The sequence below is a fragment of the Lissotriton vulgaris genome, chromosome 6 (genome assembly GCF_964263255.1).
Source record: "Lissotriton vulgaris chromosome 6, aLisVul1.2, whole genome shotgun sequence".
Classification (NCBI taxonomy): domain Eukaryota; kingdom Metazoa; phylum Chordata; class Amphibia; order Caudata; family Salamandridae; genus Lissotriton; species Lissotriton vulgaris.
The window spans coordinates 1,716,438,044-1,717,014,759 of record NC_141694.1 but is presented as its reverse complement, the minus strand read 5'-3'; the positions used below and the strand labels follow the sequence as shown (position 1 = coordinate 1,717,014,759).

Sequence of the window (576,716 nt, the reverse complement as noted above, 5' to 3'; positions counted from 1 at the left end):
ATTGTTTCAATAAAGGAAGAAACACGCCGCACACTACTCCGTAGGTTAGATTCTTTGGTTTATTTTCTGTAGGATCCCCACCTACGCGTTTCGGACAACAATCTGTCCCTGGTCACGGTACAAACATTAGTCCATCATTGCTTTCCACATTTTATACCTGAGTCACCACTTAGCATTTAAGGTGCATTGTGGGCACAGTAGTTTTTATGGATTAATTTACTTCCATGTCATGCAAAGTAAAAACCGGATCCCAGCACTCTCACGACACAAATCATGCTCACTTCGTTAATAAATGATGCATTGCCATGACGCAATTTGAGGTCCTAGGACTGTTATGATGTGGCATAATTGCTCACATCTGAAAAGCCCCAATTCCATATGCATTTCAGAATTAGATAGTGGACTGAGTGTCCTTTTTGTCACTATTGGCTGAGTGCCTGTGTGAGTATTCATTGAGTCGCTGCATGCTGAAGATCAACAGTGATCACGATGCATGAATAATTAAAATCAAAATCTTTTACTTCTTGTCACAAACACTGAATTTAAGTTGCTAGGCTTGATATACACAGAAACTTATTTTTACTGTGATCCTTCTATCTCATGAGAATTATGGACTACAGTGCTTTGTCAGAAAGGCTTGTGAAACAATGCAAAACAACTTATAAATGTACATAAAGTTCCTCATCGGCGTTGAGACCCCAAGGGCTGCGTGTTTTGAATCTGATTATTAACTTAGACTCAAGCCTTCTCAAGTTGATTATTCTGTCACCACCTCTTTCATTCTCGCCAACCAATGCTATTCCTGAATACTTCATATCTTTCCACGTTTTTCCAGGATGTGAGTTCAGATGTTTCGCTGTCGCATAGGTTTGGTCATTGTTCTGGATCGCTCTTGTGTGTTCTAGAATTCTCTTTTTTAAAGGGCAAATTGTCGAACCAATATACCTCTTTCCACAGAAACATTGAATTAGATATACTACAAATTGTGAGTCACACGTGATTTTGTTCCGGATATCGAAAGTCCTGCCCCTGGGGTCTGTGAGTGATTTCAAGTTTCGCCCAATCTTGCAAGCTTTGCATGTCATGCATTTGCTGAAGCCCAATTGTCTCTTTTCCAACCAACTTTGAGTTCTTATTTGTTTGAAGTGGCTGTTGACTAGGGTGTCTCGAATTGATGGTGCTTTGCGATATGTTACTAGTGGATTATCGCCAATTAGGCTACCTATATCATTGTCTTTCTTTAACACGTTCCAGTATTTTTGCAGGGTTCGCTTGATGTTATAGCTTTCCTTCGAGTATGTTAGTATTAGTCGCGGTTGATCATTTTCTTCATTGTTTTCCATTGGACTTTGTTTAGTAATCAGTGTTTCTGCTCTGGTCTTGGCTCTTGCTTTTTGTTCTCCTTTGACTATGTCAGCATGTTTGTATCCACGCTCGGAGAATCGATTTTTTGTCTCTTTAAATTTATTCTCCATTTCGGTTTCTTCTGAGCAATTCCTTTTCATTCTGATAAATTCCCCATAAGGGATGCTCTTTTTTAGTGAGGTGGGATGAAAGCTACTTCCATGTAAAACGCTATTTGTTGAGGTTGCTTTTCTAAATACAGTTGTTTCAAGTCTGTTATTTCTTACATAGACTTTAGTATCAAGAAAATCTATTTCTTTTTTCTGTATGTTTGACGTGAACTGTAGTCCCACTTCATTCTCATTAAGGATTGCAATGTATTCCACCAGTTTCTGTTTGGATCCCTTCCAAAGGAGGAACAGGTCATCTATGAATCTTAGCCATATACCCACGTCCGTGGTATATGGCTCATTCTCTTCTCTCCAAGCTATGTGTTTCTCCCACCATCCCATGGTGAGATTAGCATAGCTTGGAGAGAAGGAAACACCCATGGCACATCCGCAGGTTTGTCTATATACTTTTTTGTCAAAGGTGAAAACGTTATTGTCTAGGCAGAAGGTCATCATATCAATTACCATGTTGGTATGCCGCAGTTCTGATATTGGTCTCTGACCCAGAAAGTACTTAGTTGCTGTCAGTCCAATGTCCCGCTGGATGGAAGTGTATAGCGAGACAACATCAATTGTTGCTAGCCAGTAATCAGGTTGCCAGTTCACTCCCATGATGATTCTCAGGAAGTCCCCAGTGTCTTTAATATAGGAATTTAGAGTGGGAACAAGGGGTGCCAGAAAGTAGTCCACATATGAAGATACATTTTCACACAAAGAGCCACAGCTTGATATTATCGGGCGGGCAGGTGGTTTTACTAAAGTCTTATGTATTTTCGGGAGAAAATATATCGTCGGCATTATTGGATGTGAAATTGTTAGAAACTTTTTTTCTTCCATGCTTAGAAGGCCATTTTCTTGCCACGTTTGTATGCTTGAATGCAGTTTGTGCATCATAATTGACGTTGGATTCTCCCGCAAGATTTCATAGTTATTGACATTGTTTAGTTGGCGAAGAGCTTCTTCCACGTAGTCTCTCTTGTTCTGTATCACGATATTGCCTCCCTTGTCCGCTGGTTTTATTTCTATCAAAGCATTGGATTGGAGATTTTTTAAAGCTATTCGTTCCTTTTTAGTAACGTTTTCCTTTTTGGTATTGATCATGTTGTTCATAGTTTCTAGTTCCGCCACAACTAGATCGTGAAAGACATCTATGCGATTGCCTGGGTGAAGTACAGGACAGAATTTCGATTTGCTTCGCAAAGTAGTTTTGGGACGTGTTCCAATTTCATGACCCATTTGGGAGAGTAGTTGAGTGTTGGTCAATTCAGTTGGGTCCATTTGGTGCGCTAGTTCATAAGCTGTTCGTAGGCTGTTTGCATCCGCTACTGCCATTATTTCGGTCTCATTATTGTGAGATTGCTCGCTAGCCACAATTATAGGGTCTGCACGCTTATTTTTTGAAAAGAATTTTTTGAGTTTCAATTTGCGCACATATTTGTATAAGTCGATCCGTGTTTCGACCTGGTCCTGATGTTTGTCTGGACAGAATGATAGTCCTTTACTCAATAAAGTTTCCTCCGGTTTTGTTAAGGTGTAATCTGATAAGTTGATTATCAGTTTAGGGTCTGTTTTTGATGTTTTCTCTACTTTTTGACTGCCCTGTTTCGGAGAGGATATCTTTGATTTTTTTCCTCTCCGGGTTTTCCTCCTTGGGTGGGGTTTGCCATTCGTCCCCTTCCACCTCCTCTCACTGATACGTTGCCGCGACCCCTTCCCCTTGGTTTTGGGGTTTGTTGATCTCTGTGGAGCATTTCTAGCTCCTCTCCAAAAGTAAGTCTTTTTGGCGGCACTCTGTTTTGTTCTCCTTCGCTCACTTCCGACTCTGTTTCACTCACAGTGGTATCATATTGTGCGTTTCCTGATGCCGCATTAGGCTGTTTTAATGCGTCAAAGCGTTTTGCAAAGGTGAATATCGTGCCATTCGCGAAGTCAGCCTCATCACGTTTAAATTTCCGCTGTTTGCGTTCCTGGATTTCGTTGTCATGCCTATCCAGGTTTTTATCCATATTTTTACGTAAATTGTTGACAATTTCTTCATCTTCCCCTGTTGCTTGTATTTGGTCCTCCAACTCTCTTATTTTAATATGTAGATTGTCAATGTCAATTCTGGCATGTTTTAGTATAATTAAGATCATTTTTTTAGAACACTCCATATTGTTAAGCCCCCACTCCTCTAGCATTTCTCGGCTGGTGTCCGGATGGTTAGGTAGGGTAAATATGCGTAGTCCTCTAGGAACTAAACCAAGTTCTGTATACTTGTCCAAAGTCAGAATTTCCCAGCTTTTAGAGATTTCTTTTCTCTGTAATTTTTCAAGTTGCTGGAATAATTGTTTCGTTGTTAGTTTTGCATTGGCGCCAGTTGTATTTTTACTCGCCGTTGCGTTGGACCCTGCAGTGCTTTTGGAGAAGATGTTTTCCGCTTTTTCTGCACGTTTTGCTGTTCTTTGTTCCATAGTGAATTCGACAATTTGCCCTTTAAAAAAGAGAATTCTAGAACACACAAGAGCGATCCAGAACAATGACCAAACCTATGCGACAGCGAAACATCTGAACTCACATCCTGGAAAAACGTGGAAAGATATGAAGTATTCAGGAATAGCATTGGTTGGCGAGAATGAAAGAGGTGGTGACAGAATAATCAACTTGAGAAGGCTTGAGTCTAAGTTAATAATCAGATTCAAAACACGCAGCCCTTGGGGTCTCAACGCCGATGAGGAACTTTATGTACATTTATAAGTTGTTTTGCATTGTTTCACAAGCCTTTCTGACAAAGCACTGTAGTCCATAATTCTCATGAGATAGAAGGATCACAGTAAAAATAAGTTTCTGTGTATATCAAGCCTAGCAACTTAAATTCAGTGTTTGTGACAAGAAGTAAAAGATTTTGATTTTAATTATTCATGCATCGTGATCACTGTTGATCTTCAGCATGCAGCGACTCAATGAATACTCACACAGGCACTCAGCCAATAGTGACAAAAAGGACACTCAGTCCACTATCTAATTCTGAAATGCATATGGAATTGGCGCTTTTCAGATGTGAGCAATTATGCCACATCATAACAGTCCTAGGACCTCAAATTGCGTCATGGCAATGCATCATTTAATAACGAAGTGAGCATGATTTGTGTCGTGAGAGTGCTGGGATCCGGTTTTTACTTTGCATGACATGGAAGTAAATTAATCCATAAAAACTACTGTGCCCACAATGCACCTTAAATGCTAAGTGGTGACTCAGGTATAAAATGTGGAAAGCAATGATGGACTAATGTTTGTACCGTGACCAGGGACAGATTGTTGTCCGAAACGCGTAGGTGGGGATCCTACAGAAAATAAACCAAAGAATCTAACCTACGGAGTAGTGTGCGGCGTGTTTCTTCCTTTATTGAAACAATTTTGCTGAGAGGTATCCTGCGAGGGCGTCCTGAACCTCGCCGCCGGCACCAGCTACAGAGCTCCTCTCACTATTGGGACATTTGCTTATACATATATATATATATATATATTCCACAAAATGAAGGCACACCGTTGGAGTACCCACAAAGCTTGTGTTTATTTTCATTCTCGCCGGGCAGCACAATTCTACAAGTAGTGAACGCCGCTGATTCTTCGCCATTAGTTCCCAACATGTTTCAGGCGCACTGGCGTCTTTGATCACAGGTTTTGGCACTGGGGAGGAGCAGCTCGCTTTGGGCTTATTTCAGGATAGTTGTCCCGCCCATCAATGGCGCATTGCCTGCTGGTGTCTGTAGTCCGCTCTAAATCTTTGTGTAGACGCTGCTGCTCGTTCTCCTCCAAAATTAAAATAACCATCATAGGTTGCTTTGTCCCACCTAATTTGTATTTGTGCCATTACTTCCCCGGCGAGGTACCACGCTGCTCCCTTCGTGTTGATGTAGTATCTTCGCTGGACCCGCTCTCTCACAGGGGGGTTCCTCCGCGACCTGGCCATGACCGCAAAATATTCCACAAAAAGAAAGCACACCATTGGAATACCCACGAAGCATGTGTTTATTTTCATTCTCGCCGGGCAGCACAGTTCTACAAGTAGTGAACGCCGCTGATTATTCGCCATTAGTTCCCAACATGTTTCAGGCGCACTGGCGTCTTTGATCACAGGTTTTGGCACTGGGGAGGAGCAGCTCGCTTTGGGCTTATTTCAGGATAGTTGTCCCGCCCATCAATGGCGCATTGCCTGCTGGTGTCTGTAGTCCGCTCTAAATCTTTGTGGTGACGCTGCCGCTCGTTCTCCTCCAAAATTAAAATAACCATCATAGGTTGCTTTGTCCCACCTAATTTGTATCTGTGCCATTACTTCCCCGGCGAGTTACCACGTTATGATGCACATACATGCCCTATTGGCATGTGTGTGCGTCACATGGCACCTTAAAAAATGACAATTTGTGCTTTTTTAATAGAATTCGCAAATTCCAAATCAACAACAAGTTGGTGGTAATTTGCGATTTCTTAAGCAAAATTCGCAAATTGAAATTGCTACATACATAGCATTTAAGGAATCGCAAAAATTGCGATTCCTTAAATGCTATGGCAAAATAAGGAATCGCAATTTTTTGCGATTCCTTAAATTGCGATTTTTTAATACATTCGAAAACATGCAAAAAGGCCTTTTGCGATTCGCAAAGGCCGAAATTCTGCGAATTTCGGCCTTTGCGAGTCGCAAAAGGCTTGATACATATGCCCCTTAGGGACTAGTCTGCACATACAGAAGTATGGACAAGAGAAATAGGACATTGTTGATGATAGGTGCAGTTCGACTTTCCACATACCTCAGTCAGACGTAACTGTGCGGAACTCGGCAGCCCTCACCTAGTTGGAACTTCAAGTCCTCCTGGTGGTGATGAGGAGTAGTTGGTTCTGTCTGTAATTATAAAATGTTGCACGTTAAAGAGCAAGCATTCATCAGTTATCCAGAAAGAGTTGCATGTTATGGCTAAGCATATAAGTTAACACCCTCACCAAAACAGTGACTTCTTTTCAGTCCCAATAATTAAAAATTATTTAAAATTTTCTCTTCCATTACAAGACGAAGTAGGGGGTGGTGTTTGGCATCTAAAAACATGACGTGTTTTTTCTTGGCGTCACAACATCGGATGCAGCACTTGCCACCACCAGTGCTGGGGGCCAGAAGCGCAGAGGGTCCACTCAAGCGGCAGATGCGGCGGCGCCACCAGGAGGAGCTGAGGGGGATGGCTCAGCAGCGGCGTACAGTGGTAAGTTATTATTATACTCCTTACTTATTGACATTTTAGAGTAGGCTCGCAAAGGAGTGTATGATGTACTGTACAGTAGACAGTACACTACTACAAATACACTGTACTGTTAAGAACAGTTACTGATTTAAACTACATTTTTTTAGCCAGTCACGGAGAAGACTGTCACACTTGACTTAGCAATAGCATTAGCGGCGGTAGTTCTCGAGTAAGCAATGGCCCCCTCTATTTGACTTCAAATCAGCTGGGAAACTTTTATCGTGAAGCCAAGTCATATCAGATGAACTTGAGGGATGTGATGAACTAAAAGGGAAAGAACTTAGGGTCAATGGAAGGACGAGCGAGTCGTAACATTTATGACTGAAGAATGATACGTGTTTTTGAATGCAGGCAGAGGTGGCTGATAGGAAGGAATAAGATGCATAGCTGATTGAAGCAAGAATGGTTGGAGGAGAAATAAAAAATGACTGCCTGTGTGGGTCAATCAGAAAATTCATGAGTGGTGTGCATTGCAATATATCATTTTGGTGGAACTCAAATGCAAGTCAAGACGGTGGTTTACCAAATAAAATGAAAAGGGTGTTATTTAGTTGTTGAGAAAAAGTAAAGTTGTTACAGTTGAGACATTAAGAAGAATGATAGACGTTTACTTTGGAAGCCTGAATGGTATCTTCTTCCTCATACATAGCAGAGGTGTATGTAGAGCAGACGCTCAGTGCATGAAGAGTGTTACTTTGTTCGAACAGCATGTCCGTGCCAGAGTAGCAAAGCAGAGTAAATCCAAATACTACAAGTTGTGATTGTTCAGAAACTCTCCCTTGCCCAAAGTAACAGTACAGTAGTTTACTTTGCAAGCACAGCATGTATTGTGTATGTATTGTATAGTTGACAATTATATCAAGTCAAGTAAGTCCCTTCCTCCGGCAATTAAGGTTACCACACTCACTCCCTATGTTCATAATTTTCTTTCTGCTGTGCTAATCATGGGTGGACTATCGCTGTTGTTCACTCAATCTATCACAACAAAGCACCTAAAGTCATCCATCATATAAGCAAAGAGATCATGTGATCTGAATAATCTTCATTTTCCTTTTGTAGTACTGAAGGCACTGTGGGGGCAGTGCGAAATATAAATTACATTGAGCAGTAGCCCTTGATGTAACAGAGTATGGCCAGTGCCACCCCTATACAAAAGTAAGAGCTTCCCTATCCCCACCTGCATGTACTGCTTAAAGTAATGCATGCAAGTCTGGGTCATCGTGGCTTGTGTCTCTTTTTCTTGGGTGCAAGCTGACTGAGCTGGCATTATGCCAGCTACCACAAGTTCACATACAAGGAATTTCTTTCGCAAAACTAGAGAAAAAAAGAAGAATATACTGGTGTACTCTCTGACTCTCTGACTATGTATTGAGTCCATAGTGCTGCCTGGTAGTAGAATTCCTGAAACTCCCACTGTTACAGGCCTACAAAGAAGGCGGAAAGATACATGCCAAAATGGTATACTGTGCTTGCAAATTGCTAGTGTTACTGTGAGACAACTTTCTGTTGAATTATTTTGTCTTATTGTTAAAGAGTGTTGGTTACATTATTTTTCTTTCTTTCTTTATATAGATGCTCCCAAAAAGCTCACCTGAGGGAGATGGCTCCTCCAGCACTGCCCCCGTGTCCACCAGCTAGCAGCCTCCATCACAGCGCTGTTTTTTAAAGACTGTTAGGGGGGTGGGAATCGGGAGTTGGGGATTATTTGGGACTACTGGACTATTTGAAATGGACAATTGTTTGGGGTAGGGAGGGGTGGGAGAAGTTTATTTTTGTTAGGGGAAATATATCATTATTCATTTTACATACTTCAACATAGTGTACGCGTTGATCTTATTTTGTGGGGTGGTGGGCGGGGGTTACGGCACATTTGGTTTCCTCAAACTTACCAGCATGAATTATCTAAAACGTCCCAAAATGTTCAAAAGTGCCACTAACAGAGTTAGTGAATTCAATTGGCCTATTAGTACTTTACTAGCACTACTGTCAGTCTCTCCTCTGAGTCCTAGCCCATTATTCTACCTCCCCAAAATGCTTATCTCACCTGTGATTCGTGTTTGAGAATAGAGCTAGGCACAGCACTGGCTGCATGGCAAATGGTGAATACGCCATCCCGGACCAAAATTCCATTGTTGTGGTGTTAGTAGGAGTGGTACCACACTAGCAGTAGCAGCATATGAAATACAAAGTAAATAAATGGGACATTCACAGGCCTGAGAGTAGTATTAGAAGAAACAGTAGGCTAAGCAATGCTGAAGAGAAGTATGGGGAAAAAAGAATTGCATGGATGATTATGGCTACAACAAGAACAGTGACACAGCAGCATAACAACAAGTCTTCTTGACATGTAGGAGGATGATGTTGACGATGAATCCAATCGATGGTGGGCATGAAATTCAGAATTTATTTTAAAATACTCATTGTTGTTTTTTTCACCTGAATTACAATATCCTAGGATTCATCTAGCTGCCTTAAAATTGATTTAAGGATGCTGCTTGCACCTTATCCTCCCCAGCAAGTGTGTGGAATTATTGCTGTAATTTACTCACACCTCAACGAAAACCACACAGCCCGGGGGAAGAGGGTTAGGGTTTGAAACTTGGATGGGAATGGGGTTTGTGGGGAAAGTTTTGTGAAGAGAGGAAAAAAAAACACAGCATGGACAATCAACAAATGAAGATAAGCAAATCTTTGGATATGAAGCTATCCATAAATCTTTTAAGGGACATAAAGGAAGTGCATGCACTACTGCATGCATGAAGTTGTTTGCTACATGGATAGGTTACTGAAAAGTAAATAGTACCTTCTACAATGTACTAACTATGAAGAAACAATGTGACAGTACAGGGCTGCAGTAATTACGCAATTTCACTTGCCTATCATCCCTCAGAAGAAGAAACACATTAAATTAGTTTAAAAAATAGCAAAGACAAAAGTATACAATGGCTGGAGAGATGAATTGAAGCAGAGAGCAAACAAATGCACAGAGTCACACTCATAGAAGTTCAGAGCAATAACATTAGTTAAAAGATAAGTAGAAATTAAGATGGATACTGTAACTGTATGTTGTTGTAGTTCTCCTGTTGAATTTGGGAAGTTGCATGCATCTAGCCATTCCTCTTTTTCGCGGTACTCCATTCCATCTGACGCTCCGTCGATCAATGTTGGGGACCAGAAGACACCTTGTCCACTCCCTGCCTGGCGGATGCTGAATTGCAGGTCGCTAATTGTAAGCCTGAGTTCATCCTTTTTGCCATTGCACAGGGTAAAAGGCGGCCTGTAATTGTTGATGGAAAAACAGGAAGTGATATTAAAACCACGGAGAAAAAAATATAAGGTACGCTGTGTAGTGCAAAAATAACACTTTCAGTTTCAGAGTCGACAGTATTACAAATTTACAATACATACAAGCATCATTTCGAAAGTGCGTACTCTGAGTCGCCTTTTCAAGGATAAATAAGTGTGGGCAGAATTTGCGGATCTTTCCCCTCAAGCTAGGTGTAAAGTGTAAACTGCGATTTTATAACAAAATTAGACCTTCCCAGCAGTGCTCCCAGACCCCTCAACCCACCCCCAAACATCTAGAACCCCCCCAAGCAGCCCCCCAAAAACATGCGATACTTATAGGCCTAACTTTCAACCGTGCCAAAACGCTCTCTGCAACTAGGGCTGGGCACAAACCCCCTTTTCCACCATGGATTTTCTCCAAACGACTTGCATCCGATATTAGACCTTCCCAGCAGTGCCACCAGACCACTCAACGCACTCCCAAACATCTAGAACCCCCCCAAGCAGCCCCCCAAAAACATGCAATACTACTACTAGGCCTAACTTTCAACCCTGCCAAAACGCTTTCTGCAACTAGGGCTAGGCCCAAACCCCCTTTTCCACCATGGATTTTCTCCAAACGACTTGCATCCGATATTAGACCTTCCCAGCAATGCCCCCAGACCCCTCAACCCACCTGCAATAAAGTAGAACACCTCCAAACAGGCCAAAAGCAAAAATGGAAATTGTGACACTTGGAAAATTTGAGGCCTACTTGACAAATCACTCCAAACGCGCTCTGCCGGTAGGCCCTAACTCCCCTTTTCCACCATGGATTTTCTTCAGACCACTTGAAATCAAAATTATACTATCCCAGCAGTGCTCCCAGACCCCCCAAAATCCTAGAACCCCCCAAACAGCCACCCAAAAACACGTAAGTGAGCAAAAAAGGAAAAACATTTTCAGCATGGATTTTCATCAAACCACTTGCATCCGATATTAGACCTTCCCAGCAGTGACCCCTGACCCCTCAACCACCCTCAAAAAAGTAGAACATCCCCAAACAGGCCAAAAGCAAAAATGGAAAATGTGACACAGAAAATTTGAGGCCTACTTGACAAATCACTCCAAACGCGCTCTGCAGGTAGGCCCTAACTCCCCTTTTCCACCATGGATTTTCCTCAAACCACTTGCCATCAAAATTATACTATCCCAGCAGTGCTCCCAGACCCCCAGACCCCCCCAAAAACCTATAACCCTCCCCCCAAACAGTCCCCCAAAAACACGCAAGTGAGCAAAAAAGGAAAAACTTTTTCACCATGGATTTTCTCCAAACCACTTGCAACAATATTAGACCTTCCCAGCATTGGCCACATACCCCACAACCCACCCGCAAAAAAGTAGAACACCCCTAAACAGAGCAAAAGCAAAAATGGAAAATGTGACACTTAGAAAATTTGAGGCCTACTTGACAAATCACTCCAAACACGCTCTGCAGGTAGGCCCTAACTCCCTTTTTCCACCATGGATTTTCTTCAAACCACTTGCAATCAAAATTATACTATCCCAGCAGTGCTCCCAGACCCCCCAAAAACCTAGAACCCCCCAAACAGCCCCCCAAAAACACGCAAGTGAGCAAAAAAGGAAACAGGTTTTCACCATGGATTTTCTCCAACCCACTTGAATCCGATATTAGACATTCCCAGCATTGCCCCCAGACCCCTCAACCCACCTGCAAAAAAGGTAGAACACCCCCAAACAGGCCAAAAGCAAAAATGGAAAATGTGACACAGAAAATCTGAGGCCTACTTGACAAATCACTCCAAACGAGCTCTGCATGTAGGCCCTAACTCCCCTTTTCCACCATGGATTTTCTTGAAACCACTTGCAATCAAAATTAGACCTTCCCAGTAGTGCTCCGAGACCCCCCGACCCACCCCCTACAAATCTAGAACCCCCCAAACAGCCCCCCAAAACCAAGCAATACTGCGAGGCCTCAGTTTCAATCGTGACAAAACGCTGTCTGCAACTAGGCCCAAACCCCCCTTTTCCACCATGGATTCACTTGAAACCACTTGCAATCAAAATTAGACCTTCCCAGCAGTGCTCCAAGACCCCCTGACCCACCCCCACAAATCTAGAACCCCCCCCAAACAGCCCCCCAAAAACACGCAATACTGCTAGGCCTCAGTTTAAATCGTGCCAAAACGCTGTCTGCAACTAGGCCCAAACCCCCCTTTTCCACGATGGATTTTCTTGAAACCACTTGCAATCAAAATTAGACCTTCCCAGCAGTGCTCCAAGACCCCCCGACCTACCCTTACTAATCTAGAACAACCCCAAACAGCCCCCACAAACATGCATTACTGCTATATCCAAAACATGGCAAATTGCGCTGTTCACAAAAAATTGCTGTTTTCAGCACTTCCACTATTTCGATCCTCTTGAAACTTACCTGGACACTTTTTCCAGTGATTCCCAAGAATCTCAGCAAGGCAGAACAAAATCGAACCACTGCGCTCTTTGAAGAAGAAGAAGAAGAAGGTCTACGACTAGTTTTCACTTTTCACCCAAACACACGTGCCCGCAAAACACCAAAAAAGGCCAAAGTTCTGCCAATTCTGGACCTAAGAACGCCAAACCCCCCTAAAACCTTGCCAACATCATTATGAACGAGCCTACATCGGGCCCTGAGCCCTAGACTCAGCGGGAACCCTACCAACTTAAACCCAAAAACCCTAGTACGTCGCACTGAACCCTAAACCCGAGATATGCTTTGTCCGTATGTGTCAAAGAGCCTAGGTATGCTACATCAGGATGCTTCACTCAGTGGTGCCTGCCTTGACTGTCTGCATGGCCCTGCCGCAAGCATGGGCCAAAAATCCGTTCCGCTCAAGGATTTGCAAATTTTCTGTAATTTCGTGAGATTCGCGAAAAACCGAAAAACAGCAAATTTCGCAAATAGAACGGATGTTTGGCCCAAGCTTGAGGCAGGGCCATGCAGACGGTCAAGGCAGGCACCACTGAGTGAAGCAACCTGATGTAGCATACCTAGGCTCTTTGTCAGACAGACAAAGCATATCTAATTGTATGCAGCAAGCCACATAGCCCCAATTTTACATGAACTGCTGTCTGGAGTGGAGTGGACTCTGCCTGGCATAACAACAACAGTACACTGCCTCGCCCTCGACGACTACAACCACGAACAGACAGACATGTAGTTCTGCTGTAGTAGTTGTTGTAGACTGGTTTACCTGTTTGCACTCATGAATTGGTCATAATTCTTCCGTAAACCGACGCTGATGATCCATCCATCCCAGTGAGTGACTGCAAAGAAAAAAGATATAATATTTAATCAATCATCATGGTATATTGGTAAGTGAGTCCACTCCAAGGACATTTTGCATATTGGAAAATGCAACATAGTGGCCCCTGAAGTTGAAGTACAATTTGAATTAAACAAGGTAAAAAAACAGAGTAGTAGACATGAGTTACAACTACTGTGTAAAAGATTAAGTAATAACTAAGACAAGACATATGATTCATTTCATGCACAAAAAAAAACAGCAATTGGTCTCATCAGAGCCAGACAGACATTGCTGTCCACTACATGCCATCTTCTCATTATTCATTACCTGTTCTACTTTTTGTCCGCATCTTCTTCGGAAAATGTGGGCCCACAGGGCAGCCTTTCTGTCAATTTCAGAAGTAACTCTGTCAGCAATCAGCAAGCATGTAGTCAGTCAGTAATTTCAGTCCCACTTGAGGGGACTCGTCTACGAAGACAAAGTTTCTTTATTCTTCGTAATCCATCCATCCGCCTTGAGGGAAATGCATAGGGGGAGTCTGGAGGAGGAGGATAAAGGAGCATGATTGAGTTGTGAACTTGCGAACCTCAGGAAGGCAGACTACAGCACCTTCAAATTAATAAGGAAAATAAGATGAAGACAGTGCTGCTGATGGACTTGTTGTGATTAGGTGATTAGAGTTTTGTTGTGGTAAAAGTTGCAAAACAAAGAAAGGCACACAGGAATAAAAGTGAATAAGGACGAAAAAAAAAGGAAGTAATTTTCAGGCCTCGCTGTCAGGGAAGTAGAGCTCGTCCTCAAACTCTATGAATTGAGACGGGAGTAGGTCAGCTAACAGAGAAGAACTTCCGTCACCTAAGTCGGTGTCCTCTTCTTCCTGTGTGCATTCACATATTTTGTAATCTGGTGGTATGAAGTGCTGATTCATCTTGATCAGTGTTAACCTCTCCACATTTTTGGGTGAGAGGCGGGTCCTTTTTGAAGTTACAATGGCACCAGCAGCACTGAAAACACGTTCAGAAGACACACTTGTGAGTGGGCAAGACAAATAATTTACCGCCAGGTTGGTGATCAGTGGCCATAGAGCCCTTTTCATATACCAATACAGCAATGGGTTCTGATTAACCAAGACCTCTGTTGGGTCATCCAGATAGGCCTGCACCATCGACTCAAGGTTCTCCACGGTTGCCCCACGTTGCATACCATCTGTGGCCTTTGCAGCACTGGCACGAGCAAACCCTTGATGAATTAGCCAATCCGCTTCTGACAATATTATGGCTGGGCTTGGTGCAGGTGAGGATGATGATACGGTTGCTGGTGTCGTTAACGGCTGTGAGGGAAAGTGACTCCCTTCGGCCACAGATTCAGAAGTGGAACTTGACGCCGGATGGCCTGCTGATTCAGTTGTACTTCTGCCAGCTCCTTGAATTTTCTGACGCTCTTTTTCGAACTGAGTGGCTGACACAGCTAGCCAATGTTTGTACTTTGAAACATCTGCTTCATCAAAAGGAATGAATGCTTTGCTGGCCACTGCCTTTTTGTACTGTGGATCCAGAATAGTGGCACAAAACTAATGTTGTTCTGTTTGTATGTTTTTAAGCCTTTCATTGGCAACTAAGCGGCTTAATAACCTCTCCGCCAACTGATATGCGTCTTGCTTTTCAGTATCATCTCGGAACGTTGAAGACACCAGCTTCAGTTGGTGCTCTAGCATGCGCAACAATGGGATAGCTTTGCCCAAAGAACAGTCCTCCCTGCTGAATTCATGCGTGAAGACCTCAAAAGGACGAAGCATGTCTGTCAGGCTTGCAACTAGCTTCCATTCCTCCAACTCTAGCCTCATGTCTTTCATAGTAGAACCCAGTTTATAGACATAATCATTTATTACCCCCCACTGCTCAGACAGACGCTCAAGCATGTAAAAGGTTGAGTTCCAACGTGTTGCCACCTCCTGGATGAGTCCTTTGACTGGCAGTCTACGTTCATGTTGAATGCTCCTCAGCTCCTTCCGGGCCTTAAAAGAATGGCTGAAATGTGTGCAGATTCTTCGGCAGGTGGTGAGTAACTTGCTGACTGTGTTTTCTTTTTTCAAGAAATCTTGCACCACGATGTTAATACTGTGCGCCAAACATGGCACTCTAAAATAGTCACCTTGCTGCATGGCCTTAACTATATGACTGCCATTATCCGTGGAAACATAACCAACTATGCGATTTATTGGATGCAGCTATTCATAGACCTTCCTATTAAACTCCTCCAAAAGGTTAGGTGCAGTATGAGTTCTCTCCACTGCAAACATGGCTACTGTTGCATGTTTCCTACTAGCTTGAAAAAATGGGGCAGGGTCAACACCTGCAGACATCTTTTCTCTAACCCCTGCAAAAGATACCCAGTGTGCAGTGATGCACATGTAATCAAGGGCTTGGCAACTGGTCCACATGTCTGTTGTCAGGTGGATAGTGTGAACAGCCCTCTTCTGCAACGCTGCCCCACTCACCTCCAGCACATCTTGATGTAGTGCTGGATCCGCAACTCTGGCAAAATAGGACCGGCAGAGAACCTTCCATTTAGGGCAAACTGTTGCCACAAATTCTAGAAAACCCACCCCTTCCACGAAAGAAAAAGGGAGAAGGTCCAGCGCTGACATTTTAGCCAGCTTTGTATTATACTGACGTGCCGTTGGGTGGTTGCGTTCAAATGGCGCCTCCGACCAAAACATTCTGCTAATGGTGGGCTGGGCCATTTTACGTGATGATGATGATGACTTCTTCAAACCAGTTAGGCCTAGTGATGTACTTTTTCGCATTGGTGTCTCTCCCAGACTCTTAGTGTGCCTCATACATGTTGCAGGGGTAGAGGGTGTGGGCGATACCACTGCAGAGCTGCTGCCAGGGGTACTGGGTGTACCAGAAAAAATGTCAGTCGCTTCTTCACTTCCCCCCTGCACGATCAGCCCCTCGTCATCATCAGATGCAATATCAATGGACACATTTGGATTTGTTTTTCTTTTGGCTTCCTGGATCTTCCTTAGGTGCGCCTCCCACTCGATAGTGTGGTGTTTTTTGAGATGACCTCTCTGGCCTCCGGTACCATAGTTGGTAACAAGCTTACCACGCCTAACTAATGTTTTACAAATTGAACAAATGACCATGTTTTCCAGCCTTTGGCTAACAGTAAAGAAGTCCCAAACTGGGGACTGGAGATGTCTGCTGGTGGTGGAGGTGCTACTTTGAGTTTCAATGCCAGGTGAAGTGGAGGATGGGCGTGGCTGAATTTGTTTCTGTTGTTCACTTACAGCACCACTACTTGAGGTAATGGAGGTCGAGCTAGATGGAGGTCCCTGCCGGCCCTTCTGACTAAAAAATATGGAAGCTGTAGGTCGTGTTGGTGTTGTAGTTAACTGCGTTGGTGGTGGTACCAGTGCCACGCTGTCCACATCCCGCTCAGCAGCCATTCGGGATAGGGTGAAAATGTCTGTCTGCTGCATGCCCGCTGGGGCTGGAGTGACGACTGTAATGACTGGGTCGTCGTCAGACTGTTCATCTGCAGCAGAAGACACCACTTCTTGTTCGTCGTCATCACCCATAAGTAGAAGCTTTGCAGGATCCTTCCTTTTAGGCTTAGCTACCTTTGTTGGCTCATGGCGTGCCTCACTCTCAGAGTGCATTGGTGGGTTCCAATCAAGAATGAAGGGGGTTTGAAGAAGAACTTGTAGTAGTAGTAGTGGTAGCCCTCCTTGACCTTTTTCTTGCTGGGGATCTGGAAGACAATGGATCGTCATCAGGAGGAGTGGCTTCCTCGTATGATACCTCCGCTTGAATATCAATTTCCTGATGTGCCCCTACTTCTGGAGGAACAAGCGTTGTAGGCAGTTGTGCCACTCCATGAACCTCTAGTTGCACCTCTCCGTGCACCTCTCCATGCGCCTCTACTTGCACCTCTCCTTGCGCCGCTCCGTGCCCATACTAGTTGCACCTGTGGTTGTCATTGCACCTGTGGTTGTTGAACTCACGTCAGCTGAGTTACACCCGGCATTGATTGGATGATACTTTCTTGTGATGAGCCAACATCACTGGTCGATGGTGATTGAGAAACTAAAGTGGCTGCCTCAGCAGCACTCATGGTCTTGGACCTAACTTGGCGTGGTGGCACTGAGCCCAATGAAGCGGAGGTGCTGCTTCCAGGTTGGTCCCCGAAGGACACCGCTGCTGCTGCAGGCGTAGATTTTTTTTAAACAAAAAAGGTGTCTGTGGGCCCACCAGTCTCCTTGGTAGGTGGTGCCACTTGCTTCTTCTGCTCCTTCTTACTGGCAGTGGCACTGGCAACTTTTTTCGCTGAGGCGCTACAGCCACCTTTCTTTGGGCCCATCTTCTTCAGATGTCAGAACAGCAGGCCGCAGTTGCACGAGTTGCAGAGTTGTCTTGTCTGTAGCCACACGTGACGTCACGTAACGTTGTGCCGAACACACCGCTGCAGGACTTCTTCCTGGCACTTGTGGTTCTCTTGTGCACCTAAAAGCAATGGAAGCCAGAGGAACATCAGTTAAACACCCCAAAAAGGCAAAAAACTGTGTGCGGGCCTGAGCACACTGCCTGGCTTCAAAATGGCCCCTTGACCCCCAGCCACATGGCCAGACCCTGCCTGGACCATGCCTCAAAATTGCCCCCACCACATGGCGAGGCCCCAACACCACCCCAAAAAGTAAAAAAACAAACAAAAATCACCACAATCCAATGCCATCCATGCCCTCAATGATGTTTAATTTCAAGATGCCCCACAGAAAGACTTGGTCCATGCACCACTCACTACCCCTGGTCCTAATGGAAGAAAGCAAGGCAAACTGGGTGCAGGCCTGAGCACACTGCCTGGCTTCAAAATGGCCTTTTGACCCCCAGCCACATGGCCAGACCCTGCCTGGACCATGCCTCAAAATGTCCCCCACCACATGGCCAGGCCGCAATACCACCCCAAAAAGTAAAAAAACACACAAAAATCACCACAATCCAATGCCATCATGCCCTCAATGATGTTTACATTCAAGACACCCCACAGAAAGACTTGGTCCATGCACCACTCACTACCCCTGGGCCTAATGAAAGAAAGCAAGGCAAACTGGGTGCAGGCCTGAGCACGCTGCCTGGCTACAAAATGTCACCTTGACCCCCAGCCACATGACCAGGCCCTGCCTGGACAAGGCCTCAAAATGGCCCCCACCCACATGGCTAAGCCCCAACACCACCCCAAAAAGTAAAAAAACACACAAAAATCACCACAATCCAATGCCATCCATGCCCTCAATGACGTTTAAATTCAAGACGCCCCACAGAAAGACTTGGTCCATGCACCACTCACTACCCCTGGGCCTACAGGAAGAAAGCAAGGCAAACTGGGTGCAGTTCTGAACACACTGCCTGTCTTCAAAATGGCCCCTTGACCCCCAGCCACATGGCCAGGCCCTGCCTGGACCAGGCCTCAAAATGGCCCCTACCTACATGTCCAGGCCCCAACACCACCCCGAAAAGTAAAAAAAAACACAAAAATCACCACAATCCAATGCCATCCATGCCCTCAATGATGTTTAAATTCAAGACGCCCCACAGAAAGACTTTGTCCATGCACCACTCACTACCCCTGGGCCTACTGTCTAGTGAGGCTTTACAGGCACTCCAAAACAAAAAATAAAAAACAACATACAACAGTGAGCTAAAATTCTGTGACATAAATGAGAATTGAGGTAAAAGAAAATCACAGAAACCGTTGTATCATGCACCCATGACTAACCCTGGGCCTTCTGGATACTGTGGCTACCCACAATATATATTTTTTTTACGTTGTGAAAAACGTTTTAAAACTGTAGTTGCAGCAACTGCAATGCCCCAAACAAACAATACCAACTTACTTGTAAAATCTCAAGTCCAAAAGTGATCCAAACTCCAAAGTCCAAAAAGTCCTCAAATCCAAATATCCACCAGCAGCCACAAAAAATAATCCTTCCAGCTCCAGATCCAAATCAAAAGTGACCAGGACATGGACAAAGCACTGGGAGGAGCCTTCTGGACAGGAACAGGAAGTTGGAGACTCTGGGGCACTAACTTCCTCCCACCCCCCCGAAAATGGACCAAAAAGTGCAGCCAAATATCAATCTGAGGAGTTATTCTGATCAAAATCATCATTTTCAGAAGGTTTATGCTGCCTGCGGTGGATTTGTTGTGCAGAATTGCAATTTTTGCAATTTCGGGAAAGCGAGCTGTTCAAATCTCCCGCCGGAAGTCAGCTGCGCGCCGCATCTACGTGTTCGGCATTGTTTACTCCTGCGATGCGTGATCGCGGGCCCTTATGATGTACTCGCATTGTTAAACTCTCGCTGTGCAAGATTGTGAGCCACGATGACGTACTCGCGGGATCACGCACCAAGTTCCGAAATGGCTTAGCACACGCAAACCGGGAGAAAAACAACTTGGCGGACTCAGAATCACGGTAAGTCAATGCGGCGCGATCAATATTGTATTTTTCAAGCGCGACCAAGCGAAAAAATCTGCAGCTTGCGAATTTACAGATTTTTGGGCAAATTCGCGCGATTCACGGATCGCAAATTTTTCAAAAATCTGCAAATTTTGCGAACGAAACAGGTTTTTCGCCCACGTCTTAATCAGAACTTGTCCTTCCATTTGCAGCTCTTAGATTAAATTCCAGAGTGAGGGCATTGATTTGCATTGCCCTCTGTGACCATTTCTTTTAATACAGATTTTGTTGCACGCACTGTATCGCATTTGGGGATGCAGTGCACGCAACGAAATTCATTTTATTTATTTATATGTTTACTTACCAGTAAACCTCCATAATCCATAGTTTACACCCCCCCAACCTGCCCCTGCCTCTCCCCACGTCACTGCCCCGAAGGTACTCCCACTACTGACTGCAGCTGCTCACCTGTCACTGACTTAATGCATGCTATAGGAGATCGAGAGCAGAGGTGCTGGTGGAGCACTCTGTCAGAAAATTCGAGGTGTTGGGGGAAATTATCGATTACTCAGTCGGGGTACTAAATTTGCTAGAGAGGGGTGCGATGCTGGCTTTGCACTTAGAGGAGGTCACCTGTCCTGATCTGCGCCTATCTTGTCCCGTGGGCACCTGATTTGTCAGGAGCCTGGTCCTTATTTTCCCCCAGCCCGTGGCCAGGACTGGTCATTGCACCATTCTAAGTAAATATAACCTATGTGTTGTGTCCTTGTGCTATTTCCCTTTCTCACCCTTTCCCCGGTACCGATGTATAAAGGTGTTACTGTGATTTTTTACAAACGTTATGTACAATTGAGCTAGTGGTCCCGCGCGCTCAATCAGTATACTTTTCTGGTAGCAGTAGCATGGTTAGAGTGTAGTTAAAAATAGGTAGTCAGTTGTATATCGATTATTGATTTTATGTACTAACCAAAATCCGCTTGTTTTTTTATTCGTTGTCTGGAATATCCCGGGATAAAGAAAGCGGATGGTAAATAGAAGCCACACTGCTGTGAGGTTACTTTCCTTGAGGAATAGGTGTGTAAAAGTTAGGTAAAACTAGAAGCACTAGTTAAGGGTTTATTTTTCTAGTATAAAAGTGAGAGTGATTGGTAGCAAAAGAGTTCGCTGGTGAAAACTTTAGTCGTATATCACCTAGAAAGGGTAATTTTGAAGGAGTAGCATGTTCTTTTTGCTTAAGTGAAGACTAAACGGAAGGTTGTTTTACTCGCAGTGTATGTAGAGTGGACGGAAAAAGGTTTACTCGTTGTGAAAGAAATTATCTTTCCTTTTAAATTTTAGTTAATCAGGCACAGTAGTGAATTGTTGTCAATTAATGAAATGTATAATTGAATTTTGAAAGAAATTGAATTGTCATATTACCTTGCAAAGGAAGGAGTCAGTCGCTGGTGCTGCATTGACGCCATAAAGAGCCGTGCGGGATTGGTAGAAACAGCGGATGTGTAGCCGTGAGAAAATTATAAAGGAGGGGTGAGTGCAGAGGGTAAGAATCACGTCAGAAAAGCCGCGCAATAATTGGTTAACGCTGCTTGTAAGTCAAATTCTCATTGGTCATTAAAATTAAGAGACGCGCTGGTATTGGAGAAATATTTCTGCAAAGTAAACAAACTGAATTAATTGAATTAACTGAAGTTTTGTACAAAAATTAAATAGAGGTATATGTGGCATTTAGATCCAGCATTTGTAGGAAATCGTCCTGATAGAAAATATTTAGGATTTGCTGGAGAACAACAAATTAGAGGAAGACCTTATATCATGTACGGAGAAAAAAGAAAAATGCTGATTTTCAAGAACATAAACAATTATTTCAAAAAGGACAAAGCTATTAAAACAAAAGATTATTATTCCACCACCTAATACGCCCGCATCATACATGATGGTAGAAAGGGGCTACCACATATGTGTGTGGTTAGACAACTGGATAGAGTACACTAAGGAAGATGGTATTTTGGCATTTCCAGAACATGGTACCTTTAAAGGTAGAATTTTGTATAACTTAAGAACTCGTATGAATAAGTTAGATCCTAGACCTAGATTAATGCAGTATGAAGCATTAGAAGAATGGGAGACAGAGGCGTATGAGCAAGACAGGTCCAGAAGTGACAGAAATAAGAGTACATTTTATCCAAGTTTTCTGAAAGAGAGAAGGGATAAGCAAATGAAAAAATGGAGACAGTCCATGTTCGTGGAAGGATTATATCCTGTTTTTACCACAGAAGAACCATCAGGAAGTAAAAGTACAGAGAAAACGAGAAATGTGATGACTGGTGGTGATTCGGATGATGATTATTAAGTTGATTTATTAATGAAAAATCTGCCACCTTACCAAGAAGAAACTCATAGAGTTACTCCTAGTGCTCCCTTTTTGCAAACACCCTTAGTTCTGCATGTTATACATGAAACCTCATTAGAAAAGGAAGCTTTAAATACACAGCGTAGTGAATTAATTCATAAAATTTCTCAATTAAATACAAGTCCTGAAACCCTGACAATACCTATAACCATAGGTCCCGTAGTTCCTTTATATGAAGATAAGCAAGCTAGTCCTAAAGCTCCCGCTCTAGCTACACCCATAGTACAGCCCAGGAAAGAAACCCTAATAGTTGATGATCAAGCGAGTGAGTGCGAGTCGGTAATTTCCTTAATGATTTTACCAATACGAGAACAAGTAAGTGACTCAATCAGAAAAATTACTCCCCGATGTTCAAAGGAAGTACAGATTGAGAAATCCTCAGGAGTGAGAAGTGCGACTGTAGTAAGCGCTGAAGAATTAGACCAAAGGACCCGAGACATAGAGAAGCCAAGATCACAGCCAAAGGTATTGGGCATATTCAAATTGAGGGTAGAATTAGAAGAAATTGTAGCAGGAAATGTGGGATTGGACAGACTAAATTCCTTCAACGAAGATGAATTGTTGCATATATGCAGAAGTATTACTCGAAATACAAACATATATCATGAAAAGTTAATGAATTTGGCTTTGAAAATGGAAATTGACATTGGTAAATCAAAGGTATTGCAGAAACCGTATAGAGCTGATTTTTCTGACAAAGATTTGGAAAAACATGAATATGTCAGGACGTAAATAGCAGATAAAGGAATAGTTGTCGTTGTTGCAAAAATGGGGAGATTTAGACAAATGGAAAGCTAGATGGACAAAGAAAAAGGAAGAGGCACAGGCAAATAAAACCACTTCTGAGTACTTACTAAAGGAATATGGAAAAGTAGAAAGGTTGTGTCCGATGAGGGAAGTGCCAGGAGGAGGTTATGTACATGTTCCATGATCCTGACAGGATATTTTATCATTGACTAATGATTTCCCAAAGCTCAGAGAAAAACCTGTAGAATGGTACCGGCAAGTTGAAAGATTTGTGAAAGTGTCGAAAGTACTGTTAAAAGATTTAGATGAGTTATTTGACATTGTTGTTCCAGCTGATTTGTGGACCGAGTGTAAAATTACAGTAGATTGGCCTAATGATGAATACCCCAGAAATCCTAAACCAGGAGCCCCATCAGATGATGTTATGAAGAAGTATAATCAGGTGATAACTTACTTAAAGGGGAAAAGTCCTCCAAAAGAAACCAATTGGATTAAAATAGACAGAACCACACAAAATAAAGATGAATCTGTACATGCATATTATGAACGCCTTTTGCAGGTATTTAAACAGTACAGTGGTTTAGAAAACATTGATATTAAGGACATGACAAATTTTATTTATTGGTTTGTGCCTGGACTAAAACCTGAAATCGCCCAAACAATTAAAGAACATAAACTATGTTGGCAAGTGAAGCCTGTCGACGAAATTCTCAAGTATGCAAAATACTGTGAGGACGAAATTGATAATAAACAAAAGAAATTAGAAGAAAAAGTAATGTGGGCTCAAGTTAAAATGGCAGAACAACAGGAACTTCAATAAAGTCCGCAAGCAAATAATCAGAAAAGAGGGGAAGGCCAAGGTGAAGGAAGTGGAGGTAAACCTAGAGTGAAGATGAGTAAAGAAAAGGCAAAGAAAAAGTTTCCTTGTCATGGGTGCGGAAAATTGGGGCATTGGAGAAACAAGTGTAAGTTAATACAGAATAATAATGTCCAAACTCAAAATTTGAATACCCCGACGCAGAACGAGGTGTCAATGAGACAGCTGCAACAGGTAATACAGAATCAATTGCCTCAAGCTCCTATGCCAGATTTTGTGAGTCAACCAAAATACAGTGTGGACACTGGATTTCAGGAGGGAAGTGGTAAGAAAAATACGGTAACACCACAGCTTCTTTTACAGGACACATTTTTTGAAGATGAAACATACTGATGGTGCCTGAGAGGGGGGGAAAGGATTGCTTACTTGGCGCATTCTTACCGGTAGATCAGTCAGGTCCTTACATTGAGGGGAAAGTAGAGGGAAATGATGTTACCCTTTTGTTGAACACTGGTGCTACCGTTCTACTGTGAGAACAGCAGACTTGCCAAACCTACCCCTCTCGGGAGAAGCAATCCGAGTAGTGGGTGTTTCTAATAAACAAATTAGGACCCCTGTCACAGAACCAATGAAAGTCTGTATCGGTAACTTCCGAGAAATGCACAAATTCATAGTGTGCGATTCTAGCCCTGTATACTTGCTAGAAAGGGATCTACTGTGCAAAATGAACTGCACAATCTTTTGTACACCACATAGTGTTGAAATTCAGACTCCAGATGTGCCTGGAAGATTTACCAGGAGAACTGAAAACTTTCAGAAATCCTGATCCATGGGATTTTACTGGAAAAGAGGTAGGTTTGATGGCAGATGTCGATCCCATAAAAGTGACAGTAAAGGAAGGTGCAGTTTACCCAAATATTTTACAGTACAAAATGAGTCCCGAAATAAAGGCAGGAGTTGTAAAAGAAATAGAGCGTTTGGTTGAACAAGGCATTCTGGAACAAATAAAGAGCAGTCCTTGTAATTCACCTATAATTGGCATAAAGAAACCAAACGGAAAGTACGGAGAGGTCCAAGACCTCCGAGAGATTAATAAAATTGTCATCCCATGTTGCCCAGTAGTACCAAATCCGCCTGTAATTCTATATCAAATACCATAGGGAGCAGGATGGTTCACTGTAATTGATTTATGCCATGCTGTCCTTTCGATCCCATTGCATCCATATAGCAAGTTTTTATTTTCGTTCAAATTTGACGAGCATGTTTACATTTGGAATCGTGTTCCACAAGGGTACACGGAAAGTCCATCCATTTTTAATCAGATTTTGAAAAAGTATCTTGAATCACTGGTGTTGCCCGGACAATCTGTCCTGGTGCAGTATATGATGACCTATTGTTGGCATCAAGATCCCCAAAATGACTGTGTGATCGATTTCATTGCATTATTGAACCACTTAGCAAAAGGTGGGCACAAGGTGTCCCCAGAGAAATTACAATACTGTACAACCTCAGTCAAATATCTGGGACACCAGATAGAAAGAGGGGTTAGAATAGTGGCATCTGAAAGGATCAAAATAATTCAAAACATGAAATTACCACAAACTCAAAAAGGAATCAGAAAGTTTCTCAGAGTTGTAGGGTACTGCAGGCAGTGGATTGTGGGATTTGCAGGGCTTGCAAAACCATTGATTCAAATGACAAAGAAACGAGCAAAAGACCCAGTTGAGTGGGATGATGAAAGCAATACTGCTTTCTTAAAACTGCGTAACAGTCTATGTGAAGCTCCAGCAATAGGGATGCCTAACTATTCAAAAGAATTTGCACTATTTTGTGACATAAGAGACAATTGTGCTCTTTCAGTCCTAACCCAGATCCTGAAGTATTTGACGAAGAACAACTGAACACCAGTCAGGATGAATGGATCCTTAGTTGTTGACATACCTGAAATCAGAGTAAGAATGAGAAGCCAAACATAGTTAGATAGTCAGACTGATAGTGAGGACGAGACAGGAATAGAAGAACGAACTCAGATTACAGAAATCCAAGCTAATGGTAATCATGAGGAGGATCAGATTGTAGTGTAGTTCCTATATTCCCAATAGGCTCTGAGCATTGGAATAATATATCCTGTAGTTTAGATGTAGGACTGAGGTCTACTAGATCTATACTGGCTATATTAGACTTAATTGAGAGTGCCAGCTAGCTCAGAGGTCACTAGAAATGTTCTCGAATAAACAAGAAGGGATTTGTTTCTGACAACCGCATAAAACATGACAACTTTGTTTCCCAAGAATAAGAAATCAAATCTCTAGAATCGCGGAAACAATAGATAACTATTTCACTCAGTCAATTGTGCATGCTTAGTTTCACCAGAGGTGCAAGAGAAATAGAGAGACGGGCGTTTTCAATAAAAAAGTTATTTATTGAACAGTCTTCTTTCTCAAGCATTGAAAATGAACTGCTACAATAGCAAAGCTTACTATGAAGTACAGTGCATATAATACGAACAGTATTATAAAGTAGTACTGTAAAAGCACGATATGGTTTCTAAGCCATAAAGTGCATAAAATGTATAAAATACATAAAATACATACAGTGATAAAAGGAGGACTAAAATACTCAACTGGTGCTTCTAGAATACGCCTACCCCGGTGTACCTAACCTAAGTCTGGTAAAAGGGAGGGAGTATAAGAGGAGGAGTTTAAGTCTTGGAGTTCTCTGCCAGAAATCGGATTCTAATAATTCTCTAGGAGGTCTAATCAGCTCCGTACCTTTGTTCTAGAATGAAGGAGGTCTTGTATCTCGTTCTCGGGACTCGATTTCCCAGATACCCGCAAGGCTAGCCTGGAAACACTGGAGCTGGATTTCTCGGCAGGAGAAATGACAGAGTCTCGCAATGCGTCTGCTGGAGGGTCGGCTTCCTTTTGCACTTGCTGCTGCAGGGCGTCGGGCACGTAGATAGTCGATCTGCTCCAAACCACCGTGTGTTTGTTTAGGCAAATCAAGGCATACTTAATCTTTGAAGGTGCCGAGTTTGACGCATGTTTGGAATTAATAACATCACTCAAAGGCTCATTTCTTGGAAAACGCCGGGAGTTCTAGGAGAACTTAATATTCAAGCAGGGGGAAGTCCCGGGCTACTGAAGGCGGGTTTTTCCAAGAAAACTTTTTTAATTCTTGGAGCTTAGTGGAAGTATCCATGCCGCATTTGAGCTGTGTACTTTAGGCCAAATATGGTAATGATTTCTATGCCTATATAAGGGCATGATAAAGTATACCTATATAAGGGCATGAATCGGGAAATTTATACTGGGGTCCGAGATTCATTTACAACACCCACTCCATGGATATTAAGTTCGATAAAGCTAGTCTAGCAAGCACTGAACATATCTAAAGCTAGTGTTTACAATCCAACCCCAGAACAAAGAATGCATTTGAACTGAGTAAGTAGAAAAAATATTTTTTAGCATTTCTACAGTACACAATATACTTAAAGGAAAACATTTCTAAGCATACAGTCTTTTAGTCTAATTTATGCAATTTGAAAAGAATCATGAGATTACATTTATAAAACGTCTCTTAAATACAGAAGAAAAAGTCGAGATCATATCATAACATAACATCTCATAGCAATCTTTCTATTAATAGGGATGAGGCCTAAATAGTTATTTTAGTCAGTCTTCAAAAAATGACTTGTCCTCTAGGAATAGTTCTACTTTAAGCAGATTAGTCTGTGCCAAAAGTTCAATGTTTTGGAAAGAGAGAAAAGCTGCAACTTTGTTGTGAAAATAGAGTTCCAAATGTTAGAACTCATTGTTTTGAAAAAACGAAGGCCAAATTTCAGAGTTCATAGAACACTGTGTGCATGACTCAAAACTTATTCTCGGTGTCAGGAGAAAACATCAAGTCATCTAGGCTGGCAAAGAAATCGTCTACCACAGTAGGTGAAAGTGGAACCATTTGATCCAGCAGATCAAATGTGCATAGATGGGAAGCATTGCCGTCAGCGCTTGTTGCCGCATTAGCAATGGTCATATCAGATGGTACCCGTGTGCCTGGTATTTCTCGTACCTCACCCTCAGTTAGACTTACTGGTGAGATCTCAATGAATGCCGTCATCGGGATCTGTAGCCGTTGGGGGCTACACAATGCATGAGCCGTTACAGGACCTAGCAAGGCGTCGACATCCGATGGCAGGACTGATGGAAGTGTAAGACAAATGTCTAACACGCATTCCTCTCCGCAAAGCAGGCATCGTAGAACAGGTAAGATGCAATCTTGCCAGATCGGTCTGAACGATAGAAGCCATGTCGTATTCCGATCTCTTAGACGAGCCAAGCCGAGAATCTGTGTTATCCTCTCACAATACCTCTGAGCACGGACCGTCTGTTCCATGAGGTTCTGGGTATCACCGGTTGCTGGACTTTCCATATCGGAGCAGAAGAAATAAAAATAGTATTCCTGCTACAAGTCCCAAGATGAGAGGCAGGCTGCCGAACACAGAGTGCACGAAATTTGGGAAAATGCCGAGGACTGCTTCAAATGGTGATAACAGTCCGGAAAAAATCATTTTAAATACATGTGCGATGCCACTGGTATCAGACATGTTTAAGATTTGACTTAACATTTCTGCGAAATGTACAGGGCAGTTTGTGGATAATAATGCATGTATCTCTGCAGATGTCCTTGCAACTTGCAGATCATACGTTTCTTTTGATGATGTCAGTGGCACAGATTTTTGCAAAAGAATAGCCTTTAGTCTGCTTAAAGTATCAATTTGTATAGAAGAGATATTCAATGAAGGCCATATTGCCGTCTGACTGTCTGACTTGCGAGTTGGATACAATACTTGCATACAACAAGTGATCATGGACGACACACTAACCAGATAAACTTTTCCTGGCACCATTCCACAGCAGCTGTGATCATTTAACATAACTTAACTGTCATTGTATAGCTGCCTGAAACCGGGTTCTATCAGTGTGGAGGGAGTAACGTGCAGGTGGCATGAAAGTTTATTCGCAGAACCTTTGCAGGCTTCGTGTAAATTAATACCCTGGCACAGAAGTGTACCACTTAGTGAATTTTTACAATTTTTCCCACTAAGGAATTCTTCTTTCCCCTTATTCCAACAACTGTGTGTAAATGATAAAGTCCATGTTGACTTAATGTATTCTTTACCCAACCTTTCATACAGGCCTTCTGGTATATGCTGTAGACAATACTGAAACTGGAAAACCGTCACTGGAATCATGATGGTGCCATTAATTATCCATTCTATTACAGGTTTCTCAGAAACTGTCAATGGTAATCTTTACAGGTTTTCAATGCTCAGCACAGTATAGTCTGCTCCTCTTTGTGTCAAAGAGATTTGTTTGTCTGTAAGGTTAAACCCAGTAAACAATGACGTTGTGTTGATAAGCCTCCATGGCACGTAGCCTGAACGCAGATTTTGCAACGTCCAGCCAACGTCCAATATAGAACGTAATTGAGACTGGCCATGTTGTAACATTAGCAAGTCTTGTTCCATTATGTCAATTGGAGAGGATACAATGCTGTCCAATTAATATATTCTGGAGGACAGAGTAGTTAACCCATTGTCCACTACAGAGAGAGCTTTCTCCAAGTTAATATGATCAATTTCTCGTATTCTTTCTGCAGTTTCTAATTGTGTTATTGTCCAAGCCTCGTTGTACGCAGCATATATACCGGTGTATATGAAACGTTTTTGCTGTGATTTGCGAGGTCGCAATAAGAAATCTCGCAAATCATTGCTTTCTTTAAGTAAAGTCAAGTGTTGTTTAATTTCGGGAAGTGTAGAAGTTTTCAGCCATTCAGGGCTATATGTTGTTACTATCCCTGTATGTTGTCTCTGGGAGTACCTTGGATCTGGCCTGTTAAGAATTAAACCCTGTGTTTTGTTCAGGAATCTATCTTGACAGTTATTGGTGTATGTGGGCCAGATTAACCATTTTTTCCAATTAGGACTAGTTCTGTTCAATTTGAAAACATATTGTATGTCTATCTCCCCTTCTGTAGTTTTGTTATTTTCAGGTACAGGCTTTGGTATAGACGGTTTATTTAAATCTTTTATTTTTGGTATGCCAAGACAAGAGGTTTGTTGCACAGTGTCATTTAAAAACATTATTTGTTCAGGTATAATGCAGGCTCCGAATAAAGCTTCCAGACCTTGCACCTGCCATTCTTTTGTGCCCCAGACAGTTTTTGTCTTGATGTTGTCTTTCCAGAAGTCGTAACCCAATGTGGACAACTTAGCATAAAAGTTTGCAGAATAAATTTGTTTGGTATTAGTCAACATTGTTTTCAATCCTGTCTTATTTACATTTTTGAAATAAAACGTTTCTGGATCTGTTACATTAAACCCTGAGAAGTAAGGAAACATTTCATTAAATGTTTTAGAGCTGCCTTTTTGAGGTGTTGGACAATGTTTCCATTGATTATACATAAAAACATTTCTCGGGCTTGCAGATTTGTGCAAGAGTGATGACCAAAATGGTTAAAACAATACATTTGTTCATAGTCTGATGACCCTTCTAAATAGTCATGTTCAGTATATTGCACAGACATTTCTAAATCTGACATCATATTATAAATTGTCTCAAAGTCCCAATCATCAGAGAATCTGCTGGGTGTTACAAAGTCATTCACAGAAACTTTGAACTGACGTGGAATCCTCAGCATCTCTACCGGGCCATCAATAACATAATCAGTTCTATCCCATACTATACCTCCTGGTATAGGGATGGCTGCGATGTTTACTGATGACAGTTCTCTTTTTCAACATGTGATGATTTGTGCGGTTTTAGGACCAAGTTGATTTTCTGACTTGCTGTGTCCATTGTACTGTATTTTCCATCTATCATTTTCCCCAGGCTTAAAACCAATATTATAGAATGCAGAAAGTACAAAGTTCCCCGAAGAAATAGAGAAGAAGTGTGTATGTTATATATAAGGAGAGCAGAGACAGGGAGCAAGGAGCTCCCTTGTTGGAACTAAGAGGCCTCATACACCCAGCGAGCTAGATGTCAAGCTTCATCATTGGCTCCTGCTCCTCGTCAGACTGGCGCTGCAATGTCTGACGGGCGCCTTATAGGCGCTCTTTGTCAGAGTTCTTTTGTTCCAGCCAATAGTTGTGTGCGTGTGAGGGGTAAGGTGAAGGTGTAGTCGTGAAGGGATTGTGATTTAAAAAAGGTAAGTCAATTCACAAGGACATTTATTCGCATGGCTGACTCCCTTGATTAAAAGGTGGGAGGGGAGATAGAGACTGTAAGGGGACTACATCCTTCTGGGAGACCTCAACTTTCACCTTGAAAAGATCAACGACTGCAACTCCGCCACCCTCTTAGACAACCTCGCCAACCTCGGACTTAAACAACTGGTCACTTCTCCCACCCACATCGCAGGTCACACACTCGACCCCATCTTCACCTCCAGCAACCATATCTCCTTCAGCCACACTACGGATCTCCTCTGGACTGACCACAGCTGCGTTCACTTCACCTACAACAAGCCGAAACCCATCATCCACCTCCAACCAACCCTACAAAGAAACTGGAACAAAATCACCACGGATCAGATCTCCGCATCGCTCCTTAGAACCTCCCCAGCCCTCTCTTCTAACGCCAACGAAGCCGCCTCCAACCTCACCCTTTGGTTATCCAACACCGCCGACTCCTTAGCACCACTGAAAAAACGTCAACACAAACTTGGCAACAAGAAGGCCTCATGGTTCAACGATGATCTCAAGAAGTCCAAGAAACTATGCCGCTCCCTTGAAAAGGCCTGGAAAAAAGACCCATCCACCAGCAACAAGGACGCCTTCAAAAGCGCCACCCGCACTCACCACCAACTGATCCGAAAAGCCAAGAAAACAGCATTCAAGGATCGACTTGACAACAACGCCCACAACAGCAAGGAACTTTTCAACATCGTCAAGGAATTCTCCAACCCATCAGCCAACTCCAACGACATCACCCCCTCTCAAACCCTCTGCGACTCCCTAGCCTCTTTTTTCCACAACAAGATTGCTGACATCCACAACAGCTTTGACAACCAACCCAGAAGCCAACCCACCCTACCATCTGCTGACCATCTTCCCCCCGTAAACACCCTTAACGCCTGGAACCCAATCTCCACTGAGGACACCATCCGCCTGATGAATTCCATCCACTCTGGATCCCCCACAGACCCATGCCCTCACCACATCTTCAACAAAGCTGACTCCGTCATAGCACCGCACCTCCGAGACGTCATCAACTGCTCCTTCAACTCCGCCACCTTCCCAGAAGACTGGAAACACGCTGAACTCACCGCCCTTCTGAAAAAACCAACAGCAGACCCCACCGAACTCAAAAACTACCGCCCCATCTTGCTTCTTCCATTCCCGGCCAAAGTCATCGAGAAAGCCGTCAACAACCAGCTCGCCGCCTTCCTCGAAGCCAACAAATCCCTCGACCCCTCACAATCTGGCTTCCGAGCCAAACACAGCACTGAGACCGCCCTCATCGCAGCAACAGACGACATTCGAACTCTACTGGACAATGGTGACACAGTCGCCCTCATCCTCCTCGACCTCTCTGCAGCATTCGACACAGTCTGCCACAGCACCCTTCTACAACGCCTCAATAACATCGGAATCCAAGGAAAAGCACTTGATTGGATCACCTCGTTCCTCACCGGAAGAACCCAGAGAGTCCGCCTCCCACCATTCAAGTCCGAGGCCTCTGAAGTCATCTGCGGCGTTCCTCAAGGATCCTCACTCAGTCCCACCCTCTTCAACGTATACATGAGCCCCCTCGCGGCCATCGCCCGCCAACACAACCTCAACATCATCTCTTACGCGGATGACACTCAACTGATCCTTTCTCTCACCAAGGACCCCAGCACCGCCAAAACCAACTTACACGAAGGAATGAAAGAAGTCGCCGAATGGATGAAACAAAGCCGTCTGAAACTGAACTCAGACAAAACAGAAGTCCTCATCTTAGGTACATCCCCCTCTGCATGGGACGACTCCTGGTGGCCGGAAGCCCTCGGAAAAGCACCCATCCCGACAGACCACGCACGGAACCTTGGCGTCATCCTGGATTCTTCACTCTCAATGAACAGATAAGTCAGCGCCGTATCCTCTTCCTGCTTTAACATTCTTCGCATGCTCAGAAAAACATTTCGCTGGATCCCCTCCGAAACAAGGAAAACAGTCACCCACGCTCTAGTCACGAGCCGACTGGACTACGGAAACACCCTCTACGCAGGCACCACCGCTAAACTCCAGAAGAAACTACAACGAATCCAAAACGCCTCAGCCAGATTGATATTAGACATCCCACGCAACGAACACATCTCTGGTCACCTTAAAGACCTCCACTGGCTACCCGTCAATAAGAGGATCACTTTCCGACTGCTTACCCACGCACACAAATCACTCTACGACATCGGACCAGATTGCCTCAACTCTCGACTGTCCTTCTACACCCCCTCCCGCCAACTTCGCTCTTCCAGCCAAGCCTTCGCCACTGTACCTCGCATCAACAAGACCACCATGGGAGGCAGATCCTTTTCATACCTGGCTGCTAAAACATGGAACTCACTCCCTGCTTACCTTCGCCTCACCCAGAACCACCTAGCGTTCAGAAAGCAGCTTAAAACGTGGATATTTGACAAATAATCCTCCTCCCCTTCCTAAGCGCCTTGAAACCCTCTGGGTATGTAGTGCGCTATACAAATTTTATGACTTGACTTGACTTGACTGGTCAGGTCGACATGTTTCTTGCCCAATTGGCAATTCCTCAGGACCTCAAGTAATCAGTACTACACAGTGATATTAGAACGAAAAAGAAAAAGAGGCCTCTTAGTTCCAACAAGGGAGCTCCTTGCTCCCTGTTTCTGCTCTCCTTATATATAACATACACACTTCTTCTCTATTTCTTCGGGGAACTTTGTACTTTCTGCTTTCTATGGTTGATTGGACATGTACACTGGACCCCGCTAAATATTGTCCAGAACTGGTTCCCCCTATTTGTATTGAATCACTAGGTTACCTACAGTGACAGATCACTGTGAGGACCACTGGGTCCCTGGAACCACATTGGGTTTTTCTAGGGTACCCTCGTTTTGTTGAAAAGCTTAGTGGAAATACGACACTAGCTAGGAGTGAACTTCCCAATATGGAAGACGTTCCAGGCTTAAGCTTCGATGAAGATGCTATAGCCGAGGCATTAAGATCAGCTCCTCTACTCCTTGGGGTTGGAGGGGCCTCCGCTAATGATGATTGGGCAACATTAACCGGAATGAAGAAAGAATAGCTCAGGATTACAGTCCATGGGGCTATAATGACAGAATATCCAAGGGCTAATATAGCTCCTCAGGGGCTCCTTGTGAACATTGTGCCAAGACTCTTTCTTGAAGATAGCCAATTTAAAGATGATTGGTGCCAAGTGTCATGGAAGTGCACTAAAAATCTCCTGTTTTTGATCGTTAAGACGGCAAAGAGACTGGCAGATGCACTATAAGCATGGGCGAATTTTGCGAATCTCGCGTTCGCGAATTTTGCGGATTTGCGAATTCGCAATCCGCAAAATCCGCGAATTCTCGCGAATTTGCGGATTTTTTTTTGTGTTCGCAAGTGTTTCTGCCAGTTCGCGAGGATTTGGTACTAGTTCGCAATTGCGAACTTACTTGTCGGCTCGCAACGGTCGCGACTATGTTGTTTCTACGTCTGGTTCATCATCACAGCCTCCCAGCACCCTCTGTTTCACCACTGGCACCCTCTCTTTGACCCATGCCACCCTCTGTTACATCAATGCCACCCTCTGGTTCATCATCACTGTAGAAGATAGGGGGGAAAGCAAGCCCACCTGCCCTGCTTGAACTGACATGAATTAATTTGGGGTTAGTTTATTAACAACACCTGCCCTGCCCCAACTGACAATAATGAATTAGGGGCTAATTAATGTGTCACTGAAAGAATTTGAAGTTCCAGCCTGGCACCTGCTTGTCTGCTCCTTTAGCTGTAAATCAGGACCTTTGTGGCATACAGTTAAGGTCAGAGCAGGGTCACACAATAGTTGCAAGCAGGCAACCGAATTCTGGAGGGCCCCCTCAGGAAGCACTACAGGGAATCGTTACAAATCATGAGGTTGACCTTTTGCACCTGCTCATTGCTTTTGCTTTTGCAAAAATCGTTTTTCTGTTTTTTTGCGCTATTCGCGGGGCGCGGCGTCGTGCGAAACCGATCGCGTAAGCCGCAACACGCGAATTTACCCCAAGGTCGAGTACGGGCGCGGCCATTTTGTTTGCGTGACGTATTTCCGTTTCCGCCCGCTATGTATAATCTCGCGCAGTAAGCGCATTGCGAGTAGAGGTTCGCACGAGATCGCGAGGAAAATCTCGCGCGAACTTACTTTCGCGCTCGTGAACGGGCGCCGGCCATCTTGTTTTTCATTCATTTCCTGTGTCTGGGCATGGTGTTTAATCCTCTTGCTATCTTTGCCATCCTTTGCTTGTTTTCAGTTTTTTTTTTACGATTTTGCTTCTTATCTATCCCTCTCTTTTCCTAGCTGTATATTTTTGTCTTTTCTGCTATTTTTCTTTACTTTTAAACTACTTTTTTAAACTCTTTTCTTTTCTTCTTCCCTATCCTATTCCTTCCTAATTTTCTACTTCCTACCTTACCTGCCCAGACCATGGTGAAGCCAGGCGCCGTGAAGTTGCCCAGGCACTTTAGGGCGGCCGCGGCGGCGGGGAGGAGGAGTCCTGGACCCCGTGCCAGGACACCATGCGGTCGATTGAGGGGGGAGCAGGTGATGCGATGGGAGATCTTCAGCCCGGAGGAAGTGGGCGCGCTGGTCTACTTCGTCCAGCGCCGCCTGCCCAGGACCATCGCGGGAGGCGGCAGGATCGCAGCCGGCAGCTACAACATGCGGGAGCGCCGGAAGCGGTGGGAGAAGGTGTGCTGGGCCATATCCCACCTCTACGGGGTCCAGCGCACCTACAGCCAGGTCACCCATCGCTGGACGGACCTCCTGGACCGGGAGCGCGACCTGCTGGACCAGCTCGGCTTGGAGATCCCCGGGCTTGGTGAGTAGTAGTAGCCATTTCATCACTCACTACTATGATGTTTTCTCCTGCTCTGTGTTGTTGTATTGCAAATATTTGTTTTTTACATGGAGCAAGCCAATAATGCCGCTGATGACGATTACATTGTAGTTAAATTATATTTCAAAATCTTCTGTGCATTTCAGGTGCACTGCTCTCCTTCTCAGTGGCGTTGCTACTATGCTTATTTGTTTTCTATTTTGTGGTCTCATTGGCCTGAGTAACTATTATGTATGAGTGTACTTTACAGAACTGCGTAATACTAGACACTAGGGGGCAGATTACATTTACAAGCCCCGTTGCGCCACGTTTACGTTGCCTTGCGTGACGCAACAGCGGCGTAAACGTGCCGCATCCCTGCGAGTCATTTACAGCATGACGCATCTAGGGAGATGCGTCACGTTATAAAGCCATGGGCTTGCACCACAATGGGTGCGTTCCTAGTACGCAGGGTGGGCGGTCCGGCGGCTGTGCGCCTCGCAAAATTGCCTGCGTGAAATCTACAAGATTTAACGCAGGCACTTCTGCGACGCTGCTACGTCAATTCAATTCCTTATGCCTGCTTGAAGCAGGCGAAAGGACTGACACAGCATGTTAAGTATTGGGTGGCCCTGAGCATTACTGGAGTTGCATTGCGTTGGCGACGTGACTCCAGCGATGCGCCGCTCTTACGTGGCGAGATGCGTCACGCAAGTGCCTACCCTTGCGCCAGGGCACGCCGCATTGTAAATGAGGCGCATCTGCCGTGTCGCAAGGGTAGTTTTGCGTGACGCATTTGATCTGGCGCATCTCTGGAGATGCGCCAGAACGCATAAGTAAGTATGCCCCTAAGGGGCAGAATTGCAATTACCGTCGCATCCCTGCAAAGTAGCAGGGATGCGCCATTAATTGTGCGGCCCGCTACCACCACCAAACATGGTGCGCCGTATTTGCAATGCGGCGCACCATGGGCCCAAAACGTCACCGAAGCTTTACTGCTGGAGTTGCGTCGCAACGATGGCGCAGCTCCAGCAATGCTCTGGGGTACCCTATCTCCCCAATGCTGGGTCAAGCCGTACGTCTGCTTCAAGCAGGTGCAGGGTTTGTGTGACGCATCATTGTCCTAAAGGTGACTGATTGAAATTTTGCAGATTTCCCTCAGCCACTTTTAGGATGTGTTCCAGTGCAGGAATGCCCTCCCTTGCGCCGGAACGCCCCCTGATGGCGCCGCACCATGGCGCCCTTTTTTGTTTAGCTGCTGCGTCACAAAAGTCACGCAAGAACGGAGCAAAAGAGCCGCAAGGGGCTTAAATCTGCCCCTTCCTTTGTACCCCTGACAATAAGAAAAATAGTGGCGGTGGATTGATAGTTTTACTATTTAAATGACTGGTTATGTAGCAGGCAACTGTTAGTGTTGTCACTGATCTGACTGAAATCACAATGGAGTTTGTCTGTCACTTTGCGTCTTGCCTGCGGACTGCTGCCTGCCAGTCCTAGGTGAACCTTTCAGTACTTTGTTTAGTGAGTTACGTGACTTTTGAAGTCACAGGTCCGCAAATAAATGAAAACGAACCCTAATCAATATAATTTTGCGGAAATATTTTGTTATTGTTCTTTTGAAATGTTTGATTTGGTTGACATTGACAAGCAACAATCATCCATGTTTTCTTTCTTTCATGTTGTACGTCAGCTCCCCCCAGGGGCGAGGGGAGGACACAGGAGCAGCAGGCGGCGGATGCTGTTCAACAGGGCCAGGATCGGGCAGGCAAGGGCTCCTTTGCTGGCCCCAGTAAGTTTTCATTTTAGACTAGTACCTATTTTTCCTAGCGTTCCTCATTTGATTTTTTCAAAATCGTCTTTGATCTTCTTGTAGACTGTATCTAAATTCTTATCCTGCCTCTACTATGACTCCCTGTGGTATTACTAGATTATTCTTATTAGTCTGTCTGTGTAGCTAGCTAAGATTGCACGGTTGGCGAAACTCCCATTCTAGTCAGCAATAGCTCTATCAACTTAGTGCAGTCCTCTTGGATTGTCCATAATGTCTTTTGAAGTGTTCTATCTGCTTTGAAAATTCCCAACTATAAAATGTGAATGACCACCAAGAAATAATAAGATACTACCTTTTGGTTTGGATAGGAGAACAATCCATACCACTACAGTGGCGCGGACAATTCTTCTGCAGAAACAGAACTATGGACAATAAATAGTGCATTGCTTATGAATTATAATAGGCGCTGTTAGAGTTTCCACATACCTCTGTGATAACAGACTTTGAACCCCCAATGTCCTTACTGACTGACTACTACATAGTGTTTACAACAAGGGGTGGTGAGGAACAGAGTCTCTGAATTAAGCAGAAAGCTCTCACCCAGTCAAGAGATCAGGGCTAGATCCAACACCGTTTTTTAGCTCACTGCACCATCCCAGTTTCAGAACCTGGCTGTATGCAAATTAGTCTGTTCCTGTCCCAGTGCATGATGGGAACAGGGCAAACCAAACTACAAAAGCCAATTCTTACACTGGGAAGGAAACAAGCTCCCGGGGACCGGTTTCTGGCATTACAGCCGTCTTCGGCCCGGTTTGCTTGAATCCTGATGGTGCAATGAGCAAGGGTCTCACATCTGAGAATACCCTTCCACGCTTAGGGTGGACAAAAATATTTACAACAAGGGGTGGTGAGGAACAGAGTCTCTGAATTAAGCAGAAAGCTCTCACCCAGTCAAGAGATCAGGGCTAGATCCAACACCGTTTTTTAGCTCACTGCACCATCCCAGTTTCAGAACCTGGCTGTATGCAAATTAGTCTGTTCCTGTCCCAGTGCATGATGGGAACAGGGCAAACCAAACTACAAAAGCCAATTCTTACACTGGGAAGGAAACAAGCTCCGGGGACCGGTTTCTGGCATTACAGCCGTCTTCGGCCCGGTTTGCTTGAATCCTGATGGTGCAATGAGCAAGGGTCTCACATCTGAGAATACCCTTCCACGCTTAGGGTGGACAAAAATATTTACAACAAGGGGTGGTGAGGAACAGAGTCTCTGAATTAAGCAGAAAGCTCTCACCCAGTCAAGAGATCAGGGCTAGATCCAACACCGTTTTTTAGCTCACTGCACCATCCCAGTTTCAGAACCTGGCTGTATGCAAATTAGTCTGTTCCTGTCCCAGTGCATGATGGGAACAGGGCAAACCAAACTACAAAAGCCAATTCTTACACTGGGAAGGAAACAAGCTCCCGGGGACCGGTTTCTGGCATTACAGCCGTCTTCGGCCCGGTTTGCTTGAATCCTGATGGTGCAATGAGCAAGGGTCTCACATCTGAGAATACCCTTCCACGCTTAGGGTGGACAAAAATATTTACAACAAGGGGTGGTGAGGAACAGAGTCTCTGAATTAAGCAGAAAGCTCTCACCCAGTCAAGAGATCAGGGCTAGATCCAACACCGTTTTTTAGCTCACTGCACCATCCCAGTTTCAGAACCTGGCTGTATGCAAATTAGTCTGTTCCTGTCCCAGTGCATGATGGGAACAGGGCAAACCAAACTACAAAAGCCAATTCTTACACTGGGAAGGAAACAAGCTCCCGGGGACCGGTTTCTGGCATTACAGCCGTCTTCGGCCCGGTTTGCTTGAATCCTGATGGTGCAATGAGCAAGGGTCTCACATCTGAGAATACCCTTCCACGCTTAGGGTGGACAAAAATATTTACAACAAGGGGTGGTGAGGAACAGAGTCTCTGAATTAAGCAGAAAGCTCTCACCCAGTCAAGAGATCAGGGCTAGATCCAACACCGTTTTTTAGCTCACTGCACCATCCCAGTTTCAGAACCTGGCTGTATGCAAATTAGTCTGTTCCTGTCCCAGTGCATGATGGGAACAGGGCAAACCAAACTACAAAAGCCAATTCTTACACTGGGAAGGAAACAAGCTCCCGGGGACCGGTTTCTGGCATTACAGCCGTCTTCGGCCCGGTTTGCTTGAATCCTGATGGTGCAATGAGCAAGGGTCTCACATCTGAGAATACCCTTCCACGCTTAGGGTGGACAAAAATATTTACAACAAGGGGTGGTGAGGAACAGAGTCTCTGAATTAAGCAGAAAGCTCTCACCCAGTCAAGAGATCAGGGCTAGATCCAACACCGTTTTTTAGCTCACTGCACCATCCCAGTTTCAGAACCTGGCTGTATGCAAATTAGTCTGTTCCTGTCCCAGTGCATGATGGGAACAGGGCAAACCAAACTACAAAAGCCAATTCTTACACTGGGAAGGAAACAAGCTCCCGGGGACCGGTTTCTGGCATTACAGCCGTCTTCGGCCCGGTTTGCTTGAATCCTGATGGTGCAATGAGCAAGGGTCTCACATCTGAGAATACCCTTCCACGCTTAGGGTGGACAAAAATATTTACAACAAGGGGTGGTGAGGAACAGAGTCTCTGAATTAAGCAGAAAGCTCTCACCCAGTCAAGAGATCAGGGCTAGATCCAACACCGTTTTTTAGCTCACTGCACCATCCCAGTTTCAGAACCTGGCTGTATGCAAATTAGTCTGTTCCTGTCCCAGTGCATGATGGGAACAGGGCAAACCAAACTACAAAAGCCAATTCTTACACTGGGAAGGAAACAAGCTCCCGGGGACCGGTTTCTGGCATTACAGCCGTCTTCGGCCCGGTTTGCTTGAATCCTGATGGTGCAATGAGCAAGGGTCTCACATCTGAGAATACCCTTCCACGCTTAGGGTGGACAAAAATATTTACAACAAGGGGTGGTGAGGAACAGAGTCTCTGAATTAAGCAGAAAGCTCTCACCCAGTCAAGAGATCAGGGCTAGATCCAACACCGTTTTTTAGCTCACTGCACCATCCCAGTTTCAGAACCTGGCTGTATGCAAATTAGTCTGTTCCTGTCCCAGTGCATGATGGGAACAGGGCAAACCAAACTACAAAAGCCAATTCTTACACTGGGAAGGAAACAAGCTCCCAGGGACCGGTTTCTGGCATTACAGCCGTCTTCGGCCCGGTTTGCTTGAATCCTGATGGTGCAATGAGCAAGGGTCTCACATCTGAGAATACCCTTCCACGCTTAGGGTGGACAAAAATATTTACAACAAGGGGTGGTGAGGAACAGAGTCTCTGAATTAAGCAGAAAGCTCTCACCCAGTCAAGAGATCAGGGCTAGATCCAACACCGTTTTTTAGCTCACTGCACCATCCCAGTTTCAGAACCTGGCTGTATGCAAATTAGTCTGTTCCTGTCCCAGTGCATGATGGGAACAGGGCAAACCAAACTACAAAAGCCAATTCTTACACTGGGAAGGAAACAAGCTCCCGGGGACCGGTTTCTGGCATTACAGCCGTCTTCGGCCCGGTTTGCTTGACAGACTGATGGTGCAATGAGCAAGGGTCTCACATCTGAGAATACCCTTCCACGCTTAGGGTGGACAAAAATATTTACAACAAGGGGTGGTGAGGAACAGAGTCTCTGAATTAAGCAGAAAGCTCTCACCCAGTCAAGAGATCAGGGCTAGTTCCAACACCGTTTTTTAGCTCACTGCACCATCCCAGTTTCAGAACCTGGCTGTATGCAAATTAGTCTGTTCCTGTCCCAGTGCATGATGGGAACAGGGCAAACCAAACTACAAAAGCCAATTCTTACACTGGGAAGGAAACAAGCTCCCGGGGACCGGTTTCTGGCATTACAGCCGTCTTCGGCCCGGTTTGCTTGAATCCTGATGGTGCAATGAGCAAGGGTCTCACATCTGAGAATACCCTTCCACGCTTAGGGTGGACAAAAATATTTACAACAAGGGGTGGTGAGGAACAGAGTCTCTGAATTAAGCAGAAAGCTCTCACCCAGTCAAGAGATCAGGGCTAGATCCAACACCGTTTTTTAGCTCACTGCACCATCCCAGTTTCAGAACCTGGCTGTATGCAAATTAGTCTGTTCCTGTCCCAGTGCATGATGGGAACAGGGCAAACCAAACTACAAAAGCCAATTCTTACACTGGGAAGGAAACAAGCTCCCGGGGACCGGTTTCTGGCATTACAGCCGTCTTCGGCCCGGTTTGCTTGAATCCTGATGGTGCAATGAGCAAGGGTCTCACATCTGAGAATACCCTTCCACGCTTAGGGTGGACAAAAATATTTACAACAAGGGGTGGTGAGGAACAGAGTCTCTGAATTAAGCAGAAAGCTCTCACCCAGTCAAGAGATCAGGGCTAGATCCAACACCGTTTTTTAGCTCACTGCACCATCCCAGTTTCAGAACCTGGCTGTATGCAAATTAGTCTGTTCCTGTCCCAGTGCATGATGGGAACAGGGCAAACCAAACTACAAAAGCCAATTCTTACACTGGGAAGGAAACAAGCTCCCGGGGACCGGTTTCTGGCATTACAGCCGTCTTCGGCCCGGTTTGCTTGACAGACTGATTTGCATATAGCCAGGTTCTGAGCTGGGATGGGGCAGTGAGATAAATAACGGTGATGGATCAAGCCCTGATCTTTGGACTGGGTAAGAGTGGTCTGCTCAATTCAGACACTCTGTTCATCACCACCCCCTTTTGTAAATCGATTTTGGCCACTATAGGTGTGGCAGGGTATACTCAGACATGAGTCCCTTTCTCACTGCTCCATCAGGATTCAAGCAAGCCGGGCCGAAGACGGCTGAAATGCCAGAAACCGGTCCCCGGTAGCTTGTCTCCTTTCTGGTAAAGAATTGGCTTGGTAGTTTAGTCTGCCCTGTTCCCATGATGCACTGGGCCAGGGACAGACTGATTTGCATATAGCCAGGTTCTGAGCTGGGATGGGGCAGTGAGATAAATAACTGTGATGGATCAAGCCCTGATCTTTGGACTGGGTAAGAGTGGTCTGCTCAATTCAGACACTCTGTTCATCACCACCCCCTTTTGTAAATCGATTTTGGCCACTATAGGTGTGGCAGGGTATACTCAGACATGAGTCCCTTTCTCACTGCTTCATCAGGATTCAAGCAAGCCGGGCCGAAGACGGCTGAAATGCCAGAAACCGGTCCCCGGTAGCTTGTCTCCTTTCTGGTAAAGAATTGGCTTGGTAGTTTAGTCTGCCCTGTTCCCATGATGCACTGGGCCAGGGACAGACTGATTTGCATATAGCCAGGTTCTGAGCTGGGATGGGGCAGTGAGATAAATAACGGTGATGGATCAAGCCCTGATCTTTGGACTGGGTAAGAGTGGTCTGCTCAATTCAGACACTCTGTTCATCACCACCCCCTTTTGTAAATCGATTTTGGCCACTATAGGTGTGGCAGGGTATACTCAGACATGAGTCCCTTTCTCACTGCTCCATCAGGATTCAAGCAAGCCGGGCCGAAGACGGCTGAAATGCCAGAAACCGGTCCCCGGTAGCTTGTCTCCTTTCTGGTAAAGAATTGGCTTGGTAGTTTAGTCTGCCCTGTTCCCATGATGCACTGGGCCAGGGACAGACTGATTTGCATATAGCCAGGTTCTGAGCTGGGATGGGGCAGTGAGATAAATAACGGTGATGGATCAAGCCCTGATCTTTGGACTGGGTAAGAGTGGTCTGCTCAATTCAGACACTCTGTTCATCACCACCCCCTTTTGTAAATCGATTTTGGCCACTATAGGTGTGGCAGGGTATACTCAGACATGAGTCCCTTTCTCACTGCTCCATCAGGATTCAAGCAAGCCGGGCCGAAGACGGCTGAAATGCCAGAAACCGGTCCCCGGTAGCTTGTCTCCTTTCTGGTAAAGAATTGGCTTGGTAGTTTAGTCTGCCCTGTTCCCATGATGCACTGGGCCAGGGACAGACTGATTTGCATATAGCCAGGTTCTGAGCTGGGATGGGGCAGTGAGATAAATAACGGTGATGGATCAAGCCCTGATCTTTGGACTGGGTAAGAGTGGTCTGCTCAATTCAGACACTCTGTTCATCACCACCCCCTTTTGTAAATCGATTTTGGCCACTATAGGTGTGGCAGGGTATACTCAGACATGAGTCCCTTTCTCACTGCTCCATCAGGATTCAAGCAAGCCGGGCCGAAGACGGCTGAAATGCCAGAAACCGGTCCCCGGTAGCTTGTCTCCTTTCTGGTAAAAAATTGGCTTGGTAGTTTAGTCTGCCCTGTTCCCATGATGCACTGGGCCAGGGACAGACTGATTTGCATATAGCCAGGTTCTGAGCTGGGATGGGGCAGTGAGATAAATAACGGTGATGGATCAAGCCCTGATCTTTGGACTGGGTAAGAGTGGTCTGCTCAATTCAGACACTCTGTTCATCACCACCCCCTTTTGTAAATCGATTTTGGCCACTATAGGTGTGGCAGGGTATACTCAGACATGAGTCCCTTTCTCACTGCTCCATCAGGATTCAAGCAAGCCGGGCCGAAGACGGCTGAAATGCCAGAAACCGGTCCCCGGTAGCTTGTCTCCTTTCTGGTAAAGAATTGGCTTGGTAGTTTAGGCTGCCCTGTTCCCATGATGCACTGGGCCAGGGACAGACTGATTTGCATATAGCCAGGTTCTGAGCTGGGATGGGGCAGTGAGATAAATAACGGTGATGGATCAAGCCCTGATCTTTGGACTGGGTAAGAGTGGTCTGCTCAATTCAGACACTCTGTTCATCACCACCCCCTTTTGTAAATCGATTTTGGCCACTATAGGTGTGGCAGGGTATACTCAGACATGAGTCCCTTTCTCACTGCTCCATCAGGATTCAAGCAAGCCGGGCCGAAGACGGCTGAAATGCCAGAAACCGGTCCCCGGTAGCTTGTCTCCTTTCTGGTAAAGAATTGGCTTGGTAGTTTAGTCTGCCCTGTTCCCATGATGCACTGGGCCAGGGACAGACTGATTTGCATATAGCCAGGTTCTGAGCTGGGATGGGGCAGTGAGATAAATAACGGTGATGGATCAAGCCCTGATCTTTGGACTGGGTAAGAGTGGTCTGCTCAATTCAGACACTCTGTTCATCACCACCCCCTTTTGTAAATCGATTTTGGCCACTATAGGTGTGGCAGGGTATACTCAGACATGAGTCCCTTTCTCACTGCTCCATCAGGATTCAAGCAAGCCGGGCCGAAGACGGCTGAAATGCCAGAAACCGGTAGCTTGTCTCCTTTCTGGTAAAGAATTGGCTTGGTAGTTTAGTCTGCCCTGTTCCCATGATGCACTGGGCCAGGGACAGACTGATTTGCATATAGCCAGGTTCTGAGCTGGGATGGGGCAGTGAGATAAATAACGGTGATGGATCAAGCCCTGATCTTTGGACTGGGTAAGAGTGGTCTGCTCAATTCAGACACTCTGTTCATCACCACCCCCTTTTGTAAATCGATTTTGGCCACTATAGGTGTGGCAGGGTATACTCAGACATGAGTCCCTTTCTCACTGCTCCATCAGGATTCAAGCAAGCCGGGCCGAAGACGGCTGAAATGCCAGAAACCGGTCCCCGGTAGCTTGTCTCCTTTCTGGTAAAGAATTGGCTTGGTAGTTTAGTCTGCCCTGTTCCCATGATGCACTGGGCCAGGGACAGACTAATTTGCATATAGCCAGGTTCTGAGCTGGGATGGGGCAGTGAGATAAATAACGGTGATGGATCAAGCCCTGATCTTTGGACTGGGTAAGAGTGGTCTGCTCAATTCAGACACTCTGTTCATCACCACCCCCTTTTGTAAATCGATACTACATAGTGTGGCACAGTCATTTACCTCCCGAATTCATCGATCATTGATCACCAATGATGATTATTATCCAACGTAGCTGAAGAGTACGGAGTCAGAGTCAAGAAGTGTCAGAGGCACGGACTCATGCTTGCAAAAATTGCAAAACCTTTCGCTCAGTCACTCTAGTCACTCTGGACCAAAAAACACAGAGTCTCTCTAAGTTTAAAAGCTTTATTAAAAGTAAACACATTTATTAAAATGAAGTCATAATAAAAAAACGAAACGTTTAACTGAGAATGTAAAAGTGGTTAGTGCTGACGATTAATTGAAGACATTTCTTGTGGTCGAGCCGAGCTCTCACCTTGTTTCAACTTGATCTTGTTGTTAGAAGTCCATCTTCTGTCTGTGTGGAAAAAAAATGGTGCGTGTTAAAAAGCCAGCCTTCATCAGTTGTGCCAAAAAGTGCTGCATTATATTGTTTTCACATGTCTTCATTCCTTGACCAAATACTAGTGAGTGGTTTATTCTAACATTCTTAAATGTACTTTGTAGGTGGAACATCTGGTGGCGGGGCCAAAGCGGAGGTGGTGGTGGTGCTTGACACGGAGGCGGAGGGCAATTCCTCAGGGGAGGATGCGGCGGTTCCAGTGCCGGCTGTGAGAGTTCAGACGGTGGTGGTGGCGGGCAGAGGTAAGCTCTTATATATTCCTTACTTATTGAGATTGAAGACGTGGCTGGGAAGGAAAGAATATGAGATGCATGGCTGGGTGAATGATGAAGCAATGATTGGTGGAAGGACAACAGCCTGGGTGGGTGGCACAGAAACTGTATGTGTCCATATACCTGGATCATGCTACTATCTGACTCTTAGATAGCATATGTGTATCTAGAGCAGGGGTACTCATAGTACGGCCCGCGGGCCGGTGGCGGCCCGGCAAGCCTTCCTTGGCGGTGTGCAGACCTTGCAGACAATCACTGCTCCCCCGGCCCCCACAGAGCAGAGTGGAGATGCAGGGCCACAAAGAGGTGAAATAGAACAAAGCCTCTGCTCTGTGGGGCCGGGCAAGCAGTGATTGTCAGGGTGGAGATGCAGGGGCGCTACAACAAACAAAGCCTCAATAATATGTTAATGGTCTTTTAAAGACCTGTTAAGTACTTTGGTGTGGCTGTCTGTGTGTGCGCGTTGAGGAAGCTGTCTCAGCCCGGGCTGAAGGCTGACACAGACAGACACACACACAGTGAGATGACAGAGGGGGAGGGAGAGGGAGGGCAGGAGGGAGAGAGAGATGGAGAGGGAGGGCAGGAGGGAGAGCATGAGTGAGAGAGATGTATGTAAATGCTGGGTCTGGTGGCTCAGTGGAAGAAGGCATCTGCTGCAGGGACCTGTGTGCAACCTCATGGTCACAAGTTTTCGTTTTGCTTTAGCCCCGCCCCCTCTGACTCCGCCCCCACCAGTGCAGCCCTCGGCCACAAACTACACTGTAAATTTAGCCCCTGAGAGAAAGTTTGTGAGTACCCATGATCTAGAGAGAGTAGACGGTCAGTGGATGAACTAAGTGTAACTTTGAAGAGCATGTAACACTGCACCCGCACGTCCGTTCCAGTGTAGGAAAGGCAAGGAAAAGAAGTTTTAATTTTGTCCAAATACTACCATCAATAGTAGCAGTAGTTTGTATTGCAAGCACAGCATAGATCCGGTTATTAGGGTGGCCACTCCCTACCTCTCTTAATAAGTTTAGTAGTACTCAGTCATTCATGTGTGGATGTATCACTGGTCACTCAATAAAAAGCAAAGCACCTAAAGTCATCCCATATATAAGCAAAAACATCCCATGTGAAGTGATAGATAATCCGATTATTTATCTTCTTCAATTTTCCATTTCTAGTACTCATTTCCACTGTAGGGTGAAAGTTAAATTAATTAAGCAGTAGCCCTTGAGTTGTAACAGAGTATTCTCAGTGCCACCCGTAATAGAAAAGTAAGAGCTTCACCACCTGCATGTACTGGACGGGTACAGTAACGCAACGCAAGTCTAGGTCACTCCTCATGGCGTGCGTCTCTTTTTCTCGGGTGCAAGTTTACTGCGCTGGCATTATGCCGGCTTGCAGAAGATAACGTACCAATTTTCCTAAACAAGAGACAAGAAGAAGAATAAAACTGGTGTACTTTCATAGTCGACTCCAATGGAAGTCCATAGTGCTCGTAGAATTTGTTCCTTAAACTCCCACTAATGTTAGAGCAAGGATGAAGAAGTGTGAGGTTAGATAGATACTGGCCTCAATAGTTATGTAATGCGCTTGCAAGTTGCTAGTTGTAGTGCAACACAAATTTCTGCTGAATGATTGAGTTAATCTTAAAGAGCATTGGTTACAGACTATGTCTTTCTTTCTTCTTATAGGTTCTCCTTCCAAACGAACAAGGAGGAAGGAGCTGGCTAGAGCGGCCCGGCAACGGAGGATCGATGCCACTGTGGCCGAATATCGGCGGCTGGTGGCCCTGGAGGACGAAGAAAGTGTGCAGTCGACCACAACAACTACGTCGTCTGCATCGGCCTCCATGCCCCCACGGGCTGCCAGTGCCAACCAGCACAGTGGTCCACCCAGACTGAGCCGGGCTGCCAAAGCCAAACGCCACCGCCGAGTAGCAAGGACAACAGCTTCCTCTCACAGCCGTTGCACCTACAAGGCATTGAAGGCACACCTGCGCCGCAGTACCCTGATGGTGTCCCGCCTCCAGCAGGAGCTCCACCACTTTTCAAACGAGTTGGAGGGGCTCCGCGTAGAGCACGCCTTGCTCCGCCAGGAGCATGATGCCCTGGCCCAAAAAGTAGACAGCATCCACCCATAGTGTCCCTTGCCCCTTTTTTAGAGACTTTTGGGGGGTGGGAATTGGGAGTTGGGTTTTTGGGGACTTTTGAAGGACAATCGTTGGGGTTAGGGAGGGTCTTGCGGGAGATTATTTTGTTAGGGATATAAATATACTTTTTCAAACTTTATCTGAGCATACCCGTTTCTTACTGCTTGCCTGGTGGGTGGGGGTTTAACAGTGACTTTTTGTTTTCCTGAAAGTTTAGTTCCATTTTCTTTTTTTAAGTGTAAATGCCCAAATGTGTTCAACACTAAGTGCCTCTCACAGAGTAAGTGAAGTGAATCCAAGAGTCCTAGGACTTTAGTAGTACTACCGTCAGTCTCTCGTCTCTCCTACTAATACTCCATTATACCCCCAAACCACCAAACGCTTATCTTACCTGTAATTTGTGTTTGAAAGTAGGGCTAGACCCAGGGCTGGCTCCACGGGAAACAGCGAATAAGGTTGGCAATCTTGGTCGGATAAAATTTCCTCATAGCGGTGGTACTAGTGGTGTGACACAGTGGCAGTTGCATGCCTATGAAAAAAAAGAAAATTACATCTGGTTTGTCCTCCTGAGCAATTCAACGGTACAACTGAGAATATAGCAGGTGACAGAAGTACACTAGAACAGTGCCACATTGTAGCCTAACAAATGGTAAAGTATAACTACTAATTCGGTTGAAGTTCTTTGACATTAGCCATTGGTCTTTGTCAAGCAGAGTAAGAATATATCCTCGGATTTCTTCACCAGCCTGTTGCTATCACCTTATCCTCCCCAGCAAGTGTGTGGATTTATTGCTGTAATTTAGTCACACATCAATCAAAACCACACAGCCCGGGGGAAGAGGGTTAGGGTTTGAAAAATGGATGGGTACGGGGGGTTTTGGGAAAGGTTTTGGGAGACAAGAAAAAATAGCACAGCATGGACAAACAATTGTGAACATAAACAAATCTTTGGGTACAAACCTATCCATCAATCTTTGAAAGTGCATGCACTACTGCATGCATGTCAGTGAAAAGTAAGTAGTACTTTCGACAACTGTGGAAGAAAGAATGCGACAGTACAGGGCCTGTGTGGAATTATTGATAACGATATTCAATATAAGGTCTCTGTAGCCAGATACCCGAGAGCCTTGCTGGTCACTATAAATCCATTCACAACAACACTCAATGGGGTTGGTCTGGAAGGTATAGTAGATAGAAAAGGAGAAATTGCTTTTTTTCTAGGTGTCCCCTCACTCACCAGGGTTGCCCCTTGGTGACATGCTTCATCATTGGGGCCATCCCAGTCCTCTACGGGCTGGGGCGTGCTGCGACTTGCGAACTACGTAGGAGCACTTACAAATGACTATGTGTGGTGCAGATGTGATAGTGGAGTGGACTAAGTGATGTGTTAAGGGATCAATTTAGAAGCAGAGAGAGATCCAAGAAATACAGTCACAGTCAGAGAAAAAGGCAAGGGATACTGTATCTATGTTGTTGTAGTTGTCCTGTTGGAAGTGGTAAGTAAGTTGCCTACAGAAAAAAAATCCTCTTATTAGCGTACCTCCTCCATTGCAGCCGACGCTTCGTCCATCGATGTTGGTCACCAGAAGACACCCTGTCCACTGCCTGCCTGATGCTGAATTGTGGCTCGCTAATGTGAAGACTGACTCCATCCTTTTTTCCCCATTGCAGAGACTGAAACCCGGCCTGTAATTATTCAACGAAAAACAGGAAGTGATATAATATTACAACACCACTGATAAATAAATATAAGGTATGTAGGCTGTGGAGTGCAAAAAGTCACAATTTGATTTTCCTAGTAGACAGTACAATATTTTTGAAAGTGCGTACTCTGTCTGAGTCACCTTTTGAAGGATAAATAAGTAGGGGCAAATTAATGTAGCGGATCTTTCCCCTCAAGCTAGGTGTACTGTAAACTGTGTTTTAGAACAAAATTAGATCTTCCTAGCAGTGCTCCCACCCAGACCCTTACTAAAGCCAGTCGCAAAAATGTAGAAGACCCCCAATCAAATCTCAAAAAACGAGGCCTAGCAGAAAACTGGTGACAAAACTTACTTTGAAAGTAAAAGTAGGCCGAAGTACCCCCTTCCTAATTACCCCTTACCCACCGTGGATTGCATTCAAACCACTTGCAAGCAACCAAGCAAAAGTATCCATAGCCAGCATCGCTCCAAGACTCGAAATCCCCCCCACTCAAACACATGCAATAGAAATACTGCTAACCCTAACGAACCCTAAGTTAAGAATAGTGGCAAAGGCTTTCTTTAACTATGCCAACTCCCCCCTTTCCCACCAGGGATTTTCTTCAAATGACTTGCAACCAAAATTACACATTCTCACGAGTGCTCTAAGACTCCAGAACTCAGTTGCAAAAATCTAGAACACCCCGAAACACATGCAATCCTGCTGCTACGGCTAACCCTAACGAACCCTAAGTTACAAAAAGTGCCAAAAGGCTTTTCCGCGAGGATTTGTCCCAACCACTTCTACCCGGTATTAGACCTTCCCAGGAATGCCCCAAGACCTGCCAACCCACCCGCCAAGAAGCATAACACCCCCAAACAGGCCAAAAGCAAAATCTCATACTTGCAATATTTCTCGGCCTTCGGTCCAAATGCGCTGCGTAGCTAGGCCATAAGTCGGGGTTGCCACGACGGATTTCCTGAAAAGCAAATGCAATCAAGATTAGAGTGTCCCAGCAGTGCTCCCAGACCACGAAACTCACCCACAAACACCAGGAAGCCCCCCAAACAGGCCCCCGAAAACGCTACATTGAGCAAAATGTCAGAAATAGCCGGGAAAAAAATCGGCCTGGATTTTGTCCCAACCACTTCTACCCGGTATTAGACCTTCCCAGGAATGCCCCAAGACCCGCCAGCCCACCCGCCAAGAAGCATAACACCCCCAAACAGGCCAAAAGCAAAATCTCATACTTGCAATATTTCTCGGCCTTCGGTCCAAACGCGCTGCCTAGCTAGGCCATAAGTCGGGGTTGACACGACGGATTTCCTGAAAAGCAAATGCAATCAAGATTAGAGTGTCCCAGCAGTGCTCCCAGACCACGAAACTCACCCACAAACAGATGGAACCCCCCCTAAGAGCACCTCAAAGGCAAGCAAGTCATCAAAAACACAAAAAAATTTCCGCCTGGGATTTGGTCCAAACCACTTTTATCCGGTTTTAGAGCTTCCCAGCAATGGCCCCAGAGCCGTCAACCCAGGAGAAAACGAGTAGAAGACCCCCAAACAGCCAAAGAGCAAAAGTACAAAAATGGGGACTTTGTCAATTTTTCACAAATGTCCCAAATCACTCCGCGCGCGCTCTGCAGCTAGGCCCTAACTCCCCTCTGCCACCATGGATTTGCTTCAAACCTCTTGCAAAGTAAAGTATATATAGCCAGCAGTGCGCCCAGACCCCGAAACCCACCCACAAACACCAGGAAGCCCCACAAACAGGCCCCTGAAAACGCTACATTGAGCAAAATGTCAGAAATAGCCAAAAAAAAAATCGGCCTGGATTTTGTCCCAACCACTTCTACCCGGTATTAGACCTTCCCAGGAATGCCCCAAGACCCGCCAACCCACCCGCCAAGAAGCATAACCCCCCAAACAGGCCAAAAGCAAAATCTCATACTTGCAATATTTCTCGGCCTTCGGTCCAAACGCGCTGCGTAGCTAGGCCATAAGTCGGGGTTGCCACGACGGATTTCCTGAAAAGCAAATGCAATCAAGATTAGAGTGTCCCAGCAGTGCTCCCAGACCACGAAACTCACCCACAAACAGACGGAACCCCCCCTAAGAACACCTCAAAGGCAAGCAAGTCATCAAAAACACAAAAAAAATTCCGCCTGGGATTTGGTCCAAACCACTTTTATGCGGTATTAGAGCTTCCCAACAATGGTCCCAGAGCCGTCAACTCACCTGCAAAGAGGTACAACAACACCCCCACAAGTGCTGAGTCTTTCTTCATTGGGCGTAAACCAGCCCTCTGGTTTGATGGAAATAGGAGTCTGGAGGAGGAGGATAGAGGAGCATGTTCTTCAGAACCTGTGAACCGGAGGAATGCAGACTGCGGCACCTTCAAATCAATAAGCAAACAAGTGAAGCCAGTTCTGCTGATGGGCTTGATTTTGTGATTATCTGATTAAAGTTTGAAATATATTAACTGTGCACAACAAAGAAAGACAGACACACAGGAATAAAAGTGAATAAGGACGAAAAAGAAAGTTATTGATTCGTTGTCTCATTTTCAGGGCTCGGTATCACGGTCCAGGAATAAGAATAAGGCTTCGTCATCATACTCTGCGAATTCAGGCAGGGTGAGCTCAGTGTCACCTGACAGAGTAGAAATTCCCTCATCTATGTTGCTGGCCACCTCCTCTTCATCCGGCACGCTTTCTCGTACTCTGAAATCTGGTGGTATGAGGTGCTGATTCATCTTGATCATTGTTAACCTCTCCACATTTTTGGGCGAGAGGCGGCTCCGTTTGGGAGTTACAATTCCACCAGCAGCACTGAAAACCCGTTCAGAAGACACGCTTGCGAGTGGGCAAGACAAGTAGTTTAAAGCCAGGTTGGTGAGCTGTGGCCACAATTCTTTTTTCCCATGCCAATACGCCAATGGGTCAGAATTAACATAGACCTCTGTTGAGTCATTCAGATAGTCCTTCACCATCGACTCAAGGTCCTCATCCAAGGTTCCTCCACTTTGCTTAGCTCTTGCTGTGCCTCTGACCTTTTGAGAACCAAACCCACGCAGAGCTAGCCAATCCTCTTCAGCCTCCAATGTTTCTGTTGTGTCTCGTGCAGATGATCCGGTTGCCGGTGTCTTTAACGGCTGAGAGGTCACTTGTGCCACAGCCACAGGTGCAGAAGTGGATTGTTTTGACTGGGGATGGCCTGCTGATGTACTGCCATTTCCTTCAATTTCCAGCCGTTCTCTTTCAAACCTCTTGGCTGACAAGGCTAGCCAACGTTTGTACTTTGGAACATGTTCATCATCAAAAGGAAAGAATGCTTGGCCTGCCAGCGCCTTTTTGTAGCGTGGATCCAGAATAGTAGCACAAATGTAATGCTCTTCTGAGTGGATCTTTTTAAGACGTTCATCACCTTGTAGGAGCTCTAATAATTTCTCAGCCAGAAGCAAAGAGTCTTGGTTTTTTTCATCTTTTTCAAACACAGAACACACCTCCTTCAGTTGGTCCTCCAGCATGTACAACAATGGGATAGCTTTTCCCAAATTAGAGTCCTCCTTGCTGACTGCACGCGTGAAGAACTCAAAAGGACGAAGCATGCGTGTCAGGCTTTGAACTATGTTCCATTGTGCCGCACCCATCCTCAGCTCCTCTGTACCCTCTGTAAGGAAATATTGATTGAGTTCCTTATACTGCTCATACAGACGCTCAAGTATGTAGAAGGTTGAGTTCCAACGTGTTACCACCTCCTGGATGAGTGCTTTCACTGGCATTTGACGTTGATATAGCAGGCTCCTCAGCTGCTTCCGGGCCTTAAAAGAATGGCTGAAATGCTTGCACATTTTTCGGCAGGTGTCCAATACACTGTACGCTGCACTGCCTTTATTACCCAAGAATTTTTGGACAACCAGGTTTATACAGTGCGCCAAACACGGCACTCTGAAATAGTCACCGTCCCTCATGGCCTTAACTATATTGGAGCCATTGTCCGTGGAAACATAACCAACCTGCCGTTTTAGTGGGGACAGCCAGTTAAGGACCTTTGTCTTAAAGACATCCAAAATGTTATCTGCTGTGTGACGTTTCTCCAAACCAAACATGGCTAGTGTTGCATGTTTCCGAGCAGCTTTAAAAACAATGTCCGCGTCAACACCTGCGTTTAGCTTTGCTTTAGCCCCTGAAAAAGAGACCCAGTGTGCAGTGATGCACATGTAATCAGCGCCTGCGCCACTGGTCCACATGTCTGTTGTCAGATGTATAGTGTGAACAGCACTCTTCTGCAAAGCTGCCCCAATCACCTTCAGAACATCTTCATGTAGTGCTGGAACCGCAACTCGGGCAAAATAGAACCGGCTAGGAACCTTCCATTTAGGGCAGAGCGCTGCCACTAATTCTAGAAAACCAACCCCTTCTACAAAAGAAAAAGGGAGAAGGTCCAGAGCATTTTAGCCAGCTTAGTGTTATACAGACGCGTCAGTGGGTGGTTGCGTTCATATTGCGCTTCTGTAAACAACATCTTTTTAATGTTGCCCTGGACCAAAGATTTACGGGATGATGATGATATCTTCGACCCAGTTACGCTCGCTGATGAACTTTTTCGCAATGGTGTATCACTCTCTCCCACACTCTTAGTGTGGCTCACATGGGGTGTGCTGCTGACAGGGGTACTGGGTGTAAGTGAAGGGTTTGACACGTCTTCTTCCTCCTCGTCATCATCAGATGAAACAGCATTACGTGCAATTCGGGCTTCCTTGATCGCCTGTAGGTGCGCAAACCATTTGACAGCGTGCTTTCTTTCAAGATGACCTCTCTGGCCTCCGGTACCATAGTTGGAACCCAACTTACCACGAATAACTCGAAGCTTACACATTCTACAAATGGCTACGGTTTCATTTTTTGGGCAAACACTAAAGAAGTCCCAAACTACAGACTTGAAATGTCTTTGGGGGCCGGAGGAGGCGGCAATACTGGTGGTGGTGGTCCTGCTGCTAATGCCAGATGAAGTGGAGGATGTGGATTGCCGAACTTCAGTACGTTTTGCACTTTCACCACCACGAATTGAGGTCGAGGTGGATGGAGGTCCCTTCTGGCGGCTAAGAAATATGGAAGCGGTAGGTGTTGGTGTACTAGTTAACTCCAATGATTGTGGTGTTTCTTCCATTGCCTCCTCGTCGACATCATCATCACGCTCAGCAGCTTCTCGGGATAGGGTCAAAATGTCTCTTTGCTGCATGCCCGGTGGGGCTGCAGTGACCTTTGTGATGACTGGCTCGTCGTCATCGTGAGAGGCTTCATCACCAGTAGTATCTGTCACTTCTTGTTGAGCCTCATCACAATCCATAGCTATGAGTTTTTCGACGACCTTCCTTTTACGCTTAGATACCTTTGTCAGATCATGGTGTGCCTCACTGTCAGACCGCAGTTGTGGTTCCCAAGACGGATCACTTGCATCAGAAGGAGGTGGGCTTGAAGAAGATGTAGACACCCCCCTTAATCTTTTCCTTGCTAGGGATGTGGAAGACAATGAATGATCATCAGGAGGAGTGGCTTCCAATACCTCGGCTTCATTGTCGATTTCCTGATGTGCCCCTACTTCGGGAGGAACAACTATTGTGGGCACTTGTGAACCTCCATGCACCTTTGCTTGCGCATCTCCTTGCGCTGCCTCTCCTTCCACATGTACTTGGGCGTGTACTTGCAAATGGTGTTGTTGTTGCGGCTGTGGTTGTTCAACACTTGTCAGATGAGTTACAACAACCTGTGTTGATTCAGGGACATTGCTGCTACTTTCTTGCGATGAGCCAACATCACTGGTCGATGGTGATTGGAGAAGTACACTGACTGCCTCTGAAGCACTCAAGGGCTTTGACTTACGTTGGCGTGGTGGTGGAGGCACTGAACCCAATGGAGCAGGGGTGCTGCTCCCAGCTTGGTCCCCAGCAGATCCTGCTGCTGCAGGCGTACTTTTTTTTTTGCTCCCAAAAAACGTGGCGGGTGGCACACCAGCCTCCTTGGTAACTTGCTTCTTCTGCTCCTTACTAGCAACTTTCTTGCTAGAGGAGCTACGGAGAAGTTTTTTTGGGGCCATCTTCTTCAGAGCAGGTCAGACAGCAGGCCGCAGTTGCACGAATTGTAGAGTTGTCTGAGGCCAGACGTGACGTCGCGTGACGTTATGCAGCACACACACACCGCTGCAGGACTTCTTCCTGGCACTGGTGGTTCTCTTGAGTCTTGTGCACCTAAAAACAATGGAAGACAGAGGAACATCAGTTCAGTTATACACCACAAAAAAAATTGAAAAACACTGCAAAATCAGCACAATCCCATTCCATCCATGCCCTCCATGATGTTTAAGTTCAAGACAGCCCACAGAAAGACTAGGCCCATGCTAGACTCAAATACCCCTGGTGAAAAGGCCACAAGTACAGCCCCAAAAAACGAAAATCACTGAAAAATCAGCACAATCCCAATCCATCCATGCCCTCCATGATGTTTAAATTCAAGACAACCTACAGAAAGACTAGGCCCATGCTAGACTCAAATACCCCTGGTGAAAAGGCCACAAGTACAGCCCCAAAAAACGTAAATCACTGAAAAATCAGCACAATCCCAATCCATCCATGCCCTCCATGATGTTTAAATTCAAGACAACCCACAGAAAGACTAGGCCCATGCAAGACTCACTACCCCTGGGCATAAATAAAGGTTGAAAAGTAGGCAAAATGGTTGCAGCCTTGCAGGCCTAACAACAAAGCCTGCATTCAAAATGGCCACTTGCCTGCCAGCACATGGCCAGTGCCTGTAGCTGCACTCAAAATGGCAACCAGCCACATGACCTGTCCCTCCCCATGAACACCCCCAAAAATCGAAAAACACTGCAAAATCAGCACAATCCCATTCCATCCATGCCCTCCATGATGTTTAAGTTCAAGACAGCCCACAGAAAGACTAGGCCCATGCTAGACTCAAATACCCCTGGTGAAAAGGCCACAAGTACAGCCCCCAAAAACGAAAATCACTGAAAAATCAGCACAATCCCAATCCATCCATGCCCTCCATGATGTTTAAATTCAAGACAACCTACAGAAAGACTAGGCCCATGCTAGACTCAAATACCCCTTGTGAAAAGGCCACAAGTACAGCCCCAAAAAACGAAAATCTCTGAAAAATCAGCACAATCCCAATCCATCCATGCCCTCCATGATGTTTAAATTCAAGACAACCCACAGAAAGACTAGGCCCATGCAAGACTCACTACCCCTGGGCATAAATAAAGGTTGAAAAGTAGGCAAAATGGTTGCAGCCTTGCAGGCCTAACAACAAAGCCTGCATTCAAAATGGCCACTTGCCTGCCAGCACATGGACAGTGCCTGTAGCTGCACTCAAAATGGCCACCAGCCACATGGCCTGTCCCTCCCCATGAACACCCCCAAAAATCGAAAAACACTGAAAAATCAGCACAATCCCATGCCATCCATGCCCTCCATGATGTTTAAGTTCAAGACAGCCCACAGAAAGACTAGGCCCATGCTAGACTCAAATACCCCTGGTGAAAAGGCCACAAGTACAGCCCCCAAAAACGAAAATCACTGAAAAATCAGCACAATCCCAATCCATCCATGGCCTCCTTGATGTTTAAGTTCAAGACAACCCACAGAAAGACTCAGTCCACCCACCACTGAGTACCCCTGGGCAAAAGGCCCCAAAACAGCCCAAAAATCGAAAATTCCAAAATTTTTGTTGCAGCAACTGTAATGCCCCAAACAAACTTACTTGTAAAATTTCTAATCCAACAGTGATCCAAAGAAAGTCAAAAAGGCCTCAAATCCAAAGATCCAGCAGCATCCACAACAAGCATTTACAATGCAATGGTTTCGCCTTTGGAAAAGTTAGAGCTATTGGCATTGTAAATGACAAATTTTGTATTTATGTGTTGGTTTTGAAAACAGATAAATTAGTGGCATTGTCATTTACATTGCCATTAGCTTAATCTGTCGCAAATGTGAGACCTATTGTACCCTTCTGACGAGCTCAGCAGACAGCAATTACTACCACACACACACACACATACACGTGTTACCATCCTTGTGGGGACTATGTGTGAATACCAGCCTTGTGGGGACTAACCTTTCCCAATGTTTTTAAAACACACAGCTAACAGAAAAATTTTAAGAAAAAATTCATGATACAGGATCCTGCTTCAAATTTGCAAATATATTGTTATTTAATCGTGCGCACAGCACCATCCTTGTGGGGACTTGAACACGTGCTACCATCCTTCTGGGGACCTAGTCCGTAACACTATTTGTGATTGAATACAGTCTAAAGTACATGGCTAAATGTTTATTTTAGCAACAATATACACCAAAAACATTATAATATATTCATATATGAATTGCTGCATATATAATAGGGGTATACATTAAAGGCAGATTATGGTAATGTGCCAGAAAATGTCATATCATGCTTAATTAAAGACACTTAAAGCTGCATTTAACCTATTTATTAGTGCTTAAAATCTTAGGAGATTAGGGAACTAACACATAAAGATATTAACATATGGAACAAAGGAATATGGTCCAGTGGAATCCAGAGCTTGAGTAGCTGCTCACATTTTTACCAAAATAGAAGTCCCCACAGAGATACTGAAATAGTGAAATAGTGTGTCATTCAAAGCTTGGACCCCATTATAAAGGGTGTGAAGCTAATGATGTTCAAGTCCACACAGAGGTTGTGTGTAATTATAGAAATGCTCAAGTCCCCACAGAGATAGTGTGTTATCATAGAGATGTTCAAGTCCCCACAGAGATGGTGTGTTATTATAGTGATGTTCAAGTCCCCACAAAGATAGTGTTTTATTACATTGTTATCCAAGTCCCCACAAAGATAGTGTGTTATTATAGCCATGTTTAAGTCCCCACAGAGATAGTGCATGAAGGTAATTGTGTTTAAGTCCTCATTAAAATAGGGCCCGATTCACAAAGGTAAACGTAGACAAAAAGTCTAACTTTACTACTTTTCAAAATACACAAAAGCCCATAAAGAGAATGTGAAGCTGATGATGTTCAAGTCGAAGCAAACAAAAGGAGATGATGGACGGAGTGGTGAAACCTTTCAGTCACTCAGCCCCAGTTACAGATCTGGGTTGAATCCATCATCGTTCTTTAGCTAACTTCGCCACCCCAGATCAGCCCCAGCTATATGCAAATCAGTCTTGGCCCTATGCCTCATGGGAACAGTCCAGGCGAACTGCCAAGCCAGGTCTTCCCTGGACCGAAAACATGCATCCTGGGACCGGTTCTGGGATAACACCCCCTCATCAGCCAGGCTAGCTTGAATCCAGTGGCAAAATGAGTAAGGGACCCACGTCTGGGTCTCAACGTACGGGGCGAACAAAACAAACATAAGGAGATGAAGGACTGAGTGCTGAAACTTTTCAGTCACAGATCTGGGTTGAATCCATCATCGGTCTTTAGCTCACTTTGCCACGCCAGTTGAGACCCAGCTATATGCAAATCCGTCTTGACCCTGTGCCTCATGGCACCCCCTAGTGCTTTAAGTCGAAACAGAGCTTGTGTTTAGTTACTTGAATGCTCAAGTCCCCACAGAGATAGTATGTTTTTATAGTGATGTTCAAATCCCCACAAAGACAGGGCCCGATTCACAGAACTAACTTAAGACTAAATCCTAAACTTACTACTTTTGGTATTCACAGAAGTTAGGATTTTGTCTTAAGTTTGTCTTAAGACAGACTTAAGACCGACTTAAGTTAGGATTTTGTCTTAAGTCTGTCTTAAGTCTGTCTTAAGACAAACTTAAGACAAAATCCTAACTTCTGTGAATACCAAAAGTAGTAAGTTTAGGATTTTGTCTTAAGTTAGTTCTGTGAATCGGGCCCACAGTGTTTTATTATAGTTTTTTTTTAAGCTCATACAAATACAGAGTGTTATTTTAGTGATGGTTAAGGCCCCACAGAGATAGTGCACAAAGATGATTGTGTTGTTTCCTCATTAAAATTGGGCCCTATTCACAATGGTAAACTTAGACAAACAATCTAACTTTTGTACTTTTAAGTTACAACATTGTAAGCTTAGACAAAAAGTCTAACTTTACTACTTTTCAGTATTCACAAAGCCCCATACAGAGAATGCAAAGCTGGTGATGCTCAAGCCAAAACAGAGCCTGCGTGTAATTAAATGAATGTTCAAGTAACCCACAGAGATGGTGTGTGACTATAGTATTACCACTGTCACCAAATAGAATGTGTGTGATTATAGAAACGCCCAGAGATAGTGTGTGATTATAGACATGCCCAGGTCCCCAAAGAGATAGTGTGTGATTATAGACATACCCAGGTCCCCACAGAGATAGCATGTGATTATAGACCTGCCCAGGTCCCCACAGAGATAGTGTGTGATTATAGACATGCCCAGGTCCCCACAGAGATAGTGTGTGATTATAGACATGCCCAGGTCCCCACAGAGATAGTGTGTGATTATAGACCGGCCCAGGTCCCCTGAGAGATAGTGTGTGATTATAGACATGCCCAGGTCCCCTGAGAGATAGTGTGTGATTATAGACATGCCCAGGTCCCCACAGAGATAGTGTGTGATTATATAGATGTCTTGGTCCCCACAGAGATGGTGTGTGACTATAGTATTACCACGGTTGCCAAAGAGAACGTGTGTGATTACAGACATGCCCAGGCCCCACAGTGATAGCGTGTAATTATAGACATGCCCAGGTCCCCACAGAGATAGCGTGTGAATATAGACATGCCCAGGACCCCACAGAGATAGTGTGTGATTATAGACCTGCCCAGGTCCCCACAGAGATAGTGTGTGATTATAGACATGCCCAGGTCCCCACAGAGATAGTGTGTGATTATAGACATGCCCAGGTCCCCACAGAGATAGTGTGTGATTATAAACCGGCCCAGGTCCCCTGAGAGATAGTGTGTGATTATAGACATGCCCAGGTCCCCACAGAGATAGTGTGTGATTATAGAGATGTCTTGGTCCCCACAAAGATGGTGTGTGACTATAGTATTACCACGGTTGCCAAAGAGAATGTGTGTGATTACAGACATGCTCAGGTCCCCACAGTGATAGCGTGTAATTATAGACATGCCCAGGTCCCCACAGAGATAGCGGGTGAATATAGACATGCCCAGGACCCCACAGGGATAGCGTGTGATTAATGGGATGCACAGGGATAGCACACAGAGAGAGTGCATGATTGTAGTCATGTACAAGGCCTCACAAATATATTTTGTAATTACAGTGACGTTTAAGTCCCCACAGTGATAATGTGTGATTACAAATCTATCAAGCCAAGTGTGTTAGAATGGCTATCTACGGGGCTGGGATATGGGGATACTGTGACGTAACTGAAATTCAGGAAGTGGAGAAAGCATTTTTAAGATATTTATTGACGGTCCCACGATGTACCTCCACCTACATTTGCTATGGTGAGTTGAGGCTACCTTACATTACAGACACAATAAAAGTCCAACCTGTATTGCTATGGTACCGGATCTGGACCTCACCAAAAACTATATTAACCAGAATGTACTAAGTGATAGCCTTAAATCAGATTACGCTCTAGAGATTAAGTCTTTTAAATATATAAAAGCTTTTATGATTGGCCTGTGCCTCCCTGACTTCTATTACAATCCTACATCGATAGGCTCCATTTCCAGAAAACTTTTTAAAAAGCAATGCATGACTCATATGGAGGCGAACAGAATTGCCATTGAGGCATCAAGGCCCACAGTTCAAAGTAATAAAACGATGCGGTCCACCATTGGTGTCCAATCATATTTAACATACACATTAAGTGGATATGATAGATTTGTCCTCACACGTCTTAGATTGGATGTATTCCATCGCTTGGTAAGCTTTCCAACTATGAACGATGGACTAAAATTCTATCAAACTGCCCTTGCAATGGAGTTTTATCCCAAACAACAATACACGTAAGCTTGTTTTGTACATTTTATTCGAAACAAAGGAGAAGATGGATTAAACTCATATTGAAAATATGGGGTATGAGGCAATGTCGTCCAGTCTACCTTGCACTGCAATTCTTAGATATTGACTGCTTTAGGAGGCAAATAGCATATTTTTCTTAAAGTATACTTAGTCACAGGAAGCACCTATGAATTATGCTCTATGTTAAAGTAGGTTCCAAAGCCTCACTTTTTTTATAATAATCTTTCAGATATTTTAAAGTTTGTCCTACATTTTTTGATTAATATTTATTATGCTTCTTGTATAATAATGATATGTAACTGCAAAACTATGCTAATATTTTAACCTATTTCTTTTACGATCATTGTATAATAATTGTGAATTGATATTGTAAAATTGTGCTTTTATGTTTTTTTCTATGTGTCAAAATCAAAACCAAATAAAATGAACTCAATCAATATTGTATACGTTAGTATACTTGTAATAAACATTGCTTTTAATATATGACCGAAATCAGTTATTGTGTTATGGGCTAGACTCAGTTCCCGATAACATCAGAGGGGGGCACAGACTCAAGAAACTGCGTAGATTAGAGTCGAGGTATATTATCGACCTCCACACAAAAACACCTTGGGGTATGAACAGTGGCGAAGATCTGATGGTACACATTGGTACATGAATAAACTGTATACTGGAATTGCAAGATGTGGTAAATAGATCGTTACCTGCAGATCTGTATATATATGTATATATGTATATATGTACATAGGAATTAACAGGGGCGGATCTTTTTCTAATGTAATATTCTTTCTTTTGGATTGATGATTGATCCGTGACATCTTTATAAATAAGATATGAAGTCATGAGAAACCTTGGTGGGCCTTTTGACCGCAATAGTATGAGATATATGAATTCGATTTAATTTAATTTAATTGAATACATGTAAGGAAGGATAATGGCCGATACACGGCTCAATTTTGTTTATTTGCAAATCAAGTAATTCGATATTAAGTATGAAAAATGTACACGTGATGAGGTTACAATTTGTGTACATTCACTTTTCGAAAATACTTGTGCAAAGAGTGGTAATAATGCATGTTTAAAATATAATGTGCATGAAAGCTGATTACATCTTTGTAAATACTCACCACTCTAAGATGGCGCTGGTTATTGTCAGCAAGCCAGCAGTCCTTCCTCTACTGCAAGGAGTGTTTAAAAACATGGCGATGTCTGAGGGCAATTGACATCGAGAAAGGCTGAATGCCGAAACGCGAGGGCGTCTGTCTTGTCTGAAAATAAAAGCAACCTTGGAAAAATACCCAGTGAGTGCGGATAATTCTTGGTTCGAAAACGGGAGAATTGGAGCAGAATATATATATATATATATATATATATATATATATATATATATTACCTACTGGCGGTCGCCAGTAGGTACATATAGTTAGGATTTTTTTGAATAGGGATTTCTGAAAATTCTATGTTGAATAACTTTGGCGTTGATGGACGGAATTGACTGAAATTGCCAGAAAAATGGCACATTTTGTGTCTGAGCGTCCCCTGAAAGTTTGGGGGGGGGGTTTCGTTAAGCGGGGGGCGAGAAAAAAGGGGGGTCCCAAAACGTGTTTTTAACATTGAATTTTCCATAGGGCGGTTGGACTCACTTTTAGCTCGAACGGCTGAATGGATTTCCACAAAACTTGGCAAAATTGTAGGGACTGGTAGCCCGATGTGCCTTTGCTATGTCTCAAGAAATATGCTCCAGTGTATTGGGCTACATAGGGCTATATATATGTTAGAGCCCAAATGTAGCCCAATGTAGCCCAAAGATGGCCACCAGAGACAAAAAAAACAAATGTAGCCCAAATATCAGCCAGATGTAGCCCAACTATAGCCCAGTGACAGAATGTCCCAGAGTGTTCTAAAGAACAACTAGAGCGTTAACAGTCTTACTTGTGACAAAAGTATGGCACACCTGAAGTCATCTTGATTGGAATAAAGTGTTAACACTTAAAACATTTAATTTGCAAAGGAACAAAATGAGGGGGTTCATTTTGCCATAGAAATTATGATTAGTGCTGAAGAAAGAAAAATTAGGGCACATTTTGAGTGACTTCTCAAATCCTCATATTTCATTTAAACAATTCTGATATGCAGTCTCCCAAGATGGCCACCAGAGACAAAAGAGCCCAAATGTAGCCCAAATATCATCCAGATGTAGCCCAACTATAGCCCAGTGACAGAATGTCCCAGAGTGTTCTAAAGAACAACTAGAACGCTAACAGTCTTTCTTATGACAAAAGTATGGCACACCTGAAGTCATCTTGATTGGAATAAAGTGGTAACACTTAATACATTTTATTTGTTTAATTTGAAAAGGAACAAAATGAGGGGTTTCATTTTGCCATAGAAATGTTATTTTTATATATTTATATATATATCTATCTATCTATCTATCTTATCTATCTATCTTATCTATCTATCTTATCTATCTATCTTATCTATCTATCTATCTATCTATCTATCTATCTATCTATCTATATATATATATATATACATATCCTACTGCTGGCGGTCGCCAGTAGGTATATATAGTTAGGATTTTTTTGAATAGGGATTTCTGAAAATTCTATGTTGAATAACTTTGGCGTTGTTGGACGGAATTGGCTGAAATTTTCGGGAACATGGCACATTTTGTTTTTGAGCGTACCCTGAAAGTTTGGGGGGGGGTTCGTCAAGTGGGGGCCGAGAAAAAAGGGGGGTCCCAAAACGTGTTTTTAACATTGAGTTTTCCATAGGGCGGTTGGACTCACTTTTAGCTCGAACGGCTGAATGGATTTCTATGAAACTTGGCAAAATTGTAGAGACTGTTTGCCCGATGTGCCTTTGCTAGGTCTCAAGATATGTGCTCCAGTGGATTTTGAGAAATTAACGTTCAAAAAAATATATATATATCTGTGACAGCGTCCCGGTTCGCGTACCAGACGCATAACGGAACTTCGCGAGGAGAAGCGGATTGGCTCTCCGGTGACTGTCAACATTCTAAACAGTCCGGAGCGGCCGCCATCTTGTCTCTCGGTAGGATCGAAAGACAAGAGGTGGAAATAAACGAAGGGGGAAATGAATGAAAGGGGGCAAGGTAGACCCCTCCTGACCCCCTAGGATTGATGTGGGGGCTATTAAAGGGCCCCGCGGGGCAAAAAAATAAAATAATTTTTTTTTCGATTTTTCGCGGTGTAAGCGCTACCCGGTACGCGAACCGGGTAGCTCACCTGTAGCGTAACGGGAGTCCGCCATCTTGTGTTTTGGACGAATTTAGTCACAAGATGGAGGATAAACAATGTTGGGAATGGGTATAAGGGGCACGGGAGACATATCCTGACCCCCCTAGGTTTTCTGAGGGTGGCTGAGGAGGCCCATATATGTAAAAAAAAAGAATTTGCACGGTTAGCGCCCGGTCCGCGCACCGGGTAGCGTTCCGGAAAGCGTAACAAGGGGAAAAGCAAGAGAAATAGTAAAACAATATTTTAGAGTGCTTTGAGGTAGGGTAGCTCTGAATAGAGCTGTTGTGTTGTGTGGGTGATGTAAGTACCAACATGTAGGTACCAATGAAGAGTCTAAAATTCAATGTACACCGTCTCCTCTGTAGATATTTTGTATGTTCTAATATGGGTTATTTATATGTAAATGTGTGGAAAAGCACTTCATGCTTTAAAGCAATTGTATTTTTGAACTGATTGTTCTTTCCTCTTAGTCCTCCTCTTTTTTTTTTTTTCCCACACTCTTCTTCAGCATGATAGTTGATAAATTCGTTCCCTCAAAAAATGTATATACATAACAAAAATTATATTAAATACATATCAAATATATTTTTCCTTTAAAAGAAGAATACATTTTACAGCTTTAGATATTTGCTATTAAAAAACCATTGAAATTCACTGAAAAAACCATAGGTTATAGACCATATATAGTTAGGAATTAGCATTCACAAAACCTTGAAAATTCACTGAAAAAACCATAGGTTATAGACCATATATAGTTAGGAATTAGCATTTACAAAACCTTATTTTACTCACACAAAACCATTGAAATTTGCATATATAGTTAGTTGCACTAACTATATATCGCGCACCCGCAATCCACTTCTGATCATGTCACATATTACATCATTCATGACATGGTCAGTGACAACACTGATGACATCACTGATGACATCTCAAATGACATCACTGATGACATCACTGATGACAACATCCAGTGACTGTATGTTTCTGTAAAGTTAAAATATGTCTTACATATTGAAGAATGAGTGGATGTATAAGTGTCTGGATGAAGGATTTAGTAGGTGCATGACTGACTGTATGAGTGAGTGATTAAATGTGTCTCACTGAGATAATGGGTTAGTGACTAAACTGTCTTAATTTGTGCATTATTATGTCTGTTGTTCTGTAAACTGCTGCATGTGTTGATCAGTAGCTATATGAGTAACTATATGGGTTATTGATTGGTTGCCCAAGTATTTGTATGGGAGACTGAGTGTGTGTGTGGGTGGCTGGGAGGTGTACGGCTCTGTGCATAGATGTGTGAGCAGTTGATTCACTAGATGTATGCGTTCAAAAGTGCATGTGGAAACAGCTGTATGGGCGGTTGACTGTGTGCATGAGTGTATTGGTGAGTGAATGGATATCTCAGTGCTACATGTCAAAGTAAGTACATATGTAAAACACAGTACATGTGAGAGTTGACATATATAAATAACTGTGCATAAGAGCCAGTGAATGTGTGAGTGGCTGCATGGATCATTGTGAACTTGTATCAGGGATTGTAAAAGAGAGTAAATATGTGTTAGTATATGTTTGAATAAGTAAGGTGTGTATAATTGTATAGTTGAGGAAATGGAGGTGTGATTGATTCTTTGCATGACTGACTAGGTGTGTGAGTAACTCCATGGATGAGTGACAGTCTGTGAGTGTCTGTTTACACTGAGTGTATCTAAGGTTATATTAGAGTCTGAAGAGGTTCATCTTATAATCACATGAATGATGTCATCAGTGATGTGATCAGTAATGTCAAATGAGATGTCATCAGTGATGTCATTTGAGATGTCATCAGTGATGTCATCATTGATGTCATTTGAGATGTCATCAGTGTTGTCATCAGTGATGTCATTTGAGATGTCATCAGTGATGTCTTCAGTGATGTCATTTGAGATGTCATCAGTGATGTCACTGACCATGTCATGAATGATGTAATATGTGACATGATCAGCAGTGGATTGCGGGTGCGCGATATGTAGTTAGTGCAACTATTTATGCGAATTTCAATGGTTTTGTGTGAGTAAAATAAGGTTTTGTAAATGCTAATTCCTAACTATATATGGTCTATAACCTATGGTTTTTTCAGTGAATATATATATATATATATATACATATATATACTTATAATAATGGTTAAAGTGTTTTTTTAATATAGTTTGCAATTTTAAATGTGTAATTGAATTTTTAAAACACTAATCAGATGGGTCTGGTGGCTCAGTGTACTAATGTGTCCACTGCAGGGCCCTGTGAGCAATCTCATGGTCATAGGTTCAAATCCCAGCGGGTTCACTCAGTCTTTCAACCATCTGAGGTCGATATAATGAGTACTGTTGGGTAACACTAAACATCTGTTGATGCCTAAGAGTTAATGTGTGATCTACAAATACCGATGTTAAGAGCTTATAATTTAGTAGCGGAATATTAATTTTTTGGGGTAATATGGTGGGAGATTAATTGCATTTTAACCGCATCGCTGCTGCGGCGATTTTTGCGCTGTGCGGCAATTTTAAAATTACCGCGATACATGACGAGCTCAGCTCGTCAGCACACGCCACCTGTGGGTGATGACAAGCTGAGCTCATCATCAGCATCGAAGGGGTTAACTAATTGTTTTTTAATGTTATGTAATGTAAGAGAAAATCAATATATAAATGGTTAGTATGTAATGTTTTAATTGTTTTACAGTTCTTTCATTTATTTGGGCTTCATTTCAGATTTTGTATTTATATGTTGTATAGTATAATTAGTTATGGCTAATTTAGCAGCATGTTCAGTTTGTAGGGGAATTTATGTAGACATTGTTTAAATGAAAATAGTTTTCTTTATTAATTTTTTGTTATTTAAATATTTAATTTATAAATCATACTTTGTACATTACAACTATTTTATAATTTAAATATTCATTTAGATTATGCAAGAAATTAGTAATATATATCAGCAAGTGTATATTATATTTATTATTTTTATATGTTTCATTTATTTTAATTTTATTATTGTTTTATTCATATTTTAATTTATCTTCTTGGGGATTGTTTCTTTTCAGTAGTAGCGAGATAAGTGAATTAATTCTATGTATGTTTATATAAATATTTCATTTAATTATAGGTTTATTTTGTATATTCTTAATAAATTGTGCATTTTATTTAAATGTATACAATATATATTTTCTAGTTTAACTATGGTTAATAATTTTATGTTTTAGGTGTTTAAATATTTTTTGGGGGGAAAAAATGGCTGTATTGGAATGGTATATGTAACCTTTCTGAAGTCCCACACTTTCCCTACTGTTGCTTAAATTGGAGTGAGAATAGTATATCAAGTCAATCTAATTCCTATGCTTTCCTTATTATTGCCATTGTGGGGATGGGTAATATAACCCTTGCAAAGTCCCACACTTTCCCTACTGTTGCTTAGGATGGAGTGAGAATAGTAAATATAACCCCTTTGAAGTCCGATACTTTTCCTTCTGTTTTGTATATATTGGAGTGGGAACAGCAAATCTTATCCCTCTGAAGTCCAACACTTTCCCAGCTGTTGCTTAAATTACAGTGAGAATTGTAAATTGAACCTCTCCGAAATTCAGCACTTTCCTTGCTTTTGCTTAGGGTGGAATGAGAATCGTAAATTTGACCCCCTCAGAGGTTCAACACTTTCCCTACTGTTGTTTAGACTGGAGTGGAAATGGCCATTTGAACGCCTCTAAAGTACAATACTTTCCCTACTGTTACTTAGATTGGAGTGGGAGTAGCAAACACTGACCTTTTAGTGGACTTGCTCCCTTCACAGCGAAGCTCCGACTGGTAGCTGCTGCTGCCCCGGTTGCTGCTGCTGACCCTTGGTCGAGGCCTACTTCCCCTGCAAACCCCTGCCTGCGCCTCATATCTGGTGGTCGAGTGGTAGAGCATCACTGTTCTGCTGCTGGGCTGTCCCTCTGCCTCTCTTTCTGATTTCTGCCTTTATTCAGCTTTTTACTTTGTTACCTTTTTCTTTCCTTTGTTTGCCGCCATCACTCCTGTTGCTTTGTTACCATGGCCCGCCCCCTCCAGTGACCCTTCCCACTCCTGCATTTCCTGCCTCCCAACTGTCCACCCCCAGAACAACTTAGTGGCAGCCGCTGCGCAGCTGCACGGCTGGCATGCCAAAGGCAGGCCTTTCTGCACCTGTCCATGCCTGGACCATGCCCAGCGCCAGGGACCCTGGTTCTCGTATCTTCCACCGCTAAGACGCCAGCACCCTCCTCGCCCACAACTCAGAACGCCATACCGCCTGCCATCTCGCGTCACCGAAGAAGACCCAAGGACCCTTCTCCTGCCAGAACTGCAGCCACATCCTCACCCATGCCAGCATGCCAGATCCTCCGCCTCCCAACCGTCAAACAGCACACTAGACCGACTCAACTGCATCCTCTTCAACATGCGATTACTCCACAAACACGCTACAGAAATCTGGGACCTCCTCGACGCTGCCTCTCCCCATATCCCCTTCTTCATGGACATCTTGATCAACCCCTGATTCGGACCACAAATCACCATCACCATCCCAGACGGCTACAAAATCACCCACAAGGACTGCACCGACCACCAGAAGGAGTCATCGCCATCAACAACAAGAACACCCTCCGACTGACCATGCACTCAAACGACCCAATCAGAACCATCTTGAACCTGGAGCTGGGCCCAACCTGAGTGAGTCGTGACCCTCAGAGTGGTTCGCCAGTCCTGGATCCCTAGAAATGGTGCGGAAGGTGAGCAGATGCCTCAAATCTACAACTTGGGACTTAAAAAATTCCCTCCCAAAAGTGCTCTGAGGACAGAGAATACCAACGTGCATTTCTCACTGATCCGCCCAAGGTGCATTTCTGGTCAGCCTGACTTTGAGATAATTTCCTTATATTCTTCTGCATTGCTGAAAAACCTGTTCAGTGGTCCCTCTCTGGAAAGGGATCCAACCTCCTGGAGCCTTCATCTGACCCAGCTCTATCCTAGTCTGCTGTAGATTTTTGACTTCCAAAAAAGAGACAAAGGCCCAGATTTGCCAAAGAATTGCTTGCCCTTCCATCATGCAGGGTGACTCAAGGGCAATGAAAGGGCAATGCAATCCATGAGTCAGATTTATCAAGCAATGCAAGGCCACCTTGCGTGGCTTGGTAAATCTGGAGTAATGCAAAGCTTTGCAAGTCACTGCCTTGCATTAGTCAGTGCCAGAAAGGTGTTTCATGGGTGGAGTTTAGGCGTTCCCATGCATCCACCCATATATTCTGGCACATTCCCAGATTTACCGCGACAAGTAAACCTGGGGATGGATTAACATTGTATGCCTTCCTGATAGAGGCGTAACAAGGAAAAATATATTAATTCCTCCTTGTTTGTTCAGAATACAGCACACTTAGAAAGAGGAAGATGCATCTGAGGATGCCTTGGTGCGGGAAGGTGTCCCTTCCTCAATACAAAGAATCTTTCCTGCAACACAGGCACCCTTTTACTACGGCACAAAGATGCCTGCGTGGGCGCTAGGTAGCACATAAAATAATCCCGGTTTTATGGAATTTATTTTTTTGACAGTTCCGTCTGTATTTATCCAGATTTATTTTTTGCTAATTTTATCTGTATTTATCCAGATTTATTTTGGGATATGTGGAAATATGAAGCTGAAATTAGCATATTTCCACATATATTTAACTGGTAAATATGCACTCATGCTTGAATGTCTACTAGGTTTCAGTGCTGTAAACACCCGCAGAAGATAAATGAATGCAATTTTAAGAAAATATGCACTTTTCAGTATCAACATTGTGCATATCTACTGCTCCTAAAGCCTCTTTACAAAAATTCCTTTCTTTTTTAGCTCCCTGACCTATCAATGTAGACAGCTATGCGCCTGGCAGTCATGGCAGACAGTATTTAGAATTACTCAAAAAGTAACACAATGTCTGTTTTTATTCACATTTAAAAATAAATTAAGTCTGTATTTATCTGTTAAAATCGGTAAAGACAGAAAACAGGTAGCCTTACACATAATGCACCAGCACAGTGCGAAAGCAGCAATGCGCAAAGTATTTATAAATATGGCCCATTCCTGCCCTCTCCATTTAATGCAGTGCAGCATGTTGTCTTGCTGCTTTGCGCCACGTCAAATCTTGGTAAATTTAACCCTAAGTCTGAAAGTAGGAATCTTCACCGTGACTTCGTCCAATGGCTCAACGAAAACGACGCCTCCTCTTTGGACACCCTTGGCTGCCTTGCCCAGCTGAGCATTAACTTCAAAAATTCTTCTAAATCCAAAAGTAAATGAAGACGCAGCCCAATAACGTCTTGTATCCAAATTGTGGTCCACGACTAGATGCCCATGGTGCTTTGAACATTTAGGCACTCTTTTTCACTTTAAAATTTACAAATTCATAACTCACATTCTACTGATAAAACATAAATATAAACTTAAGATGATATTCATCCCATTTCAGAAATGTCTCCATTACCATTACCTGGTGGACCACTTTTAATGTGTTTTTAACATGACTCTTGAACAGTCAACCTGTCAATGATCTTTCTCTTCATGTATCAAACCATTTGGGGATACTTTGACAGACTGTATACAATGGAGTTGAGGCTTGTAAAGTGAGGTGACAGAGTACAGTGGCACAGAGGGGAGTGGAATACTGTAGAGTTTAGTGGGGTAGAGAGGAATACCAAAGAGTGCAGTGACGTACAGTGGAGTGGTGTTGACTGGGGTAGCGTAGAGTGGAATACTGTAGAGTGGAGCGGTGTAGGGTGGAATACAGTGAAGTGGCATACAGTGAAGTGGTGTATATTACAGGCTCAGGGAGGCAGATGCCGGGGGGGGGGGGGCTTTCGTGTGGAGCCTGCGGGTTGGCTTTGTGCATGGTAATAAAATAATACTTTGCATTTTTTTCAAACATGAAAATTCCTTGAAAAAAGAAAGGTTAAAGCAACATTATAGTTAGGTGTGGGAAAAAGATGTTTTTTTTTTAAATGTAGGAATTCACTGGACTAACGTTATAGTTAGGTGAATACATCAGTCACTACATTAACATTTTGAACTCAGAAAAACATATAAATTCACCAGTTATATTTAGCGGGGCTAACTATAACTTGTGCCCCCACCAAGCACTGCTATGGCCTCACATATTGCATCATTCATGATATGCTCTACATCATCATTTATGTTTCCACATAGATTACATACTTTTAGCCCTATTTTGTGGCACCCTGTGTCCAAAATATATATTTATATCCTCATTAATAGCTGAGCATGCTCACTGGCCAGAGCCATCAGTCACTTCCTACAATCTGGTCTATTTATGAATGAACTAATAACTGCACATATATAACTAGAAAACGAAGCACTGATCCAATGGTCTTTTCTATCATCCAATACGCTATATACTATTCATATGCAAACTGATCGAAAGTATTTTCTACATTTAATTATCAGCCTTAATAAAAGAAAATAGCTTTGTTTGGCATCCAACCATCAATACATGGTGTCTGGTCTGATTGCGTCACCACTACCTCAAGACTTCCATAGATTCAAATGGAGTATCAGCATTCCTTCTATTGGAGCTTTCATCTGCCATTGACATGTTCTATAACCATGCATTTCTTAAGAGATTTGAATCCAGAGGAATTCCTTCCTTGCTGCACCTTTTGCCACCATAGATGGAGGTCAACAATCCAATATTGCCTCTTTCAGTCAATCAATCAATCAATCAGGGGTTTGTAGAGTGCGCTACTCACCCATGAGGGTCTCAAGGCACTGGTGGGGGCTGAGGGGAACATCCCCGGATCAGTCAAAGAGCCAGGCCTTGAGGTACTTTCTGAACATGTGCAGGATCGGGGAGTATCTGATGTTCACAGGGAGCTTGTTACAGGTCTTGGCTGCGATATAGGAGAAGGCTCTCCCACCTGTTCTTTGTCTGTGGATACTTGGGACCTCTGCCAGGGCGAGGTCGGCGGAGTGGAGGTTCCTCTTGGGTTAGTGAAGGGATATTCTCTCATTGATGTATTTGGGTCCGATGTTGTGGAGGGATTTGTAGTTGTGGGTAAGGAGTTTGAAGGTCACACTCTTCTTGACGGGGAACCAGTGGAGGTTTCGTAGATGGTACGTCAAGTGTTTGTGATGCGGTGTCCAGAAGATGAGTCTGGCTGCTGCGTTCTGGATGGTTTGGAGTTTGCGTATAAGGGCTCTGTTGGGGGGATCCACTTGAAGGTCTTGCGGAGGATACTCAGGCAGTTGAAACTGGTGGAGGCAACAGCGTTGATCTGGCGTTTCATGGAGAGGGAGGAGTTAAGGATGATGCCAAGGTTTTATGCATGGTCTATAGGGTTGGGTGGATTCCCGAGGGCAGGTGGCCACCAGGTGTTGTGCAGGGTCCAAGGATGAGTACTTTGGTCTTTTCTGACTTGAGTTTCAAGCAGCTGTCCTTCATCTAGGTTGCCACGTTCTTCATTCCTTCCTGGAAACAGAGTCTGGTGTCTTTGGGATTCTTCGTGAGTGAGAGGATGAGCTGGGTTTTATTGGCGTAGGATAGAATGCTGAGCCCATACTGTCCTATGATGGTGGCAAAGGGGGCTCATTTAGATGTTGAAGAGTGTGGGGCTGAACGATGATTCTTGGGGTACTCCGCAGTTGATATCGGTGAGTTCACAGAGGAACGGAGTCTGATCCGCTGGGTTCGGCCAAAGAGAAAGGATTGGATCCAGTCGAGGGCGGCTCCTTGTATCCCTGCTTCGTGAAGTCTGGCTGCGAGCGAGCGGTCTGAAATGATTTCAAAGGCTGTGGAGAGGTCCAGAGGGATGAGGGCCGCAGTGTGTCCCTGGTCGAGTAGCATGCAGATGTCATCAGTCGTAGCGAGGAGGGCGGTCTCGGTACTGTGGTTGTGGCGGAATCCAGACTGGCAGGCTGCTCTTGCCTGCATGGGAATAATGCTGCTCTGCATTTGCTGCACTTAAAAACTATACTTTTTTCAAGTGCTAGCGGTGAACACTGTCCCAAACACGCTTTGTCAGATCTTCAGCCTTCAGCCTTTCCGGCAAGCCACACCTGCTGCTGTTTACTCCTGGCTTCCTTCTCCCTTCACCAAGGTGTGTGCATTAGGATGCAGGAGAGCCCATCCCCCCTGTCTGTAAGAGTCACGGCCTGGAGCTGTCATCACCAAGGTTGGCTACTTGAGCCTTGTTATGCAGATATCTGCCTTTGCACTTGTTTCGCTGGCATTAGAAATGTCCCGGCGCGCTTTTATTTTGCTTTGCACAGGATAAGAACACTAGCTAGTGCCTCAGAGATTCTTTTTAAAAGAATCAAAACAACCACGTAGTTTTAAACTAAATGTTAGCACAGATGAAATAGCAGAATATATTTAGAGGCAAAGGTCAGTAAGCTGCACAATAAGGGCCGGTTATTTTTATACCTTTCACAGTCTGTCAAGTTACTGTTGCTCGATATGTGGTTTATTTTTTCTATTGGTCTTTTACTTTAACTAGGCTTTTGTTTTAAACTTTTTTTAGACTGCTAGTTACATTTCTATGTTAAAACTTCAAATAAGTATAATCTGTTATTTTAACTTGTTAGAGGTCATTGTATCACCACTAGCATAGATTTTTATTTTTTTGTCTCTGCTGTAAACAGGGCATTTATTAATGTTTTGTGCTGGGTTTTCTTATGAAGGGTGTAGCATAGGGGGTAAAAGCTGTGGAGTGCAGCAAAGACACATATGCGATGTTCTCTTTTGACCCTGTTCATATGCACCTTGGTAATTAGCTGCCAGCAGAGAATCTGTAAGTGGAATTAAGGTCATCTTTGGAATCATGTCTTGGTAATTCTGCTGCTGCTTCCACAATCAGCTTGTTTTCTATAACTGTTAATTTGTCAGAGGAGGTACATCTCCTAAACTGCTGAATGGGAATTCCACCGGCAAAACTCTTATGAACCCCATTCAGAATGTTCATTCATTTGACTATGAACCTGAGTTTGCTCCCAGCTTTTAATTTTACCCTTTGGGCTACATTTCCACCAGTCCTGAGGTATATAATTGCACATGTTTTGCCAGTTGAATTCTGGCAACATTTGTGCTGGAAGAATGCAATATTCTGAATCTTGCAGATAGCAATGGGGGCAAATGTGCAACATTGTTGTGTTTCCTCCCATTCTTAGAAAAAGAAGTTGTTTTAGGGAGATAATACCTATCTGGATAATAGCTGATTCCTGGAGTATTTGTATTTACCTAGGCAATATTCCCACCGGTAGAGTGTGGCTTTTCAGATGAGTCCCTTGTGTACTTCTCCCTCAATGTCCCTTCCTTCTCCGTGTTGCTTGGCTCGATGCTCTCTCCATCCCTTGATTACAGTGTTGTTGCATAACCGTCCATCACCACCCCCTTTTGTACCGCGTTGCATAACATAACATGTGTATTTGTAAAGTGCACGTTTACCCCTAACGGGGTATCTTAGCGCTGAATAACAGATGCTTATTGTTACCCAACCCAATGGTACTCATTTTATCGACTTCAGTTGGACGAAAGGCTGAGTGGACCCATCGGGATTTGAACCTGTTTCCATGAGGTCGAATTCAGGCCCCTGAAGTGGATGCATTAGTCCACTGATCCCCAGACCCGGCCTCCTTGGGTTGATGTCCATGTTGTTGCTTGCCTCTGCCACTCTTCCACCCTCCGTTGTTTGTGTGCTTCCTTATGACCGCTCACTCCCTCCCTTTACTGTCCATGTTGCCCCAGCCCCTCTCTACATTCTGCATTGTGTGTGCGGGTGTCCATATTTAGTCTGTGTGTGTAAAAAGTACTGGTGAAATCCGGCAGACACCTCATGATACTAGACTGAAAGTACCCAACTATTTCTCACAAAATACAATTATTAGGGGGAGTGTAATAACCCAAACACCCTCGTCTGAAGCTATGCGCCTGTTCTTATGTTATGATGCCTGCAGAAGAGTAGGTAATGTGTCATGGGCCCTATTGCAAGGAAGGAAATGGGCATTACACAATTTTATACCTTTGCAATGAAGGAAAACTCTTTCATGTAGAAAATATCTTTTCAAAGTATCTTTGCAGCCCTGCAGCAGAGGTGGGACTAGGTCCCCTAGCTTCCTCAGGGAAAGAGGAAGGGCAACAAGCAGGTGGCACGCTCAAAAAAGTCAGAGATCTCCATTAGTGTGCGTTGATTATCGGCAGTTTTCCCGTGTCTGCACTCCACACAGAGATGCTTTGCAACCCTGCAACTGGAGTAGAACTACGTACCTCAGGGAAAGAGGAGGGCCCACCAAGAGCTGACGGGCTAAAAAAAGCCAGATCTATCCTTTAGTGTGGTACACCCCCAGGATTGGGCCCGGGTAAAGACCAGACACAGACGGGCCCGTCTGAGACAGGAAGAAGCAGGACAGCACTATTAACATCTACTGCCTTTGCCTCCATCCAGTGTTCAAGGTTTGACAACCTCATTCTCCTGACTGTCAAGACCAGCAGGAAACTACAGGGTAAAGCATCTTTCTTATCATTGGTAAAAGGAAATCTAAAAGGAGCTCCCAAGGAACCATCAAGAAGGCCAAATTGTAAGTACCCTATTCAGCAAGGAACGGTGTGTTGAATATTGCTAACTTAATTGAAGTGGTGGAGACTTTACTTAGCAGCAGAAACTCCTCCAAACCCAATACTTTAGGCCAAAAAGTCCTGGACATTTTTAAAAGAAAAATCCTCTGACCCGCCTGCACTAGGGAAAGCTCCTTCTATGCTTCCAGCCTCTGTGGATAATAAAGTTGTGGGCCATGCAGATACGGAAGGTAGCATTGTTGGGGTATGCAACCCTATTGTTTCATTGTCAGGCAATACATCAACTAATGAGTGTAGGTTGAATACTCTGAGCCTAGTTGTGGCACCAGAAATTTCATGCACAATCTTTTTTTATTCTTCAGCACATTTAAGTGTTTGTAATGAAAATATTGATACATGCTGCTCTGCCGTAGCCGGAGCTTAGAGAGCATTTGTAAACAACAATATAGTTACTATTTTCACATACCAGAATATATTAAGTAAGCTCCAAGAAAACATAAAAAAATTAATTGATGAAGCTTCCCTATTAAGAGGGAAATTGGGTACACGCACTGTTAAAATTAAGACGATAAACTCATATGGAAAAAGTAAAGGGGCACATAGGTTTCAAGGAAATAGGAGACCACAGACTGTCACGAGTTCAGAAAACACTGGGATGTACCCCTCACACCAGCTTGACCTAGTGACGGGTACTAATAAACTCCTGGAGTACACATCATCTTTTACATCCAGTGATTATAAGCAGTCTAGTTTTAGGGGCACATTATCAAGGGAGACCTCCTATGCCCCTATGGAGTCTAGCAGCAGGATCCCTAGTAAATCATAGTATAGGATATTCCCGGGAGGATATTAGGACAAAGTAATTTTTCCCTCGCTCTCTAGGGGTACCAGGCGGGAGAATGGGAATGTACCCCCAGGAGGAAAAACAGCCCTTGAAGGAGCCTGCAAGGCATATCAAAGGGAACCCTCCACTAAGTCTTGAGAATCATCTAGAAGGCGACAGAAATACAACTTTTATGGTAAATACACCTACATGTTCACCCTTGTCCAATGGAAATTATGGTAGGGTGTTGAAATATCGATTACAATAATATAGTTGACATAAATATAGTTGTAAAAATATCGTTTACAAAAATATCGACACCCTATACTTAAACAGGTAAGTACATAAATATCTACTCAAAAATATTGTTGTAATAAATATAGATGTAAAAAATATCGACTTTTTAAATTAATTGAAATTACGTTAAATAATAAATAAATATAAGTACTATTAACAAAATACATTACATTACTTTTATTTTTTAACTATTTAAAACAAATTAACTACACGTTTTCATTATAAACTTAATAAATGTGTACATATACATATATTTAACACATTACTTTATATAACAACAATAATACATACAAATAATTAAAATATACAATATATTATTAGTTAAAACATTTGATAGCCTAGGTGTAAAAATTACTATTCGCACTCCAGAGGGTGCAACAGTAGGGAAAGCGTTGGATAGCGTAGGGGTAAAAATTACTATTCCCACTCCAAAGGGTGCAACAGTAGGAAAAGTGTTGGATAGCGTAGGGGTAAAAATTACTATTCCCACTCCAGAGGGTGCAACAGTAGGGAAAGCGTTGGATAGCGTAGGGGTAAAAATTACTATTCCCACTCCAGAGGGTGCAACAGTAGGGACAGCGTTGGATAGCGTAGGGGTAAAAATTACTATTCCCACTCCAGAGGGTGCAACAGTAGGGAAAGCGTTGGATAGCGTAGGTGTAAAAATTACTATTCCCACTCCAGAGGGTGCAACAGTAGGGAAAGCATTGGATAGCGTAGGAGTAAAAATTACTATTCCCACTCCAGAGGGTGATACAGTAGGGAAAGCGTTGGATAGCGTAGGGGTAAACATTACTATTCCCACTCCAGAGGGTGCAACAGTAGGGAAAGCGTTGGATAGCATAGGGGTAAAAATTACTATTCCCACTCCAGAGGGTGCAACAGTAGGGAAAACGTTGGATAGCGTAGGGGTAAAAATTACTATTCCCACTCCAGAAGGTGCAACAGTAGGGAAAGCATTGGATAGCGTAGGGGTAAAAATTACTATTCCTACTCCAGAGGGTGCAAAAGTAGGGAAAGCGTTGGATACCGTAGGGGTAAAAATTACTATTCCCACTCCAGAGGGTGCAACAGTAGGGAAAGCGTTGGATAGCGTAAGGGTAAAAATTACTATTCCCACTCCAGAGGGTGCAACAGAGGGGAAAGTGTTGGATAGCGTAGGGGTAAAAATTACTATTCCCACTCCAGAAGGTGCAACAGTAGGGAAAGCGTTGGATAGTGTAGGTGTAAAAATTACTAAATGTATTTACTCATTTATAAAATAACAAATCTATATTTTTATTTAATTAATTATTATTTAAATAATTATTCAATTAAAATGTGATTAATTCACTACATTTTCACTAAAAAATTCCAGGTACACACACCTAAAATTAATTAAACAATTAACATAATTAATTTACATAATTATTAATCAATTAACTAATTGAAATTAATTAACTATTATTCATTACACTATTTATATTCATTTAAAACATTAATTAATCTATTATTTTATTATATTTAAATTACTTCCCACCCTACTCCCCTATAAATCCACAACCCGCTACGGAACTATTAACACTAAATTCAACATAAAATACATTATTAACTAATAAAATACTACAAAAAATACTACTTTGACAACCAATACTCATTAAAAACACTACATTACTTATAATTATTTAAAAAACGATATTTTTGTAAACTATGTTTTTGTAAACGATATTTATTACAACTATATTAATGTTATCAATATTACTTACCTGTCTGTCGATATTCTGGTCAAACTATATTTTTGTCATCGATATTTCTTCCTGTAGATATTTCTGCGGCGATATTTAGGTTAGTAGATATTTTTACGACGATATTCCCGCTCTGTACCGAAAATTATGAGAGTGACTAGCTAGAGGGAAGGCTGGAGCTGGTAGTACATGATGGAAAAGGAGTTGTCACCCAAAGTAATAAGCTCAGCTTGGCAGGGGGAGATGATTGTTCTTGTGTATCTGTAGTTCGAGAATCACACATTAACTCCAATGAGACCAGTGTTGAGTTGAGGCGATCCCTAAGACAAACACAATTTGTAGTCCCGTGGAACCTTGTAAAATTAAAGATATTGTCATGATCTGGCATTAAGTCCAAACCCAATTGTGTAGGCACTTTTTATTAATCCTCTTGAGTTTATATTTAGCTATACAATAATTATGTATTCTGTCTGCAATTGCATCTTTTTCAGAACACATATTACTGCATATAAACGATTTCCTCATTTGTCCTTTCAGGCACTTGGGTCATGATTTTAATGGTGAAGCAGGTGCAGTGACACACGGGCAAAGGTCTAGGAAACACACTGTGCACTGATTATTGCTACATCTTACTAATAAATATTCATTCACAAGTGCAATTACCTTGCAGGCACTAGTGTAATGATTTGAATGATGCAACAGGTGCACTGGCACAAGGGCCAAGAAGCCTAGGAAATCCACTGAATACCGATTATTGCCATATTTTACTACTACCCCCAATTCAGAACCAGCTCTGGCTGATGTCTCCCTGCTAACTGTCTGCCATTGCATTGCTCCCATTGGCGCAGTGTGCACGCCACCTTCTCTACTCTCGCTGCTCTTCCTGACCCATCCTCTATACCCTCTCGGGCCTCCTCTTCTCCTCACCTAGGATACTGGCCCCCCTTAAAAGTGTATGGATCATCATTTTTCACACTACGGGCAGCTTTTTTTTTAAAAACACTTAAAAGTTCTATAAAGTATTACAGCCCTTTATATGAGCACCAGGTATACTGCACGAAGACACTTCTTTATGGCATTGGGGAGATTACATATTTGACCAGAATTAAAGGATGTTAAACTGACACCGAGACATGAACCCAGTTCCCCTGTTCGTCAGCTCTTTCTGTTATTTCACATCTTTATTATAGTCATTTGCAATATGCAAAAAAAACATTGACAATAGCAATATATTTTGCATAGACAAAACCTATAGGCTTTGCCGATGCTTGTTCTTCATTAGTACTTATAATACGATCTTGAAATAATACCTTCAGGATGTGTGCTGTACGAAAACATCTCCAAAATTTAGTTTTACTAAAATGTTGTCCTTGTATAATAGCATCCCATGCTATCCAAGTGGTGCACATAACTGACTTTTCTCTCAGTTTACTATTGGAATAGTCAGGGTGGGTGGAAGCAAGAAGGTTTCAAAATTCATGCATCAAAACTGTTCCTAAAAATACTAGCACTGATTTAGTCTGGTGCAGTACTTCTACTATGATAAAACAGTTCTGCATGTGAATAGCATACATTTTAAAGATTTTTAGGACACTTTTTCTAACTTTCTTTACAAGTATGTTCCAGAATGGCTTAAAAAATGAAGGTGGCTCAAAAAGTTAACAGTGCAAGACTCCCTAGTTACTTGCTTTCTTTCACATCAATTAACTTGTAAATAAATGCTTGCCCGAATTGAACAGGAGGCCATACTAAAAGGTCAGGAGTGCGCTTGCGGTCCCCAGACTATACATCTGAGGGGAAGGTATAGTACAAATTATACTGCAGCGCTGGTTACACTGCAGCACAGTTTCAAGTAAAAAAAGAAGCTATAACACAGTCAACACTAGGTTTGTCAAAAAGCTTTTTTTCCTACACTTTGAGCCTTTTGCACATGGCTCAAAACGATTGGCAAAGCCAAATGACCCCCTCTAGGCCAGACCAATGCTTGTTTATAAACAGCTGATGCTTTTTGCAAGTAGGGGGTTGATTAATTTTCAGAAGCGCATTCAACCTCAATAAGACTCAAAGAGAAGATGTAGGAGTAGAGCGGGTGGTAGGCGTTGGCCTTTCCCCTCACGGCTTCTCAGCATTATGGCAGTGTTTGGGGAATGTGGCAGGTAATCCCCTCGTGATGCCAGGAGAAAGTTCAGTGCGTAAGTTATTTTAAAACTTACCAAATGACCATAAACTCACTATGCTAAAATTTTACTAGATTGTAGTATTGTAAACTGTCTCTAAAAATGCAGAACCACTTCGTAATATAAAGTATTCCATTCAGGACAACACTACTGTGTGTGAGAGTTTGGGGGGAGTTCCTCTGGTGGTTTTAAATTAAAAACAGTTAAACTATGACAGAAACATTGCTATCTATAATGTTTTATGTCATGCACTGTTCAGTTGCATTTGAAATATCTTCCCATTTTGGAGAAGCTGATTTCTTGCTCTGTGTCCCTTACAGAGGTGCATGTGTTTCCCTTAGGGGTTCCTTGGCTCATCTTTGACAGGTGCTCCAGGTACACTTGTCAGCACTTATGAAAAATCCAGCCCTATGTGTGCTTTTAGGGCTTCCTTTTCATGGTTATATTCCGGTCATCCATAAACTCTGCTCATAACCCAGGGTGATTGCCCATCTTTTAAGCTGGTAAGTCAGTTTATCTGGAATAGTAATGGATGTTTCAAGAAGCTGATAAACAATTCATTTTTGAAAAATATACATGGTTTTGTATAGCAGGGACCAGGCCTCAAAGACGTGGGAGCGCTGTACTAAAAAAAATTGCATTAACTATGAAGGAATGCAGTAAAAACAAGCATTTACAATGCAACGGTTTCGCCTTTGTAAAAGTTAGAGCTATTGGCATTGTAAATGACAATTTTTTAAATGTATGTGTTGGTTTTGAAAACAGATAAATAAATGGCATTGCCATTTACAATGCCAATAGCTTAATCTCTCGCAAACAGTAAAAATGATTAATAATAACTAACCTTCTTATCAAAGGACCAAAACCTCTGCCTTAAGTTGCAGTCATTAAAGAGCTTGCTGACAATTAGGAGCTCCCTGAGTGATGGTGTGTGTGTTTGTAGGTGTGTGTGTGTGTGAGTATGCACATGTGCACGGGTGTGTGTGCATGATCATTGTGTGAATGAACGTTCACGAGTGTGTATGAATGTGCACATGTGAGTGAGTGTGCATATGCATGGATCCACAAGGCATGAAAATGTATGTGCCACTCTAGTTCGTTGGTCTGCAAGGATTTTTTCATCATGCCCTCTGAGGCAATCATGGACCAGAAACAATGTTTACTGCATGTGTGAGTGAAAGCAAGTGAATGTCAGAATGCATATGTTTGTATCTGTGGCAATGTGTTGAAAGTGGTGTGTGCATGTGTGAGGGTAAGTGTGTGAAAGAGAGTGTGCAAAAGGCCTTGAAGGGCTGGTGTCAATATGCAACAAATGTCAGCAACTCATTCTCCTGCTCATCTATGCAATCATAAACCAAAATGTACGTGTGTGTTCGTACATATGCATTCGTGTAAGTGTGTGTCTGTGCGCATTTGTGGAAGAGTGCACAAGTGTATTAGAGTTTGAATTGTGAATAATGCGTATACCACTCTAGCTAGGTGGTCTGGCATATTCGGCCTCCCATTAACATACTCACTGAAGCAAACAAACTAAACCAAATCTTGTGTGTGAGCTGTAGGGTCTGTTTCCCTTGCGAAAATAGAGGTGTGAAGCAAATTACCACATGGGAGTCAACCCCGAGCTCCCAAAGTGTCATTGCCTGCAGGACACATTCAAAAATTGCTACATTCGCCCCTTCACCCACCCCAAGGTGCAGAAAGTGTGGGTTTCTAAAGGCCAATAACGATCATTTTTTTTCCAGTGGGTACAGATGTGTTAACACGTTCTTTGAGTAAGGAGCAGTGAGGCCTTTTGTTCTAGTTGATGCTTAATGCAGGGAGGGAAATCTACAAGTGGGCAGATCCATTGCCCCGGGAACTTGCAGCGGATTAAAAATGTTACCTGGGTTGCTTGCTCCAGGTGGTTAGGGGAATTAATGAGCCCGAGACCCGCCGAGGCAATAATCGAACCCTGGTCCCTGGCCAGAGCTCTGCATCGAGGTCTGCCTGCTCTAACCATTGAGCCACACTTCACTTACATTTTGTCTACACATAAGTAATACTGCACCAATAGCCCATATAAATAAATATTTTTTAGTCTCGTTTTTCAATGAAGCAAAATTAAAAACAAATGCTTTTCTATAACAAAAGCGCACGTTCGCGGAGAAGGGTATCTTGGCGCTGAATAACCGATGTTTATAATTGCCACTTAATGGTACTCCTTTTATAGACTTCAGAAGCATGAAAGGCCGCCCCGGCCAAATTTCAACCTGTGATTATGACGTCAAACAGGCTCCTCAGTGGACGCACTAGTCCTATTGGCCACCAGACCCGGCATACTATCTATAATGGAGGCTTAAACAAATCTCCACTGATAAAACAGATTAAGAACCTACCAAAAATTGCATGGATAAATGAAACTACAAATAGCTTGAATACCTAATTTGTCTACAATAGCTAAACTCATCCAGATTCTCCCCCATCAGTGGGCATAATCTGAAGCGCCAAGAAACAAAGGGTTTCAAGTGTGCAATGTAAGGTAGGCAAATGGAAATCTCAGGCATTTTATTAATACCAGTAGGTATACTAGAAGTACTACTTTCGACACTAACAAACCACTTCTCGTACCACACCCATAAGGTAATACCACAACCATACATCCAGGACTACCTGTACTTCATCGCTCCCCGACCTATGCAGTCCAGGGAAAATTTAGTATTAGTCAAGATGAGCAAAAGTGGACTGGACTTGGTGACACGAGCCTGCCTTTCGGTCCCACGCCCTCTTGGGTCTCTTCGCTTTTCAAACAAGAATTTCTACATGCTCGAAAAAACAAAAACTGCTGAATGAAGCTCATCTACTGCATCTCCCACTTCACCCGATGAAAATACACAAGAAGCAGAAAAATAATGCGGAAAAATCGGGAGAAAAATAGTCAAATTGGCTAGCTGCAGAAAAGTGGAACAGAGTAAACGGCAGAACACATATTAAACTGGATGAAAAATAAACCTAAGTGTAAATTTGGCAAGAAAAAAGTAGTAAAATAACGTGCAAGTTGAGTGATTAAGTGACAAAACGCACAACAAAAGAGTAAGCGTTACAAGAGTTACAGAAAACAGACTAAATGAAAAGGAAAAAAAGCAGGAATAAGGGAAAGAAAACGGTAGAAACTGCAAATAAAGGGGCCAGAGCTTCAAAAGAAAGAAATATAAGAAAAATGCCCAACGCAGAAAGAACAAGCACCGAAAAGTTCCAGCAGCATAACACACACCTTAGTTGTCTGCTCTCTATTGCATTCTGCAAATCACAACTTTCTCAATCCCCCTGTCAGCATTAAAACGACTTCCTGCCCCAGCCCCACTGAAGGATAGAGGTCTGGCAGTTACACAAGCCAGGCGCCCGGGCACGTCACAGAAACTGCAGGTCTAAGCCGCAGAACGCCCTGTTGGCATGATTTTACGGATTGAAAGCAATTAAAAAACAAAGTTGGTGCAAGAAACCAGTAAATTTGTTTTAAGCAAAGATGTCGGCCCCCACTTACTGAGACTCCTCGCCACCACCACCACCCACGCACCACTCCTGCCCCGGACAGACTTACCTGAGGCCTGGCCTGCAGCTTCAGAGCAGGTAGGCGCGAGCGGGCAGCGTAAGAGGGCAAGGCTAGCCAAGCAGGGGCTTGTAATAATTAAATGAAGCCCGGCGGCCTCACGGTCCTTCCAAGTTCGCACCAATCTCCGGCTGGCCTGGGTCCTAGGATGCCTCCGATTCATCTCACTGGTCACCCGCACTTTCAATTACAATACGCATGAAAACGGCATTGGTCACCAGCCTCACCCCCTATGCTGCACCCTGAAGAACGCGCAGGCGGGGAGCGAACTGGGCGCCGCGCACCCAACTTTAAATAAAAAGATTCCGAGGGCCTGACTGCCGAGGCTTCGAGGCCCGTGCCTGCGCAGTGCGCACCGATAATTAATTAAGAGTCTGGGCCTGCACACCTTAATTAATTAATGAAGAAGATGCCCTGGCATGCCTTGCGCGCACCATTTAAGGCCGTGCGCGGCATTTAGGCTTGCTGGCTCCCGCTGAGAGTGAGGGGGCCACTGAAGCGCTGGACCCAGGAGCGCGGACCCCTGCAACGCGGGGGCTGCAGGGGCCTGTGTTACGCCCCTGATCAGTGGAACTAAAGCGCTCATCGTTCTGCAAGAGCGGCCTCGGCAGTATATAAACTAAAATATCGCCAAGCTGTGCAGTGTGCCCTTCTATATGTTTATGTGCGTGCGTTCACCAGATGCAAGGACGTTCACGCTGTTTACTTCTCCGGGGGTCGAGGGTTTGCACTAGCATTGCGTCCTGTTTTATTCCCGCCTTTGATGTTTTGGTTACATTCAATATATGGCGCCCATCCATTTTTAATCACAGCAACCTGCGGACGGAGTCGTGGAGAACGTTCGAACTCAAAGGCTCCGTAGAGACGACCCCAGTGTGCGCCACACACTCTTGCAGCCGCTCAGCTGCTTCAGAAGGCGAAGCTTTTCTGGTAAACACTGAGACGTGCTCACCTGGAGTAGTGAGGCTGGGTACGTGATGTGGCATCCCCGGCTCGAGTCTCTGCGTCGGCTAACTTCGTGTGATTCTGGGCAAACTACTTAATCTCCCCGTGCCTAAAACCCTTGCTCAATGTATCTAGTGCTCACGCTCCAATACCTTCGGGACCAGTTCGCTCTAAATAAAACTACAAAACAATCTAAAAACAAGCCGAGCATTGAGGACACATACACTTGTACCAGAATGTGTAACATAAACAGGGGCACGGCGGCAGCCACCTTACCGTTCTACTCCTTGACGCTGCAGCTTGCTGCGGAGGTCGGATTCCGCCCGGGATCCAAGTAGCCAATAAAACAAGGTCATTTTGGGATTCGGGGGGTGTTTGCGTGCTCTCCCCTTCCCATTGGCTGGAAGGTAAAATTCCAGCCAATGGGAAGAGGAGAGGGCGTGACTTAAAAAAAGACACGGAAACGCCCCCGAATCGCGTCAAGGCGGGCCCTGAATTCAGTGACGCTCCTCTCCTCCAATGGCTGGCCAGCATTTACGAGGCCAGCCAATGGAGAAGAGGGGCGTGGTCAGGCCCCCCTACTACTAACAAAAGATTTCGGCTCCGCCCACCCACTGCTTATGCAGTGGGACGGTAGCCGAAACCTAAAAACGAATTACCGACAGGCATGTATATATAAGATGCAGAAGCGGGAAATATTCTTAAAAATACAACGTCAATGATTTTAAAAATAGAGACGTCATTGGCAGATTGATCATTTTAAGAAATGAAGCTCTCCTCACTTATAAATAAAAATACCCAAAGGCTGTGACAGAAATGATTACGAAATGCTCATCAAGACGTACAATGTAGGAGCCATAAACATATATTTAAAGGGTTTAAACTTTGCTCCGAAAGGTGAACACTTTCTGTTCTTTTTACAGCGTGCACTGCTCCCATTAAATCACTAAGACGCCCTGGAACTTGTCATCGTTTTCTTGACAATAATATGCAGGTTCCTTACAATAAGGCTTCATGGCGCTTTTGAAAATGTTACGTTTTTTGCAGGTTTCCTTCTCATTCTGGCTGCTGTGGAAGTTTCAAGCCAGTCACAGGTTTTGCTGTTAGCCGGTTCTCTGTCATCATGACACAAGTGTGTGTATTCTGCTGTAGCACTGCCCATCCCCCCAGTCTGCGCCGGTCAAGGTTTCAAGGTGTTTCAGGGCTGCTAGTTAAGGAGTGCATTGTTATGCAAGCCGGTGACCAAGGGAACGCCCTGACGCCCGCTCTTTCCTTCTCTTTGATAAAGAAGGAGGCTGAGCCTTTCCGATTCTTTAACAAGAATCAAAAGAGCCAGTGCACTCTAAACAAAATTGTAGTTCACTTCTAAGAACACAAATAGCGTACATTTAGAGGCATCAATGTCAATTTTAATATAGGTCGTTTGCTAAGCAATAAACGGAGTAAGAATGGTTTACCATTTTTAATTTTACATTATGTTCAAATATACTTCGAACACAGTTTGGTAATATTTAAAGTCGTTTTTTTAAACTTAAGTATGACTTTGTAAGAGTTGTGCCTGCAGCGGCTATGGCTTTTTTCCTGCGCTTGAAAGTCGACAAAATTCTGTTAAAAAGTTTTGGGTGATTATTCTACATAGCTTATTTGTTTTATTTCAAAGGATCGCTTCCTCCACCTGCAATCATATCTTTACTGTGGAGAGTTGCAGAAATGAGTGCTTGATGTGATGGTCTGACAAGGCAGTGTGTGGCTCGCTTTATTGACCGGTGTGCGGCTTTTCCTTAATTCTCTGGGATGAAAACAAGCATTGCCTACTGCAAGCTCAAACTTGCCCTCTTCCATACCTTGCAGAGCTCTTATACAACATGTCTTTACAAGGTCAAAACTGTCCCAATTTGACAACCTGAGACACTAGTTTTTAGCTTTCTGATTCGCTAATTGGATGCTGCTTATTTTCGTGCCCAGGCCTATTTTGTGTACCAGTCTGACCCTAAATATGCATCATGTAAAAATAAGATACAATATCTTCAAATTTTAAAAGCAGAAACGTGGAATGATTCCACCCTCAGTACATAAGATTATATCACTGCACTGAGAGGCATTTTTTTTCAAAAGAGATGTTGTTTTAACTTTAGTTTATAAAAGTTCATGCCCTCAGTACCCAGACGAAAATGCCATTAGTGTACTGAAACGGAAGTCAGTAGTCATCTGCACGCTATATATGGCCTACATTCTTATTATAATTGCAAGAACATTGTAATCTTTATATTAAACAAGATGTTTTTGTGCAGCAATGATCCTGAGCACCCATATTTTAAAATTCTCTCGTATGCAATAATGAAGTAAAAGAAGGCACAGTGAAATAACATATTTGCCCAGTATGACACAATTTGGTAAAGCTGGGTAGCTGGGATTGGTTGTAGAATTTCTGGTATCACGTTGTGCAATTCAGCCATAGATGGGCATCTCTCTGCTTTTAGAGCAAAGGTTTATGCTTTGTATTTAATTCTTGGCACATAATATTAATGCATGGGTTGTGGATTGAGGCCACACAAAAGCTTGGCTCGATTTGTGCTTGAGAGTCCCAGAGGACCTCCATCTAAGCTAGGATAGGCATCACTCACCTCTAGTTTATGGCTCGTTGTAGCACTCAGGCTAACAAGGAATTTGAAAGGTTCAAGCTGAGAAAAAATGTCAATCTCAAGAAAGATCAATTGATGTATGTATGAGATGCATCATGAGTGAAGTTTCTTGGTAAAAGCCCTAGTTTGTCAAAAATATATCAAGCTCAAGCACTTTTCAACGGCATTTAGGTTGGTTGGTCAGTATATAGTTGTGAAGTGAAGAGGGGTGCAGATCGTACAGCCTGCCAAATGTTGACTAAAGTAGCAGCAGACAAGAGTGGGATGAAGTCCTGTAGTAGGTACCGGTTGTTCTTTAGTGGCATGATTCGGTGTGTTCTGGCAAGTCAGCAATCGCCACCCCATGATATCATGGTTGGAAGCCTTTGGAGGATAGATGTATGGACACAAGAGTGTCGTTCAACCAGACATCTGCATGTCAGAACCTCAGGCCAGGCACATATTCAATGCCTATGACAAAACATTTTATACCTTCAGTGATGCAACACCCTTTCTGCCGGGATGCACGCTCACAGTTACATATAGTGCAGTAGATCAATTGTTACAGTGTGTTTTCTGTGTGGCTACATTTGTGTGAATTGTCCTTAGGTGCTGCAAATCCACTAATGCTGATGTGGTAAGTTTGCACACTTACATTGCCACAATGACTGCATCATTTCTTGGTGGAATATGAGGACTTCTTCTAGGGCTACAGGTTTCTGAATGAGTTCTCAATGAAACTTTCAGATTACATTCCAGTCAGTGCTTAATTTGAGTGCTGGTGCCCAAAGCTCTGCTCAGAAGCCCGCCACCAGCTCTAGTATATGTCAGGTGCCAAAGCTCAAAGCTGCATAGTCTTGAATCCCATTCAGACCTCTTTAATCCGCTGCCACACACTCCCTGCTCCTTTAGCTCACTGTTGTAATTTCTGGTTTCTCCCTTTGTGATGGTTTTTCCATCTTTCTCTCGCTGCTTTTTTCCAGTTTGTGTGTTCTTCCTTCTTTTGCTCTCACAAAATGTCTAATGAGTTAAAATAAGGGGCGGTCCACAAAAATAAGTGCTGTGGCACACATCGGCAACCACTGGCTGAAATTAAGCTCCACTCCAACCTAAACCTCAGCCATATGAGTGAAGTAGACTCTTGGGCTCAAATTTATTTTGCATGTGCGTGGGGCTTTGCATTGCAAATGGCCGTCTTTTCTAAAGGAAAATATATTGAGTTGCTCCTACTAGGGGGCATGTAACTGAGGCAAATAACATAATGCAGAGTCCTAAATATTTATCCTGGAAAGTTTACTGAGACGTGTTACCCACAGTCTAGTGAGATTCCCTATACATTTAGAAAGAGCAGGTTACCTAGAACTTTTCTTACTAGCTAACAGGGACCCATAATGTGTGCAGTCCATCATCACAGGCAACAGGCCCCATGGTGTGTTCAAACCACTGACAAGCACAAATGTGAGACCCCTGGTATGTACAGCTTAACTGCTAAGTCACGTAGAAAAAGATACACCCACAGCAATATGTAAGTTGTAAGAGTGCTTCTTTATGTTCTGGTGGTATGTGAAAAGGCAATTTTAACTATAGAAGTGGCAGTATTATGGTTCATATATTATGGGCTTATTTTACAGAGACATTTAAATATTCCTATCATGAGTGTGTTTCTTACATAAGGGCTGTCAAACGTCCAGCTGTTTTTACTGAAACTATAACATCAAATGAGGTGGCAACATAATGGGAGGGAAAGAATTAAAAGACATATCATGTTATGAAGCACTCGGGGCATATTTACAAGAAAAGTGGCGAAGCGTATCGTTAAGCCAAGAAGGCTAACAACACGCTCCGTCACTTTAGAAACACAGGGCTGCAGCATATTTACAAGAATATGGTGCAGACCTGTGTTTCCCCTTGCACGGGCACTAAATGTAGCTGCCTATCACCAACGCAGGCAACCTTGCCCATAGTGCAAGAGTGTATCCGTTGCATCGGAAAATTGGTTATGTGCATGAAGGTGTCTCTTCCTGCACATAAATAATCTTCAAGTGGCATTTTGAAACTTCTTTGTGTGCTGCTTAATGCAGATAACGTAGAAGTTGCAAAACACCATTTAAAAAAACAAAAAGATTTATGTGGAGGAAGGGACCCTTTCCTGCACATAAACAATCATTGGTGTGTTGCTGTTTCCATGTGTGCTGTAAAACGCAGTACACATGAAAACAGCAAAAATTTAGAGAAATTAAACATTTTTCCTTGTTGCGCCAAGGTAAGACCAGGTTTTCCCCGGTCTTAATTTTGGCACTGACCCATAATTTATGGCACCCTTGTTAATATGGGTCAGTGTCAAAATCAATGGGTGTTACGATGGAACGCCCACAGCAATGCCAATTGCCCTCCCCTTTCACGCTAAGTATAGCGTGATAGGGTGCCTTATTTACAAGCAGTGTTAAGCCAAGTTAAGTAAATAAGGCAAAGCACCTATCTTCATGATAACGTGACACACTTAACCAAGCACCATACATTAACCTAATGTATGAGTGCATGCAATCAAATTGGTTCCCACAATAGAAACTCATACATTCCCCAATGCTAACATTTACATGCAAAAGCAGGAATTCAAGTGTTCTGTTTAACTCAAATGTCATAAGGAAAGTAAGCATGGGCTGAAAATTTGTTCCGCTTGCGGAATTTGCGAATTTTTGGAAATTTCGCGGTCCGCGAATCACGCGAAATTGCCCAAAAATACGCAATTCGCGAGTTGGTGAATTTTTTTGCTTGGTTGCGCTTAAAAAATACAATCTTGCGCGTGTGGCGTTGACTTACTGTGATTCTGAGTTCGACAAGTTGTTTTTCCACCCGGTTTGCGTGCGCTGCACCATTTTCGATCTTGCTGCGCGATCGCGCAAAACTTTTCGACCGCGAGTACGTCATGGCGTGATGGCGCAAAAAATTTCGACCGCGAGTACTTCATGAAGTTCCGCCATCTTGCACTGCGAGACTTTGAGAACGCTAATACTTCATAAGGGCACGCGATCACGTATCGCAAGAGTAAACAATAGGGAATACGTAGATGCAACGCACAGCTGACATCCGGCAGGAGATTTGAACAGCTCGCTTTCCCAAAATCGCAAAAATTCGAAGCCGCAGTGAAAAAAAATCTTGCGAACTCACAAAAATAAAAAAATTCTCAATCTCACGAAAGTTCGCAAATTTTGCGAACCGCGAGTACGCTTTCCCGCGAATTCGCAAAATTCGCCCATAATTAAACGAAAGATGTTTAGATGCACTGACTACTGCAAAGATATGCTACAACTTATGTTAAAGAGCAATGGTGAAGTGATTTTGAACTGTAATTAATTAATCTGTCATGCACTGATATCAAACTGCATATTGTTCTGCTCTTTAAATACCTCAAAATAAATATTATGGAGATATATGAATACATCTTCTAAGAAGTTCTCACAAATTTTAAAAGAACATGCCTTTCCTGGTAAAAATAAATGTCCTGATGCTGTGCAAATAACATTGCTTCAGTTCACTGTCTGTGAGAACATAGCGCTTGGCACATTGCAAAGCTAGTGACTCACTCATCTAGCCACCATCTGAAAGAATTTATTAAATAGTGCATATTGATATGCGAACAAAGCCAAAGCAGCATAAAGACTTCAGAAGTACTGGTACAAGCATTAAAACGTAACAATAGGTACTGATGCCTTTAGGTTATTTACAAAAAATGATCAGATAATGTATTATTTTATTGTAGTGCAGTGCACCATCTTTTTTTATTTGCAGATAATGATCAAAAGGCAATAGTGAAGTATTCTGGGATTCAAAGCTGACCCAAATTGTTTTTATCAACGTTTATAAAACCACTGATCATTTTCAGACACAGAGTCTAAATTTGATAACGTCATGTAAAAAAGTTTTATTTGAATAAATAGACAAAACGTTAATTGCATGACAAATATTTGGATAAATTCAAGATTAGGTTGCTTTCCCTTCTAAATGTCTGTCGTTTCTGCTGCTAGCAAGTGTTTCTGGTGAGCAATGTGTGTTTAAATGCAAAGTGTGTTTAACGCTGCAGTACCACCTCCTGTCTACAGGGGCAGAGTGAGCAAAAAATTAAACACACTTGGTGAAACACAGGTCCCCACAAGGCAAATTTTTCAAAAGTTGTAAAAATTGACACAGATGTTCCTGAAGTGATTTTATATCATTTAGAAGACATTACCTTGTGGGGACCTGGGTTCAGGTCCCCACAGTGCAATCAAGTCCCCACAGCGTGAGTGTGTTATCACACCCAAGTCCCCACAAGGATAGTAACACAAACCCACACACCCAGAGCCAGCCACACACACACACACACACACACACACACACACACACCCAGAGCCAGCCACACACACACACACACACACACACACACACAGAGCCACACATACCCAGGGCCACACACACCCAGAGCCACACACACACACACACACACACACACCCAGAGCCACACACACACACACACACACACACACACCCAGAGCCACACACACACACCCAGAGCCACACACACACACCCAGAGCCACACACACACACACCCAGAGCCACACACACACCCAGAGCCACACACACCCAGAGCCACACACACACCGAGCCACACCCAGAGCCACACACACACACCGAGCCACACCCAGAGCCACACACACACACACAGAGCCACACATACCCAGGGCCACACACACACACACACACACACACCCAGAGCCACACACACACACCCAGAGCCACACACACACACCCAGAGCCACACACACACACCCAGAGCCACACACACACACCCAGAGCCACACACACACACCCAGAGCCACACACACACACACCCAGAGCCACACACACACACCCAGAGCCACACACACACACCGAGCCACACACACACACTCAGAGCCACACACACAGAGCCACACACACAGAGCCACACACACAGAGCCACACACACAGAGCCACACACACAGAGCCACACACACAGAGCCACACACACAGAGCCACACACACAGAGCCACACACATCAGGGCTTGTCCTACCTTATACTTACAATGCACCCTGCCCTTGGGCCTACCATATGGGTGACTGATATGAAGAAAAGGGAAGGTTTAGGGACTGGCAAGTGGGTGCACTTGCCCAGTCAGCATGACAGTACCAGCCTGCACGAAGGCTCTGCAATGGCAGACCTCAGTCTCATTTTACAAGGCTGCTTCCGTGGGTGGCACAACCAGTGCTGCAAGCCCACCAGCAGCATTTGGATTTACACACCCTGGGCACTCAGCGCACTAGACTGGGGTCTTACAAGTAAACCAAATAGCCAAACATGGAACCACCGATTAGTACATCAACTTACAATAGGGAGCACTTTCACTGTGGCACTGAATAGCAGTGGCACAGTGCTCAAAGCATCTAATACCAGCAAAAATACATGGGGCAACAACAAAAATGGAAGGAAGACCCAGGCCAATGGTGCCAGGTCTAACAGGGCCTACATGAAGATTCATGTTTTCAGTTTCTTCCTGAATTCAAGGACTGAGCTAGCAGCCCTAATATGAAGGTGGGAGTTTGTTCCAGGCTTTAGGAGCCAGGTACCAGAAGGGCGGACCGCCGATTCTAGCTCGTCGGATGCGAGACAGCAACAAGTAGAAGGTTGTCTGAGCAGATGTGTCTAGAGGCGGTGTGGAAGCTGCTGTGGCTATTCAGGTAAGAGGAGTCTAGATTATGCAGTGCTTTATATGTGTGTGTAATTTGAACAGTGCACTAGTGTGCATGGAAAGCCAGCTGAGGTCATTGAGGCGAGTGGAGTGTGGTTGAGTGAGCCTGGGTGCTGCATTCTGAATGATCTGGAGCAGTTTGGTCAGCTGGGTGGAGAATCTGACATACAGCGTGTTTCTTTAGACTAGATTGCTGTTGAGCGCCTGGATGGTAATCTGGTTGGGTGCCTGGGTGTAGAATGAAAGCATCTGAAGATTTGGATACGGGTTGTGAGGGAAGTCTTGTGGAAGTAGGAAGAGGTAATCAGGTGACTGGACATTGGTTTGTTGACTACAATGATTCCCAGGTTCCTGGCCTAGCAGCACGGGATGGGTCCAAGTTCAGATAAGCAGGCTGGGGACAGAGTGGAGAGTCCTTTCCGAAGAGTACTACCACTGTCTTATTGAGGGTGTTCACAGACAGGCTTGCAGGAAAATGAGTTTAGTAAAAAGCATGTAAACATGGGGAATAAATATAATTGCTACGTCAAAACAAAAAAGTGGATGCCCAGACTGAACATGTAACTCCACAGGTACATATCCTGGCACCACAACAACTCATGGCGTCACTAACGTGTGCATACATGTACATGTACAAAAGCATGAATGCAAACACTTCCTCCACTCATACTACTACAAACCATGGTGTTCTAGTAATGATTTTTTTATGCTCATAGCACCGAAGCTTGGTGCTCACCAAGCCACAAATATGCAGTAAAAGCTATTACCATTCACACAAGATCTACAATGTCGTCGTACGATGACATTTAGCAGTCTGCTGTGTAAAGAAGAAAAAAGTGACACAGAGCAGGGAGAAATCAACGACAAAACAGCAAATAAGGTATACCAAACAGCTTGCTATGCCAAAAGCGCAAATGCTAAAACATAAGAGTGGGTTCAAGCGGTTTACAAAGATGAAGTCTGTATGAAGAACTACAGTATGTACATCAGAACTCACTCAGAGAAGGTAAACCCTCGCAAACAGAACAGCATACTCCAGCAGTATACAGAACAGAAACACATGGTGGTTATACAGCAGCCCAAAACAAGAACTGCATAGAAATACACCCATTCAAGTAACCCCAATAAAGGCCCGGAGTCACCTGGTCATGTGTAAAGATAAATGTGTGCATGCCCTGAACATGGGCGCCAACTTCTGTGGAGCCCAATCAATATTTCAGCTGATTAGCTCCACTTTGCAGCAGTTGAAAGCACATTAAAGGCTTGGGAACTGCTAAGGAACGAAACTTCATACATGATTGCTGTATTCTGCTCGGAGTCGGTCAGTTGCTGCTTCTCTGCAGCGTAAGTACATGAGAGGTGGAAGTTGCAGGATGCGCTATATAACATTAGTCAGAACCCAAGAGGGTCTCAGTGCATTAGGAAGTAATGTTTTATCAAGACTTACACTAGAATTTTAATCTATGCCTGTTTCCCACTTCGATAATTGATTGCTTTCAAGAATAAAGGCCTAAAGTCACAAACTGAAACTTGTTTTTAATACTTTTAACAAAGTTATCACATGGCCTATTGTGAGATTCCCTGCCTTCAGGCAGTGCTGGCTTTTCATGTAGCAGCATTTCGTATTGCGGAACTTGTGTTTTTAACATTGTAAATGTGGACTGAAAAGTACAGCAATCAATCCCTTAAGTAGTCACCTGTGCCATACAATCACTGTGTTGCTCTGTTTTTAAATGTTACAAAATGGTCCACTCCATTACCAATTTGGTTACTGCTTGAGCAACATGTAATACTAAATTAAAACCTTGTCCATCAGTTTCACTGGAGTACATTATTTCATTCCCATCAGGCATTTGACTTAAGTATACTGAAAATGTTTCAACGAGCTTCGGTAACAGGCAAAGCATGAACAGCAAGGGCAGGAGCACAGCAATATTTATTGACACTATACAAAGAATAGGAAAAGTGGTTAAGGCCAGACATTTTTTCCGGATCACACCGTGCTGATATTTGTATGCCTGCCATAGGTACAAATTAAGGTCTGAGACTGCAAACAAGTGCCTATTCTGTGGGCAGTTTGTAAAAGATGTGCTGTTTGCGTGAGTCTCCATGATCCTGCTGCCAGGAAGACCCACAATAAAATACATGAGCTGCCCAAAACACCTGAATTCTGCCTGCTTCTCAAGGTTTACTTGCAGTCAATTTATGCATTTTTTATACCGTAATTTTGCTTTGCATGCCAGTGATTTGAAAAATGGTCAGCTTTCACCCATATGGCAAATTAGTGGATTATTTCTCCCACCACAAATTCCGTAAATCGCTCCATAAAATCCATCATAGATTTCTTTAAAGCTCAAACCTGCACAACTCACTCGTGCAGACTTTCCAGGAGGTGGAAAACAAGAGAATATCATGTGAAATTGTAAGTGTGTGAGCAGAAGTGGTTGCGAGTGGAGACAGCATTAAGTCTTCAGATGGGGCCCAGAAGAGAGGCAGTGTATGAACGGGGGCAGTTTGTGAACAGAAATGGCAGAGAGGGCAACGAGTGTTCAGCGATGGCATGCAGCAGAGAAGGCACATAGCGCGAGCTCGACCCGCAGGTATCGGAGAGCATAAGTTACATAACACAAGGTCATCCCCCCCCCCTCCCCCTCCCCCTCTAATTCGATCCTGGCTCCCGCGGCGATAGCTCGGGCCACAACGCCACGTCCTGTACCATACTTCCCGTTTCCTACTGTTAAGTGCCAGAGATGCTCTCTCATTCAAAGTTGCAAGGGCATCAGCGCGTGCCGCACAAGAGGCATAAGGACAACACAGACACGGCAAGTGTGCTGTTTGTCCGGCCAAACGTCCGCATACAGCAGCACAGAAAGTACACAACACAATTAACAATTCAGAGGAAAGAAATGTCAAATATCATGATAAAATCGATAAACGTGCGTGGGAGTTACACCGCTGGCATTATTCTAAACCAAATAACAAAAAAAGTGTCACTAAGAAACCAGCAACACTTTAGCGCGGGGAGCGATGTGTGAAATAAACATTTGTGCGCACAACACAAATCATACGTTACTAACTTCATTAAAGCAGCAAACACGCACCGCTGAGCGTAGGGCAAGTTGTGCGTTGTGTGTAGTGAATGATGAGAGGCTGAGTCGCTGCAGCATGTAAGCAGGTGTGTATGAATGATGAGAGGCTGAGTCGCTGCAGCTTGTAAGCAGGCGTGTAGTGAATGATGAGAGGCTGAGTCGCTGCAGCTTGTAAGCAGGCGTGTAGTGAATGATGAGAGGCGGAGTCAGTGAGACAGAATTATTCATGTAAATTCCTATCCCAATAGACAGGCGCCGTCCTGAATTCCGCTCGAAGGCGTGCAGCTATGGACTAGTGCCTTGAAGTGTCAAGCACACCGCTTGCTTTCAGGTCCAAATAGGATTCTACAACAGCCTAGGGCTACAGTCTTCCCTACTACACTCCCTAGCCAGTATTTAGATCAGGGACCAGGGAGGGTTTTAGCAGAGAGGTGGGTGGACGGGACACACACGCACACATACACTCATTCACACCTATACATTTACACACGTGCACACACACACATCATTCACAACACTCCTTCCCAAAAATTCAAATATACACGCATGCACCAAACATAAAAAGAATCGATTCGCACTTACCTGCATCTCTCTGCCTCGGAAGTCCCAGGAGGGGGAGTCACAGCACGAAGGCCCAGTGTGTTGCCGTCAATCAACCCAGAAACTCATACAATTGGATAGTAAGACGCTAGTGAAGCTACTGCAGGCACGTCTTTCATGGATATAACAAGCACCACGAGCACAGGGAGGGAGGGTGGCGGGAACGGGCACAGGACAGGGGGGGGGCGGGAATGGACCCGAGCCGAGCTCCAGAAACAAATCCCTTTCACACGGGGAGGGGGGCGGAACGGACACACGGAGAGGGGGAGGAGGGGGCGGGAAGGCAAGATGAGCAACTGCACACGCACTTCCGAGCGGGAGGGGGGGCGGGAAGCGGGAGGGGTGCGGGAATGGACCCGAGCCGAGCTCCAGAAACAAATCCCTTTCACACGGGGAGGGGGCGGAACAGACACACGGGGAGGGGGAGGAGGGGGCGGGAAGGCAAGATTTAACACGCACTCACCAGGGCTTCCTCCGGCGGCCGTGGTCGAAAAACGGGAAACGTGCACAGGACAGCGAGGAGGGGGGAGGGGGGACAGCGAGGAGGGGGGAGGGGGGACGGCGGGAGGAGGGACACAGAGTAAGGCAGGACAGCAGCAAGCACGGCCCGGCCGGACCAGATTCGGGGGCGTTCCCGGCTTTTGGCTGACGTCGCATGACGTAGCCAAAAGCCAAAAATTCTCGGGAACGCCCCCGAATCTGGTCCAGCCATGACGGACGCCTCTCTGTTCCAATGGCTAGCCTCCATTTATGGAGCTAGCCAATGAAGCAGAGGGACGTATTCAAGGCACCCATACTAGAAACTAGAGATTTCTCTGGAGGCGGAGCTTACGCTCCGTTCCCCAGCAAAACCTAAAAAGTAATCCTTCCAGCTCCAGATCCAAATGAAAAGTGACCAGGAGATGGACAAAGCACTGGGAGGAGCCTGCTGAACAGGAACAGGAAGTTGAAGACTGTGGGGCACTTCCTTCCTCCCACCCCCCTCCCCCCCTCCCCAAAATGGACTCCTCGCTAAAAAAGTGCAGGCAAATGTCAACCTAAGGAGTTATTCAGATAAAAATCATCATTTCAAGAAGGTTTATGCTGCTTGCTGGTGGATTTCTTGTGCAGAATTGCAAATTTTATATTTTCGCTTGTGCGAGATTCTTGCTGCTCGCCGCATCTCAAATCTCGCAATTGCGAAGTACCGCGAGACGTGATCTCGCCGTACTCGCGTTGACAAACTATCGCTGGCAAGCCGCGATGACGTAATCGCGCTCGCCAATTCCCACGGGATCACACAGCAAGATCCAAAATGGCGCAGCACTCGCAAACTATCGAGAAAAACAACTCGGCAAACGATGATAAACGCCGCGCGCCGCAAAAATTGTATCACCAACGCCGCGCGCCGCAAAAAAATCTGCTGCGTGCGAATTTGCGGATTTTGCGGGAAATTCGCAAATCTCGCGGATTGCGAATTTCCCAAAAATCCGCAAAATCCGCGAGCGTAACGGATTTTCCGCCCATGCTTAATGCACTACTTGTCAAAATCACGGCCTTGGAGACAGCCATCAGAGGTACTCTCACCAAAACCCCTTTCATCACCAAATTGGCTGAAATTAACCAAGAGATTACCGAGAACCAAGAGTTTTTACTTAAACAAAAAATGACCAAACTCCAGAAGGATGTGGCTAAATTTGACAAGGAGAAGGTGTATCCGTATCTTAAGGAAGGATACACAAATAAGAAAAATAACTACTCCTCTGATGAAAGTTCAGACAACGGAGGGGCTCTTCCGGTAGCGATTCTAGCGGTGAATACCCCACCAACAACAACCGCAATCAGCGCCGTCCAAATTTGGAACCAAGGTTTCAATCAGGGACAGATGTTTCAGGGACCACCTCAAATGATGCCACCCTGGCAATACCCTTTCTATCTCCAGGGACCACCTCAGTTGTTTCCTATGAACCCTCCTTTTCACGACAGAGGTTGGGGCAGAGGAAGAGGGCGAAAGCGAGGAGGTCAGAAAGTAGTACAGTGGCAGGACCAGCCGACAACATCGACGTCAGTAGAGACCAGGAGCACAACCAGAGGGAAGAGAGGAATTGTCAACCTTTCTACCAGATCTCTCACTCCAACTGAAACCAAGGTCCTCGAGAAAGGTCTAGGTTTTCTTCCAACTCCTACCCCAGATAGCTTCAACGAAATGTGTGAGGTCAAGCAACTCTTTAGAAAAATACGCTTACGCTCTTTCTTCAATGAAAGACCGGACAGCGACAAAACTGACACAGGGTTACGTAAACCATCCAGGTTCACGCCAACTGATGGCATGGTTCCACCTGAAGTTCTGGTCTTTGAGAGGGCAGTCCTAAACTTTAGAGACTAAACCGAACAAGAGAAGCTTTAACAACCTTACCCATGCTGAAAGACTGGCTGTCAAGACACTTTGTAATGACAATACCATTGTCATAAAACAGGCGGATAAAGGGGGAGCCACAGTGATCCAGAATGTTATTGACTACGACACTGAATGCAAACGACAACTTGCCAACATTACCCACTACAGACCATTAACAATTGATCCCACCCCTAGGCTGACCACCATGATCACTAGCCTGATTATGGAAGGAGAATCCAATGAGTGGATCACTAAAAATGAGGCAGAATTCTTACTCACTACTGATCCTGTCATCCCCTACTTCTACACCCTACCTGAGGTAATTGAAATTTTTATGGTCAGGTATGTCCCCTAACTTGTACCCCAACGTCTCCATGTACGAGTCTAAAGTGCATGTAACTTCCCTCCACAACCGAATCTGAAAACGCAAATACATTTGCGTCCAACGTTAACATGTCCTCTATCAGATCCACCATGAATGGATCGATAATTCAGTTCCTAAGTATGCCTTGCCAACGTCTTTACATGGTGCACTTTCACGTTTTTCCTGGTTCTGCCGAGCTAGGCCCTGATTTCTGCCTTCGAACCACTTCTGTCTCTGCCTCTGAAAGCTACAGCATGGAGATGCATCCCTGACCTCTGCCTTACTTGCTGCCAAGCGAAGCGGTGCCTGGCTCGGCCTGGCCTGCCTGCCAAAACAGTGTTTTGCCTTCAAGTTATCAGCGTAGCCAGTTCACCCTCCTCGAAAACACATTCCAGTCTAGTGAAATAGGTAAACATATCCCCGGCTGCAGAGCAAAGGGCCAAGCCTTCCTGTCTCCTCCATGTAATTCATTGCTCCCATTACCATGGTAGGCCCATAGCTCCGCGCATTGCACTTAGACACATATGCATTCAGTATAGAATAGCCTCTGCCCGAGAGACCGTTTACTTCAGATTAAGCATTCCCCAAATACAAGATATCAGACATGTTATAGGAACAGGTCGATCTGACATGCCAGACTTCTGTCTCTTCTACTAGTGCTAAAAGTCAGACCCTCAGCTTTCTCCAGATACACGTCAATCACACGTCATGCCAATTGCGCGCGTATCCAGGCCATAGGTTTCAGCTGACTCTGTAGAATCCTCTACGCACCCACCCACTTATGACACTTTTCTGTGACGTTTCCAGCACACGCCTCCGTGCACACCCTTGTACACGCCTTTTTGCTACGCACATGTGTTCTTATCATATACATTTCACTTGTCACGCCTACTGTATCCATTGCCATTGTGTGTTTTACTATATATGTCATGTACTGTTAATAAATCGTTGACATCTTTCTGCCATCATTGCATATACCCCCGAACCCTTGTATTGATGGAATTGATTTCCATGGCTCGAGCCATCCTGATTAAAGCCCGTATGACTCAGACACCACGGACTCTGCCTCTCATTTGATTGAGCTATTTCTTTTACTTGTCAGTAATTATACGGAAAAAATTGACCGGTAAATTATATTTACCACATAATTTGGTGCCCGAATAGGGACCCCTCCCCCACCCCACGCGCCGGCGATGCGTCGCAGGCCTTGCCCCCTACCACAGCCGTGACGGACTTCTATGCGCATCTGCAGGTTTTCCTGTATCTCCCTCAGGCCTACGGTGGAGACGGAGACTGCGGGACAGCATCCAGACGAGGCGGTGAGGAGTGCGGAGGATCCCGACCAGAGCCCAGCCGAGAGAGCAGTGTCCGAGGTGTCGAGAGGCCCACCTGTCCGAAGCGTCGAGGCGCATGCGTAGTGCGCAGCAGCAGTGACGGCGTAGCGGTCCAGTCCAGTCGAGTTTCCGAGGCCTTCCGTTCCGTGCTTCCCGGTGAGTACCGTTGCTGGGGACGCATCAAGACGGGTGCATTAATTTGTGTCCGGTCAAGACGGGTTTGGGTACACAGATCCGGTCTGCACTGTTTTAGCAGTGTATCTGTACTGTTTAGCAGTACATCTAGTAATTCAGTTATTCAGTGGTTCAGTGTTTTTGTTATAGACCTTATTAGTCAGTATTTGTTCAAAATGTTTCAACGTGTTTAATGTCGTGCTATGAGTGATTGTTTGCATTTCTTTACTGTGTTTATCGTGTTTGGGTCTAGATCGAGGTAGCAATGCCTTTGTTTTCAAAATTACGACAGATAGGAACTAGGAAAGGGATACTTGAAGAAGCAGTTCCCATCCGACCTAGGGACACTCCAGGACATTTTATGTACCATAAGCATGGCTTAGATGCCATACTGTACTTAGATTTATGGGTGGATTATACGAAAGACTTGGAAGAGAAACAGAGATGGCCCGTTACAGGGACATGGGATGCAGAGTGCATCATGAGAGTAGAAGAAGCATTATGGAAAAAGAAAGCCAGACAATCACAGAAAGATGCCATAGAATTATGGCCTAAAGAATCACATAGACGGACAGAGAAAGCACTCAGAAAAGCAGAGAAAAGTAGAGAGGATTCAGAAAAAGCTAGAGAAAAAGAACTACTAGAAGAAGGACAGCGAGTCAGAATGGAACAACACGACAGACAGAGTAATACCCTTATAACAGGACTGTATCCAGTTCTGGCCGAGGGCCTGCCCAAGGCGACCCCGGAAATACCAAATGATCTGCCACCTCCATTGGTTCCGACTAAATTACGTCATAAAAAGACCGCAGCAGATATTTTCCTTTCCTCCTATTTAGACGATGTAGCTCCAGCTTACACTAATGTACCCGTACCACCCGTTAACAATGCCCAGCAGCCTGCTCCGGTTGCTCGAGTAACGACCCCTCCACGTCAGCAAATTCCCGCACCTGTTGTCACTTCCCCTACTGTTCCCCCTACTATTAGTCCGCTTAATCCCTTTGCGACCGATGCAACCCAGGGTTCCACCCCATTACATATACCTGCCACACAGTCAGCCTATGCTCACGCTTCCGTTTCAGGAGGTGCCGTAGGTGGCCTCCCCCACACCCCGCCACAATTACATCGAGTGACAATGAGAGAATTAGCAATGCAGCGTACACCACAAGCGAGCACATCTGAAAAACTTAAACAGTTACTTACAGATTGTAGATATGATCCAGTACCCGGCAAGACAGGAGCCATGATGTTAGCCTCATTACGTTTACGCCGTGTTACAGATTATCTGATGTTATTACCAGAAATGCCAGAACATCTAGACAACATATATCATTTTATTAGAACAGGGGAGAGGCCAGGTTGTGTTCGTGAAGCCATGGCACATCAGAAAGTTGAGACACAAGGTTTAATATTGCGATTTTTGATTAGTTGTTTGATAAGGGAACAAGACCAGCCAGGCTTTTCGCGAGAAGAGATGGAGGGATTGTCAAAATGGAGTCAGAATATTGCAGAATGTAAACATGATAAACAGAATTGTATAGATGTCATGTCCAGAAAGATCCGTAAAGAAATAGTAGCAATACATGCCCGACGGGAGGCTGATAGGCCTCCCGAGTCAGACGATAAAGATACCTCAGAGGAGGAAGAACCAGAGAATCCAGCAGAGGCCCAAGACTTGATGGCGTACGTAGGTAGAGAAAAACTCCCTAAGCAGTATCCACTTGATAGACCCTTTGACAGATACATTCGTCCAGTAAACAAGAAACGTTACCTTTCCCCGATACCAGAGCAATGTTCTCTTGAACATATTTTCCAAGTTACTGATAAAATTCTGAAAGAAAGAGTAGGTTATCATGAACTCAATACCTTGCGTGATCAGGAACTAGCCCGGTCAGCAGTCCAATGGGCCGGGGATGATAGTATATATAAAGATGATTCAGTAGTGCAAACATTTTTAAGTCTTACTCCAGAAGAACAGCGACTAGCTGGTATATACATGACTCAACATCTTATTGTACAGTATGAAAACCAACAATCTGACCCAGGTCCGTTATATAATCTATTGCAGGACTTACTCCTGAGAAGATGGAGAGGTCTAGGTACCGATTTAATTGACATCATTTTAGAACAACGACATAAATACAGAACTTTCCTGACTCCACGTCTTGTTTCCGTTCCACCCCCAGTAAGACAACCATATCACCTAGATAGACAGAACCCTTTACGAGAAGTACACCCAATCCGGAAACCAGATGATACTCTTGAACGCGTATTTGTATAAACGCCCATAACTAAAATGGAATTATTGTAAATGAAGAAAATAGTGCCAAGTCATGATAAAGATCCAGCAGGGTTTCACCGTGAAATAAAAGACATGTTACTCATGGGAGATTACACATATCCCGATATTATGAAAATATTAAAAGTATTATTGCCTGCCGGTATTTACGAGAAACTCAAAGAAAAGGAATGGGAGGTGGGAGACAAAAAGATTAATTGGACTGAATTAGAAAACGAAGAAACCGGTCGAACCCCAGGTTTAGGTCTTGGGGAGAAAACTAAAGCATTACCAGGTTTATTAGTACAGGTTTTGCCAAGATTATTGACAACTAAAAAGGAGGACTGGGACGCAATCTCAGCCTGCAAACAGAAACACGACGAAGACACTAGTGATTTTTATTCCCGATTCGAGAAATGTTTTATTATTAATAGTGGCCTGAAAACAAGTAGTGAGTCATACCCACATCTTTTTGTGACCAAATTAGTCGAGAATTCATTGCCCCAGGTTAAGAACCGTGTATTGAAAGTCGAGAGCACATGGCAAGCAAATACGCCTTCCCAAATGTTCCAAATGTTGCAGTACCACCAGAACAGAATTAGGGAGGAACATGATCACGAACAAAGACGTATGAAAGATACGAAAATGAAAGTATTAGTTGCTCAGTCAGTTCCAGGTGATGGTCAGAAAAGGGGTACCACACAGTCCAACAATTCAGCAGCTCCTGTTAAAGGGACATGCAACTATTGTAAACAGCCCGGTCACTATGTAAATGATTGTGCGGTTTTGAAACACAATATAGCTACAGGTAAAACTAAAGAGAGACCGCGTCCACCTAGACAGGACCAGGTCCAACAACATATTCCGCAGAATATACAGCCAATGCAGATTCCACAACAGACCGTAGCGGTACCACAGCCTCAGCCCATTGCCGCCACACAACACGTTACACAGCAGATGTACCAGTATGCACAGTCCGATTACCCCTCATTATCAGCAGTACACATGAAACAGCCTAGAGAGGGAGGTTGGCTTGCCTCTTATTGAGGTTCACGTTATGCATTTGGAGTCGTACACGACTTCGGTGTCCTCTGGCAAGAAAGAGGTTTTTTGACTTCTCACGGAGCCAAGATCCAGCATGGCCCCCTCATTCAAGCACTGTTGGAAGCAATACATTTGCCTACAGCCATAGCTATCATGAAGTGCAAAGCACATACAAAAGTCACAGACACTATTTCCCAGGGTAACGACTTTGCAGATCGAACAGCGAAACATACAGCACTGACTCATACTCAGACGACTGATATGACAAAGACTGACGTAACCTCACTGACACATTGTATGACAGTCAGAGATCCTACACAAGATGTCATCGACATACAGACACATGCTACTCCAGATGAAATAAAGAAATGGACTGAACAAGGAGGGGTCCAGACAGAACAGGGATGGATGACGAGGGGAAAGACCACATGGTTTCTCCCCGACTCTATGGTTCAGGTTATCATCAACACAGCACATAGTCCAGCACATCTAGGAGAGAAAGCCATGTTAGACAGTTTACAGAACCTTTGGTTCAACAAACATTTACGAGCAGCAGCAAAACAGAAAGTGCGTACCTGCATGATCTGTTGTCAGTTCAATCCAGGAAAAGGGATTCCCGTGGAACGAGGTGGATTTCATCCTCCCAACCATCCTTTTGAAGTCCTCCAGATGGATTATATCCAGATGGAAAGATACCGAGAATTCAAGTATGTCCTCGTAGTTGTATGTGCCCTATCCAGATGGACAGAAGCATATCCCGTCCCAGATTACACTGCCCCGACCACTGCCAAGCAGTTGGTTCATGAGTTCTTCCCACGGTACGGTTTGCCCCGTGTCGTGTATTCAGATAACGGTCAGCCATTCTCGTCCGAACTCATGAAGCAGGTTTCACTTCTGTTAGGATATCAATGGAAGTTTCACTGTGTCCGACATCCCGAGGCAGCAGGTCTCGTGGAGAGACACAATCAGACTCTGAAAACTCGTCTTGCCAAAGTGTGTAAAGAGAAAGGTGTAGATTGGATAGTAGCTTTACCAGTTGCCCTCTTTTATATGCGAATGGTAGCTCATTCTAGGACAGGGCTATCCCCGTATGAGGTGGTCTTCGGTAGACCTCCTAATATGTGGGGGACGCCTATGCCACGCAAAATAACCGATGTAGACAGTACTATGCTGACAGATTACCTTGCCTCCTTGATGTCTGCACTACTATCATGTCGTTCACAGGTTGCGGCCGCCTTCCCAGACAACACCGAGGTGAAACCGCATGAACTGGTCCCAGGAGATGTTGTCGTAGTCCGCAACTTCGATCGGTCAAGCCCTCTGGAGCCCCGCTGGAAAGAGCCGAAGATCGTTTTGTTAACCACCAGGACTGCGGTGAAGTTAGAGGGAAGGAAAGGCTGGATCCACTCCAGCCACGTTAAAAAAATGTATGGACTTCCGCCAAAGACCGATTCCCAGGACTCTTGCATTCCAGAGACTGATACTAAACTCCCCCTGTTAGAGAATACTCCTCAGCAAGAGTACAGAATGAAATTGAGGTCTAGTAAGTCAGACAGTTTAATTGTTTAAGTCCCCTCCTGGGTGAAGCGGTTAGACAGTTTTTGACATGTATAAGTTAGACCCCAATAGAGAGAGAGATAGACAGGAGACCAAGAAACAGAAATATTGTAAAAATCTCCGAAGCCGATGCATCTGCACATTACTTATTATGTTTTTTCTGAGTCTTACGATTATTGTTATGAGTTGGATGTTATATATGTACTTTCCTATTGCACATTCTTTTTCTAATGACACTGCAGAGCACACGTTTAGTGATCTGCCTCCACACGAATTGTCTTATCGACTTGCGCTGCGCAACAATACATTCATTCGTATGTTACACCATTCACACCAGATCAACAATGCTACTAATTGTTGGATATGTGGCCGACTCCCTCCCTATCAGAACTACAAGGGAGCTCTGCCCCTCTTTCCTTACCCGTTTACACATAATGGTTCCTGTGGTGCATGGTTTAGTTTAATATCCTCTTTAGACACTGAATCCAGAGTTTCCCAAAGCAATTGGATATGGGGAAATCTAAACACTGTCATGAACAAAGCATGTTTCCCAAACGAAGAAGGTCTGCCATAAATGACAGGGACCGATCTAGAAAATGAAGTGTATGGATTAGGCAATTTTACGCTTAACCTCATGATTCTAAATGTTCAGTCCGAGACTAGTCCAGACTTGCCATCTATATCAGTTTTACCAGCAAAAGGTGTATTATGTGTCAGAAAGAATGGTTCAGTACATCTAGGTCACAGTGACTGCACTACTGTGGTCGAATTCAGTGATAAAGGCAAGTCTACATTCAAAGCTTCCCGACATTCCTATTTCATATGTGGTCAGACAGCTTATGTCCGTTTACCTCTAGACTGGGATGGTACCTGTTTCATTGCATTCTTATTGCCACCAGTTTTTCTAGCCCATTTTGACTATCACAGGAATTCCCGCCTCGATCTCGTTAGGCACAAAAGAGATCTCCCAATAGTTGATCAGACTGAAACTACATGGGAACAATATACAGATTTCAATAAAGGATTCTTTCCTTATTTAGGCACTGTCTCCAATAGTAAACTGATACGCAAATTAACCAGAATACTCGAAGCAGTAGTGAATGAGACTACTTCTGCTTTGGGCAACTTAACAGAGGAGCAGTCTGCTATGAGACTTGTTGTTCTTCAGAACCGCCTTGTCCTTGACGTCATCCTGGCCGATAGGGGCGGAGCTTGTAGAGTCATCGGATCCAGTTGTTGCGTGTTTATTCCTAATAACGCGCCATCAGTCTATAAGGCCATTACCAGACTTCACGAAATTGCTCATCAGATACACCAGAATCCAGGCTCCTGGACTTGGTCCGGTTGGCTCTGGAGTGTAGTATCAGCCTGGGGATGGAAGCTACTGTCATTCCTAGGAAGTATATTGGCCATAGTATTCAGTTGTTGTCTATGTCTACAATGTGGGCCAGCGATTTGCGGCTTGTGCGCCACAGCTTGTGTTCCCCATCCAAGTTCACGTTCCCATTCCCGAATAAAGAAAGAAGAACAGATGATGTTATATGAACAGATAGATGGTCTCATGAAAATTGATATATCTTAATGGGTCCGTAGGGGACAAGGAGGGAATGAGGTAATTGAAATTTTTATGGTCAGGTATGTCCCCTAACGTGTACCCCAACGTCTCCATGTACGAGTCTAAAGTGCATGTAACTTCCCTCCACAACCGAATCTGAAAACGCAAATACATTTGCGTCCAACGTTAACATGTCCTCTATCAGATCTACCATGAATGGATCGATAATTCAGTTCCTAAGTATGCCTTGCCAACGTCTTTACATGGTGCACTTTCACGTTTTTCCTGGCTCTGCCGAGCTAGGCCCTGATTTCTGCCTTCGAACCACTTCTGTCTCTGCCTCTGAAAGCTACAGCATGGAGATGCATCCCTGACCTCTGCCTTACTTCCTGCCAAGCGAAGCGGTGCCTGGCTCGGCCTGGCCTGCCTGCCAAAACAGTGTTTTGCCTTCAAGTTATCAGCATAGCCAGTTCACCCTCCTCGAAAACACATTCCAGTCTAGTGAAATAGGTAAACATATCCCCGGCTGCAGAGCAAAGGGCCAAGCCTTCCTGTCTCCTCCATGTAATTCATTGCTCCCGTTACCATGGTAGGCCCATAGCTCCGCGCATTGCACTTAGACACATATGCATTCAGTATAGAATAGCCTCTGCCCGAGAGACCGTTTACTTCAGATTAAGCATTCCCCAAATACAAGATATCAGACATGTTATAGGAACAGGTCGATCTGACATGCCAGACTTCTGTCTCTTCTACTAGTGCTAAAAGTCAGACCCTCAGCTTTCTCCAGATACACGTCAATCACACGTCATGCCAATTGCGCGCGCATCCAGGCCATAGGTTTCAGCTGACTCTGTAGAATCCTCTACGCACCCACCCACTTATGACACTTTTCTGTGACGTTTCCAGCACACGCCTCCGTGCACACCCTTGTACACGCCTTTTTGCTACGCACATGTGTTCTTATCATATACATTTCACTTGTCACGCCTACTGTATCCATTGCCATTGTGTGTTTTACTATATATGTCATGTACTGTTAATAAATCGTTGACATCTTTCTGCCATCATTGCATATACCCCCGAACCCTTGTATTGATGGAATTGATTTCCATGGCTCGAGCCATCCTGATTAAAGCCCGTATGACTCAGACACCACGGACTCTGCCTCTCATTTGATTGAGCTATTTCTTTTACTTGTCAGTAATTATACGGAAAAAATTGACCGGTAAATTATATTTACCACATACCTAAAATTCATAAGGGGACAACTCCTGTCCCAGGTAGGCCCATTGTATCAGGCATCGGCTCACTTTTGGAACCCCTTTCCAAATTCTGTGATGTATTTCTCCAACCAGTGGTAAAGAAAATTCCATCTTTTCTTCAGGATACCAGGGATGTGCTCCGCCTGATTGATTCCATCAAGGGGAGAGAGAGCGTCGACCTCCTCCTTATGTTGGACGTGGAGGCGCTCTATACCAACATTCCCCAACAGGCCACCCTGGAAGCAGTAGAGAACACTCTCCGCAGGGAAGAGTGGACCTCACCAACACCCATCTCCTTTATTATGGCCTGCGCCAACATAGCTTTAACTGAGAACTTCTTTCAGTATGGGTCCCAACTATACCATCAGATCCAGGGGACTTCGATGGGTTCTACCTTTGCCCCTAGCCTAGCCTGCATCTACATGGCCACATTTGAGAACCAATACATTCGACCAGCACAGAACCCCTTTTTTGAGAATATAGCACTGTGGCGCAGGTATATTGATGATATACTAGTCCTCTGGCGAGGGGACCGGGAGAGCTGCGGCGCTTTCTGTGCATGGATCAATCATCAAAACCCTTTTCTGAGATTCACAGGCACTATCTCAGATACCACAATACCATTCTTGGACTTAACAATCAATCTGGACCAGGAAGGACTGAGTACCTCCCTGTTTCGCAAAGAGACAGATAGAAACAGCCTTCTCCTTTACAACAGTCATCACCGCAGGGCCCTGAGGGATAACTTACCCTTTGGTCAGTTCCTAAGGATACGCAGAAACTGTACCACTAGTTACAACTACAAGAAAGAATCTGTCCTGCTCCAACACAAATTACAGGATAGAGGGTATCCAACCAGATTGATTCACGAGTCACGCAAAAGGGCACTTAACAACCCCAGAGAGGCACTACTGGAGGCACACCCGAAAGAACCTGACAACTTGATTACTTGTGTGACTTGTTTCACAAAAAATTCTGCCTTCATGAAACAAACTGTGAATAAACACTGGGGGTTTCTGAATACAGGGGACTTAGATATCCCACTCCCCCGCTTTGCCTTCAAGCGCACATCCAATCTCAAAGATGCCCTCATTCACACACGTCCAAAAAAACAAACCACCGCCAGCCAAAGTACCTTGTGGAGCCTGCCACCTGTGGTGGGCCACTACCAATGCGGTGGCTGTGTTGTATGCCCACAGACAGTACAGTGTAAAGAAATTAAGCTGTCTGATACATTCACATGGCATCTAAATAAACATACGAATTGCAACAGCCTCAGATGTATTTATATGCTGATTTGCCCATGTGGAAAACTATATCGGCATGACAATGAGGCAGGTAAAGCTAAGGATAATGGAGCATAAAAGCAACATCTGATGCTCCAAAACACACACAGGTCTCTATGAACACTACATTCAACACGGCCACCAGGCAGATAGCATCAAGTGGCTAATACTTGAATCTCACCCATCAATCACACAACAAGCTCTGTTCAGGATTGAACAACGATGGGTTCATCGCCTCCAATTGGACACTCTGGGCCTGAATGACTCTGTCCCTTGGTCGTCCTTGGCCAGATAAATCCACCCCATCTGGGTAAATAGCACCCTTTCACAATTTGCCTTGACTAATGATTGTGTATTTACACTGGCCCCCATTCCCTGTGGGGGGATATTTATTTCCCTATCCTACTACCTGTGAGTATTATATGGTCATCGGCTTCATTATGTCTGGCGGTAACAAACAAGATTCCCTGAGATATATATAACAATGTTTTTTCTTTTTATATATATATCTGACATTTACACAGAGTACTAAGGTGACACGATCACACCGATTCTGTTATATGATGCATGGCCCCAGCATTTTTATGGAAGCTTTGGGGCATATCCAACACTCGAGAGACACCTCTGTAAGATGGCCGCCACGCTCCCACGATCTGACACTAACAGTTTGGCTCGGGAACAGCAATCCCCTCATACGCATGCGCAGACATACCTTCCTTGAGGCCATGCCTACTTGCCTGGTCCCTGACGCTGAGACGCGGACAGCTCTTAAACCCGGTGCACCGGGATACCGGTACCAGCTGTTCCGCGCTTCCGCAGGAGCACCATGCGTGTGGGTAGGTTGACAAGCTTTGGCTGCACGCACTAGAGGTAAGGAATGCGCCCGTGTCCTACCCTGCCGGGTCTCATTGATACTACAGGCTCTGGCCGCGTTGTTGTTGGCGGTACTTTGACCGCGATGTTTTACGGCTCCTCCGAGTCTGTTACCTGGCCTCGCTGGACCTCACTACGATTGGTGGGCTGTGCATGTGACCTCCATGAGTTGTGTTATTCGGGAGTCAATGTGCTTTCTAACGAACCCTGCCGTCTGCCTCACTCCTTGTCTCCACCATACGGGGGCATAGATAACATGGTACATGCCTGACTTTCAGTTATACATGCCATGTTTGCTGCACGTAGTACCCGCTTACCGGCATCATGGGGTCGCACTGCACGCCGGCCGGACGAGAGATACTGGGGGCCGGTATCGGCTCGCGATGATCCGGATATCGGGCTCTGGTGCTACCACGAACATGCCTAGACACCTGATATCATGGCATCTTCACATCCATTACCTTTCGAGTGGCCTAATCCCCGTACTTTTATAAATCTGGTACCTGGTGTGTGTATACATTTCTGTTTTTCCAGGTTACCATACCTCACTGTGCTGCCCCACGGGAACAGACTGTGGGGCCCATTAGGGACACCTTTAGGGTAAGAATGAGCCTACGTCTTCATCCATTTCCTGTTTTTTAATCATTGTTATGTACTGATGTGTATACGGGCTTACACTGCTGAAATGCCCGGTTTTTAACGTTTCTTTGTGTGTGTGAAATTTCTTTCGAGAGCAACGGTGACCACCTACTCATTGATGAGATAATGCCAGTATAAAATGTTTGGCTTATTTTCATACATCTCTTCTAGGTCACCCCACTACTGCAGAACCTCTTGGCCTGCCCCCTTACAGACCCAGAGAGGTTGTATTTACTCTTTTTCTTTTTAGTTCTATTATCTCTGTGTAGTACTGATTACTTGAGGTCCTGAGGAATTGCCAATTGGGCAAGAAACATGTCGACCTGACCAGAGGGTTCGAGATAGTTTTGCTGTGCCCCTTACAGTCTCTATCTCCCCTCCCACCTTTTAATCAAGGGAGTCAGCCACGCAAATAAATGTCCTTGTGAATTGACTTACCTTTTTTAAATCACAATCCCTGCACAACTACACCTTCACCTTACCCCTCACACGCACACAACCATTGGCTGGAACAAAAGAACTCTGACAAAGAGCGCCTATAAGGCGCCCGTCAGACATTGCAGCGCCAGTCTGACGAGGAGCAGGAGGCCAATGATGAAGCTTGACATCTAGCTCGCTGGGTGTGTGAGGCCTCTTAGTTCCAACAAGGGAGCTCCTTGCTCCCTGTCTCTGCTCTCCTTATATATAACATACACACTTCTTCTCTATTTCTTCAGGGAACTTTGTACTTTCTGCATTCTATGGTTGATTGGGCATGTACATTGGACCCCGCTAAATATTGTCCAGAACTGGTTCCCCCTAGTTGTATTAAAACCAATATTAGCCAGAGCAGGAGGAAAAATGCACCTGAACCAATCCAAAATTCAGTCCATGGTGAAACCAGATATATTTTTTCAAGTTCATGAAAAAGTGCTGTTGTTTTGTCTTTAAGAGATTTCTTTGTTGTATCTTCAGGTTCACTTGGATCCTCAGAAAAGTTGATGAAATATCCAAATGCAGTTCTGTCAATTATTTTAATGGCATCGGGGTTTGTTGAAATTGCTGGAACTGATTTCTCCTTTGTCATGTTAGTGTATTCAGGTGCTACATCATTGTAGACTGGTGTTTCCGGTCGAACAGATATTTGGGTCTCAAGAGGCACGAGTTCCATTGCTTTGTTGCATAGTCCTTCTTTTCTTACTGCAGGTTTATCAAAGGTGATAAGTCTTCTAGTTTGAAACTCTTGGATTGTAGCAAGATTTGGCTGTCTGCTACATCTTGGGAGTCCACTTGGCCTACTACTTATTATTGGCCACATGTTGTGGTTTTATCAGGTTGATGGACACGACTCTGTTCTCCTTTTTACCAGCAAGTGGCGGTAGTACTACTGATCTTGTTCCTTGGATTGCTAAAACAGGTACTGCTTTTCTGTAAGAAGGCCCAAATTCCTTCTTTACCGCTATCTTTTCCCTGACTAGATCCCCAATCTTTGGAATCCAGACAGTTCTTGCTGGGACAGGTGGTTTATCTTCAGTGGCTGTTGGCTTTTGTGTTGTGTTACTCAGACTTCTTCTTGTTTCATTTAAGTCCTGTAAGACAGCCAAACGATCTTTGACATCAAAGGGTTTCTGTTTTACCACTGAAGTCTGACAATCGAGATCCTCGATTATTATTCTAATACCAAATAGTAGCTCATAAGGAGTGATTCCCCCCAGAGAATTTCTTGGCAGATTGTTAAGACTACGTTGGACACTTATTAGATTTTTGACCCACCCATCACCCGAACCTAATACCTTTGCTATTATGGATTGCTTTATGTCACGGTTTTTTCTTTCCACTACCGCATTACCCTCAGGATGGAAGCGACTAGAATACCACAATGCAATGCCCAAACTAGCCATGGCCTCTTTGTAAGCTCGAGAGCTAAACACAGGACCCTGATCAGAATGTAGCGTGCCTATTGCGTATGTGCCGATAAAGACTAGCAAATCCTTTATAACAGTTCTGGGGTGAGCCGAGCACTGGGGCCATAACCAAATACATCTCGTCCTAGTAGTTGTGGGACCTCATTTGTCTGTAGGGACGCCTGCGGGTAGATAGCCTAATGCTGTCTAACAGAGGTGTCTGTATCTGGCTTGTTACTCTGTAGTCAGGTGTCTGGGGCGGTTCATTACTGTGATCTCTGTTGCAGTCTGGGCAATTAATTGCAAAATTGTATACATCGACTCCCAGTCTCGGCCACCAGTACATTTTTTCTAACTCTATTAAAGATTTCAAGATCCCTTGATGTCTCAGACCCTCTCCCATGTGTGCTTCTTGAATCAAGAAAACTCTCCGCTTCATGTTTGGAATTACTCTGTCCCCCACTCCAGGGATTTGAGCAAAAGGAACAGAGTTTGCATCAATTATGTATGTATTTCCGAATGGATAGTTTAGAGGTAACGCTGCTTGATTGCCATCCATTGAGGCTTTTACTGCTAATAACGTTTCACCATCTATCGATCTTTTTGAGCGTTTAATTGTAGCTACGGAAGCCGTTTGCACAGCTGCCTTTGCGGCTTCATCAGCCAATGAATTCCCTGCAACGTGAACGCCATCACGCTGATGACTCAGTGTATGTATCACGTGAGTCTTTTGTAGTTCTTTCTGCAAAAGAACTACTTGTTCCCAAAGCAACTTGTGCTTGATTGTGCCACCTTTAGCGTCTTTGAATCCGTTTTGAACCTAGTTCTGCAGATACTCATTGTAAGATTGGACGCAGTAGTACGAATCGCACACTATAAGTGTGGGGAATTTGCGATCGGTATTTTCAAGTGCCATCTTGAAAGCCTGAAGTTCAGCTCACTGAGCTGCACAGTCTCCGAGTGATTGAGTTTTTGTGGACATAGGCCTAAATTTGCCTTCGTGCCAGTGACCTTTAACAATCGTGCACGCAGCACTACAGGCTTGCTTACCCCCAATTGCGGGCTGTGCTGATCCATCTGTATATATTATACAGCCATAATGTTCAAGAGGAAGAATTTCGGTCGGCAGAGGACATTCGTGTTCATATTGGAGAAATTCTTGTGTCTTTAGACTAGGGTCAAAAAAGTATTGAACGTCTGTTGCAGCAAGAGAGTTAACCCATTGTATCCATCTCGGATGTAGAGCTTTTGAATTAGGAATCCTTGCTCTTGTCACTGCCTCTAAGGCGGGTACAGGTGTAATGATCATTATGCGTTTACCCTGCGCGAGAGCTCTCTCTTTTGCTACAGCAGTTTGAACCACTGTCAGAATTTTCTCTGTAGAAGTGAACTTCATTTCTGCTTTTGTGTACAAGTGTGATTTATAAGCTATTGGTACCGTTTCTCCTTCATTAAAGGTTCGGTACGTAAATCCGCGTCTACCTGGGATGATTTGGATTACAAGGTTACGCATGTTTTCGCTTGTGTCTAGTTTAGTTTTTGCTAACATGTTTGTTTGGACCGAACGCAAAATTTCTGGGTGTTTGAGTCCAATTCGTCGGTTTAAAATCAGGTTTGATTAATTCGTGGAGAGGTTTAACCCTTTCTGCGTAATTCAGAACGTAAGTTCTTCCAAAATTCAGGTAACCTAGAATTGATTGTACATTTTTCAGCGTTTTTGGGGGGGTGGAGAAGCGCACATTTCTCTAGAAAGTTTGCTGCTAGGCTTTTGCCTTCACTTGACAATTCATATGCCAAGAATATGACATTGAGGTGTGCAATTCTTGATTTTTTTTAAATTGACTTTATACCCCTCAGAAGCGAACCCAAGTATTATGGTGTTCGCTCTTTTCAAGTGCTCGTCCAAGTCGTCATCCGTAAGACAGATGTCATCAACGTAAGATAATGCCTCATCATCATACGCTGAAAATAACCCTGGGCTATTCTTGAATCCTTGAGGGAGACGACAAAATTGTCGCTGTGTCCTCAATATTGAGAAAGTGGTCAAATGCCTGCTTTCTGGTGCAATATTTTGACAGAAAAATCCATTTGAAATATCTAATGTTGTTTTATATTTTTTGCTCACGATGTTATTCATCAGTGCTGCACTGTGTGAGTTTTGTATGAAAATGTTTTGCAACAAGAGTTTAAGTGTCTGTAATCCAATACTAGACGATATGAATTGTCTGGATTGGATACAGGAAACAAAGGATTTTTCATAGATGAGGTGCATGTTTTAATCACCCCTTGATATTCAAGCTGATTTAAAATCTCCCTGACCTGTTTTTTAGCTTCTTGCTTAACTGGGTACTGCCTTTGTGCAGTGGGCTGTTTTTTTAACTGGAGTTTATTGTGAGGAGAATCCTCATCCCATCCTGCGTGATTTTTATATAATGCTGGAGCTTGGGCTACTGCCCATTTTCTGGCATATGTATATTTTTTATGAATTGGAATATGATTAGAGAAGGCTGGCATAATTATCTCTTCAGAGAAAGGTTATAGGTCCCTGTCATAAGTGTAGCAGGCTAGGATCGCTGAGACAAACTTTGGGGGGTCTCTGTTGGATAGTGGAGTTATTCCACACACCACTAATAAACTTAATAACCAAATCAGAGCAGGCAACTAAAGTAAAGTGACTGGTAAGTACACAAAAAGTATAAAATTCAATGGTGCAATTTATTTTCTTCCTCCCAACTGGGTTACAATCTAAAACATAATAAAAAACATTTAAAAAACCACCTACAGTGGTAGTGCAATAGATATAGTTACAGTCAAAGATAAAACAGTCGATGCGGCGTTTCGGTGCTAATCAATCTTGACACCTTCATCAGGACATTAAAGACATTTGACTCCGTATCTGTATTTTGAGTAAAAAGAGCTTTTCAATTGCTTTCCAGCTCGCTGTGGGCTTCTCTGATAATAATCACAGTCTTTTGAGCTTACAGATCAAATATAGGGCCTTCTATGTGCACGGAGGAGCCACTGTTGTTCAAGGGAGTAGCTTCTTGGATACTTTTTGACCAACTATTGTATCAGTTGGGTATCTAGGTACAATCAATTGATGATAACTGATCATCCGGATATTTTCATGATTGGGAAAAAGAAGATATCTTTTAACGAAAATTCGGCCTCCCTGCTCCTCCGTACTGTCACCTTCGTAATGGCTGGAAGTGTATCTCTTCGCCATGTGGGCACTCCCTGACAAATTAAGGTGGCCAGTCTTGTTCAGCTAGAAGAATGTCATAGCCCTTAGAGAGCTTCTCCCAAAAGAGTGCTCTTATTTTTCTAGTTATGTCCCCCTCCATCCGGAGTGTTACTTCATATAACTTATGGGTTATACTAACCCTGGTGTCAGCAGTTTCAACCTGAATGCATTCATTCAAGTCCACTGTCTCCAAATGAACCTTCAGGATCTTGCGAACTATGGTTACTTCTGCTGCGCTGTCTAGCATTGTCTGAGCCCATTCCCCGTTCTTGAGTTGTGTTCTCAAGATCCTCGGCATGTCTGACTTTTATGCTTGCTACCTTCTTTTTTGGAAAACTGAGCTTTTTTACTTTGGTGAACGGGTTCCTTGTCTTTGGTCTTGAAGCGTTCTTCCTTGTGTTCTGATCATCCTCTTCTTTCCGATTTCTGCGAGGAAGTCTGAAAAGATTGAGAGGGACATGTATCATTATCTTGATATCTATCAGTTTTTTTTTAATTATCCCTATTCCTAAGATTATATCTTTTTTCAGAGGGCTCCCTTCGGGGAGACTTGTCTCTCTGTTGGGGAGATCTTCCTCTGGGTTGAGAATATTTTTCTCTAGGAAGAGTTTGTTCATTACACTCCCACTTCTTTTTTGGAGTAATGAGATTATTCTTAATAAATGTTTTTTCAGTATTTTCAGTTAGCAGGGGCTTCAATGGTTTTCCACCCAAACTATCTCTACCTAATTCTTCATATGATTTTTCAATAATTCTGTCAAGCTTATAAGGTTGGTCTGCTATATCTGTTTCTTTTAACTTCTGGCGGATTGCCACGGATGCTGCTTCACCTCTAATGTTAGCTAATAATATAGCTGAGACCTGTTTGAAATCTTTCAGTAATTTCATACCTAGATTTAAGGCTAGTTCTGGGCCATATTCATTCTGAATTTGTCTCAGAACGTCTGGTATTACCGCCATGGACGATACACCTTGTGTTTTTGTGTAGGTTGGAGCAAAGACTGTACCCAAGATTCACAGTCCTCCACATGTGGTGCAATCCCCATTGGTAAACAGATTGTCAGAATTCTGTGTTTTTCATGAGGTCTACTACCGGGGAACACTGCCTCTATTTGAGTACTTTTTTGTGCTAGCCAAAATGGAATTTGTTCCCTTTTGGCGGGTAACTTGCCAATGACTGACTGTATAGTCTGTGGTGTAATTTTGTTTGTGTTCCCCTGGTACGGGGTGTGTTGCGGAAGTTTTATCGCTGGTTGGACTGTTAAAGATATTGAACCAATTGTCTATGTATTTTTATTAATTGTTTCAGCTGAGCTAAAAGTTCCCTGTCTGACATTTCTTCAATGTCAGGATGTGGTGTATAGCTGGCTAGAACCGGCCATGTAGCTCCTGGTCTACCTAGTGGACCGAGCCTGGTAATGTGATTTTGATGTTTTAGGGCGCCTTTAAACCAGAGCTGATGCTCTTGGTAAGTTAGTGGAATTTCAACGTCCTCGAAAGGAACGTATTCCTCTGGAGGTTCCTCTGCTTTTGTAGTAGTGGAACTCCTGTGTTACTGGATTTGCTTGTGGAAAAGTAATCCATGAATAGAATACCTCTGTCTGCCGATATTCATGTGCCTCTATCACAAATACAACTTTACCACCTCTCGATGATACCCTATTTTCTATCATTTTTATAGTTATGGTTTTCCTTATATTTGCCGGGATGAATATAGCATCCGGGTCTTTTTGTTGGAGAGCGGTGTCATCTAAGATTGTTTGAGCTGCTATTCTAGCTCTCTCTCTTTCGTCGTCACTCTCCGACATTTTTATTTACTAAAAGTTCTGCAGAACAATTTTCAAGGAAACAAAGATTAGGTGCACAATATTTTGGAACACTGTATCCTTCAACATTGACTAAACCAAAAACTAATACATAGGATTCTCGTCCTACTAAGTTTTGGGGGATATTATGCCCTTTCACCCACTCCTGGCATCTATTGGCGTTTTTACGGGAAAGAGGGGTCTGTGTGAAAAGCACGACTGAGTTACTCTAGTATCTAGCGTTAAATTATCGCTTTACCAAACTTTGGGCGCCATGTAGTGTAGTTCCTATATTCCCACTAGGCTCTGCGCATTGGAATAATATATCCTGTAGTTTAGACGTAGGACTGAGGTCTACTAGGTCTCTACCGGCTATATTAGACTTAATTGTGAGTGCCAGCTAGCTCAGAGGTCACTAGAGAAACTTTCTCGAATAAACAAGAAGGGATTAGTTTCTGTCAACCGCATAAAAAATGACAACTTTGTTTCCCAAGAATAAGAAATCAAATCTCTAGAGTTGCGGAAACAATAGATAACTATTTCACTCAGTCAATCGTGCATGCTTAGTTTCACCAGAGGTGCAAGAGAAATAGAGAGACGGGCATTTTCAATAAAAAAGGTATTTATTGAACAGTCTTCTTTCTCAAGCATTGAAAATGAACTGCGACAATAGCAAAGCTTACTATGAAGTACAATGCATATAATACGAACAGTATTATAAAGTAGTACTGTAAAAGCATGATATAGTTTCTAAGCCATAAAGTGCATAACATGTATAAAATACATAAAATACATACAGTGATAAAAGGATGACTAAAATACTCAACCGGTGCTTCTAGAATACGCCTACCCCGGTGTACCTAACCTAAGTCTGGAAAAGGGGAGGGAGTATAAGAGGAGGAGTTTAAGTCTTGGAGTTCTCTGCCAGGAATCGGATTCCAATAATTCTCTAGGAGATCTAATCAGCTATGTACCTTTGTTCTAGAATGAAAGAGGTCTTGTATCTCGTTCTCGGGACTCGATTTCCCAGATACCCAAAGGGTAGCCTGGAAACACTGGAGCTGGATTTCTCGGCAGGAGAAATGACAGAGTCTCGCAATGCGTCTGTTGGAGGGTCGGCTTCCTTCGGCACTTGCTGCTGCAGGGCGTCAGGCAAGTAGATAGTCGATCTGCTCCAAACCACCGTGTGTTTGTTTAGGCAAACCAAGGCATATTTATACTTTGAAGGTGCCGAGTTTGACGCATGTTTGGACTTAATAACGTCACTCAAAGGCTCATTTCTTGGAAAACGCCGGTAGTTCTAGGAGAACTTAATATTCAAGCAGGGGGAAGTCCTGGGCTGCTGAAGGCGGGTTTTTCCAAGAAACGTTTTTAATTCTTGGAGCTTAGTGGATGTATGTATGCCGTATTTGGGCTGTATGGTTTAGGCCAAATATGGTAATGATTTCTATGCCTATATAAGGGAATGATAAAGCACACCTATATAAGGGCATGAATCGGGAAATTTATACCAGAGTCCGAGATTCATTTACAACAAGATAAGGAAAGAGCAATACACTCAGACCAACAAAAACCCCATCAGAACACCTCTGTCTGAGGAGGGACAGATAGGTACTAGTCAAAACACACAGGTGGAAGACAATCAAGAATCTGCAAGACCTGTTCAGGACCAGACAGGATTAGTAAAACGGGTTCAGGATGAAGAAAAAACTCCTGGGCCAACAAAGTCATATCCTGAATCAGGTCAGATTAGTCTAGAAGAATCCATCCAGGCAGAACAGTCAACAGTAATAAGACCTGGACAAGATCAGTTAGAGAGGATACCTGAGGTTGACGAAAATCAAGTTGTGCCACAACTTAAAGAAAACAAAAAAGAAAGTTTGAAGAGTTAGAAAGCACAGTGCCCGCTAAAAGACTTAAAAAAGGCGATAAATGGCCTGGTTTTGTTAAAAGACTGAAATATCGCCTGGTCACAATAGATGAAGAACCTGTACAGGTGGGCGAAGTAACAAGTCCAAGTGAACCAACCACAAGCAATCAAAGAAGGAGAAGTCCACGCCTAAAAAAGTTGAACAATTCATTCAAAGGCCCTGAATGGACTTACGTCCTCCTTAAAGATTTAGAGAATGTGGAAATCAGTGATGAAAGTGACGAAAATTGATTGCTGATCAATACATTGAAGAAGTGAGGCCAACTTGAGATAAAATCACAGGAGTATTCTGTGTACAATTTTTAAAGAGGGGTTAAGCCTCCTTAGTCAAAATGGCTGATAAAAGAGTTACTGGAAACTCGAAAAGAAGTTGTATAATGACATGCTCTAGAATATGCACATGTAGTGTATTGATAGTACTCATAGTTTGGCTCAAACTGACAATAGCAATACCTTACTTGATGGCTGCTAAACAGAATGACACTAGTATACACTGAAAGATAGCGCATCACAAACAAGCTAGAATGGACCTAGAAGCACCAGATGAGATAGAAATACATCACTTTAGAAGTAGAAATGAAACAGAGATGAATGTATCCGCTAATCTGTTAGTACACTATGTAGAGACAATGCAAATCAGCGATTGTTATGTATGTATGAAACTACCAGCATCTGTAGCTGAAGGTGTTACCTACCATCATTTACCCCTGACCTATGGTATTTCCTGTAGCATATTAACTAGTCTGTTTTATAAAACTGGAAGGTTACAGTATTACTATTTTTCAACATAGAAGTAATTTTCTCTGAAATCCCTATCCGTAGAAGAATGAATCCTGTCCTTAGTAGTAAAGACTCACAATTCAAGGGTGAATATTTTCTAACAATGAAAGCAATAGATATAGCTGAAACACACAAAGACAATTTAACTTGTAGATTACACGACGAGGAAAAGATATTATTACATTTAGTAGAGAAAAGGAGACAGGATTTTCATAGAAAAGCCACTGAACCGAAACCCAAATGGGCTAAAAGGGAGGAATTTATGGCAACTGGCAGGAGTCATGCTGCTATGTCTCTGAATTTTGTAAAGATGTGGAGAATCTGTCTCCATAGAAAGAAATCTGAGTATAACATTGTGTTTATTGGTTCCAGTGAATGTGAACACAATTTCCTCATAATTGGGGGTTGGGGACTAAAAGGGGGAACTGATCCAGTATTTCCTGGAGTCTAATATATTTGTGGGAACACAGCTTACTTTAAGCTTCCCTATCATTGGTATGGGAGTTGCTATTTCGGAATAGCATTCCCGAAAGTATACCATGTAAAAAGAATCTCTGGAAGCAGACACGAAAATGAACTAACACGTTATAAAAGAGCTAGTTTTGCAGAAATTGTAGGTGATATATTTAGTGCATTGATACCTTTAGTGGGAGTAATTCTGAATACACAAAGAATTTGTAAACTGTCTCCAGTGGTGAATCGCTTATCGACTGACACTGCTGGAGGATTCTTATTGATCAATACCGAATTGTTTGCGATCAAATCAATGGCTTTACAAAACCGAATTGCTCTTGATATATTATTGGCAAAAGAGGGCGGAGTCTGTAGAATGTTAAAGGCGCAACATTGTTGCACCTACATAACTGATGAAAGTGATAAAATTGGAAGGTATGTGAGGAACATTACTCATTTCGAAGAAGTGTTGTAAATCAACAGCGATTAGGTTAAGCATTAGCAGAAGACATGCTGTATTTGACCATTATCGTAGCAAATGAACCAACTCCATTTTGTATTCGTAGCTGCCATTTTGTATGCCATACATCGCCATGTGCTCATCATGTGCTTTGTCCTACCTCCTTGTTAACTGCCCCTGAAGTCTGCCCGACAACAGGCTATATTTAGCATCCAACGCTTTCAACATGCCCAGACATGCCCAGTACGGTCTGAAGCTGTTACCAATTAGTTCCAGATAGGAATGTGTTTACTAGTTTATGGAAACTGTTAAGTCCGCCCACTCATCGATTGTGCCTTCCAATATGCCCTTATATGTATATAAAACTGTTCTTGTACTTTGTACCGCCTTCTTTTGAGCACCCTCATTGTGTATAAAAGGGGCCTCGTGATTTAGTTTGGGTGTGCTACTCTATACAATACTGAAGGGTGTTGTGTGGACTGTAGTACCACCTTTAAAAGTTTAATAAACTATGCTTTTGTATTTTCCAGTTTCTGTGCCAACTTCTTCCTATGGTCTGAGGACTCTGTGCAGAGAAGGGCGAACCCCTTGCACTGGTAGGCCTAGCTGAGGCTTGCTTACATCAATTGGCGCCCGACAGGTGGGGCTCATCGGCGACTCGGATGCCCGAAGGAGTGGTCATGACAAAGGATTGGAATCTCGCTGCGGACGCGATCGCATGCCAAAGGAGACCCGAGTCTTGGCATCCAAGGCGTTGTTCCTTTCTTTGCGATCTTACCATCCAGGTGGTGCCGGTCCTCGACTGAGATCTCTTCTGTTGGCTTGCCGTGCAGTGGCCGTTTGGTCGAATTTAGAACTTGGCAGTTGGAATCTGGACGCCCTGTGATTGGTAAGAACCGTTGTACGGTACTTGCTGTGGGTTTTGGAAGCCTGGGATTGGCAAGGCAGTTTTAGGATATGCTTGCTGTGGCAATTTTGGTTTAGTATAACTAGTCATGATGTGTATGTGTAAGTGAAATATATGCGTTGCAACACATGTAGGCAGGTAATGAGGAGATTTTTCCCTAAAATTGCGATTTTGATTTGAAAGGCACAACGTATTACAGATACTTTAAGTGCTACTTTGATTATAATACTGCATATTTCGCACTATTTTTGGGATGCCTGCTTTTAGCGCACTTCGTAGGATGTGCTGCTTTTGTGGAAATAACCGGTTAAGACTTGAGGAATCGCAACCGGCTCCCCCAGAGGGGACGCCTACTAGAGAGATGTATATAAAATATGGTCTTTCTTCTATAATGTACAGTGCATTATGGAGGAAATACACGCGAAAGGATCCTGACTTTTGGCCAATGTATGGGTCATTTGATATGCGAAAGACTGAGTATGTGGAACAGTGTATGTTTGAGCGGAAAGATATGTTTGAATGTGTGCGAATGTGGGTGAAAGAAGTACGTGAGCGTGAGAAACGTGAGCAAGCGCTGATTGAAAAAGAGCAACGGAAGAATGTGTATGAAAAAGTGCAAGAATTAAGGAAGAAAGAAGTGAAGGAATTGGAGACAGGAGAAGGAGCGCAGATTACAGATATCTGGCCAATATGCTGTTCGGCAACCTCTTTATCCTGTCCTTAATAAATCACAAGATGATTTTTATTTTCTAGATCGTCCTCTGCCTCCGTATGCCGTTCTGCCCGCTCCATCAGATGAAGACGACGATTCCAGGTCAGATCGAACAAAACCAGATACTCGCTCTATGCTGTCGGCTGAACGTGCGGCAGAACTTAAAAAAAAATTCTCGTCAAGCACTTTGTGATTCTGTTACTGTTTCTAATATCTTAGATAGTTTACAGGAGTGGCAGGACAGAGAACGATTATATTTTACTGAGCACTTTGCTGAAGAAGTTGCCGACATGTTTCGGAAAGTTTCTGGTGTTTTAGAACCTGATAATGTAGCAACCGACTGTAAGCAACTACGTAATGGGCTTCTTACTCTCCCCCAGATGGCTGATACGATAAGACGGTTGTTCAAACTACGAACTGAGGCGCTTCGTATGCGAGAGGAGAAACGGAAAACAGATGCAGATGCACGGACGGATTCGCTCGGCAGAGGAAACAATCATCTATCTTTGGAACAGATAAGACCGCAATAGTGCATGCAAAGCCTATGCGAGAGGCCGCACCTTTATATGTTCCTCCTAAGGGAGCGGGTACAAGTGATGATAAGTCCTCTGTAGATGCTAAAGGTTATTTTATTTATCATTGGGTGTATACTCCCTGGAATAGGGCAGATGTCATGGCACTTAAAGCTGCATTGCCTGACCCGCGGAAAAATCCAGCCGCTTTCTACGAAGAAGTTGAGGGAGACATAAATTCTTGTACCATGACATTAGCTGGTATCGATTTATTTTTCGGGCTAATATTACCGCCTGATATGTGGAGATCCGTGCGTAAAGTCGATGAACGTGCAGCGTATGGGGCATCATGGAAGGAGATAGAGACGGAAGATGAGGATAGGGAACCAGCGAAAAAGCCATGTCAGTTGATTTTAGATCTTCCTGTTGCAATATTAACTAAGTTAAAAACTATTATTCCCCCTAAAAAGATTGATTGGACTATTTTAGCATTGTGTAAGCAAAAGACAGATAAATCGGTTTCAGATTTCTTTACGCGTTTCGAGGAAGCATTTCATGATTTTAGTGGCCAGTCGCTAACGGATGATTCGGGCCGACATTTGTTTGTAGATAAGTATGTTACGAATCTATTACCAAGAGTGGCTAGCCGTTTAAAAGCTAGTGAAAGCTCTTGGACTACCTCGTCTCCGGCATCCCTCCTGACGATGGCTCAATATTATGAGCGTCAGGAATTAGAAGCGAAGGGTAGTGAGGATAAAAAGTCTAAGGAATTGAAAACAAAGGTTATGTTATCTTAGGTTTATGGTTCACCTCCTAGAGGTAATGATAGAGGCGGACGACGATTTTATGGTTCCTTCTACACTCGTTCGAATTTGGCTGTTGATCAATGCCCGTATTGTAGGAAATTTGGCCATTGGGCAGATGAGTGTCCATTGTTGCGCTCACAACGTTATGTTGTGGTCGAGGGCCAATGAGAAATCGCGCAGGATATTCAGGACCCGGAGGCAACACGAGCGATCACGCTAGGTTTGATTCTAATGTGCGGGTACAAAATGGGTTCAATACTTTTGACAGGCGCAACCAATACCAGATGTCTGATTATGTGCAGCCTGATTTACATGATTCTGCTTATGCATAGGATTGCGTAGGATGGGGTAAGGAATCAGTTGAAGTTCCAGTAGATCAGAGGGGTCCTTATGTTACAGCACATGTTTTGGGTTCTACTGATCAGTTTCTGGTTGATACAGGAGCTACTCGTTGCGCTATGTCTAAACAATTGGTTCCGACGGCTCCCCTGTCTGGCTTAACAATCACATCAATAGGGTTCGATGGAACACCTTCCCTTAGCCCATTATCACAGCCACTTGCATTTCATGTTGATAAATTTGCTGCTCCATGCCCGTTTTTGCTCTCCCCAAATACACCAGTTAATATTGTGGGTCTTGATATGCTCAAGTATTTCAGAGCCACAATAAGATGTTCCCCTGAAGGAGTACGTGTGATTTTAATGATAATTACCCAGTAATGGAAAGAGTTTGTCTTCTTAAAGAAGATACTGCATTAGCCTCCCTACCTAAAACTTTGTGGGCTACTTCAGATACTGATGTGGGACAGATGGTTATTCCCCCGGTGCATATTAGTGTAAAGGAGGGAGCTGTGTTACCACATTTGCCTCAATACAGAATTTCACAGGAGGGTGAGGAAGCACTCACACAAATTGTAAAAGATCTTATTGCAGTTGGAGTTGTTGAAGAAGTTCCATTTAATGTATGTAACAGTCCGATTCTCCCAATTTTGAAGAAAGATACTGATACTAGGATTTATCGATTTATAATTGACCTACGGGAGGTGAATAAGATAGTGGTGCCACAATACCCAGTGGTTTCTGACACCACGACACTTCTTACTTTCGTTCCACCTACTGCAACCACATTCTCTGTTATAGACTTGAAGAACGCTTTCTTTTCGATCCCTATTCATCCTGATAGCTGATATCTGTTTGGTTTCCCTTTGAATAATCGATTTATAGATTTTGTAGAGTTCCTCAAGGCTATACTGAGAGTCCTAGTATTTACAGCCAAGCATTAAAAAGACAACTTGATTCTTTTGTTCTGCCCGAAGGTGTGGCACTCATACAATATGTCGATGATATCTTGTTGGCAGCCGATACCCCTGAACAATGTGAACAATGAATTTTGTCCTTGCTTTCTTTCCTTGCTTCACATCATCACAAAGTATCGAAAAAGAAATTGCAGTATTGTAGACCAAAGGTAACCTACTTAGGTCACCTTTTGTCTAAGGAGGGGCGTGCACTCACATCAGATCGCATCCAGGCAATTCTAGACACACCAGTACCTTCTACACCGAAAGAAGTTCGAGCATTTTTAGGTCTTACTTCCTTTTGTAGGATACGGATAGTGGGATTTTCATACATTGTTAAGCCTTTGTTAGCACTTTTGACAAAAGACACTCCAATACCCCTTCCATGGACAGATGAATGCGAGAATGCTTTTCGACAGTTACGACAAGCCCTTTGTTCAGCACCAGTGTTAGGTACTCCAGATTACACGAAGCCCTTTACATTGTATGTACACGAGAGAGATAGATGTGCATTGTCAGTTTTAGTACAGACACATGGTGATAAGCAACGCCCTTGTGCATATTTTTCAGTAGTACTTGATCCTGTGGCTCGAGCGTTGCCTGGATGTTTTCGCTCAGTTGCAGCAACAGCTGTGTCAATAAGCCAGAGTGAAGGGATAGTCTTATCACATAAACTGTTTGTGCTGGTACCCCATGCTGTTGATGCCCTTTTGAATCAAACAAAGACGCAGCATTTAAATAGTGCTTGTCTGACAGGATATGAGCTGACGCTGTTAGCTCCTCATATTACACTGAAGAGATGTGCAACACTAAACCCAGCCACGTTGTTGCCATTTCCGGCGACTCAGCCTGAGGTGCAAGAAACACATGATTGTATTTTCCTGACTGAGGAACAGACAAAGGGTCATATTGATTTGCAAGATATGCTCCTTCCAGATGTAGATGGAGAATTGTGGGTTGACGGGTCTTGTCTGAAGTTACCGGATGGTACAACTTCAGCCGCATATGCAATTACTACACTTCACACAATAGTGGAGACAGCTCGCATACAACAGAAGTCAGCTCAAGCAGCAGAACTAATTGCTTTGACACGAGCATGTGAGCTTAGTACAGGTTTGCGTGTGAATATTTATACAGATAGCCGCTATGCTTTTGGAGTGGCGCATGATTTTGGCCTGCTCTGGAAGGAAAGAGTTTTTCTCACATCACACGGGATGCAGATAATGCACGGAGAATTACTGCATAATATTTTGACTGCATTAACATATCCAAAGAAAATAGCTATAGTGAAATGTAGTGCGCACAAGAAAGTGACTGATAAGGTGGGACAAGGAAATGCTTTTATAGATCAAGTGGCACGTGAGACTGCGATGCAGCCTAACACTAGTTCTATGTATGTAGTGAAGTCACAAGCTGAGCGGTGGCACAATGTTAGAAAAGAAGTATTAGAGATACAAAAGGACCGCTTCTGACAAAGAACAGGAGCAATGGTCCAAGGATGGAGAGTTGGATGATGAAGGTTGTTGGCGATACAAACAGATGGATAGATGGAACATGCCTATAGCTTTTGTACAACCTATGGTTCAGATGGTACATGGGCTAGCACATGTTGGAGCTTCAGCAATAGTGAAATTGCTTACGCAAGTTTGAGGGCATCCAGAAATTGCTAGCACAGCCAAGAGAGTAGTACAGTCCTGCATGACTTGCCTGCAATTCAATCCTGGAAAAGGAACACAAACTCCAGCAGGAGGGTTTGCTACACCAACTGCACCTTTTGAAGTTTTGCAGATGGATTATATTCAGCTTGAATGCTGCAATAATCTGAAGTATGTTCTAGTGGTGGTATGTGCCTTCAGTAAATGGATTGAGGCGTACCCTACAAAGGACAATACTGCAATTACTACGGCAAAGGTACTTTTGAAGGAATATTTCCCTTGTTATGGTGTTTGTAGATTTTTGTGGAGTGATAACGGACCTCATTTTACAGGGGATGTTATCAAGTATGTCCTGAAAGGATTAGGGATCAAACAGAAGTTTCATGCAGTGTTCCACACACAATCAGCAGGATTGGTTGAAAGATACAATGCTACTCGGAAGCTGAAATTAGCCAAGATACAGGCTTCTACTTCTCTGATTTGGCCAGATGCGTTGCCACTGGCATTGTTGTCTATTAGATCTGTGCCTCATTCTCGGACAGGTCTCACCCCTTATGAGATCCTGTTTGGTAGGCCCATGAATATTTGGGGAATTCCTAAACCAAGTTCTGTGTATGAGGTACCTTATGTCTTAATGAATGACTATTTGGCACAGTCAACTGATAACTTGGTTTCTATCCATCAACAGGTTCGAGAAACACTTCCTGACAGATCTACAGGTGAAGGCCATGAACTCCGACCTGGTGACCATGTCATGATCAAGGTCTTCGAGAGTTCGAGCAGTTTGGAGCCGAGGTGGCGTGGACCAGAGCAAGTGTTACTTGCCACGAGGACAGCAGTTCGAGTCACGAACCGGAAAAAATGGATCCACAGCACCCATTGTCGGCGAGTACTTCCTACCTTGGTGGAGCCTGCTGTGTTGACCGAATATTGAGAGGTTCTGACTGCGGAGAAAGGCCGCACTGTGACACCTGACGGATCTGAGGAGTTCTTACCGGACCAGACAATCCCTGGAGCAATGAGATATAATTTGAGACCGAGAAAAGAGTATGCAGTGCTTGTGAAAGTTGTCTGAGCATTCCCTGGGTTAGTGATATGGAGAGCCGATGTGGCAAGGGGGGAGATCAGCCCTGCATTAGAGTAGTGACACTCGTCTTGGCCCGTGGTGAAGAAATCAACGGCTGCCCAGGGGTAAGAGCTCTGACAACTACTTTAGTTTCAGGAAGAGTTGTTTTGTGCTTTGTTAAAATGGAAAAGAAGAAAAATGTTTGTGCTGTAGGGTTTATTGTTGTCCTGGTGATTGTGGCAACAATAACATGGTCTGTTGAGGAGACAACTCCTGCTCGTGAATTGTTTGTTGTTACTACACCGACACCTGAGGAGAATTATTTCTTTACGCTCCCATATCAAGAATTGAAACACGGACAATCATATCTTAATAACACTTTTATTCAGATGCTACATCATACCCACATTGCTACAAATGCCATGAACTGTTGGATTTGTGGGATGATGCTTGCACATCAAAAGAAAGGAGGTACACTGTTTATACCTCTCCCTTTTTTGCATAATGGCTCCTGTTGAGCCTAGTATACCCTGCTTTTTGCAACTAGGAAGCCTACAGTGGGCAGACTGCTTTTCCAGTTGAATAAAGAGTGTCATCAAGACAAAGATGGGTATCCCCAAGCGAATGGAACTAAATGGGAATGGTAGGAATATCGACTGGACAATATTTCAACGCCGTATATCTTCACCAACACAAGAGACTGAGTTAAAAGTGAACATTTTGGCATTTCTGTTACTCAAGCACAAGCAGAATTATGTGTACAGAGCATTGGACATATTCCTGTTGGGATCAGCGACAGTATTACTGTTTTGAATATAGATGGCTTGAACAATACTACCTTTTTAGCTTCACATAACACCTATTTTGTGTGTGGAAATCATGGATATTATCGATTACCAGCTGGGTGGACAGGTGTTTATTACTTGTCATTTTTGTTGCCCCCTGTGTTTCTGGCACCTCCATTGTATCATCGAGATCTTACATTATTCAACAATATTACTGTAAATCGGTATAAGAGGACCTTGAATACTGATGATGTAGATCAAACAGATACTAGCCTGCAACAATATGTAGATTTTAATTTAGGATTTTTCTTCTTTGTGGGTGCTGCGTTAAATAGTAGAAAAGTGCGATGATTAACTAGAGTTGTAGAAGCTGTTACAGATCAAGCAGCTGTAGCCCTAGGAAACCTCACTGAAGAATTGCAAATTGCTAGAATTGTTGCTTTACAGAACCGAATGGTTCTAGACGTTATGTTAGCAGATAGAGGTGGTGCATGCCGCATTATAGGTAGTAGTTGCTGTGTGTTCATCCCAGATCATACACCAACAGTGTATAAAGTGATCAATAAACTCCATAAGATCGCTGCAGACCTCCATACAGACAATGTTACGTGGACTCTTGCAGGATGGTTCTGGACTCTAATTTCTGCCTGGGGATGGAAAGTACTGACTTCTCTATGTATAATAATTGCATTAGTCTTCACCTGTTGTGTGTGTATCCAGTATAGTCCGATGATATGTTCTATGTGTATTACTGCTTGCATACTGACCAAAAGAAATGTTGCAGAAGTCAAAATGCAAAATAATTTGAACCAGGAGATAGCTGAGATGATGGTAATTGATATAAGGGATGAGTATCTAGCTTATCCTGAGAAGTCGAATGTCTTCAGCTAATGCTGAAAGGGTTGTCTGTTGTAAATCAACAGCGATTCAAGTCAAGTCAAGTCAAGTCAAAACATTTATATAGCGCGCTACATACCCAGAGGGTCTCAAGGCGCTTGAAGAGGGTGGGGACTTACTTGTCAAATATCCACGTTTTAAGTTGCTTTCTGAATGCTAGGTGGTTCTGAGTAAGGCGAAGGTGAGTGGGAAGTGAGTTCCATGTTTTAGCTGCCAGGTAGGAGAAGGATCTACCTCCCATGGTGGTTTTGTTGATGCGAGGTACAGTGGCCAGGGCCTGGTTGGAGGATCGTAGCTGGCGGGGGGGGGTGTAGAAGGACAGTCGTGTGTTGAGGCATTCGGGTCCGATTTCGTAGAGTGCTTTGTGTGCGTGGGTTAGGAGCCGGAAAGTAATCCTCTTATTGACGGGGAGCCAGTGGAGGCTTTTCAGGTGGCCGGAGATGTGTTCTTTACGCGGGATGTCTAATATGAGCCTGGCTGAAGCGTTCTGGATGCGTTGGAGTTTTTTCTGGAGTTTTGCGGTGGTACCGGCGTAGAGGGTGTTTCCGTAGTCCAGTCGGCTCGTGACCAGAGCGTGGGTGACTGTTTTTCTGGTTTCGGTGGGGATCCAGCGAAATGTTTTTTTGAGCATGCGAAGAATGTTGAAGCAGGATGAAGAAACGGCGTTGACTTGTCTGTTCATCGAGAGTGAGGAATCCAGGATGACGCCCAGGTTCCGTGCGTGGTCCGTCGGGATGGGTGCTTTTCCAAGGGCCTCTGGCCAGCAAGAGTCATCCCAGGCGGAGGGGGAGGTGCCTAGGATGAGGACTTCTGTTTTGTCTGAGTTCAGTTTCAAACGGCTGTGCTTCATTCATTCGGCTACTTCTTTCATTCCTTCATGCAGGTTGGTTTTGGCAGTGTTAGGGTCTCTGGTGAGTGATAGGATCAGTTGAGTGTCGTCGGCGTAGGAGATGATGTTGAGGTTGTGTTGGCGTGCGATGATCGCGAGGGGGCTCATGTATACGTTGAAGAGGGTGGGGCTGAGTGAAGATCCTTGTGGTACGCCGCAGATGACTTCAGTGGCCTCGGACTTGAATGGTGGAAGGCGGACTCTCTGGGTTCTTCCGGTGAGGAACGAGGTGATCCATTCCAGTGCTTTTCCTTGGATTCCGACATTTCAGAGGCGTTGTAAAAGGGTGCTATGACAGACCGTGTCGAAGGCTGCAGAGAGGTCGAGGAGGATGAGGGCGACTGTGTCTCCATTGTCCAGTAGAGTTCGAATGTCGTCTGTAGCTGCGATGAGGGCGGTTTCAGTGCTGTGCTTGGCTCGGAAGCCGGATTGTGAGGAGTCGAGGGATTTGTTGGTTTCGAGGAATGCGGCGAGCTGGTTGTTGACCGCTTTCTCGATGACTTTGGCCGGGAATGGAAGGAGTGAGATAGGGCGGTAGTTTTTGAGTTCGGTGGGGTCCGCTGTGGGTTTTTTCAGAAGGGCGCTGAGTTCGGCGTGTTTCCAGCTTTCCGGGAAGGTTGCGGAGTTGAGGGAGCAGTTGATAACGTCTCGAAGGTGTGGTGCTATGATGGAGTCTGCTTTGTTGAAGATGTGGTGTGGGCATGGGTCAGTGGGGGATCCTGAGTGGATAGAGTTCATCAGACGGAGGGTGTCTTCAGTGGAGATTGGCTTCCAGTCATTGAGGATATTCAGGGGGGGTGGGGGTCCTGCAGGGGGTTGGTCTTTGGGTCGGTTGTCGAAGCTGTTGTGGATGTCTGCAATTTTGTTGTGGAAGAATGAGGCTAGGGAGTCGCAGAGGGCTTGAGAGGGGGTGATGTATTTGGCCATTATCGTAGCAAATGAACCGAATCCATTTTGTATTCATAGTGGCCATTTTGTATGCCATACATCGCCATGTGCTCATCATGTGCTTTGTCCTACCTCCTTGTTAACTGCGCCTGAAGTCTGCCTGGCAACAGACTATATTTAGCATCCCCCGCTTTGAACATGCCCAGACATGCCCAGTACGGTCTGAAGCTGTTACTAATTAGTTCCAGATAGGAATGTGTTTACTAGTTTCTGGAAACTGTTAACTCTGCCCACTCATCGATTGTGCCTTCCAAAAAGCCCTTATATGTACATAAAACTGCTCTTGTATTTTGTACCGCCTTCTTTTGAGCCCCCTCATTGTGTATAAAAGGGGCCATGTGCTTTAGTTCGGTGTGCTACTCTATACAATACTGAAGGGTGTTCGTGGACTGTAGTACCACCTTTAAAGGTTTAATAAACTATGCTTTTCTATTTTCCAGTTTCTGTGCCAACTTCTTCCTATGGTCTGAGGACTCTGTGCAGAGAAGGGCGAAACCCTTGCACTGGTAGGCCTAGCTGAGGCTTGCTTACATCAGAAGAACTGAAACCACTGGAGGTTGATAGTACTTGGAAAAGACCAACAGATGGTCTCTCCTCTGTCTGTAATTGGATTTCTAATGTAGGTAGAAGTTTTGTAGGAAAAGTACTGTGCCAATAATGAGGATATCACTAATAATATTGGCGATAATGATTTAGTGCAAATGCAGCAGAAATAGAAAAAGGTACACGGTGAATAAGACAAAGAAAATTAGATGAAATTCAAATGTAAGAACTAAAGGGGGACATATACAAGAGAATGAAAATTTACCAGAACAAAAGTGAAAAGAAAACTCCCCAAGTAATTGAAGAAATTGAACTGGGAGAGTGTTGAAGTTGGCATCTGGTTCCCTAATTTGTGATGATATAAAATATCATCAAAGAGGGGATTGATCGAGCAAGGTTTCATACGTAGAGAAACTTCCTTTGACTCAGTCCTCTCAAAATAACATGTAATAAATTAACCAACATGTTTTGTCCATTAATATTTGCATTTTACAACATTTCTAGTATCTAGGGGAAGCTTGTTAATGTGCTTTTACTAACATTAACCCGGGTGTCTTAATATGACTGCCCAAAAACGCGGGAACTTTACTGCGCATGCGTCCACCACATCTACGTGGTGTGACGTATCTCTGCTTTTGGTGGGAAATCTTTTGCTTCTGCGCTTTAAACCTCACATGCTAATGCTTAAGCTGCTGCTTATACTAAGCTTGTTCGTTCTGCTTAACTATTAATGCAAAAGTTAAAATAAAGTAGTGGGGTTAGAGTTGAGATAAGTGGTATACAGTGCATTCATTTATTTTTGTATTCTAATGTGTTTCTCTATGACTTTGCTGCTAGCTCATACTTGGGCCTGAATACTGACACAATCTCCATCTTGGACAAAGCTGTGCATGCGCACTCTAGCTCCGAAGTTGCTGAACCATTGCCATTGAATCACAGCCAAGAATCATCTTACCCACGATGTCCATAGGACAATGCCCTTCTGACCTCAGGAGGAACTGAAGCTATATAAATCGTATCAAATTTGTTGAACAGTATTGCTGGGTGAAATAAAAGTACATGGGAAAATAAATTATAGGCGGTAACCGGAATCAACTGAAACCAATAATGAAATTACCTCATCTTAGTATGGTATGATGACCTCGCCTCGTCTTTCCAACCAATCACTGAAGGGGAACACATAGATTTGCAACATTTATGGGTGGTACATTGTCCTCAAAACGGTATAACTGAGGTAGATTTAGATAGAGAAATTGTCCGACTTGTCCGAGTAGCTGACCTGTCACTGACTAAACGCATGCTATAGGAGATCGAGAGCAGAGGTGCTGGTGGAGCACTCTGTCAGAAAATTCAAGGTGTTGGGGGAAATTATCGATTACCCAGTCGGGGTACTAAATTTGCTAGAGACGGGTGTGATGTTGGCTTTCCACTTAGCAGAGGTCACCTGTCCTGATCTGCACCTGTCTTGTCCCGTGGGCACCTGATTTGTCAGGAGCCCGGTCCTTATTTGCCCCAGCCTCGGGCCAGGACTGGTCATTGCACCATTCTAGGTAAATATAATCTATGTGGTATGTCCTTGTGCTATTTCCCTTTCTCACCCTTCCCAGGTACCGATGTATACAGGTGTTACTGTACTTTCTTACAAACTTTATGTCCTATTAGTTATATTCTTGCTCGTAAAATTTATGGTCACTGTGTTGTGGACCTTCTCTTGACTCAGAAAATCTTGCACAGCTAAAGCTTTTAAAACTTTCCCCGAGTCTGTGGTTATTACAGGAAAAGTAAAAGTGTTCAAATATTGCCTGTTTATTGTAACTTCCTTTTTGATCCCTAGGACTTATAGCAACAGTGACAAGGATTGATAAGTCATGGTTTACAGGTATAAGTCCTAAAAAGGACCTCAAGGCAATGATAGGCAATTAATTAGTAATTTAGTTAGGCAGGACTACTAGTTCAAGGTGTGAATGTTTTATGGGCCCAGGCGAGTATGGTAAAATTGAGCTAGTGGTCCCGCTCGCTCAGCAGTCCTAGTGAATTCAAATAGTACTTTGACATCTTGAACAACAACAGTATAGGCTTGAAGTTCACCTACAACATCCGCTCCAAAACAATACAATACCTGTATGTTCAAATAGAAATAGAGCAAAGTCAGATTCATACCAAAATGTATTGCAAACCTACTGCAACAAACAGCATAGTCCATGGGAAGAGCTTCCATCCACCCAACCTGATCAAAAGCATCCCGTATGGAGAATTCATAAGAATGAGGAGAAATTGCTCTGCAGATGAATTGGCAGGAAAAAGGTTCAAAGACACTGATTAACAATTCATGCATAGAGGATACAAACACAGAGATGTACAGGAAGGCTTAGAATGAGCAAAAACAATACAGAGAGCAGAAACTCTAATTGTTAAAGCTAAAAATACAACGGAGGACAAAACAAGATTAATTCTTACATACAGCAAAGAAAGCTTTAAATTCAGAAAATTTTGCAAAAATTTTGGAGTGTTTTTGAAAAAGATCCTGATATTGAAAAAATAATCAGATCCAACCCCAATATAACCTATCGCAAAGTTGCATCTCTCAAAGATAAACTTGTGAACAGACATTTTTTTCCCAAAAAACCATCAACGTGGCTGACAGAGAATCAAAAAGGATTTGTTCACTCTAACAAATGCAAAGCTTGCAAAATTGGGAGGACAAACATCAAAGACCCCAAAGGGAAAACTTTCACAATAAATGAAAGAATCACCTGTGAGACAACTTATGTTGTCAACCTGATAGAATGTACCTGCGGATTACGCTACATTGGAAGCACTTTCTTCCCTCTACGCAAACAAATTTTGGAACATCTAAGGGCAATTCACAACAAAGACATGAACTATGCGGTAGCGAAATATCTGCATACTCAACATAAATTGAACTGGGAGAACATACGAAGAAGATTGGAATCGCGCTTGATCATCCAGTTCAGAACAAAGACTCCGTCTGGACTGAACGGAGATGAGGAATTACATATACATCTATAACAGCATTAAGATCGGCAGAGGCACTACTACAATTTGGGTACTATACCCGTAAAGCAACCAAATCACAAACAATAAAACTGTGAGCCAAATAAATGGTACTAATTGGCAACCAACACAACACATGTCCCAAATGTTGTCAAATGCGTAAAACAAACCGAATTATGCTTTTTTCATGATGTTTAAACAGATTGAGAAGCAGCAAAACACTACAAAGTGTAAAAACAAAAATATGGACTGAACCATGCAAAATGCGCATTTTGAATAACTTTTAAATCCATGATGATGTGATGACTCATACACTACTAAGTGAATTGGAAATAGAAATGATAAAGTTCCAAAAGAACACTATATGTAATTCCAACATTGAAATGAAATAAAGAAAAAACTGTGATTAAATTGGAAATACAAGTCCCAGAATGCAATCTAACTGGTCATAGAGGGACACTATAAAGGGTGAAAACGACAAGGACTCACTTAACTTGACAAAGACCATCTCTTGGTCGAAATGTTTGGTGGTGGTAATGGTGGGTTGAACTATGCTTTATTAAAAGCTCCTTTAAACCCACACGACTTCTGGAGTGCAGTGCAATCTTTTGATGAAGCAATTAACTGCGAGGTATGGTCTGACCTCGACACGAGCACCATCTAAGCAAAACGCGCACCGATAATGGACCATTTGTTTTTGAAAGGATATATATATATGTATAGCAGTTAATCTCGGCAGCCGTTGAGAACACCATGTCCCCGCCTCTTATGACGGCGGTCCCGTGGTAAAGGGGGCGAACCTCTTAATCAATCCAAACAACGCTGTACACCTCTCCAGGAACTGGAAAAACAGCCACCACAGACTATCAGTTGCATTAAAGCAGTATTTTATTAGCAAATATACCGGCAAACTCACTCAACACATTTCGAGACCTAGTCTCTTGGTCACGAGTGCCGTCAGTGAAAATTCATTGGTTTAAATAAAACCAATGAATTTTCACTGAATATACATATATATTAGTCTCTTTAGGCCCTTGATTTCCTGACTTATATTTATACTGCACAAAATTGTCATCATTATATATATATATATATATATATATATATATATATATATATATATTTCTTTTTTCTCGTGACTTAATGTTCCTGCCATTGACCGTTCCGAGGTGGACAGTCAGACTCCCTGTTGTCCATCTGGAATCTCTGCTTCAAGGTTCTTACCTGTTTTATAATAAACTTATTTGTATATAAGTGTTGGATAGTCAGGTTCCTTGTTATCCACACTAGGACAAATCTCTTCCATGCATAGACTTGGTAGTTTTCTAATATTTATATGCATTGCTTCCACTTTTTCTATTCTATTTTCTATTTTTATCTCATGAATTGTTTTTTATGAGGTTTCTTTTCACGTTTTCTATATACTGATGAAATTACGAGTGTTTTTATAAATATTTTAGACTTACTTTTTATTAATACAATATGGCTATGGCCAATTTTGATAAGGGTAACATGCTAATCCATTTTTAATACTCAAATTCGTTTTTATCATTATAAGTCCTTTTTATCACTTTTTTTAAACATGGATATTTGCACTGTTATTGAAAGCTTTTTTGCACACTGGGCAGTATAGTTCAGTCACATAGTATATATCGTTTGCACTAATTTTTGCACTTTAATGCCTACAAATTTCCAGCATAAATGTTAATAGTTCGGAGAGGAACTAGTGACCTATGACTACGCCCGAAACGCGTCATTGCTGTTTTAACTAGCATTCATATGCTGCAGTAAAAAGAAACTGTCACCTGAATTGTGGTCTGTCTCTGTCTTCGCTTCGCCGGTCTGAGGAGATTGGAGGTAGCGACTGGGAGCTTTACTTTATATATGTATATATATATATATACACATTGTGATTATAGAACAACACTATTTAGTGCTTATAATATAATGAAAAAAGAGGTAGTCATCATACTGTGGTATGTAGTAGGTAGGCGATCACCTACCATGGTCCAAATCCGCTTACAAGTCATACGTGCGATAATCCTATGGTAGAATTACACACGTGAAGTTAAAACTTGTAAATAGTGTTGGTGTACGTTTTTAATTTATTTCAATATAATTTAGAGTGTTCTGATGGCATAAATGTACAGGTGTGAATTAAACACACGTAAGAATGTATATTTGAGACGTCTGTATAATGTGGTTCAACTTAGCGTCACATAGTCGCATAAACATAGGTGAAAGACTGACATGATGGAACAATGTGCAAGTCATGAAACTTTTCTATGTCCACACATAAGGGCTAAACCTGTAACCATAACAACTCTCAGCCAATTGAAACTTGTAACACATGAAGCGCCTATGATACTATGTAACACACATGTATATAGAGTGTAACAAAATCACCATGCAGATGTATAGAACAAGGCGGGAGCAAGCCGCCGAAACGCGTCTAAGCAGCAAATGAGCCATTAAATATCGTTTGGATTATGATTCACGGAGTCAGCGCCTTATTTTGATGAGAAGTTTGGTTTGGTGACAATATATATATATATATAAATATATCCATCAAGCAACAAGTAAGTTCATAATGCGCTATGTGAACAAGGCTGTTCAGCTGAAACGCGTTGTGTAATAAACTGCAATCCAGAATTTTGGGTCTGTTGCCTTTACTGCCTGAGAGCGCATTATGAACTTACTTGTTGCTTGATGGATTGATTATACCGGACTGCTTCGCCAGAATTTGCGGCAACTTTCTCGGGTCCCAGCACTCCGGAAGAAGCGCTTTCTTTGTGGATGGATATATATATATATGTATATATATATATATAATATTGCCACACCCGGTAAGTTAAAGTCATTTTAATCAGGGAAGCACAACAGCATCACAACCAGCATCTCAAAGCACCAATATCGTAGCCAGACATGTTTCGGGTGTTCCGCCGGCCTTGGTCACTGGCAGGAGAAGAGAGCAGTTAAGGCAAATCACGCACAAACTTAAATATCTCGCCCAGATGGGCGTGTACACAGATGTATCCTGGTACTTGTGGTTTGCCAAACTCAATACAAGCCCCAGTGGGCTCTGCTTTGCCTCCCAAAATTTCAATACAAACCCCAGTGGGCATGCTTGGAGCAGTCTGTGTTGCAAGCTGGGTCAATAAAACTCCGCTGATCAGCTTACCGCTCTTACAGCGTCCTTTGTTATTGACGTTGCAGACCCGTTCTCTCCAGCAGTGTGGCTCTCTCGCAGCTCGGCAAGCTGCTACCCACAGGAAAAAAGAGAGCCGGACGATGGGTGACGCAGAAGGCGAGAACTAAGAACTTACACTCACAGATGTTATGGAGGCAATTGCAGGGATCAGAACTTCCTTGGAATATAAGATAGACACCCTCTCAATTGAAGTGAACCTCATTCGGGCTGATCTTACTAAAGCCACTGAGAAGATCAAGCAGGTCAAAATCACGGCGGCGAGTCTCGTTGACGATGTGGCACACCTTCAAGAGAATCTGCGTGACCTATAGGCTGTTCGTAAATTTACGGAGCATAAGCTGTCAGGATTCTAGCCCTTGCTATGCGCCTATATGAGGTATTCTTGCCCTTGCTATGGACCAATGCTTGTTGCATCATTCCTTGTTGCATTTTGTCTGTGATTACTGTCATAATTCTTACCCACGCAGTGTTTGTTGTTTTCACCTTGCCAATTACCAATGCTTATTATTACGGATGTTATTGTAGCGTTTTGCCAATGCTTGTTTCTTTGCGCTTCAGAACAATGCTTGTTATCAAAGCGCCTTGCCAATGCTTGTTTCCTTGCGCCTTAGAAGTTCCCCCATTTCGAGTTTGCTGCCGAGGTCTTTGTTCCCTTTGCAGCCTCCATACTCCAACTTGGGACTATAAAGGCGGCCACGCCCTAATCATCGCGCGGATTATTCCTTTTGGTTCCAGAGGTCGGAGGTTCCCTGCTCCTGCTCCGGTCTTCGTGTCCTGCGCTGAGGATCTTCGCCGAGGTTCCAAGCAGTCCAGTTTCCAGCTAAATGGTAGTAAACTACCACGAAAATCCGCTTGCAGAAAACGCAGGTAGGATTTATCCAGTTGTTCTTTGCCGGCAGGAGGAATCTTCACTGAGTTCTTAAGGACAAGCGCGAGGGGCGTTTCCCTGTTATTTTCTGGACATGGTTTAACGGATTTGGTTTCTGAACTCGTGCCTTTAGTTTTGAGACTACAAAAACTCTTGTACTACCTCGGAGGAGGTCTTGGGACATAGATTCTGTTTTTAAGTACTTTGTTTCACCTTGGGTGTTCGGTATTTGAATAACTGCTAAAGCAATTCTGTGAATAGAACAGAATTCAGACCTTGGAACCTATTCCTTCTTTTGTGCTTAAATGTGAGCTGATTTGATTTGCGCTTATTACCTTGAAGGCAACTCTTATGCAAGCAATGCGTTTTGCAAACTCCTGTGCGTGTTTAAGTTTCTATGCTCCATACATTGAATTGTTCCTGTGCTATTGAAACAGTTTGAGTCTTGATTGAACCAATGTTACTTGTTGATACTTTATGTCTATGCCTATGAATGCAACTACATGCTGAAATATTGGTTACAGTATATAAAAACCACATGTCGAAAGCTACTTTGTTTTCCTTTTTAAATACAGAGTTATTTGCTACATCTAGGTAAACGAAAGTACTAGCACTTCAGCAGATTGAGAGCCTTAGGGTAGAGCTCCTGAGAAACTCTAGTGGGGGCTTAAGAAACCAAGGCCCTGACAGAATAATCCGCCCACGAATTTTGTTTCTCCCGAGCTAAACCAAATGAATGCCACCATGGACGACCTTTGTGCAATGATTGGGAATCTACAAACTGAATTAACTGTTAGTAGGACAGAAACAGCAGCTTTGGCCAACAAGGTTATCCACTTGCAATCACGTCTGGATTCAACATCATCTACAACTCAGCATCAATCAAATGTATCAGGTCCTTCGCCCTCTGTTTCTGTAACTGTTCCCACTACAGTTCCGTTGGCTCAGCCTGAGAGATTTGGCGGGGAACCAAACAAGTTCCAAACCTTTCTTACGCAGGTTCAGTTGCATTTCATGGTTAAACCAGCTTCTTTCCCGAATCCTCAGTCACGAACTGCCTTTCTGATTTCCTTTTTGAGCGGCGACGCAGCCATGTGGGCGGTTCCCCTGGTTCAATCCGACGATCCAATGTTATATAACTGGGCGCAGTTTAAACGAGAGTTTGAGAGAATTTTCGATAGGAGAACAATAACTGGATCAGCAGATAGAGAACTATTAGAATTAAGACAGGGAAACAAGGAACTTGTACATTACCTTACCCAATTCAATCGTCTCATTGCAGAAACTGATTGGCCAGAAGCCAAGAGAGCTGCTCTTTATTATCAAGGACTAAGAGATGAGCTTAAAGACCTTATTGCACCAATCGATCCTCAACCTCGAACCTGTGCAGATCTTATAGCACTCAGTCTACGTCTGGACCATCGAGTTGCTGATCGCAAAGGAGATAAGAAACGAACTGATGTTAGGATCTTCTCCAGAACAAAGGATAGATCACTCCCCAGTGCCCAGGAATCCTCAGAGCCTATGGAGATAGGGAGTTTGAGGAAACCTTTAACTCCAGAAGAAAAAGAAACCCGGCGCAAGAATGGCCAATGTCTTTATTGTGGAAAAAAGGGTCATTTTGTTAGGGAATGTTCTCTCAAACCCAAAAACTCTTGGTCTCGAGATAGAAAAGAAACGAAGTCGGAAAACTAGAAAACTCGAAATTGGACCAGGAGACTTTTTCGAGTTGGCAGTCCCCTCCTGAACAAACCATTGCAAATACCTTACAATTCACAGTGCCTCATCTCACTTTGAATGTGTCCTTCAGAATACCTAAACTCAACCAAATCTTGGTGGCAGCAATGATTGACTCCGGTGCCACCGGGAATTTCATAGACTCCAAGTTCATTGCAAAAACTAATATTCCCATTATGGAAAAGGGGAAACCTGAAATAGTTTACGCAGTTGACGGAACCCAATTAACATCTGGAATGATCACTCACTGCACCTTTCCCATAGTAATGGTTAGCAATGTGGGCTCCGAACAACAACAACATCAAGAAACAATATCTTTTGATGTGATTGACGCACCCCAATTCGGAGTTATTCTGGGCATCCCCTGGTTAACCTTGCATAATCCAACTATCAATTGGACTGAACGTACAATTGACTTCACTTCTTCCTGGTGTAAACAAGGGTGTTGTGGGGGTCAGGTGGAAGAGTCAAAAAGGTCAAAAAACTCTCCAAGTTCCTTCCTTCACACTGCATCTGCTCTTTATGTCTCCACAGCCGCTGAGCAAGACATAGCTCTTCCTTCCATCTACGAAGAATACTCAGATGTTTTTTGTGAGCAAAAGGCAGAAACCTTACCACAACATAGGGACTACGATTGCGCCATAGATCTAGTGCCTGGGGCTAAGATACCCTGTAGTAGAATCTATGCCTTGACCGATCTAGAAAATAACCACCTTCGGGAATACCTTGATAAATTTTTGAAAAATGGTTTCATCCGGCCCTCCAAGCCTCCCGCAGCTTCTCCACTCTTTTTTGTGCCAAAAAGTAATGGGGAATTGCGCACTTGTATCGATTACAGAGCACTCAATAATATCACCATCAAGAATAGATACCCTCTACCATTGATCCCAGTGCTCCTTGACCAAGTGCGATCGGCTGCAATCTTTACGAAGCTCGACTTGCGAGGCGCCTATCACTTGGTCCGTATCAGACCAGGTGATGAATGGAAGACCGCCTTCCGAACTCGTTTTGGCTTGTTCGAGTATTGTGTGATGCCCTTTGGCTTATGCAACGCTCCAGCAGCATTCCAATTTTTTATTAATGACGTCCTTCGGGACTTCTTAGATAGGTTTGTCATAGCCTATATTGATGACCTTTTGATTTTTTCTTCTTCAACGGAGGAACACATTAGACATGTGAAAATCATCTTAAACACCTTGAGATCACATGGTCTATTCTGTAAGCTGTCTAAGTGTGAGTTTCATACCACCAAAGTTGAATTTCTTGGCTTTATTCTCTCTCCATCTGGTATTACTATGGCCCCAAGAAAGATCCAAGCAATCCTTGATTGGCCTACCCCAACCTCAGTGAAAGACATCCAACGTTTTCTGGGATTTGCCAATTTCTACCGCCGTTTCATCAAGGACTTCTCAACCTTGGCCACACCCTTGACCCAGCTTTTAAGAAAAAATGTCAAGTTCACTTGGTCCACTACCACTGACAACTCATTTCAAACCCTTAAAAGAACATTTACTCAGGCACCCATTCTGCGACATCCAGACCCAGATTTGCCCTTTCTTGTAGAAGCGGACGCTTCTGACTTTGCAGTTGGAGCAATTCTTTCACAAAGAGATCAGGAAACAAATGAACTACATCCCATCGCCTTTTTATCCAGAAAGTTTCTGCCTGCAGAAACTAATTACACCATTGCAGAGAAAGAACTCCTGGCCATTCGTTATGCCTTCAAGGAATGGCGTCACTATTTACTAGGAGCAAGACACACTGTAACCGTGTACACAGACCACCGGAATCTGCAATTTCTACGATGTGCAAAAGCTCTAACCCCTAGACAACTCCGTTGGACATTATTTTTTGCAGAGTTCGACTTCATCATAACTTTTACACCAGGAACCAAGAACAACAAAGCAGATTCCTTGTCTCGGTACGATCATAAACCAGATGATCTCTTTTCTAATCCCAAACTTGCTAGTATGCTCTCCGAAAAACAAATCATAGGTGCCACAATGTCCGATGTTTTCTTTCAACAAATTAGGCAAGCAATGCCTATACCCAAACTTCTTTCCTGGGTTCAGGATGGTCCCAATAGAACAATCCATCAAAACCTACCCTTCTTCTCCAACCTCTTATTTGTCCCAACGAAGAAACTACAGACTCAAGTTTTACAGTGGTGTCATGTTAGTCAATTGGCTGGTCATCCTGGTATCACAAAAACCAAAGAGTTGCTGCAGCGAAATTTCTGGTGGCCAACCTGGAATAAGGATGTTCATTCCTTCGTGCTGAACTGCGATGTTTGTGCCCAAGCTAAAACTGAACATGGTCGGAAGAAAGGTCTCCTTCTTCCGCTTCCCACCCCATCTCAGGTTTGGGAGGACATTGCTATGGATTTCATAACAGATTTACCGGAAGAGAAAGGCATGAACACTATTCTTGTGGTGGTAGACCGTTTATCTAAGATGGCCCATTTTATCCCTTGTCCTAAGCTTCCTACTTCATCTCAGTTGGTCCAATTACTCCTGGAACATGTGGTTCATCTTCACGGCCTTCCAAGATCTATTACTTCTGATCGAGGTCCGCAATTCATCTCGCAGTTCTGGAAGGCCTGGTGTAAAGCTCTTCACATTACTTGTAACACCTCCACTAGTTTTCATCCGGAGTCAGACGGGCAAACGGAACGAGTCAACCAGGTCCTGAAACAATATCTAAGGTGTTTCCTATTCAAGAAACAGGGTTCATGGTTACCACTCTTATGGGAAGCTGAGTTCGCTTACAATAATCTGCAGAACACCTCCACGGGTCTGTCGCCCTTTTTTGCTGTTTATGGCCGACACCCCCATTTTTCTCCCTTGCTGCTGGCACATCACAAGACCCACATACCTTCCTTAGATTCACACTTTAAAGAGATGGAACGTATCACCAGAGCCTTGCAAGCAAATGTTTTGAAAGCCAAAGCTACATACAAAAAATTCGCGGACAGGAAGCGTCAAAAGGGGCCAGATCTTCATGTGGGAGATGCAGTTTGGCTTTCTACCAAAAACTTTCAATTCAGAAGACGCTACAAGTTCCATCCTAAATTCATTGGACCATATAAGATTCTACGGTGTGTAAATCCAGTGACTTACAAGTTACTCCTTCCTAATGGTATGAGAATTCACCCCGTGTTCCATGTTTCCCTGCTGAAGAGGGCAACTGTCAAGCGGCGACCTCGCCCTCCTGCTCTTCTTGTGAAGGGTCAGGACGAATACGAGGTGCGCTGTATTAAGGACTGTAAACGCGTTAGGGGGAAGCTTTGGTACCTGCTCTCCTGGAAAGGCTATGGACCTGAGGAGGACTCGTGGGTCTCCGAGGCCAATGTTCATGCTCCTCGTTTGGTGCGATCTTTTCATGCCCGGGACCCAGCTTCTCGCTTCTGAAACCCTGGGGAGGGGGGTGTCTCCATTTTTGTTGGGGGGCACTGTCAGGATTCTAGCCCTTGCTATGCGCCTATATGAGGTATTCTTGCCCTTGCTATGGACCAATGCTTGTTGCATCATTCCTTGTTGCATTTTGTCTGTGATTACTGTCATAATTCTTACCCACGCAGTGTTTGTTGTTTTCACCTTGCCAATTACCAATGCTTATTATTACGGATGTTATTGTAGCGTTTTGCCAATGCTTGTTTCTTTGCGCTTCAGAACAATGCTTGTTATCAAAGCGCCTTGCCAATGCTTGTTTCCTTGCGCCTTAGAAGTTCCCCCATTTCGAGTTTGCTGCCGAGGTCTTTGTATCTTTGCAGCCTCCATACTCCAACTTGGGACTATAAAGGCGGCCACGCCCTAATCATCGCGCGGATTATTCCTTTTGGTTCCAGAGGTCGGAGGTTCCCTGCTCCTGCTCCGGTCTTCGTGTCCTGCGCTGAGGATCTTCGCCGAGGTTCCAAGCAGTCCAGTTTCCAGCTAAATGGTAGTAAACTACCACGAAAATCCGCTTGCAGAAAACGCAGGTAGGATTTATCCAGTTGTTCTTTGCCGGCAGGAGGAATCTTCACTGAGTTCTTAAGGACAAGCGCGAGGGGCGTTTCCCTGTTATTTTCTGGACATGGTTTAACGGATTTGGTTTCTGAACTCGTGCCTTTAGTTTTGAGACTACAAAAACTCTTGTACTACCTCGGAGGAGGTCTTGGGACATAGATTCTGTTTTTAAGTACTTTGTTTCACCTTGGGTGTTCGGTATTTGAATAACTGCTAAAGCAATTCTGTGAATAGAACAGAATTCAGACCTTGGAACCTATTCCTTCTTTTGTGCTTAAATGTGAGCTGATTTGATTTGCGCTTATTACCTTGAAGGCAACTCTTATGCAAGCAATGCGTTTTGCAAACTCCTGTGCGTGTTTAAGTTTCTATGCTCCATACATTGAATTGTTCCTGTGCTATTGAAACAGTTTGAGTCTTGATTGAACCAATGTTACTTGTTGATACTTTATGTCTATGCCTATGAATGCAACTACATGCTGAAATATTGGTTACAGTATATAAAAACCACATGTCGAAAGCTACTTTGTTTTCCTTTTTAAATACAGAGTTATTTGCTACATCTAGGTAAACGAAAGTACTAGCACTTCAGCAGATTGAGAGCCTTAGGGTAGAGCTCCTGAGAAACTCTAGTGGGGGCTTAAGAAACCAAGGCCCTGACATAAGCTGGATGATTACGAAGGTCGCCTCAAAGCTTGGGAGTTCCTGAAAAAGTTGAGGGGCAAGCCCCGGACCGCTTCGTGGAGGACCTCATCCTGAAGCACCTCCAGCCAAAAGGAATCAGCAAATTCTTTGTGGTGGAGAAAGCACACAGGGTGCCAGGAGGGCAGCCAAAACGGGAAGCTCCTCCGCGTCCCATGCTCGCTAGGGTGTTAAACTTTAGGGACAGGGATGCTATCCTACAAAATCCCAGAATGTCCTCCCCTCTCCGCTATGACAATGCAGAAATATCATTTCTTCCGGACTTTACACACAGGGCGGCTCAGAGACCAGGGATTCAAGTATGCAATGCTCTTCCCAGCGAAATTAAGAGTTGAAGCAGGGGGTCGGGCTTGGTTCTTGGAACAACCAGATGTGGCCTCAGAGTGGCTTGACAACCAGATAGATTACGATCCTGGACAGCACGACCCGCGGAGAACACTCAGGAGTTCGACATGGAGACTGATATGGTCCTCAGACACCGATTGCCATGCCTGTACGAAGACTGAGACACTGTTGGTGTCATGTATGTCTGTGATATTAGGGGGTTCGTCTTTGGGATCAAAACCTCTTACCGCTAATTGATCATCATACAAGTAGGACGTGATTTGCTTGGGTTATGTACAACTGTATGTATGAGGGGCAGGGCAGGGAGGGTGGGTATCACACCCCTACTTTTTCTTCTTTTAGTTCGCCAGTTGGGTGACAGGCGCTTTGCAAGTTTAAAATGGGCAATTCAGCGTCCAAAGTGCAGGAAGGCAGGGTGGGGGGTAGTTGGGAACTGGGGTTGCTCGGGGTTTGGGGTTGTGGTTTGTTTATTAAGAGGTTTTATTCATTGACAATGCAGGCTGTATTGGATGTTATAGACACAAAATGTGTTAGATATGATAATGTGTGCACAGAGGGACAAAGATGTTAAAATATTGAGTTGGCATATTAATGGGCTTGGAGACAAGATAAAGCGTAGTGTGGTTCTCCAGCACATTAAGCGGCTAGCTCCCAATGTAGTAATGTTACAAGAAACACACTTGGTTGGAAACTCATGCAAAGTGATGCACAGATTCGGGTATACTATGGTAGCTCATGCTGGCTTCACCTCCAGGTCACGTGGAGTTGGGATTGTGATTAAAAAGTAATTACCTCTGACTGTAACCTCTACTTGGGTTGACGACCGGGGTAGATATATTGGAGTCACCAGGACCTGGGAGGGCTACTCCATCACACTCATGTCAATTTATGGTCCGCCGGGACTACAGGCCGCTACATTCAAAGATCTAAGCGCCATATTGCTGGCGGTACAGGATGGTTTTCTAGTGCTCGGGGGAGACTTTAACTCGGTAGTCTCCGGTACCCTAGATCGCCACCCTACCTGGGTGCTTGGACAGTCATCCAACTGGTTGTCAAACTTCCTCGATGCCATGTGTGTGGTTGATGGCTGGAGAACGTGACACCCAGATACAATACAACACACATTCTTCTCTGGCGCCCATGCTAGTCTCTCGTGCATCAACTACATTATAGTCCCCGGACCACAAATTACCCATATTCATGAAATACAGCATTTAGCTAGAGGAATTTCCGATCACTCCCCGATGTGGATACATTTAGTCTTCAGTCGCACACAAGTGGAGAAGATTGCCCCCATCAATCCATGGTATCTCTGTGACCCTAAACTTCGCAAAGAACTTATCAAATTCATTGACGACTTTTTCCAGGAAAATGAGGGCACAGTGGACTCTCCCCAAATATTGTGGGAGGCCTTTAAGACCGTAATCCGAGGTCAAGCCCTGTCTCTTATCTCAGGGGAGAAAAATGCCACACGCAAAGACATTTCAGACGCTGAGGTGGAGATTTATCGACTAGAGCAAGACGTGGCTGCAGACATTACACCCGAGGCGATCCACACAATCCGTCTTAAACAAGATGACTATAGGGCGTTGTTGACCGACAGGGCCAAGATCATGGAGAAGGACAAGCAGGGTAGGCTCTACGATCTGGGCAATAAAGCAGGGAAGCTAATAGAGTGGCTAGATAGGAAGGAGTGGGCAAATAGACTGGTCCCTGAGCTTTGTGACACTGAGGGGTCCCATGTGACAGACCCACACGGCATTGTTAATCAATTTGCTGATTACTTTCACGCTGTTTACACCTCAGTAGCCCCATACAATGAAGACGATTCTATTGCACTCCTAAGAGATATCTCTCTCCCCACACTCTCGGCTGCAAACCGTCAATACCTGGACAGTGCCCTGACAGTGGACGAAATATCACTGGCAATACGCTGGCTATGTTCAGGCAAGACGAAAGGCCCTAATGGTATCCCTATCAAACTCTACAAATTGAAGCCAGACAAGCTGGCTACCTATCTAAAAGCTATATTCGACGAGAGCAGAGAGCGGGAACTGCTACAGATTGACCAGTGAATAGCCTCTATAATTACCATTCACAAAGAAGGCAAACCCAAAACTCAATGTAGTTCATATTGCCCAATTTCACTCCTTAATGCAAAGCCCAAAATTCTAGCCAAATTGTTAAATAATCGATTAGTTAAAATTACAAGTGATTTAATACACCCAGATCAATCCGGCTTTATGCCAAACAGAAATACAGCACTAAATATATGCAGAGTTCACTGTGTTATTGGCAGAGCGCCCACCATTCTGGAACAGGTTGCCATTGTCTCCTTGGATGCCACCATGGCGTTCAATACCATAGAATGGCCCTATCTCTTTGCAACGCTTGTTAAGTTTGGGTTTGGACCAGATTTTATCCAATGGGTACGTCTCTGGATAATGTACCGATGGCACAGGTTGTAGTCAACAACAAAAAAACGGCTAATTTTCAACTCAGTCGAGGTACCCGCCAAGGGTGCCACCTCTCCCCCTTATTATTTGCCTTGGCCCTTGAGCCTCTGGCGGCCTGGATCCGGAGGGATCCTGTGATCCAAGGTTTGTCGTGGTCCCCAGACCAGGAAGACCATATTTCCCTTCATGCAGAGGATATTCCGTTGTATTTGACCTCCCCTAGAAGATCCCTGGTTGCAGTGCTTGATATTTTAGCAATTTTTGGCAGGTATTCTGGATTCAATATAAACTGGCAAAAGTCCCTCCTTTATGTTCTAAGAGGCGATCCGCCCCAGGTACCACGTGCGTGCCCACTATAAATTGCAGAGGAAGGTTTTAAATATCTGGGGTCTATGTTTCTCTTGATCATTCGCTTTGATATACCCGCAATCTTGTCCCTCCATTGCAGAGGCTGAAACGAGACATATTACACTGGAAGTCGCTCCCTCTCTCACTGTTGGGAAAAGCAGATCTTTTTAAAATGATGTTGTTACCCCAGTTTTTATATGTCTTACAAAACTCCCTTGATCGGGTCCCTAACTCCTATTTTAAAGAAATTGAGGGGCTACGGCGAGACCTCTTATGGACAGGAAAACCGTGAATTGTGTTTAAAAAACTATTGGTATGATGGCAGAATCAGCCTGCCAGACAGTAGAAAGTATTATTGGGCATCGCACCTAGCGGCTGTCAACCATGGTACCTACTGCAGACCGGATGACCCAGCATATAATATGGACACCCTCTTATGGGCCCTACAAGGCATTCTGCGGATGTATGGCATGCAGCCAATGGGTCGTTGGGGTGGGGGAAGAAAATTACTCTGGCAACTGCATTGTGGGTGTCATGTTGCCAAATACCGGTAATCACTGCCTGCCACTACCGGTAACCACTACAGTTCCCAGAAACATTGCGGGTCACGTATCACGTGGGCGGCGTCATCTCCGAAGCCGCAATATATTGACGGCGACCGGAGGAGAGAGTGCCGATAATTCCGTGTTGCGGATCCTTGGTTTTGCGGACTGCTTGCCAGCGGCTCTGCTTAAGTTCACCTTGAGGCGGTAAGGGTGCACCTGCACTGCTCCACCGATCGCCTATTTCGAGTCATCTAGGACTCGGTGTTTATCGAGCCGCTCTGAGTTGTTGCAGTTGTGTTTTGCGTTGTGTTTTCGCTCTCTTCAGGTCTGAGTTTCAGGACCATTTCCTCTGTTGGATGAGACCGTGTTCCTGGGGTCTCGTGCAGAGGAAATTTGTGCTTTGGTTCGTATTGTTGCACTTGACATTGGCTTCTCTGTTGGAATACATTGTTCAACAGCAGTCTCAAGCAGAGAGGCTCCTTTTGGCATATTTAAAAAGTACTTTTCCTAACAATGGCAAAAACAGTAAAGAGTTGGGATTCCCTATAGGGAAAATAGCAATCCGACGCTAACATTGCCATCACAGATGGTCGTCTTTTTACATACCTAGTGAAGATAACTAGGGATGTCTTTTGCTTTTGGAGTAAACACCACTTTATCCATGATGCTCTTGAAGTATTACCTCAGTATTTTCTTTGCTTCTATTTTCAGGAGGGAGTAGGGGGCAAGTACCTACGGAAGCTTATGGTTGAATACTTCACTGCAATTATAATGGTACGCTTTAGCAACCTATCGTATGAAATGTGATGTACTTATTCCAGTATAAATGTACATATAGGTGACCTTGTGTTCCTTTGTCTTTTGGTTGCCTAAATAGTGTGTGAAGCAGCCTTACCACTGCCCTCTTCTCTCTTCTATGGCCTAAGTTCATCTTATTTTACTTTTCAGGTGAGGGGAAAACGAAAGCCATTGTAGCACTGTTTATGCTGTGTGTCATATGTTTATAGAACTTTGGAACTTACCCTGTGTTTAACTTTTGTCTCCTTCAGATCTGTCTCCCCGCAGTCCCCTCCCTTTCCTGCCCCTCGCTTGATTTCCTCTAAGTCTGTGTTGTTATATTAAGCCAGATTTGGGGCGATCTAGAGGTGGGCTGCTTATACTACATCAACACCATTGTGAGGATCGTACAGTGGAGCCTGACAGAATTATCGGCCCACGAACTATATTTCCTCCCGGTTGTGTTGACATTAAAGATGGCCACACTAGACGATGTTTTGGCGGCCTTGGTGATGGTGCAGGCAGAGTTAGCGGCCTCCTGCCAAGAAACCTCAGTTCTGCAGACTAGGGTTGACTTGATGCAAAGAAACCCATTTACATGTAGGTACTCCCCCCATGTCAGTAGTGGTAGAAATGCCTGTCCAAGTACCTCTAGCCCCTCCTGAGAGGTTTCATGGGGATAAGAAAAAGGTCCAAGTGTTCATGACACAGGTATTGCTCCACTTTACGTGTAAGCCCAAACTCTATCTAACCAATCAGGCCAGAGTGGCTTTCCTGATCTCTTATCTGGGTGGGGAAGCGGCACAATGGGCTGTTCCTATAGTTAGGGGAGATGATGCCATGCTATATGATTGGGATACCTTTTGTACTGCTTTCGAGAACACCTTTGATCGTCGGGCAGAGACATTTTCAGCAGACAAGGATCTGCTCGAACTTAAACAAGGATCTACTGATTTGGTTACCTATTTAAATCATTTCAAGAGGTTAGTAGCAGAAACGGACTGGCCTGAAGCCAAACAATCGGTAATGTTCTGCCAGGGACTCACAGACGAATTGAAAGACGTCCTGGTGCAAGTTGACCCTCAACCACAAACGTGCTCGGCCCTCATCTACCTTACTCTCTGTCTAGATCATCGGATTAGAGAAAGGAAAGGGGATCATAAAAGAAAGCAATGCCTATGTTTATATTGTGGCAAAAAAGGCCATTTCCTACGGGACTGTCCGGTAATACCCAAATCAGGTCGATTCCGTCCTGGTCAATTGGCTGTCGTAGCGGCGGATTAGGGGGCGGAAAACTACAATGCTTGAGTTCGGTTGAAGGGAATAGCTCAAGCACTAACGTCATCTCTTCTGTGGATACAAAAGATTTCCATGACCCCGAGCATTTCTTCATAGCGATGGAGATATGCATAAACCAAGAAACCAAAAGTGTCAGAGACATGGTGGGTTCCGGGACTACGGGCTGTTTTATGGACAAATGTACGTCTAGGGGTACATTTGATATGCAAGACAACACCAGAACGGGTGTATTCAGTTGATGGCCACGAATTGGAATCTGGTCCCATCAGCCAACACACTCAGGAATACGAACTAGTCTATGATGGATATCACCGAGAGATGCTCTCATTCAATGTCATCCAAGCCCCGCTTTACGTGGTAATTCTAGGACTGCCTTGGCTGCAGAAACACAAACCCGTGATCAACTGGGCTGAACACTCTTTACGGTTACAGTCAAGCTATTGCCAAGACCACTGCAACGTGGGAACGATCCAACCATTGACGGTGTTAGCCACGATGCTGCACATCGCCACTGGTGCAGAAAAGGAGATAGTGCTTCCAGACCACTACCAAAGCGATGTTTTCAGTGAAATCCAAGCAGAGGTACTTCCGCCTCATAGAGAATACGACTGACGCATTGATCTGGTTCCTGGAGCTGTGGTACACTGCGGACGAATATGCGCTCTAACCCAACCCAAAAATCTGCATCTGCGGATATATCTGGACAAACTTTTGGAATTGGGATTCATACGCCCTTCAAGATCTCCAGCTGCGTCGCCCCTTTTCTTCATCCCAAAGGCCAATGGGGAATTGAGGTGTTGTATCGACTTCAGGGCATTGAATGCAATCACGATAAAGAACTAATACCCGCTACCCTTGATTCCTGTGTTGTTGGAACAGGTACGACAAGCATGCATTTACACCAAACTAGACCTCAGAGGGGCTTACCATCTTGTACGCATGCGCAAGGGGGTTGAGTGGAATACGGCCTTCAAGACGCGTTACGGGCTATTTGAATATCTTGTGATGCCCTTTGGGCTATGTAACGCCCCTCCGACATTTCAATTCTTTCTAAACAAAGTTCTGCATGACTTTTTGTATATATTCGTAGTCGTGTATATAGACGACATTCTCATCTACTCCAACTCAGTCAAAGAACATATCTCACATGTGAAGAGAGTTCTGCAGGCATTACAGGAACATCACTTGTTCTGCAAACTCACGAAATGTGAATTCCACGTACATACCGTGGAATTCCTAGGCGTAATGCTCACGCCCACAGGTCAGGTCATGGCCGAAAGAAAGGTGCAAGCTATCTTGGATTGGCCTCGCCCTAAGACCGTTAAAGACATTCAGAGCCTCTTGGGCTTCGCAAACTTCTATCGGAGGTTTATTGGACATTTTTCAAACCTGGTGGCTCCGCTTACTCGGTTAACCAGGAAGAACACTCCCTTTGTTTGGACAATGGAGGAACAACGAGCATTCGAGATGCTGAAAGAAGCATTTACCACGGCACCCATTCTAGTCCACGCCAATCCTATGTTACCGTTCATTGTGGAGGCTGATGCCTCCGAAATAGCGATTGGGGGCAGTGCTCTCCCAACGACATGCCACCACGGGATATCTCCAGCCCATCGCCTTTATGTCCCGGAAACTGAAAACCGCGGAACAACACTACACTATAGCTGAAAAGGAGCTGTTGGCTATTAGGGATTCCTTCATGGAATGGAGACACTGGATTATGGGGGAATCTCATCAAGTTACAGTATTCACGGGCCACCGCAATCTTCATTTCATGCGAGCAGCCCGACACTTAACCCCAAGACAGCTGAGATGGATGTCGTTCTTTGCGGAATACCGCTTTATCATCACCTTTCGTCCCGGAACGGACAACAAGAAGGCCGACGCGCTCACATGCCAGGAACAGGGGGTACAGACTGGTGTAAATTCCGAAAGGGCCATTATCGAGCCCAGCAAGATGCTAGGGGTGATACAAACAGACCACTTCCTTTGTGGGATTCAGAAAGGGATACAAACCTTTGAATGGAAATAATGGCTCAGGAGTCATCCGGAGTAGCGACGGCATCAGGGCATTCCCATGAGAGGCAAACAAGTACTTCTTGCGAACAACACCGTTAGGAAACAGGCTTTTACCTGGTGTCATGAGCTTCCGTGTGCAGGCCATATGGGGAACACAAAGACATTGGAAATGATGCTGAGATAGTTCTGGTGGCCTCCAATACGTCCAGACATACTTAAGTGGATAAGAAACTGTACTACACGTTCACAAATGAAAACAGACCACCGACAACCACATGGACTGTTGCAGACCATGCCCACTCCTGAGTTGCCTTGGAAAAGGTTTTCTGTGGATTTCGTGGTGAAGCTTCCTAAAGACCAAGGAAAGACAGCGATTGTAGTAGTGATAGACTACCTGACTAAAATGGGTAATTTCATTGCATGTAGACAGGCCCCTTCCTCTACTCAGTTGGCCCACTTATTGCTTACCCACATTGTTAGGCTCCATGGCCTTCCTAAAGTCATCGTGTCTGATAGGGGAGCTCAGTTTTTGGGAGGCATGGTGCGCTAAACTACAGGTCACCTCTTCCCTCTCCATGAGTTTCCATCCCCAAACCGATGGTCAGACTAAACGGTTAAATCAAACCCTTAAACAGTATTTGAGGTGATTTGTCAATACCACTACTGATGCTTGGGTTGATTGGTTATGGGCGGCGGAGATAGACTATAACAATGCCATTCACACATCAATCAAACACACACCCTTTTTTGTACTTATGGTGTTCATCCTCGATTCATTCCTTTGCTTTTGCCTTCCACTGTGACCAAGCTTCCTGAACTGCGCACCAGGTTACTGCTTATGCGCAAAACCTTTCTTGAAGCCCAAAGGAATCTTGTTAAAGTTAAGGTCTGTTACAAGGCACAGGCAGATAAACATCGTAGACCTGGGCCGGTATATCAGCAGGGGGATTGGGTGTGGTTATCCACAAGAAACATCAGGTTTAAGAAGCACAGTGTGTTTAACCCCAAGTTCATTGACCCCTACAGGGTGGTTAGACAGGTTAACCCTGTATCTGTTAAACTGCGATTGCCTGCTCATTTCTGCATTCATCCTGTGTTCCATGTGTCCCTGCTCAAATCCTATGTCCGCCCAGTGAGGAAAGCCCCAGTTCCTATATGGGTAAGCATGAAAGGGACTATGAGGTTAAGGGGATCCTCGACTCTAACCTGGTGCGGGGCAAGGTTTGGTACTTGGTATCTTGGAAGGGTTACGGCCCCAAGGAGGACTCCTGGGAGCCTGGCATTACCGTGCACGCTCCTCGTCTTGTGGCTACGTTCCATCGACTGCATCCTGGTAAACCATCTGGCAGTCATTGAATATCGGAGAAGGGATGTTCTGTCATGTTGCCTGCTATCAACATTTGCAAGATAGAGGATTTTTCAAACACAGCACAGGTCGTATGTACAAGCATTCCAGGTCACTAGTGAAACTTCTCAATTTTGCATAATACAATTCCTCTATGCAGCAAAATCTTTTTACCAAGCATTATCAAAAAACATGACACAAACCAACAAGAAAGAAGCTCAAACTGTTTCCTAATCTGAGGTAATGCATATGACATCATTGTAAAAGGTTCAAATATATTTATTTAATGAGGAAGATACTATTAATTCCTTATGAAAAATATAAAAGCCATTCAATTACCCCAAAGTCGTTTTTAAAATTACATTTTAGAAACACAGCACAGGTCCTATGTACAAGCATTCAATTTCACTACTGAAACTTCACTATTTCACAAAAGACAATTTCTCTATGCAACAAAATGTTTAAACCAAGCATTATCCAAAAATATGACTAATCTGAGGGAACATAGATGACATGATTGTGAAATGTGCTAATATATTTTTGGAATCATGCAGATACTATCTAATCAACCTTTTTCTTTGTAATATTCTGGCCTTGAGTTACTTCCTATTACACCTGTTCTCTGTTTTATACCGTCTCTCTTTCTCTTTCTGACTTTTTTTCTCTCTTCCTGTTACACCCTCTGTCTGACCTACTTCTTGTAACATCCTGTCTCTGATTTACTTCCTCTTACACCCTCTCTCAAACTTACTCTCTGTCTCTTCCTTCACAGGCTTTCTCTGTTGTAGTCTCTTTTACAATCTTTTCTCTTCTAACACCCTCTTTCTGTGTTACTTCCTGTTACACCCTCTCTCTGCTTTACACCGTTACATCCTTTTTTTGACTTACTCCTTTTTTTTTACTTACTCCCTCTGTCTATTACATCCTTTTTCTGTCTTTCAACATATTATACACTCTCTTTGTCTTAGTTGTTTTGTATGTTTTACTTCCTCTATCTGTTTCTTTGTCTGAGTCTCTCTGTGTTTTTGTGTTACTCCCTCTAGCTGTTTTTCTTTGTCTTACTCCTAGTTATATAGTTGCTGTGGTATAAACTTAGATATGTTGCAAATTAGTGTTTATATCGTTTGCTTATTGTCATTGCTTTGTTGTTTGCTAATAGTGGTCTATAATGTGTTATTTTTTTCTTTACCACAGATTGAAATCAACATTTGAAAACTAAGCAAAAATGCAGTCAAGGCAAAGGAGAAGAAAAAATACCATACGGAATACAACAAAATCAGCAACGGAATTAAAGGAATCCTCTACAACAAGTACTTCAAAAAACACCAAAAAAGCACCTGGTAAGACAACTAAGTCTTTTTTTCGCAACATATGTAGAACAAAAACAAATGTTAACGGTAATGTGAAGATCGAGAAGGAGAGAGCAAATTTGAAAAGGAAGGAGAGGCCCTCAAAAAATGTCTCTACTGGAGCAGGAGAGAAGAGTATGGATAGCAATAGAAGGCAAAATGTATTTAGGGACATTCGTAGACGAATGTTTCGCAATAGGGTAGTTTTAAATTTGCTAAATGAAAAGAAAGGTAAACAGAGAGCTGCTTTTTACAAGAAAAAGAAAAGTGTAGAGAAGATTGTTGATCAGGCTTTTGAAGTTAAGAAAAAATTATTTATTTTAGTAATCAATAGAATTAGGATACTTAACAAGGCAATTGATGTTTTCAAATCGAACAGTAGATGGAAAAGAATAATTAATCGGACTAATTTTTGTGAAGTATTTTCTGGAGAATGGATGCATAGTTCAAGTTCTGAGCCATTTTTTAATGAGGAGAGTTACTTTCAGGAAAATGATTTAGTGCATGAAGTTGACACCAGTGGTCGAGCATATGAGGTGAAAGATGGTTGTCCGATGGAAAAAGAGAAACTTGTGTCTAGAGATGCAAAAGAGGTGTTAGCTGATGAAGTTTTAGGGAGACGTACTAAGGGTCCAGTGTATACATGGAAGTGCAGTAGTATTTGTAGTGTGCGACAGGATTCAATCGATTTGCTTTGAAATTTCTTACGTACATATAGTAAGAAAAGTGTAAAACGGAAAGTGAAGATCTTGCAGAGTGAGAGAAAAGACAGGTTTGCATGGGCATTCACTGGCTTGTCTTTCTAGAAAAGTATGTCAGAGTGTTTTTCACCATTTTAGGATGTTAGCAGTACATCATAATAAGGTGAGGAAATTAGTAAGAAGGTTGTATTATGCAAAAAGTCCAGCACTTAAGCTTAAACAGTTAAACAGTGCTCTTTTGCATGGATCTGAGGTAGATGTGAAGACTATTTGTGAAGAAATTGAGTTTTGTTATTTTGGGAACAAAGAGGACAGTGTAGAAATGGATATAGTAATGGATGGCAATGTGGAAGACAATGTACAGATTTCAAGTATAGAAAAGTTTGACGAGGAAATTACCAAGTTTAAGGTGAAATCAAGTGAAAGGCCTAATTTAACTTGTGTGTGTTGTCGACAGACTCATTATAAGATCCAGACTAGGTTAGTTGATTTATATGCAAAATGTGAATTGGAAAATAATAGTGAATGGAAGGATTTTGTAACTTATTTGTTGGTGGAGAATTCTTTCGATTTGAGTTTTGATCAACGTATTTGTAATTATTGTTTGAAAAAATTAAATGAAAATAGAATGCCTGCTAGAGCTGTTCATAATAATCTGCAGTTGATAGATATTCCTACTAAATTGATGGATTTAAATACTTATGAATCAATTTTGATTCAATGTGTCCATCCTTTTCAAGCTATTGTTCGCAGGGAGCCTAAGATCGGGAAATTACCTCCTACAGATTTACAAAGAGGATTAAAGGGAAGAGTTGTTTATTTGCCTCTAGATGTCAAGAAAAATATTGATACAATTGGTGTAGAAAGAGTAGAAGAGGATCCTCTGGTTATTCTAGTTAATGGGGTTCCGACAAAGAGTAAGAAAATCTGGCAAGATTTAGTGGATGTTAGGAAAGTCAAAAAGGCAACGTTGTATTTGGTCAAAAACAATGAGTACTACAAAGATGTAAGTGTTGGAGCAGAGGAAACAGCTACAGAAGAAGACAGTGATTGTTCAGTTGGCCAAATTAAAAAAGTTGATGTGTCTAGAAGTGAAGAAATATATGAACATTATACTATTCATCCTTTGCATTCCAAAGAAGTAATGGGGAATGCAATTGACTTGTTTCAAATGAAAGCAGCAAAAGGAAGTCCTATTAGTGTATGGGAAGAAAGTTTGGAAGCTCGTTGTTTTCCACAGTTATTTCCAACAGGTCTAGGTGGACGATATGACGATCAACCAGTTCAAATTACTGCAGCTGAATACCGGACTTTAAGATTATATGCTGAAGATCCAAGGTTTCATCAATGCATTCCGTATTTATTTCATCTACTGCATGAAAGTGATTTGTCTGGGCTTTCTTATGCAGTTAATCATATACTGAAAAGTGGAGCTCATCTGCAAAATGTTTCGGCGAGGGACTTTATGGAGAAAGTCAATCTGCAAGACAGTATTTTGGAATCTCAGCTAATCAATCTGATGGCATGTCAGCGTGGAACAAACGAGTATTGGTTCCGTCGTCATGGGGAATTGAAATGTATGCTAAGAAACTTAGGAACTCCTACATGGTTCCTTACTCTTAGCTGTGCTGAGTATGCATGGGACGACTTACTTCAAATTCTACGAGAGGCAAATGGAAACATACAAAATATAGAATTGAAAACACCTGGAGAACTGTGTTCTTTGGATCCAGTGAATGTTTGCAGATATTTTAATCATAGATTTGAAGCTATGATGTCTTTTATTACCAACAAAAAAATCCTCCCCTTGGATAGGTTTTGGATTTCTTTTCGAGGAAGGAGTATCAAGCGAGAGGTGCTCCTCATATACATATGTTGTTATGGATTAAAGATGCACCCAAATTTGGAACTGATTTGGATGACACAGTGATGAGTTTCATTGAAGAATATTCAACATGTGCTGTTCCGAAAACTACTGAAGAAAACAGTTTAAGGCAACAAGTTTTACGTTTTCAATCTCATCGTTGTGGAAAGTACTGTCGTCGAAAATTTAAAAACAAGGAGAAATTCTACACGAAATGTCGTTTTGCGTTTCCACGACCAGTGATTTCTAAAGGAAGAGTAAATAATTTGATGTCTTCTCTGCGACATACTGTGACAAGGAAATCACCAAAAAATACATACAATTTAAAAAGAAACGAAGAATCCAAGTATATCAACGACTACAACCCAGTGATTTTGTCCATGTGGAATGCTAACATGGATATTTAGTTCGTTGCTGACAACTCTATTGCTGTGGCTCGATATGTGACGTCTTACATCACAAAAAAAGAAAAGACTGAACTGAAGGAAATGGGGGAAGACATTTCACATGAAAAGAGTATAAGTAAAAAATTATACAGTTTCAGTCTGAAGATGTTGTCGCATCGAGAAATGGGAGCATATGAATGTTCTGATCGGTTACCATCAGCAAGTCTCTATGCCAAATCAAGAACAATCATTTGGGTGAGTCTAGGTCTTGCTGCAACACGAAACCGAGTTTTGAAATCTGTACAAGAAATTGAATATTTGGTGGCGAAAGAACCAAACAGTACAGATATTTTGAAGACAAACATGTTGGATACATACTATCCAAATAGAAGTACTCACCTTGAGAACACTTGTTTGTATGAAGTTCTGCAAAACTACAGTTATAAGAGGAACATCACAGAAGATAACAATAATGGAAAATATGCTGTCATTGGGTATGAAGGATGTCTAGTGAAGCAGAGAAAGGCCATTTGATTAATCATCGAAAGTTGAGTTGCGAAGCTCCAGACAAAAGAGAATTTTACTATTTAGCTCTTTTGCAACTCTTTAATCCATGGCGTACAGAAGAGGAACTACTTGGAGATTTTCTCTGTTATGAAGACTCTTTTAATGCAACCAAGGATACCATAGAATGTCCTGTTTTTCCAAATTATCTGCAAATGTTGAACGAAGAAATAGAGCAAGAAACCACAATTGCTGAAGAGATTGCTAGAGACAGTTCTCAAGACAGTCAGAGTTCTACTTCATTGAGTCAGGATCCACTAGGAGGACCAATTATACAAAATCAAGCTGCAACTGCCATGGATGAGGTGGAAAGAGCTATGGAACAAGCTCAAGAGGATGTAGTTAACTTAAAAGATTTGGTGAAGCAACTAAACGTTGAGCAGAAAAAGATATATGACGAAGTCACAGAACAGATTGAACATGGATTCAGACATGAGAAAAAAGTGTGCTCATGTACATCATTTAAGCCTGTCCGACTGTACGTAAGTGGAGAAGCGGGAACAGGAAAAAGTTTTCTGATTAAAGCCATTGCTACTTATTTGCAGAAAAGGACTGAATCACCGCTGTCTTGTGTTGTAACCGCTCCAACTGGACTGGCAGCACATAACATTAAAGGGATTACTCTACATCGTTTACTGATGCTGCCAGTTGAGCATGATAATAAATTGCATTACAACAAACTATCTGGAGATGCGTGTTCTGAAGTTTCCAGAGTCCTGAAGAAAATGAAACTTCTTATCATTGATGAAGTAAACATGGTCTCAAATCTAATGCTTGCTTTTGTGCATTTGAGAATGCAAGAAATTCTTAGAACAGAGTCTGATGTGTTATTTGGAGGAAAACACATTATTGTTTTTGGAGATCTACTGCAGTTGACTCCAGTAAAAGGACAACCAGTGTTTAAAATGCTCATGCATGTAGATACCAGGAAGTCCCTTGGAAGCATTGGAAACGTTAATATATGGTTACATTTTAAATATGCAGAACTGCTTCAAAATATGCGACAGGCAAAGGATGAAGATTATAAAAATATTCTACAAGATGTAAGAATCGGAAAAGTAAGTGAGCTTGGGAAAGAAGCTTTACATGCTCGATTAATTTCAAATTTGTATCCAAATGAAAACATTCTTCCAGAGAATATTTTTTTAAAAAATGACTGAGAAGAAATCTGGGATATGTTTGATGCCAACTCTGCAAGAATGTTCCATCTTGAACAATAAAATGTTAAAGTTAGAAAATGAAGAGATTGTGAAACTGGAAGCAATAGATAAAATAGAGCATATGGGTGCAACAATTGTTTTGTCAGAAAATTTGAAAACAAAATTGAATTCATTAGAGAAAAGTATATCTAAAACAGCTGGTTTTGAAAAGACTCTGAACATGTATTTAAATCGTCGTATCATTTTGAGAAGGAATTTAAATGTTGAAAGAGGTCTGGTAAATGGAGCAATGGGTCATGTTGTTGATTTTGTGAATTATAGAAATAGAGATGGAATTGAATTTTTAAAAATAAAATTTGATGGCATTGAGCAAGTACAACAAATCAGTTGTTGTTCTGCTAGATTTTTGCTTGTAAAAGAATTATATGTTCGCCGAAAACAGTTTCCTGTTTGTTTGGCATATGCGGTGACAATTCATAAATCTCAAGGTTTAAGTGTAGATAGTGCTTTGGTGAACATTGGAAGTTCTGTGTTTAAAGAGGGTATGGCATATGTGGCATTATCACGAGTCAGAACTTTATCAGGATTGTACTTGATTGAGTGTGATGAGACAAAGATTTGTGCAGATCTAGATTGCGTTAAAGAATACAATAGGTTAAGAAGAGAGTATGCTCCACATTTGCCTCAATATCCTCTGTTTGAAAAACATGTGGTAGGCCGAAAAAGAAGAAATGAGAATAATTGCAGTGAGGTAGTAGCAAAAAGACAAAAAGCAGATGAAACTGTAATTGTAGGGGGAGGAGCCAAGATGGCGACCTGAACGGACGTGTGGTCGCTCGGCTCCGCCGGCTCTGGAGACCCGCGCCTACATCCTGCCTTCTATCCTGCGGATCCCTTAGCCTGCAATGTGCGGGAAACGGAGCCGATTCTGACGGTGTCCCTCGGACCTCTCCGCCCGCCCGGAGTCGTATGTTCCTGGACGGATCGCCTCTGCCCTGGGTCTCCGCCCGCTCCTCGGCGCCTGCCGGACCTCGCTTGCCCCGAGGCGATTACTCTGCAGCGGCGGCTGAATACAACGCGGGGGTGCTTTCACCCGACTGCTGCTTGGCTCACACCTGCTTTCGCTGCCCTGCCGAGAGCACACGGAGCTGCACCGGGACGACTGTGAGAGGATTTGCACAGTCTCCTTTGTTTGTGGCCGCCATGATGCTGGTCGGCTTTCCTCGTTGTTGTGCCTGCTACCGGTGAGCTCCTCACTGTCCTGTCCGCCTACCTCGCAACCGGCTGTCCTCTGCTTACACGGCACACAGGAGGGGGTACAGTCTGCTACAGGGACAATAACCGCTTCCTGATCGGGTCCCGCGGCCCCCCGTTTCTCCCCCTCCCAGCACCCCGTGGACTGAGGACAAGATGGCGTGCCCGATCTCCGGCGCTGTGGGGATGACACTGTGCTTTCCTCTTGGGGGGGCGAGTACACCTTCGCGCAGGGGGCCGTATTTGCTTCTTCCTCCGGGAGTGCAGAACTACGTGACTTACAGCCGGAATGGACCTACAGGGATGTGATGACGATCTTGGGTGAGGTACGATCGGAGATGCGGCATAACTACAATGTGCTGATTGAGACACTTGATGCATGTGCCCATGGTGTGAGCCGAGCGCAGGGGGTCCACCCCCGACAGGGTCTGGAATTGACTTTGCTGCAGTCTGCCAGCCCATCACTGTCTCCTGGTGCTACTGTAGCGATTGAGGGAACCATTGCTGAGGCTTCTGAAGATTTGTTGCCACCCGTCAGGACTGCTGATGCAACATTGTCTCCCCTTTGTTCTCTGACTGGCTGCCTGCCTCGTGTAACAGTCTCGCTGCGTTGTTCACTGCTGGCCTGTTCTCCTGCCCTGTACCCTGCTCCTTCCTTGAACAGTTTAACTTCCCCGTTTCGTGACTTTTGTCGCCTGTATGCCTCGGAGGAGCGCTTTAATAGGGGAATACTACCTACGGGGGACAGGCGATGCTCTCTCAGCGACTGTGCACCTCCCCCATCCTCGAAGCGGCCATGTTTCTTCGTCGACTCGGACTGCATCGGACTGCCAAGTTGGTTGGGTGATAGAATGAATCCTAGGTCGGGCCAGGGCTAGGCGATCCCCTCGTTGCATTGATATACTGGCGGGTGGAGGCTCTGAGGGACCCGACTTTTGCATATGACATTGTGTACTGCTTGCTGACTCTCCCCAATGGTTAGATCTCTGGTGAAGCTATTTGCTATCGATACTGGGGTAGAGAATGTTTAAGGTGCCGGCGGTGTCCGAGCGTGTATGATGTGGCCCTCCTCCTCGTCGCTCTTTAATGGGAGTCCAGGGATAGATTTCTTTCCTTGCTCCCTATATCACTGGTGAAATTTTTCTTCCTTTCCTTCTTTCCTCTCACTACTTCTCTTCTCTTCCTAAATTTCGGGTTTTTTGGGGCGACAGACACTCTGCTGGGGGGGGGCAGGCCGTAGCCTCTGCATGTGTGTAGGGTGGGGGGTTATATTTAGTTTTAGTTAAGTTTCTATGGTGCCTATGTATGATCTTCTTTTATGATTTTCTCTTCTTTCTGTTCTGAGTCTGCGATAAGGGTTTAGGGGGAGTGGGTAGCACTGTGGGTGGTGCGTAAATGCGAGCTGACTCTCCTGCTGCTTTGTACTGTACTGCTGATTTGATGGGGGGTTCCTCACTACTGTTGTTATTTCTTGATGCTGCCTGCCCATGTGGTGAAGTTAATGTACGGACTCAGTCCTCCTTGGTTCTATTCTTCACTGATTTATCTTTAGACTAAAAATTTAAAAAAATTTTTAACCTTCACTGCTCCTTCTCCCTAGCGACATGAATCTGCTCAGTGTAACTGCTGTTAATTGTTGCTATATTGCCTGATGGCGCTGGGGGGCCGTATAGCTCGCTTCTGTGCATAAAAGTATTGTGGCCGGCCTGACGGTTGTAGGCCCGTATTTGTACCATTCTTATTGCACAATAAAGGTTTTCAAAAATTTAAAAAAAAAAAAAAAAAAGAAACTGTAATTGTAAGCAGAAAGAAAAAGCATTCTGTTCAAGATGTTGTTGGATTTCAATTTGAAAACAGTTCTGGTGTCAACTGCTATGCTAATGTAGTGGTTAATGTTGTTTTTTTCTTAAAACTTTACAAGAACAGATTGTTGAAAATCGGGATCAAAGATTGTGTGGTTTATTGAATTCTGTGTTTGAGAAATGTAGCAGTGATAGAGCAAAAATAGAAAGAGTAACAGAAATTCGAAATATTTTAGACATGTATTCTGGTCAAGATAAATTTTCACAGAACATTCAGCAGGATTGTCAGGAATTTTTAATGTATATGTTTGGTGTTTTGGAAGATGAAGGTGTAGATGTAGAAAATCTTTTTAACCTTTCTTATCAATGGCAGCATGACTGCCACAATTGTAGTTTATCAAGTACTACTAGAATAGACATAGACAGATTTATATATTTGACTTTACCAGACTGTAAATCAGTGTCATTTAATAATCTAGTTAAAGCAGCTGATCATATTATGGTGTGTACTCAATGTAAGTGTCCAATGCTGTCCACATTATTTATACAAACTTATGGTCAGTATGTCATTTTAGTTTTCCAACGATGTAGACTTGATGGAACTAAATTGACAACTTATATCAAAAATGTTGTGGCTTCTCAGTTATCAATTTCAGGAAGAACCTTTACAACTGTACCTATTATTTATCATGACGGTCCTTCGACAACATCAGGACATTATACATGCTACTTAAAATGTCAAAAAGGTTGGAGTTACTGCAATGATTCACATTTGACTTATAAACAACGTTTGCCTTTTGACTTAAAAAATTCTTACCTAGTGTTTTTAAAACCAAAGTTTTAGTAAAGGTAATTGGCCTTTGAAGACGGGAGCAGTTAATAAAAGTTAGTAAGTTAGTTAGTCTAATGTTTAAAATTATTTATCTCATATAGGTACTGTAAGCGGATCTCATAGTAAGTGATATCAGTTTTATAGGAAATGTTGAACATGAGTGATCAAAAAAGAGAATATGAATCTTTAAACATTGTGAAAATGTCATATGAGCTTTTCTTTGAAAACTTCGGGTAAACGGTAATTTCAGAGTTTAATTAGAGAAAATTCAAAATATACTCATACTAGCAGCCCGCCCCGGCTTTGCCCGGGGCAGAAGGGGGCTGGGGGCAGCATTTTAAGCCTCTGTGCACCCCCCCCCCGACATTGCCCAGTCCGCATCCCTCCCGCCTCCCGCCCCGACATTGGCCATACCGCCTCGCGCCTCCCGCCTTGAGCCTTGTGCCTTGAGCCTCCCGCCCGCCGCCCCCGCCCCGACATTGGGCATAGCGCCTACCGCCTTCCGCCTCACGCCTTGAGCCTCCCGCCCGCCTCCCGCCTCCGCTTTGTAACCCCCCCCCCAGGTCCCGACTTACCTCATCCGCCGCTCCTCCCTACGCTGGAGTGTTTACCTCTCCACTGCTTGACCGCTTGTCAGCTACCTCATCCGCTGCTCCTCCCCGCACTGCCACTGCTCCTCCACTTCTTGCCGCTCCACAGCTCCTCCCGGCGCTCATGTTCTCCCCTCTTCCTGTTGCTGGTGAACTCCGCTCCTCCCCTCACGCAGACACTCCTCCCGGCGCTTATGTCCTCGCTCTTCCAGTGGCGTAACAAAAGTGGAGGGGGCCCCCCTGCAAGGTACACGGGTCCGCTGCTCTGGATTTAATCTAGATCTCTCAGGCCTGAGTTCTGTGCTGAGGGTGCCCCCTGCAGCTCGGGGAGCCCCCACACCGCAGGGCCTGCGGAGGCCAGTGTTACGCCCCTGGCTATAATCAAGAACAGCGTGCACTTGAATAACTATTTGTGGGATCTTGTCTTAGACGTCTGACCAGACAGAGGGTCCAAGGATAGGCAGGCAATCTATGATAGTGACAGGTTTGACTGAGTGTGAGATGGTCAGCCTCACCCGGTAAAGGTCTAAAGCTTCCTTATGTAGGGTGCCAACTGTGGTGCAGTTTGTGTGAAACCAGTGGCGTTGTCTACACCCCCTCGTCAGCCCCCCCTCACAGCTTAAGTGGGGGTGATGTTGACACAATTTGTCATAATTATTTATGAGGTTGTTCTGTCTGCAGCTCAGCAGACAAATGGTTTTAAAAGAACTAAAATAGGGAAAACCATAATGGATAGGATACCAAGCCAGTCAAAGCAAAAGGGGTCCATACAGTGAACAGATTAAATAAAGACTGCACAGGAGGCGAAGCTTCTATTGGTGCAGCAGGTGCAGTAGCGCTGGGACGCTGAAGCCTGAGGTAGTCACTGAACCCTGTTTATTGCTGTATTTTATCATTCAAATTGCACCTTCCTTACACTAGAGCTCACAATAGGCTATTGAGCATGTAAGAGAGAGGGCAGGAAGGAAGAGTGAGACGAAGAAAATATGAAGAGGAGAAGGAAAATGTGACCAGAAGGAAGGACCGAAAGGATGAAAAGATTATGGCAAGGGTGAAAGGATTGGTGGATGAAATGTAAAACAACAGTGCATTGGTGGGTGGAATCAAGAATGACTGTAATGATGAAAGGTTGGATTCATGTGTGGATGGATGGATGAATGGATGTTTTGGACAAAAGGGTGAATTGATAAAAGGAGTCTGAAATGATGCATGGGTGAAAAAGAAGGGATTCTGGATGGGGAAAATAGATGGATGAATGGCTTGAAGTGTGACTGGAAGGTTAGAATAATAGATGAAACTACATACGAAAGGGTGTATAGACAGAATGGTAAAGGAAGGATGGATGGAAGCATGGAGAGATGAATGGGTGGAAGCATTAACAAAAGGATGGATGGAAGCATGAAGAGATAGATGGAGGATGGATGGATGAAAGTGTGAAGAGATGGATAGATAGAAGTATAAAAGTATGAAGAGATAGATGGATGGATGAATGCATGAAAGGCTCCAAGGATGGAAAGATACATTTCAAGTGTCTTGGGCTTTCTCTCTGCTCACCCGATGGCATTTGAAGTATGGATCACAGTGTGGGATGTTTTAATATTCTGCCTACTCCCTTGTGTGAAACACTGCCCTTTCCAAAGCACTACTGCAGCGCTCTTGCTCTCAGTGTAGAGGTTGCACAGTTACCGCCTACGTCTGCCTTCTATAGTGAGTATGTCTGCTTTACTCCGGTATGTGTGGGAAACAGCATTAGATCCGGCAACATCAGAATTATGATGTAGCCTTCTGTGGTAAAGTGGAAGGTAATCTCGACTCTTGCTTTCCTTGAATAATGCTCTGAAGTAGACATTCGGCAGCAGAGGCTTTACATAAACACAATAAAATGAACAATTCAAGCACTACATGGATCTAATGTCCTTTACCCCAATGATGCACTGTGTGATCTTGGGTCAATTATTCCCTCTTTGTCTGACTCAATGTAATGCAAATTGGGAGCAATGCATAAACATTTTTTCAGATGTGGTAGCGCTGGCTCAAATCAACCTCAGCTGTAGAGATGGATTAGAACTGGCATTGAATATGGGGCAGCAAGTGGGGTCGCTCACACCACAACCCGGAGGGCACCGATAATACGCAGCCCAGTCAGAACACCCCAATAGATGAAGACACATTGAGGGCACACCTGCCGCTTGGCCGGGTCTTCCCGATGGCCCATCACCTGGCGGACAACCCATGTCACTCAACCGCAATGTACAACCTCAAATGAGGCCTTCTCAAGCGCTTACTGCCTGCCCGGGGTGGGGGTGCTCTGTTGTGCCCGGGGTGGGGGTGTGCTGTTGTCATGTCTGGGTGACAGCATAAGACATGTTTGACTTATGTGGGGCGAGTACCATGTTCCCTTCCATACTGCTGTGGCCTTGTTTCTGGAAACAACAGCGAACAAATAAAGCATGAATAAAGAGCGCTTTAGAGGGCGCAGTGAATCATATGGATATATTTACAAGTGAAAAATCCTTAAAATACTTTTTTGTGCTAAAAACTGCTAAGGTGAAGACGACTGCCAGAAAAGTTGGCGATGCCCCAACTGAATGGCCGAGTCAGGCACACAGTCTTTTTTTGTGGTATTTTTTATAATCGGTGTTATACAAATCTTTGAAAACAGCTCGAAATATTCTTTGCCTTGCTGTCTGTGCTTTGTGTGTCTAATCTGTTAAGAGCTTTGGACTTTCGGCAGGTGTGCTGACAACATACTGCATATGTGGAAATATAGTGTGGTAAAATTAAATTACCTATACTTAATTTATGCGGTAAAGTTCAATAAGAATAACTCATGAAAAATAAGAGGCAAAATCCGTGATATTTGAGGTTTTCAAAAGGGGTTTTATTCCTTAAAAAGGAATTGGGTATTTGGCTCGAGCCAAGGTGGCATACCATTCCGTCACCACGTAGGTTCGGGAAGGGACTGACAAACAACATTTTATTAACAAACATTCATATATATAGTCAATGCATTACAGTAATGTCATATTGCAGAAGGCGTAACAGCTGAGAGGAGAGATAAGAATGCATATACGTAATAAAAAGGCGTTACAATAGGCGTGCATAAAGGCGTGAACTAGAAACGTCATTAACATGATGTCACAAGTAGGTGGATCCATAAGTGAATCCTGCAGTGTCAGCAGAAATACATGGCAGAGATGCGCGCGCAGCAGCATGACGTGTGATTTACGTGTAACTGGAGGGTGAAGGGGGACTTGACATTTAGCCCTACATGTGGAGACAGAAGTCTGGAATGTCAGATCAACCTAATCCCAAATCGTATCTAATATCTCATGTTTAAGGAACGGCATTATCTGGAAGGAAAAGGTCTCTCGGACAGAGGCTATTCTATACTGACTGTGAGTGCGTGTATAAGCGTCTACGTGTCTGCATGAGATGCGAGGGGGCATGGGCCTACCATGGAAACAGGAGCTATGAATTACTTATACGGAGACAGTGAGGCCGGGCCCTTTGCTCTGCAGCTGGAAGGATGTTTACTTGAACTACGAGACAGGAATGTATTTTCGAGGAGCGGAGCAGATAATTCGAAGGTTGAATACAGTCTTGGCAGGCAACAGGCTGAGCCAAGCGCCGTTAGCCGCGCAGGGAGTAAGGCAGAGGTCACGGGTACAGAGGCAGACCCAGGCTGAAGCATTCAGAGTCAGAAGGCAGGAAAAAGCTCGATGGCAGAATTCAGGGCCTACTTCGCCAGGGCTGAAAAATGTGTAAAGTACACCACATAAAGACGTTGGCAAGGCATACTTAGGAACGGAATATTCAACCCATTCATGGTGGAACTGAAAGAGGACATGTTAACGTTGGACGCAAATGTATTTGCGTCTTCATAGCTGGAAGTGGAGGGAACATACATGTACTTGTAGCGCGTACACGGAGTCGTTGGGGTCAAAGATAGGAGACACAATTGATCATAGAATTTATATTTCCTCATTCCCTCCTTGTCCCCTACGGACCCTTCATGATATATCGATCCTCATGAATCGATCAATCTGTTCACGTAACATCATTTGCTCTTCTTTCTTCTTTTCTCGTTTTGAATGGGAATTTGAATGCGGAATACATGATGTGGCGCACAAGCCGCAAATCGCTGGTCCACATTGTAAACACAGGCAACAACTGAATACTATGAGAAGACCAATGCCTAGGAAGGATAGGATCTTCCATCCCCAAGCGGTCAATGTTGTCCAGAACCAACCGGACCAAGTCCAGGTGCCTGGATTCTGATGTATCAAACTTGCAATCTTATGAAGACGTGTTATAGCTTTATATACCGTTGGCGCGTTTTCTGGAATGAAAACACAGCAACTCGACCTGATGACCTTACAGGCTCCGCCCCTATCTGCTAGGATGACGTCAATGACGAGACGATTTTGAAGAACAACAACCCGCATGGCAGACTGTTCCTCTGTTAAGTTGCCTAGAGCAGAAGTGGTCTCATTCACTACCGCTTCGAGGGTTCTAGTTAGTTTGCGTATCAGTTTACTATTAAAGACAGCACCTAAGTAGGGGAAGAAACCTTTATTGAAGTCTGTGTATTGCTCCCATGCCGTTTCAGTGTAGTCGACAATCGGGAGATCTCTTCGAAGTCTATTGTTTACTAGATTGGTATTTCTGTGGTAATCAGGAGGAGCTAGGAAAACAGGTGGCAATAGGAATGCAATATAACAGGTACCATCCCAATCTGGAGGTAAGCGTATGTATGCTGTATAACCACAAACGAAGTAGGAGTGTCGCGTAGCTCTGAATGTAGACTTGCCTTGATCACTGAATTCGACCACAGTAGTACATTTACTATGACCTAAGTGTACTGAACCATTCTTTCTAATACATAATTCCCCTGTGACTGGTAATACTGACATAGCAGGTAATACTGGTGCAGCTTCGGATTCAACAGTTAGGATCATGAGGTTAATTGTATAATTACCTAATCCATATACTTCGTTTTCTAGATCAGTTCCTGTCCTAGTGGGAAGTCCCTTCTTGTCAGGGTAACAGGCTTTAAGCAGAACTAAGTTCAGGTTTCCCCAAACCCAATTCCCATCAAGGACAGCAATGTCAGAATCTAAGGAATTAATCAATCTAAACCACGCACCACATGAGCCGTTGTGAGTGAACGGGTACGGAAAGAGGGGCAGAACTCCCTTGTATTTCTGGTAAGGAGGGAGTCGGCCACATATCCAACAGTTTGTAGCGTTATTAGTTTGATGGGAGTGATGTAACATACTAATGAATGTGTTGTTGCGCAGCGCAAGTCTGTAAGACAGTTCGTGTGGAGGTAACTCGCTAAAAGAATGTTCGGCAGTGATATTGTAAGCAGATTGTGCATGCTTGAAGATAGGGTAGTAGATATGCAGTAATATACTGGCAGCAATAATCAGAAGGCTTAGAAAAAACATAATCAATAATGTCACTATACAGTGACTATGGAGTGATTTACAATATGCACGTTTCTTGAGTTGTCTCTGTCTATCTCTCTCTCTATCTCGGTCTAGGGGATACATGTCAGAAACTAATTTAACCAATTCACCTAGGGGAGGACTTAAACAATTAAACTGTCTGACTTGCTAGACCGTAACTTTAGTCTATATTCTTCGGAGGCGGTTTTCTCAACCAGGGGGAGTTTTGAATCAGTCTGTGGAGGAGGGCAGGGCTTAGAGTCCAAGTCCGAAGGGAGTCCGTGAAATTTTTTAATGTGGCTCGAATGTAGCCACCCTTTTCTGCCCTCCACCTTAACAGCGGTCCTCGTCGTCAGAAGAACCAATTTCGGCGTTTGCCAGCGGGGCTCCAATGGACTTCTCCGGTCGAAATTACGAACGAAGACAAAGTCGCCAGGGACCACTTCATGGGGCTTCACCTCGGTGTTGTCAGGAAAGGCTGCAGCTACCTGTGAACGACAAGATTGTAGTGCAGACATCAAGGAGGCAAGGTAATCTGTCAGCATAATACAGTCAACATCTGTGATTTTACGAGGTATAGGCATCCCCCACATATTTGGTGGCCTACCAAAAACCACTTCATACGGGGATAGCCCGGTTCGAGAATGCGCCACCATCCTCATATAAAAAAGGGCAACTGGCAAGGCTACTATCCAGTCAACGCCTTTCTCTCTGCATATTTTTGAAAGTCTGATTTTCAGAGTCTGATTATGGCGCTTCACGAGACCTGCTGCCTCGGGATGCCGGACACAGTGGAACTTCCACTGATAGCCTAACAGGAGTGTAATGTGTTTCACGAGCTCGGATGAGAATGGCTGACCGTTATCTGAGTACACAATACGGGGCAAACCATACCGCGGGAAGAATTCACGAACCAGCTGCTTGGCAGTGGTCGGAGCAGTGTAGTCTGGGACTGGATATGCTTCTGTCCATCGGGAAAGTGCACATACGACTACGAGGACATACTTGAATCCTCGACAACGTTCCATCTGGATATAATCCATCTGGAGGACTTCAAAAGGGTGATCGGGAGGCTGAAATCCACCTTGCTCTACGGGGATGCTTTTACCTGGATTTAACTGACAACAAATCATGCAAGTACGCACTTTTTGTTTGGCTGCTGCTCGTAAGTTTTTATTGTACCATATGTGTTGAATACTGTCTAGCATGGCCTTTTCTCCTAGGTGTGCTGGACTATGTACTGTGTTAATGATTACTTGAACCATAGAGTCGGGGAGAAACCATGTAGATTTTCCCTTCGTCATCCATCCTTGATCTGTTTGGATCCCTCCTAGTTCAGTCCACTTCTTTATTTCGTCTGGTGTGGCATGTGTCTGTATGTCAATTACATCATGTGCGGGATCCCTGACTGTCATGCAGTGTGTCGGTGTCGGAACTATTGTCTTTGTCACGTCAGTTACATGAATTCGATTCTGGGCAGTTTGCTTAGCTGTTCGGTCTGCCAGGTCGTTACCCTGGGAGATAGTGTCGGTGACTTTTGTATGTGCCTTACACTTCATAATAGATATCGCAGTAGGTAGATGTATTGCATCTAACAGAGCTTGAATGAGGGGACCGTGTTGGATGTTGGCACCGTGAGAAGTTAAGTAACCTCTCTCTCGCCAGAGGACTCCAAAGTCGTGAACGACTCCGAATGCATAACGTGAATCAGTGTATATGTTAACTTTCTTATTCTTGGCTTGAATACAGGCTTGTGTCAGAGCGATGAGTTCTGCTGCTTGAGCTGACAGGGTGTCGATACAATTGGTTTCTATAACTTCGGTGTCTGTCGTGACTGCGTAGGCTGCCACTAATTCACCTGTACCGGTTCTCATGCATGAACCATCCACATAAAGTGTCAGGTCTGGATCTGGTAATGGAACATCCGTCAAGTCTTGTCTGGGTTTCGTCGTAATAGTAATGACTTCAATACAATCATGTTTCAATGGATCTACACCACTTAGTGGCAAAAGTGTGGCAGGATTTAATGTGCTACAGCGTCTGATTTCTATGTGTGGTTGAAACAATGTCAATTCATAGCCTGTCAGTCTTGCTATGGTCAAGTGTTGGGTCTGTGTACGATTTAAAAGAACTTCCACGGAATGTGGAACTTGTACTGTCAATTGGTGTCCTAATACTATGGAATCGCTTTGTCTGATTGCTAACGCTGTTGCTGCAACTGATTTCAAGCACTCAGGCAGAGCCTGGGCTACTGGATCTAATGTGCTAGAAAAGTAAGCACACGGTTTGTGTGAACCTGCTTGTTCCTGAGTGAGGACTGACAATGCAGTACCTTCACGTTCTGTGACAAAAAGTGTAAAAGGCTTACTATAACATGGTGTTGCTAAAACAGGTGCTTGACATAAGGCTCTCTTTAAGTCTTCAAAAGCTTGTGTATGTTCCTGAGTCCAAGGGAGGACAGTCGATGTCGCTGCCTCCTGTGTTGTCAACTGAATGAGTGGTTTTGCTAGAAATGCATATTGGGGAATCCATTGTCTGCAGTACGAAGTGAGGCCTATAAAAGCCCGCACCTCCTTTTGTGTCTTGGGTGGTGACATGTTTACAATTAACTGGATGCGGTCAGGAGTGAGCTGTCTGACGTGACGAAGACAAAGTCGCCAGGGACCACTTCATGGGGCTTCACCTCGGTGTTGTCAGGAAAGGCTGCAGCTACCTGTGAACGACAAGATTGTAGTGCAGACATCAAGGAGGCAAGGTAATCTGTCAGCATAATACAGTCAACATCTGTGATTTTACGAGGTATAGGCGTCCCCCACATATTTGGTGGCCTACCAAAAACCACTTCATACGGGGATAGCCCGGTTCGAGAATGCGCCACCATCCTCATATAAAAAAGGGCAACTGGCAAGGCTACTATCCAGTCAACGCCTTTCTCTCTGCATATTTTTGAAAGTCGGATTTTCAGAGTCTGATTATGGCGCTCCACGAGACCTGCTGCCTCGGGATGCCGGACACAGTGGAACTTCCACTGATAGCCTAACAGGAGTGTAATGTGTTTCACGAGCTCGGATGAGAATGGCTGACCGTTATCTGAGTACACGATACGGGGCAAACCATACCGCGGGAAGAATTCACGAACCAGCTGCTTGGCAGTGGTTGGAGCAGTGTAGTCTGGGACTGGATATGCTTCTGTCCATCGGGAAAGTGCACATACGACTACGAGGACATACTTGAATCCTCGACAACGTTCCATCTGGATATAATCCATCTGGAGGACTTCAAAAGGGTGATCGGGAGGCTGAAATCCACCTTGCTCTACGGGGATGCTTTTACCTGGATTGAACTGACAACAAATCATGCAAGTACGCACTTTTTGTTTGGCTGCTGCTCGTAAGTTTTTATTGTACCATATGTGTTGAATACTGTCTAGCATGGCCTTTTCTCCTAGGTGTGCTGGACTATGTACTGTGTTAATGATTACTTGAACCATAGAGTCGGGGAGAAACCATGTAGATTTTCCCTTCGTCATCCATCCTTGATCTGTTTGGATCCCTCCTAGTTCAGTCCACTTCTTTATTTCGTCTGGTGTGGCATGTGTCTGTATGTCAATTACATCATGTGCGGGATCCCTGACTGTCATGCAGTGTGTCGGTGTCGGAACTATTGTCTTTGTCACGTCAGTTACATGAATTCGATTCTGGGCAGTTTGCTTAGCTGTTCGGTCTGCCAGGTCGTTACCCTGGGAGATAGTGTCGGTGACTTTTGTATGTGCCTTACACTTCATAATAGATATCGCAGTAGGTAGATGTATTGCATCTAACAGAGCTTGAATGAGGGGACCGTGTTGGATGTTGGCACCGTGAGAAGTTAAGTAGCCTCTCTCTCGCCAGAGGACTCCAAAGTCGTGAACGACTCCGAATGCATAACGTGAATCAGTGTATATGTTAACTTTCTTATTCTTGGCTTGAATACAGGCTTGTGTCAGAGCGATGAGTTCTGCTGCTTGAGCTGACAGAGTGTCGATACAATTGGTTTCTATAACTTCGGTGTCTGTCGTGACTGCGTAGGCTGCCACTAATTCACCTGTACCGGTTCTCATGCATGAACCATCCACATAAAGTGTCAGGTCTGGATCTGGTAATGGAACATCCGTCAAGTCTTGTCTGGGTTTCGTCGTAATAGTAATGACTTCAATACAATCATGTTTCAATGGATCTACACCACTTAGTGGCAAAGTGTGGCAGGATTTAATGTGCTACAGCGTCTGATTTCTATGTGTGGTTGAAACAATGTCAATTCATAGCCTGTCAGTCTTGCTATGGTCAAGTGTTGGGTCTGTGTACGATTTAAAAGAACTTCTACGGAATGTGGAACTTGTACTGTCAATTGGTGTCCTAATACTATGGAATCGCTTTGTCTGATTGCTAACGCTGTTGCTGCAACTGATTTCAAGCACGCAGGCAGAGCCTGGGCTACTGGATCTAATGTGCTAGAAAAGTAAGCACACGGTTTGTGTGAACCTGCTTGTTCCTGAGTGAGGACTGACAATGCAGTACCTTCACGTTCTGTGACAAAAAGTGTAAAAGGCTTACTATAACATGGTGTTGCTAAAACAGGTGCTTGACATAAGGCTCTCTTTAAGTCTTCAAAAGCTTGTGTTTGTTCCTGAGTCCAAGGGAGGACAGTCGATGTCGCTGCCTCCTGTGTTGTCAACTGAATGAGTGGTTTTGCTAGAAATGCATATTGGGGAATCCATTGTCTGCAGTACGAAGTGAGGCCTATAAAAGCCCGCACCTCCTTTTGTGTCTTGGGTGGTGACATGTTTACAATTAACTGGATGCGGTCAGGAGTGAGCTGTCTCCCCACTTTGGACAGCAAGTGACCCAGGTACACAACTTGCTGAACACAGAATTGCAGCTTCGAAGGGGACACCTTGTGCCCCTTGTCAGCCAGAAAATTTAAAACCGTCAGTGATGCTTTTTCACATTCAGGTTCGCTTCGGGCGGTGATCAGCAGATCATCGACATACTGAAGCAGAGCGGTGTTAACAGGCATGTGGATACTGTCAAGTTGTCTTTTCAGTGCTTGGCTATAGATGCTGGGGCTTTCTGTGAATCCTTGAGGTGCGCGTGCAAATTTGAAACTTCGTCCATTTAAACTGAATCCGAACAAGTATTGGCTTTCCGGATCGATTGGGACGCTAAAGAAGGCGTTCTTGAGGTCAATTACAGTAAAGAACGTCGCTTCTGAATCAATGGCTGTCAATAATGAAGAGATATCTGGAACCACAGGATACTGTGGTACAATACATTTATTCAATTCGCGCAGATCAATAACTAATCGATAAACAGGTGGTGCATTTGGATCAGTACGTTTAAGAACTGGAATGATAGGAGAATTACATACATTGGAGTCGGTTTCCACAACCACTCCTTGTGCAATGAGCTCGTCAATGATTTTCAGTAAAGCCACTACAGCATCTGGGGGTAACTTGTACTGTCGAATTCGTGGTAATACCACTCCTGCTTTGAGTGTGACTCGATATGGTGTAATGTGCATACAACCTACATCAGTGGGGCCTTGCGCCCACAAGTGTGCAGGGACATTCTGTAACCGGTGATCCATGTCTCTCAATACATAGTGTCCTTTAAAATCTCGCAAGAATAATCGCACTCCTTCCGGAGAACAGCATATTATAGCTCCTAGAGCCTTCAGAGTCTTTATACCTAGCAAGTTTTCTGGGCATGATTTTGTAAGCAATAAATCTGTGGTCCGTGTCAAAGGGCCAGCTGCAAGAGGAAGGGGTTGTGATACTTCATTAATAATAGGCTTTCCTGAAAATCCAAGGGAAACTTTCTGTGAGCCTGAGAGGGGTGCCCCTGGAACCTCATTGTGGCTTATCGTGGTCCTGCTTGCCCCTGTATCAATAAGAAACTTTCTGTCTTTCCCTAATACTTGACTGTGTACATAAGGACCCTCTTGATCTACAGGAACTTCAATAGGAGGCAAGCCAAACTCCCTCTCTAGGCTGTTTCATGTATATCGCTGATAATCGGGGTAATCATTTTGTGCATACTGGTACATCTGTTGTGTCGTGTTTTGTGTTGCGGTAATGGGCTGTTGCTGTGGTACTGCTACAGTCTGTGATGAAGCTGGCATAGGCGGAATATGTTGTATATTCTGGGGTACTTGTTGCTGGGCCTGATCTTGTCTAGGGGGTCGCGGTCTCTCCTTGGTCTTACCCGTGGAGATATTGTGTTTCAGAACTGCACAATCGTTTATATAATGACCTGGCTGTTTACAATAGTTACAGACTCCTTTAACAGGAGCCGTCGAATTACTGGGCTGGGTCGCACCCTTTTTGTGACCGTCAGCAGGAACTGACTGGGCAACTAACATTTTCATTTTCGTGTCCTTCATACGTCTTTGTTCATGTTCTTGTTCTTCTCTAATTCTATTCTGGTGATACTGTAACATTTGTAACATTTGTGAAGGGGTGTTAGCTTGCCAAGTACTCTCGACTTTCAGTACTCTGTTCTTTACCTGGGGCAGAGAATTCTCGACTAATTTCGTTACAAATAGGTGTGGATATGATTCGCTACTTGGTTTCAGGCCGCTGTTAATACCAAAACATTTTTCAAAACGGGAATAAAAATCACTAGTGTCTTCATCGGGTTTCTGTTTGCAGGCTGAGATTGCACCCCAATCTTCCTTTTTCGTACTTAATAAGCGTGGCAACACTTGTACTAACAGTCCTGGTAATGCTTTAACTTTGTCTCCAAGCCCTAGGCCTGGAACCCGAGTATTTTCCTCGTTTTCTAATGCAGCCCACTCAATCTTTGCATTTCCCACTTCCCATTCTTTTTCTTTAAGTTTCTCGTAAATGCCAGCAGGCAGTAGTACTTTCAGTATTTTCATAAGGTCAGGATAAGTGTAATCACCCATGAGTAACATATCTTTTATTTCACGGTGAAAACCTGCGGGATCTTTGTCATGGCTAGGTACTAGTTTTTTCATTTCCAGTAATTCTATTTTTGTTATGGGTGTGTACACAAACACACGTCTAAGCGTATTATCAGGATTCTGAACTGGGTGCACTTCTCGTAACGGATTCTGTCTGTCTATGTAATACATTTTTCTTTCCATGGAATGTGCTGAATCAGACTGTGGACACAGGAAGGCACTATATCTGTGCCGATGTTCTAAAATCACTTTAATTAGATCGGTACCTAGACCTCTCCATTTATTCGTGAGCAGTTCTGCTAATATATCCGGCAGGGGACCTGGATCAGAGTGTTGGCTTCTATACAATAAGAGCAGGTGTTGTATCATGTACGTACCAGCTAAACGCTGTTCACTTGGTGTCATGTTCAAAAATGTGTGTGCTAACGCATCATCACTATATTTCTCAGAGTTGTCAGCCCATTGTACTGCTGACCTAGCTAATTCTTGTTCATCCATAGAATCGAGTACATGGTACCCCATTCGTTCTCGAAGTCTGTTATCAGTGGCTTGGAATAAGTGTTCAGGAGTTCTCGGATTACACATGGCTTCTTGAAAAATTCTTTTACTTTCTGGACGTACTGGGCGCATTGAATTATTAAAGGGTCTTCCTTTACCTACATACGCTATCGTTTCTCTAACTGGTAATTGTGCTTGTCCTGTCGCCGTTTCTGGTTGCTCCTCCTCCCCTGAAGACTCAAACTTGTCTGATTCTATTTCTGGTTCTGGCTGTCTTGTTTCATGTATTTTTATTACTACGCCTCTGATTCTTTGATACATGTTTTTTATACAATTCTGTTTATCGTGGTTCCCGTCTGCTATATTCTGACCCCATCTATGAAGTGCTTTCATTTCCTCCGGGTCTACACCCGGCCTATCTTGTTCTCTTATTAGGCAGTTTATAAAAAACTGTAATATCTTGGCTTGAGTGTCAACTTTCTGGTGAGCCATGGCCTGGCCAATACTTTCAGGGCCTTCACCTGTTTGAACAAAATGATATATTCTGTCTAGATGATCAATCATTCCGGGTAGTGTCAATAAAAAGTTGGTGACCCGTCTTAGTCGCACTGATGCGAGTATTAATCTTTCATCATTTCTACCGGGTACTGGATCATACCTACAATCCCCGAGACGTTCTTTTATTATATCAAAATCGGCTGCCCGAGGTGTACGTTGTTGTGCTAGGTCCCTATAAGTCCATCTATGTGTTTGTGGCGGTGTCTGGAAACCTGTCTGGAAACTGGTCGCCCCTCCGGACGCGCCTCCTGAGGCGCCGGCTCCGAAGGGATTCATTGGGTGCAAAGTAGAAAGATTAGTTGCAGGAAGAGGTGGAAGAACTGCTGGAAGACCAGGAGGGACATTCGGGACGGGAGGAATGGGAGGAGGAGTAGCTTGTCGCGGAGGTGGGGGCTGATTATCTCGGGGTGGAGCGCCGCCAGGAGGAGGTGTGCGTGGCGGTGCAGTGTTAACATATTCGGGGGCTACATCATCTAGATAGGAAGAAAGGAAAATGTCCTTTGCAGTTTTCTGATGCATTTTAGTCGGGAGCATTGGAGGTGGTAGATCTTTTGGTACTTCCGGGGTGGCCTTAGGTAAACCTTCGGTTAAAAGAGGGTACATACCATTCATAAGTGTGTTTCATTGTCTATCTACTTGTTCTATTTTCACTCGGATACCTTCCTCAACTAATACGTTTTCTTGGGCCTTGTCTGAATCCTCTTTCCTTTTCTCTTCCTTTCTGTGTGCTTTTTCTGTGCGCCTATGCGATTCTTTACGCCATAATTCAATGGCATCTTTCTGTGACTGTCTGGCTTTCTTTTTCCATAATGCTTCTTCTACTCTCATGATGCAATCTGCATCCCATGTCCCAGCAGCGGGCCATCTCTGATTCTCTGCTAGATCCTTGGTGTAGTCCACCCATAACTCGAGATATAAAACGGCATCTAGGCCATGTTTGTGGTACATAAAGTACCCTGGAGTATCCCTAGGTGGAATGGGAACGGCTTCCTCGAGTATCCCTTTTCTAGTGTTTATTTGTCTTAGTTTAGAGAATAACGGCATCTTAAATCAGGCTACTTGATCCTTACTCAGATATGAACACACTCAACACAATAATCACAATAATGAGGATCGAACAATCACTCATACCACGACATTTTAAGACACATTAAAACATTTTAAGACGAACAACAATGATTAGAATAAAGCTAGCTGACTGCATGATACTAGATGTACTGCTAAACAGTACAGATACACTGCTAAACAGTGCAGACAGGATATACTGCTAAACAGTACAGATACACTGCTAAACAGTGCAGACCAGGTCTGTGTACCCAAACCCGTCTTGACCGGCACAAACTAATGCGCACGTCTAGATGCGTCCCCAGCAACGGTACTCACCGGGAAGCACGGAAACAGAAGGCCTCGGAAACTCTGGACTGGACTGGACCGGACTGGATTCGACTCGTGACGCAGATACTTCGGAACTTCGGAACCTGGTGGGCCTCCGTATACCTCGGATCTTGCTCTCTCAGCTAGGCTCTGGTCGGGATCCTCCGCACTCCTCACCGCCTCGTCTGGGTGTTGATCGCAGCCTCAGTCACCTCCGTTGGCCTGAGGGAGATACAGGAAAATCCTGCGGGTACGCGTAGTTGTCCGTCCGGCTGTGGCAGGGGGCTAGGCCTGCAACGCACCTCCGGCGCATGAGATGGGGGAGGGGTCCCTATTCGGGCACCAATTATGTGGTAAAATTAAATTACCTATACTTAATTTATGCGGTAAAGTTCAATAAGAATAACTCATGAAAAATAAGAGGCAAAATCCGTGATATTTGAGGTTTTCAAAAGGGGTTTTATTCCTTAAAAAGGAATTGGGTATTTGGCTCGAGCCAAGGTGGCATACCATTCCGTCACCACGTAGGTTCGGGAAGGGACTGACAGACAACATTTTATTAACAAACATTCATATATATAGTCAATGCATTACAGTAATGTCATATTGCAGAAGGCGTAACAGCTGAGAGGAGAGATAAGAATGCATATACGTAATAAAAAGGCGTTACAATAGGCGTGCATAAAGGCGTGAACTAGAAACGTCATTAACATGATGTCACAAGTAGGTGGATCCATAAGTGAATCCTGCAGTGTCAGCAGAAATACATGGCAGAGATGCGCGCGCAGCAGCATGACGTGTGATTTACGTGTAACTGGAGGGTGAAGGGGGACTTGACATTTAGCCCTACATGTGGAGACAGAAGTCTGGAATGTCAGATCAACCTAATCCCAAATCGTATCTAATATCTCATGTTTAAGGAACGGCATTATCTGGAAGGAAAAGGTCTCTCGGACAGAGGCTATTCTATACTGACTGTGAGTGCGTGTATAAGCGTCTACGTGTCTGCATGAGATGCGAGGGGGCATGGGCCTACCATGGAAACAGGAGCTATGAATTACTTATACGGAGACAGTGAGGCCGGGCCCTTTGCTCTGCAGCTGGAAGGATGTTTACTTGAACTACGAGACAGGAATGTATTTTCGAGGAGCGGAGCAGATAATTCGAAGGTTGAATACAGTCTTGGCAGGCAACAGGCTGAGCCAAGCGCCGTTAGCCGCGCAGGGAGTAAGGCAGAGGTCACGGGTACAGAGGCAGACCCAGGCTGAAGCATTCAGAGTCAGAAGGCAGGAAAAAGCTCGATGGCAGAATTCAGGGCCTACTTCGCCAGGGCTGAAAAACGTGTAAAGTACACCACATAAAGACGTTGGCAAGGCATACTTAGGAACGGAATATTCAACCCATTCATGGTGGAACTGAAAGAGGACATGTTAACGTTGGACGCAAATGTATTTGCGTCTTCATAGCTGGAAGTGGAGGGAACATACATGTACTTGTAGCGCGTACACGGAGTCGTTGGGGTCAAAGATAGGGGACACAATTGATCATAGAATTTATATTTCCTCAATAGTAATGCTATAGATTTGCACATGAGACAAGCTGACATGCTTATCTGTATCATTTATGAACGATCGCGTTCATGACCTAGAGACACTTGCACGACTGTACAGATCTATGGACTCAAAATTATGAATGTACATGTGTGCAAGCGAATTCTTGCTTGACCGTACATGTGTAGAAGGGGAAAATACACAGTTGTGCCACTGTGCGAGGGAAGTTTGTAGGACTACTATAAATGTATTATACTTAAGAATGCACAGCTGGGTATGTATATGGACAAAGCTTCCACGCCTATACATACATGTATGTGCAAGAAGCTTTAACTAAATGTACAAATCTGTTTGAGTTTTCACACATGTTTATGTGCTTCTCGGAGAAGCGTGCTTGGTTGCACATGTATGTGAGAGAAGTCTGAAGATTATAACCGTATCTGTGCAAGAAGCTTTTGTAAGCGTCCTTGTGTGACAAACGCTTATACACTGTACAAGTAGGCGCAAGACACATCTGCACGTGTGTCGCTGTGCAGGAAGCTGGCATTGCTTTAAATGTAAACGGACAAACATTACATTGGGTAATCGAACATCGTGTAATTTTACAGCGCTTAGAGAAGGACACTGTTATATGAAGCACTAAGCAACATTTTCCAAGTAATCATTATATATGAGTGGAGAAATGCAGAACGTCAAATCTATATATGAAAGAAGTGTGCCAACTCTGTGTGTGTAGCGGTCGACCTCGAAGCTGGGGAACAGGTTCGAGTCTTGGCAGCAGTGATGCTCAACATCCTGTCATTCTGGGCAAATGAACTAATCTCCCGATGCCTAACAAAAATGAATGTGTTCGTCTGTAATGCAACTTGTGCTCATGTAAAGCGCTCCGATACGGGTTCGAACTATATAAAACTCCCAAAAAATAAATAAACCGTGCATAGTTACATTTGTTTTAAAAGAAACCACAAAAAAGTGTGCGAGATAATCTTGCACAGCTACGAATTTGTGCATTAAAAGCCTTCACGGCTGTCCCGTGTGTACAGTGGTCTTGCTGCATAACAACGATGCTCCTTTGTGCGCCTAGATGCAGTCTTCGCAGCACAGGACGTAAATCACATGGTGCGTGTCCTCTCGACAGATAATGCAGCCAGGAGGAAGTGCTTAGACTCGGGAGGCCTCACTGCAGGCCCAGAGAGCGACAAGTGCCGAGAGCCCGCGCCTTCACAGAGAGAGTAGACTCACCTGACCTGAGGGCTGAGCCTGGCCTGTAGGCAGCTTCCGAGGTAGGCGCGAGGCGGGCCGGGCAGGCAGCAGAAGGCTAGCCAGGCAGGGGCGGGGGGTGGGGCGAACCCGCGCACAATTTAATTAAGTCAGAGGCCCGGCTGGGGCCCGCGCTAAGCAGTTGTTGTTGCACACCATACATTAATGAAGAGTGGGCACCACTGAGGCTCGGCAGGGGCCCCCGCCCAGGCGTGCAATGCATGCCTTGCGCACCATTTAATTTATTAAGAGGCGGGGGCCCGGCGTGCCGTGCACAGTGTGCACCATTCAATTCAGAAGTGTGGGGGCCCCTTGGGGCACGCCCCCCCCAACACGTGGGCTGCGGGGGCCTGTGTTACGCCCCTGCCCTCTTCCTGTTGCTCGTGAAAGACGCTACTCCCCTCACGCATACGTCGCGGCCAGCGCTACTTGCAAGGGACTACTTTATTTTTATTTCTAAATATTTTAAACACGTTTTATTTTTTATATTTATGTAGCCTATGTCCTTCTGCTTGCCCTGAGGTTTTCTAAGATGTCTTGGGTGTTCAGATTGGTGGTGTAGTTTTCGAGTTTACCTGGCTCAAAGGTGCGAGTTCTCTCTTTATAATAGTAGTATAGATGTCTGACTCTATTTGGCCGTAAGGAAAGTTCAAGGTATGAGTAATAAGTCATAACTTAACACAAGGAGGAAAATGAAAACGTTGAGAATTATTTCAGATGTTTTCATAGAAAGTCGATGAAATGGAAGTTTTAGAGAACAACAGAGTATTTTCCTACCAAAAGGACCTTCACTATCTACTATTTGGCCTCATGGAAAAGTAAGTGAATCAAAGATAAGTGTACATATATGATTTGTAAGTTTATATGTTTTTTTTAAACACAATCTTTTAGATTGTGGTTTTTTTTCCCGGTGTTATATGATGATGAGTTTGAACTCACTGTTTTAAGTGAAATTCAATATATTCTGAGAACAGCAAAAAAAACTATGTGACATGATGTATAAGTTATTCTATAGTTTGCATTGTGTAATTTATATTGTATTCTCATTGTCTCACACTCATTTTCCTTTTTCCACCCTTTTTCAGCTCTCTTTACTCACTTACACTGTCTTTCTTTCACTTTGTTTCATCGCTGTTCCTTTACTCCACTTCTTTCACAACTCCTCAATCCAATTTCAACTGTCTGCATTTCTTCTCTCCCTTGAACCACTTTTCAGCTTTCTCACATTCTCTCAGTACCACTACTTTAGTTCTCTTCCCCTCTCTTTCCTTCTTTTGCTCCTTTACTCTTTTTCCTTTCTTCACTCATTGTACTGCAGTTCACTCAGTCCTTCCCTTTGTTTTTCTGTGTACTCACTTCCTCACTCCTTTTTCCTCTATCGTTCTATATTAACCTCATTCCTTTCATCCCTTCACTCTGTGACTCCCCTTCACTCACTCTCAGTCATCTTCCATTCCTCTTTCTTATTAATGGATTCTCATTTAGACTACTTTCCCTTTCACTCATTTTCCTTTGACTTTCTTCTCTTTCCTGATTTCGTTTTGGTATCTCACATTCTTTTAGTATCTTACTTACCTTCAATATTTTGTTCTCCTTCTATTTCTTTTTCCCTCTTCTTTGTCTTTCTACATTACTTTATTTCTGTTTCTGTATCCTTCACTCTTGCTTTATTTCTTAGTACACTTTTTTTGTTTTTTTTACCTCTTGGCCTGTTTCTTCTATTTTAAAATATATATTTTACTAATTATAACTTTTTTTTTCTTTTGTCTTTCACAGATATAAAGTGTAGTTTTAACATGCAATTAAGTTTTCATTAATTATATGGTAAGTGTGACAAAAAAATGTAGTTTGTCATCACCCTTTGCTTTAACCACACTACTTTTCAATCACCCTACCTAACCCCTGTTTCCTTACTCTGCTTCCCTCACTTATTCTTATCCTCCATGTTTATTTCCCTTTTCTTTATTTCCTACCACATTCAACTTCTTTCAGTCTTCCTGCTCACCCACACTCCCTCACTTTCCTTTCTTTTCTGGTTCACTCAGTCCCTTTCTATTACTGCTTCCTTTACTCTCTCTGTTCTTTCTCTCTGTCACTCCCTATGTCTTACCCTTATTCACTTTTATCCACCCTCTTTCACCTCTCTTTACTTACACTCACTGTTCTTTTCTTTCCCTCCGTCACCGCTGTTCCTTTTCTCTGGTTCCGTCACTACCCGTCATTCCCCATCCTTTACTTTCCTTCTTTTTACTTTCATCACCCATTCACATTCTCCCAGAACCTCTGATTTAGTCTTCTTCCTCTTTCTTCTCTTCTTTTGGTCCCTTATTCATTTTCCTTTTCTTAGTTACTTCCACTTATATCTTTTCTCTGTTTTACTATCTATTACACAGTCCCTCTGTGTTCTTCCCTCTAGCTCTCTTCCTCTTTACACCACTGTCTCTGTCCCCTTTGCTGATGCTCACTCCTTCATTATTTTTTTTTATTTTTTTTTTGGTACTCTACCGGTACGCGCCCCGGTACGCGCACTGGGGCGCGCACCGGGAGCGCTCCAGGGTGAAACATTAAAAAAAATGAATATACTGTTACACACTGACAGTCATCCAAAAGTTACTCACACAAATACTTACACATGCAAATAAACTATTGAACATCCATTTATTTGAATATACAGCTATACACACACTACCACCTTACTTCTAAGGAAACCTACACATACTTTCTCTCTTAAACAATCACTTATAGAAACACATACTTATTAAACAGGAACTCTTCAATCTCTCACTCTCACATATACTCACTTATATACATTAATACTCACATATACTAGATTAAAACATATGTAGTTACTGATAAAGACACTAGTGAGACAGTCATTCACTCACTAACACACACATATACACACACATCCACCCATACAGTCCTGCACATATGCTGTCTTCAAAAGACATAGAAACAGTGAGTCATTGATGCATCTATGTGTTAAGTAACACCCCCACCAAACCATACAGACACTCATACTGATACTAAAAAAAACATCTAATAACCCATATACACACACATGTAGCTACTCACCAACCAATGCAGCCACTTATACACAAAGTGAAACACTGATACAAATATTTAAATATTTAAACAATACTCGCTAACAATAAGCCAGTTAACCAATCAATTTTTTTTTAATAAAGCATCCATTAACACCTTTATTTAAACATTTATTCATCCATCGACTTTTACAAATACATATATAAAACATATTGATTTTTCAGAAAGACACACATTCACTGGATGGTGTCATCAGTGATGTCATGAGTGATGTCACTGACCATGTCATGAGTGATGTAATATGTGACATCATCAGCAGTGCATTACACGCGCAAGTTATAGTGAGTCCAAAAAACTATAACGTGGAATTTCAATGGTTTTATGTCAGTAAAATGTCCAGCTAACTATAACTGGTGTGAAACCTATGGTTTTTTTCAGTGAATTTAATAGGTTTTTTAAATGCTAATTCCTAACTATAACTGGTGTGAAACCTATGGTTTTTTCAGTGAATATATATATATATATATATATATATATATATATATATATATATATATATATATATATATATATATCAACACAGTTTGCGCGTCTCTCTGCCTCCAATGGCGGCAGGCTTGAGCGAGGGCGCGAATCATCCGTAATTACCACAAGTTCCACTGTCTATTGACAAAAGATGCCCAATTCCATTAACGTAACATTTTTTAATTCAGCATATGGCAAGCAAACGCCCAACGCATTTTTTTGGTGCAGCCGCACCTTGGTCACGGGTCACGGACTGTTTGTTGCAGTCAATTACATATAGTGCACTTTAACCAAAAGTAAACGTAGGTCTACATATCCCAAAGGCTTCATTACAGAAAGGAAAACTGGCATCCATATTGAAACGTTGACTCTTAGTATGGTTTCACCTATTCATCAGAGTGTGCATTCATATTGAATATACAAATAGAGTTACCTATGAATCGGTATTGTAAAATAAGTAAATAAAGCTGCGCTGCCAAATCTCCTGGTAATCTGTGACTGATTAATTCATCAATTGTCAATGCTGATGAATTAATCAGTCACAGATTATATATGAAGATATGTATGAAGGCCAAGAAATAAAAAAGAAAAAAGCATATTTTATTATCACATTTAGAATTTGAAACCAATCACATATCTAATTTAATTATTCACAGTAATATACTATTGAATGCATAATCTGGAACAATAGGCCCATGCATCAATACATTTTTTTGAAGTTAAACAAAAATATATAAAGTGTGCACATGATATCACAAGTGAATTAAATGATTATTCAACGGATTTGCAAAACAAAACTTCTATTTATATTAGAACAATAGTGTCTTAGATCGTTGCTGATTCTTCGTAGGATCGAGTCTACACGCGTTTTTCATTACATTATGAAAATAAGTAATTTCCATGAATGATAGTAACACATGTTATACAGAACTCAGTCTGTCTAGTGTCCAAGGGTTTCCCAAATAGATGCAAAAATTATTTTGATGAATCCTTATAATTGACGATGAATGTTAAAGCGAAAGGGGATCATTCACAGTAGTTTGTGCATATATATGGACCAATGATGGCAAACTGATAATTCTGATGATATCTGCAAGGCGTTCGCCGTTACATCTGACAGCATTATAATGAATATGTTCATATGTTGTTAGATAGTGGAACGAGAGGCAACCACGCCAACACGTGACAGATCAGTATTGTGGTGTGAATTTATGCACAGGATTAACACCTCCCTTTCTTTCTGTACCCCTTACCGCCTAAATATTCAAGCTCTTAATATGACATAATCCCTAATATTGATGGTATTCTTTTTATTATTTTATTTTGCCACTGGTTTTAATTTGTTATTCTTTGTAACAAAACCAATAAGGATTACGTGAACAAAGAAAATCTCTATTATATTTGCCCTGAAAACGTGCTGAAATCTCTGTCATTAACATTCCATAGTATTAAACTGTCCTTTTCATTGTCTTTCTGGATACTTTCTAATACTTCTTTTAAAAAGAATATCGCCCAATTCTCTTTACCATTTTTCAAGTTTTTGACATTCTGCTCATTAATATTTATTCTTTTTATTAAATTAGTTTATCTGATTATCTGATTTATTGTTGTTTTGGTTCTATTAAGTCATACAAGCATTTTCTTTGAGTGATAACTGTCACGCTTGTGCCAAGCTACTAAGGCTCGGTTGAGGGATTCTCAAAATAACCTGTTTAACCTTTCAAAAAATATTTATTTTACTTTCTGGGAGCACCGCGACACCTCAGATCAAGACTGATGCCTCTCTACTTTCTGGTTAACAATATAGTTTATCTCAAACAGTTTTAGTCATGTTCAAAGAAATGCTCTTCCCCCCTTTCATTCTAAAGATAAGGAAATGGAAAATATTTCTGGTGCATCAAAATTTTAATTTGTTCCGTTAGGAGACAATCTTGTACACAGGATCACCAACTTTAAGTCTTCCTATTTGTTCAATTCCGTAATACTGCCCAAAGAGAGGAGACTTTTGAAAGTGTTTTTTGTCTGATGTCTCACACAGACGGTAACTGCAATGAGAAAAGGTCATTGTTATTTGGAGAAAGCATTTATAAATCAGCGATATTAACATCAGGAATCTTACTAGCACAGAACTTCAGCACAGAGGACAACATGAACCAACATACAGCATTAAAGTTACAAGATGTTCCATCACCGCAGGGCCAGCGTTCAAGTTTTGGCTTTGCATTTCACCATCTGTTACCTAATGGAATTTGTAGGGGTTTGATTCAACTGAACTAATTGGGCTGCCATATCTGATATCATTTATTTGTAATTGGAGAAAACTCAGTTCTAGAAACATGTTGAGTTTACACAGAATTACCATGCATGCCTTTACAACGTGTCCTTAACAACACAAATGCCTTTAGAACATATGCCTTTACCATGCATGCCTTTATATGAGATAGAGGGCATCACGTTAGCAACCGGTTATACAACGGTTGCTAATGCCAATCCACGGCAAGATCACGCACATTGCAAATTGCATTTGAAATTATAAAAACATCGGGCATTTAATTGTTTGTATCTGAGATACATTTTTGTGTAATGAAATATATTGCTGAATTTGGATATTTCTCCTACCAAAATGGCGCCTGTCCCTATTGGACGACGCATAAGCCCCCTTTTCTATTTTGATTAAATGAATGTGCTTCCCCTTGAAAAATGGCGACCGCAAACTAAACTGTAAACACTGACTAAGGAAAAACCTTTTCCGAAACGCGTCTGTTTAGAATAAAACTACTGCTGTGAAAACGAAGCCCCGAGAGTGCTGTGTTTCCTTCTAACTTGGAAGGGGAAGGACTTTGGAGCTTTATATTGATTGCGGTACGCCAGCACAAAGACAGCACCCTTCCAGGGCGTGCCCCACTTTATGGCACACCACGGAGCGGAATTTCAATAGTGGTGGCACTGCTGCAAACCTGAGAGCAAAATCGAGCGAAAGCACGGACAACGAGGGAAGTATACACCCAGAACACAGCAGGCGAAACCACTACAAATAATTGTAAGCCTTTTAGTGTGCGTGTTGAGTGCGAATCGGATCAAGCAGCAGGGCGAGGGGCTCGTAATCACAAACAAGCAACAAGTAAATTCCGAAATAGTAAGCACCGGGATCGGAGCTTAGAAAACTATATGAAATTGAAATGTTTAGCGTCACAGAATGCGATGAGGCGGCTGCCAGTATGTTTAAGAAAAAGAAAACAGATTACAAATCTACAAAAAATACTTCTGCAAGGAAGTACCAAATAACCTATCCACCCAATTTATAAAACTTGAGAGACTATGTGAAAGAGAAGTTAGGAAGTGGTGGGAAGCTACTTCTCTACAAAACTATATCGAAGCGGAGAGGGTACCCAGAGGGTTAAGGATATATACTGTCCCTGCTTACACGAACCCATACCCATAACTTTTGGAAGCATGGTCAGCTCACACAGCAAAATCATGCAAAGGCATGCTGGAGATCTTAGTGCAATTTGCGTGGAGTGGTTGATAAAAAGCTCTGAAAGAAACTGAACTTTTAGAAGAAGAATTACAGAAAAACCCGGAAAAGGACTAGAGGAACAACTGAGGGAGGCTATGAAAAAACGCCTCGCGAGATATGAAAATAAGATCAAACAAAGAAAGGAAGAGAAGTTCGACTGGGATGAAAGAGACTATGCTTTGGGGCGTATTCTAACATTCGCTAAGAAATATGACCAACAAGGCAAAGAAGTGATAAACAAGAACAAGACTGTCACAAAAGAGACATCGCAAAGGATAGAAATATCGGAATCCGATGTAACAGAAAATGAGAAATCCGAAGATGAACAAGCAGGCCCGTCTGGGAGAGCACCAAGAACCCCTTTTCAACAAGAGTTCAATATCATACGCCAATCTTGGCTAAGAGGAGGCAAGACGAAGCCCCTTGAGGAAGAAGAAAAACAAGAAGGGGGGTAGGAAGAGGTCAGGCAAAGCCCACTCAAACAAACAGAGTCACAAGGAGCAAAAGGGGAGGCAGATGGTAGAGGACACTGACAAACTAACCAAACTCCACAAATTCTTTTTAAATTAAGACCTACTGTGAAGGAAGGCTGAATTCTGAAATCCCAGAGTAGAGATATGGACCTTTTGACTGTCAACGATCTGACTGCCTTAGAAATTCTGGAGGACTTACGCCAAGGTGAATTGAGAAAATGAAAGACAGGAAGGGTTTACATTGAGCCAACGGATAAGGTCCGTGGATGTAAAACAGGACGCACCGTCAAGGGGCTTAAAATCTCCATCACAATTCCTTCCACAAATGCCTCAAGACGCCATTGATATTTTCTCAGATGCAGTCATTAAAGATTTATTGAAATTTAGAGACAATCACAAATCATCCAAAAATCAAGGGAATTTAACTAAACTACAACGAATTGCCATAAAGAATCTGGAAGATGATACTACTGTCATCTACAAACCTTCAGACAAGGGGGGCAACATAGTCCTTATGTTCCGTGAATATTATGTGGAGGAAGCGCTCAGACAACTGAGGAATCCAGCATGCTATGAACTAACCACTGTAGCAACATATCAAGATAGCATACGACAATTTCATGCCTTAATAAAGAAATGGCATGATAAACAAATGTTGGGACATTGACGAACACTTGTTTTTGAGGAATGCTAATCCAACCCTACCCACGTTTTATCACCTACCTAAGGTGCATAAAAACTAAACTCAACCGCCCGTTAAACCAATAGTCTCTTCTTTGGGGAGTCTGACCGAAAATCTTTCAAAATTCTTGGACCAATTTTTGTTTAGTGCTGTTCTATAATTAAAATCTTATATCAAGGACACTACAAACTTCATAGAACACATAGAAACGCTAGAGTGGCAGTCTTCGTTTTGTTTGGTGGTCCTTGATATTACAAGCCTGTATACCTGCATTAATCACACACATGGTCTTAAAGCTGTCAACTACTTTTTAAATAAGAGACCACTAAAGTTTGCCACACAAAATACAATGCTACTTGAACTCATCGAATTTTGTATATATAACAACTTTGTCACTTTTCAGGCTGACTTGTATAGGCGACGTCGGGGACCGCGATGGGCACCTGCTTCGCCCCCAGCTACGCGAACTTGTTCGTAGGCTGGTGGGAGGCGCAGGTGGCCTGGACCCCTGACAACAAAGAATGGACCAACAAAATAGTGGCATGGCACAGGTATCTCGGTGACCTGTTTTTAGTATGGGATGGTCCTGAAAAGGAAGCAGGAGAATACATAAAAATGCTCAACAGAAATGAGGTCAATCTCCGTTTCACGGGGGAGATCAGTTTGGTGGCAGCAAACTATCTGGACCTAAGATTGGAGATTCTGGATGGTAAAATCACTACTTCCCTTTTTAGAGAGCCCACTGCTGCGAATAGCATGCTCCACGCAACAAGTGCACACCCTAAAAAAATAAAAAATAGCATTCCCTACGGTGAATTTTTAGGATTAAAGAAAAATTGTTCAAGGGAATGTGACTTTGAAAAAGCAGTAAGTGGGAGCATTGATCGATTTCTAACTAGAGGATATGATGAGGGGCTCTTAGAAAGCACCTTGAAGAGAGTAAAAACATTGTCTAGGAAAGATCTACTGAAACAAAAATCATCTAAAAAAGAAGAAACTGGAATGGTTAGAATGATTACAACCTATTCAGATGATGCAAATGTACTCTACTCAGGAACATCATGAAGAAAAACTGGCATATACTTAAAACAGATAACATCAATGCAACTGACATCTCAGCAGGGCCATTAATCACATGCCAGACTACCCATGCGGTATACTGCCTGACGTGACCCTGTGGATTAAATTACATAGGGAGCACTATTAATATGGTGAAACTAAGAGTGTTAGAGCACATGCGTGCTATCACAAAAAAGGATTTTAGTTACCCAGTGGCACGCCACTTTTCTGTAAAGCATAACAAGAACAGGGATCTGTTACGATATTTCAGCATTGACCATGTACCCCCACATGTAAGAGGGGGGATAGAGTATTGAAATTAAGAAGGTTTGCGTCCCGTTATATTATAGATCTTAGCACTAAATCCCCAAACGGATTAAACAGTGGAGAAGAATAATAGTACATCTTGGCAAATAATAATGAAAGAATTGAAATCATGTTGAAATAATTTTACGTCTTTGTAGTTGATTTTTGTAATTTACTGGAAGCTTGGATTTTGGGTCTGTATATGGTTTTATTATATGGGATAGCGGGCATCACGTTAGCAACCGGTTATACAACAGTTGCTAATGCCGATCCACAGCAAGATCACGCACATTGCAAATTGCATTTGAAATGATAAAAACATCGGGCATTTAATTGTTTGTAACTGAGATGCATTTTTGTGTAATGAAATATATTGCTAAATTTTGGATATTTCTACTACCAAAATGGCACCGGTCCCTATTGGACGACGCATAAGCCCCCTTTTCTAATTTGATGAAATGAATGTGCTTACCCTTGAAAAATGGCAACCCCAAACTAAACTGTAAACACTGACGAAGGAAAAACCTTTTCCGAAACGCGTCTGTTTAGAATAAAACTACTGCTGTGAGAACGAAGCCAGAGAGTGCAGTATTTCCTTCTAACTTGGATGGGGAACGACTTTGGAGCTTTAAATATATATGTATATATATATATATATATATATGAAAACAGCAAACTCCCAACTGCTATGATCGCAGTCCTTGCGGGCGCAGACCTCGAGCAATCTCCTCAATCCTCAATCAGACAATAGATGAGCCAGAAACCAACGCTGTTAGTTTAAAGCAGTGCATTTAATAAGCAGTGAATAGTGCAAAGCAAGTGCCCTCCATGACGTGTTTCGCCCCGCGGACGGGGCTTGGTCACATGACGCGACAGGAGTAGGCGGTGGGTTAAATGACAATTAAAAGCCCAAACACCTAAAGAAACAGGTTGTAAGGGTAAAATAACGACATTGATTGGCAATACAATTCATGTGATGATAAGTCCATAAACAAAATTCCCAAAAATAATGGAAAGTTGCAACATAATTAGAGCATAGTGCTCATAAGCGATGAGGGGTGATAAAGCATATTTTCTTAAGAAAAATGACAAAAATTCATAATAGAAATGAAACATTTAGATCAATGTGCAAGTGCAGTATGAGAAATAATTTTCTTTAGAAATATGTAAGTAAATCATATCCCTCACCATCAACAATAGGACATCACAGATTGCCAATATATACAAGTCAACTAATTTAGACCAAAAAAAAGATTCTTATAGATGTTATATACATGGAGAAACAAATGGCGGCAAAGACTTCAATTTATGGAAGTTGACAAAAACACTTCAGATTTCATGGGTAAACTAAGCCCAGCTGTTATTTCATCTTATGAATATCTGAAAAAACTGAAAAAGACTAAAAAAGAATCCCCTTCTACAAAGGTAACAAAAAGTACACATTTTTTTGTATATACATCAAGGAAAACCTACTGAAATTATAAATAATGGTGCAATTCATCAAAAGCATTCAATCCGTTAGGGGATCTGGTATCAAGCAGGGCGATGAAATAAGCCTCTCTTTGACGGAGTATTCTCTCACGATCACCCCCCCTACCCGGATTAGCCACTGAACATAACAAGGTATATGTGAGATCTTTCAGTTTCTTGTCATGAACTGATTTAAAATGGCGAGCAACCGGGTAATTCATGTCCGAATTTACTATTGCCCGGATGTGTTGTAAGATGCGTTGATATGCTTGCAACTTGGTACTCCCTATGTATGACAATGAACATGTGCAGGTCAATTTGTATACAACAAAGTCGCTGCGACATGTCAGATGTTCCCTGATTGGTATAGGCCGATTGCTAAATGCAGATGTATACTCAGTGCCGTTGACTGCAAACGTGCAGGCACGGCACGAGGTGCATCTAAAAAAACCAGATTTGTGGAGCCAAGTGGGTTTCAATTCGTTTTCTGGTTGTGCACGGTCAAGGGAATCTTTCATTGAGGGAGCCCTCCTGAAAGTTATTGCAGGAGATTTTGGCAAAAAAGGAGCAAGGATCACATCAGTTAAAACAATTGGCCATTCAGATCTGATAATCTGGCTGAGCTTAGAGCTTTGGGCACAAAAAGTAGTAATAAATCTAGCTGTTGTGGACTTAGTGACATCAATGTCAACTGTTGTCTTAGGGGTCAGCAGTGTTTATCGTGTACGTATTGACACTGAATTGAAAGCCTTATCTAATACTGCTTTTTTATAACCCCTCCGGAGGAATCTATCTCTAGATTCTGTTAGACATTGTTCGGTGACAACTGGATCACTACAAATGCGCTTAATCCTGATAAATTCACCCAGGGGTATACTGTTGATAGTATGACGGGGGTGAGCACTACGGGCATGTAAGATGGAATTGCCCGCAGTGCTCTTCCTGAACAGTTTGGATTGGATTTTGTTATTCTCGATGTAAACCAATACATCCAAAAATTCAGCTGATGTATCAGTAATTGTAGCAGTGAATTTAAGGTTTCTAGCATTCACATTGATTTCTTTAACAAAATCAGCAGCTAAGGTTTGTGATCCTTTCCAGACGATAAAAATATCGTCTATAAACCGCCAGTAGGCCAATAAATGGGGGAGCCAATGAGCGTGGGTGACGCCAAGCACATGCTCCTCCCACCAGCCAACATGCAAGCATGAGTAACTGGGGGAGAAGCATGAACCCATTGCCACCCCACGCTCCTGATGGTAAATCTCCTTGCCAAACTGGAAGTAGTTGTTAAAGAGGCAGATGCGGATCATATCCAATAACATTTGGTTGTGATCCCTCATAGTTGCCTCACGGGAATCCAAAAAATACTGGACTGCTTCCAAACCCTGGTGATGATTAATACTGGTGTAAAGTGCTTCTATGTCCATCACCAGAAAACATAACTCAGGACCCCAGGTGACACAACTTAACTTCCCCAAAAAATCAGTACATCTTGGCAAATAATAATGAAAGAATTGAAATCATGTTGAAATAATTTTACATCTTTGTAGTTGATTTTTGTAATTTACTGGAAGCTTGGATTTTGGGTCTGTATATGGTTTTATTATATGGGATAGCGGGCATCACGTTAGCAACCGGTTATACAACAGTTGCTAATGCCGATCCACAGCAAGATCACGCACATTGCAAATTGCATTTGAAATGATAAAAACATCGGGCATTTAATTGTTTGTAACTGAGATGCATTTTTGTGTAATGAAATATATTGCTAAATTTTGGATATTTCTACTACCAAAATGGCACCTGTCCCTATTGGACGACGCATAAGCCCCCTTTTCTAATTTGATGAAATGAATGTGCTTACCCTTGAAAAATGGCAACCCCAAACTAAACTGTAAACACTGACGAAGGAAAAACTTTTCCGAAACGCGTCTGTTTAGAATAAAACTACTGCTGTGAGAACGAAGCCAGAGAGTGCAGTATTTCCTTCTAACTTGGATGGGGAACGACTTTGGAGCTTTAAATATATATGTATATGTATATATATATATATATATATATATGTATATATATATATTTCCGAGCAATTCAAACAAGAACACCGCACACTTCTCGGATGTTTCAAAGCTGTTTAATCCATCTCAGTAAAACTTCCTCACCTACGCGTTTCGAACAATGAAATGTTCTTGATCACGGTAGTAACAAGTCCGTCTTTACTTTTTGGTATTTATACCCTACTGCCCACTTAACAGTTAGGATGCATTGTGGGAGGAGTAGTTTGTGCTTGGTTCTATTTTAACCTTTGTCAATTTCCTTTTTGCAAATTAACAAGTCACATTTTGTATGACAATTTATAAGCTTAGATTGGGCTTAATGTGTATGTTTGAAGGGCTGAGTGCCCTATGGGACAGAAGAAATAGGTTAAGTTCTTCTATTTTGCGTAATGTAAGAATGCTTACATATACTCACATTTCTATGTATGACTACATGCATATACTGGAGTGATAGCTAAGTGCTATTTGCTTTTGTGAGTGGCTTCTATGTTGGTATAGGAGATTGACATTATTAAAAAACGGGCAGTGCAAAAAACAAGCAAAAATGTTTTCATTTTACAACACATATATATATATGTATTCACACAAAAACAAAGGTTACAGGGACGTTATAGTTAGGTTTACGTTTTACCCACACAAAGCCATAGAAATTCAGCAGCTATATTCATACTTATGTTAAGAAACTAAAACGTGTGGCATTACTTAATGGCATGAGTGATTGTTTCTTGTAACTATTAAATATAACTATACGTATAACTATAACTGCTGACTTTATATAGTTGTGTGTGGGTAAAACTTTAACATAACTATAATGTCTCTGTAACCTTTGTTTTTTTCAGGGAATTTCTGGTTTTTTTAAACATAAAGTAATATATATATTACTGTATGTTAATACAACAGCCCCACGCATGTCCAACAACTCCTAGCATGCATTCAACCCCATGTTGCACTCACCGTTTCGCCATAAGCAGAAGGGGTGTGGTGTGTGAGGGTTTCTTCCTCATTTCGGCTGCGGATCTGCATGTACCCGTGAGTACTCATGGATCCAAGTCCCTAGATATTTAGATAGTTTTTCCTTTAATACCTTTGAAACTACTGAACAGATTTACACAAAATTTCAAAAAGAGTTGTTTCTGGACCAACATCTACCTTTCTGCCAAATTTGCTATAATTCCGTTCAGTGGTTAAGACTGTAGCCATGTCTGAAAATTTAAAATCCACATAGACATTGTATGGGTAAAAATCCTTTTGGGATCCCTTCTTTTTCTCAGCCCCGCTTGACGAATCACCCTGAAACTTTCCATATTCCAGTTGTAGTGAGTAGTACCCATTTAAAAAAAATTGTGAGGATTTGTCAAACAGCACCAAAGTTATTGGCAAAACAAAATAAGCTGTGTCTATGGGAAAGGTTGGTCCTAACTATAACTATGTCTACCCCAACTCCTAAACCCTAGCAACCCAATACTCTAAAAATATCCTTGCCACCCAAATACCCTTACGCACTCTAAACCCTAAAAATACCCTTGCCACCCAAATACCCTTACCCATGCTAAACCCTAAAAATAGCCTTGCCACCCAAATACTCCTACCCACCCTAGAAAATACCCTTACCACCTAGATACCCCTACCCACCCTAAATCCCCAAAATACTGTTGCAACCCTAATACTCCCTACCTCCGCTAAACCATAAATATACCCTAGCCACCCAATACCCTCACTCAACCCTAAACCCTAAAAAAGCCCTTGCCCGAATATACATATATACCTGCAAAATACTTAGAGTTTAGTTGTAATAGAATGCATGGTAAAGGCATATCCTATGGCCAACATCCCCTCCACACATAACTGAAGGTACCACGCAGCTCGGGTTGGCTGGCTTTGGGGGGTGGCTATTGACCTTCTTCTTAGTCCCCTCTGCGCATGGCCAAAAGCTGTGCGCAGTGTGGGGTTGGTTGCCTTTGGGGGTTGGCCGCAGGCCAGGCCCTGTGGCCAACACCCTGCCTCACAGGACCAAAGGCCCTGCGCAGCTTGGGGATGGTTGCCTCTGGTGCGGTTGGCCGCAGCGCCTGGCTACAGACCGGGCCTGCGGCCAACCCCACCCCACACACCACCAAAGGCCCTGTGCAAAGTGTGGTTGACTGCCTGTGGTGGGTTGGCAGCAGGCCCTTCGGCCAAACCCCCACAATGCACAGCCAAAAGCCCTCTGCAGCATTGGGTTGGGTTGGCTGCCTTTAGAGGGGGTTTGCCAATCCCTGTGGCCAACCCCCACAATGCCTGGTCGAAGGTTGTGCACACCATAGAGTTGGCTGCATGAGGGGGATTGGCCACAGGCCTGGCCGCAGTCCAGGAACTGTGATCACCACACTGCAGCGCACGACTGAAGGACCTGCATATAGTGGGGTTGGCCGCCTTTGGGGTAGTTGGCTGGCCAGGTCCTGCAGCGAACTCCCCGCTGCACACATTCTTTGGGTGGAGGGTTGTACTTACATATGATAATAAATTATTACTTTATGTTTAAAAAAATCTAGAAATTTACTCAAAATACCAAAAATTATAGTAACAATATAGGTAGGTGAAATGTTCAATAACAACATAACGTTTAAACTCTAAAAAACACAGAAATTGGCCACTCATACTTCTATCATGCCACTATGAGTCGTGCTCTAAGATCACCATGAGTTGGACTCGTACTTCGTCAGAATGTAAGAAGCAAGTTGAATGGTGGAACCTTTGTTTAACAGAGCACCTGAGCACAATAACCAAATTAATATTTGCCCTCTAAATGTCACTGAGGGAGTAGTGTGCACACTGATAACCACCCACCATCACAATGGCAGTTCTATATAGAACTTATTACAAATTCGTCAGAATGTAGTATTCCTTAAAGAGCTGCGTCTTCATCTATTCCCTAATTAGAATGTTGATGGGTAAAACCGTAGCAAGTAATTTTGCAACACAGGATAATGCTTCAGATGGGAAGCTAGGTCTGGTGAAGGCTTCTTTATGATAGGAGTGATAGTGGAGAAGTGTGGCTCAATGGTTGGAGCGGCGGGTCTTGGGCTCAAAAATTCCACGGACCTGACAACTCTCGCCTCGGTGCCTATTCCAATCATGGAGTCCCACTCTGCAACTCTGGGCAATAGCTTGCTTAATCTCCACAACGGCCCCCACAACGCTAAGGATGCCTGGCCTCCACCTTGGGGGTGCCCAGGAGTGGACGCCTCACAGGGAAAGCCAGGATGGGTTCCACAGCGGTATTCGTACAAGCGCCTTGAGACCCTTGCGGGTGAGTAGTGCGCTATACAAGTATCAATTTACATTTACATAAAGGCACATTTGAGGCCTTGATCTGGTAGCGAGGTATTAAAGTGAGACCCAGACTAACCTCCCTTTGCAATACAATCATTGATAGATATCAAAGGAGGTCAGGATCATCTGGCCAAGAAGCAGTTATAAAGATGCTCTCTCTTAGAACTTTTGTTAGAATAGCTGGGAGGTTGACATACAGCTCATTTGTGGGAACCAGGATGCTTGTTGCTAGCTTAGCGGTTACCATCTCGTCAAAGATATGAAAAAGTACTTTGGCTGAATTATCTGACTCAATATGGAGGCATGGCAGTGCAAGCTGATTTGTAGCCTGTGCATTGAAAGGGATATGGTGAGGTAAAGTTGGTACATTCCAGTGGTATTCTCAAGGTCTCAAACACATCCACATATAAGCCAGTGAGCCCAGCCTTGGAGATTTACAAGACCCAAGCAAGGGCTACTGCTCTCTATGGTGGGGAGTTGTGGGGGCATGTATGTGGGTCTGCTATTGCCAAAACAGAAACTAAATTTTTAAGGCAGTTGCTGACACTCCCTCAGAGTACCCCGCTCCTCCCACTAAGGTTAGATTTAGGACTTGGCCCAATAGAAGATGAGCTAGCACTAAAGCCCCTAAGGTTCTGGAGCAGGCTATGGACAACGACAGATTTGTTACACTACAGGCAAGAGCTTAAGCAGATATTACGTTATAATAGCTCTGCAAAAATTCCCTGGTTGGCATTTATAAAACATGAATTCTCAAGACTAGGCCTATTCGCCCTGTGGGATGATCCGGAAAGTGGATGTCGTGAAGTTTCGCGCAAGTCACTAACTCAGATTTTTATGGGAAAAACACTCCATTCTGTGCCTCTAATTTTGGTACTCTAACTAAATCTTTTTTAGCTTTCAAAAATTCTTACTCATTCGAGAATTTTATGGATGTTGTTTTTCCGATTTTAGCAAGGAAACTTTTTTTACAATCGAGATATGGCACCTTAACTCTAAAAGCATTTACTAGTAAATGGACAGCCTCTACCGATAAATCATGCCCAGGATGCAGCTATGACGCAGAGGATGAACTTCATGTTTTGTTCTTCTGCCCAGCTTACATCAAATCTAGGAAGTTTTGGCTGGTTCCACTCTGCAGAAAGTTAGGTTTTAAACATTGTTTACCTGCTTTTAGAATTTTTAAGACTGACACATCCAGTTGTATTGTATTTGCACTTTCTAAGTATTTGTTAGCCATGTGGTCCAAGCGTCGCCAATTAATTGATATCGAACTCTAAGGATCATTTACTTTGAATCAAATTTCACATGCAAAGATGTAAATACGTTTCCATGGATTTTATTATGTTAATGTAAATGGATTTTGTATATAATGCTCTTATCATGTTTTTCTCAGCACTCTTTCATGGCCAGAATGGCCGAAATAAAGACTTTTTGAATTGAATTGTTACATTCCAGTATCTTTTTGTATTTTCAGTGCTATGCCCTAAATTGTAATTGCTGAAGATTAACTGTGAACCATCTATAGGTCGCCATGGGTTTACACCTGAGGATGAACAAGTGGCAAAAGTATGAGTTCAGAACTAGTGAAAAAAATAGGTCATGGTAATGTCTTCCTAAGTGATTTGGGGCATTATCCTGGCAACATGCACAAGACAAAGCATGTGACATGACTGCAAGGCCATGTAGCACACCTTCTAACCTTGGAAACATTCTAGTGTTGTCAGGTGTGCCATGGTTCGGGTTGCAACTTTTGATGCAAGTGAAATGTAGAGTACTTTTGTTTCTACTTAACACTTTTAACCACTATCTTGAGGTTTACTACCAATCTTAATAGGATTTACCAGTACCCAATTCAGTGGGACTTATTGTAGTCACTCTAGTAGAATGGAAGGCTGTTGGCAGGAACAAGTCAAACCAGTTAATTCCTAACTAAATACAAACCTCAGAGTAATCTAATCAGTTATAGCTGCAGGTCAAGTGTTTCCACTGGTAAACTATGACCTAGATTGCTAAGGCGCCTTGTGCAGAGACTATCTGTGTGTGCCAACACCTCTTGGTATAACATGTCTCTGAGTCAATTCAGTTTGTCCATGTACGTGTTAAAAAAAATCTGTGTGTAATTTGCAACTCACAGGTCTCAATAATTCTACAACATCTTGCCTGGTTAATATGCCTGCTGAAAAGCACTGCGTGTAACCTCCAGATCCCATATTGAAATCCTACCAGCTCTGAAGGGGCAGTCAAACTGCAAAGGCAGGAGCAGATGATAGGAGTATGATCGAGGGACTCAAAGGCAGCACTGACAAGACAATGCCATATTGAGGCTGGGAGGCTCGGGATGTGTGCATGATTTTTATTTTTTAAAGGGAGGGCTCATAATTAATGTTACTGTTATAAACATTGCCTGCAGCAGGCACAAATGCACGGGGTCTCCCATATTTCGCGGATCGCTTGCGGGGCATGTCTTCAAAATAGCATCGATTTGTAAATGTTGGCCACGTTTTTAAGTATCTGATTCACCAGGGCAAGCCACTTTTCATTTGGTGCTTCGGCCTATTTTTTGTCCCAGACTTACCCTTTTGGGGATGCTATGCCGGTGAGCAGTATTGCTATAAAGAGTTCTGGTAGGTTTACAACAAAGAAGTTACCTTAAATCCTCATGTGTCTGGTGCATTTTAAACTGCACTCTTTGGGCATCTTGAAAATGGTGCAAACATCTCAGTACAAAGGATACAGGCTGTTTGCAATAGGAGCCTGGCAGCTGCCAGCTGCCCCTGTAGTTAACAACCAGACTAATTGTCAACCGCAATGATGCCACAACAGGCGCCAGAAATGTCTATTTTGTATTGCACTTTATTTTTGTGGTCTCATACAATAATGGTCATTGTATTATGATACATGAACAAAACTGGTACATACCTTCTGAGTGTTTCCAGTGGTTCCTTGTGGGTAATGATCCCGGTGTCTGGGTCTACAGTGGTGAGAATGCATCTATGGAAATGAAAAACACAACATTCCTCTCGCTCAAATAAATGGAAAACTGTCCCAAAAAGTGCTGTTAGATACTCATGGTAGTAATTATTAACAACAGAGTTCTATTTGTTACCAATATGTGAATGTGTGCATTAAACAAAATAAAAATGCAGAGACCTACTCACAAAGGCATGTTGGAGTACATAAAGTCAGACTCCACTAAAGCACTTTTTCACACATTCTTGCTTGCCTTTGTGAATTAGCCGAAAATATCTAACATGGGAATAAAACGTGAATATTCATATAATATTAGTACAAATAAAATAAGCACGTTTTGGACGGACTCACAAAGGCGTTAGACTGTTGTTGTGTTACTTCCCATACTTCTAAATGCTTTGGTGAATCTGCCTGAGAGTGTTTCCTTACCTGGGGCAAGCCATCACTCTCCTCAGTCCCGTACTGCCAATAATGATGTCATCCCATGAATCCTAGAGGAGACATCAAGAAAAGAAATGATCCCGTGGCAGGCTTTCTCACACATGCCCCATCATTTCTAGCCTCGGTAATAGGGCGCTTACCAGACAGGTGCCTATCTCTTTAAAAAGAAAAATAGATGATCTTGCCTGCCCCAGTGTCGATTGCGGTATCCCAATTCAATTTCTCACACTAGCACAAGACAGGATTTTTTTTCTTTGGGACATACCTCAGATCTGGATAATATGGCACCAGAATATGGTAACCAACATGTATTATGTAATATTTAGAATATAATATTTCTGTTAGATGAAGTTTTCCTAATATTATTCTGACAACCACCAGCTATTACCTCATGCCTATAGGAGGCATTTATCGTAAATATAGTAAGGAATGAATTTTGGTTTGTTCACAACATTTTTTTTTAAATGCCCATTTATAAAATGTTTTTTTTATTGAGCTGTAAAGATGTTATGAGAAGTATATTTTAACAATAGTTTCTACTTACAAGCAAGGACCTGATTAGGAGTGCCCCAGTTGATGATCCAACATTAATGCACCCGATAAAACCAATATTCGCGTAAAAATTCATATTGCCTAATAAAAGGAAGGCTTTCAAAGGCCATGATTGCGAGTGCCCCTGTGGTAGAACCAATAATCATTGCACCATACAAAATCCGGCACGCCAGGGTTCCTTATTTATTGGCTATGATGCACATCTTAGAGAACAAGTCTTCGAAATTGGGCATGTCATGTGGATTTTGGCAATTTGCACCCCAAAATCCTCATGCCCCAGTATTTCTGGTAATTCTTCCTGAGGAAATAGTAGGTTTGACTTGCTGATACGTAGCTGAGGAAAATTGCTGAGTCGCATAATTAAACTTTGCATTACCCATAACTCCGACCTCTGAGCAAATTTGGGATTGAATTACCTGAGTAACCAGGGCTAGCAACTTTGTAATAAAAAGCCCTCAATCACGTTTAGCCAGGTCGTAAGGCGGTATATCTTGGTTCTCCGCCAAGTTTAAAAACGTGTAAGCGTCATTATTGGGCTCACTTTTTTAGTTTGCTTACCTCCACCAGGAGGAACACCACTGGTTATTGCTGTAGTGATTGAAGATAAGGTGAAAGTGCTCAAGTGAAGTGAAATTTTAATTTAAAAAACTTGTATGTCCTTGACAAATTTTTTTTTTATTGAGTCAGGAATCAAGTACTTATAAAAACAATGTGGGAAGAGTGACCCTATACAGCAGAAGGTACAAAGTGCCCGCCAGCCCCCTGATGAAGCACGCAATGTCGAGCTTGGAGAAATAATTTACTCTCCACACAGAATGGAACTAGTGTAGTTCCTAATAGGTACCTGTGCAATACGCAGGATACTTCCACACTTCTTTTTGAGGTCCTGAAGAAAGCCCTAGCGACCGTCCAGGCGTATACATATGGCTGAAACATGCCGACCTATTCATTGGACACTAGTATTGAGTAGGACTAGTAACCCGTCCACACACGCACCACGTTGTTTTTATTAGTACTTGATTCCTGACTCATTAAAAAAAATTTGAGTCAAGGACATACAAGTTTTTAAAATTAAAATTTCACTTCACTTGAGCACTTTCACCTTATCTTCAATCACTACCGCATGAACCAGTGGTGTTTCTCCTGGTGGAGGTAAGCAAACTACAAAAGGGAGCACAATGATGACGCCTACATGTTTTTAACTTGGCGGAGAACCAAGATATACCGCCTTACGACCTAGCTAAACGTTATTAAGGGCTTTTTATTACAAAGTTGCTAGCCCTGTTTACTCAGGTTGAGTGATTCATTCCCTATTGATTTTGGATATTATGACAAGGAAGCTGTATAAGTCACAACTCCTTTCTTCTCCCCCCCCCCCCAATTGATTTACGGCAAAGTTGGGATTGCACAGGGGTTACATTTCCCAGCCTTGTTTTTTTCAATTTCAAAATGGGGCACACCATGAGGGTTGTGGTAAATAATAAAAAGGAGGGACCTCAAGCCCTGGATGTTCAACCAATAGGAATAGGAAGCGTGATCCCACAGCAAGACCCCACAGCACCTTTAGCCCCTGACTGGTGAAGCAGCCACCTATACAAATCCTGATTGATTGACCCAGGGAAAATTGTGGTAGTGCAGATTTGATCAAACTTTCGTATTTGCCAGCAGAGATAAACTCTTCATTACTCCTAATTGCAAGCTCTGCACAATAGGGGTTTGCTGAAGAGTTTGAATTTCCTGGACCAGTTGCAATCAAGGCCGAAATGTAGCCACAACACACACATGCACTGGCAGGGAAAAGGGTGACCCCTGACATAATCATTAGACAGAAGATAAAGTACACTAGAGTTGGGAAAGATGCTACAGCAATATGTTCTTTAAAGGGTGCAACTGTATATTGAAGTGGGCTCAGCTAACTATATGCACAAAGTGAAGAAAACTAAATTGCATGTTTCCCAAGAGCTCACCTGACTCCACTGCTGAAAAGATGGCTGCTAGTTCCATAAACAAACCTGGGCTTTATGACCATGGGATCGCTGCTCCTCCACCTGGGTATTTCACTGACAAACTGCCACTGAACATCTGGCAGCACAACCAAGCAGACTCATTACATCTGCCATTTGTACCTCAACCAAAGTTGAACCACAAAGGACTGTCCTTAATGGAATTCTGTATGCTGAACCTAAACACCGCTTGCCTGTACACCTTGAGGCCACTCTTCTCCGCTAGCCCTGTAATGCACCCTGGTCAGGAAGCACTGCACACAAGTGCATAAAGATTTCTGTATTGTGCCATCGCTATATTGGCAGTACGAACATGGCTTCAGGCCTACCAGTGTAGCCTGACTGTAGCAGTTTCAAAACTTCAATTCAACCTGTTAAAACAAACCCTATTGACAGGTTGAAAACTACTTTTTAAATATTAATAAGGCACCCCATGTAGGCCTTGCAGTCCATAAGACTGGGCATATGGTATTTGAAACTAGGACATTTATAAATGTAATGTTTACATGTCCATGGCAATAAAGATATATAAGGTACTAATAAAGGGTCTGCCTTCGTAACACAGGCCGATTGAGGAGGAGAGATGCTGAATGACTGAGTTCCTTCTGCTAACCCACAACAACATAAGGTACACACGGAAATTGCACATGGATTGGTATAATATAAGGTTAATAAACTAATGCAGCCATATATGTTAGATGGCTGACATTATTGCAGACACTTTAGATAAGTCTTAAGCCTATGAAAACATTTAGTCTTGAGCCTATTTATACATTTTTACCAATAGGTTAGGGACATGTGATGAAATATGATTGGGCTCAATCTGACATTTGCTGTAATGAGCATATATTCTGCTGAGTTGTTTACAATAATTATAAGCATCCTAATACAGATGATTTGTAGCTAACTACTGTATAATAAATAATAATTAATAATCATAAAACTGTACAATATCAATCATTGTGTGTGTACTGATTTAGGATTACAGTGGCGGGCTCCATTTGGCCTTCAAATAGGAGATTCTCTGAAATGTTTGCCTAATTCCCAGCATTCTTGTTGAATAGAGCATAAATCGATATAGGAGTGTGAGGCACCTGCCAGTTCTTTTTTTCCCATAAAATTATTACAGTATAGATGTATTGCTATATAAATTCATGCATCACTCAGAAAAACTGCAGTTCCAAAGGATGCACAACATCTGCTCATTTGTGGACCAAACAACTGACTGCCGGATATATAAAAGTATGCGAGTGCTTCTGACAGCGCACATGTGACCAAACGACATTATGAGCCAGATGTATCAAGGCTTTTGCGACTCGCAAAGGCCGAAATTCGCAGGATTTCGGCCTTTACGACTTGCAAACAGCCTTTTTGCATGATTTCGAATGTATAAAAAAAAATCGCAATTTAAGGAATTGCAAAAAATTGTGATTCCTTATTTTGCCATAGCATTTAAGGAATCACAATTTTTGCGATTCCTTAAATGAAATGTATGAAACTTTTTGAAATAGCGATTTTGTGTCAAGAAATCGCAAATTACCACTAACTTGTAGTTGGTGGTAATTTGCGATTTCTTTTAAAAATGCCCTATTTGGCATTTGTGAGGGTGGCATGTGACACATATACATGCCCATAGGGCATGTATGTGTGCCATATGCACACACATGTAAATTTCAGGGGTGCAGCAGGGGTGTCTTTGAGACACCCCTGCACCCTTGAAATAATTCTCAAATTGCGATTAGCAAATTACGAATTCGCAATTTGAGATTTATTGCACTATCATTCCTATTGGCCTCCTGGCCCATAGGAATGCATTGGAAATTATTCCTTATTTGCGAATTCGCAAAATGCCAATTCCCAAATAAAGAATATTAAGAAATCGCTAAAAAATAGCGATTTTGTACATACATTCCATTTTGCGAATTCTAAATAGCGATTCGCAAAAAATCGCTATTTAGAATTCGCAAATCGGAACCTTGATACATCTGCCCCTAAATGTGTACCGTTTCCTACAACTGCTGTCTCACATGCTGACAATTTTCTGTTAGTACAGGGCAGCAAACACTTTCACATAGTAAAGGAAAAAAAAAAGAGGACTCTTCTTTCTACGTGGACTCCCATGTTCCATTTGTACCAACCAAATGTTCATATGACTTAAGGCAAAGTTGAGACTTCTTACATCATGAATGACATTTACAATCAACCTACGGCTGATGATTGGCTCAACAGCAAATGACTAATGAGGAATCTGATGGATGTCATTTAAAACAACGGATGAGATGGCAAGTCCCTTGCCCCTCCCTATACAGATTGCACAAGCTCTGTGAGACAGCTTAACTTGTCTCTGTCTTTTGTAAAAAAAAAAAAAATGCATATTTAAAGCATTTAAATGAGCAAAGCCAACACGTCTTCTTCAAGGTTTAAACGCATGCACACAGATTTTGTGCATATGTCAGTTTGAAACAGTTTGATTCCCCTGTGAGGAGTAGGTAGAATATTCATAGAAAATCCACAAACGACAATTCTAAAATATAGTATGCAATGCTTGCTTTCTTAGTGTCGCCCTATGGAATGTCACCAGCTTACTGACTTTTTCACACTGAACTACAAAAATATAGGAGAGTACTGACTAGTAGTAAATTGTATATATATATATATATATATATATATATATATATATATATATATTCACTGAAAAAACCATAGGTTATAGACCATATATAGTTAGGGATTAGCATTTACAAAACCTTATTTTACTCGCACAAAACCATTGAAATTCGCATATATAGTTAGTTGCACTAACTATATATCGCGCACCCGCAATCCACTGCTGATCATGTCACATATTACATCATTCATGACATGGTCAGTGACATCACTGATGACATCACTGATGACATCTCAAATGACATCACTGATGACATCACTGATGACAACATCCAGTGACTGTATGTTTCTGTAAAGTTAAAATATGTCTTACATATTGAAGAATGAGTGGATGTATAAGTGTCTGGATGAAGGATTTAGTAGGTGCATGACTTGCTGTATGAGTGAGTGATTAAATGTGTCTCACTGAGTGCATGGGTTAGTGACTAAACTGTCTTAAATTGTGCATCATTATGTCTGTTGTTCTGTAAACTGCTGCATGTGTTGATCAGTAGCTATATGAGTAACTCTATGGGTTATTGATTGGTTGCCCAAGTATTTGTATGGGAGACTGAGTGTGTGTGTGGGTGGCTGGGAGGTGTATGACTCTGTGCATAGATGTGTGAGCAGTTGATTCACTAGATGTATGGGTTCAAAAGTGCACGTGGAAACAGCTGTATGGGCCGTTGATTGTGTGCATGAGTGTATTGGTGAGTGCTACATGTCAAAGTAAGTACATATGTAAAACACAGTACATGTGAGAGTTGACATATATAAAAATCTGTGCATAAGAGCCAGTGAATGTGTGAGTGGCTGTATGGATCATTGGGAACTTGTATCAGGGATTGTATAAGAGAGTAAATATGTGTTAGTATATGTTTGAATAAGTAAGGTGTGTATAACTGTATAGTTGAGGAAATGGAGGTGTGATTGATTCTTTGCATGACTGACTAGGTGTGTGAGTAACTCCATGGATGAGTGACAGTCTGTGATTGTCTGTTTACCCTGAGTGTATCTAAGGTTATATCAGAGTCCGATGAGGTTCATCGTATTATCACATGAATGATGTCATCAATGATGTGATCAGTAATGTCAAATGAGATGTCATCAGTGATGTCATCAGTGATGTCATTTGAGATGTCATCAGTGATGTCATTTGAGATGTCATCAGTGATGTCATCAGTGATGTCACTGACCATGTCATGAATGATGTAATATGTGACATGATCAGCAGTGGATTGTGGGTGCGCGATATATAGTTAGTGTAACTAACTATATATGCGAATTTCAATGGTTTTGTGCGAGTAAAATGAGGTTTTGTAAATGCTAATCCCTAACTATATATGGTCTATAACCTATGGTTTTTTCAGTGAATTTTCAAGGTTTTGTAAATGCTAATCCCTAACTATATATGGTCTATAACCTATGGTTTTTTCAGTGAATTTCAATGGTTTTTTAATAGCAAATATCAAAAGCTGTAAAATGTATTCTTATTCTAATTCAAAAATATATTTTATATTTTTGTAATATATATATTTTTTTATTTTTTTTAAATTATTTTTTTTGTTTCGCTGCCGGTCCGCAAAACCGGGCAGCTTCCCGTTAGCTTCATTTTGTTCCGCGATCCGGTCCGCGAACTGGTAAACGTTCCGTTAGCGCAACTACCGCGTTAGAAATCAACATTGTGACGCGTCGCGTAAGCGCGATGTATCACGTTACCGCGTAATGCGTCTTATGACGCGCCGCGTTAGCGCACCCGGAAGCGATCCGGGGCGCGGCGCGGAGCGCGTAACGTAAGCATAACAGGTCATGTGACTTGTTTATAAAACTTTTCATTGGTTCATTTTACTTTTGGTTTCCTAATGATGGAAGGCTTGGTCATATGACCTAAAAATAACACTTTTCATTGGTTTAGAACATTTTTTTTTCCCAAATGATGAAAGCCCCACCTTTTTTTTTCTCACTCTGACTTGTAAAGCAAAGGACCCAGATGCATTTACAGTTTATCACTAACAATGTTTCAGGCTAATGTATTTTCCCGGGAAATTTACAACTGTCCTGCAAGTAAAATGTTCCTATTTCGAGAAAAAGGGCGTTTCTTCGTCCCATGAGGGAGCCGTTGAGCAAAAGAGGCTCGGCCTGCTGTCTTAGTCACTGATAGGCCTGAATAACGGATTCTTATCGATCACTTTATGTTGCAGGAGTGGAAAACACAACAGCCCTTGACCATTTATCTTTACAGCATTCCTGCGTATTATACCTTTTAACCGTCATGTAATCGGGCTGCTTTATTTCACTTGCCTTTTACTGATTCGAAAACAGTGGCTATTATTCAAAACTTTACCAATCTAGGTACTACTACCATGTTTTGTTTTAAAAACCTTTATTGTGAAAATGTCAGTATACAAATACGGGCCTATAACCACGTGGGCCGGCCCCGGAGCAAACTGGAATCGTATATGATGAGGGGACATTTACACTGTAGAAGAACGTAACGGGCGGGCCATTAGGTTGCAAGAACTAAGGTGTCTAACAGTTGCGGAATCGGTGGACGTAAATTTTATAATTAAAGTACGACAGGGCCAGTTACAATAAAATTATCTAGATATACATTTGCGGGCAAGTACCATGGGTGACGTTAATTCGAACTTTCAATAGTACAGTAATCAATAACACATCAGAACTTAATATCAATAGGGATGTCCAAATGTTCAATCAGTACTCGTCCCCGCCCGCCATGTGCTTCAAAACTGCATACGTATCTCGTGATATCAAGGCTGGGCAACCAGTACACAACAAGGAGTTGCGAGTCCCATTTATACCGGCGCCATTTTGGGCGAGGCCGGGCAGGTCCAGGATATAGTCAAAATGTCTCCACAAACCAGCGGACGGACCAGAACCCCTTTTGGCAGTCAAAAAAGGTTCTGTTAAATGACAACAGAAGAGATAGGCAACAAGAACCATCAGTCAAAAGAGGGGAGGGCAAGTTCTTCCCTACCGGGTCACGTTGGGGCTCCACCGGAACTGATCGAATTGGTAGTCTACAGTGTTTCTGGATGTTTCAGACTGAAGCTGGCGTCAGCATGAGAGCACCACCATCTTGTGGCTCCGTTGTGGCCATTCCGCAAGCAATCATGGCAGCCGCTCCCCACCGGAAGCCTGCGGGAGTCGGGGGCCCCGGTGACTTTTGTAGAATCTTCACGGCTGAGGGGACGCTTTCAGGAATGGGGCCCATGCCCTAGCAGGCAAGCGTCCGAGTTCCAAGGTGTCCCAGGGCCATTTTAGTGGACCAGGCCCAAATCCGAAGAGCCGGCCGCCATTTTGAGAGTCCTGTGGCAGCCGCCTATCGCTGCACCGCAAGAGTGGGCGCAATTCAGCTGGATGGTGGGCGAGACGCTGTAGCCACAGGAGCGAGCGCAACTCAGTTGGATGGCGGGTGAGGCACTGTGCCGCAAGAGCGGGCGCAACTCAGCTGGATGGAGGGTGAGGCACTGTGCCGCAAGAGCGGGCGCAACTCAGCTGGATGGCGAGCGAAACGCCAAGGGGCACCCCACTGCAGCTGAGGAGCCTCCACCTGTGGAGGCTGGGGAGGTCGGTTCGCGCCGCCTCCCCCCCCGGGGCACCCCACGCCGTCTTTCGGCACAGCATTGTAGGATGGCCAGACCAGTGCGGCAACTTGCTGGACACCACCTCGGTGCCGTCCGGATCTCGGCGCGTTGTGCTGCCTTCGGCCTATTCGCACAACGATCCGCTACTGACGCCGCCTCACAGGCCGACGGATTTTGTAGGCTTTTTATAGCCCAAAGCCGACTAAAAGACAGCCCAAAGCAGCCCATTGTTGCTACTCCGGGGAGGGAGGGGCAGGGACAGTGTCAAGCGGACGGTGAATGCTTTGAGATGGATGTTGCAGCAGGCTGCCATGTAAATAGTTGTTTAAAATGTTTTTTTTTAACGTGTTTACTTTGTTGGAGCGTTGTATATATTTATAAGTTATTAAAGTGTTATAATCCTACTACTTCGTTGGAGTGCTATATATTTGTAATGTGGCAACGAGCACAAAGATGTTACTGTATAACGAGAAAAAGACATAGTCCAATTATGCGTGATCTAGTCCAATCTGGTGACGCCGATAGTTGGGCGGGGTGGGTGGTGGGGCAGGCATGCTTAGGCAGCGAGGGCGGCGGAGCCGAACTACCTCGTGGCCATCCCGACCGCGAGCTTGGCTCCTCCCCCTGGTTTCATACTTTTGCGGAGGGCTATTTCCTGGTGTTTCTTGTTTTAGCAGGGTCAGAAAGGATCCTATCAGTGGCCTACTGATTCTGTTCGATTCCTTTCGTTTTGCCATAATTTGCTAGGAAGGTACCGTGGCTAATCCGTATTTTATATATATGTCCTCTTTATTAGGGGTGCCCTCCGGTGGGGCCGGACGAGCTACCTCTAGTAAATGGTCCGGGTAGAACCAATTACCAATCAGTGGGGAGAAGATAGGCATGACAGATTACAAAAGGGGGGACAAGGGTCCGCACTACCTATCTTACAGTGAGAATCACCAATGCCCCCCCCCCGACTGACACCCTCCTTTGCCTCAGCTTGGATCATCATTTGCTAAAGTGTTCGAAGACCCCACCGTGAGTATAAGCACAACCGGGGCCTTACTGCACACCCTGAGAAAAACTACGCAGCAAGACAATCTCTACCTTCTCCCTTTTCCATGTTCCAACGCTTTGAAATGAACAATATATTTACTCGCAGTGACAAAATGGCGGTCAACACGTCCTGATTTCCTTCGAATCAAACGTTAACAGACGTCACGCAGCAAAAAAAAAATTCCGCTCCTGCGCAGCCGCTGGAAGACATGTATCAACATATATGAGCCTCCTCAGCCACCCTCAGAAAACCTAGGGGGTCAGGATACGTCTCCCGTGCCCCCTTATACCCATTTCCCACATTGTTTTTCCTCCATCTTGTGATTTAATTAAAACGAAACACAAAATGGTGAACTCCCGTTACGCTACCGGTGAGCGACCCGGTTTGCATACCGGGAAGCGCTTCTACCGCGAAAAATCGAAATTTTTTTTTTTGCCCCACGGGACCCTTTAATAACCCCAACATCATTTCTAGGGGGTCAAGAGGGGTCTACCTTGCCCCCTTTCATTAAATTCCCCGTTTGTTTTTCTCCTCCTCTTGTCTCTCGATCCTACCGAGAGACAAGATGGTGGCCGGTCCAGACTGTTTAGAATATTGACAGACACCGGAGAGCCAATCAGCTTCGCTTCGCGAAGTTCCGTTACGCGTCAGGTACGCGAACCGGGGCGCTAACCGGAGCGCTGTCACAGATATATCTGTTTTTTAAAACGTTAATTTCTCAAAATCCACTGGAGCACAAATATTGAGACATAGCAAAGGCACGTCGGGCAAACCATATCTACAATTTTGCCAAGTTTCGTATAAATCCATTCAGCCGTTCGAGCTAAAAGTGAGTCCAACCACCCTATGGAAAACTAAATGTTAAAAACGTGTTTTGGGACCCCCCTTTTTTCTCTGCCCCCCCTTGACGAAACCCCCCCAAACTTTCAGGGGCTGCTCAGAGACAAAATGTACCATTTTCCTGAAAATTTCAGCCAATTCCGTCCACAAACGCCAAAGTTATTCCACATAGAATTTTCAAAAATCCCATAGGAAAAAAATCCTAGCTATATATACCTACTGGCGACTGCCAGTAGGTAATTATATATATATATATATATATATATATATATATATATATATATATATATATATATATATATATATATATATATATATATATATATAAATATATATATATATATATATATATATATATATATAAATTCAGCTTTTCTCCTTCCAGAGAAGTTGGTTCCTCGTGCACTCCCGTGTGTTTTTCAAATTACACCACACAGATTTTTGAGTCGATTGTAGGCTTTATTTTCAGCAACCAGCAACACCTTACGCGTTTCGGTCTCTACGGAGACCTTGCTCACAGGTTAACTGAGTCGACATATTTTTGCATTTAAATAAAGTGAAAAAATTGCTCCTGAAATTCCTGCTCACTTCCTGTTTATCGCACAGGCTTTGTGGGACATGCAGTTTTTAGTGATAATTTCTAAATTGCAGTACATCCTACCATATCATGAACCAACAATTATCACGCAATTCTACACATTTGTGCGAATTAATTCAATGATTTTAAACAAAAGTTAAGCCCTCCAGTGGGCGTAAACAATCAACACATATGAGGCCCTCCGCTCGGCTGATGTTTCTTGCTAAGTAGGTAGGAATACTTCCATCTATGTTTATATGTGTCATTTTATCCTGATTATTGTTGCATGTCCTTAAATTGGGAAAAAATAAACGGGGGGGGGGAATGTTTTCTTTGTATAAACATAACAGTGCAGATTAAAATTAATGTTTTACAGGGTTGGTATCCTTGTTACTGATCAGTTTTTAGTTAATTTTCTTCGAGTCAGTTTAAAGGTGGCAGTGTAATTCTTCATCCTGATTGTGCCCATAAGGGCTCAAAGTTCGGAAGTTCATAATGTGTTTTGATTCTTTTTGTCTCATCACTTTTCACGGTCTCCACCTCTTTGATTGGGTCCGACACTTTCTATTCCATAAAAAGTTAGAGCTTTCCAATTTCCTTTGTGTTCCTTTTCCATATGTTTTGCCATTGCGTTGCTGCGGTCTGAGTTAATAGTAGCTCGAACATGCTCCAAAATGCGTAGTTTTAATTCTTTTTTTGTGCTTCCGATGTACTTCAAGGAGCACGGACATTCCAAAGCATATATAACAAATTGTGTTTTACAATTGATTAATTGATCAATTCTCCAAAGTTTTTTATTCGCCATCTCTAGTTCCTTGGTTGTTTTGGCAATACAACAAACTTTGCATCCAGAGCATTTGTAAAATCCTCCAGGTCTGCGCCATGCTTCTGGTTTTTTTTGTTCGTGAAAATGACTATGGATGAGTTTGTCTCTCAAGTTTTTGGCTCTTCGATAAGTCACATTGGGATGATCCACACTATTTCAGCAACTTTTGGGTCCATATGTAATATGTGCCAGTTTTTTCTGAGGATTTTGATGATTGCTTGATTGGCCGTTGAGTGAGTAGTGATGAATCGAATTTTTTCATCCTCATCATTTGATTTTTGTTTTTTGAGCAAATCAGTTCTTTTGATACTGGAGGAGCGATTTAAAGCTGTCTGAATACATGCAGGGTTGTATTTACGTTTTTCAAATCTTTTTCTGGCAAAATTTTTGTGTGTTTGCCAGTCTTCATCATTAGAACAGATCCTCTTTATGCGAAGAAATTCTCCGTATGGGATATTGTGTATTAAACTTGGTTGGTGAAAGCTTTGGGCATGTAAGACCGCGTTTGTTGCGGTGCTCTTACGATGTAATGTTGTTTGTAATACATTGTCTTTCACAAAAATCTCCGTATCCAGAAATACTACCCTTGATTCACTGATTGTGTACGTGAATTTTAGACCGAAATTTGAATTGTTGAGGATTTCAAAATAGGTTTCAAACTCTTCATTTGTTCCTTCCCAGATTAACAGCAAGTTATCTATATATCTTAACCACGCTATGGTTTTCTGTACCGCTTCATCATTTTCAGATCTCCATGCCCATGTTTTTTCCCATTGTCCCATTGTCAGACATGCATATGATGGACTAAAAGAAAAGCCCATCGCTGTGCCTTTAGATTGACGATAAATTTCATGTCCAAATAAAAATATGTTCTGCTCCAGGCACATTGAAATCATCTCCATAAGCATGTTGTTGTGGTCCATAAATTGTATGCTTCTGTCCATTAAGAAAGATTTGCAAGCCTCCAAACCAATTTTGTTCTGAATGTTAGACTACAACGATACGACATCCATCGTGATCAGCTTGTATGAGGGTTGCCATGGAGTGTCTTGCAGTCTTCTCAACATATCCCCCGTGTCTTTTATGTACGAGGTTAAGCCTTTGGCAAAAACACATCTATATAATTCGCAATGGGTTCCAGTTGATGCGAAAAGAATTAAAACTACGCATTTTGGAGCATGTTCGAGCTACTATTAACTCAGACCGCAGCAACGCAATGGCAAAACATATGGAAAAGGAACACAAAGGAAATTGGAAAGCTCTAACTTTTTATGGAATAGAAAGTGTCGGACCCAATCAAAGAGGTGGAGACCGTGAAAAAGTGATGAGACAAAAAGAATCGAAACACATTATGAACTTCCGAACTTTGAGCCCTTATGGGCACAATCAGGATGAAGAATTACACTGCCACCTTTAAACTGACTCGAAGAAAATTAACTAAAAACTGATCAGTAACAAGGATACCAACCCTGTAAAACATTAATTTTAATCTGCACTGTTATGTTTATACAAAGAAAACTTTTCCCCCCCGTTTATTTTTTCCCAATTTAAGGACATGCAACAATAATCAGGATAAAATGACACATATAAACATAGATGGAAGTATTCCTACCTACTTAGCAAGAAACATCAGCCGAGCGGAGGGCCTCATATGTGTTGATTGTTTACGCCCACTGGAGGGCTTAACTTTTGTTTAAAATCATTGAATTAATTTGCACAAATGTGTAGAATTGCGTGATAATTGTGGGTTCATGATATGGTAGGATGTACTGCAATTTAGAAATTATCACTAAAAACTGCATGTCCCACAAAGCCTGTGCGATAAACAGGAAGTGATGTAATTTCAGGAGCATTTTTTTCACTTTATTTAAATGCAAAAATATGTTGACTCAGTTAACCTGTGAGCAAGGTCTCCGTAGAGACCGAAACGCGTAAGGTGTTGCTGGTTGCTGAAAATAAAGCCTACAATCGACTCAAAAATCTGTGTGGTGTAATTTGAAAAACACACGGGAGTGCACGAGGAACCAACTTCTCTGGAAGGAGAAAAGCTGAATTTATATTTTTCGCGGCGGGTCCTGCCGCGCCTCGCGTGCACCGCCCCAGAGCACCCGGCAGCCTCGAACTTGGACCAGATGGAATGAATATATATATATATATATATATATATATATATATATATATATATATATATATATATATATATATAACCTACTGGCAGTCGCCAGTAGGTAGTTATAGTTAGGATCTTTTTCAATGCAAAATCCCAAAATTCTATTTGGAATAACTTTGGCGTCGGTTGACGAATCTGCCTGAAAATTTCCTCAAATTTGCCTCGCGGAGCTCCAGTCCTTCCTTGAAAGTTTGGGGGGGGATTCGTCAAGCGGGGGCCGAGATAAAAGGGGGGTCCCAAAACGTGTTTTCCCATGTTAATTTCCATAGGGCGGTCGAACTCACTTTTAGCCCGAACGGCTGAATGGATTTCCACCAAACTTGGCAAAATTGTAGGGACTGGTAGCCCGATGTGCCTTTGCTATGTCTCAAGATATGTGCTCCAGTGGATTTTGAGTAATTTAGGTTCCAAAAAATATATATAACTATGGCCGCGCCCCGGTACGCGCACCGGGGAGCGCAGCGGGCGCGACACGCGAGGTGCGCACGGAAAGCTGATTGGCTCTCGGGTGTCTGTAAACATTCGAAACAGTCCGGACCGGCCGCCATCTTGTGTCTCGGTAGGATAGAGACACAAGAGGTGGAAAAAAATAAAGGGGGAAAGGACCATAAGGGGGCAGGGTAGACCCCCCCTGACCTCCTAGGTTTGATGTGGGAGCTATAAAAGGGCCCCGCGGTGCAAAATATATATATATTTTTTTGATTTGCATGGGGGGAGCGCCCGGTACGCGCACCGGGGAGCGGACCGGGGAGCGGCCCATGGGGAAAGAAGAATGACAGAGTTATTAAAAAATGTAGCCTTTTTTTATAAATTAGAGGTAGTTCTAAAAAGAACTGTTTTTTTTCTTCTTTTTGTTGTTTTATTTTTTTTGTGTTTTTGGAACATTTTGTACTTTTTTTTAGCTTTTATGAACTATTTTATATTTTTTTTGGTATTTTTATGGGGATAAACGAAAAAAAAAGGAATTGAAAATGGCTCAACTGGAGCAGAAAAAAAAATAAGAAAATATTTGGGTTTTTTGGGGCATTTGTGGTTGTCCCCAGCAAGGACGATGAGCTTTATGCTCAGTTCACCATACGAGATGGTCTTACCACAATGTATACATGTTATACGGAAATCCGCAAACCGTGGCTGAATGCAAGGGATCGTCTCCCTTGCCTCTGGTCCCGTTGGAGTGGGTTGATTTCTTTGGGAGGTGGAGCTTGAAGATTGGGGAAGGTTACTGGCCAGTTCCCTCATCTCTGCAGCAGAATAGTTGTTTGGATGCCTGCGCTGCATGTGGCGAATCATGGTGTTGTTTCCAAAAGAGTATTTTTTATTAGGGTTTCCCCTGGAAATTCCATGCCACAGATTAGGCAAGTCACCTTGGCCGCATTTACTTTTTTCTTGCCCTCTGGGATCGAAAAAAACTCCCATACAATGTGTGGTTTTGGCTGGTATGGGGTATTGTGTTCTTGCAGCCATCTTCTTCTCCCCTCCTCCTCCTCCTCCTCCTCCTCTTGTTGACCACCAATGTAATCTTGTGGTGGTCCTCTTGGTGGTTGTGGTGGTGGTGGTGGTGGTGCAGATGCTCCAGCTGCTGCTGCTATTGAAGCCCGTGTTAGCGTCTCATTGTGTATTGTATTTTTTATTGCTATTCTGTTGCCGTGTCAGCGCTCTCCTTCCTGTTTGCCCGCCTACCTCGCCGCCCTCCGTCTTCCCTCCCCGCTCCCCGCTTCCCGCCACCACCGCAGACCCCGCCCATTTTTTCCTTCTGTTCCCTCCCCGCCTCCCAGCTGCTCCGCCCACCCACGCACTTGGCCTTATATGGCGACCGTGCGACGCAGGTGAGTGTGACCCACTTGTGGGACACCCCCGCGCCGCACGGCCACCAGCTGCTGCGTGTGCCCCTTTGCCTGCCCTCTGCCTCGCTGCCGGCTGCCGGCTGACTCCGCTGTCGGTTGTTTTGGCCTTTTTTTGACCGTAATTTGTGCCTGTTTTTATTTTCTCTTTTTCTGTGCCCGTGTTAGCGTCTCATTGTGTATTGTATTTTTTATTGCTATTCTGTTGCCGTGTCAGCGCTCTCCTTCCTGTTTGCCCGCCTACCTCGCCGCCCTCCGTCTTCCCTCCCCGCTCCCCACTTCCCGCCACCACCGCAGACCCCGCCCCTTTTTTCCTTCTGTTCCCTCCCCGCTCCCGCCTCCCAGCTGCTCCGCCTACCCGCGCACTTCGCCTTATATGGCGACCGTGCGAACGCGCAGCGGTCACGCGCAGCGGGCGCGCCGATTGTGAACCGAAGGCGCGCCAAAGGTAAGCCCGTCTACGCCCGTCCGCGACCGGATCGCGCCCAGCGCCAGGACCCCTGGTCCCCGAAGACCCCGATCGACCCGCCTGATGTACTCCGCCGCCACCCTCATCGCACTCAACACCGGCCGACTCCCAGAATGCCATCAAGCCACACCACGACGCACCCACGGACCCTTCAGCTGCCACGCCTGCAAGTTCACCTGCATCCGGACCTGCCTCGCACCAGCACCCGCCAATTCGAACACCAGCAGCACCCACCTCAAGTGCATCCTGCTCAACACCCGCTTCGTCCACAGACACGCCATCGAACTCTGGAACCTCCTAGACGCCACAGCCCCTGACGTTGCCTTCCTCACGGAGACCTGGATGAACGCCTCTTCAGCTCCCGACATCGCCATCGCTATCCCAGAGGGCTACAAGATCGTCCGGAGGGACCGCAATGCCAACCAGATGGGAGGAGGCATCGCCATCATCCACAGGAACACCATCCGTCTCACGACCAGCACCGACAACACCCTGACCAGCGCCGAACACCTGCATTTCCAGATCCACACCAACCCGAACACCACCCTCAGAGGCACCCTGATCTACCGACCCCCTGGACCACGCACACAATTCAGCGAGGACATCGCCGACTTCGTCAGCCCGCATGCCCTCCCCTCCGCTGACTACATCCTCCTGGGGGACCTCAACTTCCATCTGGAGAACAACAACGACCGCAACACCAGCACCCTGCTCGACAACCTCGCCAATCTTGGACTCAAGCAGCTGGTGTCCACCCCCACCCACCTCGCCGGACACACACTCGACGCAGTCTTCTCTTCCAGCACAGACATCGACTTCAGCCACGCCACAGAGCTTCAATGGACGGACCACAGCTGCATCCACTTCACCTTCAAGAGAACGACGACCCACCACCACCAGCAACAGGCCGCCCGCAGAAGCTGGAACAAAATCACAGCAGACCAGCTCGCCACCTCCCTGAGCCAGCACCCTCCTGCCAGCTCAGCGAACCCCAGCCAGGCCGCCGACAACCTCACGAAGTGGATCAGCATCTGCGCGGACGAGCTCGCCCCGCTGAGGACCCCGCCCAGCAGACCCGGCAGCAAAAAAGCCCCGTGGTTCACCGACGAACTCAAGAGCTCCAAGAAGAACTGCCGAGCCCTCGAGAAAGCCTGGAGAAGGGAACCTACACCGGACAACAGGACCTCCTTCAAGCTCGCCACCCGGAAGCACCACCAGCTGATCTGCGCCGCCAAGAAAACAGCATTCAAGGACCGGTTGGACAACAACGCACACAACTGCAAGGAACTCTTCAACATCGTTAAAGAGCTTTCCAACCCCAGCGCAGGAAACAACGACATCACCCCATCCCAAGACCTCTGCAACTCCCTCGCTTCATACTTCCACAACAAGATCGCGGACATACACAACAGCTTCAACAACCAACCAACGCACACCATGACCAAACAACCACCCCCCACCACCACCCTCCACGCCTGGACCCCGATCAGCACCGATGACACCATCCACACGATGAACTCCATCCACTCCGGATCACCGACCGACCCCTGCCCTCACCACGTCTTCAACAAGGCCGACGCTGTCATCGCACCCCACCTGCGAGACATCATCAACACATCCTTCGACACCGCCACCTTCCCTGAGAGCTGGAAACACGCCGAACTCAGCGCTCTACTCAAGAAACCAACAGCGGACCCCACCGAACTCAAGAACTACCGCCCCATCTCGCTCCTCCCGTTTCCAGCCAAAGTCATCGAGAAGACCGTCAACAAGCAGATGGCCGCCTTCCTCGAGACGAACAGATCCCTCGACCCCTCACAGTCCGGCTTCCGAGCCAATCACAGCACCGAGACCGCCCTCATCGCCGCCACCGATGACATCCGAGCCCTGATGGACAATGGAGAAACAGCGGCCCTCATCCTCCTAGACCTCTCCGCGGCATTCGACACGGTCTGCCACCGCACCCTAGTACAGCGCCTCAGCAACATCGGAATCCAGGACAAGGCGCTGGAATGGATCATCTCCTTCCTCGACGGAAGAACACAGAGAGTCCGCCTACCACCGTACAAATCAGAGGCCTCCGAAGTCATCTGCGGCGTCCCTCAAGGATCATCTCTGAGCCCCACCCTCTTCAACGTCTACATGAGCCCCCTCGCGGCCATCGTACGCAAACACAACCTCAGCATAATCTCCTACGCCGACGACACCCAGCTGATCCTCTCCCTGACCAACGACCCCGCCTCCGCCAGAGCCAACCTGCACGAAGGGATGAAAGAGGTAGCCGAGTGGATGACGACCAGCCGCCTGAAACTGAACTCGGACAAGACGGAGGTCCTCATCCTGGGCTCCTCACCCTCCGCCTGGGACGACTCCTGGTGGCCTCCTGCCCTGGGCACCGCACCCAAACCGACAGACCATGCACGCAACCTGGGCTTCATCCTGGACTCCTCCCTCTCTATGACCAGGCAAGTCAACAACGTCTCCTCGGCGTGCTTCAACATCCTACGCATGCTACGGAAGATCTTCTGGTGGATCCCCACCGAGACCAGGAAGACCGTCACCCAGGCCCTCGTCACCAGCCGACTGGACTACGGCAACGCCCTCTACGCCGGTACCACCGCCAACCTCCAGAAGAGACTCCAGCGGATCCAGAACGCCTCAGCCAGACTCATCCTCGACATCCCACGAACCAGCCACATCACCAGACATCTGAGAGACCTTCACTGGCTCCCCGTCAACAAAAGAATCACCTTCCGCCTCCTCACCCACGCACACAAAGCCCTACACGACCAAGGCCCGAGCTACCTCAACAGCCGGATCAACTTCTACGCTCCCAAACGCCACCTCCGATCAGCCAACCACGCCCTCGCCGCAGTCCCCCGCATCCGAAGAGCGACTACAGGAGGAAGGTCCTTCTCCTACCTGGCCGCCAAGACCTGGAACTCCCTCCCGACCGACCTGCGCCTGACCCAAGACCACCTCTCCTTCAGGAAGAAGCTGAAGACCTGGCTGTTCGAGCAGTAGTGGCACCTCCCCCCCCCCCCCAGCGCCTTGAGACCCTACGGGTATGTAGCGCGCTCTATAAGTGTCACTGATTGATTGATTGAAGCCATTTCAAAGTACAAAAAATACCTCATAGATTGCAAAACAGGTCTTCCTAAGTCAAAGGACAAAGTCAGAATAAGGAAAAAAGGTGGGGTCGTACATCATTTGGGAAAAAAAAGGCCTGAACCACTGAGAAGTGTTATTTTCAGGTCACAAGACCAGGGATTTCATCATTATGAAACCAAAACTGTTCTGCACCAATAAAAAGTGTTATTTTCAGGTCACATGACCGACGCGCTTAGGCGGCGCGCCCCCGGGCGCGTCGTGTAAGCGCGCCACATGTTTACGTTGCGCGATCGTATTCGCTCGAGTGCTTCCGGGTGCGCTTATGCGTGCGTATCACGTGGACGCGGCTACCGATACGTCACGATGATGTTTTCGTTCGCGGCATAATCGCTTACGGGACGCTCTCCGGAGCACGCCCTGGGGCGCTTCAAAAGACAACGCTTTCCGGGCGCTCACCGGGGCGCGCCCCGGGAGCGCTCGAGGGTAAAAAAATATATATATATATATATATACAAACATTAAAAAAATTGTTTTAAATACAAATAAAATATAGGATTCATTGTTTTTCAAACATATTACATTTTATAGCTATAGACATTTGCTATTAACAAAAATTTGAAATTCAAAGAAAAAAATATAGGTTTGGGGCCTTATATATAGTTAGGAATTAGCATTTAAAAAACCTATGAAATTCACTCAAAAAACCATAGGTTTCACACCAGTTATAGTTAGGAATTAGAATTTAAAAAACCTATGAAATTCACAGAAAAAACCATAGGTTTCACATCCGTTATAGTTAGGAATTAGCATTTAAAAAACCTATTAAATTCATTAAAAAAAACATAGGTTTCACACCAGTTATAGTTAGCTGGAAATTTTACTGACATAAAACCATTGAAATTCCACGCTATAGTTAGTTGGACTTACTATAACTTGTGCGTGTAATGCACTGCTGATGACGTCACATATTACATCACTCATGACATGGTCAGCGACATCACTCATGACATCACTAATGACACCATCCTTGTGACAGAGTGACAGACCTTCTTTCACTGTAACCCATGAAACACATATTCAAAAATAGAAACTAACATTTTCAAAAAAAAGGAGATACCCATACCAGTTACAACAACCAATTCAGTAATTCCACCATTAATATACACATCCACTAATTCACCAACAGTTCTATATAGTCACTCATACATATACTCACTCATCATATGTAGTGATACACCTATACATCCTGTTATACACTGACAGTCATCCAAAAGTTGCTCACACACATACTCGCACATGCAAATAAACTATTGAACATCCATTTATTTGCATATACAGCTATACACACACTACCACCTTACTTCTAAGGAAACTTACACATACTTACTCTTTTAAACAATCACTTATAGAAACACATACGTATTTAAACAGGAACTCTTACAATCTCTCACTCTCACATATACTCACTTATATACATCAATACTCACAAATACTAGATTAAAACATATGTAGTTACTGATAAAGACACTAGTGAGACAGTCATTCACTCACTAACACACACATATACACACTCATCCATCCATACAGTCCTGCACATATGCCGTCTTCCAAACACATACAAACAGTGAGTCAGTGATTGATGCATCTATGTGCTAAGTAATACCCCCACTAAACCATACAGACACTCATACTGATACTAAAAAAAACATCTAATAACCCATATACACACACATGTAGCTACTCACCAACCCATGCAGCCACTTATACACAAAGTGAAACACTGATACAAACATTTAAATATTTAAACAATATTCGCTAATATATGTATTCACTAAAATACACTTAATAAGCCAGTTAACCAATCAATTTCTTTTTAAAACATCCATTAAGACACTTATTTAAACATTTATTCTTCGATTGACCTTTACATATACATATATAAAACATTTATTTTTCAGAAAGGCACACATTCACTGGATGGTGTCATCAGTGATGTCATGAGTGATGTCACTGACCATGTCATGAGTGATGTAATATGTGACGTCATCAGCAGTGCATTACACGCGCAAGTTATAGTGAGTCCAACTAACTATAACGTGGAATTTCAATGGTTTTATGTCAGTAAAATTTCCAGCTAACTATAACTGGTGTGAAACCTATGGTTTTTTCAATGAATTTAATAGGTTTTTTAAATGCTAATTCCTGACTATAACAGATGTGAAACCTATGGTTTTTTCAGTGAATATATATATCAGATGTGAGTTGATTTTTTGGGCAGTTTTTGTGTATGCCATGGGTTAAACAGGAGAGATTGTGGGCAAGTTCTAGAAACAGGGAGTTGTGGTTTCCTTGGGCTTTAGCTGACCTTGGTGGATTAGCAGTGTGTCGTTATGCATTAATAGATGGGGTGGTGGTCTGACCAGAATCGGGAAAAGGCCTTTTGGGTAGTCTATGTATGGAATGTTATAGTCCACTTTTGTGTCGTTAGAGTGACTTCGTTAATATATTTTTTGTAGGGATCAGTAGGAAGATTTAGATTTCTATGATAGGTGTTGTGTAGTCAGGTTCTATGTTTGGGGTGATGCATGAGGACTAGTAATGTGTGGCACAATTTTCAAAAAGGTTGCAGAAGAGCTTGTAAGTGGTGCAAGTTGTATGTTGGTGTTGCGTATCAAGGTGACTCTATCTCCAGTGTGTAGTTTCTGGGTGCCAGGTGATTGGTTAGCGAATGGTCTAAGTACATCAAAGACAAGATGAGTCTGTGGGGTGTCTCTGACATGGTGAGGATAACCAGAAAACAACAGAGCAAACACAAAATAACAGACAAATTGAAGGGTTACAATACATTATAAAACATTCATTGATTTCAGCACTCACACATTTCAAGTTAAGTACTTGCTGGGAGAAAATTAACGAAGGGAAAACTGTGGGGACTAAAGTCATCATGTAGCAGCAATTAGATATACATATATGCTGGGTTGTGTACTTTCCCAGGTGTCTACTTTGTGCGTGAGTTGAAGACCAACAGTTCTTCTATGCTCAGAAGAGCTCAGGAGAAAAAAGTTTTATCAAATGTTTGGTCATTCTGTCTCTATGGGGACATGCCTTGATAATTAGGGCTGAAGTGCAGATAACTTGTAGAATGCCAACTATGTTCTACTGTCCCAATAGAAGGTGTACGCACCTCCTGGTATGCGCAGCAGCCAGAGACGACGATACATGGTCTGAAATTCTGCATCTTCACTTTCTTGTCTAGCCTGGTGTTCAGATCCTCCACCGAAGCTTCAGAAAGGAGCATGATGGGTGCAATGTCAGAATAAGCCGTCTAGAGATGGAAGTTCAGACATGTAAAGGAAATCACAACAACATTATTTTATATGGCATGATGAAAACACAAGCATTCATCCAAATTCAGACACAATATTTACCTACAAATGGACCACAGATTCCAAGCTGTAAATCCCAGGAGGAGCGGCCCTGCATCTATCCATCGAGAAGGTTTAAATCGGTCCATCTCCTTAACATACTTACAATCATTCAAAAAGGAAGCCAGCATTTTGGTAACTTTCATGGTGTTCATTCTCCATAGCCTGACTCTGCATCTACACAATTACTGGATTGTAGGTATTCTGCGTTCTTAGAGTGAGTGAATTAGTAAAATCCCATAAATGTCTCTGTGATTTTATTTTAATTATCAGAAATAACTTGCACTTGAAATGTCTCACTTTCTACAGACCACCCATGAAAAGAGGGGATGATGGTGTTCTCCCCCATACTTTCTACACCACTCAAGCCTGGTTAAGTGGAACGTAAAACTGGAACGGAACTTAAGTGTGAAATACATTGTAAATGTGTGAGAGTACCACCAAACCCACAACTGTGTGGGTGTTCACACCATGTTCCCTGAATTCTCCTCCCCACTCTCCTGTCGCTGAACTTAAAGCTCCCCACTGGATTCCAGTAAAAAAAATATTTAATAAAAAACTGTATCATGTTTAAAGCCCTTCCATTAACCCATCAAGCGTGTTTTTACCTTTGGGTCTGATTATCTCTTGGATAGCTTCCATCATTATACACCTGCCAGAACTTTGAGAGTGTCTGATCCTTTGTTTGCCCACACTCCCAAGTTTACATGTACCAGGATGTGAGGCTACTTTTTTCCCCGTTTTGGCTACTAAGGCTTGTAATCATCGCTCTCTATGAATGCGTTTTGCCAGCAACAAGATGTTTTTCAGAAAACATCTTAAACTAGACTTTTTGCTATGGGTTAACTTTAGGATGATTGCTGGTTGCTTTTTTTTAATTTTATTTTTTAAATATTTTTATTTTTTCCCACAGGGCACATTCAGTCATGAAAGAACACAACCAATACATCTGCGAGTCAATGTGTTCAACGACAAAAAAACATAAACAAAAACCAACATGAGCATGAGCTGTGACCTATTGGAGCGTACAAGTCTTAGATAGGTCTGCATATACATTCATGAATTAGATTTGAAATAAGAGACATTTATACATGGGTCATCCTAACAAAAAATTGCAGTATAAAACCATCAAATTAAGTAGATAAAGGAAATAAATAAATAAATCATAGTGCGGTCAATAAGTATGAATTACCTTAGAGACAGGGGCTTGCCTTTCCTTCCAATTGTTAAGGGGGTCCCATATTTTTAGCCCTAGCGCTCTTCCCCTTTTGCCTTTTCTTACGTAAATCCCCTTCTCAAGATTGTAGGCGTTTAGCAACTTGGCCAACCATTGGTGCAGAGTGGGTGGAAGTCGGTCAAGCCATGCTTAAGCAATGCAAAGTCGAAGCACTGCCATAGCAACAAATTAAAAATAATCAAATTGAGGCTGGGTAGAGTCCTCGATTACCCCCAACAGAAACTGGGGTCAGCTTGACCTCTATTCCCAAAGAACTTTTCATAAAGAGTTCAATGGAGTTAAGGAAAGGCTGCAAATGTGGGCATGTAGCAAAAATATGTGTAATGTCTGCTTCTAAACTATCGCAACGTGGACAATTAATCCCCTGCGTCCCCCCCCCCATTGTGCAATCCTAGTTAGTGTATAGTATAATGAGTAAATTGTCTTATAATGTTGTGCTTGGAGGGCGGCCGAACAAAGAATTTTCTGGCCTAGCTCTAGTGACAACCGAAAAACCTCCTGTTCTGTTCCTAACTTGTCTGCCCATTTAGTTTCATATTTCGCATGGTCATCTTCTCTATTTTCGATAAGCTCAGCATAGAATTTTTTAAACGTGCATCTAGTTCCGCCTTGGATAGCTTCCAAAATTATATTTTCCCCACACCCCCTTAGTCCACCTTTTTTTAATGGTTAGGAAACTACTAACCTGTAAATACTTTAAAAAGTTCCTTGAGTTGAGACCATATGTTAATTGAATAGCAGTGAATTGGCGCAATCCCTCAAACCCAATCATATCCCACAGCTTTGTCAGCCCCCGCCGCCCCGATTCTAAGAAAATGGTATCTAAAAAAATCTCCTGCGGTAATGTAGGATTCTGAAATAACCTGGTGTATGCATTAAATCTCCCCTAACCAAATCTTTTCATAAATGCCTTCCAAACCTTGTGTGCTGCAATGACAGTTTTAAACTTCATTCTTTTAAAATAGCAGGGGTCGGTATACTTAAAAAAAGCATTCTCTGCCTCTTCACCAAGCACTAGCGCGTAAATAGAAACAGACCCCAGTCGGACTCCGCTCCGCCTAGCAGCACCGTCATGTATTGCAGGGCTGCTGCCCAATAATACAGTTTAAAATCAGGCAAGGCCCATCCCCCCTCTATCCCTAGGGAGTGACATGTATCTCAACGCTCGTCTTGTTTTGCCATGCGCCCAGATGAATCTATTTATCATCTGTTCTAGTACATTGAACCATTTTGCTCCAATCATAAGCGGGATTGCCCTAAACAAATAGAGGAATTTTGGGAGAAGGATCATTTTAACGACGTTAGTGCGCCCTACTATGGACAGATGTAGATTATGAAACCTATCCAGATCTATCTTGGCTTTATTGATTACTGGCCCTATATTTGTTCATACCAGCTTGTCCAGGTCCGCGGATTGTGATCGGAGACAATCCGGGGGAGTCTTTCAATCTGTACTTTTGATATTAAAGAGCTTGATGTCATAAAATAATCTAACCTAACACATAGATTGTTGGGAGCAGAGTAGTAAGTAAACCCTGGATCATTAGATTTTAGCTTCCCCCATACATCCACTAGGGCATTGTTCTTACCAAGGCTCAAAATTGCCCGACAGACTCTCTTTTTTCGGCCCTGATAACTCCCAATGGAGTCTAAACCTAACCCCCCCTGCCCCGTTAATATTAAAATCTCTGGCTAAAATAACCCGTGGAGCCCATGTAGCCAGTTCTAAGTCTAAAAAGTCAAAGATTTCGGGATCGTCTTCTGTTGAACCATAAATTGATCCCAACGTAACCCAGTCACCTTCGATCAAACATTCTATCAGGACCCACCTACCCCATTGGTCCTCAAGTTTCTTCCTTACCACCACATGACTGAGTGTCAACAGAATAGCCACCCCTCTGGTTTTAGCCCCTTGCCTTGAGTGAGCTAGCAGATGGAATCCCAGTTGCTCAAATAAAAAGCCATTAATTCCCTCAATGTGTGTCTCCTGGAGACACACAAAATCTGCGCGTGTATTTCTAATCAGCACCGCTACTCGTTGCCTCTTAAGACGATCATTTAAACCGCATACATTGAGCGTTATTATTTGTAAATTCATTAAGTACGTCTGTTGGCTGTCCTACCCAGTCAAGCTGTTCCCACACAATCAATTTTTCTTCAATGTCTAATACCCATAACATCCATAGCCCAGCCCTTGCCTCTTGTTGCATGCTCGCCCTTACGCAAAGCTCATCTGAAAAATAGTGCAAAAGTGTGCTGTGCCCTGTGCCCATAGCCCCTCCTGCCCCCCAACCCACCCTCAGGCTCCTTCATCCTTACAGGCAAATAGGTCAATCCTGACCTATGTGTGACAGCTTTAAGCCCGCAGGGAATCTCATAGCCCCCTCCCCTCCGTGCAGAAACTAACCGGAAACTAACAAAGTGTGATTATTCCATAGAAGTGCTTTTAGTATTGATAGATTGCTATATCTGTTAATCTAAAGATTAAACCATATAACTCTATCTCAATTATCTCAATGCAGCATTAACGCTCCTCTGGTCCCCTCTGCCTTTTAACTCTAACAAAAATGCTTGAGCTTTAGTCTCTGAAAAAAACATCTTGGTTTGCCCGTGCACTAACACTTTAAGGCGTGCTGGGAATAGCAGGTAGGCCTCACATCCCAGCTTCTGAAAAGGAGATATCAGCTGTCTTAATTGCCATCTCCTTTCCACTGTGGCATGGCAAAAGTCTGGGCGTGCGAAGAATGTCGTTCCGTTGAAGGAACGCCGGGCTTTGGGCCTCGCTTTATCCATAACTTCTTGCCTGAGTAGAAAATTCCTAAGGTAACCAACATCGCCCTGGGCCTGTCTGGCTGAGATGTAGCGTAGCCTTTCCTCTGGGTTAAGGGAAATCGATGAGCGCGTTGCACTTCATTCTCCCAATTCCAAGCTGAAAGTTCGGGAAAGGCCCCCTTTAGTAATGAAATGACAAAGGCCCGAGCAACCTGCCCTTCTGCCCCCTCTGCAACGCCCAAAATTCTAATGTTATTCCATCTCTGACGATTTTCGAAGTCTTCCAACTTCCATTGAACGTCTTTCGTAACTTTCTCCTGAGCCTCCTTGAATTCCTGCCATCTTGAGACTTCATCCTCGAGCTTCCCTGTCCTTTCTTCCACTTCAGTGACTCTCCCTGCCATTTCAGCATACAATTTGTTCATCTAACTTAATAAGCCTTGAATTTTTTTGTTTGCCTTCTTGGCTCTTCTACTCTCCGATCTAGCCTCCCCTGCATCTGCTTTAGTGTGGCTTTGAGCAAGTCCATAGTTGGAGTCTGGGGAGGGCTAGAAGCCTGCTGTTGGTGCTGGCTGTTCGTTCCGCCGTCCTCGTGATACAAATGGGAGGTAGCGGAATAATCCCGGTCTACCTTATGTTTAAAGCGCGGTCTGTCTTTCTGTTGCTTTGCCCTCTGCATAAGCGAAGCCATCTGAATTGTGCTCTCTGCTGCAGATAGATCTGGGTCTGAATCTGAGTCACCAGTATAACTTTCCCCATTCTCCCCAGATGATGAGCCTGTATCGTCATTCACAGAGAAGAAGCAATCATCATAGGGAGAGCCTGGACCTGGGCCTGGATCAACAGGGAGGGATCTTTGTTTCACAGGAGATAACCCATCTGCGCCAACAACCTCTTCCAAAGTCAACTCACTGCTCACTATCTCAGGATTTTTTATGCCTTCAATGATCCTGCACCTAGCCACTTCTGCCGCTGAGTCACCTCCCAAACTTCCACTATGTTGTATGAGATCCCCCGTAGTGCCAGTAACATTTTTGGCGCTCAGGTTCACATCAAATTGGGTTGTGTATGTGGAAAGGGGGCTCTGTCTGTTACCTTTATTACCACTGTTGGTGCGAGATTGCATTGCCCCTGTGATGCGTCCCGATCCGCACTCCGTTCCACCGGAGTATCCAGCTGTGTCTCAGTGCGGATCACCATCCCACACTCGCCTCCTGCGTTGCTCACCATCATCCGTTGTGCCTGCTCCACCTAATCTCTTGCTGTCTGGGAAGGCTGATCCTCCCGTTGGTCATTGGGGCACGTATCGCTCGGCGTGCTTTGCTCTCCTGCCTTCTCAATTTCAACTTGGAGAGATCCGAGAGACCGATCAGTGCCGGTTGCAGCTACAGCGTTGGAAGCCTCGGAGCTTGCTGGTGCGGCGGAGAACAACTCGACGAAGGTGGGCTGCCGAAGAGTACTCCCCTTTGGAGTATTGATGTTAAGTTATTTTTTTTTCTGCTTATTCTGGATACCTTTCTTGGAAGCTGTTTCGATATCTTTTTGCTTGGCTCCTCTAATGCTTTCGCGTGGGTCATCTGGGGTTCCTATATTCTTAGCGGTCTGCTTTCTTGTTTGAACCGCTATACGCTCAGCAGCTGTAGTAGACACAGGAGCAGGTACACTCAAGTTGGGAGCATCATTCTGCTCTTTCTGTTATGGACCTCTTGGCACCATTGTAGATTTTAGGAAATGTGTCTTCACAACCGCAACTATCAAGAAAAAATGTCGCTGCAGTGCCTGCCAGGTTGCTGGAGCCAGCAGTCTGCTCGATAGGCAGCGTACCCAGCCAGAAGCACAGAGCATTCTACAGCATCCTCACAATCCTCACGATCTGCATACAGAGAGGGCTAGTGTGACTGCACCCTACGGCCGGTCAGCGGCCATCTTGCCTCTCCAAACCATTGATGGATGATTGCTGGTTGCATTGGTCTTTTTACAGCGCAGGGACACTCCACAGAGCTGCCACCGTTTTTTATAAGTCAAGTCATTCATTCATTCATAATGCCTACCTACTACCACAAATGTATACATACCTGGCACAAAAGAAGTTTCACGCTTTGTAAATCACATCAGTCATGCACGCACTTTTTATGACTTTTTACACGCCTAAGTCAGACTTCTGCATTTAAAGCTATTTATTAACTCCTTGTCCACTTCAGGCCATTACTTTATGAAGAGACTCCTTCTCCTCAGAAATACTCACAATTGCCCTCCCCAAAAAGAGACTCTCTCTGTATAAAGGGTTTATTCCCCCCCCCCCCACTCCCTATCAGGCAGTGAATGAACAAAGCACTTGCAGACTGTAAGGTCACATGGCTGCTCTGAAGATATGTAGGCTTGGAATGTTTTAAGGGGTCATTTATGTTTCAAAAGTCAGGTATTAGTAGCTTTCATGCTCCAGTGGTTACCTATCAAACCATTAGAGTTAGGTCAGTTCCTGCGCAGTTTTTGACTTGGAAAGTAATTTTCTTAGAGGCAATTAATTATGCTAGAGGCTGGGAGACTTGGGGCCCTTGATGATTTGGATGGAAGATTCTGATTCATTTTGAGAGTGTGTCTTCTTTTAGGAAGGTCCATTGTTTGTCAATTTTGGTTCAGCCAAGAGAAGTACAAAGATGTCTGTCCCTTTCTTGAGTAGATGGATTAGTTCAGTGATTGGTCAACTTATGGTGAGTAGGTTTTGACTTGCTCAGAAAAGGCTAAAGAAAAACGGACTAGACGCCTGTGAGCTTCATAAGCAGACGACCAAAGGGATACAATTCTGGAGAGCTACAGGGCAGCCACTTTGGTAGAACCTTCTACTGTTGTAAAGTGTGGAGTCACATGTTCTGGAGTCTTTGAAAGAAAGGTGCTATCAATAGAAGTGGAGTCTTAACAGTTGCTATATTTGACTGAATAACAAACTCAGGGCAATATATATTACTTTGGTATAGTCTTTTATTTAACCTGAAATTGATGAAGATTGGATATGCCTCATATAATAATGACTAAAGCAAGCAAGTGAATGTGGTGGTAATGCCACAATTACCTACCAGTAATATAATTACTCGGGTCCTTTCTTCCTCGTTGTATTCAGTGGGAAGGGTTAAGTATTTTGGGTCTTACATTTTCGGCTTGCATACAATAAAATTTCTGGGAGGCTCCTTATAGAAGGGGTTTGTAAATCCTTTGGGAGAATTTGAAATGGAGATAGTACAATTGCAGTTCTGTCTGAGGAGATGGTTTCTTGTCATTAAGGGATCATGGAAGCAAGGAAAAACGTACTTAGAGTAATGAAATCACAGGTAATTAATTGTAAGATTAGAAGTCTGATTATGTCAAAGTAGTTGCGGGTGTATTAACTTAGAGTTCCATTCCTTTAGTTCGACCAGCAGCTCGAAAGCATCATGTTCTCTGTGTGAACAATGCTGTTGTATTGTGTGATGATGTGCAGTAGGACTCTTGTTGTCCTTGGGGGACTCCTTACAAAGTTACGCAATCAGTTGGGGGATAGCTGGGTGTAGTTGAGTGTGGTCAATAAAGTTTATGATGCCGTACATTCAGTTAAGCATGCCGAAAAACAAAGACATGTTACTGAACTGCACATGTGTGTGGTAATTTCCAGGCTGCTGGGCTGGGGAGGACGCGACAACTGGTGACGAGGATGGGATATGTGCCCCAAAGGAACAAGACTTCACTCCTTGAGGGTTTGCAGAGGTCCAGCAAAATGCTTGAGCGTGCCACATGTGCCCCAAGAAGCAGTCTACGGTTGGCATAAGTGGAGTCAAAGCTTTACTCCAGCTCTTACAAGGCCCTCGAAGAAAGTGAAGGCCCTTCAAAGTAGCACAGTCAGAAAGCCCGCTAAAAGCCTACTTGTAAGGTCGAAAGAAGAGATGCTGTGTGTTAGACTTGGCAACATTGGCGTGGGTTTCCCCTGTTATTTTGCTTTGTGTTGGACTTCGTTTTTGCTGGTCTAGATACTTTGGGCACTTTGCCACCTCTGTTCAGTGCCAAAGTGCAAGTGCTCCCTGTACATTTTTGTTATGGATTGGTGATTCCATGATTGGCATAAATGATTTACTAGTACAGTGCACTGTGTGTGCCCCGGGCCTGTAAGTCAAATGCTGCTAGTGGGCATGCAGCACTGATTGTGCCACCCACATAAGCAGCCAGTAAAGGTAACTCAGGCCTGCCATTGCAGTGTCTGTGTGCAGTTTGGTACTGTCATGTCCACCTGGCAAGTGCACCCAGTTGCCAGGTACCAACCTTCCCTTTTCTTACATGTGAGTCACCCCTAAGGTAGGTCCAAGGTACCCCTGTGGGCAGGGTGCATTGTATGTGAAAAGTAGGACATGCCCTCATGTGTGTGGCATGTCCTGATAGTGAAATACTGCCATATTTTGTTTTTCACTATTGAAAGGCTATCTTTCCCATAGGATAGAATGGGAGTTCATTTATAACATCTTATAAATATAACTACCCATTGGGACAAGATAGGAAGATTACATTTAGTATGCTTTAACTCAGAATATAAAAGGTAAATTTTTTATGAGGATGATTTTTACATTCTGTGTTTGAAAATACCACAAGTAGGTGTTTTCTTACTTAGCAATCCTGTGTGCCTCTCCTAGGTTTGTGTATTTACTGTCTGGCTTTGGAGTGACAGAAGCTGGGAATGTGCATTCTGTTCAAGCAGCCACTTCGGAGGTTGAGGTATGTACTGCCTTCCAGGGTGAGTCAGGGCTGGGCTGAATAGACCTGGGCTGCATTCAGAGTAGGGGGAGGAGATGTATTTCACACCTGAATGTGCCTGGTCTGCCTTGGACAATGCTGCCCCTACCTCCTGCCAGGAAGCTGCACCAGGGAGCACAGAACTGGTTTTGGCTGGGCACAGAGCTTCTCTGCCGTTAGAGAACAAAGGATTTTGTGCTATAAAGAGTGGGGCCCAGACCATTGAACTTTATATTACTTCTGGAATTCAAGAGGAACTTTTGCGAAGGAGAAGTGCTGGACAAAATGAGGAGAAGTACTGCCGCTTTGCTTTGTGCTGTCTGGGGTTGGCCTGCAGTGGCTGTTTCTGACAAGGACAGGACAAGGACTTTGATTTTTACTGTGTCCCCTGCTAGGGGAAGATCTCCAAGGGCTTGCCTCCTGTTTTTCAAGTCTCTGGAATACAAAGACGTCACCCCCAGCTTCCCTGAACTCCCTTGCTGAGAGTTCTGACCTGCCAAGAGGTACCTGCTGCTGTTCCAGGCCTCTGGAGGTTGTTCCTGCTGTTGGGAGTTGGAAAAGTAAAGCAACAAGGGGAAGCGCAACGCATCCGTACCTGCTCAAGGCTTGAGAAATCGCTGCACCCCGCATCAAGTACGCCGATCTACAAAGGCAGAGATCACTGCACCGATTCCGATGTAAGCCCTGCTGTGCGGCTGCAAGAAACAACGCATCTGCAGCTGAAGAAATCAACTTAAGAATGGTGCCGCAGCATCGAGAACCGACGCATCCCAGATCCTGACATATCGCACCGGGGCACCAAGTCTACAAGGACACCTGGGCTGCAGTAAGAAACTGACGCATCACCTACCCACGCAGTAAGAAACTGACACATCACCTCCCCTTCAGTAAGGAACCAACGCATTACCTTCTTCTGGCATAAGGAACCAACGCATCTTCTTCGATGCGGCTGTACTTGCTTTTAATTTTAACGCATCCGATGGACTTTATGTTGAAAGTGCTGCATCTATAGTTTGCTATGGTAGAATGTTTCTACCTTTTGAAAGTCATATTTTTATTACTGTATTGTGGATTTTTGTTGTTTTGGTCTTGTTTGGTTTAGATAAAGATTACTTATTTTTCTAAACTGGTGTGGTGTTTGCTTGTTGTGTATTCACTATATGTGTGCACAAATGCTTTACACACTGCCTCTGAGATAAACCGGTCTGCTCGTGCAAGCCACCAAGGGGGGTGAGCAGAGGTTATTTTTGAAGTTTATCCCCTTTACCCTGACTAGGGAGAAGGGTCCCTACTTAGACAACAGTGCAAACCATTGCCAACCAGAGATTCCCATTTCTAACACTGCGCCACAGCGAAACACAGCCATTGTCCATACAAAGCAGAAATGCTAAAGTCAACAACAACCAGGTATGATGCACAAAGTTGACAGCGGTGACGAACATGTGCATGAGACAAAACCATTAAGCGCTGTTAAGAAAGAAGATGGGGCCATACAACATCAGCTTGGTTGTTGTTTCATGAACTAGAGAAACTCAAGACCATGTAAGTGCAACTTTAAATTAATAGGGACATTCGGCCTGTTGCTCAGCAACACCGTCAGATTGCTTTTCATTTACAGGGAGCCGTTGAAAAAGAACTAGAAATATTATTAAAGCATGACATCATCGAACGCTCTACTGGTTCGACAACATCTCATTCATCTATTGTAGTGGTGTCAAATTAGACAGTGGTGGTGCATTGCGCATTTGTGTTGATATGCGCCAGGCCATCAAAGCAATCTAGAGAGAAAGGCATCCAGGTCCTCAAATAGCGGACATGATTACACAGCTGAATGGTGCCACAGTCTTATCTTGCCTTGATTTGAACAAAGGACACAAATGAGCTCCAGCTGGGAGAGAATTGTAGGTACATTACCAATTTTTTTCAACTCATGTTGGTTTGACCAGATACAAAAGACTCTGCTTTGGTGTGTCATCGGCTGCAGATATCTTTCAGAATATCATTTACCAAATAATTCAACCTGTCACACATACTGTTAACCACAGTGATGAAATATTAGTGTTCAGGGCGACACAAAAGAAGTATGCCATCTGCTCGCTGATCTCACTTTAAATGCAGAAAAGCTTGAGTTTCACAAAAACAAACTCAAATTCTTTGAGCATATTTTCTCTGAAGGAGGAATGCCTCCTGACCCTGACAAAGTACAAGCACTGACATCCACTTGTCCTCCACAAAATGTAAGGCATGCTCAGATATTGCTCCAGATACATTCATGACTTTGCCACCATGAGCGCCACATTAAAGAAGAATACCTCCAGTGGTACTCTGAATGTGATAGAAGTTTCAAGAAAATCCAACATGCACTTGAAAATGCAACTGAAATGGCTAATTTTGGTCCAAAGTTCCATAGAGAGATCATACTAGACACAAGCCTGGTGGGCTTGCGCATGATCCTTGCTCAACACATTGGACATCCAAATGCTCAGAGACACATTGTAGCCTATGCTAGCAAAAGCCTGTCTCATACTGAATGTGCCTATTCTTAGCCAGAAAAAGAGAGCCTAGCTGTACTGTGGGCTTGTGAACATTTTCATGTGTTTATGTATAGAAAGCATTTCACCCTTATCAATGACCACCAGGCATGGCTCACCATTTTCAGAAATCCAAAAGTCAAGATGCTTCTTCGCATCAAGAGGTGAGGGTTGTGAATGCAAAAATATGGTTACTCTATTGTGCATAAGCTGGGGAAGGATCAAAACCCCCTCAGATTGCTACTCACGAGTGCCATTAAAGCGTCACAGTGCAGTGTCTAAAGCAGTTGAAGAGTATATGAATCTCATAATAAAGTCTAGCACTCTATCCTTTGAGCAGATCCTTGCTGCTACCAACACAGACAGAGACATGTTTGCACTGAAGGATATCATTGCAACACAATCATGGAGAAAACATACTCGACCTTACACAGATGACGTTAAAAATTCAAATATATGCAGAAGAATTTTCTGTCACTCAAGAAGGCATTATACTAAGGTTTGAGAATTGTCATACCTGAGATCTTGAGGTAACAAGTCACTGAACTGGCAAACAAAGGACATTGTAACAAGGAAGAAGCAGTCAAACCCCTTGATGCAGCATATTGACACTTTAAGGTATCCTTCGTGAGTGCCTTTAAACCGTATCATCTGGCCAGTGGGCAATCTCAAGCATTTTTTGCTGATCCCACTATAACCAACCAGTATTGATAGTCTTGTCCAGGGCTGTGGGGTTAAATCATGTACATGAAACGTTTAAAGTCTATCATATATGTTGAAATTATAATTAAAAGTTTGTGATTTGGAGGTTGAGGACGATGTGTCTGCCTTGAAGAAAAGAGTCATGGCCCTAGAGAAGACGCAAAGGGGCCTAGTCATGAGGGTCGAGGATGCGGAGGGGCGTGCCCGGAGGAGCAATCTTCGCTTTGTGGGCTTCCCGGAAAATTGCGAAGGAAACGACACAGAACGCTTCTTGGCTCGGTGGCTGGAGAGCTGACTCCCGGAAAACGCTCTTTCACGTTGCTTCGTGGTGGAGAGGGCCCACCGAGCGCTTATACAGAAACCTCCAGTTGGCGCACGCCCGCGACCCATTATAGCAAAGTTCTTGAACTATGCAGACCGCGACACCATCCTGCGGCAGGCGCGACTGAAGGGTACGCTGACCCACGAGAATGCTAATATCCTCATTTTTGCCGGACTACACACGGCTGGTACAACAACAGCGCCAGTAGTTCACCGCAGCCAAAGCCCGGCTTCGGGGCCTCAAGCTACAATACGCATTGCTTTATCCAGCAAGGCTGAGGGTCACGTACATGAACCGCACATTATTCTTCGACACCCCTGAGGAGGTTTTTCAGTGGACAGATGAGACGGTGAAGGTCCGGGTCAACACGGCGAAGGGCGGGGAATCGGATTCCTCATCAAGTGGTGTCGCCAGGACAGGCCTGAGAAGTCAGAGATGGCGACGTGGGAGATCGCGCTCGAGCGGAGGCTCGCGCTCTGGATCGGCCTCCCGTAAGGACACCCCCACGCGGGAGCGGCAGGATGAGGTGCCTTGACTGTCATGGGACATGACCCGGCAATTTCTTCCTTTCTGGAGTTGATGATCAGGTGCAACGTTACTTAGGCTGGGAGCCACACCCAGTCCGGTGGGAGGGAGGGAGCGACAGCCTAGTTTCTATGGGCTGCTGCTGGGGGATCCATTGGGAGGGTAGGTTTTTGGTCCCCCATTGGGGATCAGCCCTTATGCCGACCGCGACAGGTGCTTCCACGTTTGGGAGGTGCAGGGTGGGGGGAGGGGGCGCGTTTGGGGTAGGGGGTTGGAGGGGGTGGGTTTGTTTGCGCTGACATTGCTGCTCGCTGCTTGCTTTGAAATGTGCAAGCTGGGTATAGTTACCGGATTTCTGTCTGTTGGTATGATCCAATGTCTCATACTGAAGAGGGAGGGCGGCTAGCCCTAGGTAAGATGCGAATCTTGAGTTGGAATGTGCGAGGGATGCTGGACAAGGTGAAACGGGGGCGGTCCTTAAACATGCCAAGAGAGCCGGGGCGGACGTCATATTCCTACAGGAAACACATCTGCTAGGTACAAATGCTTTGTGCCTCCAGCGCTTTGGCTACACGCACACATACCATTCTGGGTTCACAGGGGTTCTAGGGGGGTGGCAGTCCTTGTCCATCGTAGAATTCCTTTTACCCACAAACGCACATGGTTGGACACACAGGGCAGGTGTATCTTGGTGCAGGGAGAGATTGGGAGAGAGACTGTTGTCCTTGGCAGCGTGTATGCTCCGCCGCCGCTGCAGTGGTCTTTAGTGGAGAAGCTCAGGTCCCTCTGGGAATACATGCCGACAGCCCTATCCATTGTGGGGGGGGACTGGAACGATGTCATGGATAGAGTCTATGACAGATGGCGGAACCTGGCGACAGTCCGAGACTCCGAGGGGGAGGGGGGTCCGGCCACTAAATTGCAGGCGCTTGTCTCGGGTCTTGACTGGGTGGACACCTGGAGGTATAAACACTGGAGTAGAAGGGACTACACGTATTTCTCTATGTCGCTGGACTCCTTCTCTAGACTAGATTATATTTTTGTCCCAAGGGTCCTGGCCTGTAGAGTGCAGTCGGCAGAGATCCTGCCACGGGCACTCTCTGACCACTCGCCGGTGCTCCTTACGCTGGATACAGGGCGGGCCAGACAGCCATTTCGGTGGCGTATGTCGGCCTGGCATCTGATGCAGGACGCATATCGTGCACATATAACTACGGAAATAGATCACTTCTTGATGGCCAATGTGGGTACGGTAGACTCCCCAGCACTCCTCTGGGAGGCCTTGAAACACACGATACGGGGTGTGGACATCTCATGGTGTGCGGCGGCTCGTCGGGAGAAACGTGCAGACCTAGTGCGTCACGAGGCGGAGCTGGAGGCGTTGGAGCGCAGAGGTCGAGAGGATGGTGGCAGACCCGCCAGACGGCAGCTGGCACTGGCTCAGCAGCAATACTCTGCCGCGCTGCTAGACGAAGCAAGACAGGCCTGGCTAGCTACATGCAGTCGGGTCTACCAATGGGGTGACAAGTCCAGTAAATTGTTGCACCGCCTGTGTCAGGGTGTCATTCACGCCCATCCGCTGCCCCGAATAACGGGCCCTGGTGACACGCCCCTGCTGAAGCCGGCAGCGCTTGCTGAGAGTTTTGCAGACTACTTTGAGGAATTATACGCACCCCGGGAGTGCCTGGAGGCCGAGGTTGTCCAGCGCTTCATTGATGACCTTCCGCCGAAGGCTGTCACAGATGAGGTACGTGACCTCTTAGATCAACCCTTGACAGATGATGAATTAGCGACGGCGCTGGGTGAGCTGAATCCGGGTAAGGCACCTGGCCCGAACGGGTTTCCCAGCGAATTCTTCTGACGGTTTGGGACGCAATTGGGTCCCCATTTTTGACCGGTGGTGGAGGAGGCGTGCGAACACAGGACTCTCCCCCCGGACTGGCGGCATGCGGAGGTGCTGGTCTTCCTCAAACCCGGGAGGCCCCCTGAGCGTCATGTGTCGTATCGCCCCATATCACTTCTCAAAACGGAGGCCAAGATACTGGCCAAGGCCCTGGCCAATAGGCTTAAGCCGTTCATTACGGACCTGGTCCATCCTGACCAGGCTGGCTTTAAGCCGCAGCGTGCTACCCGCCATAATATTAGAAGGGCCCAAGTTGCAATATCTGCCTGGGGGCGCATGGGGGAGCGGGCAGCGTTGTTGCTGGCGGACATGGACTCCCTGAGCTGGACGTATTTATTTGCCCTATAGGGTCGCCTCAACCTCGGCCCCCCCTTTCTGGCGTATATACGTCTTCTGTACACCGATCTAACAGCCGCGGTGCGAGTGGATAGAGGGGAGTCTCGCTCGTTTCCGATCCAACGTGGAACGTGGCAGGGATGTCCCTCTCCCCGTACTTATTTGCGCTCGCTATGGAGCCTCTTGCGGCGTGGGTGCGCATTGATGCCCAACTTAAAGGCTTCCAGTGGTCGGCGGGTCATGCAGATAGAATTGCACTATACGTCGATGACGTGTTGTTCTTTCTCACCGACCTGGATCGTTCTGGGCCGCGGCTGATACGCATACTACAGATATTCGGCGAGACGACGTGCCTCTATATGAACCCGAGCAAATCCACGCTGTGGATGTTGGGAGGCCCGCAGGAGGTAGGGGACTGGGCATTAGGTCTTCCGGCTTGTCACTGAAGGGGTGAAATACCTAGGAGTGTTCTTGTCTGAGGATGTGGCTCTCTCCCGTGAACGGAACCTTAACCCGGTATGGAACCGCACACGTGAGGACCTGAAGATAAGGTCTAAGATGCCGCTGTCTATAGCGGGACGGTCTGCCATCTTTAAGATGGTGGCGCTTCCGCGCCTGTTATATCAACTGCAGAACCATCCGCATGCGATTTCGCCTTGCTGGTTTCAGCGCCTTAACTCTGCGCTGAGTGGATTCCTGTGGGGGGTGGGGGGTGGCGCGAGTAGCCTTACGAACATGTTTCCTATCCACGTATACAGGGGGTCTGGCTACGTCGGACGTGCTCTCGTATTACCAGGCGTCCCACCTGCTGGTACTGAATGATTGGTGGTACGCTGACAGAAGGGACCCAGCATATGCGGTAGAGAGGGTCCTAATGGGAAGTGCATCCCTCCACACACTCTTATATTCGGCTACACTTAGGAAGGCCCTTCCCCAGTCACCCAAGTGGTTTTCCAGGTATGGAGGCAATCCCTGCGCCGACTGGGCTGATGGAACACGCTCACCCAGGAAACCCCACCGTGGCATAACGGTAGGCTGCCTCAGCTAACCACCCTGGTAGGCTTCCGGGGATGGGATGCGATTGGCATTTCCACCCTGGCAGATGTTATGTCCGGATGTGTCCTCAAGACCTTTGAAACATTGCAGAAGGAATTTGATATGCTCCGTATGCAGTTCTTCAAATATCTCCAGTTCCGTCACTCACTTATGCCGTATCTGGCGGGTCTGGAACAACTCCCTGAGTTTAGCCCACTCGAAGCCAAGCTATTTATGGGGGAATTGCCCGACAAGAAGGTGTCTTGCATCTACCAAACACTAGTGCGGCATAGCTCCTCCGACCTGACGAGACTTAGGACCCGATGGGAACAGGATGTTGGGGAGTTAGACGAGGACGATTGGGTAGAGGCCCTAGAGAGTCCTAGGGGGGCGGCGATATCCACGCGCCTGCGACTCATCCAGTTCAGATACTTGCACCGTACATACTATACCAGACAGCGACTATGGAGGGCGGGCATGGTGCTATCTCCAGAATGTTTGTGCTGCGGAATGGAGGTGGGCACCTTGCTGCATACAGTGTGGAATGTGGGGCATTACAGAGATTCTGGAGTGGGGTCATCAGATGCCTGGAGGACCTTCTGGCCTGGGAGCTCCAGAGGGACCCTAAACTAGTCCTGCTTCACGTTATGGCTGGGGTAGGGGGCAATCGATATAAGCGACACCTGCTTTTGCTAGGATTAACACTGGCGAAAAGGGACATTGCGAGGGCATGGAAGGCGCCCCCTGCTCCGCCCCTTGCGGCCTGGAAGAAAGGGTTAAACTTTTGGATGGGGCTTGAACTCCCAGTATTTGTGGCGAGGGGCTGCCCCCGGAAGCACTTTAAAATATGGAAAAGATGGGCGGACTATCGGGGCTTGGAGCTGGACCCACCGCCAGAGGACACTACCCTCCCAACTCTTTGACAGACTATACTTTCTGAAGTTATGTACGGTGACTTTGTGTACATAGCATGTACTGTATATGATTCACACGCAGCGAGATGAGCTAGCAGCAGCGCTCGGAGGGTGGGACTAGTGGGGTGGGGGGGATAGTTGATTTCCTCCTTTGATCCTTTGTTGTCTTAATGTAAAATGCTGAAGTTGATATTGAGAAAATATGGTGGCAGTTGCCTCTGGATTTCAGAGCTGTGCATAAATATGTTTCTTCGGCCAATAAAATTTGTTTTAAAAAAAAAAAAGTTTGTGATTCATGGGTCAAGATGAATTATTTTCCTTACCCTTAATTGATTCTAAGAAAGTAGTTGGATAAATATTACAGCTAGATCTTGTTTGTGTACAAAATTATTAGTGACCCATTTTAGCTGTTTAAGGGCCCAACCCCCTGGTACGTCATATTTAGAAAGTTTACATTGTCTTGCCATAGCAATTTGGTGCCTGCAGCTTGTCCCTGGGTCACATGACTGTGTGTGGGTGATGGATGGGGTTTGCGTAATCCTTCTAGACATTCTAACAACGGGGAACTTAGGTGTAATTAAATGGGCCATCACTGGCAGGATGGGAGGCAGGATCTGGGCACAGCCCACTTACAACTGCATAGGTTGTGTCCGGATGCATGATGTTACCAGGCAATCAAAATGATCGCGGTACATTACATCCCTGCTTTTACAACGCAAGTCGTTACCACGACTTGCGCTGTAGGGTGCTGGACTTAGGAATAGTATGATTTACTATTCCAACTCCAGCCTACGTGCAGTAGGGAAGATGTTGGAATAGTAAATCACACTATTCCTTAGTCTAGAGCACCCTTCAGTGCAAGTCGTGGTAACGTCTTGTGTTGTGAAAGCAGCGATGTGAATGTATTGCGGTGTTTTGACTGCGATGTTAAGGTCGTTTCCCCTGTGTCCTGCCTCCAAAATAAGGACTGAATAACTCCAGTAGTTAGTCTGGAGCCAGGGCCAGGATGGCAGGTCATCTGTGCACTTCATAGGCCTGCCACTAGAAGTTTCGCCCCACTTCGAAGGCACAACTGTGTATAAATACTGGACCTCAGACACCACCTCTTCAGTACACTTCTAGACACTTCTGGACCTGCGGATGCTCTGACAGGAAGAAGGACTGATGTGCTGCTACAATGGCTACCACTTAGCTGGGCTGCAGCTCTAAAGGAACATCTTCCCTTCTGTGCTGACCTGCTGCCTATTCCCCTCTTGCTCGAACTGGACCTGCAACTTCATCTTGCACCCAGAATCCTCGAGTGACTCCAAGGGCTAATCTACTGGCCTCCTGAGTTGAGCCTCAGGGACATAAAAGGCTCTCCAAACAGCTCCTGGGCACAGCTGCAACGAATTCCCAACCCCCATGTGGTGACTCTCAGGCCCTGGACCCTTGCATCAGCATTGACAGCCAGTAGGGGGACCACCAAACTCCATCCCGCCAATCCACAACACCCGGCCTGCTCTTTGCGCCATGCCGATAACCGCCTGACACTCTTCTTGCGCTCCACGACACTCTCCAACACAAACAGGACTCTTGAAACCAAACTTGAGAAGGTAAAACCTCAGCTGGACTAATCTGAGACCATATCCTCCCCTTGCTCCATCACACAATTCATACCTCTGGGTTTACTGTTTGGATTTTGTCATTTTGGTCTTGTTTTATTTATTAAATGTTGCTGTATTTTTTCAACCTGGTGTGAAATCTTTTTGTGTGATGTTTCACTGTTTTACTGTTTGAAATGTTTCATAAATACTTTACACATTGTCTCTACATTAAGCCAGACTGCTCTGTGCCAAGCTACTACAGGGTTGAGCACAGGTTTATTTGGGGTTTGCTTATACCTTACCCTGCCAAGGATTGTGATTGCTGGTTTACCACCACTCACACCCCAGTCAACCAGCAACCCAGTTTCACACAGGCCTTTAATAAGATTGTGTCTAAAGCTCCATATTTAATCAAAGATACCTTGATATCTGCTACAATGGCTGTGGAAGGTAGCCTCTCTTCTGACCCCTAAAAACATACAGGTTTCAGTCCAGAAAACCTGCTTCCTCTTTGAACTTCCCTTTTGGGGATGGTGAGGAAGATGAGGCTGCAGGAAAGAAAAACGGCGAGGCCAACTGAAGCTGGACATTTCTAATGCCTGTTGTCTGTGGAAAATCTTCACTTTGTCAGGACTGTGCAGTAGAACCTCTGGTCAAAGAAAGCTATTGTTGATGAAGAGAATTTTTGATATTTTGCCCTGGAACTGAACAGTAGATGTGGGAAGCCCTTGCAACCAGAAACCAGCGGAACTGTTCCATAAGGTTACCACAAATCATTTTTTCTAAACCAAGTTTCCTTGGGAGTACTGCTTTCTTTTACTGTCCAAAACAAATGCAGTGTTGTCTCCAGTTAGTCATTTGTGAGAACAACATACAGTACATTTCTGTGCTTGATTATGCTTCCTAAAACTGACTTTCTTTTTAATAAGCATTCCAATTAATCTTCTTAACAACCTTTGATCTATACATCAGATTCCTTAAATTTTACTGGCATTTTGCTTAAGAAGGGGAATATATATTGGACTTGCATTTGGTAGAAGTGTTAGCAATTTGTGCACCGAATTTAAACTACTGCATTGGTATTTCGGGATCCAGCCATTATTTGCAGGGAAGTCTTTCGTTCTGTGCACAATCTAGCCTGAATTCAGAAGCAAACATAAGCATACTAAGCACAGTCTTCCTTTCACAAGCAAGACGTCACCTTATCATTGCGACGGTAAAGAGCATATTCTTCTTTTGAATTTCTTGGCTTCATGTGATGCTCAAACTGCACCAATCTATACAGTTCACTCCCCTTCAAGAAGTTGTTAATCCAGTGGGCAGTCTCGTCTCCACAGTCTTTACCTTGGATTTTGTGTCCAAACACCCTGAGAGTAAAAAAAAAACATGTTTGAAAGTTCAACATTTTCTACAACTTGACAAAACATATTTAGCAAACAATATCATCAGATAGTCAGTATACTTATAAAATTTACATTTTGCTATTTTTAGGTCGAGCCTAGACAGCGCAGCTGTCAGGTGACCTGTTGTATGCACTTTGTGGGGTCTGACCCATCCAACCGGTTTGGATTGGCTTATATATGTGTCATTCCAAAATCAAAGACTGCAAGTGGCTTAAAGTGTGTGCATACCCCACCTTTTTCTTACAAGTTAACTCCCATCTAGTAATGCCTCAGGAACGAGCAGGTGCTGTGTACACTGCTTGTTTTCCTTTCCTAGCCTGTAAAGCATGTGCTTGCTTTTAACTGCGTATAATGGAGGTGGGGCTTCTTTTAACTGGAGGGGTGGACATGTTTTGTTTAACTGGAGGGGCGGCTCTACTTTCGGGGCATCCGAAGGATGTGGCACAGAGACACAGCATGGCAGCTGATTCCAGATGCAGAAACGCGGCATGGGAGCTGAGTCTAGCATGCATGGCGGCATCGGAACGAAGTACTTAAACCATTGCTGATATGATTGTTTAATTAAGTGATTACACCTGCTGAACAGTTCAATGAGTGTCTCTGTTTAACTCCTTTAGGTGTTTCGCCTCTGGTTTAAAGTTTCAGTTTTTTTTTTTTTTTTTTTATTAAAAGACCTTTATTGAAAGCAAAGCCATTGACATCACCAAGTCTCAATAATTTCACTTCGCACTGTACCACAAAACGCAAGGAACATGTGAGCAATAAGCAAGTAGAACTGTACACAGCCTTGTTGCCGGCATCCCGGAGGCCCGGCGGCGATGTGAAATGCCGTTATTCCAGTATAACCAAGTGCGATGCTCCTTCATGTGCAGCTAATTAGAACAGTGTGTCAACTGGCAATCCCCAACAGTAATCGCGGCTAGAAGGTCTTGTGTCGAAATTAGGTCAATGGAACTACCCCAACTACATCCCAACTCCCTCCCCCCTGAGTGTGTCTGTGGAACTACTAACCCCATCCAGTCATGAGTACCTCAAGGTGTGCCTGCTATGTGTCCCGTGTCATCCCATCGTAAGTGAATTGCCCCCCCCAGAGCTACCCCCAACCGAACCCATGAGTCAAGAACCTCAGTGTGGACCCCTCCCGTCCCGCCCCTCGCCCCATCCCACTCCCTTCGGGGAAAGAGTACATGCCCTCAAATCACTATTCCAACACCCGGTCCTGGAGATCAACCACTTCGGAGGTGTCAGAGTCACCATCCTCCCCCTTTTGCAGGTGTTCCTTGTAAAGGTCCCAGAAATTCTTTGGCCTACTCCTGGGCGGTAACAAGTCGCTGTACAGTTCTGTTTGAGTGTAACAGTATTGTAGGTCCCTCAGCCATCTCGTTTTGGCAGGTAGGGGACCACGCATCCAACAGGCCGCAACCACTCTCCTGGCCAACAGTAGGGCCATATCGACCAGCCGGCGCAGAGAAGGGGCCAACGGCTTAGAGTACCCAAGGAGCGCCAGCGCTGCAGTGCGCGGCAGGGTCTCCCCCAAAATCCGGTCAAGTTCCGCAAACACCTCCCCCCAAAAAGCTTGTACACCGGGGCAGAGCCACGCCAAATGGAAGAAGTCAGCAACCAATGTTCGGCAGCGTTCAAACTCCGCAGAGGGGCGGAGGACATAGCGGTGCAGTCTTTCGGGGGTATAGTACACCCGCTGGAGAAATTTGAAATGCACCAGCCTGTGCCTGCCATTCAGGGAGATCTTGCGCGTGCTGGAGCAGCAGTATCGCCACATGACGTCGTCTATCGGGGTTTGCAAATCGTCCTGCCAGGCCGCTCTAGCTTTAGAGGGCTGCGTGCGCTGATGCGCCACTCCCAACCTGTTGACCTGTGAAATCAGCTTTGCAGGTGATTTGGATTTAATGATATGGGTCAGTTCCGGGATCTCCTCAGGCTCCTCCATGGAAGAGCCCAGGACCTCCCGGAACGCAGAGCGGAGTCTGTGAAATTGGAATTTCTGCAGCAAGGAAGGGCCCGATGCTGTGGGAGTAAGCTGATCCCAGGTTTTCAAAGTGCCTTCGGAGAACAAATCCTCCATCTTCACTATGCCGAGAGCACGCAAGGCCTCGACCACTCCTCTCCAATGGGTCCAGCCAGAGGGCCCATTCTACAGGCATCAATGGGGAGTACAAAAGGGCGCAGCCGCGAGAACGCATCAGAGAGTGCCAGGCATGATTAGTCGCTTTAAGAGAGTCCATCCGGCCGATCGATCGATCTGTTGGAAGGCAGATAGTGGCAGGCAGAGGGAGCGGGTCTGCAAACAACTGTTCCAGAATGAGGTGCGGCGTTCGTGCGTCACCGTGAATCCACGAGTGCAGGTGTGAAGCCTGCGCAACTCAGTAGTAGCGCTCTAGATCCGGAGCCCCCAAGCCCCCCATCTCACAGGGGAGAGTCAGAGTCGCCCATCGGACACTAGGTTGCTTGTCGCCCCAGGCCAATCGGATCATGACTTGCGTAAGTTGTCTAAAAAATGATCTCGACAGAACCACTGGTAAGTTAAGGAAAAGGAACAGGAATCGGGGGAGCACTATCATTTTCATAATAGCGATCCTGCCCAGAAGGGAGAGTGGGAGTCTGACCCAGGCATCGACATCGTCAACCAATTTATTGTATGCAACACCGTAGTTATCCCTAACCAGGACCTCAGGATCATTATGCAGGCGGATACCCAAGTACCGGACTGAGTCGGTGGACCACTGTAGTGGGTACTCCATATCAAAGGGTTGTGTCACCGGGGTGAGAGGGAAAGCAATGGACTTGTCCCAGTTCACCTTCAAGCCCGAGAGCGATCCAAAGCGGACCACCTCCCGAAGAACAGCCGATAGGTTAGCTTCCGGGTCCCGGACGTACAGTAAGGTGTCGTCAGCATACGTCGATATCCCTATTTTATAGGTGGGAAAGCTTATACCCTCCAGACTGTGGTACTCCCGTATAGCACAAGCGAGGGGTCCCGCCACCAGTGCACAGAGAAACGGCGACAGAGGGCAACCCTGCCGAGTGCCCCTGCCAATGTATATCGGCTCCGACACTCTGTCTCCCAACCGCAGTCTGGCAGACGGCCGACGGCACAGCGCCCCAATTCTCTGCAGAAACGGTTCGCCCAGGCCCAGCTTTCGCAGTACTCTAACCATGAAGGGCCACTCAACCGAGTCGAACGCCTTTTCCATGTCAAGGAATAAAGCCAGCGCACTGTTCTCCTGCTTGACATGCTGCATCGTGCCCAGCACCGTGCGTATATTGTAGGTTAAATTCCTGCATGGGACAAATCCGGACTGCTCCGGGGCGACAAGCTCTGGTACCAACAAAGCCAGCCGGTTGGCTAGGACTTTGGCATAGATTTGTGCATCTACGTTCAGCAGACTTAGTGGCCTGTACGAGCCGCAAAGGTCCGGAGGTTTCCCTGGCTTAGGTATAGTGATCAGCAACGCCTCACGCATGGTGAGTGGCATCTCACCGTCTTCGCAGATAGCATCAAAGAGGGCGACCAAGTGCGGGAGCAGAATATCTTTGAAGGCTTTATAAAAGCCAACCGTGAGTCCGTCGGAACACGGCGCACTCCCCGATTTCATGCTCGCAAGAGCCTCTAGGATTTCGTCCTCATGGAAGGGGGCCATCAAAAACTCCCTATCCGAGTTCTTGAGGAATGGCATGGCAATGTGATCCAAATAATCGTCCATTTCGCTCTCCACACCCTGCGTCTTGGACTGATACAGTTCGGAATAATAGCGTCTAAAGGTCCCTAGAATCTGCTCCTCTTCCATGACTGTATCACCCTCCGGGGTCCTTAGCTCCTCAACAACCAGAGGCCTCTGAGAGCCCCGGACCATACGAGCCAACAAGGCACCTGGCCTATCCCCCTCACCATACACTCGGGCAGTGGCATATTTGCCCATATAGAGAATCTCTCTATCCGCCAGAGTCTGATACTCCGACATGAGTTGGGTGAGCGCCGGGCAATCTGCAGTGCTAAGAGTCAATAACTGTCGATTCTCCAGTTCCGCTATCCTGGTCTCAAGAGCAGTGAGTTCCCGCCTGATGGAGCGTAGCACACTGGAGTGCTTAGACATAGCCATTCCTCTGATGAACACTTTGAAAGCCTCCCAGACCGTAAAAAAGTCTTCAACCGAGCCTAGGTTAGCAGCGAAATATTGTTCTATGTCTTCCGCAAGCTCCCCCCGGAAGGCATCGTCTAGCAGATCGAAAGGAGGGAACCTCCAGGTGAAGGCTGGTATCCCCTTCCTGGCGGTGGAGAGGTGTAATAGAATGGGGGAGTGGTCCGAGAGTGTGCGTGGGAGAACCTCGCACGCACTGATACCACCAAGGACCGGGGGAGATGCTAACCAATAATCTATCCTAGTGTGCACGTTATGAAAGGCCGAATAGTGCGTGAAGCCACCTTTCGTGGGGTGCTTGTCTCTCCAGACATCCACTAAGTCTAATTTAGTCAACTCGGCTTTCATATATGTGGCTGAGGCCACCGGGCGCCGAGCAGGGCCCGCGGAGCGGTCCCTGGAGGGGTCAAACACAAAATTAAAGTCCCCTCCCCACAACATCCCAGGCTGAGCGTGTGACCTGCAATGGGCGGACAGAGTCGCATAGAATTCAGGGTGATCATAATTAGGGCCATAAACATTTACTACCAGCAGATCAAGTCCCTTACCCACACATCTAGCTAGGACGTATCTGCCCTCCGTGTCTGCATGTACCGGGATCAATTTCAGTTGTGATGTAGGATTGACCCAGGTTAACACCCCCCGGGCGTGTGTCGTGAAGCCTGCTGCCACTATATTCCCCGCCAACCCCCTAGATTGCAACATCCTACTGTTGAGTGGCAAGTGTGTTTCCTGCAACAAGGCCAGATCGACATGATGTCTATGGAGGTAGCTGAGGACCTTCCTCAACTTACGAAAGTCGTTAAGACCCCGTACATTCCAGGTCAACAATTTAAGCTTATGCGGGGTACATGTGGGAACATTCAGTGCATCATTAGACATTGCATGAGCCTATGAACCATTGTAGCATCAGGGATGGGCAAAACATAACACAGCAGCACACCTGACCCCATATTACCAGCCGGCATTCCCTAACAGGTACAGTTCCACGAGGCAGTCCACACTCAATACACACAAACCCCTCAAACACCCCAAGGCAAACCCCCCCCAAACAGCCCAGTCCCCAATCCCTCTCCCACCCACAGCCGACCACCCCCAACCAGGTCAGACAGGTCCCAAAACTTCCCCCCATCAAACCCAAAATAGCAGAGTGTTCGTCAGTCCGATACTCAACTCCCAGGAGAGTCACACAACCAAAGGCACCGGGGCAAAGCGCGCCAAAATAGTACAACACCTCAAACTGTCCCAATGATATTGTTCAGATCGGCACCCCGTCCCTGCCCCACTTGTGGTCCAGTGCCCATCGGGAAGCAAGTATAAAAGCCCCCCCCAACCATACCAACCCCCCCAACTATGCAACAGTGTCCAGAACCCCCTCCCCCACCAGTGCTCAACGATCTCCCCACCAATAATCCCTAAAGCACATGTCCGAACATAGCGACCGCTGCCCCTTCAAATAGTGCTGGCAGCACTCATGTAAGCCAGACTTACTGCCCCTTGTGGGGTGGTGCAGCGTTACCAAATAGCAGGAACGTGTCCATCCTCGGTAGGAAGAGCCAACTGTTCCGGCAGAGCCCCTCTAGTCCTGTTCTTCCAGGTTTGATGCTGAGCCAGCGTCGTCTTCCTGACTCTGCCTAGCCTCCTTCCGCTCCCGTGTCCATACCTTCAGGGATTTTTGGAGTTCTTTTTGGATCCGTGAAGAAATATGATCGCCCTCCTGTGTTAATGCGAAGCTTGGCAGGGTACAGCATCGCGTAGTCCAGGCCCAGAGTGCGCAGTTGTTTTTTATACGGCGCGAACTGTCGTCTCTCCTCCTGCACTTTGGCCGTAAGCCTGGGTAGAGGGATATGTCAATACCCTCATGTTGAAGCTTACCCTTCTCCCTCGCAAAGCGCAAAGCAATGTCCCTGTCGCGGTAATTCAGGAGCTTCGCGATGATGGGGCGAGGTAGCGCGCCTGGCTGCGGTTGTGGGCCCAACGTACGGTGAGCCCGTTCTACGATGAACATGGGGGAGAAAGCCTCCTCCCCGAGTAGTAATTTCAGCAGTTTTTCAACGTAGAGTTCCATTTTTCCAGTTTGCGTCGTTTCCGCCACACCTGTTATACGGATGTTGGACCTGCGTGAGCGCGCCTCCAAATCCTCTGTTTTATCACGGATAACCTGCAAAAGTCTACCAAACTGCTTCCTATCTTTGTCCCACTCGGTCTGGGCTTCCTCAGCTTCAGTGAGTCGACGTTCCGCCATGTCCAGGCGCTCTGCATGTTTATCCACTCGCTCCGCCATGCTGTCCATGCGGTATGACAGAGCGTCTATTTTGGAGCCCACAGACGCAATGCTTTCCTGGATGCCCTTTTCCATGGCTGCCAGCATGTCCCGGAGCTCTGTGGGCGCTGGGGCAGTCGCAGTGGCCCCCTTCGGGGATGTCTCCGGGGCCGGCGCATCAGGTCCCTTCATTCTGCGCCGTTCAAAGGAGAGCTTCGCCTGAGTGGCGTCGTTTTTCCCCATTCTTCGCTCCTGCTGCAGTGGGACCCAGAACCAAGAGACGCCTCGCTGTCTGCAGGCCGCAAGGGTAGTACGGGAGACACACCAGTCAGCGATCCACAGCCACTAGGCACTGGGTCTGTGCTAGAGGGCCGATGCGGCCAAGATGGCATCTATTATGGCGGACGAACAGTCTCCAATCACTCCGGCAATACCCACATTCACCAGACCCTGGGTCTTATTAGTTCAGCAATGTCAGCACCGGGCATCGTCGTGCATCCGTGGCGTGGGGACACGGGGACAGCAGGGCGCCGCAGGGAGAATCCGATCTCGTGACCGTCCCGAAATGACGTCTGCTCTGCCTCGTGGTTCGGGTGCTCTGTGTCCGCTCTGCTGGTGGCCCCCTGCTTGGGAGGACAGGTCGTTCTGATATGGGGCAATCGCAGACAAAAGGGGGGCGCTCCGGCGTAGGAAAAATCCAAGTGTTAGTCCGGCCGGCGACCAGTCTGCCCACGCCCGACTCTGAGGCCGCACGTCAGGTGACGTCGCCCGGCCTTCTCTTCAGGACAGCACGCGGCTGCAGGCCCAGTTCTTCTCCGCCGAGCCGCTCTCCAAACCACTCGGAGAGGCTCGCCAGCCAACGTCCAAAAGGCACCCAACAGGATCTAGGGGTGTCGGAGGGTGCAGGAGAGCCCGCTATGGTAGATCGGACACGTTTTAGGATGAATTAACAGCATAATTCCGGGGCTAAGGCGAGGAGCCGAGAGCTCACGCGTCCGCCATCGACGCCGGCCAGCCCCGCCCCCCAAGTTTCAGGTTTTTTTTATCGCTCCTATGAGGCACGCAGAGTTGGAACAAGCTTTGTGCCCCCGGCAATTTAAATAAGCCACACGGCAATTTGGACACCTTGTGGGCCATTTATGAAGCCAGAAGCAGACTGCATATCCGCTTTAATGCGTGCTTTTCTGCACGCATTAAAGCGAGATTTATCGAGTTGCAGTGTTGGGGCAGAGAATTGGATGTACGGCTTCTGGGATGCTATACAGGGGGGCACGAGTGATAGGCGGTTCGGCTCTTTAACAGGTGAGCATTCCACTTACAATCCCAGTCTCTGTGGGTTTTGACCAACACTTGGGAAGGTTCCATTTCAGGTAGGTACTGCACCCCCAGCAGCACTGGGGCAGCTGGCTGCAGAGGTCACTGGGCCCAATGTAAATCAAGGGAGGCTGGGGCAACTTGAAGAGGCATGGTTTGCAGGTAAGTACCCACGGTTTCAGGCCACATACTCCAGGTGTTAAGATCAGCACAGAGGGGCCACAAAGCAGCACCAAAGTTACACCACCAGCGGTACAAGGGTGGCCAGGTGCAGGGTGCAAAATCAGCATTGGGTGCCCCATGAATTTCAATCAAGGTTGTCGGTCGCACAAAGAGGCTGCAGGCTCGGACCAGGAGGCTGGCTGAAGGTGACCACAGGCTGGGCAGGTAAGTTGGAGGGCTGGTGGAGGTCAAGGCACCGTCGGTAGAGCTCCCCAAGGATGGAGGGCTGAGGATGCAGGAGTACCTTTTTGTGTCGGATTTTCTGGGTTGGAGACAGACATGGTCAGGGGGACCCTTTGCTTAGTGGCCTCAGACAACTTTGTGGGGTCCAGGAGACGTCAGCCACTGATGGAGATGAGGTCAGAATTGATGGGAAGACTTCACTGGACAGGTGAGCCACTCAAACTCAGGCCATGGGCCTCAGCTGCTGAGTGGGCAGGAGTCGCGGATCTGAAATCCTTGAAGATGGAGTTTTTCAGGACAGGGCTGCTGTCCTCAGGAGATCTGGCCTTTATTGAAGAGTGGCAGTCTTCCTAGGCTTCTTGGAAGTTGCTGATGTCGTCTTCTTCACAGGCTCGAGTAGCAGGAGACAGGCCAAGTCAGTAGGGGTCTTCTTGCTCTGCTGCACAGCGAACTCTTTATCAGTACTCTTAAGTTGCAGGAATCTAAAGATCAAGGTTCAGGGGAGCCCCTAAATAATGAATTTAGGGGTGTTACAGGTACTGACTGATGGTAGCCACAGGGGTACTTGCCCTTAGGGTGACACCCTCTGAATGTGCCCTCCCCTTAATATGATTGGGTTGAATCCTTCCATCCAAGATGGAGGATTTCCTAAGGGGGTGGGGGGTCACCTTGGTCCAGGGCACCTTAGCGGTGGTCCTGGCAGAGAGGGGACACACCTCTCCTGCCTACTAATATTCATGCCGACCTTGCCGCCAAAAGTGCTGCAAGGTCAGTGGGCATTTCCACTAACTGGAGAGGCCCTGGATGGCATATCAAAGGGCAGGAAGCTTTTGAGGCTCACCGCCTGAATGCTGTTCCTGCAGTGGGGGAGGTGTGAAGCACCTCCACAACCTGACCCATGATAGCACAAGGGCATCTACCTAAGGAGGTCTGTAATATGTGTCTGTGCGGCAGGCAAATCAGTCAGCTATACACTAGGGTGTTAGTCGTTTTTCAGTGAACATCTCTAAGATGTCCTCTGAGTGCATTTTGTAATACAACCAACATTGGCATCAGTGTGGGTTTATTGTGCTGAGGAGTTTGATTCCAAATCCCTTAGCACTCAGTAAAGCCATCATGAAGCTGCGGAGTTCATAATGACAAGCTACCATCCCATGTATTCAATATGACTCCACTGCACTTACAATATCTGAGAATGGCACAGACACTGTAGGGGCACATAGTTCATGCAGCTGTGCCCTCACCTGTTGTATAGTGCACCCTGTCTTAGAGCTGTGAGGCCTTCTAGAGGGGTGACTTTTCTATGTCACAGACAGTGGTTGGTGTACATGGCAAATAGGGATGTGTGCCATGTTGACTCATATGTTTTGTCTGCACCAAAACACACAGTCTACAATGGCAGAGTGTAGGTGTTTGGTGAAGGGTCTTTGAGGGTGCCACAATACATGCTGCAGCCCTTAGAGACTCTCTCTGGTCACAAGGCCATTGGTACGTTTGCTACCTTGTTCAAGGGACATGCATGTGAGCCAGAAGTGTGCCAATTGTGGAAAAGAAGGTACATTTTTGGGAAAGAACACAGGCCCTGGGAACCTAAATGGCAGGGATCCAGGACACACTCAGTCAGTTTGCATCTGAAATCTAGCAAAACGTAAGGGGGGTGGAGGATTACGGCAACAGAAACCTACTTTTCTATAGTCCAATTCTTAACAATGTTTTAGAGAAGAAAGCCTTTACTGGTTAGACGAACTGTAGCTTAATGTATTTTATACTGTGCTTTATATTGAATGTTTTATGTCAGATTTGATCTATTATGGAATTCTTGTGTAAAAGCCTAAAGTCTGAATAAACATATGTTTTGACTGACTGACTGAATCTAGATGCCAACCATTGGAGCATTAAAATATATTTAATGTATTCACATCTCCGGTAAATGATCCTCTTATTGGTCATTTACCTTAACTTCGTATAATAGCCAAACTCACAAGGGGTTAATAGGTTGCCTTTTTTTCTTTTACACTCCAAATGATCATGTGGTACCTGCATTTGCTGATCCTGCACAATTTGAGAAAATGACTGGGGCTATGACCCAATGGACAATGAAGACTGTTCTATTATTTTCTTTCATTTAAGGGACATTTCTGCATATCCATGGTCATAAATAGCCATCCATGAGGGGGAGGTTGCCAGACATACAAAAACTTTTATTCAAGTTCCTGACTCTCTGACTGAAATAATCATCACATATTTTTCATTTTAGTATTTCCTTTTGAATTATAAATATTCATTTATTTTGGTGCACCTACTTATCGCCGGCAATCATTGGATTGAGAAGCTGTGGCTTAAGACGAGACCTGAGGCAGACGGGCGGCACTGTTTGCAGCGGCGCTGATGCCTGAATTGTTACTGAAAGTGGGATCCTCAGGACAAAGATAAACCCTGATACGGGCGGAGAAGGTGCAGAAGGTGGATGGTCAGAGATCCTGTAATAGAGCGACGAACTCCCAGGGGCTGCCCTGGCCCCTGTACAGACTGAGTTAGAACTGTGACAGCAAAAGACTCAATCTGCCCAGCAAAACGACCTTGGGAAGACAAGGCAGCAGGTGCGCAGTAAGTAGAACCCCAAACGACAGGGTGTGCTCAGACATCGTTGGTGCTTTTGACAGGAAAGATCACTTGGACACAGTTGGCAAGAGAGGAGGAGCCCTAGGGAAACCTGACAGGCCAACGGCAAGATTGATTTACTCGCTGGGTAGGAGGCTGGTATTACCAGGGCTGTTCCTGGTTTCACTGCCTGCTCACAAAATCTATGGTGCAATTATGGTAACAGGCAGAGGTCTGAAGGCAAATACACAAAACAAGCTAGCTAAATTTGCCTTGGGCAAGTCCGGGGACGACCGTGATGTACAACACACGGAGGTACCAGGGGATCAGCGGTATCCCAAACAATCGTTGGAGCCCACGCTTCATGACGTCATGGAAGCCATAGGCGGAGTGGGCACTTCCCTCGATTCAGTCACAGTGGAAGTGTCCCTCATAAGGGCGGATTTTCACAAAATGTATAAAAGGGTGAAGGAACTCAAAATTGTTGCGACATCACTTCAGACTGATACGTCCCAAACTCCAAATGCAGGTGCTGAGCTGCAGAGCAGACAGGAGCGGATGGTGCAGCAACTGGATGAGTATGAGGGATGGGCCCGACGAAACAACGTACGTATACTGGGTGTTCCAGAGAGGGCTGAGGGGCCAGCAGCCGACCTCTATGTGGAAGATTTAATATTGGCCCACCTACCACCCAAGAGTCTGTCACGATACTTCTCGACAGAAAGAGCACATGGGTGCCAGGGGGTAGGCCGAAACCTGGGCCCCGAGGCCCATTATAGCCTGTGTCTTCAATTATAGAGATAGAGACATTATATTACAGACAGCACAGTCCAACCCCCCACTTAAGATCGACAAAGTCACATTCCTCCCAGACTTCACGGCCAAGGTCAAGGCCCAATGCCAAAGCTTTCAGGCATTGAAAAAAGAGCTCCGGGCCCGAGAAGTAAAATATGCCATGCTCTTTCCAGCAAAACTCAGAGTGGAATCTGACTGCAAGATGGGGTTCTTCGCTTCACCAGAGGAGGCGTGGGACTGGTTGGAGGAATGGCGTAGAGTGGGGGGGCCAGCCTCGAAATCATAACGGAGGACCCAGACCGCAGAGAGAGGACAACTGATCTTTGCCGGTGGATAATCCCGCTGCCATGAAAGGGAAATAGACATCGCACAGATAGAACCTACACCCGAGTTCTGGATCGCATGAAGTTCGACAATACTGCAAGTACCGCAACGGCGGTGAGACTGTTCCTACAAATTACTTTACAATGGGGGTTTCCTGGAGTTTTACCTGTAGGCCTGCTAGTCATGAACACATATAACTGAGAGATGTGCTCCTTAGCCATCTTATTTCTAGGAAAGGCAGAAAGACTGCTATAGACAAGATGCAAAGTGAAATTAGCGGGGATGGGGGCATACTCAGCCCGCACCTTTCAATATTTTTGGGAGGGGGAGAGGCACTCTGCCTAGTTGGGGAGTGGGTAGTGTTAAATCCACGGGCAGGGAGGCAGGGAGGGGAGTTAGTGAGGGGGGAGGGATGGGGGTTTGCCTTTTCAAGGTTTGGTTGATCTACCCAGTAACTTTATGTATATTGTCAAGTTCCGGTTTCATTGCTGGCTTCAGTTATGGGGGCGATGAGAAGGGTCGGGTTTCACCAGTTCAGCTTGTATTAGATACAAATTACGCACTATATTGACCTGCCATACTATGATTCTCCTTATGCTAGATGATGGGGGATGAAATAGACTTGTCACTCTCTGTCCTTACCTGGAATGTGAACGGGGTGGGGGATAAAATCCAACGTGGAATTGTTCAACAGTATCTGAAATGACAGTCTCCGGATGTGGTACTACTACAGGAGACACACCTGGTTGGGAACAAATGTAAAGCCCATACACGATGGGAGTACAAACTCCTAGTGCATGCTGACTACACCAATAGCTCTTGGGGAACGAGTATGCTGTTAAAAAGAACCTGGCTCTTATTGTACACCGTACCTGGGCATACCCTGGGGAAATATTTGCTGTTTTGAAGGCCCAATGAGATGGAAGAGCGCTCAACGTAATCTCACTGTATCTGACGCCAGCACTGGGTAAGGAAGCTCTGACTGACCTCGGCAAAATATTAACTGATCTTCCTGTGGGCACTTTCATTCTAGGAGGGGATTATAATAGGACCGTGGATGACACAATTAACAGGAACCCACAGCAGCCAGGGGCAAGACCAAATGTGCTGATGGTAGAATTTATCACAGCTATGGGCCTAATGGATATAGGGCGTGCACTTCAACTGAATGACCCGCAATTCACCTATTTCTACAACACACACAAGAGTTCATCCCGTATTGATTATTTCCTGACACATACTTCCTCGATAGTTTTTTTTAGACACCCCCATATTTTGCCGAGAGGGGTTTCAGATCATTCCCCAGTTAGGATTGAATTCACACATTGGCAACGGCAGATGTGGACTACAAGCGTCCTCAATCCATGGTGTCTATAGAATGGCCATACCTATTCGAAATTCTGGCGAGGTTGGGATTTGGTCTGAAGTTTCTGGGCTGGATGCAATTGCTTTATAAGGATATACAGGGTCACATAAGAGTTAACAATTACAGATCCTGTGCATTCACACTGAGGAGAGGTATCCGGCAAGGCTGTCCTCTTTCTCCACTGGTATTTTCCCTCATGCTAGAACCACTCGCTGCATGGATACATCAGGATGTAATGGTAAGGGGGCTGAAATGGACGGAAGATCAGGAAGATCGAATATCATTGTACGCTGATGATATACTGTTATATCTTGCCTCCCCCCTCTAAATCCATACATGCTGTCTTGACCATCTTCACAAACTTTGGAAAGTAGTCCGGTTATGTGATCAACTGGAGCAAGTAGTACTGTTTGTGCTTCAGGGACAGGTTCCTCGGCTTCAGGGACAGGTTCCTCGTCTTCCGGCGGGCTGTATTATAGAAGTGGCTAGGGATGGTTTCTGATATTTGGGAATCTTTGTAACATTGGATCCGGCCCATTTTCATACTCATAACTTGGCCCCTTCGCTAGCCCGGTTACGAGCAGTGATAAAACACTGGCGGTCCCTATCTCTATCCCTAGTGGACCGCGCTGCCCTCTTTAAGATGCTGGCTCGCCCGCGGTTTTTATACATTCTCCAGAACTGTTCGAACCATGTCCCAGATACTTATTTCGCAGCGGTGGTGAGTGAAGTCTGTACGTTGTTGTGGGACGGCAAGGCCACTTGTGTGGCATTGAAAAAGTTAACAAAAGGGTGGTATGACGGGGGCATAGCACTCCCCGACCGTAAACTCTATTATTGTGCTTCGCAACTGGTAGTGGTGAACCACCTCCCTAATGATCCGGCATATGTGCTGGACAGATATCAAACTGGCCGTTCCAGCTACTTGGGAGCACTATATTCCAAAGTCAAGAAATGTAGATATTTTGGGCCCACTTCTCACACAGTAGGAATTTGGCACCAGGTGAATTCATGCCTGGGCTGGGCTAACATCCTCACAAAAGAGATGCCACTGTGGCAAGGCCAGAGACTAGGCACTCTGTGCCACCAAGGTTCGACAAGTGGGACATGATCGGGATTTCAGTGGTGGGAGATTTGATCAAACAGGGTTCTATCCTTAGTTTTGAGGAACTCCGGGGGCATTACCAAATGGCATAAGGGGAACTGTTTCGATACCTACAAATTAGGCACGCCCCTCTCCCTTAAACACTAGATGGACACTGGAGAGGAAGGACATTGTTACTCGATGACCAGGTTAAAACAGAAGTGAGAGAAAATATCAATGAATTCTTTACAAATAATATCGGCTCCTCTACCCTTCAGAATGTGTGGGAATCCTACGAGGCGTATTTAAGAGGTGTGCTGAGCTCTCTAATGGCCCATAAAAGGAAGACTATAAAAAACAAAAGGCTGGAAGAATTGGAGGCAATAACTAGAAAAGACTCAGAGTTACAAAGAGCTATTGTTTCAAACAGAGAGAGGATCCTGGTGTTAGAGAAGGAGCTATTTGGTCTACAGCTCCAACTTAAAATCAGTGATGAAAAAATCATTAAAGAAAAATGGGAGACCAGCAAATTAAAGAATTTTGAATACGGAGAAAAATGTGGGGCTCTTCTAGCTTAGAAATCCAGAGAAGAAAGAAATAGGAACTACATTAAAGTCCTAATTCAGAGAGAAACAGGGGTCTAAATTGTGGAAGATGGAGGGATAAGAGAGGAAGCCAGGGGGTTTATGCAAGGCCTATATACGGAGGACAAGAATTCGGAGTTAGAGGAGGTCCAGACTTGGTTGACCCAGAGAAATCTGCCCCAAATTTCTGATATAGATAGGAGGTATTTGCAGAGCGAGATTATGGAGGGGGAAGTAATAAACCAACTGAAGAAAATGAAGCGGGGTAAAGCTGCTAGTTCGGATGGGTTACCAATTGAGGTTTATTTAGATTACTCAGAGCAATTGGTACCGGTCCTTACTACACTTTTTAACTGTCTACTGATTCATGGTTATAGTATTCCCCCTACATGGGCTGAAGCCACAATCACTCTCATTGCAAAGCCCAGTAAAGATCCAAGAAAATTGAATCATATAGGCCAATTTCCCTCCTGAATTCAGATATGAAGCTATACTCTGGGATTTTAGCCACTAGACTCGCTAAAATAATAAAATCTATAATTCACTCAGATCAAAGGGGGTTTATCCCGGGAAGGCAACTGAATGAGTTAACCTTTCAGGCGATTGGAGCCATAGACCACGCTGAGGATAAAGGCCTTCCGTTAGCTTTGGTCGCAATAGATGCGGCCAAAGCTTTTGATCAGGTAAATTGGAAATATTTATGGGCCACTATGGTTGGGTTTGGGTTCCCCCCAGTTTTCATAGAGGGCATCAAATCATTATATCAAAACCCACGAGCAAAAGTCTTGGTTAACGGGGCCTTGTCTGATTGGTTCAATATATCTCGCGGAACACGACAGGGCTGCCCCCTGTCCCCCTTTTGTTTGACATTTACATGAAACCTTTTGTTTGTGGTATTAGGGAGGACAATGTAATTCAGCCCTTAAGAATAGCAAATCTGGAGTTTAAAACTGCTTTATATGCAGATGACCTTCTCCTATATACTTCTAATCATGTGGAGGCTATACCTAGGCTATTTTTTTTTTAGCTGAGGAATTTGGAAGGTTATCCGGGTATCAAATCAATAGGGAGAAGACAGAGATAATGGGGTGGAACAATAGTATTCCTATTCAGGGGGCAAAACAAAAAATGAGATACTTGGGAATCTATTTAACTCAAGAATTAAAGAATATCCCAAAAATCAGTTGGCAGATTGTAGTGAAAGATATCACTAACACTAACAAGATGGGGTAGTCTGCCATTAAACATATACGGACGAGTTAACCTCAGTAAAATGTCCGTACTCCTTAAGTTGACTTTTTTATATAATTCCATCCCTTTATCTTTTCCTCTGAAAGAAATCGCGAACCTTCAGGGCAAGATTGGTTCTTTTATCTGGACTTGTAAATCTCCCAGGATAGCCTGGAAAAAACTAAGGAGGGGTTTAAAGATCGGGGGTCTGGCATTACCAGACCTACTCTTATATTGCCATGCCTTTCATTTTAAAAACTACAGGCTACTGGCTAACGTATTAGACTCATCTTCACAGGGCTGTTTATTTCAGGCTTTATTATATGATCTACCACATGGCCAGAGTTTTGGCGACCAGAAATTTTATAAGAAAGTCTGTCTTAAGATTTTGAAGACTGCACTTAGGAACTGGGGGTATATTAGGAAGGCTCTGGGAATTCCATACTACCATACCTATACCTCAGTCTGGGATTCTCCGGGCACACCAGTGTGTCTTCAGGATCAGTTATCCCTGTCTCTAAAAACAGCAGGAGTGCAGAAATGGGGAGATCTATGGGTTGATTCCGGTCTTATGGATTGGAATTCTCTAGTGTCACTCACAAATGGGTCATTGACGAGATTTGAATTCTACCAACTATCTGCATGGAGGTCAAGGCAGGCATTACAGCGGGTAAAAGATACTGGAATTCTCGACTCAATCTGCAGGGGGGGAGGTTGGAACCGCGAAGTGTCCTACTGGTTCAAGTTACTCACGGAGGCAAAAGGAATGTTGGATTGTGAGTTGGTAAGCCTCTGGGGTAACGTTATAGCTGATTGTCCCGAAGAAATCAGTAAGATCTGGACAGACTCTTTCTCCTTGTCTCAGAGATTAATAAAACCGGCTAATTTAAGGAGAAATCATCTGTTTACGGCCTATCGGGTGTATTGGACCCCGGCCAAACTGTATAAGGTAACACAGGAGAACTATTGCTGCCCCCGCTGCAAACTTCTAGCAGCGAACGACATGCACATATTCCTAGAGTGCCCTGAGATCCAGGAGTATTGGAAGGCGATTGTTGACTTTTTGGGAGAGGTTTTATCAACTACTATTCCCTGCTCTCCCAGGCTAGTGTTTTTTGGTCTACCACATGGGTATAATATTAACAATTTCTCCTCACACTTCATATTTTATGTGGTAGTTATAGCCAGGAGGGAGATCTGTAAAGAATGGAAGTCAGCGGCTCCTCCCAGATTTGCAGACTGTTTAAAAAACATCATGAAAGTTTGTAAGATGGACATGGCTGGTCGAGCAGAAAGCTCAGAGAATGTATGGCCGGAACTAGTGGCCTGGTCAAAGAAGTAACGGTCCGATGATTATGCCAGAGGTTTGTGTCGGTCCTGTCCTCCCCTAGTCTGAGGTACTCTATCAAGAGACAGAGAAGTTGGATAAGGAAACAACCCCACCTCTGGGAGATCTCTGGTTGCTGTATATTGACTCCGGGCGGTACCAAGAATGTCAGTGTAAAAGGCATCAGAGGGACCCATCTAGAGCATATAACATCTGGTGGCATATATGAGGGGAAAAAAAAAGAAAGAAAAAATTTGACACGCCCTTACAGCGCTTTTTCTAGACCTCAAAGACATACCAGAATCGTCGCCATTAGAGGATCGACTTCTAGATTTGCCATTGCACTCGAAAGCCATATCCCTAACCTATAAAAAATTATGTAACAACTTGCTCAATACTTTTAATAAACTTAGAGAGCAGTGGCAAAGTGACCTGGGGCCTATCGATGATGACGACTGGCAAACGGCCTGATGTATCCTAGATAAGTGGCTATCACCCTCCGCTTCCAACTGATTCAACTTAAGATTCTACATCGATCCTATCTGACAGGGGGTGTTCTGGCCCAGATATGCCCCAGGACGGATGTGCTCTGTCTTAGGGGAGTGCAAGCAAATAGCCAACTTTTACCATACGATTTGGGAATGCCCTGCTATACAGCATATATGGGAGGGAGCCACAACTCACATTCAAACTGCACTGGGGAAGGAGTTAGCTCTTACACCGCAACTGGGCCTACTCAATATATGGGCAGCCACAGACCTCATAGAAATTGAACAGCAGATGGTAACATTAGGATTTACATTAGTTAAGCGAGAGATAGCACGAAACTGGGGGGCGGAGCCCACCGTCCATCCATATATGGGCGAAAGAACTTGATAGGTGGCGGAAAAGGAAGTATTTACTACATGCGAATGCCCTAAAAAGTGGGACAAGAAATGGAATAAATGGAATGTATACCGGGGAAGTGTATATATATCCCCAATGGTGAAACTAGAAATGTGGAGAAGTAGAGACAGTGTTGTAACAGATTTGTAATTGTGACTGATCATTGTATAATGTGTTGTGTACTTGCAAACAACAATGTACGGTACTGTGTATATGATTATTGTTAAACTTAATAAACAGATATTCAACGGAAAAAAAACAAAGTCCAATCCTTTTACTCCCAGGACAGAATCAGAAAGCAGAAGCCAACACAGCAAAGCAAACAGCAAAGTGGCAGTCCATCCTGACAGCAATCCAGCTCTGCCTGCCCCTCTCTTGAACAACTCAGACAGCAATCTGCTGCTGAGGATGCATGTTGGTGGGTCCCGTAGGACTTATTGGAAGATGGGCTTCTGTATTTGTAGAGTAGAGACCCCAAGGCTGTAGCATTACCCTATTGTGTCCATTAACTGTATTTGCATTATTTTCGGCGTGCCTACCTGCTAGCTTGACTGTGCCTGCATCTGCTCATTTAATCAGTGTGCCTGTGCTGCCTAGCCCGCATTGCTGCTTCGTTGGTCTAATAACTGAAATTGACATAATCACTCTCTCCCAACCCGGTCTGCACTCGCGTTTTCACCCGCCATTATCTGTGTTGTTGTTGTTTTGCCTATAGCCCGCCCCCTCCACCACGCACCCGCCTCCCTGCTGCTCCTCCCTCGCCCCTCCCCCCCACTATCCGCATATGATAGATGAACTCTAGCGCAGCGGTCTCGCGCAGCGGTCTCCCCGAAGGTGCACCAAAGGTAAGCCCATCTACGCCCGTCCGCGCCTGGACCGCGCCCAGCGCCAGACCCCCTGGTCCTCGTATTGTCCACCCCTCCCGCAGTACTTACGACGCCACCACCCTCCTAGCCCTTAACCCCGGCCGTTCCCCCAACTGCGTCCAAGCCGCCCCTGGACACACCCATGGACCCTTTTCCTGCAACTCCTGCAAGTTTGACGGCACCAAGAACAACTCCTCATCTACGAACACACAACAGATATCCGACCCCAACCACCTACAATGCATCCTGCTCAACACCCGCTCGGTCCACAGGCACGCCATTGACCTCTGGAATCTACTAGACACCACCTCTCCGGACGTCGCCTTCCTAACAGAAACATGGATGAACTCCACATCAGCCCCAGACATCACCATTGCCATCCCGGAAGGCTATAAGATCATTCGCAAGGACCGTACCGGCCACACAGGAGGAGGCATCGCTATCGTCCATAAGAAATCCATCCGCATCTCAACAAGCTCAGATGTTAATCTCGCCAACTCTGAACACCTTCACTTCCAGATCCACACCGACCCCAAGACCACACTCAGAGGCACCCTCCTTTACAGGCCACCAGGACCCCGCGCACAATTTAGTGAAGACATCACGGACTTCATCACTCCACACGCGCTCCCCTCTGAGGATTACATCCTTTTGGGAGACCTCAACTTTCACCTTGAAAAGAACAACGACCGCAACACCACCACCCTTTTGGACAACCTCGCCAACCTCGGACTTAAACAACTTGTCACTACCCCCACCCACATCGCAGGTCACACACTCGACCCTATCTTCACCTCCAGCAAACATGTCTCCTTCAGCCACACCACAGCTCTCCTTTGGACTGACCACAGCTGCGTTCACTTTACCTACAACAAGCCCACATCCAACAACCACCCCCAACCCACTCTGCAAAGAAACTGGAACAAAATCACCATCAACCAGATCTCCTCATCACTTCTTCAAAACCCCCCAGCCCACTCCTCAAACCCAGACCAAGCAGCCACCAACCTCACCCAATGGTTATCCAACAGCGCCGACATCCTAGCACCACTGAAAAAACGACAAATCAAACTAGGCAGCAAGAAGGCCTCCTGGTTCAACGATGATCTTAAGAAGTCCAAGAAACTCTGTCGCTCCCTTGAGAAGGCCTGGAAAAAAGACCCAACCACCAGCACCAAGGACGCCTTCAAAAACGCCACCCGCATACACCACCAACTGATCCGGAATGCCAAGAAAGCCGCTCTCAAGGATCGACTAGATAACAACGCCCACAACAGCAAGGAATTATTCAACATCGTCAAGGAATTTACCAACCCCTCAGCCAACTCCAACGACATCACCCCCTCTCAAGCCCTCTGCGACTCCCTAGCCTCATTCTTCCACAACACAATTGCAGACATCCACAACAGCTTCGACAACCGACCCAAAGACCAACCCACCCAACCCCCTGCAGGACCCCCACCCCCCTGAACATCCTCAACGACTGGAAGCCAATCTCCACTGAAGACACCATCCGTCTGATGAACTCTATCCACTCAGGATCCCCCACAGACCCATGCCCTCACCACATCTTTAACAAAGCAGACTCCATTATAGCACCGCACCTCCGAGACGTCATCAACTGCTCCCTCAACTCCGCCACCTTCCCGGAAAGCTGGAAACATGCCGAACTCAGCGCCCTCCTGAAGAAACCCACAGCTGACCCCACCGAACTCAAAAACTACCGCCCTATCTCAACAACCAGCTCGCCGCATTCCTCGAAACCAACAATTCCCTCGACTACTCACAATCTGGCTTCCGAGCCAAGCACAGCACTGAAACCGCCCTCATCGCAGCAACAGACGACATTCGTACTCTACTGGACAACGGAGACACAGTCGCCCTCATCCTCCTCGACCTCTCCGCAGCCTTCGACACGGTCTGTCATAGCACCCTTTTACAACGCCTCAGAAACGTCGGAATCCAAGGAAAAGCACTGGAATGGATCACCTCGTTCCTCACCGGAAGAACCCAGAGAGTCCGCCTTCCACCATTCAAGTCAGAGGCCACGGAAGTCATCTGCGGCGTACCACAAGGATCTTCACTCAGCCCCACCCTCTTCAACGTATACATGAGCCCCCTCGCGGTCATCGCTCGCCAACACAACCTCAACATCATCTCCTACGCCGACAACACTCAACTGATCCTATCACTCACCAGAGACCCTAACACTGCCAAAACCAACCTGCATGAAGGAATGAAAGCAGTAGCCGAATGGATGAAGCACAGCCGTCTGAAACTGAACTCAGACAAAACAGAAGTCCTCATCCTAGGCACCTCCCCCTCCACCTGGGATGACTCTTGGTGGCCAGAGGCCCTTGGAAAAGCACCCATCCCGACAGACCACGCACGGAACCTGGGCGTCATCCTGGATTCCTCTCTCTCGATGAACAGACAAGTCAACGCAGTTTCTTCATCTTGCTTCAACATTCTTTGCATGCTCAAAAAAACATTTCGCTGGATCCCCACCGAAACTAGAAAAACAGTCACCCACGCTCTAGTCACGAGCCGACTGGACTACGGAAACACCCTCTACGCCCGTACCACCGCAAAACTCCAGAAAAAACTCCAACACATCCAGAACGTTTCAGCCAGGCTCATATTAGACATCCCGCGTAAAGAACACATCTCTGGTCACCTGAAAAACCTCCACTGGCTCCCCGTCAATAAGAGGATTACTTTCCGGCTCCTAACCCACGCACACAAAGCACTCTACGAAATCGGACCCGAATGCCTCAACACACGACTGTCCTTCTACACCCCCTCCCGCCAGCTACGATCCTCCAACCAAGCCCTTGCCACTGTACCTCGCATCAACAAAACCACCATGGGAGGTAGATCCTTCTCCTACCTGGCAGCTAAAACCTGGAACTCACTTCCCACTCACCTTCGCCTTACTCAGAACCACCTAGAATTCAGAAAGCAACTTAAAACGTGGATATTTGACAAGTAATTCCCCACCCCTCTTCAAGCGCCTTGAGACCCTCTGGGTATGTAGCGCGCTATATAAATTTATTGACTTGACTTGACTTGACCAGGAGGTTGGTCATACCTCAGAAGTACAGGGGATTCTTATTGAACCTTGCAAACAACATTCCCCTTGTATGACCTGGAACAAACGTGTTCCTCACTTTCACTGGCCCCACATGTCTGAAGATACAAAGGAGTTTTGCCGCTCCTATGTCACCTGCCAAGCCAGTGATATGTCAGGTGGCACCACAAAGGGCCCCTTAATCCCACTACCTCTGGTTGGGGCTCCCTTTGAGAGGGTAAGGATAGACACTATAGGTCGCTTAAATACCTCCAGCAGCATCTGGAAGTAGTTTTATCCTAGTGGTGGTGGTGGGCCATACCACTAGATATCCAGAGGCTATTCCCCTTAGGACCACTACAGCTCCTGCAGTGGCTACATCCCTCCTGTGAATCATTTCCAGAATTGGTTTCCCAAGGAGGTGTTGCCAGACAGAGTTACTAACTTCATGTCTGGCTACGTAAGAGCTATGTGGAAAGAGTGCGGTGTTAACTACAAGTTCATCACACTCTACCATCCACAGGGCAATGAGCTTGTTGAAATGTTCAACAAGGCCCTCAAATGTATGATGAGACTCCCAGACAAACTCAGAAGGAGATGGGGTGTCTTCCCTGCCTTTTTTTTGCCTACAGAAAGGGTCCTCAGAAGGGAGTGGGTTACAGCCCATTTGAACTTCTGTTTGGACATCCAGTTAGGGGTTCATTATGAAATAGTGAAAGAAGGATGGGAGCAACCTCTCAAACCTCCTAAACAGTAGACTATGTACTGGACCTGCATTCTCGCATGGCTGAGTACAAGAAGGCCAGAAAAATGCTTGAGACAAGCCAAGAACTTTAGAAAGCTTGGAATGACCGAAAGGCTGTACTCTCCCCTCGCCAGCCATAACAGAACGTGTGGGTGTTGGAGCCTGTTGCCTCAGCAACTCTCCAAGACAATTGGAGTGGCCCCATACCATTCTTCAGAAGAAAGGTGAGGTCACCTACTTGTTTGACCTAGGTACTCCAGAAAATCCTCACAGGGTACTTCATGTGAACCGCCTAAAACCTTTTGTTGACAGGGCTGACATGAGCTTGCTCATAACTACTGATGAGGGATAGGAGAAAGAGAGTGACCCTCTCCCTGATTTCCTCTCACACAACCCTGTTGATGGCTCAGTTGAAGGAATAGTCTTGGCAGACAGCCTCACTGATCAACAGCAAGCTGATTGAAGACAAGTTCTCAGTCAGTTTTGTGGTCTCTTCTCTTTGTCACCAAGTCAGACTACCTGGTGGGCCCATGAAGTAGCACAGGTGACAGCCTGTCTGTCAAAAGTAAAATTTACAGACAGTCTGACCATGTCAGAGATGGCATCAGGACAGAGGTCCAAACGATGCTGGAGTTTGGGGGTAATTGAGCTTTTAGATAGCCCTTGGGCTAGTCCTGTAGTCCCTGTGCCAAAACCTCTCACCTAGGATGGTAAGAGAGAAATGAGGTTTTATGTTGACCACCAAGGCCTCAATTCAGTTACTAAGACTGATGCCCATCCAATTCCAAGGGCAGATGAATATATTGATACTTTGGCCTCTGCCAAATCGCAGTACATTTGACATGACTGCTGTTTATTGGCAAATCAGAGTCTCTGAGGATGCCAAGCCAAAGACAGCATTTTCACCCCCCCCCGTGTGCATTATCAATTTATTGTGATGCCTTTTGGTTTGAAAAATAAACCTGCCACATTTCAGAGGCTAGTGAATGAAGTCCTAAGATGTCTGGAAGCCTATAGGGCAGCATATCTAAATGATATAGCTGTCTTTAGCTTGACCTGGGGGGATCACTTGGGCCACCTCAGAAATGTACGTGATGCCCTGCAGAAGGCAGGCCTCACTAGCAAGGCCAGTAAGTGCCAGATAGGCAGAGCAAGGGTGTGCACTTGGGCCACTTTGTAGGTGGAGGCCAAGTTCACCCTTTGGGGAGGAAGATTCAGCCTATCATGGACTGGATTGCTACCAATACCCAGACTCAGTTCAGAGCTTTCTTGGGCCTGACTGAGTACTACAGAAGATGTGTTAAGGGTTATGGATCAATAGTGACACCCCTTAATGATCTCACCTCCAAGAGAATGCCTAAGAAAGTTCAGTGGACTGTTAGCTGTCAGAAGGCATTTGATGACCTAAAGCAAGCCATGTGCTCAGTACAAATACTGCAAAGTCCTGACTACTCCAAACCATTAGTTGTCCAGACAGATGCTTCTGAGATAGGGATAGGTGCAGTACTGTCACAACTTAATGCAGAAGACCAGGATCAACCAGCAGTTTTAGTAGCAAAAGGTTGACCCCCAAGAAGAAGCGTTGGCCAGCTATTGAGAGAGAGATCTTTGCTGTAATTCAGGCTCTGAAGAAGTTGAAATCATACCCGTTTGGCACTCACTTCATTTTTTAGACAGACGATAAGTCTCTCTTATGGCTTAAACAGATGACGGGTGAAAACCCCAAACTTTTGAGGTGGTCCATTTCCCTACTGGGAGTAAACATGCCAATCCAGATAGACTTTCCAGATATTTCCACTTAGAAAATGAAGACACTCAACTGGGCATGGTTAGTCTCATGGGGGTGGAGGACAGGTTGTGTAGGAAAGTAGAATCTTTCTTTTATGGTTACTGCCATGTTTTGTGCGCTGTCAGTATGTTTTGACTGAGGTTTACTAGGATATAGCTAACTAAGACACCAGCATCTGTGCTCTCTCTCCCAACATGACTTTGCTAAGTACTTTGGTACCTCCACAGTCGGCTACTGGTATATCCTTATAAGTCCCTAGTATATGGCACTAAGGTGACCGGGGCATAGGTGCACCAGGGGTCTCCCAAGGGCGGCAGCATGCATTGTGCAACCCATGGAAGTCCACTTAAACTACCAGCCTGTCATTCCAGCCTTAGTGAATTGGGGCTTGCACCTCTCACAACAGCTACAGGTTTTCTTATGTCTGCAGTCACTACACAAAACCTATAAGACACCCCTATGGTAAGCCCTTCGGTCCCAAGAGCAGGGTGCTTGGTTATAAGTGTGAGGGTGCCCCTGCATGAGCAGGACACCCCTACAAACCCAGAGTTGATCCTCCAGGCTTCGTAAGTATGGTCAGCCATTTTAAGACATATAGTGGACATTAGTCATTACAACATGTTTAACTATAAAATGGCTGCGCCGAACCTGGTCACGTTTGGTATCAAACATGTTGGAATCATACCCCAACACCGACTCAGGTGTTGGAGGTATGATCCTGAGTACTGGGAAGCTCCTTAGAGAAGCACCCTGTACCCCCAGTTAAAGTCATTCAGGGTCTGACAGCAAGGTAGTACTGCTGCCAACCACAAGCACTGGTCTGCCCTCCTGCTGCTGAGATGAACTCGAGCAGGGGAAGGTAGAACAATAGGTTCCCTGTCACAGGGAGGTGCGACCCCCTTCCAGACTAGATTTAATGTATTGGGCTGGGGTGGGGGCACTTTTCAGTACCATCAAACTGCATTCAAGGACACATTTGGTGCCCTCCTTGCATACAATGGTTTGAGCTAGTTCAGGAACCCTTGGTTACTACTCTGGCTCGAAACCGGACAAAGGAGTGGGGAGTACCCTCCCCTTTGTCCAGCCCCTCCTCTGGGAGGGATCTCTGAGTTGTTCCAACCCTTTCCTTGGGTATTTAAGGGCTCCCTCCCCAAGGGTGGGTCCTCAGATTCATTGTGGTACAAGACTCATCTCTGAAAACAAGACAATTTTCGACAATCTGGATACATGGACTTCGCTGGTCTTCGCCTGGAACCGAGACTGCATCAAGGAAGACTCCTGCTGCTCCTGGTCTTGCTGCTCCTCAATTATTCTGCCTCATCTGTGTCTGTGCTTCACTCAGGCTCTCCAAGGACCTGTGGGCATCAAGGACATCCAAAGTAAACTCCTTTTGGAGTGAAAGAGTCACTCCCCTGCATCTGCAGGCACTGCATCAAAGCTGACAGGTCTGCTTCTCCTTTTGCCTTACAGCCCTCTCGAAGCACAGCAACAGAGGCAGTGGATCTGTGGTTACCCTGAGGCCTGACCTGTCTTCGCTTCAATTTGGAGAACCCAATCCCTTGTCGGAGCTGTTGGGTCCAAACCCCTGCGCACTGTATCGACTTACCGGTGCAAAGGCTTGTTGGCTCTGCACTCCAGAGATCTTCAGGTTTCAAGAAGCTCCTGCCTCCAGCATCTCCTCCCTTGAGAAACAGGGTCCTCCCTGCAACCATTGCATCGTGGGCCTCCATCTTTGGTGACCATGGTCTTCTTGTGACTCCTGTGTATTCGGCATGTGGATTCTCTTGAGGGTCTTCTTCTGCTTTGGTGGGTTGCTCTGCTTGCTCAGGCCTGCTCTAGCTCTCCTGCACGTGGTGAGTCCCTTGGACCTTGCTGGTCCCAACACTTGCATCTTTTTGTCTTCCACAATAGTTGCGGCTACCAAGGCTTGTTGGTACTCCTGCCGGATACCGACCACCTGGACACTGACATCCGACGTGGGACATGTTGTGTACAGCTCCTGGACTCCCATAGCGTCGCAGGGTCCCCCCAGCTGCAGCAGAAAGATCCTTGTGAACTCTTCTGAACTTCCTGACAAAGGTGGGCTTTGTTCTCCTGTGCCTCCTGGTCACCTCAGAGTGGCATAGACTCTGCCCCCTCTGCTTGCAGGTTCACCTCTTCAAGAATCTACCCTTGGATTCCACAGGACATCTTCATAGACCTCTCCAGAGGCCTTTCTTCCTCAGTTGTCCATTGCCGTCTACGAGTGGTTCCGACGTTACTTCCCCAATGCCCCCTGCTCCCCTGGTACAGGTAATCTGGTTCCTGGGCCATCCACAGGTGGGGTGGCTCTCCAACCTTCTGTATTCCAAAAAGTTTCTTCAGGGTCCTCTGGGAAGGGTCCTTTTTCTCTATAACTGCAACCACAACTTCTCCAATGACTTCTGTTTAACACGCAGCTGTGTTTCCACTCTTCATACAGCCTCCTTGGGGTTACTGGATGCCTACCCTGGGACGTTCTTGGTTCACCAAGCTCTTCTAAGTCCTTTGGTGCAAGTCTCATTCTACTTTGCAGTTCACATTTCACTTATTTAGTATATGGTTTGATCTTCGCCTGGGGACCAGTGTATATTGGTGCTACTCACCAGATTTTTAGGTCTCGCCGAAGCCAGCGCATGCTCTGGCCTGGTGAGACATTTAGTGAGTGGCTTTTAAAAGTGCCACAAGAGGCTTTGGCCTGCCACCAGCTTGCGGTTACGCGCAGCCGCCAGCTTTCAGCGCCTGATCGCGATGGCGATCAGTTTCACTTTCACGCGCACACAACTCCCGCTTCTCCCCCACCACAGATCACCTTGCGCGGCCAATGCTTGTCTAATTTGGGAGTAAAGTGCGTTTGATTTGGCTACAAAAGTCCTTCCTGGTTAAGCCATGTTGCGTCCACGTTTCTTTTATCGCCTTACTGCTGGATAAATCAATTCCTGTCAAAGTTCATGGGATATTATGTTCATTGGTTGCACAGTTTGATTAGTCACGACCTTCTCTCATCACTTGTGCTGAGGAAATCTAAGCCCTTGTGTCTTTTTTCCAATGCAAGTCCCGCCTTTTTTATTTGACCTTTGTCCTTCCTTGGTTTGCAAAGGCTGTGAGCAACTAGAGTCGTTGTTAATGGCTGGCATACTAATGTAATGTTGACTCTTATAGGAGTGTAGGACCTTATCAATATTAATATAATTCCAACGTACACAACAGCAAAGGAGCCTGGGGCTTAGCTAATATTTAGTTTTCAGTGGATGAAAGGACAAGAGCGCTGAAAAACAGCACTTCTGAAGTATCGTTTTCAAACCTTGGAAGCGGCTTCTGGTAAGTTGAAAGAGCTAGACTTTGAAATAATTCAGATGTATTGCATTGCCGTGCTGGGGTGTGGTTTTTGATGTGATTCTAAGTAGCCTCTGACCTACCTGGAAGTTGATTTGCATTTTGAGGAGTAATCCGATTGCGACTGCGTTACTTCGGAATATCAACGACTTGTTGCCTGTTATTTGCAGGACACGAACGAGCTGCTGTGTTACCTAACTGTCAACAATCAGACAAGGTCCTTACAGAAATCGACCATTCAAGTGGTGCTTTTTATTTTGCTTCCATCATCTGAGCACGTTTCTCACGTCGGTATGCTTCATCTTTCTTGTCTGAAAAAGAACCTAATGCAGCCATTTGACGATTTGTCATGGTGACGACCTTATACTATCGGCATTCCTATACTCATTAATTAAATAAAATTTAAAGTGCGTTTAAAATTTCAGCTAAGCAAGCAAAAACCCCAATATTAAAATGTAAAGCAACCACAGCTCTGTGCAAAGTCTTGACTAATGTGTTTCAGCTGCAGCTGTGTTTTAATGAAGTGCACGGAGCACACCAATACTGTCTCAATTGAACACTTTTTGATGTTTTGATGTGGAAGAAAATGTTAATATATATGATACAGGAAGTGAAGCCATTCTCTAAATTACATTATGTTAAAATTGCATTCCAGCTTTGAGGCCTCAGGTCATTTTAGCAGGTCGGTGTACATTAGTATTTCTCATAGGTGTCTAGATGAGTCCTTGCCTTCATTTCCCCTGCCAAGATTGGGATTCCTACTAATGTCATCGACTTCCTGTTTTAAAACTCAGAATAAAAAACGAGCATCGGCAATGCCAATAGGTTGCGCATTTGCACGAGTTAGAGCAATTGGCCTTGTAAATGACAATGGGACATATTCACAAGCCCCTATCGCCACCACAATGTCACTTTCTGTGACTTTGTTGTGGCGATAGGGGCCTCGCCTTATTCACAAGGCAACGTTAAGCTATTTAACGTGGCTTAACGCTGCCTTGTCAATAGGCCCCCTTTCACGCTGTGTTTAATTAACATGAAAGGGGCATGCAGTGGGTGTTGTTGTGGGCACTCCACTGCAACACCTATTGATATTTACGCTGTCCACCTATTCACAAGGGCAGCGTAAATAGGAGCTAACGCCAAACTTAAGACCAGGAAAACCCTAGACCAGGAAAACCCTGGTCTTAAGTTCATATACAAGTAGAAATGCTTTATTTCTCCTTGTTTTTGCATTTTCCATGTGGGCTGCCTTGTGCAGCACACATGGAAAATGCAAGCAGCACACATGGAAAATGCAAAATGCTATGATTTGTTTATGTACGGGAAGGTGTCCCTTCCTGTACATAAACACACCTTTTTTTAAAAAATTACGTTTTGTAACTTACATGTGTGCTGCATGAAGCAGCACACATGTAAGTTACAAACTGGCATTTTAGGTTTGTTTATGTGGAGGAAAGGACACCTTCCTGTATATAAACAAACCTCCCTGCTTGCAGACACCCTTGCACTCTGATGGAAGGGTGTCTGCGTTAGCACAATGTTGTGAAACTTAGCGCCATCGCAGGGGGAAAAGTAAGGCGGCACCATGTCCTTGTGAATATGGTTCAGCCTTGCTTTTCTGAAGTGGTGGAGAGAGGCGTTAAGCAAAGAAGGCTAAAGCCTCTCTCCGGCACTTCCTTGTGAATATCCCCCAAAGTCTTTGTCTATGTGTGGAGTAGAATTATGTGACTTTGATGGGAATTGTTAGTTGTGGAAATGAGTGGTGTGGAGTGGATGTGTGTAGGGGAATTATGTGGCATGGTGTGCAGTCGAATAATGTGGATAGTAATCATGTGGTTTTGAGTGGACTCGAATTATGTGGAATGGGATTGTGTGCCTGTTTTTTAATGAACATCAAACTAGACACAACGTCCCTTGCATTGAAGTTGTAGGGTACAAACACATCTGAAAGTTAAAAAGATTATATATGTGCAATGCATTGTGCATGTGTTTCTAAACTTATGGTATAGTTTTTTATTTTTTTAAACATAAAACTCATTACGCTAGGAAGTTCGAAACGTAACAATTACCAAGATTACAACCGCTGTCTGCCAGCAATAACATTATGGTATGAGGTGTGCTGGTGGGTTTTGAAGTAAATACAAGGAGCATCCCAAAAAACAAGCATTGGCATAGCCAATTGGTCTCGCTTTTGGGACCTTATAAGTGTTTAGCCATTTAACAGTTGATGTTGTTGCACCAGGGATATTGTGCTGCATAACTAAATACTTATAAGGTTCCAAAAGCGAGACCTATTGGCTATGCCAATGCTGGTTTTAGATATTCTTATCTGTATTATTGACATCTCCATATAGGAGATATACCAAGTGACAGTGATTATTTTGCTTTAATAAATAACCTTATTTTTCATTACTCAAGTTCTGTTTATTGTATATCAAAAAAGCAAACCATACACAACACTGTGTCAGCATTGGTGCATAGAAACAATACTATATCAATCAAGAAGAACAGGCTCATACAGATAATTAAACCATTTGATTACTAGTTTGTGTAGGAAAAACGGATTGTTTTTTTAAAAGAAACCTGACCCACCAACCTAGTTGGTGGCATGCTTCATCATCGGGTTCCCACCCAAGCTGGCGAGTGCACCCTGGGTGTGCTGCGATGCCTGAATTTCATTATATGTATGAGCCTGTTATTCTTGATTGATATAGATTTGCTACAGGGAAAAGGAAAAAGCTGTTCTTATTTACTCGCTCTCCTCTTGATATTTAATGCATAGAAACAATAGACAGCCCTGTCAGGATAACAAAGTGACATGAGATATCTGCACAAGTTGTTAGGCAGCAATAATGCAACATCAGATAAGTGTAAAATACCCCAGGCCACAATGAAATAGCATCTGATAAATGCACAATAAATCATGTAACAACACCTCATGACTGAATGCACACTGAATAAAAACAAGAAAGACGATAAAGAAGCAATCATATATAAATGTAAAGCGTCCATAACAAACATGTTAAGTACAGGTCGGGGTTTGTTGCATGGAGGGCATGAGGAGGGGCGATGGCGTCTTGCGTAAGGAGAGGGGCATTGTATTTCCCGCTACATAGTATTGGCCATTACAGTAAAGTGGAATATGAAGGGCGATTTTATTCAAAGAGCTGGAGCATCCAGAGCTTCACAGGGCTAAAGCAAGTGAACTCCATGCCCATGAGATAGTGAATTAGAGGCTTCCATAGGCGTTGGAACTTTTTCCCTATTTTAGCCTAATTGTATGATATCCGTTGCTAAAATATGCCAAACGCAGGTAAACCATTGCGTTATTGAGGGAGGGGCTGTCTGCTTCAACATAAGTTCCATTAGTTGCCACCTCGCTAAGAGCAGGTAGTTGATAAGCTTCCAATCTGCATGTGTCATTGCGGCTAAGGCCAGGGGTCTGATGCCCAAAATGACTGTTTGTAATGAGGTAGGGAGTCGTTAGCCTACAATATCTTTAATATGGCCCAGTATCTCCTCACAATATGTGGTAATTACTGTACACGACAACCTAATATGGTGGAAGTCTCCCACATTCTCATTACAATGCTAGCAGAGTGGGGAAGTACCAAGATAGATAGTGGAGAGAAGGGTCAGTGTGTGATACCATTAAAACATCAATTATTATGCTATTTCTCTGAGAAAGAGACTGGAGTAGGTTTTGGGTATATCTCACCACAATATCTCGAATTGCTTGGGTGTTATATCTTCCTGAGGGGTGTTGTGCCATGTTGACTGATAAGTATGGGTGTGCATTGGTGTAGAGTGCTGAAGCGTTGAATAAGAGGCCTTTCAAGCCATTATTGGCTCAGACAAGCTTTTCAAAGTGAGTGTAGAGACGAATGGTCGCAAGGTATACCCAGGCGTGTAAAGCTCAGTGCCGCAGATGGCAATACTGGAACCGTGAGTCCGTAAGTTAGTAGTCCATTCTGCAATGGACAAAGGACTTCAAGACATATCCCGTGAAGAGGTCACAGAGTGTCCAACATTCCCCAATACTCCAGAGGGGCAATGAAAGGAGTGAGGGCACTTGCAGGAAGTCTGAGTTACGGATGATTGGTGTGTTTGGGGAGGGGAAGGTAGTAAGATCTTTCTTAAGGGCCACTTTGTCCCAAATGTTGACAACAGTACGAGTAAGGGTGGCTATGTATGCACTAGGCAGTTGGACATGCTTGGGCAGCCAGGCCAGGTCCCACAGTGGCCAACACACCACCGCACGGTTCATGTGGAACCAGTGCTTCGCAGTCTCGCGGACCACTCACTCAGAGATATATTGCAAGTGGGCCGCCCAGTAATACTCAAGGAGATTAGGGCATGCTAGGCCTCCCCTATCCCGTGGGAGCATCAACAGCTATCCACGGTCGGTTTACATTCCAACTAAAGGTTTGAATGTCAAGTCAAGTCAAATATTCTTATAGAGCGCACTTATCACCGGAAGGTCTGAAGGTGCTTGCAGCACAACAAACAGCGACAACAGACTGCAACTCCTGACCTGGCCAAATAATTATTTAGGAAGGTGTTTACTTAGGAAAAAGCCAAATTTTAAGATTTTTACGAAAGCATTTATGATCCACTATGGATACAAGGTGTGATGGCAGTTTGTTCCATAGCATAGGAGCAAGATAAGAAAAAGAGTGACAGCCATTACGAGATGTACGTGCATGCGGCTGAACCAAATATGATTTGGTGCCGGACCTTAACGATCTCTTTGGTATATACCATTGGAGCTTTTTTGCAAAATACTTAGGGCCGGTATCGTACATTGTCTTTTGGGTAAGACTTAAAATTTTAAAATGGCTTCTTTGACGCACTGGGAGCCAGTGAAGATTTTTAAGGTTAGGGAAAGCTGGGGATCTGGGGGAAACGTCAAGGACCAATCTGGCCGCAATATTCTGAAGGGTCTGAAGCTTGGAAAGAAGAGCTTCATTTAATGCTGTGAACAGGGCATTGCCATAAATAAGACGGCTGATGACTAGAGCCTGCACCAGCAGCTTCCTTGATTTAAGGGGTAGCCACATGAAGATTTAACGGACATTGCGCATAATCCCATAGCAGATACCTAGGACCTGATTGACATTGGTTTTCATGGATAAAGTACAGTCTATTGTAATTCTTAGGTTACGTACTGCTGACTTAGGAGACGGACATGAGCCTAATTCCAAAGAACACTTCTTGTCTTGTGACCAGAATTCTTCTGCTTTAACAAAAAGAATAATTTCGGTTTTGTTGCCATTCAATTGTAGCTTGCTTTTACTCATCCAGTTATTTATATTGATCATACAACTTTTGAAGCGTGAACGTGTGCCAACGTAATCAGAACCACAGGTGACAAGTAGTTGTGAATCGTCGGCATACGACACAGTCTCAAAACCGTACGATCTGATGATATGAGCTAATGGAGTTAAATACAAATTAAAAAGCATCGGGCTGAGTATAGAGCCCTGTGGGACGCCAACAGTGACAGGACGACTGCATAAGACTAATGACTCAACATGAACAGTGGTAAAACGGTCAGTTAGATAGCTCTGGAACCAGTCCAGAGCCTTCCCTCTGATACCCACCTCCCACAGTCGATGTTTCAAGATACTGTGGGAGATGGTATCGAACGCCACGGACAAATCAAGGAGAAACAAAATTGCTGTTTCCCCTCTGTCCAATGTGAGCCTAATTTTGTCAACAATCTCAAGGACTGCAGTCTCCGTGCCATGAGCAGCACGGAAGCCGGACTTCAAAAGACCGTAGTTCTCTATGCAAGCAGTGAGCGGTTTGTTGTTTAAATGCTCCAATACCTTCCCAAAGTAAGGTAACAGGGAGATGGGACGATAAGAAGCTGGTAGGGAAGGATCGGCTGATGGTTTTTTAAGAATAGCCTTTACTTGTGCGTGTTTCCACCTAATCAGTACATTGGCTTGCTCTAATGACATGTTGAAAATTTCGGTTAAAGAATTAAGCAAATAGAGGCGTAATCCTAGTGCAGGCGTGGGGAGAAAATGGGTCTGCTAGGGGATCTGATTTAATTTTACTTAGGCCTTCAAATACTTATGGGTTCAAATTCCATTAACCGCGGGTCATCATTGATTTCCTCAAAAGAGGATAACGTGGGTGGGTTCCTGCTTTTCTGAGATTGCCCAGATCAATAAGTGGGAAGGAGGCATACATGGATTTGATTTTATTATCAAAGAAGGCAGACACAGAGTCTACCCACTCTTGAGTCGGAACAAACAAAGACTGCTTGACCCGAGGAGATGTAAACTCTTTCAAAAATGTTATAGAGTTCCTTGCTGGAGTGGGAAGCATTGTTTATTCGCTGAGTTAGGCAGATCTTTTTGGCCAATTTAATATTTTTTATATAGTTCAAATGTAGCTGTCTACAGTTCTTACAGTCTTCCTCCATTTTAGTTTTCCTCCATTGGCGTTCCGCTGTTCTACTGTTTTGCTTTTCAATTTTTAAGGTAGTTGTGAACCATGGTGATGCTATGTTCTTCACTTTAAGGTTGATCATGGGGGCGGCTTTATCCAGAGCACATACAATAGAAGCTTCTAGGTTAGCTATAGTCTGTTCCACCGTGTCAGATTGGCATATCTGTCGTTGTTTAAAATGGGCTAAAAAAGCATCAGGAGTTAATTTACGCCAAGACCGTATCAGTACTCTTCTATTCCGCCCTAGGTTTCCCTGAGAGGATTTAAGCAAACTAAACTTTAAAAGATAGTGATCAGTCGGTAATATAGGAAGAGGAGGTTCACTAATTAATTTGGATGAGTTTGTGAATATTAAATCCAGTGTGTGCCCAGCTAGATGGGTAGGGCCTATTACCCTTTGGGTCAGACCTAGTGTGTCCATTGCTCTGACTAAATGGCTAGTGTCAGGATCCAACAATAACTCCGCATGATAGTTAAAATCACCAAGTAAAATAAAATTATCAGTCGCTAAGAAGTGTGAATGTCCCGTTCTAAGTGCAGAATGTCATCCTGCTGAATCAACGTGGGCAGGGTCTGAAAGAGATAAGGGACCCACTGGAGAGCATCCATTTTTACAACATTCACACACCCCATCCAGGAGCTGTGAAGGGGCTTCCATCTCTGAAAGTCTGCCAAGATGGAGCGGTGAAGGTGAGGCCAGTTAGCTTGAGACCAGGAGGAGAGCATGGGGGTAATGTTGAGACCCAGATATATAATAGCATTCTGGGACCACTGAAAGGGTGCAAGGCTCTGCAGGACCGGAAGGTCTTGATAGTCAAGTTGAGTACAGATGACTTGGCCATATTGATCTGAAAGCCAGAGACTGCCTCTCCTGCAGGCAGGTCACGATGCTTGGAAGGGAGGCATCGGGCTGAGAGAGTGTGAGGAGGAGATTGTTCGCAAAGAGACTAATCTTGTGGGGTTTGCCCGAAAGGAAATGCCTTTCACCGTGCCAGTGTTGCGAATTGTGATGGCGAGAGGCTCCACCGACAGGGCAAATAATAAGGGTGATAGTAGGCACCCTTAACGCATGCCTCGAAGAATGGTTATAGGCCTCACGATTTATCCATTTAGCCATACACTGGCCACAGGTGCCATACACAAGGCCATTATCTTAGAGAGCAAACCTCAGCCTCAGCCCAACCTTTACCAACACAGCACAGAGGAAGGACTAGTTTATCCCATCAAACGCTGCAATTTTTCAGCTTAGTGAGCTATTCCTAGGGCGAATAAGTCAACTTGATCCAGGGTATTTTGCCCGGGAGATAGGGTTCAAGTCTATAGGCAAGTATTTTAGCAAACAGATTGTGTCCGTATTGAGCAGGGCTATGGGAGGATAGGAAGAGCACAACGTTGGGTCCTTGCCTGTCTTGGGTATGAGAGAGATTTCAGCCAAAGCCATCGTGGGTGTGAGTCCTGTTTTGTGTGTGAAGAAATTAAATAGCCACACATGGCAATCTTGTAAGTTGGGTAAAATAAGCCAAAGGGCCATCAGGCTCAGGGTTTTACCCAGAGGTAGAGCCCAGACCACCGCATGGAGTTCCTCAAGAGTAACCGGTTCATCAAGGAGATCCCCATGGCATGGATGTAGAGGCTCCTATTCGCAAGCGTTTAAGTATGCTTTGATCCACCCAGAGGGCGGCTGGTCCCGAAAGTATAACATTTGATAATAATCATGAAAGGCCTGGAGTTTGCCTCATTCTGTTATCGCCCATCCACATCAACCATAAGCAAATTAGCAATATGTGTCTTGGCACGCACCTGAAGAAGCCTACAAGACAGGAGTATGCCCAACTTGTAGAGCTGTTTCAGTGACAGGAGTGTATGCCCAGTCTTTCCCCATCTGGTGAGTGTGCAGTTGCCAATGCAGCAAGGCAAGCCACAGTTTAGTAGAGAGAGAGGATTTGTCTTTGTCCAGTTGCTCCAATTGTTTAATTTCCACCGTAAAGTTAGATTCCACAAGTTTGGCCTTCCGTCACCGAACAATGGCAATAGAAGTGATTGTGCCCTAGACTGTGGCTTTAAAACCCTCCCAGAGAGTGTGCAGAGAGGTTTCAGGAGGAGTATTAAGAGAGAAGTAATAGGCGATACACTTGCATATCTCAGCCACATATACTGGGTCATGTAGGAGGTGTGGGGGCAGGCGCCAGGTTGCTGGGCTCCTTGTGGAAAGGCTACTGCCCGCCCATATCAGCTTAGGTGTGTGTGGTCAAAAATAGAGAGGTCTGAAAACTGGATGGTGTCTAGCTGGTGAGAAGGGAGTGAGTGACTAAGGCGTAGTTGTTGCGGGAGTAGGAGGTATGTACTTGTGAGTAAAATGTGTAATCTCGTGTGTCGGGGTGTTTGTAATGGCACGCATCTACTAAGCCCAGTTTCTCAATGTCACGTTTGAGGTGAGATGACATGTCCCCTGCATGTTGAAATGTGGCTTGGCTGCAGTCTAGAAAGGGGTCCCACACCAGATTAAAATCCCCACACACAATGTCACCTTCCACCAGCTCTAATTGTTCTTCCAAAATGTACCTAAGGTAAGTGTCCTGTGAGGTATTCGGTGCATATATGCTGAGCAATGTGAACCTCTGCTGTCCCTGAAGGAGAAGTAGAGCCACATATCGACCCTTCCTCTCACGGACCACCTTGGTAACAGATATATAGATGCCTGCTTTACAGAGGATGCCACCCAGAGCGTTCTAGTATTCGTGTATGCCCAATGATGGCTGCCGTATTTCAGATGTGCCATGCGGTTGCGAGCGGTCTCCAGCAGGTGGGTCTCCTGCAGAAGGACAACATCAGGGCCATGTTGCAGTATTTTTATTTTTTATTTATTTATTTTGAAAGTTTTATATAGCGCGAACAAGATCTTCGCAGATATCAGAGCGCTTTACATAGGTGAATAGCAGAATATACACAGATACATCTATAGTGTTAAAAGTACCGTGAAATGATATCATAAACAATCAAGTAGTCAATTTCAAAGTCACACAAAAAAGCAAAGGGTTCGAACAAGTAGTACAGATGAGCACTGAGTCTTTGAAGTTGATCCCCAGTAGTGGTTCAAGTGCATTTAGCCATGAGGATCGCTTTTACTTCTTTCTTGAAAAGTATGGTAGATGGGATGAGTCTGATTTCAGGGGGGAGTGAGTTCCAAATCCTGGGAGCCATTCCAGAGAAAGAGCGTTTGTAGGTTTTTTCTTTGCGGAATCTTTTAGGCTTTAGCAAAAGATTGTTTGTGCCTCCAGTGTTTCTGGATCCTCCAGAAATCGTCAGCTTCTGAGCGAGGTATCTAGGTGAGCTAAGGTGGACAGCCTTGTGCGTCAAACAAGCGATTTTCAGGTGTATCCTGGCTTCAAAAGGCAGCCAGTTCAGGGATTTGAAGTCAGGGGAGATGTGTGAGTGTTTTTTTGATCCAGTGATAAGTCTCGCTGCGGCGTTTAAAGAGGCTCTTATGGGTGCCGTAGTAGCTAGGGGGAGACCGCAGAGGGCGGTGCTGCCGTATTCTATTCGAGGTATGACAAGTGATTGTACCGCAGTTTGGAAATCTTTGGCTGGAAGGAAGGGTTTAAGTTTCCTAAGGGTGTTGATTTGGAAATTTGCTCCCTTAGTTGCTTTGTTGATGTGTTCCTGCATGCTGAGATTGGTGTCGAGTGTTATGCCCAAGGATTTCGCTGAGTCCACGATGGTGGGTTGAACATTGAGTGCCGTTAGGTGTTTAAGCCACATTTGTGCGGTAGTGATCTTCGCGGGAGGTGAGATCAAAAGGAACTCTGTTTTGAGGGCATTAAGTTTGAGATGATTAGCGGCCAGCCAGGATTGGGTGCTACTGATCGTTGAATTCAAGAGCGTGATGTCATTGGGTGATTGAAGTTTGAGATAAAGTTGGGTGTCATCAGCATACATGTGGAAGTGCACATTGGATTCTTGTAGCAAGGTGGTGAGAGGTTCCATAACTAGGTTGAACAGAGTTGGGGATAGGGAGGATCCTTGTGGGACGCCTAGCGATACAGGTCTTGGCGCGGACATCAAGTTGTTGCTCTTGAATTTCTGCGACCTGTTATGCAGAAAGGACGTGAACCATTTGAGCACAGTTCCAGATAGGCCCATTCTTGTGTTTAATAGGTCGAGTAAATTCTCATGTTTGACGGTGTCAAATGCGGAGGAGAGATCAAGGAGGATTAGGAGGCAGGTATTGTTATGATCTAGGATTTGGAGGGCGTCATCGATTATGTGAGTCATAGCAGTTTCAGTACTGTGATTTGCTCTGAAGCCTGATTGATGAGAGTTGAGAAGATCAAACTGAGTAATGTGTTTAGACAATTGTATTTGTACGCATTTTTCCAGCAGTTTGGCAAGAGTCGGAATGTTGGTGATGGGGCGGTAGTTGTTGAGGTCTGAGGGGTCGGCTGTAGGTTTCTTTAGCAAGGGTGTGACTTGTCCAACTTTGAGGGAGTCGGGAATGGACCCTTGTTGAAGTGAGCTGTTAATGATTTTAGTCCAGAGTGGAAGGAGCGACGGGGTAAGGACTTTGACAGCGTTAGCAGGAAGGGGGTCCGTGAGGTGATTGGAAGGTTTCAGAGTGCTGAGCAGTTTGCCAATTTCTTCTTCCGTGTAGGTGACAAAGGTTGACCAGATGGCATTGTTTTTTGGTTTAGTTGGTGCTATGCAGAGGGGTTTGGGGTAGCGGCTTGCATCCATGAGTAGGTCATTCTTTATGTTGTCAGTTTTTTGGATAAAGAAAGAGGCGAAGTCTTCGCAGGAGGGAGCTTCACCCATAGTGTTGAGAGGTTGGGGGTGTTCTTTGGATTGCGTTCGGATAAGCTCAAACAGCTTTCTCGGACGATTTTTGGCTAGGTCAAGCTGACGGCTGAAGAAGACTGATTTTGAGCGTTTTATTTTCCTGAAGTAGGCATTTCTCTTTTTCTTCAGGGTTTTTAGGTTCAGTGCAGAGGGAGCTGATCTCCAGGTGCGCTCTGCCATTCGCATGGCGCGTCTGTCGTCATTGAGACTCCCGTCGTACCAGGGATTGGAGATTTTGTATGTATGGATGTTTGGAGTATGTATCAACAAATTTGCTTGCGTCTGTTTGGGGAGTTTAAGCCCTGCACATTTAGAGATATCAATTTAGTGTCTCCAAGCATAGACATGAAGCCAGATGGTGTAAGTGGGATGCTCTTCATAAGGAGAAGAGATAGCACTAAAGGGCACTCTGTACCTATATGGGAAAGGGAGATTCATAACCATCCAATTTGTCCCCAGCGGAAGCAGCCCAAAGAAAACCCAAACTAAGCCAACAATACTGGGAATCCATTGGACAGAGCCATGTAAGAGGAGGCAATACTGGATGTACCTGCTCCTCCCAGATATGACTGATGTGGGGCATGACCGTTGCCATCAGCGGTAAACTCTTCAGACAGAATAAGTCAGCCTGAAAAGGGAAACAAAATACAACCAATAGAAACAATGGACCAACAGGGTCCAACAATGTCTTACACATATTGCAGAGGCCCGCAACTAACCGCACTGGACCCGCTAGAGGAGTCACACTCCTGGGGTATAAGTTGCTGGGGATGTCATCATAGGAGGAACAGAGTCAATAACAAAGTGGGGGTAGAGGGCCTCTCCTAGGCCCGCGGCACAGTGCCACCAGTAATATGCAGAAGAGTACACGGGGCAGGCCAATATATGCATGTTGGCAGATGAGTGTGTAGTGGAGAGTCTATGTTCAGAGGGAGCCTGTAGTGGAGCAAGGGGGAGAGGTCCCCCCCAGGCCGTGGAGGTGGTGAATGATGTCCTGTTTCCAACATGGACACTTTGGCATGGCGCTTGTTAAGCATTGCAGTTTTACTGCGGTCCAGTAAGGCTGGAGATCGTTTCAGGGTTGACCCCAAGCAGGGGAGGCATTGTGGTCCTGGGAATCAAAAGCAGGTCCCAACAGATGCTTCGCCTCCGTGAGCAATCTCAGCGAGCGTGTCTGCTCTGCCACATGAACAAGAGGGTGAAAGGGTGGTCCCACTGGCAGCGAATCCCCAAGTCACAGAGTTTGCCAGTGACAGGCTCAAATTCTCACCCTTTCCTCAATGTGATGGGAGCGAGATCTTGGTAGAGTTGAACAGTATGCCCCCAGAATAATAGATCAGCTTTATCCCTGGCCGCTTGCAGTATCGCTTCTTACTCAGCAAAGAAATGCACACTGGTCAGGATGTCTGGCACCACATCCATGTGTACGGAGGCTGAGGCCACCTTGTGGGCCCTGTCAAGAGTTGGTGGGGAAGCATTTTCATCTCCTCAAATCACTTAGAGGAGGTCTGCCGTAAAGGACATAATATTGTTGCCCTTCACGACCCTGGGCACCCCACCGGATGTGAATATTGTTACGGTGGCTTCTATTCTCAAAATCTTCTTGTTTGGTTTGTATGACGATGTTTTGCTCTTCCAGAGACATTATACGCCGCCATAACATCTGACATAACGTCTCTTGGTCTTCTGACTTAGCATCTATTGTACGGTCAAGATCGTCCACTCGCTCACCTATGTCAGAGACATCTTTCTGGAGGTCCTCTAGGCGGGAAACAACCTATACAACGCAGTCATTACATCGCACTACCTTTACATAGCAGTCATTACATCGCAACATCCTGTACATAGCATGTCTTTACAACGCAGCCATTACATTGCATGTCACTACAACGCATGTTATTACAACGCATGTCACTACAACGAAGGCATTACATCGCAAATAATTACAATGTATACCATTACAACGCATAGTACCCTTACACTATCCAACACTTACCCAACTGTTGCACTCACTGGAGTTAGAATAGTAATTGTTACCCCTACACTATCCAACACTTACCCTACTGTTGCACTCACTGGAGTTAGAATAGTAATTTGTACCCCTACACTATCCAACACTTACCCTACTGTTGCACTCACTGGAGTTAGAATAGTAATTTGTACCCCTATACTATCCAACACTTACCTTAAATGTGATGTAATGGTATGCATTGTAATGGTATGCATTGTAAAGGTTTATGCGATGTCATGGAATGCATTGTAAAGGTAGTTTCTGAAAATGCGATGTCATGGCATGCAATGTAAAGATTGTGTGGTAAAGGATGTTCTGATGTAAAAACTGCGTTGTAAAGGCATGCATTGTAAATGTATGCGTTGTAACGTCATACATTCCCTGTAGACAGGATTTGAACTTGTCCTTGAGGGAGCTAATGTCGAAGCGATTCTCCTGCAGGAAGCGGTCCCTGTAACCCTGCATGACTGGGGCAGAGGGGGAAGGCTCTGTCTCGGATTTCAAGGGAATTTGCAGACAAGGCCCCAGTCCAGAGAGACATCACTGGATTATCCGTCATGTTTTTTGAGCGTGGCCTGTCAGTAAGTTGTGCGCCAGATCCAGTTCAAGATAAGCATGGCTATCAGATAGAAAGACCTGAACGACGTCCACCGCCTATCTATAGTCCTGGGCCCTGTTGGGTCGGAATTATCACCGACAGAGCGACTCTTGCAACGACACTCCTTTTCTTCTCAGCCCTTAGGAGTCGCAGGAAGACTGTCCCTTGTGCGACGAAACACGTGTCGGCTGGTTTCCGTTGGAACATTAAAGACACCTTACAAAACGACCACTTTCAAGAACACAAATTATTATGAATTGTATTGTTTGATTTAAAGGATTTGTGTCCTTCATATCATATGTCCACATTGACATTTGTTGGTTCTATAAGGAGAGTGTGCATAGGTGCTTGTCTTATACTTCACACAGTGGCAGCCCAGGCTATCACCGTAATTGGGGGGTTATAGGGCTTATCCCCTCCACCTTTTTGCACCTCACATCTCACTAGAAATTACTTCTATTTAGAATAGCGCAAACAATTAGCTGTGCGCCCTTTCTCTGATCTGACTAAAAACCCTTCATCTAGACCCTTACATCACACACACCCACCTCACAAGCAAGCTGGACTACGGGAACACCCTCTCTGTCAGGATCAACAAAAAAACTTTCCAGAAGACTGCAGACCATGCAGAAATCACTCTCTCCTACGATGCCGCACTCACATCACACCATAACTGAAGAAGCTACACTAGTTCCCCATTCAGGAACAAGCACAATTCACACTTCTCCCCCACATTTCCAAGGCACTGCATAACACTAGTCCAGCATACCTTAACAATAGCATCTGATTTCACAAACTTTCCAGACACATCTGCTCGTCTGGACTCCTACTTGCACAAAACCCATGCATTCGGAACACCAGACTTGGCAGTCGAGCCATCTCTTACATTACTCCTAAATCATGGAAATGCCTTCCCCTACACATAAGATCCTTCTATTGACTTGTTGAACTCTAGAAGAAGCTGAAGACCTGGCTTTTCGAGTAGCTAGATGTAAGCCGACACTGTTGAAAAAAGACTTTAATATGGAGAAGGTCATGGCACAGAAAAACCTCTCTCTATATTATATAGTTAGCATTCTTTTTTATTAGTAAGGGTGTGGGTATTGAATATCAGATATATTTACAGCAGGTGATGCTGCATTAGCACCATGCTCAAAATGCGAGGTACAAAAGTAAAGGGTATATTTTAGGGGCGGGCAATAAATTCAATTCCGCCGATGGAGTTCGCTGAGTTTTGCCCACTCAGCGTTATGTTTGTAATACAAAGTTCCAGCAAAACTCCGTAATCTGCCGCATGGTGGTGTTTTTTTCTCATTTGCAGCTAGCCAACGGTAAGTTGGCGAGTGAGAATTAGTGTCTCCTAGCACGATTCTTGGGCGCCAGGACAGCACCTGGTGAGATTTTCTCAACGGGGGCCGTTGTGACCATTCACAGTGAGAAAGCTGCTGCTCGAGTGGATAATCTACTCGAGCGGCAGTAAGAAGCAGCGCCCTCTGGTGCGCTGCGTGGTGCCATTCACAGTGAGAAAGCTGCTGCTCGAGTGGATAATCTACTCGAGCGGCAGTAAGAAGCAGCGCCCTCTGGTGCGCTGTGTGGTGCCATTCACAGTGAGAAAGCTGCTGCTCGAGTGGATAATCTACTCGAGCAGCAGTAAGAAGCAGCGCCCTCTGGTGCGCTGCGTGGTGCCATTCACAGTGAGAAAGCTGCTGCTCGAGTGGATAATCTACTCCAGCGGCAGTAAGTAGCAGCGCCCTCTGGTGTGCTGCGTGGTGCCATTCACGCTGAATTTACAGCACACAAGCTTCTGGAGCTAAAAATCAGCACGGACGTGTCAGACTCCGCAAGCTTGCCAACTCCGCAGAATCTTACAGATTTTATGTGAAACTCCACCAGTTCCGCCCAGTTGTATTACGTTTGCAAAATGTGAAGAGACAGCATATGTACATTTTCAGGTTCTATAATGTTTAATTTCGAGTTTTCTGTGTTCTAATTTTAAGGTGTACATATATTATTTCCCCTGAAGAAGGACTTTTCCCAAAAATGCACTGGGGAGAGTATCAATACCAGCCATTTTCTAGAAGTTTTAGAAAAAATAAGTTTGGGTTTGGACCTGTAGTGCAAAACGTTATAAATATTTAGGGGCATATTTACAATAACTGGCGCATCCCTGCAAATCAGCAGGGATGCGCCAGTTATTGTGCGGCGCACCATAGTGCAATAACGCAAGCGCACGCAGCTCCAGCAATGCTCTGGGGGCCCTATCTAGTTAATGCTGCATCAATCCTTACGCCTGCTTCAGCTAGGCACAGGGTTTTGACGCAGCATGGGCCTAAAAGTGACTGAGTGAAATCTTGTACATTTCACTCAGCCACTTTTAGACGCCCCCCCCCCCCCTGCACAGGAAAGCCTACATGTGGCGCAGGGCATTACAACGTGACGCATCTCCCAGATGCGTCATGTTGTAAGTACCCCGCACCATGGAGCAGGATTTGCGCCTTCGCTGGGTCACAAAAGTGACGCAACGGCGGCGTAAATGAGGCGCAAGGGGCTTGTAAATCTGCCACTAAATGTGGATTGCACTTTTTTCCCAGTTTGCCCATAAAAATAAAGATTCTTTCTGCATAAAAGAAATTCCTGAAGCTTAACGGAATGCATCAAATTAACACTTAATTTTATTTTCCCTTTGATGCCCAGCTCTACATTCTGGATTTCCCAGTCCTCTCTTTCAGGTTGTGCGCGGTTAACCTTATTAGGGGTAATAGGCTGGAGGAACACTGCAATATATACAACTCTTCTCAGAAGATCTAACATCACACAATGAGTAGAAAGGCGTATGTAATGAAAAGAAGTGGGACCTTCCTACTTATAGTCAGAAATATCCATTCATATCAACACAATGGAGAATATGCAAGATATCCATGCTTTAAACCTTTACTGATAACATCAGGAATTAGAAACAGACATGTCTTTACTGTCGTACTAGTCAGAATTGAATAACATATTACATCTTAAACTGAAATTATTCTAATTTTACTCATACGGTAATAAGGGATATATCTGCTCAGAAGAGGTTGCAGCAATTAAATCAGAGAAAAACGGTAAGGTGCTTTAAGACACGTGTTATTTCACAGAACCACAAAAAAATGACCTGAGATTAGCGGTTGGCTATTTATTTTACTTTTTTTGGACAAACAATAAATGTAGAATTTGAAAACAGTTACTGCAAACATTAAGGCCAAATAAAGTACGCTGCCATATAATCGCTGCCAATTACTCAGTGTCCTCTTGAGGGCGGTGTCGACTAAGTTACTGATATTCCAGCTAACCTTAAGCAGTAAAGGAAACCACTTGTAACACGACAGACACGGACACAGGTGTATGTAATACCCATTTAGAAGCACTCTCACACTCACATTCTCACTCTCATTCAATCATTCCTCCTCTCACTCTCACCTTCTCGCGCGCACTCATTTTCTCTTAAATTCTCACTCTGTCTCAAATTCTCTTGAGTACCTTGGGGAGAGAATGTGGCCTAACGACTAAGGCAGTGGATCTAAAATCTGGGGAGCCGGGTTCGAGTCTCGGCAACAACGCTCAAAATCCTGTGATTCTTGTAAATCACTTAAGGCCAGATGTAGGTGACCCATTACCGGTCGGTAACCCCAAAATTCGGTAAATTTTAGGTTTACCGACCGGCATTGAGCCATTTGCTATGTAGGGGAGATTCGGTAAATACTGAATCGGTATTTACCGATTCTGTATTTACCAATTCAGTATTTACCGAATCGGTAAATGACATGTAGGAAGCACTTTGAAGAGTGCTTCTGTGCTTTAAGGGTTCGTTATTTACCACCAACTATTAGTTGGTGGTAAATAACGAATACCTCTGTAAATGCAAATCTGTGTATTTACACCAGTGCCATGTGGCAGACATACATGTATGTGTGCTACATGTGCAAAACAAGCACTATTCAGGGGTGCAACAGGGTGTCAATGTGAGAACCTGCCACCCTTGACTCTTTCCCTATTTTACCGAATCGGTATTTACCGGTTCGGTAATTCACATTCATTCCTATGGGCCTCCAGGCGAATCTTAATGATTCAGTAATACTTACCAAATTTTTCCCTACATAGCATTTACCGATTCTAAAATACTGAATCAGTAAAGTTAGAATCAGTAAATGTACTTTACCTACATCTAGCCCTAAATCTCCCCATGCCTACCAAAAATGAATGTTTCCTTATGTAAACACAATTGGTGCTCATGTAAAGCACTCTGATACCTTGAGGTCAAATTTGCGTTATATAAAAACTCTGCACTAAAACAAAAAAAAACTATATCCAAAAGTCAGGGCTTTCAGTGGGATAAAAAAACTGAGGGATCTCTCACAGGGGCGTGGCCGATGTAATTAATGCCGTGGCTTAAAACACTTAAGCTAAAAATCTGTATTTAGCATAGTGTGCTGCCTCACTCGTATTTTGCAGTGTCTGTCCATTTATGAGATATATAACACAACAAGTAACATTACACCTACAACAAGCCAGGGGTACTGGCTTTGTCAATGGTTGTTAATGGCATAAGATAAATAAGCAACAACTATGACTTTGTTGTATATAATACTGAAAATGCTTCCATTCTTGTGGATGAGGTTGTGGCCTAAGGCTAGTGCTGCCGACACTTGAGCTGAGAAAGCAGGTTCGAGCCTCAGGGCAGCTCAACATCCTGTGATTCAACACATAAATATGTCCTCGTGTAATGTAACTGGTGCTTGCATTTGCTCCAAGTTTGCCGTATATAAAACTGAAAAATGAGTCTCTCGAAAGGTTTCATCAAAAGCAGTGACGGATACAGAGTTACGTTTTTTTTCCTCCACCCTGAAAGTAAAAATGGAGAGCCCTGTAGGGACCTGTTTCGGCACTTGCTTTTAAGAACTGCCGGAGCTCAGCACAGACAGGACCTGGCCCACTTAAAGCTCTACCAAAAGTAAAAAGCCTGCAGGTCCACTCGTTATTGGCCTGAGACTCCAGGCATCTGTCTTGAGCCTTTGTGGCTCCCCTACCTCCACTTTTATGCAGTTTTATGACACTCAATGTAATGAACCTAGAAGTATGGACAGCCACGCAGGGACTGGAATTTGTGACATGCACATTATGATCGCATATGGGAGCAACAATCTTATAACTCACTGAGGCACTCGGCAGCCTAAGTGAGGCACTCGATGTAGGATAAAATAACAATGACAGACAAAAAGGTGGCCAAGTATTGCTTCCAAAAACAAGTGTTGACTGGGGCAAACCACTGGCACGTATCGAGGTCAAATGGTTCACTCCATTGAAGGGCTCCGGAGTGAATATTGCCTGGTACAGGTAGGTACACGCCGAGGCATGAACCACCTAGTGCTTAATTTGAGCCGGTGGTTGCCATTGGAAGCTACCGGCACTCATATTGAGGGATCAGAGCTTATTTTTCTGCCTCAGACATTCACCAAGGGCCACAGACAGAAAAACACACAAAGAGAAATACAGAGGAAGAGAAAGACAAAGGAATAGTAAGACTGAGGAAGAGAGAAACAGAAAAACCATCCCAAAGGGAGAAATCAGAAACCTGCAGGCTGGGCTAGTTCTAGGGTCTGTGGACCCCCGGCCAAAATAGGAACATGTGAGACCCCTCCAAGATGTGACATCCCAATAAGTGACTTTACATGAAATGACATCAATTGAAAATTAATTTTCTGGCATTGTTGAAGCAGCTTAGCAAGAAGCTAATTACTTAGTATCACTAAAATAGCTAAAGATATAATTAATAATCCTAATAAAATAAGTAAACATATTTTAAATCTGTATTACATGGAAGTATATTACATTAGTTAAACTGGCTTGAAAAACTATGCCTAGGTCTCTTCAAAACTGGCATGAATACTAAGATGTTAACTAATTGTTCCCAGATTAGGGAATGATTAACTTTACAAATCAGATTGTCCCAGAACTATACAGCGGGGGCGTGGCTTGGTGCCCGTTGGGTATGGCGGGATCCTCCTGAGGCTCTCCGGACCAGAGTAGGGGTCCCGCGTCTCCTCTCCTCGTCGAGCGCAGAAAACAAAGGAACATACGTCGGAAGGCTTGGGAAAGAAAATGTGACCCCTGTCACATTTTGGAAACGCCTGGGTATGTTGAAACTTGAAGTTTTCTCGGCCTCACAGACGCGGCAATATCGCGGCCGCCATCTTGAATCTTAAAAACACTGCGATTTTCTCCTCATGACAGTCGCAAATGGTACTTTAATTTTTACGGCCTCCAGCAACAAAATAGCAGCCTACTAGAGACATTATTAGTTTTGGTGTGCCTAACTAGGTCATATAGCCCAGTTCCTCATCATTGTTTCTTTTTTTTTTAAAAAGGAAAACAAAACAAGTCCTGAAATGATGTGGTTCTCGCCGCCATTTTGTGGAACTCTGTGAACGATAAATGCCTGGAATTCATCTTATATAACAGAAAAAGCCTACCCAACAAATGAGATTTTTTTTTTTAACTGCGGCTACTCTATTTAATAAAATTAAAGGCTTCCATTGTTATTAAATCTCTGCTCTACTCGCACACTTGTTTTGTCAGCTTGGAGGTGTCACATCTTTACCTCTTATTTTATTCTTATTGCCATTGACTAATTGTGCATCCTTTAAGACTCTTTAGAATATCTTGTAAGGCTCCTTCTTCAACATTGTTTCTGGATTAATGGGAAGGATAAAAGGACCCTTCCTTACGACACCCAAACAAAAGCACTCATATCAAAAACTCCAAACTTTTCTCTGAACTCACCAAGCTGGAGGATTCTGGTTCCCTCTCAGAAGAGAGCACTAATATGATAGATTCTGCTCGGGCTTTACCCGGAAAATCTAATGTAAAGCCTCTAAAGAAAGACCCGTCTTCGCCACCTAGATCAACCTCGCCAGTCTCTGTGGAGCTACTATTGCAAGAAATAGGAGCACTTAGACCCTTTGTTGTGGAAACAAATTCCAAGTTGCAATCCTTATCGGATAGCTGGTCTCAACTTGATACAAGGCTCAATGTGGTGGAGTAAAATCTTTCTTCAGTCAAGGAGACCACTAAAAGCATTACTGTTCTTCAATCTCAAGTGACATCACTTACCAAACAGGTTGAGGGCCTTGAAAATCGAAATAGAAGGAATAACATGCATATTTAAGGTCTACAGGAGGAAGCAGAAGGTTCTGACCCTATCACCTTCTTTAAATCCACCCTCCCTAAAATTTTACATCTCCCAGAAGACACAAGTGCTGAATATACAAAATGCAAGCAGATTGGGTCGTCCTTCTTCAAGTTCCTCACCCACATTGAAGCCAAGAGGAGTTATTCTATATTTTCTAGAATACACTGACTTGTTATAAGTATTGCCAGCAGTTAAATCTACTCAGCAAATGTCTTGGTCTGGTTCACCACTGTTTTTTGCTCAGGATTACGCTAGAGCCACTGCAGCCAGATGTAAAGCCTTCTTAAACATGAGACCTGACCTTCATTCAATGGGAGCCAAATATGGTCTTTTCCACCCATGTTTATTCAAAGTCACATACAATAACAGAACAACCACGTACGAGGACCCAATACGTCTACAAAGTTTCATTAATTCGCACAAAATGGGCCATTTGGATTCTTCTTGAGCTTCGTTGCTGCCTCAAAATGGTCCTCCTCGATTATTTCCTATGAACATTTATCATCTTATTTATTATAAGATTGTATGCTGTTACTGATGCATGTATATTATCTTTCCTTTGCTAGGATGTTTATGTCAAGATTGTTGATGTTATCTCTGGATCACATTTGGTCTCTCTTCTTGTTCCTTTGGTCATTGTTTAAGTTACTATTTGGTTATTCATTTTTTATTTTTCACTTCCACAGCTCACTTAGCGTTGGGGCTCGCTTGCCTCCTGGTTCCGTTGTGTCTATTCCGGATATTTCGTCTACTCCAAGTGGTTCCAGCCCTCCCCTCCTCAATGTTCCCTGTTTGTAGGTATGTTTTTCTTTTTGTTTTCTCATTTGTCTTCATGTATTTTTATATCCGTTCTTCTTATGATGTCCTTATTTTGTCCATATCCTCGTTCCAATATCTCTACTCGAATATCATTGCTTTTGTCCTTTTGATCTACATTCCTACCGTATCTTTTGTTTTTTGGGTTCTTATGCTCTTCCTGGTCCATTGCTTATATGATGTCATCCATGCCTTTATTGTCATTTACACCTATACTTCTCTTTCTATATTCATTCTTACATGCACACATTTTACTACCTCTTCATTTCTCCGATATGCGTTCTTCATGTTTCTTCTACCATATATTTCTGGGTTTGGCTTTTTTCTTTGGCTTAAATCATCTGTCTCACTTTTCCCTTTCAGCCTGACCTTCTTTCACTACATCTTCTCCTCTTTTCTTCTTTTTTTATCCTCTCTCCTACCTTTACTTTCTTCTTTACCTCTATTACATTGGCCTTTTGCTTCATGCTATTACTTTAGTCTTTTTATGATAAATTATCCCGTTAAAACTCATCTCATGGAACGTTAAGGGATTGAATTCCCTTATCAAAAGACAGTACTATCCCAGCTTGCTAAATTAAGCGCTGATATAATATTTTTGCAAGAAACGCATCTAGCAGAGTCTGAATCCTTGAAATTAAAAAAGGGATGGGTGGGAGAAGATTTACTTTTCCCAAGGAGATGGTAAAAGTAATTAAGTAATGATACTTTGCCGTACAACATTACCAGTTAAATTTATATCGCAACAGTCAGATGCTGACGGTCGGTTGTTAAATGTTAAATTGTTGTTAAGTTTCTCTTTTTAATGTATATGCGCCCACTGGTGGCGATGCATCCTTCTGGTTTGAGATGGCGCAGCAAATTACTCATTGTATTGAACATAATTTTATACTAACTGTGTGAGAAGTTGGCCTGATATGCAGTGCTCACTATTCTAGTGATCACTATGTATCAGTCCAGACAACCCTTATTGATGATTGGTTGTAAGTCAACCGATAGACCAGCTATCCTAGTAGCATGGACAAGAGCAGTCTTCGGGCTAAACTCTAGAGGGCGTGTTAAGCCAGCTGTTATACCATCACATATACCCCTTGAACACCAAGTGAAAGGACACCACGCAAGTGTTATGAAAATAAACAGTGTATTTATTTAGATCTCAACAGCCCTGTACTCTTTATGAGGACAGGGTACTAAGCACACAACAAAACTCTTACGAAAATACTTTAAGTTGCACAATTTACACAAATGCCCGAGGGGCACGGAAAACCATATACTACAAAAGTGGAATGCGAAATTACTAGCAGGTAAGTACTGGACTAATAGGCTTTGGAATCGCTAGGACTACGTTACTGAACCTTTAGATTACTAGTAGGAGGCCTAGGGGACTCGGGTGCAGAGTGTGCACTCTCACGCGGGATGCGGGACAAAGTCTATGGAGGCTAGTAAAGGCAAAGTTAGTGTTCTCGGGCGAACCCGACTAGTTAGGCTGAAAACGAAAGTGGATCTGGACCCTTGGATAGTGAGGCTATGCTGGGGCACCGAAATGCCGAAGTTACCTAGCCCAGGGGCTGCGGCTGCATAGGTCTGGAAAGACGTCGGGAATCCTCGTTGCAGTCTATGGAGCCTGAAAGAAGAAGTTGCTGGCAGGCGACCAGTGAAGATTGTTCGGTGGATCCAAGCCTGGATCGAAGATGGAACGCACCTGTAAGCAGAGGGGACCAAGTCCTGAATCACTAGCCAGTGATCAGATGGGCACCAGGATGGCACCGGATGGAGTCACCTCGACCGGGTGAGTGGGCGACGCTGGGCTCTGCAGTCTCACGGACCAGGAGGCGTTGTCGGCGACCAGGATGGAGGTGCGAGCTGTCCCACTGTGGTAAATAATTTACTGTATCGTTTTTGCCATATAATTATAAGTACAAGAATAGCTCAATCAAAATGAAAGGCAGAGTCCGGGGTGTCTGAGTCTCAAAGGGCTTTAATTCAGAAATGACACGAGTCAATGGAGATCTGTTCCATCAATACAAGGGTTCAGGCATGCAAGGGATGTCAGGAAAGATGTCAACGATTTACTCACAGTACATGGCATATATAGTAAAATGACACAATAGTATTGCATACAGTAGGCGTGACAAGTGAAATGTATATGATAAGAACACATGTGCGTAGCAAAAAGGCGTGAACGTAGGTGTGCACAGAGGCGTGAACTAGAAACGTCACAGAAAAGTGTCATAAGTGGGTGGATGCTTAGTGAATTCTTGCGAAGTCAGCTGAAACCTATGGCCTGAATGCGCGCGCAGCTAATATGACGTATGGTTGACGTAGACTAAGAGTCTGACTTTTAACACTAGTGGAGAAGAGGCATATGTCTGGCATGTCAGATCGACCTGTTCCTAAAACATATCTGGTATCTGGTGTTTGGAGGATGTTTATACTGGAGGAAAAGGTATTTCGGGCAGAGGCTATGCTACACTGAATGTATGCGTGTCTAGGTGCAGATGCGCAGAACCAGGGCCTACCATGGTAACGGGAGCAATGAATTACATGAGGAGGACAGGAAGGCTTTACCCTTTACTCTGCAGCCGGGGAACTGTTTACTTATTTTACTAGACAGGAATGTGGTTTCGAGGAGGCTGAGCTGGCTACGCTGATAACTTGAAGGTAAAATACTGTTTTTGGCAGACAGAGCAGGCCGAGCCGGGCACCGCTCGCTTGGCAGGAAGGAAGGCAGAGGTCAGGGATGCGTCTCATCTCCACGATGCAGTTTTCGGAGACAGAGACGAGAAAGTGGTTCAATGGCAGGGAATTAGGGCCTAACTCGGCAGAGCCAGGAAAACGTGAAAGTGCACCATGTAAAGACGGTGGCACAGCATACGTAGGAACTGAATTATCAATCCATTCATGGTGGATCTGAAAAAGGACATGTTAACGTTGGACGCAAATGTATTTGCGTCTTTAAATTCGGTTGCGGAGGGAAGTTACATGCACATTAACTCGTACATGGAGAAGATGGGGTACTCGTTAGGGGACATAACTTGACCATAAAAATTCCAATTACCTCATTCCCTCCTTGTCCCCTACGGACCCATTAGGATATATCTATTTTCATGAGGCCATCTATTTGTTCATATAACATCATTTGTTCTTCTTTCTTTAATCGGGAATGGGAACGTGCACTTGAACGGGGAATACAGGATGTGGCGCACAAGCCGCAAATCGCTGGCCCACATTGAAGACATAGACAGCAACTGAATACAATGGCCAATATAATCCCTAGGAATGACAATAGCTTCCATCCCCAGGCTGTTACTACACCCCAGAGCCAACCGGACCAAGTCCATGAGCCTGGGTTCTGATGTATCTGATGGGCAATTTCGTGAAGTCTGGTGATGGCCTTATAGACCGAAGGCGCGTTATTAGGAATAAACACGCAACAACTGGATCCGATGACTCTACAAGCTCCGCCCCTATCGGCCAGGATGACATCAAGGACAAGGCGGTTCTGAAGAACAACAAGTCTCATAGCAGACTGCTCCTCTGTTAAGTTGCCCAAAGCTGAAGTAGTCTCATTCACTACTGCTTCGAGAGTTCTGGTTAATTTGCGTATCAATTTACTATTGGACACTGTGCCTAGATAGGGAAAGAATCCTTTATTGAAATCTGTATATTGTTCCCATGCGGTTTCAGTATAATCAACTAATGGAAGGTCTCTTTTGGCTCTAACATGAACGAGATGGGAATTTCTGTGATAATCAGGAGGAGCTAGAAAAACAGGTGGTAGTAGGAATGCAATGTAACAGGTACCATCCCAGTCTAGGGGTAAACGTATATAAGCTGTATGACCACAAACGAAATAGGAATGGCGGGAAGCTTTGAATGTAGACTTGCCTTTATCACTGAATTCGATCACAGTAGTGCATTCACTATGACCTAGGTGTACTGAACCATTCTTTCTGACACATAATTCACCTTTGACTGGCAATACTGACATAGATGGCAAGTCTGGACTAGTTTCTGACTGAACGTTTAGAATCATGAGGTCAAGTGTAAAATTGCCTAATCCATACACTTCGTTTTCTAGGTCGGTCCCTGTCCTTTGGGGAAGACCCTCCTTGTCTGGGAAACATGCCTTATTCAGAACTGTGTTCAGATTCCCCCATACCCATCTACCCTGGAAAACTATGAAATCAGCATCTACGGAATTAATTAAACTAAACCATGCACCACAGGAACCATTGTGTGTGAATGGATACGGAAAGAGGGGCAGAACTCCCTGATATTTCTGATAGGGAGGGAGTCGGCCACATATCCAACAATTGGTGGCATTGCTGGTCTGATGGGAATGGTGTAACATACTGATGAATGAATTGTTGCGCAGCGCAAGTCGGTAAGATAGTTCGTGTGGAGGCAGCTCACTAAACGTGTGTTCTGCAGTGTCATTAGGAAAAGAATGTGGAAACGGAAAATACATGTACAACATCAGGCTGGTGCCAATTAACGTAAGACTCAGAAAAAACAGAATAAACAGGGTGCAGACGCACCTACTCCGGAGATTTTTACAGTAACGATTTCTTTTCATGATCTCCTGTCTATCTCTCTCTCTATTTGGATCTAGCTTGTACATTGTCAGAAACTGCCTAACCGCTTCACCCGAGAGGGACTTAAACAATTAAACTGTCTGACTTACTAGACCTTAGTTTCAGTTTGTACTCCTCTTGGGGAGTTCGCTCTCGAAAAGGGAGTTTAATGTCTGTCTTTGGTACGTGAGAGTCCTGGGAGTCAGGGCTGGGCAAGAGTCCATGGAATTTTTTGACGTGGCTAGAATGCACCCAGCCCTTCCTCCCCTCCAGTTTCACGGCGGTCCGGGTGGTTAGCAGGACAATCTTCGGCTCCTTCCAGAGGGGCTCCAAAGGGCTCGTCCTATCAAAGTTCCGTATAACAACTGTATCCCCCGGGACCAGGGCATGCGGCTTCACCTCGGAGTTGTCTGGGAAGGCTGCAGCCACCTGTGAACGACAAGATTGTAGTGCAGACATCAAGGAGGCAAGGTAATCTGTCAGCATAGTACTATCAACATCGGTTATTTTTCTCGGCAGAGGCGTCCCCCACATATTAGGAGGTCTACCGAAGACCACCTCATACGGAGATAGCCCTGTCCTTGAATGGGCTACCATTCTCATATAAAACAGTGCAACAGGTAATGCTACTATCCAGTCTACGCCCTTTTCTTTACATACTTTAGCAAGTCGAGTTTTCAGAGTCTGATTGTGGCGCTCCACGAGACCTGCTGCCTCTGGATGCCGGACACAGTGGAACTTCCACTGGTACCCCAAAAGGAGTGAGATTTGTTTCATCAATTCAGACGAGAATGGATGACCGTTGTCTGAGTACACGATACGGGGCAAGCCATATCGAGGGAAAAACTCACGAACCAGCTGCCTGGCAGTGGTCGGGGCAGTGTAATCTGGAACGGGATATGCTTCTGTCCATCGGGATAGGGCACATACAACTACGAGGACATACTTAAATCCTCGGCATCGGTCCATCTGGATATAATCCATCTGGAGGACTTCAAAAGGATAGTCAGGAGGATGAAATCCACCTTGCTCTACGGGAATCCCTTTTCCTGGATTGAACTGACAACAGATCATGCAGGTACGCACTTTCTGTTTTGCTGCTGCTCGTAAATGCTTACTGAACCAGAGATTCTGTAAACTGTCTAACATGGCTTTTTCTCCTAAATGTGCTGGGCTATGTGCAGTGTTGATGAAAACTTGAACCATAGAGTCGGGGAGGAACCATGTGGTTTTTCCCCTCGTCATCCAACCTTGATCTGTCTGGACCCCTCCTTGTTCAGCCCATTTCTTGATTTCATCTGGAGTAGCATGTGTCTGTATGTCAATGACATCTAATGTGGGGTCCCTGACTGTCATACTGTGTGTCAGTGATGATACATCAGTCTCCGTCATATCAGTCGTCTGTGTATGAGTCTGTGCTGTATATTTCGCAGTCTGATCTGCAAAGTCGTTACCCTGTGAAATCTTGTCTGTTACTTTAGTATGTGCCTTGCACTTCATGATGGCAATGGCTGTAGGCAAATGTATTGCTTCTAACAGTGCTTGAATGAGGGGACCGTGTTGGATTTTGGCTCCGTGAGAGGTCAGAAAACCTCTCTCTTGCCAGAGGACACCGAAGTCGTGAACGACTCCGAATGCATAACGTGAATCTGTGTATATGTTTACTTTCTTGTTCTTGGCGAGTATACAGGCTTGGGTCAGAGCAACGAGCTCTGCTGCTTGGGCTGACAGGGTGTCAATGCGATGTGTTTCTATGACTTCAGTTTCAGTGGTCACGGCATACGCGGCCACCAACTCTCCTGTACTTGTTCTCATACATGAACCATCCACATAAAGTGTCAGGTCTGGATCGGGTAATGCGACATCTGTCAAGTCTTGTCTGGGTTTCGTAACTGTGTCAACTACATCTATGCAGTCATGTGGAGTAGGATCTGCTGTGTTTGAGGGTAAAAGTGTAGCAGGATTCAGTGTATTACAACGTCTGATTTCTATGTGTGGCTGGAATAACGTCAATTCATAACCTGTCAGTCGTGCTATTGTCAAGTGTTGGGTCTGTGTTCTGTTTAAAAGAACTTCAACAGAGTGTGGAACCTGTACTGTCATTTGGTGTCCCAATACAATGGAATCACTTTGTCTGATTGCTAGAGCTGTTGCTGCAACTGATTTCAAGCACGCAGGCAAGGCCTGGGCTACTGGATCTAATGTGCTCGAAAAATAAGCACACGGTCTATGTTTGTCTGCTTGAAGCTGAGTGAGGACCGACAACGCTGTGCCATCGCGTTCTGTGACAAAAAGTGTAAAAGGTTTGCTGTAACATGGTGTCGCTAAAACAGGTGCTTGACATAAGGCTTTCTTTAATTCGTCAAAAGCTTGTGTATGTTCCTGAGTCCAAGGGAGGGCAGTCGAAGACGCTGCCTCCTGTGTTGTCAACTGTATGAGTGGTTTAGCTAGAAATGCGTATTGGGGAATCCATTGTCTACAATAGGAAGTGAGTCCAATAAAGGCTCGTACTTCTTTCTGTGTCTTGGGTTGTGGCAGATGTGCAATTAACTGTATACGATCTGGTGTTAGCTGTCTCCCCTCTTTGGACAGCAAGTGCCCGAGGTACACAACTTGCTGGGCACAGAATTGCAGCTTCGAAGGAGACACCTTGTGTCCCTTGTCCGCCAAAAACAACAAAACTGTCAGTGAGGCTTGTTCACATTCTGGTTCACTTCGGGCGGTGATCAGTAGATCATCGACGTACTGTAACAGGGCAGTATTGGTAGGCATGTGAATATCGTCAAGTTGTCGTTTCAGTACTTGGCTGTAGATGCTGGGGTTTTCTGTGAATCCTTGAGGTGCGCGTGCAAATTTGAAGCTTCGGCCATTTAAACAGAATCCGAAAAGATACTGGCTTTCTGGGTCAATTGGAACACTAAAGAAGGCGTTCTTGAGATCGATTACAGTAAAGAACGTCGCCTCTGAATCAATAGCTGTCAATAAGGAGGAGATATCCGGGACCACAGGATACTGTGGTACCACGCATTTATTCAATTCGCGCAAGTCAATAATCAGTCGATAGACTGGAGGTGCATTTGGATCAGTACGTTTAAGAATCGGAATAATAGGGGAATTACAAACATTGGAGTCGGTTTCTACAACCACTCCTTGTGCAATGAGCTCGTCAATGATTTTCAGTAAAGCCACTACAGCATCTGGTGGTAATTTGTATTGTTGAATACGTGGTAGTATAACCCCTGGCTTGAGTGTAACACGGTACAGTGTAATGTGCATACAACCTACATCAGTAGGGCCTTTCGCCCATAAATGTGCAGGAACATTCTGTAACCTGGGATCAAAATCTCTCAACACATAATGGCCCTTGAAGTCACGAAGGAATAGCCTGACTCCTTCCGGAGAACAACAAATTACAGCTCCTAGAGCTTTCAGGGTTTGTATACCAAGCAAGTTTTCTGGACATGATTTCGTGAGCAATAAATCAGTAGTTCGGGACAGTGGACCAACTGCAAGGGGTACTGGTTTTGCTACTTCATTAACAATAGGCTTTCCTGAAAATCCAAGGGAAACATTCTGTGAGCCTGAGAGGGGTGCCCCTGGAACCTCTTCGTGACTGATGGTTGTTCTGCTTGCCCCTGTATCAATCAAAAACTTTCTATCTTTCCCTAATACCTGGCTGTGTACATAAGGACCCTCTTGATCTACAGGAACCTCAATAAGGGGCAAGCCAACCTCCCTCTCTAGGCTGTTTCATGTGTATTGCTGATAATCGGGGTAGTCGGATTGGGCATACTGGTACATCTGCTGTGTGACTTGCTGAGTCGCGGCAATGGGTTGGGGCTGTGGTACCGCTAAGGCTTGCTGTGGAGCATGCATAGGTTGTACATTTTGTGGAACATGTTGCTGGACCTGGTGTTGGACCTGGTCCTGTCTGGGCGGACGTGGTCTCTCTTTTGTTTTGCCTGTAGCGATATTGTGTTTCAAAACAGCGCAATAGTTTATATAGTGACCTGGCTGTTTACAGTAGTTGCATGTCCCATTAACGGGAGCCGCTGAATTGTTTGACTGTGTCGCGTCTTTTTTCTGACCATCTGCTGGAACTGACTGAGCAACTAACATTTTCATTTTCGTGTCTTTCATACGTCTCTGTTCGTGATCATGTTCCTCTCTAATTCTGTTCTGGTGATATTGTAACATTTATAACATTTGGGAAGGTGAATTGGCTTGCCATGTGCTCTCGACTTTCAGTACACGGTTCTTAACCTGGGGCAATGAATTTTCGACCAATTTAGATACAAAAAGGTGTGGATATGACTCGCTACTTGATTTCAGGCCACTATTAATAGTAAAACATTTCTCAAATCTGGAATAGAAATCACTAGTGTCTTCATCGGGTTTCTGTTTGCAGGCTGAGATCGCGTCCCAGTCTTCCTTTTTAGTTGCTAACAATCTTGGCAAAACCTGTACTAACAATCCTGGTAATGCTTTAGTTTTGTCCCCAAGACCTAAACCTGGTGTTCGACCAGTTTCTTCTGTTTCTAATTCAGCCCAAACAATCTTTTTGTCTCCCACCTCCCATTCTTTCTCCTTGAGTTTCTCGTAAATACCAGCAGGCAATAACACTTTCAATATTTTCATAATGTCGGGATAGGTGTAATCCCCCATAAGTAACATGTCTTTTATTTCACGGTGAAAACCTGCGGGGTCTTTATCATGACTGGGCACTATTTTCTTCATTTCCAATAATTCCATTTTAGTTATAGGCGTGTAAACGAACACACGTTCTAAGGTATTATCATCTTTCCTGACTGGATGTACTTCACGTAAGGGATTCTGTTTGTCAAAGTTATATGAGTGCCTGACTGGGGGTGGAACGGAAACAAGATGTGGAGTTAGGAACGTTCTATATCTGTGACGTTGTTCTAAAATTGTATCAATTAGATCGGTACCTAGACCTCTCCATCGTCTCAGGAGTAAGTCTTGCAATAAACTATATAACGGACCTGGATCAGATGCTTGGTTTTCGTACTGTATAATAAGGTGTTGTGTCATGTATATACCAGCTATTCGCTGTTCTTCTGGAGTAAGACTTAAAAACGTTTGTACCACTGAGTCGTCTTTATAGATGCTGTCATCTCCGGCCCACTGTACTGCGGACCGGGCTAGTTCCTGATCGCGTAGGGTATTGAGTTCTTGATAACCTATCCTTTCTTTTAGTACTTTGTCAGTCATCTGGAATACATGCTCAAGGGTACATCGCTCTGGTATCGGACACAGGTAACGTTTCTTGTTTGCGAACATTTCTTGTTTACGAATGGGTCTATCAAAGGGCCTATCAATAGGATACGGTCCCGGAAGTTTCTCTCTACCTACATATGCTATCGTTTTTCTCTCTGCCTGTTGTGAGGTTTCTGCTAGATTCTCTGATTCATCTTCTTCCTGCGAGGAGGTTGGGCCGTCTGATTCGAGTGCCTCGTCAGGATCTCGACGGGCATGTATATCTATTATTTCTTTACGGATCTTTCTAACCATAGCATGTACACATTTCTCTTTATCATGTTTACCCTCAGCAATATTCTGGCTCCATCTAGTCAGTCTCTTCATCTCATCTGGTGGAAAACCTGCCTGATCTTGTTCCCTTATTAAACAATTAACCAAAAAGCGCATGATTAAACCTTTGTTCTCAACTTTCTGACGTGACATGGCGTCACCAACAGACTCCGGTCTTTCTCCTGTTCTAATGAAATGATACATATTGTCTAGATGTTCTGGCATTTCTGGCAGTAAAACTAAATAATCAGTAACACGTCTTAAACGTAGGGAAGCTAGCAACATGGGTCCTGTTCTACCAGGCACTGTATCATATCTACAATCAGTGAGCTGTTCTTGAATTGTTTCAGCTGGAGCTCCTTTAGGTGTTCGTGACATTGCGAGATCTCTCATTGTTATACGATGTATCTGTGGCGGGGTATGGAACCCTCCTCTAGCACCTCCAGAGGCGGAGGCTTGAGCATAACCTGACTGTAGGGTCGGTATTTGTGGCGGGAATGGACCCGGGGCAAAAGGATTAAGTGGATTAATACCACCAGGGAAAACAACAGGTGGTGGAGGTGGTGGAGGAACAGGTGGAGGCTGCGGTGCAGGATGTGGTGCGGGCGGAGTTTGCTGTTGCGGACCTGGAGGTAGGTGATCGTGGGGTTGGCCATCAGCGGGTGCAGGGGGTACGGGCACATGGGCAGGTGCAGTAGTATATGTGGGAGCTACATCGTCCAAGTAGGAGGAAAGGAAAATGTCTGCTGCGGTCTAATGACGTAATTTAGTCGGAACCAATGGAGGGGGCAGGTCTTTCGGTTTTTCCGGGGTCGCGGGCAGGCCGCCCTCGGCCCGGACTGGATACAGTCCTGACAGGATGGCATTACTCTGTCTGTCGTGTTGTTCCATTTTAACTCGTTCTCCTTCTTCTATTAGTTCTTTTTCTTTGGCTTTTTCGGAATCCTCTCTACTTTTCTCTGCTTTTCTGAGTGCTTTCTCTGTCCGTCTATGTGATTCTTTACGCCATAATTCAATGGCATCCTTCTGTGACTGTCTGGCTTTCTTCTTCCACAACGCTTCTTCTACTCTCATGATGCACTCGGCATCCCATGTCCCTGTAACAGGCCATCTCTGATTCTCCGCTAAATCCTTCGTGTATTCCACCCATAAATCAAGATATAATATGGCATCTAAGCTGTGCTTGTGGTACATAAAATGCCCAGGAGTGTCCCTGGGTGGGATGGGAACAGCTTCCTCAAGTATCCCTTTTCTAGTTCCTATCTGTCGTAATTTCGAGAATAAAGGCATTGTTGCCACTGAAATGTACACGAAAACAATGAACACAATATAATATGCAAACAGTCACTTATACCACGACATCAAACACATTGAAACATTTCGAACATAAATTGACAACCCACTAATTCTATAACGAGAACAAAACTGAATTGTTGGATGCACGAATTACTTGATATACTGCTAAACAGTACAGATACACTGCTAAAACAGTGCAGACCGGGTCTGTGTACCCAAACCCGTCTTGACCGGATACAAATCAATGCACCCGTCTTGATGCGTCCCCAGTAACGGTACTCACCGGGAAGCACGGAACGGAAGGCCTCGGAAACTCGACTGGACTGGACTGACGTCACTGCTTCTGCTGCGCACTACGCATGCGCCTCGGCACTACAGGTGGGCCTCTCGACACCTCGGACGCTGCTCTCTCGGCTGGGCTCTGGTCGGGATCCTCCGCACTCCTCACCGCCTCGTATGGATGTCGATCGCAGTCTCCGTCACCTCCGTGGGCCTGAGGGAGTTACAGGAAATCCTGCGGAAGCGCTTGGGGTCCGTCACGGCCGAGGCAGGGGGCCAGGCCTGCGACGCATCTCCGGCGCATGGGGTGGGGAAGGGGTCCCTATTCGGGCGCCAATTATGTGGTAAATAATTTACCGTATCGTTTTTGCCATATAATTATAAGTACAAGAATAGCTCAATCAAAATGAAAGGCAGAGTCCGGGGTGTCTGAGTCTCAAAGGGCTTTAATTCAGAAATGACTCGAGTCAATGGAGATCTGTTCCATCAATACAAGGGTTCGGGCATGCAAGGGATGTCAGGAAAGATGTCAACGATTTACTCACAGTACATGGCATATATAGTAAAATGACACAATAGTATTGCATACAGTAGGCGTGACAAGTGAAATGTATATGATAAGAACACATGTGCGTAGCAAAAAGGCGTGAACGTAGGTGTGCACAGAGGCGTGAACTAGAAACGTCACAGAAAAGTGTCATAAGTGGGTGGATGCTTAGTGAATTCTTGCGAAGTCAGCTGAAACCTATGGCCTGAATGCGCGCGCAGCTAATATGACGTATGGTTGACGTAGACTAAGAGTCTGACTTTTAACACTAGTGGAGAAGAGGCATATGTCTGGCATGTCAGATCGACCTGTTCCTAAAACATATCTGGTATCTGGTGTTTGGAGGATGTTTATACTGGAGGAAAAGGTCTTTCGGGCAGAGGCTATGCTACACTGAATGTATGCGTGTCTAGGTGCAGATGCGCAGAACCAGGGCCTACCATGGTAACGGGAGCAATGAATTACATGAGGAGGACAGGAAGGCTTTACCCTTTACTCTGCAGCCGGGGAACTGTTTACTTATTTTACTAGACATGAATGTGGTTTCGAGGAGGCTGAGCTGGCTACGCTGATAACTTGAAGGTAAAATACTGTTTTTGGCAGACAGAGCAGGCCGAGCAGGGCACCGCTCGCTTGGCAGGAAGGAAGGCAGAGGTCAGGGATGCGTCTCATCTCCACGATGCAGTTTTCGGAGACAGAGACGAGAAAGTGGTTCAATGGCAGGGAATTAGGGCCTAACTCGGCAGAGCCAGGAAAACGTGAAAGTGCACCATGTAAAGACGGTGGCACGGCATACTTAGGAACTGAATTATCAATCCATTCATGGTGGATCTGAAAAAGGACATGTTAACGTTGGACGCAAATGTATTTGCGTCTTTAAATTCGGTTGCGGAGGGAAGTTACATGCACATTAACTCGTACATGGAGAGGATGGGGTACTCGTTAGGGGACATAACTTGACCCTAAAAATTCCAATTACCTCACCACGATGGTTGATGCTGTCGACGTCGCTGGACCCAGGATTGGGGCAACAAGTCTTGGCAAATTCAAGCCCACGTGGTGGACCTAAAATGGCGTCTGGAGTGGACCAGGAGGGTTCGGGGTGCTCCTCTTTTGGAAGGGAGCAAGGGCCAGTCTGGAGCAACCAGACCAGCAGTGGTGATGTCGTCGGTCGTCGTCGGGAAGGCCACAAGCCTGAGCAGCCAAAAAGCAGAAGGGCCCAACGCAGATCTCGTGGATGATGGGGGGGCTGGTCTTCGGTGCTGGAGCTGCTCATGGTCGGGGCTTCTCGGACCCCAAAGCACTCACAAGAGGATCCCTCGGCGGTCGTGCTGGATAGAAGTCATGCAGTTCTGATGATGGCCGGTCCCTCGAGGTCTCGTCGCACCTACGGTTCTCAGCTTAGCTGTAGAGGTAGGTAGAGGTCAGAGGTGCCAGGGAAGCTGGGTCTCGTCGTGCTGGTCGGTCGGATTCCGGAGGAAGGACGTGCAGCAAACCGCAGTGTTCTTGGATGGTGCCTGCGGGTGCAGGGTGACTACTCCTTAGTCACAAGGGAGAAATCTTGAGAAGAGTCGAGAGTTCCTTTCGTAGAAAGTAGTTTCTTGATTCAAAGATGATCTCATTTGGGTCCCCGCTCCTGCCTTTATCCTAAAGAAAGGGGTGGGTACGCGACTAGGTCCTGCCCTAGGGGAAGGACCAGGAAGTGGGGTGGTTACACCCCTCTCCCATGCCGGACTTTCCCCAGCTCAGGGGCTGGTGTGCCCCTGGAACTGGTTCTAGTCGGCAGATGCGTAGTGAGCACCGGGGTGCCACTTGCAGTCACCTTCCTGTAAAGCCCTGCCTACCCAGGATAAACAAAACCCTGTCTGGGATGGTGCTAGCACCGCCCCTGACAGGAAACCCTTTGTCCAAGCTCCCCTCACTGGAAGGACTCCCAGCTGCAGGGGGTCAGACTTGTGTCTGTGGTGGCAGCATCCATTTTGTGATGCTGAGGCTTGAGTTAACTTTAACCGGGGTTCACAGTTACATACATGTTGTGTCCCTTTAGAAGGGTGGAATGCTAACCCCATCGCCAGAATTGGCGAGGGGTTAGTATTCCAATTCGTATGACACCTTACTCGACATGTTTTGATAAAGCGATACCAAAGATAGCATTTAACCGCGAGGATTATAATGCACTTAAGAGTATATGGTACGCGTTATCATGGAACAGCTATTAGGACTTGGTTCCGCAAGCTGCAAACTGGCTCAGCTCATGCCAGAGCACCATCTCACACGATTCCAAGCACTCTGCCTTCAGGATTGTCAAGGCCTGCCATAGGAGTGACTGATAGGAATCTGTGTGTCCATTTTAGGGTTAGATATAGGTATACTATATCTAAAGCAAGGGGTGATTACACCACCTTGCCCCAGCGGTCGTGCAGCCAGTTGTGTCAGATTTAGATGGCCAGCCAGGGGTGGCATAATACATGCTGCAGCCCCTGGTAGGCCCTGGGTACACCTATGCCCTGAGTTACAGGGTCTGATGAGGTGGCCCAGTACAAATTGGTAAATGCACCTAGGGTACATGTTGTAATTTAGTGAGAGAACAGCTAGGCTGTGGGTCTGATTAGCAGGCCCACAGCCAGAGAAAGTCGTAAACCAGTGAAACAAAAGCAAAAAATCTGGGTGATCATAGGATTGCAGACCCTACTCTCCTACATGACCCCCCCCCCCAAACTTTGGGACAATAAACTAACCTTGACCAGGTGAGTCTTCTTGCTCTAAGTGGAAATACCTGGAGAGCCCATCTGCATTGCCATGATCAGTGCCAGGTCTATGCTCCACTGTAAAATCCATCCCCTGTAGGGAAATGGACCACCTAAGCAGTTTGGGGTTTTCACCCTTCATCTGATTTAGCCACAAGAGGGGCTTATGGTCGGTCTGAATCTTGAAATTAGTGCCAAACAAGTATGGCCTCAGTTTCTTCAGGGCCCAAACCACAGCAAAGGCCTCCCTTTCAATAGCTGACCAATTTTTCTCTCTGGGGGTCAGCCTTCTGCTTATAAAAGCAATGGGCTGGTCATTACCATCAAAATTCAGTTGAGATAGAACAGCTCCCACACCCAACTCAGAAGCATCTGTTTGGACAATGAATGGTTTGGAGTAGTCTGGACTCTTTAGGATAGGTGCTGTGCACATGGCCTGCTTTAGGTCATCAAATGCTTTTTGACAGCTTGCTGTCCACTGAACTTTCTTTGGCATCTTTTTACTTGTCAGTTCATTAAGTGGAGTCACAATTGATCCATAATTTCTGACAAACTTTCTGTAGTAACCAGTCAGGCCCAAGAAAGCTCGAACCTGAGTCTGGGTGGTTGGAGGAGCCCAATCCCTGATGGATTGTCTCTTGCTCTCCAGTGGCTGAACTTGGCCTCCACCTACAAGGTGGCCTAAGTATACAACCTGTGTCTGCCCTATCTGGCACTTTGTGGCCTTGATAGTGAGACCTGCCTTCTGCAGAGCCTCTAACACTTTCCTCAGGTGGACCAGGTGATCCTCCCAGGTGGAGCTAAAGACAGCTATATCATCAAGATATGCTGCACAGAAGTCATCCAGCCCAGTGAGAACTTGATTCACCAGCCTTTGGAAGGTGGCAGGTGCATTTTTCAGACCAAAGGGCATTACCACAAATTGATAATGTCCACCAGGGGTTGAAAATGCTGTCTTGGGCTTGGCATCCTCAGCTAACCTGATTTGCCAATACCCAGCTGTCAGGTCAAATGTACTTAAGTAGTTGGCAGAAGCCAATCTATCTATAAGCTCATCTGCCCTTGGTATTGGGTGGGCATCAGTCTTAGTGACTGCATTGAGACCTCTGTAGTCTACGCAAAACCTCATCTCTTTCTTACCACCCTGGGTGTGAGGCTTTGGCACTAGAACTACTGGACTAGCCCAAGGGCTATCTGAGGGCTCAATGACTCCCAGCTCCAACATTTTCTGCACTTCTGTTTTGATGCAGTCTCTAACATGATCAGGCTGCCTGTAGATTTTACTCTTGACTGGCAGGCTGTCACCAGTGTCGACCTCATGGGTACACCAATTGGTCCTGAGGTTCCGTGAGAATCGTAATGACGTTTTGGGCTTGTTCGAATATGGACGAGTTTGGTATCTATGAACCGTAAATGACGAGTTTAGTGGGTGTACGCGTTTTCGCTATTCTACGTTACATCGTTCGTCTTATTCGTGGGTTTCTCCATCTGAACCCACGGGTTCCATTTTAGATACGGCATCCATTTTGTTTCTTGCCCTCAAGTAGCCAGCGAACGGACACGGTCCGCTTCGTGACCCTTGGGTTCCCAAGCTCTTGCGGAAGACACGTGTTCCTTTGAGGGTGTCTTTATGACGAGGGGGATGACACTGCAAAGACAGATGGCTCCGCTCGAGGCTCATCTTGCCGTGTCGGTCTATTGTTCCAGCCGTGCATACATAAGGCACGAATCCTTTGATCCCGCAATCGTGCTTCCGATATTGCCCCCCTATACTCTTTTTCAATCTGTTGTCTGTCTTTATCTTCCTTGCACCTGTTTCTGTCTCTTCTCTTAGCCCGTTTTACAGCCAGAATGGAATGTGCCTAATGGTAGGATAACGTGCTTTTACAGTTGGGAACCGGCGATGCTACTGTAATTGTGTTCCGGGCTCTTGAATACATGAAAGCAACCCTTTTGAAGTTTACTGTGGGAACTGAGCTGTTACCTTTTATTCGCCATGTTGTGCTATGACTAAAATATGTATAAAAGGAGCGATCCACTGTTGCAATTTGAAGCAGTCTCCCAGAACCTACACTACGTGTACTTCTTGCGATTTCTGTATCCCTGCAGTAAATAAACCTTGATCTCCGATGCCGAAGGAAGTGTCCCGTGTCTCTGTAATTTGTACGCCGGAACAAGTAACCCACAAAGGTTTCAGGTGTTGCTCCCTGGCACCGCTGGGCCTTAGAATAGCCCAGTCCTTCAGTTGGCGCCCATCGTGGGGCGACATCACCGGTACCGGTCCAACGCCCGACGATCGTGAGGAACTTCGTGTGAAATCTCCGAGGGAAGGTGCACCCCGCTTCATCGATCCTGTTGTCGAAGTAAGTGGTCCGAAGACTTTTCCCGCGAAGATCCCCGACTCCTGACGGCTGCGACGGACTGATGCCCTGACTGTCGACCTGTTTTGGCGCCTGGCGTAGTCCTTTGTACGGCGAGACGATTGACAGGCCTTCCTGGTGACGCCATTGCTCTTTCAGTTAAGTATTTGTGGGTCGTTCCCATAGTCCTTGGTTGTTGTTGTTGAAACTTGGTTGTTTGCATGGTTCCATTGCATTTGTGGTTCTTAGTTGTTGGTTCTTAGTTGTTGGGTTTTATTTGACGATTGCAATTGCCAAAAACCGAGGGTCTTGCATTTTTGCGAGGACATCGTAATTCGATAACCCTTGAAGTTTGTAAACTCGGTTAGTGTGTGCGATGCCTGGCCGTAGTACTTTGTTTGGTTTCCTAAAATGTTGCGGTACGGATTCCCGGTTGGAGAACTCATGTCCGATACCTCCAGTCGGAACTCCAATTTATGAGCTCTAAAGTCGTCACGGAGTGGGTCCTATCGTATATAATGATTATTGGATCCGCTATACTAAAAGTGATGGTGTCCTTAGTTGGCCACCCCATGGTCGTTTCGAAACTGCAATTTTATATAATCTCGAGGCAAAATTGTTTCGGTTATGGCGCAAAGAGGCCAAGCAGAAAGAAATCAAACAGATTAAGAAAAATAAGAGAGAAGGTATCATTACGGTGATGCGAAATGCAGAACAGTATCAGCGAGATAAAGAAGAAAAGGAAGTTTTTGCTGGACTGCAACATATGGCGGTGGATAAGTGTTATCCCGTTTTACCGTCCAGTTCTGACAAGAAGGGAGAAGAAGCGGTAGAGGACCCTTTGCTGTCCTATCTCCTGAAATCACCACCTCCATACGCACAGGATACTACAGCTCCTGTGGTTCCTCCTGTACCTCAACCTGTCGTTCCGGCAGCTGCTGGTCAGCCTGCCGTTATTCCTGTCCTCCCGAATCCTCTTGTTCCTCAAGTTGTCCCTGCTCCCATACCTGCCCTTCTTCCTACTGCTCCACTGCCTATACCTTCTCAGTCTATCGTTCCCGCTACTTCTGCTCTCTTGACTACTCCTACTGCTCCTACGTTCAGTCCTCATGTTGTTGCCCCTGCACTTCTCTCCTCTTCTCCTTCTGTCCGTAGTCGCATACCTAATGCTGTTGCTAATCTTTACTCTCCATTTGGACCGATCCTTGGGTCCGATGTTTCTGATGTCTCTCAGAGACGAAGTCAAATTCCTGGTGGTAGGGAAAGTGAGACGTTAGTGAAAATGACGCATAAATGGATTAGGCACCCTGCTAAATACACCCCGCGCGTAGTTTGAGACGTTCTCTCAGTTTAATGAGCCCACACAAAGATTCGTGTTTAAGGAAATGTGTAAATCCTTACGAGAGGAGTGGGATAATGATGAGGTAGACAATGCACCGCCCGAAATGACTGAACTCCAGAATCAGTTTTCGAACGGTATGATTGTGGGTAGTAATGTTCGACGTGCTTTGGAGCGTCTCTTATCATTTCGATCTACAGTACAACCTCGAGTATTGTTTAATGATGACACTGAGGAGTGGAAGGCACAACCTGGTCAGTATCTCATGCGAGAAGTTCCCCCGGTGTGGATGCCAGGTGATGCTGCTGCTAACCCTGCAATTCCGCCACACTTCCAGAGAGTCTGGATACACCTCCCGTGGAAACGATCAGAGGTTTTGCAAGTGAAACAAACGTTGCCTGACCCCCGCAAAAATCCGGCAGGTTATTATAAGGAGTTATCCCAATTTGTGGATGCTACTATTATGAACCTTGCCGATATCGACATGTTGTTCGGTAATGTAGTACCTCAACCAATTTGGGCAAAAATCCGTCAAGAGAATCACGTAGCTGAGTTAGGCGGTGATTGGGCTGCTCTTGCGGCGGCTGATGGACGACAAGTTGGCGGGGCTAAGCCTGAACAGCTCATTACTGATCTGCCCCAGAGGATTATTACACTTATGAAGACACTTATGCCAGCAATGAGAGTTAACTGGGATAAATTGTCTGCGTGCAAGCAAAAGAAAGACAAGAGTGTCTCTGATTTCTTTACCAGATTTGAGGAGGCATTCATCGATCACAGTGGTCAGGATATGAGCACTGAGGGAGGTCAGCGACTGTTTGTCGATAAATTTGTGTTGAATCTGTTGCCTGAACTCAGCAACAAATTGAAGAATTCCGAAAGTTCGTGGGCTGTTTCTACCACTGCTCAAATATTAGCCACGGCTCAATATTACGAAAACAGAGAAAAGGAAGAAAGTGGTCGTGCAGATAAGAAAACGAAGGATCTTAACCCCTTCCACGCTGATGACGAGCTGGGCTCGTCATGGTGTAGCCTCCTCGCACGCTGATGACGAGCCCAGCTCGTCATGTAACATGGGTTTTTTAAAATCTCACCATAGGTGCTGATTTCAAATAGCACGCATGAGGTTAAGACTAAGGTTTTGTTACAGCAAGCGTATCCTCCGCGCTCGAATCAAAATGATTCACAGCAGCAAAATCGATCGCAATCACAGTCTTCTAGGACTCAGTCGCGTACTGACTCCTCTACACCGAGATCTATGCTTGGTTATAATCAATGCGCATATTGTAGAGGTGAAGGCCATTTGAAGTTTAATTGTCCGGTTTTACGTGACCGAAATAATGGCGTTTCGGCTCGAGGAGGTCGTAGTGGTCCAAAGCAGGCATCTCGTGGTAGAGGTCGTGGTGTCTGTCAAAATCAGAATGAGCGTTCTACTACTTCATCAGATTCGAACAATTGCTTTGATCAGCGCGATTCATCATCAGGTAGATCTGCACAGTATCATGTGGACGACTATTATGTCGAGCATGACATTGATGATGGTAATTACTAGGACAGCCACAGACAAAGAGAGGGAGTAGTATCAGTTCCGGTTGATCGGAGAGGGCCTTAAGTCGCAGTTGCCACATCGGGCGTAGTTGAGCCTTTTCTGTTGGACACTGGAGCAGCGAAAAGTTCCATCATGCATTCGAAACTCCCTGGCGCACCTTTGTCTGGCTTAATGAATGTTTCCGTTGGATTCTCTGGCGCCCCGGTTAGCAATCCGGTTTCTAGCCCTTTGCCCCTTACAATTGGGTCGCGTGAGCTAGAAGCTCCTTTGATTTTAACTACTGGTTGTGGGGAGAATCTTTTGGGCCTCGATTTGTTGAAGCGGTTATATGCAACTCTGTATTGTTCTCCTGCGGGAGTGGAGCTTACATTGGGTCAGAGAGTGATCTCTCCTATGTACTTGTCAACTGATAAGCTTCCACCGGAATTGAGTTCTCTTCCTGAGTCTTTGTGGGCAACAGGTCCCAATGACGTGGGCCTGCTGGACATATCACCCTATGTTTTTCAATTGAAATCGAATGTGCGATTACCACGTATCCCCCAGTATCGTATCTCTCTTGATGGTGAACGAGCGCTATTAGCGATCATTTATGACTTGATCAAGAAGGATGTTATTGAGGAAACTCGGGGAAATGTGTGTAATAGTCCTGTGTTACCTATTTTGAAACGAACTGATCCGTCCAAGCCTCCTGTGTACCGTTTTGTCATTGATTTGAGAGAGGTAAATAAAATTGTGATTCCACAATTTCCTGTGGTGCCCGATATTACGGCTTTACTGACTCTGATTCCAGCCTCTGCCTCTTGGTTCTCAGTAATCGATTTGAAGAATGCTTTCTTTAGCATTCCGATTGCTGAGGAAAGCAGAGATCTCTTCGGCTTCTCATTAGGTGGTCGCAGCTTTAGGTTTAAACGCGCTCCTCAGGGCTACTGTGAGAGTCCATCGATCTACAGCCAAGCCCTTAAGAGTCAACTTGACGCGTTTGTGTTACCAGCTGGTGCGGCTTTGATTCAATACGTTGATGATCTGTTGGTGGCTGCTGACACTAAGCAGATTTGCAAAACTGCTACAGTATCGCTGTTACAGCATCTATGTGACTTACATCACAATGTGTCACCTTCTAAGCTACAATATTGTTGTCAAGAAATAACCTATCTAGGTCACTTGTTGTCAAAGGAGGGAAGAAGGTTGACCCCAGAAAGAATTGCAGAGATCACTCGAATGACTGTGCCAACGACTCAGAGAGATGTGCGTGCCTTTTTAGGTATCACGTCATACTGCAGGCAATGGATTCCAAATTTTTCATTGCTAGCGAAGCCATTGTTAGCCCTCGGGTGCAAGGATGTTCCGACTCCTTTGCCATGGACTGAAGAGTGTCAGAAAAGTTTTTCTGAATTACGTGATGCGTTGTGTTCGGCTCCTGTGTTAGGTACTCCTGACTACAGTAAGCCGTTTACACTATACGTTCACGAGAGAGAGGATTGTGCGTTGAGTGTTTTGACGCAACAATTTGGCGGTAAGCAGCGTACATGTGCATAATTTACCTCGACCTTGGATCCAGTAGCTAGAGCATTGCCAAGTTGTTTAAGAGCGACAGCGGCAGCTGCGATGTCCATCCGGCAATCTGCAGGATTGGTCATGGATAATATGCTTACGGTGATGGTTCCGCATGCAGTTGACACTCTCTTAAATCGAACGAAAACTCAGCACTTGACGTGTGCAAGGTTGTCTGGTTATGAGTTGACGCTTTTGGCAAGTCATATACAAATAAAGCGTTGTAATGTGCTGAACCCGGCGACTTTGCTGCCGATTAATATGGAATCAGATGATGTACCACCACATGATTGTTATCTACGAACTGAGGAAGAAACGAAGGGTCGTGTTGACCTAAAAAACACTCCATTGGTAGACCCCGATGGTACTTTGTATGTTGATGGTTCGTATTTTAAGTTGCCGAATGGCGATGTGACGACTGTGTATGCTGTGGTGACGTTGAGTACGGTTGTGGAAACTGCGAGATTGAGTCAGAATTCAGCGCAAGCGGCAGAGTTGATTGCGTTGACGAGAGCGTGTGTTTTGTCTAAGGGAAAGCGAGTGAATGTGTTTACAGATAGTCAATATGCGTTTGGCGTTGCACATAGCTTTGGTCGATTGTGGAGAGAAAGAAGATTTATGACATCGCATGGTACGAAGATCCAACACGGACAGCTCGTGAACGATCTTTTGGACGCACTTACATTGCCTAAACAGGTGGCAATCATCAAATGCAGCGCGCAACGAAAGGTTACGGATGATGTTGGTCGTGGTAACGCGTTTGCGGAAGAGATTGCTAAGGAAACAGCTAAGAATCTTGCAACCCGATTGTATGTTACGAGTTCAGTAAGGTGGCCGACGGAGACTGGTATGTGTGAGGACACTGTTGAGAGTGTGAAAGCGATTCAGAATGAGGCTACCGAAACTGAAAAGATTAAGTGGAAAGAAAGCACGGGAAAGTTAGACGCGCATGGATGTTGGATTGATTTGTCGGAATGTCAGAGGTGGATGTTACCGGATGCATATGTGCTAGCCGTTGTGACTATGACTCACGGCTTGTCACATATTAGCGTGAAAGGTATATGTAAGTTATTGTCTCCTGTATGGAAGAATGATGGTATTGCTAAGTGTGCTGAGAGGGTGGTTAAGAATTGTATGATATGTGAGATGTATAATCCTGGCAAGGGCACCCCCACTCCACCTGGCCATTTTGCTCCTCCTACATGTCCCTTTGAAGTCATCCAATTGGACTTCATCCATATAGAAAGATGCAATAACCTGAAGTACGTTTTGGTTGTGGTTTGCGCGTTCTCCAGATGGATTGAGGCCTATCCTCTTAAAGATAATACTGCCCTGTCCACCGCGAAAGTCCTACTGAAGGAATACTTTCCTCGATATGGAATGCCACGGATTGTATGGTCGGATAACGGAAGTGAGTTTGTGGGGAGTGTGATGAAGAGTGTGTGTAAGGGCCTTGGAATTCGACAAAAATTCCATAGCGCCAATCATCCCCAGTCAGCAGGTTTAGTTGAAGGGTACAATGGCACTCTGAAACTAAAACTTGCTAAGATTCAAGCGACGACTGGTCTGTCATGGCCTGATGCCTTGCTTCTAGCTCTCTTGTCGACCAGGGCGACTGTGCACTCTCGAGTAGGGCTTAGCCCATATGAGATTGTGTTCGGCCGTCCTGCGAACATTTGGGGAGTCCCGAAGCCTAAGGCATTTGATAGTCTCGAATACCCAATGTTGATTGATTATCTTTATGATCTGACTGCTAAACTGAGGTTAATTCATCAACAGGTCTTTGAAGCTCTACCGGCACAGACAGAGGGTCCTAGACATCGGCTCCAACCGGGTGACTGGGTTGTCACCCGCAACTTTGGGAGAAAACGTAACTTGGAGCCAAGTATTGTGGGTCCCTTCCAAGTTTTGCTGGCTACAAGGACTGCAGTTCGGTTGGAAGGCAGAAAGAATTGGGTGCACGCCACCCACACCAAGCAAGTCCCGATCCCTTTGCCAGCAGATTCTTGGGTTCGAACTGGGACTGCCGCAACGGAAACAGAGACCCCTCTACGTTTTGTGCCATTTAGTGATGCTCAACCTGTAGGAGACAATTCATTGCAGCCAGATATATCTGTTGAATCGTCAGCATTGGAGAATTTGAGGCTTGAACTGTCACCTGATCAATCGAACACTGGTTCGCAACCTGACCAATTATTTGAAGAGCAGACTCGACCTGGAAGAAGTCGATATTTTGTTCGTTCACGTGACAAAGACTAATAAAAAAATCCCTTTTTGTTTTTGAATTCATATTACCCCTCTACTGTTGCTACAAACAGTATGAACAATTGCATCTTCTATTGATTTTTGAATTCTTTTTCACGTGTGTTCCTTTTTTTCTTCCACAGCTAGGAGTTTTGTATTAAAACTTGAATGTTTTGATTAAGAAAAAACTTTTCATCCGGGTTGACCGTAGGGCTGTGCGGGTACTTCCTTCTGTTTAGCAGGTTACTGACACTAGGTCGGTTACTTTTGTTGATTCCTGGGAACTCCTGGGAATTGATAATCGCTACTCAGAACGAAGTGCGTCAAGAACGTTACGGACGGTTTTTAGAGGATGGATTTCTCTAAGCTGTTGGAAGTAAAGAGGATGTCGGCTCAAAGATCGAAATTACATAAGGTTGTACGAACAAAATGCTTTCTGTTTCAGGTATTCCTGCTGTTCCTGACTGTTTCTATGTTATTAGTGGGTGGAGTGTATTTTGGAATACAATCATTATTGCCTTCCGCTTCACCTACTTCTTCTTCTGAACGGAATTCTATTTCCACTGTTTCTCCACATTCCTTTCATCCTCTGCCCCAACATGAACAGGTTAGACGTGCGGAATTCATGAACAACTCCTTTGTCCAGCTCCTACATCAGCATCAGTTGGTGATGAATACTACTAACTGTTGGGTGTGTGGGTTAATGCCACATACCATGGATAGGGGTATTCCGTATTTGGTTCTTCCTTATAGCTCCCAGGGGTCAGCTCGAGCATTCCAAACTATGTTCCGTAGTGCACTATATTCCTGCCCCCATCGAGAGCCACGCTCTGCAGATCCTGGTCCCGGCCTGTACCACAAGACTTTGGCAAGAGCGATTGTTGACTTGGATAGAGATATTTTTGATGCATCGCTTATTCCAGAGGAAGAGGTGCGAGCATACAAGGATCTGAGTGAGGCTGAGTATAGCTTGTCAGTGGGTGATAGACAGCTTAAAAGCTCGTCTCCGATCTGGATCGTACCCCATCTCTGTAATTTTTGCTTGCAAGGTCTTGGTCGAAATCCGCGAGCTCAGCTTGGGAAGAGTGCTTGTACTGAAACATATGTTTTACCAATGCTCTCTTCCCCCGTTTTCCTGACTGCCAAGGGTACATACTTTGTATGTTATGATCGCGCATATACATGGTTGCCCGGTGACTTCTCGGGCACCTGTTATATTGCGAATCTTTTGCCACAGACTTTCACAGTTGCCTCGGACTATCACAAGACTAGAGTTGTAAGAGGCGTTATTAGCAAAGAGGACACTGCCGGTCAAGAAGCAGGAGACTTCTTTAAGGGTTTCCTGCCATTTTGGGGACCTATGATTAATAGTAGGAACCTGAGACAGTTGACTCGTGTGGTAGAATCGACTGCTAATATAACTGCAAGTGCTCTTGGTAATCTGACAGCAGAGCTTCAGGCGGATAGGCTTATGACGTTGCAGAACCGTATGGTTCTAGACGTTGTTCTTGCGGACAGAGGTGGTGTGTGCAAGGTGATCCATTCGAGTTGCTGTATTTTCATCCCTGATAACGCTCCAACCGTATATCAAGCCATCTCGAAGTTGCATAAGATCTCCGAGTCCATACACGTGGACGTCGGTGATTGGACGCTACTAGGATGGTTTTGGGGCCTGATGTCGACTTGGGGTTGGAAGATTCTGATGATCGTAGGGGTTGTTGTGGCGTTTCTGTTCACGTGTTGTCTTTGCGTGCAGTGTGGTCCTGCCTTATGTGGCCTTTGTGCTACAACGTGTATAAGACGGCCATCTGTTACCAAAGAAGCATTGATGGATAGAATAATGTTGCAGCAACATCTGACGATCTGATGAATATCGAGATCGATTCTGATATCGACTAGTGCTTGCCTACCTGAGGGCAAAAGGAGCGTCTGAGGTTCCGTGAGAATCGTAATGACGTTTTGGGCTTGTTCGAATATGGACGGGTTTGGTATCTATGAACCGTAAATGACGAGTTTAGTGGGTGTACGCGTTTTCGCTATTCTACGTTACACCGTTCGTCTTATTCGTGGGTTTCTCCATCTGAACCCACGGGTTCCATTTTAGATACGGCATCCATTTTGTTTCTTGCCCTCAAGTAGCCAGCGAACGGACACTGTCCGCTTCGTGACCCTGGGGTTCCCAAGCTCTTGCGGATGACACGTGTTCCTTTGAGGGTGTCTTTATGACGAGGGGGATGACACTGCAAAGGCAGATGGCTCCGCTTGAGGCTCATCTTGCCGTGTCGGTCTATTGTTCCAGCCGTGCATACATAAGGCACGAATCCTTTGATCCCGCAATCGTGCTTCCGATATTGCCCCCCTATACTCTTTTTCAATCTGTTGTCTGTCTTTATCTTCATTGCACCTGTTTCTGTCTCTTCTCTTAGCTCGTTTTACAGCCAGAATGGAATGTGCCTAATGGTAGGATAACGTGCTTTTACAGTTGGGAACCGGCGATGCTACTGTAATTGTGTTCCGGGCTCTTGAATACATGAAAGCAACCCTTTTGAAGTTTACTGTGGGAACTGAGCTGTTACCTTTTATTCGCCATGTTGTGCTATGACTAAAATATGTATAAAAGGAGCGATCCACTGTTGCAATTCGAAGCAGTCTCCCAGAACCTACACTACGTGTACTTCTTACGAGTTCTGTATCCCTGCAGTAAATAAACCTTGATCTCTGACGCCGAAGGAAGTGTCCCGTATCTCTGTAATTTGTACGCCGGAACAGGTAACCCACGAAGGTTTCAGGTGCTGCTCCCTGGCACCGCTGGGCCTTAGAATAGCCCAGTCCTTCAGTCTGACTGGGTGTCAGAGAGAACATATGTCTGAAGGATTGAAGAACCTGTTTACAATCCTTCTGTTGATGGTCAGAGAGGCTGCCACAAAAGACAACACCATCTACTGATCCATCATCAGGATTCTGAGTGAGCAGGTCTGGGAGAGGGTCACTCTCTTCCTCCTGTCCCTCATCTGTGGCCATGAGCAAACTCATGTCCTTCCTGTCAACATATGCTTTGAGCCTGTTCACATGAAGCACCCTGTGGGGGCTTCTGGGAGTTCCAAGGTCCACCAGGTAGGTGACCTCTCCCTTTTGCTCAAGGATTGTGTGGGGCCCAGACCATTTGTCTTTGAGTGCTGCTGGGGCCACTGGCTCCAACACCCACACCTTCTGTCCAGGCTGGTATACAGTCAGGACAGCCTTTTGGTCATGCCAAGCTTTTTGGAGTTCTTGGCTAGCCTCAAGGTTTTTGGAAGCCTTTTCCATGTACTCAGCCATCCTGGAGCGGAGACCAAGTACATAGTCCACTATGTTGGTTGCAGGCTTTTTGAGAGGTCTCTCCCATCCTTCCTTCACCAAACACAGGGGTCCTCTTACAGGATGTCCATACAAAAGTTCAAAAGGGCTGTAGCCAACCCCCTTCTGTGGGACTTCTCTATAAGCAAATAAAAGGCAGGGTATCAGGACACCCCATCTACGCCTGAGCTTTTCAGGTAGTCCGTGAATCCTCCCTTTTAGGGTCCTGTTGAACCTTTCAACAAGCCCATTGCATTGTGGGTGATAGGGTGTGGTGAACTTGTAGTTGACACCACATTCCTTCCACATAGCAGTTAAGTAGCTTGACATGAAGTTTGCACCTCTGTTAGAGACAACCTCCTTAGGGAAGCCCACTCTGGAGAACACTCCAACTAGGGCTCTTGCCACAACAGGTGCTGTAGTGGTCCTAAGGGGAATAGCTTCAGGATACCTGGTGGCATGGTCCACCACCACCAGTATAAACTTGTGCCCTGATGCTGTCTGGGGTTCCATTGGTCCAACAATGTCAATCCCCACTCTTTCAAAGGGCATCCCCACCACAGGCATTTGTATAAGGGGGGCCTTTGTTGTGCCACCTGACTTACCACTGGCTTGGCAGTTGACACAGGAGCGACAAAACTCCTTGGTATCCTCATTCATGTGAGGCCAGTGAAAGTGTGAGACAATTCTGTCCCAAGTCTTGTTCTGGCCTAAGTGACCTGCACGAGGGATCTCATGGGCCAAGGTGAGAAGGAAACCTCTCAGAGACAAGGGGATGACCAGCCTCCTGGTTGCACCAGGCTTGGGGTCTCTTGCTTCAGAGTATAGGAGTCCATCTTCCCAGTATACCTTGTGGGCACCTGTGGCGTCCCCTGCAGCCTCAGCAACAGCTTGCTGTCTGAGGGGTTCAAGAGAAGGGCAGGCTAACTGTTCCTTCCCCAGGTCTTCTCTGGAGGGTCCCCCTGAACCCAGAAACTCAACCTGATCAGGTTCAAGTTCTTTAGGCTCAGTTTCCCTCAGCTCTTTGAGGTCAGCCTCCTCTGAGACTTGATCCTCAACCTGGGGCGAGGGGGAAGGCAATGCCTTAACCCTCCTGCTCTTCTTCTTGGAAGACGTCTGGTCCATTGTTCCAGGATCCAGCACCTGTTCAGTGGGGCATCTTCTGGCCTGTGACCTAGTCACAGCAAGCACATGTGCTGGCAAACCTAACATCTCCATGTGAGTCCTCTGCTCCACTTCTGACCATTGTGATGACTCCAAATCATTGCCCAACAAACAATCCACTGGGAGGTCTGAACTAACTACAACCTTCTTTTGGCCATTTACCCCTCCCCAGGAGAAAGCAACAATCGCCATACTATGACTGGTAGTGACGTTGCTGGCATTGGTCACCAGGAAATCTGTACCTGGCATGATCTGTCCAGGGTCCACAAAGTTAGGTGTCACCATGGTGACACTGGCACAAGTGTCCCTATAGGCCTGAGCCATTTTGCCATTTATCAAAGGTGTCTGCCTGTATTTGCCCAAAGTATTGGGACTGACATCAGGGGATATATCCACATCCCCTGTACAGACAAGTACAGCCTGAGTGAGTGTGCCAACTAAGTTGTCATACCCCTCAGAACCCAAGGTTAACCCAACTAATCCCTTGGGAGGTGCACTACCACTGCTGACTGTACTAGGGGCTGCAGTTGCCTTAGGGGCTGCAGTGGCAGGAGTTTGCCCTCCTTTCTTGGTGCACTCACTAAACCAGTGAGTTTTACTTTTACAGTATTGGCACCACCTTTTAGACTGGCCTTCTTGAGTCATCTTCTTCTGGGAAGCCTGACCCCCACCCTCTTTGGTTTGTTGGGGACCTGTTGAAGACTTCTGGTCATTTTTTTCACCTTTGTTATCTTTACCCTTCTGGTCTGCTTTCTTCTGACCACCCTGGTTCTGGCCCTGGTTCTGCTTAACCCTTGTTCTGACCCATCTGTCTGCCTTCTTTCCCAATTCTGGGGGAGAGGTCAGATCTGAGTCAATTAAGGTGCTGATGCAACAACTGGTTCTGACAATTGTTTAAAATCTGTTCCCTCATGATCAGATTGTACAATCCTGTATAATCAGTAACCTTACTGCCCAGCAACCAGCCCTCCAAAGCCTTAGTGGCACAATCTACAAAGTCAGACCAATCCTGAGACTGAGTTTTCTGGGTATCCCTGAACAGCAATCTGTACTGCTCAGTGGTTAGGCCAAACCCATCTATCAGTGTACTTTTCAGGACTTGGTAATTGTTAGCATCCTCAGCTCTAGTAGTGAGGAGCTTATCTCTACCTTTACCTTCAAAGGAGAGCCACAAGACAGCTGCCCACTGACTCTGGGGGACGCACTGGACAGTGCAGGCCCTCTCCAAAGCAGTTATCCATTTGTGGATATCATCCCCTTGTTTAAATGGGGGCACTATCTTACTCAGGTGTCTAGTGTCTAAACTTGTGTCTTTTTCTCTTGGGAGAATGCTGCCACCAGTGAGATCTAACCCACTTAACTTTTGTTCTCTAGCAAAGGCAAGCCTCTCTTTGGCCAGGGCAAGTTCTTCCCTTTCAATCCTCAGACTGGCTTCCCTCATCTTAGCTTCATGCTCCCTTCTCTTAGGGGATGACATCCCTCTATGAGAAGAGGTCTGAGAGCCATTGGTTCGAATGGATCTGTTAGAGCCTCTAGATAGAGACCTAAATCATCCATTCCCAATGTTAAGTCTGCCTGAGAGTGGCCCTGGGGGTCCCCCAAATCCATTCTCATGCCTACTTAAGCTGGTCCTAGTAAGTCTACTGACTTCTACCTGACCTTTGTCTGCCTCATCCTCTGATAACTCCTCTTCCTCCTCCTCCTCAGAATCAGCTGCTGCCTGGAGGGGGTGGTCAGGGTTACTAAAGGGTCCCTCAAAGGGGGGCAGATTCCCATCTGGATGAGAAGGATCTGTGTTAGCAGCCCTCCTAGCATTATAAGTCTCTAAGAGACCAATCAGAAAAGGAATGGTAGGGTTAGAACCCTGTTTTAGCTTCCTGAATGTACAGATTTGTCTCATCTCCTGGAAGATAAGAGCAGCATATCTGGAAGGGACCTGTGGAGGGTCCACAACCACAAGAGGGGTCTCTGAAGACTCTACGTGGTTAGACATGCTTCTAGTGTGGTGTAAGTGATGCACCTACCTACACTATTTGTTTGCCTACTGATCCCTTGCTAAGAGTTGTAGTCAAGGTGTGCTAAGCCTTGTTAAACTACAACAGCTGGTTCAGTAGAACTCAGAGTATTCTAAGCTAAGTTATATGTACCTTATACTTATGTGATCTTTCACAAAGATATTCTTAGGATACGTGTGGTAAAACAACAGCAAGCTCAAATCCCAACCGCTGCCCACCAATGTGAGAAGTTGGCCTGATATGCAGTGCTCACTATTCTAGTGATCACTATGTATCAGTCCAGACAACCCTTATTGATGATTGGTTGTAAGTCAACCGATAGACCAGCTATCCTAGTAGCATGGACAAGAGCAGTCTTCGGGCTAAACTCTAGAGGGCGTGTTAAGCCAGCTGTTATACCATCACATATACCCTTGAACACCAAGTGAAAGGACACCACACAAGTGTTATGAAAATAAACAGTGTATTTATTTAGATCACAACAGCCCTGTACTCTTTATGAGGACAGGGTACTAAGCACACAACAAAACTCTTACGAAAATACTTTAAGTTGCACAATTTACACAAATGCCCGAGGGGCACGGAAAACCATATACTACAAAAGTGGAATGCGAAATTACTAGCAGGTAAGTACTGGACTAATAGGCTTTGGAATCGCTAGGACTACGTTACTGAACCTTCAGATTACTAGTAGGAGGCCTAGGGGACTCGGGTGCAGAGTGTGCACTCTCACGCGGGATGCGGGACAAAGTCTATGGAGGCTAGTAAAGGCAAAGTTAGTGTTCTCGGGCGAACCCGACTAGTTAGGCTGAAAACGAAAGTGGATCTGGACCCTTGGATAGTGAGGCTATGCTGGGGCACCGAAATGCCGAAGTTACCTAGCCCAGGGGCTGCGGCTGCATAGGTCTGGAAAGACGTCGGGAATCCTCTTTGCAGTCTATGGAGCCTGAAAGAAGAAGTTGCTGGCAGGCGACCAGTGAAGATTGTTCGGTGGATCCAAGCCTGGATCGAAGATGGAAGACACCTGTAAGCAGAGGGGACCAAGTCCTGAATCACTAGCCAGTGATCAGATGGGCACCAGGATGGCACCGGATGGAGTCACCTCGACCAGGTGAGTGGGCGACGCTGGGCTCTGCAGTCTCACGGACCAGGAGGCGTTGTCGGCAACCAGGATGGAGGTGCGAGCTGTCCCACGATGGTTGATGCTGTCGACGTTGCTGGACCCAGGATTGGGGCAACAAGTCTTGGCAAATTCAAGCCCACGTGGTGGACCTAAAATGGCGTCTGGAGTGGAACAGGAGGGTCCGGGGTGCTCCTCTTTTGGAAGGGAGCAAGGGCCAGTCTGGAGCAACCAGACCAGCAGTGGTGATGTCGTCGGTCGTCGTCGGGAAGGCCACAAGCCAGCGGGCTAGTAGCCAGACAACGCGTGAGCAGAAGGGCCCAACGCAGATCTCGTGGATGCTGGGGGGGCTGGTCTTCGGTGCTGGAGCTGCTCGGGGTCGGGGCTTCTCGGACCCCAAAGCACTCACCAGAGGATCCCTCGGCGGTCGTGCTGGATAGAAGTCGTGCAGTTCTGATGATGGCCGGTCCCTCGAGGTCTCGTCGCACCTACGGTTCTCAGCTTAGCTGTAGAGGTAGGTAGAGGTCAGAGGTGCCAGGGAAGCCGGGTCTCGTTGTGCTGGTCGGTCGGATTCCGGAGGAAGGACGTGCAGCAAACCGCAGTGTTCTTGGATGGTGCCTGCGGGTGCAGGGTGACTACTCCTTAGTCACAAGGAAGAAATCTTGAGAAGAGTCGAGAGTTCCTTTCAAAGAAAGTAGTTTCTTGATTCAAAGATGATCTAATTTGGAAGGGTCCCCGCTCCTGCCTTTATCCTAAAGAAAGGGGTGGGTACGCGACTAGGTCCTGCCCTAGGGGTGGGACCAGGAAGGGGGGTGGTTACACCCCTCTCCCATGCCGGACTTTCCCCAGCTCAGGGGCTGGTGTGCCCCTGGAACTGGTTCTAGCCGGCAGATGCGTAGTGAGCACCGGGGTGCCACTTGCAGTCACCTTCCTGTAAAGCCCTGCCTACCCAGGATACACAAAACCCTGTCTGGGATGGTGCTAGCACCGCCCCTGACAGGAAACCCTTTGTCCAAGCTCCCCTCGCTGGAAGGACTTCCAGCTGCAGGGGGTCAGACTTGTGTCTGTGGTGGCAGCATCCATTTTGTGAGGCTGAGGCTAGAGTTAACTTTAACCGGGGTTCACAGTTACATACATGTCGTGTCCCTCTAGAAGGGTGGAATGCTAACCCCGTCGCCAGAATTGGCGAGGGGTTAGTATTCCAATTCGTATGACACCTTACTCGATATGTTTTGATAAAGCGATACCAAAGATAGCATTTAACCGCGAGGATTATAATGCACTTAAGAGTATATGGTACGCGTTATCATGGAACAGCTATTAGGACTTGGTTCCGCAAGCTGCAAACGGGCTCAGCTCATGCCAGAGCACCATCTCACACGATTCCAAGCACTCTGCCTTCAGGATTGTCAAGGCCTGCCATAAGAGTGACTGATAGGAATCTGTGTGTCCATTTTAGGGTTAGACATAGGTATACTATATCTAAAGCAAGGGGTGATTACACCACCTTGCCCCAGCTGTCGTGCAGCCAGTTCTGTCAGATTTAGATGGCCTGCCAGGGGTGGCATAATACACGCTGCAGCCCCTGGTAGGCCCTGGGTTCACCTATGCCCTGAGTTACAGGGTCTGATGAGGTGGCCCAGTACCAATTGGTAAATGCACCTAGGGTACATGTTGTAATTTAGTGAGAGAACAGCTAGGCTGTGGGTCTGATTAGCAGGCCCACAGCCAGAGAAAGTCGTAAACCAGTGAAACAAAAGCAAAAAATCTGGGTGATCATAGGATTGCAGACCCTACTCTCCTACAAACTGGTGCTTGCAAGCAGGTCTTTGATCCGTTTATTGACATGAATTCCAAAGTTAACTTTATTCCCAACAATTCCCACAAATCTTTTCTTAATGTTATTACTCAACATAAACTTCATGATGCTTAGCATTTGTGAAACCCTACTACTAAAGGGTACACCTTTTACTCCTCAATGCACCATACTCAGTCAAGAATAGATTATATTTTTGTATGCCATAGCATTTTACAATATTTCATGAATGCAGAAATTGGCCCCATTCTACTGTCTGACCACGCTCCTATTTTAATGAATCTTGACATACTGCCTAAAGTCAACACCCCCAGAAGATGGCGAGTTAATAACTCCCTTCAACTAGATCCAGTATTCACCACTTCTTTTATTGATTTCTCCAATGAGTACTTTGAAATAAACCAAAATGACACCATATCAGTTTCAACTTTATTGGATGCTTTTAAGGCTTCAGCTAGAGATATTATTAATTTCACTGCCACGAAACGTAAGAATGCATGCAAATTTACCAATGACCTCTTACAATACATCAAAAAATTAGAACACTTATTTTATACAACCCACTCGAAAGAAAGCCTAACTGCTCTTATTGATGCCAAATTGCAATTCAATAAGAAGTCCACAGAAAATGCTTCTTTATATTTACTAAAGTCTAGCTCATAATTTTGTGGTGGCAAAAACAAAGCAGGAAAAATTCTGAAACACAGTCCACGGACAGTACATTGTCACATTTTTTCTCCACAATTCAAAAATCCCATCAAACCCCTATTGATTTATCTCCCCTGGAATTAGAACTAACGCAGAATGAACTCTCGAAAGCTCTCCAATGCCTTAAAAAGGACAAGGCACCAGGGCCTGATGGTTTTAACGTTGAATTTTATGACCATTTTTCCAAGCTCCTATTACCCAAATTGCATGCCCTGGTAAAGTATTTTTGTTCAACAAATAGCTCTACTGGTTCCTTCTCACAAGCTCATATATGCCTCTTTCCTAAAGAAGGCAAAGATGTTAGATATTGTAAAAATTACAGACCAATTTCTTGGTAAATATTGACTACAAAATTTACTCCATATCGTTGGCTCTCAGATTAGATTCCTTTTTGACGAACTTGTTGGGCAAAGAACAACCTGGTTTTATTTAAAGGAAGACTTATAACTGATAATACAAGACTTTTTTTTAACGTGCTTTCAAAATCCTCACACCTAAAGCAATCCCTGGCTGCAATAGCACTGGATGCAGAAAAAGCGTTTGATAGAGTGGAGTTTCCATATTTATTTTATACCCTTAAGTGGTTTGGCCCTAAATTTATATCTTTAATTTCCGTTCTTTATTCTAATCCACAAGCTGCAGTTTGTGCTAATGGTATGATTTCCCCCTTCTTTGATTTAGGTAGAGGAGTAAGGCAGGGTTGCCCCCTTTCACCCATTCTTTTTAATTTGGCCCTGAAACCATTTCTCTCTAAACTATGCCAAAACCCAAAATTACATGGTTTTCAATCATCAAACTCTCATATCAAACTTGCAGCCTATGCTGATGATATCTTACTTTTTATGTCAAACCCAGATGATTCAATTCCCGCTTTTCTAGAAGTTAGGACATTCTCCCTTGTTTCCGGTTACAAATTAAACAACGATAAGTGTGAGATTTTGCCTTTAACTAAATACACTTTTGCATCAGATTTTAGTGCTTCCACCTTTACATGGAGTGCCAAGTCCATTAAATATCTAGGGCTACACTTCACCTCTTCAATCACGGACACAGTGGCATTATGTATGAATAAATGCTTTACCAAAGTGTCAGAATTTACTGCTAAATGGCATCCTCTCTATTTATCTTGGTGGGGTTGTTTAGACACTGTAAAGATGATGATATCCCCCATAATTTTATATACTATTTCCAACATCTCAGTCCCTATTCCCATTACATTTTTTAAGAAGGTTATCTCCATCCTCTCTTCTTTCTTATGGAATAAGGAAAAAGCCTGAATGTCTTTATCTAAATTGATTAGCCCTAAAGCAGAAGGAGGAGTTAATTTCCCCGATTTCTCGACATATCAGAACGTTTTCCTTCTCTGCCAAGCATCCTTTTAGTTACTTGATTCTACAGAAGGTTGTCCTCTCTGGACTTCAATAGAACGTCAATTCTTACTTCCCTTCTCCTTTCATGAATTTCTTTCCAATTCTCACAAGCCACAGTCCCTCTCCACTCCCATTATTAAACTAACATCCAAACTTCTGGAATTACCTCACCCATCCGCTCACATTAATTGTGATTCCTTCCTTAATTCAACAGTCTGGCACAACAAACACTTGCTTGTTCGAAACAAACCCTATTATTGGAAAACCTGGAGGCAGAGGGTTCTAATATGGACACGCCAAATATTTTAAGGTTCTGACTTCTTATCCTATTCTTCACTAGCTCATTCGTTTAATTTACCCACCTCTTTCCGTCATAAATATAACATACTCAAGAACGCTGTGACAGACAAATACAATCAGTTGCTTAACCCCTCTTATATATCTCGATTACTTCCAATTCCTCTCCAACGCTAGATACCTTGTTAAACACAAAACCTAAAACTTCTACCATTTACAACTATTTACAGAGTAATCACTTAGGTCGACAGAAATCCGGATCAGAGGAGGCATGGGAGATTGATTTCAAAGTTTCATGGTCACTAGTACTTTTGGCAACACATCTGGACTACAATACGCAAGTCCTCTAGAGCAGCCAATACAACGCAAACATTATTTTCTATATATAATAGGCTTTTAATTACACCGGCTGCACTACACAGAAGATTTTCATCTATCCCAGATACCTGCTGGACATGTTCGTCTTCAAATGCAGACATATTTCACATGTTATTTTCTTGTCCATATGTACACATTTTTGGGAAAAGAGTTTGGGGCCAAATTAATTTAATTTTTGACAATAATTTTTCTTTTGCCTTCACACATTTTTTTTAGGAAGCCTCTCATCTCTTTGCGAAAACTTGAAGATTAATGTTAAAATTATTGACTTGTTAATAGCAGTTGCTTTTCAACAGATTACCATCAATTGGAAAGATTTTACGAAGATTTCTTACAGAGCTTGGTAGTATGCGGTTTGTCATAATCACGGATTAGACTCTTCTTTTGTTTATCCTTTGCAATTAGCAACTAAATGGCTGAACTTATGGTCCCCTGTTACAAATTACATTGATGACTCTGCCAAAAAGACAGTTTCAATCATCTCAACAAGAAGTTCTCAAACCACCTTGATTCCCTTGTCTGGTCCTATATTATTTTAGATTTCAATGATAATAAGTTTTTACTTGTATTGTGTAGTTTTTTCTACTTCTATTGATGAGTCCAATCTGTGTAACTATGGAGGTTATGGTCTCATTATGTATTGACATGAGCTGCTATTGTGTATTACATGTGGACATCTCTTTTCTTGTTAAAAAAACGTTTTCTTGGACTTAAAAAAAAGAACTATACAGCGGGACTTCAAGAGACTCCCAGGCCCTACTTTTACTCTAGTGAAGTTGAAGTTAAAGCATTTGGTTTTCAGCAGGCATGTGGGATCAACACTAAAGATACATGCTAGATTGGGTGACTGACCTACAACAAACAACAAAGCACAGATTCCAAAAGATAAATAGAGGAGACAGCATAATGTCTTACACTGGTGGGTTGGCTAATATACTAGCAGGCAGAAGCCCTAAAGGCTGGACCACAGCTGCACACTGAACGCCTAAGCACAGCAATTACTATCAAACTCCATTTTTAAGAGATGATAAGAGATGAACTAACTGAAAAAGTGGCTTAATATGGAAAACAGTTTGTGACCAGGGGAAAAAAACACTGCCAAAGCTATAATGGCAGCCAGTCCTTAAAGAGATACATTAAAAGAACAGAACAAAAAGGGTTTACTACTGTAGACTCTGTGTAGTTTACAGCTAAATAGAAAGAAAATGTAGCATCATGGAATTGGTAGGTTGAAGGAGTTGGTGCTTGACTTGCAAAGTAACGCTAAAGTAATATCAGAGACTTGCAGTACAAAAACAAAACGTAATTCACATGTCCTTAATATCTTGCTAAATTGCAAAGGGACCAGAACCATGGCACTCAACTAATTTTTAGCTTAGTAAGTAAGAACCAAATTGTGCCTTCCCTCAGATAAAATCGGTTGGATCTTGATTAAAGAAATAATTGAATGCATGACCATTTCCATCATCCAGAAGTCACTCCTCGGGTACCTAATCAAACACATTTGCTCTTTCAACCTCCAATTAATGATCTGCCTCCCTGAACATGGACAACTACATATATAGGCTCAGTGTTATGTAGATCTTTCCATGTGCACTACTGTACTCTTTGGAATGCTCAATCGCTTCTCAGCTAACCTCAATCCCTGCAACCCTCACCTTCTGTACATCCAGTGTTTTCCCTGATCCCCCACAGGAGACCAATTCTAACTGTGCCCCTGAAAACCATCCCCAGGCTTCACTGTCACTTCCTGAGGTTTGGGATTATTTGTTGTAGGAGGAGGTGCACATCATACTGAGCTTGCCTAGGCTGGTCCGTTGTCATTCTGCACATGACAATGAGCCGGCAGGCTTTGCGACCACAGTCAGACTGACTCTGTGCACACAAACCTTAAGGCTGCAGCAGCCTTTTGGGTAGTGCACCGACAGCCAAGCCAGCCCAAGCAAGGATCCCAGTCTATCCACAGTATTAAAAATATGATCTCAGCAAGTGGCCCGGCCATAGGCCTGTCAGTCAACTGTGAATTCTCCACCTTTCTTACTTGAATCTAGCTTTTTACTTGGGCCTCACAGTACTTAAGTCTTGGAGGGGGTACTACTGTCCATTATCACTCTGTACACACACAGATTTGGTGAGACGTTTGATGGCTATTAGGGGGATTATTAGTCACAGAACAGATTTTTTAGTGTTTCATTCCATAATCACCTACTCTAAATCCGTCCCGTTTAAAAACCTAGCTAGGCTGACTGAATCAGGTTCTAACCTGGTATGATTAATATGACATACTTTGTTTGAGTTGTAATACCTTTATCATCTTCTGCAGTAACACTGACTGCTCGCCATTGCCACCTTCGGAGAGACAAGTTTGTAAAAGGAATAACTCTTATCCCCCCAAAAAGAAATTGTCAGTTCTGAAATAGCTATAATCCACAAGTGTATACTTCGCAGATGCTGCCAAATAATCACCTATTGTCCATGACCCAAAGGAAAGGTCTCGCCATATACTTCAGATTTTTTCCATTTTACAGAACAATATTGTGGGACATTTGAGAAAAGGTTATTAAAGTGATGTCAGAAGATGAGGAGAAGTTCTGAGCCTGCCGAAGGTTTTTTGACCAATAAAACAACCATAGTCTTTTAGTTTTTATATTGGTAGGAACTTATGATGAGATAATTAAGATATTGCAAAGGGTGTCCAGCGCAAAAGCTATGATCTCTAGATCTCTGGTCAGGACATGTGCATGAAAGGTTCCCACTAAGAGTGATTTAATAGAAAGGTCATGAGGAGAGCAGGCTGAAATTCAGCACACATTTTGAGGATGATTCAAGATCACAACCCTTTGTGAAGAAGGTTTCATGCACCTCAAAACTAAGATTTGTTATACATTGAAAATAAAGAGGTAGGGAATTGTAAACTTCAACAGAAGCTTCAACAGACTTAGCTGCATACACTTACACCAAAAGTTTGTGCCTAAATACATCTCAATGCAGTGATATAATGTGAGGTAGTAAGGTAAAACATTTCGGTCTGTTAACCCCTTCGATGCTCATGACAAGCTTAGCTCGTCATGACCACACCCATTTACATTGACCTCCAGCACAGGAGGGGAATGAGTCAAGCAGCCAAGGTGTTAAAGAAATAATGCTTTTTTGTATTTTGATGACACAGTCTCCCTTTCCTCCATCCTAGGTTAGTAAGGCCCATTGGTGATGCTACATGATTCATTCTGCAGGCTCTCTGCTTTCCATTCAAGCAGGGGCAGGGCTCAATTCACAGCTAAGGGCACTTCAAGTACCCGTCTAATCCCTATTCTCATGCAGCTGCAGCCATTAGATTTCCGAAGCCATTTCAGGCCTTGGCTGTGAAGCCCATGGGAGGGGCCCCCTCTCATCCTTCCCTGGGCCTCCCATCGGTGCACCTCTGCGGCTCCTTGGGCCTTGGTACCCTGAAGTCTCTTGAAGGCGGTGCTTTGAGCAGGAGCGAGGCCATGGAAAGCTGCCCACACTGCCCATGCCTAGCGCCGGCCTGGCCTGCAAGAGTGATATAAAAAGGCAAGAAATGTCTGGTAGTGGATGAAAGAGGTGGGAGCTGGGTTCAAGCCTACGCAGCCTTGCACCAGGCATCCGCGTCTGAGCAGAGATACCGACACTCATCATTTACCAAATTAAGCACTAGTCAAGCACCTGATGCAAAATAAATGGACATAGTACACATCACAAATAAATACATTTTTGTTGAACTGCACCAGAATACAATTGTACAAAGAAGCCATCAAAACGGAATTTAGTAGCCACTTCGGCTCTCTAAGCTGGCCACATAAACAGAAACATTGTGTGATAATCACAAAGTAAATCTTTGAGGAGAAAAACTAAACTATGTGATATACCACATCACTGAAAAGTAAATGCACGGTTTCAAACGAAGACCATAAAAGTTCATAAAATCATCATAACAAATTATTATTTCAGTAATCTATATACAACCAGCAGATTAAGCCGTTCATACACATCAATTCATTATAGAAAATGTGAGAGAAGTTTACACCTTAAAACAATCTTCTAATACAAATTACAATCTATATTACAAGGCACTTTTCACAATTATGAGATGCCACTCCCTCCATGAGAATACATCAATACTTAGAGTTGCGTGGTAGAGTTACGCTAATCTACTTTGTTATTTTGTAGAGAACAGAAAGCGAAGAGTTGATACCACTGGTGCCATAAATTACCACAACAGAATGATTCCTCCAGCATTTGCAGAGGACTTTAAATAAGAAGTAGTAAATTCTGGGGTCCTAAAGACCTGCCAGTCCACTGAGGTTGGAGGCCAGAGGACTGTCCGCCATATTTAGTGATCGCAGTCCGCCTGTGAGGAGCACGCGTGCTGTGAAGGGAAACACCACTGCACAGACTTTCCCTCAGCACTGAAGGTTTGACGAAGGACACCAACTTAACAGAGCCTGCCCAGCAAATGTTATGTTTAGAGAAAACAAGTTCCTAAAGTCAGAGCTTGTTTTTACTAAATAAAAATCAAATAACCCTAACACACAAGGTGTTTTCTTTTGTGGTGGCCACAGGCAGGGAAAATCACTGGTGTTGTAACTAGGGCACGGCAATCTTGAAGCAGTCAGGCCGCCGGGTCTGGGGTTCCCATCGACGTAGCCAGCTGAATCTCAGCCAACTGTAAACTAGCCGTCCCCCCACTTCTAATTTGGGCAGGGGCACCGTTCCTCTAATTTTTTGCTAAACCCTAAATGTGGCTCTCTGTCTCTAACACGTTCATTTTGCGATTATCGGAAATCCCAACTTAGGTGAAAGCAGAAATTTCCACCAGAATTGGGATTCCGAGATGTATGGAAAGACTGCCTCACCGTGATATACCAGGGACACATTTCACCAGGTAAAACCTGGTAGAATATGTCCATTGAAACTGCCCGAAGTGTTGGAGTTACAAAAGGAAACCAGTTAGGTCAATCAGTTATTGCAGTAATTCTCCATTAATCAAGGGAAAACTTAAATAAGTATTGTAATTCCTCTGGCTTATGTTCTTCCTGAAGACTGATTTGCGCTCAATCGGGCTACACACTTCTGACAGTTGCTGCCTTTACACTTTCACATTTCCCCCGTTTATTCAGAGAGTTACTTTTAGGTTACATCCCTTGCTGGCAGCCAGAATATGAAATTGTCTTTTCTTCAGACAGGTGCTCTTGCCTAATAAGGTGGCAACTCCTACCTGCCTAGTCAGTCCCATAATTAGGATTTAAGGACTTGTCTTCTCAGCAGCTGAGAGTCATCTTACATCTAAAATTCAACAGTTGCCTCAAGCCATTTTCTATGTAGCGATTGGAGCCGAATAGCAAAACACCTTGAATAACACTCTAGGAAAGGAGATGATCACTGCGAGAATCATAATCCTACCAAGGCAGACAGTCCTCAACCCTCGCTTCACATAGCCATGCTGCAGCAACATTCTAAGTCCTGCCGAGGCTATTCCTTAATGATGGTGACTTGGCAGCAGGTCAGGCCTAGATCTTGGTGTAGAATGTCGATTCTCCAATTAATATGCAGAGAGAATCTTGATTTCATTAAAGACAATGGACCTTTGAGGCTCAGGTCAGTCGCATTGTCAGTACTTGCTCTTACATTCTGAAGATGCTCAGAAAGTGGCTCCCGTATATTCCACCCAGCAGTCCATCGGCCCATGGTCATTGCACTGGTTACCACCCGGCTTGACTACTGTAATGCCTTGTATTTGAATACTAGTACGGCCTCCCTGAACAGGCTTCAGGTCGTACAAAACGCGGCTGCCAGACTGATCCTTAGTATTCTGAAAAGGCATTCAGCAAAGGAGGGGCTTTGCACTATGCACTGGCTTCCTATTAGGAAGCGAATCTCCTTCAAAGCCTTGTGTACAGTTCACAAGGCCCTGCATAATATGGGTTTGCAGCAGCTGAAAAACATCTTTAAATGGTATACGCCTGCGAGGACTTTGAGATCTTCATCCCAGAGAAAAATGATCATCCCTAGAATACGCAAAGCCTGATGGGGTGGCCACTCCTTTTCAGTGGCGGCGGCCAAACTTTGGAATACTCTACCCTCCTAGAACTCCTAGGTGGAATTCCTTCGAGTGTTCAAAAAACTGTTGATGACGGCTTTTCTCAGTTTAGTCAGCAACCTAACTTTCTCCTCTCTTCTTTTCTTCTGCTCAGCGCCTTGGTACCTTCAAGTTTTAGTGCGCTTTATAAATCCCAATTCTATCCTATCCTATGAAAGAAAGGGTAAAAGACAGATTCAGACATGGTCTTGGTTCTTTTCCAGACATCGAAATGAACACCATCACTAGAATAGAATCTGTTGGATACTTCCAATGCTCTGATGTCGGATACTCTTTTAAAGGATATCAAACAAAGTAGTTTAGCAAGTTTCATAGAAATTTGTTTAAGAGAGAGATAGGAGTTGTTTGGCCAAGAACTCGAAAGTTTAAAAATCAAGTTGACTTACCACATGGACTCATAACTAGTCTTGGGAGGTCTCTGAAGTCTCACATCTTTCATAACTCTTTTGATCAAGACATCACTCCCTATCGCCAAATTATTAACTAAGGTATGACCAGAGGAGATAGCAGTTGATAGTTCGATAAGAAAGTCCGGATTCAAAAAGACTTGCTGAACGATTTCTTATGAATTGAACAGGGGTTTCCACTGGATCCACATCCCTTTCCAGGCACCAACTGCACCACTTGCTCCACAACCCTTTATATCTTTTTCTTGTCCATGGGGCCCAAGATTCGTCCAAAAGCCTTTTAGCTTTTGATGAAAGATTCAGGGATCTATTAGATTTCCTGACATTTTCCAAATAAGATGGTTCATCTTGACCTCTACTACCAAAGGATGTCCTTTTCTGTCTGGGCCTTGTAGGAGGCCCAAGGACACCGGGACCAGGCGTGGGATATCCATGGCAACTTCCATCACCCCGGGAAACCAGACTTGGGACTTCCAGAAGGGGGTCACTAGGATAATACTGCTGCATTCTAGTCTCACTTTCCACAGGACCCTTTGAATCATGGAGAAGGGGGGGGGGGAGGGGGCATAACCTTTGTTCTTGCCCCATGATTGAAGAAAGGCATCTATAGCTGTTGCTTTTGGGTATGGTCTCTGTAGGAAATTAGGAGCTACTTCTTATGCTTCCCCCCCCCCTTTTTGCTTGATGTTACACTGTTTTTGACTAGTCTGACTGGGGCCTTGCTAGTCTATCTGCTTTCACCATAAAATGTACTGACATGTACTTAGGTAAACTCCAGATTGGATACTGGGATACCCTTATAAGTCCCTAGTATATGGTACACATGTACCCAGGGCATAGGTACCCTAGAGGCCTCCCATGGGCTGAAGCACATATTATGCCAACCATGTGAGTCCATGCAAAAGGGAACTACAGACCCGCCTTTGCAGCCTGTGTAAGATGGTGCATGCATCACTTACTTTAGATATAGGTTTACTATATCTCTAGGTCACTACACTTAAAACCTATAAGTCACCCCTATAGCAGGCCTTAACTATATCTGAAGGCTGGGTGCTGGGTTTTAAGTCAGAGGGTGCCCCTGCATGAGGAGAGCACCCCTGCAGCCCTCAGAGATCATTCTCCAAGATTGTCAGCGGTGCAGCCAGACATATAGGTAGAGGTGCATTATATCCTCGCGTAAAATGCTATCTCGAAAATGGTTGCAACAAAACATGTCGTGTTTGGTATCAATCACCTTGGAATTATACCTCCACACTGGAAACTGGTGTGGGAGGTATGATTCCACCCTTCTGAAGCAAGCTTCATGGGTTTCTAGCTTTCCCGGTACCGGCCTTCTCGACCAGGACAGCACAAAATGGTTGCTGCAGACCAGAGACACATTTCTGCCCTTCTGCTACTGAGCCAAGCTTGAGCAGGGGAAGACAGCACAACAGGCATACTGTCACAGGGAGGTGTGACCACCTCCCAAACAGGATTTAGTGTATTGGAGCTGGGTGGGTACACTTCCAAAGTGCCTGAAAGTATGCACGAGGGGCACATTTGGTGTCCCTGTGCATAGTCCAGCTCAAACCAGTTCTGGGAGCTAAAAATTGTAAATTGATACTTGTATAGCGCACTACTCACCCGCAAGGGTCTCAAGGCGCTTGTACGAATACCGCTGTGGAACCCATCCTGGCTTTCACTGTGAGGCGTCCACTCCTGGGCACCCCCAAGGTGGAGGCCAGGCATCCTTAGCGTTGTGGGGGCCGTTGTGGAGATTAAGCAAGCTATTGCCCAGAGTTGCAGAGTGGGACTCCATGTTTGGAATAGGCACAGAGGCGAGAATGATCAGGTCCGTGGAATTTTGAGCCCTAGACCCGCCGAGGCGGGGAATTGAACCCTGGTCCCGGGCCAGACCTCTGCATCAGGGTCTGCCACTCTAACCATTGAGCCACACTTATCACGCTGTAACTATTGAGCCACATTGAGCTGTTGGCTCCTGCTCTGGCGTGAAACTGGACAAAGGACATGGGAGTAACCTCCCCCACTGTCCTGCCCTCCCCTTGGAGGGTCCCCTGAATCTGTCCAACCCTCTCCCATGGGTACAAAAGGGCTTACCTGCCTGCAGGACCGTAGATTCGATGTGGACAAGATTCTCAACAAGAAATCACTGACCTTCGACCTTCTAGACACTCTGGACTTCACTGGACTTCGACTGGGCCCGACTTAGTCTCCCTCTCCGTCCAAAGTATTGTTTGTGCCCGTGCACAATACAGACTCCGTGCAAGACCTGAGGAGCATCAAGGACAACTCAAGTATCTCCCGTGGGGTGAAGGATTCACTCCCCTGCATTTGCAGGCACCGTAATGCAACTGACCGGTCTGCTTATCCTCAGCTCTTGTGGACTCTGATGGCTCCAGCAACACAGGAGGTGGGTTCCTACGTTTCTTGAGATCGAGCTGCCCTCTCACTAAGTTTGAGGCCAGTATCCCTCGTGGGGACCGCTTAACCCAAACCTCTGTGCACCATATAGATTTACAGGTACATATGCTTGTTGGTGCTCCTAAACTTCGTGCATTGGGCTATCGATAGCCTCAACCTCTGCGCACATTTTGTACAAAGGACTTTGGCCTCCTCGCACTCTGTGCCCCACAAGCTGTTGTTTTGTGGAACTGCTAGAGGTCCCCTTGCGACTCCTGTGCTTTCGGCCTGCGGGTCCATTTGAGGGACACCACTGATTTTCTTGGGCTCCCCTGGTTGCTCAAAGCCTGCCCTGACTCTCCTTGCTGTGGTGAGTGCTCTGTTCCTTGCTGGGCCAGACTGTAACCTTTCTTGACCTTCTTCATGGTTTGCCATTACCAAGGCTTGTTGGTGCTCATACCAGACACCGACCCCTCAGCACTTGGCATCCTTCATGGGACAGCTCATATCCGGCTCCTGGTCTTCCTCAACATCTCCTGGTCCCTGCAGCAGTAGAGTCGAGGTGTCCGTCTTAGCACCTGAAGCACTCGACATCTGTGGGCATTCGTCTACCGAGCCCCTGGTCCCTCCTGAGTGACCCAAACTCTGTTCCCTCTGCTTCCAGGTTCCTTCCATCAAGAATCCACCTGCAGATTCCACCAGACACTTTTCCTCTTTCCAGCAGTGGCATTTGTTTGGAGACTCCCACTGAGAACGACGGCGGTCTCCGACGCCACTTCAGCCCTATGCACCCGGCTCCTCTAGGATAGGTAACTCTGGTACTTCGGTATCCACGGGTGGGATGGCTCTTCAACCTATGTTCCAAAGGGTTTCCTCGTAATCCACTGGGAAGGGGCCTTAAAGTTTAAAATTGCAACTGCGACTCTCCCATTGAATTTCACGTAGCACGCTGTCGTGTTCTCACACTGCACCCGTCCTCCGTGGGGTCCCTACTTACTCACCTTGGGCTGTTCCCTGTGGTTACAGTGATTCTACACTCTCTCGACACTGTCTTGACTCGAATCGTGGTTCTTATACCACTATTTTAGTATATGGTTTGGTCTCCTCCAGGAGCTCACTGTTTATTAGTGCTACCTACGATTGTTTCTATGCTACAGTATTGTGTGCTTTGTGTTTATCTGCATGCAGCAGATACTGTGAGGTATTTAAGGTGTTATAATAATAAATATATATTCTTATAACTACTGTGTGGTTCGCCTTTCATTTAACCGATACAATAAATTTGCATTCTAGTAAAACAAGCTGATAACATTGCTTCAAGACTAAGCCTGAAGGCTGCTCTCCACAGCTACCTCTTAAATCACCATAAGGGTTTTTTGGACTGGTGCAAGGTGCCAACTTTAATTAGTAGACATCATACACCAGGCCAGCTTCTCACAGTTTCCAACTGAAGTATGTTGGAATTTGGAAGGTTAGTCTGCTGGCAAATAAATCTACCTGGAATCGACCCCATAATTCTTGTATTCGAGAGAAGACATCCGGATGTAACTACCAATCGCTGGAATCCTTGAGATATCTGGAGTACCAATCTGCCCTTGTGTTCTGAAGCCCTGTAATGAGTTCTGCCCATAACACTATTTTGTGATCCCAGCAGAAATACCACTAGACTCGAGAGCATTAGTGATTTGTTACCCCCAGTCAATTTATATATGATACAGCTGAGAAACCGTCTCAGCGAATCAGTGTATTGGAGTTTTGTAAGATCGCCTTGAAGCTCATAAGGGCATTCAGGCCGGATAACGTTTCCAAACAGTGTATGTGGAGTTACTATTCCTCTAAGGACCATCTTCCGTTTGTTTCTTGATTGTCTAACCGGGCTTCCCAATCTTGGTTGCTCGCGTCTGATTCTAGGATAAAGTCCGGTACATTTCCGAATATGGCCTTGCCATTCCATGCTTCTAGATTCTTTAGCCACCAGTCTAGATCTTCCGGAGCCTCTTGGGTAAGGGTAATAGATTCTTCGTACAAGGCCCTTCCTTAGGCTTAAGGCATTTAGTCTCTGTACCAACTGTAATGGAGGGGTCCTGGGAGATTGCTTGAATAGAGGATGATAGGAGACCCAAGACTCTTCAAGGTACCTCAGAATTACTAACTCTCTTGATAGTGCCAATCTCACTTCTTTTTTTATCTTTAACCACATGGCTGCTGCGGGGATTTTTGCCCTGTGCTGCAAATTGCCATTTTGCTGTTTCCATGACGAGCTCAGCTCGTCATCAGCACACGACACCCGTGGGTGATGACGAGCTGAGCTCGTCATCAGCAGCGAAAGGGTTAATACTTTCTTGTACGGTAGGATTCATTGGGACAGAATTAAATTCAATTGAAACCATAGAAACTCTATTTCCTGAGTGGGGATCATGACAGACTTCTCTGAATTCACAATGAAACCTAGGTTCCCTAAGTTTTCTATTGCCCAGAAAAGGTGTTTTAGCGGTTCTGGCTTGTCTTGTGACATGATGAGAATGTCATCTAGGTATATGTTAAGGCAAACTCCCCTTTCTCTGAGATGACTGACCACTGGACGAAGGATAGGCAGCGGAACTGGTAATTCACACCCCTGCAAGTAAACTGTAGGAATTTCTGGCTGTCCCAGTCCATGGAAACAGTAAAATTTGCATCCTTGAGATCCAGTTTTACCAGCCAGTCGTTGGTTTGTAAAATGTCTCTCAAGAGGTGAATTCCCTCCATTTTGAAATGTCTGAATATTAGGAACGTGTTTAGTTCTTTGAAGTTTATGACAAGTCACCAAGCCTTGTCTTTCTTTTTTACCAAAAACATTGTACTCACAAAACCTTTTATCTTTTCCTGACCTGATGTCACTTGAATGAAAGCGACAAAAAGGAGAGATTCCCTTGAACAGAACTAACTTGACTGAGCTAGACAATTAAAATCGTAACAATATTCACGTATGTAAAAAGAATTCTTGCATACGTGAATCTTGTTATGATTTTAATTCAAGTTAGTTCTGTTCAAGGGAATCTCTCCTTTTTGTCGGTTGATTAACCCCATTTCCCTTGACTGTTGTTAAGGGGTACCTCTCACTTTTACCTCCACTTGAATGAAAGCGCCTTTCTCTAACATCTGGGTCACATCCTGGTCTATTTGACGCATTTTTTCCTCATCTAAGGATAGCTCTCTGGTTCTCGTCAATTGTACAGGGTATTTCCAGAAATCTATCTTGAAACGTGAAATGGTTTGCAGTACCCATGGGTCTTTTTTTATCTTTTCACAATTTTGAATGAATAATCTTAACCTTCCCCCTACTTTCTTGGTAGAAGAAGTGGCATTGATCACCTTGGTAACCTTGGCTAGAGGCTCCTCTGGTTCTTCCCCTCAGGTTCTCTGGTTTCTTCCTCTTTGAGGGTAGAAATTTTCACTTTGACTGTAGCCCCTTCCGTATTTGGTGAACCCTTGTTGCTCCTAAGGGTAGAACTGGGACCTGAATGTTCCTCGGCTGGAAGCCAGTGCCCTCCTGTCAGCCCTTCCAAAAAGGTGCTTGAACCAAACACTCTCCGCATGTTGTTTTGCACTTTACTTAAGGCAGTTAAGGTAGAAACGTATTTCCCCAAGGTCTTGACAAACTCATCTCTGATAAGGAGACCCTTTGTGTCGCTCATATACTCTTTTGTTGACAGGTCGACACATTTTGGATTCATTCTCATTAAGATGGCTTTGCGTCTTTCTGAAATCATATTTGCGTTAGCATTGCCTAAAAAGAATATGGCTCTGTTGGCCAATCCTCTTAAGAGGTCCACTTTAATAGGTATCTTATTACCGCTAGTGTCTTCAGCCATATCAAGAATGTGGGTCAGGGAGGAGCCAAGATGGCGACCGGGACGGTCGCCTAGTCCCTCGGCTCCGAAGATCATCTCCTCCTGCGCACATATCCTGCCTGCGATCCTGTACTGAAACGGCATATTGAGGAAATGAAACCTTCCGGCGACCCACGGAGAAACCCTAAGGCTCGCACCTACTCGCAAGCAGGAGAAACATCCAGCTACAGTTTGCGGCCCGCAGCAGCCCTGTGACCGGGGCCTCGAGTAGATATCCAGGCTGGCCGCAAAGTGAACAACAACGGGTGACCGCGGCTGAGAAGGGCCGGTCGGATCATTTCTGGCGAGAGGCGGCCGATTTCCGAAGCGCACATCCTACTGGACTAGGGGTACGAATCCAAGGCGTGCCTGAAGATTTGCTTGAGGTGAATTGCACGATTGCTGGAGTATTGATTGTTTGCTGCAGAGAAACTGCTGGCGCATTGTCCCGCGATCGGCGGGCGGCTCCCGAATTCCTGCCTTTTTTACATCAAGCAGGGCTGCTTATTCATTGATATTTGCTTATCGCACCATATTGGTTTTGTCGGCCACTAACGCGGTACACAGGTGTCTGATGCCCCTCTGTGTGTAACCTGGCCCGAGTCAGGGTGTCCCTGCCAGTGGACACAACGGGCATGGCGGACAGCAGCCTCGAGGAAACTGAGCCACAAAGGGCTCGTGGACGTATGGAGCAGGGAGGCATGATCGAGGGGGGGCACGGAAGTGACCGGTACTATGGCGGTCTTATGGCAGCTATTGTTGCCCTTCAAAACACCATGGAGCAATCTGTCCGAATCCTGACCAGCAAGGTGGATGGGATCGTGTCTGCACTGGGGCGATCGAGAATAGCTGGGCAACAGGTACACAGTGTAATGCCTCATTCTATGCCCGTCTACAACAAAATGGCGGCCCTATGCGACACCGATGGGTTTGAGACCCCTAGCCCCGTGACGTCCCTTGCTAAAGATATTGCATGCCCAGGACGACGTGCGGTCTGTGGATTGGAATCGCATCTGGAGTGCTCGCCCCAAGTTATGCTCCCCGTTCCCCGGGGGCCGCTCCAGCAGTTGTTGGACATTGAGACTTTCCTCCCTGGCCCAGCTCCGCTGTATGTCAAGCGGAAGATGTGCTTTTGGTCCTGGCCGGGGTCACTGGATCGGCGTGAAAAGGATATGGCCGGGGTCCGGTTGAATCAAATCAACGCTTTTGGGCTGCTGGTCATGCCCGCTTGGGACACTTTGGTGAGCAGTGGCAGACAAGATAAGACGGGACAGGGATGAACGCTGCCTACTACAGACTGATGGTTTCTTTGTTGCTGACCGAGATGGATGTGCGACGTGCGGATTTCCTTGATTGCGCAATATGCCGAATTTGTGCTTTGAAACTTGTTTGCTACTAATGGTTTTTGTTACTGGACTTTCCACCTTGTGCTGTTATTGGAACTGCGGGAGGGAGATGCCGAGGGACTGATGGGGGCTCCTCTCTGCTTCTCGCTACTTTCATTGTAGTTATAGATTAGGGCCTTTTTCTTATCTTCTATACTTCGGGACTCCTTTTTTGGGGGCGACAGGCACACTGCTAGGGGGGGTAGGCCGTAGCCAGCTGCAGGGGTGCAGGGTGGGGGGTTGGAGGGGCTTTTGTTTATTTCTTTTTGTTCTATGGGCCTTCTATTCTTTCTTTCTTTCTTCCTATGAGCTAAATAGTGGACTGACTCTTCGTCTATTGAAGTTTAAACGGTGTGTACTACTGTTTATTCAGATGCTTCCTTCTATGAGGATAGTCATGATGATGGTGTGACAAACGAAACGTGTGCTTATTTCTCCTGATCCTTTGATGCTGGAATCCATGCTCTGATTTAAATTGTCCTGATGCCACTTATCCTTAAGAACAAAATTTAAAATTTGACCTCAGTAAATCTGTAACTAATCCTCTATGCTCTGATGCATTGCCATGTACTTTATTGCTAAGCCTTCGGGCTTTTGTTGGGCTCTGTGTACAACCGTTATCAATAAAGGTCTTCCAAAAAAAAATTTTAAAAAAAAAGAATGTGGGTCAAAGGACCTAGGATGTCCAGGAGTTTGTCGTGACATTGTTTCAGGCATTTCTCAATTGCCGTTCTAGGGTATTTTCCATATTTGACCAGAAAGGTTATTAAATCTGGATCTAAAGTAGGGGTGATGCAAACCTTGTCCATCGTTGAAGGTCATTGGGCACTCATTTCGCAGGAGGTTACAGGTTTCTCTGGCTAGTGGCTTCTTAACCCAGTGTGACAGGTATTTTGAAACATGGTCTAATGGCCACCACTCTGCACTTCGTAGGTGTCTTATAGAAGTAGGATTAAACATTTCACTCCCAAAGGGGTCTTTGATTTCCTGTGATGTAGAGGGTTGTTCTGCAAGTTCATCAAAGCTTTTCAGGGTGTCATGATTGTGTTGGGGATCGAAAACGAATTCATCCACGTCCTCATCATAAGAAGAACTGTCACTTGACATAAGGCTGTCTCCATGATCTTTTGTGCCAAGAAGGTCCCTCTTTCTTGATATGCTGCTAAGGGCACCTCTCTCTTGTGCCCCGTTCAGGTGGCCAGTCTCTCTTGTGCGGCTATGAGCACCAATCTCTGTTGCAGCGCGATGGCTGCCATCTCTGAAGCTTTATCAAGGTGTTTCTTCTTGTGAGAACCCTTTCTCCTTCTTTGATGTTCAGAGGCAGAAGGTAATTCACCACCTGGAAGAGAGAAATAAATTTCCTCTACACGGGAATCCCTCTTCCTCTTGGCCAATGCGGCGTTCACCGCCTCTCTAACAGAGGATCTGAGCTCCTTTTCAAAACATTTCTTAATGTTCTCACCCATTAGGTCATGGGAATTGTTAATCATGTTGTTTCTTTCAGCCATGATATAAATAGTGGTAATTTACTCACAGTTGTTGATTATCTTTTCGACAATATAAAAGAGTGCTGGACGAGTCACTCTTTAGTTTGATTTAATTATTAAAGATATTCTAATATCGGAACACCTTCCTTTATTCTTTATCAATAGCGACCCTTAGGTGGCGCCATCATTGTATTTTTAAATAATAAAATGTCCTTCCCAACGCTGAAACTGCTTAAGATCACTATGAATACAACAGACCTAAAGGCAGTAGTAGTCTGACACAGTGCAACAGTGTTAGGAATAATTTAACACCAAGAGCTTTAAAAAGACTCGGTCTAAGTCAAAGTTTGTCTTAAATGATAGGGAGTATACTTATCTTGCTTGAAGCAGCTAATAAAAGAGGAAGATGACAACATGGCCCAGATGCTTGTACTCTGTATTGAGCATTCTTATCTTTATGATGTGATAACTGTTCTTTAGAGGGGCTGCAGTTGGAAGCGGCAATAAAAGTCTTTGCATAATGGTAGTCTCCAGTCTTGTAATGAAATACTGTATGTACTCTGGTCCCGAAGTGGCCAGTAGGTGAAATGGTTGCACTTCACATGACACAAAAATAGATAGATACGTTTATGAAAAGAGACATAACAAATGTTACTTAGCTTTTGCCATATGTTTTGACTCCGCCTATTTTTTAAATTTTATTAGTTTGGTTTTAGTTATTTAGTTCTTCAAGATCATGCCTCTGATTAGAAGTCAGAGGCAGTGGAATTACTGTGTGACATTCCACTCCACGTGATCAAGACTGCCCAGTATTCCAATGCCTGTTTTTCCAGGTTTGCAACACCACACCCAAGTTTACTGGTAGTTCTATCCTAAAATCACATGAGCAATGGCTGCAACAACATTCAAGCCTCGTTCCAGAGTTCTAACAAACTTTTTTTTTGCACCCCCATGCAAAAACACGTTTTTTACTTTCTATCCAATGCACTCCCTGCCCCTTCCCACCAACCCCACCATGCAAGAAAGCCAATGCTCCAAATTACTACCTGCTCAGAATACAGTCATTCCATGTTCACACAGTTATTCCCATATTCCGATAGGTCTAGCTCATATTACATTGAAATGTTGAGCGCTCTATTGAAGACAAAGGAGTGCTCCAAGCTTGTAATGGCTGGTAGAAGCCCAGAGCATCAAAGGCTCAATGTTTTCTTTCACAGTTGTTGCCTTGAACAAAGGCATTACGGAGCCCGAGGGGATTTCAACCCCCTCGGGCTCTGGGAGGACTTTGTTTTAGTAACAAAAAGAGGTACACAGTTCCCCAAGGCAAAAGGGAGGTTTAAAAGGACCAAGCAAAGGAAGGAAAAGAGAGAAGGGGAAATTCCCCTTTCGGAACTAAAACCCTCACACACCCAGCGAGCTAGGTGTCATGCTTCATCATCTGGGTTCTGCTCCTCGTCAGACTTGCGCTGCATTGTCTGACGGGCACCGCGAAGAGGCTCTTTATCGGAGATCTTTTGTTCCTGCCATTTGTTGCATGCAGGTATTAGGGTACTAAAAGTGGTGTAGACATGAGGGAAAATGTGAGAGAGTTAAAAAAGGTTAGGCAATCCACGGATTAATTTGAATGATGTGGTTACCCACCTTAATAAAAACAGTGAGGGAGAGATGCACACTGGTACTATGGTCCAGTAGCGTATCTACTGCCTGTTAGTTTGGTCGACATGTTTCATGCTATTCTTTGCATTTCGTCAGGATCTACGTAAAAGTAAAGTTCTACACACTGGAAGGGGCTATACTACCTTCCTTTGAAAGTAACCAGGCAGGCCAGCTGGTCCTGCTCCAATGGGGGTCACCTAAAGGGGGACGACAGAGAACAAGGGTATTGTAATATCCTGTATCCACAAAGTATAGGTGTCACGTGCTTGGTCATTTAAACAGCACACATCAATAAGTATGGTTAATGAAACATACTCACAAGGTGCAGTGTAATAAAAACCACAAAGGAGTGGCTGGTTAAAAGGAGGAGGCTAAAATCACTGGTGCAAGGAGTCAGAAATGTACACTCAGAATGAAAGAAGAAAAGGATGCTTACCCTATAGGTCTATAGAAAGTACTTCAACAGTCAATCCCGTGTCATGGCACCATGAGGTAGGTACCTTGAGAAAAAGATGGGAGACTATGAGGCTCAAGTAAACAAACCGCTACTGCTAGTAGTGGTCAAACAAGCTCCGTACACAGTAAAGGTAAAACGACAGCTGATTAGGCGCATATGTCCCCAGAGTATCGCCAGAAAAAGCAACGGTGATACAAAACTGGTTACCACCATAGCTTAGCCATCATGCACGTGGGAAAAACATACGATATGGCACTTACGCATGTAGCAGCAATTTAGAGCCAGAATGCACTTACATACTCGCTATGTGTTTCCACGAATAGTTAGATGGGAGCCAGGCGCTGAAACCAAAGTTAGTACCCCCGGTAGCCGCTTATGGTCGGGGCAGACATGCCCCGGCTGTCAACGTACCCCGTAGGTGGGTGCTGCCAAAACCACAACAAGCGTTTCACGGTATGTAAATCTGGTTGCGGAAGCAACAGGCCGATTGCCGCTGCCATCCGTGAAGCTTACCTGTCTGCCGCTTGGACAAATCCTGCCACACCACATCTGGAACTATGCTACACCACATCTGGAACTATGCACCACATCTGGAACTATGCTCGTGGAACCTAAATGGGCTCAATAACAAAGCAGCAGATATCGATTTCCTACAATATGTGAAATCATTTGATGTCATCCTCCTCCAGGAAACATGGCTGGAAGGCTATACCTGCTACCACTCCCCAGCCAGAAGGAAAAGCAAGTTTGGACGGCTGACAGGAGGCCTAGCAACCTACATCAAAATCTCAACTGTCGGCAATAAGCAGGCACTCACCACCAACTCCCCGGCTATAAACACAGTGGGGATCTCATTAAACTTTGGGGGAAAGAAGAAAGAGGTTTAGCTGATTAACACCTACATAAATCCAAAAAAGAAGAAACAAGAGATGAAACTCATAATGGATCACCTATATCATATCAGGATTACGCAAACCTCATCCAATTTAATCCTTTCCGGAGACTTCAATCAATACATCTTAGGGTCATCATTAAACAGTGACATTCAGGCCCAGTCTTACCACTGGAATATTCCAATCCAATCCTACAGCAGCCAAGGCACAATTTCCAAGCATGCAAAGGAGCTGCTGGAAGACCTGGAACATACGGGCCTGAGGGTTCTAAATGGAAGATTCCCTGAAGATTCTCCATCTGTGGGCTCGTTTAACTCAGGCAACGCAACCTTTACAATAGACTACACGTTAGTCTCTCTCCCACTTTTTCACCACGTACTGGGCTTCAGCCTAGGGGACAAGGGAGATAGTGACCACCGCCCCCAAAAAGTCTCATTTTGTGCCCTTCCAGACCTAATTCTCTCAAATCCAACAGGACCACACGCCAGTCACACCATAAACCTTAAACGAATTAAGACCTCGGTCGCAAACACGGTTGAGGTACTTCAAGCAGCAAAATCTCAACTAAACAGCTTAACTTATCCTTTGGGCAACCCAATAGCTGGATGGGAAAATTTCACGGCCTAGTTTGCAAACAAATATTCAACAACAGTACGGCACTTCCCATCTTTTGGCTCCAGTGTCACATGGAAGACCTCAAGAAACCAGAAACTAGCCTTAAAATCCACAAAAAAGCGATCAATAAATCCTTAAGACTATTGAGATAAAGCCCGGGAGATGGGGTTCTTCTTGCACAGCTTCACAAGCACCGGGCCGCCCTCAAAAAAGTGAAATGGTTGGGATTTGTCTCAAAAGATCCAATGAAGAAGACTTCTGGGCCAAACTTCACCATGAATCAAAGGGAAACAACAGCGCCCAGTTTTGGTCCACAATAAACAAAATGTTAAATCCTAAACAACATCTCACATAACCAAATCCTCATGGGAATCTTTCTTAGACACACATTTCAACCAACAGGCCGCTATAACGAGCAAGGCCCAGGTTGCTCCGGAGGGCCAACCCCCACAAATGACAACACCATGTGAAAAAGTCAAAATCGAAACTGCTGTGGCTATACTCAGGAAATGAATCTCTAAAGGAAAGACGGATGGCGCAGCAGGGCCAAACGGAATTCCTACGGCTCTCTTCAAACTTGAGCCGGAATACTGGGTAGAAACATCTCACCAATATATAAGGCGGGTGACAGAACCCTACCAAAGAACTAACGCCTGATAGCACTTCTGGATATTGAGGCAAAATACTTCGCGGGGCTCTTACTGACCCAGCTGCGCGAATGGGCAACAAACCGCAACATAATTCCATCTAGTCAAACGGGATTCTGCAGAGGCACGGGAACAACAACAAATCTCCTGGCAATATCGCTACTTATCGACAAGGCAAAGGTGACTAAACAGGCTCTCCACCTTTGCTTTGTGGACTTTAAGGCAGCATTTGACAATGTCAATCGAGGCAACCTTTGGAGAAAACTGGCCTCCTGGGGGATCCCTGCGCCTCTACTAAACCTTTTGATTGAATTGCAAACTAACACCTGGGTTCAGGTGAAGCTCGGGAATGGCTCACACCTGTCTAGGCGTATTCCGACCAGAAAAGGCCTAAAGCAAGGGTGCGTTTTAGCGCCCACCCTTTTTAATCTATTTACATCTGACCTGCCACCTAATCTAGAGGCTTGCAATTCGCACGCTCCACGATTGGGGGGCAAAGCGCTGCCCAGCATATCCTATGCAGACGATGTGGTTTTGGTTAGCCACACAAAAGTAGGTCTCCAGAATCTTATCAACACGCTGCACGGATACGCCGAAGAAAATCTACTGGAAGTAAACATTGACAAGACCAAAGTCTTGTCAATAATTGGGAAGAAAAAGCCGCACACTTGGGTCCTTGGAACAAATGTAGTCACAAACTGCTCGGAATACAAATACCTTGGAATTCTTTTTGATAAAGGAGGTCGCTACTCAAATCACTAGAGGCCATTAAGAGGAAAGGTATGGTAATAGCTACGACACTTAAACAACTAAAGACAAACTTGAACGGTCCCACTCTTCTGCCACTGCTCCGCGTGGTTCAAGTCAAAATAGAGTCATCTATCACGTATGGTAGTGAGGCACTAAGAGGTACAGATGCGAAAATGCTGGACTTAATTATTTTGAAGGCCTACAGACTCCTTTTGAACCTGCCAACCTATACCTCACAAGCCCAGTTCCGGTTAGAATTTGGACTGACTTGCCAAATGCTTGCACGAAGAGGGTCATATATAAAGTGCTGGCACAAAATAAAGAATGCACCAGAAAATACATTGAACCATCAGCTCTGGCAAGACCTGAGCAGCTTCTCCAAAATGCCGGCGAAAAAATACTTGGAGGAGTCCCTGACTGTCACAGGTCTGAAAGAATTATGGGAAACTCCACTATCGCATGCGCAATTTAAGCACGTAGCAAATAAGTGCATAAAGAGACACTCGCATGTGGAAGATAAAGCTATTTTTTCCCACAGGCCTGGATGACTCTGTGCACATACAAATCGCCGGGGCCTCAAGCGTACTTTGGTCTGGGGTACAGCAGGAAAACTAAAGAAGCCTTTTTAAAACATAGGCTAGGAATCCTACCAGCCATACCACATCTACAACCATGGCTGAGAAGGAACTGCGGGACAAAATGTAGGCTGTGCGGTTCAGAGAATGAAGACTTTGAACATCTGCTATGCACCTGCCCGAGGTTGAAAGGGGAAAGAACAGCCCTGCTAAAAACTTCCCTTAATGAACAAAGAATTCGCACACGCAGACAAGCAGTTCTCACTTGTTTTGATCCAGGTCTTCCGCCACTAAATGGAAAGCTGGTGAAATTCCTGAAACTGGTGGAGCTGAAACTAACAAGCCAAGATCTCGGTCCAGATTAGACCTAAGGAGTTATTGCCAAGATAAGACGAAACGAACAATGCTCACCTCCCATACCCCACTGTTTTAAGCACTACCACTTTTATAACTAAAGGTTTCTTGTTTTTACATTTTTCTTTTAACTTTTACGTAAGGATATGTGCTCAAATGTATTTTTGTAACTGTTTTAATTAACCTAAAACAATAAAAGCTTACTTACTTACTGTCACACCTACCCACACGGAGTCCCTATGTGGACTCTGAGAGACTGGAGCGGCGAGGTAGCGGGGCGCTCGGATTTTTAACCGGGCCGCCACTGGCACTCTCCGGCCCCTGGCATGTGTCGGGGGCGTCAAACATGGCTGCGCATGCACGAAAGAGCTAGTAAACAAGGACGCAGCGTCCCAATGCAGAAGTGCCAGCAACACCCCAACGTGGACGCCATCTTGGAGTGTAGGCGTAAGTGTGTCGTTCTGTAGGCATGTTGTAACAAACGGAGTGATTATTACATACCCCATAAATTGTGAGGCTGGCAAAGTGTTAGCAGTTATAGATAAGCCAAGGGGTGAGCAGCAACTATGTGTAAGTAATGTTGCTAACGTCCCATGAAAGTCTCGTAATGAGCACGGGGGATTAGTACTGCACTATAAATGATGGAGGGTTGGGGTGCCATGGTGATAAGGACATACACACAAGAAGACTCATCTGGAAAGAGTGCCCCACGGAATTGAGTCATTAAGGCCCTCGCTGTCGGTTTTAAGGTGATGGACCCATCTTTGTTCAATTCGGAAGAGAGCCTGCTGAGTAATGTGTGGGTGTGCTTCAAGAATTAGCCAGCTGAGACTGTCCGCAGTATGACTCATATCCTTACAATGACCATACAGTTTGGTGTGGGTTTTAAGACACCTGATATTACTTTTATGTTCTGTAATCCGTAGCTTGGCTGTCGCATCGTCATGCCCACGTACTTTTGGCCACAGGGGCAGGTTAAGAGGTAGATACATTTAGACGTGTTGTAGTTAGTGTGGCGTTTCAGATGCCAAGTAAAGGTTTCTGTAAGTATGATCTCTTTGTGTGTGTTAGTCTGTGGACAGACTTAGCAACCTCCACAGGGGTAGTGGCCAATCACTGGTGGGAGATCCCAAAGTGTTCTTTGGGTGTTGCTGTCTGATACCTTAGGTCTAGTGTGTACTAGCTCGTCTTTGAGGTTGGCTGTGCGTTTAAAAGCAAATCTGGGACGAGGGATATTGAGATCGCCAGAATTGATGATACCCCAGTGTTTGCTTATTGTTTTCTTTATGTATGACGAGTTCCTCGTGAAGGAAGGGACACAGGTTATTGTGTCTGTGGGTTCCTTAGTTTGCACATCTAACAAGGCCTCCCGGGGGTTATTCATTGTCCTTTTGTAGGAGTTGCGAATCGGTCTTGTCGGATAACCCCTATCCTGCAGTTTCTGTTGTAGGAGACTGGCCTCCCTCTTGTAATCTGCCATATCCGAACAGTTCCTGCGGACTCGCAGGAACTGCCCGAAGGGTAGGTTACCCCTCAGTGTTTTAGGGTGATGGCTCTTGTAAAGGAGGAGACTATTCCTATCTATCTGTCTCCTTTCGATGGAGGTTGGTACTCAATCCCGTCTCACTGAGCTACATCCTGAGATCCAGGAAAGGGATGTTAGATTCAGAGATGGTACTAGTGAATTTCAAGAATGGTTTCTGGGTATTGATCCATTCACAAAAGCCTTGCAGGTATTGATGTCACCCCTCCAGAGGACTAGGATATCGTCAATGTACCTGCGCCACAAGGAGAGGTTGTCTCTATATGGATTGGTGGCACCCCTGATGGTCGTCTCTTCAAATGTGGCCATGTAGATAAAGGCCAGACTAGGGGCAAAAGTACTGCCCATGGATGTCCCCTGTATTTGCTGAAATAGCTGTGTCTCATACTGGAAAAAGTTTTCGCTAGGGCGATAGTGGCGCATGCCATGATGAAGGAGACAGGGGTAGAAGAGGACCAGTTTTCGCTCAACACGATGGACTCTACTGCCTCTAGGGTAGCATGCTGGGGGATGTTAGTGTAGAGTGTTTCTACATCAAGGGTCAGTAAGAGATCCACTCCTTCCCTCCCCTCTATGTTGTCAATGGGGCAAAGGACATCCCTTGTGTCCTGTAGGAAAGATGGTATCTTTATACTAGGGGCTGCAAACATTTGTGGGTGAACTTAGAGAGGGGTTTCAGTAATGACCCAATGCCCGAAACAATGGGTCTCCCAGGTACTGGTGTAACTCCCTTGTGAATCCTCGGGAGTGTGTAGAAGTAGGGTGACTTGGGATTATCGGTGACAAGAAAGGCAGATTCATTTTTACTGATTCATAAGTTAATCTCACCCTCCAAGACCATGCTAGTGATTTGGGTGATCAGCCTTTTAGTTGGATCTACCCCAAGAGGGGTGTAATGTGCAGAATTTGCCAGTTGTCGCCTACATTCTGCGTCATAATCAGTGGGTGATTGTAGGACAGTAGCGCCACCCTTGTCCGCTTGCTTAATGACGATGGCCAGGTCATTAGCAAGAGACTAGACTGCCAGTCTCTCAGTTTTAGTCAGATTGTGAAAAGTCTGGGTAAGGGGGTTTTTCTCAAGGCTCTTGAGTACAGCGCCCTCAAAAGCCAGAATCTCGGGAGGTACCATGCTGTTGGTTGGTGTAAAGGTCGACGGGTTACGTAAACCAGTATGCTCCTTTTCACACTCCTCTCTGTCTCGGAAGAAGGCCCTCAACCGTATCTTTCTGAAAAATGGTTTCATTTCACACATCACAGTGATGCTGTCTGGAGTTGGAGTAGGGACAAATCCCAACCCCTTTTCCAGGACACTGGTCTCTGTGGGAGAGAGCATTCTATCCGAGAGGTTAACAACTAGGCTCTCTTTCCCCTGGTTGTGCTCCTGGTTTCCACTGTGGGTGTTGTCTGGTCTTGCCACTGCACACCCTTCTGTCCTCCTCTTTTGCGCCCTCATCCTCTGCCCCAGCCTCTGCCTAAAAAAGGGGGGGTGGCTCATTGGATAGAATTGTGGAGGGCCCTGGGGATAGATAGGGTAATTCCAGGGAGGGGGACGTTCTGGAAGCCCATGATACATCGGGCCAGTATTGTAACCTATGTTGCATTATTTCTTCGTTGATTGCGGTTACCTGAAACCCCGCTGCTGAAGTCGCTGTTAGATGAACCCCTTCTACTTTCACCCTCCGAGCTCTCATCGGATGAATAGTTATTCTTGTTTGTGACATAGTCGTCTTTAAGATAAGGGTAGACCTTCTGTTTATCGAACTTTGCCACATCTTTTTGAAGTTTGGCAACTTTTTGTTTGAGCAGGTACTCTTTATCATCAGCAATCTCGTTATCAATTTCAGTGAGTTTGGTGGTGAAGGCTGTTTTGGGTAGAGTACCTTTAAGGGTTGCTTCTGCTGCCTGGATTTTAACTAGGATACACAAAACCGACAGTGAGGGCCTTAATGACTCAATTCCGTGGGGCACTCTACAGATGAGTCTTCTTGTGTGTATGCCCTTTTCACCATGGCACCCCAACCCTACTTCATTTAGAGTGCAGTACTAATCCCCCGTGCTACTGACATCATGCTCATTATAAGACTTTCATGAGACGTTAGCAACATTACTTACACATAGTTGCGGCACACCCCTTGGCTTATCTAGAACTGCTAACACTTTGCCAGCCTCACAATTTATGGGGTATGTAATAATCACTCTGTTTGTTCCAACATGCCTACAGAATGGCACACTTACGCCTACACTCCAAGATGGCGTCCACGTTGGGGCTTTGCTGGCACTTTCGCATTGGGACGCTGCTTCCTTGTTTACTAGCTCTTTCGCGCATGCGCAGCCTTGTTTGACGCCCCCGACCCGTGACAGGGGCCGGAGAGTGCCAGCGGCGGCCCGGTTAAAAATCCCAGCGCCCCGCTACCTCGCCATTCCAGTCCCTCAGAGTCCACACAGGGACTCCGTGTGGGTAGGTGTGACAGGATTTGTCCATGCGGCAGACAGGCAAGCTTCACGGACGGCACCGGCATTCGGCCTGTTGCCTCGGCAATGAGATTTACATACCGTGAAACGCTTGTTGTGGTTTTGGCAGCACCCACTACGGGGTACCTTGACAGCCAGGGAACGTCTGCCCCGACCATAAGCGGCTACCGGGGGTACTAACTTTGGTTTCAGCGCCTGGCTCCCATCTAACTATTAGTGGAAACACATAGCGAGTATGGAAGTGCAATCTGGCTCTAAATTGCTGCTACATGCATACGTGCCATATCGTATGTTTTTCCCACGTGCATGATGGCTAAGCTATGGTGGTAACCAGTTTTGTATCACCGTTGCTTTTTCTGGCGATACTCTGGGGACATATGCGCCTAATCAGCTGTCGTATTACCTTTACTGTGTACGGAGCTTGTTTGACCACTACTAGCAGTACCGGTTTGTTTACTTGAGCCTCATAGTCTCCCGTCTTTTTCTCAAGGTACCTACCTCATGGTGCCATGACACGGGATTGACTGTTGAAGTACTTTCTATAGCCCTATAGGGTAAGCATCCTTTTCTTCTTTCATTCTGAGTGTACATTTCTGACTCCTTGCACCAGTGATTTTAGCCTCCTCCTTTTAACCAGCCACTCCTTTGTGGTTTTTATTACACTGCACCTTGTGAGTATGTTTCATTAACCATACTTATTGATGTGTGCTGTTTAAATGACCAAGCACGTGACACCTATACTTTGTGGATACAGGATATTACAATACCCTTGTTCTCTGTCGTCCCCCTTTAGGTGACCCCCATTGGAGCAGGACTGGCTGGCCTGCCCGGTTACTTTCAAAGGAAGGTAGTATAGCCCCTTCCAGTGTGTAGAACTTTACTTTTACGTAGATTCCAGTCCCTCAGAGTCCACACAGGGACTCCGTGTGGGTAGGTGTGACAGGATTTGCCCATGCGGCAGACAGGCAAGCTTCACGGACGGCACCGGCATTCGGCCTGTTGCCTCGGCAATGAGATTTACATACCGTGAAACGCTTGTTGTGGTTTTGGCAGCACCCACATTACACTGCACCTTGTGAGTATGTTTCATTAACCATACTTATTGATGTGTGCTGTTTAAATGACCAAGCACGTGACACCTATACTTTGTGGATACAGGATATTACAATACCCTTGTTCTCTGTCGTCCCCCTTTAGGTGACCCCCATTGGAGCAGGACTGGCTGGCCTGCCCGGTTACTTTCAAAGGAAGGTAGTATAGCCCCTTCCAGTGTGTAGAACTTTACTTTTACGTAGATTCCAGTCCCTCAGAGTCCACACAGGGACTCCGTGTGGGTAGGTGTGACAGGATTTGCCCATGCGGCAGACAGGCAAGCTTCACGGACGGCACCGGCATTCGGCCTGTTGCCTCGGCAATGAGATTTACATACCGTGAAACGCTTGTTGTGGTTTTGGCAGCACCCACATTACACTGCACCTTGTGAGTATGTTTCATTAACCATACTTATTGATGTGTGCTGTTTAAATGACCAAGCACGTGACACCTATACTTTGTGGATACAGGATATTACAATACCCTTGTTCTCTGTCGTCCCCCTTTAGGTGACCCCCATTGGAGCAGGACTGGCTGGCCTGGCCGGTTACTTTCAAAGGAAGGTAGTATAGCCCCTTCCAGTGTGTAGAACTTTACTTTTACGTAGATTCCAGTCCCTCAGAGTCCACACAGGGACTCCGTGTGGGTAGGTGTGACAGGATTTGTCCATGCGGCAGACAGGCAAGCTTCACGGACGGCACCGGCATTCGGCCTGTTGCCTCGGCAAGCACGTGACACCTATACTTTGTGGATACAGGATATTACAATACCCTTGTTCTCTGTCGTCCCCCTTTAGGTGACCCCCATTGGAGCAGGACTGGCTGGCCTGCCCGGTTACTTTCAAAGGAAGGTAGTATAGCCCCTTCCAGTGTGTAGAACTTTACTTTTACGTAGATCCTGACGAAATGCAAAGAATAGCATGAAACATGTCGACCAAACTAACAGGCAGTAGATACGCTACTGGACCATAGTACCAGTGTGCATCTCTCCCTCACTGTTTTTATTAAGGTGGGCAACCACATCATTAAAATAATCTGTGGATTGCCTAACCTTCTTTAACTCTCTCACATTTTCCCTACGTCTACACCACTTTTAGTACCCTCATACCTGCATGCAACAAATGGCAGGAACAAAAGATCTCTGATAAAGAGCCTCTTTGCGGTGCCCGTCAGACATTGCAGCGCCAGTCTGACGAGAAGCAGAACCCAGATGATGAAGCATGACACCTAGCTCGCTGGGTGTGTGGGGGTTTTAGTTCCAAAAGGGGAATTTCCCCTTCTCTCTTTTCCTTCCTTTGCTTGGTCCTTTTAAACCTCCCTTTTGCCTTGGGGAACTGTGTACCTCTTTTTGTTACTAGCCATTGTCAGGGCATGTACACTGGACCCCTTTAAATATCGCCCTTCCAGGTTCCTCCTTTTTGTTAGGACTTTGTTTTACAAATTAGAACTTTCTTCCCTCTAGGGGTGGAATGTCTTAATAGTCTTAGTGGGCTATACCGGACATTAAAAACCTGCTCCCTTGTTAAAGGCCCTCTCCATACTGGAGTGGGACTTTAATGGCCGATATAGCCCACTACGGCGGGCAATAAGGCTATAACGAACACTGGACAACTACGCAGCCCACAAGGACACCACCCGCAGACACCATCACCTCATCAGATCCACCATAAAAGCCTCCTTCAAAGACCGCCTAGACAACAACACACACAACAGCAAAGAGCTCTTCAACATCGTGAAAGAGCTCTTCAACATCATGAAAGAGCTCTCCAACCCTAGCTCCAACACCAACGACATCCCACCTTCGCAAGACCTTTGCGACTCACTGGCCTCCTTCTTCAATCGCAAAGTCGCAGACATCCATGACAGCTTCAACGTCACTACCACCCCGACAACCATTGAGACTCCCGCCCCCACGACCACCATCCGCACCAGCCACCTGCTCTCCTGGACCAACATAAATGACGACTACACCATCAAGATCATGAACACTGTCCACTCCAGTTCTCCGTGAGACCCTTGCCCACACCACATCAGCAAAAAAGCCAGCACCACCATCGCACCCCATCTCCGAAAGACCATCAACATTTCCTTCGAGACAGCTACCTTCCCGGAGAGTTCTGGAAACACATCGAGATCAAGGCCCTACTCAAGAAACCCAAGGCGGACCCCAAAGATCTCAAGATCTTCTGGCCCATCTCCCTACTCCCATTCCCGGCAAAGGTCATCGAGAAGGCCATCACCAAACAACTGACTCGCTACCTCAAGGAAAACAGCATCCTAGACCCATCCCAGTCCGGGTTCCGCAGCAACCACAGCACCAAAACCGCCCTCATTGCCACCACCCACATCAGGATCCTGCTAGAGAACGGCGAAACTGCGGCCCTCATCCTCCTGGACCTGTCAGCCGCCTTCAACATGGTCTGCCATCACACACTACGCACACACCTCCACGACGTCGGGATCCAAGAGAAGGCCCTGGACTGGACCACCTACTTCCTCTCCGGCAGAACATAGAGCGTCCGCCTCCCCCTTCCGCTCCAAGGCCACCGAGATCATCTGCAGCGTACCCCATGGCTCATCCCTCAGCCCAACTCTGTTTAACATCTACATGGCACCGCTCGCCCACGTCACCCAACTGCACAACCTCAACATCATCTCTTACGGCGACAACACTCAGCTGAATCTCTCCCTCACCAAGGACCCCCACACTGTCAAAACCAACCTCCATGAAGGAATGAAGGCCATCACCGAATGGATGAGGAACAGCTGGCTGAAGCTGAACTCAGACAAGATGGATCCAACCCCTCGGCCTGGAACTGGAATGGCCGACTGTACTGGGAACAGCTACAACACCCACGACCACGCACGCAACCTAGGGTTCATCCTCGACTCCACCCTTTCCATGACTAAACAGGTCAACACCGTCTCTCCCTCTTGCTTAAACACCCTCCGCAAGCTCCACAAGATCTACAAGTGGATCCCCACTGAGATGAGAAGAACGGTCAACCCAGTCCTTGTCAGCAGCAGGCTGGACTACGGAAACACCCTCTACGCAGGAGCCTTGGCCAAACTCCTGAAATGGCTCCAAAGCATCCAAAACGCCTCTGCATGCCTGAGTCTCGACATCCCTCGCCGGAGCCACATCACACCCCACCTGAGAGACCTACACTGGCTCCCCGTCAACAAGAGGATAACCTTCAAGCTCCTCACCCACGCACACAAGGCACTCCACAACACCGGACCAGCGTACCTCAACAGACGACTCCGCTTCTACACCCCCACCCACCTCGCCCTCGCCACAGTCCCCCGCATCCGAAGAATGACCTCTCCCACCTCGATGCCAAGACCTGGAACACCCTCCCCACTCACCAACGGCACACCCAAGACCTGCAAACCTTCAGAAGACTCCTCAAGACCTGGCACTTCGAGCAGTAGCAGCACTCCCCACCCCCTAGCGCCATGAGACCCTCACGGGTAAGTAGTGCGCTTTATAAATGATATGATTGATTGATTGATAATAGGTGGAATTCCAGCCTGCAGAAATACAGGCTGGTAACAGCAAGTTTGGGTGCTGGGAATCTCCACATCGAATTCCTCCTAACTTGCAATCAAGATATAATTCACAGGATTATAGGGCCTGATGTACAAACATTAGGAAAACAGATTTCCTAATGGTGACTCTCTCCAAATCACAATAAAGAAATCAGGATTCCTAATGCATGAAACTCTTTTGAGTTTCTTTTGCGATTCCTAGTGAGTCATAAATTGACCTACCTCATACATATTATTGAAGTAGTTCACAATTTGCAACCCATTTGGAATCACAGCCATCAAAGGGATGGTGTCTTGCTGAGGTCAGCAGACCACCATGCCTTGGATTGCTTTTTAACAAAGCAATGATTTTTAAAAAATGTTTATGAAACTCATTTTCCTCAAAAGTAAATGGGATGTGTTTACAAAGCAAAAATAGATTTGCATTTTCAATTTTTAGGAGCAGGTAGTGGTCCGTGGGACCACACCCTGCTCCTAAATAAGCATTGGCATAGCCAATAGGTCTCGCATTTGGGGCTTTATATGTGTTTAGCCATGCAACAGTTGGTGTTGTTGCACCAAGGAAATTCTGCTCCCTAACTAAATACTTATAGGGTCCAAAAAGTTAGACCTATTGGCTAAGCCAATGCTTGTTTGTTTTTTGTTACTGTTTTGTTTAAGTTGCCAGATCTACAATAGCTGGGCATGGTTTTTGTATAACAGTTCTTTGCATCAAATGAACTTGTTTTCATTGCTCTGAATGTTGTTTCCATTCTGGTTGTAGGAAGCAGTCATTCCCGCGAGAGTGGGGTCTGCCTAGCTGTGCGCATGCGCTGAACTTTGCAAATGAGAATAAGCCTGGTGCAGGAGTGGAGTGAGTGAGCCCCTGGCAGCACAACTCACTCACACAGGAGTTCATGCACTGCACCTGCATACTCAGCATGGTTTAAGGAAACTCAACCCACTCCATCCCAGGCATCGAGCACATATTTACAAGAAACTCTGAGAAGAGCCTGCCTGCTGCACTGACGGCTGGTGGTGTATGTGCCTGGTGAAAGCATGCACTGATGGCTGGTGGTGTGTGCCCCTGGTGAAAGTGTGCACTGACAGCTGGTGGTGTGTGTGCCTGGTGGAAGCATGCACTGACGCTGGTGGTGTGTGTGCCTGAAGGAAGCATGCACTGGTAGCTGGTGGTGTGTGCCTGGTGGAAGCGTGCACTGACGGCTGGTGGTGTCTGTGCCTGGTGGAAGCGTGCACTGACGGCTGATGGTGTGTGTGTGCCTGGTGTAAGCGTGCACTGACGGCTGGTGGTGTGTGTCTGGTGGAAGAGTGCAATAACGGCTGGTAGTGTGTGATGGCTGGTAGTGTGTGTGCCTGGTGGAAGCTTGCACTGACGACTGATGGTGGGTGCCTGGTGGAAGTAGGAGCATTTACAGTGATAGAAGACACAAATGAAACTGAGGAAGAGGAGGGGAATAGGGGAGAAGGGAAGGGGAGTGGAGCAGAGGAGCATGCCTGCTGCACTGACGGCTGGTGGTGTATGTGCCTGGTGAAAGCATGCACTGATGGCTGGTGGTGTGTGCCCCCGGTGAAAGTGTGCACTGACAGCTGGTGGTGTGTGTGCCTGGTGGAAGCATGCACTGACGCTGGTGGTGTGTGTGCCTGAAGGAAGCATGCACTGGTAGCTGGTGGTGTGTGCCTGGTGGAAGCGTGCACTGACGGCTGGTGGTGTCTGTGCCTGGTGGAAGCGTGCACTGACGGCTGGTGGTGTGTGTCTGGTGGAAGAGTGCAATAACGGCTGGTAGTGTGTGACGGCTGGTAGTGTGTGTGCCTGGTGGAAGCTTGCACTGACGACTGATGGTGGGTGCCTGGTGGAAGTAGGAGCATTTACAGTGATAGAAGACACAAATGAAACTGAGGAAGAGGAGGGGAGGAGGGGAGAAGGGAAGGGGAGTGGAGCAGAGGAGCATGATTCACAGCTAGAAGACACAAATGAAGCTGAAGGCTGAGTGCTGAAAGCAAAAGAAAAAAAGGCAAGCCAGGAAAGTGAAAGTTAAAGTGATCAGATGGAGACAGAGGGTAAAGCAACTTAATGGCCCGTGACGGAGGAGACAGATGGTGGCTGTGCGTGTGCACGTGCACTCAAGCTTCATGCCAGCCAAAGCATCTGGTAGGTAGCACTTTTTTTTACCCTTTACTAAAAGTCGAGCACCCAGTGCTTGCGCTGCTCTAGGCTCAACCTAAAAATATATATTTTTTAACATTCTCAAAGGGGAAGGGGTTCCTAATGGTGGTAAAGTATTACTGTTTTGCAACCAGGATTTGGACGCAAAACATTATTACATAACATTCTGAGTCGGTATTTAGAAGAGACACTCCTTCCAAATACTGAATCAACATTTGGTAGGAAATGCAAACTGCGATTCAGTAACAAGTTACCCTGACACACTTTGACTTTTGTACATTGTAAAAAGTTATTTGCAACTGTAAAACAGTGCTCCACAATATCACCTACCAACACATTTTCAAAGTATGGAAACATGGATTTATTGGTGAATCTATACTTCGCTGGGTATGCTCATCTTGACAATATATTAGTAGTCACTACTGTGGAGTTGATATATGTCGGGTCGATATTACTCACCTCAGTAGTGAGATATGGTCCAGTCCACTCTCCCTATCTGAACAAGATATGTGCCAATGTCAGGCACGCTCTTCTAGCCTACGTGTCAGAAGTTAAGCCTCACTGGCTTTTGTAACATTAGCCCCCTTGGCTAGGGTGACCCGGCGTCCCAAATTTGCCAGGACTGTCCCCGTTTTTCACCAGCGGTCCGGGCAGATTTTGAGAAATGTAGCTCATGTCCTGGTTTTTGGAAAGGGTCGACTAAAAACAGGGGGAGGTGTTTTTTTTATGTTTTACAAAGCAGGGATCGTTAGCAGTTGTTCCAAGAAAGCAATTTAATTCACAGGCAAGCTACTGGGTTTAAAAATTGCATCTTATGTATGTTCTTACTGCCTGTTTTGTAATTCTCTGCTGAGGAGCAATGTCATTCTGTGCACTTGCTTGACTAAAATTATAGTCCTTCTATTATTGTGAAATGTCTCAGTTTTTTGCTTTAAAGTTCTGGTCACCCTGACCTTGGCTCTCTGCCTTCGATACCTCCCACCCCTTCACACACAAATACCTCACAGCTCCGCCATGCTTCATTACCCCACCTTGCATGCCCTAATGACCCAGAGGAGCTGTACATCATTAAATGTGTTGAAAAACGACTCCTTCGGTGGGGGGCTTGAAACCGCCTTAGATGTAAGAGGAAATCCTCTTAACATCCACAGAGCCATGCTGCATCAGATCAAAGGGAGAGGGCCAGACGTCCAAGCTAAAGGGTCACATTAAAATAGTCTGTTCAGCTTGCGTCTGTACCGGTTTTTATTTATTATTATAAGTTGTTATCATAAAGTCATCGATTTCCTGGAATTAGGTTACTAGAAAACCGCACTGTAGTGTGGTTCTTGCCCATCAAAATATGTCCATCTCGCTTCGGACGGCGGTTCTCACAGTTTATATCTTTCCTCCTGAATGTGTAGAATTCGGCCGAAAGTAGTTATTGAATTAGGTTCAGATGGATAACTGCGGTGGGAAAGGTCCTGTGCCCGACGATGAAACGGATCATTCGCATTGAGGTGAAGCTGCTGCGTCACGTGAGGCCCACGTGCTGCGTCGCCTAGATCACGTGCCTCGCCGGCTTTGAGAGTGAGTGAGGGTAACAAACACAACCCTGCGCAAATCCTAACTCGGGCACAGACCTCTGCTCGTGCCTGCGCAGGGGTTACAACCTGCGGGGGTATTGCCACATAGTTATTTGCTGTATTTACAATCTGGTGCAAATCGATTGGACAAATGGTGCAGCTCTGAAATGGTCAGACGGGCCTTCTGGATGAGTTGATGGTTTAGGCTTGGAATAGTTCTCTAGATGCCTGGTTTCCCATTTATTTTGGTGTCTTCCAGCTTTCTACACACTATGCTAGCGGCCTGCGACCTTCCCCAGTTGCACACGGCTTAAGGCTGCGCGCAGAGGAGGTTGTAAATTAGGTACAACATTAAAAAATAACAATTACTGAACAAAGTGAGTTAAAAAGTGAGTTATGGTTCTGGCTCAAACACACAAAACCCACTGAAATTCATTAGTAATAGTTATCACCACACAAACCACATGCCATTCCGCGCGCCGTACAACATGCTTATAGCATCAATTTGCAAATGGCATTGACGCACAAAAACAGCTATGGCGATAACAAATTAGTGTGGAGCTCAAGTTATGGAATGTGTTGTATTGTTCATAATCACAACTGGCGAGTTTCCATGAGTTTTTTCTTGTTTGAGCCAGAACTGTAATTCACTTTTTAGCTGGGTTTTGTTCATTGAGTATATGCATATAATTATTGCATAGTCTGCTGTGTGGTGATGGCTAATCTCACTTCTCATTGATAATGTGTTTTTTGCTCTGCTTATGACTCTGGCACCATTTGATACATCTGCATGAAACCTTTAAATAAAGAAGTGAACAACCTATGCATTTCAGTTACTGTGAAGATTTGCATGGGGGAAGTAATAGGAGGGGATCAAAACTGAGTTTTTCCAATTTTAACTTCAAAAAGAAAAATTATCTGTCACTGCAAAGGCAGCTGAATGGAATTTTTCTAAACTTGGCATGAAACTAGAGCTTTACTCTAAAGAGTGCCTTTGTTTGGTTTGCTTTGCTGGAAAACAGATTTGAAGTAATTAGCACACAAAAATAATTCAAGGATGCTTCGAAGGATTACATTTCTGAACTGTTTTGAGAGGTCACAAACTCATGAACCTGGTTTGTGATTCCCCACAAAAATGTTCAGAGTGGGTCCACATGCTCAGATTTACGCCTGCATATCCAAGCTCTATGGCATAGATGCATCAAGCGAAATTGCGATCGCAATCGCTGCGAAACAGCGATTGCGATTGCAATTCCCACTTCCGCTATGCATCAAGTACAAAAGCAGAAAATTGCGAAATCGCAAAAGAAAGAATCGCTAAACCATTTGGAAACCCCCATTGCGATTCTTTAAAAGCGATTACCCACATATTCTGCAAAAGCAATAGCGAATTCGCTATCAAATAGCGAATTCGCTAACAAATCGCTATTGCCATTCATCATCTATCGCAAATACCGAAAATACCATAAATCGCTAAATGCGAGTAGCAATTTAAGGAGAAGCAAAACCAGGTGGTAACCATGAAGTCAAATTGGAAAAAAAAAATCAGCACACAACAAACAGGTGTTGTGTAAATCAAACACACTTAAGGAGTCTCGAGCAAAAGGAAAGTCACAATGGCAGGTCTCTACATCGTGGCAAGGCGGCTTAGGGTCCAGGCTGCAGCCCAGAACCGACGCAGGATCGAGGAGCGCATCTTCTGGCTGAGGATTACACTCCTGGGACAGACTGAAGAGGAGATCTACTCCAAATACAGGCTCAATGGGGCAATGATTAAGAAGCTCATGAGAGACCTTGACCCCTTGATGCAGCACCCAACACGGAGGACCAATGCCGTGCCCACCCATGTCCAGGTCCTGTGCTGCCTGCACCTCCTGGCCTCCGGCAGCTTCTAGGGGATAGTCGCATATACTGGGGGTATATCCCAGAGTACACAGTCACGCTGCCTACAGCCATGCTGAGCCGAATATATCACTACATCACCTTCCCAACAACCCAACAGGACTTAATTCAAACAAAACTGGACTTCTATCACACTGTCCATTTCCCCCATGTAATTGGCTGCATCGACTTCACCCACATTCACATCTGTCCACCCGCAGAGACCGAATACATGTACCGGAACCGCAAATCATACCACTCACTCAACATTCAGATGGTCTGCAATACAAAGACCATCATTACTGACATTGTGGCACAATACCCAGGGAGCACGCATGATTCCTTTATCCTCCGGCACAGCAGCATACACACACGCTTGGTCAGGGGTGAATTTGGCGAGGGACATCTCCTAGGTAAGTACACATGCCCACATACAGTATGTTAAGACCATGTTGCCGCTCAAAACAGGCACTGACCCTCTGCTCCTCCCTTCAGGTGACAGCGCCTAAGCCCTCTGTGAATACCTCCTCACCCCATACCTCAACCCAGCAACACCACAGGAACGGAGGTACAATGCTGCGCATATACACACCAGAAATGTGATAGAGCGAACATTTGGCATGTTAAAGAGTCGATTCCGCATCCTCCACAAGACTGGCGGGGCCCTCAAATACCGGCCAGAGATCTGCTGCCGCATTGTTGCCGTGTGCGCCATGCTGCACAATATTGCCACCAAGCGGAGAATACCTGTTGAGGTGTCTGGTAGTGAGTCAGAGGGGGACGACCTGCCACGTGCACATGTACATCATGCACACGGGGAGAATCCTGCTGAAGGTCCCAGGCGCTGCGCCAACATCACACAGAACTATTTCTAGTGTACCCATACCCCTCACACAACACTGCACTCATGCAAGCCAAATTAATGATTGACATGAGGAAGATCTGTTTTCAAAATAAAGCTTTTGTTTAATTCACAAGCTCTCAATGTGCTTTCATCAGCAAAAAATAGTGGCACTGTATTTAGACATCCAAGCTCATTTAACCTGAGCTGGCGTGCATGGTTACCTCACCACGGCACTGCCGGAAGTGTCAAGTAACTAGCACCTCCTGCCGGACGCACCCTGTCGCCTCTCACCCTCCACGTCAGGCTGGTTTTGTTGTGATGCAGTGTTAGCCCGGGAAATGCACCGGCTTTCTATGTGCCCCGGCACAGACAGGCTGCTGCGGCTAGATGTCCCTTCGCTGGCATTATCCCCCCCCCTTGCATTGCCATGGTCTCCCGCCTGTTGGTGCTCTGCACGAGAGCTGAGAAGTGGTGTTCCCAATCAGGTGATTGGAATGTGTGTAGGCTGATAGCCGTGTGAGCAGCTGCCTGTGGCGTCTGCGGGTGATGTCCTGCTGCGCTACCATCAGCTGATTGCTCTCCTTCACCGCTGTGGTCATTTCCTGTACACTCTCAGTGAGGAGACTAAAGTTGCGTTCAGTTTTATATAGCTGCAGCTGCATTGCTGCCATGTGCTGCGCCTGTTTACGGTGCACAGCAAGCATCTCAGCCTCAATGCCCAGCCCCAAGTTGTGTGCATGTTGCTCCATGTCTGATATGGTGGGCACGGAGCGCTGCTGCCGTAACCTGCTGCTGGCGTAGTCACGCACACTTGTTGGGCGTCGTGTCTGCCTCCTGGGTGGGGGTGGGATCTGCTCCACTGCCATGCGTGCAGAGTTGTAAGAGTGTGCTCCACCTGTAGCTGCAGGGGTGTCCCTCGGTGCAGGTGCAGCTGCAGGTCCAGGTCCAGGTGCAGGTGCTGGCTGGCTCTCCCCTGCCGTCTCTTCAGGTATCTCCGCAATGTGGAGAATCTCACTGTCAGACGTTTCAGCATCCGCAGCACCTGTGATGTGGATGAGTGCATGATTAATGATATGATTCAGGCACCTGGGATGTAGCAACATGCATGCAGGCTCGCTATTGCTTGATGTCTGCATTCCATGACTGGCTTTAGGGGTCTGTGTTACTTAACTATTCTGACTGTGTGTGGCTATCAGGGCACATTGACACACTACAGGTTCCACAATGCATTTGGGTGTTTGGGAGGAGCAGGGACTGGATTACTAGGGTTAAAAATCTGGATTGCACTGGGGGCATGGGCATTGTTAGGGTATGGGGTCACAGTAGCATGGCTCTTACCTTGAGATTGGTCTGTGGCGCAGGAGGTGTCCAGTTGAGTGAAGCCCACACAGGCTGCAGCGTGGATGGTGTCCTCCACTAGGTCCTCCATGGGTGTGTTTTCAGGAACTGTGGAGTGTCCTCCTCCTATAGCCAGTCTCTCTCCCAGTCTCTCAGCAATGCACTCTTTGGAACGGCCTCTGAGGTCATATCACCTCTTTTTTAGGTCATCGATGGACCGGTGCGTGACTCCCACCGCGTTCACCTTAGCCTTGATGCGCACCCAAATGTGCTTCTTGGTAGCCTCTGACACATTCCAGGACAGCTTCCCAAACAGTTGGTCGTGATCCCTGCTGACTCCTTCTATCAGGTACTCCAGTTCTTTTTCACTAAATTTTATTTTGCTCTGCCTAGGTTTTTCACTTTGTCCTGCAGCTTCCTGGGACATTGTGGCATTTTTTTCAATCCTGTATTGGCACTGCAGGGTGTATCTCTTGGAGATCAGTGCTCTGCCTTCTCCTGTATCCATCTCTGTGATCCAAATGATGCATGGAGCAGGCTACTTCCTGGTAGTGATGTCATAATTGTGCTCAAGATACGACTTCACGTCTAATTGTGATTTCGGTAATTGTGGATTCGCAATTAGGGGGTTGGATATAGCCAGCTCTGCGATTTAGTAGGGATTTTTGAGGATTCGTATTTGTCGATTGTGAATTCTAATTAGCGATTCGGTATTTTTCGCTATGTGGGATTCACAGAATGGGTGCTTGATGCATCTAGGGGTATGTTATCAAAGACAAAGAGCAGTGTAAGTTTATCAGCTGTGGTGGGTTGACTTCAGGGGTTGGCTACAGGGCTTAGCCAAGGGGAGGCAACCAACCAAGCTGCACATGACCGAATAAAATGTGTAGCTTGGATTTGTCTTGGAGTTGCTTTTAACAGCAACCATATCACATCTTTACATATATCACTTGTGTAGTTAATATATAAAATGTTTATTTTGGACAGTCACCTTGAAAAATATGTTTTTTAGACATTGAAATATTTATTGAAAACAAAAAGTGAAATATCACACTATTCTGTTTGGTTGTCTTTAGGAATTGACCAGAAAAATAATGAATTATTTAGTTACAATTTTAGAATTTGAGAGAGAAACACTGTTTTCATTGTCAGAAACATTTTCTGTCTGCAGATGGCAGACATTGTTTAAGCTGTCTGCAAGGAGCAGCTATTTATGTATACCGATTTGAATGAAGATTTTCAGGTTTTGATTTCTTTTGATAATGCTACACAGTAATTTGACCTGAATTGTCAGGGATGATTCCTCGGTGCTCAGAAGACTATTCAGTGTGAGGTATGTGGACATCCTTTTGGCACAACAGTGTAAAATCCTGCCTGACAGGTCTTTCTGAAATGCATGTAAAACTTTGGTGCACTTATAAGGGAGAAAACAGGATGCCAGAACAATTATTTTGTGTCCTCTCTCTGGGTGCTGCAGGACCCTGCTTTATTTCAAGTCTTTCGTCTCCTGGTTTGTTATGGGTCCAGAGTCTGCTTCAAACTGTATTCTAGTCTTAGACATGCAAGGATACTGTTGAGTCTAGGAGCCACGTCCACCGACCCACTAGCTGATGCAGACATAAATGTGGCACCACAAGGTACCATCTTTAGAGCAGGTTCTGGACCTATGGAGAATCCGAAGAGAACTTAATCTCCTTTCTCTGACTTGAGAGGAGCCCTGAAATACTGGACTTGCTCCTTAATGTAACCAGGACAGCAAAGTGCACTCAAAGGGTCAGCTAGATGGCATTCTGTGTGGTTACAGGAAGAAAACTCTCTCCAAGAGGTCTTTTTCTTGGGGTGCCCAGCTGGCAAGTAGCAACTGGATCTGGCCTGGAGATCGCTGGCAGCTACTGCTTGAGTGAGTGCTGGTCCCTAAGTGTGTTGAATACTTTATTCGATATATACATATCATAAAAGTACAAACAGTTTACACATTAAAACAAATATTTAAAATGTTATATTCGTATCGATACATAGGATAAAAAGATTAAAAAAACATTTACATTTAAAACAGAATTATATCAAAAAATCATAAGATGCATATACAGTGGTGGGTTTTATATATCAGATTAGCTGCCTTAACCTAGCTTTTATCAGTGATTAACAGCCTTGTGCGTATAAGCCATGCACTTGCTAAATACTTAGCAACCATGCATACAATGAACAGAGATGTAGTATTTGATGAGAGAATACGCAGGGTAATCCTAAAATCTCTCACTCCCAGCTCCCTACACACAGGTTTTAACTATCTTGATCTTGGTCTTTTGTATGCTATACAAGCGAACAAGAAGTGTGGAAGGGGTTCGTTGGTGCATGGACACCCAGGACAGGTATACTGGTGAGTCCTCATCCCTTTCCAACCCTCAATAAATTTATTGAGAGGTAGAATCCCATATCTCATTCTCAGGAAGAGAGACCTATCTCTTGGGATTTGGATGAAGTCTAGGAAGGGTTCAGAGGCCACACGGTTCCATTTCTGCCTATGGTTCCTCAAATCCTATTTAAGCTCTTAGTTTCAAGAGGTAAAAGAGCGAGAGTGGCTTGAATAGCTCCCACCACAGGCACAAGGTAAGCTTTATAATGCATACTGGAGGAATAGAACCATTGCTTCAGTGTCACACTGGTCCATGTTGGAATATGCATCGAAGCCACTGGAACTTACTTCCACTGACACAGTCTATTCTGTGTGTCACGATCTTAGCCCCATAGACTACATATCTCAGAATGCCTGCTGTCTGGTCTGTGTTCTGTTTCTCTTCCTTCGCTTCCTTCTACTTCCTATGATTGCTCCTCCTTCTGATCGTTCGGTGCTTTTCACCCGAGTCAAATCGCTGTTCCTGTTTGGAGTGAAGCTGACTTGCCTTTCCGACGAGCCTTGGGGATCCCTGGAAGTTTGAGACTATACCACTCTCGCAAGGGCAGTTGTTGAGCCATATATTTTGTGGTGAAACCTTGTTGCTGGAAGAGATTCGCGAAACGCGCTGTGCGTTTCCGTGACCTTTCTCACCTTCCTTCAGCTGTGGGCCAAGCTGCGCGAGCCGCGCTACGGATCGGATTAGTTATCTGGATTATTAAAACACCGCTAGTGCTGCAACTAGCGCGTGAGACATTGTTTACTTTATTTTTTTCATTTATACTGCCGTTTTGAGCCGGTGGCGTTCTTTGGCATTGCATACCACACGGAGTCGTTGAGAGGCTCGGATTCATTTCAGAAAGTGTACTGGGCATCTGGAAAGAGGTGGTGATTCCCTTTTTTGGATTACCTTCACTCTATGCATCAAGAGCCGGAGGGAACATCGTTTGTAGATTAGTAGACTCCTTCTCTTATCGACTTTAGAGATACTGTGTGTTAGACCTGACATCATTGGCCTGAGTCTCTCCTCCATTTTTTCTGTTTGCCTCCTCTGTTTACGATGTTTCGCTGGTATATTGCACTGGGCACTGTGCCACTGCTGATCAGTGCCGCAGTGCAAGTGCTCCCTATGTTAAATTACTGTATTGATTGAATTCCATGTTTGGCTGATTTAGTTTACTGTCAGTCCCTAGTCTAGTGCACAAGGAGTGCCAGGGCTTGTAAATACAAATGCTGCTAGTGGGCTTGCAGCACATGTTGTGTCACCCACACGAGCGGCCTAGTAAAAGTATGTCTAAAAGGTCTGCCATTGCTAGACCTACGTGCAGTCTGGAACTTTCACGCGGACTGCGCAAGTACACCTACTTGCCAGTCCCCAAACCTTCCCTTAACTTCATGTTAGTCACCCCTATGTTAGGCCCGAGGGCAGGGTGCATTGTAAGCATAAGGTAGGACAAGCCTGACGAAGGTTGGCATGTCCTAATAGTGAATTACAGCCATATTCATTCTTCACTATTGTAAGAGTACCTGCTCCCCGTAAGTTAGAATGGGCTGCCAGGATTATTAATGGTATAATCCTAGCGGGCTCGGGGAGCATGATACAATGACGAGTTTGGTATCCCTGAACTCAGGGTTTAATAACGCATCCATTTGGGTGGATGGTTTTTGGACTCTGGGTTTGAAAATAGCACTTTTGGAAAGTGGCTATTTTCTTGTCTAACTATTTCTGGTTTCTGCTGGTTTGGTGTGTTTGTGACAGGGGCTGGGTGAGTGGTGCATTTGCATTGAGAGTAGGGGAAGAGTAGCTCCTGATAGCCGGCCCTGCCCGATACAATGCTGGCTCCACCTCCTGCCGAGCGACGGATAGCTTTTCTCCTGCCAGTGACAATACTGGCTCCACCTCCTGCTGGGCGTCTGAGGACCCAGCCCTGCACCGTGAAGAGGCCAGGTGCCTCTGCCTGGCTACACCCACAACAAACCCGGGATGAGGGGAGTTCCCCATGCATGGACAAAGGGATCAAAGCCAAAAAGGGGTATAAGAGAAGGACCCCTGAACCAAGACTTTAGATCAATTCTGACAAGGAACCCTGAACCAAGGACAAGAAGCCTGCTGATCCAAGGACTTGCCTACCCCTTCTGCCAGAGTGCTGCTTGCTGGGGGGAATCCTGCATTCACTTCTTTATTTTTGCCAAGGAACCAGGCGAGAGGAACTGAGTGTGTACTCTCAAACTTTGCCGAGGAAATCTCCAAGGGCTGTAGAGTACCAGCTAAGCATGGGCGGAAAATCCGTTACGCTCGAGGATTTTGCGGATTTTCGGTAAATTCGCAATCCGCGAACGCTCGCGAATTTACCGAAAATCCGCAAATTCGCACGCAGCGGAATTTTTTTTCTTGGTGATACAATTTTGCGGCGCGCGGCGTTTACTTACCGTCATTCAGCGTTTGCCGAGTTGTTTTTCTCGATATTTTGCGAGTGCTGCGCCATTTTTGATCTTGCTGCGGGATCCCACGGGAATTTGGCGAGCGCGATTACGTCATCGCGGCTTGCCAACTTGCACAGCGAGAGTTTGTCAACGCGAGTACGCCGTGATCACGTATCGCGGGACTTCGCAATTGCGACCTTGTAGATGCGGCGAGCAGCAACAATTTCGCACTCGCGAAAATACAAAATTTGCAATTCTGCACAAGAAATCCACCAGCAAGCAGCATAAACCTTCTGGAAATGATGATTTTTATCTGAATAACTCCTCAGGTTGACATTTGCCTGCACTTTTTTTGCGAGGAGTCCATTTTGGGGAGGGGGGGTGGGAGGAAGGAAGTGCCCCACAGTCTTCAACTTCCTGTTCCTGTCCAGCAGGCTCCTCCCAGTGCTTTGTCCATCTCCTGGTCACTTTTCATTTGGATCTGGAGCTGGAAGGATTACTTTTTGTGGATGCTGCTGGATATTTGGATTTGAGGCCTTATTGACTTTCTTTGGATCACTTTTGGATTAGAAATTTCACAAGTAAGTTTGTTTGGGGCATTACAGTTGCTGCAACTACAATTTTGGAATTTTCGATTTTTGGGATGTTTTGGGGCCTTTTGCCCAGGGGTACTCAGTGGTGGGTGGAATGAGTCTTTCTGTGGGGTGTTTTGAATTTAAACATCATGTAGGGGCTGGATGGCTTGGGATTGTGCTGATTTTTCTGTGATTTTCGTTTTTTTGGCCTGTCGTTGTGGCCTTTTCACCAGGGGTAGTGAGTGTTGCATGGTCTTAGTCTTTCTGTGGGGTGTCTTGAATTTAAACATCATGGAGGGCCTGGATGGTTTGTGATTGTGCTGATTTTTCTGTGATTTTCGTTTTTTAGGCCTGTTGTTGTGGCTTTTCACCAGGGGTAGTGAGTGTTGCATGGGCCTAGTCTTTCTGGGGGTGTCTTGAATTTAAACATCATGGAGGGCCTGGATGGTTTGGGATTGTGCTGATTTTTCTGTTTTTCGATTTTTTGGGGTGTTCATGGGGACAGGCCATGTGGGTGGGGGCCATTTTGAGTGCTGGTACAGGCAGGCCATGTGCTGGGAGGCAAGTGGCCATTTTGAATGCAGGCAGTGTTGTTAGACCTGCAACCATTTTGCCTAATTTTCAACCTTTATGCCCAGGAGTAGTGAGTGTTGCAAGGGCCTAGTCTTTCTGTGGGGTGTCTTGAATTTAAGAAAAATGTTTTCTTATCTGCGCACTCCCTTATCTAGTACAAATTTTCAATTACCCATAAATTGTTTGCACAATGTTTGTGTGCTGCTTGGTTATAAGGCAGCCAGCCCAAAGTAACAATCAACCTCTGGTGGAAAACTCCACTAGTTTACCAAGCGCACTCCAATATGTTTAAAGTATAACCAATATAAACAATTGATAACCTTAATGTTTCAATTAATCACACAAAAAGAGAGATTTCTTCTTCAAGACCATGTATTTTTGTAATCATTTGCATATAAATCTTATTTGTTTCAACATTTCAGTCTTGGATTAAATTAATACAAAATTTGAAAAATAACAGCTTAATATCACCAGAATACAGTATTTCTATAGTGACTATAATGCAGAGAAGTTTTTTGATGCAGTGGAAAACATAGTTGAGGAATAGGCTCAATGCATTTCGGGGGGTTCCCTTCTTCAGGGGCACTGCAAAAATAAAACAATGTATAAATAATTCACATTCACATTCCTTATGTTTAACTAGAAATACAATAAACAGCTGATAAGGTGCGAAGGCAGTTCATAAAAAACCAACTAATAGTACATATGTTTGTTCAGACATCTGGTTTACGAAATCATTTTGTGGAAAGTGTAGATTGTGGACATCTTGTCCAGGTCAAAAATCGAAAGGAAAGAGAGATGAAGAGTGAACTTGAGAAACTCCTCTACTTCAATTAATAGATGTTACGATAATAAGTTGTTTGCAAGAATAAGAGAGCTGCAAAATATGAACTCATGCTAAAAAAAGAATATTCCGCCATGCTGTGTATGTTATAAAAAACAAGATTGTAACTGTGTACTCACATCTCAACTACTCAATGTTACATTGTAGTATACCGGCGCTCCAACCGTGAAGAAATATCAAATGCAAGTCTTTCAGCTAAGGACCAAAACGACAAGATGTGTATATATCAACAACTCGAAATCAGTGTACTCAGTGACCAGACTAGTACTCTACTCCTATGAGTGTAAACTTACTTGGTGCTATTGTAACTGTGACTGATAAAGTGCTAAGCTCAGTTGGGGTAGTATATGAAGACTGTGTTCAGTCGTGCATGAACGCTGAATCCATCTCTGCTCAAGCGTGGACCAACAGCTGCGGAGAAACTCTCGGTACTCTACTGTCTGTGGTACAACAAACAAAGAAACATGAGGAACTTCCCTTACATAGTAAGTATTATTCTAGAAAACTACTTCATGAATTTAGACAAGAAGGTGGTTCTTTCTATCGTGAATATCAACGATATCATTCTTAAATACTGTCTGACTGTTTGTTAGATTGTAGCCGCCATGTGACCATTAAGATTAATATGTTTACTATCAATTCGTAATTAAAAGCCTTAATGACAACTACTACCCAAATAACAGAGTCGCCTCTAAAATACTGTGACCGTAAGTGTTAACAGATTACCTGTTGCTTCAAAAGAATCTTGTGACCACATGTCTAGATGACCATATAATATTCTGTCCTCTTTGCAAATAAGCTGCTGAGCTTGCAATGTAACACTTAAATGAGTGCTTGAAACCATGCGTTTTTAAACTCTGTGTTAATACTAACTGCACAGTTGAGCTAAACTCCTTTAAATGTTTACACTCACCAAAATTATATGAATCCTCACCAGTAGAAATCTAGGCTTCTTTGTTTTAATCTGAAAAGCAAATAAATCTACTTTGAGAATTTAAAATTTTAAGAACACTATGCTGATACTGACTCAACAGAACATCGGCTCACCTCTAGCTGCACGAATTCACGACAGTATCTCTTCCAAACTCCACCACAAATTAAGATATCAGTAGCGTGCGGCAATGTTATATACCCGCGTTAGCTTAGTAAACAGTGAAACAAGACTACATGATGTCGTCCACTATTATGCACCCGCGTAAACACTGTTGACAGAGTAATAGGACTAAAAATGATCATCCATCTTAGAATGGTAAAGCATCTTGTTCTTATCGTGTTCACCATAAACAACAGCACAAATAGTTGTACAACAACTACATAAAGTCTCCGGGGGGGATTATTCAGAAACAAGATCGGGCGGGTTGTACTAATCGGATGCGATAGACTATCGTAATCTATGATACACAGTATGTATGAACCACAGTAACCTAGATAGGTGCCCATGACCCTGAATCCTATTGCCAAAACTGAAAGTTGTCACGACGGAAATAATAAAGAAGGATTGGATTGTGCCTGATTATTAGTAGATAGACAGACAATAAAGGAAGAAAGATAAGCCAACAAAGTTCATAAAATATAAGTGCTAAAGAAATAGATAGCTATTATTTGACCTGAATTAGAGTCCATAAGCAAAATCAAGCTGAACAACATGTTGGGTATTATTCAATTAGAACAAATGGCATTACAAGTAACATATAAATCATTAGACATTATTCAAGAATAGTGCATTTATAAAAAACACTGTAATTCAATCCTGTCATTAAGCCCGCTCGGCACCATGGTCTGCAAAAATTTTGTCCACCAGGCTTCTCTCTTAGCTAAGTGTATTGGATGATTGTGGTCTGGTTTCGCTGTGACTATTTCAAGAATGGTGAACCTGAGCTGTGCATTGGTGTGTTGGTGTTCTAACCAATGTGTAGCAAAAAAGGACTTGGTGGATTTTGTTCTGAATGTACTTTTATGTTCCGAAATGCGTACTTTGATTTTTCTTGAGGTTTTGCCTACGTAAAGCAGACCGCATGGACATCTGATGGTATAAATAACATTCAAACTGTTACAATCCCCGTTATATCTTAATGAAATGCTTTTCCCCGATTGTGGGTGGTGGATGACATTCCCTGTTATTACATTGTTACAATGTACACAATTGTAACATTTTCGCATTCCATTGAATAGTGGTTGATCTTCGAGAACTGTGGTGGTCAAGATTTCCTTGAGGTTCTTACTTCTTGTGTATGCGAATAAAGGCTCTTCATCATACAATCCCTTAAAATCAGGCTCTTGTTTCAGCAATTTCCATCTTGATTTGATGATATGTTTAATTGCTTGAGATCTTGATGAATATTTAGACACGAACACATGTCTGTTTGTCTTCTCTTTTGACTTGGTAGTGAGCAACTCCTCACAACGTTTAGTTTCAGTCTTATTCAGAGCTGTCTCCAGGACTTCTGCAGGGTAACCTCTTTGTTTAAATCTCTCTAACTGTTGCTTTAAGGCTTCTTGTAAGTCTGCTGGATTGGAGGTGATCCGCTTCACTCTTAGCAATTGTGAGTACGGGAGGTTATTTTTCAATGAAGGAGGGTGAAAACTTGAGTACAGAAATAGATTGTTTCTATCAGTGGGTTTTGTGTACACTGATGTTTCCAGTTTATTGGCTCTGTGAGTTATCAAGACATCCAAGTATGTTATTTATACCATCAGATGTCCATGCGGTCTGCTTTACGTAGGCAAAACCTCAAGAAAAATCAAAGTACGCATTTCGGAACATAAAAGTACATTCAGAACAAAATCCACCAAGTCCTTTTTTGCTACACATTGGTTAGAACACCAACACACCAATGCACAGCTCAGGTTCACCATTCTTGAAATAGTCACAGCTAAACCAGACCACAATCATCCAATACACTTAGCTCAGAGAGAAGCCTGGTGGACAAAATTTTTGCAGACCATGGTGCCGAGCGGGCTTAATGACAGGATTGAATTACAGTGTTTTTTATAAATGCACTATTCTTGAATAATGTCTAATGATTTATATGTTACTTGTAATGCCATTTGTTCTAAGTGAATAATACCCAACATGTTGTTCAGCTTGATTTTGCTTATGGACTCTAATTCAGGTCAAATAATAGCTATCTATTTCTTTAGCACTTATATTTTATGAACTTTGTTGGCTTATCTTTCTTCCTTTATTGTCTGTCTATCTACTAATAATCAGGCACAATCCAATCCTTCTTTATTATTTCCGTTGTGACAACTTTCAGTTTTGGCAATAGGATTCAGGGTCATGGGCACCTATCTAGGTTACTGTGGTTCATACATACTGTGTATCATAGATTACGATAGTCTATCGCATCCGATTAGTACAACCCGCCCGATCTTGTTTCTGAATAATCCCCCCCGGAGACTTTATGTAGTTGTTGTACAACTATTTGTGCTGTTGTTTATGGTGAACACGATAAGAACAAGATGCTTTACCATTCTAAGATGGATGATCATTTTTAGTCCTATTACTCTGTCAACGGCGTTGACGCGGGCGCACAATAGTGGACGATATAATGTAGTCTTGTTTCACTGTTTACCAAACAAACGCGGGTATATAACATTGCCGCACGCTACTGATATCTTAATTCGTGGTGGAGTTTGGAAGAGATACTGTCGTGAATTCGTGCAGCTAGAGGTGAGCCGATGTTCTGTTGAGTCAGTATCAGCATAGTGTTCTTAAAATTTAAAATTCTCAAAGTAGATTTATTTGCTTTTCAGATTAAAACAAAGAAGCCTAGATTTCTACTGGTGAGGATTCATATAATTTTGGTGAGTGTAAACATTTAAAGGCGTTTAGCTCAACTGTGCAGTTAGTATTAACACAGAGTTTAAAAACGCATGGTTTCAAGCACTCATTTAAGTGTTACATTGCAAGCTCAGCAGCTTATTTGCAAAGAGGACAGAATATTATATGGTCATCTAGACATGTGGTCACAAGATTCTTTTGAAGCAACAGGTAATCTGTTAACACTTACGGTCACGGTATTTTAGAGGCAACTCTGTTATTTGGGTAGTAGTTGTCGTTAAGGCTTTTAATTACGACTTGATAGTAAACATATTAATCTTAATGCTCACATGGCGGCTACAATCTAACAAACAGTCAGACAGTATTTAAGAATGATATCGTTGATATTCACGATAGAGAGAACCACCTTCTTGTCTAAATTCATGAAGTAGTTTTCTAGAATAATACTTACTATGTAAGGGAAGTTCCTCATGTTTCTTTGTTTGTTGTACCACAGACAGAAGAGTACCGAGAGTTTCTCCGCAGCTGTTGGTCCACGCTTGAGCAGAGATGGATTCAGCGTTCATGCACGACTGAACACAGTCTTCATATACTACCCCAACTGAGCTTAGCACTTTATCAGTCACAGTTACAATAGCACCAAGTAAGTTTACACTCATAGGAGTAGAGTACTAGTCTGGTCACTGAGCACACTGATTTCGAGTTGTTGATATATACACATCTTGTCGTTTTGGTCCTTAGCTGAAAGACTTGCATTTGATATTTCTTCACGGTTGGAGCGCCGGTATACTACAATGTAACATTGAGTAGTTGAGATGTGAGTACACAGTTACAATCTTGTTTTTTATAACATACACAGCATGGCGGAATATTCTTTTTTTAGCATGGAGTTCATATTTTGCAGCTCTCTTATTCTTGCAAACAACTTATTATCGTAACATCTATTAATTGAAGTAGAGGAGTTTCTCAAGTTCACTCTTCATCTCTCTTTCCTTTCGATTTTTGACCTGGACAAGATGTCCACAATCTACACTTTCCACAAAATGATTTCGTAAACCAGATGTCTGAACAAACATATGTACTATTAGTTGGTTTTTTATGAACTGCCTTCGCACCTAATCAGCTGTTTATTGTATTTCTAGTTAAACATAAGGAATGTGAATGTGAATTATTTATACATTGTTTTATTTTTGCAGTGCCCCTGAAGAAGGGAACCCCCCGAAATGCATTGGGCCTATTCCTCAACTATGTTTTCCACTGCATCAAAAAACTTCTCTGCATTATAGTCACTATAGAAATACTGTATTCTGGTGATATTAAGCTGTTATTTTTCAAATTTTGTATTAATTTAATCCAAGACTGAAATGTTGAAACAAATAAGATTTATATGCAAATGATTACAAAAATACATGGTCTTGAAGAAGAAATCTCTCTTTTTGTGTGATTAATTGAAACATTAAGGTTATCAATTGTTTATATTGGTTATACTTTAAACATATTGGAGTGCGCTTGGTAAACTAGTGGAGTTTTCCACCAGAGGTTGATTGTGTCTTGAATTTAAACATCATGGAGGGCCTGGATGGTTTGGGATTGTGCTGATTTTTCTGTGATTTTCGTTTTTTTGGCCTGTTGTTGTGGCCTTTTCACCAGGGGTAGTGAGTGGTGCATGGCCCTAGTCTTTCTGTGGGGTGTCTTGAATTTAAACATCATGGAGGGCCTGGATGGTTTGGGATTGTGCTGATTTTTCTGTGATTTTTGTTTTTTTGGCCTGTTGTTGTGGCCTTTTCACCAGGGGTAGTGAGTGTTGCATGGGCCTAGTCTTTCTGTGGGGTGTCTTGAATTTAAACATCATGGAGGGCCTGGATGGTTTGGGATTGTGCTGATTTTTATGTGATTTTCATTTTTTTGGCCTGTTGTTGTGGCCTTTTCACCAGGGGTAGTGAGTGTTGCATGGGCCTAGACATTCTGTGGGGTGTCTTGAATTTAAACATCATGGAGGGCCTGGATGGTTTGGGATTGTGCTGATTTTTCTGTGTTTTTCGATTTTTTGGGGTGTTCATGGGGACAGGCCATGTGGGTGGGGGCCATTTTGAGTGCTGGTACAGGCAGGCCATGTGCTGGGAGGCAAGTGGCCATTTTGAATGCAGGCAGTGTTGTTAGGCCTGCAACCATTTTGCCTAGTTTTCAACCTTTATGCCCAGGGGTAGTGAGTGTTGCATGGGCCTAGTCTTTCTGTGGGGTGTCTTGAATTTAACCATCATGGAGGGCCTGGATGGTTTGGGATTGTTTATTTATTTATTTATTTATTTATTTACGCAACTTTTATAGCGCAACAAATACCCGAAGGTGTCTCGGCGCTGTGGAGCAACAAGAGTTCATCATCCTACCGTCTTCTCACTGGTTAAACAACCATGTTTTCAGAAGCCTACGGAAGCTAATCAGATTCGGAGCGCTTTTATGGCAGTTGGCAGAAGGTTCCAAAGTTTTGGAGTGGCCACAAGAAAGCGCCTATCACCCCAGGTGACTGATCTTGTACGTGGCACCGGCAAAAGACTGGTATTGGCCGATCTAAGGTGCCTTCTGGGGGTGTAGAGCTGAAAAGCTTCGATCAAGAATCTGGGTCCTGTGCCATGTATGGCCTTATAGGCAATACAGAGGGCCTTAAATTTAACACGGCTCTCAACTCTCAGCCAGTGAAGCTGGCGAATAGCAGAGGTGGTAGATTTGCGGCGAGGGATATTAAGAAGAATCCTAGCAGCCGCGTTCTGAATGGATTGCAGCTTCATGATGACACGCTTCTGAGTGTGGAGGAAGAGAGCGTTCCCGTAGTCTGTTTTTGAGAAGACTAAGGTAGAGACCAGAGTCTTCCCGGCTGACGGAGGGAGATAAGGTAGCAGCTTCTTGATCTTTTTCAAGATGTAAAATGAAGATGACACAACCTTATTAACATGGAGGTCAAAGACCAGCTTGTTGTCGAAAATCACTCCCAGGTTTCTGGCTTTTTCCACTGGGACAGGTGGATGGCCGAGCTTGTCTGGCCACCAGCCGAGAGACCATTCAGGGGAGAGTTTTCCGAAGGTCATGATCTCGGTCTTGTCCGAGTTAAGCCTGAGGCAGTTCATGGCCATCCAGGTACTGACCTCGAGCATAGCTTTCTGGAAGTTGGCTGCTACAGTAAGGCCATCCTTATGGATACCCAGCACCAGCTGGGTATCATCTGCATACGATGTTAACTGTATCCCATAGGCCTTTATTATCCTCGCTAAGTCCGCTACATAGATGTTAAAGAGCATGGGGCTTAGCGAGGAGCCTTGTGGGACTCCACAAGGGAGTGCAGAGATGGGAGAGTAATAGTCTCCAAGCCTTACTGTCTGGGTGCGGTTTGCCAGGAAGGATGAAATAAGATCCTTAGCCCGACCATTTATACCCAGGGTTGTGACACGGTCGACAAGAGTGATATGGTCGACCGTGTCAAAGGCTGCTGACAAATCCAGAAGGATAAGGACAGCCGCCCCTCCCTGATCCATGATCGTCCTGATCTCATCAGAGGCCTTTATCAAGGCAGTCTCTGTTCCATGCCCTCTCCTGAATCCAAACTGCGTTTCGTCGAGAAGTTGGTGAGTCTCGACGAACTCTGAGAGCTGCTGATTCATCAGATATTCGCATACTTTGGCAGGAAAGGGCAGGCACGCAATAGGTCTATAACTTGCGACAGCAGTAGGATCTAAGGACGTTTTTTTTAGGAGGGGTTTAATAACAGCCTTCTTCCATATACTAGGGAATTGGCCTGTTAGGAATATGTTATTGCAGATTTCCATCAATGGGAGTGAGATCACTTCTGTGAGTTTCTGCATCACGGACGGGGGACAGGGGTCCAACGGAGAGCCGGATTTAATGGTGGAAATTATTTTGATCACATCCTGATGTGAGACAGGTGAGAAGCAAGAGAAGGAGTCGGGATTAGGGTGTGACAGTATTTCTTTCCTGCTGTCACCTCTATGTTCAGCTCTAATATCATTTCCAAATGAAGCGTAGATATCTGCAACCTTAGTAGTGAAAAAGATGGCCAATTCATTGCAGAAAGTCTGCGAGGGCTCCACTCCAGGTCCAGTGGAGGGGGTGGACAGAGTGGTGACAACGGCGAAAAGTTCTCTGGCAGAGTTAGCAGCAGTCTCAATTTGTGCTGAGTAAAAGACTGTTTTCCGGGCCAGGATCGCCTTTTTATAGATCATAAGAGCATCTTTATAAGTTTGTCTAGCTGTGTCACAGTAAGCTTTCCTCCAGCGCCTTTCTAAATTCCTACAATGTTGGCGATGTAGGCGAAGATCTTCATTATACCAGGGGGCTGAAGGAGATACTCTATTTGGTTGCATAAATTTCTCTGGGGCCACTAAATCAGCGGCGCTTCTGATCCAGTCCTGGAACTCGGAGGCTGATGGTGATAAGCTATTTCCTCCCTGAGGACAGGAGGAGGCCAAAGAATGCAGCATGTGAGGGAGATCTGCAGTTTTCCAGGCCCGGGCACCTATCTTGGTGCGAGGTCTGGGCTGCGGAAAGGTAGAGAGTCGTGTATCCAATTGAAAGATAATAGCCCTATGGTCTGACCATGAAATTGGAATAGTATCTGATACAGTAATGTCAGGATCATTAGTAAATAGCCCGTCCAGGGAGTGTCCAGCTTGATGGGTAGGACCCTTGACTAGTTGGTGTAGTCCAAGATTGGCGAAATCAGTCATGAGTTGGGCAGTGTCTGGGTTGTCCTGATCTTCCAGATAAAAGTTAAAATCTCCCAATATGGTAAATTTATCAGAGCAGATGACATTGTCACTCAGGTCAGAGAGGGTGGAGAGAAAAGAATTACGGGGGCCAGGGGGTCGATAAAGTATTATACCCTTTAGTGCCCGTTTGGGGTTAATACTGATGGAAAAAAACGCTGATTCACAGTTAACCGAGTTTATAGGATCGAGTGTGGTGCGATATTTGTCCTTGTAGATAATAGCAAGGCCCCCACCTCGTCCTATAGGCCTGTCATGTCTAGCAACGCTATATCCAGCCGGAGTAGCGTTGCAGAAATCCGGGCCTGACCCGGCGTCTGCCCAGGTCTCGGTAACAAATAATAGATCTAAGTCATGAGTGACTATAAGCTCACTAATGTAGAAGCTGTGACATGGGAGCGAGCGCGCATTGATAAGCGCAGCTCGACAACCATGTGGGGTTATATTCTCTCTAACAAATGGTGTGCCGTGAATAGGATCAGAGTGGGCTGAGAGACAGGTTGTGGAACATTGGTAGCTACAGCCTGGACATATGAAAGGACGAGTGGGTATCGCAGCGGTCAGGACAACAGTAGTACAGGCCTGACATGGCTTACCAGGATTTAGCGCTAGTAGGTGCCGGGGAGAATACAGCAGTCGGGAACCAGGGGTTGTGGCCCTGGGCCGGGTCCGGCCGCGGACGGACGCAGACGGGCTTGGCTTTGGCGCGGCTTCGGCGTGCGCCCGCTGCGCCAGCCCGCTGCGCCGTCTGGGCATGGTTCCAATATATGGGGCGTGAGGAGGGTGGGAGGCCGGCGCGACTGGAGCGCAGCCCGAGCCCACACCCAAGATGGCGCCCGCCGCCGCCTTTCACATAAACAAGCAGCTAGGCGAGGCAGGAGAAAAGAAGGTCGAGCGTGAAAGGTGTCAGTGTGCCTAACTTCAATTCCCGCTACCTAATAAAGTAATTAGGAACCCCCAAGGAATTTTCACAACATTAAAATTTTACAAGTTTTAAAATCGTTTTCCAAGTGAATAACAAGCGGAGATGCTGGCAGAACAAAGTTTGCTCGCAGCCCTAGTACTCCAGACTAGGGAGAGCTCTGAAGGCAGCGAGCGACGAGTGCTTCCTGACTAAATAGTCAGGGAGGGCGGGAGGCCGGCGCGACTGGAGCGCAGCCCGAGCCCACACCCATTGTGTTGATTTTTCTGTGATTTTCATTTTTTTGGCCTGTTGTTGTGGCCTTTTCACCAGGGGTAGTGAGTGTTGCATGGGCCTAGTCTTTCTGTGGGGTGTCTTGAATTTAAAAATCATGGAGGGCCTGGATGGTTTGGGATTGTGCTGATTTTTCTGTGATTTTCGTTTTTTTGGCCTGTTGTTGTGGCCTTTTCACCAGGGGTAGTGAGTGTTGCATGGGCCTAGTCTTTCTGTGGGGTGTCTTGAATTTAAACATCATGGAGGGCCTGGATGGTTTTGGATTGTGCTGATTTTTCTGTGATTTTCGTTTTTTTGGCCTGTTGTTGTGGCCTTTTCACCAGGGGTAGTGAGTGTTGCATGGGCCTAGTCTTTCTGTGGGGTGTCTTGAATTTAAACATCATGGAGGGCCTGGATGGTTTGGGATTGTGCTGATTTTTCTGTGATTTTCGGTTTTGTTGGCCTGTAGTAGTGGCCTTTTCACCAGGGGTAGTGAGTGTTGCATGGGCCTAGTCTTTCTGTGGGGTGTCTTGAATTTAAAAATCATGGAGGGCTTGGGATTGTGCTGATTTTTCTGTGATTTTCGTTTTTTTGGGCTGTTGTTGTGGCCTTTTCAACAGGGGTAGTGAGTGGTGCGTGTGCCTAGTCTTTCTGTGGGGTGTCTTGAATGTGAACATCATGGGGGGCATGGGATTGTGCTGATTTTTCTGTGTTTTTTTGATTTTTTTGGGGTGTATAACTGAACTGATGTTCCTCTGTCTTCCATTGCTTTTAGGTGCACAAGACTCAAGAGAACCACCAGTGCCAGGAAGAAGTCCTGCAGCGGTGTGTGTGTGCAGCATAACGTCACGCGACGTCACGTCTGGCCACAGACAACTCTGCAACTCGTGCAACTGCTGCCTGCTGTTCTGACCTGCTCTGAAGAAGATGGCCCCAAAAAAACTTCCCCGTAGCTCCTCTAGCAAGAAAGTTGCCAGTAAGGAGCAGAAGAAGCAAGTTACCAAGGAGGTTGGTGTGCCGGCCGCCACGTTTTTTGGGAGTAAAAAAAAAAGTACGCCTGCAGCAGCAGCGGGATCTGCTGGAGACCAAGCTGGGAGCAGCACCCCCGCTCCATTGGGCTCAGTGCCGCCACCACCACCACCACTCCAACTTAAGTCCAAGCCCTTGAGTGCTGCAGAGGCAGTCAGTGTACTTCTTCAATCACCATCGACCAGTGATGTTGGCTCATCGCAAGAAAGTAGCAGCAATGTCCCTGAATCAACACAGGTTGTTGTAACTCATCTGACAAGTGTTGAACAACCACAGCCGCAACAACAACCACATGTGCAAGTACAAGCCCAAGTACATGTGGAAGGAGAGGCAGTGCAAGGAGATGCGCAAGCAGAGGAGCATGGAGGGTCACAAGTGCCCACAATAATTGTTCCTCCCGAAGTAGGGGCACATCAGGAAATCGACAATCAAGCCGAGGTATTATTTGAGGAAGCCACTCCTCCTGATGATCATTCATTGTCTTCCACATCCTTAGCAAGGAAAAGATCAAGGGGGGTGTCTACATCTTCTTCAAGCCCACCTCCTTCTGATGATATGGATGAAGATTGAGAACCACCACGGCCGTCTGAGAGTGAGGCACACCATGATCTGACAAAGGTACTTAAGCGTAAAAGGAAGGTCGTCGAAAAACTCATAGTTATGGAGTGTGATGAGGCTCAACAAGAAGTGGCGTATACTGCTGCTGATGAAGGCTCTCACGCCGACGACCCAGTCATCATAAAGGTCACTGCAGCCCCAGCGGGCATGCAGCAAAGAGACATTTTGACCCTAGCCCGAGAAGCTGCTGAGCGTGATGATGATGTCGACGAGGAGGCAATGGAAACACAACAATCATTGGAGTTAACTAGTACACCAACACGTACCGCTTCCATATTTCTTCCTCGCCAGAAGGGACCTCCATCCACCTCGACCTCAATTAGTGGTGGTGAAAGTGCACAACGTACTAAAGTTCGGCAATCCACATCCTCCACTTCATCTGGCATTAGCAGCAAGACCACCGCCACCAGTATCGCTGCCTCCTCCGGCCCCCACAGACAATTCAAGTCCCCAGCTTGGAACTTCTTTAGTGTTTGCCCAAAAAGGGAAAACTTTGCCATTTGTAGCATTTGTAAGGTTGCAGTTAGTAGTGGTAAGTTTGGTACCAACTATGGTACCGGAGGCCAGAGAGGTCATCTTAAGAGACAGCACACTGTCCAATGGTTTGCGCACCTACAGGCGATCAAGGAAGCCCGAATTGCACGTAATGAAAACGTTGATTTTTCATCTGATGATGACGAGGAGGAAGAAGACGTGTCAAACACTTCACTTACACCCAGTACCCCTGTCAGCAGCACACCCCATGTGAGCCACACTAAGCGTGTGGGAGAGAATGAGACACCAATGCGAAAAAGTTCATCAGCGAGTGTAACTGGGTCGAAGATATCATCATCATCATCCCGTAAATGCTTGGTCCAGGGCAACATTAAAAAGATGTTGTTTACAGAAGCGCAATAGGAACGCAACCACCCACTGACGCGTCTGTATAACACTAAGCTGGCTAAAATGCTAGCTCTGGACCTTCTCCCTTTTTCTTTTGTAGAAGAGGTTGGTTTTCTAGAATTAGTGGCAGCGCTCTGTCCTAAATGGAAGGTTCCTAGCCAGTTCTATTTTGCCAGAGTTGCGGTTCTAGCTGGAGGTGATTGGGGCAGCTTTGCAGAAGAGTGCTGTTCACACTATACATCTGACAACAGACATGTGGACCAGTGGCGCAGGCGCTGATTACATGTGCATCACTGCACACTGGGTCTCTTTTTCAGGGGTTAAAGCAAAGCTAAACGCAGGTGTTGACCCGGACCAAGTTTTTAAAGCTGCTCGGAAACATGCAACACTAGCCATGTTTGGTTTGGAGAAACGTCACACAGCACAAAACATTTTGGATGAGTTTAACACAAAGGTCCTTGACTGGCTGTCCCCAAAAAACCGCCAGATTGGTTATGTTTCCACGGATAATGGCGCCAATGTAGTTAAGGCCATGGAGCTGGGTCAGTATTTCAGAGTGCCGTGTTTGGCGCACTGTATAAACCTGGTTGTCAAAAAATTCTTGAGTGATAAAGGGAGTCCAGCGTACGAGGTAGTGGACACCTGCCGAAAAATGTGCAACCATTTCAGCCATTCTTTTAAGGCCCAGAAGCATCTGAGGAGCCTGCTACATGAACGTCGAATGCCAGTGAAAGCACTCATCCAGGAGGTGGCAACACGTTGGAACTCAACCTTCTACATGCTTGAGCGTCTGTATGAGCAGTATACGGTACTCGATCAGTAAAACAGGGTACAGCTCAGAAGGACCTGAGGATGGGTGAGGCGCAAAGGGACATAGTTAAAAGCCTGACACGCATGCTTCGTCCTTTTGAGGTCTTCACGCGTGCAGTCAGCAAGGAGGACTGTAATTTGGGAAAAGCTATCCCACTGTTGTACATGCTGGAGCACCAACTGAAGGAGGTGTCTTCTGTGTTTCAAAAAGATGAAAAAAACCAAGACCCTTTTGTTTTGGCGGAGAAATTATTAGGGCGCCTACAAGGTGATGAACGTCTTAAAATTATCCACTCAGACCAGCATTACATTTGTGCTACTATTCTGGATCCACGCTACAAAAAGGCGCTGGCAGGCCGAGCATTCTTTCCTTTTGCTGATGAAGATGTTACAAAGTACAAACGTTGGCTAGCCTTGTCAGCCAAGAGGTTTGAAAGAGAACGGCAGAAAATTGAAGGAAAAGGCAGTACATCAGCATCAGCAGGCCATCCCCAGTCAAAACAGTCCACTTCTGCACCTGTGGCTGTGGCACAAGTGACCTCTCAGCCGTTAAAGACACCGGCAACCGGATCATCTGCACCAGACACAACAGTAACATTGGATGCTGAAGAGGAATGGCTAAGTCGGCTTGGGTTTGGTTCTCAAAAGGTCACAGCAAAAGCTAAGCAAAGTGGAGGAACCTTGGAGGACCTTGAGTCGATGGTGCAGGACTATCTGAATGACTCAACAGAGGTCTATGTTAATGCTGACCCATTTTCGTATTGGCATGGGAAAAAAGAATTGTGGCCACAGCTCTCCAACCTGGCTTTAAACTACTAATCTTGCCCACTCGCAAGCGTGTCTTCTGAACGTGTTTTCAGTGCTGCTGGTGGCATTGTAACTCCCAAACGGAGCCGCCTCTCGCCCAAAAATGTGGAGAGGTAAACAATGATCAAGATGAATCAGCACCTCATACCACCAGATTACAGAGTACGAGAAAGCACGCCGGATGAAGACTAGGTGGACAGCAACGTAGATGAGGGAATTTCTTCTCTGTCAGGTGACACTGAGCTCACCCTGCCTGAATTCGCAGAGTATGATGACGAAGCCTTATTCTTATTCCTGGACCCTGACACCGAGCCCTGAAAATGAGACAATGAATCAATAACTTTCTTTTTCGGCCTTATTCACTTTTATGCCTGTGTGTCTGTCCTTCTTTGTTGTGCACAGTTAATATAATTCAAACTTTAATCCCGTAATCACAATAACAAGCCCATCAGCAGAACTGTCTTCACTTGTTTGCTTATTGATTTGAAGGTGCCGCAGTCTGCATTCCTCAGGTTCACAAGTTCAGAAGAACAGGCTCCTCTATCCTCCTCCTCCAGACTCCTATTTCCATCAAAGCAGAGGGCTGGATTACGCCCAATGAAGAAAGACTCAGCACTTGTGGGGGTATTCTACTTCTTTGCGGGTGAGTTGACGGCTCTGGGGCCATTGCTGGGAAGCTCCAATACCGGATAAAAGTGGTTTGGACCAAATCGGAGGTGGAAATCTTTTTGTGTTTTTGCTGACTTGCTTGCCTTTGAGGTTCTCTTTGGGGGGTTCCGGGTGTTTGTGGGTGGGTTTCGGGATCTGGGAGCACTGCTGGCTATGGATACTTTAGTTTGCAAGAGGTTTGAAGCAAATCCATGGTGGCAGCGGGGAGTTAGGGCCTAGCTGCAGAGCGCGCGCGGAGTGATTTGGGAAATTGGCAAAAAAATGACTAAGTCCCCATTTTTGTACTTTTGCTTTTTGTCTGTTTGGGGGTCTTCTACTCGTTTTCTCCTGGGTTGACGGCTCTGGGGCCATTGCTGGGAATCTCTAATACCGGATAAAAGTGGTTTGGACCAAATCGGAGGCGGAATTTTTTTTGTTTTTGCTGACTTGCTTGCCTTTGAGGAGCTCTTTGGGGGGGTTCCGGGTGTTTGTGGGTGAGTTTTGGGGTCTGGGAGCACTGCTGGGACACTCTAATCTTGATTGCATTTGCTTTTCAGGAAATCCGTGGTGGAAAACTGGAGTTATGGCCTAGCTGCACAGCGTGTTTGGACCGAAGGCCGAGAAATATTGTAAGTATGAGATTTTCCTTTTTGGCTGTTTGGGGGTGTTGTGCTTTTTTGCGGGTGGGTTGGCGGGTCTTGGGGCATTGCTGGGAAGGTCTAATACCGGATAGAAGTGGTTTGGACAAAATCCACGCAGAATTATTTTTTGCTATTTCTGACATTTTGCTCAATGTAGCGTTTTCGGGGGGCCTGTTTGGGGGGCTTCCTGGTGTTTGTGGGTGGGTTTCGGGGTCTGGGAGCACTGCTGGCTATGGATACTTTAGTTTGCAAGAGGTTTGAAGCAAATCCATGGTGGCAGAGTGGAGTTAGGGCCTAGCTGCAGAGCGCGCGCGCGGAGTGATTTGGGAAATTGGCAAAAAAATGACTGTCCCCATTTTTGTACTTTTGCTTTTTGGCTGTTTGGGGGTCTTCTACTCGTTTTCTCCTGGGTTGACGGCTCTGGGACCATTGCTGGGAAGCTCTAATACCGGATAAAAGTGGTTTGGACCAAATCGGAGGCGGAATATTTTTTGTGTTTTTGCTGACTTGCTTGCCTTTGAGGTGCTCTTTGGGGGGGTTCCGGGTGTTTGTGGGTGAGTTTTGGGGTCTGGGAGCACTGCTGGGACAGTCTAATCTTGATTGCATTTGCTTTTCAGGAAATCCGTGATGGAAAACTGGAGTTATGGCCTAGCTGCACAGCGCATTTGGACCGAAGGCCGAGAAATATTGTAAGTATGAGATTTTCCTTTTTGGCTGTTTGGGGGTGTTGTGCTTTTTTGCGGGTGGGTTGGCGGGTCTTGGGGCATTGCTGGGAAGGTCTAATACCGGATAGAATTGGTTTGGACAAAATCCACGCAGATTTTTTTTGTGCTATTTCTGACATTTTGCTCAATGTAGCGTTTTCGGGGGCCTGTTTGGGGGGCTTCCTGGTGTTTGTGGGTGGGTTTCGGGGTCTGGGAGTACTGCTGGCTATGGATACTTTAGTTTGCAAGAGGTTTGAAGCAAATCCATGGTGGCAGAGGGGAGTTAGGGCCTAGCTGCAGAACGCGTGCGGAGTGATTTGGGAAATTGGCAAAAAAATGACTAACAGCCTGATTCATGAAGTAAAATTGCGCCCGCAATCGCTGCGAAAATGCAAATGCGGGCGCAATTTCCGTAATCGACATTCAACATCAAAATAGCGAATTCGCAAACACATATTTGCGAATTTGCTAATATATTCGCAGAATCCCGGCAGGTGAGCATTAGCGATTCGGAAATAGCGACACACCACGGATTCTGCGAAAATAATAGCGAATTCGCAATATAATCGCAATCGGAATTCAAGAAAAATCGCAATTAGCGAAAAACCCAAAAATCGCTATTTGCACCGCGCAAAATAAGGACAACTCAAAGCAGGTGGTAACCATGAAAGCCATGGAAAAAAAACATTCAAAAAACCGTTGTCCTATCACCAACAGGTACTAGCCTGACCAATCACACATAAGGACCATCATCATCAGCAGCATTAGGAGTCCCACAATGCCAGGAATGTACATGGTGGTGAGGCGTCGAAGGCTAGAGCGATTAGCACGGAGGAGACGCAGGATCCAGGACAGGATATTCCGCCAGCGGGTCACCTTGCTGGGCCAAACCAGAGAGCAGATATATGCTAAATACAGGCTGAATGGGGAAATGATAATGCAGCTAATACAGGACCTTGACCCCCTGATGCAGCACCCAACAAGCCGTACCAATGCTGTGCCTACACATGTGCAGGTATTGTGTAGCCTGCACCTCCTGGCCTCCGGGAGTTTCCAGGGGATAGTAGCGGCTGCTGGGGAGATATCCCAGCCCACCATGTCACGCTGCCTCCACACTTTTGTTGACGCCATGCTCACCCAGCTACACCGTCACATCAAATTCCCCGCCAGCCAACAGGAATTGGACATGACCAAGCTACAATTCTACAATGTAGCCCATTTTCCACATGTGCTCGGATGCATAGACTGTACCCACGTCGCCATCTGCCCACCAGCTGGCATGGAGTATATGTTCCGCAATAAAAAGTCCTACCACTCCCTCAACATCCAGATGGTCTTGAGGTTCCGTGACGATTGTAAGTGGTGTTTTCGACTCGCACGAATATAGTCGAGTCTGGTATCTATGAACCGCAAATGACGAGTTTAATAAGTGTGCGCAGTTTCGCTGTGCTAACTTATTCCGTTCGTTTATAATGTGGGTTTTTCATCTGTACCCACGGGTTCCATCTTAGATACGGCATCCATTTTGTCTCTTGCCCTCAAGTAGCCAGCGAACGGACGTTGTCCGCTTCGTGACCCTGGGACTACCAAGATATCTGCGGAAGACACATGTTCTTTGTGAGTGTCTTTATGACGAGGGGGTTGCTACTGTAAGGCAGCTGGCGCCGCTCGAGGCTCATCTTGCCGCACGGACTTATTGTCTCAGCCGTGCATCTCATTAGGCACGTCCCTTTGATGCCTGTATCTCGTGTTTCCCGATACCTCCCCTTTTACACCCTTTCCGATCTCCCCACTGTCTCCGTCTTCCTCTGCACCTGTCTTTGTTCCTATTTCGATCTGTTTTACTGCTGATTGGAATTTGCTAATGGTGGGAAGATGGTTTTTACAGTTGGGAACCGCCAAATGTTTCCGCACTTATGTTCCGGACCTGATGTGTTTCAAAGTGACCAAAGCGACCCCTCTGGGGGATTATGGTGGGAACCGGGTTGTAAACTTTTGTGTCCAATGTAATCCTATGGTTAAAAACTGTATAAAAGGAGCGATCCACAGAACCAATTTGAAGCAGTCTCCCCAAGTTGCACGCTGTGTACTTGTCGTGATCTCTGTGTTCCCTGCAGCAAATAAACCTTGAATCTTTGACGTCCAAGGAAGTGTCCCGTGTCTCTGTGATTCGTACGCCGGAGCAGGTTACCCACGAAGGTTTCAGGTGTTGTGCCCTGGCACCGCTGGGTCTTAAAGAACCCAGTCCTTCAGTTGGCGCCCAACGTGGGGCTGCATCAGTGGTACCGGTCCAAGCCCGACGATCGTGAGGAACTTCGTGTGAAATCTCCGAGGGAAGGTGCACTCCGCTTCATCGATCCTGTTGTCGAAATAAGTGGCCCGAAGACTTTTCCCGCCAAGATTCCCGCCTCCGGACGGCTGCGACGGACTGCTGCCCTGACTGTAGACCTGTTTTGGCGCCTGGCGTAGACCTTGGTATAGCGAGACGATTGACGGGCCTTCCTGGAGACGCCATCGATTTTTGAGTTAAGTATTTGTGGGTCGCTCCCATAGTTCTTGGTTGTTGACACTTTAGCGAGTGTTTTTGTTGTTAGCGCTGTGTGAGTGTTTTTGTCGGTGACACTTTGCTAGCGTACTTTGTTGTGTTGTTTGACGACTGCAGCCGCCAAATACCGAGGGTTTTGTTCTTTGCTGGGACTTGGTAAATCCCGTAACCCTTGAAGATTGTGAAACTCGGCTAGTGTGCAAGATGCCTGGTCGCAGTACTCTGTTTAGTTGTTTCAGACCTTGTGGTACGGATTCCCGATTGGAGGACTCATGTCCGATACCTCTGGTTGGAACTCCCACGTATGAGCTCTATAGTAAGCATGGGCTAGGCCCAGTTACCTTTAACGATTACTGGATTAAATACACGAAAAAGGACGGCGACCTTCGTTGGCCACCTCATGGTAGCTTCGAGGCCCCAATTTTAGATAATCTAGAGATTAAATTGTTCGAAAGAAAGTCAAGGCCGGCCATGTTTGATGCCTTTCGGTTGTGGCGCAAAGAAGCCCGACAGAAAGAAATCAGACAGACTAAACGTAGTCAGCGAGATAATGTTACCATAGTGAAGAAAGCAGAGCAATTTCAGCGAGATAAGGAGGTTAAGGATAAGGAAGTGTTTGACCGATTACAGCATATGACTATAGATAAGTGTTACCCCGCTTTACCAACGGAGTCGGAAAAGAAGGAAGAGCCAGTTGAGGATCCCTTAATGTCTTATCTTATGAAGTCACCACCTCCGTACGTACGGGGTACCGCAGCTCCTGTGGTCCCTGCCGTACCTGTTCTTCCACCTATTCCTCCTCCGCCTGTTCCTCAACCTGCACCCGTTCTTCCGACTGTTCCTGCTCCTTTGTCTGTTTCTATTCCTACTGCTCCTCCGCTTCCATATACTCCTGTTCCCGCTACCGCTCTTGCTACTGCTCCTGTTTTGTTAACCCCTGCTGTTGCTACTGTTTCTACTCCTTCTCTTGTTAGCCCTGTGTCTTATTCTTCTCCCTCTACTCGTAGTCGCAATTCTCCTCTTGCGGCTAGCTTCTTTCATTCGCTCAGACCTGTTCATGGGTCCGCTGGTTCCGATGGTCCTCAGAGACGGAGTCAGCTTCCTGGAAACAGAGAACGCGTTGCGCTATATAATATGGCGATGGGTTGGATGGTAAATCCGCAGAGAAGTCCACCCCGTGTTGTCCTCGAAACATTCTGTCAATTCAATATACCAACCCAGAGATATGTGTTTAATGAAATGTGTAAGTTCCTTTATGATCAAATAGCGGCCAATGCGCCTGACGAGGTGCTCGCCGCTCTGTCTGATCTCCAGCTTCAGTTCGCAAATGGGCTGATAGTGGATACCAACGTTCGACGTGCTGTTGAACGATTGCTATCTCTTCGTCCCGCTCCCATCCCTCATGCATTATTTGTTGAGGATATTGAAAAACAACCAGACGAGTCTGGCCAATACCCTATGCGGGAAGTTCCACCAGTGTGGATGCCAGGCGATGCTACTGCTATTCCTATTGTTCCGCCGCATTTCCAGAGAGTATGGATACATCTCCCATGGAAAAGATCGGAAGTGTTGCAGGTGAAGCAATCTTTGCCTGACCCTCGCAAAAATCCTGCAGGGTATTACAAAGAATTATCGCAGCTCGTAGATGCTACGATAATGAATCTTGCCGATATCGACATGTTGTTTGGCAATGTCGTACCGCAACCGGTATGGGCTAAGATCCGTCAACAAGATCACGCAAACGAACTAGGTGGTGATTGGGCGGCCATTGTGGCGGCAGATGGGTTGCAAGTTGGTGGCGCTAAGCCTGAACAGTTGATTGCTGCTCTCCCTCAAAGAATCATAACATTAATGAAAACTCTTATGCCAGCTATGAAGGTGAATTGGGACAAGTTGTCAGCCTGTAAGCAGAAGAAAGATGAGAGTGTTTCCGACTTCTTTACGAGGTTCGAGGAAGCATTCATCGACCATAGTGGTCAGGATATGGGCACGGAGGGTGGTCAAAGGTTGTTTGTGGATAAATTTGTTTCGAATTTATTGCCCGATTTGAGCAATAAATTGAGAAATTCGGAAAGTGCATGGGCCGTTTCTACTTCGGCTCAGATATTGGCTACGGCACAATACTATGAGAATAGAGAGAAAGAAGAAAACGACCGTGCTGATAAAAAGACGAAAGAGCTCAAAACTAAAGTGTTGTTGCAACAAGCGTATCCTCCGCGGTCAAATCAGAATAATTCGCAACAGAATAGGTCACAGCCACAATCAAACAGATCCCAAACCCGTAACGATTCCTCCTCCCAAAGATCCTCGTTAGGGTACAATCAATGTGCTTATTGTAGACAGGAGGGACACATTAAATTCAATTGCCCTGTTTTAAACGAACGCAATAGTGGTAACTCAACTAGAGGAGGTCGTGGTGGTTCACAGCAAACATCACGTGGTAGAGGCCGCGGTGCTCAGAACGATCGCTCAGATAACTCCTCTAATTCTAATAATTGTTTCGATCAACGTGGATCATCGCAAGGACGATCTGCGCAGTATAATGTAGACGATTATTACGTCGATCAGGGAACTGACGACAGTAATTACTAGGACAGCCAAAGACAAGGAGAGGGAGTGGTATCAGTTCCGGTTGATCAGAGAGGGCCTTACGTCGCAGTTGCTACATCGGGCGTCGTTGAGCCTTTTCTGTTGGACACTGGTGCAGCGAAAAGTTCTATCATGTATTCGAAACTCCCTGGCGCACCTTTGTCTGGCTTAACAAATGTTTCCGTTGGATTCTCTGGCGCCCCCGTTAGCAATCCAGTTTCGTGCCCTTTGCCCCTTAAAATTGGGCCACGTGAGTTAGAAGCTCCGTTGATTTTAACCACGGGTTGTGGCGAAAACCTTTTGGGCCTGGATTTGCTTAAACGTTTGTACGCAACTTTGTATTGTTCTCCTGCGGGTGTGAAGCTTACGTTAGGAGAGAGGGTTGTCTCTCCCATGTATTTGTCCCTCGATAAGCTCCCACCGGAATTGAGTTCTCTTCCTGCGTCTTTGTGGGCAACAGGTCCAAATGATGTGGGCCTGCTTGATATTTCCCCTTATGTTGTTCAGTTGAAATCTAATGTGCGACTGCCACGTATTCCCCAATATCGCATCTCCCTTGATGGTGAACGAGCACTATTGGCGATCATTTATGATTTGATCGAGAAAGATGTTATTGAAGAGACTCGGGGAAACGTGTGCAACAGCCCTGTGCTGCCCATTCTTAAACGTACTGATCCTTCAAAGCCGCCTGTTTATCGTTTTGTTATCGATTTACGGGAGGTAAACAAAATTGTGGTTCCTCAATTTCCTGTTGTGCCTGACATCACGGCTCTACTGACTCTGATTCCAGCTTCTGCATCATGGTTTTCGGTGATTGACTTGAAAAATGCGTTTTTCAGCATCCCGATTGCCGAAGAGAGCAGGGACCTTTTCGGTTTCTCTCTCGGTGGACGCAGTTTCCGGTTCAAACGCGCTCCTCAGGGCTACTGTGAAAGTCCATCTATTTACAGTCAAGCCTTGAAGGGTCAACTCGATGCCTTTAGGTTGCCGGTTGGTGCGGCTTTGATCCAATACGTCGACGACTTATTGGTGGCTGCTGATACTCAGGACATTTGCAAAATTGCTACAGTGTCATTGCTGCAACATCTCTGTGAGTTAAATCACAAGGTGTCACCTTCTAAACTCCAATATTGTTGTCAAGAAGTAACCTATCTAGGTCACTTATTGTCAAAGGAGGGAAGGAGATTGACCCCAGAGAGAATTGCAGCGATTGCACGAATGGCTGTGCCAAAAACCCAAAGAGATGTGCGTGCCTTTCTAGGTATCACGTCGTACTGCAGGCAATGGATTCCTAATTTTTCATTGCTAGCGAAACCATTGGTGGCTCTTACGTGCAAGGATGTTTCAACTCCTTTACCATGGACGGAAGAATGTCAGAAAAGTTTTTCTGAACTGCGTGATTCATTGTGTTCGGCTCCTGTGTTGGGTACCCCTGACTACGGTAAGCCGTTCACGTTATATGTTCACGAGAGGGAAGGTTGTGCTTTGAGTGTCTTAACGCAACCTTTTGGTGGTAAGCAACGTCCATGTGCATATTTTTCCTCGACCTTGGACCCAGTAGCTAGAGCATTGCCGAGTTGTTTACGAGCAACAGCGGCAGCTGCGGTCTCCATCCGACAATCAGCAGGATTGGTCATGGATAATATGCTTACGGTGATGGTTCCGCATGCAGTCGATACTCTTTTGAATCGAACGAAAACTCAGCACTTGACGAGTGCGAGGTTGTCTGGGTACGAATTGACGCTTTTGGCAAGCCACATTCAGATAAAACGTTGTAACGTTCTGAACCCGGCAACTTTGTTACCAATTAGCACAGAGTCAGATGAAATAGCAGAACATGACTGCTACTTGAGGACTGAAGAGGAAACGAAAGGTCGAGTGGACCTTAAAAACACCCCATTGGAAGATCCGGATGGCACTTTGTATGTGGATGGGTCATGTTTTAAATTGCCGAATGGCGATGTGACTACTGCTTATGCTGTTGTAACATTGAATACTGTTGTTGAGACTGCAAGGTTGAATCAGAATTCTGCCCAAGCTGCGGAGCTGATTGCTCTTACTAGAGCATGTGTGTTAGCGAAAGGGAAACGTGTGAATGTGTTTACCGACAGTCAATACGCGTTTGGTGTTGCTCACAGTTTTGGACGATTGTGGAGAGAGAGAGGTTTCTTGACGTCGCACGGTACGAAGATACAGCATGGCCAGCTTGTGAACGATCTTTTGGATGCATTGACTTTGCCTACGCAAGTTGCGATTGTTAAGTGTAGTGCGCATCGTAAGGTGATGGATGATGTTGGTCGTGGTAATGCGTTTGCGGACGAGACTGCTAAGGAGACTGCCCGAAACCTTAGCACTCGAATGTATGTGACGAGTTCGGTTAGGTGGCCTACAGAGTCGGGTATGTGTGAAGACACTATCAAGAGCGTGAAAGCAATTCAGAGTGAGGCCACTGAGACTGAAAAGACGAAGTGGAAAGAAAGTACGGGAAAGTTGGATGCGAATGGTTGTTGGATTGATTTGTCGGATCAGAAAAGATGGATGTTGCCTGATGCGTATGTGCTGGCCGTTGTGACAATGGCACATGGGTTAGCACATATTAGCGCGAAAGGTATTTGTAAGTTGCTGGCTTCTGTGTGGAAGAATGATGGCATTACGAAATGTGCTGAACGTCTGGTGAAGAATTGTATGGTGTGTATAATGTACAATCCTGGCAAAGGAACCCCAACTCCTCCTGGCAGTTTTGCTCCTCCTTCGTATCCCTTTGAGGTGATTCAATTGGACTTCATCCATATGGAGCGATGCAATAACCTGAAATACGTTTTAGTTGTGGTTTGCGCATTTTCCCGATGGATCGAGGCCTATCCCCTCAAAGACAATACTGCTTTGTCTACTGCGAAAATCCTACTGAAGGAATACTTTCCTCGGTATGGAATGCCTAGAGTCGTGTGGTCAGTTAACGGAAGTGAGTTTGTTGGAAGTGTGATGAAGAGTGTGTGTAAGGGCCTTGGAATTAATCAGAAATTCCATAGCGCCAATCATCCCCAGTCAGCTGGATTGGTTGAAGGGTACAACGGCACCCTTAAACTAAAGTTAGCGAAGATTCAGGCTACGACTGGTCTTTCGTGGCCTGACGCTTTGCCTTTAGCATTACTGTCAACTAGGGCGACTGTACACTCCCGAGTAGGGCTTAGTCCCTATGAAATAGTGTTCGGTCGTCCTGCGAATGTGTGGGGGGTTCCTAGGCCAGGAATGTTTTCTGATCTTGAGTACCCAATGTTGATCGATTATCTACATGACTTGACTGCTAAACTGAGGTTAATTCACCAACAGGTTTACGACGCATTGCCGACGCAGACAGAGGGTCCAGGCCACCAGCTCCAGCCCGGAGACTGGGTGGTGACAAGGAACTTTGCACGCAAAAATAACCTGGACCCGAGGTTCACCGGACCCTATCAAGTGCTCCTGGCCACGAGGACTGCCGTTCGTCTTGAGGGGCGTAAAAATTGGGTGCATGCTACGCACACCAAGCGAGTCCCCATCCCTTTGCCGGCAGACCCGTGGGTAAGGAGAGGCATTGCGTCATCTGAAACAGAAACATTGCCGGCGTTTGTGCCTTTTAGCGACGCACAGCTTGTTGAAGAATCCTCAGCGCAGCAGAAGGACCCTGTTGAACAATTGGCATCAAAAGACTCAAGACCAGAACACTCAACTGATCAGCAGGACGCTGTCTCTTCAACGGATCCTCTGTTCGACGAGCAGACACGTCCTGGGAAAACTCGATACTTTTTGCGATCTCGCACTAAGGACAAATAAAAAGATCTTGCCTTGCTGTATTGACAACTGCATTATCCCGTTTTCCGTGATCAGTTTTGAACTTTCGTATTACTGTAATTATTTCTGTACATATATTGAGCTTCATTCCTTATACTTTTTGCCTTTACAGCTGAGAGACTTTGTTTTTGCATACGTATATATTGTGCATTGAAGGCCGTAGGGCCGCGCGCGTACTTCCTTCTGGACAGTAGGTCTTGACGCTAGGTTAAAGGCCGTCGGTTCCTAGGAACTCCTAGGGATTGACTATTGCTGCACAGAACGAAGTGCGTCAAGAAACGTTGCGGACGGTCGTAGGGAATGGCATTCTCGAAGCTGAATGATTTGGAGGGAGCTCAAGTCCACAGATTCAAGCTGCAGCAACTCAGTCGTACCAAATGTTTTATATTCCAACTGTTTGTATTGTTTTCGACTGCTTCTGCATTATTGGCGGGTGGGGTGTATTACACGATGTCTTACTTCTTACCTGCTACACCTACTCCTACTTCTTACCCTAATCTTAGCTCTACTGTTTCTCCCCATTCCTTTGAGGTTCCGTGACGATTTGAACCCGTGTTTTCAAGTTTGTCGGAAATACATAATATTAGTATCAGCGAACCGCAAATGATCCATTTAGCATATCCTGGTGTTTTCGCTACGATACGAGCAAGAGCACTCCTGTTATGAACACATTTCTGATCTACCCATGGCATCCATCTTAGATCATGGCCGCCATTTTGTGTTTCCTTGCCCTCACATATGCAATAGCCTCTGATCACTTCATTTCACTCCATTTTGATTAAAGGACACGTAGCCTTAGCCGGAGATTCACCTCTTACATGACACGTACACCTTAAACCAGATCACGCTGAAGCTGCATGACTCGACAAAGGCTGCCTCCTCTGCCCGAGGCCAGCCCACCTGAACTGGTTCTCGTGTCCATTGTCCCGATCATGATTAGGCGGCCGAAGCCGGTAGCCTTGCCCATTTACAACCCACAAACATCTCTTATCCCGCTTTCCTATCTTCTGCACCTGGCTCTGCTCCTTTTCTTCTGGGCCTTTATTAGGGGGAGGTAACGAACTTTACGATGAGGCGGTCCGGCTCTTGAATGCAATATTGACAAGGGATTGTGATGGACTAGTGGGAACCCCTCTTCGTGATGTTTGGCATCAGATATTATCGACAGTTCCTGTGTAACGCCAAATATTTATTGTTTAGGACACAAAGGTTTGGGGAATGTACTGACATGTGAAATATTTGCCTGAAGCACAATCTTTGGTATATAAGGAGCAACCCTCAATGTACAAATCGAACAGTCTCCTAGATTCTGCCCGTGTGTAGATTCTGTGATTTCTGTGTCCCTGCAGTAATAAACCTTTGGTCTTTGACGCCACCATCGAGAAGCCCGTGTTTCTGTTCATTTGCGCACCAAGGCAGGTGGAACTCCGGGGTCTTTGGGTGTTGTTCCCTGACACCTCTGGACGGAACCAAAAAGTCCAGAACTCCAATTGGCGCCCAACGTGGGGCGACGTCATTCGGTACCGGTCCAAAAGCCTGAAGAGTTCGAGAAGCTCCGTGTGAAGATTCCTGAGGGAGGCGCCCCACTTCATCGATCCCGGCATATCGCAAAAGTGGCCCTGAAGTTCTCTTCCACGAGGGTTCCCGTTCAGGACGGCTGCAGTGGGCCGTTGCCTTGACCGTCGCCCTGTCTTGGACCCGAGGTGCAGCCTTAGTACAGCGAAACGTGACGGGTTTCTCCTTGGTGACGTCTTCAGTGCCTCAGTTAAGTATTTAGTGATAGCTAGCTGGTTACTTTGTGAGGATTGTTAAAATCCTTGATCGGTTCTTGGTTTGGTTTGGTTTCATAAGATTATCACTAGTTGTTTTGGTTACGATAATCTATTTGGTTCAGTTTGGGTATCGATACATTAGTTTGGTTTTGGTAGGCCTAAGTTCTTGGTTCGAGTGCACATATTTGTTCCGTGTTTTGTTTGTTTTGTGTTCCAGACTGAAAATGGTAAGTCGGAAAATGTTGTCTTGTTTTAGTTGCAACAGTGACTCACGATTGGAGGATTCTTGTCTGGTTCCTCCGATTGGGACTCCCCTTTATGACCTATATTGCAAATTTGGAGTGGGTCCTATATCCTATAACGAGGTATGGGTCCGTTATTGTAAGAAGGATGGTGTCCTTAGTTGGCCATTACATGGTAGTTTTGAGCCCGAGATCCTTGATAATTTAGAAGCGAAACTGTTTAGTAAGAAAGCCCGGCCGGCAATGTTTGATTCTTTCCGTTACTGGCGAAAGGAATCTAAACAGAGAGAAATGAAAAGGTTGAAGAAAGAACAAAAAGAGCAAGAAGAGTTAACTCTAGAGCAAGCAACTAAACAACTGCAAGATAATGAGTGCGAAAAGGCTATAGACGTAGCAATTAGAGAGCATAATTTAGCGATTGACAAGTGCTACCCTGCCTTGCCATCGAAAACGGCTAAGATACTGGAGGATCCCGAAAATGATCCTCTGTTGTCTTATCTGTTACGTTCACCTCCACCGTACGCACAAGGTGCTGCGGCCCAACTTGTACCGAATGTTCAATTGCCGGTTGCTGGACAACCTGGTGTTCTTGTTCCTCAGAATCTAGTTCCTGTACCTCCTGTGGTTAATATGAATGTTCCTACGGCTCCTCCTCTTCCTGGGTTGCCGACTTCTATACCTGTATCTGTCTCGCTTACACCTACTACTTCACAAACTATTTTCATCGATACTCCTACTGCTTCGCAATCTGTTCCTACCTCTACTGTGTTCTCTACGTCTGCGAGTATGTTAACTCCACTTTCTGTACGTCGAAAAATAACTGATTCTGTTGCTAATATTCTGTCTCCTCTATATAAATCCTTAATTAAGACTCCTACTTCTGATTCAGTTCAGAGACGTAGTCAGCTACCAAGTACTGAAGAACGGGGAGTTTTAGATTCCACGGCTCTCAGATGGATTACGAAAGTTAGAAGATATAATACGAGAGATGTATTAGATACGTTTATGCAGTGGAAGGAACCAACGCAACGATACGTCTTTGATGAGATGTGCTCGTTGTTACGTGAGGAAATAGAGGAAGATGATGTCGAATCAGACTTGGAGGATTTAATTAAGGTGCAAAAAGAGTTTGCTGCAGGAATGATAGTAGGTAATAATATACAAGAGGCGATGGAACTTATTTTGAGTTTTAGGAATGATCCATCTCTTCGTTCGCTGAGAGATTTAGAGAAAGGTAAAATGAAGCTAAGTCGCCAATATCCTATGAGGGAGGTTCCTCCGATTTGGCGCGAAGCTGTGCAAGCTGATGCGGTTGCTGGTATTGCAGCTGCTCCAGCACAATTCCAACGAGTGTGGATACACATTCCATGGAAGCGAGCTGAAGTACTAGCAGTGAAACAGGCCTTACCAGATCCGCGTAAGAATCCGGCAGGATATTACAAGGAATTGACACAGACAGTTGAGGCCTGTATAATGAATTTGGCAGACATTGACATGCTATTTGGCAATGTAGTTCCACAACCAGTGTGGGCTAAAATTCGTAGAGAGGATCATCAAGCAGCCTTAGGTGGTGATTGGGCAGCTATCACTGCAGCAGATGGTCAGCAAACGGGTGGTGCAAAACCCGAACCCCTAATTGCTAATCTTCCAGGTAGAATAATTGACTTAATGAAGACTCTGATGCCTGCGTTACGTGTTAATTGGGATAAATTATCCGCATGCAAGCAAAAGAAAGATGAAAGTGTCTCCGACTTCTTCACGAGGTTCGAAGAGACTTTTGTAGATCATAGTGGTCAGGATATGAGCACTGAAGGAGGACAGAGATTGTTTGTCGATAAATTTGTGCATAATTTATTACCTGAATTATGCAATAAATTAAAGGATTCAGAGAGTGCGTGGGCTGTATCTACAACAGCGCAAATACTTGCGACTGCGCAGTACTACGAAAATAGGGATAAAGAGGAAAAGGAGAAATCAGAGAAGAAAACGAAAGATTTAAAGACTAAAGTTCTTTTACAGCAGGCGTATCCGCCTCGCACGAATCAGACTAATATGCAACAGAATTCGTATCAAAGGACAGATTATAGTTCAACCAGGCCTCAATATCAGTGGAATCAGTGCGCGTACTGTAAGAAAGAGGGTCACTACAAGAATGAATGTCCGATTTTAGCGCAAAATAATGCAGCAGCAGCTCAGAGAGGTCGTGGTGGTTTTGCGCAGAATACTAGAGGTCGAGGGCGAGGTGCTATGCCTCCGCAAACGAATGATCGTCCCTCTAATCACTTTGATCAACGAAACGTACAGTCAGCTCAACAGAATAGATCTCAACAATATCTTGTTGAGGATTATTGTGAAGTTGATGAGGGATTCCAGCAAAATGGGTACTAGGACAGCCATGGACAGAGAGAGGGAGTAGTATCAGTTCCAGTGGATCAGAGTGGGCCTTATGTCGCAGTAGCAACATCAGGTGTAGTCGAACCGTTTCTGTTGGATACTGGTGCCGCAAAAAGTTCTATAATTCATGCGAAACTCCCTGGCGCACCTTTGTCTGGCTCAACGAATGTTTCCGTAGGTTTTTCAGGCGCCCCTGTTTACAACCCGATATCTAATCCTTTGTCTATTTCTGTTGGACCATGCCAATTGAAAGCACCCTTGATTTTGACGACAGGTTGTAATGAAAATCTGCTTGGTTTAGATTTGTTAAAACGACTATATGCGACATTGTACTGTTCTCCGGATGGAGTACAGCTTACTTTGGGTAAAAGACTCACTTCTCCGATGTACTTGTCAATGGACGCACTCCCGCCAGAGCTGCGCTCACTCCCTGATTCTCTTTGGGCGACTGGTCCTAATGATGTAGGCCTTTTGGAAATACCACCGTATGTAGTAACTTTGAAAGCAAATATAAAATTTCCCAGAATTCCCCAATATAAAATATCGAGTGAAGGAGAACGTGCACTTTTATTGATTGTGCAAGATTTGATTAAGAAAGGTGTGGTTGAAGAAACTCGAGGAAATGTTTGTAATAGTCCTGTATTGCCAATTCTGAAACGAACTGATCCTACTAAGCCTCCAGTATATAGGTTTGTCATAGACCTTAGAGAAGTCAATAAGATTGTGGTTCCACAGTTTCCTGTGGTTCCAGACATTACTGCCTTGTTAACATTGATTCCTGCTACAGCCAATTGGTTCTCAGTCATCGACTTGAAGAATGCATTTTTCAGCATTCCGATAGCCGAGGAAAGCAGGGATATTTTTGGCTTCTGTCTAGGAGGTCGAAGCTTCAGATTTAAACGCGCTCCACAAGGCTACTGTGAGAGTCCATCTATTTACAGTCAAGCATTAAAAAGTCAGCTAGATTCTTTTGTCCTTCCTCCAGGTTCTGCACTAGTACAGTATGTAGATGATCTTTTAGTGGCTGCCGATGACAAGGAAACTTGCAAAGCAGCTACAGTATCGTTGTTACATCATTTGTCTGATTTGAATCACAAAGTATCACCTTCCAAGATGCAATGCTGCTGCCAAGAAGTGACCTACCTAGGTCATCTCTTGTCAAAGGAGGGAAGGAAGTTGACCCCAGAAAGAATAAAAGCAATTACGCAAATGAGTGTTCCACGCACACAGAGAGAAGTACGTGCCTTTTTAGGTATTACCTCCTACTGTAGGCAGTGGATTCCAAATTTTTCTCTTTTAGCGAAACCATTGGTAGCTTTGACTGGGAAAAATGTTCCGAGTCCGGTGCCATGGTCTGATGAATGTCAAGAGAGCTTTACCGAATTACGAAAAGCCTTGTGTTCAGCTCCTGTATTGGGTACACCTGATTACAGTAAACCATTCACGCTCTACGTTCACGAGAGAGAAGGTTGCGCGTTGAGTGTCCTGACACAGAAGTTTGGTGATAAACAACGCCCCTGTGCGTATTTCTCATCAACATTAGATCCGGTAGCTAGAGCGTTGCCTAGTTGTTTGAGGGCTACAGCGGCAGCTGCGGCTTCCATTCGGCAATCTGCTGGTTTGGTGATGAACAACATGCTAGTGGTCATGGTTCCTCATGCAGTGGATACACTCATGAACCGAACGAAGACACAACACCTTACCAGTGCGAGATTATCTGGTTACGAATTGACACTACTAGCGAGTCATATTCAGATCAAAAGATGTAATGTATTGAATCCAGCAACGCTGTTGCCGACTGATCAAGAGTCGAGTGATTCTGAGCCACATGACTGCTATTTTAAAACGGAGGAAGAGACAAAAGGACGCATAGACCTTAAAGATACTCCGTTATCTGATCCGGATGGTACGCTATATGTGGACGGGTCATGTTTTAAATTGGAGAATGGTGATGTGACTGCTGCTTATGCGGTGACGACTTTGAAGACGATTGTGGAGACTGCAAGAGTGAGTCAGAATTCTGCCCAAGCTGCAGAATTAATAGCTCTAACGAGAGCATGTGTTTTAGCTGAGGGAAAGAGAGTGAATGTGTTCACAGATAGTCAGTACGCATTTGGCGTGGCCCATAGTTTTGGCCGGTTGTGGAGAGAAAGAGGTTTCATTACGTCCCATGGGACTAAGATTCAACATGGTCAGCTAGTTAACGACTTGTTGGAATCTCTAACCTTGCCGACTGAAGTTGCAATTGTAAAGTGCAGTGCTCATAAAGCAATCACGGATGATATTGGACGTGGGAATGCTTTTGCTGATGAAATTGCTAAACAGACAGCTAGAGATGTGATGAGTAGAATGTATGTTGCAATGTCTGCAAGATGGATCGCTGAGTCTGGGACGTGTGAAGACACAATGGAAAGTGTGAAGGAGATTCAGAGAGAAGCGACTGAGAAAGAGAAACGTGTATGGAGAGAAAGTACGGGCAAGTTGGACTCGAATGGATGTTGGATTGATTTGACAGAGCAACAACGTTGGATGTTGCCGGATGCGTATGTGCTTGCAGTAGTGACAATGGCGCACGGAGTAGCGCATATAAGTTCTAAAGGTATCTGTAAAATGTTGGCTCCGGTCTGGAAGAATGATGGGATCAGTAAGTGTGCAGAGAGAGTGGTGAAAAATTGTATGGTGTGCTTGATGCATAACCCTGGCAAGGGAACTCCAACTCCAGCTGGTCATTTCGCTCCTCCTTCCTGTCCCTTTGAAGTGATTCAGTTAGATTTCATTCACATGGAACGCTGTAATAACTTGAAATACGTCCTGGTGGTGGTTTGTGCTTTTTCCAGGTGGATAGAAGCATACCCACTGAAGGACAATACCGCCTTATCAACTGCCAAAATCCTTCTCAAAGAATATTTCCCTAGATTCGGTATGCCACGGATTGTATGGTCAGATAACGGAAGTGAGTTTATAGGGAAAGTTATGCAGAGTGTATGTGCAGGCCTAGGTTTGAAACAAAAATTTCATAGTGCGAACCATCCCCAGTCAGCTGGTCTAGTGGAGGGTTATAATGGCACCCTCAAGCTGAAGATGGCCAAAATACAAGCATCCACAGGTTTGGCGTGGCCAGACGCACTTCCTTTGGCCTTGTTATCAACGAGAGCAACAGTGCATTCTAGAATAGGGCTTTCTCCATACGAGATTGTGTTTGGCCGCCCGGCAAATATCTGGGGTGTGCCAAGGCCTAAACAATTTTGCTCCATTGAATATCCTATGTTGATAGACTACCTTTACGACTTGACTGCTAAATTGAGTCTTATTCATCAACAGGTTTTCGATGCACTACCAAAGCCTCCGGAGAGTCCAGGGCATCAACTGAAACCCGGCGACCAAGTGATGGTCAAAAACTTCGCGAGGACAAAGAATCTTCAGCCTCGCTACATCGGTCCCTTCCAGGTCCTGCTGGCAACGAGGACAGCCGTACGTGTTGCTGGCCGCAAGAACTGGATTCACGCTTCTCACGTAAAGCGTGTTCCGTTGCCGCTGCCTTACGACGACTGGGTGAAGAAAGGAATTGGTGCCTCCGAATCTGAAATCACCCCAAAATTTATCCCTTTCAGTGATGCCGATTTGATTACTGACACTTTGAAACCTGACTCTCCTCCTGAGAAAACTCCTTCGAACATTGAACATTTGTCTTCAGCATCAGAAGAAACTTTGTTATCTGCGAACTTAAACTCTGCAACAGCTGCTAGTGATACACTATTTTCCGATCAGACAGTACCAGCGAAGAAGAGATACAACCTTAGAAGCCATAAAAAGGACTAATAAAGCAGGCAACTGCATATTGTAATTTTGATATATATATATATATATATTGAACTTTTGCTTTTCAGCCAGGAAGTTTGCTATTGTTTATTGTTTTTAAATTGCCTTGCCGTCTGGGTAGCCGTAGGGTCGTGGCTGTGTGCCTAGTTTGAATTTGCAGGGGTCTGACACAAGGTCGATCTTTCTGTTGGTTTTGGGAACTCCCAGGGCTGACAGAGGCATTTTCATCTACGTACACATCATCAGTGGTCGCGAGCGGATTGTAGAAGATGGAGCTTCCTGCGCTGCAACGAGAAAATGTGATTTATGTTCGCAGAAACAGACTGTACAAAATTCTTCGTAGCAAATGCTTTTTGATGCAATGTGCCGTTACATTTTTGATTATTTTAGCAACATTGATGGGTGGAATAGCCTTTAGTATAAATCTGATTTTTGTGCCAGTTACTACAGTACCTCCCCTTGATCCTGTTACTTCTACTGTTTCTTCTGTACACTCTTTTCACTCGTTTCCTGAACATGAGCAAGTCCGACGCTCAGAGTTCATTAACAACACTTTTGTACAGCTCTTGCACCAACACCAACTGGTAGTTAACACTACAGACTGCTGGGTGTGTGGCTTAATACCCCACACTATGGATAAAGGTATTCCCTATCTGGTTTTGCCTTTCAGCTACAATGGATCATTTCAGGCCCTTCAAACCATCTTTGCTTATGCCCTTGAGACCTATCCTCCACGTCCACCACGTTCCACTAAATATAACTCTGCCAACAAAGCTTTAGTCCAGGGAATTATTGACATGATCAAGGATGTCAATAATACTCCATCATACCCTAGAGACGAACTACGAGTGTATTTGAGTTGGAATACTTCAGAGTATCGCCTTAGTTTAGGAGAAAGCAAGCGTAAAAGCTCAACTCCAATCTGGGTCGTACCTCACCGAGGTCAGGTCTGTTTGCAAGGTAATGGGAGAAATCCGAGAGCTCAGCTAGGGAGGAGTGAGTGCGTTGAGACTTATGTGTTTCCGGCTAACTCTTCCCCTGCCTTCCTCACTGCTAGGGGTACCTATTTCATTTGTCGAGACCGAGCTTATACATGGTTGCCTGCTGACTTTTCAGGTTCATGCTATATTGCTCGATTGTTGCCTCCAACATACACTGCTTCATCTGATTACCACAGAACCAGAGTAGCGAGAGGTGTCTTCAACAAAGAAGATACTGCTGGTCAGGAAGCTGGAGACTTTTTCAAAGGCTTCCTTCCGTTTTGGGGGCCTATGGCCAATAGTAGAAACATACGTCAGCTAACACGGGTAGTTGAATCTACTATTACCGAAACTGCTGGTGCCCTTAGCAACCTGACAGCTGAGCTTCAAGCGGATAGACTCATGACGTTGCAAAACCGTATGGTTTTAGACGTTATCCTTGCAGACCGAGGTGGGGTATGCAGAATGATCCAATCGAGCTGCTGTGTCTTTATTCCTAATAATGCTCCAACAGTCTATGAGGCGATCTCTAAGCTACACAAGATTTCCGACTCTATACATGTAGACAAGGGAAATTGGTCCTTTATGGAGTGGGTTTGGACTCTGATCTCAGCGTGGGGATGGAAGGTTCTAATGGTCATTGGTGTCATCTTAGTATTCCTCTTCTCATGCTGCCTAATTATCCAGTGTGGTCCAGCCCTGTGTAGCCTTTGTGCTGCAACCTGTTTTAGGAAACCACCTGCGTTTGGAGAAAAGGCACGAGAAAGGATGATGGTACAACAACATGTCACTGACCTGATGAGTATAGAACTAGACTCTGATATAGACTGAGTAATTGCCTATGTAAGGGCAAAAGGAGGGTCTGAGGTTCCGTGACGATTTGAACCCGTGTTTTCAAGTTTGTCGGAAATACATAATATTAGTATCAGCGAACCGCAAATGATCCATTTAGCATATCCTGGTGTTTTCGCTACGATACGAGCAAGAGCACTCCTGTTATGAACACATTTCTGATCTACCCATGGCATCCATCTTAGATCATGGCCGCCATTTTGTGTTTCCTTGCCCTCACATATGCAATAGCCTCTGATCACTTCATTTCACTCCATTTTGATTAAAGGACACGTAGCCTTAGCCGGAGATTCACCTCTTACATGACACGTACACCTTAAACCAGATCACGCTGAAGCTGCATGACTCGACAAAGGCTGCCTCCTCTGCCCGAGGCCAGCCCACCTGAACTGGTTCTCGTGTCCATTGTCCCGATCATGATTAGGCGGCCGAAGCCGGTAGCCTTGCCCATTTACAACCCACAAACATCTCTTATCCCGCTTTCCTATCTTCTGCACCTGGCTCTGCTCCTTTTCTTCTGGGCCTTTATTAGGGGGAGGTAACGAACTTTACGATGAGGCGGTCCGGCTCTTGAATGCAATATTGACAAGGGATTGTGATGGACTAGTGGGAACCCCTCTTCGTGATGTTTGGCATCAGATATTATCGACAGTTCCTGTGTAACGCCAAATATTTATTGTTTAGGACACAAAGGTTTGGGGAATGTACTGACATGTGAAATATTTGCCTGAAGCACAATCTTTGGTATATAAGGAGCAACCCTCAATGTACAAATCGAACAGTCTCCTAGATTCTGCCCGTGTGTAGATTCTGTGATTTCTGTGTCCCTGCAGTAATAAACCTTTGGTCTTTGACGCCACCATCGAGAAGCCCGTGTTTCTGTTCATTTGCGCACCAAGGCAGGTGGAACTCCGGGGTCTTTGGGTGTTGTTCCCTGACACCTCTGGACGGAACCAAAAAGTCCAGAACTCCACCTTTCACATGTTACCGGAACACGAACAGGCTAGACGTGTAGAATTCCGCAACAATTCCTTTATTCAGCTCCTCCATCAGCATCAGTTAGTGGTTAACACTACTAATTGTTGGGTGTGTGGGTTGATGCCACATACTACGGATAAGGGAATTCCATATCTGGTGTTACCGTATAGTTCCCAAGGGTCAGCTCGAGCATTTCAAACAATGTTTCGGAGCGCACTGGGTTTCCACCCCATTCGAGAACCACGTTCCCCCTACTCTGGTCCTACCTCGTATCAAAAACCTTTGTCGATAGCGATAGAGGATTTAGATAGTGAGATCTATGATCCTTCGCTCATTCCCGAAGAGGAGGTACAGGCCTATAGAGTCCTAAGTAGAGGTGAATATAGTGTGTTCACTAGTGAAAAGCAGCTTAAAAGCTCGCCTCCAATATGGGTCGTACCCCACACTGGTAATTTTTGTCTTATGGGTCGTGGCCGAAGATCGCAAGCCCGACTTGGAGCAAGTGCCTGCACTGAAAATTACATTCTGCCGATGTCCTCGTCCCCTGTGTTTCTGGCTGCCAAGGGTACATACTTTATCTGTTATGATCGTGCATACACATGGTTGCCCGCTGACTTCATGGGCTCATGTTTTATTGCAAATCTGTTGCCTCCGACGTTCACTGTAGATGCCGATTATCATAAGACTAGAGTTGTGCGAGGCGTAATTAGTGAAGAGGATACTGCCGGTCAAGAGGCAGGAGACTTTTTCAAGGGTTTCCTCCCGTTTTGGGGACCTATGGTCAATAGTAGGAACCTGAGACAGTTGACTCGAGTGGTAGAATCGACAGCTAATATTACTGCCAGTGCCCTTGGTAATATCACCACAGAACTTCAGGCGGAGAGACTTATGACGTTACAAAACCGTATGGTTTTAGATGTCATCTTAGCAGATCGAGGTGGGGTATGTAAGGTGATCCATTCGAGCTGCTGCATTTTCATTCCAGATAATGCTCCTACTGTCTATCAAGCCATCTCGAGGTTGCATAAGATCTCCGAATCCATACACGTGGATGTAGGGGATTGGACGCTACTTGGATGGTTTTGGGGCCTGATGTCGACTTGGGGTTGGAAGATTCTGATGATCATCGGAGTCGTTGTAGTGTTCCTGTTCACGTGTTGCCTTTGTGTGCAGTGTGGTCCTGCCTTATGTGGCCTCTGTGCTACAACGTGTATGAGACAACCATCTGCTACCAAGGGGACTCGGTTGGACAGAGCTATGCTACAGCAACATCTCGATGGTCTGATGAATATCGAATATGATTCCGACTAGTGCTTGCCTACATGAGGGCAAAAGGAGCGTCTGAGGTTCTGTGACGATTGTAAGTGGTGTTTTCGACTCGCACGAATATAGTCGAGTCTGGTATCTATGAACCGCAAATGACGAGTTTAATAAGTGTGCGCAGTTTCGCTGTGCTAACTTATTCCGTTCGTTTATAATGTGGGTTTTTCATCTGTACCCACGGGTTCCATCTTAGATACGGCATCCATTTTGTCTCTTGCCCTCAAGTAGCCAGCGAACGGACGTTGTCCGCTTCGTGACCCTGGGACTACCAAGATATCTGCGGAAGACACATGTTCTTTGTGAGTGTCTTTATGACGAGGGGGTTGCTACTGTAAGGCAGCTGGCGCCGCTCGAGGCTCATCTTGCCGCACGGACTTATTGTCTCAGCCGTGCATCTCATTAGGCACGTCCCTTTGATGCCTGTATCTCGTGTTTCCCGATACCTCCCCTTTTACACCCTCTCCGATCTCCCCACTGTCTCCGTCTTCCTCTGCACCTGTCTTTGTTCCTATTTCGATCTGTTTTACTGCTGATTGGAATTTGCTAATGGTGGGAAGATGGTTTTTACAGTTGGGAACCGCCAAATGTTTCCGCACTTATGTTCCGGACCTGATGTGTTTCAAAGTGACCAAAGCGACCCCTCTGGGGGATTATGGTGGGAACCGGGTTGTAAACTTTTGTGTCCAATGTAATCCTATGGGTAAAAACTGTATAAAAGGAGCGATCCACAGAACCAATTTGAAGCAGTCTCCCCAAGTTGCACGCTGTGTACTTGTCGTGATCTCTGTGTTCCCTGCAGCAAATAAACCTTGAATCTTTGACGTCCAAGGAAGTGTCCCGTGTCTCTGTGATTCGTACGCCGGAGCAGGTTACCCACGAAGGTTTCAGGTGTTGTGCCCTGGCACCGCTGGGTCTTAAAGAACCCAGTCCTTCAGTCTGCAATGCTAAGACATACATCACTGACATTGGCACACAGTACCCAGGGAGTACCCATGACTCCTTCATTTTCCGGCACAGCGGCCTCCACACACGACTGGTCAGGGGAGAGTTTGGGGAAGGACACCTACTTGGTAAGTACACTTTGTTGGAAATGTCACATTGCTAAGATGTAACAGCGCAGCACAGGCAATCACCATCTGCTCCTCTCATTCAGGTGACAGTGGCTACGCCCTCCGTGAATACCTCCTGACCCCATACCTCAACCCTGCTACACCCCAGCAACGGCGCTACAATATTGCACACATACGGACAAGGAATTGCATAGAAAGGACATTTGGCCTGCTCAAGAGCAGGTTCCGCATACTGCACAAGACAGGTGGGGCCATGTATTACAGTCCTGAAAAGTGCTGCAGCATTGTGGCTGTCTGCGCAATACTACATAACATTGCAACCAAGCGCCGGATACCTGTTGACATCTCTGGCAGTGAATCTGAGGGGGACAACCGGCCACCTGCACATGTGCGCCATGCACATGGGGAGAACCCAGCAGAAGGGCACAGGCGTCGCAACCACATCACAGTGAACAGTTTCTAGTACAACCACTTCCATCACCCCACAAATCAACAATGCATGCAAAATGTAATGATGACACAACGCTAATGTGTGTAGCAAAATAAATGTATTTGTTCAATTCACAAAAATAACAATAAGGTTCCAGTCCAAATAACTACAACAAACAGTATTACGCCATACTGCTGTGCATCACTACATGGCAGGCTTAACCTCAGCCTGTGCATTGATATTCCGAAGTTCTCAGGAGCGCCTAGTGCGCGTTGCGCCATAGCGCCTCTGAGGGGCATCCTCCTCCGGGGCTTCAGGCAATGGCGTGGGCCTGGTGCTGCGGGTGTGTGGTGGGACCTGTGAGGCAGAGTGAGAGCTGACGCTGGACGCCCCCTCACTCGCATCATCACCCCCCACAACAGATGGAATAGCTGGAGGGTGAAGTGCAATGACGGCCGTGGTGAGGTGCTCCAGCACCCTAGTCATGTCCTCGCTGCACTGTATTATTTGGTGCTGCTGGGTCAGGGAGCGCCGCGCCAACAGAGAAGTAGCATTTGCTGCTACATAACTTGCCCTGCTGTAAGTGGCCAGCCGGGTCATAAGTTGGCGGTGGCGCCGGCGTACTCCACTGCGCTGTCTCAACATGGCAGCGGTGTTGGCCTCCACGGCTGCAGCCATGCGGGCCATTCCCTCACCCACACCTGCCATGGCTGCCCTCATGCCGTCCATGTGGCCTGCAACAGTGGCCACATTGCGCCCTATCATGTGCAGCTGCAGCTGTATAGCTCCTTGCTGCTGTGCCTGGCGCCGGTGAATCCGAAGCATGCGTCTCTCGACGCTGAGCCGCGCCAGTCCCTCATCATTGGCCCGCCTGCTAGCTGGAGTGGAGTGCTGGCGTGACCTGCCACGCCTGCCCTGCTGGCCTGAGTGTGTGGCTGGCCGCTGTGTGGAAACTGGCGCAGCCCCGGATGTAGAGGCGACAGCTGCTGGGGGTATGACCGCAGGTGTTGCAGGTGCGCCAGATGCAGGGGGTGTGACTGCTGGTGTGGCTGGTGTAGAAGATGCAAGGGGCACAGTGGTGACTGCCCTGGCTGCGGCTCTAGGAGGAGCAGCGGTAGCAGTAGGCACAATGGTGGCTGGGCTGCCAGCGGCTGTGGGTGCTGCACCAGTCGCAGGGGGGACACTGCAGGTGGTTCTTGCTGCTGGTGTTGATGCAGCGGCAGGGGCTGGTGCCTGGGTTGGTGGTGGCACCTCCTCCTCCTGGACCCCCTCATCGATTTGCAGCCTTTCGCTGTCGCTGCTATCGCCACCTGTGGGGGTAAGTGGTGGAGCATTAGTTGCATGTATCTGGCAGACGTGCAGTTGCTACATGCATGCTGGGTGACATTCCCTGAATGGCAGTGGCTTTGTGTGCTTTGGGACCTGTCTGGCTGCATTGTGGTACTACAACATTGTGGCCAGACTACATCTCCCACAATGCTACAGGACATTCCTTGATGTGCAACTATGGCATGCCTATGGGACATTGGGGGAGCCTATTTGGTCATGGACATCCATAGGGGGCAGGGTCGCAGTCGCATGCCACTTACCTTGGGTGTCTTGGGTGGTGCGGGATGAGTCCAGTCTTGTAAATCCGACACAGGCCTCCTTCTCCAGGGTGTTCTCCACCTGGTCCTCCATGGCAGTATTGGGTGGTACAGTTGGTCCTCCTCCTCCAGTGCCCGAGGACTCCCCAAGGCGCGCCGCCACCTTCTCCTTGGCACGGCCTCGGAGGTCGTACCAGCGCTTCTTTAATTCCTCGAGGGACCTGTCCGCCACTCCCACGGAGTTCACAGTCGCGGCTATCCCCTGCCATATCCTGCGCTTCTCCTGTTCAGGGACCCTCCTAGAATCTGTGCCAAACAGTCTGTCATGGTTTGCCACCACCCCCTCTATCAGGTGCTCAAGCTCCTGCTCCGAAAATTTAAATTTTCTTTTGCGCCCAGACGAGCTGCTGGTGCCAGGTGCAGGTTCCTCAGCCATTGTACCAGGGTTGTGGTTCTGTGGTTTTCTCCGGAATAGCTGCAGCTCTCCAAATTGCTCCCTCTCTGTCAGCCTCACTGTGGTGAATGGTGGTGGGAACCGGCAGCTTCCTGGTTGTGATGTCATCACTGGGCTCGAAATGCGACTTCCCGTTTTCCCGATCTCGCGAGTTTGCGATCTCGCAAATAGCGATATCGCAAATAGCGATATCGCTATTTGCGAGCTCGCAGTCCAGGCGCGGGTAGCCGAAAATAGCGATTATTCTGCGATTATCGGTCGTCGCTAACGGAATTTGCGATCGCGTGCGAATCGCTTTTTTTTCTCGCAATTCTTCATGAATTCGGATTTGCGATTTCTGAATAGCGATTCGCTTTTTTTCGCTATTACAGAATCGCAAATGCCGATTTTCATGAATATGGCGGTTAGTCCCCATTTTTGTACTTTTGCTTTTTGGCTGTTTGGGGGTCTTCTACTCGTTTTCTCCTGGGTTGACGGCTCTGGGGCCATTGCTGGGAAGCTCTAATACCGGATAAAAGTGGCTTGGACCAAATCGTAGGCGGAATTTTTTTTGTGTTTTTGCTGACTTGCTTGCCTTTGAGGTGCTCTTTGGGGGGGTTCCGGGTGTTTGTGGGTGAGTTTTGGGGTCTGGGAGCACTGCTGGGACAGTCTAATCTTGATTGCATTTGCTTTTAAGGAAATCTGTGGTGGAAAACTGGAGTTATGGCCTAGCTGCACAGCGCGTTTGGACCGAAGGCCGAGAAATATTGTAAGTATGAGATTTTCCTTTTGGGCTGTTTGGGGGTGTTGTGCTTTTTGGCGGGTCTTGGGGCATTCCTGGGAAGGTCTAATACCAGATAGAAGTGGTTGGGACAAAATCCATAAGGAAAAGCCTTTTGGCACTTTTTGTAACTTAGGGTTTGTTAGGGTTAGCCCTAGCAGCAGGATTGCATGTGTTTCGGGGTGTTCTAGATTTTTGCAACTGAGTTCTGGGGTCTTAGAGCACTCGTGAGAATGTGTAATTTTGGTTGCAAGTCATTTGAAGAAAATCCATGGTGGGAAAGGGGGGATTTGGCATAGTTAAAGAAAGCCTCTGCCACTATTCTTAACTTAGGGCTCGTTAGGGTTAGCAGTATTTCTATTGCATGTGTTTGGGTGGGGGGGTTTCGAGTCTTGGAGCGATGCTGGCTATGGATACTTTTGCTTGCTTGCAAGTTGTTTGAATACAATCCACGGTGGGTAAGGGGGTATTTGGGCCTACTTTTACTTTCGAAGTACGTTTTGTCACCAGTTTTCTGCTAGGCCTCGCTTTTTGATATCTGATTGGGGGTCTTCTACATTTTTGCGACTGGCTTTAGTAAGGGTCTGGGTGGGAGCACTGCTGGGAAGGTCTAATTTTGTTCTAAAACACGGTTTACACCTAGCTTGAGGGGAAAGATCCGCTAAATTAATTTGCCCATACTTATTTATCCTTCAAAAGGTGACTCAGACAGAGTATGCACTTTCAAAAATATTGTACTGTCTATTAGGAAAATCAAAGTGTGACTTTTTGCACTACACAGCGTACATACCTTATATTTATTTATCAGTGCTGTTTTTCGTTCAATAATTAAAGGCCGGGTTTCAGTCTGTGCAATGGGGAAAAAAGGATGAGTCAGGCTTCACATTAGCGAGCCGCAACTCAGCATCCGCCAGGCAGGCAGTGGACAGGGTGTCTTCTGGTCACCAACATTGATGGACGAAGCGTCAGCTGGAATGGAGGAGTGCCGCTAATAAGAGGAATTGTTTGCTGCATGCAACTTACTTACCAAATTCAACAGGAGGACAACTACAACAACATACAGACAGATACAGTATCCCTTCTTTTCTTCTAGGAGTGTGACTGCATTTCTTGGATCTCTCTCTGCTTCTAAATTGATCCCTACAGCCATTCTATAGGTTTTACTTCGGCTATTTTTTAAACCTAATTTAATGTAGCCCTGTACTGTCACATTCTGTCATTCACGGTTGTTGAAAGTACTACTTACTTTTTAGTAACAATGCATTCAGTAGTGCATGCACTTCCTTTATGTCACATAAAAGATTTATGGTTAGCTATGTACCCAAACATTTCTTTATGTTCAATTATTGTTTGTCCATGCTGTGCTTTATTTTTTTCTCTCAACAAAACCTACCCAAAATGAAACCCCCATTCCCATCCATTTTACAAACCCTAACCCTCTTCCCCCGGGCTGTGTGGTTTTGCTTGATGTGTGACTAAATGACATCAATAATTCCACACACTTGCTGGGGAGGATAAGGTCATAGCAACAGGCTTGTGATGGAATCAGAGGATATATTCTAGACTTACTCAGCTTCAGTACTATTTCTTGTAGTAGTAGCCAATGTCAAAGAAATCCTACACAAGTACAAGTTATACTATCAATACTTTACCATTTGTTAGGCTACATTGTGGCACTGTTCTAGTCTAGTGTACTGTCACCTGCTATATTCTCTATCGTACCGTTGTAATGCTACAGTAAGGACAAACCAGGTTTCATTTTCTTTTTTTCCATAGCCATGCAACTGCCACTGTGTCACACCACTAGTACCACCGCAATGAGGAGGAAATTTCATCCGCCCTGGATTGCCAACCTTAATCACCATTTCCCGTGGAGCCAGCCCTGGGCCTAGCCCTACTTTCAAACACAAATTACAGGTAAGATAAGCGTTTGGTTGGAGGTAGTATAATGGAGTATTAGGAGAGACGAGAGATTGATGGTAGTACTACTAAAGTCCTAGGACTATTCAGGAAAACAAACTTACTGTTAAACCCCCACCCACCAGACTCAAAAGCAGTGAAAAACAGGTATGGTCAGATAAAGTTTCAAAAGGTATATTTTTATAGCCCTAACAAAATAATCTCCCGCAAGACCCTCCCTAACCCCAATGATTGTCCTTCAAAAGTCCCCAAAAAACCCAACTCCCAATTCCCACCCCCCAAAAGTCTCTAAGAAAGGGGCAAGGGACACTACGGCAGGGTGCTGTTGACTTTAGCGGCCAGGGCATCATGCTCCTTGCGGAGAGTGGCATGGTCGAAGCGGAGGCCCTCCACCAAGTTCTTATAGCTTAGGACCTCCTGCTCCAGGTAGGACACTCTGAGGCATAAGCGGCGCCGGCGTGCCTTGCAAATCCTGTGGGGGGCAGCTGCTGTCTTTGCTGCTCGGCGGTGGCGTTTGGCTTTGGTAGCCCGGCTCCGTACCGCTGGAGCACTGCGCTGGCTGGCAGCCCGTGGGGGCACGGAGGAGGATGCAGCTGTCCCAGTGGATGTTGTTGTAGTACCAGACTGCGTCTCCTCCTCCTCCATGGCCACCAGCCGCCGATATTCAGCGACAGTGGCATCCAGCCTCCGTTGCCGGGCCATTCGAGCCAGCTCCCTCCTCCTTGATGGTCTGTTGGATTTGGAAGGAGCAACTATATAAAGAAAGAAAGACATAGTCTGTAACCAATGCTCCTTAAGATTAACACAAAATGATTGAGCAGAAAGTTGTGTCACAGTACAAGTAGCAAATTGAAAGCACAGTACATAACTATTGAGGACAGTATCTATGTAACCTCCGACTTCTTCATCCTTGCTCTAACATTAGTGGGAGTTTAAGGAACAAATTCTATGAGCACTATGGAGTTCCATTACAGTCGACTATGACAGTACACCAGTCTTATTCTTCTTCTTCTCTCTTGTTTAGGAAAATTGGTACGTTATCTTATGCAAGCCGGCATAATGCCAGCGCAGTGAACTTGCACCCGAGAAAAACAGACGCACACCATGATGAGTGAGACAGACTTGCGTTACTGTACTGGTCCAGTACATGCAGGTGGTGAAGCTCTTTCTTTTCTATTACGGGTGGCACTGAGAATACTCTGTTAAAAGGGCTACTGCTTAATTAATTTAGCTTTCACCCTATAGTGCAAATGAGTATTAGAAAAGGAAAATGAAGAAGCTAAATAATCTGATTATCTATCACTTCACATGGGATGTATTTGATGACATATGGGATGACTTTAGGTGCTTTGCTTATTATTGAGTGACCAGTGATACACCCACACATGAATGACGTACTACTACTAAACTAAAGTTATTAAGAGAGGTAGGGAGTGTCCACCGTAATAACCGGATATATGCTGTGCTTGCAGTTGCAATACAAACTACTGCTACTATTCATGGTAGTATTTGGACAAAATTACAACTTCTTTTCCTTGCCTTTCCTACACTGTAACGGACGTGCGGGTGCGGTGTTACATGCTCTTCAAAGTAACACTTAGTTCATCCAGTGACCGTCTACTCTCTCTAGATACACATATGCTATCTAAGAGTCAGATAGTACCATGATCCAGGCATCCATCCATTCAAAGTATATGCACACATACAGTTTCTGTTTCACCCACCCAGGCTGTTCTCCTTCCACCCATCCTTGCTTCATCATTCACCCAGCCATGCACCATACCATATTCTTTCCTTCCCAGCCACCTCGGGGACCAAGCAAACACATATCATTCTTCTTTGCCAGTCATCATTACATTTCTCGTCCTTCCACACTTACTTACACCCTTCTTTCGCTTTTCGTTCATCCCATCCATCAAGTTCATCTCAGATCTGATTGGGATTCTTCTCGCCAAAAACTTCACAGCTAAGTCGAAGTACATTTAGAGGAGGCTACTACCTGGTTGATTTATAATACACCCGTGCAGAAAGCACACTCTGCAGTCTTCAATCTCAATAAGTAAGGAATATATAGCTTACCTCTGCCCGCCACCACCTTGCTATCCCTCACAGAATTGTCCAGCACTTCCACCGCCTCCTCCCCAGAGTTGCCCTCGTCCAATGCCACCACCACCTCCGCGCTGGCCCCGCCTCCAGATGTTCCACCTACAAAGTACATTTAATAATGTTAGAATACACCACTCACTACTATATAATATTTGGTCTAGGAGGAAGAAAGAAATGTGAAAAAAACAGAATACAATTTAATAATTTGTGACTGTCTACTCTAAAGTAAAAATGTCCCTTTTTCCAGGGAAGGCTGTTGTCTTGCTGCACTTTTTGGCACAACTGATGAATGCTTGCTTTTTATTTTTAAGACGCACCACTTTTTCTCCTAACAGACAGAAGCTTGACTTCTAAGAACACGAGCAGGATCAAGTTCAAACCAGGTGAGAGCTCGGCTCGACCACAAGAAATGTGTCCAATTAATCGTCAGCACTAAGCACTTTTCCATTTTCAGTTAAACGTTTACTTTTATGACAAACTTGATTTTAATAAATGTGTTTACTTTTAATAAAGCTTTTAAACTTAAATAGACTCTGTGGTTTTTGGTCCTCCAGACTAGAGTGGATGAGCTAAAGGTTTTGGAATTTTTGCAAGCATGAGTCCGTGCCTCTGACATCATTGGGGATCAATCATCGGTGACTTTGGGAGCTAAATGGCTCTGCCACACTATCTAGTCAGTAAGGAGATTGGGGGTTCAACTACAAAGTCTGTTATCACTGAGGTATGTGGAAAGTCTAACAGCACCTATTATAATTGATAAGCTAAGCAATGCATTATTTAGTGTCCATAGTTCTGTTTGTGCAGATTTGTCCCTGCAACAGTAGTAGAATGGATTGTCCTCCTATCCAAACCAAAAGTAAAGTAGTATCTTATTCTTTCTTGGTGGTCATTCACCTTTTTATTGTTGGCAATTGTCAAAGCATAAACATTTAGAAGACTTGAAAAGACATTATGGGCAATCCCAGAGGACTGCACTCAGTGCATAGAGCTATTGCTGACTAGAATGGGAGTCCAATGGAATTGCCAAATGTGCAATCTTAGTTAGCTACACAGACAGACTAATAAGAATAATCTAGTAATACCACACAGAGTCATAGTCGAGGCAGGATAAGAATTTAGATCCAGTCTACAAGAAGATCAAAGACGATTTAGAAAAAATCGAATGAGGAACGCTAGGAAAAAATAAGTACTCTATATTAAAATTAAAACTTACTGGGGCCAGCAAAGGAGCCCTCGCCTGCCCGATCCTGGCCTGGATCCTGAACAGCACCCTCCTCCTGTGTCCTCCTCTTGCCCCTGGGGGGAGCTGATGTACAACATGAAAGAAGGAAAAACAGAAAACATGGATGATATTTGTCAACCAAATCAAACATTTCAAAAGAACTAACAAAATATTTTGGCGAAATAGCAAATAGACAACTATTCCACGGGATATATTATTGACCAATCTCATGTGGTCTACTACGTTATTAGTATTGCTTGATTTGCGGACCGTCGAATTGGAAACTTCTTATGTAACTCACTAAACAAAGTACTAAAAAGGTTTGCCTAGGATTGGCAGGCAGCAGTCCGCATCACGCGAAGTGACAGACAGAGTCCATCGTGATTGCAGATCAGCGACAACACTAAAGTTTCCTACTACATTAATTAGTCATTAAAATACTCAAACAATCAATCCACCACCACTATTTCTTCTTATCGCCATGTGTACAAAGGAAGGACTGGACTTGAGTCTGTAGGGGCTGATTTAGAAGCCCTTTGCCGCTCTTTTGCTCCATTATTGCGTGACTTTTGTGATGCAGCGGCAGCACAAAAGAGGCGCAATGGTGCGGCGTATATTAACAACGTGACGCATATGGAAGAAGCATCACGTTGTAAAGCCCTGCTCCATCAGGGGGCGTTCCGGCGCAAGGGAGGGCGTTCCTGCGCAGGAAGGCATCCTAAAAGTGGCTGAGGGAAATCTACAAGATTTCAATCACTTACTTTAACGTCAATGATGCGTGACTCAAACCCTGCGCCTGCTTGAAGCAGACGTACGGCTTGACGCAGCATTGGGGAGATAGGGCACCCCAGAGCATTGATGGAGCTGTGCCATCGTTGCGACGCAACTCCAGCAATGCGCCGCCTTTACGGCACAGATGCGTAACGCTTTGGTGACGTTTTGGGCCCATGGTGCGCCACATTGTAAATACGGCGCACCAAGGGTGATGGTGGCGTGGCGCACAATTACTGGCACATCGCTGCTACTTTGCAGGGATGCGCCGGTAATTAAAAATCTGAACCTTAGTGTGTAGCATTACGCAGTTCTTTAAACTACACTCATACATAATTTCACAGGCCAATGAAATTAACACAAAATCGAAAACAAATAAGCATAGTAGCAACACTACTGAGAAGGAGAGCAGTGCACCTGAAATGCACAGAAGATTTTGAAATATAATTTACCTACAATGTAAGGAGCAGCATTATTGCTCTTGGTAAAAAACAAACATTTGCAATATAATAACACACAGCAGGAGAAAACAGAGTAGTAAAGAAATAGCTACTACTACTCACCAAGCCCGGGGATCTCAAGGCCAAGCAGGTCGAGCAGATCTCGTTCACGGTCCAGGACATCCGTCCAGCCGTGGGTGGCCTTGTTGTAGGTGCGCCAGACCCGAGAGTGGTGGTACATGGCCCGGCACACCTTCTCCCACCGCTTCCGGCGCTCCCGGATCCTGTACCCGACACCGATCCTGTCGCCTGCCATGATGGTCCTGGGGAGGCGGCGCTGAACAAAAAAAATTAATGCGGCCACCTCCTCGGGCTAAAGATCTCCCTGGGTACGACCTGCTCCCCCCTCAAACGCCCGCACGGGAGCCGGGCAGTGGGTGCGGGACCCTTCCCCTTCTCGGGATGCTTCCCGGCTCCCTTCACCATGGTCTGGGCGGAAAGGAATAAAGAAAATGGAATAGGGAAGAGAAGAAAAGAAAAGAGTTTAAAAAAGTAGTTTAAAATTAACCAAAAGTAGCAGTAAAGACAAAAATATAGGGCTAGAAAAATAGAGGGATAGATAATAAGTAAAATAGATAAAAAAAACTTCAAACAAGCAAAGGATGGCAGAGATTTAGAGAGGATACAAAAAGCATGCCCAGAACCATAGCAATCAATGAGAAACAAGATGGCCGCCCCGTTCACGACCGCGCGGGTAAGTTCGCACGAGATTTTCCTCGCGAACACTCGCGAAATTGTACTGGCGAGCCGCACACTTTGCGAGATTACACTCCGCACCCGGAAACGGAAATACGTCATGCAAACAAGATGGCCGCGCCCTTGAACGACCGCAAGGGTAACTTTGCGCTTGTGCTACAAGCGGCTCGCGAAAACGCACAAAACCTTGCGAACTAACACGCCGCAAAAAAACAAATCGCATATTCGCACGAATTTGCGGCTTCCGAATCCGATCTCACGTGTGTTCACGCCCCGCGAATCCCGCGAAATTGCCGAAAAACGAGTTTTGCAAAACTGAAAGCACTCGGCAGGTGCAAGAGTTCAAACTCATCATTAGTAACCATTCCCTGTAGTGCTTCCTGACTGGGGCCCCTCCAGAGTTCAGTTCCTAGTTGCAACAATTGTATGACCCTGCTCTGACCCTCAGAGCAGGCTCATAGAATAGCTACAAGTAGGCCACAAAGGTCCTGGAAAAAAAAATTGCACTGCAACAGAAAGCAAATTACTGATAAGGAAGCAGGTGCCAGACCTGGAATTTTAAAACAGTGACACATTAATAAACTAACCCCAAATTAATTCATGTCAGTTGAAGCAGGGCAGGTGTGCTTGCTTTTCCCCCCCATAATCTACAGTGATGATGAACCAGAGGGTGGCATTGATGTAACAGAGGGTGGCATGGGTGAAACAGAGGGTGGCAGTGGTGAAACAGAGGGTGCTGGGAACCTGTGATGATGAACCAGACGTAGAAACAACATAGTTGCGACCGTTGCGAGCCGACAAGTAAGTTCGGGATTGCGAACTGGTACTAAACCCTCGCGAACTGGCAGAAACCCTTGCGAACACAAAAAAAAACCGAAAATTCGCGAGAATTCGCGGATTTTGCGGATTGCGAGTTCGCAAATTCGCAAAATTCGCGAACGCCAGATTCGCAAAATTCGCCCATGCTTAGTACCAGCCTCCTGTTGAAGTTACAGGGCTAATGGAATTCACCATTTGCTGAAAGTACTTGTTGCTGGAGCCTGAAAGTCCAGCACCTCTGAAGAAATCCAGCAATCCCGACGGACGCAGCCGAATCCAGCCCGACATCGTGAGTGCAGCTCCCGTGTCCCGCATCTTCGACACCGGCCGCTGGGCCTGATTGACGCTAGTAGCGAAGCCGCTGCCGACGCCTCGACCCCGAGCCCTCTCGACGCCGTGAGCGCTGCTCACTCTTGCAAACATCATCATCGACATCGACGCCGACGCCGTATACGGCTTCACCTCGTGAGCGCTGCTCCTGCCTGACATCTGTCGACGCCGCTGCAGATCACCCCGACTCCGAGGCCTGATCGACGTCGAAGACGCGACGCCGGACATCTCGACGCCGCTGATCATCGTGTGCTTCGCTTTTCCAAGGTACTGTGTTGTGGGGGGTCCGTGTGACCCCTGGCTTGACGTAGCGCTCCTCGCGGTCGACGCCGAACCTTTGGATTAATTTTGCCTCGACGTCGTGTGACTCCCGTGTGGGTTACATTGTTGCCAAGAACTGTGATCTAAAGAAGAAGAGTTGCTTTTGTCACTGAAGCCTTTGTGCTAAGAAGAAACTACGCTTGAACTATTATTTTTTCCTTCCAAGAGTATTTATTAAGATTGTGGTATATTTTTGTCGTTATTTGGTCTTGTGCTAAGCCTTATATAAACATCCGTATTTTTATAATACTACTGTGTCGTGTCCATTTGTAGTGTATTCACTTTATTACTGTATATGGTCATAACTGCTTAACGCACTGCCTCTGAGATAAGCCTGTCTGCTTTGCCAAGCTACCGAGGGGGTGAGCAGGGGTTATCTAAGTGTGTGATCCCCTTGCCCTGACTAGAGGAGGTGAGTCCCTATTTGTCAGAAGTGTATACCTCTGCCAACCAGAGACAGACAAGTCTAACACTGTGTAGCTGAGGCTCTTACTTGCCAGAACTGTGGATACCAGTGCCTTCTGTTCTTATTTCTTATTTGCTTTATTTTGACCTTTTGTGCCTTGTTTGTACCAGAATGTTTGTGGCAGCCATCATAAGTGAGTGGATATTCATATACCTTTGATATTGTACATGCAGTTAGGGGCAGGGGGGAGTACTGATGTGTGTTCCTTGTGTCTTTCTGCAGGAAACAGAATACAGACATTTAGAGTAATCAACTACCCTGTCATCTCTTGCTGTAGATGGTTTCTGGCTGCCAGGCCATTATATTGTGTGTACATATATATATGGCTCCCCTGAGGCACCGCTTATAGGGAAGGGAAGAACTAGCATCATCACCGCTCCTGCTGTACACCGCTATGCAAGGTTAGTCAACCTGCCTTTGTTTATGACACTGTGTGAATATGCGCTGGATAACCAGTAATATTTTTCCAACATTGCAATATATTGTGTTTAAATATGAAGAAATAAGCATTTCTCTGGTGTCTTCCTTTATCTCTGTGTTGTGAGTGGGCAGCACCAGATGTGGGCTCCCCTCATTTCTTACTCGCGCTTCAATTATCTATGTCGGAGTTACTGCGAGGTCTGAACACGGTGTTACCCGCGCATGCTCTCTATTGAAGGACGTTTTGCCAACCACAAGCGTCATCCTGCGCTGCCAACCACGTACTCCGTTTCCCGTTTATAAAAACGGAGAGTAAAGATGTTTTCTTGCCAACCACGATGATTTGCCAACCACAAAGTCACAATTCTCTTCTGTCCTGCAAAGCCTTTGTTATTTACGTTCCATTTCTTCTACAAGATCACTTTATGACATCACATGCTGGTATTATTCAGGACTTGGAGCACTATATTAGCTGAATTAACTATATTATTCAACTTTTCAAGTATGTTTCTACAGGCCACGATGATTCTTCAACAAAGCAGTGATTTGCATACTTCCATTTTTTTTGCGGGGTTTTTTGTCTTTACAAAGTTCAAAATTTGTTTTGGCCCAACGCCTATTACTGTGATTCGCACATTCTATCCTTACAAATAACATTTGCAAATTATAGTTTTTCATCTATTTATAATGTTTGTATGTTTCAAATCATAAGTTGCACGTTTTTATTCACTTGTTTTTAATTTATTCAATCCCTATTGCACAAAGTATTATATTTTAGCATAATGTCTGCTATGCAATCCATTAATGCTCCTCCTTCATTTCTGGACACTCCAGGAGAGCCTTCAGTGAAATGGGACATTTGGTTCGATGCCTTTGAGACATATCTGGGTGCCATTGGTGCTTTGAGGTATCGCCCAGAAAGGAAAACATTTCTTTTGTTGCACTCTTTGGGATTCGAAGGGAGATCGATTTTCAAACATCTACCCGATTTGCCTGACAATGGTGAGTTAGTAGATGAACATCAAAGTACTGTGGCCAAACTTAAATTACGTTTTGACAAGCAACCTAATTTAATAGTCCTCAGGCATAAGTGTTTTAAGCGAAAGCAGTCAGAGAATGAGGATGCGGATGCATATATCTCAGTTCTCAGGAAGTTGGCTTCTGTATGTCTTTTAGAGAACTTTACTGAACAGCTGATTCATGATCAATTTGTTGGTCACTGCAGAGATAAACAGATTAGACAGAAATTACTGTCTATGGACAACCCTTTTCTTGATGAAACCATTAAGGTAGCAAAGAGCATTGAGACCGCACATATTTCTCTCAAAGAGCTGGAGGACAAACCAGTTAAAAATATCAATTTTGTAGGTCCCTTGAAGAAATCAAAAAACAAAGTTCAGAAGAAAGGTAGCACTTATTCTTCAAAAATAAAAAATGACAGTTTTATACCCAGCAATGTTTGTTTACGATGTGGTAGTTCTTCTCATGGTAAGGGATCAAAATGTCCAGCGTTGAACTCGATGTGTAATTATTGTAAAAAAGTTGGACATTTTGCTACAGTTTGTTTAAAAAAGAAATTTCAAAAGAAGGTTGTAGCTTGTGTTTTGGAATCAGATGATAATGATTCAGAAGAAGAAATTGTTTCTGTGGTGCAAGATCATACCGTCTCTAGTGGGTCCTCCTTACCTCTTACTGAGATCTGTCATCTTGTGTCGACCCTATAGTTGAAATACTTGTTGGTGATAAGAAACTCAATTTACTAGTAGATTCTGGTGCTAGAATCACCATGATAACACAGAAACTCTTCTATGAAACATGGGGAGGGAGACAATTATTCCCTCCTGATCGGTCGCCGGTCTCTTATGAGGGACGCAAAATCGAGCTAGGGGGAAAATGTATGTAGCCGTCAAAGGTCTAAATATACTAGGATGGTTTCACCAGGGCCTGTTTGGCATGCAATTAAAACCCGGCACCAAAGAACAGGTTTTGTTAGTCACTTCTGAGGAGGAAAGTACCAAATGGATTAGTGAATTTCCATCTGTTTTTAGTAATGAATTGGGGAAAATTGCTGGGTTCAAACATAAAATAATTGTCAAAGATGGTGCAACTCCTATCAAACATAAACTCAGAAGTGTCCCCTTCAGCATCAGAGAGGATCTCAATAAAGAACATTCTTCCTTATGTGAGAAGGGAATTATAGAGCCTAGTGATTCCTCCCTCTGGTTGTCACCTCTGGTTGTTGCCCGCAAACGAGATGGCAAGCTGAGTGTGTGTGTGGACCTCAGGTCTCTTAACAAAGAGATCTGGGTTGATTCCCACCCTTTACCAAAGATTACAGATTTATTCACCAGTATCAAAGGTGCTAAAGTTTTCTCCAAGTTAGATTTGGCTAGCGCCTATCATCAAATAGAACTTCATCCTGACTCACGCTCTTTGACGGCTTTTGTATCTACACTTGGAACATTCCGCTACAGCAGGATGCCTTTCGGATTAGCCTCTGCGGCGTCAGTGTTTCAGAGGGTTATGCAGAACATGTTGAGAAGCGTAGAAGGTGTCCTTGCGTTTCAGGATGATGTTCTTATCTATGCTAAAGATGATGAGACACATGACAGCATTATCAGAAAGGTTTTAGACATTTTTAAAAAACAATTGTGTTGTACTAAAAACTGAGAAATGTAAGTTTTCATGCAGTGAAATAGAATATCTTGGTCATCTTTTATCCCAAGAAGGAATCAAGCCTGGGCAAGGTCTTATAGATGCCATCATGAATGCTCCTATACCCAAAGACAAAACTGGTGTTAAATCATTATTGGGGTTGTTGGAATATTATTCAAGGTTTGTATCTAACTATGCATCTGTGGTTAGACCCATTAGTAACCTCCTTAAGACTTCCACTAAGTTGGTATGGTCTCCAGACTGTGATCATGCCTTTGTGGAAGTCAAAGATGCACTTAAGAAAAGTGATGCTCTTACCCCATTTGACCCAGATTTACCATGTTTCAGAACAGTGGATGCCAGTGAAGTTGGTTTAGGAGCAATTCTTAGGCAACAGTCTGGGAATCAGGAAAACACATTTGCCTTTGTATCTAGGATTCTTAGGAGTTGTGAAATTCAATACTCTGTAATTGAGAAAGAATTATTAGCTTGCTTGTGGGCTATTGACAAATACCGTCCATATGCTTGGGGAAGGCATTTCAACTTAGTCACAGATCACAAGTTGTTGGTTTCGATATTGTCTTCCGGTCCTAGCAAATATTGTACACCAAGAATTACCAGGATGGTTAGCAAGCTACTACAATATCAATTTGAAATTATACATATTGCTGGTGGTAAGAACACCAGGGCTGATTTTCTTTCACGTTTTCCTCAAAGTAGTGATCTTAGCGAGGGGACGAGTTTTCAAAATTTGAATGATGAGGATGATGACGATTGCTTTGTAGTGTCTGTAGATATACCTATTTTAGCGGTTGGTTCAGAAGAAGATTGGAGGTCAGCTTTTTCAGAAGACAGGGTTCTCCAAGAAGTTTGTATGTTTGTCAAAAATGGTTGACCGAAAGAAAAATCCTTGTCCTTTGAACTCAGCCGTACTGGAAAATAGAATCTGAGCTATCAATAGGGGATGGTTTACTGATGAGGTGTGACAAGTTAATTCCACCACATTCTCTTAGATCAATCATTATCAAGGAATCTCATGAAGGACATTTAGGGATTTCTCTTACCATACAACGGGTCCGTCAAGATTTTTGGTGGCCCAGTATGGACAATGAGATCAACACAATTATAGAAAATTGTCCAGTGTGTTGTTCATCAGAGAAAACACTTAACATTGTTATTCCACCTTTATCACCTATTGAGTGTCCACCTGGGCCATGGGTCAAAGTAGGTGTTGATATCATGGGTCCACATGAGGTTTTACCGTTGGGCATGAGGTTTATCGTTGTTTTGATGGATTACACATCCAAGTGGCCGGAAATTAAGGTTGTCAGAGATGCCAGTTCTTCTAGTGTTATCAAATTTCTAAAGGATGTGTTTTTGAGGGAAGGGTTTCCTCAATTTCTTGTCTCAGACAATGGGACTCAATTTTTGAGTGATGAATTCCAATCTTTTCTTAAATCCAGTGGTGTAAAACACCTTAAAAGCTCCTTATATTATCCGCAGACGGTGAGTGTATCAAGTGGGTTGTCAAAGGTAGGCATGGTGTGTTAGCTTCTCTTGAAAGTATGTTGTGGTTCTATGTTTTAAGGGGAACAAAGGCTAATACCAGTTTCGACCTGGATGGATGTGTAAATGGTTTGACTCTTTGGTTGATGTTGAATCACTTATGGAAACTGTTAACACCAATGTTGATATCGCATAGGGGAAAGAGAAAAAATGGTTCGACAAGAAAAAGGGTGTTAAGATAGTTCCTTTGTGTGTTGGTGATTTTGTTCGAAACATCAATCCTGTGCATACAAAGAAAGGAAAGTGCAAATTTGGTGAACCTATCAAGGTTATCAGAATTGGTAATAACGCCGTTCAAGTAGAGGGTGGTTGTTGGTGGAATGTATCAAAGGTAGTTAAAACTAGATCTGGTTCTATCTCTAATGGTCATAGTTCTAATGGGCAGGACAGAAATCGGTCTTCCTCTTTTGGACAGAGGAGGAAGAGTTCTAGAGTTTCTATTATTCCTCAAAGGTTTCGTGATTAATATTGTATTCTTGTAAACTGTATGTTTTTATTTTGTTTGAAATTGAAGGAAAAGATATGTTATTCTCAATGTTATTCTATGCTCATTCATGCTATTCTTATAGTTTTTTCTTTGTATATTATGTTGTATATTATGTTGCCATTATTCAATTATTTTAATAAACTTTTCTTTGAACTAAAAAAAGTTATGCAATCTTATTTAGTTACTAGTTTTGTTAATTATGTTTCACTTTTATGATTTTTTATAGATTGAAGAAAGGGAGGTATGTTATATTCTATGTTCCATGTTATGATATGTTATTATATTCTCCAGGTTATATTATGCAATCTCACTTAGATACTTGATTACAGCTGTCACTGGGTTTATGATGTCACTGTATCTGGGCCATTGTGAAACGTTATGTTTCATTGCTGGGAGTTAACTGATCTGGAGGTGGATGTGACCAGCAGATGATGAGCTTTGTAGATCTTGCTACTAATAAACTCAAGCTCAAGTTTCACCCTGTTTCCTGAGTTTACCACACAATTATTAAAGTATGAAAGTGTTGTTTCATATTTCCGTGCTTGTGACTGCGGTCATGATGTGTTTTGTAGTAAAACAAAACTAAAAATAATAAAAACCTCTATGTTATGTTATGTATAATTTGTAGAGCACACTATCACCCATGAGGGTATCCCATTTTATGACTTTTGAAAGCATTTACTATAAATGTCTTTTAGCATATGTGAAACACTATCCTGAAAAGAAAAACAGCTCTGAATCCAGTTTGACTGGTTGGAAGCTTCTAAAAACAGCAGCATGTTACCACAGACAGAGGAGTATTTGCATCCTATTGTGGCACGATGAGTGTGTCCTTTGTCCACAGAGAAGGCAAAGATAAGCCATGGAGGTGGGCCAGAAGCAGCGTCTCCCTGAGTTTCTGGCATACCTGTAAAATAACCTGACACATGGGGGGGAAATGGAGCAGAGGGGAGTTATCCAGGAAGGGGACTTTCAGCCACTTTAAAATAACAGAATGTATAGAGTAAGATGTAGGAAACCCAAAGGCAAATTCTAATGATCTTTCACTAACCCACACTGCTGCAAAGGGTGTTTGGGTTCTGCAGCAATAAAGTGATATGCTCCAGAGTGCCACCATGAACATTTCTGGAGCGCTCATCCTTGCCTACCAAAATACTAACCTGTCGGACTTTTTGGAATCCGGTTTGGCATTTGGTGACTCATAACACTTATTAGAACCCATATGTCCTGATACATACATGAGAAATGGGCAGATGTAGGGATTCTTTGAAAAGATCCCAGCAAGATGTCTCAGTGAGTTAACTCTCTCTGCGGAAATCTGCAGTGATATTAAGGGACGCGTTTGAAGCCTTGAAAGGGAGATGGATTCTTTCATCCACCCAAGTTCAAGTTTAGTGAACTGAGAACCTTAAATTAAGCAATAATATTGGCTTTTTACAGTGTTTACAAACAGTAGAAAAGTGGTATAGATACAATTTATTAATAACATTTGGATAGATGTGGTCTACCCTTTCTCTCATAGTAGATTGGTTGTAAGTGCAGATACTGGTGACAGAAGCATCACGTTACCTCTAATGATTGACTCCCTGAAGACAAATGTTTTAGCTCTTTCCTTGAGTGATTCTTATTTTTGTAAACTTAACTTAGTGCTTTAAGTGTGTTGGGGCCTGCTATGGATATGCTCGGGAAATTATAAAAAAGTGGAATGCAACAGGTCTCTATTGTATCCGCTGTTGGCAAAATTAGCTGAAAAAATCCAAAATTCTTAAATGATAGTCTGGGAGCAGATGGTCCATCAACACAAATTGGCTTATGTGGATTTGGATCCATACCCTGCCACGATAAGGTAACCCCCTGCTGACTCTAGGCGACTTCACTGCATGCTGGTCACATCCCTCCATATTAGCCTCTCTTAAGCGTGTTTAATAGCACACCTGTGTTGTAGGTCTTGCCTTCTGTTACCTTGTAAACAGATGCAGCACCTCACATGAGCCTTTGTGCAGCTCGGGTTTGCAGAGGGACATCCCACCCCCCATCAAGGTATACCATATTGTGTCTGGTTAGAGGCCATGCCTGGCTGAATTCTGTTTGGGTTGTGGTAAGGGTGGAGGAGGAGGAGTTGGAGGAAAAAGTACCAAAGTGGTGGCATGATGGAAAAGAGGAGGGGGAAGAACTGAGTAAAAAAGCAGAGGGCCAGGTAGAGAGGAGGAATAATTTGGCCCGGGAATCCAGCAGGATAAAGATCCGGAGAGAGAGCAGAAAGAGGACCAGGGCCTTCAGGATGCCAAGGGCCTCAAGGGGTAGTAGGGGGATGAGGTAAACCAGGAGGATGAAGAGGGTGATGATCAGAGCAGCCAGGGTGACCCGAGTTGACATGGGAGCAGCACGAAGACCAGGAAGACGATGAGGACAGTAAACATTTACTTTGGCTGGACTGCCTCAAATTGTAATTGAATTTATATAGCGCTTACTACCTCTGACGAGGGGTCAAATCACTTTTCAGCGAGTAGCACACAACTCCGGAGCCCAAAAAGGATTTGTGGTAAATTAGTATGAGGAAATATGAAATAAATTGAGTGGTGGACATGTGAGCCATTTAGTTGGATTGAAAAGGAGAATGGAGGGATAAAAGAGTAGCCTAGAAAGTGATTATTGGGAGATCATAGTAGTAGGAAGAGGTTTGGGATGAGTAAAGGAAAGATGGAAGAGGGAAGAGTCTCTAGAAATGGATTAGGGAGATCATAGTAGTAAAACAAGATGCCAGATGAGTCTAAGGAGGGATACATCAGAGAAGAATTTAGAAAGGGTTGTTTGCAAGATCTTAGTAGTAAATCAGGTTTGGGTGATGCAAGGAGGGGTAGAGTAGGGAAGAGTCTAGAAAGGTTTATTTTGGGGATCACAGTAGCAGAATGAGGTTTGGGATGAGTCAAAGAGTGAAGGTAGAGGATATGTTGAGAGAGGTATAGGGTGAAACATAGGGTAGTGCATTAGATAGACTCAAACATATAGATATGTAAATGCATGGAGGTATAACATGCATAAGGAAAGTAATATAGCAATATTTAAAATGAATTTGACAAATTCAGCCTTTCAAGTGTTGCTGTACTTTAAGCTAATTTATTTCTGTGTGTGTTTTTTTCAATAACTTAATAGTGAAGTTATTGTAGATAATTAGTTATGATGAAATGTGCATATTGTGATAGATAAATAAATGGAGAACCACAAGCATATAATCAAATAACTTATATGAAACCTATGCAGTGACCTATATACCTGTTAAGCATAGTATAATATAACCAAAAGTAATATGTACATTTGTTAAGCAGACCTAAAGAATATCGACATATTTACAATTATACATATTTATACAAATAAATACACATATTTAGATAAATCCATATAATCAAATGAAATGTGTATGTACACAGGAATATGCTGCACATTGTTTTTGAGTATGGTGGTTATGTAGGGAAGAGCCAACTCTGATGTAGTCTTCTGAAGTGATGTTTTGGGGTAGTGAGTTCCATAGTTTGGCTGCTTGAACAGAGAAGGATGTGCCACCTATGGCTTTTAGGTCGAACCTACAGAGCTTGTGCTGCAGGATCGGTTGTTTGTGCTTGTGGTGTTTGACTCCTCCTACCACATTGGATTGGCTTTTTTCTGTGTCATTTAAAAATGGTAGCCTCCAAATGGCTAATAGTTGGTGCATGTCCCACCTTTTTTCAAACATTGACTTCCCTGGAGTAGTGGCGCAGGAACTAGCAGGGGCTCAGACGTAGTCTTGCGTATGAACATCCAAGGAACAGAAAAGTGTAGTTTGGCACAATATTACTTCCCATCTCGCTCTTGCCGCTCCTCTGCCTCGCGCAGCACGTTCACCCATCTCTGCAACCCACCCACACCACCCCTCCCAGGTCGCTACTTGCCCTTTACTAATTTGCCCCCATGGTGGCTTCTTCAAATGTATTTCGAAAGCAGCATAAGTAAGTAAAAGAAGGCGCGCACACTCCACGTTTTCCCTGTTATCCTTTGGGACGGGGAGGCATTCTTTCACAAAGCACACAGCCATTCAGCAGCTAGCTCCGCCCCTAGGTATCAACACGGAAGACAGACTCCATGGCCCCGGTGTCTCTGGTGCAGGCGTGCTACAGCCTGTCCACAGAGCTAGCAGTAAAATAAGTATTGTACGGTTCACAACAACGGTTTAGCTCACCTACATCTTGTTGATAAAGCAGCCCTGAATAATTTCTGCAAAGGTTACACTGGCTCCTCGATGTTTCACTAGAAGGGTCAACAAACATGTTTAAGTACGCTGACGCGTCTTTCTTTGGGGATGAGATGGCCTAGGCAAGGATAGTGGAAAAGTATGGGGCCTTCCATCCGAGCCCTGTTGGCCAGGAGTCACTAGGAGAACCCACAAAGAGCTGTTGATATTAGAGCAATTTGTGCACAAAAAGTTCTCACACTCCCTCTGGTTGTGTCGAAACCGACTCTCCGGGCCTGGCAGGTAGGTGCCCGTTTCTTGTAGTAATTCCTCCGGGGCTATTGTTTTCAGTTTCCATTCTAATATTTTTTAAAAATCAAATGCACGTGGCAATTCTTCCCTATTCTACTGTCCCTCCTGTGTAATAGGGAGCCAGCTACCGTTGGAAGTGTCAAGAGGCGATATTTTTGAATGTGGGCGCTTTATGCAAAAAATAAACAAACACGCAAGGGAGGCTTACCTTCATCCTTATGTAAATAAATAAAGCAGATGTGGTGACAAAACGTGCTTCCTAATTCACTGCCACGTGAAGCTTTCATCAGCGCCTTCCAGCACCCATCGGAGCGCTAGTTGTAAATGGCTGCCGGTTTCCCAATTGCAGTTAAAAACTTTCTTTCACAATCCTCACTTTACAATTTGTTCTAACTCTGTTGTCCTTGCAGCACCAAAGCATTCCTATTAGTATGATCTGCAATGCATCATGGGAATGAATTTCTGTGCTCAGGAGTATGTGTGCGGGGTGATCAGGTTGCGTGCGGCAAATGGCATTCTTGCCAGCAGAGACATATATCTCCCTTAAGAGAGCAGCTACGGGTCAACAAGTACTATGCCTGGGGAGGCCACTGCACAAACGGATCTGACAACGAAACAAAGTCCTGCTTTTATTAATGGGGCTTCTTTGCTACATAATGCAGATCTCATTCCGTAGAGATAAGTGTGTGGTTTTCCAGAAAACAAATACATTTCTTGGGTCCGTTTCTCAGGTCAGACGAAGGGAAGGGAGGAGCTTTCAGTGGAGTATAGTCTGCACCGGTTTACAGCGCTACGAAGACGATCGGCTGCGCACAAAGTGCTATCTAAAATATGCACTACTATTCTGAAGAATGTTTTTGAAGGTCTGAGACGATGCATGACGTCGCTGCTATATTTTCCAGATATACCCTTTTAATGCTCTGGGTGGTATCCAGCTGAGAACACTGGCTGGCAGTGAAGCTCTGGGCTCTTGTGCCCTCGTGCCAACACGGAGTTAGGTAGCGCAGGATCATGGCTACTCTGTTGTTTTAACCACAAGAATCAGTGGCACTATCAAGAATGAGCGGGTGAAGCTGGAGAGCATTTACGGTTTTATTAGAGGGACAAAGTGACGCAGGCAGGTAACAACCTAGTTACTCCCGACTCCTGTCCACCCAAAAGTAACCACCCAAAAGTAACACAAATCAGGCTACATTTTTTATTTTCAGTTTTCTGTAGCACAAACTCGACTTGTAGGTATGGGAGCGCTTTAAATGAGCACCAGTTACATTACACAAGTTCACATTCATTTTTTGGTAGGCACCTGAAGATTAAGTGATTTGCCCAGAATCACACAATGTATTGCTCGCTCTTCACTGTACCACATAATTATCTCTCCAACTTTAACAACCTACCTCTAAACACTCTCTCTCTCTCTTTCTCTCTCTCTAACTCTTCCATTCTCTAACTCTTTCACTCTCCCTCTCAGTATTTCTCTTCACTCTACCTCTCACTTATATACACACATAACTATCTCGGTGTACCATTTCTCTCACACTTTCTATCACTTTCTCACCAGTGCGCTCTCTCACATAAGTAAAAAAACATTTCCATTACAACAGCAACAGCTCTTAATCTAAAAGAAATGCGAGGCCTATTGCTTTACAAATGCTTGTTTTCTTGTATGGTGGGATTTTGAGGCAAGGTGCCAATCTGGAGCAGAAGTTTCTTTGTTAAATGTATTTGGTGACTTTATTCCTGATGAAAAGCAGCCCAGTTCTATGTATTGCTTTGTGGGCTATGCAAAGCAGCTTGAATGTGGATCTTCAGGCAACCAGTAACAAACGTAGGGCCCTTAACCGCATGCGCGCTAGCGGCTTTCCCGCTGCATGCTGAAAATTTTAAAAACCTGCGTTACGTGTCAAAGCCAGCTCGTCATGCGCCTAGCGCAGGTAACGCCCATGACGAGCTGGCTTTGTCATCAGCACTGAAGGGGTTAAGGGAGGAGAGATGTGGGCTAGTGGCTTTTTATGTAAGAGTAGTCGGGCAGCAGAGTTCTAAATCTGGTGTAGTCTTTTCAAAGTTAATAAAGATGATCGGTGGTGAGGCCATTGGGTAATAGCACAGGCCTTCTGATATACAGTGACCAGTGGCTATAAAGTGAACGGGCTGTTTGTCCAAGGATCTCAACTGTGGAGCCACGTGAGGCTCTGCTGCTAAAAATCTAATGCTTTGCCCAACTCTAAACGAGGTGGGCATACCATGCGGTTGGTGGCCGGAAGCAGGGCTCCTCATCAACTTAAATGGAGCAAATATTTTTCAGAATAGATATGTAATATTCAAGGTATCAGGGGTGCAAGGGATTACTGTACACGGAACAATAAATATAGCAATCCCCTCCTCCTTTACCTGTACACTTTTACGACAACAGTGAGTTCTAAATCCCAGTTAGGATCTTATTTTTCCGTACCTGCAATTCCATACCGGGTTGGTACTCGGGAGCTTCAGGGGAATGTGCACTTGTTCCATATCCGGAGCACTGAGGGTCAGGAAGTCTCCTTTGCAGGACACAGAAATCAAAACAAGCTTTGGCTCCTGTCGAGCAGTGACAGTGTTTCCATCTTCCTTAATCACAAGCCAGTGCCTGAAATAAAATAAAAAAAACTGAAATAAATAGTCGATTTGTTTTATGTAAGCCAGAGAACTACAAAACAGACTCATAACAATAATTTCACATGTGGCCTAATTCAAGGGGGATGCCCCAAGAAGCACAACAAAATGGGGGATGGGGGGAGGTCATGGCTGGATATGTTTCAATGGCAGTACTGTTATATGCTTCTGTAATTGTGAGCCCAAGACGGGGGAAATATTAATGTTGATTGCTATGAGTATGCTGTAACAAAAATATAATAGCTAATAATATCAGAGTGGAGCGGTTTTATTTTCTGGTTGGCAATAATGATGGAGTGTTTTGATAACAACAAACTAAATAAACTACATTTAAAAGTGCTGAATTTATGCTGCACATGGATCACACACTTTTGGAGGGCATAGTGGTCCATCCACTATGTGCTCCAAAATGAAATAAAGCACCTGTTTTTGCACTGCACCTCCCTGAGAGTACCATATTGTGTTGGTGACTGATGCAGCAGGTAATTGGGGAGGACGGATAACACGTTTTGTTGCTACATTTGCTGCATTTTTTTGTTACCAGGTCCAAGTGATGGACAGGGAAAAAAACATAATGTGGTCTACCCTAAACAGGTCAGGCAGTGTTACATGCTTCGTCAGTTGATCCCCAATTCCATTGGGTCATCACAGGAAAGTATAATCTGATGGAGTAAATGTTACTGACTCAAATTGGAGAGGGTAGACCAAGAGTTTGGCAGAGAGGGTACTTCAATACAATTGCAATGCAGTACCCTCTCCGCCAAACTTTAAATCCAGCCCTTAGTCTGCAGTCCGATGGTGTACTGGCCGTGGGGGGTGGGCGTGAAAACCCCCAGAAATGGTGAACTTGTCTCCAAGACAAGTGGCGATCCTGGCCAAGATGGCTTTGCAACTGAGGCAGCAGGTTTTTGAGATGGACTGTGACATCGCAAGTGGAGCCAATAGAGATCAATCAGGATGGGGGGTGATGTGATCATATTTCTTCAGGTGCTGGATAAGACACTGCATGTAGGATGTGCTTAAGGGGTGCCAGTGTGAAATCTGGGGGGCCATGGAGTGGAGCACTATCACCATCCAAATGCAAGAGTACAAGGGTTAGAATGCATTTGAAGTTGAAGATGTTTACTGGCAGTCATGGTTTCACTTTCTTTGTAAGAGACAGCTGGTACCACGCAGCCTTCGGTTTGTGTGCCTTGAGGGTGAGGCTGAAGTCAAGGGGGAATCCAAGAGACCTGGCATTTTTTTAAAGTTGGTGTTCAAAGAGTCAATTTTCATTTATTAAGCCAGGATTGAATTGTATGTTCTAGCCAAATACCAGGAATTCTGCATTTGCTGGGCTGAGCTTCAGTAGCTGCTGACATCCAAGTCTGTATGATGTTCGGGCAGTGTTTGAGACATTGGATGCCTGAAGCACAGGAGACTTTCAAGTAGAGTCGGAGACCACCCGAGTGTAATTCACGAAATTTTGAAACTTCAAGCGTGTACCAAGCCGTGTAAGGCTCTTCCGACTGTGTCCGGTGGGTGCACCTCCTCCGAGCCCTGTTCCTGTTTGGTCCAAACAGGAACAGGGCTCGGAGGAGGTGCACCCACCGGATACAGTCGGAAGAGCCTTACACGGCTTGGTACACGCTTGAATTGGAACCGCAACCGGTATCCACGCACAAGAAGTCAAATAGCATCTTTTTCGAAAACGGAAGTTTCAAAATTTCGTGAATTACACTCGGGTGGTCTCCGAGCCCCATTTATACTTGTGTGATATCTAGACTCATAAACAAAGATTTTTACCGCTGCTGGACGCACTCGAACTAGTGTAACAGGTCAAGGGCCCGGCTGGGTTGGAATTATCACCAGCTGAGCGACCTTCTGACGTTGACACGGCCATCTAGCCCTGAGGAATCGCGAAGGCGATGAAACACGTGTCGGCTGGCTGTAATCTTCATTAAAGACTCCAAGATTTACTCATCTATTGGAACTTTTGTCACTTCTGTCAAATTGGTGTTTTGTAATTGCTTGATAAATTGTCACTGAACAATCTTCTTACTCGATATAGAGTGCTTCGGCAATCCATATACCAGTTAGTAGTAATTCTCTACTCATAGGAGTGGTTTAGGTTTGTCCACTCGCCGATTAGCACCTAGGAAACTCATAGTTATAACCATATGCGTATGAACTGGCAGTGCACCCAATTAGAACTGATCCAAAAACCTTCTTCTCCTTAGTACTTTGCTAATCTAAACAACGAAGGGTAGCGAAGAGACAAAATAGATTTTTTGGGGTAGGAATAAGGGGGACTCTAACCAGTCAGAGGTCCCGATATCAGAAGATCCATTAAAAAAATCATAATTTGCATTTTGTCTGTATTAAGCCTTTACTGCAAATTAAGGTAATAGTAAATTAATTAATCCCCCCCAAAAAGAATAATTTCCTAGCAATATAATTGTGGTTTCTTATATGCTCTTTTGTGTGCTTCTTGACTCATCTGACTTTGCAAATGCAGATGTTTTAATTACAAAAATTTTATTTTTATTAGGGTGCAATAAATCTTACTAGAATTATCAAGGCTCGGTTATAAAGGCTAAAAAAGAAAGTTTTCCCTTGGCTAACACACTTATATTGGCATGTGTTTCTATCCAACCAATAGGCCACATATATTGCAATCTATCCACACAATTAATATATCATTTAAAACATTTTTTTTAAAACGAGCTTTGTTACTTTAGTACAAAAATTATTATGCAGTTTTACAGAAAGTATTTCATAGTTGCATAGCACAATCACAATATGACATGTTACAATACGGTTTAAAAAAAAGACATTTCATAAACACACTATAATACACTTCAATGATTAAAAAAGCGCAAATAGTCAATATTTTGCGCTGGGTTATAAGCAGAAAGAAAATCACATTAAGGGAGGGACATACAAAAGACATAAACAATTAGTCACAAAAGGTACACATCTGAGACCCTAATATTATCAAAATCTAAACCTAGGCCCATTATTTTATAGACTCCAGGGTAGATTGGTTCTCTCGATTGTGTGAATGCGACGCAGCATTCACACAATCAAGAGAACCATGCTCCAGAGCTGGGTGGGCGTGACAATTGGTGAGGAGTAGGGGATGCTCTGAAGAAACAAAACTGCTTTCCCAGAGAGTTTGCCACGGTCCAGCTTATGAAGGTGCACCCCAAGAAGCAGTCTTCGGTTGGCATATGTGGAGTCAAAGCGCCACTCTAGATCTAACAAGGCCGTCAATGAAGGTGAAGGCCCTACGAAGGAGCGCAGTCAGAAAGGCCACCAGAAGCCTACTGGTAAAGCCAAAAAAAGAGATACTGCGCCACAATGAAACAGAGAGCCATCATCTGTTGTGTTCTATCTAGGACCCCGATCAATATTAAGACCTCATGCCCCTATACGGCTATAATCAATAGATATCCCTATAATGGCATAAACGATCAGAGCCATATTTCAGTAACTCGTCTCTGCAGCTCATTACAGTACATGACACAGCAGAAGCCACTTCCTTAGATTCCTAGATAACACACTGAGTTCTTTCGACAGCTCAAACCCCCCAGCAACCTGGGAAAGCCCTGCTTGCTTTGTTTTGATTAGTAATAGAACTCTTGCAAGCACTGTAAGAACGACCAATTTTTAGTGACATATTTATTGACGTCTTATGTCCAAAAACGTACGTCAAACTCGGCACCTTTCAGGTATAAATATACCAACGTTGCCTTAAGCAAACACGGTGGTGGTGAGTACTGGAGCAGAACAGCTGTCCCTTGCAGAGAGCCCAGCAGATGCAGGAAGCCCACGGACGCTGCCCCTCCTCCTTGACGCGCTGAGAAAGACGCTGTCTTTTCTCCTGCCGAGAAAAATCCAGCTCCGGTGTTTCCAGCCTACCCTTGCGGGTAACTGGAATATCGAGTCCTGAGAGGAGGTACCAGACCTCCAACATTCTATTCCAGAGGTACAGTGCTGACTAAACCCTTAGAGAGAATTCTTGAAGCAAACCCTTGGAAAACCAACTTAACTTAAACTGCTACTTACTTACTCCCTCCCACGTATTAGGCTTAGGTCAGGCACACTGGGGTAGGCGTAGTTAGAAACACCAGTTGAGGACGTTAGCCAAATGTATATATGAATGTATATATTTTATTCATTTTAACCATCTTATGGCTAAGAAACCATATCAATGCTTTTACAGTATTATTTCGCAATACTCCTTTTACTGTACGCACTTTTTATAATAACAAGTCTTGCAATTGTGGCAATTCATTTCTCTGTTTATGTTATTCCAATGCGCAGGGCCTATAGGGAAAATAGGAACTACACTACATGGCGCCCAACGTTTGGTAAGGCGATAAAACTAACGCAAGACGTTAGAGTAACTCAGTGTGCTTTTTCACACAGACCCTTTCTCCCGTAAATACTCCAACAGATGTCTGGAGTGGGTGAAAGGTTAAAATCCGCCTGAACTTAGTAGGAAGAGATTCCTATGTAGAGCTTCTGGTTTATTCAACGTTGAAGGATACAGTGTTCCAAAATATTGTGCACCTAATCTTGGTTTCCTTGGAAACCTGCTCTGCAAACCTTCATTAATACAATGTCAGTAAATGGCAATAGCAATGGAACCAATGAAGTCGCGGTAGACGCGAATCAACAGGGTCCCGATGATACAGGAATTAATGAACCGGATGCGATTATCATCCCGGCAAACATAAGAAAAACTATAACGTTAAAACTTATAGAAAACGGACTGACCTCACGAGGTGGTACCGTCATTTTCGTGATAGAGGCACACGAATATCGGCAGACAGATGTATTCTATTCATGGATAAACTTTCCAGCAGCAAACGCTACAACAAACGAATTCCACTATTACAAAATAGAGGAACCACCGGATGAGTACGCTCCTTTCGAGGAGATTCAAATTCCATTAAAATACCAAGAGCACCTGCTCTGGTTTAAAGGCGCCCTAAAACATAATGATCACATCACCAGGCTCGGTCCACTAGGTAGACCAGGAGCAACGTGGCCGGTTCTAGCCAGCTACACACCACATCCGGACATTGAAAAAATGTCTAGCGAAGAGCTGTTAGCACAGCTAAAAACATTAATTAAAATACATAGACAGTTAGTCCAATATGTAATGCGGACTGCAACAGTCCAAACAGCTGTTAAAGTTCCACAGCTGACCCCTCATCAGGGTTACACAAATAAAATTACACCACAGAACATACAATCATGTCTTGGTAAAACACCCATAAAAACGGGAGCAAATCCCTTTCTGGTTAGCACAGAAAATTACTCAAATAGAGGCAGTATTCCCGAATACTACCACCATTGAGAAACACAGAATTCTGACTATCTGATTTCCAATGGGGGTCGCACCACACGTGGAGGACTTGCTTCCATTTACACAAAAACACATGGTGTTCCGTCCATGGCGGTAATACCAGATGTGCTAAAACAAATTCAGAATGAATAAGGGCCAGAACCTGCTTTAACTCTTGGAATGAAATTACTGAAAGACTTCAAGCAGGTCTCTGCTATATTACTAGCCAACATAAAAGGAGAAGCAGCATCTGTGGCGATCCGCCAGAAATTGAAAGAAACAGATATAACAGATCAACCAATTGAACTTGTCAGAATTATCGAAAAATGCTATGAAGAATTAGGTAGAGATAGTTTGGGTGGGAAACCTGTAAAACCCCAACTACTCGAAAATCCTGAAAAATTATTTATTAAAAATAATCTAAACACTCCTAAAAAGAGCTGGGATGGAAATAAACAGTCCACTCCCAAGGAAAAAGTTTTCCAGTCTAGAGGAAGGTCTCCTCGGCAGAGAGAAAGAACTCCCACTCGAGAACACCAGTCTCCCCAGAGGGAGCACTCTGAGAAAAGATATAACCTCAGAAATAGGGATAACTTGAAAAAGCCTGATAGATATCAAAGTATTGATACACGTCCCCCTCGATCTTTTTCGCAGAAATCGGAAAGAAGAGGACGGTCAGACCCAGGAGATCACACCAAGTCCAAAGACAAGGAACCTGCTCAAAGTAAAAAATTACAATTTCCAAGAAAGAAGGTAGCCAGTATTAGAGTAAATCGAACATGCCGAGAATACTGAGGACACAGCTGAAAAACGTAGAGTGGGCACAGACAATGCTAGACAGTGCAGCAGAAATCAGCATAGCTCGCAAGATCCTGATGAGTCATCTGGAGACAGTGGACACGAATGAATACATTCAAGTAGAAACTGCAAACACCAGAGTTAGCGAACCTCATAAGATATAGGAAATTACACTGCGTATAGAGGGAGATAAAACTAGAAAAATAAAGGGTCTATTTTGGGATAACCTCTCAAAAGGCTATGACATCCTGTTAGCTGAGAAAGATTGGCCCCCGGAGTTTGTCAGGGGGCCAATCTCATGGCGAAGAAATGATTATGCCTGCCTTCTCAAATCACATTCCAATTCACACTAAATATATATATGCAAGGAAATGGAGAGTAGCCCAGGCACCAGCATTATATAAAAATCATGTAGGATGGGATGAGGACTCTCTTCCCCACAAAATCCAGTTAAAATGTCAACCTACTGCACAAAGGCAGTACCCTATTAAGCAAGAAGCTAAAAAACAGGTCAGGGAGATTTTAGATCAACTTGAATACCAAGGGGTGATTGAAACATGCACCTCTCAAATGAACAATCCTTTGTTTCCTGTCTCCAAACCAGACAATTTGTATCGTCTAGTCCTGGACTACAGACACCTTAACTCGTGTTGCAAAACATTTGCGGTACAGAACTCGCACAGTGCGGCACTGATGAATAACATAGTTCTGAAAAAATACAAAACAACATTAGACATATCTAATGGATTCTTTTGTCAAAATACTGCACCAGAAAGCAGGTACTTGACCGCTTTCTCAATAATGGGGTCACAGAAAAATTTCTGTAGGCTCCCACACGGGTTCAAGAATAGCCCAGGTAACAGAATTACTACAAATATATGATGATGAGGCATTATCTTATGTCGATGATATCTATCTTACAGACGACGACTTGGATACTCACTTAAAAAGGGTGAACACCATAATACTTGGGTTCGCAGCAAAGGGTTACAAATTCAACTTTAAAAAGTCAAGAATTGCCCATATGACAGTCTTATTTTTAGGATACTAATTATCAAGTGAAGGAAAAAGCCTAGCAGACAACTTCTTAGAGAAGTGCGCTGTACTCCAAGCACCAAAAACGCTGAAGAACTTACAATCGATTCTAGGCTTCCTGAATTTCGGAAGAACTTACATTCTAAACTACGCAGAGAGGATTAAACCTCTCTACGACTTAATTAAACCTGATTTTAAACCAATCAACTGGACTCAAAAACGCACAGAAATTTTGAGATCACTGCAAACAGACATGTTAGCAAAAACAAAATTAGAAACACGTGACAATACACGCAACCTTGTAATCAGAGTAATCCCAGGAAGATGCGGATTCACGTACCTGACCTCTAATGAGGGAGAAACGGTACCAATAGCTTACAAATCTCATTTGTACACACAAGCAGAAAAAACATTCAGTCTCGCAGAAAATACTGTGAAGGCAGTGCAAACTGCTATAGCGAAAGAACGAGAATTAGCACAAGGCAAAAGGATTACTGTTCTCACAGCGGAATCCGCCTTCGAGGCACTATTCAGCCCAGTAAACCTGCCTACAGTGTCATTAGATCCGAAATGGATACAGTGGGAAAATTCTCTTGCTGCAGAAGACGTGAAATACTATTTCGCCCCGCACATGAAAAACGGAATGATTTAAAATATGAAAAAGAATATCCTCTGCCAATCGAAATTCTCCCTCTAGAACAGTACACCTGTATAATCTATACAGACAGATTTGTACAGCATTACAATGTAGAAGATAAATCCTACGATGCAGCCTGCACGATTGTTAAAGGTCGCTGGCTCTGCGGTATATTCTGACCGAAAATAACAAAAACTGAATCACTGAGGAAATGATCGGCTCAGCGAGCTGAAATCAGATCTTTAAAGATGGCGATTGAAAATGCCGAACGTGAATTCCCGACACTAATCGTGTGCGATTCGCATTTTTGCGTCAACTCCTACTATAATGATTTGCAGAACTGGGTTCAAATTGATTACAAAGATGACACAAGTGCCACAATCAAGCCTAAAATGCTTTGGAAACAAGTAGTTCTTTTACAGAAAGAACTACAAAAGACTCACGTGATACACACTCTGAGTCATCAACGTGATGGCGTTCACGTTGCAGGGAATTCATTGGCTAATACAGCCATAGCGGAAGCAAGTAAACCGGCTTCCGTAGCCACAAAAAAGCGTTCAGAAAAATACATAGGTGGGGAAACCATGCTGGCAGTAAAAACGTCCTTAAAAGGAGACTGCCCGTGAACTATCCACTCAATTATACATACGTAATTGATGCAAACTCGGTTACTTTTGCTCGAATCCCTGGAGTGGGGGGATAGGGTAATTCCAAACACGAACCGGAGAAAGTTATTAATAGCAGACGCACACATGGGTGAAGGTCCAAGGCACAAACAGATGAAGGAATCTCTGACTGAATTACAAGCAGTATACTGGTGGCCGGGGATGAGCGTGCAACATCAAATATTTGCAAAAAACTATCAAGGCTGCAGCAGAGATCGCAGTAGTGAACCTGTCCTGCCTGTTGCCCAGATACCCTTTATGGACAGGGTAATGCTCTCTATATGCAATCCAGCGTCCTATTAATTGTTTAAGACTACATTCACTATAAAAATGTGGCCCCAGCGCTCGGCTGACGCCAAAACTGTTATAAAAGATCTGCGAGTCTTTATCGGCACATACGCAATTGCCATGCTTCATTCTGACCAGGGTCCTGCTTTTAGCTCTCAAGCTTATAAGGAGGCCATGACCAGTATGGGCATTGGATTGCGATTCTCTTGTCCATTCCACCCTGAGGGAAACAGTGTAGTGGAAAGAAAAAAACGAGACATAAAGCAATCTATAACAGCAAAGGTATTAGGATTGGGTGATGGGTGGGTCAAACATTTAACAAGTGTCCAACGTAGTCTTAATAATTTGCCAAGAAATTCTCTAAAAGGTTTCAGCCAGTACGAACTATTGTTCGGAACTAGAATGTATATTCAGGATCTTGATAGTCAGGCTTCAGTGGTAAAAGATAAAAAGACTTTGACATCAAAGATCGTTTGGCTGTTTTACAGGACTTGAATGAAACAAGAAAATTCTTAAGCAACATAAAGTTAAAACAACAGCCAGCTACCACTGAAGGCACACCACCTGTCCCAGCACGACCTGTCTGGATTCCAGAGATTGGGGATCTGGTCAGAGAAAAAATAGCGGTGAAGAAGGAATTTGGGCCTTCTTACAGAAAAGCAGTACCTGTCTTAGCAATCAACGGAACAAGATCAATGTTGGACAGGCCACATGAAGGGCTCGCTCCCTCCCCGCATGACAGGGCCCGAGCCCCGGCCCTCCAGGTGTTACCCACAGAAGCAACCCGCACCCCGTCCCCTACGGGACTCCTGCCCCCGGACATCTCTGTATCATGGGGCCGAGCCACTACCAGCTCCATCGCCCGGCCCGGCCGCCATCTTGGATCCTGCACCACGAGGCCGCGTGGCCTCGACTCGACCCTAACCCTGGGCCTGGCCAGGCCCCGACATCCCGGCACCACCATCCTCCCAGGAGGTGAACGGACCACTTGGCAGGTCAATGGGAGAAAGAAGTGTCAATGGCTCTCCCCCGCCAGGTGCCGATCGCCCCCAGCTCCCCCGGGCACTGGCTCCACCCCCCTGCTGGGTGTCTGGACTCCCTCATCCCGGACCTCCGGACCTCCAAGTGCGAGGGTCCGGACATCAAAGGGCGCCAGACCTATAACTGGGGCAGCTCCAGAGCAGGAAGGCAGTTGTATCCTGGAGTCGAGAGACCCCGTGAAGAACTCATCCTTGACGGACTACTGGCGCTGCCGTAGCCCTGCCTTGTGAACTATCGTCCTGCCTGCTGGCGCTGCCGCAACCTTCTGCATCCTTCATCCTCGTCGGGACCTGCTGGCGCTGCCGCGGACCGTTGTAACTACCACCTTCACCGGGACCTGCTGGCGCTGCCGCGGATCGTCGCTACCTACGGTCATCTCGGGACCTGCCGGCGCTGCCGCGGCCCGTCCACCTAGAACGCCGAGCTCGAGGATTGTGAGCTATCCATCATATCATCGCATCTACCAGATTGGTAACAAGACTGTCCCGCTACCCCCTTTCCCATCCAAGAGACTAGAATCGAGGGGACCCCTGAGTCCTGACCTCCTTGTACCATTCTATCGTACTTCAAGATTGCTTATAAATAACGTTAAACCTTATCTTGGTGTGGTGTACATCTTTGGGGGGGAAGTTACTCGTCTGTACGATCGCTGGAGACGGCTCTCCCCGGAGACCTCTCCCCTTGTCCTCGGCCGACCCTCCAGGTCCGTCTAACAATCAATAGTACTACCGCCCCTTGCTGGTAAAAAGGAGAACCGAGTTGTATCCATCGACCTGGTGAAACCACAAGCATGTGGCCTATAATCAACAGTAGGCCAAGTGGACTCCCAAGAAATAACAGAATACCCAAATTTGCAACAATCCAAGAGGTTCAAACTGAAAGACTAATCACATTTGATAAACCTGCAGTGCACAGAGAAGGACTATGCAATAATGTCATGGAACTCGTGCCTCTTGGAACTCAAATTGAACAGTTTGTCATTAAACACCAGTCTACAATGATGTGGCATCAGAATGTGCTAATGAAAAGCAAATGGAGAAAACAATTCCAACAATCGACAGAACTGCCTCTGGCTACTTCATCAATTTCGATAACTTTTCTGAATATCAAAGCGACCCTCAAGTAACGCCAGAAACAAAGACTTTTAAAGAAAAAGCAACAGAACTCTTTCATCAACTCAAGGACACTTATCTTATTTCTCCATGGTTAGAGTTTTGGTTTGGGCTAGGTGTATTTTTTCCTCCTGCTTTGGCTCATCATGGTACTTTGTTTGGGAAAATTCATTGAGGGAAATTACAGTTCAATGGGCACAGCAAGTCAGAACATCAACTTAGTTCTGAAACCTCACAAATCATCTCACGTCAAGAAAAGAGAACTATCATCAGTAAATGTCACAGCCATTCCAATACCCGGCGGGGTAGTGTGGGACAAGACTGACTATGAAATATATGGCCCGGTCGATATCTTGAAATATCCTCACCAGTTCAAGGTTTCATTAAGTGACTTTGTAAAACCAAGTATATTCTCTGATGATTGGGATTTATAAAGTATAAATAACATGATGTCGGATTTAGTGTTGTCAGCAAAATTTACAGAACATGATTATTTACAAGGTTCATCTAATTATGAACAGATGTACTGTTTTTCGCATTACGCAGACCACTATTTACATAAATCTGCTCAACCTAGAAATGTTTTTAAATATAACCAATGGGAACATTGTGCTACTCCACTTAAAAGCAGTTCAAAAACATTCTATGAGAAATTCCAATACTTCTCAGGGTTTAACATGAGTAATGCAGAAACATTTTATTATAAACTTTTGGATAAAACAGGGACGAAAACCATGCTGACAAATACAAAATTGATATATTCAGAAGCTTTTTTTGAAAAAATGATTACATTTGGTTTTGATTTCTGGAAAAACAAATTTGAAACAAAAACAATCTGGGGTACAAAAGATTGGCAGGTACAAGGCCTAGAAGCAATATTTCGAGCCTGCATGATCCCAGAACAAATAATGTTCTTAAATGAAACAATTCATCAAACAACCTGTCTTGGCCTAGCTAAGATTAGGGACCTAAACAAACCGTCTATTCCAAAGCCAATACCTGATAATGCTACCACAGAGATTGAAATAGACGTATACCAAATTTTACATCAAAACAGAACACATCCTGATTGGAAAAAGTGGTTAATCTGGCAAGAAGACACTAATAACTGTCAAGATAGATTCCTGAACTAAACACAGGGGTTAAAAATGACCAGACCAGACCCTAGATACTCCCAGAGACAACATCCAGGGATAGTAACAAACTACAGTGTAGGGAAACTGTGCCTTGAATGGCTAGAAACATCCACACTGGCAGAAATTAAGCAACACTTATCTTTACTTAAAGATGGTGCTGACTTGCGTGATTTTATTATGGGACCACGCAAACAGCGTCAAAAACGTTTCATAGCGGCAAGTGTATATGCGCATACAAAGAGGCATGGAAAGTAATGCAAATTGAAACAGCAGAAAAAAATACGAGAAATTGATCGTATTAATTTGGAAAAATCACTTTCTATTGTGGACAATGGGTAATATATTCACTGGACAGTATTGTATCATCTGCCATCGATATAATAGATAGAGACTTGCTAATGTTACAACATGGCCAGTCCCAATTACGTTCTATTGTACAGCTAGGTTGGACGTTGCAAAATCTCCGTTCAGGCTATGTGCCATGGCGTTTAATCAACACAACGTCATTGTTTTCCATCTTTAACCTTACTGATAAACAAATCAGTTTGGCACAGAAAGGAGCAGACTATACAATCCTGAGCATCTAAAAACTTGAGAGATTACCATTGACAATGTCAGAAAGACCTGTCATTGAATGGATAATACACGGGATTTTCACAATTCCGATAACAACTTTCGGATTTAAAAATTGCCTTGAGTATACACCGACAGGCCAGTATGAAAGGTTGGGTAAAGGGTACATTAAGTCATCATGAATTTACCATATACACAGACACATGCTACAGTGACAACGACAAAAATGTATTTCTTAGTGGTAAGAATTGCAAACATTCACTAAGCGGTATACTTTTGTGCCAGGGTATTAATTTACATGTGGCCTGTGAAGGGACTTCAAACAACCTTTCATGCCACCAGCACGTCACACCTGCAACGCAGATAGAGCCCTTCTTTAGGCAACTTTCTAACGGGAGTTACATTCTAATAACGGATCACAGCTGTTGTGGCTTGGTGCCAGGGAAAGCATATCTCATAAGCGTGACTTCCATGGTCAATTGCTGTATGCAAGCATTGTTTCCAAACGGCCCTGGAGATTCCGAGACGCCGATTAGGCCTCCTTTGAATATCTCTTCTATACAAATTGATACTTTAAGCAGAATGAAGTTGTGCTTTTGCAGACAACAGTGCCCATCACGTCATCAAAAGCAACATATGATCTCCAAGTTGCAAGGACAACATCGGAGATACATGAACTTTTATCAACAAATTGCCCTGTGCATTTCACAGAAATGCTCAGCCAAATCTTAAATATGTCGGATGCCATTGGTATCTTGAACGTATTTAAGACACTTTTTTTGAGACTGTTAACACCATTCAAAGCAGTTCTGGGCATTATTCCCAATTTTGTCCATTCAGTCTTTGGCGGCCTACCACTACTTTTGGGACTCGTAGCAGGCATTTTATTTTTGACCCTTCTGCTCCGATATGGCAAGCCAAAACACAGACATGACTCCGGCAAGGATGGAAGAAACGGTCCTAGCAATACCTAACCGGACCGCATAACTAAGGTCCTTGGATTGGCCCGGCTGAGAGATCTGAACATGACCTGGTTTCTTTCATTCAGACCTATATGGCAGACCTGCTTCTTACCTGTGCTTCGATTTATGCTATGCGGAGAAGAATGCGTGTTAGACACCTGTCTTGCACTACCATCAGCAGTACCAATGGATATCGATACTTTGCTAAGTCCTGTAACGGCTCACGCATCGTGTTGTCCCCAGAGGCTACCAATCCTGATGACGGCATTTGTTGAGACTCCTGCCCTACGACTAGGTGGCGGAAGTGAAGCAAAAAATGAAAGCAGCATCACCCAGGTACGACCTTCTGTGAGCATTGCTGATCCAGACATCGATGATAGCAATCATTCTCACAACTGCCAGGTTACTGCACTATCGAACCTGGTCGAACTGTCACCTGAATATGTAGACCTATTCTTTGAGAGCCTGTCTGATATGATGTTCTACCCTGAACAAATACAATGAATTTTAGAAAACAATCCGGCGCACAGCGTTCCCATGAACTCTGAATTCGGCCTTCAGTTTTGATCAACAAAAACTACTGAAAAGCGTTTGGAACTCTATTTTCCCGCTCCCCATGAAAAACTTTTTTTGAATCAGACATTTTTCAAAATATTTACCTTTTTTCTGGCACAAATAGTTTTGCTTAAAGTAGAACTATTCATAAAGAACAGAGCTTCTATTTTTAGTAGATCTAGAGAAAAAAAAAACTTTACTTCGGCCTCTTGCACATTTTACAGCAATTGTATTTATATGTGTTGAAATAGTCTCGCCCTTCTTTTCTGTATTAAGAGACATTTCATGTGTAATTTTTTCGCAAAATCGTTCATAACTGATTACATATGCAATAATTTTTTGAATGATTACTATGCTTGAAAACGTACAGTACCTATATTCTCATGTATTTCATATACGCCATTTCAAATGCAATATGTACTTTGGGGTGGGTAGGAATACACAGGCATCCTATTGCTTTAATTTTTAGTAATTTGATGGACATAAATTCGTGGAGTGGGTGTTGTGTTCTATCTAGGACCCCGATCAATATTCTGACCTCATGCCCCTATACAGCTATAATCAATAAATATCCCTATAATGGCATAAACGATCAGAGCCATATTTCAGTAACTCGTCTCTGCAGCTCATTACAGTACATGACACAGCAGAAGCCACTTCCTTAGATTCCTAGATAACACACCAAGTTCTTTCGACAGCTCAAACCCCCCAGCAACCTAGGAAAGCCCCGCTTGCTTTGTTTTGATTAGTAATAGAACTCTTGCAAGCACTGTAAGAACGACCAGTTCTTAGTGACATCTTTATTGACGTCTTATGTCCAAAAACTTACGTCAAACTCGGCACCTTTCAGGTATAAATATACCAACGCTGCCTTAAGCAAACACGGTGGTGGTGAATACTGGAGCAGAACAGCTGTCCCTTGCAGAGAGCCCAGCAGATGCGAGAAGCCCACGGACGCTGCCCCTCCTCCTTTACGCGCTGAGAAAGACGCTGTCTTTTCTCCTGCCGAGAAAATCCAGCTCCGGCGTTTCCAGCCTACCCTTGCGGGTAACTGGAATATCGAGTCCTGATAGGAGATACCAGACCTCCAACATTCTATTCCAGAGGTACGGTGCTGACTAAACCCTTAGAGAGAATTCTTGAAGCAAACCCTTGGAAAAACCAACTTAACTTAAACTGCTACTTACTTACTCCCTCCCACGTATTAGGCTTAGGTCAGGTACACTGGGGTAGGCGTAGTTAGAAGCACCAGTTGAGGACGTTAGCCAAATGTACATATGAATGTATATATTTTATTCATTTTAACCATTTTATGGCTAAGAAACCATATCAATGCTTTTACAGTATTATTTCGTAATACTCCTTTTACTGTACGCACTTTTTATAATAACAAGTCTTGCAATTGTGGCAATTCATTTCTCTTGCATGAGAAGGAAGACTGTTCAATAAATAATACCTTTTATTGAAAACGCCCGTCTCTCTATTCTCTGCATAACTGGTGAAAGTAATTCTGCACAACTGGCTGAGTGAAATAGCTGTCTATTGTTTCACACAACTCTAGAGATTGACTCTTATTCTGAGGAGCAAAGTTGTCATGTTAATACGGTTGTTGGAAAACTGAATCCCTTCTTGTCTGAGCCAGGGAAGCTGATCACTTCCTATTCAGTCAAGAAAGTTTCCAGTGACCTCTGAGCTAGCTGGTACAAACCCAATTAAGTCTAACATAGTCAGTAGAGACCTAGAAGACCGCTTTCCTACGTCTACACTGCTGTTTATGTTATTCCAATGCGCAGGGCCTATAGGGAAAATAGGAACTACACTACACATCCATACAAAGCAGAAACGCTAAAGACAGCGACCATCAGGTACAAGAAATGAAAGTCTACTCACCAGCGGAAAACAAGCAAAGCGCCTTACAACCTCAAAATCCAGCAAGGAAATGCTACGCAAACACAGGGGTTTTGTTTACGAAGCTGCTGGTCCCTACAGAAACGGCCTAAAAGGCTGCTGGTGGCATTCAGCACAAAATAAATTGACGTTCTCCAATGGCTGCAGAAAGGAGCAACAAATATGGCTCAGCTACAGTTATCTGAAACCTCCACCACTATTGGACACCACCAAAAAGCAGAATATTGGCGGTAGTCAGACTGATTGGATGGAAACTTTGATGACTTCACTGATGCCCTAGAAAAAGCAGATGATCAAAAGATCATCAATAGTTAAAGAATCCTGCAGGTGATGGAGTAAAAGGAGTGATAAAGAATACCATAAGTTGATGAAGTATCGTACCATCAAATCAAAGAAACGCTGGGAGCCAAAATTAAACCGGATGCTGAATGTCAGCAATTTCAGGTACACTTTCAACCAGGCAAGACAGCAGCCTGGTAAAAAGATTGAGGAGGTTGTCGAAAGACTTGATACCCTTAAACACTGCAAGCTCAGTGAATTCAATGACAAAGAAGCCTTATGTCTCAGAGTCATTGGTGGTTGCCTCTCTGATTTGTTCAGAGGCACTCTATGTAAAAAAAGGTACTCATAGCTGCAAGAGCTGAGGAACTTGCAGATCGACATCCTGCTGATATGGAAGCTGGACAGATATGCAAGGGCTGGGGGAAGAAAACAATTTAGAAAAGGACTACAAAGCAAAAGAGTAACTGTGTGTGTGACGACACGAAGAGAAAATGGGCGCCAGAAAGTTCCAGAAGCATTCTAGCCATGCCCACAAGGGCAAACTGCAACATCAATTGAGGAAAGTAGAGACCAAACAAAGCAGATAGTTATCGAATGTATATTCCAAAGGCTCTTTAACATCATCATCAAAATACAGTGAAGAAGGGGGATGTGGAATGGCGATGTGCACCACAGAACCACATGCACAAGTAGGATTGGCTGCTTGCAAAGAAGAACACAAGTCAAAGAGAGATCGCCATGTGAAGCAACCAAACTCATTTGAACAGTGGCCCAAGATCAGGCTAAAGGTGATTGGCTGCCCTATAACTATTATTATAAACAGTGGTGCATCAATCAAAATCATTACAGCAGACAAATACAACAAACTTTCTCTGATACCACGTCTAAAGACGTCGTCGGCTGCAGAAATCTTTCAGGATGGTTTTCATCGAGTAATTCCACCAGTCACACATTCTTTTAACTACAGTGATGTTATATTAGTGTTTGGGGCCACTCAAAAGGAGCATGACAAAAATTGCACTCAAATATGCCATCTGCTTGCTGATTCAGATCTCACTTTAAATGCAGAAAAGTGAGTTTCACAAAACCAAACTCAAATTCTTTGTGCAGATTTTCTCTGAAGGAGGAAGGACTCAAGACCCTGAAAAAGTACAAGCATTGTCATCCACTTGTTCTCCTCAGGATGTGACCATGCTCTGATCCTTCATAGACATGGCCAGCTATTGCTCCAGAAACATTCGTGACTTTGCCACAGTGAGTTGACAAAGGAAAACTATTCCATTCCACTAGTCCCCTGAATGTGACCGAAGTTTCAAGAAAATCAAAAATGCAATTGAAAATGCAACTGAAATGGCCTATTTTGATAAACAATTTTATTGTTTTTTGAACAAAGACCAGCATATGATCAAACACAGTACACCACAGCTTTCATATAACAATTCCAATAAACATATATAGAGGAAGGCGGTGAGTAGCATACTGACCTATGGTGCTCTGCTCAATAAACACGAGTCATCTGTCCCAGCCATTTGCTCCAAACCTTCAGGTATTTAGCTGAACATCCTTTGGCTTCGAACAGTGGTTTCTCATGCGCAGCTTACCAGTCCACCCCTCTACGCCATAACGCTACGCTCGGGGGGGTAACAGATTTATCCAGCTAGCAGCAATATCACGTTTTGCCACCATTGTGGCAGTGGTGAGGAATCGTTTGATATCTAGCAGTGTATTTAGGGGATTATGTGGCACTTTCCAGCCTAGGACCTCCGTGAGTTCCTTCTCTAAGGAGTCCCAATAGCACACAATGACAGGACAGGCCCATACCATGTGGAAGAAGTCGGCCTGCTCGTGGTCGCAGCGCGCGCAATAGGCATCTGCCCTCATACCAGCGCTAAAAGGCGTTTGGGTGTTAGGTAGGCAGCATGTAAATAGTAGATTTGAACCAGGCTGAGCCAGGCTGAGATGGTGACTGTCTCGGGTGCTATTAAGGCGTCTCTCCAGTCTTCCTCTTCAAGGGTCCCCATCCATTGCTCCCTATACGTTTCTCAATCAGGGTAATGTGTTAGGTGTGTTGTTGGTGAGAGAGCAATAGATACGAGAGACCCCAACCCCCCCCCAGGTTGCCTGTCATAATTTGCACCACCGGAGGACTGTATTCTGGTAGGGATGTGCCCTGAGGCATGTGGATGTTAAGGGCGTGGCATAGCTGCAGGTATCTATAGAATTGCAAGGGGTGTAGGGAATTGCAATAGGTGTAGGGAATAGAGAGATTGTAAGTCTTGAAAGGTGCACATATAGTCACCCGCCTAGACACCCCCAAGTTGTCAGATACCAATGAGGTCCCACGGCTGGAATTCCTTCACCGTATAATATAAATACCCATCCAGCCATCGAAGGGCGGAATCCGGCACAGGGATAGGGCCAGGCGGGGTCTCTGTCCACCCCATAGAACTGTAGTGGTCAGACTATCAAGCTCCCTAAACCAGGATTGTGGGAATTGAAATGGGGTGTTTTGGAGCATGTAGAGGAATTTGTGGAGTATCATCATTTTAAAGAGGGCTATTCTGCCAAGGGGACTGAGCGGAAGTGATTGCCATTTGTGGAGGTCTGCCCGGACCTTCTGCATCAGTGGGGTAACATTGAGAGACCAGGCAAGATCAGGTAATAGGGCTCCATTACCAGGGCAAAGAGGAGCGGCGAGATGTTCAATGCAGAGGGATTCCGAAAGAGCTCCATTGACTAGGACTGGTGCGTGTGGTTGAGAGTAGAGCACCTTAACCAGATTGCGGAAGTGCTGGCCTGCCTCAACCAGAACGTCCTCAAGGTATCGCCAGTCTATCAAATCAAACGCCTTTACAAAGTCAATAAAGAGAAGCCCTAAGTAAGGGGTTATTGTATGTCGGTGCACCAAGGCAACGTGGAGGCGCTTGATACAAAGTCTAGCACCCCGGGACGGCATAAAGCCACATTGGTCTGGGTGGACCAATTTGGAGAGGTAAGGTTTCAGACGGTGGGCGAGAATCGAGGCAAATATTTTGACCTCCATGTTTATGAAAGAAATTGGCCAATAATCAGTGCAGAGTACTGAAGGGGGTTGTGTTTTGGGGATTACCACAATAGTGGTGGCGTCTATCTCTGGTAGAAAGGAGCCCCTCTCGAACGCTTCAGCACAGGTGCCTAACAAGTGTGGAACCAGACTCTCCCGAAAGGCGGCATAGTATTCTTGAGGGAAACCATCGGGACCTGGGGATTTACCTGGAGCAGAGCGTGCTATGGCCTCATTGATTTCTTCCCGGGTAATGGAGTGATCTAAGTCTAGGGCCTCAGTTTGGGGGAGTTGGAGGTGTGTTTGGTCGATCAAGGTGGAGAGGGAAAGCTCAGGTTGCTGCCTTGAATAGAGTTTGAAATAATAGGCAGAGAAGGTCTGGGTTATCGCTGAGGGTACATTATGTGTGGCGCCTTCTGGATCTCTGATCTCTGGGATGATATGGTTGGCCATTGGATAGGTGGCCATCAATGCAGTAGTTTCCTGTTTTTATCACCCCACCCGTATACCCTGGCTACAGACGATCTCGAAAGTGCGTTGGTGGCCTCTGTGGAGATGTGATTGATTTCTCACTTGTGTCATCTTGTTGGACAGCCATCTGACCTTCAAGAAGGGTTGCTTGGGCCTGCAGTTGAGTGATTCGAGCATCTTGGAACAAACGTTTGAGCTGGAGTTGGCCTTTGGCAAAGCCGTGGCATAGCGGCTTTACCTGCTTCCCACAGAGTATTCAGGGAGGAAACCAATTCATAATTAGTAAGAAAGTATTGTTGGAGTTCCGTCCCCACCTCCTTTTTAAGCTTTTTATCCTGGAGGAACCACACATTGAACCACGCAATGAACCTCCAGATCGGACGTAGTGTGTCGGGGGGCCCCACCCTCAGGAGGATAGGCGAGTGATCAGATATGCCCCTGGGAAGGATAGAGGCGTGTCTAACTTTTTGACAGTCAAGCGCAGGCATAAAAATATGGTCAATGCGTGCGTGCGTGCATGCATGTGTGTGATGCGCCACTGTTGTGTGAGTGCATTGCCTGGTTTGGGGGTGCCAAACTCTCCAGGTGTCGCATATCCCTAGTGCGCTTCCCCAGTTGGTGAGAAGGCATTATTTTTTTTTTTTTTTTAAATTATTTATATAGCGCAACTGATACCTTGCAGGCTTCCTGGCGCTGAGGAACAAATACTATACTGAAGAGGAGCACAGTGAGTTAGACGGGGAGGTCTAAGGGAAGAGCCAGGTCTTGATGCACTTCCTGAATGGGAGAAGTTGAGGGGTTTGGCGTATTTTAATGGGCAGGCTGTTCCATAACTTGGCAGCTGCGACCCTAAAAGATCTACCCCCGGTTCTGGCTTTATTGTATATGGGCACCCTTACCAGATACGCCGAGGAAGACCGTAGATCTCTAGTAGGAGTGTACCACTGAAACAAGGTTTGCAGGGGCCTGGGCCCGAGTCCGTGTAGGGCCTTGAATACAATGCAGAGGGACTTAAAGGCCACCCGCTGCTTTAGGGGTAACCAGTGCAATTCGGCCAGTGCCGCAGTGGCCGAAGACCTTCTCGACCAGCCGAGAGCCAGTTTGGCCGCGGCTGATTGAATTCGTTGCAGCCGGTCCAACAACGTGACAGGGGACTCAAGGAGTAGGGCGTTGCAGTAGTCCAGGCGACTCAAAATCGTACACCTGACTACCAGCGCCCGGGCTTGTGCAGGGAGAAGTGGCATAATTTTTCGCAGGGAGCGTAGCAAAGCCGTGCAGATCCCCACTGTTTTTGCCACCTGGGTTTCCATACTCAGCTTGTTATCGAGCATGACTCCCAGGTTGCGGACCGAGGAGACAGGTTTAGGTTTCTCCCTTGTCTCAGGAGGCCAGAGGTCATTCGGGAATTGGTGTGATAGAGTGGTGCCAGCACAGAACAGAACCTCTGTTTTGGAGGCGTTAAATTGAAGGGAGTTCCTATGGAGCCAGCCAGCCGTTTCTCTAAGACACTCGTGGAAGGAGGTCAAAGAGATGGAGTCTTCTCCTTCCCAGGAGAGGATGAGCTGGGTGTCATCTGCGTAATTAATTGTTTTTAACCCGAATGACTTGATTAATGTAATCAGTGGTTTAAGGTATACATTAAAAAGGATGGGACTGATGGAGGATCCCTGGGGAACTCCCTGTGGCACAGGTGAGAAAGCATGCATGAGTGGCTCTCGTGTTAGGTTGTGGATTTGTGCTGTCAAGGTTTGGGCACATAACTGCATTGAAATCTCCGCCAATGATGGTCAACCCGGGGGGCAGCAAAGCAATAAGGTCTGTGGTGCGGCTAAGGGTTGAGGTGAGCATTGACGGAGGGGAGTATATGGAGAGCAGGTTGAGGGCAACACCTCCCACAGATCCCCTAAGGGCAATGAAGCATCCTTGGGGGTCGATAGTGGCCATCATCGACGTAAAGGGAAGGTTGCGGCACATAAGGATTGCTACGCCCGGGGAGCCTCGGGTGAACCCAGAATACCAGGCTCTATCATGCCATAGCGTGCTAAAAAGGGACAGCTGTGTTTCCTGAAGTAAAAATATGTCTGCAGCTTGGCGCTGGGCATAGCGCAGGACCGCTGTTCATTTGACCTTGTCCAATAATCCATTGACATTCCACAACAGCAGGCGGAGAGAATCCCTGCCATTATATGTACGTGTCATGGTGGATATTTATACAGATGGGGTTCGCGTGGCAAGAGCAGATATAGAGTTACCGACTTTGCGAGTAGATTACGAGAGAGTGAGCGCCTTTGCCGGCCGTGCGCTGGAGCTGAAGGTGATGTGTTACAGAAGACAGGTGCTGGTGTGAAGAACAGAACGTAGGAACTGAAACGTGGGACAAAGGTCCCTCCCCCTAACCCCAACCCATCCCCCCACCCTATACTTCGGGAACAGAAGCATCTGTCGCCCCAAGTGAACTAGAGGAAAATAACCAAACTAAAGCGCTTGAGTACAGGTTTGCGTGGAGGACCCCTCCTGCCTGAGGATAATTATTGCTGCACTATGTAAGAAAACAAAACAACACAATACATTACTGTAAAAGACCTCGTCTACAAAGGCCTCCACTGCAGAGCGTCTCAGAATGGCCTAGATGCATTACAGGATCTCACTCCAAGAGCGCTGGGCTGCAAGAGAGGTCAGACTCAACCGCCTCAGGCTTCCAGGACCACAGCCACTGTTCTATGAAACTACTCACAGGACCTTGTTCTGAGCCCTTCGGAAATCCCACCAGGCAGAGATTGTTGCATCCTCGGCTCTTCTGTGCAGCTCTTTGGTGTGGGATTGTAACCGTGTGACTTGCTCTTTCAGTTGCTTGACATCATCTTCAACTGTGGAAATGCGGGATTCAGTCTACGCAATCCGTGCTGTCGTGTTGCAGAGGTCTTGCCAAAGAAGAGCCATATTCACCCGGTCGACCGAGGTCTGAGAGGCGTTAATTGCCTGTAGGATCATGCTGAGCTCCGTTGTCGTGGAGGAGGATTTTTCTGCGAGTCCAGATGCCCCTCCGGGATCAGTAGTCGTGTACTGGTCAATTTTGGTTTGTGTGGGGGCGGTTTGGGGCCTCGGTCTTTCCCCATGTTGGTGGGGGGTGCGGGCCGCTCGATGTGCCTCAGTGGGAAAAGAGCACCCAAGTGATCTGCTCTAGGTGGACTGAGAGCACAAGGCAGGCCCGCATAGGGCTCTCTTCGATGCGTTCAGCAGGAGAGATCTCCGCAGACCACTAAGTTGCAGATGCGGTAGATGTGCGCACCCAGGGGACTGATTACATGCCAGGGCGATGGGTTACAACTCAGTCCAAGGTAAGGAGACTAAGAGGCACACACCCGTCGCAGATACCCCGGTCTTCACTGGGAGGACACAACCGCAGGGCACAGGCGGTAGGATTGCAATGTGGGCAAATGCCTCCCAGAGAGGCCCCGGCAATCTGGCAATGCCTCCAGGCTGCAATGACCGCCCTCTGCCACCCTCCCTCCGCCCAACACAGGAGCGAGAAGGTGCAGCGCCAGAGGGGCTCTTCGGTGGATTCTCCAGTGGAAGGCTTCCGTCACAGGGAGTTGAGGGGTCCAAGGAGCATCGGGGGGTCACATGCGACCAGGGAGGTCCAACTGCGCCGTGAGGGGACATAGGGGAGTCGCAGAGCTGCCGAAGGTGTACCGGATCACCAATTGTGGGGTGCTCCAATCGAACCTTCAGACCGTCGCCACCACTTGTGAAGCAGGACCACAGAGCACGCTTCCTCTGGATACCGGCCTCTACATGCACCAGGGTCCAAACAGACCAGGCAGGTGCCTCCAGCCGTCGGGAGCAGCCCCACCGCCAAGTCCAGGCTCTCACTCAGCAGCGCAGCATCCCGCAACAACGAAGGCTGTGCCAGGCAGGAGTCGACCACAGAGCACTCCACGACCGCATCAGGTCACTAGGACTGGGCTGCCCCTACCGCCAACGCAGAGTGCTCGGACCCGGGAATCTGAGGCTGGTTACAGTAGTAAAAGGGCACAGGATCTCGATCAGCAGGGTGGACTGCCTCCCAGCTTCGACGTAGCAGGCCAACAAATCCAGGCCGGATGCAGGCAGGCCAGGCGCTGCCTCAACGGCTTCTGGGCACCCCTCTGCAGGGCCGCCGCAGCAGATCCAATTCCCCTCGAAAGAGGTGGCAGCTCCGCCACGTTCCCAATCCACCACCGGGGCCAGGCTAGGTGGTCTACCGCCCATGAAATGCCACAGCAGTCTCGGTGGCAGGGGCCGTCGTCTGTATACACTGCTATGGGCCAGTTTCCAGAGTTGTCAGACCGCAGGCCCAATCGTCTTCTTGGGAAGGTATTTGGCTCAGCTCCTAAGGATCGCCCATTCCGGTCCTCCAGCGACAACACAGTTCATCGGGCCATCAGGAGCAGGACCAGAGGGTATCGCCAGGTAACCGATCCCAGTTATTTGGCAGCAATGCAGGCAGATAGCTGAGCGGATGAAGGAGGGGTCCAGAGCACTCCTAGAGTGTGACGGCCATCTTGACGTTCCAAGCCACGCCCCCACCAAAATGGCCTATTTTGATCCAAATTTACATACTGAGATCATAGTAGATGCTAGTCCGGTCGGGTTGGGCATCCATGCTCAACACAATGGACATCCAAAGGCTCAGAGACACATTGTGGCTTATGTGAGCAGAAATCTCTCTCATACTGAACATGCATATTCTCAGCCAGAAAGAAAGAGCGTGACTATAGTGTGGGCTTGTGAATATTTTCATGTGTTTCTGAATGGAAGGCATCTCGCCCTTGTCACAGACCACCAAGCCTTGAAAGCCAAGATGCCCCTTTGTATCGAGACGTGAGGGTTGTGATTGCAAGATTATGATTGCACTATTGTGCAAAAGCCTTGGAAGTATCAAAACCACGCTGATTACCTCTCACAAATGCTGTGACAGTCACAATGCAACGTCTAAAGCGGCTGAAGCATATATCAACTTCATGAGAAAGTCTAGCAACTCTATTCATTGAGCAGATTATTACTCCTACCAACATAGACAGTGACATGTTCACACTCATGGCTATCAGTGCAGTGCAATCATTGAGAAAACATACTTCACCTCTCACAAATGATGTTGAATATCAAAAGTTCAAAAATGTGTAGGAAGAACTTTGTCACTCAAGAAGGTATTACACTAAGAGGTTCCAGAATTGTCATACCCGAGAGCTTGAGGCAACAAGTCTGGACTGGCACATGAAGGACATTGTGTCATTGTAGCCACCAAGGGAGGCCTCAGAGACCGAGTTTGGTTTCCTCGCCTTGATGAAAGAGTTGAGTAGGAAGAGAAAGCATGTCACCTGTGTAACTGCTTATCTCCCAAGACAACACAGTGTCCAGTAGATATATAACTTCCCAAACAAGCGAAGGAGAAAATTACAGTTGATTTCTTTGGACCCTTACACAATCACCATCATCTTTTAGTAGTAATTGATGAATACTGACGTTTTCCCTTGGTGGTAGATCTGTCATGGACCACCGTTGACAAAGTCATTGAGAGGATGGATGCTATTTTTGCAGTATGGGGTGTTTCCTCCATTCTCAAATCTGAAAATAGTCCACCCTTTAACAGTAGAGAGTAAAAGGACTTTCTTAGTAGCTCGAATGTCGGACATCAGAGAAGCACATCTCACTGACAACAGGCAAATGGCATTTTGAATGATTTATGGGTACTATGAAGAAGGTGGTTCAGTGTGCTGTACTTGAAGGAATCAATCTCAAGTCAGCAATATGTCCAGCTCTTCGTGCCTATTGGTCAACTCCCCATTCTACACCTGGTGAAAGCCCTGGCAACTTGCTGTTCGGGAGAGCCATTTGGACAAAGCTACCACAATGGGCCATTCAAACATAAATAGAAATGCAAGACTGACACTCCGTTTGATGCTGATCCTTTAAGTGTCATAACAAGCAAAGAACATCTGGGGACCCCTCAACGTCCCAGAAATGCCATTACGAGAGTCTCATCACATTTTAAGCATCTACCTCGATGTTCATCGGCTCCAGACCTTACGAGTAAGGCCAGCCCACCTGAGTGCCCAAATCAATCATGAGTCTACATTTATGATGCCAGATGACGGCGCAACTCCTTTACCGGATATGACTCAATCTGGAAGATTGGTGTAAACACCTCGACGATTCATTGAGGAACTCTAATGTATAAATGTTGATTATGGGGAGGGCATAGGTACTGTTGAGCAGTGTCTAAATCTCTATAGAATAAAATCCCAGCATTTGGGCAGTTTTCACTTGATATTAGAAGCAAGGGTAGATTATTTGGAGGGCTATATACAATATCAATAGATGGCTAAAATATGAATAACAGGATTGTTTTACCTCTAGGTTCCAAGTCACATCATCAACAACTTAAGCCTCACTCTTGTGAGCAGGGAGTACAGCTTTACATGAGAAGAGGGAGGGACTGCTCAGAGAAAGTTAGGGGTGGCTGGCAGGAGAGACAATGTATTATTTTTACATATTCAGTATGGAGAGGCGGATCGAAAAGAGGTGGATTGAAAAGAGGGTGATGTGAGTGGATGGCAGGACACTAGGTATTTTTGTAGAACACCAGGGCCCAGATTACAGAAAAGACACTGTGTACTGGTCTACGCCAGATGCACCTTCCAAAAGGTGTGCCTGGCAAAGACCGGGACAGTGCACTCTCTTATTATGAATGTGCTGCCCCCAGGGCAGCCGCAAATTCATGGCTGACCTGAAGGCAGCACTTTCAGTGTAAGACAGAGTGGCTGCTTACAAGCTGCTCCATATTTCACAGTGTAGGCTGCAGTCGCAGAGCTTTAAAGAGGGGATGGAGATTCCCCTGCAGGCAAGTCCAGTGAGTTAATCACCAGCCTGCATGGAGATATGTGCAGGGTCCATGGGACCACTTTTCGCACCTCTTTAGGGCTGTCCTCAGAGGGCATGCTAACAATGCACAACCTTTTGGTGGCCCACGGTGCTCCTAAGGGCCCATTCCTTAGCGCCCTCATCTTTTATAGGGCACGGATGCAGAGGCAAAGTGATTCCCTCATTTGCATGGGGCCATGTCCACGTGCCAATGAAGGAATGCAGTTTCAAGATAACAATGAGGCTACATAGGCACCAACGCTATCAATATTACAGAAGGGACCTCAGATCCATGGCTTGTATATGGTGGACACTTATGTAAATGGGCACTCTGCACTAATCCAGACAACACTTATGGTGATTTTAGCGGTCTTAGACAACCTTAGAAAGATCTTTAAGTTGTAGCTGTGGAGAGCAGCCTTCAGGCTTAGTCCAGAAGGAGTGTAAATCAGCTTGTTTCACCAGAGCATACTCTTATTGGTATAGATTAAGTGAAAAAGAACCACACGGTGTATTTATAAAAATATGTATTCATTAAAAGACACTCACTAACACATACCTCCTAGCTGGAGACATACACAATGCACACAATACTTTTCAATAAACGAGTCAAGACTATACCCAGAAGATGTAGAAGGACCAGGTACTCAAGGAACCACCCAATGTAAGTAACCAGGAACCCCAAGGAGGCCGTGTGCAGAGTGGGAACACAACTGCGGGCTAAATACAAGTCAATGGGTAAGTCGCGGTTGCAATTTTAAAGAAGAACGACCCTTCCCAGTAAACCCTGAAGAAACCCCCTAGAAGACAGAAAGTTGGAGTGCCACCGGCCTGTGGATACCCTAAGAACCAAGATACCTACACCAGGGAAGCCAGGTGCATAGGTGCGAAGTGGTGTCGGAAACCGCCGTTAAACTCAATGGGAGACTTCAGGAATATGTCGCTGCTGGAGAAGGTGAATGTGTCCCAGGAAACCCAAAGGTAGATTCAAGGTGAGAAGAACCTGCAAGCAGAGAGGACAGAGTCTATGCCACTTAGTAGTGACCAGGAGGCCCGGAAGACGAATGCCCACCGATGTCGAGTGTTACAGGAGAGACTATGACTTTGGAGCTGCAACTGTGAGGACCGTGTGATGCTGTGGAAGACCAGGAGCCATGCATGAGCTGTCCCAAATAGGATGTCGAGAGTTGATGAGTTGGTGTCCACTGGGAGCACCAACAAGCCTTTGATACTGCAACCAACGTGGAAAGTGAAGAAGGTGCAGTGTCGGGACCAGCAAGGTCCAGGTGACTCACCACAAGCAGGGGAGTCAGGGCAGGCCCTCAGCAATCAGGGGAGCCTTCAGAAACAAAGATGACCCTCCAGAAGACCCACAGGCCGGAGGCACTGGAGTTGCGAGAGGACCTTAAGCAGCTCACCAAAGATGCAGGCCCCCGGTGCAAGTAATAAAGTGAGGTTGAAGATCTTGGTCACAGGAGATGCCGGAGGTTGGGGTTTCTAGGAGCCTAAAGATCTTGGAGGAAGGAAGCCAACAAGCCTTTGCAACAGCAAGTTGACAAGGTGCACAGGGGTACGGTTCCTGCGGCTCCGACGAGGGATACTTGCCTCAAACTTGGTGAGAGGACAGGGTAGGCCTCGAGGGATGTGAAGAAAACCACCTGTTGCGGTGCCTGCAGATGCAGGGATGTGACTCCTTCACTTCAAGGGACATTCCTTCATGTGTCTTGGATGTCCACAAGCCTTGGGAGGTTCCTGTATGGTGCATAGGCAGGGACATTGCGCAGACGACCTGGATGACGAGACCAGGAGCCTTCCTAGTTGCAGATATAATGCCCAGAGCAAAGCCCGGCGAAATCTAGAATGCCCAGACAGTCGAAGAAGTGGTGGTGTCTTGAAATTAATCTTGTCCAATGACGAGTCTAGGGACCCACTTACAGGGAAGCCCTTAAGTACCCTAAGGAAAGGGTTGGGGCAATTCAGTGTTCGCTCCCAGGGGTGTGGTCAGACAGTGGGGAGGATACTCCTGTGTCCTATGTCCAGTTTTGCACCAGAGTTGGTACCAATAGCTCCCTGAGCTGGTTTGAACTGGACTATCCAAGCAGACTGAGTGGCACTGGCAAGTGGCAAGTGCTCCTACCCAGCCCCAATAGACTAAACCCTGTTTGGTTAGCAGCAGCCATGTTGTGCTGTCCAGGTCTAGAAGACTGGTACTGAGAGCACTGAGGGCCTCCCAGAGGAGCTTTGCAGTGCATGGAATCATACCTCACACACCGTTTATGGTGTTTCAACATGTTTGACACCAAACATGACAGGGTTTGTTACAGCCAGTTTAGAGATGGTCATCGCAGGACGACGCATGGCAACTCTATGTATCGCAGTGACTGATGCACTTACAACTCAGGAGAATGGACTCCGAAGGTTGTATGGGTGTCCAGCTCATGCAGGGGCACCCTCACATTTAGAACCAAGCAGCCTGCCTTCAGGATTGAAAGGCCTGCTTTAGGGATGACTTAAAGGTTTTAAGTGCAGTGACCTCAGATATAAGGAAACCTATATCTGTCGTAAGTGGTGCTAGCACCAGCTTACACAGGCTGCAAAGGAAGGCCTGTAGTTATAGTTTCAGTTATCCCCCATGGGTGGCATAATGCATGCTTCAGCCCCTGGTGTACCTATGCCCTGGGTACTTTAGTACCATATACTAGGGACTGATAAGGGTGCACTAGTGTCCAATCTGAGATGTCCCTAGATACTTACAATACTAATTTAGGGGAGAAAGCACAGAGACTGGGGTCCTGTTTAGTATCTTGGTCAAATGGTCCACAGCCACCTCTCCACAAAAAAAATTCATTAAGAAGGTGTGCCAAGGAGATGGGGGAGTGGGAATAGAGCGTAGAAGACCCACAGGCTTGCTAGGACTGGGTTTTTCCCGAACGCAGATGGCACAACTGTTCACATATTGCACAATGTCTTGACGTAGTGTTGGCCACCAGAAATATTGTGCCGTCAAGGCTGTAGTCTTATGTATACCCATATGACCCCCTAACGTTGAGTCATGTGTCCAGGACAGGGCTTGATTTTGTAGGGTTTTATCCGGTAGAAAAAGCGCCTGGGCTCGATACAATAGGTTATCCTTCTGGGTACGAAGGGCTGACTCCTCAAGAACCCACTCTTGTTGATCTATCAGAGCCACATGCATTTTCAGTTCTTCCAGAAGTGGTGATAACCGCTAGTTCTGAGCCAGGGAACAAGGCCTTGTGGAGGATCATGGGTGATTCTTCTTGTTCTCTGTCCTTATCCGGTTCTTGAACCACCCTAAAGAGTACATCCGCCTTGCCATGATGCGGACCAGGCCAATACTTCATCACAAAATCATAGTCTGCGAAGAATAGGGATAATCTCAGCTGCCTTGGTGTAAGGGCCCAAGCTGTTTTTAAAAACAGCAGATTTCTGTGATCTGTAAATATCTCGATGGAATGGGTAGCCCCTAGCAGGTAGTGGCTCCATTTATCGCACACTCTTTTTATTGCCAGTAATTCCTTGTCAGTGATGCTATAGGTGATTTCACTAGGGGTCAGCTTTCAGGAGTAATACGCCACAGGATGTCGTTGTCTGGTCTCTGGATGTCTTTGTGACAACACGCCCCCTAAAGCGTACTGGGAGGCGTCAGTTTCCATTACAATGGGCAGATGGACGTCAGGTTGCCATAAAATAGGGGCCTGCGTGAATCTTTCCTTTAGATCTTGAAAGGCCTGTTTGGCTTCTTCTCCCCAAACATAGGGAGCTCCCTTCTTCAATAAACGGGTGATGAGCTGTATGATACGAGAAAAGTCCTTGATGAACCTTCTATAGAAGTTCACGAACCCCAGGAAGCTCTGCAACCCTTTCACATTCGTAGGAGAGTTCCACTGAGTAATAGCCACTACTTTTCTGTTGCCCCTTGCGTAGTCCTTTCTCGTTAATCACGTATTCCAAGAACTCTATTTCAGGTACGTGGAAAAAACTTTTCTCCAGTTTAGCGTAGAGAGAATTATTCTGTAATCGATTCAGTACCACCCTGACATGTCCCATGTGTTCCTTCAATGTGGCAGAGTAAATGAGATCATCAATGTAGACGATACAGAACAGGTCTATATACTCTCGCAGTACTTCATCCATGAAATATCGGAAGGCGGCAGAGGTGTTACATATCCGAAGGGCATCACTTGGTACTCAAAGAGTCCAAACTTCATCCGGAAGGCCGTCTTCCATTCGTCCCCTTGCTTCACTCATTCCAGATGATAGGCCCCACCAATATCCAGCTTGGTAAAGATATGGGCCCCTTTTAGCTGGTCCAATAAAATTGGAATAAGGGGCGACGGGTAGCGGTTCTTCACCGTGACCCGATTGTTCGCTTTGTAGTCTATACAGCTCTTCATTTCTTCCTCCTTCTCAGGGATGAAGAACAGAGGCGATGAGGCTGGGGAAGAAGAGAGTCGGATGAATCCTGACTGGAGGTGTTCATCTATGTATTCCTTCAAATGCTGTGTTTCAGGTTCTGTCAAGGCATACACATGACTGCATGGTATCGCCCCAGAAAACCAGGTCTGTTCGGCAGTCGTATTCATGATGAGGCGGTAACTGGCTGGCTTGTTGAACACGGAGAGAAACTGGTCGTATAGTAATGTTATGTTAATTTATATTTGTAAAGCGCCAAATCACCAACAGTCCTAAGCGCTACAAACCATAACCCCAGGAATGCCAAAATACTTGCATTTAGAGCAAAAGCTTGGGTAGACTTATCCAAATGCTTCACTGAACAGGATGGTCTTAAGTGGGAGGAGGTCACCTCCCCACGCAGCCTCTCCGTTAGCTTATTCCAAAGCTGGGGAATCACAACCGATAAGGCACGTCCCCCCAAGGTGATTCTGTTAAAGCGTGGGCAGGCCAACAGGTATGTCTCTGATAAACAAAATGTATATGTAATAGTTTGAGAGAGACCCCTTAACACACCAGGGGATTAGAGTACTAGCAAACAGTAAAAATGGGGGAGATCCCTTGGTGGCATCACTCGAACCGATCGATTAATATACAGTTTACACCAATATTACCCCATGTATTAGAAGTGATCACTAGGATGAGATAATACACAATCAGTAGATTCTATAGTTTTCTTTTTATTTTTTGGTTAAAAACAGTACCTAAATATTACAAATTCTAAAAATAGTACATTGCAATTGCATTGAAAACGTGTACATTAGCACCACATTTGTGTCTATACTTCATTAAGACAACAATAAAAATTATACTACAAATATTTCTAAACAATACGTAATCAAAAAGAGAGACAAACAACAGACAATCCTATTTGTCATATGTAAACACATCAGGGAACCCAATTTTTAAAAAGCTGATCCTGGACACACTCAATTTATCGTATCTACAGAAAAGGCTCGGTCCCTTATTTGTGTAGATCTGGGCGTCGACGCGTTTCGATGGTTTTAGTTATAATATACCATCTTTTTCAAGACAAATTTGATACGTCTCTCCTATTAAGGGCACTCGAAGGTTGCTACTTTCAAAGGAATCCTGCAGGTAAACATATTTATATAAATATTGTGTAGAAATGACACATTTATCCTATCTAGTACATTGCAATTCTTTTGTAATACTAGACACTCATCATCATTTATAAACAGGTTGTACATAATCTATAAACAGTCTATTAGAATTTACTGATACGTAGTCTCAGAACCTTGTACTACTGCACGTTTTGCAATTTATATCCATCATATTATTTTATTTTGTCTGACATACATTGTTATCTATTCATTATGTTGTCCAATTGCTATTTTGATTTCTCATATATGGGCTCTGGCACTCACTTCTCTCTTACCCTCAGGCCATTTTGTGGGATAATTATATGCATGCATATGCCTAGTCCTACTCACTCCCCCCCCCCCCCCCTTACAAAATTCATTTGGGCCGAGTCAGTCATGTTGATTTTAGTGGTTTTGTTTATTTACCTTAAATAATATTATTCATTTGCACTTATTCCACATCTCATATTTTTTCAACTTTCGGTTATCAGGATAGTTTCTCCAATGAAATGTATTAGTATTACTTCTCTATTGCATTTAGAACTATAGTTCCCCTATAATGTTATTTCATCACGGATTACCTTTAATTCTTAATATTCTTAATCCATTGGTCATTGGTTCATAAATGTTCCCTTCATGCTCTTTTTTTGTATAATTTTTATCTACAGAGAGAAATATTGAGAGTTTTTACTTCACAATATTTGAAAAACTCGATTTATTTGTGGTAGTTGTTGTATCTCTAACATACCTCCTTTCGCTTATGCTATATATAAAGTTGTCCTTTGCACTTCACAAGATTATGTATGACAACTGAGACGCGATACAGCAGTTTAACCCCTATTTCGTGGCTCTGGAGTGGAATAAAATAACATATTGTATATTTTTTTATCTACAAAAAGGAATATTAAGATTTTCTACTTAGCAGTATTTAAATAACTCCATTTATTGTGGCAGTTGGTATGTCTCTACCATACCTCCTTTTGTTTGCGCTATATATAGAGAGTCGTCTTCTTCACCTCGCCAGATTATGTATGGCGACTGGGAGGAGATTCTGCGATTTTTACCCCTATTTGATGGCTCTGGAGTGAGATAAAATAACATCGGGCTCGGTTTACTGCTATATTCTAGTTATTATTTTGATAGCGCTATCTTTAGAAAGAAATATTACTTACATTTAAAAAAAAGGGTGTTATTTGTCCTCCCTTTGCGATGTGGTCCCCGGTGCGGTTTTAAATTGTGTGCCTCCTGATTAAACTCGGTGTACTCTGGGGCAAAAGAAAAAGCAAAACGGTTCCCTTTGTTAATAATATCTTCTCTCCACCTATTGATTCAGCGCCAAAAATATCCCTCTTTACTTGAGAGCTCCAAGCGCTGATCTAGAGGTTGTGTCACTCGTCCCCACCCGGGTAGTCTTTACGGAAAGCGGCTGGATTCCTATGTCGCTTGCATCTGTTTATTTAACTATTGAGCCCCAACTGTCATTGGTTGAGTTCAATTGGTTACAGGTGTTTTGACTCTACTATTCAAGCTTTTCCTCTCCCGACCCGGAGATCTAACCCTAATAGACCCGGCAGTATTTGTCCCTGATGTTATCATTGGCTGCCTCTTTCAAGCCTCGATTTGGCTTGCATTCAGGGAGACTTTGTGAACATTTCAACACACACTTTTTAAACACAAATTTTTCCTTACTTCTGAGACTTCACCACTCTATTCCATATTTGGGAAACTTATTTTAGGGCATCTTATTTGTATAATTTTACTTCCAGCCGTACCACAATACATGGCATCCAAGCCTCGTTTCAACATTGGGCGTGGTCTAAGCCCAGTCTCATTTGCACGCATGGTTATAGGAAACAGGGTTATACCCACTAGAGTCAAAGGGACCTGGGTAGTTATCAGTACAAAAGGAAGGGGTCCCAGACAAAAACCAAATGATTCAAACTTATATCTTAATATACAATTAATTCAAAGAGCAAAGCTATTGAATGCAAAGGAGTTTAATTCAGATTTGCATGTATTTCCTTTCATTGGTTAGAACTCATAATACATTTTATTATATACATGACAAATTGCAATAAATGTGCATGCCCACATTCACAACGGGGAGGGGTGAAGTGAAGGAAGTGTGAAGGATAGGGTAGGGTAAAGGGATAGTCTGATTCATTCAGTGGCAAGTATTATTCTCAATTTAGAGACTGAGTACATGTGGTCCCTTTAGCCAAAGGCCACAACATAAGGCTCATAAAGAGTCCAAAATACAACTGATGAACAAAGCCAAACTCCGCTTCAGCCGTTAAGGTCTTGCTTGGGGTGGGAGATTGATCGTGGTTGTGTAGTCAACGTTTCGACCCAGATTATAAGTAGGAGTGGTCCTTACAGAGCGGGTCTTCTTCAGGACAAAGAAGTTGTGGGTGGGCAACCTCCTAGCGCGAGGGGCGAGAGAGGCAGGGTCAACAGAAGATGGAATCCCCCGGGCCAGATTAGAGGTTTTTAACTCTAAACTCTGAAGGTTCTCAAGGCGTCTTGCCAGTGGAATAAAATGTCCTTTGCGGTTGTTGATTCAGTCACCACTATTATTCAAATTCATTAGCAGACAGGGTGGATCCTATGCATACAGCACACTTTCAAGTGCTTCGGTAAATCGTACTACCAGGTTAAAATTATTTAAAAAATGAATGAAATGTGCCTCTGATCAACGAAGGATTCTGAGGGCATCTACCGGTAGGATTTCTTGTGTTATTTCTTACATTTTTTGCCGCCAGAATTTCAAATTATCTGGAGGGAGAATGGATCCTGTGTACTCGGCACAGCCCCCTTAGACGTGTTACGAAAATGCCGGAATCTATCCCAAAAGTTGAAGTGCTCCGCGCTCTGCCACAAACCGCGAGTACACAGGATCCATTCTCCCTCCAGATAATTTGAAATTCTGGCGGCAAAAAATGTAAGAAATAACACAAGAAATCCTACCGGTAGATGCCCTCAGAATCCTTCGTTGATCAGAGGTACATTTCATTCATTTTTTAATAATTTGAACCTGGTAGTACGATTTACCGAAGCACTTGAAAGTGTGCTGTATGCATAGGATCCACCCTGTCTGCTAATGAATTTGAATAATAGTGGTGACTGAATCAACAACCGCAAAGGACATTTTATTCCACTGGCAAGACGCCTTGAGAACCTTCAGAGTTTACAGTTAAAAACCTCTAATCTGGCCCGGGGGATTCCATCTTCTGTTGAGCCTGCCTCTCTCGCCTCTCGCGCTAGGAGGTTGCCCACCCACAACTTCTTTGTCCTGAAGAAGACCCGCTCTGTAAGGACCACTCTCCTACTTATAATCTGGGTCGAAACGTTGACTACACAACCACGACCAATCTCCCACCCCAAGCAAGACCTTAACGGCTGAAGCGGAGTTTGGCTTTGTTCATCAGTTGTATTTTGGACTCTTTATGAGCCTTATGTTGTGGCCTTTGGCTAAAGGGACCACATGTACTCAGTCTCTAAATTGAGAATAATACTTGCCACTGAATGAATCAGACTATCCCTTTACCCTACCCTATCCTTCACACTTCCTTCACTTCACCACTCCCCGTTGTGAATGTGGGCATGCACATTTATTGCAATTTGTCATGTATATAATAAAATGTATTATGAGTTCTAACCAATGAAAGGAAATACATGCAAATCTGAATTAAACTCCTTTGCATTCAATAGCTTTGCTCTTTGAATTAATTGTATATTAAGATATAAGTTTGAATCATTTGGTTTTTGTCTGGGACCCCTTCCTTTTGTACTCATTTGCATGCGTGGCGGGTTACCCCGCCTCGTTTGTAGTTCACTTCTTACACCAAGCCTCTTCTTCATTTGCCAATGGCTGGTAATTGCGTTTGCGCACCTTGCGTGCTTCACATTTCTTTTTTAATTTTTTTAACCATTTTTTCTTTCTCTCCCCTCCAACGCCAAGCCTCTTATTCATAAACCAGTGCCTGGTCAGGAAAATCTATTGGTATGGTCAATTACTGCCCCCTATTGATATTGCCCCTATGATTTTAACTAAATTTCAGCAACACCCGTGGTTCAAGCCTCGTTTTGGCACCTGCTTTACGAGTTCCAAGCCTCGTTTTCAGTTTAATTTATTGTTGGTGGCTCGTTGTTATTCATAGTTGTTTCATCCCAATTCTCAATTTTTTTGAGTACACCCATTTTATTGGATTTTTTTAATTTTAGCATAATAAATAGAACCTCATGTTCATATATTGCTATTTTACTATTACATTCATATGTTACTGTTTCATTTATACATCCTCATATTCTCATTAAATGGACTACAATGATGTAATTGACATTATAAGTGCCATCCAGAAGATCCTTTCTCCTCTTCATTAAGTGATGCCTCTCATAGTTTATTTTGATTTACGTTTGTCTTTCTCTGAACATTCGTTTATTTATTTAAAACTTCATGTAAGGATACAACATTCCATTTAGAAATCCTGTAATCCTTGGCTCCTGATCGTTTTTTATTATTCATATGCCTTTTCATTTTTCAAATCTTACTGATTGGCTACTAGCTTCATCCATTCTTCTCTAGTATTGAGGCCTTTATCAATTGTATTGAGGTAACACATGAACCATTTTCACGCGTTTTCCTTATTGCTTCCAAATTTCCACCTCTACAACTTATATTAACCTTTTCCAGGATGTACCAGGTAAAATCATTGCACCCATGGTTGTTATTAAGAAAGAGATCAGTCAAAGGTGCATTTTATTTTTTATTTTTAATAGATGACCTGTGTTCAAGGAGTCTTATCCGGAGCTCCCTACCAGTCTCGCCCACGTACCCCCAGCCACAGGGGCAAATGAGTAGGTAAATAACACTCTTGCTACTACAATTATTGAGTGTTTTAGAGGACAGGGCTTTCCCATTAAAATTAAGTGTTTTAGTTTCTATACAATTTGGAAAGATCGAACAAGAGCCACACTTGTAGTTCCCTACCGCTCTTGTCTTATTTAGGGTACTTTGAATGCTACTTTCAGGATTTTTATAAGTTTTTACTAGGGCATTCTTAATTGTTTTACTCCGCCTGAATGAAAAGAGTGGTTTAGATATGGGGGTTGTAAGGCCATTATTCAGAATTTTCCAATTGTGATTCACAATATTTTTAATTTTATTACTAACACCAGAAAACTGGCTTACAAACACTATCCTGTCTTGGACATTATTCTTTATCTTTTTATTCATGTCCAATAGGTGGTCCCTATCGTAAAATCTTGCCCATTTCAGGGACTGTTTTACAGGTTTTTTTGGATATCCTCTCTCTCTTAATTTTTTATCCATAATTTCTGCATGGTAGTAGAAGTCATTCAAATTTGTACAGTTACGTCGCAACCTTAACAACTCCCCAAAAGGAATATTGTCCTTTTGTGACCGTGGGTGATTGCTCTGGTATTGGAGCAAGGTATTCTTATCTGTTGGCTTGGAGAAAAGCTCCACTTCCAACACACCTTCTGATTCCTTGATCTTAATATCTAGGAAATCCACACTAGTATCGCTATAGTGTGCCGTGAATTTGAGATTTTGATCTCCCTGGTTCAACCTTTCCAAAAAGATCTGGAGTTCTTCGCTGGCACCGTTCCAGATGAAAATGATATCATCAATGAAACGGTGCCAGCGGGAAACATTTTCAAAGTATGGTGCCATTTCGTTATAAATATGCTTTTGCTCGAAATGGCCAACGTACAGGCATGCCAGGCTGGGGGCACATGTGGCCCCCATACTGGTCCCCTTTACCTGTTTGAAGAGCTCCTCTTTAAATAAGAAGATATTATTTTTCAATACTAGCTCTATACATCCAAGAATGAACTCTTTGTGACTACCATTTAGATTTTCTTCATTAAGTATTGAGGACATAACACTAATTGTGTCGTCTTGGGGAATATTCGTGTACAGAGCTTCAATATCCAAGGTGACCAATAACTGGGTCACCTTGTCGAAGCTCTGGCCCTTGAACATTGCAATGGTATGAGCCGTATCCTTTAGGTATGACCTCTGCTTCTGGACAATCGGTCTCAAAAAGAAGTCGGCATATTTGCTGAGGGGCTCTAACAATGAACCCAAACTGCTAACTATGGGCCGCTTGGGGGGATTTTTAAATTCTTATGGATTTTCGGCAATCCATATATGGCCGGAAATATTGGGTTGGTGTTAAATAAGAAACTGTATTCATCTTCACAGATCATGTTGTTTTCCCTACCATAATTTAGAAAACGGGCCACCTCTCTCTTTAACTTTTCAATCACATTGAATGAAACCGGTGTATAATGCTCAGTTACATTCAAAAAGGTCCTCATTCTACTATCGTAGTCTGTGCTACTCAAAACTACTACCCCGCCCCCCCTTGTCTGCGGGTTTTATTGTTATTTGGTCGCACTCTTGGGGCTGCATCAGAGCTGGTCTATGACATTTTGAGAGATTGTTGCATTGTCCCTGGGGTGAGCCGAGGCTGATCTTAATTTCAATTTCCACAATTCTCTCGAACTCTACATTTTTCTCTACCTGACTTAGGTTTGGGGTAAAGGTGGATTTGGGCTTAAAGCCTGTCGTGTTGGGAGTAGGCTAATATTCTCTGTCTGCAAAAAAACTATTCAATCTGATCTTCCTGAAAAAGCTTTTCATATCTTTTTCAAGCTCAAATCTATTCGGGGGAGCTGTGGGGGCAAAGCTAAAGCCATATCTTAAAACTTCCTGTTCCTCAACTGTTAATACCCTATCTGAGAGGTTAATTATAGGGAATTCATTCACCTCCAATATCGTGAATTTCTTGTTTTCAGATAATTTGGCAACGACCAGGTACATAAGGCCCTTGAATCTGATCCTCTGCTTAATAGGGAGGCAGTGTAGCTTCTGTAACAAGGGTGTGGCGGGTGTTCTTCTAGGCAGTTTAGAAATCAGTTGTGCTGCATCATTTAGAACCACCTGACGTTTCCTCAGAAACTGGGGGTAACGTTACAGTGGAACATACCATAGAAGTACCGCATCCAGATGCCAAATAACTGGACTATGTTTCCCGATTTCTCTGCAGTAGGACTTCGTCTTTCTTATCATGGTCTTGGCAAAAGGTGGAATTCATGGTTACAGAGCAAGCAGCCCAGCGCACTGAAGGGTTTTGTAGAGTCAATCAGGGCATACCCAGAATTAGGCAAAAATGAGGAGTGTCATTTAGGTCAAACCGGATATATTCGTAATGGTCATTCCCAAGCTGCATTAGAAGTTGTTGGGTATGGTACTTCACAGGACCGGAGGTTAAAGCTGTACCATCCACCGCCTTCACGGGTTCTGGGATTCTCATCTTTACACATGGTAGGCCTAAGTGCTGAGCATATGTTTGGTCTATAAAATTGCCGGTGGCATCGGAATCCAGTAATGCTGGTACCGTCTGATGTCGTTCTGGTCCCAACCATAATGTCACAGCCATTGAGGTGAACTATGGAAGCCTGAAGGTTGTTGATCACTATAGGGGAGATCTCGAGGTGGTCTTCTCTCAAACAGAGGATCTCGGTCTTGTTTGAGTTCTTCAGTTTCCCGAGTTCTCACTCGAATCCCATTCTTGTTGAAGAACGGTTTGGGTTTGTGCCACTGACTTCTTCTCCACCGCCCTCGTCCTAGCCTTACATTCCCTGAGGAAATTACCTCCCTTGCCACAATACAGACAAAGGCATTGTTTACACCTATTTTCCCTTTCCTCCACGGTTATGGGACCCAAAGACCTGCATGGGTTCCACCGTTAGCTCTTGATCCAGCTTCGGTATACGGCTTGGGTCGGGGTAGTTAGTATTGCGGTTCTGTCTTCAACTTATCCCCCTTCCTATCCTGAAGACAATGATCCAGATGTACGGTGAGTTCTATCAGCTGGTCACAGGACTGGGGCATGTGTACCACCTGGGTGAGGATGTCCTTCAACTCACCCCGTAATCCCTGATAGAATAAAGATGTTAATTTGCTCTTGGGCCAGTCCATTTCGATAAGCAGCCGATTGAAGGTCATAATGTACATCAAGAGGTCCTGTGTGCCTTGTTTTGAGGTGATCTGTTCTGTATCCAAGGAGAGATGATGGGACCTCCTATCGAATAATTTCTGTATTTCATTGCAGAGCGCTGGGTAATCATACAGGACTGGTTTGTCTTTCTCGATCAGCGGTATGGACCAGCTTGCAGTGTTTCCACCCAAATAGGACATCATGAATGCGGTTTTAGCCTGGTCTTCATAAAAAAACGCTGGTTAGCAGAGGAAGGACAACCGGCATTGGTTCAAGAATATGCCAAATTTCTTCAGGTCCGCAAAGAATCGTTCGGGAGGGGCAAGTGGTAGTTGGGGTTGTTGTATTACATTGATTCGAACAGCATTGCCTTTGCTTTGAGGGGAGGGCCTGGTTGGCAGCGAAAAACTCAGAAACCAGTGACAAACTGTCCATCCCTGTATAGGCACTATGCCCAGGGGAAGCACCATCCCCATTTGAGGGAGATGGGAAAGTCCATTCTTTGACATAGGACCTCTTGCTACTCTCCGTTGTCCCTTTCCTGGAAAGTCCTGCCACTTCCCTGCGCACGGTCCCTAACTCCTTACGCAATTCCTGATTCTCAGCCCGAAAGGCCTGAACCTCTATTTGTAATGTGGTTATAGTCTCTAGGACTGAGGCAAGCATTTCGTTGGGTTCCATCACCCAGGCTGGGCATTATACTCGGCTTGATAATCTGTCAGGTCTGTTCAATATGGAATGCCACTGACCTGCTGAATTGTCCAGTGGGGATGATGGAAGGATGCAATGTCCTCGACTCCCCATTATGCTGCCATACAAGGAGTGCAGCAAGATCACTGCCCTGCGTAAAAGCACACGGGGAAAACGGGGAATGGGATAAAACAACAAATGCTGACGAATAAGGAAGCGTTACAGCAAACAAATGATGGATCTTTCGACTGTGGGAGAATGTTTGCATTGTCAGCATTCCAGCCACCATGTTTGCTGTAATGTAATGTAATGTAAAAAAGTATTTCTTAAGAGCAAGCTGTCACTCTGCAAGGAGTATCCTGGCGCTGAGGAATGAACGGTGAGCGCGGGTCCTATAGCATACCAGCTTATGTTCCGACTAGATAAGTGCAAGGCAGCGGACATCAGAAATGTTGTATATTCATGTCTTCAATACCTTCCTAAATTGATATTCAGTTCCCTGTAGTCTTAAGTTGGCTTGGAAGGGCATTCCATGCTTTAGACCCCAGGACGGCGAAAGTTTTCCCGCCTTTAGTAATCCGCCTGAAAGAGGGAGGTTTCAGGAGGTTGGCTGCGGATGACCTAAGATTCCTAGTAGTGGTATATGGGGAAAACTGTGTTGAGAGATACTTAGGACCCCGTTTAAGCATGGCTCTATAAGTAATTAAGAGAATTTTAAAAATAATTATTTTATTAATCGGAAGCCAACGCAGAACTTTAAGCGCTGCTGATGCGGATGCTCTGCGTGGAAGCCTGAGAACAAGGCATGCTGCAGTGTTCTGGACCACTTGTAGTTTTTTTTATCGTAGCTTTATTTGCTCCAGCAAGGAGGCTATTGCAGTAGTCCAAATGAGAGAGAATCAGGGCCTCTGCTATTGATTTCCTTGCAGGAAGCAGAATCAAATAAAAGAATTTCTTTAATGATCTTATTAGGCTAAAGCAGGTACCTGCTGTAGCTGATGCATGCGGCAAAAAAGACAAAGCGATATCAAACTGTACCCCTAGATTTTTTGCTACCTTAACCATGTCTGGTGGGGGCGTAGTTCCCTCTGGCCACCACACATCCGGAAGGAAAGTTACATCCCTCCCACTGGGCAAAATGTCTGTTTAATCAGTATTACATTTCAGATGATTATCCCTCATCCACTGTATGACTTGTGCAAGACAGCAAGTTCATCTCGGCATGTGTAGTGTTGTTATCAAGGGATACAATCATTTGAGTATCGTCTGCATAAGACGTGACTTTGATTCCAAAGGAGCTTATGAGAGATATGAGTGGGGCCATACAAATATAGAACAACAAAGGGCTCAAAGAAGAGCCTTGCGGAACTCCTGTTGTTAATGTTTTCTCTGTTGAGAGGAAGGTACCCAAGGTCACAGCTTGTCTCCGATTGGAAAGGAATGATTTGATCCATTTTAGAACAGTACCTGAGATACCGCTGCGTTCGAGTCTCTTTAATAGGATGTCATGCGAGATGGTATCGAACGCAGCAGACAAATCGAGTAGGATCAAAACTGCTTTCTTACCCTGGTCTGCTAAGATTTTTAGCGCCTCAGTAACCTCCAAAAGGGATGATTCAGTTGAATGTTGTGGATGGAAAATATTAGCTACTTCAATAAATCTCGTAAGTTCCTTCTGTACAAACGTCTGTTATTTTACCCAACACTGGGAGATGGGTCGAAGATTAGAAAGCACCGAGGGGGTCAATATTCTGTTTCTTTTTGAGAGGTTTTACCAACGCCAATTTCCACTCACCTGGAACAATGCCCGTACTTAGTGAAGAAATAACTATTACATTTACAACAGGGTTGATTATGTCAATAATTTTATGAAGGATCATGGGAGCACATGCATCTAAGGGAGAACCTGATTTGCAAGCCCTGATGGCCTCATAAGTTGATTCTAGTGCTACCAATTTAAAAGTATTAATGCAATGAGCACTAGGGCTAAGAGCTGGTTCAATGGGGTCATCCCTATGTTTACTGGTGCTAATAGGGAAATTCTTTTGAATATTAAGAATCTTTTCTTCTAAGTATGTTGCAATCTCATTACACAGAGTTTGTGAAGGCGGCAAATCCTTCTGCAACACATTGGGATTAGTAAAAGATTTGCCGATCATAAAGATCGCCTTTTGATCTAAATTGGCATCCATTATTTTCTTTTCGCCCTAAGTGGGATGGGTATGCCCAGGCGTGGATTCCTTGCTTGCTGTGCCACTGGATTCAAGCTAGCCTGGATAAAGAAAGGTGACATACCCTGAAACCGGTCCCAAGATGCTTGTTTCCGGTCCAGGGAGGACCTGGCCTGGCAGTTCGGTCTGGACTGTTCCAATGAGGCACAGGGTCAAGACTGATTTGGATATGGCTGGGTCCAAACTGGGGTGGCGTAGTGGGCAAAAGAACGATGGATTCAACCCAGATCTTTTGACTGTGGGAGAATGTTTGCATTGTCAACATTCTGTCGATCATTTGTTTGCTGTAACACTTTTTGCCGAAAGTGGGATGGGTATGCCCAGACGTGGGTCCCTTGCTCACTGTGCCACTGAAATCAAGCTAGCCTGGCTGAAGAAGAGTGACATACCCTGAAATCTGTCCCAGGATGCTTGTTTCCAGTCCATGGAGGACCTGGCCTGGCAGTTCGGTCTGGACTGTTCCATTGAGGCACAGGGTCAAGACTGATTTGCATTTGGCTGGGTCCAAACTGGAGTGGCGTAGTGGGCAAAAGAACAATGGATTTAACCCAGATCTTTTGACTGGGGGAGAATGTTTGCATTGTCAGCATTCTGTTCATCATTTGTTTGCTGTAACGCCGATTAAGGAAGCAGCACAGGTCCGGAGACCTTCTGGATTGGTGTGGCTCACAGTTTAGAGGCGACAGACCCGGAAGGAGAGGACGGCCCGGGATCAGGGTTCAATTCCCGACGCGGCAGGGTCGTGAACCAGGGTCAGGGGACTCGATAATTCTCAACTCGGTGCCTACTCTAACCAGGGATCACACTTGGCAACTCTGGGCATTAGCTTGCCTCATCTCCACAACGGCCCCCCACAAACGCCGGGGATGCCTGGTTTCACCTTGGAGATACCCAGGAGGGAACATCTCACAGGGAAAGCCAGGACGGGTTCCCCAGCGGTCTATAGCGCCAGGACGCCTCCGGGTAGCAGTGCGCTTTACAAGACACACACATTTACATTTACATTACGTGGATCATCAGCGGTTTGTAGGAGAACCTCAGCCTTGTGTGAAAAGCACTGCGTACAAGAAAGGAGGAACGTTAATGTAAGTGTTCACACACATACACCCGATCTCTGCTACACCCCTTAGTTCTGGTACTCACATTCTATTGCATGCAGCACACAGTAACAGGATAAACAGGCACACAGCTGAGCCCCACTTTGTCATAGTTCACATGAGCATAGGCAGAGGCGTACCACAGGTAAATACCACTGTAGTTCAATGTCACTACTCTCCTACAAGAGAGTCCACAATAAAAGTATAGGGAGGGATTCCAAGTATCACAGAACGAACGTTCCAAAGGAAAGAAACCGAAAAAGCCAAGAAAGGACTTTCCCACTTATCTGGGTTTCTGATGAGTCAGTAGCTCCTTGTTCCTTCACAGGAGCCACCGATGCAGGTCGATGTCCCAAAGACAACCATCAGCACGGAAATCCGCTCCCCGCACTGCCCACGACCTTCTTCAGACAAAAAGGAGAGAGTTTGCAACAAAGCGGGAGCCGACGGTGAACACAGATCCCCTCAAGGTCCGGAGGTGCAGCTCCCAACACAAGCTGCCGGAAAGAGCAGCATGGCTCCACAGCCGCTGCAGGATAGACAGGCTCAAGAGAACAGAGCTCTCACACACACTCTTGATGGGTGCTGGGAAGGTTCAAGTCTACGAGTAAGCGAAGCTGAAACAGGGGAATATCCTTCCACACAGGAGAAGCTCAAGAAAGGGATTGTCAAGCACTGAGCGAGGGGCTTAAATACTGCCCCCCGCCAGCAGCTGTTTACCGACACTACTTTCTGTAACCACCCTGGAAGCTTCTGGGGCATGTAGTTCAGCATACTCACTCGTCTACCAGTTATGCCACAGTAGCGCAATGAGGGGGATCGCCAGATTGTGTGTCCCCCGCATATGCATGACCCTTCCTCCAGACACCACCATGGCACAGAGTGGTCCATTCCTTCAGGCTCCACTGCTCCTGAATTTCCCTGTGGTTGGGCCACACCAAGCTTCTCAGGGATTTCTTATATTTCTACATGGGCCTTCAGTTCTACCTCAGCCCATGCTGAAGTTTCCAAATCATTGCCAAAGAGGCAATCTACAGGCAAGTTTAGGGACGCTGCAACCCTTTTAGGACCAGTGACCCCATCCCATCTGAGATTGACTACGGCCATGGGATGATCTGTCCTAACACCAGTGTAGGTAACCTGGTAAATGTACCCAGGTAAAAGCTGAAGTGGGAACACCAGTGTTTCTGTCACCATGGTGACACTAGCTCCTGTGTCCCTGCAGGCTACAGCTTTCTGACCATTGATCAGAGGCTCCTGTCTGTACTTGCCCAAGGTTTTGGGACTTACAATAAAAGTTGGAACCCCCTGTGACAGGATACCTATTGTTCTGCCTTCCCCTGCTTGAAATTGGCTCATCAGCAGGAGGGCAGAATCATGTATCTGGTTGGCAGCAGACATGTGCAGTCCAGGTCTAGAAGACTGGTACCGGTAGCACTGAGGGCCTCCCGGAGGAGCATTACAGTGCATGGAACCATACCTACCACACTGTAACATGTTTGATACCAAACATGACAGGGTTCGTTAGAGCCAGTTTAGAGATGGTCTTCGCATAATGACGCATGGCTACTTTATATATAGTAATGGTCGATGCACTTACAACCCGGGAGATTGAACTCTGAAGGTTGTAGGGGTATTCTGCTCATGCAGGGGCACCCTCACACTTCGAACTGAGCACCCTGCCTTCAGAATTGAAAGGCCTGCATTAGGGGTGACTTGTAGGTTTTAAGTGCAGTGACCTCAGATATAGGGAAACCTATATCTGTTGTATGTGATGCTAGCAAAGAAAAACCAAAGGGGATGATGGACGGAGCGTTGACAATACAAACATTCACCCCAAGTCAACTGATCTGGGTTTAATCCATCACCGTTCTTTAGCTCACTCCGCCACCCCAGTTTAGACATGGCCATATGCAAATCAGTCTGACCCTGTGCCTCATGGGAACAGTCCAGCCCGAACTGCCAAGCCATGTCTTCCCTGGACCGGAATCAAGCTTCCCAGGACCGGTTTCTGGCATTACAGCCGTCTTCAACCGGGCTTGCTTGAATCCAGTGGCAAAGTGAGCAAGTGACTCACGTCTGAGACTGGGGGTGAGTGTTTGTATTATCAACGCTCCGTCCATCATCCCCTTTGGTTTTCCTTTTTTTTGTTCGCCCTAAGTTGGCAGGGTATGCTCAGATGTGAGTCCTGCTTCAAGCAGGGTAGTATGATTTGGGTGAGCAGTACAAACCAGTAACGGCTGGCATGTCCCGAGAGTGGTGAGGCAGGAGGGCCACATAAAAGAAAAAAAGGGAATTTACCTTTAGTTTTTTTTTTTTTTAATATTTATTTATTGAGAGTTCATACCAGTAAATTACAAATTCATAAATACATACATAGATACATACATAGATACATAGAAATATACCATAAAAAAAGGAATAATAGACAGGTTAAATAGCTACAATACCAATGAGTCATTCATTTTACACTCTAGCTGTCCTCCAGGCAGCTACTGGGGCCCAAAGTCGCTTACCCATTTCCCTTGTCTTGGCTCCCTTTAATTCATATAGTGCTTCCTCAATGTTATGGATACCCAACATTCTACACATCCACATTTGAAACGTAGGTGCTTCTATACCCTTCCAAGCTGCACTAATTAAGATCCTAAGGATTGCTACAGAGATAAAAACTAAAGCTTCGGCCTCAGTGCGCATATTTAGTTTCACATCACATCCAATTATTATCAGGGTTGGGGATAGATTAATTTTGACATCTAGCAGCCCCTCTAGAACCCGCTCTATTTCAGTTTGAATGCTTTTTAGTTTTTCGCAGCCATAAAACATGTGTATAATATCAGCTGGACCATTTCCACATCTGGGACAATTGCTATCTGCCGCTTTCCCCCAAGAGAAAAAAATTTCCGGCGTATAGTATAGATTGAATAAAGTTTTATAGTGTTGGGCCCTGAGATTCGAGGAGCGCAGAAACCTTTTATCCATAGCTAGAGCCTTATCAAGATCTACTTCCGGATCCCCCAATTTTTTGGACCAGGCAGCTTCCATTTTACCCAAATCGTCCATTGATGCTTCAATAAATATTTTATATATATCCCTAATTCTATGACCCCCGACTTCAGATACTCAAATAATTCCTATCTCCTTGACAAAGTGATACGTGGCCTAATTGATTTAATTCTGTTGACAATCTGTAAGTATTTAAACTCTTGATAACCTTGTAATGAATAGTGTTGCGTAAGTTCTTCAAGTGTTCTACATTGATCTCTAATCATTATTTGCCCCAACTCCACAATACCCTGACTCTCCCAGTGACGCCACGCTCCATCCCTGCTAAGGTTTGGAAAAAGTGTTGAGTTCCAGAGTGGTGTGCTATGATGAAAAGTGGGTATATCTAGGATTTTTTAACAGTTTTCCACATATACCATACATCTTCAAGCGTCTTATACCCAAATTTCTTGTAATAACTCCTCTGGGTTCTCCTTAATAGGAGCCCTACTGCTTCACTTCCCACCAATAGCTGAAAAATTGATGGCATCACCGCCTGCCTGAGGGTTGGGCCCCCCGGATGGAATAGGATTGCCATGTCTGTGAGGAGACATGCGAAATGATAGCTCTTTATATCTGGCAATCCCAGCCCTCCTCTTTCTTGTGGTAGTGACATATATCTGTTTGATCGCCTTGTTTTGCCAAATTGCCACACGAATTTCATGAATATAGCCTCGATCTTCTTAATAATCTTCTCATCAATTTTGAATGGGATTGACCTTAATTTATAAAGAACCTTGGGAAACATTGTCATTTTTATAACGTTAGCCCTCCCAATTAACGACAGCTGTAGTGAATCCATTCTTTTTTATTCTGTTTCCATCGAATGCATAAGCGGTGTGTAATTATCATTAATTATTTTAGCCGGTTCTGCGTTTATTATTATGCCCAAGTAAACTACAGAGTCTACATATCTAACAATTTACCTTTAGGTCGAGCGCAACGTCCTCCTCGATCCTTCTCTCCTCAAGGCAGTCAGGCTTCCGACTCCCAAGCCAACCCTAATGCTGCTCTTTGCAGCATGAAAGCAGTGCTGGGATTGGTGGGAGCGGCCTCTTTCGGCGCTCACAGGAGCACTAGAGACCTTTGCTTTCTCTAAGCCAGCTGTCTTGCTGGGTTACAGAGGTTTAAAATGTGCATGCTGGCTTGCCAAAGAGACAGGCGTATTTTAAAAAAGATTCCTGCTGCCGCTCTGCAGCAATGGGTCCGCCCCGTCCTGACGCTCAGTTCGGAAAGGGTCGGTTGAGGAAAAATAAAATGATGATAAGTAAACTTTATTACCAATTTATTTTTCAGCTCTGGCCTGGGGCTTTTGCAGTGGCGTAGCTAGCCCTATGACCGCCGAGGCGGCCTCTGAGGTGATGCTCCTCCGCTTAAACGGAGGAGCCGCCCCCGATACATACCAGAAAATAGTATATGAATAAAAGTGAACAATGGGGACGGTTTGCACCTTTGGGATTCTGAGTGACATCATAAACACCTCGAACTCTGCTCTCATTCTCCATTTGGTGTCATTCTGAAAAACAACCATTATTAACTGTTATCCAGCTGTGACACTACATATATTTATTTGCTAGACTGTATAAGTAGTGTATTTATAACAAAGCTACTGAAAGACGATACGTGATACGTTCAGTGAGCCCTGGTGTTTTAAACCATCAGAGTTTTAAGCCAGTAGTACACTATTAAAATTAAAACTACAAGTTTCAGACTTCAAATTGATAGTAACTAAATATAGGACTTGCTGAGAGCGTGGAAAATTATATAAAATGCGTTCTACTGAGAAAAATGCACAATGCAGTGTTCTCACATCTAATTCGAGTTCCCCGTTACTTCAATGTTTTTTTTTCCCCAGAAGAGTGGTGATACCTGTCCCGGAGCTCTCCGTGCTTCAAGCCCAGTTTGGTGCACTCGGCTTCCTCCAGGGGGACCCCTCTGCAGGACTTGACGGGGTAAATAAAGAGCTGTGAGACCACCCCGACCTGCCGCCGCGCCCTTCGGCTCCTGCGCCGCTTCTTCCAGAGCCAGGCTGCGGCCAGGCCCACCCCGAGCGCCGCCGCGCAGAGGACGGCGGTCCGGTGCCGAGAGAGCAGCTGCCCGCCGGCAGCCAGGAGTCCGGGTCCGGCCGCCATTGACCACGCAGGACTCAAGCGCACAGCAGGACGCTCGTGCAACACTAAGCACGGAGGGTTGCGCAATATTAATTGATACGGGTTAGTTCATGTTCTTTAGCAGTTGCAGCCAGCTGGGAAGTGGAAAACAAGCCGCATTTTGTAGTTCACTGATTCTAACTCGGCAGGGCCCCAAACCCACGCCTTTTCTATTAACTGTTTAACCGTTTCCACACTCGACTAGCTCAACTCACGTGGTACATAATGAACACAATGAATCCGGTGCGTCCAGAGTAAGCACGTGTGCCCGGGAGCATAACATAACGAGAGGGAGGGTCCCCCGAGTGCCCCCTGGAGGGGCAACCCCTCACTCCCAGGAAGGCTTCAAGGATGGATGGAGCTGGCAAGTGGCTAGGAGGCCTGGCGCTGCCCTGCACTGCAGGGAATGTGAAGGCCTTGCATTATACCCGGCATGTGACTTCCTTAACCAATGGTGATTATATGCCATAATTCACCACCATTGTGTACTTATTTTTAAAGATATCTATAGAAGTGAATTTTAGAGAGGGCATGCTTTGGTGAGCCACAGATAAAACTGGTGGGGCCACCTAAAAAGGTCAATCGTAAAGAGTGCATGTGTTTTATGTGTGTATATATATATATATATATATATATATATATATATATATATATATATATATATATATATATATATATATATATTATTTTATTTTTATTTTTGACTGAAAAAAACCAAAGGTTACAGGGGCAGGCAAACTCACAGCCACTCAGATGAGATATGTTACAAATAGTATCACTCACTAGTAAAGAAAGAATATACAACAGCTTGCTATATTTCTTTAATTGTCAGAAACATTTAGGAAAGACTTTCACTCACTGGATGATGCCATCAGTGATATCATTTGAGATGCCATCAGTGATGTCACTAACGCTATCATGAGTGATGTACTATGTGAGGTCATAAGCAGTGCATTGCTGGGGCATAAGTTATAGTTAGCTCAGGTAACTATAACTGCTACATTTCTGTGGTTTTAAATGACTGAAGTGTGAGCCTAACAATAATGTTTCTGTAACCCAGTGCTTAATTTGTAAAATATTAAGTGCAGGTGCTCAGATTTATTTTTAGAAGTCCACCCCCACTCCCCCTGGCCAGGCGCGGTTCGTCCATTGGGGCGTGGGGGCGTAGGCCCCCCCTGCCCAACGCCGCCCGCAGCTCCCTCATGACAATCATGTCAATGAATCAACATGACGTCAGACCGCCGGGCGGGCGTCATGTTGATTCATTGACATGATAATGTACAGACGGCAACACAAGTACGCATGCGTGGGGACTGAGGGTGAATTTTTACCCGTGCCCACGCATGCGCACTTGTTTTGGCGGCGTTGCGCATGCCCATCAGGAGCCCTAATGGGGGTGCTGCGGGCGAGAGGGTACCTGTGCCCCTGGCGCCAGGATTGGCCAGGGGCGCTGTGAGCCTGTGACGTGTGCGGGACCGGCAGCAAGGTAAGAGTGTGTTTTTCGGTGTTTAGCTTGCACAAATGACTTGCGATAGTTCAGTGTGTTAAAGCATCTGCTGCAGAAATGTGTAAATACATGAATGATGGATGGATGCAGGGTGGGTGCATTAATGATTGTTCGGTGGATGGGTGGGTGGATGGGTGGGTGGATGGGTGCATGCATAATGGGTGGATGGATGGATGCATGAATGATGGATGCAGGATGGATGGGTGGATGCATGAATGAATGATGTATGGATGCAGGATGGATGGGTGGATGGATGAGTGGATGCATGCATGATGGGTGGATGCATGATGGATGGATGGGTGGATGGATGCATGAATGATGTATGGATGGATGCATGGATGCATGCATGATGGGTGGATGCATGATGGATGGATGGGTGGATGGATGGATGGGTGGGTGCATGAATGAATGATGTATGGATGCAGGATGGGTGGGTGGATGGATGGATGGGTGGATGCATGAATGATGTATGGATGGATGCTTGCATGATGGGTGGATGCATGATGGATGGATGGGTGGATGGATGGATGGGTGCATGAATGAATGATGTATGGATGCAGGATGGTTGGGTGGGTGGATGGATGGATGGGTGGATGCATGAATGATGTATGGATGGATGCATGCATGATGGGTGGATGCATGATGGATGGATGGGTGGATGCATGAATGATGGATGGATGGGTGGGTGAATGGATGGATGCATAAATGATGTATGGATGGATGCTTGCATGATGGGTGGATGCATGATGGATGGATGGGTGGATCGATGGGTGGGTGCATGAATGAATGATGTATGGATGCAGGATGGGTGGGTGGATGGATGGGTGGATGCATGAATGATGTATGGATGGATGCATGCATGCATGATGGATTAATGCATGATGGATGGATGGGTGGGTGGATGGATGGGTGGGTGCATGAATGATGTATGGATGCAGGATGGTTGGGTGGATGGATGGGTGGATGCATGAATGATGTATGGATGCATGCATGCATGATGGGCGGATGTATGATGGATGGATGGGTGGATGCATGAATGAATGATGTATGCAGGGTGGGTGGATGGATGGGTGGATGCATGAATGATGTATGGATGGATGCAAGGTGGTTCGGGCTCGCTCACTGCGCTCGATCGCTGCGGTGCAATATGCAAATTAGTTTACGCCCACCACTTTCAAATGTCACCAGCCGCCCCTGCCCCTGGCTCTGCCCACTTCCAGAACTGGCTCCATCCACTTCCTTTCTTGGCAGGACCCACATCCACAAGCCTTAACACATCAGATCCTCCTCCTCACTTCGTGAGTTTTGCAAAATGCTGAATATATATGCAACACGGGGACCTTCGCAAGATGCTGAATATATGCACCACAGGGACCTCACACCTGAACACCTGTCCAAGCGCTTGAATACCCTCTCATGTGATTAGTGCACTATACAAATCAATATAACATAATATAACATATGGAAAGCCTATGAAAACAACTCAAAAGTGAACTCAAATTAGAGAATGTGTGTTCATCTCAAAATGCAGCTTTAGGAAAGGCCATTTGAGGACTTGAGGCAATTTGGCAAACTAAAGAGAATGCGCATATACAATGCTGTTTTAGTTTAAAAGAAAGGAAAAGATGAAGGAAGGAATATATTAAAAAAGGCAGCAACAAATGCAGGCCGGAAGGGGAGTAAAGCAGGAAGAAAATAACTAAGAAATGGATGAAAGATGGAAGAAATAAGAAAATGTGAAAGGAAGAAATGAAGGGATAGAGGGAGAAAGGAATTGAACGATGTGTGATGGAAAAATATAAAGAAGAAAGGATTGGAGGAAGACAAGCGAAAGGAAGGGTTGAGGATAAGAGAGGAAGAAATTAAGGAAGGGATGAAGGAAGGAGCAAGAAAAAAGAAAGTGAGGAATGAATGGCGGAAGGAAGAAGATATGCACCAAAGGAGGGGTGGGGAATAAATGAGGATGTAAGGAAGCAAGAATGGAAAGAAGAAAGGAGGCATGGCTTGAGGTGCTGAGGAATAGAACAAGAAAAATATGAGAAGAAGGAAATAAAGGAGGTCAGGGGAATGGATAGAAGCATGAAAGGTACTGGGTCAAGGAGGGACAGAGGAAATAATGACCAAGGAATTTTGCAAATAAATTGAAAGAAAAAATGGATAAAAATACATTTATGTGTCCTTAACACATCATGTATGTTTGTAAATCACATATTCACCAGAGAAGGTCTTGCAACCGAATTTAAAATGCTTTTATCCAAATCAAAGGCAGATATTTCTTCCACCTCAGAAAGATGAAAGGCTGGGTAGCCACACCAAGATTTACATTTATGATCCTCAGATCAAACATTTCACCAATTGTTACTTACACACAGACAAAAATGCACACCCACTCTCTCCCTCTCACCAATCTTACTGACCGAAAGGCGATGGCTTTCAAACCAGTGGAGAAATTAATGTATGCAAGGTGTAAGAATGAGAAGGGAAAGAAGGGGGTACATTTTGATGGTCGGTTAACATTTGATGGAATATTTCCGCTTTGGTGTGATCTAAATCTCTTGGACCTAAACCTTTCATATCAACAGAGCAGCATGCCTACTCCTGTGACTTTCAGCATTCTGTTGTTTGAAGACTTGGTCATCTTCTGAGACATACTCTTTTGGGACCCCAGGGGCGTGGGCTGTAAATTGTGCAGCACATGCAGTGGTTGTGAGGGCGCCTCTGAACTCCAAGTATTCATGTTTTTACTGCCCAACAGGAACGTTTAGGCCAATTTTCGGGCCCATGGAGCCTTGCTATGCCACTGCCCACCCCCTCTTTGTTTCAATACCCTTTCCTACTTTCTGTAAGTTTGAGCCTGCGGATGCACTCCCTGTCTGCACACCGATCTCTGTACAGCGCCTTGTTCATTTCTAGCTCACTTTGTGCTGGATAAATACTGCATAGACATGTAAGTGCATAGAATATAAATCTGAAATGTACAAGTCCATTGTGTTTTAATGTATGCATCAGTATTTGTGCCCAGATGGGGAAAACGCCTAGCGAAATTGGAGAGTGACGTTTTTCAGCTTCCCTTGGGTCGGATCTACAGCACACTGAGTGTCAAAGTCAAAGGGCAGCCTCTGCCTCCACAATCAGAGGAAAGAAGAAAATGTGACCAGATCAAAGCACACATTCGATAAGCCAAGACAGTGGCCCAGCAATATAGTGGGATGTGAGAATTAGAAAACGGACCATAAAAACACAGTGTAATTCAGTGCAGAGTGGTGTTAAATAATGTTCCCAAATTGAGAGAGCAAAGCAAGGTAAATATCCGAGAATTGAGCAGAAAGATGTTTTTTACAGAATATTTTGAGAAAACATTAGGTTGGAAATATATATATTTTTAAAGCAATTACTTTTTCAGGTTGAGTGTGTCTTTATATTTTTTCCATTGGTGAAAATTATCTCATGCACTTAAGTAAATAATTTGTCAAATTTGTACAGTGACCAAAGTAGTACTTTTTCTTTCTGCACGTATGGTTGCTGGCCTCACTGGCTTAGCGGATAAATAATGAGAGGTGAAATAGTTGATTTGTAATCAGACACATAAAATATGTAATAAAAGCAAAATAAGCTTTCACTTTAATATAAATTCATGTAAAATGGCAAGATTCAATCATTTGTCAGAGGATGGTTTCGATGACGGCACAGATATACAAAATTAAATGAAAAGATTTATGGCCTCCTTGAAGAAAAGCCATGTGACACTTCTATATAGGGAAACGGAAACACATAGGGCTGCCATCCAGATAAACGGTGCATGTGCCTCTCCATCCTGCTTAAAATTGAAATAAGTAAGTCTACTTTCATAATGACCCGGTACGTACTTTCCTCTACAGCCCGTCCTCTAAAGTTACACCTGACTACATCATGCACAACTTTATCTCCCCAGCACCTTTCTACATCCACTAGCTAAGAGCCCCAAATAATGTTGCTTCAATATTTCTAGATGCCAAATGCCTCAGTAAGGAAAGTAATCATTATGGTTAAAAAAACAAAGTGTATGTCCAGGCCAAAACATAACATGAGAGATCAGCGTGCATGTCTTACATACAATATATTCACTTACCAGTTGCTGAAAGTTTCCTTTTCTCTCGGTGTGATGACTTTATTTCAGGTCAAGGAAAGGTGAGCCTTCGCCTGTGTTCACAAGTCAGAGACGACGCTGATGACGACAGCTTGACATAATCTTTTGGCTTTAAAGCTATCAGGTGTCCGAGCGCACACGCATTTGCAAACACTTTAGAATGGAGGAAGAAGCTGAATATGAACCAGAAAAATATATCCTATCACTGTTTGCCTTCAAAATGAAGCTGCCCTGTGATTGTTGAGGCTGTCCGTGCTTCCACCTTCGCTCTGCCTGTAATTTCCTATTGCGCACATGGCTATAGAGTTTGATACGCGCCGAGGCAGGCCTCCTATCCAATCCTAAAGGCACTCTCCTCTTTACTAAAAAGAAAAACTTGAAAGAATCATCTAGATTGGCTGAGACACGTAATTCAAGCACTCCATCTAAGAACAGGGAGCTGCTTTCTCTCTTTCCTCCAGCTCTCAGACAGTGCTGCTGGATGGACAAAGCCAGAGAAAAGGTCAGTCGGGCATACGCTGCTGCGCAGTATAAGCCACGGCAGCAACAGCCTTGTCACTCATGACCAGGAGTAGAACAGGGAATGTGCACAACAGGCAAGCAATAATTACTGGGCACACCGCCGAGGGGAGAGAAAATCTATAGACCCGGCCCTGGGAAATGAGTGCCGGTACTAAGCTCTGGAAAGCACTAGCACAAATTAAGCACTGGTTTGTTTTTTCAGTGAATTTCAAAAGTTTTTCCCATTTCTTTTCTAAAAGATTATGGCTCTCTAATGTTTAGTTGTTTTAGTTAATTTGTGGGATTTATTTTTAATAGTAAGGGGCCGATTCCGATTCGGGAAACAAATCCGTACGACGATTCGTATTCGTAGCCGTTTCCGTACGAATCGTACGAATTCATCTGAATCGCGTAGTACGATCGGTTGCGAGAAAATACGTCTGAATCATTGCGAACCTTACGAAAATGAAGGGTAAATCCGTACGACATCGACCCGCACAGTGAACTGTACGATTTGTAAAAATGCCGTACAACCCGCCAAGTACGATCCGGACCGGGGAATCAGTACACGATTCATACAGTAAACGTTGCGTATGAGCAATTCGTACATAGGGCAACACTATCACATACGTACCGTACCCCTAAAATCAAGGGGTGTACGCACCGTACACCTACGACCTTGGGGTGTACGAACCGTACCCCTACGGTCCGTACACCTACGATCATGGGGTGTACGCACGGGGACATATGCACCGTACCCCTGAAATCCAGGGGTGTACGCACCATACCCCTATGCTCCGTACCCCTGCAGTCAGGGGTGTACGCACCATACCCGTTTGCTTTTACGGACGTTTTAAGCTCCCTTAAAAAAAAGTCGTACGGAGTGTGGTCGATACGATTCGTACTTGCTGGGTCGGAAAATGCAGCTTCGATCCGTACGGACATCGCGTACTGCGTGTTCCGAATGCGATTCGTACGGATTAGTGAGTTGTACGGTCTTCGGTACGATTCGTACAGAGAACTGCTTTGGGTATACATTGTACTACATCGTACGTACGGGTACGGTTCTGCATACGATTCGTACGGGAAAAAAGCTCTGTACTGCTATTCGGAGGGCATTTTACCGAACCGGAATCGGCCCCTAAGTGTATTCCAATTGTTTTTTATGTTGTTTTTTGTACTGAAGACTTTCTCTTTTATGAATATACTTTTTATATGTTAAAAAATATAACAGTCACATATCAAGCTAATGTAAAGTAAATGAAGTTTTTTAATGTAAATAAACAAATCTTATTAAAAAAAGATATATTTTTGGGGTATTGCGGTTCCATGGCGGTCCGCAAACATAGACAGACTACTACTCTATGGTTTGTACTCCAGATCACGCTATTGGAACACATTTGCAACTCTACTGCATATGTACACCCCTCCATTGTTATTGGTGATATTGTTATGAATATATATACAAGTATATATAAACAACATTATTTCTGTTTTCCAACAAAGTTCCCCATTTTGCCAGTTTCACTAATCCGCAAATTTTACTGACCGGATTCGCAAATTCACTTACAAGCACACCCAGTCCTTGTCTTCTTATTTGATATATTAAGACCCCCACAATTGCACATGGCAACCACACCAAAAAGCAGTTACTTCTCCAGTGAAGTCAGTAGAAGGCGGATTAAGAACCAGTGGTGTTCTGCTTTTATACAATGTCTGAAGCTACATCGTCCGTCCAAGGTGAGCATCTACAACCTGTTGAGGATGAGGAGAAAGACACACCACCTCGCAGAAAAGAAAGTGAATTGTGGAAGCACTTTACATTATCTTCTGGGGAAAAGAAGGAACAGAAAAATATGTGCAGTGAAATATTTGCGGCAAGCAGTTATCCAGAGGCGCTACAAAGAAGTATTCACATGGGGCAAGTTCTATGTGGAAGCACCTGAAAACAATTCATGAAAGGGTCTACAACAAGATGATGTGAGAGAAAGCAGGTGCAGCAGGACAGTCGATCTCAACAGCACACTTGGGAGAACCATCATCAGCTACAATCATTACATTACCAACTGCCTGCGAAGAATTGAGTGACATGGTTAGTTAATGCAAGAAATGCCACGTTCTTCTTGCTGTAAAAATGTAATCTGTGGGTGCATTCTTCAATACAGTGAAGAAGCATTAGTGAAAGTTTTTTTTTTCGCCTGCAGTCATCACATGTTTTTTGAAGACTGTAGCCAGTTTCTTCTTTGCATTTCCTAATCCTTACCCTTTTAACTACTATGCTGTATAATTCTTGTTAGAACACCATCTTGTCAATCAAAGAGCTAATTGTGATTTAATGTGTCAGTGACTGTATTGGTGTGAGTGGGTGTGTCAGTGTGTGCATCAGAATATGCCTGGATGTGTTAATGCTAGCAATAGTGTTTGGCTGGGTGTGTCAGTGTCTGCTTTGATGTATGCATGAGTGTGTTAGTGTCTCCATTCATATGTCCCTGGGTGTCTCGGTGTATGCATCAGTGTGTGCATGTGTGTTATTGCATGCATTAGTGTATGGCTGGGTGTGTGTTTCTGCTTTGCTGTATGCCTGGGTGTGTCAGTGTCTGCATCAGTGTATGCACCAGTGTGTCAGTGTATGCATCATTGTCTGCCTCAGTGTGCTATTGGATGCATTAGTGTTTGGGTGGGTGTGTCCGTTTCTGCATTACTGTATGTGTTAAATGGTAAAAAATATATTCTGTTAAGTTATCCTCCGCTTTCAGCCATTTTGTCTACCAGCCCTCATTTTGTGTTTCTGCAGGGACTTTCTGCAAAGTCAGAAGTTACATGTTCACTGAAAGCTGGTTGTGCTGATAATACTTACATGCTAGAGTAGAGGCCCTGCCCTGCCCTGCCGAAGGCCCAGAGCAAGCAGATGTTCCTATCTACAAGCCCACCTATTCTTGTACCCTCCCCTGTCTATCTATGAAAGTGAAGTGGGAGGAGGTTTATCAGGATTCCACAGTTCAGCATGTAAGCATTATGTAACAATGAAAAAGGGGTTTTAGTGCTTCTCTTACTGTACCAAATTTGTATAAATACCAGGTTTGAAACCATGCTAGTCACTTCCCTCTCAGACATTTGCAGAGTCTGTATGACGGAGCCCGCTCATGAGATGTAATAAACTTGTGTTTTGTTCCACTCCAGTGTTGATCCTCATTTTGTCAAACCTATAGACTAAAGGTGTCCCTGCACCAGTGAGACAGATAAAATATATAATTTCTACAATTGCTGCTGGCAAAGTGGGGCCCCATTGAGGGACACAGCTGGACCAGAAGGAGGTTGTTTCGACAGGACAGAAACACTGAGGGGGCTCCCACAGACGGAGACTCGTTCTCGCGGCCAAGGTGATTTTCAGCTTATCGACCTGACCTTCGTGGCGGCTCGGTGTCTCAACTGGGGCTCTTCGGTTGACATTTTGGAGATTATCTATTGATCTGAGGATCGGCAGGTGGGAGTTGGAGAACTGCGATCAGGTAGGATCGAAACGGTTGTCTTTTTGGTTTTTGTCTTTGTAAAGAAACAAATATGCAAATGTTTTTGGCAGGTAATGTGGGAATTTTTTCTAATTTCTCAGTTTTGGTATAAGAGTCTCTTAATAATATTGTTAAGAAGAAATTGATAAACATGCCTGATTTTAGTAGAATATGTGCACTATGTTGTTGTAACAAGAATAGAATATTGGATGAAAGACAGCCAGCACCTATAGAAGGAACTTCTAAATATGAAATGCACATTAAACACGGTATTTCTTCCATACTGTTTAGCGCATTATGGAACAAATATACAAAGGTAGATGGTAATTTACAGTGGCCATAAATGGTACCTTTGATTTGAATAAATTGCAATATGTAGAAGAATAGCTTTTTAAAAGAAAGAGTAGACAGAGTATGTTCAATGCCTTAGGATTATGGGAAAAATCAATTAAACAAAGACAAATTAAAGAAGAGAAGGAGAGGAAGAAAATTGAAGAACAGACAATTATAAAGAAAATAAAAAGGATAAGATTAAAAAAACAAGAGGAAAATGTAGAAAGTGAAGATAGACGAGTTACACCTGATTACACGAAACCCTTTTTTCTTTATGTACACGAATGAAAAGGTTGTGCGTTATCTGTCCTGACACAGCCATATGGGAACAAACAACGCTCATGTGAATTCTTTTCTGCATTTCTGGACCCTGTTGCTAGGGCACTCCATGGTTGTCTGAAGGCTGTGGCAGCAACTGCCGTTTCAATCAGACAATCAGCAGGACTTGTACTGGACCATAAATTGACGTTTTTGTTCCCCAATCAGTTGATGTATTGTTGAATCAAACTAAGACACAACATAGTGCTCGTCTTACAGGGTAGGAACTCACTTTATTAGCACCACATATTACACTCAAATGATGTTTGACTTTGAATCCAGCTACTCGGTTGCCATTGCCATCTGAGCAACCTTGTGATATACACAACTTCATTTTTACCACTAAAGAAACTCAGCCTCGTGCCCAATGGAAGTCAATGGGGAAGTTGCAGTTTTGAAGAAGAAGGACCCTTACCAGCGGTCCAATTGGTAGACGGAAGGTTGGAGAGCCACCCCACCCATGGATGCCCCAGGATACCTACACCAGGGAAGCCGGGTGCATAGGGGTGAAGTAATATCAGAACCTGTCATAGACGAGAATGGAAGACTTTGAGGAAGATGCCTCTGGAGAAGCCTGTGAAGAAGTCCGGTAGAATCCAAGGGTGGATTCTTGAAGACAAAACCTGCATGCAAAGGAGACAGAGTCTATGTCACTCAAAGGTGGCCAGGGGGCACGAAGCACAATGCCAACCAATGTTGAGAGATTCAGGAGTGCAAAAGGTGTCCTTGGTGCTGCAACTGCGCACCGACTTGACGCCTTTGGGCAAAATGTGCGCTTTATAAGACTACTTTTCATTCATTCATCAGCTGTGAGGACCAGGCGACGCTAAGGAAGACCAGGAGCCGTGCATGAGCTGCCCCATGTCGGATGTCGGGGTCCAGGTGGTCGGTGTCTGGCAGAAGCACCAACAAGCCATGGTAGCCGCAAATGGTGTGGAAACCAAAAAGATGGCAAGATTGTGGCCAGCAAGGTCCAAGGGACTCACCAAGTGCAGGAGAGTCGGAGGAGGCCCTGAGCAAGCAGGAGAGCTCACTGAAGCAGAAGAAGACTCTCGATAGCACCAACAGGCAGAAGGCACAGAAGTCACAAGAGGACTTCACTAAAGAGGGAGGTCTACTGTTCAAGGGATGCAGTGAGGACGCTTATTTTTGAGGGATATGATGCTGGAGGTTGGAGCTTCTTATAGACCAAAGATCTCTGGAGTTCACACCCAATAAGCCTTGGTAACAGAAAGTTGACCAGCAGTGCTCAGGGGGTTTTGTCCCAGCGGCTCTGATGAGGGATACTGTCCTCAAAATTACAGAGAAGAGGGGCGTGGCTTGGCAAGCCATGATGGTGGTTGTGTTCTGAGTGCACTCCATCCAGCCCCATATTATCCTGATATCTTATCTTGTCTCTCTGACCCTGTGTCGGTCTGCAGTCGGAGCACAGCGGCATACCCCATGGCCAGTTTGAACGCCGTAGGAGGTTCGAGGATGATGCTGTGGCCACCGAGAGGAGCCGCAGCCTGTGGGAGGCATGCCCCTGAGAGGAGCCGGAGAGTTGCCTGCTCTCTGGCCAGGCTGAGGGGCTGTTGCAGCAGCTGTGTGAGAGGCAGACCGTTTACTGGTGTCCCCCGGGAGCCCGTACGTACATCTGAGCGGGCCTCATATGCGGAGGGCTGGCTTCCCTTGATGCGGCGAGGACTGGCAGAGTTGTGGAGTGGCTCGGTGGCCTGTTCAGGCCATGGAGGTAAGGCGCTGTCTGGGAGAGCGGTGCGGACGTCCCCTAGAGGCTGCTGCGTTCGATCCCAAGGCGAGGGGGGGCCCTCCGTGCCATCGGGGTTTCCCAGGGGCCTATTGCGTTTTTGGGGAGTGCCTTTCTGCCACTGTCTTTCCCCACTTCTCTCCTCTTAGCTGAGACTGTGCGTGCTGGGGCTTCGGCAGTCGTGTCGGGCTGCGTTGGGAGGAGACCTGGAGCAGCCACGCCTCGAGGGGCCCGCGGCAGAAGGGGGCAGAGCTGAGGTGCTGGTCGGCCGGGTTCCCGCCGAGCTTGGGACCCGCCGTGGTACTGCTGACTTGTCTCACATCACCCTGTGAGCCGCCCTGATCTGCGAGCATCAGGAAGACCCGGAGGTGGGGTCCTGTTGGGGGTGCCGACAGGCCGCCACTTTGGTGCATTGACCCTCTTCTGTAGGCAACCTCACCAGACTCTGGGGTCTGAGGGGCTCTCCGTGACATTGAGGGCCCCAATGGGACTGTGAGTTGACTGGGGGACCGTGAGTACCAACGTGTTTTTGGGAGGTGCCTGCCCGTCATCTTCTCCCCCCCTTCTTTCTTCCTTTGAGCCAGTGCCAGCTGGGGTTCCGGCGGTCGTATTGGGCCACAATGGAAAGGGGAATTCTTGGAGTGACCGCATTGCCTTGGTCACAGCTTGGGAGCAGTTCTAGGTGGGCCCCTGTTCAGCGGTCAGACCGGGACACGTGTGCCTAATGGTGGGTGTCCCCGGTTTTTGCTCCTTCCATTGTCCTCCTTGGGCTCGTCTGGGGAGTCCTGAGGGCAGCAACGACGCGGGACAAGGGTGGTAGAAGCCGATCCAAGCAAGGCCCCATCAATAAATATACCGGTGCAGGAGCGGGTGCTGGGACGCCCAGAGGGCAACAAGGGGCGGTACCTGACAGTGTGGCACTTATGGCAGCCATCACCCAGTCCAGGGACATGCTTGACGCAAAAATTGGAGCGGTCGGCTCAGATGTCATGCTGCTGAGACAAGACTTGCGTAACGCAGTGTCCCGCATCACGGAGGCTGAAACCCGTATTTCTGGGGTGGAGGACGACGTCACCTCACTAAAAATAATGTGGCTGCCATTGAGACGGTTCAGGAGGGACTAGCGTTGCAAGTGGAAGATGCGGAAGGGCGGGCCAGGCGCAACAACCTTCGCTTCGTAGGGTTTCTGAAAGGCTGTGATGGAGACAGCTTGGAACGCTTCCTTACACAGTGGTTGGAGGGCTGCCTTCCCCCGGAGGCTCTATCCCATTGCTTCGTTGTGCAACGGGCCCACAGAGCGCTTATGCAGACGCCTCCACCGGGGGCTCGCCCGCGGCCAGTCACAGCCAAACTCCTGAACTACCTGGACTGCCCGATCCAAGGAACCTCTTACTTACAACAATGCATGCTTTCTTATCTTCCCTGACTATATGCAGCTGGTGCAGCAGCAGCAGCAGTCGTTTATGGCGGCGAAAGCCTGTTTGATGGATCTCAAGCTCCCCTATTTCCTCTTGTTTCCCGCCTGCATGCTGGTCGTGTACCGCTCCTGCACACACTTCTTTGAAACGCCAGAAGAAGTCTTCAAATGGACTGATGAGACGGTGCTGGTGAGAGTCCATATGCCACCTGGAAGGTAATCTGATTCGTCATCGAGCGAGATGGCCCGGAGGGGTCCCCGGGGCCAACTGAAGGGCAACAGACAGTCGCGATCTAGGCGTCGCTCCCAGTCCTGCGGCGCCTCTTCTCGAGGAGGTTCCACCTCTGGGCGGCAGATATCAACAGATTGATCTATGGGTCTGCGGGGTGCTGCAGGGCTCCATACTACTGATTGCTTGTCGGAGAGACTTAGACTTGGGCTGGCTTCTCTGCCAGGCCCTTGCTGGCCGGGACATGCCCGAGGGGCATGGACTGCAAGTTGGGGATCCATTGGTCGGAGCGGCTCCCATCCCCCATTGGGGTTTGTGATCTCGCTCAGCCGCGACAGATGCTTCAGTGTTTTTGAGGTATAGGGTGGGGATGTTTGTTGGGGGGGATTGTTCATGTTTACAGATCGCACGTCCGCTGTGGGCCCACATCTTTACGCACATGCACCGATAGATGCCCACCCGGATAGCCAATACATCTACTAGGGCGCAGGTGACCCCAGGTACCCTTCTCATTGTTAGCTGAAATGTTTGTGGGGCCCTGGATAAGATTAAACGCGGGCCATACTTCAACAGGCCAAACGGGCCAGGCCTATGTACGTCTGTTACTGGAAACACATCCAATGGGCACGAAGGCCCCTTGCTTTCAGAGATATGGGATTCAGCAGGTCTTCCACTCCGGCTTTACGAGGGTTTCACAGGGGTGGCGATATTGGTACACCGCAGGGTCCCATACACACATGAAAAACAATGGACGGACACACAGGGGCAATATTTGTTTCTTCGGGGCAAGTTTGGGGAGGACCTCCTGGTATTGGGCAGTGTCTATGCTCCCCCTGCCCTGCAAGGGAATCTGGTGGAGCGACTTATGACTCTCTGGGCGGATATGCCAGATGTGCGCTCTGTGGTTGGTGGGGACTGGAACGATGTCATGGATTTGGGCCGGGATAGATAGCGAGGTGGAGGTGGTCGGGAGAGTATTCGTCCACGAAATTGCACTACCTAGTGACGGGGCTTGATTGGGTGGATGTGCCATCATGGGGATACTCGGGAATTCACCACAGTCCATGACTGATACTCCAGAAATGACTATCTCTTTGTTCCCAGGGTTGCAGTGGGTAGGGTGGTGTCGGTGGACATTCTGCCCCGGGGCCTGTCGGGTCATTCCCCAGTGGTCCTTATGCTCCAGATGGGTTGTGGGCGACTACCGTTCAGGTGGTGTCTGTCGGTGTGGCATCTGCAGAATGACGACTATAAGGAGCACATGAGTGAAGCCATTGACCACTATCTGACGGTCTGTCTCTTGTTCCGAGACATTATGGGAGGCATTAAAACCCGCACTGAGGGGGTTAGATATCTCCTGGTGCGCTGCAGCATGTAAGGAGCGTAGGGAGGAGCTGCTGCGAGTGGAGGTAGAAATTGAAGTACTCAACCGTAGGAACCGGGTGGTGAAGGAAAGTCAGCCTAGGAGGCATTTGCTGATGGCACAACAGAATTATGCGGCCTTTCTGATGGACGAGGCCCGCCAAGCCTGGCTGCGACGTGTAGCAGGGTATATCAATGGGGCGACAAGTCCAGCAATATGCTGCATCGGCTTTGTCAGGGAACCTTTCATTCCCAGGCCATACCGGGAGTTCTGGACCCGGCGGGAGAATCGATTACCAACCCCCCGGCTATTGCCAAAAGCTTCGCTGCCTACTATGCAGATCTATATGCTGCGAAAGAATGCTTATCGGGTGCCGTCATAGATAAATTCATAGCTGACCTACCACCCAAAGCTGTGTCAGACGAGGTGCAAGAACAGCTGGAGCTACCACTGACAGATGAAGAACTAGGCACGGCCCTGGAAGAACTCAACCCCGGGAAGGCACCAGGTCCCAACGGGTTCCCTCGTGAATTTTTTAGACACTATTTATACAATTGGCCCCCCACTTTCGGCCGGTGGTGGAGGAGGCTCGGGAACGGGCGCGCTTCCTCCGGACTAGAGGCATGCAGAGGTGGTGGTCTTCCATAAACCGGGCAGGCCCCCATAACATGCTTCATATCGTCCAATTTCCCTTTAAAATGTGGAGGCGAAGGTCCTGGCCAAGGCATTGGGCAATTGTCTCCTGCCCCACATCTCCACCTTGGGGCACCCTGACCAGGCTGGGTTCATGCCCCGGAGGGTGACCAGACACAATATTAGATGAGCACACGTGGCACTGGCGGCCATCAGGCAATTGGGGGAACTAGCGGTACTATTGGCTGATATGGACAGGGTGTTTGAGTCCCTGAGCTGGGTGTACCTTTTCTCCCTGCTGCGAAGGCTCAACTTCGGTCCGCGATTTCTCTCATACCTAACGCTACTATACACATATCTAACGGCGTCAGTGCTGGTAGCCGGGGCGCTCTAATCATCCTTTTCTATCGGGCTGGGTATGCGGCAAGGCTGCCCCCTGTCCTCTTATTTATTTGCACTAGCTATTGAGCCCTTGGCTGCTTGAGTGCGCATTGACGCACAGATCCGGGGATTTCAATGGTCTGTCTGATAGGACAGCAATATATGCGGATGATGTTCTTTTCTTTTTTACAGCGGTAGACAGGACGGGCCGCGGCTACTGCGCATTATGCACATTTATGGGGAAACTTTGGGTCTCTATATGAACCCCCGTAAGTCAACATTCTGGGTCCTGGGGGATCGGACAAGGATGGGAGCGTGGGCAACCTCGGTTCAGTTGGCGGTGGGGGAACTGAAATATCTGGGCGTGTTTTTATCGGCTGTACCTGCAATCTACTGGAAGCGCAACCTGGCCACAGTGTGTGAGCAGACTTGTGAAGATCCTAAGTCCTGGTCTCATATGCCTCTGTCATTATATGGCAGGTCCACGATATTCAAGATGGTGTCACTTCCCTGGCTCCTCTATCAGCTACAAAATCACCCATCTCAGATCCCCGCCCGATGGTTTAGATAGGTGAATATACCACTTGGACAGTTCCTGTTGGAGCGGGGGAAGGGTACGGGTGGCTCTGCACACATGCTTCCTGTCCTGTGGGGGGCTAGCATCCTCTGATGTTCTCTCATATTATCAAGCCTCACACTTGCTGGTCCTTAATGAGTGGTTGTACGGCGACAGGGGAGACCCAGCGTATGCAGTCGAGCGACAGCTCATGGGGCACCATTCCCTGCACAAAATACTTTATTCAGCGCCGCTGTGGGAGTTGCTGCCATCGGCGATGCGGGTGGTGTTCCTGATCTGGAGGCAGGCATTGCGATGAATGGGGTGGTGGAACACCTTGACCCGTGAAACCCCCCTCTGGGGCAACGGGCATTTGCCCCAGTTGGCGGTCCTACAGGGATTGCAGGGATGGGATGCAATAGGTATCTTGGTCCTTGGTGATGTTATGAGGGGCCGGATGCTCAAATCCTTCCAAGACCTACAGAAAGAATTCCTTATGCCACTATCCCAGTTTTATTGCTACCTTCAGTTTCTCTGTCCCCTAGTTTAGAGGGTTTGGAGTCGCTGCCGGAATTCAGCCCGCTGGAGACGAAGGTTTTCATGGAAGATCTAAATGACGGGAAAATTTTCCAAATTTATCAATCCCTGGTCACTCATTGCTCCCCTACACTTCAGAGGCTTTGGAGGGCTTGGGAGGAGGATGTGGGCACACTGGAGGAGGAGGACTGGACTGAGGCCTTAGCAGCCCCGCGAGGGGTTGCCATAGCGATGCGCCTTCGCCTGGTTCAGTTCAAATATTTACACAGGGTCTATTTTACACGAGAGCACCTGTGGAGGGCAGGGCTGATCACTTCTCTTGTGTGCCTTTGCTGTAGCCGAGAGGAGGGCACAATAATCCACACAGTTTGGGGCTGTCCATCTCTTGAATGCTTTTGGAGAAGGGTATATGCCTGCCTTTCGGAGGTGTTGGGGTGGGAGCTCTCCCATATGCCACAGCTGGCCTTACTTCATGTTATAGAGGGAATAGGAGGCAGCATCCACAAGCGTCACCTTATGCAATTGAGCTTTACATTGGCGAAAAGAGATATTGCCAGGGCATGGGAGGCACCAAGGGCCCCATTGGTGGCTGCGTGGAAGAATGGGCTTGATTTCTGTATGGGTCTAGAACAACCTGTCTTTGTTGCTAGGGAGTGCCCACGCAAGAATTGCAAGATTTGGAAGCCGTAGCTGATTATCAGGGGTTGTTGCTAGACCCGCCACCGGTGAAAAGATCCATCCGATGGGATAACACATATGCATATCTTCAGACTGTGGGGGCATATTACGGGGGGCCCGGAGGGTCTTACCCATCCTGCTATATTTCTATGTGGTGGACAGGACTACGCAGACTTTGTGAAATCAGGGGGGTGGGTGGTTGGGAGGTGTTGTTGGTATGTGTTAAGATCTAATGTGTCAAAGTCATCACAACCGTATTGTTGGATTGTGCAGTTGGAGTGCAGAGCCCTGCATTATATGTGCAACTTGACAAAATAAAATTTGTTTAAAAAAAAAAATGCAGAGACGACAGATCCGCCCTCTAGGTAGCTGCAGAACCACCACCTCTGTTGCTGGGCCTCGGGAAGTCCTTAGGACGACAGGAGCAGAAAACCGGTCAGCTCATTGCAGTGCCTGCAGATGCAGTGGAGTGACTCCTTCACTTCAAGGGAGATTACTTCGGATGTCCTTGATGCCTGCAGGTTTTTTTGGAGAACCTAAATAAAGCACAGATACAGAAGACCTGAAGAACAGGAAGACCAGAAGCAGCACGAGTCTTCCTTGATGCAGTCTCAGTTCCAGGCGAAGCTCAAGTGTTTAGATGGTCGAAGAGTGTCGTGGTTTTAGACGTGAGTCTTGTTCCAGGAGGAATCCAAGGACCCACCCACAGGGGAGCTCGTGATTACCCTATGGAAAAGGTTAGAACGACTCGGGTGTTGGTTCCTCCTAGAGGAGGGGCTGAACAGAGGGTAGAATACTCCCCTTTCCTTTGTCTATTCCTTTGTCCATTTTCACACCAGAGTGGGAACCAAGGGTTCCTGAACTGGCTCAAAGGGGAGTATGCAAGGAGGGCACCGAATGTACCCTTCAAAACTGTCTGAGTGCCCCCACTCCAGCTCAATACACTAGGTCCTGTCTGGGAGGTGATCACACCTCCCTAAGACAAGAAACCTATTGTTCTACCTTCCTCTGCCCAATATCAGAAATCCTATCTGGTCTGGAATAAAATCCTGTCTGGTCTGGAACAAAATCCTGTCTGGTCAGCAGCAGCACTAGCTTGCTGGCAGACCCTGAAAGGCTTTTACCGAGAGGACAGAGGGGTCCCCTAGGGAGACCCCCGTACATGGAATCATACTTCTGGCACCAGAATCAGTGTTGGTGTATTATTCCAACATGTTTGATACCAAACATGGGCAGGTATGGTGCACCCATTATATAGTTAGGTATCTTGTAATGCCTGATGTCTACTATATACCTTAGAATGGCTGACTGCACATACAAAGCCTGGAAAATCGACTCTGTGGTTTGTAGGGGTATCCTACTCATGCAGGGGCACCCTCACACTTGTAAATGTAAACAATCATTCCGCCTCAGGACTTAAGAGCCTGCCATATGGGGGACTTATAGGTCTTAATTGCAGTGACCTAAGATATAAGGAACCGTATATCTGTTGTGAGGGGTGCAAGCACCATCTCACACAGACTGAAATGGCAGGCCTGTAGGCACAGTTTAAATGCACTCCCATGGGTGGCACACTACATGCTGCAGCCCATGGGAGACCCCTGGTGTACCTATGCCCTGGGTACCTCAGTACCATATACAAGGGACTTATAAGGACATCAGTATTCAATTGTGTATGTACCAAAGTACTTACCAAAGCCAATTTGGGGGAGAGAGCACAGCTGCTGGGGTCCTGATTAGCAGGACCCCAGACTAAGTCAAAAACACACTGACACCAGGAAAAAAGTGCGGTAACCATGAAAGCAGATAACACTTTCCTACACTGGGTGTGTCAGTGTCTGCACTGGTGTGTCCCTGGGTATGTCAGTGTCAATGTATGCCTGGGTGTGTCAGTGTATTCTTGAGTGTGTGCCCGGGGTGTTAGGGTACGCTTAGTGTGTCACAGAGAGTGTTAGTGTATGGATGCGTGCCTGCCTGGCTGTCTCAGTGTATGCATTAGCGTGTGCCTGGGTGTATTATTGGATGCATTCATGTTTGGCTGGGTGTGTCAGTATCTGCGTTGGTGTATGCCTGACTGAGGCAGTGTCTGCTTGGTGTGTGCCTTGTTGTGGCAGTGTCTGCATTGGTGTATGCCTGGGTGTGTCAGTGAATTCATCAGAGTGTGCCTGGGTGTATGTTTAGATGCATTAGTGTTTGCCTGCCTGTGTTTGTATTAGTGTGTGGTTACATGTGTAACTGGCTGTATCAGTATGTATATGGGTGTTTGAGATGCAGTATCAGGGTTTGCATGAATGTCTAATTGGCTGTGTAAATATGTGACTGGGAGTGTCATTGCCTGTATGAGTTAGTGTGTCAGTTTCTGTGTCGGAGTGTGGTTGGCTGTATCAGTAGTTGTATCCATCTGTGTCTGGATATGTTAGTGGCTGTATCAGTGAGTGCCTGGGTGTGTCAATGGCATCATTGGTCTGTGCATGAATGTGTCAGTCTCTGTGTAGGTATCAGTGTATCACTGGGCATAAGAGTAGCTGTATTGGTGTATGTGTTTGGGTGGGAGAGTGCGTGTATCAGTGTATAACTGGGTGTATTAGTCACTGTACCGGAGTGTGCCTTGGTGTGCAAGTTACTGTATAAGCGTGTGAGTCAGTGTGTCAATGGCTGTATGGGTGTATGAGTCTATCTAAGTACCAATTTACCTGTGTAAATAGGTGTGTGACTAACTGTACAGGATTTTTAGTGGCTGTGTGAGTGCAAGTGTGGGTGTACCAGTACCTGTGTAAATGACTCTATATGTTATGTTATGTTATGTTATGTTACGTGGATTTGTACTGCGAACAGATGCCCCAGCTAAGGGGCGTCCTGGCGCATGGCAAGGTAACACGCAACAGCCACAAGAAACACAACAGCTAAAAAGAAGGAACCAGGTTAAAATAAGAAAGTTTAGGTGTGCAAGTTCATGTATGAGTGTCTGTGTGGGTGTATTTATGACCTGTAACTAAAATTACTAATATACATTTTTATTACTACAATTTTATTTTATTAACACATTACAAAACAATTTAAACCAAACAATTAGCAATGAACATAACTTATTTAACTGTTTACAAATACACATTTTTGCACAAGCACTTCAGGAAGCATGAAACAAAGTGATGTTTTGAAGCATTTTACAGTAGCGTCAAGTGAGGTCATGTGAGGTCAGTCAACTGGTCCTTGTAGTACATGTCATCATCCTGGTATAAGTGGGAGGAGGTGCAGCCCTTCAGGTGCCCTCATAGATCTCAACTTGCAGGTACAATCCTTCTACTCTTCCACAGGTATAGACAGAGGAGTGTGCCTCGGGTGTCACGTTTATACTTGGATAGTGGATGTGGGTGATTCCTTGGTCCTTCTTGGCCAAGGAGTCAAAGTTCTCAGGTGTAACCCTACTCACTTCTGCAGCAGTTCATGTTTGCCTATTGCAATCAAACCCACAGTCACCTTACTCCCAAAGTCTTAGATGGGGCGCCCCATATTCTCTTGTGCAGGGTCTGTGTGCCCACCCAGACGTGTGGCCAGGTTAATGAGCAGTACCCTCCTTTGTGGTTACTCAAAACCAGTACTACTGCTAGCTGTCATACCCTAGGTTTGGTGTCAGCCTGATTAGGGGGATAAAGGCTGGTCCTCTCCCTGTGACACTTAACATTTACTTGTGACAGGGCAGGCCCCTTTGAAAATAATGAAGTTCCTGGGGCCACCCTAACTGGTGTTCCTGGTAGTGGAAGAAAACACCTCCCCACACCCAGGTCCTTGTCCCTATTTTGGTGGCAGTTTTCACACCTCACTAAAGCCAAATATAGGCTGAGCAGCTGCTAGAGAGCTCATGCAAATTAGCCACCAACGGCCTTATTACACAAAGTGCTCTGGGGGCACAATGGGTGTTTGCACCCACTTTGCGCCCCTGGGGCACTTTGATATTGCATAAAGGGTTGCAGATGATTGTACGGCCACCTTCTGTAATACAGATAGCACTGGCACAAATATAGCAACATCGCAATCATCAGACAGCGTTTGCATGAGGGCATGCCCCAGTGAAAATGAGGGAATCTCTTTGCTTCTGCACCAGTGCTGTATTATAGACGCTGGCTCAAAGACAAATAAGCAATTGAGAGGCACACTTACAGTTTGCCACAAAAAAGCAGTGCACTGTCAGTGTGCCCCCTGATGGCACCCCTCTGTAGGGGGTGAAGGACCCCATACATTCCCTTGCAGGTGGGTGCGGTCACTCACTGTACCAGCCTGCAAGAAGATCTCTCACCCCTCTTAAAAGTGCAAGTGGGTTGCCACCTGCACAGTCAAACACTGAGTAGCTTCTTCAAAGCCGGCTTGTATTTCACTTGAATATGCTGCCCCCAGGCAATGCGAGTTCCACAGTTACCCTGGGGGCAGCACATATATTTTAATATGCCGTGCCCTGTTCAAACAAGGAAAATGCGCTTTAGAGTGGGAAAATGTAACTTTTGAAAAGTCACTTTTCCTAAATATTCATTAAAAATATGACTTCACCCTTTATTGGGCTTTTACTAACTATTACAATTGTAGTTTAATTCTTTTTCTAGCTGGCCCCAAACTTGAGATAGCAGATTTCATATATATCTTTTAAACAAATTTTATTTGTCAAGCGGCACATGTATAGCAGGGCCCTGTAACCCAGAGGCGTCTGCACAATCAAAGCATGAAATGAAATATTGACTTTGATAATTTTAAATTAATACCCAAACAATAACATGAAAGGTAATACACTAAAAATCTAACTCCCCTCCTCCCCCCGATTGCACTACACATCCACTCCAGGCTGATCCATTTGAATTTTACAAATAAACTACCCACTTGGATTCCACCACCCACCCCGCTCCAAGGAACTCCCACAACAGGCCCAAAGTCTATAATCACGGATCCCGATCTACAGAAACCGGGTCTAGGAGCAATCCCGATAGGCAGATTTCATATTTTAATCAGGACTGTAGTTTTCCTCATAGGACAGCCCAGGCCTACCACAGTTAATATACTTTTGGGGCCTTGTCTTTGTAGTGGCATGGTAACATTGAAGTTCTACATGCCCCACTTTTAAATACCATGCACCCTGTCTTTTTAAAAAAACCTGCACAGGGAGGATTTATGAATTTTTAAAAGGGAGTTTTCCCCTTTAAAAAAAAGGTTATTTTCACAGGTCAGACTGCAAATTTAAACTCCAGCAGTCAGGCTACAAGGGTAGGCCAGGAAGACATGTTTTTCTCTGTCCAAGGTCCATTAAACGTTCCATGCCATGGGTGTAGTCTGTACAACACAAACCGTGGCTAATCCCTGGTTGGAATTATTCCAACCAGGGATTAGCTATTTTCTACATATTTTAAGGATCGGAGCACATTCACTGTGAGTGTTCATCATGGCCCCAGTATGCAGAGTCTAAAGCCAGCAATGACATTCAGCAGCTAAATGTGGGTGACTGGGGGCGTGGCCAAGATGGCGACCTGAGCAGTCGCAGGTTTGCATGGCTCCCTGCCCTAATTCCCCTGCGGCACACATAAGCACCGTGTATCGCCCCCTCAACACCGGCCTTCGAGAGACCTCGCTGTCTGCTGACCTTGTGGGTGTCTTCGGCGCAGCTGTGTCCCCGACAGCATTGCCTACTGCCCAGACAGCTAACGACTGGCCAGACTCAGGTGTGATCCCGACCGGGAACGGTGAGTGGCGCAGGCAGTGCCCAAATCAAGGCCCCGGTCCGGGCCTATGCGGTCCTGCTGGAGTGGTGGTCGGCAGCTGTGGACCGGAGCAAGAGACGCCACGCATCCTCCCTTGGCCTCCGGAGGCAGCAGGAGTGCAGGGAGCTAGCCTTGGCGTGGTCGGCTCCCGGCGGCTAGTTGCTGAAGCGCCGGGAGCACGGACATCGAGGACCCGGCCTGGCCCAGCACGGAACGGCGCCAAAATTGAGGCCCCGGTCTGGGCCTAGACGGACCACCTAGAGAAGTGCCCGGAGGTTAGCGACCAAGTGGGCAGACGTCGCACACCCCCCCCAACCTGGGCCTCTGGGGGAATCCGGAGCACAGAGGGCCGACCTTGCTGAGCGGTGCTCCCGGCGGCTGACTAGTGGAGGAGCCGGGAGCGCGAAAATTGAGAGCCCGGTCTGGGCCTACAGGACGGAGTGCCGGCGGAGCGCAGATGCAGTGGGCTGGCAGGCGGCAGCAGCCTGGGCCAGGCAGAGACTAGCGAGGTGGGAGGACACTCGAGGAGCCCCTGGCCTCGTGAGCGGTGAGTGTTGCAGTGCGCCAGGAGCGAGTGGACCGGGGGCCTGGTCGGGGCCTAACGGGCAGGCATAGGTCGCGCTGGAGTGGGATCGGGTCCCCCAGTGACACTTGGGCTCCGAGACCGGGGCCTCGCCAGGGGCCACGAGCCTCCCGCAGAGAGGCATCTGACCAGACCAGAGGACAGCTTACCTGGCGGCCGGATTGGGGCTTGGCGGAGCCGGGTGACCCAGAAGACCTGCTGAGAGAGGGACCCATAGCTTCCTTCGGCAGTATCGTGAGGGGCCCAGAGCGACAAGAGGGGCAGGGAACAGACCCGGAGTGAGGCGGCTAGTTGTAGAGGCCCTGGACACCTCGGTGGAGTGGCCGCGGCGGGTGAGGGGTAGTGCGGCAGCGCTGTGAGGTCGGGCCCCGCACCAATGACCGTCGGGTACCCTCAAGAGGACCCCCGCAGAGGAGGGCCCACCGAGGCCGTGGAGCAACCCCTGGACCGCGGCAGAAGGAAGTGGGGCGCAGCTCGGCTCCCTGAGGGAAGGCCAGGGGATGCCCTCGGGACATACAGTGCGGATACGAGGAGTAGCTGATGGACGCCTGGTATTATCGGGGCCTGAAGACCGAGCCCTGGGGACACTGGACCCGATATTCGCCCGTGCTGTCCGTTCCTCCCCGCAACTGCCACACAAGTAGCCCGCCCCCTACTAGCCCTTCCTTGCAGTCCAGTGGCCGATCGGAGCCCCGATTCACGGCCGTGGTCACGGAAGTGGGGCACAACCGGAAGCATCACGATGGCGAATGCTAACCGCAGGGGGGCCGCTCCATCACTGACCTCCTGGGGAAGCAGCCGCCGAAAGGAGACAAATCTCAAACACCGTTGCCGTCATCCACGCCCGCCACCAGCAAGGACATGGCCCAGGTTGAAGGCCCTGTCACGAGATCCTTCCTGGAATCCCTGTTTGGCACGCTTAGGGACGACTTCCAAACCCTGAAACAGGAGTTGTTGAGTGAACAGAGAGAGCTACGCAGGGACTTAGATGGACTGGGGGAGAGGGTGGCAACGATGGAGGACTCAAACCAGGTCCGCTGTGAAGAGCTGGTGCATCTTCAGCAGGAGGTCCTGCGGCTCAGAGATCAGCAAATGGACCTTCAAGCGCATAATGAGGACTTGGAAAACCGCACCCGGCGGAACAACATAAGGGTCCGGGGCGTACCATCAAAAGCAGAAGGGAACAGTGTCACCATGTACCTCCAAGATCTATTCCGGGAGGTCCTCAAGGAGCCCGCAGACTTCCCCATCCGCATAGACCGGGCGCATCGAGTGGGTCTAGCACGGCGGGCCCCGGCTCCTCCTCCTGACATATTAGCTTTCCTCCCGGATTTCCCACTCAAAGAGAGGATTCTAAGAGAAGCATGCCAGTCCCAACCTCTCTGGTTTAGAGACGCGTCAGTGGAACTCTTTCAGGACCTCTCGGTGATAACGCTCCAAAAAAGAAGGGAATTCAAGATTGTCACCAATTTTCTGAGGGAAAAAGGGGTGCCCTATTCCTGGGGCCACCCGTTTCGACTCATCTTTCAGTGGGCCGGAGCCCTTCACCAGATGCGCTCCCTACAGGACACCTGTGATCTCCTAGGGCTTGTGCTGCCGGATCAAGATCAAAGCGACGACGCCAACACGGAGTCATCACAGGAAAATCAGTCCCGGACACGACGGGACGGCTGGCAGAAAGTCCGCAGACGTCGAAGGCCCAAATCAAGTGCACGTCCAGACCAGACAACAATTGCAAAGGAACATGCTGCAGCGGTCCAGGAGGTGGCAAAAGACACCCCGGGCCTTCTCAAGACAGCCACTGAGGTGGCATTCATGTTCAGACGCGACATTACAGGGTACGGGGCGGGGGGCCACGAGGGTCGCTGAAGCCACATCCCCACTCTATTTTTGGTTCCGCAGGTTTGGATCTAAACTGACTTTGGACACTCTACAGGTCTGTGCTACCTTTGACTGACCTGGGACTATGACTTTCTCTTGGGTTTCCTTGGTTGGGGTTGGGGAAGAGGGGGCGGGGGTGGGTTTTGGGTGGAGGGAGCCGGGCACAGTTGGGGTTGCCGGGAGGGGTTCCTTTTTGGGGGGGGTGTTGGGGTGGGGTGGGGGGTGGGACCTCCTTGTCCACTAGTGCTGAGAGAAACCTTTTGTTTCCTTTTTCCCTTTTTTCTGCCACACTGACAGTTAACGCATTTAAGGCGCTTGTCCTCGATGTAAGCCCGGGATGACTCAAACTCTAACGGTTCTCTCCCTTAATGTGAGAGGACTCAATAACCCGAACAAACGCAGAGCGGTCCTCTCTTTCCTGAGACACTCACAAGCAGACATCTGCCTACTGCAAGAGACACATCTACTACCCAAAGATCACACTGTTAAAACCTAGACTGCAGTGTCAACATTATCGGCGCCATCTTGCCCCCTTTTCGAGCCCATTCGTGCGCGTAAGCAGCAGCCATTTTAAATACCATGGCCTCTCTGCCCATTGCCGACAACCAGCGCGTCTCTCTCTCTCTCTCCTGACCTCGCAAGCATCCCCCGCGCGCTGACAGCCCCGGCTCTCACATGCCTTGGGCCATAAACCCCTCTTCAGCACAACTCTGCCTCGGAACCCCATCCTGTTCCCAGCCCGACACCTCCCTCTATTCCTTTCATGATCCTGAGTCCTTTGATAAAACCCCCCTTTCCTCTGTGCCCGTTTGTCTTACCCGTTCCCAGGCCGCCACCTGGCCCTGCGGATGCTGTTTATTACCCCCCATACAGTAGGAAGCTTCTCCCATCAAAGGATCCCCGAGTTGATCAAAGCCCCCACCCCATGAGATCCGATCAACCACATACATTCCGTGAATCGGCGGAATGCCCAGCTGTGCAACAATCGTCACCTGTTGTGACCGGGGTAGGGACTTCAACTGTAAATGTGTGTGAGAACGGGCCTGAAGCGGGGATTCCGAGGATGTTCTTTCATACTTCAAAGCATTTGCAGGAATGTGCAACATGCAATAAACTGTAATAAAGATCATAAACCTGTGTATAAGAGGCCAGGCCTCAGAGACGCGGTTAGAGCACCTCGAGAAGATACCCTGTGGTCTGATTTGATGTGTTCTGCTCCGTCGGAATAAAACTTCTGTTTCCTGCCTTCCAGTCTCCAGCGCCTGCCTCTTTGTTTGGTAATTTGAATGGTAATAGAGGCGGTTAACGCCGGGCAACTCTGAAAAAGGTTATCGGCCCTACCTTTTTCCACAATTGGCGTCCCAAACGTGGGGCCCATCAGTGACTCGTGGATCCAGTGGGAGAGGTCCTGACGACAGAGTGAACGACTGCAACGATCGGAAGAGCTCCTGTCCGATAGACCCTCGTCTGACAGCCGATCATCCGAACTTCACTGGTTCCGAACAGACCCCTCTCGAGTGATCTACGGTCCTGACTGGGAACCATCAGGAGTGCTGCGAAGATCACGAAGAATAGAGGACGATTGGGCGCTGGATTCGGAAGACAAGAAACTGTCCATGCGGTCCGGGTAAGGTCGTGTAAACACGACAAATTGCGAAATGATTGTTTGATTGTTTGGAAAATACTAGTATTACTCTTTTGTTGGTTCTTTTGGAGATTCGCTGTCTGCAAACGGAGAAACAACAGGCTCTCTCTTTGCGAGCAGTGAAGGATAGGTAACGCAGACTTTTGTCCCCGCTGTAATCCGTCGTGCCTATCTTCCTCCCCCACTGATTGATTGTTTGGCCCGAACTGTTGTTCGCAGATTGTTTTCTGGAGATTCTCTGTCTGCAAACAGGGAAGAACAGGTTCTCTCTTTGCAGGTAGTGAAAGGGTAGGTAACGCAGACTTTTGTCCCCGTTTTAACCCGTCGTGCCTACTTATTCTCCCCATTGATTGTTTGATTGACCGAACATTGACTGTTCGATATTGGTTCTTTTGAGGTATTCACCGCCTGCAAACAACGAAGAATAGAAATATTCTGTCTAGTCTTTGCACGCAGTGATAAGATAGGTAGTGCAGACTTTTGTCCCCGTTGTAATCCGTCATGCCTATCTTCTCCCCACTGATTGGTAGCCTGTTTAGCCCGGACCGCTTATTAGAGATGAACCATCCGGCTCCACTGGAAGGCACCCCTAATAAGGACATGTTCATGAAGCATGAACTGATCGCTATAGCTTATAGCAAGCTGTGGCATAAATATACGAAGAAGGATCAGAAAAGTCAGTGGCCACTGATAGGATGCTTCGACGAAGATAAAATAAGCGCGCTAGAAACAGCCCTTGGGAAACACAAGACAACGCCCACTATGCTTGATAGTCTCGGCATGTGGCGCAAAGAAACCGAACAGCGTAAAAAGAGAAATGAAAGTAGGTTGGGAAAAGAGCTGCGAAAGGCAGCCCACCTAGCTGCCAAGAAATTAGAAGAAGAGATTAAGGAAAGAGAAGAAGCCAAACAGAAACTAGAGGTACAAACATCAAGCCAGTGTCCGGTTAGAACGCCCTCTACGCTCTATCCTGAATTGCCCTCGAAACAGCGAGCCAACGATGACCTTTTGTTAGGTCCTCCGATCATCTACATGCCCCCTCCATATGCCCCTTCCCAACCCTTAGCATAGCATTCGCTACCCCCAAGCACAGACAAGAGTGGTACCAGAGCTTCGGTCCCCATGGCCTCTGCGCCGGCCGAACCCCTTGTACTAGATACAGCACAAGCGACAGTGTTAGATGACCCAGAGGCCCGAAAAGCTGATTCCGCAAGAACGAACAGATTGAGCAAGGATGAGCGAACAGGGATTGACAAGATAGTGAGGACACTGGTAGAAAGAAAGGAAAGAGAAGAGCACATCACGGATATGTTCAACTCATATGCAGGGAGCCACAGACGGCATTTTGCCGTACGACTGTGTTATCATGCCCTGAATGCGTATGAGGACCGATATCGAGAAAAAGGTCCCGAGAGCCTAACGACTCTGTATAGAAAGGTCGATATCGGGGATAAGGGCGAGTGTGATGTGACGGACCTCCTTACGCGTACGCTTGAGGTTTTCCGCCACCTCACTGAACAGGAATCGGAAGCTAAACCCACGACACCCGTAGCAACCGAACCACGAACTGAGCGAGCTAGCACCATGATGCCTATAAGAGAGGCTGCCCCCCTACTGGGTTCCTCCACGAGGTCTAGGAACACACGATGATGTCAACCACCAAGATGCAAGAGGGAGGGTAGTGTACAACTGGGTCTACCAGCCTTGGGATCGGCAAGATATTCTGACGTTCCGGAAATCTCTGCCCGATTTACGTAAAAACCCCACTGCCTTCTACACTGAATTAGGTACAGCCCTATGTTCAACGATCATGACCCTGGCTGACATCGACTTGTTTTTCGGGCTATGTCTGCCAGCTGATGTGTGGAAGCAAAGTCGGAAAGTCGACCACCTTGAGCTGTTCGGACATACCTGGTCACAACTCAATGGCATAGATAGGCAACGAGAACCTGGACAGAAGCCTTTGAAATCCCTTTTAGACCTCCCAGACAAAATTGTACAGAAATTGAAAACCCTGATCCCAGAAAAGAAAGTGGACTGGTCGATAGTAACGGCTTGTCGTCAGAAAACCCAGGAAGACGTATCGGAATGCTTCTCCCGGTTTGAAACGGTGTTCTCCGATTACAGCGGCCAGGACATGACCACTGCAACCGGACACCATCTGTTTGTCCAGAATTACGTAAAGGGTTTGTCGCCGGAGGTCTCTCAGAAACTGCAGGCCAGTGAGAGTAGTTGGGCGGCCTCCAAACCCGCGGCTATCCTTCAGATGGCCCAATATTACGAGCACCAGAAAAATGAACACGATAGAGCAACTGAGAAAAAGAAGAAAGATTTAAAAGAGAGGGTAATGATTGCACAGTTGCAAGGGGCGACTGTAGGACGAGAACAATACAAAGGGAACTTTCTGACAAATGCCCCTAGGAACGCACCTCCTAAAGACCATACCCCAACACCCCACATTGGACGTAGAGACATTAGCCAGGACCAGTGTGCCTTCTGCAAAGGATTCGGCCATTGGAAATCCCAGTGCCCGGTTCTGTTAGAGATGAACAGAAATAGAGACCCTAAGGACGTAGCGGATGGACCGAGAAATAGAGGACAGCAACGGGGGTCCGCAAATGACATGACTAACGATAGATCAAACAGACCGAATACATTTGACCGACCCAGACAGAACCAGTACCAGCAGTCTGACTGCGACGATGCCCGCGACTTCGCATAGGACTGCCAAGGGCAAGGGAGGGATCCAGTCGAGCTCTATGTTGACCAGCAAGGTCCTTATGTCACCGCTAAGGTCCTGGGTACTAAGTCTCCATTTCTGGTAGACACTGGCGCGACAAGTAGTGCGTTATCTAAACGACTGATTCTAAGGGCACCCTTGTCTGGCTCACTTGTAACCTCGATAGGTTTCGATGGAACGCCCTCCACTAACCCTTTGTCCACACCGATCCCCTTTGACTTAGAGAACAACACAACTGACACAACGTTTTTGCTTTCCGCCAATACTCCTGACGCCATTATGGGGCTCGACTTGCTGAAGCATTTCCGAGCGACTATTAGATGTTCCCAAGACAGAGTTCGAATTTTTCTGTACGACAACCCCATTCTGCTCAGACATTGCCCTTCCCGACGCATGTTTTCTATCACTGACGCTGACTCATCCCTACTTGACACTCTGCCTCCGTATCTGTGGGCCAAGACAGATTCGGACGTAGGACGCATGATGATTGACCCAGTGCACATCACTGTTCGACCGAACGCAATACTCCCAAAACTTCCACAATATCGGATATCGCCCGAGGGCGAGAAGGCATTGGTAAAGATTATTCAGTCACTGATAGACACAGGAGTGGTAGAGGAAGTGGTTAGCAACGTTTGCAACAGCCCTATCTTGCCCATCATCAAGAAACAAGGAGAGGGAGATGAGAAAGCATACCGCTTCATCATCGACCTTCGAGAGATCAACAAAGTAGTTGTACCCCAGTACCCCGTGGTCTCGAACATCACCACTATCCTGACTTTGATTCCTTTTACTGCCACCACCTTCACTGTCATTGACCTCAAAAACGCATTTTTCTCTATCCCCATCCACCCAGACAGCCGATATCTCTTCGGCTTCACCCTAAAAGCCCGCTCATATAGATTCTGTCGAGCATCCCAAGGCTACACAGAAAGCCCCAGCATCTACAGTCAGGCCCTCAAGAGACAACTGGATGAGGTCCAGTTACCCGATGGAGTGGTGTTAATACAATACGTCGATGACATCCTTTTGGCGGCCGACACCGCTCCACTAGCAGTCACCGCCACCATTCAACTCCTGCACTTCCTTGCGGAAAATGGCCACAAGGTTTCCAAGAAGAAGTTGCAATTCTGCCAACCCCAGGTCACTTACTTAGGCCACCTTTTGTCCAAAGACGGAAGGAAACTTACTCCCGACCGGATCCAAACCATTCTTGAAACCCCTGTCCCAAAGACTCAGAAACAGGTCCGCTCCCTACTAGGCCTCACCTCCTTCTGTCGGCAGTGGTTGCCAAACTTCAGTCTCATTGTGAAACCGCTGCTTTCTCTGCTAGCTAAAGATGTCCCCTTCCCACTCCCTTGGACCCCTGAATGCCAATCCTCCTTCATAGAACTGCGAGATGCCCTTTGTTCGGCCCCTGTCCTAGGTACCCCCGATTACACAAAGCCCTTCTCCCTCTACACTCACGAAAGGGAGGGGTGTGCTTTATCTGTCTTGACCCAGTCCATCGGCCCAAAGCAACGACCATGCGCTTACTTCTCTGCCACTCTAGACCCCGTAGCCAGAGCCTTGCCTGCCTGCCTTCGAGCTGTAGCTGCCGCTGCTATCTCTATCCGACAGAGTGAGGGGATCGTGCTCTCGAATTCCCTCACGGTACTAGTACCCCATGCAGTTGACACCCTCCTGAACCAAACCAAGACGCAACACCTGACGAGTGCACGACTGACTGGATACAAACTGACTCTACTCGCACCCCACATCACCCTGAAAAGATGCACCACACTGAACCCGGCAACTTTGTTACCCCTGCCGGAAAACGATCCAAATATGCCCCCTGTACATGACTGTGTGACCCTCACAGACGAACAGACTAGAAGTAGGGTTGACCTCAGAGACACGGCTTTTCCTGACCCTGACGGAGAGCTGTGGGTGGTGAGGAAATATAAATTTTTGGTCATGTTCTGTTCCCTAGCGCGTACCCCACCGACTCCATGTACCAGCTTAAAGTGCATGTAACTTCCCTCCTGTGTCAGCTATGAAGACGCAAATACATTTGCGTCCAACGTTAACTTGTCCTCTTTCAGATCCACCATGAATGGATTATATAGTCCGTTCCTAAGTATGCTATGCCACCGTCTTTTTGTAGTACACTTTACATGTTTTCCTGCTCTGGCCGAGTAGGCCCTGAATTTCTGCCATCGAACCTCTTTTTTGGCTCCTGACTCTGACAGCCTCTGCCCAGGCTACCTCTGTACCCGTGAACTCTGACTTACTTTCAGCGCGGCCCCTCGCGCTCAGCTTAGCCTGCTTTCTGCCAAGACTGACTATAACCTTCGAGTTATCTGTTCCGCTCCTCGAGAATGCATTCCTGCCTACTAGCTCCAGTAAACATCCTCTCCAGCTGCAGAGCCAAAGGGCCGACCTGTTTCAATGCAAGTAATTCATAGCCTCTGTTACCATGCTTCCATGGAAGGCCTCGTGCCCCCACGCTTCTCATGCAGACACTTAGGCGCTTATACACGCATCCACAGTTAGCATAGAATAGCTTCTGCCCTAGAGACCTTTCCGCCCAGATAGTATGGTTCCTAAACATCAGATATCAGATATGATAGAAGTACAAGTTGATCTGACATGCCAGACTTCTGTCTCTTTCCGTCAGTGTAAATGTCAAGTCCCCTGCACCCCTCCAATCACACGTCATGCAGCTGCGCGCGCATCCAAGCTTCCGATTTCTGCTGACATTGCAACAATTCTGTTAGCACCACCCCTTGGTGCCACCCACTTGTGTCACCTATCAGTGACGTTTCTAGCACACACCTCTGGTACACGCCTAGTTCACGCCTCCTGATTACGTACTAGTACCACGTGTATACTGTTATCTTGTCTTCTCTCAGCTGTTACGCCTCTTGCACTATTACTTATGATGTGAATTAAGTATATAAGCTATGTAATGTCAATAAAGTTTGCTCTATCCCTTCTGACACCCCTGTGGTGGTCAGAACATGATATCCTGGTCACGACCATTCCTTTTTAAGGAATAAAACCCCTAAGAAACTCTAACACCACGGACTCTGTCTTTTTTCATTCCGATTGAGTTATTAGTGATTAAGTACTTACCTGCATAGAAATTAAGAGAGTAAATTAATTATTTACGTCAGTGGACGGCTCTTGCATCAAACTCCCCGATGGCACCACTTCAGCTGCATATGCAGTCACCACGTCCCGAACTGTAGTAGAGACAGCCCGCATCACACAACGATCTGCACAGGCAGCGGAACTGATTGCCCTGACACGAGCATGCATCCTAGCAGCAGGAACCACAGCGAACATTTACACCGACAGCCAGTATGCCTTCGGGGTGGTTCACCATTTTGGGCTCCTTTGGAAGGAAAGGGGATTCTTACATGGAGATCTAGTCTCCACCCTGATCGAAGCCGTCCTTCTCCCCAAAGGACTTGCGGTCATCAAATGCCAGGCACACAAGAAAGTGACAGACATTATTGGACAGGGAAATGCACTAGCCGACATCACTGCTCGAACCACAGCTGAAAATAGAACGACGACACGCATGTAGGTAACCAGGTCCCAGGCAGAGAGATGGACTGACGCTAGGGACACTATTAGAGACATTCAAATGGCTAGCTCACAACACGAATTGACTGAATGGGCACGGGTGGGACTGAAAGACAATGAAGGCTGCTGGCGGACAAAAGACACGAACAAATGGTTGCTACCTGACTCATACCTGATTCCCATACTGACTATGGCACACTCCCCTGCTCACATAGGATCAGCCCCCATGATTGAACTTGTCTCCAGAGTTTGGCACAACGACAAAATCACAGACTCCGCCAAACGTCTGGTCCAACAATGCTTGATATGCTTGCAACATAACCCCGGGAAAGGAACTGTAGTACCCCGGGGAGGGTTTGGGGTTCCCAATCACCCATTTGAAGTCCTGCAGATGGACTACATCCAACTAGACAGATGCCAAGGCCTGAAATACGTACTTGTTGTGGTGTGTGCATTCAGCAAATGGGTGGAAGCATACCCAACCCGTGATAACACTGCTATGGCCACTGCAAAGGTACTGTTAAAAGAATTTTTCCCTCGCTACGGCCTTTGTCGAATTATATGGAGCGACAATGGCCCCACTTCGTAGCCAAAGTTATCCAGCTCATCTTGAAAGGGCTGGGTGTAAAACAAAAGTTCCACGCAGTCTTCCATCCCCAGTCTGCTGGACTTGTTGAGCGACACAATGCCACCATAAAATTAAAACTAGCCAAGATAGTGGCTACCACAGGACTGAAATGGCCAGACACTCTCCCACTGACATTGCTATTGATGCGTTCCACCCCCACCAAACACCACTTGACACCTTACGAGGTCGTTTTCGGCCGACCCATGAGCATCTGGTCTGCACCAAAACCGACTTCCATTCATGACGTCCCGGACGTCCTAATGTCTGATTACTTGTATAAATTGACTGAAACTCTGTCTGTCATTCACCAACAGGTGCTGCATGCCATCCCTGACGCTTTCAGGGGTCCCGGACACAACTTGCAACCCGGGGATTTCATCTTGATGAAGAACTTTCAGCGTGCCAAGAGTCTGGAACCCCGGTGGACGGGCCCCTGGCAAGTCCTACTCGCCACCCGAACAGCACTTCGAGTGGAAGGCAAGCGGACCTGGGTGCATGCGCACCATTGTAAATGGATTCCCCCGACTCTGACGACGACCGAAGACGTGACTACCCAGGAAGAGCTCCTGAACAAAGACCGACCATCGCTGAATTGCTACCCAGGCACAGAGACACTTGAACTTGCAAAGATTCCCGACCCCACTGTGCCATCCAAAGAAGGGTATAACCTGCGACGAAAGGAGAGAGTTTCGGCTAAGCAGACCATTGACTAAGTCATAATTCTCAGATCGGTGGCCTAACACTACAAAGGCTGTCAGGAGAGAAAGCCAGACGAGGTTTTTGGTTCTGCCCGCTACCGAGCTCCCTTGAAGATGATGGAAGCGCCCGATAAGAAGATGATGGAAGCGCCCGATAAGAAGGTGATGGAAGCAACCGGACATCCGAAAATTCGCTACAGAAACCCAAAGACAGACAGAATCCACTGTTCAAAGACAATTGCACTTTTTATCACGATCCTCTTCTGCCTCCTCCTCATGACCACACTCTGGATCGTGGAAGAAAACGCACCCGCTCATGAGACACTCCTGACCACTGCACAGCCTACCACCATGAAGGAACATTATTTGATCTCTCTCTCTCTCCCCAACTCAGAGAAAGGCGAAAGGAATTCTGGAACAACTCCTTTGTACAGCTGCTGCACCAGCACAATCTTGCCAACAATGCCACCAACTGCTGGATCTGTGGGTTGCTACCCCACGCCACTGGACATTCGATACCTTTCATCCCTTCACCCTTCTCAATTCACGGCTCCTGCCTTGCTTGGCTGATCCTTCTGCAAGAGAGCTACAAGGACAATGCCACCTCCAGCAAAACCATGACGCATTTCTTTCATGAGGTCTGGCGAAACAAAACGAAGACACATTTCTGCCCGCAGACCTCCAACGACTCTATCCACAAGAACATCCCTGCCAAAGAACGAATTGAAATGCAGGTGTTCAACAATCCGACCAGACCCACCTTCTCCTATCTTCGGAAGCGAACAGCCGCCACCCTGACTGTGGCCCTATCTGTCATCAACGTCACAGGCCTTATGTGCATAGAAGGGCTTGGGACACAGCTGGTGGGCCGCAGTGCTTGCCACTTCACCAGAACTTTGGACTCTTCCGATCCACCTTCCTTTGTATCCTCTCCAAACATGTACTTCGTCTGCGGCACAAAAGCCTACACCTGGCTCCCCAAAGGCTGGGGGGGCACTTGTTTTATCTCCTTCATCCTTCCTCCGACCTATGTGGCTCCGGCGAATCACCATAGACAAAAACGAGCCAAGGACATTGAACAAGCCGACTCTACAGGAGCACAGTTCCTTGATGCAATGAAGGGACTTGTTCCACTCTGGGGCCCGATGGCAAACAGCCGTGCCATCCGACATTTGACTCAGGCAGTCGAAACAACAATGAACATCACAGCTGGTATCCTTGCAAACAACACAGCCGAGCTTCAAGCGGTCCGCCTGGTGGCTCTCCAGAACCGCCTTGTTCTAGATGTGGTTCTAGCGGATCGTGGTGGAGCATGCCGCATTATTGGGTCCAGCTGCTGTACATATATACCGGACAATTCACCCTCAGTGTACAAGGCCATCAAACATCTCCACAGACTCTCCTCAGAAATTCACCAGGATCAGGAAGAATGGTCGCTTGGTGGATGGTTCTGGAGTACTGTTAAGAACTGGGGCTGGAGACTGTTTACCATTATCCTGATTCCTGTGGTTGTAATATGTGGGCTCTGCTTAGGAATTCAATGCCTGCCGCCTCTGTGTTCATTATGTGCGAATTGTATCTGCCCTAAGACTGTGGACTTTGGAAAGGAACGTATGGGAGCACTGTATGAAGTTGGGGTTAGGAATTTAATGCAGATAGAACTTGAGTAGGCAAGCTGGCTAGATATGTTGAAAAGGGAGGACTGTTAAAACCTAGACTGCAGTGTCAACATTATCGGCGCCATCTTGCCCCCTTTTCGAGCCCATTCGTGCGCGTAAGCAGCAGCCATTTTAAATACCATGGCCTCTCTGCCCATCGCCGACAACCAGCGCGTCTCTCTCTCTCTCTCCTGACCTCGCAAGCATCCCCCGCGCGCTGACAGCCCCCGTTCTCACATGCCTTGGGCCATAAACCCCTCTTCAGCACAACTCTGCCTCGGAACCCCATCCTGTTCCCAGCCCGACACCTCCCTCTATTCCTTTCATGATCCTGAGTCCTTTGATAAAACCCCCCTTTCCTCTGTGCCCGTTTGTCTTACCCGTTCCCAGGCCGCCACCTGGCCCTGCGGATGCTGTTTATTGCCCCCCATACAGTAGGAAGCTTCTCCCATCAAAGGATCCCCGAGTTGATCAAAGCCCCCACCCCATGAGATCCGATCAACCACATACATTCCGTGAATCGGCGGAGTGCCCAGCTGTGCAACAATCGTCACCTGTTGTGACCGGGGTGGGGACTTCAACTGTAAATTTGTGTGGGAACGGGCCTGAAGCGGGGATTCCGAGGATGTTCTTTCATACTTCAAAGCATTTGCAGGATTGTGCCACATGCAATAAACTGTAATAAAGATCATAAACCTGTGTATAAGAGGCCAGGCCTCAGGGACGCGGTTAGAGCACCTCGAGAAGATACCCTGTGGTCTGATTTGATGTGTTCTGCTCCGTCGGAATAAAACTTCTGTTTCCTGCCTTCCAGTCTCCAGCTCCTGCCTCTTTGTTTGGTAATTTGAATGGTAATAGAGGCGGTTAACGCCGGGCAACTCTGAAAAAGGTTATCGGCCCTACCTTTTTCCACAACCATAGGCTTAAGACCCGCTTCTTTCCGGAGCAGTTTTTCTCCTCGGCGTCCAAGAAGGTGGCGGGAGTGGCGATCCAGCGCGTCTCTCTCTCTCTCTCCTGACCTCGCAAGCATCCCCCGCGCGCTGACAGCCCCCGTTCTCACATGCCTTGGGCCATAAACCCCTCTTCAGCACAACTCTGCCTCGGAACCCCATCCTGTTCCCAGCCCGACACCTCCCTCTATTCCTTTCATGATCCTGAGTCCTTTGATAAAACCCCCCTTTCCTCTGTGCCCGTTTGTCTTACCCGTTCCCAGGCCGCCACCTGGCCCTGCGGATGCTGTTTATTGCCCCCCATACAGTAGGAAGCTTCTCCCATCAAAGGATCCCCGAGTTGATCAAAGCCCCCACCCCATGAGATCCGATCAACCACATACATTCCGTGAATCGGCGGAGTGCCCAGCTGTGCAACAATCGTCACCTGTTGTGACCGGGGTGGGGACTTCAACTGTAAATTTGTGTGGGAACGGGCCTGAAGCGGGGATTCCGAGGATGTTCTTTCATACTTCAAAGCATTTGCAGGATTGTGCCACATGCAATAAACTGTAATAAAGATCATAAACCTGTGTATAAGAGGCCAGGCCTCAGGGACGCGGTTAGAGCACCTCGAGAAGATACCCTGTGGTCTGATTTGATGTGTTCTGCTCCGTCGGAATAAAACTTCTGTTTCCTGCCTTCCAGTCTCCAGCTCCTGCCTCTTTGTTTGGTAATTTGAATGGTAATAGAGGCGGTTAACGCCGGGCAACTCTGAAAAAGGTTATCGGCCCTACCTTTTTCCACAACCATAGGCTTAAGACCCGCTTCTTTCCGGAGCAGTTTTTCTCCTCGGCGTCCAAGAAGGTGGCGGGAGTGGCGATCCTTGTAGTGAGATCTTTTAGGGGGCGGGTGTTGCAAAAGGAAGCAGAAATTAAGGGCAGACTGTTAATCCATCGCTTCCTGGTAGCGGGACAGACGTTACTAATAGGTTCAGCATACGCGCCTAATGATGGTCAGGAACGATACCTACACTCAGCGCTTGAAGCGGCCACAGCTAACACCCACCCACATTTACTAATAGGAGGGGATCTGAACATGGTATTTCACAACACTGCAGATCGCTCTAACCAGCGCTCCGGACAAGTCGGGGCGCTCTCCACAGAGGGACACGCACGTCTTGTTGATCTGGGCTTAGTGGACCTATGGAGGCTCTCCCATCCACGAGCAACAGCTTACACACACTACTCCGCAGCCCACAAATCATATGCAAGACTAGATTACTTCCTATGCTCTACCCAATTGGCGGCGCGCGCGCGTGACGTCGAGATCCTCCCGGCCTCACTATCGGACCACTCTCCATTGGTGGCGTCCTTCCTGGTACCGGACACTCCCAGTCCGCAGCGGCACTGGCATCTACGTATTGGTCTATTGCAAGATACTGCCACGGTAGAAAAGATAACAGCTGCGATCAGCCACTTTCTGGTTGATAACGCCAATGATGACATCTCCAAGGCCACCCAATGGGCTGCGCTTAAGGCTGTCCTGAGGGGCGAATTTATCTCGGTGGCCGTGGCTAATAATAGGGAACGCGCAAAGAAGAGGGCAGAACTCACGCAAAGGGTGGCAGAGATGGAGCAAATGCACCAACGCACAGGGGCAGCCAGGGCCTGGCGCCAACTGTGCGCAGAAAGGAAGATGCTAGCGGCCCTAGATCAGGACGTGGCGGAATTTGCAGCCCTGCGCCTCAAACACGCCTACTACACCGGGGGGGACCGATGTGGGAAGCTGCTGGCGAGCAAGCTGAGGGAGCAGCGTCAGAGGCAACAAGTTCGAACTTTTCAGCCTGGCATGGGAGACCCGATTACTGAGGATGCGGCTATAGCGGCAGAGTTCGGTAGGTTTTATACCACCCTGTACGACGCAGACGCTCTAGACATAAATGTGGGTGTCGATTATCTTGATGGGGCGACCCTCCCATGGTTGAACGAGGCGCAGGCAAAGTTTCTGGATAGGCCCATTGGTATAGAGGAGGTCATCTCGGCGATATCCCGTCTCAAGCTTGGAAAAGCCCCGGGACCAGACGGCTACCCTGCGGCTTTCTATAAGAAATTCTGTCAACAGGTGGCCCCCCTCTTGCAAGATCTGTTTAATACCTTTGATCAACCCGGGGCCATCCCTCCGGAACTATTGGAGGCCGCGATCTCGGTGATACCCAAGCCTGGTAGGGATCCGGCCAGGTGCGGTTCCTACCGGCCAATATCCCTGCTAAATATTGACCGCAAACTCTATACAAGTATCATAGCTAACCGACTGGGCCCGTATATGCAACAGCTGATGGACCCGGACCAGGCCGGATTCATCCCCCAAAGGCAGACGAGTGATAACACTAAACGCGTCCTTCATCTGATCGAAGCCGGTTCCCGGACAAAGCCGGGTTGCATGCTTCTTACGGTTGACGCCGAGAAGGCGTTGGACCGAGTGCACTGGCAGTATTTCAACCTGGCGTTACAGCGTTTCGGCTTCAGGACTACTCTCAGAAACCGCATCTTCAACTGCTATCGGCAGCCTAACGCTACGGTCCGAGTGAATGGCCACACCTCACCCCGTTTTCCAATTAGCAGGGGAACCCGGCAAGGTTGCCCGCTCTCCCCCCTACTGTTCACGGTCTACATGGAGCCTTTGGCACAGCGGATTCGGCAAAACCAACTCATCAGAGGCATCCTCTTTGGTGGAGATATCCACAAAATCAGCCTATACGCGGATGACATTCTGCTCTCACTCATGGACCCAATGCAGTCCCTGAGAGCACTCTTCATTGGGCTGCATACATTTGCCCAGGCCTCGGGCTTTAAAATCAATGTGGATAAATCGGAGGCACTGAATGTGTCTCGGCCCCCAGAGGTATTAGCAGAAGCTAAAGCTGAATTTGACTTGCAATGGTCAACATCCACGGTTCCGTACTCAGGGAGAAGGAGAGTTAAGAGGATGGAACAATGGGGCAGAGAACCAGGGAGAGGGCGGAGAAGGAGAAAAAGAGAAAACTCCAGCTTGGATATCAGTTAAAAGGAGAGGAATGAGCGGGAGAAAGTGAGCTAAGGGGGTGGAAGAAATGTCTGCAGAGGAACAGAGACAGGAGAGGGATGCACAGAGACAAAGGGGATGAGAGGAAAGGGAGAATGAGGAGGCAGAATCGGACGTGGGAAGAGAAGCAACAGAGAGTGGGGGACATGGGTGGGACATCGAAAGCAGCAAAGAAGGCGGGTAGCAGGAAAATGGTGGTGTGCGATGTGCAGGGGGGGCGGGGCGGGGAGCGGCAGTCTTTGAAGTCTGATCCCGAGGCACAGACAAATGGTGGTGTGTGATGTGCACACAAGGGGCGGGGGAGCGGCAGCCTTTGAAGTCTGATGCGAGGCACAGACAAATGGTAGTGTGACGTGGCTGGTGATGGCGTGCACATGCATAGCTAACATGAACTGTGCGTGATCCGCAAGTTTGGCAGAGTTTTTGAAGTATTTACTATAATTCTCGCCTACCTATACCTGTGAGATAGAATAGTCGAGACCTAAAAAACAGAGGATGGGGGTGAGAGCTAAGGATTAAATGAGTTTATGCTGGTTGCGATTTTTTAAAACAGCAGTCCTAACACCAAGGCCAAAAACTGTATGGGTAGGGGCTTCGAATAACTGATTTAGTCACAGGCAGAAAGGGTACTGTGGTGCACTGGTATTCAGATGGTTTGTGATTCGTGGTGGGCATGCTGGGCACGGAGGGAGACAGGATTGCAGGAGATATGTGTGGGGAGGTGCGCTTCCTGGGGATGGAGGATGGGTGTTGTGGCGGTTTGTGACGGGCTTGGAGCGTAGTTGGGCATGCTATGTTGGTTCTAGAGGGTAGGTGCCGGCGGGTAGCGGTGAAGTGGGGGGGGGGGCTGCTGCGGGATCATTGGCTTGGTAGTGATGCATTTGGTGGATGGATGCAGTAGCGGAGGGGCCATGTGTTCAAAACTGCCGTCGTTGGAGCGGGGGAATAATGTTTAGATTGGGGCGTGGCTCAACAACATCTGGTGATCCTGGGCAGAGTATTATGAGCCACAGTTTCGAAAAAAGAGTGAGCTATTGGTATTGCAAATGACAATTTTTTTTAATATGTGTTGGCTTTGAAAATATATAAATTAATAGCATTGTTATTCACAAAGCCAATAGCTTATACTTTCCTAATGCGAGGCCTATTGGCTATGGCAATGCTTGTTGGTAGCAAGCAAGGACATTGCTGTTGTGGTGCTGAGTGATGCTGTTGTGGTGCTGAGTGATGCTGTTGTGGTTGGGCTGAGAGATGTGGTGGTGTATTAGAGTGATGTTGTGGTGTCCCAGAGTGATGTGGCGGTGTCCCAGAGTGATGTGGTGGTGTCCCAGAGTAATGTGGTGGTGTCCCAGAGTGATGTGGTGGTGTCCCAGAGTGATGTAGTGGTGTTCCATGAGTGATGTGGTGGTGTTCCGTGAGTGATGTGGTGGTCGTCTGTGAGTGATGTGGTGGTGTTTGGTGAGTGATGTGGTGGTGTCTGTGAGTGATGTGGTGGTGTCCCTGAGTGATGTGGTGGTGTCCCTGAGTGATGTGGTGGTGTCCCTGAGTGATGTGGTGGTGTCCCTGAGTGATGTGGTGGTGCCTCTGAGTGATGCCCCTTAGTGATGTGGTGGTGCCCCTGAGTGATGTGGTGGTGTCCCAGAGTGATGTGGTGGTGTCCCAGAGTGATGTGGTGGTATCCCAGAGTGATGTGGTGGTGTCCCAGAGTGATGTGGTGGTGTCTCAGAGTGATGCGGTGGTGTCTCAGAGTGATGTGGTGGTATCCCAGAGTGATGTGGTGGTGTCCCTGAGTGATGTGGTGGCGCCCCTGAGTGTTGCCCCTGAGTGATGTGGTGGTGTCCCAGAGTGATGTGGTGGTATCCCAGAGTGATGTGGTGGTGTCCCAGAGTGGTGTGGTGGTGTCCCAGAGTGATGTGGTGGTGTGCCAGAGAGATGTGGTGGTGTCCCAGAGTGATGTGGTGGTGTCCTAGAGTGATACGGTGGTGTACTAGAGTGATATGGTTGTGTCCTAGAGTGATATGGTGGTGTCCCTGAGTGATGTGGTGGTGGTGTGAGGCGTGCAGCAGTGTGAGGCGTGCAGCAGTGTGTGGCGTGCAGCGTGCAGCAGTGTGAGGCATGCAGCAGAGTGTGGCGTGCAGCAGTGTGTGGTATGCAGCAGTGTGTGGGGTGCAGCAGTGTGTGGCATGCAGCAGTGTGAGGCGTGCAGCAGTATGTGGCGTGCAGCAGTGTGTGGCATGCAGCAGTGTGAGGCATGCAGCAGTGTGGCGTGCAGCGTGCAGCAGTGTATGGCATGCAGCAGTGTGAGGCGTGCAGCAGTGTGAGGCGTGCAGCAGTGTGTGGCGTGCAGCAGTGTGAGGTGTGCAGCAGTGTGAGGTGTGCAGCAGTGTATGGCGTGCAGCAGTGTGTGGTGTGCAGCAGTGTGTGGCAAGCAGCAATGTGTGGGGTGCAGCAGTGTGAGGTGTGCAGCAGTGTGAGGCATGTAATATATAACAAAAGGGACCCCCTGATACTGCTAGATAGTTCCTAGGTCAGGGCACAGATATTATATAAATAACTTATCCTAGGCAACTAATAAGTCCTGAAAAAATAGCAGATACTATGAAACATCAATTGTTGTAGCCAAAAAATAGATCACCTAATGTAGTGCGCATCCAATTATCAACAATAAGAGAAAGTGTTATTAATTATTAATTTATTAAAAATACAAAAAGTGCTTAATCAAATCACTGACACAGTTAAAAAATCATACAATTAATTTATCATGGATATTACAAATAACAGTAATGCAAATGACAATAATTTCAATTTATACATATATTTTTAAAAAACAAGTAAAAAGACCAAACAAGTGGAGTAATCGATTTGTCTCTACGCGCGTTTCGGCGTATTCACGCCTTCTTCTTGAGAACCACTTGGTATTTCTAAAAAGGAATAAAATATATTTACATCTGTGTATGGAACATATGATTACAGTTTATGTGCACTACATTTACAAACTACAGGCTACATTTGTTAACACTGTGAGGCTCTGGTATACATTACTCAGATTGCTGGCTGCGAAATATTGAGGTACAGATTATGTACTATGTATAGACATTTAATATGTTGACTACACATTTCCTAACAATAGATATATCTTCAAACAGAAGGATAGTTAGCTAGTCTCTATGAAGTCCTAACATGTATAGTTCAAAATCCGAAGGACATACAGTGGGGTATAGCTCTAGATCTTAGCTTTCACATCAGTGTTCATTAAGTTCTTACCCAAAATGATTGTGCTTGCAGATTGATCAGGGTCTAAGTTCTATCTCTGTATAGGGATGTTTTGAATAATGTAGTGCCCTTCGATAAAAGATAAACAGAGAAATAAAGATATAGATATAGTTCTCAGGATGTGTATACTATACTATTTTGTAGATGGATGCATGTTTTTTTGTGGTTACCTTAAGAATGGCAATCTGGACCTTTTATTTATTCCTCTTTCCTAATTGGATGATCATTCAAGATGTATTGATCTGCAAAGTTTCGTCTTATGTTGATATTTTCATAAGGCACACACTGCAGGGAATAATATACTGTTGTTAGGCTATCTTGACTGATTGTCTTGAATCTTTGATACTAGCTAGTACTTTGGTGGGTAATACCTTAGTAAATACTGACCGTTGTTCGATTGATAATCTACCACATATTACTTAACGTCTGCAGCCAACCGTGATTGGAAGATAACGAATAGCACTTGGCGTCGCTTTGGGTTGAACCTATGAAGATAAGGTATAATAGGGCTAGAGTCATGAAATTATTCAAATCTAATTGGAGGGTTCTTTTTTTACATTATATCAACAGGGGATGGCTGATCTCAGATAATACCTTGTGATTTGGCGGTTCTAGATTCCCAATGTAGGTTGACAGGGGCATAGGTGGCCTCCTATTCCTTGTTTTGATATCTAAACAGAACAGATAAAATCAAAGGATCATTTTATTAAGTTGAAATTGTAATGCAAATACCAAAAAATGCGAACGTTATGCAGGTTATTGAAATACTTTTTGGTTTGTTGTATGCAAAAACGGGGGGGCATAACTTACGTTTTTATAGATATTAGCCATGTATAATTAACTATACAGGTTCGTAAATTTCCGGCGTTTAACATAAAATCGGGTTAATCATCGGGTCTTGTACTATAGTTTTATACTATTTATTAGAGGCATGCCAACCATCTATCACTTCACCCGGTGTTTTGCAGAGGTTGGGTTGGTGTACGAGTCTTATGCCTTATTTACCCGTTAAGATACCTCATTAAATAATTACCGCTCTATAGTTTAAATAGCATTCGCTACCTTCGCATTCGGCTGGGGTACGAATCTTGCACCATATTCACCCGTTAAAAAACCTCATTAGACAATGACCCCTTATAGTTTAAGCAGCTATCGCTATCTTAGCAACCCTTCATTGTACGACTGTGTGGTCACTTACTTGGTAGCGTTCGTGCGCGTGGCCTCAAATGGGGGTCTGTTGCGTTATATTGTTTGCTATAGTGCTCACCATTTTTATGTTTGTAAAAAAGGTGCGAGTTTTGGGTTGATTAATCACCACGCCTCTCTGTTCTAACATCGTGTAATTACGGTGGCTCGTGGGTGTCAGGATGGATCAAGTTTGCGCTATCAACATAGTTGATGGACTACTTCAGTAGCCATATTGGAGGGGGTATCAACTCCCTTCTGTAGATACTAAAGAAAGACTGTACGTTCTATTTATAATGGGATTGCTATCACTCATATTTTTTATGTTCACTCAGTAACTGGATAATTTTATTGAAAGGAATTTATATATTTTAATACCTATTTTAACTATATGGTTGCAACTTGAAATTGTTTGTATTTTATTGTGCTCTGATGTTAAGGAAAAGACCGCACATTCTCTTTTTGTAATGGGGTTATAGTCAGGCTCACATTTTTTATGACACCTAGGTAACTATGAAGAGAGATGTATATATTTTATTTTATGACCTATTCTGACTGCCTGGTTGCAACTTAAGATTGTTTGTGTTAGTTCGGTTACAGATTCGTCCTAATCTAATTATCTACGGGTTTAGAGATTTTTCAAAAGGCATTACCTGGAGGTATATAGTTAGATTGAGTATCCATATTTAAGTATTATATTTGATGGCATTTTCCCATGGTATTTCATTGTTCAAACCTTTGCAGTGTGAGGCGTGCAGCAGTGTGAGGCGTGCAGAAGTGTGTGGCATGTAGCAGTGTGTGGCGTCCAGCAGTGTGAGGTGTGCAGCAGTGTGAGGCGTGCAGCAGTGTGAGGTGTGCAGCAGTGTGTGGCGTGCAGCAGTGTGTGGCGTGCGGCAGTGTGTGGCGTGCAGCAGTGTGTGGCGTTGAGCAGTGTGAGGCATGCAGCAGTGTGGTGTGCAGCATACAGCAGTGTATGGCGTGCAGCAGTGTGAGGCGTGCAGCAGTGTGAGGCGTGCAGCAGTGTGAGGCGTGCAGCAGTGTGAGGCGTGCAGCAGTGTGGCGTGCAGTATGCAGCAGTGTGAGGCATGTAGCAGTGTGTGGCGAGCAGCAGTGTGTGGCGTGCAGCAGTGTGACGCATGCAGCAGTGTGAGGCGTGCAGCAGTGTGAAAGCAACGTGAGGCGTGCAGCAGTGTGAGGCGTGCAGCAGTGTGAGGCGTGCAGCAGTGAGGCGTGCAGCAGTGTGAGGCATGCAGCAGTGTGTGGCGTGGAGCAGTGTGTGGCTTGGAGCAGTGTGTGGCTTGGAGCAGTGTGTGTGTGGCGTGCAGCAGTGTGAGGCGTGCAGCAGTGTGAGGCGTGCAGCAGTGTGAGGTGTGCACATAGCGATTGCTTACCCAATACGCTAGGCGAGACCTAAAAAGGATTATTTTCTCACACAGTTGTAGAATCTTTCCTCTATTATTGCTCCTTTAAGTCACCGAGTGCTGCTCGGTTTGCTTTGCCCCAGCCAAGTCAGAAATTTCAACTCCAATTTTGCACTACAAGAATACAGAAAATGGACGTATTGATCTTGAAGTATCTGTGTAATAATTCTCTTTATGTACTGCTCTAGATAGTGCAATATTTTTGAGAGCCTTCTATCTCTACACTCGGTTTGGTCTCCTCTTCAAGGGAATTTGAGCTTACCTCTTCCTTATCTCCAAATGCAATTTGCTGCCAAATGCCTTTCGGTTTTCCTTCACAAACACAGTCACAGCTGCTGAGGTTCATAGGAACTGCATTGCAAATTGAAAAGAAGCAACATGGGCATAGTAAAATAGTGTTGGAAGATCAGTATTTGTCAAACGCATAAATGCATCCTGATAGAGCGCCCGTTTAATGACTATCACGCAAAGACTACAAATCCCAGAATCCTTGGCGTCATGGGCGGAGGATAAAAGGAGGAAGTCGACAGAGTGGGACGTCGGATATTTTGGTTCCGGACCGGGAGAGGTGTGTTTCATGTTTTGGAGTTCCTGATTTACGATTCGGATTTCGTCCTGCCGTTTGGTTTCTATCAGCCTCAAGGTTAATGTCAGAGGCGGAGTTTTCCTCGGAAGGCTTGTGCGATTGAAGCTGTGCCCTATTCGTTTGTACTGAGTACAGTTTTCCGTCACGCCTTGTGATTTCAACAAGGTGTTTCCTGTGATCGTATCTGACCCACGCCCCTGTTGGCTGAGCCTCCTTTCATCGGCTCGTGCAGGGTGCGCTAAAGTGTCGTCATTCATTTGTTTCCTTGGCGTCCCCGTTGGCAGAGCCTTCTTGCACCGGCTCATGCGGGGAACGCCTAGTTTGTATTCTTTCTATGTTCACCCCTGTTGGCTGAGCCTTCTTGCACCGGCTCGTGCAGGGTGCGCTTCGCTTCTTTATTAATTCATCCGGTGTCCCTGTTGGCAGAGCCTTCTTGCACCGGCTCATGCAGGGCGCACCGCGTTCCTGAATATACAGACTTGAGCCTTCTAATCAGGTACTGTAGCCTGTATCTTACTTTGGGTGACGTAACCCGTTCTATTCATCTTCGCATTTTTATTATTTGGAAGTTGGCTAGTGCAACTGATACACAGACCCTTATTTGACTCCATCAGAGTAGCATGGTAGGTACTGAGTAATCCTCCCTAATACTTGTCAGGGAGCCAGACCCTCCAATCTAAGCCCTCATATGTTTGTGTATTACAGGTGGTGTTATATATGATGCAAACTCAATTCTCGGACCATATAGAGGTGAAAGAGAAGTATCTACAGGGCCTACTCTTAGTTAATTTACAGGTATAGGGTTCTGTGATTCTATGAGCATTGTGGTGTAGTATATATCAAGAATTGAGACGATCACCATTTCCTCTTTTCTTGTCATTACAGTTCTCCCTCCCTGCTGTTCCCATCCTTTCCTTCCTGTTTATTATTTTGTTCTTCTGCCCTCACTTGATCCTTCCTGGGCCCAGGCTATAATAGCTTTCTGGGTTCGGATAGATCAGGAGGTGGCCTTGTTACATCAGCGGGCTGATCCCGAGGACTTGGAGGTTAACAGTATTGGCCAGTGAGGCTCTAGTACACAAAACCGCGAGTCTCCCACCTGACATCTGGCCCGCTTGTATGGGTGACCCCCCTGCCCCCAAAACAGAGGTCAAGAGTCTAGGAGTATGGCTGGAGACAGATCTCACCTTCAGGACTCAGGCTAGGAAAACTGCCGGCATCTGCTATGGGCTTCTGAGATCATGCAGAAAGGTACTTCCCCTACTACCATTCCAGTCTCGTCTCCTGCTAATTCAAGGTCTAGTACTAGCAAGGCTAGACTACAGCAACGCTATTTACCTCGGCGCGCCGGAAGCCACCTACCAGATCTTACAAAAAACCCAAAATGCCGCAGCCCGCCTGCTCACAAACACCCCATCAAGAACATCGGCCAAACCGGCGTTGAGAAAACTTCATTGGCTCCCCGTGAGGGAAAGAGTCGCATTCAAGGCCCTCTGCCTGGCCCACAAGACCCTGCACAACGCTGGCCCCCCCATTCTGAGCACGTGGATCACCCCTTACAGACCACCGAGAGCACTCCGGTCTGAACAGGGAAACCTTATCGTTGTCCCTAGGGTGAAGAAAGCCCGCTTTGGCGGTCGCAGATTCTCGGTAAACACGGCCAGAAAATGGAACGCTCTCCCCCCGAACCTTAGAGCTGAACCAAACCTCCTAAGATTTAGGAAGTCCCTCAAAACCCTCCTCTTTCCTTGATCTACTTGAAGTTTCCCTTGCCCCCCCCCCTGTAGGAGTACGAGGTTTCAGCGCTGGGATACTCGAGGGTGACTACGCGCTCTATAAAAACCTAAAATAAATAAATAAATAAATCTAGTAGGCCTCTGAAGTCTTGCAAGTTCTTACTAGAGTTAGGGTGAATGGCCAGTCATGTGAGGGTCTTCTTTTTAAGAGCCCAACATTTGGGAGGCGTCTATGTAAAGTGCAGAGGTCCCTAGTGATTGCAGTATCTGTTGAGTGACAATTGACAAGCTAGAGTATACTGGTGGAAGTGGGCAATGAATTAAAAGGTCCTAGTTTTTTTGGAATACTGTGAGGACTGGGTCAATATGTAGAACTGCCGAGTTCACATAATGTTGGCAGCTATGAATCTCTGTGGTCCTCATACTCTTGATAGATTTATTTAAACAGACTGAGGGTAGGGGCTATCGAGATCCGCACCTGACAAATGTAGTATTTTTGAGTAAAACATACTAATGCAAAGAACCAAGGAGCACTTCCCTCTGTACTCCTCACCAAGGAAAACATTCCTAAATACTCAACAAATCACAAAGGTTCAGCACTACACAGTACAATCATTTAGTAATGTTCAAAGTAGTGAGTACATGAATAAAAATCCAAAGTCCAATCGTTCGTCTTTTTTATTGTACAAAGGCTGGTCTTTATTGAGTTCTTATTAAAATCTCAAAGGATCATAGCTGACGCATTTCGTCTCAAACAGCGTCGCTGTGCTCTCGTTGTTGGAACACAAGCAACCAAAGACCGGTTTCGACCTCATTAAGGTTCAATAGTAGTGTTCCAGGTCAGGGAGGCCCTGGCCTGGCAGTTTGGACTGAAATTTTCTTATTGGAGCAGAGTTTACATGAATGTGCATCTGGTTGGGTCAAAACTGAGGAGGCTTGGTGTGCAAAATAACAATGGACTGGGATGCGGCCTGAGTAATTACCAGTGACTGAGATTAGTTCAAGCATTCGATCTATCACTTTTTTGTATACTTCAGCAGATCTTCCACTTCCGACAGTTGTATGTCGGAACCTTCACATTCCGATAAGTGCCACAGAACCAAATGCCTCTGGGCTTTCCATCAGAGCTGGCTTGCCTGATAATTTGTATGGTTTATAGTTTAGGGATGTGTTTCCCTCGATTATGAAAAAAAAGCCTGTGTGGTTACCGACCCTGCAGCCACTATGAGGGCCCTTTTTGCTGTATATCCTGTGGCTATAATTCCTGGCCACTGATTGCACCCCATCAGCTTCTTACTGACCACAGGTCCACGATTAAACTTCTGAGTTAAATTGTCACTCATTAGTTAAACACCACTTGGATGTCTATGGCTTACTTCATACTGATTCCCTGGATGTCCTTTTTTGACCGAGACGTGGTTAACTGAGGACACAGTGGTAGAACCTGGCCTGGCTCTCCCCCAGGGATATAGCATCTTAACACTAAACAGAGGCTCTAGGGGGGGCGGCATAGCAGTAATTTCTAAGTCAGGCTACATGTGTTCCCTGGTAAAGGAGCCTGTGGAGGGGTGTGAATGCGGACTCTTCCGGAGCTCGTTTCATGCCAACTACACTATTAGCGGGCTATTAATCTACCGCCCGCCAGGACCCTCTAAGGAGTTTATAGCCGCTCTCATCAAAGTTTTAAGTCCGTTAGCGATGAGAGCTTCTAATTTCAGTGTCATTGGTGACTTGAATTTACATCTGGATAATTCTCATGACGTAGAAATCACCAACTTTTTGGCTGATTTGGCAGCCTGCCAGCTGTCTCAACGGGTCCAGGGAACTACGCATTCTGCTGGCCAATTATTAGATCCAGTCTTTTCCAACCTATCCTCCTTCACAGTCCATGCCCCATCACGGGTATGCTGCTCTGATCATTTTCTAGTGTCTATGATACTAACAGGTGTCGAGCCGGTTGAGAGGATTTACGGAAAACTTTTCTTCAGGCGTTCGTGGCATAAACTTGATATTACCCAATTTAATGAGCTCCTTTCTACCACCACGTCCAAGATGCCGCCTGACCCTGTGCTGGCTGATAGAGCTTTTTCGAACTGGATTTCTCATACTTTGGACTCTCTTGTTCCTGCCAGGTGGTCTAAGTGTCGTGGCACTAAAGCTAATGCATGGTACCATGGCAGGTTGGCATCCTTGCGAAGAGGTTGTAAAAAGGTGGAACGTGCCTGGAGAAGAGACTATGATCTGATGTTAAAAAGATGCTATCAGTTAGCAATTAAGAAATATCATAATGCAATCCAATCTGAACGGGCAGCTTATTACTCATATGTGATCAGAAACAATAGCAACCCTTTTAAAATTGTCTTCTCCATAGTAAAGGATCTTAAAACCTCAGCAGATATTCTTACACCCTCTGTAATAACAGATGTTCAATGTGAGACCATTGCTTCTTTTTTTGAGAAGAAGGTAGACACAATATACAGCTCCTTCCCTCAACAAGTGGTTCAAAAGGGATTTAGGTCTGGACCCTCTTGTAATCATGCGTTGGGTGCCTTTCCACCTATCTCTCAAGAGGCACTGGTTATGCTCTGCCATAAGATTAAATCTGGCTCTCCTGCTGACCACCTTAAGCCCGATCAATTCTTGAAATCATTGCCTGTGTTTCTACCATTTTTTAGGATTGCAAAAAACAAGGACCCCCTGGACACTGATACCAGTGAATTCCTATGGCAGGGACAACAGTGTGTGAGTAAAACCCTAGGCAATCAATAACAGTGGCAAAACAAGTAATATCAAATGACAGTAAAAATTAAAGGTGAACAAGAAGAATTAAAATAATCAAAATGTTAATATAACCAATTAAAAATCCTACAAATGCATAACCTTTTCATAAACATATAAAGTGGACATAGTAATAAAAAACATACATTTCATTCCTAATAATACATCTGAAAATACAATTCATTAAATTAATAAAAAATCACACTGTGGCGAGTGTAATTCGACGCGCGTTTCGGCGTAACGACGCCTTCTTCAGGAGCCACCCAAACGTAGTTTTTGCTGTCATTTGATATTACTTGTTTTGCCACTGTTATTGATTGCCTAGGGTTTTACTCACACACTCTACCATTTTTGAGCCATTGATCAATCAGTCCCTGCTCGCATCAACGGTCCTTAATGCCTGGAAGCAGGCGAGGGTGGTTCCGTTGTTGAAAAAGCCTAAGCTTGACACCACTAAACCAGAGAACTTCCGTCCCATCTCTCTCCTACCTTGGGTCTCCAAGATTTTGGAATCCCACATTAATTCTATACATGCAGATTATCTGGAGGAGAACAACCTTCTGGACCCCTCCTAGAAGGGTTTTCGGCCGGGTCACAGTACAGAATCAGCTCTTCTGGCTGTGACCGAGCATTTGAGGGGGGCCCTAGATAAAGGTCGTATATCGGCACTGATTTTGTTAGATCTCAGTGCCGCATTTGACACTGTCTCCCACCAGATCCTGCTGCAGAGGTGGGGATCAGGGACTCTGCCCTTGAGTGGTTTGCCTCCTTTCTTGCTGATAGGACCTTTCAGGTTGCAGTGCCCCCTTTTGTATCTAAGATCCATAACATCAAATATGGGGTACCGCAGGGCTCAGCTCTGAGCCCTACGCTGTTCAACGTGTTTGTGCAACCCCTAGCAGCAGTGGTAAAAAGTAGAGGGCTCACAGCAGTGTCCTATGTGGACGACACACAGTTGGTAGTCGCTCTCTCAGATGACTCCGGTCAGGGTGCATGCAAGTTCCGGAGGGATTTAGAGATCATATCTGAGTGGATGACTGCCAACTGTCTTCAGTTAAATGCCAACAAGTCTGAGGTCCTGCTGGTTGGGAGAAACACTGAGGTGAGGAGTGAGCATTGGTGGCCTGCCAAGTTGGGGGGGTGCACCTGCCCCCAAACAGCTGGTAACAAATTTGGGTGTGTTGTTGGATTCTGCCCTTAGATTTCAGACACAAAAAAAGAAAGTAGATGGATCATGTTTTGGCATTTTACGGTGGCTTAAACCAGTGTTGAGGTTCTTCGACCCGCAAATGAGGCAGGTGATTATCCAGGCATCTATTTTGTCTAGATTAGACTACACTAACTTACTCTACTTGGGAGTTAACAAAGCAGAAGTTACAAGACTGCAAAGGGTCCAGAACACTGCTGCTAGAGCCTTGTTAGATTTCCCAGGACTTGCCCCACTTCCAGTGCTATTTGTCAGCTACATTGGCTGCCTGTAGCTAAACGCATTGAGTTTAAAACTCTTTGCCTGTCCTTTAAAATGCTAAATCTGTCATCCCCAGATATTCTAGCCAATCTGCTCACACCCTATATACCTTCCCGCCATCTTCGCTCCATGGGCCAGCATTTGGCGGTTGTTCCACGGGCGAGGAGGGTTCGTGCTGGTGGTCTCTCCTTTGGTGTATTGGCAGCCAGACTTTGGAATGTGTGCCCCACTGCTATTCGTAGCATGGATAATTACCTGGTTTTTCGTAAAGCCATCAAAACGTACCTCTTTCCTTCCCCGTAGAGTGTTGTTTGTTGTCTATTGTTTTGCTGTTTTCTGTTTCAGCGCTGGAACGCCCTTTTGCTAGGGCAGCTGTGCGCTATATAAAACCGCATAGCATAGCATAGCACAGCATAGCTTGGTTCCAATGGCATGGGACCCAAATCTGGGCAGACTCATCCCACTTCGGGCATCACACTGAAGTATACAAAAAAGTGATACATGGGATGTTTGAATTAATTTCTTCCACTGGTAATTATTTGGGCCGCATCCCAGTCCACTGTTATTTTGCACACAACATCACCTTAGTTTGGGCCCAGCCATATGCAAATCAGTCTAAACCCTTCTACAATAAGAACACTCCAGCCCAAACTGCTAGCCGAGCTCCTCGCTGAACTACAACACAAGCAACCCAAGACCGGTTTAGATCTTATTAAGGTTCATTAGTTGAGTATAGCTTGGTTCCAGTGGCACGGGACCCAAATCTGGGCAGAGTCGTCCCACTTCGGGCATTGCACAGAAGTATACAAAAAAGTGATACATGGGATACTTGAATTAATTTCTTCCACTGGTAATTATTTGGGCCAAATCCCAGTCCACCCTTATTTTGGAACGTCACCTTAGTTTGGACCCCACCATGTGCAAATCAGTCTTGACTCTTCTACAATAAGAACACACCAGCCCAAACTGCTAGCCAAGGTCCTCGCCGAACTAGAACAAAAGCAACCAAAGACCGGTTTCGCCCATCTTAGGGTTCAGCAGTCGGGTATAGCTTGATTCCAGTGGCACAGTTTGCACAAGTCCCACGTCTGGGCATGCCTATCCTATTTAGGGCAATGCATTTGGTGTCGCACTGAAGTATAAAAAAGTTTAAATGAAAAAGTTGAATTAATCTCATCCACTGCAAGTCAGCAATGATGGAAAACCCAGAGGCATGCCGATCTGTGGCACCAATCAGAATGTGCATTACTTCAAACAACTGATGACATAGGTGGAAGATGGATAACAAAAAGAAATGTTTTTTTAACAGAATATACCCACTGATCCCAATTTCCATGCATAGGTCCTTTTTTATTTGCATGTTTTATTTAATAATTTAATGTAGAGCATTACTAAAACTTAGGAGAAGTGAGGGGCTTTGTGGAGACTAATGTATTTTGTGCAAAAAGGAGAAATCTCCCTTTGGCAGCACTTAAACCATGACTCGCACTCACCAATAGCCTTTAGCTGTTTCGAGTGAAACATTACTCAGTAGCCTTTTTGGTGCATTATGGTCCATGTGGTCCATCTTCTGCAAAGCTTCAGTTAATCCAGTGAAGCACAACGTTGATTACTATTTAGTTGTAACAAAATTTCATTTTCTTAGCTTCATAACTATTAATGTCTTCCAATTGTTCATTTCCCCAGTCCCAGACATGTATTTCATTCCAGTAAGGTGGAGGAGCATCGTCCCACCACTCTCTAAGTATCGCAAAAAAGGACAAATAAAATGATAATAACACAATGTTATTACCATTTTTTTTTCCATACTGAGACAGCTTTAGGGCGGGGCTGGGCTGGCGTCACAGCCTGCAGGGGGAGGAGTGGTTATTGCACTTAAGTGCGCATGGCCATTTGGCGGCCCCTCTTGGTCCAATGCCTTGAGACCCTTAGGGGTGATTAGTTTGTGCTTTACAAATTACTGATTATTATTATTATTATTATTCATAACTATCCATTTTTTCCAATATTTCATTTTCTTAGCCACATATACATGTGTTTCGCTCTTCGGTGGAGCACAGCAGGTACTGAGTCCCAAACATTTTTGCAGCATAACATTTAAAGACCAATGCCTTCTTACTTGTTGATCGAACAGCATGTTACCACATGGGCCGTCTTGAAGGCATATTGTGGAACTATCCTAAATACTTAATGGTAATATGTATTACGTCCCGTCCTAGTCCCCCTCATCCCAGTTCAAACTCACTTGAGTTATGCAACAGGCTACCTTTTGGGCTGGGCCCTTCCTGCAAAATTTCACAGATTTTTGCCTTCCTCTGACTTCCTTTGTTAAACCTGTTTTTGTTGGATTCAAAACTCTGTGCACTATGCTCCTGCTCAACATTGATAAAGTGTTTGTGCTCTCACCCTAAAGCATGTTAAAGTTGGCCTACATCTGATTGGTACATTTTAATTTACATATAGGTGACTAGTGAATAGTACTAAAAGTAGCCAGGGCCTGTAAATTAAATGCTACCAGTTGGCTTAAGCACTCATTGTGCCACCCACTAAAGTTGCCTTCTAAAATATGGTAAAAAAGGGGGTGGTGATGGACGGAGCATCTGGACCAATCAAACACTCACACCCAGTCAACAGATCTGGGTTTAATCCATCACCGTTCTTTAGCCCACTCTGCCACCCCAGTTCAGACATGGCCATATGCAAATCAGTCTGAACCTGTGCCTTATGGGAACAGTCCAGCCCGAACTGCCAAGCCATGCCTTCCCTGGACTGGAAACAAGCTTCCTAGGACCGGTTTCTGGCATTCCAGCCGTCTTCAGCCAGGCTTGCTTGAATCTAGTGGCAAAGTGAGCAAGGGACTCACGTCTGAGCATACCCTGCCAACTTATAGCGAACAAAGCAGTACAAAAGGGGGTGGTGATGGACGGAGCATCTGAACCAATCAAAACTCTCACCCAGCCAACAGATATGGGTTTAATCCATCACCGTTCTTTAGCCCACTCCGCCACCCCAGTTCAGACATGGCTATATGCAAATCAGTCTGACTCAGTGCCTCATGGGAACAGTCCAGCCCAAACTGCAAAGCCATGCCTTCCCTGGACCGGAAAGAAGCTTCCTAGGACCGGTTTCTGGCATTACAGCCGTCTTCAGCCAGGCTTGCTTGAATCGAGTGGCAAAGTGAACAAGGGACTCACGTCTGAGCATACCCTGCCAACTTATGGCGAACAAAGCAGTACAAAAGGGGGTGGTGATGGACAGAGCATCTGAACCAATCAAACACTCACACCCAGTCAACAGATCTGGGTTTAATCCATCACCGTTCTTTAGCCCACTCTGCCACCCCAGTTCAGACATGTCCATATCCAAATCAGTCTGACCCTGTGCCTCATGGGAACAGTTCAGCCCGAACTGCCAAGCCATGCCTTCCCTGGACGAGAAACCAGCTTCCTAGGACCGGTTCCTGGCATTACAGCCGTCTTCAGCCAAGTTTGCTTGAATCCAGTGGCAAAGTGAGCAAGGAACTCACGTCTGAGTATACCCTGCCAATTTATGGCGAACAAAGCAGTACAAAAGGGGGTAGTGATGGACGGAGCATCTGAACCAATCAAACACTCACACCCAGTCAACAGATCTGGGTTTAATCCATCACCGTTTTTTAGCCCACTCTGCCACCCCAGTTCAGACATGGCCATATGCAAATCAGTCTGACCCTGTGCCTCATGGGAACAGTCCAGCCCAAACCGCCAAGCCATGCCTTTCCTGGACTGGAAACAAGCTTCCGAGGACCGGTTTCTGACACTCCAGCCGCCTTCAGCCAGGCTTGCTTGAATCCAGTGGCAAAGTGAGCAAGGGACTCACGTCTGAGCATATCCTGCCAACTTATGGCGAACAAAGCGGAACAAAAGGGGGTGGTGATGGACGGAGCATCTGAACCAATCAAACACTCCCACCCAGTCAGTGCTTGTTTCCGGTCCAGGGAAGGCATGGCTTGGCGGTTCGGGCTGGACTGTTCCCATGAGGCACAGGGTCAGACTGATTTGCATATGGACATGTCTGAATTGGGGTGGCGGAGTGGGCTAAAGAACGGTGATGGATTAAACCCAGATCTGTTGACAGGGTGTGAGTGTTTGATTGGTTCAGAGGCTCCGTCCATCACCACCCCCTTTTGTACCGTTCTAAAACATGGGTCAGGCATTTTGCTGCAGTTCATAGTGTGGTTACACAGTCATTTTGAATTCGCACAATACACCTTTTGCTGGACCTAAATATTCCTTTTTATTACATATAACACACCCCTAAGCTAGGCACTGAAGGCTTACAGGGCATGGCCCATGCTGTTTAAATAGTAGGACATGTGTACTTAAGTTTTACACATCCTGACAGTGAAAAACTATTAAAGTAATTTTTCACTGTTGTAAAGCTTATCTCCCACATAGACTAGCACTAGATTACCTTATTACCTTTAATAAGCACTAACTTCAGACAGGGTGCAGATAGAGAAAGGCTTTTTACACTCAAATGAATTGTAATTTAAAAACCTACTTTATGATAAGGTTGTATTTTAAGTTACAATTTACAAAATGGCACTTTTTGAAAGTTGTATGCAAGAAAATGTGCCAGTGCTTCTGGTCATTGAACACAAACAAAGCCTTTGAATATTGTGAGCGTGCTAATCAATTAACCGGCCACCAATTACATTGTATAATATTCAGGAAGAAATTAACAGGTCATTTATGTACGTCAAAATCATACACAGTGGATGGACACACATTAGAAAACAATCTGTCATTCGTTTTACAGAAACTTAAAACTCACAAAACATTTCACAGTACATCACATGTGATAAAAAACATAATGCAATACAATTTCACCTATGTGTAAATCTATATTTTTATCCTGGTTCTGAATTAATCTTTCAGAAAAAAAGCTGGACCAATTCCAACCATTTCATAGCTGATGCCTATAACAGATTGATTTGTGTGCTCACGGAATTTAAAGTCTTTGTTTGTGTTATATGACCATAAGCGTTGGCACTTTTTTTGTATACAATTTGTAAGGCCCAGCCTTGCTGACTGATACAGGCCCAACCAGTTAGCGTAAGAGGGCAACCAAGTGCCCTTTAAAAGCTTGAATTGTTCACAGTTGCCATAATCCAAGGAGGGTCATTTTGGTTACCTACCATCGGCATTTTCCCAAAACAATGTCTGAAAAAGATACCATGTCATACATGGAGGACCACATATAAAGACTAATTGGTGTACTTTCAAAGTTTACCTTGGTCACATTAAGTTCTGCAGCCAAACAACAAAATTAATCTGACAAATTGCTCAGATTAAAAAAGAAACAAATCTGCACTGCTTTACATGGACATTTCCTTTTAGAACATTTGAAGACTGGTACTATCCTGTGATGTCCTATGTAAATAACAAGGACCCCCTGTTCAAATACTGAATGCGTAATACAGGGAAATAAACAGTGTGTGAAAAATTAAACATTTGATATTACAATTAGGGAAACAAAACGTATCCTTTACATACGGTTTGTTTCCCTAATTGTAATATCAAATGTTTAATTTTTCACACACTGACTATCCTGTGATATCTCCAGATTAAGAACATTCCTGTAATTCTCATTCAGGACCCTGAATGAAATGAAATGAAATGAATGAAATGAAAATGGGATTTGTAGAGCGCTGCAGTTGCCCTGAGGCGTCCAGGCGCTGGAAAAACAGGAAAAAGCCCTCATAAGGTTACTGTTTGTTAAACAGAAGAGTTTTAAGCTGTTTCCGGAAACCAGTTAGGCTGGGGTTGTCTCGCATCTGCAGAGGGAGGGTGTTCCACAATTTAGATACATTGTACGAGAACGAGCGTCCTCCTGCTCTGGCTCTGAAAATTCTGGGGATTTTGGCTAATGATGCACTTGAGGAGCGAAGTGTCTTGTTGGGCAGATATGGAGAGATCAGGGAGCAGTTGATTTCTGGACCCATTTTCCAGAAGGTCTGGTGGGCAATGCATAGAGCCTTAAACTTCACTCTGTCCCTGACAGGCAGCCAGTGTAAAGTTCTTAGACCGGTTTTTATTGAGGTCCTCCGTGGGACTCCCAAAAGCGCCCGGGCAGCACAGTTTTGAGTGCACTGAAGTTTTTGTAGGGTATAGTCTGGTGCTCCAAGATAAAGGGCATTATTGAAATCTAGACGGGATTGGATAAGGCCCTGTATGATTATTTGTCTGGCCTCAAATGGAAGAAGGGGAAGAATTTTTTTGATCACCCTAAGGAGGCCGAAACAAGTAGCTGACACCTTGGTGGCCTGTGTGTTAAGGCTCAGCGATTTATCGAGCCGTACTCCCAGGCTTCGATATTATCTCTGGGTGTGGGGCCGTACCCATGCTTGTGGGCCATATCAGCTCCAAGGTGGAAGGGGCCGCCGGGCCTAGGAGCATGAGCTCAGTTTTGTCGTCATTGAGCTTCAGACATGAGCTCATCATCCAGCTCTTTAAGTCCTCCGGGCAAGCCGCTAGATTTGGCGGAGATTGAAGACCGCTCTTCTGTGCAAAGGAGACCACCAGCTGGGTGTCGTCCCCATAGGAAATGATGTTAACACCATGCGGACGAACAATCCCAGCCAGCGGCCTCATGTATGCATTGAAGAGCGTGGGGCTTAAGGATGAGCCCTGCGGAACTCCGCAGCCCAGAGGCCTGCTTGATGATACGGATGAGCCGTCGAAGAACTGGAAGGTTCTGTCTGATAAAAAAGACTCGAACCATACCAGGGCTTCTCCGGACACTCCTAGGTCGGCAAGACGGTTCAACACGATTTTATGATGTACCGTGTCAAACGCGGCACTTAGATCGAGGAGGATCACTGCCACTGACCCCCCTCGATCCAAGATTCGTCTTGCCTCCTCAGTTACGGCCAGTAGGGCAGTCTCTGTCCCATGTTTTGGGCGGAAGCCCATCTGGGAGGCGTCGAGGAGATGGTTTTCCTCGAGGAATTTCGTCAGAGTAGTATTGACGTGCTTCTCCAGGATTTTAGATGCCCATGGGAGCAGAGAAATCGGGCGGTAGTTGCCTGGGTTGGCTGGGTCAAGGGAAGGTTTTTTTAATAGGGCCCGCACCATTGCGTGTTTCCAGGTCGTAGGTACCATCCCACTCAGTATGGAAGAGTTCAGTAATTCCAGAAGGGTGGGGAGAATGATTTTGCTAACCAGTCCCAGTGAGCCTGGAGGGGCAGGGTCACACGGAGAGCCGGTTTTTATTTGTTGCGCTAGATTCTCCAGTATTTCCATTGTTATCAAGGGAAAAGACTCCAGCGCCTTGTCCCTGTCCAAAGCTGAGTCCAGGCATTGAGAGGGCGGGTCAGTGGGTGGGTTAGGAAAGGAGAGGTAGATTCTGTTCACTTTTTGAAAGAAAAATTCCACCAGATCATTGCATTTGGACGAAGAGCTGTTATTATCTGTGGCAGGCAGGGAGGGTTTTATCAGGGAGTTAACTATGCGATATATTTCTTTTGGCTTTGATTTAGCGGTTATTATTTTGTGGTTGTAATAGGCTGCTTGCGAAGTTTTTATGGCCTGTTTGTAGTTCCTGATCATTTCCCTGTAGGTGTTTTTTTCCGCGGGGTTGTAAGACATGCTCCATTTTCTCTCTTGTCTCTTACAGAGACGTTTTTGATTTCTGAGGTCTTCCGTATACCACGGAGCTGATTTACTTTGTCTCTTTGATCTAGACGGATATAACGGAAGAACTGAGTCAAGAGAGGTGGTTATCCACTCGTCATATTTAGTGTTATTTGACATTGGGTCGTGGGAGAAAATGGGTCTAGTAGTACTGAGAGTCTTCATCCAGTTGTCGATGGGAAGTTTGGACCAGTTTCGAGTTTTCCGAGATGTAAATGAGGATGGGGGAGGAAATGCTACGGTTGCATAGGTACGAAATGCAGCAGAGATCTTATGAGACAGCACAAAGACTCTTACAAAAACAACATCACTAGAAAAACTAGAGAAAGAAATCGCCGAATTCAAATATTTCACTAACGACAAAAAAAAATTGAAGTTTGAAAGAGACAGAAAATCATTCAATTCAGACTTAGTATATCCTTTTCTGAAAAGTGATTCACATACGCATCCTGAGTCTAGGAGATTCTTACCTGAGTATCAAGCACTGTCAAGACATCAGTTCATCTGTTTTTCTGATACATCGCTTTTGTGGGAAGCCAGCCTGGTATATGATGGTCACTATTGTGTAAGTGGGCACCTTGCACCAGTCCAGCTTATATTGATTCAAGAGGTCTTAGACAACCTCAGAAAGCTCTCTAAGTGGTAGCTGTGGAGAGTAGACTTCAGGCCTAGTCCAGAACGAGTGTAAAGCAGCTTGTTTTACCAGAATGCAATCTTATAGTATAGATTAAGTGAAAAGAATCACACCAAGTATTTATAACAATATGTATTTATTATAGAATACGCTCTAGTATGTTCAAGAATTTCCCACACGGAGATAAACACAATGCACACAATACTTTAGCGAAGAAACGCGGTAAATAAGACTAAATACACAGAGTCCCGTGGGTGGGGGGCACTAAACTATATATTAAGAAAGTGGTATAAGAACCACAAATCGAGTCAGGACACTGTCGAGAGGGCGTAGAATTGCTGGGGATCCACAGAACCACCGAAGGTAAGTAGATAGGAACCGCAAAGAGAGCGTGTGCAGTGTGTGAACACGACTGCGTGCTCCGTACAAGTCTATGTGCAAGTCATGTTTCGATTTTTAAAGATTAAGGAACCTTCTCAGTGGACCCTGGAGGAACCCCTTTGAAGACAGAAGGTTGGGAAGCCAACCCCCCGTGGATACCCAATTACCCACATTACATACACCAGGGAAGCTGGGTGCATACGTGTGAAGTGGTGTCGGAAAGTGCAGTCGAACCCAATGGACCTCAGGAAAGTGCCACTGCTGGAAGAGGATAAAGTGTCTGCGGGAATCCAAATGTGGATTCTTGAAGAGGAGTACCTGAAAGCAGAGGGGAAGAGTTTATTTCACTCAGGAGTGGCCAGGAGACCTGGAAGATGAACGCCCTCCGATGTCAGGTGCTTCAGAGAAGATGACGATGACTCCGCAGCTGTGAGGACCAGGCAATGTTGAGGAAGACCGGGACCCGGGTACGAGCTGTCCCATGAAGGATGTCGAGTGCTATGGGGTCGGTGTCCGGCGGGAGCACCAACAAGCCTTGACAAATGCAACCCATGCAAAAACCTGAGTAGGTGAAAAGTTGGAACCAGCAAGGTCGAGGGGACTGACCAGAGGCAGGGAAGTCCGGCAGGACCCGAACAATCCGGGAAGCCCATAAGAAAAAAGTGTGACCCTCAAGTGGACCTTAGTACCATATACCACGGACCCCAGTATCCAATCTGGAGTGTACCCAACTACTCAACACAAAAAGTTAGGGAGAAAGCAGATAGACTGGTGTCCTGATTAGCAGGATCCCAGTTGGAATAGTCAAAATACAGCTTAGCACCAGACAAAAAGTGGGGGTAACCATGCAGAAGGATTCTACCTTCCTACAGTCTTCCTCCACAGGTGAATCAGACTCCAGTTAAGGGCCTTCAAATCAGTACCCACAAGCAAAGAATCTACAGGCATTTATAGGAAGAGGCCGCCAAAGAGGCAGAGGAAGGAACAGATATTCCAATCAACCATCGGAAATGACAACTTGATGACACTACTACAAAAATCAGTAGTATCTCCTATTTTCAATCTCTCAAAAACACCCCTCTCCAAAGCAGAAGAAAACATTTTATGCACCTCAAAACTGAAATGTTGGAATTCTGCAGAAATATAAGCCTCAAAGCTTTTTTTTTTTAGCATGATTCTTCTCAGAGCCAGTGTTTGACTTGGCTAACAGTGCCCCTACCAAGTTGTCTTCTGGGAGTACCTCTCCAGGTGGGAGGGTGCAGAGCCCCAGGGAGGAAGACAAAGTGTGGGAGAGCCCACCCCAGTCTCTTGTCCAGCCGCAAGGTACTGCCCCTGGGCTGGTGGGCCAGTGTCAGGGTGCCATACCTGACTTGGCAGACAGGGGAGTGGAAAAAGGGTGCTAGGCACCTGGGGATACTGCCCTCCACTTTCTGATGCCAAAGAGGTTAGAGAGGCCTGAAAGGAATGAGGCCTGGCTCTCATCACTAACAGTTGTCAGTGGCCACTGTGGCTTGCTGTCCTGGTAGATAGAGTTGCCCCTGGGAGGGAGACAGGAGTCACACCCCGGGGGTGGACTGGGCCACACCACTGTGTTGGCCATGTGAGTACTGTCTGCCTGTTGGGACACATCTGTGACCAAAGTAAGTTTAGGCACCACACAGCTGGGGTCCACAGGTGAGGAGAAGGGTTCCCCATGGGTCAGCTTAGTAGGCCCTGAGAATATGGATAGAGGGATCCAACTAGGTTCAGGAAGGTGTAGAACGGGAATAGACACCGACTGCTGCGGGCCAGGTTCCATGTTCTATCGCCCCAAGCAGTGAAGTCCATTGAGGTATGGATTGATCTACCCTGGCTTTAGACTGGAAGGGGGTTGCGTTGGACTTGGCCCTTTTTGCAGGGATATCCCCAAACTTTTTGCTTCTTCCTCCTATTTTTTCCTGACCTGTGTTTGTTGGTTTTAGGACTCTGGGCACTTTACCACTGATCAGTGCTAAAGTACATATGCTCTCTGTGTAAATTGTTATTATGATTGGTTCTCCATGATTGGCATATTTGATTTACTGGTAGGTCCCTAGTAAAGTGCACTAAGTGTGCCAGGCCTGGTAAATCAAATGCTACTAGTGGGCCTGCCATTGGTGCGCTTTAGGCGCGCCCAGTAAGCCATGCTAAATATATAGTCCCCAACGACTGGAGCGCTGACCCCCTGGTGGCTCTGTCCTCAAGAACACCAGACGGTAACCTGGAAGTGCGACGGCGCCCTCCACAACAAACTGGAAAACTAGCGGTGGACCGGGGCGCTGGCGGCAACACAGAGAATGCGCTGAGGGAAGGTAAGAGCGAGCGAATAGTAGCAGAAAGGAAAGTCAGTACAGGGAATCCAAAACAATTCAAGAATTAAAAACTTCCCAATATTTTAAAAGTTGTGGCGAATAAAAGCAGATTAAAGCATGGGAGCACACAAGATTCAGCATGAGCCTGCTGTCTGCGCGCCCAGTAAGCTTTTTAAATATATAGTCCCCACCAGCTGGAGCCCTCAAGAACACCAGAAAGTAGCCTGGAAGTGCCCCGGCGCCTTCCACAACAAACAGGAGAACCTCGGTGGATGCGTGGTGCACATGCTGAAGTCAAGTTATCGAAGGCACAGAGTTTGCATATAAAGACATAAGATGGAGGCACATTGACTTTTCTAACTCCAAAACCAAAAATGTAATATATGCAATAATTTGCCCATGCAATCGATTATATATCCGAAGACCAATCAGTAAGTGCGACAGAGAATCACACAACATAAGTCCTGAATAAGGCGACAAGTTACAGAAGCATTAATATACAGCAATGCCCTCGCACACAACAATCAAGGTGTAAAAGACAGTAGTTATGTAATAGACAACATTCTATACATAGAGCCACTCATTCATACAGTTGCAATTCAGTTCCGTTTCTTGGAAGATGGATAAAAGTTTATTAGTTCCACAACCAGCCCACACGTGTTTCGACGCGTGGGAAACAAATCACTGCGACTCCTCAGGGCTTAAGACTGAACCTACATTCGTGTAGGTGTGGTGACAATTCTACAGAATTATATCACGTATAAGTGTATTGATCCAACCCGTCTTAGCCGGGTACGTATGTCTTTAAGGAACAGAGAAGAGTAACTGTCAGAAGCGTCTTTGGAGGTTCCAGGAGTGGTGGCACCCTCCGTCAATCAGAGTGGTAACTGAAGCAGAGTTATCTCAATCTTCACGTGGTAGAATTCTCACGGAATATATAATCATGAGCACACGGAATCAGAGTGGTGCAAGCATCGGACGTGCTTAATGAGTGTGCACATTGAGCTTCTAACGGGAGGGGATCCACGTGCAGGTAGCGGTTCGCGTGGGTGCACCTTGAATCCGGAAGTATCACAGACGTAGTATCCCTCCTCCTATGGTTCCCGGTCGCCGTTTTCCAAGTCTAATTAAGTTACAGAAGCATCATTTGTGAATTATTGTCTAAACCACCACCACTTCGAGAATGATTTGAAATGGACAGTTTTGGCAGCGGTTATAATGGGCAAAAGGGTGGAGATTTGAATAGGCTAATAATGAAAAAAGAAGCACATCTCATATTACGATTTAATACAGCATGTCATGGACTTAACGGTTTGAACGAACTGCAGAATTTACAATGAATCCCTAATGACCAGGTTCATCAGACACAGACTTTCTTTCTGAATTGTTTGAAGGTTGTAGGTTCGAGGTCGGGTGTAGCCACATGCCTATGGTACCAGCCTCCTTTATTCCACCTAGGTTCACAATTCATTAGATCAAAAATACCTGCAATTTATCCTAAGCAGCTACATGTCTATTCATTACAGACTACATGTCCCACAATGCCTTGTAGCTAGACTCTAGGACAGCTTAGGTTCTACTTACTATCTCTCAGCTCATAGGTTGACCACTTTCATGGGGCGGAGAGTATCACTATTCAAAAAACCCACACGAGTAAGTGTCCAGCTGAGCAATTCCCCCCCGCTCGAGAGCAGAGTTAAAGAATGAATGTACAAAGGAAAGCGCAGCAGCATTTGTAAGTACAAGCTGCCTTTTGAATCTTGCAATAACCGGCTTGTACGTGAAATATAGATTTATTCTAGTCTTCTGTCAGGAATTTCCACACGAGAAATACCCCCGAGCCTCGGCGCTGGAGGGTCTAAGTGAGCCCCAGCAGGGCCAGACTGCGAACGCATACCGGCGCTGGGGGATGGGGTATACGGGGTGGTGTGTGTGAAAAACACTGCAGCTGCCTTTGTTACAAGGGACCTATATTGCAGCTCTGCTGCAAAACCAGCCCCCAGTAACAAAAACGCCCCCCCAGGGATCCAAAACCAGCCCCCACCCTGGCAGACCACCAAGGAAATGCCCAGTGCCCGCTAAGGCCAGTTTAACCCTGGCCCCCAGATCAAAAAGACAAGTTAATGTTAATATTAATGTTAACTGAACTTATATAGCGCACAGCTGCCTCAGCAAAGAGGCGTCCAGGCGCTAGCAATAGAGGAACATAGAGGCTAAGAAAGAGGGCAAATTGGCGTAGAGAAAAGTGCACATTAAAAAGAGCGATTAGGCCACGGGGAAAAGGTATGTCTTAATGGCTTTATGGAAGTCCAACAAGCTATCCAGACTGCGAATCTGAAAGGGCAAGGAGTTCCATAGCTTGGCTGCCAAACAATAGAAAGACCGTCCCCCGGCACTGAGACGGTTCACTCAAGGGACCACAGCCAAGTGTTACCCCAAAGAGCGCAGCTGGCGTCTAGGAACGTATGGTACCAGTAAGTTGGCCAGGAGACGCAAGCTTTAGAATTTTAAAGGACAAGCAGAGAGCCTTAAATTCAATCCGCTTGGCCGTGGGCAACTAATGTAACCGCCGGATAGCACCAGCTGTTGTTGAGCAGCTGCGCAAGAGCCCCAACAAGGCTCTGGCAGCTGAATTTTGGACTCGCTGCAAGCCCACTACCTCAGTCTGATTAGCCTCAAGGAGGAGCGAGCTGGCATAATCCAATCTAGATAAGATGGCCGCTTGAACGATCAGCTGACGGGTAGGTGGGTCAAAAAACCCCAGCAAGGGTCTAAGGGCCAGATGTAGGTAAAAGTCATTTACCGATTTTTAAATACCGAATTTTACCGAATCGGTATTCAAGAATCGGTAAATGAGATGTAGGAAAAAAATCGGTAGAAAATACAGATTCGGAAAAATTCAGTATCGGACTTTCGGTAGTTACCGAATCGGTATTTACCGAATCGGTAATGGCCATACAACCCTATGGGCCAAAAGGAATGCATTGGAAATACCGAATCAGTAAATACCGAATCGGTAAATACCGATTCGGTAACTACCTAATCGGCAAGCAAGTAAAAGTGAAACTAATGAAAACAGCCAATCAGGTGGCACCACCCTCCCCCACCCTACCAGGGAGTGGCTACCCAGGCAGCTGCAACTCATTAGAAGGTTCTGGAGAGGCAGTCAGAGCCGAGCAGAGAGACAGAGCAGCAGGAAGAGTTTTGTGTGAATTGAATGACTGTGATAATGGCAAGCAGCTCTGAGAGCCAGAAGGCTGAAAGAAAACGAAAAATAAAGTTTAGCAGCATGGAGCTGCAGGTACTGGTGGAAGAAGTGGTGAGGGTCTGCAGACAGCTCTTTGGCAGGCAGTCCCTCACTGTTCCAGAGTCAGCCAAAAGAAAACTGTGGACTGCCATAGGAGAGAAGGTGAATGCTGTGGGTGTGACCCCCAGGAGCATAGAGGACCTTAAGAAAAGGTTCTACGACATCAGGAGCCTCACCAAAAAAAAAAATGGCAGAGATCCACAAGCAGGCTGGTGTCACCGGTGGAGGCAGGAACCCAGCGCCCCCCCTGACTGACCTGGAGGAACTGGTGGCCTCAACCATCGAGCCGGACAGTGTTGTGGGAGTAGGAGATGTGGACAGCTCAGCCAGAGCTACTACAAAAGGTAAGAGGCTTGCGCAGCATGACACCCCCAAGCAAACAGCTCCCCTTTAGCCTTTGTGTACAGGCCAACCCCAGTCCAATACTGCTAGCACCATACATGAGCAATGCATTATGGGAAATGTAGTCAGCTAATGTAGGACCATATGTAAGTGCACAGAAATCAGAGAGGCACTGAAAGCAAATGAGAGTAATGAAAGTGAAATGTGCAATGCATTTATTGAAGTGACTGTAACACATTAGCAATCAGTTTACATACGCTTCTTTATACCTAAGGGCAACATCAGGCAGTGGAGCATCTGCATCACAAGGGACTGCACCAGCGAGGGAGGAGACTGTGGATGCAGGGCCAAGCACCGTAGATGCCTCGCAGGAGGAGGAAGACACCACTGCCATCTTCCATGAGGATGACCCTGTTCATCCCCTCGTGTTTCCCCACTCCCCACACCTATCGCAATCCCCCCCATTGGTGTTCTCACCTTAGAACTCCCCGTCACGGTCCCTGCCAGCACCTGCTACCTCACCAGCCAGGAGGAGAATTGTGGCCCCACTGAGAGTCATGGCGGGAGCTGAGGGTGAGGCACCAGCACCCACACCAGTCACTCCTGCTGCACAGCAGTCCACCCAGCAGCCCAGCACCACTCGCCGCCGCCAATGCACTCCCAGCAGTGCAGGTCCACCTGGAGAGGGCACTGTGTTCCGTGGCCTTGAGGGGAGCATGGTGCGCATCCAGCGCATGCAGGGTAAATCTATTCAGGCCTGCCACCGCCAATTCCGGACCCTCAATCTGCAAATGGGAGACATGGGCAAGGGCATAAGTGAGTTAGTTGAAAGCAACAGGGAGGTTGCAAAAACCAACAGTGACATTGCATCTGGAATGCTACACATGACCACCGCCATCAACCAGCTGTGTGCAAAAATGGAAACCATCGAGCACACAAGGCGCAGGGATGCGCGTGTACACAACAGGGCAATGAACCGGCTGGCCACGGCAACTTCCCAGCTATGCCGCAGAGGCGTGAACGTGCAGGAGAGCCTCACACAAAACACCGCGGAGGTAACCAGGGGCATGGCTAGGATCACCAGTGCCCTGGAGGCCATGATCATCTCTCATACTGCTGTCAATCCTGCCCTGGACGTGGCTGAGGCAGACGACAGCAGTAGCCGCAGCAGCCTGGCTAGCGCTGTTGTAGAGCCATGCAGGAGCACCAGGCGCTCAGCAGAGCCTGCAGGCCATGCTGAAGGGAGTGAGCAGCATCCCAGTGGCTCTGGGAAGCGTGGCCGAAAATGACATTGACAGTGTGGGTGAGGCAACCCGGGACATTACCAGTCCCCACCTTTAAATAATTTTTTTTTTGGTGCACATCAGTGCATGAACGTTGTGGCAACATTACATTTAGTTTTTCACATTCACAACCTGTCTGTGTATCTTTACTCACTCAGATATAGTTGTCTGTGATCTCCTCACGTCTGTATCTGCCATCACTTGGTGTTGACACTCCAGCAGGTTGGGTTTCTGGCACAGCAATGTCGTCGTCATGATCCTCGTAGTCTGACAACTCCACCTCAGTGCCCTTCTTCACCGCAAGGTTGTGCAACATGGCACAGGCAGCAATGATCTCACAGCAGGTGATGGGGGTATACGGCCTTGCACCTCCACTCTTGTGCAAGCATCTGAATCTGCTTTTCCATATGCCAAAGGTCCGTTCTACTACATTCCTTGTGCTTTTGTGGGCCCGGTTATACCTCTTCTGGCTGGGTGTTGAGGGGTTGAGGTAGGGGGTCAGTATGAATGAGCGGAGGGCATATGCACTGTCTCCCAGAAGGATAAGGGGAAACATTACTCACATGCATACATGTACTTCACACTGCTATTGTTATTATGGGGGTCTGACAATGTGTCTCACTGAGGAGGTATCCTTCACCAAATTCCCCTGCAGTCAGCCGTGCATAGATGCCGCTGTTTTTAAATATGTAGGAGTCATGGATACTCCCAGGGAATTTTGCCACAAGGTCAGTGATGGCGCACTTTGCATTACAAATCACCTGCACATTGATGGTGTGCGTTGACTTCCGATTCCGGTATATGTATTCTGTGTCAGCAGGGGGGCAAATGGGAATGTGCGTGCCATCAATGCAGCCAATGATATGGGGGAATCGTGCCATCTGGTAGAAGTCTGCTTTTGTTTGTACCAGTTCTGCATGGGTTGCAGGAAAAGAAATGTATTGGTCCATCCTCTGTAACATGGCGTCAAGGAATTTGTGGAAAAACCTTGACAGGCTGCTCTGGGTCACCCCACCTACCGCAGCAACCACACTCTGATAGCTGCCAGACGCAAGCAGGTGTAGGCTGCATAGCACCTGCACGTGCGGTGGGATAGCGTGTGCCCTTGGGGTGGAGTGCTCCAACAGTGGTTGGAGGTCCCTGATGAGGTCCAAAATGGTGTCTGAGTCCAGCCTGTACCTCTGGAGGATCTCTGCCTCTGTGAGCATGAACAGGGTGATCCTCTGTCTGTAGACCTGCTCCTCTCTCTGCCATTCCCTCTCTCCTTCCTGCTGTAGCCGTCTTGCAATGACATAAAATGCCGCCATACTGCAAGTTGAATTGCATTTTGGGTCCTTTTTTATGGGTTGCAGTTGGTTACCACCTGATTCCAATTCATGGTAAATACCGATTTTGAGGCTAATTCGGTATTTCTGTGCTTCGCTACATCTCAAACAACGTTTTTACCACTTCTTATTTTCCGATTCGGTATTTTACCGATTCGGTAACTCTTCCGATTCGGTAGATATACCGAATAGGTATATTTACCGATTCGGTATATTACCGATTCAGTGAATTTACAGATTCAGAATTTTTTCCGATTCGGTATTTTACCGATTCTGTAACTTTACCGATTTGGTAAATTTACCGAATCGGACGGATTTCGGACTCCTACATCCCGATGGCTCAATACCGGTCGGTAACGGCTGAGAATCGGTATTTTCGGCCGTTAACGACCGGTATTGGGCCACCTACATCTGGCCCCAAGTCCTTGAAGAAGGCTGAAACAAGTGCTGGCCGCTTTCTTGGTGTGATCCTGGAAGCTGAAAGTAGAATCCACCCATGCACCTACATTTTTTACCACTGTCTTGGGGATGGGCGCACTACCAAGAGTGGTGGGCCACCATTGCTCACTCCATAGTCTCCTATCTCCTAGTAAGTAAGTAAGTAGGAGTCTCCTGTTTTTCTTAGGTCCATTATAGTTATTCTTGTGCACATAATAAAGTTGTATGATGATTTTGTTGCAGGGATTCTGCACAAACACAGAACTATATGCAGGATTATAGGACCTTGGTGTATAGGGACTAGGTCTTCCTACCACCTTAGTACCCACGAGCCCAGGACTGACTAGCTATAGTGTCACACTTGCTCTCCTACTCACTCATAGAGAAACAAATGATTAGACACGCCAGAACACAACACTCCCAGATCTCTTAGGGATCATGGTAACAAGACACATCCTTTCACTTGCACTCTTGTGCTTGTCCACAATAAGATCTGACTGAGACACAAAACATTATTTATTTTAACTAACATGCCCTAACATGCAGTATACATAACACAACAAGCAGAAAATGCATAGTACAAATATAGGCAGCAAAGCAGCTAGTCCATATATATCATGAAGGGAGACATCATCATAGAATGACAATGGAGAAAAGACTATAGTGCCTGACCTCCCTTCCCTTGCTAAGAAGAAGTATTATTATATATCAGAAGATCTCTGGACTTTGTCAGCAGACCCCATACCTTAGCCTATAGATGGTAGAACTACATCATAGGTGCTGACCCACTCTTCTCCCTGGAAAGGTCCTTCTCCAAGTGTTTGCTACCTATTCGAGTACCCCACTTAAAACCAAAGTATGTTATCCAAACAACAGCTGCATAGGTGTGTTTTGTCTAAGGGCTAGAACAAAATAACAGGTGCATTGTTGTTCGACTTTGGCCACAATGTTCAGTCAAAATCCCAGGAACATGCAGAGAGTGAGCATAACGATGAGTTCTCATGTGAAAGCAGCCATAGAAACATTGGTAGAAGTGGGCGGGATCGGAAGGGCACGGTGTGCCCCTACTTAAAAAAAATATTTGAGTCTGTTCCCCGACTTCTGTCTTTCAAAAAAGCATCCCGGGACGGCAAGAATAGTTCTACTTTAAAACGATAACTTCTTCATTCAGCTTCCTGGGGCGGCTCGCACTTCTCTGTTGAACTCCAGAGGCTGCAGCAGCCCCTCCCTGAGCACGCACAGGCTGTTGGCTGGCCCATTGTTATTCCGATTAAGGCTGATTACCCCCTTTCATTCATTCATTTGGTCTTTATTTCGACATTTTTTCAGTCATAAAAGGTACAGTTAAAACATATAAAAACAGGCAGTATAAGATTATCTATTCTAGTTATACAATCAAGATATGCAATCAAGATATACAATCACCCCTGGCTGCCGCTGAGGTTAAAAAACATCTCTTGGACCACATGGCTAACAAGAACTTTGAAAGTGCAAAAACAATGTGCGCTGATGTATCAGTCTAAAGGATTCTCATTGTAACCAAGTATTTGTCAAAACCCATGTTCTTACATAAAGGTACTAACCAGTACTTCCTAGCTTTTCTGTAAGCAGGGCAAAAAAAGAGTATGTGCAATTCATCCTCTTGACTCGCACTGCAGCCAGGGCAGGAATTATTCGTAGGGGTAGACCATTTGCTTGTGAGTGCCCTTATTGGTACTGTTCCATGCCTCCATTGAATATAGAGCTTCCTTGCTCCTACTGGATAAATGACATTTAAAAACTCCTCAAAGACGTATGAGTGTGGCTTGTTATGCATGGAGAGATTAAGTGATTTGCCCAGATTCACAGGATCTTGACCCTCCCGCCGAGACTCAAACTCTGTTCCCCAGCTTCAAAAGCGACTGCTCTAGCCGCTATGCCACATCCTGTTTTGGCGGCCGTGTCTCTCATTTACCCTCCCCCTCCCCACAGAAATGCCAAGAGCATGTTATGCTAGCACATACGGCCGTCCTTTTGCCTCCAGACTCCATACAAGTGCATGTGTTTGAACTCAGTCTCCTGTGTTTTTTCTTCACTTTAATATAACGCAAACTCGGCTTGATGGTATCGGAGCGCTTTACATGATGAGCCAGTTGCAGTGCACACAGACAGATTCATTTTTTTATGCATGGAGAGATTAAGTGATTTGCCCAGATTCACAGGATATTGACCCTCCCGCCGAGACTCAAACTCTGTTCCCCAGCTTCAAAAGCGACCGCTCTAGCCGTTATGCCACATCCTGTCTTTGCAGCCGTGTCTCGCATTTCCCCTCCCCCTCCCCACAGCAATGCCAAGAGCATGTTATGCTAGCACATTCTCGCCTTCATTCTCTGCCACACGTGGTTGGTGTCTGTTGGCTGTACTCCATGTAAGCTAAATATGGACCGACCTGTACATATGTAGGAAGCGAGTTTGACCAGGTTGTTTCCGATTTGGAATTGTTATACACTTTTAGACTTATTTTTGACTATATAGTTAAAATGTTGGGTGGCACAAACGCTCGCTCCTATTATCTTCCACTGCATGCAGTATCATATGTAAGTTCAGTTTTTCCACCGAGCTAAAATAATGTGTCCAACACTTGTTTTTTGCTGTTCTGGAAAATGTTTTCCCTGTTCATTTCATGCTGGTGTGGTGCAGCCTCCCTGTGTAGTAAAGACTGCAAAACCCTTTCTCACTTGCTGGTCCTAACAATTCATTCCTTGGCGGCCCTGGGAGCTTTGAGTCATTCTACAGTTATATGAGCTCGGATGGACCTTTGCCAACTGTTCATCTGTTATACTTTGACTGTGGGTAATTATTTCTGTCCTCTGGCACGACGCTGAAAACCCTACAGTTGTCCAACACAGGATATTGTTTTATGTTTATAAACATTGGAACTGCACCGCCTATGATCCCATTTTAATAGCGAATATTTTTTAAATAACTAAAGACGGCAGACACGACATTAAGTTCGGGTGCTGGACGCATTTTTTCAGCACCACCACAGCATCACTCAGCACCACCACATTAGCACTCAGCACCACCACAGCATCACTCAGCACCACCACAGCATCACTCAGAACCACCACAGCATCACTCAGCACCACCACAGCACCACTCAGCGCCACCACAGAACCACCCCAGCACCACTCCGCACCACTACAGCACCACTCAGCACCACCCCAGCATCACTCAGCACCACTCACCATCACCACATCATCACTCAGCCACCCGCGTAGCTAGGGGGGGCCGAGGGGGGCGGTCCGCCCCAGGCGGCACTATTTTGGAGGCGGCGGCCCGTGGCGGCGGCCTTTTTATAATTTATTTGGGGACACTCACTGACATTACAGTATGAGTCAATCCCCAAATAAATTATAAATGCCGCCGTCACTGGGGCCCGCGCGCCGCCTCCCGCGTGAAAAGCAAGCGCACCTGATTGGATTTGAAAGCATGCTGCCTGCAGTGCAGCATGCGCGAGTACCCTGTTGTGGCTGTTGTGGGTCTAGTCCCAGGGCCGTAAATCTTTCGCGCGCTACTAATGATGGCCCTGTGGCCATAAAGTTTGGTTGCCCTTGCGTGCAGCATTGCGCTGAAAAGTAGCGCGGCCGTGACGTCACGCGCTCCACCACACGCGCTCGCCTCTTTTCCGGCACAGGCAGCACAAGGATTTTGCTGCAGGCATCGGTATGATTGTCTGGTCACGGCGGTTTGCGTCGGGTGATTTAATGAGTCAAGAGTTGTTTCAGGTGAGTCGTGACATGTCATGGAAGTGACACCAGAGTGAATGATGAGTGAATTAATGTGTGGGGTTGAATGAGAACATTGGTTATGAGGGGAGTCGACTTATGCTTGTAGTTGGTATAATTTGATTTCATTGAAACGATACAAACGTGTTATTGATTTGGAAACAATGATTATGTCACAATAATTGCTGAATCATATATGTAGACTGTTCCAAAAAATAAACTGTTTATTTATTTTTTCACAGGCAGCACTCCCGATCATAGTCATTCACTCCAAAATTAGGGGACGTTCACTTGTCAGTTTTAATGTAAGCAGGTGATTTTGAGTTATTAGATCTCCCCCTTAGTGAGTTGCAACATTAGTTAACAGTGTTAGCTAATTATGCCCAAGAAATAATTTAATACAAAAGTTAAAACAAAGTAATCGTCATTGGAGCAAAAGACTTACATTCTCATTGCCGGCACATAAACAACAAACTCCGTAGGTGTCTAAGAGCTATCAGGGCTTTAAGTGGGATGAAAAAACTGGGGGGAGGGGGGTCTCTCAAAGGGGCGTAGCTTAAAACACCCAAGGCTTAAAACACCTAAGCTAAAAATCTGTGTTTAGCATAGTGTGCCACCCGACTAGTATTTTGCTGTTTCTGTCATTGTATCCAGATATATGATATAACAAGTAACATCATACCTAAAAGTCAGGACTATTGGCTTTGTCAATGGTTGTTAGTTGCATAAGATAAATAAGCAGCAAATATGGCTGGTATATAATATTGAAAAATCTTACACTTAAAGCCCTGGTGACACCACCAAAAATTGCTCCTCCTAAGTTTACAAAAGAGAAGGGAAATCCATAGAGAAATGAACTCTCTCGAAAGGATTTCCCTTCTTCTACAATGCTCACCTGGCATGACGTCATGCCGTAACTTCTCCACTAGTGAGAAGTAAGCGCTTTTGCCAGGGCACAAACCAGAGCCCGATAGAGACCCGCTTTGAGGCCCCCTTTAAAAAACTGCCGGTTCTCAGCACCGGTGAGACCCGGCCTACTTAAAGCCCTGAGAGCTATCAATATTTACAAATTACAATAACAACTACCTTTCCTTAGTCCTCTCATGCCCAATGTCACTTAGCTAAGGAAAATTATGTTGGGCGTGGTATTTTTCAGTTTATTAAAACTTTATAAATAGAGACTTTTATTTCTTTTAAAGGTGCTCTCACAAAAAATACTGTCTTTTGTGCTCTACACAAGTGAAAATCAAATTCCTAATGTCTTAGCCAAATCAGAAAAAGTGGAATTCCACCTCTGGAAATGATTTCTGACCTTAAAAAAACAACGCTGATCAAGGCTATTTAATATTAGATAAGTTTCCTCTGAATAAGATATAGACACTGGGTAGAACACCGAAGAGAAGCAAACTGGGAAGAGCTGTGTAATGATGTTAATTTAAAGTTTTCCTTATCAAACATATGCCTCTGTTGCTAGATTTTCTCAGATTTACAAAGAATGATCGTAAAGGAACTGTCTAATAGAGCAGTAATGAAATCCTGGCTAATGTTTCTAGTAAAAAACATTGGCAAGAAGTGTGACACACAGCCTGCATCAGACACCGAGAATATAGTTGCTTATTTGCCCATTTAGGATGAATTGAGATATTTATAAAAGCAGAACTTGATGCAGAGTTAGTAAATGTTATATGGTTTTTTTATTGGTGGGCTTGCAATTGGAGATTATATAGGGTTGAAATGCAAAAATATTCAACATGTCTTCTCTAATACTAGATCTTTCATAGATTCACATGGTTGTCTTATTCGACATTGTCATGCCTGGAACTCTTGGTAAACAATGTTAACATAGCAGTGTACATTAAGACTCAATAACATTGGGAGACACTGATACAAGTGCGGAGTGTGAGCAGGGGGATGCATTGGACTCACAAGCTTCACCCAATAGTGAACACTTGTCGAATCTGACTGGACCTGACAGTAGTCCCTTTGAACAGGTGTTGCATCAGACTTGGATCTGAAAATTGTACCCCCCACCTCCCCGTTGGCCACACACATGCACATTGTGTAGGAGTAAAGTGTACGACAGAGGAAGGGTTTTTGTTCTTTCTTCTTTCCCTCACGAAGTTGAGTACATATTGGGCTCCCCTGTCTAGTCTCTGCACCCACCAAACATACCTAAGCGAAACTGTCTGTGTCAGCTGTAACTATGCTGCAATGTTAGTTCTCTGTATTTTTTTGTTGATGGAAAACTGAATAATCAAATTGAAAGAAACATTCAACAGAAAATTGCAAATACTCAGGGTGCTCTGCGCAGACCTCTACGACTGCAAGTTCAGATAGTTAACACTTACTTGCACTAGTTAATAGACCAATAAAAAACTAGCATTACAATGATACACATGAGAAATATTTGGGCCCGAAATTTGACAGTGAGGTGAGATTCCAAATTCAAGTCCGAGACTTAAGCTCACACATTAATCACAGGGATGCGGATGCCAGGGGCGGCATTCTGAGGGATAGCCCCGGGCGCCACAAGCTCTAGCTACGCCCCTGCACTCAGCACCACCACAGCACCACTCAGCATCACCACATCATCACTCAGCATCACCACATCATCACTCAGCGCTACCCCAGCATCACTCAGCACCACCACATTATCACTCAGCACCACCACATTATCACTCAGCGCCACCCCAGCATCACTCAGTGCCACCCCAGCATCACTCAGCACCACCACAGCATCACTCAGCGCAACCACAGCATCACTCTGCGCAACCACAGCATCACTCTGCGCAACCACAGCATCACTCAGCGCAACCACAGCATCACTGGTTCAAATATGTTCTTTCAATGTTTCAAGCTGTTTTCAAGCTTTCAAGCTTTATTACAAATCACAAAAAAATGTTAATATTTCACTTCTGTTCTTGGATTTTCGTCACAATAAAAAACACTGAACATAATCTTCACAAAAGTTATTTACAAAAGTTTAAGCTATTGCCATTACAAATTAAATAAATTATTTAAGTATTAATTATTTAAAAAAACTAAAAGCCATTGTTATTTGTAATATCAATACATCTAAGTCACGTAAATACAAAACATGTTGCATTACAAATGCTATATGTGTCACATTTGAGAAAGTTATAACTATTGGCATTGTAAATGACAAAGCTATTAATTTAGCTATTTTAAAAAACAACACATAAATTAAAAAAAAATCATTTATAAGACCAATAGCTCAATCTTTCCTAATGCGAGACCTATTGCATTTCCAATGCTTGTTGGTTTTGTCACCCCGAGTGGGACGGGTAGGCCCAGACGTGGGTCCTGTGCTCTCCATGCCACTGGAATCAAGCTATCCTGGCTGATGAGGGCGGAAAGCCCAAAACCGATCCTAGGATGCTTGTTTCCAGTCAAGGAAGGACCTGGCCTGGCAGTTCGGGCTGTAATGTTCCCATTGAGCGCAGGATCAAGACAGATTTGCATGTGGCTGGGTCCAAACTGGAATGACATGGTGAGCAAAAAAACGATGGATTTAGGCCCAGATCTCTGTACTGGGGTGAATGTATGACATTGTTCTGCATCCTGTCCACCAGTTATTCTTTTTGCTATATTATGATTGAACCGTTAATTGGCTGACATGAATATGAAGGAGGCTTTGTGGGTTTCCGTGAGTCTAGATTCTCCTGAAGAGTCCCTTTCGTTTCTGAGCCCTGCTTAACACATGTGCACAGGAGAAGCCCTGTATTCATGTCCACAATGTTTGAGACAAAACATACTCATGGATTTCTGCACAATGAGAGTAAAAGCTTTAAGATAACATGTTGTTCCTGCTTATATTTTGCACGTTTTACATAATCCTGTATTCCCTATGAGTGTTTTTTTCTGAATTAAACCTCAAATAAACATGTTTATTCATTGTTTGAATTAAATAACGTTATAAGCTGTAACTGGTCAGTGAAATGCTAAACGTACTAAAAATTGTAATGTTTTGGTATTTCTAGCCACACCCCTGGTTCCGCCCACTGATCCAATCTTTGGTTATTCCCACCCCTTGATTCTCCACTTCTACTTTTTTAGGTTTCGCATGGCGTCCACTGCGCAGCAGTGTTCGCGCAGGCGAAATCTTTTGTTTAGCGGTATGGGGCTTTGTCCCACCTGTCTCTTTCCTTGGCTAGCTCCATAAATGGAGGCTAGCCATTGGAAGAGAGATCTGTCCGTTATTCTCGGAGCAGATTCGTGGGCGTTCCATAGATTTTTTCTCATTCCGCCCCTTTTAGAACATCATGCGGTGGTGGGCGGTTGTTTTTATTTTTCTTTCTCCGGCATGTTTTGGTCATTTCCACTGTGTCGCCAAGGAATGCTGCTCGCTGTCCGGCAAGCAGAACTCGGCCGAGAGCAACGCCTGGGTGCTGCAGAGTCTTTATTGTAAAGTGTGACGGGCCTGTCTGTAGGTGGTGTCTTGCCAAATTCACTACTACGAGGCTTTCAGAGCGTGTGCCCGCTCGGGCGTAGATAAGATGGTGAGATGGCGTTTTGTCTTAGGCTCATTACAATACGGGGCCTTCCGGCGGCGGCGGCGGCCCGCCAGGGTGCCTGCTTTGAAGTAGGTCAAACTACTTCGTACTATCATTCGTCCCAGCATGCCAGCGTCCCTGGGAGGTGGTTGGGGAAGGGAAGGGTTCTTCGCCCGTCCCGTTTGCTTCATTATTTTTGTGCGACGCAAGTCTTTATTGTAAAGTGTGACAGGACTGTCTGTAAAATTCACTACTACGAGGCTTTCAGTGCGTGTGCCCGCTCGGGCGTAGATAAGCTGGTGAGATGGCGCGAGTTCGAAAGACGGTTCCTTGGGGGCGCGTGTGTGTGGGGAGGGGGGTTTGGATTATAAATAAGTAATTGCTGTGCATAATGGAGGACAAATAAATAAACTGTGAGACGCAAGTCTTTATTGTAAAGTGTGACGGGACTGTCTGTTGGTCGTGCTTTGCCAAATTCACTACTACGAGGCTTTCAGAGCATGTGCCCGCTCGGCCGTAGATAAGCTGATGAGATGGCGTTTTGTCTTAGGCTCATTACAATACGGGGCCTTCCAGCGGCGGCGGAGGCTCGCCAGGGTGCCTGCTTAGAAGTAGGTCGAACTACTTTGTGCTATCATTCGTCCTGGCATGCCAGCGTCCCTGGGAGGTGGTCGGGGAAGGGAAGGGTTCTTAGCCCGTCCCGTTTGCTGCATTATTTTGTGCGTAAGCGTGAAGTCTAGTGCAGACCGTCACCAGGCACCACTTGCCTGGCCTCGCGAAAATTAAAGACGGGCGAATTCATTTTCACTGTACTTGGCGCGACTTGAAATCAATTTGTAAATTTAATCTGGAAGTAGACATACGCATCCACTGTGTTGCTCCAAAACCTGTTACCTCCCTTCTACAAAAGTGTGCCAGCTTCGTAGTCAATTCTGTATCCTGTTCTAATGGCATGTTTACCTAACTGCTGCTGCTACAGTACAGTGTGTACTTTATTTCTGTAGCTTCGGGAAAAAAGTCTGATTGTCAAACAGGGAGGAGGGGGGTAAGGGGGGCAAGGAAACCGGAGAACCAGCACCAAGCTCTAAAGGATCTCTCTTAACCCAGCCTATGAAGTGTTGCTTTTCTGATACAGGTAAACACGAATTCCTCGGGAGGAGACCTCTGTATGAAATTGGTGTTCCAGAAGACGTGAAGCTTTGCCGATTGCCAAACGCTGTAATACTTACTTGGTGGCTGGGGGGGTGGCTGCCCCCAAATCCACTCATGCGAATAAAGGAAATACTTCCTTTCTGTACAAATGGGTAACCTGCAGTGAAAAGAGAATCGTGGTGGCTCTGTCGTATTTGTCCTGCAAGATACCTATAAATAGTCAAATCTAAACGCTGACGAATAGTAACTAGTCCTAAGCGAGTTCTGCTCACACTCACGCTGCTTCCCAAGGAGATCCCCGCCTATTTTTAGGTCCAGCCTACAAGACAGACTAAGCTACTAAGGACCGACTGTTAACAGCTGCGAGGCACAGTGTGTGCTTATAGTGGGCTTATAACCTGCCCATCAGTTACCACTGGATGGCTTTATTGTCACCCATTTGCTTGCTTCTTATTCGTTAGCTTGTCTGGGCTTGCCTTCTTCTTCTGTGTTTGTCCTTCCCCTTAATGTGTGTGTGTGTGTGTGGCTCTGTGTGTGGGGGCTCTGTGTGTGGGGGTGGGGCTGTGTGTGTGTGGGGGGGCTCTGTGTGTGGGGGGGCTCAATGTGTGTGTAGGTGTGGGTCTGTGTGTTTGTGTGTGGCATTTGCGAGAGATTAAGCTATTGGCATTGTAAATGACAATGCCATTTATTTATCTGTTTTCAAAACCAACACTCAAATGACAATTTTGTTTTTTACAATGCCAATAGCTCTAACTTTTGCAAAGGCGAAACCGTTGCATAGTAAATGCTTGTTTTCCCTACTTTCGACCACTGCATAGAAAGGATTGCAAAAAATAAAGACGTGTAGTAACGCGCGCAAAGCTGCGTGCTCTTGCTAACTTAGTGAAGACGACAATGTTCCTAAGGGCCACGTGACAATTTCTAATTCCCAGTTACTTTGTGACCAGTTGTACTTTTCAACAAGGTTGTGTTACATATTAGGCATTTGATATGGCCGTCGTTCCATTTCAGTAGCTCTGACTTTTGCTTTAATTATGTACCAAAAAACTCGATCTCATGCTGGCTGACTTTCAAATTTCCTTTTTTATAAAATGGGCCTTTAACAATGCATGCTCCACTGCTACAATTAATCAAACTTAGTTCCACACTCAGTTTTGCAACAGGATTTATGATATCCAAGAGAGTTTAGAAGATGACCTGCAGCAATTGGAGGCTGGCAGGCTACCATAACAGAGATGTGAGTATACGTTAAAGCATTAGAGAGTCATTTTAAGTTAGAGACCATGACACACACTTTTTATCATCCTGAAATACCTTTCTTACTGTTCAATAAGAAAACTTACAATACATTCTTTCTGAGACGAACAGGAAAACCAAAACTCAAATTCACCCCTTGGCTGAAGGTAAACAGTTGAACTAACAGTCATTGTAAGTTCGCCCTATTAGCATACTTATAAGATATTTAGACATCATGTTTCTCTTTTATAAAATTCATGTATTCGAAGTCCGGAGAAGAACCCCAAAGTGTTTCATAGTTAAAAACGCATCACGTAAGGTACAGCTCACAGAGCGTTGTTAATAAGTGAACCGGTGCTTATAGGGTGAATGATCTAAATTGTGAAAACAAAATACCCATTTCATGTGCCAGTTTTGAATTCATTTTTTTCACTTCTGTTATAGGCCCTCCAGATATGAGCTATGAAATGGTTGGAATTGGTCCAGCTCTGTTTCTGACAGATTAATTCAGAACCAGGATACAAGCATTGGTGTATGTTTACACACAGGTGAAATAGAATTGCATTATGTTTTTTGTTACTGTGAAATGGTTTGCGGGTTTTAAGTGTCTGTTAAAGGATTGGCAGATTGGTTCTAATCTGTGTCCGTCCACTGTATATGATTTTGATTTACCTACATTACCAGTTAATTTTTACTGAATATTATAAAAAAGTAAACAGTGGCCAGGTCAATAGATTTGCGTGCTCACAAAGCCCTTGTTAGTGTTAAATGATCGTTAGCATTGGCACTTTTACTTGTATGCACTTTGTAGGGCCTAGCCTTGCTGACTGAAACAGGCCCAACCCCTGCCTTCTATGTTCAACTTTTGAAAGATTGCCATTTTTCTCCCCAAACCAATTGCACCTTCCTGCCAGTGTCCTGGGTGACATGGTTGTTAGTGGCCCTCCTGCTGGGGTTTGTGTATTGCTTCCAGACAGAGAGACAAAGGAAGACTAAGGGGCAGATTTACATGCCCCTTGCAACACTTTTACGCCGCCGTTGTGTCACTTTTGTGACGAAGCGGCGGCGTAAACAATGCGCCACGTTGCGACTTTTTTACAACGTGACGCATCTAGGCAGATGCGTCATGTTGTAAAGCCCTGCGCCACAAGGAATCTGCGTCGGGTTTCATGTGGGCGTTCTGTCGCAGGGTGGGCGTTCCCTCGCAGGAAAGCCCCGTAAAACTGACGCAGTGAAATCTACAAGATTTCACTGAGTCAGTTTTACGACGCTGCTGCGTCAAATCCTTACACCTGCCTGAAGCAGGCATAAGGAGTGATGCACCACGTTGAGTATGGGTGGCCCCTGTGCATTGCAGGAGTTGCGTCGCGCTTGCGACCCGACTCCAGCAATGCGCCGCCCATACGCCAAAAGATGCGTCACGCATCTTCCCTTCCTTGCACCATGGTGCGCCGCATTGTAAATGCGGCGCATCTGTGATGGAGGAAGGAGGGGATTGCATGACGCATCTGTTCTGGCGCATCCCTGCTGATTTGCAGAGATGCGTCAGAACATGTAAATATGCCCCTAAGTGTGAGGGGAGTGGGTCTTCTGCCAGGTTAGCTGAGGATGAGCTGTCTCCTGCCTGATTACATTTCAAAGGGTTCTGTCTGCAGCACACACAATGGAGCCTGACACCAACCCTAACAGTTTGGAGCCAAACCAAGGGGAAGAATCGACCAGAACCAGTTGTGTGGGAAAGTCATGGAGTTCGTCCACACAAAAGCTGGATCCCGGTATTAAAATGAGACCATCAGAAAATTCCTGAATCTGTGGAACCGGTGATTTATTTTACATTCATCTACAGACTTCTTGATTAGATCTTTAATTTCTGGACTAAATTATTTAAGTTTTAGGAATGGCAGATGAATCATTAAAGCCCAGTGACATCTATGTATTCTTCTAAGTTCAAGCTCCAGATTGTGTTTTCCTTGGAGAAGTTCCAGCTGCTGTAGATGAAGAACATAACAGATCAAAGGTGAGGTCTGAAAGTCAAGCGGATTAAGAGTTCCAGCTGTGTTTCCATCTAAAAAGATCTATAGTGCTGTGTACTGGGACATGATTAAAACCAAGAGGTACTCCTCCCAGGTAGGTAGTTCCTTGACCTTAATCTTTCTTGATATTAAGGACGAACCCTGCCTGGAGGAGTACTGGGATATCATTACAAAGCCTCTAGATCGCAAATTGTACCATCAGTTTAGAGTAGGCACTCCACCATTATGCTGGTTATCCAGTAGATGGAATTCTACTGGCAGTGATAAATATGTATTCTGCTTGGATCACATTGAAACAATTGATCATTTTTTATTTGTTTGCCCCATGTACCAACAACCCAGGCGCGAATGGTTAAAACCTGTTTGTATGTTAATGGGAACAAGATCAGCACAGGTTGCAAGCAGAATACTGAAAAATGATACTGCCAACCCAGTTGTAATTGATGAAGCA

At 45.2% G+C, this 576,716-nt stretch overlaps 1 protein-coding gene across 1 annotated transcript; it reads right to left on the bottom strand.

The window, feature by feature from the left end:
* Positions 1–190,599: 190,599 nt before the first annotated feature.
* On the bottom strand, positions 190,600–492,555 carry LOC147709358 (mitochondrial amidoxime-reducing component 1-like). The gene is made up of 7 exons (XM_086927930.1): positions 492,128–492,555; positions 442,643–442,816; positions 248,479–248,644; positions 228,422–228,562; positions 205,544–205,605; positions 205,064–205,135; positions 190,600–191,313 (listed from the first exon to the last, which is right to left on the bottom strand). Exons 1-7 carry the CDS (start codon positions 492,388–492,390, stop codon positions 191,187–191,189), a joined length of 1,005 nt encoding a protein of 334 aa, XP_086784056.1. The 5' UTR covers positions 492,391–492,555; the 3' UTR covers positions 190,600–191,186.
* Between the last annotated feature and the right edge of the window lie 84,161 nt (positions 492,556–576,716).

Bases quoted from the DNA above. Each gene is read 5' to 3' on its own strand.
- LOC147709358 (XM_086927930.1), bottom strand. From the start codon at position 492,390: ATGGCGGCCGGACCCGGACTCCTGGCTGCCGGCGGGCAGCTGCTCTCT. The intron at 205,136-205,543 runs GTAAGGAAACAC...TCATTTCCATAG, and splicing joins AGAGTGATGGCTTGCCCCAG to ATGCATTCTCACCACTGTAG. The intron at 191,314-205,063 runs GTATGTACCAGT...TTCTCATTGCAG, and splicing joins CCACTGGAAACACTCAGAAG to TTACCGTCTGTGTGAGACAT.